The sequence below is a fragment of the Vulpes lagopus genome, chromosome 5, assembly GCF_018345385.1.
Source record: "Vulpes lagopus strain Blue_001 chromosome 5, ASM1834538v1, whole genome shotgun sequence".
Taxonomy (NCBI): domain Eukaryota; kingdom Metazoa; phylum Chordata; class Mammalia; order Carnivora; family Canidae; genus Vulpes; species Vulpes lagopus.
The window spans coordinates 102,319,979-102,751,394 of NC_054828.1; the positions used below are offsets into that span (position 1 = coordinate 102,319,979).

The 431,416-nt window shown below is 38.2% G+C and overlaps 4 protein-coding genes, 2 long non-coding RNA genes, 1 other non-coding gene and 2 pseudogenes across 18 annotated transcripts; 4 read left to right on the forward strand and 5 right to left on the reverse strand.

Annotated features, from left to right (window-relative positions):
• Positions 1 to 66,570: 66,570 nt before the first annotated feature.
• On the reverse strand, positions 66,571 to 67,023 carry LOC121491308 (annotated as a pseudogene).
• A 25,607-nt stretch (positions 67,024 to 92,630) lies between these two features.
• LOC121491310 lies at positions 92,631 to 113,637 on the forward strand. Its single transcript, XR_005987932.1, has 3 exons — positions 92,631 to 92,788; positions 101,896 to 102,071; positions 113,342 to 113,637. It is a non-coding gene; the product is annotated as an uncharacterized LOC121491310 (long non-coding RNA).
• A 29,120-nt stretch (positions 113,638 to 142,757) lies between these two features.
• On the forward strand, positions 142,758 to 143,935 carry LOC121491866 (annotated as a pseudogene).
• A 15,284-nt stretch (positions 143,936 to 159,219) lies between these two features.
• On the reverse strand, positions 159,220 to 159,983 carry LOC121491309 (transcription factor BTF3-like). Its single transcript, XM_041756092.1, has one exon. The coding sequence runs from the start codon at positions 159,950 to 159,952 to the stop codon at positions 159,461 to 159,463; it is 492 nt and encodes a 163-aa protein (XP_041612026.1). The 5' UTR covers positions 159,953 to 159,983; the 3' UTR covers positions 159,220 to 159,460.
• Positions 159,984 to 164,336: 4,353 nt separating this feature from the next.
• LOC121492282 lies at positions 164,337 to 164,411 on the reverse strand. Its single transcript, XR_005988178.1, has one exon. It is a non-coding gene; the product is annotated as a small nucleolar RNA SNORD59 (small nucleolar RNA).
• Positions 164,412 to 173,377: 8,966 nt separating this feature from the next.
• Positions 173,378 to 180,230, reverse strand: LOC121491306 (CCAAT/enhancer-binding protein beta-like). 3 transcript variants are annotated; one of them, XR_005987930.1, is made up of 2 exons: positions 177,108 to 180,230; positions 173,378 to 175,779 (listed from the first exon to the last, which is right to left on the reverse strand). XR_005987930.1 is itself a non-coding variant. In XM_041756090.1 (2 exons), exons 1-2 carry the CDS (start codon positions 176,751 to 176,753, stop codon positions 175,664 to 175,666), a joined length of 717 nt encoding a protein of 238 aa, XP_041612024.1. In that variant the 3' UTR covers positions 173,378 to 175,663. The 3 variants fall into 3 exon arrangements, 1 of the variants encoding a protein (XP_041612024.1); XM_041756090.1 differs by lacking the exon at positions 177,108 to 180,230 and adding an exon at positions 176,153 to 176,753; XR_005987931.1 differs by lacking the exon at positions 173,378 to 175,779 and adding an exon at positions 176,854 to 176,991.
• On the forward strand, positions 176,722 to 361,882 carry MAP4K3 (mitogen-activated protein kinase kinase kinase kinase 3). Of its 5 annotated transcripts, none has more exons than XR_005987929.1 (34): positions 176,722 to 176,847; positions 242,607 to 242,664; positions 269,763 to 269,853; positions 281,575 to 281,639; positions 287,283 to 287,338; positions 287,935 to 287,982; positions 292,309 to 292,351; positions 293,845 to 293,917; positions 296,321 to 296,452; positions 296,661 to 296,723; positions 296,807 to 296,888; positions 296,986 to 297,096; positions 301,017 to 301,095; positions 306,037 to 306,095; positions 307,351 to 307,413; positions 316,905 to 316,963; positions 322,486 to 322,524; positions 322,755 to 322,808; positions 324,965 to 325,007; positions 326,381 to 326,540; positions 327,379 to 327,488; positions 330,378 to 330,419; positions 332,861 to 332,945; positions 334,282 to 334,361; positions 340,267 to 340,327; positions 340,408 to 340,525; positions 345,159 to 345,217; positions 346,213 to 346,316; positions 350,165 to 350,336; positions 353,271 to 353,339; positions 353,423 to 353,515; positions 356,444 to 356,539; positions 359,413 to 359,468; positions 360,130 to 360,210. XR_005987929.1 is itself a non-coding variant. In XM_041756085.1 (34 exons), exons 1-34 carry the CDS (start codon positions 176,752 to 176,754, stop codon positions 360,215 to 360,217), a joined length of 2,682 nt encoding a protein of 893 aa, XP_041612019.1. In that variant the 5' UTR covers positions 176,722 to 176,751; the 3' UTR covers positions 360,218 to 361,882. The 5 variants fall into 5 exon arrangements, 4 of the variants coding, with proteins under 4 accessions (XP_041612019.1, XP_041612021.1, XP_041612022.1 ...); XM_041756085.1 differs by having other exon boundaries at positions 356,469 to 356,539; positions 360,130 to 361,882; XM_041756087.1 differs by lacking the exon at positions 322,755 to 322,808 and having other exon boundaries at positions 356,469 to 356,539; positions 360,130 to 361,882.
• Positions 361,883 to 363,950: 2,068 nt separating this feature from the next.
• On the forward strand, positions 363,951 to 417,891 carry CDKL4 (cyclin dependent kinase like 4). 5 transcript variants are annotated; one of them, XM_041756865.1, is made up of 11 exons: positions 363,951 to 364,228; positions 364,319 to 364,445; positions 378,552 to 378,775; positions 382,106 to 382,227; positions 394,450 to 394,522; positions 401,100 to 401,190; positions 402,450 to 402,647; positions 404,087 to 404,169; positions 406,075 to 406,131; positions 410,021 to 410,155; positions 412,391 to 417,891. In XM_041756865.1, exons 3-11 carry the CDS (start codon positions 378,608 to 378,610, stop codon positions 412,490 to 412,492), a joined length of 1,029 nt encoding a protein of 342 aa, XP_041612799.1. In that variant the 5' UTR covers positions 363,951 to 364,228; positions 364,319 to 364,445; positions 378,552 to 378,607; the 3' UTR covers positions 412,493 to 417,891. The 5 variants fall into 5 exon arrangements, with proteins under 5 accessions (XP_041612799.1, XP_041612798.1, XP_041612801.1 ...); XM_041756864.1 differs by having other exon boundaries at positions 363,951 to 364,152; XM_041756867.1 differs by having other exon boundaries at positions 363,951 to 364,140.
• Positions 398,642 to 402,563, reverse strand: LOC121491702. Of its 2 annotated transcripts, none has more exons than XR_005988023.1 (3): positions 402,426 to 402,563; positions 401,335 to 401,456; positions 398,642 to 399,896 (listed from the first exon to the last, which is right to left on the reverse strand). It is a non-coding gene; the product is annotated as an uncharacterized LOC121491702 (long non-coding RNA). The 2 variants fall into 2 exon arrangements; XR_005988024.1 differs by having other exon boundaries at positions 401,321 to 401,456.
• Positions 417,892 to 431,416: the final 13,525 nt, after the last annotated feature.

Consider the following 431,416-nt stretch of genomic DNA (forward strand, 5'->3'; position numbering starts at 1 on the left):
CCTCTCTCTCTCTCTCTCTCTTTCTCTCTGTCTCTATGAATAAATAAATAAAATCTTTTTAAAAATTTTTTAAAGTATATTAGTTATTAAAAGTTGGGCTACATGTGCCTAATTAGCACCATTTTGAGAGGAGATCTGAGTAGGGGGTTGGAAGAAGGGTGTTTGTGTAGCCATAAATGGGGTCATGAAAGAAAGAAATTAGGATTAACTTGAACTCTTCCAGCAGAGAGAGCCCAGAAACCTGATGCTTCTCTGGCTGAACCAGAAAATGGGCATAGGTGTTGTTAAAAAGGGTGTTTGTATATAAACATTGTTTTGCCAGCCTATGTGGAAGTAAATCCTCAATACATAGACCAATGTATTGGCCTCTCATTCATTTGGGGAATATAAATAATAGTGAAAGGGAATATAAGGGAAGGGAGAAGAAATGTGTGGGAAATATCAGAAAGGGAGACAGAACATAAAGAGTCCTAACTCTGGGAAATGAACTAGGGGTGGTGGAAGGGGAAGAGGGCGGGGGGTGTGGGTGAATGGGTGACCCTTCATGCTCTGTGACTTACCCTGACTCACTATTGTTCAAGAGAATGTACCACCTAGGTGGGTAAGTGTCGAAGAGAATAGAGTAATAATGAATGGCATTAATCATTCATTGTAAAAATGAAACCAATGTTCAACAATAAATGTGGGCTAATTTTTGATGCTTAAGGGTACCACAAGTTACAGCAAACAAATTCATTGATCCTGATCATATTGTTACATAAGTCATTCCTAAAAAAATAAAGATGTGTGTTTATTTGTGCATTTTTCAGGGATCTTTTCTCTCTAATGAGATAAGGGGAGGGGCAAGGGTTCAAGGGCAAAGGGGCAATAATGTGATAAATCTTTTGCAACTTTAAGATGCATTTTTTGTTGAAATTCCATGGTACTTATATTAAGGTTTATATTTTATCTTTTGGTACCTGGATAAAAGGTAGACAGTGAGAGGTGTGTATATATATCAACTTGCACACACTCTCATACATTTATAAATATATGCTACCTCTCATCTCATTAACAGGTGAGTTAATGTATGTGTGTATGTATAAGGGGGTGGAGTGGAGAGGCCAGAAAAATCCCACCACTAAGAAACCACCGCCACCTGGAAATTGTATTGATTGCAGGAAAACTGAAAAAAAAACAAGCTATCTCACATGACAAAGTAATCTAGTGGTCTTGGAAGAAAAAAAAACATATAAACAAGACTTTCCAAGTAAATTAATAAGTAAATAAATAAGCTTTTCCCATATTTACTAATGCCAAATCAGTGATCTGCAATGAAAGAGTAATATGTTAACACACATTATACAGAGTGATATGTTATAGATCTAATATTATCAGCACTCTTGTTTGCCAATTCTTTGCTTGTTTTAGAGGTTAACCTAATTTATATCAGTCTATATTAAGCACATATTTATTCTGATGCTTTGACCTCTGGGGCTTTGTTGACCTTGAAGAGACTGCCCCTCCCGGGGCTAACCAGTTCCTAGAGAGTAAAAACCTCACCAGCCTTTCATAGGCAGACCAACCAATGCCAAGCCATACCTAAACCATCTTCTTTACTGGGCTTTCACATGGTGAGCCATGATTCCCCTGCCCTCATCACCCCAGAGCCAGGTACCAGACAACTAGGGACAGCCCCTCTACCCCAGACTCACTGGAATTATTCCAACTAGACAATCCTAAACTCCTTTATCCAGCCTCACCTGTTTCTTCCAGTGGAAACCATAATAAAAGCTGTGTTTTCCCCTCATTCCCTCTACCTCCTGACTGGCCCTGGTACTACCCTGTGCCCCCACCCCCATGGAATGGCATAGCCCCTCCTCTTGGGAACTGCCAATAACAATCTTTTCAATGGCAGTCATCTCATGATCTATTGGCCTCACCATACCAGTCTTTTTTCACAGGGCTGTGGTCTTGGAAGAAAAAAAACATATAAACAAGCCTTTCCAAGTTAATTAATTAATTAATTAATTAGACAGCCCTGGGATCCGGCCCGCCTTGGGCTTCCTGCTCAGCTGGGAGCCTGCTTCTCCTTCTTCCTGCCCCCTACTCATGTTCTCTCACTATCTCTCTCTTTCTCAAATAAATAAATAAATAAATAAATAAAATCTTTTTAAAAAATCTCTTCACAAATATATAGATCTTTACTTATACCTCAGTATGCTAAGAGAAAGGATGTCTGCCATTTTTTATAACAGAAGTATCTTTGAACATATCCATGGAGTTGTTCCAGAGTTAATTTGGGGTGGGTGATAGAAGTGTTTACTTGGTTTCATTTAAGTCATGGTATACTTTTTTTTTTAAGATTTTATTTATTTATTCACAAGAGACACACAGAGAGAGAGGCAGAGACACAGGCAGAGGGAGAAGCAGGCTCCATGCAGGGAACCCGACGTGGGACTGGATTCTGGGACTCCAGGATCATGCCGTGGGCCAAAGGCAGGCGCTAAACCGCTGAGCCACCCAGGGATCCCCATGGTATACTTTTATACATTGAACACTTCCCCAACTTGGTTTTCTGGTTGAGGAACGTGAGACCTAGAAAAATAGTGATTTATCTAGAATTAATGGCTGACCGGGGATAGAATCCCTATCTGACTCCTACTGCAATTCTGCTCAAACTAGTTGTGTGACTTAGAGCACATCAACTAACTTTCCTAAACCTCAACTACTTTTTCTGAAAATATGGATCATAGTATCCCTTCCCAGCTTCGTTGAATTATTCAAGAGTGGAAAGTGCTGTGTAAACTGTAAACTAGGAAATGAATAATGTATATTATTAATAGTATCATTAAGCTGATAGAATAAAGGGGGCAGATCAATAAAGAGCTTAGACTTATAGTTCTATCTTCTCTCAGAAAACAGAACTCTCATTCTAGAAACACACTGGGATGAAATGCTTCAACCAGTAGCCTGGAGCGACTGTAGAACCTCTGTTTGTAATTATGGATTTATTCTTTTTGGCTACTATGTAATCCCAGGATTACTTTGGGAATCTTGACTGAAAACCTTTTAAATTATTTAATCTCTTTTTACAAATATGTATTTCGGTACAGAAGTAATACATATTAATTGCAAACTTTCCAGCAATACAGAAATGCGGAAAGCTAAGGTGATCATCCCTACCTCACCTTCCCCAGCTCCCAACCCCAAAGGCAGCACTGTTATAAGCATATAGTTTTTAAAACACAGAAATAGGGTCAAATCATACATATGATACATATGTATATATGCCCTTCGGTATGTTTCCTTCAACAATCTATGGTGGACATGCAGAAGGGCTAAAATAAAAAGTATAAGAAACAGCAGGTGTGAGTGAGGATGCATACTGTTGGTGGGAATGCAAACTGGTAAACCACTGTGGAAAATAGTATGGAGGTTCCTCAAAAAATTAAAAATAGAACTACCATATGATCCAGTAATCGCACTACTGGGTATTTACCTGAGGGATATAAGAACACTAAGTAAAAGGATATATACACCCCTGTTTATTGTAGCCTTATTTACAATAGCAAATTATGGAAACAATCCAAATGTCCATTGACAGACGAATGGATAAAGAAGAGGAGGTACATAATGGAATATTATTCGGCCATAAAAAAGAAGGAAATCTTGCCATTTGCAAGTACCTATCTTGCTGAGCACTGAGTAATATACGAAAATGTTGAATCACTATATTGTACACTCAAAACAAATATGACATTGTATGTTAACTATGCTGGAATTAAAATAAAACACATTTTTAAAACATATACATGGACATCTGTCTCCATGTATATTTGCTTTTCACAGCTGCATAGTACTCCACTGCATGGCTACAGCATCATTTGCAGCCTCCTCTCATTTAGGTTGTTTCCAATTTGTCCTTCCTACACATGATTCCATAATTAGCTTCACGGTTTATCTATTTGTGGACATTTGTTTGAGTATCTCTGTAAAATTGACCCTGTAAGTCAAAGGATAAACCCTTTGGGAGGAATCAGAGAACCCAGACTTTTGTGTTTTCGCTTTAAGTAACTGTCTTGACTTTCATCTTTCCTTCTTCACCAGCTACGCCTCCAGGCAGACAATTGTGCACAAGCCCAAGGCTGATGCAGTCTAGATGGTACAGAGTTGGTAGCAGCACTAGAATAGAGCCCGTTGCATAAGAGGGGTTATCTGGTGTGCTCTGCAGAGTGACTCAGCCCTCATATCATGTGCCTGTCCCTGTCAAACTCCACGTTCCTGCCGACTCGAGGCATCTGTGTGTATAATAAAGCTTTTGACAACAGCAGCCTAGGGTTGCTTTAAATACACCAGGGAGGTCACATCACAGTTAGTGAAAATTCATAAATAACTTCCTAATGAATAAAATCAAGAGGACACCAAAACTCCTATTCCGCAATAAGGTCAGACTCATTCACCATTTGGAGGTGGACTATCGATCCCCCCATCAGCCAGGTGGGGCTCTGGCACACCCAGGGCACAGTTCTACTCAGGGAACTGTTCACCACACAACTTCTCTCAGCTCCCACAGTGCCAGCCTATGCATCTGAACTTCAACTTCTGAGAAAATGCTGGAACAAATCCCAATTTTTGGAGTTATCTTCAGTCTCAAGGCAATATTTTCAGGAGTCCAGTTGTATTTATTGAACATTCATGGACAAATTCCTAATGCATCCAATTTTCTAGATCAACTATAATTCACCTGTTACATTTAGACTTTGGGCTATGCTACAGTTTTGCTAAATTGAAACGCTTCTTATGCTCAAAGGTTTCCCTGGTGTTCAAAAGCAAAATTGGTTTCCTATAAAAACTTGGCATCACTATCATTAATTAACAGAAAGCAGAATGCCTCGGTGTGTTTACCTTCACAAAGTGTATCCATGCAATGCATTTCTCTCCCAGAGGCATAGTTTATTCCTATAGACCCAAAATTAAGAGTGTATTAAAAAATAAATGCATGTCTTTCACCAGCAGGGAAGTTTTGAGAAGTAGACTAATATATTTCATGAACAGACATCAGACACAGGGGTGTGAAAATTCAACAGAGCCTCTCACTATGAGAAAGTAAATTATGTTAAATCATGCACTTTATTTGAGACTACTTTTCTGTGGCTTGATCCAATTTGCCCAACAATGTATGGGCTGGTCAGCCAGCTTCATTGCCTAGCTTTTTGTCTGATCCAACTTGTTAGTAACATGAGGTAGAGGCGTGCGTGTGTGTGCATATGCACCCACGTGCATGTGATTTCATTACTAGTTATAACAATAAGTACTCCCAGAACTTTGAAACCTTAAAGTTAGAATTCTTTGAAAGACTGGTGCTGGAAAGTAAGACTACAATAAAGGTTCTCTGTGTGGTTTCTTTTCAGTTGGCATAATTTGAGTCATTATACATCTAAATCCATGAACCATACTGGAGTATTAGTTAGGTTTCTAGGTGCAAGAGATGATTTAATGGCATAATCTGGAGCCTTCATGACTTTTATAACTAGGTTAGGATGTGTAAGTGATAATGATAAACACTAGATGTTTGACAAACATTTACTGACTTTAATTAGAGATGATCGCTTCCCTTTACTATTGATATGTTATGATCGATTGAGAACATAAAATATTTGAATTCAAAAATCCTACTCAGTATCCTTCAGGCTTGTCACTCAGAAGAAGCAAGAAGTACGGTGGGACTTGCAGTTGAAGGAAATGGCCTTGTTGGCAGTTCTCCTTTCTTTTCCCCTTCTGTTGAAATCAGGGCCTGAGCCAAACAGAGCAATGCCATGTGTCTTGGGAGCGCTGAGTAACATCAATTCTATTAAACTGAAAATGGGACAGAGCCCAAACTTAGGCAGGCAGTGAGGCTTGCTGGGGCCTTGGCAGCAAAGGACAGGCAGGAATGGGCATTGTGAAGCAGAGTCAAAGCCAGACCAGCTGCAAACTCGAGGTTTCTGAGTCCAGTGTGACAGTGCTCCCTCCACGGCAGGTACAGGGGCCCCAGGGCCTACAAGATCCCCCTCTTCCCATCACACACCCTGCTAGAGCCCTGCCTGCCCTGGGTGCTTCCCAGCCATGCATTTCAGCTCTAGTTACTACCTGGGCACCCTGTACATCTGTATTTTTGTACAGTAACCCACCCCTCACCTCTAGGCTGACAGCATTTCTTCTTCCTCCTCCTTTGAAGATACTTAAACTGCTTTTCTGGAATCATGAGCATCATGCACCCTTAAGCTTGTCTTCAGGACTTACTCCCATAACTTCCCCCACAGGCAACAGTATTCAGTCCATCATCCCAAGCTTATACTTTGCCTTTGGCTCTGGGCTTAGAAAGGATCAGACTCAGGCTTGAGGCACAGTTGTCAAAAGAGATTGTGAAGTCAGTCCTGGTTCAGAGTTTGTGGATACACAGAGCTTCAGCCCAAAGGGAAGAACCCAAAGCAAGAGATTCTTAGGGTAACCCCAGTTTTGATGGGAGGTGGGAGGAGGCTGGTGGGTTTGGGATGATAAACAAGAGCTTGGGGCTTGGCGTTTGTGGCCATGTCATTGGACACCAAGGCTGGTAATGGGAACTAGTTCCAGGACACTTCCTGCCAGAATTGGCTGTGGAACTGAGGTAGACATGAGGGTAGAATGGAGACCCTAGTAAAGCCAGCTTTCAGGAGTTAAGGAGGAAGAAGCTAGAAAAGAAAAAAAAGATGGTCACAAGAAGAAAATGATATAGATACTTCTTGGAGGAGACACAGACTTGAAAAATGACTATTTGTAGTATAGAAAGACAGGCAGAATCTAATATTCGATAAAGGAGGAAAGACTATCCATTGGAAGAAAGACAGTCTCTTCAATAAATGGTGCTGGGAAAATTGGACATCCACATGCAGAAGAATGAAACTGGACCACTCTCTTTCACCATACACAAAGATAAACTCAAAATGGATGAGAGATCTAAATGTGAGACAAGATTCCATCAAAATCCTAGAGGAGAACACAGGCAACACCCTTTTTGAACTTGGCCACAGTAACTTCTTGCAAGATACATCCACGAAGGCAAAAGAAACAAAAGCAAAAATGAACTATTGGGACTTCATCAAGATAAGAAGCTTTTGCACAGCAAAGGATACAGTCAACAAAACTAAAAGACAACCTACAGAATGGGAGAAGATATTTGCAAATGACATATCAGATAAAGGGCTAGTTTCCAAAATCTATAAAGAACTTATTAAACTCAACACCAAAGAAACAAACAATCCAATCATGAAATGGGCAAAAGACATGAAGAGAAATCTCACAGAGGAAGACATGGACATGGCCAGCATGCACATGAGAAAATGCTCTGCATCACTTGCCATCAGGGAAATACAAATCAAAACCACAATGAGATACCACCTCACACCAGTGAGAATGGGGAAAATTAACAAGGCAGGAAACCACAAATGTTGGAGAGGATGTGGAGAAAAGGGAACCCTCTTACACTGTTGGTGGGAATGTGAACTGGTGCAGCCACTCTGGAAAACTGTGTGGAGGTTCCTCAAAGAGTTAAAAATAGACCTGCCCTACGACCCAGCAATTGCACTGTTGGGGATTTACCCCAAAGATTCAGATGCAATGAAACGTCGGGACACCTGCACCCCGATGTTTCTATCAGCAATGGCCACAATAGCCAAACTGTGGAAGGAGCCTCGTTGTCCATCGAAAGATGAATGGATAAAGAAGATGTGGTTTATGTATACAATGGAATATTACTCAGCAATTAGAAACGACAAATACCCACCATTTGCTTCAACGTGGATGGAACTGGAGGGTATTATGCTGAGTGAAATAAGTCAATCGGAGAAGGACAAACAGTGTATGTTCTCATTCATTTGGGGAATATGAATAATAGTGAAAGGGAATATAAAGGAAGGGAAAAGAAATGTTGGGAAATATCAGGAAGGGAGACAGAACATAAAGACTCCTAACTCGGGGAAACGAACTAGGGGTGGTGGAAGGGGAGGAGGGCGGGTGTTGGAGGGGAATGGGTGACGGGCACTGAGGTGGACACTTGACGGGATGAGCACTGGGTGTTTTTCTGTATGTTGGTAAATTAAACACCAATAAAAGTTAATTAAAAAAAAAAAAAGAAAGAAAGACAGGCAGAGAAAGATCTTCTATTTCCACTAAAACGAATTGTGTTTGAGAGAACTTTTAAGAAGAAAAAAAGGTGGCGTAGTTATAAATTTTAGCTTTTCCAAACTAAACAGAAAATGGTTATGAGAGTAGCTCTAAATTTACTCACAAACCAGATGCATCTACTTTCTTTCAGCGTGCCTGCACCTTGCCAAAGGAAAAAGAATCCATTTCCATTTCAGAACTCACAAGCCCCAAGTCATATGACAACTTTCTCAATAGTGGAAGGTCCATCAAAGGCAACATCCAGGCTTGAAGAGGTCCCCTGGTTAGAAGGTAACATCTGAAGCCACACATCCACATCTCAAGGCATCCTCCCAGGAGTGTGTGTCAGTGAGTTAATTCTCATTGCTGTGGAATCCGACATGCCACTCGACATCAATGCAAGAACCGGGGCAGCAAATACTTAGATATATGCTTCCAACCTGGATAATTGCCCTGAAGTAAAATGTACCCAAGGATCAGATATTCTGACATTTAATAAAAGTTTGAATTATATTTGCAGTCTGCTGTGATTTAATTTTCTTGAGTTCAATATTTAATAAAACAATAGAAAATTATTACAAGTATCTTGTGCTATTCAAAAACTACTGGATATGAACCGGGTTCTGGGGTCAGGCTGAAAGAGATTAAGTCCCAATTTAGCCACGTACTAGTGGTCTGACTAGCAAATTACTCAACCTATCTGTCCCTTGGTTTTTCTCACCAGCAGAGCAGGAATCAGCATCAAATCCACTTCGCCTGGCTGTTGTGAGGATTAATGAATTATTACACACACAGAGCTTAGAGCGCTGCCAGGCACATAGTGAGCATTCAGCGTAAGTTAACCGAGTTTATTATTTTTTAAAGTGAAACCAGACTACTTACTCTTCTTATTTGTTTGCTTGCTCATTTGTTTCAAATAACTATCCAAACATCTGCACGTTTTCCCAGTTTCAAATATCCTTCCAAATAATTTTTTTTTTTTTTAGAAAAAGGAGAATTGTACTGATTACAGACTTCACCACAGGGAATCTGAGGTTGTGTGGACACATTGGAACCAAACAAGATCACAGAGAAACCTGACTTTAGGGCAACCTTAAAAACTGGCACCAGCCTCTGAATTCCAAATATGAGAGGATTTTTGCAAAGCACAAGGAAAGAAGGACATGATGAACAGGTAACACAGCTTGAATTTCTGGCAGGTTGTTGCAATGAATGAGATTTAAAACAAACCATATACTTGACACTACGCTAATAATGCATACTTTCTTCATGTAGGCTGGCACTGTATCAGGGCAAAATACTTGTGAAAATGATGCTAGCTAGTGACAAGTATTTTGCTTCATTTTTCTGTAATATCTTGTTGAGGGCTTTTGTTTTTCTTTCTGGATCTCTGATTATTTAGGTAGAATAGGATACAAAGGGTAACAAAGACACAAAATGGTAATAACTTCCGTTTGTGGAGAGTCTAAATGTGCCAGGCTCTAAGCTAAGCACAATACACTTAATCTTACAAAAAGTCTGAGCTGTAGCTATTACTATTGTACCAGTTTTACAGATGGTGAAATGAAGAACAGAAAAGTTAAGTAAGTTTTTCAGGATCACACAGCTAACAAGCAGCTGACATAGCCCTGAAACCCATCTTTATCTGATTCCAAAGACCCTGCTTTTAAGCACTGCACTGCATTAAACTCTTTTAAAACCACAAAATATCAGAGACTAAAAGGATCTTGCATATTTTACAGGTAAGGAAACTGAGACCAGAGGTGTGAAGTGCCTGGCCAAATAACACTTGGTTCCTCAAAGGCAGAGCCTGGGACATAAACTTAAGATTCCTATCTGACAATTCAAAATGCTTTCTCCTGTACCTAATCACTGCCTTTTTAACAAAAGCAGGCCTACTCTAACTGAAGTAAACCTCTGTCGATCCCTTTACTGAATGCTAAAAAGAATTTCCCTTCCAGAATGACTTTCTCTTATTTCATAAGCTCAATCAATTCTTTTATAATCCAAAAAATGCACCACGAAATAAATCCCCCAGGTTAGTAGTCGAAGCACTCACATTTTTTTGTTGTTGTTTCTCTTGCCTTCAAAATCGCCACTCAGGGCATGCAGCCTGTCACAGACTCCATTCCAGGGACCAAGACTGACAAATGAAAGAAAAAGAGAAGAAAAGACAAAGTCCAAATCTATTTTCTCAATCAGATCTAGCATTCACCAGAAGATTGCAAAGTAATAGATGTGGGTGACAACAGTTACCTGATGAGGTCTAGCATCTTAACTAAGATACCCATTGTGTCCAATCTTGGTGTTAAAGATGCCGTACTACACCGACCATGTGATGATTAGGTATTGTTCACCAAACCAGGCATTAGGACTGACGTTAAAAATAAAAAAAAAGAATCACCATATATGTAGAAGGCAAATCTGATCACAGCAATAATAATGCTCTTTTTAGTTTACAAGGAGATGCTGCTACTCCAGCATATGTACAAGCTGTTTTATTCTCCGAGTACCATCGCCATGACAGGTCCCAATCTCACATCCCTGTTAGAATCAAGGGCTGTCTTCCCCAGAGAGGAAGGAGAGGATCCAGTTTAGGGATATAGGACAAGAGGCAATGTACATGGGATCTATTCCGTCTCTTTGGAATCATCAGCTGAGCCTGTGACAGAAGCACCCCCATTAAAATTGCCCTTTTCACATAGTTAAGGTGGCAAAATGTTGATAACTGTTGAATCTAGGGGATAGGCAAAGGGGTCTATTGTTCTATCTGTGTGAATTTGAAAACTTCTCAGCATCTTCTTTTCTTCTTAAAGCAGTCTTTTCCTTGGGAAGGCTTCCAGAGCCTTGTCTCAATGAAGATGCCCGTCTAGGAAACAGGGATTAACAGAGGGTGCTGGACTTGAACTTAAAAGCCCATATGACCTCTCGTGATCCAGCCACCTCTCTGACCACACACCCTTGAGGGTCCAGCCTTCCCTGACTCCCAGTCTATTTTATATTCTCCTCTCCATCTGCTCCCCTGATAGTCCTTGTCACATTGTATTTCCTTTGTTTTCTTCTCCATTATCCCAGGAATATGAGAGCGCCTTGAGAGAAGCAGTCACAGGCTGTCTGACATTGAATCACTAACACCTCTACAATGTCTGCCTGTAACCAGCACTCAGTAAATACTTGCTCAGTGAAGGAAGAAAGCAACTGACATTGGTAAAGTATCTATTTATTAGCACTACCCATCTCCTGTTGAGAGGATAAAGTGAGCTCACTTAGCGCAGTGGTTTGCATGTAGTAAGCACTCATTTAATGGTAGCTGCTCTAATAATTATCCTCATTACTACTATCATTTTTATTACCCACCTATTATACACTGTCTAGTCATCACCTGAAAGGTAATGCTCAGCGAGTTCCCAATCACATCATCACTAAGTAACAGAATCCAAACCTAAGACCATTTGTCTCCAAAACTCATGCTCTTAGCTCTGCATTATTCTGATTTATTTCTCATGTCACTGACAACTCTAACATAAATCAGTCTGTAGATGGGCCTAAAAAGAGCCAAAGGATCTCAGTTGTGGGTTGTTATCCTCACCGATGGGAATGTCAGATTCTAGAGGCAGGACACCTGGCACCTTCCATGGCTGAAAGGAAGAGTCATCAAACTGTTCCAGGCTGCTTAAACTCAATTTAATCCCTCAGTGAACAGAAAGAAACAAACAGCAGTCCCTCTAAGTTCATGTGGTTGAAATAAATGCATATTTCACTGAAGTCAGCAGTTTTCTCCCCAAATATGCATTAGTGTTAGTTTACTGTGCATACACTCTTTTCTTTAGACTCAGTTTAATCATGGCTATATTAAATCACGTGGGTGCTGCTAGTCCAACAGCCCAGGTTTGGATGAAATGTAAAGAGAATGCTGGACTGAAACAATTTCCTTTTCCTTCATCTGCATTTGAATTTCCCTTTTTCTAAGGAGCTGTGAACGGCAGCTGTCATGTTGAGACTGAGAGTGAGGGTAGACCGGCAGGGCAAGGCATGCACTAAAAGATGATCAGTCTATTAGCTCTACCTATTTCCCTAACTTGGTGATCTCAGACAAGCCACTGTATGTCTATGCTTCTGTTTGTCCAACCATAAATAGGAGAAACACCATTCAGATGCAGTGAGATTGGGAGTTCATATTTGCAAAGAACCCTGAAAACCTACATAAGAATTAAGAAAAAGGAATTTATTAAACATGCAAATCACATATTACGTTATACCCCACATTAAGAGGGTAATGAGAAAACACAGATTATCTGAGCTTCACTCTTGTGTGCCTTCCCAGCCCTCAGCTGAAGAGTTAGTGCCAGGGAGCCAGAGCCAGCCATTCTCAGTCAGAATGCAGCCTCAGGATCCTTTTGGCTCTGAGAAATCCACTATGTCCTCCTTGCCGTGCGTTTTCCCTGTGAACTCAGCCAGGGATCTAGGCGTGGACTTCCAGGACCAGCCTTCAGACACTCCTTTTCTAAATCTTTTTCCCAGATCATCAGATAAAAATGTAAATGTATCGGAGTGCCTGGGTGGCTCAGTCAGTTGAGTGTCTGCCTTCAGCTTGGGTCATGATCCCAGCAGCTGGGATAGAGTCCCTCATCAGGCTCCCTGCTCAGTGGGGAGCCTGCTTCTCCCTCTCCCTCTGCCACTCCCCCCCACCCCCCAGCTCATGCTCTCTCTCTCTTGCTCTGCTGTCTCTATCTCTCTGTCTCTGTCTCTCTCAAAAAAAAAGTAAAATCTTTTTTAAAATGTAAATATCAAATAACCTAGACTAAGCTCACACCTGTAGCTCCTCAGGACCCTCTAGTAAAGTTCAAAATGACCTCCCGGGCAAAGGAAGGGAAACCTTTAAAACAACAAAATGAATCACTGCGGTGGCAATTCAAAGTTAAAGGCAGAAGTGCATCAGATCCTAAGAAGTTTGCAGACATCTCAACTTTCAGTGGTTTCACCTCCTTCTGAGCATTTGGGACTTCCCTTAAAGAGGTGCAGCATGAGGGATCTCAAAGAAATCCTGAGAAATCAGGTATTTCCTTTTACAACAGCAAGCCTTCCTAGAAGATAATAAAGAGCTCCCTTCCTACAAGCTCCATACACAAAATAATAAATAGGAATATAGTGGGGGAAACAGAAAATAGTCGAATCAAAGAAGACTAAATGTTCAGAAAGCAAAAGAGAACTTTCACTTGGTTTAATAACTCATTGACTCCATAGGTAAGTCTAGAAATTGTAATTGTAACGGAACACTGAGACAACTTCCCAAAGGAATCCATGAGTCCTTCCATGATGAACAAAGGGGAGCAATAGATCATGATGCCCAGGAGAGATATGCACCCAGATTTAAGAGTCAGGGAACCATTGCTAAATCCCTGTTGAGGAAAAATTTGTCTTACACTTGTATTCTGGGCGAGAACTAAACATGACTAGTTGTGCAATGAGTTGACTAGGGGAATGAACACTGAATTAATTCTATTGAACATGCTGAGTTCTCCTCAAATAACCCATTCATGTTTTTAAGCTTCAATTCAAAAATCCTTACCAGATATTGTTTATAGCCACAGAAATCTAAATCTGTCAGATCCTAAATACCACCTGACATCCATGCTGGTGGACAGATCAGCTGAATTGGAAATACCTGCACACTCACCAGCCTGAGGAGAAAAGGTGTAAATGGCACATAGAAATGACCAGAGCCAATCTTCATATTCCCTTGTTGGTCTCTAAAACTGGTACTGGGGCTCCTCATCTAGTCTGCCCCTCCCCACTTCACTTGCATTCCCTATGCACAAAAAATACTCCTAATCCCTCAGTTTGCAGTAATCTAGTTAAAGTAATTTATATTAAATTATGAGCCTTAATCTTTGCAGGAACATGTGCATTTTTAAAATAGAAGAGCCATTAACTAACTCCAATTGATTCTCAATGTTAGAATTTTAGTTAAGTGTAGGTGATTTTAAAGTATATATATTAGAACATCTTGGTCTTGGGATGCAAGTGTTGAAAGCAAATCAAGCTACTTCAAGACAAAAGGGACTCTGTATTTCATCTTCTCTCCCCTATAGACCATTTTAACTGCTTCTTTATTCACACAGAAGAATAAAGTCATCTGATGTTCTTAAGACTCCATGTTACAGTTCTAGAGACATACCACATGTCCCTTAAAACCACTTCTAGTTTGTGGAGAGAAAATCTGACTGGCACAGCCTGGCTCCCTTCATAGCCAGGGATGTGGGGGTGACATAGCTCAAACATGAACTCTAGGGTCCCACTTATGGTCGGGAGTTGTATTAGTTGGATCTTATAATCTGGATGGGCATCCTAAAAACTCTCTTACAAGAGATTTTCCTTCAGACCCTTTAAATTAGTGTTTTCCAAACTTTCCTGTTGGTGGAATCATCCAAATCTTCACCTGAAAAGTCCGAATCAATGGGTCTCAGATAGAACCTGCAATTGTCTATTTGTAGTAAATGCATCAGGTCTTTATCATAAGAGATGCTTGGGAACCCTTGCTGACTCAAACCACAGAGGATCCTTCCTATACAGAAGGACATCTCTGATCTGTGTATCCAGCTCTACCATCCCACAAGTCATTCTCAAAATGTCTTGGCCTTTGATTCTCAATAAGCCTACTCTCTCCACAGTCAGATATCTTGGGAATCCTCTATCCCAAGTCATCTCAAAGTCTTTGGAGGTAATTGTTAAGAAGACTCAAAATTAGGGGCACCTGAGTGGCTCAATTAGTTGAACCCAACTCTTGATCTCAGCTCAGGTCTTGATCTATTGATTTCCGGATTTCCTATGTTGGGCTCCATGATGGGCATGCCGTCTGCTTAAAAGAAGATGAAGGAGAAGAAGGAGATAGAGAAGGAGGAGGAGGAAGAGGAGGAGGAAAAGAAGGAGGAAGAGGAGGAGGAGAAGAAGGAGGAAGAGGAGGAGGAGAAGAAGTAGAATGAAGAGCAGGAGGAGGAGGAGGAAGAGGAAGAGGCATTCTTTCAATGCCAGATGTAAAGCAAGGACTTAGGAAAAAGACATAGGTTTCCATACAGATTTCTTTCTCCATCCTTAGAGATTAGAGTGATAAGAAAAACTTTCTTCCTTTAATAACTTTAACTGCCTTGGGAGTAGATGAACTTGGCATCTCTCACTTCTCCCTTCACTCCAATGCCACCATTACAAACCACCTAGGGATTCTGGTCTCAGTCATTTTATCACAGAGATTGGAAGATCAATTCACCTCTCCTGGAACATCCCCATAAAGGATTGATGGGACAGGGCATCCCCAGTGGCTCAGAAGTTTAGCGCTGCCTTCAGCCCAGGGCCTGATCCTGGAGTCCGGGATCGAGTCACATGTCAGGCTCCTTGCATGAAGCCTGCTTCTCCCTCTGCCTGTGTCTCTGCCTCCCTCTCTATATATCTACCTCCCATTAATAAATAATTTTTTTAAAAAAGGATTGATGGGACAGTGATGTATAGCAAACTACAGGTTTAGCTTTATGTATTATTTTAAGACTCAAATAATATTATCCTAAGCGAGAAAATGTGATGCTGGGTTATTTTCAAGTGGGGGTAATCAAATAAAGAAGACCACTAATTACAGCTAGAGTAAGATCAAGCAATAATTAATGACAAGTACTAAAATCTTTTTCATAAAGTACAGCTGAATTTTTTATAAGAAGGGTGTTGCAAAATAAGAACTACAAAAGGCCAATGAATATATGAAAAATTGTTACACCTCAGTAAGTACACAAATTAAAAGAACAATGAGCTTAGTTTTTGCCTATCAAATTGGCAAAGATAAAAAAGAATAATTCTCAGTTCTGGTGAGGGTGCGAGAAGGTATACTGCGTTGCTGGTAGGAGTATGAACTAGTGCAATTTCCCCAGAAAGTAATTTGAGCATGTGTTTTTAAGCCTTTAAAAAATGTATGCTTGTTAACCTAGCCATTGTGCTTTTTAAAGAAATTATCATAAAAAAATAATTAAGAATGGGCACAAAGATTCTTGACAGGGCAGCCCAGGTGGCTCAGCAGTTTAGTGCTGCCTTCAGCCCAGGGTGTGATCCTGGACACCTGAGGATCGAGTCCCACCTCGGGCTCCCTGCATGAAGCCTGCTTCTCCCTCTGCCTGTGTCTCTGCCTCTCTCTCTCTCTGTGTCTTAAATAAATAAATAAATAAATAAATAAATAAATAAATAAAATCTTTAAAAAAAGATTCTTGACAGGAGTGTTCATAACAACATTCATGTTCATGGCAAATACAAGGAGCAAAGAATACCCAGCAACAGCAAGTAGTTGAGCAAACTAAGGCAGATGCATACACTGGATGCTATACTATCAGTAAAGCTGATGAGGTACAACAATACTTATAGACAGGGAAATATGTTGGCAAAATATTAAGTGAAAAAAGTAATTACAGGAGGCATGATCTCATTTCAGATCAAACAATTATCAGACATATTTGATTTGGAATTAACCCCCCACTGACAATCCCTATCAATCCCTTTTAAATGGTGGCCGTGTTTTTTTTTTTTTTTCATTTTGTTTTGTTTTTTTTTTTTTAAATAAGTAATTATTATGGGAATACTAGCATGTTTATATTGGTGGTGTTTTAAAATTCAGTATAATCTTTTTTTTTCTTAAAGATTTTATTTATTTACTTATGAGAGATACAGAGAGAGGCAGAGATATAGGCAGAGGGAGAAGCAGTTTCCCTGTGGGGAGCCTGATGTGGGACTCGATCCCAGGACCCCAGGATCATGACCTGAGCCAAAGGCACATGTTCAACCACTGAGCCATCCAGGTGCCCCAAATGGTGGCCTTGTTTTAATAACAACTTGACTTTGGCTTATTTATGTGAAAACCCAATTAATATCCTAGAATCTCTTACTAGCAATTTAGAAGAGACACAAAGACCACGTTCACAAATGATTGCTGACATATGAACTGAAGGGCTGGTTGTCAAATCAGGGCTTATTGGCCATCTTCATTCGCCTGCCAATGGAGTAGGAAGCAGAGAGCCTTGTCTGCAGAAAGAAGAGGAATAGAACAGGGAAACTGAATGTGTGCTTCATGACTTTGATGGGTAGAAGGACGGGTTTCATTGTCTCCCTCCTCTCCCTACTTCCAAGTAAGTCCCCTTTAGTTAAGCTATCTTGAGTCATGTAAGAATAAACCTCCAAATTTAACATACTATTTCTGAAAGATGGGATTTCAGATCAATTTTTTTATCTCACTTTTGCTTTTCGATATATATTTTTTATTGTAATATGAAAGCCTGCATTCCAGCCAGGATTATGCCATTAATTGAGTGAGTACTGAATTCCATTCCACTGTCTAGATTCTATGGGGATATCAAGCAGAAAAATTCCAGGCTTTTTAGAAAGGATAAAGAAAACTTATGGGGGTCAGACCAACAGAATTCCATATATGCCTTGTAGATAGATGGCTCAAAACCTAAGAAAGACAAAATAATGACCTATACTTATAAAGCCAACAAGTAGTAGCCTAGATGTGAATCCTGGTTCTAAGACATAGTATGTGCAAGTTGGGCAAATTGCTCAATAGTTTTGTATCTCAGTTTCCTATCTGTAAAATGGGATTAATTTCTATACTACCATCCATCCAGCTGTTGAAGTAGGTTAAAACTAGAAGAGTCATGTAAAGTTCTTAGCATAGCCCCTAGAACCTAAAATAAGCATTTATTGTAGCTCCTTTTAAGGAAAGATTTCTCCCCTTCTTTTTTTTTTTAATTTATTTTTTTAAATTTTCTTTTTAATTTTTATTTATTTATGATAGTCACACAGAGAGAGAGAGAGGCAGAGACATAGGCAGAGGGAGAAGCAGGCTCCATGCACGGGGAGCCTGATGTGGGATTCGATCCCGGGTCTCCAGGATCGCGCCCTGGGCCAAAGGCAAGCGCCAAACCACTGTGCCACCCAGGGATCCCAGATTTCTCCCCTTCTAAGAGTTAGCATCACCCCCTACACCAGTGCTTTCCAAACTTCAGTATGCCTGTGAATTCCCTGGAAATGTTGCTAACATGCTAATTCCATTCAGTAGGTCTAGGATGGGACCTGAGAATTTGGATTTCTAACTAGTCCCACTAAACCAAAGCAGCTGGTCCAGCCGGGCTGGTGGTGTTAACAATTCTGCCTCAAAGAAAACTTAATACATAAAAGCGTTTCATACCTGTTATCAATATGCAAAAGAATCATCAATTAACTGGGAAGCTTTAAGAGTGGAGCCTTTTGGTTACGTAGCTGTTCTAGTTAAATTGAGGTTAATCACTACCACGCTTTCAGTTTCAGCTCTCAGAGCAACTGTTTCTAAAATATATTATTAGTTCACTTTTTGGCTTTGGTAAGTACAGGACATAATTTAATCTTCCTTTGATGATTTGTGAGGCACTTCAGCCTTTTGCAGCGCCTTGGGTCATTATTTAGAACATTCATTTTCATTGCCCAGTTCCATAGACACAGGAGTTATAGGATAAGAAATTGGACTGAATTTGTTCAGACTCAGAGCATAGGCTGAACTCCAGTGAAGGGTTTTACGTGTTTCTACTAAGTCTTTGGAATGAGTGCCTTTCTTGCGGTAAACTGAAATGAAGGACGCTTTTCTGGTTATGTGAAGGGCCTAGTTGTGCTCTGCACGGCTGAGTTACACACAATGCTACATAACAATACCTGGCCAGGGATGTAGCCAGGGCCCCCCAACATAGGCCCCCCTGGCTGACCTTCTTTGGAGAGCGCTAAAGGAAACTTCCATCATAGACCTTGAGGACTCTAAGAAGTCATTTTTCCTCACCCCTTACTCAAGCGCTCCTTCCTCCTCAGTCTTGTCATAAGAATTAGGGCAGCTTCCAAGCCATTCCCCAAACACATAAACTCAAGGCTGTGACTACGGAGCATTTAGGAAACCTGTGTTTTTCCTTAGATTGTGGTGGTTTTAGATTTCTGCTCCGTGGGGCGGTCATTTCTCAAGCTGTTTCAAACACAACATCGATTAGAAACCACACAAGCCATGTCTAGTCCTGTCCGGCTATTTTTCTCAATTCAGTTCTATTTCTTCCTTTTGCTCTCTTTCCCTCTTCCTCCTCCCTCCCAGCTGTCCTCACTGAGGCATGACACGTGTGGTCACACTCACCCAGAAGGCCACGTCTTCTCTCCAGTGCTCATTCTGACATCCCCTCTGTTTCTGACCCCCTGACCTCTGAGCTTTCTCTGTTAACCCTGGTTCCATTCTTGCAGGAAAACTCAGACTCCTTCTGATGTATTTAAGTCGGGCACCATTTCTCCTGGATGTTTCTCTGATTCTGAATCTTTCTCAGTGCCTGCTAGTCTCAGCACACATGCGTGCCTACCAAAGACTGCCAACAAACGCTCCTTCTGGAGCCTGAGAAGTATGGAGTCCCACCCTACCTTCCACCTTGGTCATCCGCAGACACCGATGTGAGGGATTGCTTGAACAGCCCTGCAGCACCGCCCATACCAATCCAAAATACATGCAAATCTAACCCCAGAAGCTTTGAAGGATGATGTAGATCAGTTGTATCCAGTAGAAATATAATGTGAACCCCAGAAGCAACATTAAATTTTCTAGTAGCTACATGTTTAAAAAATAGAGAGAGAGAAACAGGTAAAATTAATTTCAAGAATGTACTTCAATACGATAAATGAAAAATAGTATCACTTCAACAAGCATTTGATGTAAAAAGTTATCCATGACACAGGTATTTTACAGTCTTTTTTTCATACAAAATTTTCAAAATCCCAGGCATCATTTCAATTTGGACCAGCCACGCTTCAGTGGCTCAGTATCTGCCTGTGGCTCCTGGCTCCTACTCTGGAAAGAACAGAATATAGATATTTAGTGATTTTCATAAAGGAGCGGGGTGAGAGGTTTTGGCACAGCATAAAGACTACATCCTTAAAATCTTTTTTAGACAATTCTCTCCACCCAAGGCAACTGCTAAGGATCTGTCTCCCCACTTGCCCCCCATCCCCTGGCTTTGTTCCACTCTCCCTCTGCCCTTCTGCTTCCTAACTTGCCATTCCTGCCCCAGGGCCCTGACCCTGAAAACTCTCCTGTGACTGCTTTTTCTTTTTTTTTGCAAGAATGAGTCCTCCCGGAGAGGGGAATACAACCATTTATTTTGTTTGCTGCTTCTTCAGGGTCCGCAGTTAAGCGGGCACCGGCTTGCTAGTGCTCCCGGTTTCTCGTGAGGGGCCACGCCTGGGTGAGCACCCGGGTTCCCCAGCCAGGAGCAGATGAACCACTCTTCAGCTGCGTGGGGACTTCACCACGGCAACCGAAGCTGCCTGCGGTGAGAATGCTCCAGCTCCCCAGCCCACTTTGCAGAGCCCTTCCCAGGACGGCTGCCAGCACTGCAGCTCTGACGGAGGGTGAGCGGCAAGAGAGAAAGGATTCTGCAAACAGGCAAACACCGGCCCCTCCTCCCTACAACGCCAGAGAGTCTCGGGAATGACAGGGTAGGGGAACGTGGCTGCAAAGCGGCCTTTCCCGGACCCCAGTTTCATTATAATCAGCTGCAGAGGCTACAGAATTAATTGTGATCTGTTTGTACCGCTTTTCTGTCGACACCAATTGTATCTACTCTCTGCTTCTCTAGGACTCAGATGTGCCATCCCCCCAAAGACGTGCAGGTTGAGTTACAGCTTCCAGTGGTGGGGATGGATTTGTTCATGTTCAGATCTATTCCCCCTAAGAATCTTTATGAAACTCACAGTGTTAAATCATTAACTCAGGATGAGGAGGGCAACCTCTTCTCATAAGATTAGATGCTCTGTCTATGGAAAATAGACACATGTAATAACATCTAGGTAAGCAGTCTTGACCTTCCCTAAGACACTGTTGAATCCAACTGAATGAACTCTCTCAGCATTATTGTATCCACACAAAGGATATGGTTGGACCATGCAAGATCTACCCCCAAGATGACCCAAGTGATCACGGAAATCAGAATTTACTCAGACTCCTCAAGGCCTTTCAGATCAGGAAAGGCCCAAAGCTAATCTATTGAACCCAACAGTTTTCTAAACCATGCAGTACTGGCAGTAAAAGGTCATCCAGGGAGAGAATGGATTTAAACTGTGTGCAGTTCAGCATCTTTCACCTCCTCCTATCAATCTCTCAGAGAAAACTTGGGCTTCAGAGAAACCAGACTACTCTTGATACACCCTCTGTATTTAAATATTAAAAATATCTAAGAAATATTGACTGTTCTTTTCATTTTTCCCCAGCTGAATCAAGTCATTCTAACATTGAATGGCTTTTTAATATCTTTGACACAGTCCTCCTCCTCAGTCTGCCAATTATGTAGTGCATTATTTGGCTGGTGAATTTTCTCATTTCTTTTCTCAACTCAGCATCCAGAACTGCTTCTCCCTAGTTGGCAGAAGTTGAGGATGTCCACTTTTGCTGATTTTTGGGCCTGTTCCTTGCCAAAAGTCCACAATATTTAAGATTTTTTAAATTTTCTCAGCTTTTGGGGGAGGGTATTATCTGTGGCCAGAAATTCAATATTTCCTAAATTTACTCTATCGTTAAAAAGTACCTGACACAGGTCTCGACTTCCTTGCAACCCTCAAGAAATATTTGTGAAGCGAGACAAGTTATGCAAGAATTCTATACATAATCCAATAAACTGAAAGGTGTTTTGTTACTGTTCTTAAGTTATAGGAGCATGTCCTTCTGTGCATGGTACTGAACTAGTTCATTTATGACATTTCTCTCTGCTGATCTGGATGAATGATAATTCCAGAAAAGTTTAAGGTAGTCGCAGTAGAGTGGAAAAGATGTCAATGAACTGGATTCTGCTACCAGCTAATTGTGTTCTTGGAAAGTCACTTAATATCCACGAACCACATTTATCTTTGTCTGTTAAAAGGTGATTAGATTAGATCAGTGGTGGGACACCTGGGTGGCTCAGCGGTTGAGTGTCTGCCTTCAGTTCAGGGCGTGATCCCAGAATCTGGGATCGAGTCCCACATCAGGCTCCCTGAGAGGGGCCCACTTCTCTTTCTGCCTCTCTCTCTGTGTCTCTCATGAATAAATAAGTAAAATCTTTAAAAAAAAATCAGTGGTTGCCAACACTCAGGTCTCACTTTGGGGGCCTCTAAATCCCTGGGCTCTCCTCCATGTGTCCACCTAGTACACTCTAGATGAAATAAACTGCATGCTTCACTCATGTAGGGACAGTTATTTGCTTCAAATATTTGTAATTGCTGTTCTGATTAATAAAGTTTAAAATCATGTAAATGATTATTGAATTCATAGGAGAATATTGTCATTATGCACCTTCTGATCCATGGGTGTTATAATGTAAGTCCTACTGCATGAGAATCCAAGATATGTTGAGGTCGAAAAGGGGTTCTAGCACTTGAAAAGGCTGAAGAACCTCTGTGGTATAATGGTCTCTAAGATAGATCTCTTGCAGCCGTGCAATTTTTTTTAATAAATTAATTTTTTATTGGTGTTCAATTTACCAACATACAGAATAACACCCAGTGCTCATCCCGTCAAGTGCCTCCCTCAGTGCCCGTCACCCATTCACCCCCACCCCCCGCCCTCCTCCCCCTTCCACCACCCCTAGTTCGTTTCCCAGAGTTAGGAGTCTTCCATGTTCTGTCTCCCTTTCTGATATTTCCCACACATTTCTTCTCCCTTCCTTTATATTCCCTTTCACTATTATTTATATTCCCCAAATGAATGAGAACATACACTGTTTGTCCTTCTCTGATTGACTTTCTTCACTCAGCATAATACCCTCCAGTTCCATCCACGTTGAAGCAAATGGTGGGTATTTGTCATTTCTAATGGCTGAGTAATATTCCATTGTATACATAAACCACATCCTCTTTATCCATTCATCTTTCGATGGACACCGAGGCTCCTTCCACAGTTTGGCCGCCATGGACATTGCTGCTAGAAACATTGGGGTGCAGGTGTCCCGGTGTTTCATTGCATCTGAATCTTTGGGGTAAATCCCCAACAGTGCAATGGCTGGCTCGTAGGGCAGGTCTATTTTTAACTCTTTGAGGAACCTCCACAGTTTTCCAGAGTGGCTGTACCAGTTCACATTCCCACCAACAGTGTAAGAGGGTTCCCTTTTCTCCGCATCCTCTCCAACATTTGTTGTTTCCTGCCTTGTTAATTTTCCCCATTCTCACTGGTGTGAGGTGGTATCTCATTGTGGTTTTGATTTGTATTTCCCTGACAGCCATGCAATTCTGTGGCTAAACTTTTCTATTTTGACAAGGGGTTCTTCCATGTTCTAGATCAAAGACCAGTAAAGGAAATAACTGAGCAAGGAGCAGACTTGGAGTAACCGTCAATTCACAGGCTAGACCTCCCCTGGTCACACTGTACTCCAACTAACTGCAAAAGTTCTTGCAGAGGAGAGGACTATTCTAGATGGGGGCCACTACTATTTTAAAAGATTTCTTGAGACTTTTTTTTTTCTCTTCTCTGTTCCATTTAACTGTCAACTCACTTCTGACTCTATGTTTCTGGAGGAGTCAATCTATATAAATTATGGCATCCAGACATAAAGCAAGTAATCTACTCTCAATTGTAGTCAAAGTGTTTTAACTTGAAACCAAGAAGTCTTTTCAAAATAGTCTCATGTAAATTGTAAGCAAATTATACCCAAACCACAAGCCACTTCTTTTGGGAACCCACTAATCATTTTTTTTCACTTTAATATATAAGCCTTAGGATAATCCTGATGGGGAAAATTATTCCAAGGATTATATAATCATTTATGTAAGAAGCCAAGTTTAACGATTAAAAAAATAAAAGAATATCCTACCCTTTAAAATTTTAGTTTCCAATATAGTTAACATACAGTGCTACATTAGTTTCAGGTGTACAATGTAGTGATTCAACAATTCTATACATTACTCAGTGCTCATCATGATAAGTGTACTCTTAATTCCCTTCACTCATTTCACCCATCCACCCACTGACCTCCCCTTTGATAACCATCAGTTTATCCTCTACAGTTAAGAGTCTATTTTTGGGGGACACCTGGGTGGCTCAGTGGTTGAGCGTCTGCCTTTGGCTCAGGGTGTGATCCTGGATTCCCAGGATTGAATCCCATATTGGGCTCCTTGCATGGAGCCTGCTTCTCCCTCTGCCTGTGTCTCTGCCTCTCTTTCTCTCTCTCTCTCTCTCTCTCTCTCTCTGTGTATGTTTCTCATGCATAAATAAATAAAATCTTTAAAAAAAAAAGGTCTGGGTTTTTTTTGTCTCTTGTTTGTCTCTTTTTCTTTGTTTTGTTTTTTAAATTCCACATTTGAGTGAAATCATATGAGGTTTGTCTTCCTCTGACTGATTTACTTGACTGAGCATTATACTTTCTAGATCCCTCCATGTCATTGCAAATAGAAAGATCACATTCTTTTATGGCTGAGTAATATTCCATTATATAATGGAATATCACATATATATCACAGTCCATATATATATATATGGAGATATATGAAGATATATGAAGTCCATATATATATGACTATCTATCAATGGACACTTGGGCTGCTTCCATAATATGACTATTGTAAATAAGGCTGCAATAAACGTAGGGGTGCATATATATTTTTGAATGAGTGTTTTCATATTCATTAGGTAAATACTGAAATTACTGGATCATACTGGAACCTCCATACTGTTTTCCACAGTGGTTGCACCAGTTTGCATTCCCACCAACAGTGCATGAAGGTTCTTTTTTCTTCACATCTTCACTCATATTTGTTTCTTGTGGTTTTGATTTTAGCCATTCTGACAGGTGTGAGATGATAGCTTATTGTAGTTTTGATTTGCTTTTACCTGATGATGAGTGATGTTGAGCATCTGTTCATGTCTCTGTTCACCATCTGTATGTCTCATGTAGAGAAATATCTGTTCATGTCTTATGCCCATTTTTTAGTTAGGTTATTTGGGGTTTTTTTGTGTCAAGTTGTGCCAAGATCCTAACCCTTTATCAGATATGTCATCTGCATATATCTTCTCCCTTTCAGTAGGTTGCCTTTTGGTTTTGTTGAATGTTTCCTTCATGGTGCAGAAGCTTTTTATTTCAAGGTAGTTTCAGTAGTTTATTTTTGCTTTTGTTTCCCCTGCCTCAGGAGAGGCATCTAAAAAATGTTGCTACAGCTGATGTCAGAGAAATTACTTCCTGTGCTCTCTTCTAGGATTTTTATGGTTGCAGGTCTCACATTCAAGACCTTAATCCATTTTGAGTTTATTTTTGCATATGGTGTAAGAAAGTGGTCTAGTTTCAGTCTTGTGCATGCAGCTGTACAGTTTTCCCAACACCATCTGTTGAAAAGACTGTCTTTTCCCCATTGCATATTCTTGCTTCCTTTGTTAAAGATTAATTGACCATATAATCGTGAGTTTATTTTTGGGCTCTCCATTTGGTACTGTTGATTGATGTGTCTATTTTTGTGTCAGTACCATACTGTTTTGATTACTAAGACTTTGTAGTATATCTTGAAGTCTGGAATTGTGATAGCCAAAGCAATCTTGAAAAAGAACAAAACTGGAGGTTATTCGGAGTCTTTTGTGGTTCCATATAGATTTTAGGATTGTTCTCATTCTGTGAAAAATACAGTTGGTATTTTGATACAGACTGCATTAAATCTGAAGATTGCTTTGAGTAGTATGGATATTGTAACAACGGTGGTTCTTCCAATCCATAAACGTGACTATCTTTCCATTTGTTTGTGTCATCTTCAATTTCTTTCATCAGAGTTTTATAGTTTTCAGAGTATAGGTCTTTCACCTCCTTGGTTACGTTTATGCCTAGGAATTTATTCTTTTTGGTGTAATTATAAATGGGATCATTTTAATTTCTCTCTCTGCTACTTCATTATTAGTATATAAAAATGCAATGTATTTCTGCATATTGATTTTGTATTTTGTGATCTTACTGAATTCATTTAACAGTTCTGGTAGTTTTTTGGTAGAGTCTTTAGGGTTTTCTACATATGGTATCATGTCATCTGCAAATAATGAAAGTTTTACTGCTTCCTTACCAGTTAGGATGTCTTGGCATGGGGCAAAATGGCAGAAGAGTAGGGTCCCCAAGTCACCTGTCCCCACCAACTTACCTAGATAACTTTCAAATCATCCTGAAAACCTACGAATTCGGTCTGAGATTTAAAGAGAGAACAGCTGGAATGCTACAGTCAGTTAGGATGTCTTTTATTCTTTTTCTTGTCTGATTGCTGTGGCTAGGATTTCCAGTATTATGTTGAATAAAAGTGGTAAGAGTGGCTATCCTTGCCTTGTTCCTGATCTTAGGGGGAAAGCTCTCAGTTTTTCCCCATTGAGTATGATGTTAGTTATGGATTTTTCATTTATGGCTTTTATTATGTTGAGACATCTTCCCTCTAAACCTACTTCACTAAGGGTTTTTATTGTGGATGGATTTTGTACTTCGTCAAATGCTTTTTTTTTGCATCTATTGAAGTGATCATATGGTTTTAATCCTTTCTCTTGATATAATGTATCACATTGATTGATTTGTAAATATTGAACCACCCTTGCATCCCAGGAATAAATCCCATTTGATCATAGTGAATGATTCTTTTTGATGTATTGTTGGATTCAGTTTGCTAATATTTTGTTGAGAATTTTTGCATCTAAGTTCATCAGATGTGTTGGTCTGTAGTTCTCTTTTTTTGTCATGTCTTTATCTGGTTTTGTATCAGGGTAATGCTGGCCCTATAAAATTAACTTGGAAGCTTTCCTTCATCTTCTATTTTTTAGAATAGTTTGAAAAGAATAAACATTAACTCTTCTTTAAGTGTTTCATAGAATTTACCTGTGAAGTCATCTGGTCCTGGGCTTTTGTTTTTTGGGGAGTCTTTTTAATTACTGATTCAGTTTCATTGTTGGTGATTGGTCTGTTCAAATTTTCTATTTCTTACTGTATCAGTTTTGAGAGAATATAAATATCTTTTAAAGAGCTAAGGATGGGACAACTTACTTGTTATGCATTCCTTAAAGGATGGACAATTTTATTTATCTTTGCATCCCTGAATACCACCATTTGTTAATGGTTGTTATTATACATAAATATTTGTTAAATGGCGAATTTCCTGAATATAAAAAAAAGCATTAGAATTGGAAGAGGATCTTGATCGCCCCACAACTAAAAAGAATGGGCTTAGAAATCATCAGTCATAGTCTATGAAGTTAGTATAAATTATACATAATTTAATAATATTTATGTGAATGCATTTTTCTAAGAGCTTGGTGAAAAACAGGCAATAAACCAATAGAACATATCACTATAAAGTGATGGGTATCAATTTTTCCACTATCTTAACAAAATGACTTTTTGGGGACTGATGTATCAGATGATATGTGGAGTTAGCCAAGTACTATTACAATATGAAATGCAACAAATGGTAGAGGAGTGGCCTGCAGGGACCATTTCTCCAATCTAAAGATGCCAGAGACTAAAACTCTCAGAAAAAGAATGAAGAAAAATGATTAAAAAGACAAATGGATCAAGATGCTCAAGAAATACAGAGCTTAGGCAAAAACAAAATGGTGATTAAAATGCTTCAAAAGAGAGAAGACATTGGTGAGTTTGTGACATGTGACTAAGTAGTTAACATGACAACAAAGAGAAACTGCAACCTAAGAAAGAATTATTTACAGAAATAATAAAAATGGAAACCAACATTTTGTTTTAACAAACACAATTCTAGGCACTTTGCTTTCTCATCTAATTCCATCTTCTCAATCCTGCTAGGTAGGTATATGCAATATGATACTGTTTTAGAGGTTGGAGAAGTTTGCCCCAGGTGACCCAACTGGAAAATGGCAGGGCCCAAACTCTTTGACATCATCATGTTCAACATTACACAGCTCCCATTAGGAATCCTAATGTAAACCAAAGGAACAAGGGATTTATTTTTTTTTATTTTTTTTTTTTAATTTATGATAGTCACACAGAGAGAGAGAGAGGCAGAGACATAGGCAGAGGGAGAAGCAGGCTCCATGCACTGGGAGCGCGACGTGGGACTCGATCCCAGGTCTCCAGGATCACGCCCTGGGCCAAAGGCAGGCGCTAAACCACTGCGCCACCCAGGGATCCCGGAACAAGGGATTTAAACAGCACCTTTGACTGTGAAAATTTCAGTGCTGATTCCTGGTAAATTCATGAAAAAAGCCTAGTTGCACATAGAAGAAAGGTAAAATGGTCCACTCCATAAAATAAAGGGTCTGAACATCATTTTAAAAGGAAGAGAAGGAAGGCATTAATAGCAGAGGCCATGATATTGTAAGACACTGTTTACAAGATTTTTGCACAAATTCTGCTGCAATGACTGACAAGAACAGCCAAAGGCATGATATAGACAATCTGCCAGGGAGAGGCTGGAAAGAGCTAACAGTTTGGGTGAACTTAAGAGAAGTCACAAAGAGGGGGCACAAAAGAAATTTATTAGAATTTGGGCAGGGAAAAAGGTTTTGCTCAGACTACACACAAACTAGACAACAATAACACGTGGCAGTGTAATATCAAGGAGCATTGGAAATATTACTTGTGATATAGACTATAAGAAATATAGGAAATCAGATCTTGGTGCTAGATACCATCTGCGCATTTCACCATAATCTTTAAAAAGATAATCCTAGATACAAATTTGGAAAGTATTTTTAATTAGAACTCAATTGAATGGACAAAAACCAGTGAGGTTTCTTTGAGTAATAGAGGAAGTACTGGATTGGAAGTTTAGAGATTTAATATAATATTTTTAAACAAATACCTTGACATTTCTAAAATGTAATTTCCTCACTGGTAAACAGGCTATAATAATAACAGGAGGCTCAGAGGATCTTTGTGAACACAAAATGCAATGGTGTTTGTGAAAATTGCCAGTACTATTTGGTCTTCATCATTATGATTATTATTATTCCTGCCCCAGTCCTACTTAGCACTGTGACCTTAACAGTAGAATGGAAGTGGAGATGGTGGGTTAAACTAGATCATCCTTTTAAACTCTCACATTCTCTTCTTATATGAATCATCACTTTCTCTTCAAAATCACATAAATGTATTTTGTAATAGATAGGCAATTAAAATGTGTAAGAACACAGCATCCCCATACCCAGTGGGTAGAAAGAGAAATTAAACTGACAAGAAGAGACACAAAACTGCCCATCCAATCTCATATATTTGTTTTAATAATATACTTTATTTAACCAATATATCCGAAATATTCTCATTCCACAATGTAAAAAAAATGTATAAAATGATTAAGGATATGCAATGTGATATTAGTTTCAGGTGTACAACATAGTGACTCAAAAACCTCTATACTATACTTTATGCTATGCTCACCACAAGTGTAGCTACCATCTGTCACCATATAAAGCTATTGCAATACCACTGACTATATTCCCTATGCCTTTTATTGTCATGACTTATGCATTCCATAATTGGAAGCCTGTACCCTCCAATCCCCGTCACCCATTTTGCCCATTCCTCTACCTCCCTCCCCTCTAGCAACCATCAGTTTGTTCTCTGTATTTATTGGTCTATTTCTGCATTTTATTTATTTATTCATTTGCTTTCTGCACTTACAATTTCAAAAGTGCCTCCACCTAATGTTTGTCCAACTAATGTATAACTGACATTACATTTACTCCCAAGAGAGATAAGCCAGCATCACATCTTCATGTACCAGAACTCTGGGTGATGCACACATCTCTGACATCCAGATATGGCTCCTCTTGATCCAACAACCTGCAGTTTAAATGATCCATGTAATGATCCCATACACCTCCTTTACAGAGTAAAGGGAATATCATATCTTCAGTTAAAGGTCTATTCAGAAAGACTGACATGACATGTGCTACAGCATGTACCATATGCTGTAAAATAACTTACATTTTGACAGTGAAACTAATCTGACTGCTCAGGCTTTGCCCTGTAGACAGATCACCCAAATTCATCATTCTCCAAGGCATGCCTGAAATGAACACAAGACAAAAATTCTTCTGGACCCTGCCCCTTAGTGTCCCTTTTATGTTTGATGTTATTACAAGGACCTGGGGATTGCCTTAAAACCTAGCAATCCCAAGCTCTTTGAGGTTATCATTTCTCTGGCAATTGAATACTTTTTAAACCCTAGTCATCTACTTATTGGAGCCTACTTCTGTAAGTGAAAACCAGAAATCTTGTCTTATTGTGTCCTTGATTACAGAATAGACTCTTTTGCATATCTGTCCCTTAGCAGCAGGTCTCAGCTAAATGACTCCTCAGCTAAGTGATAGCTAATCAGTGCTGTGCCCAAGTTGAAGCCATTGGTTTGCTGTTTACTAGGGAATGAATTATTACTTCACCACCAGCAAATGCTCAGCAGGAGAGTTTGGGAGAAGGGCTTGAAGGATCACACTTCCAGATTTCTCAAATTCCTCCAGAGTCCCATCATATCCCCTACTGTTTCCCATCTCCCCACTTCTGCCAACACTAACTTCAGCTTGGGGCAGGGTTATTGGCTTTTGTAGTTCCATGTGGTGCCTGATTATCTGACCCACAGCAGTCTTAGATTACCACTCACATCCAAATAGGGGAAAGGCATCTCTTAACAAAGTTATGTACTATTTCCTTCCTTCTTTCAGAGGGACCAATTTATGCTTAAGCCTTTTCTTTTCTTGAAAGATATGCAAGAAGCAGGCAACATCCTAAAATTTTGATGACTCTTCTAAAGCTTCAGTCTCAGCAGACATGTGGTCTGAGTCAAAAGAAATAACAAGTGACCCTTTAACCATATGTTTCAGAAGAGCACAGCAAAGATTGTCAACTTTCCAGCCCTAGGTATGGAGGGTGTTCTCCATCCAATGCCACTTATGGTAGACCTGTACCTAGCAATAGCTTATTCTAGTACCAATTCTATGTCTTTTTATAGTTATAAAAGACAAAAAACCGGGATCCCTGGGTGGCGCAGCGGTTTGGCGCCTGCCTTTGGCCCAGGGCGCAATCCTGGAGACCCGGGATCGAATCCCACATCAGGCTCCCGGTGCATGGAGCCTGCTTCTCCCTCTACCTGTGTCTCTGCCTCTCTCTTTCTCTCTGTATGACTATCATAAAAAAAAAAAATTAAAAAAAAAAAAGACAAAAAACCAACTCAAACTATCTTAAGACAAACAAAGGAAATTTGTGTTTTGTGTGACTGGAAAACCCAAGAATTAGTCTTCAAACATAACTAGATCAAAGATTTCAAACAATTCACTTGGACCCTTCTTGGGTTCTCATTCTTTTCCCTCCAGCTTGTTCTCTTTCTGTCTCTTTCCCTCTATCTCTCAGACCTGCTTGTTTCATTTTATTTATGGTGATTTCATTCTGTCTTGCTATAGATGGACTATTCACATGACAGGAAATAGGGCCACTAACATCCCAACCCTACATCCATATGGCTCAAATCCATACATGTAACTTAATTCAAGGGCTTTGATTGGCCCTATTTGGGGCCCACCATTTGCATCAATCATTGTGGACAAGTTTTCACAACTAACCAGGTCTAGGTGTATACTCCCTCTAAAGTGATAATTGCACCAAAAATACATGGGTTAGGATAGTAAATGTTCCTCAATCAAAAAAAAAAAAAAAAAAAGCATGACACTGAGCATTAAAGCACAACAGATTTTCCATCATTATGAAATACTTGTCTTTGATGCTTGAGGGCATTCCCAATGTTCATAGGATCATAAAATACACTATCCATTTATTTTTGAAAAATGTACTTGAAGAATTCCAAATAACCAAATTTAAGATGTAATAAAGGAGATGTCCAGATACTAAAAAAATACTGGTGTAGCCCCTTTCCTCACTTTTGACCTTAGGATTGAGAATTAAGTTTTATTTGTGTTTTCACATTGATCTTATCCTAAAGTGAACCTTCCTCCTCCTTTTGTTTTTGGCAACCTTGCTTTTGCTTGGCTTCTTTCCCAATTTCTAGAAATCTAATTCTCAAGTCACATACTTCATCATACATTTCAGATGGCCTGTGTTATTGGATTTGACCGGTTAAATATTACAGTTGGTATATTGCTATTGGGATGGCTAAAACCCCAAAATACCAACACTACCAAATGTTAACAAGTATGTGAAGCAATAGGAATTCACCTACATTGCTGATGGGGATGCAAAATTATACAGCCACTTTAAGAGATAGCTTGGCAGTTACTCACAAAGTTAAACAGCTGTACCCTACAATCCAGCATTCATACTTCTAGGTATTCACCCAAATGAGTTGAATACTTATGTTTATGGCAGCTTTATTCAAAACTGCCAAAATTTGGAAGCATTCAAGATGTCCTTTGGTAAGTGAACAGATAAATTGTGGTGCATCCATACAATGGAATATTACACAGCAACAAAAAATGAGTTACATTTCTGTTTCTGTAATACAACCTCTGAACCGGCCACACAGCAGAGTAGTACAAGTCATTGACACCTTGACCAGTATAACCCAGTGAGCTGTTTTCTGCTATTACATTAAATTCAGGACACCACTAACAGCCCAAGGACTACCCAGATTCAGTCTGACCAGAACAAGCTTGGAGGACCCAATAGTTATAGCTACCTTCGGGAAAGTAAAATGATGTGGATTTTAGGATAATTTGTAAAAGAAAAGAAAATCCTGAAATTTAGAGATTTTGAGGGAAGGGTCACCTTTAGGTAGTTTGCCTAAGTTATGGGAAATCCTGGGAGAGGGCCAAAATTAGCCTAGTTCAAGGGAACTCCTGATCAAGAATCAGGCAAGTTATATAGATGAGCCCACAAGCACAACCAAAGATATTGAGCTTGTCTCAATATAGCTACAGCTTCTCAGAAATACTGTTAGTTAATATTTCATTTTCCTCCAGCCTGGTATCTTTCCTTTATCCTTTGTTATTGATTTATTCCTTGATTGTGCTGTACTTAAAGTATGTGGTCTGTAGATTACCAATTCTTGAAATTTATTGAGTCTTGTTTTATAGTCCAGTACATGGACAGTTTTTGTAAATGTTGCATGACATGCAAGAATCTATATATTTCATGAAATAAAACTTCTTAATGATCTATGAAGCCATGAAAAAATATAGAAGAACCATAAGTGCCTATTCCTCAGTGAAAGAAGCCTGTCTAAAAAGGCTGCATATTGTATGGTTCCAACAATATGACATTCTGGAAAAGACAAATCTATAGAGACAGTAAAAAGATCAATGGTAATCAGTAGTTTGGAGTAGGGAGAGGGAGGACCGAACAGATTGAGCACAGGGACTTTGGGGGCAGTGAAACTTCTTTGTGTGTTATTGTAATTGTTAATACTATTATGCACTTGTCAAAATTCATAGAATTACAACATGGAGTGAATCCTAATTGGGACTATGGACTTCAGGAACAACATTGGTTCATCAGTTATAACAAATACACCATATCAATTAAAATGTTAATAATAGGGGAAACTGAGGCAGGTATATGGGACTCTTTATTCACTTTTTTTATAAACCTAAAACTACTCTAAAAAATAAAGTTTAATAATTAAAAAAAAACATAGTTGGCTGAAGTATCTTTTGGTGCCAGAAATAAGGAAGTGCTCAAAAACAAAATGTAGGTATATCAAAAGGACACAGGAGCCAATCTAAAAGAGCTCCAAGTAGCCAAAGCTAGATCAACTTACATAGCAAAATAAATGATTATAGTATAGGGTTATAACCCAAAGAATAAAGTAAATATTCAAAAGTCCATATTGATGTATATAAATTAAATAAGTAAGTAAAAAGAGAAGGGACAATTCTTCCTTATAGAAGAATTCTGATTAGGGGCACCTGAGTGACTCAGTGATTGAGCCTTTGGCTCACATCATGATCCTGGGATTCTGGGATGGAGTCCTGCATCAGGCTCCCTGTAGGGAGCCTGCTTCTCCCTCTACCTCTGTCTCTGCCTCTTTCTCTGTGTCTCTCATGAATAAATAAATAAAATCTTTAACAAAAAATAAAAGAATAATTCCAAATAAAAAATATTTGAGGAATCAGGGGCATAGGAAATCACCATTAGAACACTACAATAGTAATTGCTACAGACCAGATCTTCTGATGAATGCCCAAATTAGTGGGAAAAGTGAAGAGAAACAGGATATTCATATAGTCTCAAAATATTGTCCACAGATTATTAATTACAATGGGGAAAATAGTCACTCTACAGTAGAGAAAACTGGCAAACACCACCTTCACCCAGTGATCAAAGTTAATATCACTAGAAATCAAATATATTGACTCATGTACCCACCAATATGGTGCACTGAGAAAGGTATATAATCCCTGTAGGCCCCTTCCCAAAATGCATGATCACAATCTAATCATGAGAAAACATGAAGAAATCCCCAACTGAGGGACAGGCTGTAAAATATCTGATCAGATTCTTTGAAACTATTAAAGTCATAGGAGACATGGAAAGGCTGGGAAACTCTCACATTAAAGATTAAATGCAATGAGTTCATGGCTGGCTCCTGGTCCAGGAAGAAGACACAGTGGGAAAATTATGAAATCTGCATAAAATCTGCAATTCAGTTAATGATATACCAATGTCAGTTTCTTAGTTTTGATCATTGTATCATGGTTATGTAAGATGTGAGCATCAGCAGAAGTGGGTGAAAAGTATATGAAAAGTCTCTGCACTATTTTCATAATTCTTCTGTAAGTCTAAACTGTTAACAATGAGTTAGGGGCACCAGGCTGGCTCTGTCAGTGGAGCCTGTGCCTCTTGACCATGGGGTTGTGAGTTTGAGCCCCACATTGAGTGTAGAGATTACTCAAACATAAAATCTTTGTAAAAGAATAAAATAAAATTTTACAAAACAAAAAGTTGAAAACAATAGTTGGTGTCATTCAGTGATGACATTTGTTACCAATGTTTAGACTGTTCGCTGTGCTGGGAAGACTAACTAAAAGTTTTGCGTTTCTTCAAAGACCAAGTCATATAAAACATCACTATCAGGTTCACAGATGAAAAATCTGAATAATTCCTACATCTTATTACTTTTAGGGATGTATTTATTTATTTTAAAGAGAGAGCATGCAGGGGATGGAGGGGATGGAGGGGATGGAGGAGGGAGAGAGAGTCTTAAGCAGACTCCCCGCTGAGCATGGAGAGGGATGGGGCTCAATCTCACAACCTGGAATTGATGACAGGACTAGAACCAAGATGCAGGTGCTTAACTGACTGCACCATCCAGGTGCCTCTGAAGAATTCCTCTATTATTTTATTTTATTTTTTTTTAGAATTTATTTATTTGAGAGAGACAGAGATAGTGACAGAAATAGCACAAGTGGGGAGGAGAGGGAGAAGCAGGCTCCCTGCTGACCAGGGAGCCCAATGTGGGGCTCAGTCCCAGGACCCTGGGATCATGACCCGAGCTGAAGCCAGACGCTTAACCGATTGAGCCACCCAGGTGCCCCGAATTTCTGTATTTTAAATGTTGATACCTAATGGCCCTAATACTTTGCATGCCCCGGGTTTGCCATGAGAACTAAATGGGTCATTATGCAGAAATCACCCACCAAGTGCCTGGCCCTTAGTAGGCACTACATCAAAGACAGCTGTTGTGATGGTCACTATTCTACAAACCACACAGAGACTATCATTTGGTTTTAGAACCTCAGGGGACATATCTCTCTTTATATTTTTCAGATTTGCTTAATGCTTTTATTATAAGAACAATGGGCTTCTAGCATACCATCTGTTTGTAATTTTTGTAAAAAAAAAAAAAAAATATATATATATATATATATATATATATATATATATATATATATCTCCCGTCATATAACCTTCCTCTCTTCCTCCCTCTTGATTGCCCTCAGGAAGAGGTTGTGAGCCCTTAACACAAAGAAGGGCTGCAAGAACCTGCCCTTTCTTTCCTCTTCAGCCTCAGCTCTCACTCCCAGCCTCCCAATTCGGCCATAATTCATGTCTTTTACTTACTGAAAACGCTCCCTCCTGTCTCTGCCCAACCTTTCAATTCTGTCTCTTTCTTGGACTCTTTCCTCCACCTTACTGCACAGGTTACCACCTTCTCAACCTTCAGATGTCACTTGTTTGTGTGCTCATTCATTGACTCCATTCACACCACAGAACTTTACTGAGCTTCTACTGTCTGCCAGGACTCTGGGGAAGGACAGGAAACAAACCAGGGCCCTCTATCCTCAAGGTCCTGGTGGAAATCAGATGACACGTTCACACTGGACAATTTGAGGGAACTTTAACACAAGGATGATTTAAGAAGGTGGAGGCAGGGTGTAGAGGAACCACAGGGGATGGTCACAGTGGACACCACTGGACCTGAAGAGGCAAAGGGAAGAAGTGGTTAGTGGAACCTGGAGAGAGAGCTTGTGGAGAGGCCACCTAACAGGCTTGTGATTCTCAATCAAAGTCAACAGTCATCCTGGTGTGACCGCCCACCCCACGCAAGAAGTCAGAGGAATAAATTCCCCAATTCACTCCCCCTCACTCTGACCTCATGCTGGTGCTCCACATTAGCAAGACCCAGTCTGCAGCCAGAAGCAAGCACTATTGATGGAGTCCTTATAGGCCACGCTGCTGGATCAGTGTGTAGGCTGGAGAAGGCAGAGTGTGGGTCTGAAGGAGCTAATGGAAGGCACTCAGCACAAACCTTGCTCTCATACCGCCTATGTTCTGGTGGAGGAAGACAACAGGGTGCCTGGGTGGCTCAGTTGGTTAAGCTCAGGTCATGATCCCAGGGTCCTGGGGTCAAGTCTCACATCAGGCTCCCTGTTCAGCAAGGAGTCTGCTTCTCCCTCTCCCTCTGCTCCTGTCCGCTGCTTATGCCTTCACTCTCTCTTGTAAATAAATAGTATCTTAAAAAAAAAAAAAAGATAAACAGCACAATAATAGCTAATATTCAGTGAAACCCTGACCAAGTGCCAGGCACATTCTAAGCTCTTCAGCAGTTATAACTGACTTTATCCTCACAATAACTAATGAACTCAAATTGACAGACAAGGAAATTGAGGCACAAAGAGGCACTAGAGGCACCAAATCTTCTTGATCAGTTGCATTTTCTCCTTTTCTGATGGAGGTCACCCTAGGAGCTAGGGCAATCAATCATCACAGTTTCCCTGGACTGTCAGTTTTCCCAGGATTTGGCATGCTCAGTGCTAAAACCAGGACAGTCCCAGGCAACTGAGATAGGAAGTAACACTACTTGTGGCTTTTTTTAAAGGTTTTATTTATTTACTTATGAGAGACACACAGAGAGAGAGAGAGGCAGAGACACAGGCAGAGGGAGAAGCAGGCTCCATGCAGGAGCCCGACACAGGACTCGATCCCGGGTCTCCAGGATCATGCCCTGGACTAAAGGCACCGCTAAACTGCTGAGCCACCCGGGCCACCCTATGGCTTTTTAAAAGTATATATGAAATCCAGTTTCACCTCCAGGATCCTACCCACTTCCTTTGGGTACATGACAAACATTCTTGACAGATGGACAGATCAATCCTTATAAAATTCAAGAATAGAAAAGAGAGGTGCCTGGATGGGCCAGTCAGTTAAGTATTGATTTCGGCTCAGGTTGTGATCTTGGGGCTGTGAGATTGAGCCTGGCATCAGGTTCAGCGCTCAGCGGGGAGTCTGCTTAACACTCACTCTCTCTCCCTGCCCTTCCCACCTGCCTTCTCTCTCATGCTCTCCCTCTCTCCCAAATAAATAAATAAATAAATCTTGAAAAAAAAAGAGTAGAAAAGAAATATAACTAATAGAACTTATTTGAAAAGAGATGAAGTCACATCTAAACTCTAAATAAGCCATGGCAATATTTTGGGAAACTACAAATTAATATTTGGGGAAGATGGAAAATGAGGGGAAAAATGAATATTATGGGTAAAAGACAGAGGTCGGTTTTTTATTTAAATAGTAAGATAAAGCACCAAGACTAATAGTCCTAGGGATAAACTGAAATACAGTTGCCAACACAGGTGTAAAAAAAAAAATGTCAGAAGAGCTGGATCAGAAAGGACACATTATAGAAAAAGAACAGAAAGAAATAGGGGAGGGGAAAATAATATTAGCATATTCTGTTAAACAAAATTAATACCCAATTATAAGTATTTAAGTATTCATACTATGTAAATGCCTTTTGCAAATGAGATTATAGATTTGCTTGCAAACAGTAAGCATGCTGAATAAATGTTAAGGTGCTATTATTTAAACAACAACAGCTCGTGGATGATATTGGCAGCCATCCCTGCAGAAGCCTCGAGCTTCCAGTATCTATAAAGAACTATACGCTGCTCTCAGCATCCCCCCAGCTAGACAGGGCTTAGCAACGAGAAATAAACATTTCTCTCTGAGTTCTCCCATGAACTGAAGTTGATTGGCTGGTTGGACAATAACATGAGGAGTGTCAGGATGGATGTTAAGGGGAAAGAATCCTTGGTCTTATGATTGCTGGACAAAATTTCTCGTGGGACCAGGGAAAACTTATACAGGGCCTTAGCCCAAGTAAATGGCCCTCCAGCGGTGGCACTTGTAACTGTGAACACATCTGTGCGACTGCTGTCCACGCCAGTGCCCTCCTCCTGCGCCATCCCCAGAGCTGATGGAGCACAGGGACCGCAGGGGAAACTGAAGTCACTGTGTGTTTAGATCACTTCTGCAGGACACAGCAAAATCCGAAATGGATTGTGACCTGCTGATAATCTTTCACAGCGAACTAAGTGATCATTGATTAAAAATAGCTTTGAACATGTATCGCACATCTATTTCCGGCCTCGTTTTATTTGGAATGCAGATAGTGCTGGAAGCCAGAGCTACATGAGCAGCAGCTGGAAATCTACTCAGACATTCTAGCCAATTCACGTCAAGCCCAGTTGGCAAAATTAATGCCATTCTGCAGTCTCAGTGAAGGAGAGGTTGTTAATTATGCCCCACTGCCCAGTGGTTTCTATTATGGACACATCTGGACTGCAAGGCTCATTTGAAATCCCCAATTTCACTGCTTCCCAGAGTCTAAACCGAGTTTAAAAATTGATTTGTGAGGATGAGAGTGTAGTGCATACAAACTGCCTTACCCACAGACTCCAGGTAGGCTCTTAGGAAAGTCTGTCCTGCTTTCAAAGGCTCTGTTATGCCTTTGGTGCTCTTACTTTCATTGGTGTTTCCTACCAGTTCCTAAAATGCAGTATTTGGACAGGTTTCTCGGTAAATAATAAATAAAACGCACACTCCCATCTCTGTACCTCGGGGCTAAGGAGTCTAGCATCCATGTACCTCAACCACTGCAGGCTGAGATTTTCATCTGATAGGAAGGCAGGCTGGGGCCTTGTCTGTTTGGAACGGAAAGCCCTCTAAGGACTGTCTCTGCCTGCATCAAGAGACACAGCCGTGTGTTCTGAAGAAGTCTGCCCTCCAAATAATCGCTGGCTCCTGTTTTTGCAGCAGGAATGGGAGAGTGCAACAGGCACTTTTGGAGGGACCATCTTTGAGAAGAGAATTAAAACAGATCATCGGTCAAACCCAGGGTGCTATTCAAATCCCACCAGGCTTTAAGTTTAGCAAACTGGCCACTTTCTAGTGCACTTTGATCTCAGATAACACAGGTCCCTATGCTCCGTTCCAACTTCCCACAAGACCAACCAGTGTTCACAGAGCAGAGAGCAGCTTGGGGCAAGGCAGCAGCCCCCAGGTAGAGACTCACCTACAGGATAAATGGGCAGCCCCAGTGGCTCAGCGGTTTAGCGCCGCCTTTGGCCCAGGGACGGATCCTGGAGACCTGGGATCGTGTCCCGGTCGGGCTCCCTGCATGGAGTCTACTTCTCCCTCTGCCTGTGTGTGTCTCTGCCTCTCTCTCTGTGTGTGTCTCTCATGAATAAATAAATAAAATCTTAAAAAAAAAAAAAAAAGGAGGGGTTATCAGAAGCTCTGGGAAGCTACGTTCTCTCAAACTGTCTAATGACTACAGTTCATCTTGAATTTGTTTCTTTACATCAAACCTTGTAAGGCTCCATCCTTACTGAATGGTAAATGCTCTGAGGAGGGGGCAGTCATGCTTTCTCCATCACTTACACCTAATGGTGGCTGAGTTTCCAGATTTCTCCTGACAACAGGGATTCTGATGGAGGAAGAAAAGTTTGACTGGAGAGAGTGAGTAGGACAGTCCCCTAAAGGCAAGCATGATTAGGGACATTGAAAATAGGCTTCTCTGGAGACTCTACTCCTATGTTTGCCTGGAACTAACCTTGCTCAGGCTGTCCTAATTCACATAAACGACTTGGTCGATGGATCAGCCTGATAGAAATCAGTCTTTGATAAGATTGAGGAAAATCTGTCAGTAGAGGGACTTGAAAATTATAGACAGCAATATATAAGCTTAATTTTGAAAGAGTTTCTGAGCTGCTGGGCTGCCTAACAACGTGCCAGTGAATACAGGGCACAGAGCTGTTTCATCTCCAGGAAGCATTTTTTTTTTAAGATTTTATTTATTTGAGAGAGAGAGCATGAGCAGAGGGGAAGGGCAGAGAGACAGAAGGACAGAGGGACAGGAAGACTCCCCACTGAGCAGGGAGCCCAATGTGGGGCTTGATTCCAGGACCCTGGGATCCTGACCGGAGCTGAAGGCAGATGCTTAATCTACTGAGGCCCCCAGGTGCCCCTCTGGAAGGCATTTAAACAGTATCTGCATTCTTTTCTGAGGATGGAGCCACAGAGGACATGTTTGCCTTAGAAGGTGCTGGAACTAGATCAAGCTGGAGGTTTGTTTCAATCTAAGGTTCTGATGGTTTGCTTAATTATCCCATGGAGAGACATGATTCTAACCAAAGGAGCTAAAGTCGGTGTGACATCACAATAGCCAAAACAGAAACACAGGTGCCCAAGACTCATAGGTTTAGGAGTTCAGGCCACAATGCATCTCTTCCATCTGCTTAGGGATGAAAAAGGGGACTGCAAACTTACCTGACCTAGACACAGAGATCCTTCAGGGAGGCAAGGTCACCACAAAGGACCTCTGGGTCTGGAACCAGCCTCAGCCTGAGCTGCCCAAAGCCTACAGGATAAAAAGTAGTAACTTTAGGGTGGGCCTTTGCATTTTCTACCATGAAAACAATGCTAAGACTATGAATGCTTCCTCAGCATTCATATTCTATGAATGACAGATTGCAGTCAAATTTGAAAGCTACATGGTATCCAGATTTGCTCAACACTAGGTTAAGGGTGGAGCCTGGATTAAGAAACCTAACCAAAGAGCAAATGCTTTGGAAGCAAACAGATTTGCATTCAAATTCCAGTTCTACTACAAGATTTTTGGTAATTTCCTTATATTTTCTGAACCTCGGTTTTCTTTATAGATAAAATGGGGCTAATGATGCTTCCTGTAAGGAATTATATGAGAGTTAAATTAGAGTCTGGGGAAAAAAAGAAAAAGCTGGGCTCAGAGTGGGCATCCTGTAAATGTTAATTATCCTGCTTCCTACACCCTTTGCATAGCAGTTCTCCCCACTGGCTGCAGAATTGAATTACCTGGGGAATTTCTTAAACCATTCCTATGCCTGAGCCTCCCCTACTTCAGAGATTCTGAGGTAACTCATTGGGGATGAGATGTGGTCATCAGAATTTTCAAATATTTAAAAAATCTCCCCAGGAGACTCTAATAAGTTCCCAATATTGAACCACTGCCCAAGTATATCAGAATAAGTGTCATCCTTGGATTCAAAATTTTCTATTGTGGTTTAGGGTAAATATTTTACTTCCCCGAGGCTTAATTTATTTTTTTTAGGAAGGGAGTAATATTCTGACTTTACAGGATTGCTTTAAATAGGACAAAGATGGAATTGAAAGACGCGGTCCCACTGAGAGCTGAAGATGGCAGTGAACGTGCACTCAGCATCCGTCACCAGTGATAACAAGTCGACGTGGCGTGCTGGCCTGTATCAATGAGTCTCTGCAGCTAAATCTGACAAAGAACAGTTGTGCTCAGGGGTTGCCTATTGTCAGTTTGTGGACCTGCTGATCCCTGGCTCCATTGCCTTGAAGAAAGTGAAATTCCAGGCTAAACTAGAGCATGAATACATCCAGAACTTTAAAATACTACAAGCAGGTTTTAAGAGAATGGGTGTTGACAAAATAATTCCTGTGGACAAATTAGTAAAAGGAAAGTTTCAGAACAATTTTGAATTTGTTCAGTGGTTCAAGTTTTTTGATGCAAACTATGATGGAAAGGACTATGACCCTGTAGCTGCCAGACAAGGTCAAAAAACTGCAGTGGCTCCCTCCCTTGTTGCTCTAGATCTGAACAAACCAAAGAAACCTCTCAGCTCTAGCAGTGCAGCCCCATAGAGGCCCATTGCAACACACAGAATTACTGCAACCCCAAAGGCTGGCCGGGTGTGGTGCCAAAGAATCCTGGTATGTACAAAGGGGATGACAAAACAGCTGAATTGATGCAGCAGATCAATGTATTGAAACTTACTGTCAAAGACTTGGAGGAAGAGATTTCTACTTTGGAATGCTAAGAAACATTGAATTGATTTGCCAGGAGAACGAAGGGGGAAACAATCCTGTATTGCAGAGGATCGTGGACATTCTCTAATGCCACAGACAAAGGCTTTGTGATACCTGATGAAGGGGGCCCACAGGAGGAACAAGAAGAGTATTAACAGCCTGGTCCAGCAGAGCAACATCCGAATTCTTCACTCCAAATCATGTGCTTAACTGTAAAATGTCTCCTTTTATTATTCTTAGAGGACTCACTGGTTTCTTTTAAACCAGTTTCTGAGTAAACAGTACCGCTTCTTAAAGTGCACCTTGCAGAAGCTTCACCCCTTTTCCACTTAAACAAATGGAGGCTTCCACTGATATTCACCCCTTTTCCAAGGAGTTTGAGTTAGGAGTTTTTACCCTGTAGCAGAGCAGTATTAACATCTAGTTGGGTCACCCGGGGAACAGAGAGGCTGACTGTGGGGCTCACTGTGTGGACACTGGTAACACTCACTGCTGGAGAAGGTGCTTTTATGTCATACACTGAGGTGGAGTCCTCAATAGAGAAATGTAAAGACTAATTTGAATTTTAAGCTAATGTGAAATCTTGGCAGAGAACATTTTAATAAATAAATGCCTTAAGAGTAAAAAAAAAATTGCTTTAGATATATAGCGAGATATATTTAATAAAGCTCCAAAAAGAAGTAACTGACAATTAGTAGATGCTCAATAAATATTTATTTTTCTCCCTCTCTTTTCTTGTGATTAATCAGAAAACACATGTGTTAAAATATTAATAAATAAACAGGGTTGATAAACATGACACAATACCAATCAGTTTTAAAATTACTCCTAACTGGGGATCCCTGGGTGGTGCAGCGGTTTAGCGCCTGCCTTTGGCCCAGGGCGCGATCCTGGAGACCCAGGATCGAATCCCACATTGGGCTCCTTGCATGGAGCCTGCTTCTCCCTCTGCCTGTGTCTCTGCCTCTCTCTCTCTGTGTGACTATCATGAATAAATAAATAAAATCTTAAAAAATAAATAAATAAAATAAAATAAAATTACTCCTAACTCCCTTGGGCAGGAGCATCTTACCTATCTTCTGCTATACAAGATTAAATCCTAGGAGAGACCTGGCAAATATGGTGTCCATTTACCCATTCCTCCCTTCCATGCTCATGGCCGACATCACTAATCAATTATAGCCCTCTTTCCTATTGAGGCCCAGAAAGGCATCAAAGTTCTTTACCATACAGCCCTCTCAGGCCCATACTAACAATCAGAGCTGGTATTTATATTGAAACAAATTTGCCCTCCATATCTTAGGTCATGGACTTCCTCAAGCCAGGAAATGAAGCATACCTCAGAGTTGATTAAGGGGGTTCCCTGGTTATTGGGGAGTGTGTGGCAAGAGATGAAGGCAGACCCTGAGAGTGCCCAGCTTCATGCAATCTGATCTATATGAAGCTAAAAATCTATGCTTTCTGGTGAGTGCAGGGAATGCAGTGGGGGCAATGAATAAACACTGAGCTAGAAATGAAAGAGCCAGTACCTGCATGGTGCTTGGTGCACTCAGGTGTGCTTACCTCCTGCAATTTCCAGAAAGTGCTTTCAGATTGTTTCCCAAAAGCCAGATTATTTCTCTGACTTAAAAATGTGATACTAACTACTGCAGTGTTTCTCCCCTAAGGTGATAACCAAAGACTGATGAGAAAGCACCCATGAAGCTCCAGTCAGGGGGTGAAAGCCTGACATTGGTGCCTGTGAGTTTGTCACAGCTGAGACCTCGCAGATGCCAAGGACTGGTGGGAATAGCTGGAATCCTCCTCTGCTGTGCTCACCCAAGGACAGCCAACACTTCAACAAATGGAGGCCTCCACTGATATTCCTTATAACTGATTAACCCCTTTGTTGGCCATAAGCACGTTCTCTTGTTACAGAACACCATCAGCCCCCGCTGGGCAATACCATGATGATTATGAGCTGATTCCACAGCAGGCAGAGGTTATAATTCTGATAGCCTGATATAAAGCCTTTTATTTGGGACCTTAAATAACACTGTAACTTGCTACACTCAATCTTTCCCTTACTGTTTAAAAGACCAAAAATTCAGGACTAGGAGCTAGGAAATAGAGAACTACTGCACATGCAACAAGGATGGGTTTGTTTGTTTTCATTTTTTACCTCCAAAATGTGTACCAAGTTCCTTTCACTTCCACTCCCAGCATGGAAAAGTCAGCAGAGTGACTGAAGTCACAGGGGGGGTGACAGCATTTAGGAAGCCACACAGAGGCATGGACAGGTAGCCCCAAGACCAAAGATTCAGGGCAGGGAGGGGTGAGGCCCCAGGCAAGAAGGGTGTGGGATGTGGGGTTGCTGAGCAGAAGAGACAGCTGGTGTGGTTGGGAGATTGAGCAAATAGGTAAGTACACTGAGTATCATACGAGCCAATATTCTCATTGCCAGAGAAGATATTTATAAACATCGAAATAGGAAGTTTAGAAAGAACCGTGAGGTGTTGGATTGGAATTGAGGTATCAGTATGAACCTATGTTTTTATTATTGTGCCTGTGTGTGTGTAAACATATACAGATGCACAGATATAGAAATAGAAACAGATGTATACATATATATATCCATATACACACATTTATATATTACAGTATATGTTTACTATCTGTGTCCACTGAGTAAGCCTAAAAGCAATGACACCCCAGTACCAATTAACACACTGAGTGCCAAAATCTTGGTATCTAAATATCCTTTATTAAAAGAAACTAGATATCCTTGAGAAAATGGCTGATTCCAGGGCTACAACAGAAAAAATTCAAGTTGAACCTGAAACATCATCTTATGCCAGAAAATAAGGAAATGCTCAACGAACAACGGGGATATGCCAAAAGAACACAGGAGCCAGCATGACAGGGTCAAATATCGGGCAAGTAAACACTTGAACAAGAATAGTAGTGATGGATTACAACCCACTAATAAAATTGGAATCCATGCATGCATATTCATATACGTGATGAATGAATGGCTGAGGGAAAAGCTTTCTACTAGAATGCCAACTAATAAAAATGGAAGAAATGTTGGAAATAGCCACTCACTATGTAGCAACCTTCATAAAGTTGGTCAACTCAGTCAATGGTGGATGCTAAGGCAGGTAGTTAGAAATTTAATAAAGAATAAAATATTGACTAATCTTGGAATATGTCCCCATAAAACACTAATCAATTACAAAGCCAGAATGTTGACTTTAAGGTGGAGAGACTCAACAACAACATGATCGAGTCTAGGTTAGTGGTGGGAAGAGGTGACAACGTGTCTCCTGGTGAGAGGCTTTGGGAAGAACAAGCATCATTTCTGCAAAATTAATGCTCAGGATGCATAAACTCAGCATATATATCCTATTGACCAAGGAATTACATTTCTAGGTATTTTCCCAAGAGAAATGAGTGTCCACAAAAATACTTGTATAAGAATATTGAGAGCAGCTTTCATCACAAGAGCAAAAAATCAGAAAGATCCCAGGTATCAATTAGTAGGAAAATGAACTGTGCTACACTTATACAATATAATACTACTGAATAGCATGAAGGAACAAACTATAAACACAAGCAAGAACATAGATGAATCTCAAAAACACTCTGCTGAGAGAAAGAAGTGTTACGTAAAAGACATACTGTTTCTTTCCATTCATAGAAGTTTTAGAATAGCCAAGCGTGGTGGGGGAAAAAAATCAGAGCAATAGTTGCCTGGAAGGAATTAATACAGAGGTGGGGAAGTGCCCCAGGGAAGAGACAAGAGGGAACTCTCAGGTATGGTAAACTTCTCTCTGGATAGAGGTTTGAGTCAAGCAAATGTAGGCATTAGTTACAAATCATCAAACGGTACATGTTAGATTTGTGCATTTTTGTGTGTATCAGTTTTACCTTAAAAGGAAAGAAAAAGAACTATAAACAAATATTAAACTATACCTATTGATATGCGCACAGAAGTATTTAGGGGCAAGTATACAGACTCAGGTCAGTGACTTACTTTGGAAATGCATCCCCATAGTCAGGTGGATCAGCAGATGCATAGAGAGAAACAGGAACTGTAAAGCAAAAGTTGTACAATGTTAACTATCCAATCTAGGTGGCAGATGTAGGAGTGTCCCCTGTAAATTTCTTTTGTCTTTTCTGTTTGTTTGAAAATTCCCATTGTAAAGTGCTGAAAATATTAAAACAAACAAAAAACTTGCTGTGGACTAAAAGAAAAGGAATTGGAGTCACTGGTGAAACAGCATAATGCAAAGAATTAGGTGAGCTGAAAAGCCAGAGAAGGTCTCCCTGGTACGTGCACTAAAAGAAACAAGATATAGGGACATCTGTGGGTCACTTCTTCCCGTCATCCCTAATGTTACGATCACCCGTGATGCCTACCTGTTTGACCACTGACCAATAGAATACTCTAAAACATCCAATCCACCCAATCGCTTTAATTTTGTCTTCTTCTGAGAGTATTAACCAGTTAACCAAATTGCACGAAAACAGCTTGTTTGATGTAACTGAATATCCTTTTATTTCTGTGCTCCATCAGTAGTTATCTCCCAGGGAGTGTGCAACAGAATGGAATGCATTACTTTTTCTTGTTAGTACATTATGCTGGCAACGCATAATATATTACACTTAATATTCTGCTACATGTTTTGTGCCTATTATATTCCTGGACAGCTTTCTGTGTTCGATACATATAAATCACATCTTCTGTAAAATGGAAACATGATAGTTGTGAAGGCTAATTTAGTGAATACTTATAAATAACCTAGAACAATGTCTGGCACATTGTAATTGTTTAGTTAATATTAACTATTGTTATCCATTGTACAGGTGTTCCATAATTTGTGTGATCTACTGATGCAGGGGTAAGTGGCTGCCTTTTTCCCCTATCATAAATAATATAGAATTGAACAATCTTATGCATGTATCTTGATACATATAAATATTACTAGGATAAATTCCTAGAACTACAAGATCACAGAAAGTGTACCCTGTGTTAGTCATATATCTATTGCTCACAGCCAATCAGTGCATACTTTGATTTGTAACCCTGGAGTGAGAATCTATAAACTGCCTTTCCCAGACAGCCTTGCCAGCTGACTTCCTTTTGGTTTCTTCCAGGAAGATATTGCCTAATCAACCTCCAAAATGGTTGTATCAATTTGAATTCCCACCAACAGTGTATGAAAGGGCCTCTTTCTCTCCTTGTGGAATGTATCATTGTTTTTTTAAATACAACCATAGGGCCCCAATCAATGCCCTTCTGAGTAAGAATCTAGAGGGGTAGGGGCCTGGGCACCCATGTTTTCAAAGAGCAGCACAAGAGATCTGCAGAGCCAGATAAGAACACGTTCTAGATCTTTGATTCCCAGAGTGAGCTCCCTAGATCACATCTGGAAGCTTGTTAGAAATGCAGAATTACAGAAGCTGCATTTTAACAAGCTCCCCATGGAATTCACATGCACATTAAAGTTTGAGAAGCACTGCTCTCTATAAAGGATGCTGTCAGATGAGGAACAACAGATCCAGGTTTTGTGGTTCTTAAAGCTTGTATCATTTGGGAAAACTTTTTTTTTTTACACCAAAAGAGAATATAAAATCACAAACAAATATTGAGTGCAAATTGAATATTTATTTACAAGGAAGCAATGAATCATAATAAAATACTAATTTCCCAGTGCTGAAAATATCACAAACATCACAGGATTTGGGGGGCGGGGGGGGGAATGACAAAACATGTTTACCAGTGAACTGATGACACACATCTATAATATTTTTTTTAATTTTTAGCTGTCTCATTATATGCTAAACAATGTTTCCTATCATCTTTCTGTCTGTAGGGAGACAAAAAAATATTTTAAAAAAACATTTCTTGTGGACCAAATTATTGATCGCTTAGAAAAGTTTTTCTCAACTTCCAACTTGTTACAATGTCATGTCAAATTTTTAGAGTTTTGTGAAATCTGGGATAAGCTCTATCCAGTTTTTTTTCAATTGTGAGCTAGAAGAGTCATGGCATTTCAGGTTTCTTGTGCAGTCACTAATTTTAAATACCCTTTGTATCAATGACACTTGTTAACCTTTCTGTAGTCCGTGTCCTTGTGGTGACCATTACCTTCATCTTCCTTCTGCTTTTCTATTCCTTGTCTGGAATGTCCTGATTCACATAAATTTCCTTCTTCTGTTATCATTTTATCTATATTTTCTTTGCTCTCATGCTCCTATTTGTCTTTATGATTTTTTATTCTTATTTATCTACTTACTGTAGAATCTTGACACCCAATGTGAGACTCAAACTCACAGCCCCAAGATCAAGAGTCACATGCTCTTTCAACTGAGCCAGCCAGGTGCCCCTTGTCTTTATGATTTAAGCATCAAAATTTTTAGCTTCTGTGGTGATAAAAGAAAAAACATTTTGAAGTTTCTGTTGGTGTTCTCCGTTATGGTTTAGATTTTCAGTTTCCAATAGTATACATTCTTTCCTTCATATTTGAATTTTAGTATAATCAACCATTCTGAAAATTGACACAAAATTAATCTGAAATTAGGGCAAGCCGGGTGGCTTAGTGTCAGCCCAGGGCCTGATCCTGGAGACCCAGGATCGAGTCCCATGTCGGGCTCCCTGCTTGGAGCCCGCTTCTGCCTCTGCCTGTGTCTCTGCCTCTCTCTCTCTCTCTCTCTCTCTCTCTCTCTCTCTCTGTGATTCATGACTAAATAAATAAAATCTTTTTTAAAAAATAACAAAATTAATCTGAAATTAAGACATCCACAAGAGTATGTCAAATACATTTTTAAATTGCCTCTATAATATATTGAACTACATAATAGGATAACCAAATTACGTCTCTACAATATATTGAACTATGTAACAAGATAACCAAATTACTCTTCTACTATATCAATTGCCTTACTGATAAATATAGGAGTTCTGTCACTAGAACCTTTGTCTCTTTGGGGTTTTTTAGTGCATTGTATCAATATTACATGCTATTTCATCTGAAGCCAGCAGACTTCACCTAGACAAGATAAGTCAGATATGCTAAGACTACTTTTGAGATGCATAAAACCTGCAACATCACAGACTTACTATTTGTAGTACTATTAAAGGTTTTTGCTCCTACATACACAGGCATTCTGGTAAATTCTATTTTGAGCACTTAAAAAAAAAGAGAGAAAACAGTGTGTTTATAATGGTATATGCTGCATTACCAAGTATATTCTTGGTGGAAGAACATTTCTGGGGCAGGGGGGAGCACCAAATTCTCTATTTACCTTAGATATTTGATGATTGGAAGAATTTTCAGCAGACTAGCTTCTAGCCCTGCACATTGTTTCCTTCCCATTCCCCACATGCTTCCAGTGTCAAGTATTATAGAATCACTTCATTCCATGACACTGTGTGTGGCTTTGCATCTTCATGCCACAGTGGTGACTGAATCAGCACAGTAGGTGGTAGAAATATTTCTGGAAGCTATACCTACATGAGAATGGCAAACAACAGTGTAACCATATCCAGAAGTAACTACAGACTATATAAAGACGTATCATTAAACTCAAAAATCAACATATCCCAACATTCCCTTTATCTGGATCCCAAAAAATGCCTGCTGTCACTTCAAGGCCCCCCAACACTAGGGAATTGTAATGATGGGGTGGGGTGTAGAAAAAGACAGCTGTTGTAACCAATTTCAGTCAAAATATCTTACTTTTGAAACTTTATAAAAATATGTGGCCTTGTAAAAACTTTGATGGGGTCCCTCCTGGGGCTTTTGGAAGGAACTATGCAAGCAAAGATCCCTGAAGCTTAAGTTTCATTAAGTTCATGGTCAACCTGTCCCTGTAGAGGACCACATAGGATCAAAATGACAGAGCAGAGAAATGTCTTCAAAGGTCACTAGTACAGCCCCTGTGTTACAAAGATTGGGAAACTAAGGTCCTCAGAGGCTGTGTCACTTCCCCAGGACCACACTCATTGCCACATTTGCCACATACTGGCAAAGGATTTCAAGAGGTCTTTCTGATAACCATCTCATATAAACATATAAACATCTATTACTAGAAACGTCAGGGCTGGGTAACCAGCCTAAAGCCCTCCTCATCCTCTTTCATCTGGTTAGTGACAGAGTTGGGACTAGAATCTTGACTCCAAGTCCAGTGCTCTTTACAGTGCTTCTAGCTTTGTGAATTTTCCCCCTGCAGATCTTCAGACTTTGATTCCCTTGAAGATCTTCAGACTTTGAAAGCTAAATTTATGCAGTGTGTATTGAAGAAAATAAAGTGTTAGAAGTGTCACTCCAAATTTCATTTAGGCAAAGTACCAAATAAATACCCCCTTACTCTCGGATCAGTCTCACAGCCTCTCACGAGGTACTTGCCAACAGAGATGTTTTGCAGATCCATTGGATCTCACATGACAAAAAAAAAAAAAAAAAAAATCTCTTCTGTAAATCATACTCACAATGTATATGTTGATGAGATGTGGTTTGATACCAAAATAGGCATTCTCTACCCCAAAGGAAGAAGGATTACTGAATGCTGATACTAATGCTAATGTTAGTCTATTAAAAGTGTATCATGCTGTGGCTCTATTCTGATTTGTGCCTTGAGATAAAGATTTAATATCCCTCATTTAAATTACTGTATCTATTGGATTTTTATGGGCTGCAGTATGTTCCTATACTAACTTTTCAATGCAGTCATTTCCACCCTGAAGATTTATTTGGTCTGACAATTCACACACATCGCACAATTAAAACAACTGAAACATCAGCTCTGTGAGCCATAGTCTATTGTCCTTATGCATGAAATGATTATTTATTGAATGCCCCACCCCTTCTGTGACAGGCACTGTCACATACAGGAAATAGGAGAGGCTTGTGACATTGAAGGGAGATACAAAGATGGATGATACAAGATGTTTGCCCTCTTGGAGCTCCTAGACATGTGGGAGATATAGACACCCAGCAGCCCAGTGGTTGTAATGCCACGTGGTCGAGTCTGAGACCACAGAGGAAGGGAATGGATATTTGGCTGGGGAGGAGAAACTCGAGACAGCTTTGGAGAGCAGACATTTGAGTTAATTCTCAAAAGACAACATTCACCAGAGAGAAAAGAGGCAGGGCATTAGAAGTAGAAGGTCCAAAAGGTGCAAAGGTTTGGAGATGTAAGGAGAATGTTCAGGAGACAGCTGGTAGTTTATCTGGGCTACAACCCAGAGCGCCTGGGAGCGGGGAGATGGTAGCTAGAGAAAAGTTGGAATTCAAATACTGTTATAGCAGCCTGGGAAGGGTTTGTGTACCATGCTAAGGAGCTTGGACTTGCTTCTGTAGAAAAGAGTAAGATTCGGGCAGCATAGTAACATAATCAGATTTGTGTTTAAGAAAACCAAGTACAGGAGGCATGCAGTTACAATGCTGTGTGGCAAAGGTCCAGGCAAGAAATAAGAGCCCAACCTATGAAAATCCCAGTGCTATAACAACAGCCTCCGCTGGTGAAGGATCTCAAGAGGTACCTTTTGATAACCATCTCAGGTAAACATCTGTAGCTAGAAACGTCAGGACTGGGTAACCAGCCTAAAGCCCTCCCCACCTTCTTTCATGCAGCAAGCTGTCATTTACAATATAGATCTCTCAGATCATTTCTATAAGTAAATAAGACATGCCAGGATGACCTATATCTGATCCTTTCCTTCTACCCCAGCCTAATGATGTCACATGTCATCCACTTCGCTTTTTCTTTTTCACCATCAATGAGGCTGGATCTCAATAGGCCAATAAGTCTGATTCATAGATACAACAATGAGGTAAGGGGCTTGGGACCTAAGTCCCAAAGCTCCTCCCTCTTAGGTCAAATAGGAGAACATAGAAATGCACTGACCCAGTTGGAAGGGAAGCATCAGCTTATTATTAAGCCACCAAGCACCCAATAATACCCCAAATGCACAGTTCACTGGTAAAAGCTAGATTGGAGAAAAAAGGGGGAAAAGGTTAAACTTTAGGAAAAAGGGTGCCTCTGCTCCCATCCCAAATCCAAACCTTGGGGCCCGAGCCCTCAGAACTGACAGCAAGTCCACTCTCTCAGCCATCAGAAGGATGGAGGTCTGCAGCAGGCAGCAGGAAAAGGGAGAGTTTCCTGCTGCTTCCCCTGCTCAAGAGAGAGGGAGGGGAAGAGAGCCCTTAGCTCTTATATCCAGGCAGCAAAAGCCTAAGTGGAAGCCAAAGGTCTTGCTATCACAAGTCATGGCTATCATCACTCAGTGGCCAAGGAGCTCCCTGTAAGAGGATGGAGAAAGGCAGAAACAACCCCTTACACAGTGAGAGGGACAGACATATTTGGTGAAAGGCAGTTTGCCAAATAAAATACACAGTGTCCAGTCAAATTTGGGTTTCAAATAACCAACAGATAACCTTGCAGTACAAGAATGTCCCAAATGTTGCGTGGGACACGCCCTAAGAAATTTATTGTTTATGTGAAACTGGACATTCTATACTTTTATCTGGTCAATCCCAACCCTAGTGGAAGACCTCTCCCTTCATGGCAGAGACACCCCACTCCCCCACCTGAATTGGAAGCCCAGAGCTCTAGACAATTACGCAGTCCGGCGGCTTGCTCTGGTTCACGAGGAGAGCGAGGAGGCCCGGAGAACTGCAGTAACTGGCACAAAGTCATGCTGCTCATGAATGGCAGGCCAGGGAACAACGTACATCTGCTGATCCTACTGCCATGCTCTTTCTCTTCGGGCACCTGAGGTCCCCTTTGTCCCTTGGCTCACCAGCTCCTGAATTAGATGAAAATTCCCTCGGGCAGAGAGAATTATTTTTTAATGCCTTCTCCCCAGGCCTCACACAATGCTCTCTGAGCCCTGGCAGCGCCATCGATATTGCGGAGTGGCAGGCCATGCGGCTGAGGCCCCTGGATGGCTGCCACCTCTCTCACGCGCCCTGCGTCCTGCCCCGGGAAGGCGTCTCCAGGGGTGCTGGGAAGTTGGCACGGCCTCCCGCCATGTGTGAAAATGGTCCCAGCCCTCCAGAGAGGCCGTGAAGTAGGACTTTCTGAGTAACCGACCACCTCTGGGGAAAAAGCGTCTCTCCCCAGGTAAGGGGAGGTAAGGGGTTCTGGGAAAACACAGCTGAGACCTGCTAGCTTTCACGAGGCAGTCTTATTTTAATCAGGAACTTCATTTTCCTCCACAGCCGACCTTTGACCAGAGCTGCTGGCAAAGAACCAGCTGGACTTTTAGGATTTCCTTCTCTCCTCTCCCTTGCCTCCCTCTTGTGGACAAGCAGGCACGCAGTTAGTACAATGCTGTGCGGAGGCCACGAGTCTGGAAACAGCTGCATCACCTGATTGATGCCTCTGCCACACGTGGCACTTGCGGGGCCACACATTGACAACTCTACCAAGCGAGTGATCTTCCCTGCCCGCCACTCCTCACAAATCACACCACATCGTCTTCTCCTTGTTCCCAGAACCCTGATCACCTTCCCCTACCCCACCCCACCCCACCCCACCCCACCCCACCCTCTCCCGGCCTCCACCTCCATGCTCCTGACCTTCCACTATGACCCCAACCATGACTTACTTAGGCTTCTTGGAGTCCCAGTGCCCTGGGCAAGCAAGTCGCCTGTTCTTGCTTTTTTTTTTTTTAAGATTTTATTTTTAAGTAATATCTACACCCAGCATGAGGCTTGAACTCACAACTCCAAGATCAAGAGTCACATGTTCTACTGACGGACCAGCCAGGTGCTCCAAACACAGGCTCATGTAGGATCCAGAGATGCTTCATGAGGATAATAATGGCATTTATTCAGTGCTTAATAAGTAGAAGCTGCTTTTTGCTAAGCACTTGGCACACATTGTCTCTTCTACATTCATGATCTTCACAGCAAACCACTGAGGCACATATTATGCTTGTGCCCACTTTACAGATGAGGACACTGAGGTTTGGAAATATTAAATAACACACAGAAAATTTTACTCTAAGTGGTAGAACTGGGATTCAGACTCAGAAAACCTGATACTAGGCTCTTGAAAGCCCTACCCAATAGGACTCTCTGCAGTAATGGAAATGTTCTGCATTGTCCAGTATGGGAAGCACTAGTTACAAGTAGCTACTGAGTATCTGAAATGGGACTACTGCAACTAAATTTTAAATGTTACTGAATTTTATTTAATTTTAACTTTAAGAGTCCCAGAATACTAGTGGCTCTTCTCCCGAACAGTGCACCTTAAAATATAAATCCCTCCATTATTCTACTCACTTTCCCCTCCCTCCGCCCTTGCTTACATGCCTACCCTGAGTGGGTTAGGGAGATATTTTGTTCATATCATTCCCTTGGCCCTCACTTCACAGAGTAGACTCTGACTAGAAAATTGGTAATTGATTTACGTCCCCATTGACACAACAAGGCAAGGAAAAGCAAATGAAAGATGTAAAAGACAGGGGCTCTGATCCTCCCTCTACTAGTGACAAGTCACAACATTTCTCTGGGCCTCAGTTTCTGTTTCTTTACAAGGACAGAGGTGTACTCCATGATCGCAGAGATCACCTCCAGCTTTAACATTCTGCAGGTGGAAAGTGCTTCACAGAACCCCTCTCAGGCTCTCAGGGTGCCACATTTAAAACAAGGGCCCCAGGTGAGGAGTCTGGCGCCAACAGTGATTACCTGGAGGAACAGTCAGCAAGCATGCTTGATTGTGCACATCTAACACCCCATAATATATGGGGTTCTTTTTTTAGAACCCTAATCAGAGATTTCATTTGCATAATTAACATCTTTAGGAATAATTGCAAATGACACATCTGTTCACTATCACCTCCTTGGCAAACTATGTGTTATAAACACAGTTTCTTTAGCTCTGTAAACAGTTGGTGCCTGTCCTTTGCTTTTCATGTTAGTCACTTTCCACCTTGCTGAGAACCCCGAATGACCCATCCCTCCATGGTTCCACCCCTTCTGCCAGTAGGTACTCAAACCAGATCAGGACCTGCTTGCAATAATTACCCTTTCTCACTGGCTGCAGAGCATAAGTTCTTGATCCTGGCTCCCAAGACCAAAGCTTCAGAGAAGTCACAAATTTGATGAAATTCTGGGTGTATATGGTTGTGCGTGTACATTCTGGGGAGAGGGTCCATGGCTTCCAGTAGAGTTTCAATGGATTACAGAAAAGAGTCATATGTTGTGAATGCCCATAGTAAGACTGGAACCTCTCTATTCCCAGAAAGCCTTGGTTAGTACCAAACATGGTTCTTTTTTGGAAGAAAGGCCAGCTTTATGTGGGGCCTCACATGGGATATGACTTAATGGTATCAGGAAGACTCTAGGCCAACTCTTCTTGAACTTTAATGAGCATATGAGTTAGTTGATGATCTTGTTAAAATGCAGATTCTGATTCAGTGGTTTTTAGGGTGGGCTCAAGATTCTCCTGGTGGCCCAGTAAGCACACTAGGAGTAACAAGGCACTAGACCAAAACCATGTCGGCATCCTCTCGCCTCTCCTGTGTCTTCATGCCATGTAACTACTTATGACAATACTTAATTTCCTTAGATATATATATAGCCCTGGGTACACTTTATTCCTGACTCGGACTTTCTCCTCAACTAATTTATCTGTTCAGTCTTGCTCTAGTGAACTAAGCTGAACAACTTAGAATCCTCGAGGGCCCTCTTTATCCTTCTCCTTTCAAGACTAAGCCAGGTACAGCCCCAGTCAGCTCATTAATTTTATTTCCCCTCAGCCCCACAATGGCCCAATTTAGCCCTTCAGAATGAGGTTGTTTCTCACAAAAGACATACCTTGCTCAAATAGAACTTAGATTTTAAAAAAGTCATTCCATCTATATATCCTAAATGTGAATTTCCTTTTACTCATCCCAATAAATATTTTGTTTCCCCAGTACTTGCTAAAGAAGCATGGGACCCTGATGCTTAGTTTGAACCAAGAGGGTATTCATCTAAAGGGAGAAGACTGTGTCATCTATATGAAGCAGGTTGCCTCAGGAAAAAATAAGGACCCCTTCACTAATCTTACTCAAGTAGAACAATAACAGAGATGCCATAGCAAGGATTGAGTGATGTAGTAAATTGAAGAATATGGCCACAATACTGTGTAACAACTCTCTTCAAGGGTGGAGGCTGCTTCTCTGCCTTGACTCTGGGTTGGCCCTGTGTCTTATTTTCACCAATCAAATGTGGCAGAGGAATTCCAAAGCCTGGCCCTCAAGAAGCCTTTGCAGTTTCCTCCCTTTTGAAATGCTGCCTTAAGAACACTATGTAAAGAACCCAGTCTAGCCAACTAGGAGGGGAGGCTGGATGGAGAAAAATAAGCCACTGTAGCCCACAGCCAGCACCATCTGCCAGAACATGAATGAAGCCACCTTGGTCCCCCAGTCCAATACAACCACATAAGTGAGTCTGGGTGAAAACAGCAGAGGAGCCACATAGCCAACCCAGAATTGTGGGAAATAAGTCACTACATTTCAAGATGGTTTGTTATACAATATGAGATAATTAAAATAGGTGGGTGCCTGAATAGATAAAGACTCTTGAAATGTGATTACATATTTTAAGTAATGTTGGGGGGGTGAGTAGGGAGTTGATTTAATTTCAATTAAGCTTTTTCTTCTGTGTATCGACAGCTCTGTTCTCCATTCAAAAGTCTGGTTTCTGCACATGCTTCTGTTGCTGACCTGCCATGTGAGAAAAGCAATGAATTCCCCCACCCAAGGCCTCTTCAGATCTTTAATGACACTAATATAACAGGGCATCTTGCTTGTACTAGAACAAAGATTTTGATATGCTCGAAGATACTGAAGCTAGGTCCCATCTCTCCACTGTCATGAAGCACTATGCCTGCAGGCTTTGGGATTTAGAATGCTGCCATGGGATGCCTCAGAGAAGAGAAAGGAAAGCAAGGTGACAATGGCAAGGATGGGGCAGTGTTCTCTGTACTCTAACTTCAAACCCATTGCAAAGGACTCATTTTGATTCTAAAAAAAAAAAAAAAAAAAAATCAGTGCCAAAAGCTGAGGGAGGAACTTGAAGAAATCTAGGCACACACATGCTGCTTCAGAGCCCAGGACACAGAGCTGGAGACAGTGCTCTCCTCTCTTCCTCACCCTGCCCCAACTCTGGCATGCAGACAGAGCAGCTTTGTCTTCCTCAGAAGGGGAACCTATGGCTGTGCTTACTAGGGTCCCATTCTCATTGGAGCCCAACCATTCAACACAACAGTAAGGGCCCCTGACAAAGGAGTCAATGCACAGAATGAGTGGCCAAGATATGCCATCTCTTTGGGGCCTCCTCAGGATAACTAGGGAAGCCTCTGCGGAGGAGATGAGGTCCAGTGTGAGCAGATGAGGCTCCATCTGTACCATCAATGAGAATATGTCTGAACATAGATTCACAGTCTGGTTACACAATGAAATTAAGACCTTTTTCAGGTTTTTTTTTTTCCTGATTGTTAGAGTCCCATGACCTGCACCAGATGTTCTGATCTCATCCAGGTGCTTCGTACATCCTTCCTTTTTGAAGAGCTGGTTTTCTACAGGTGTTTTAGGTTATGTGCAAAATGAAGCTTATTTCCCAAGCTGGGTAGATGTTTCAACTACGTTTGAAGATCAAGATACGGAGTGAAAGTTTGGAGCTCAGAGTGGTAACTTAGGACTTCTTATCTAGCTACTTGCCTACTCTCTATGCATGATAGAATATATAGAAATATCATATATAGATCTAGAGAGAATATCTATATATGCTAATCCAGACACTATTTTACCTCAAGTAGGATACAGATTGTATTATATTTTTATTTCAAAAAGGGAAATATAACCATATATATCATGGATCACATTACAGAGAATAAACCCAGTTGGCCCGATTCAGCTAGTTTTTTGTTACATCTTGTTATATTGACTTCCTACGGCTTATTCCTTTTTAGTCTACCATTAGGAGAATGCCATACAAACTGTGCCAGGTCAACAATTTGTCAATAGCTAATGATATTGAAGAAAAGCTTACCTTGTTACCTTGCAATTCCACTCTTAGGTTATGTACACTGAAGAGATATGAAATAAATTTGGGAAGCAATACAATACTGCAGTTAAAATAATTGAACTAGATCTATTGATATCAGCATGGATAAATTGCAATATAACATCAAATATAAAAAAGTTTTTAAAAGATGCTTATAGGAAAACCACAAGAGTACTGTTAAAGGCTCATCCCCAAAGAGGACTATATATTGTTTCTGTATATATTCTACATAGCAAAAGTAATTTTAATAAACAAGAAAGATAAATTCAACAGCTCTCTCTGGAAAGAAAGAGAAAAGAATAACACAGTAGAGTGGAAATACGGAGATTTGGCTACACTGCTACACTTTATTTCTAAGGAAGGAAGAAGGAAAGGAGAGAGGTAGGGAACCAATACTAATATGGGAAAATGGCAAATCTTAGTAACTAGCACATGATTATTGGTTATATTCTTCACAGTTCCCTTGTGTATTTAAACTCTTTCCCCTTTTTTTTTTAATTTAAAGATAATGGACAGCTTACCAGCAAAGGGACTTCAATCCCCTCTGCTATGGTACCTGTTCTGAAGGAACTTCCTGGGTTTGTTCATGATCAAGATACAAGAAAACACATCCTCGGATTAAACGCCACTACTCATGTCTTCTCATCCTCGTACAAAATAATTTTCCTTGCTATTATATACATGCATTGCCTCTGATTTCTGCCCAATGACACTAGCCCCAGGAGGCAGGATAAGAGGTAAAGAGGGTGGAAACACGAAACCAAACCCTTGTAAGACATGAAGAAACACTTACTCTGTTAGAGCCCACTTTGGAATGCTCTGTGTTTCTGTCACCTCGGGCATTCTGATTCATTCTGAGCATCTCCTCCAGATACAAGTCATTTAGCCAGCCGACAGGAGGAACAATTACTGCTGGCTTAAAAGATTGGTTGATTTCTCTGGCGTCTATTTGCCTGCAGTTCTGGCTCCCTGACAAATCAAGTCAGATCAATTTGTACCCTAAAGAGTAAATGGGAGGATGTGATTATTTTCTGGTTCAATAGAAAAGCATTTCATTTCAAAGGGCTGCTGCATAGCATTTCTTTTGAGATTCACTAGGAACAGGTCAAGTCCCTAGAGAGTAAATGATGGATTCTCAGGAGGACAGCTTGGCTTTGCTTCTTACTGAAGCTTTGGGAAAGGAGGCAGGATATGGAGATGAACAGAAAGTGTTCTCCTCTGAGAAAGAAGGTCCTACATATCTGACTGCCTAGACAGTTTGGGCAACTATAGCAAAATACTATACACTAGGTGGCTTAACAACAGAAATTTATTTCTCATAGTTCTCAAGGCTAGAAGTCTGAGATCAGAGTGCCAGGATGGCCAGGTCCTGATAGGGTGTTCTTCTAGGTTTCAGATGTCTAACTTCTTATTGTATCATCACATGGCAGAAAAGAAAGCTAACTAGCTCTCTGGGCTCTTCTTAAAAGGCCACTAATCCGGGATCCCTGGGTGGCTCAGTGGATTAACACCTGCCTTTGGCCCAAAGCATAATCCTGGAGTCCCAGGATTGAGTCCCACATCAGCCTCCCTGCATGGAGCCTGCTTCTCCCTCTGCCTGTGTCTCTGCCTCTCTCTCTCTCTCTCTCTCTCATGAATAAACAAATAAAATCTTAAAAAAAAAAAAAAAAAGGCCACTAATCCCATTGCTGAAGGCTCCATCCTCATGACCTAATCACCTCCCAAACACTCTACCTTCAGATACCACACACTGGGATTAGCGTTTCAACACAAACATTTTGGAAAGACACAAACATTCAGTCCATCACACTCATATTTAAGAAATACATTCTTTGCCTCCTCAAAACAAGTGATTCTTTAAGAGTTAAAAAACAGGGATGCCTGGGTGGCTCAGCGATTGGGCATATGTCTTCGGCTCAGGGCGTGATCCCATGGTCCCAGGATCAAATCCAAAATCAGGTTCCTTGAGAGGAGCCTGCTTCTCCCTCTGCCTGTGTCTCTCTCTGCCTCTCTCTGTCTCTCATGAATGAATAAATAAAATATTTAAAGAAAAAAAAAAGTTTAAAAACATGCTAAAGATTTAAGATGATAGAAACCTAATTCTACTGGCAGCCAAATCAAGATCTAGAAAATTACCCCTGAAACAGAACCAAAGAAGTAGAAATAAACTCCTAGAGAACAAAAGGAAACAGAGGTGGGAAAACATTTGAACCAGTTTGGTCCTTGACACTTTGATGCCCTTTACTTGCCTGGTAAGAGATTTGTTCACTGAGACACAGTGTTAGAGTGAGAACCCAAGTGACAGAAGCCTTGGTTGGTTCTGAGATCCTGTGATGGAGGGCTTCCCTTTTCAGGTGTTATCTGACACTTGAACTCAATCTTCAGGGTCAGATTCAACCCCCACTCCTGCATATTTTTCATTCCCTCACCCCACAGACATCATAGCTGACATGTAGGAGTTGGAATAATGTCATGGAAACATGTGGGCTTTGGGGGTAGGCTGCTTGGGTTCAGTTCTCAGCTCTGTGGTTTATGAGTCGTGAAACTTTGACAAACGACGTCAGCTTCGATTCCCTCTGTAACACAAGAGCGGTAATAGCACCTTCCTCACAGGCTTGTTATAAAGGACACAGTGGGTATGAAGCTCTTAACACTGTCCCTGCCATAGATCAAGCACTCTACAGCTGTTCACTATGATTATTACTGTTATTATCTACCGCCTTGGGTATGTGATGCTGTTTGGTTTCCTATGAAAGACACGGAGATTTTTAAATCCAAATTTTAGTGAGAATATGTCTATTGCATGAGCATCAGGTATGTTGATTGTAGGGAGCCTCTGTCCTTATGGATGAACTATAGGCTTCCTCTGACTCATTGCTGTCTGCCATGGAATTGTCATCTTTTTTACCTTGGTCTCCATCGCAATTAGATATTTACTCTTGCTCCGCGTCTCTACAACACTCTACACGGGGTCAGTTTATTCATGAGCACCATAGTCTAGCAATGTACAAGAAGTCAGAAGGCAAGAGTTCTGGCTCTTTCCATGGCAATAACCAGTTGTGTGTGGGTTGAGATTTATCTATCATTTCTGCCTTTAGGTCTCCACATCTATAAAGTGAGGATCATTTTTCATGTTCTCTTCGCTTCACCAGGTTATGGAAAACTGAAAACATGAATATGAAAGTATGTTGATTTCTAAAGGGTGCAGAGAAAATGGAAGAGATCATTATTGTCTCTTCATCTTTATTTTTCCACCTGCGAATCCTTGAATGCATGAACCCAACAGAGTCTAACAGTAATATCTAGAATGCAGGAAATATATCTACCAATTACTGCTTAAACAGGCTGCATATTATAAGCAGCATATTTTAACAGCCAGGGACTTCATACATATTGTTGAAAATAATGGGTCCCAAATAAAATTTAAAACTTTTTGGGATCCCTGGGTGGCTCAGCAGTTTAGTGCCTGCCTTTGGTCCAGGGTGTGATCCTGGAGTCCCGGGATCAAGTCCCACGTCGGGCTCCCTTTGTGGAACTTGCTTCTCCCTCTGCCTATGTCTCTGCCCCCCACCCCCACCCCCGTGTGTCTCATGAATGAATAAATAAAATATTTTTTTTAAAAACTTTTTAATATAAACTCTAACGTCTATCTGTAAACTGGTCATTGCTGCCACATACTATATACACTTAGCAAATGTAAAGCCTTCCATCCTGGGGGCACCTGGGTGACTTAGTGGTTGAGCATCTGCCTTTGGCTCAGGTCATGATCCCAGGGTCCTGGGACTGAGTCCTGCATCAGGCTCCCTGCTGGGGGCCTGCTTCTCCTTCTATGTCTGTGTCTCTCCCTGTGTGTCTCTCATGAGTAATTAAAATCTGAAAGAAGAAAGAAAGAAAGAAAGAAAGAAAGAAAGAAAGAAAGAAAGAAAGAAAGAAAGACCTTCCATCCTAAAACTAGAAACTGACCAAGCATAGTTTCTGGTAGGTTTTAGTATTGTATCTGATTTTAAAATGTTTCTTTTCATAAAGGAATGCTAAGGGACAAATTTTCAGTTTGTTTCTTCTTTTTCTTTTTGTTTCTTCTTATTTTAAAAATGCAACTGTATTATCCAACTTTGTGCTTCCTGACTCTATATTGAAAGTCTCTAGAACTGCAGCCAAGCTTATTAAAACTTTGCAACAGGAAATGGCTATGAACATTTACTTTGGGCTTCCGTTAGAACTGGGTTTACACCTCCTGCTACTGTTATCTGCTGCGTGGTCCCAACAGAAATGATGCTCACAAAGTAAATTGTAAACAGTTTATTTGCAACAAGCATTTCCTGCTGCTAAAGACTTTTGAGCACCCTGCTTCATATCCTTGAGCAATTTAGAAATGATTAATCACCACTCCTGCTTAAAGAATGCAAATCTGGGCAACTAGGGAAAATGCATTTATTGATATTAATGGGATTTATTTCAGATTTTTTAAAAGTGTGCAGTCCCCATATAGTGAGAACAAAACTTTCAGAACCTTTGTTCCCAGGAAATCACTATGCCCTTATTCCTTATTCCTTTGCTCATACTTTTCCCTCAGCCTGGATGCCCCCGTTCTTCTACTATTTCCATGTCTGTCAATGTCCTTTCATATGCCACTCGGTCTGTGGTGTCTCCTTCCCACTCCAGCCCCAGTGCAACTGCCATTCCTCTAAAGAACCATGCACCTGTATCTCTGCAGTGCTTCTTCTGCTTTGCTCTTTAACTCATTGTCTCACACAGGATATTACGATTTTTGAAGGACCATGACCCAGATCATTCAAACTTTTCTTTCTTTTTTTTTTTTTTTAAGATTTTATTTATTCATCAGAGACACAGAGAGACAGGCAGAGGGAGAAGCAGGCTCCATGCAGGAAGCCCAATGCAGGACTCGATCCCAGGGCCCCCTGGATCACACCCTGAACCAAAGGCAGACACTCAACCTCTGAGCCACCCAGGCGTCCCACTTTCTCTCTTTCAAAACACATGCATATGCAACACGTACACGATGCTTGGCACATGGTAAACACACAGTAAAAACCGATAAAATTGTAAGAGTTATTATGTACTCATTCAATAAGCATCTATTAAGTACTTCCTATGTGCAATGTTATGCCAGACTCTGCAATTGGAAGGGGATAACACGGATAAATAAGACACAGTCTGATGGAGGAGACAGCAATGCCAATAAAGATTACATGTGACAAATGCTCAAATCAAAATGTACAAAATAATACAGGTGCACAAGGAAGGGAGAGACTTAATCAGGGGGAATGCAGACAGGCTTCATAAAAGAGGCAAGCCTCAGTCTTTAACTAAAAGCATGAAAGGAAGTCACCTGTAGCAGAGGTGTGGTAGGTCTGGAAGGCATTCAAGGAAAAGGGAATCATTTATGAAAAACCTCAGTGTGGAAAGAATGATGGGGGCAACTAGGATTGGAGCCTGGACATGGGGTGCTTAGTGCAGGGGGATGGACAGGACAGAGATGGAGCCAGATAGTGGAATGTTCTCTGTGCCTGCCTATGGAGTTCACCTTGACCCACCAGGCAAGATACCTGTCCCAGGTTTTACAGCAGGAGAGAAAGTGGGCCAGAGCTGGGTTTAGGATGATCATGCTGGTAGCTGGCAGCTCAATTGGCCATAGCTTTTGGCCCTTGTTTTCCTTTCCTGCCCTCAGTCCTGGTGCTTCACTACTCGCTAGGGAATTTAGAACAGATGATGGTGAGTTGGGAGGAACTGTTAATTCCCTTTAATGGCATTTTTTCAGTCCATAGCGGTCACATTCTCAGAATATAAATTTACTTCTGCATACTTTCACATAGACAACCACAGTAAAATAAATGTTGTTAATTAGTGTTGGTCTTAAAGACTAACAGCATTTAATCCCCACCCCACCCCCACCAATGAAATAGCATTGCCTTCATAAGGAGTCAGAGAGGAAGGGAATGGGGCAAGTGAAATGTTTGAATAAAGCAATCACAGTAGTTTAATTAAGTGAAACTCTGCCAGCTGCTGTGAATGTGACCCCACAGACTTACTTTGTTTGTATTTCAAATCATCCTTTCTAAAGAAAGGGAAGAAGCATGCCTACTAAGAATGTTCCTACACTCCTCCCCACCCATACACACACTTTTAGGCAAGTCTGATCTAAACAGAATCATTTTCCAGACCAATAGTAAGAAACAGTGGGAGCAGCTGACAGTGACCCTCTGAGCCTTGCTAACAGCACTTTAAGGGCTTCACCAAGAGCCTATAAGGAGTAGAACCATCCTAAAGCCTCCAAAAATAGGAAAGGAGGAGTGGGGCATGGGGATGCTCTAATTCTCCACTGGTTCTACCACCCTTTGTTTAGTGTTAAAGGACAGGGAGGGGCCTTGCTATGAGCTAAGAACACTAATTTCTCAAATACCATGTTCTATTTTGGGGGACCATAACCTTTTGAGCCCAAATTGGGAAGACCTCATTCCAAATAGCCACTGTTTCCTCTTTCCAGTCCCTTGAGGGGAAACAATTAGCCTGTTCATTTCAACTGTTGACGCATCCCTACCCAGTGAGAGCAACAGTTCAAGTTTGGGCTTGGGAAACTGGACCTCCCAGGTTCTGATCTTTGATCCACAACTTTCTGTGTGATTTGGGGCATGCTCTTACCCTCTCTTGGCCTTGAGCCCCTTATCTGTAAATGAAAATAAAGAAAGCATCTACCTTGGAATGCCTGGGTGGCTCAGTTAGTTGAGCCTCCAACTCTCGGTTTTGGTTCAGGTCATGATCTCAGGGTCATGAGATCAAGCCCCTCATGAAACCCCTCATTGGATTCTGCATCCAGCTTGGAATCTATTCATGATTCTCTCTCCCTCAACCTTTGCCCCTGCTCACTTATTCTCACTCCCTCCCTCCCTCCCTCTCTCTCTCTCTAAAATAGATTAAATCTTTAAAAAGTTGTGAGGATAAAGTAAAATAATGGATGTATGTGACACAGAATAAGGACTTTGTAAACGTTAGCATCATCAGCAAGTGTCAACGAAACCTTATTACCTATTGCCTCATATCTTGGACTACGAATTAGTGTGAATTGGTTCATCACACTCCTTTAGAAATAGAATTGTAGAATCTGGGTTGTAAAAAAAAAAAAAAGTCAAAGAACACCAAATCCAATGTTTCTACTCTTCAAAGGAGGAAACGGAAGTTCAGTGATCTGCCCTTAAGCTCTGCCCCTTTTGCAGTGGGCCCAGGGCCCAGGGTCCTCAGTTCTAATTAAATGCTTTCCTCTATAAGAATCTGGAAACTCTCATCTTTGCTGAGTACATGAGAAGCTGATGGCAAGTTATATACCAAGCTCCTAGACAGCGCTCTGTTCAGGGTTAGGGTGACCAGCTGTCCGAGTTTTCCCAAAACTGAGGGTTTCCTGCATTCTAGGACTTTAAGTTCTAAACCTGGACAGACTTGAGTAAACTGGACAGTTTTTAAGCTTACTTAAGGCAGACCCTCAGTAAGTTTGGGGGGATTTTTTGTTATTGTTGTTGTTGGGGGCAGAGGATTGCACTTCCAAAGACCTTTACTGAGGATGCCTGGGTGGCTCTGCAATTTACTGCCTGCTTTCAGCCTAAGACATGATCCTGGAGTCCTAGGATTGAGTCTCACATCAGGCTCCCTGCATGGAGCCTGCTTCTCCCTCTGCCTACGTCTCTGCCTCTCTCTCTCTCTCAATCTCTCTCTCTCATGAATAAATAAAATCTTAAAAAAAAAAAAAGTCCTTTATTGGATGTCAAGGCCAGGAACTGCCCTCGGAGTGGGATCCCAGTCCCAGTCTGGAGTGTCTAGGTCTATGCTGCCCCTGCCCCTGTTCCTGACTGGGACAGGTGGTCTCCTCTGACAGGCTCCTTGGCTCACTCTTTCAGGTGGTCCCAGCCCTGCTTGGAGTACTCACAGGCCTTAGAGGGGGCCGCCGACAGAGCCGACATCACTGTAATGATGCCTGAATTCCAGGTGTTGCAAATGTGAAAGTTAAATTTTGGAGGAGCTGGGAGCTAGGGTATCTTCAGACCAGTCTACTCACACATATACTGGCTGAACAGGTACATGCCTGGAGGGACTATCTCCTCAGCCTTCTGAAGAATAGCCTGGCTCTTGTTGCTTGGCCCCAGCAACTCCTGGTCATAAACCAGGTAAGCAGCACCCCCAGCCATACTGCCCTTAATGAGGAACCTCATCAGCGACCACACTCAGGGCACCATGGTCACTGCGCTCTGCACATGAGGGCACTTGACTCGCCACCCTCAGTAAGTGCTTCTTGAATGAATGAAAGAATGTTTCCTGAGAACCAATCGAGTTCTCTGTAAATCTGCCTGGCCTAGGAGAGGAAGACACATAAGGAAAGGAGAAAGGAAGGGTCTGGCCCCTTTTGTCAAGAATGGGAAGTCTGATTTGCCAGAGAACTATATCTTCTTGGTTGAAAGAACAGTGTCTCAAAATGAATCCTTATTGAGAAAAGAAAAACCGAAAAGCAAAGATAAACCAAAATGGACTTTATTTAAAGGAAAAAAGACAAAGGTTAGCTAATAAAAGCCACAACCAGGGTGCAGCCTGGCCCTAGTTCATTTTCTCTTATGGCTCCATCCTATCAGAGGACTGGGAATAAGGCTGGAGCTCCCTCTCAGATCTGCAGAGGAACATTGCCCTGCTCCCAGGCAAAGAAACATGCCCTATGTCTACACCTCCAAGGGCTGTATGGAATGGAAGAAGTTAATGGAAAAGAACGCTTCCAACATGGAGAAGCAACACCCTGTGTGAGAGAGAAATGGAAAGACAGAAGAAAAAAATACAGCGGCTAGCCAGCTACTTTCAGAATAATTAAAGGATTCTTATACTGTGAGTCACAGGCAGCCCAGGAAGACAGTCAGGAAGTACAAAGCAGTATTTCAGGGTGCAAGAATTTGCTGTGCATAAACAGCCGTCACTGTCCCTTCAAAACAAAATGGTATTTCCCTAAAATCTAGCTCTGTCTTAAACTAGTAAAATAAGTATCTTTCTCCCGTAACTTCTGTAAAATTGCATATCGGCAATATGGTCTTTGCTCAGTGGGTTAAACCTGGAAACATCTGGAAGATAATTATTCCCTTTTTAGTAATAATAGTTTAGTGAACAAACTCCATCTGATGGTGAAAGGTAATAAACATGCCCACTGTTCGTTTTTAATTCCTTTTTGGAAAGTTCCCATTTCTGCCAGACATTCTTTCAAGTGATCTTGGGTAACTCACACCCCCTCTCTGGACCTGACCCTTCTCATGGATTTGGTGAATAAAAAGCTAATTTCTGTTCTTCCATTCTCTGCTAGGACAACATAATAATGCAGATATCTTACCTATACTCCCAACACAGCATTAGAGTTCTGACCAGTCATTGACTGTACTTACATCTGGTTGTCAGAAACAGACCCAGAGCAAGATGAATGGAACAGGTGCCTTAAGCCTCTAGAAGCTGAGTTCAGGAGGCCAGAGACAGATTTGCCCAAATTAACCAGACCAACACTACAAGCACCAGATATGTATCAAGGGGCAGAGAGCTTGCCATCCACCTGGTCCTCAGCCAATAGCTTTACTGTTTCTGTTGCTAATTCATGCATAAGTTATTCTTGCAGCTGGACCAAGATCACTGAACCTGAAAGCATAAGGTCCATATGCCCCATGATGAAACTTGGCAGCAAGTCTGGGATTTCCTCCCTCATCAACAGGACTGTGATACAGAAACCTTCAGCATAATATCAACTAGCTGTAAATAAACCTGTTGTTCATTCCTACCCCATCAATAGCATATTTTTTTTTTGTATCTGCCACTAGTACTTCTACTGCCTAACTAAATATGCTAAGCAGGCAGAGAGTAGTAGACAAAATTTAATAGTAGATGGAGTCTTCCTGAGAGATGTCTTTCATTTCTCTTTGAGGATCCCATAATTTTGGCTATGCCAGTTACCTCCTGTTGCTCCATGGTCAACAGAATACCACAAGTTGGGCATCGCAACTGGAATTACCACTTCCATGCTATTATTCACTAGACCTTTCTGAAACCATGTTCTTTCTTTGGAGTTTTGTCTCTCCTATTTTTTCAGGGCCTTTATTGCCAACAAGCTAATGAATCTTAGTTAATTTAGGTGCTAGAAAGGGATTCTGGTACTTCAGCACTTTATGTCCTTTACTTTAAAAAAAAAAAATCCACTTGAGAAAGAGAAAGAGAACACTCATGTGGGGGAAGGGCAGAGGGAGAGGGAAAGGGAGAGAAGCACACTCCCCACAGAGCTGGAGCTTGACCCAGGGCCACTCCCACGACCCTGAGATCATAACCTGAGCCAAAACCAAGAGTTGGACACCCAAGCACCCTTGTCCTTCACTTTTATAGAATAAAGCGGTTATATAATAGTGGAACCAAGGTCTCATCCAAAATGCTCTTCTAAAGGTAGCAGAACTGAGATTCCAAGTGGTCTGACTCTAGGTCCAATTATCCCACCATTGTGAATGGATGGGGCCACATTTAGAGATATTTTTCTTAAAGATATGCTAGCATTTTTTATCTGATGTTCTCTGTCTCTAATAATATGTTATTTTGAGAATGCAATTAAGCAAGAAAAGTCTCATAAGTCTTTGCAACATTCTCTGGTGGAATTCTTGGCTCGCCATAGGAGATCTATGATGCGAAATAGTGAATAACTTCTATTGCCTTTATCCTGAGGGCCAGTCACTGTGCTATGACAACTCAGAACAATAATCATCTTTCATACTAGCTTGTATATACTTCTCTAGATCATATCCCAGGATTCAAAGGGCTTAAGGACTTCTAAGGACACTTTCAGCCAATTAAGCAGAACATTTCCCAGACTGTCAAATGAAGTTGTGAGATATCAGGACAATTGGAATAAATAACTGTAGACAAATAATTCCTGGCTCCCTGAGCCATGATGGCAGAACAAGATCATACTGCTCTCTGCCCAGCTCCTCAAGGCATTCTCTTAGTCCACAGAGTCCCAACAGCCAGATGCCAGGCTGATAATGTGGAGAATGCTGCCCTTTGTTTTAGTTGGAAAGAAGTTTGGCAACTCTGCAAGTGCAGTGGCATGAAAAAGAAAGCAGAGTCTGCCTTGAGAAGGTTTGGGGAAATCTATCAGTAAGAAAGACACTAGCTTATGTCTTGGAACAAGTTGTTTTGGATTTCTTTCCCCCTCTGTACACAAAGTACTAATGAATTACTTCTTAGGAAGAATACAAAACTGGGGTGAGTGACAGGGAAACCATTCTGTAATGGTTCTGTTCCTTTTGTCTTTTTGCATTCTGTTCCTTTTGTCTTTTTGCATTCCTACTCAAGACTTTCTTCATTTTTCATTCATTAGAGATAGGAAAATTATTTCATATGAACCTAAAAGAACTGTTTAAAAGATCCAAATATTTTGTAGAAAATCTCCTTCAATGATTAAGAAAAATATGTAAGAATGCTATGTTAACTGTCCAGAAGTCAGGACAAGGAAAGAATCCAGTTGGTAGCAGGATTTGTTACCAACTAAAAATCTGTGAGCCAAGAGGCCAAGATATTAGCACAAAATGGGAGGTGGGGTCGAGAATGTCATTGGGTTGCTGTGGTCATGAGCAAGCAAAAGATACAAGAACTGAAAGGTCAAATGTAACAAAGGAATGAGCAGCTCCCAAGGGTCAGGGAAGGTAAGGATCAGGGCAGGTAAGGTCAAGAGGTCATGTCCAGGGGCCCCTGGGTGGCTCAGTGGTTGAGTGTCTGCCTTTGACTCAAGTCGTGATCCTGGGGTCTTGAGATTGAGTTCCACATCAGGCTCCCCTGAGGGAGCCTGCTTCTCCCTCTGCCTATTTCTCTGCCTCTCTCTGGGTCTTTCGTGAATAAGTAAATAAAATCTTAAAAAAAAAAAAAAAAGAAAAGAGGTCAGGTCCATCCAGGGAGCAGCACTAGGAAATAGAGACCCCACCCCAAGTCAAAGGCTCCATTTCACTTTACTTACAAATCCTGCCTTGGTAGAACCCAACCTGGGAGTTTAGCCAGTGAGCCAATAGATATTTCTGACAAAGAAAGAAGAACAGGAAACAAACAAATCATTGAACTCCAGAAGCAGACCAGACATTTAACATACTCAATTTTCACAACTCTTTGATAGATAATATATGTCATGTTTTCCAGTTCTCTCACATCTCTTATGCATTTTGCCATGTTTGGAGAATTCCCTGCCTTATGAGCTCTGCCTCCCTAAAGTCAAGTCAGAAAAATTTGCTTCCCCAAAGACCTTGGCAGCTAGAACACAGGCATGAAGCCTAGAATCCATCACTAAGATGTGCCCAGGCAACAGTTTAATCAGAACTGATGAACCAGAGGCAGGAGGTGATGCCTGGAACCCATCTGCTGACAAGGGTGGTGGCAGAGGCACCCAGTTTTCTTGAGTACCAGTTGTTGTAAAATGGATTCTGGGATCCCTGGGTGGCTCAGCAGTTTAGTGCCTGCCTTCGGCCCAGGGCCTGATCCTGGAGTCCCAAGATTGAGTCCCGCATCGGGTTCCCTGCATGGAGCCTGCTTCTCCCTCTGCCTGTGTCTCTGCCTCTCTGTCTGTGTCTCTCATGAATAAATAAAATCTTTAAAAAAAATAAATAAATAAATAAATAAAATAAAATGGATTCCTGGCCTGGAAATATCAGTGCTGGCGGAGTTGCAGCAGAGCGTAAGTTCCTGGCAGCCAAGCTGTGCTCTTAGGGAAATAAGGGTCAGCAGCTTCCTTATTGGGTCACTCCTACAGCAGTTTCAGGCCTTGATCCCAGAAGCTTAGCTTCAAGCCTGCCTCCCCTCTCACCTGCTCTGAGAGCCACCCAATATCCTTTCTGCTTAATGAGCTAGAGTCAGCTGCTGCTGCTTGTAATTAAGAGCCCTGAGTGTCTAGAATGAAGGATTGCTATTCTCCCTTCTTACTGAAAGGAGACCAAAGTGAAAGGAAGATAAGAAACTAAGATGAAAGAAGCTAAGTAACTTGCCCAAGGACATACAGCTCATGAGTAGCAGAGGCAGAATTTGAACCCAAGACTGTCTGACTACAAAGCTAGTGTTGCTTCCAATTTATTAACTGGAAGAGATCAAGGGAAAATTATCTATGTGGGGTGCAGTAGGGAATGATCCCGGTAACATCCTGTGAACTCTAGATACCTTAGTCGTCGGGACACCTTTTTGTCTTTGCGCTCAGTTGCATTTCTGACTTAACTGTGTGCCAATAAACATATGGACGATACTAAAGATAAACTAGCACCGCTGATTTCCATTGCTACCTTCAAATATTGCCATTCACAGTTTGTAAGGGGTGGGACCACTCTCTATGGATTGCTGAGGAGGTGGCCAACTGTTTGGGTTTTGTTTACCATTGCTTTTGATGAGTCAGAGAATTATGCATTATTCATAAACTGTAGGTTTGAAGAAAGTTCCCTCATGCAATTTCTGCTCATTGACTCTTCCAATCCAGGATTGAAATAAATAGCAGCAGATAATGAAGTACACAGCCCAACTTGTGCTTTTACACTGTGTGAACTAATACCCAGAGAACCAGAAAGAGGGGCTCGGAAGGGTGAGTTTTTAATTCAGAGTCCTACCATGTATACTAAAAAACGAAAAGAGGGCATAGTGATAGATACACAACAAACTAACAATCTCTTAGGCACCTGAAAATTCCAATATCCCTCAAGGTGAAGAATGAAAAGGAAAAAGGTCTCAGGCAAACTGCTAGGAGTTTGAGCAGTTCCAAGCAAAATGTGAAGTAGCAGAAATCTGTTTTAGAGCTGCAAAATCCCGTTCTTTTCTTTATCTCTCTGCTTCACAAACACCTGAAGTTCGCTCTCTCCAAATTTCATTCAACAACCCACTCATTCTCCTTCAAACCAAGATCCAAATAATAGCAACTTAAAGAACTACTCCTTTCAGTCATTTGCACTTAAATTCAATCAAAATCTTAAATTTTATAGTGGATATCAATCATTTGTACTTAAAAAATCATTTTTTGTATCTCACACCAAAAAACATTATTTAATATATTACATTTAAAAAGTAGGTAACATATATTGTGGCGGTTCGTTTTATGTGTCAATTTGACTGGGTCACAAGGTTAAACATTATTTCCAGGAGAGCGAAGGTGCTTCTGAGTGAGATTAGCATTTGAGTCCCTAGACTGAGTAAAGCAGATCGCCCTTCTCTTTGTGAGTGGGCCACTAGAAGATCTGAGTAAAGTAAAAGGCTAAGAAAGAATTCTTTCTCTCTGCTTGCTTTTCTTTGAGCTGGGACATCAGTCTTCTGCCTTCAAACTCAGGCTGGAAATACATCATTGATTCTCCTGGGTCTCTAGCTTGCCAACCACAAATCTTGGGAACTCTCAGCCTCCATAGTCACATGAATCAATTCTTTACAGTAAATTTCTCTGGAGAACCCAAACTAATACATGTATGCATTCATTATAAAGTAGGAAATGATGAATACTCATGGACCTATCACCCAACCCAAGAAGATTACTATCACTCTCCCCTTTCTATTATCCAGCCTCCTTACCAGATGTCCAGAAATATTGAGCCCTTTTTTTTTTAACATTTTAGTAGTTCCCCATTCTATAGATCCTGCCTTCTCAACAATAAATTAAAAATAAATAAAAGGTTGTACTTCCCAGTCTTCCTTGTGCTACGGTGCCTGGGGTGATTGAGGTTCTACCAATTAGATGCACCTGTGTTGGACTGATTCTGAACTAAAGTTTATACAGGAAAGAGGCAGGGCATATTTCTACTCATATTTTTAGCATGAACTGGAACCAGCACGATGGTGGCTTCCTGATTATAGCAGATGCTACAGCTCCCTTGGAAGGTTATTTTGGAATGTGGAAGTGCACACAAGGGTTATTCCTGGAAGATTACCTAGAGTCTGTTTCTTTAACCTTTGTAATGATTCTTTAAGCTCTTTATCCCTTAACAAATTCCTTTCTGCTCAAAGTAAACAGAGTAAATTCATTGACGGCATCTAAGGAACTCTGACCAATACAAAAATTGAACTGAAAGTGATTGCGAACAACAAACTTCAAGGACATGAAGCTTAGATTGGCTATCTGACCTAGTCAGGTTGAAGTATTTGGGTATTATTATAACATTTTTTTAAATTTTTATTTATTTATGATAGTCACACAGAGAGAGAGAGAGAGAGAGAGAGGCAGAGGGAGAAGCAGGCTCCATGCACCGGGAGCCTGACGTGGGATTCCATCCCAGGTCTCCAGGATCACGCCCTGGGCCAAAGGCAGGCGCTAAACCACTGTGCCACCCAGGGATCCCCTATTTGGGTATTATTAAATGACAGGACCCTAGTAACCCATGATATATGAAGTAGTAGAACAGCAACTTAAATGATTACCTTTTGTCATTTGGAATAAGTATTTACTGAAGCCAAAGTTTGGGGTTCCCTTTTGATTGTTTCCCCACAGACACCATTATGTAGTGCCAAGGAATAAAAGAAGTATGGGTTGGGATGGCTGCCTCAATTACCATGGATGATCTTCTAAAAGGAAAGACAGGCTTTAAAGAATAAAAATTCTCAGACCAAGATATTGTTAGAGAAACGGAGTTTCTTGGACTCCTCTAAAATAATTTTTTATCTCATAGCTACAGGACTGGCATGGCCAAAAAGCAAAGGCAGAGTAAGATTTGGCCAGCTATTGAATTTCAATGTAGGTGAACTATATCCCTACTACATACCTGATATGAAAGTCAGGGTATTATATGGGAATGAGGGCATTTGGGAAGATCTAGATGATTCTGAGTACCCTCAAACCCCATTACATCTCCCTTACCGAAAGCGGCAGTCTCTCTCCCCCACCTCCCATAGCTGAAGACACTGGTCCAGCCCTTTTGAAGACCTTATGTTAACCTCATTTGAGGCAATTATCTTATACAGGAATTCTGGCTCTCCTCATGCCCTACACCTGTGACCTTTCATTCCCACCCGACTTAAAATTAGTTCCAGATCAAGCATGTTTCTATGGGCCAATTTAAAGTCAAACATGGAAGGGAAAGATTCATATGCCAAAAGAATTGAAAGATTTTGCTAAAACTAGTACTGACAAAAATCTGGAGACTATATTGGGTATTCCACCAGAAACATAATTTTATGGGCCAAATTATTGGCCCAGATATACTAAACTAGAGATTCTAGATTCATTTTTCTTAGCTCGAGACAGTTGTTAACCTGTTTAGTTGACTGAAACCTGGATCCTACTATATGGCCTATTGCTGAAGGAAGCTGAAATGTAAACTCTAGAGATTCAGAGAGATAAGAATGTTAGAGTGGATTTATCACACACATCTAACATACACCAAACTAAGTCTGGAGAACACTCCCTTTTTTAAGGCATTGAGGAAAACATTAATGAAGAGAGAACCAGAATCTCGAAGGGTGCTTTGTTGAATTTCTTCTGTACTCCAGAGATGAAGGTAGGAGATATTGCTATTGAAAAAGTTCCCTGATTTCAGTAGGGTTAGTGGATGCCCAGAAAAACAGACACTACATAGTAGGATTTAACTGCCAGAAATAGAGTTGATGTGGAGATTATAATAACAGAATGAGGGGCACCTGGCTGGCTTAGTTACTGGAGCATGGGACTCTTGATCTTGGGGTCCTGAGTTTGAGCCTCACATTTGGTGTAGAGCTTATTTGATTTTTTTTAAGATTTTATTTATTCATGAGACACACAGAGAGAAGGCAGAGACATAGGCAGAGGGAGAAGCAGGCTCCTTGCTGGGAGCCCAATGTGGGACTCAATCCTGGAACTCCAGGAATCCCACCCTGAGCCGAAGGCAGATGCTCAACTGCTGAGCCACTCAGGCATCCCTAGAGCTTACTTTAAAAAAAAAAAAAAAAAGAATGATTTGACTTGCAGAGATATTTTGGTAGTGGCTAATTGATCACAGTATTTCTAAAACTGAACTGGATGGGCAACCTATGAAAGATGTACTTGACCTGTATAACTGAAAAAACCTAGACTTAAGTAATCATATCCAGCTTAAATCATCACTAGAGAGGCATGGCCTGTCTTCTAATATCAATACTCTCAATTCAGTAAATAAAAGGGAGAAACTTTGAGGAAGGACATAATAAAAACCTATATGAAAATCTTCCTCTAGGAGATCCCTGGGTGGCTCAGCGGTTTAGCGCCTGCCTTTGGCCCAGGGAGTGACCCTCGAGTCCCGGGATCCAGTCCCAGGATCGAGTCCCACATCAGGATCCCTGCATGGAGCCTGCTTCTCCCTCTGCCTGTGTCTCTGCTTCTCTCCCTCTCTCTCTCTCTCTCTCTCTCTCTCTCTCTCTGTGTGTGTGTGTGTGTGTGTGTGTGTCTCATGAATAAATAAATAAAAACCTTAAAAAAAAAAAAAAAAGAAAGAAAAATCTTCCTCTACCCCTTCACCAAAAGTGCTACACACATTTACCAGGGTAATTGTATTCTAGAGAAAGGGAAATTCCTACACTTTTCACAAATTATTGGACATGGCCTTGAATTTGTGCTAAACCCCAATGATCCAGAAGATCACCGTTTCTGTACATACATACACACAAACTCAGAGCAGAGCCTTATCTTGAGGGATCCAGTTATAATGGAATTTGAGTCCAAGTCTACTTCATGATGGGCACAAAGTTTCTGTTGATCCAACCCCTGGTTGTTTGCCCCCATTCCTGAATTACAGTATGAATGGAGAAGTTTAGTAAATAGCAGAATCCTCAAAGTGGCTTCCTGATCTAAATTAAGCACTATTGGGACTGCCCCCACCTAAAAAACAAAACAAAAAAACCCAAAAGCATGCTGTGTTTTTTAAGAGAATTCTGGGAATTAGTGTCATCATCAAAGAAAATTGAAGGGTGGTGATTTCTATTATGTCCCCATTTAATTCACCTGCTTCACATGTGCAGTGAACAGATGGATCTTAGAGCATGATAGTGAATTATCAAAATCTTAATTAGTAACTTCTGTTCCTGCTCCTCTTCCTAGAGTTATCTGTCCTGGAGCAAATTGACACCATTCTGACCATCTAATATGCACTTACTATGTCTACAAATGTTTTTTTTCTCGTCCTAATAAGCCTAAAATACCAGAAGCAATTTGCTTTCATCAGACAGGGACAGCACCCCATGTCCTGCCTCTGAGCTATATCAATTCTCTGCGTCTTTTACAGGTCAGAAAAATGAACTTCTATCTTGTGTATTATTAGTATTTCAGGTCTCCTGCATTAATGGCTAAACAAAATTCCCAACAGAAATCTGGACCATGTCAAAATACATACCATAGTCAGTGGATGTGGAAAGGACTGGGGGATATTTGAGCCTTTCCTACTAAATAAATGCCCAAGAATCAGAATTTAGAATTAGATTTTCTCAGACTATTAAAAAGACCTTAATTATAATCACCTGCTGGTGGTCCACATGCAGTCAAGTTAGTAGATGAATCAAACATTCTTAAGGTTTTTTTTTTTTTAAGATTTTATTTGTTTATTCATGAGAGAGAAAAAGAGAGGCAGAGACATAGGCAAAGGGTGAAGCAGGTTCCATGCAGGGAGTCCAATGTGGGACTCGATCCTGGGACTCCAGGATCACCCCCTGAGCTGAAGGCAAACGCTTTAAGTGCTGAGCCAACCAGGCATTCCTCTAAGTTTTTTGTTTTTGTTTTTTAATCCACCAAAGTGGTGGTTGGGCTGAATTGACCAGTTGTTCCATGGGACTGACAAGTCAATTCTAATTACATCCCTGAATAGATTAAGTCTGTGAGATTCAACTGCCTTTGATAAACAAAATCATGCAATAGCAATTTTTTTAAAATTTGTTTTTGTTGTTGTTTTTATGTAGGTATAGCCACAGACCAATTCCTTTTCTTTTAGTTCTGGAACCAATACAGAATTTGCTAGTTTGACTGAAAACCTAAGCTCTCTAGACCTTAGTAGTGAAAGAATAGTAATACTACATTCCCCATAAATTTCATCAGTAGAGGAATTATGAAGATGAATGAGGCCATATTGGGCCAATTTCCTATTTTATGTAAATCTAAGACAAAGTCAGAGTCATATAGGATTAGAACCATAGGCACTATTTTTTAGATTCCCAGAAGAAAGTCACTTTATCAACATAAACTTGGCACAATTTTGAAACACAACAGCATTCATCTTATCAGCCCATTGACTAGCTGTAGTAAGTTGTGGTATTTTCCTTATTATTTTATGCCCAGAGCCACAGAAAGATTAATGTTACAAGTTTAGCAACAGTGTGAGATTTACAGCTTACTCTGGCAGTGAATATTAAAGTTCTTTCCTAGGTCTAGCTTCCTGAGACCACAGGAGAAGGTCACACATGTGCTGCAGAGACAGTCCATGCACTTTCCATAATATTTAGTCTACAGATTAATGTCCATGTTCAAAAGCAAGAAAGACAAGGAAAAACTGCCATCTGTCATTAGGAGCCAGGGTGTAGAGTGATGAATCAATTTAGAGAATATACTGTTTATGCATAAGAGAGAAGATCTGTACCCAGCTCTGGGTGAAACAAGCATTGATTTTACAGATGAGAAAACAGCAGTGAAATATCACTTCCAAAGGGACCTGCTGGTCTCTGGATTTTCAAAATATCACCTCCATCAAAGAGTCTTGTTGAGAATGTCAGGTACAGACTGGAGGCTACAAGAGCAATTAGGGCCCTTGGGAAGTTCTATTTCTGTGGCATCAGGGAAGAAGGGAGTAAATCCTAGGTGATATTATAACCTGAGTATCATGGAACTCTTTTTCAGCATAATGAACACCTGGCCTGTAGGTTATCCGTGGAAAGAATATGCCATCTCAAAATAAGCCACTTGACATATTGATTATTTTGAGCTAAAGGCAATCAAGAAGAAGTAAATACAAGAAAAGTCTCAGTCCTTCCCCTATTTGTCTAAAAGTAGGACATAAATTTATAAAGACACCCCCCTTCCCTCTCATCCAGAAAAGATAGAATTCAATTATTGGAGCCAACTCTAGGCCCTTCTCAGCCTGGAGAAGGATCCATATAACAAACTTTATTAACCAGCCCTTGTCTTCTATTAGTTCCCCTATATATTTACCTTCTCACAATGTGCCCCCCCTAGAAACACAAAATCCCTTTCCTTTGTCTTATCACTTCTCTAAAAACAAGGGTGCCTGGGTGGCTCAGTCTGTTAAACATCTGACTCTTTTTGGCTCGGTCATGATCTCAGGGTCATGAGATTGAGCCCCACACATCAGGCTGAGGGTGGACCCTGCTTAAGATTCTCTCTCTCAAAAAAAAAAAAAAAAAAAAAAGATAAAAAGATTCTCTCTCTCTTTCTCTCTCTCTCCTTCTGTCCCTCCCCCACCCCCCAGTTCATGCACATGCACACTCACTCTCTCTAAAAAAAGAAAAGTTTCCTTAAAAAAAAAAAAATACTATAAAAGCCCAAGTTCTAACCACCTCTTTGAGTTATTCATCTCTGAGTGCTCCCACATATATGCAAATGCATGGTAGTGAACTTCTGTTTGTGTTCTCTTGTTAATCCTTCTTTTGTCAGTCTAATTTGCAGAGCCCCAGCCAGAAAATCTAAGTGCTTAGGGAGAAAGAGAATTTTGTTCCTCCCCTACACATGGATTAGGTCACCAAGAAGTCAGCTGTCATGCATATCTGAATGGTCACTGTGAATCAGAAACTTGACTATGACAGAAAATACACGTGGGAAAACAGAAAGTCCTCAATGAATTCACAATCTAGTAGAGAAGAAAAACATGAAATTTAGCCATTAACATATGAGAGTTTTCAGTGTTCACCTATCCGCCCTCCTACATGGAAAATGCCATCTTTCTCTGCCCACTGCCTCCTCCCTGACCCTTGAAGAATTAGGCAGCTTTCCCAGACAGTTCCAGGACTTGGGGATGCTGTTTTGGAAAATGAAAAGATAAAGTCCTAAGGAAGGGATCTGCTTACAAAAGGGACTAGGCAGATATACCAATAAGTAGAGGACTGGAGAGCAGGATAGAGAAAAGAGAGAGAGATGGAGGAGGAGGAGGAGGAGGAGGAGGAGGAGGAGTACTTTGAAACTGGGATGATGGAGCACCTGGGTGGCTCAGTGGTTGAGTGTCCGCCTTTGGCTCAGAGCATGATCCCAGGGTCCTGGAGTCAAATCCCACATCAGGCCCCCTGCAGGAAGGCTGTTTCTCCCTCTGCCTATGTCTCTGCCTCTCTGTGTTTCTCATGAATAAATAAATAAAATATTTAAAAAGAAAGAAATTGGGATGAATTGGAGAGAAAAGATAAAGGGATTTAAGAAATGCTGTTAGGTGTTCTGGTCTTGATTCCTTTTTATATTGTTTGGTGATGATAAGGTAAGATTAGGCTTCCTTTTTATTACTTTGGACTACTTGGACTCTCTCTTCATATTCTGTATCCTTATATTGGACCACATGAGACCTCAGGAACAGAACTCAGCTTCCCCCTGGATTTAAACTCTCTATATCTGAGCCAGAAGGGTACTTTTTACAAAGTTGCCAATGAACAATAGAGGTTGAACAGGTTTAAGCCATGATGGCTACTTGTAGAAAACTGGAAAGCCAAATAAACATTGAGAACACAAGACCATGGTCAATGGTACAAAATATAAGCAAATGCATAGTGAGGGAGGCTAGCCAGGGAACCAGCCTGGGCAGTAGAGCACTTTCTCAAACTATAACCACAGTCATATGTGGATGAAATGCATATTCCAGGGGCACCTGGATGGCTCAGTTTGTTAAGCATCTGATTCTTGATTTCTGGTTCAGGTCATGATCTCGGGGTCATGAGGTCAAGCCCTAGGTTGGGCCCAGCACGCAGTGGGGAGTCTGCTTCAGGATTCTCTCTCTCCCTCTCCCCCCTCAAATAAATATTGCTTAAAAATGCAGACTCTGCACTTCACACATTTAGGGTGGCTACAATAAAAGAACAAAAGAAAAAGAAAAGGAAGGAAGGAAGGAAGGAAGGAAGGAAGGAAGAGAAAGAAAGCAAGCATTGGCAAAGATAGAAGTTGGAACCCTTGTGCACTGTTGGTGGGAATGTAAAATGCTGTAGTCACTATGGAAAACAGTATGGCGAGTCATTCCTGGATATTTTGAAAAGAAATGAAAGCAGGGTCTCAATGAAGTATTTGTATGCCTACGTTCTTATCAGCACTGTTCACAAAAGCCAAGAGGTGGAAGCAACCCAGATGCCCACCAATAAATGAGTGGATAAACAGGCTGTGGTCTATACATACAATGGAATATTGTTCAGACTTAAAAAGGAAGGAAATTCTGACACACGCTATAACACGAATAAACCTTGAGGACATTGTGCTAAGTAAAATAAGCCAGTTACAAAAACACAAATACTATATAATTCCACTTACACAGAATTTCATGGTACCTGGAATTTATGGAGAGGAAAAGTAGATTAGTGATTACCAGGGTTTGAGGGAGTAGAGTGGGTAGGGAAATGGGAAGTTGTGGTTTAATGGGTATAGAGTTCAGTTTTGCAAAATGAAAGGAGTTCTGGAAATTGGTTGCACAAAAGTGTGAGTGTACTTAACATCATTACTGAACTGTGAACTTAAAAATGGTTATGACTGGGGATACCTGAGTGTCTCAGTTGGTTCAGCATCTAACTTTTGGTTTCAGCTTAGGTCATGATCTCAGGGTCTTGGGAAGAACAGGTGAAGGGCTCCACAGTCCCCCCTCCCCCCACTTACTCTCTCAAAACTTTTTCAAAAAGGTTAAGGTGATAAATTTTATGTTATATATATTTTACCACAATCATATTATTTTTAATACAAATTCTGATTCTGTAAATCTGGAGTGGGGCTAGAGATTATGCATTTATGGGGGATCTTTTTAAAATCCCAAAGCCTAGGCTGTATACCCCAGACCCATTCAAACACAATCTGTGATGGTGGAACCCAGGAATAGGTGTTTTGAAGCTCCCAGGCAACTTCAACATGCAGACATGTTTAAGAACCTCTATTCTGAACAGGTATTCCCAAGTAAAATCCATTGCAGTTTATTATAACAAAGAAGTGATTGGACAGCCCAGAACAGAGGTTCTCAATCCAGGCTTCACTTTAGAATCATGTGAGGAACATTTAAAAATACTTGCGCGGGATCCCTGGGTGGCGGAGCGGTTTGGCGCCTGCCTTTGGCCCAGGGCGCGATCCTGGAGACCGTGGATCGAATCCCACATCGGGCTCCCGGTGCATGGAGCCCGCTTCTCCCTCTGCCTGTGTCTCTGCCTCTCTCTCTCTCTCTCTGTGACTATCATAAATGAATTGAAAAAAAAAAAAAATACTTGCGCTTTGGCTCCAACATTTCCGACCTCCCACGAGATTCTAATTTAATTGGTCAGGAGAAAGTCTCAAGCATGGGTAGTTTTTGAACCTTCTCAGGTGATTCTAATTGAAAACTCTTAGCTGAGGGGCACCTGGGTGGCTCAGGTCATTAAGCATCTGATCCCAGGGTCCTGGGATCGAGCCCTGCATCGGGCTTCTTGCTCAGCGGGGTGCCTGCTTCTCCCTCTCCCTCTGCCTGTCGTGCTCTATCTCTCTCTGTCAAATAAATAAATAAAATCTTAAAAAAAAAAAAAAGAAAATTCTTAGCTGAGATGCTACCCATTAACCCTGGCCTCCTGTTCACTCTGCCTCTCCGCTCTCTGATGTAGCCTGCATGCTCCAATGCCACCTCTTGCCTGTCTGCTGTGTGAGTCCTGGCATCCCACACTCGGATGGTTTGATTATCCATGTATTAAAGGGTGGCTGATGATGAAGGGAACTGATCAAGTGTATCAGGCAGGCACCGAATGCTGTCAGAACACCAAGTCAATCCTTTGGTGACAATTAGCTTCATGCCCAAGAAATTCTGATCTGTGGCCACAGGCCACACATTTTACTTTGAGCCTCACAGATGCATGTCATTCATAACAAAAGAAGCTTTTGTAAGAACAAATTTTCTCTCTCTGCCTGACTGCCCTCGAGCTGAAACATTGATCTTCTGCCTTCAGATTCGGACTTGGAATGGAACTTACACCATCAGCTCTCCTGCTTCTCAAGGCTTTCAGACTTGGATCGGAACTATATTTGAGCTCTCCTGGTCTGGACTTCTCTCTCAGCTTCCATAATCATGTAAACTAATTTATATGTGTGTGTATATATATATATACACCACGTATATATACACACACATATGTATGTGTGTACACATACTATATATAAATATATTTAAATATATACTATGCGTGTGTATTAAATATATACTATGTGTGGGCATGTATGCACACCCACACATGCACACAATCTATTGGTTCTGTCTCTCTGGAGAGCTCTAATATAATGCGCCCTAGTAGTAGTTCATTCATCATTTAAAAATACACATTTATTGAGAACCTGTTATATGCTGGGCACAGCTCAAGGTGCTTGAATAAAATCAGCATGTACTCTCCCAGCTGTGGATGATACACTTTCTCAGATTAGTATCAAAATCCAAAGACTTGACTTCATACACAATATAAGATACAGATTCTGTGCAGATGGGTATTGGTGCTTATTAGCAGAGCTTTGGCAATCAGGCACATATTAAGTCCCTGCCTGCCATCTCTAATGTTAGAACCAGAGCTCTAGGCAGCCTCAGGGGCACAGTGTCAGGCAGGGCTAAGGAGAAAACATACTTTAGAAACATTGATTGCTTCTTGTTACACCTTGCTAATGTAATCTGCGTTGCAGATTATAATTAGCATAATATTATGGGTAATGCCAGTAAAAATGGTCTGAGCTGCAGCGCTATTTGTGGTTTTGGTTTTGTTCTTCAGGAAATTGCCCTAGGAAGGGCATAGCAAGACCTTGTATTTTCTTGCCAGAATTATAAGGAAGAACAACTTCTTTGCCCTTTCCTTTTTCAAATTATAAATCATGAGTAATAGGCTACATCACCACATCATTTATGACTGCTCCTGGCCAAAGAACATTTAGCAAAATTCTGTTAAGTCACAGGGTTTGTGGGTTTTTTTTTTTCGGTTTCCTTTGACCTTTCAGATCAAAGCTGTGACTAACAGTAATGTTTGGTTGAATTACATTTATGGTGTACTATTTGTAAAGACCCTAAGCCGTGGACTTTCTAGAAATAGGTGCTCATACACACTACACATAAGTACAACTCTTCTGAGTACTAGTTTTCTGCTGATTACATGTTGGCCTCTCTTGTCTGCCATATTGTACTATAAATCTCTTGCGGGCAGAGGCCTTGCCTGTTCAATAGGATATATTTCATGCCTGCTGAGCTGGTGGACTTTGTGGCTTTTTGATTATTGTTCACTCACTTCCTTCAATACTGAGAATGACAGACTACAGGAGACATGCTTGCCACTGATTCTCCAGACAATTTTGGATGCACAGGGTCAATGGCATTTTCTGAGTCTGGGGAGGAATTCCTCTTGGGGGTGGTGGTGGTAAACGAGATGCTTGCATCACACATCTGCATCCTTCAGCTTGATCTTAATATTGGGCACTGAATACGGCTTATTCTCTAATACTCACCTGCTGGATGACATCCCACACTTGGATGTCTGCTTGAACATTTTGAGTTGAGTCTCTAATTCAGTACTCTGGAAACCCCTTACCACCAGATCTATGTCCTGAAAAAATTGTTTCTTGTCTAGGGTATTCATTCTCATAAGTACTCAAGAATAAAATGGACCCTTGGCCAAAAGACTTAATTAAACTTGTAATTTTTCCAATGGTAGAACCAAAAGGTGAAGCTGTGGTTTTGATTTTTCCCCAGAAGAGAAGCAAGAATATGGAGATCATTGTGCTCCTGACCTACTCTGACCCTTTGGAAAACCATTTTTCTCTATGAGGTAGATTGGCATTGACCACAAATAACCCTTATTAATCCAATTTTCACTTTTTTTCTGATTTTAGACATTTCCATCATTGGAAAAAGGTGATGAATTTGTTTTAAGTGCTTAACTCAAAGATGGTTTACATTTTAAACTTGCAAGTACTTGAGATTAGGATACATGAATTGCATGCAAGGGAACTTTATTTCGTGCAACTGATATTTTTGTGTTTTCCCCAATTAGAATATCTTCATTCTTTTTCTCTGAATATAAAAATAATATTTTCTCATTATAAAAAATTCAGGCTGTCTAGGAATGAACACATGAAGAAGTGAAAATTCTCTACAATTTCACCATCCAATAACTTCTGTGAATCTTCTTAAATTGAGATATAGTTCACACACCATAATATCTAACCTTTTAAAATGAACAATTAAGAGGTTTTTAGTATAATCACAAGGTTGTGCAGTCATCACCATTATCTAGTTCCAGAACTTTCTCATCATGCCAAAGAAACCCCATTACCTATCAGCAGTCATTTCCTATCCTCTGTCCCCCCAGCCCCTGCAACCACTAACCTACTTTCTGTCAATGGATTGCTCTACTCTAGACATTTCATTGTAATGGAATCTTACAATATGTGGTCTTTTGTGACTCCAGTCTTTCACTCATCATCATGTTTTCAAGGTTCATCCACATTGTAGCATGTACCAGTACTTCATTCTTCTTTATGCCAAAAAACATTCCACTGTGTGGATATACTACATTTTTCAACCCATTTGTCATTTTTTGATGAATATTTGGATTGTTTCCCTTTTGGGGTAATAATCCTGCTGTGGACATTCATGTACAAGATTTTGTGTGAACATATGTTTTCAGATCTTCTGGCCTAAGATTATTTTAATGAATAACATCTCAGACTTTATGCATATATCTATTTACAGATAAATACATGGTGATATAGCGTATTATTGTTCTTATGTATTCCTCTTTACTGTAGGAGAAATGATTTCTATAGGCAATCAGCCAGTTGCCAAATTATTTGCATGCTTTCTGTGGTAAGCAGCTACCTATCCCCACCGCATGATAATACTCAATATGTTGCTTTGCTTACCGCGGCCAATGGCCTATGAGTAGACATAACATACACCACAACCAAGCAGAAGTTTGAGGACCATTGCGTGTTTCTGTGAACTTACTCTTTCTCTCTGCCAGGAGTAGGAGATTCAAAATGATCAGAGCCAGTCTTGTTTTGGGTCCCAGAATAAGAAGAAATAGGAGCCAAAACGCAGCTTCCTGTAGTCATTAACATATATATGAAAGAGGAATAAATTATTATTGTAAGCCCCTGAGATTTGGGGGCCATTGTTTCTGTAGCAAAGCTGCCTAATGCATAAATAAATAAATTATTTATATCTGCTTTTCCCACCTAAGGAAATAGTGCGGACATTTTTTACAGATGTAAACGTGTGATGGTATGTTACCAAAATTGAGGTCCAAACAGATTAACTGACTTGTTCCAGGTGACAAAATGAGGAAGAGAGACAAAGTCAATTTTATATCCCTGTTCTGATTTGCAACCCAGCTTTCTAATTAAAGTGAAGAGGAAGGTAATCTTGGACATTTTGGGGAGATTACAGGAGGCTTATAAAGATCCTCATGCAACTGCATTTTTGCTGGGCTGAAAATTCCAAACTCACTCGTGCTGTGTTGATGAGTTAATACTAATTAGAAAATTGTAAAAAGCTGAAATATGTGTGTTGTGCTTCTTGAAAAAAGTTTTTTTGAAGTAGGAGAGTATATTATAAGAATGAATCCTCATTCTTTATCATTGCAGCCTTCATGTCTGGGATGGATTGCTACTGACAAATAAGTAGTTCTCTGCTTTCAATTCATTTTACGTGCCTCACCAGACTGCCACTCCATCTTGCATGATTTAACACAATTGCCTGCCTTTGCCCCAGAGGCTGGACGCTTAGTCTGCAAGGGGCCGTGTATGGAAGGAAATCTTGGCCAGCATCTGCCCACACTCCGTCTGGTTTAAAGCAGTACTTCCATCTCTTTTTCTATCTTAAACTCATAAATAAATAACAGTTTTGTATAACTTATATTCAGAAAGAAAGGATTTTGGTAAATTGCCACTAATGTTTAATAATAGCTGACCCCTTACAAATCACCATGGTTGGAACACTCAATTTTCAATGTTGATTTCACTTAGAAGTGATAAAATAGTCACTAGTGGGCTTGAGAAACCTAAACCCAGCAGGCCAACACAGGAAGAGTTTTCCCTCCTTATAGTATACTAAGTAGGCAAACTCCATCAATAATAACCAATTTCTGGGGTGCCTGGGTGGCTCAGTCGGTTAAGCATCTGCTTCGGCTCAGGTCGTGATCCCAGGGTCCCAGGATCAAGCCCCACATCAGGCTCTCTGCTCAGTGGGAAGCCTGTTTCTCCCTCTGCAGCTCTCCCTGCTTGTGCTCTCACTCTCTCTCAAATAAAATCTTTAAAGAAAAATAAAATATAGGTAAGAATGGCAGAAGAAAAAATAGGTAAGAAATTCCTTCTATCAATTTCTTGTTTCTCAGACCTATATATTTGCACATGAACACATAGTATATAGCATACTATCAGAATACTACAGGTGTTAGCCTTTTTTTTTTTACCAAATCAATTTTCTATTTATTATAACATAGGCTTTAGAGATCATCTTAGTCTAATCCCCTCAATTTACAAGCAAGAAAAATAATATTCTCAGAACTTAAAGCATATTTCCTAAGTCATTAAGCAGGTGGAAAGGTTAGTGTAGAGCCCCGATTTCCAGTACCCTTCTCTCTCCGTGCCACTTCCTTAGCACGTGTATAACCAAGAGGAAATGTCTAAGACTGATTCAAGATGGGAATAACATGTCACCACTGAATCTTCTAGAAAGTTGAACCACTCATGCAAAATGCCCTGTCAGTGAGCAGAAACCCTGCCAAGGACTAGGAACAAAGTTATAACTAAAGTCTTAGTTGGGGACAGACACAGGCCTTGGTCTGGTGGCAGAACCATGACCAAGAATGTTTCTCCAGTCTTCACACTGCCCACTGCACCTCCAGTGGGACAAGGCAGGACTAGTCAGAGACGGTGTCCTCAAGACCAATAATAGAACAAGCAACACTGAGAGGGGGCAGTTGTTAAGATACTGCAGATGTATTCACCACTGAGCCCAGCAAGATCTGGGCTTAGTCTATGAGAGGAAGGAGCAATTATGGTCCCTCTGGTCCTTATGAGGTTAACAGCATTCTCTTTCAGCCAAGAGCCTTCAGTACCTGGAGCTACAGGGAGACCAACATTCTCTGGCCAGATTCACCAGGGTATCCACATTTTGCCCTGACCCAAGTGACCTCTGAAACTGGGAGAAAGGTCAGAGAAAGCAAGATTCTGACAAAAGGGGGTGGAAGGGAAACTAATCTCACCAAGTGACCCCGAAATACAAGTGACTCTGATCCAAGATCAAGCTTCCAAGGGGGAATTAGAAATGCCCTTCATGGGTGGCTTACACAGGACTTAGTCTGTTTGTTTTTAAACCACCAAGTTATTCTTAGGCACAGTGTTTCATCAGGTCCCCAAGATAAGCCAGTGTTTGGAAGGTTAAAAAGCTGAGACACCCAGGCTCAGTAATAGGACTTAGGAAAAAATTAGGTCATCCATGGTTCTAAGGCATCAGAGGGCCAACAGTCTAAGTAGTTTTGCTTTTTGAGCTTTAGACAATTGCTGGGAGAAATGTGGTGGGAAAAGAAACTCAAATTGTAAAACAACGTGGAAAGCAGACATGGTGTGAGTAATCATAATAGAAAGATCTTTTTTTCTATAAGTAGGAAGACTTGTGCATCAGTAGAATTTTTGGTAGAGACCTCTACACAGATTATTCTTGGCATTTTAAATTTCTTTCCCTTTTCTCCTTTCTCTCAACTCCCTCAAATAGCCTCTGCTCACTGAGAAAACAAATTCAAAATGCCAAATAAATCTTCACTCTGACTATAAACTTCCAATGTGCAGGCATTCTGTCACTGCTTGTTATTAAGTAATTTGTTTCCAAAATGTAATTTTTTCCCCCTTTTCTCTTTCTTTCAAATTTCCCCCACCTTCCATGCTCTCAATCAACTGTTTTTGAAAACTTTCCTATTAGGCAGGTCAAGGAGAGCTTTATCTGCATATTCCACTGGAATGCAGAGAGTGAGGCTAAGTGGCAAGATCAAGGACACAGAGCCAGCCAAGAGCAGAGCAAGAGCCTGGAGGCCCTACCACCCAGGGTTCTGCATGCCTCATTATTACACAGCCTCTCCAAAACCCTTGCTGAGACTGGAGTTCCTCCAGCTTTTATTGTCACCATTAAAAATATTAATGGTCCAAGAATCCAGAAGCCCAACTAGAATCTTCTTGAAATACCTTACCATAGTTGAGGCATACTCAGTGTGAAGCATCATTAAACTGCACTGCCCATGGACCAAGCAAGACAAAAGAGCAACAGAGCCCCACTTGTGAAACTACAGGTGTACCCACGGGCACCCTCATTATAGTCACTCCTCTATTAACAAGGGGCCACCATTCCCATAGTACTTTGGTGTTAGCATCGTCATTACCAGAGGCAGAAATTATGTCTGAGATGTTTAGATATATGTAAGATTTAAGTGCTAGCTTTTCTTTCCAGGAGGGCATTAGTGAATCACTCTTCTACTTCACCACCCCCTTGCCTTCTATGCTTTGCAACTGTTCCTTTCAGATTTGTGATGGGAGCCCACAGGGACCACCAAGGGCTGGATTCAGAAGGATCTTTCTGCTCCCAGGAAGCCAAGCTATGTGGGCTCCAAGGTGACCCTGCCCTGGGGAAGCTCAGAACCTAGGAGCACCTCCCCTAGACCATTGTCAGCAATTGGTCTTCCAGAGCTACCGCCTGACCTTCTCTAGTCAGGTAAAATGGGGCATGTTCCCCAGCCCACCCAGGCTTACTAGTAAGATATCTATCAATATAGCAACACTAAACCCAATTTAGAGCACAAATCTGGTGCTCTACATCAACATTTGGACTGTTCACGATGAGAAACTGGGGGCTCTAATTTTAAATTCTAATTTTAAGTATTCATACTGAGATATTTGATACCACAGTAGAAAGTCCTCCAAGGTCAATCCTGGATGACATTAATCTAAATCTACCTGATAATAGCATGCAAAGGAAGGACACCTGCTTTCTAATCTCATTTCCATCTGTAACTAGCCTGTGACCAAGTCACAAGGTCTCTCTCAGCTGTGTGAGTTCCTTATCTGGGGAAGGGCAATGCTTCCTATTTGACCTGCAAAGACTTCACAATGACATTAAGTAATACAAGCAAAGACACGTGGTAAAATGGAAAGCTCTGTGTTCAAGAGGGAGACAATTATTATTTCTTTGTTCACTTGTGCTAGCATCGTGCCAGAGGAAAATTTGAGGACTCTGGTTGGCCAGCGCCAATGTCAACCGATTTCAATCATCTCGGGTATATTCTAATGGCTGTTCGTTATAAGCATTATCTAAAACTTGGTTGTATTTCTTCTCTTTTTTAATAACAATAATATATTTGTATACCTCTTCTAGTGTGTGTGTGTGTGTGTGGTGTGTGTGCATTGCTTATCTAAATCTTTCACTGATACAGGAAATAGTTTTCAATGAATTTTTTTTAAAATATATTTCCTGCTAAGGATGTTTTTTTTTCTTCAGGCCTTCTCTCCAGCATCTACCTAAAATCAGCAGAGTAACCCAGACTTTTATTTAACCCTGTCTTGTGATGTTATGGATGGAAATGAACAGAAGAACAGCCTAGGTGGCTCAGTGGTTTATTGCCACTTTCAGTCCAGGGAGTAATCCTGGAGACCCGGGATCAAGTCCCACGTTGGGCTCCCTGCAGGGAGCTGCTTCTCCCTCTGCCTGTGTCTCTGCCTCTCTCTCTCTGTGTCTCTCATGAATAAATAAATAAAATCTTAAAAAAAAAAAAAAAGGAAATGAACAGGAATAGCTGAGATGGCAACTGTTTGGTTGGGAAGCAGCCTGGGCTTTGGGCAGAAGCCTCCATCTCTCAGCCAAAAAAGTGGCCATGCCCTCTATTGTAAACAAAATAAAACAACAGCTACAAACGCAAAAACTTACAGATTCTCAGCAAGTAATTTGCAGTGGAAAAGAGAGAGAGAGAGAGAGAAATGAATAAAAAAATTTAAAAAGAGACTTGAGGTCATATTTTTTAAAGATATACTTATTTATTTATTTGAGAGAGTAGGGGAGGCAGAGGGAGAGAGAATCTCAAGCAGATGCCCCACAGAGTGGGGAGCCTGTTGTCAGGCTTGATATCACGAACCTGAGATTATGACCTGAGCCAAAATCAAGAGTTGGATGCTTAACCAACTGAGCCACCGAGGCCCCCTAAAAAGAGACTTGAAGTCATACTGATATATAATGCCTATGAGACAGACACTTTACCTCTGTGGTATTCTTTACAAAAACCCATAACTTCAGTCTGATAGTGAGAAAACATCAAATAAATCCCAACTGAGGGACTTCCTACAAAATGCTTGATCGATATCAAGGTCATAAAAAACAAGATGGAGGAACTGTCACAAATTGGAAGAGTCTGAGGAATCATGATGACTAAACACATAGTAACATCCCAGATTGGATCCTGCAACAGGAAAGGGGCATTAGGAGGAAACTTAGGGAATAAATCTGAATAAAGCCTGTAGATTAGTTAATGGTAATGGACCAGTGTTATTCTCTTGGTTTTGACAAATACACTGTAATCATGTGAGATGTGAACATTAGTGGAAACTGGGTGAAGAGTACATGAGAACTCTCTGTACTATGTTTGCAACTTTTCTGTAAACCTGCAACTATTCCAAAATGAACAATTTATTTTAAAAAGGAGAGAAAGAGAAACTTAATAAACATATCAAACAAGACTTATTTGAATCTTGACCAAACTATTTAAAAAATTCATTTACAAGACAACTTGAAATTTAAGCACTGGATATTTGACTGTAGGAAGAAATTGTTAATTATTTTTAGGTATGCTAATGGTACTGTGGTTATATATATATTTTTTAAAGGAGTCTTTATTTTTTGGAGAGACAAACTAAAATATTTATAGATGAAATGATATAATGCCTTGAATTTGTTTCAAAAATAATACAGTGAGGGGAAGTTGGTGGGGGTATCAGTTAAACAAAGCATGAATAAATATTGAAACTGGGTGATGGATCTATGGTAGTTCATTACCCTATTTTACCTTCTTTGGATATGTTTACAATTTCTTAGAATTAAAAATATTAGTTTGGAAAATCCATAATACCCCACATTTTGACCACATAGCATTATCTCTGCTGCTGAACTGGCCACCTCAACCACTTTCCAGTTATTTCCATTCAGCCTCCTATTCTTTTTTTTTTTTTTTTTTTTTAATTATTTATTTATGATAGTCATACAGAGAGAGAGAGAGGCAGAGACACAGGCAGAGGGAGAAGCAGGCTCCATGCACCGGGAGCCCGACGTGGGATTCGATCCCGGGTCTCCAGGATCGCGCCCTGGGCCAAAGGCAGGCGCCAAACCGCTGCGCCACCCAGGGATCCCTCAGCCTCCTATTCTGATCAAACCCACAGTTTCAGGGTCAAAGTCCCCTCTGGATCTACCCACTCACATGGGCCCCTGGAATTTGCTCAAGGATGCTGGAACATCATTATCCATCTGGAAAACCAATCCCAGGAACCTGAAAAGATTTTCCCATACTCTGGGGGCCCCAGAGGCCACAAAGCCCAGGAGTGAGGCAACAGGGTGTTTATCATGAGCCTGATGGCAGCCCCATCCTTCAGCCAACTCTAGGAGCAGAGAGGTCTCTCTTCTCTCTTCGTGATGATTTTGACATTTTAGTTCCTTTCAACCTCGAAGCAAATTGAATCTCAACGCAGATGAGCAGGAAGAGAAGTGACGACAAGTCAACGCTTAATTTTAATGCAGAGCTTTTTTCTTCCCCAGTGCAGAAGTCTTATTAAAGAAACAGCAGGATGCTGACAGGAAACTGTTTGTAAGTAGAAATAACACTTATTATAACAAGTCAGAACAGCAGGCAGATAGGTTTGTTTGTTTGTTAATTATATCTGGTTTTATTTTCTAATGAGTGCCTTAAGAAAGGGGGGAATCATTCTGACAGCTGTTTGAAACCAACTTTTAAATCCTCTTAGAAAGATGATATGGAATAGGAGCAATCGGATTCTAGGAAGCAAGAGGAGGTCTCCTCCACCCCCTCTTACGGATCAGATCTGTGAAGCTCAATGACTTCTAATCCCGTGAACATTTATCTAAATTCCTGCTTTAACTGATGTATGTATCAACAGATACAGAAAGGTTTTTGCTTGCCTATAAAGAAGGTACTGATCAAGATATACACAGAATGCAGATGTAATTTGTCCACTTATAAAGAGTAATCTATTGGCCTTCTCCATGCACGACATTCCCAGAGAGAACAAAGTACATATGCCTTTAGAGGAAAGGGTTAACTTTATCCAGATTAAGAAAATGCCTACACACCACGAATCAGAAAAGATTGATAATTTTTTTAAATGAGAACTCAAATGAGAAAAGGAGAAATAACTATTTGGGGAACAGGGTTGGGAGTGAATTAACTGGCAATAGTGTTTTTAAGTTGTCCTCGGGGTAAATTAAGCCATCTGCTTTTTTGCCAGAAATGAGTAATTACTAAAAGGAGGCAGCAGAGTTCACATCTTGGCATTTTTATCCAGAGTTAAGGTTTCACGTTATACAGCCCCAACTCTATTTTTTTTAAGATATTTTATAATGTAACTATAAATACCTGCAAAACCAACCAAGGCTACCTCAGAGATCAGACGTATGCAGACAGAGAGGTCTAAATCATTTAAACTATAGCCAAAAATACATGTGAAAGATAAAATACAATAATTGAGGGGGAAAGAAGATTTGACTAGATAATCCAAATCATCGTCTCAGTTCCCAGAGGGATTGCCTCCTTCCTTTTCCCCTGGCACTTCCCCTCCCCCAGACCACCTTCAAAACTCTGCTTTGAAAGGTACCTCCTATAGGAAGCTTCCCTGGTTAACTGACCTGATCCTTTCATTCTACTCATTACTACCAGAAGCAGTCTGTACTTTGCATTTGGCCCTTATCAGCTTGTTTTATATTATTATTAAAGTGTTCCCATGCCTGCCAGTGTGCCTTTATTTTATCTACCTGCTTCTAGATAAGGCCCTTTTTTTAAAAAAAGATTTTATTTATTTGAGAGAGAGCAGAGAGAGAGAGAGAGCACAAGCAGTGTAGGAGGGCATGGGTGTGGGGGGACAGGGCAGAAAGAGAAGAAACAAGCTCCCTCCTTAGCAGGGGGCCTTGACTCAGGGCTCAATCACAGGACCCTGAGATAGTGATCTGAGCCGAAATCAAGAGTCCTACACACTCTACCGCCTGAGCCACCCAGGAGTCCCTAAACCTGTTTCTTTATCTGTTGTGTAGGGATAATGTGAAATTCCCCCTCCTCCCTCTCCTTTAAAAAAAATAATAACTAGCTATTCTTGTTTTCATTGAATCAAGGGTTTCTTCAGACTTGCCTGAATTTTACTAATAAAGTAAAAAACCAGTGGGCTAGATGCAAGCCTAGGTCAGTGTAGCTGTGGGGCTCAGGGCAGCAGGGCCTCCTCAAAAGGACTGGCTTGGCCACATTCTGCGGTTAATGCAATGTCTAGGGCTTGGGGGAATTTGGCACACTAAAGAGGTCTGAATTCCTTTAGCCCCTGACTGTGGAGTCCCTCTGGAGAGAAAGAAGGAAATAGAACTCTTTATCAAATTCTCAAGTCCTCAGAATTCTGGCACAGCCATGTTCAATTCACGATGGGGATGAAGTAAAGTAGGGCAGAAGGTTGGGAATTGGTTTCCTAAGGATGGAAGGAATGGTATTTTCTATTTGAAAAATTCTCACAATGGAATTTTTCCCCCTCTTTCTTAGCATACAGCATACTTAATTGCCTCTGGTAAGGCTGCTTTAGCAAAGACCTTTAGGCTTGCCCTTAGAATTTCATCTAGGCTGGGATTTGGGAAGGGAGAACTCAGGATGAAGAAATATGGCCTCTCTGGCACGGAGCCAAGGAGAGCAATCCAGTCTGCAGAAAGTCCCCACTTAGCTTTCACTCCACCAGCATTTCAGAAATTTTCTCCCCAGAGTTTTCAAGAAAACCATTGGAAGAGGTCATGCTGACCATGAGGAATAGCATATGCAAATAAGCTCAAGTGCGGAGGTAGGAAAGACAGCAGGCTAAGGGTCGGACAATCAAAGAAAAATGGCAAAAGCAGACCATTCACAGCACAGGTGATGTTCCCTCAGCTGCCACATCATGGTGATGCTGGGCAGTGGGAGAAGCCCAAGGAAGCCAAACAGAGAGCAGTCACCAAGCTTCCAGTGACAGAGTTTGAGCCACTTTGCCAGCCCTCATCAGCTATGACCTTGGCAGCGTTTTGCTGTGCCTTTCTAGACCTCAGTTCCCCTATCTAGAAAGCAGTAAGGGCTGGCTTTATAGGTGTGCACTTGGTTTAATGCTCTGCTGTCACCATCTTGAAATTCTTGAACTTTATCGCATTTTCATTTTGCCTTGGCCCCACAAATGATGTCACTGGTTCTGAAAGTAAAGGAAGGGTATTAGTGGTTCTAGTTAAATAATTGATTCATTTACCTTATTTTGCTTAAAGTTGTCTATAAAATTCCTATGAAATCAGTAATGAGAGGATAAAAACTAGAAAAAGCACACACTTTAAAGTAAATATGCTATATTGGCAAATGATGTGGCCTTCATCAATTGGCTGCTCCAATTAACTGATAAGGTTAGCATAACTCCTCCATGTAGACTAATTGTCATAGCAATAAGATACTGAGTTGCATACTGAACACTAATATTTATACTGAAAGTATTTGAATCCTCTGGCTCTTTCATTGCCAAGGGATGCTCATTCTAAACCATAATTCTCATTGAGAAATGCGACGTAGAAAATCTGTGGTTGTTTTAGTTTCTGGCTCTCTTAACTATGTCAAGATCATAATAATATTCACAATAAAAATTTTGTTAAAATCCCACTATGATTGGGGGTCTTTGCTAGACTCCAGTATTTCAGATTTAGGATTAGAATCAAAGTCAGGATTGAAGTTATGAGTTAGGATTAAGGTTAAGGGTTGGGATTAAGGTTAAGGCATAGCACCTGACCTGGAATCTAGACAGACTATTCATGTCTATAAGTAATACATACACACATACCCACACCCACACACCCACACAAGAGCAAAAGAAGGAAGTTTTGGTGAAGGGCCAATGAGCTTCAGAGTTACAGAATGTTGTAGGGGTGTAGGGGTGGGGATCACAGGAAGCAGGAAGTCAGTCTAAACCATTATGATCCCCTTGATGGCAATGGGGTGGACCCCATGATATCACCTGCTGTAGGGTTCTGTAAGTGTAGGAGTCACCACTGAATCATTGAATGTGTGGTGAACAGCCGTTTCCAGAGGCATGGCTGGTTTTATAGAAATACACAGGTGACTAAGTTAAGGTTCTGGCCTCCACATAGCTCCAGCCCAAGCAAGTGATAGATACAGAGATATGACAGAAGCCTCAGCAGTGAGCCACCAACCCCACCCCCTACCAGCTGAGTGACAAGAGGACTCAGAGAAGATGAATCAATAAAATCCTCTTCACATTATTGATTTGAGTTGAAAAATGAGAAAAATATCAGTCAGGAAAAATCAAAAGAAAGCAGTCTTCCATCTGCAGGGGTGGCCCCAGAGAATGTGGCTGAGGGTAGAGGCTCTCGTTTTATGCATTAGCTGTCTGACAGTCCCAAGATTTCCCAAATCCTATTTGCTCAGGGTGACAGTCACAAAAAATCATGTTAGGTTCCTGTTCTAAAAGTAAATAAATATAGTGTAATTTTGCCTTGCTTTAAGCAACCCTGGGTTTTTAAATCCAAACAGAAAAATCACGGAAGAATTCTTGACTTTATCAAATGTCTCACAACAAGATGGCCTTAAAAAGTAAACTCCCATAGTAGTACAATTTAGGTAGAACTTGACTTGCAAAAAAAACAATTTATATGCAACATTGAAGCAGCACATCTGCTACATAAAATCAGGTAGCCTTGTAGTTGATCCAAAGTCATAAATAAAATAAGAAGCAGTCACTCTTCACCAACATTATTCAATTGAGAAATCTGGAAGAGCAATCTAAACAATCTTCCTGTCAGTGGCTATATTATTAGACCACAGCTTTCTAGTTTCCTGTATGTTGACAGGAAGCTGATCTTCTGAAGTAGAAACAATAAGACAATGACCCACAGGATCATTTCTTCAACCCCATTAAATATTACTCAGGGCCAGTTTGTCTACACAGAGCTACTTCATCTGCAGTGAAAAGTCTGAAGTAACAGATTGGCTTCCAGTGATTTCCAGGCAAGTTCTAGAATGGAGTATTTAAATGATGATTTGTGAGCACTTCGAAATTAAGAAGTGATCACTCAGAGTCAGCCTAGTTTCACTTAAAAAAAAAAAATATATATATATATATGACATCTTTTTCTTGTAGAGTTACTTACTACACCAGTGAAGTTGAGAAATGCCATAGATGAAATGTACCCAAATTTTAGCAATGTATTCAATTAAGTCATGAAATTGTCATAGATGTAGTGGGGAAAAAAATGTGGGTTCAATGAAAATGAAATTATATGGATTTTAATTTTCTTGAGCAACCATACTAAATGGTTGATAAATAGATTCATGTCAACCTGAATAGATTCATGAGAACCCTAAGGGTGTATTGCAGGGCTCTTTCCCACTCAGCATTTTATAAATGTCCAGATAAAGATTTAGAAAGCCTTGTCATCAAAATCATATGCAAAATATATAATATATAATATATAATAAATAATATACAAAACTGGAAGGCTAACATATTAGCAGAATCTGGATTCAAAAAGTTTTTATTAAGGCATAAGAAAAAAATCAAACCAACAAAATATAGCTTATAAGGGGTAAATGTAAAATTCTACATCTAGGATTCTATATAAGACGAAAAACAAAATCTGGCTTAACGGAAGAATGTATGATTGAGAACCAGGTGTTTTGACTGGCCACAGGTTTTACATGGACCTTTAATGAATTTCCGTGGATGTTAAAAATAACAACAAAAACCTAATTGATTCTTGGCAGATAACATTTGTTTTCTCCTTGATTATGAATGATTCTTATTTTCTTTATACCATTTGAATTTTCCAAATTTTCTACAATGAGCATAAGTTATTTTTATGAATAGAAAAAAAACTACTCTTAGTATTTGAAAATATTTAAATGGCTGTCTATGGAAGTTGGAACAGACTATTCTGTATAGTTTTAGAGGGTGAAACTAGGAAATCTGTCTTGAAATTACAGAAGACAACCTTAGGCCAAGTATCCAGCTCACAGTGGAGTAAGTGCCTATCCCTGAAAATGTCCTTGTAAATGTTGGCTAACTACACAAGTGGCATAGCATAGCACAGTGGTTAAAAGCTCTGGCTCTGCCAAACTGAATGGGTTTTAATCTTAACTTTGCCATTTGCCACTCATATGACTTTAGCTCGGCGTTCCACTGTCTCTTCATCTATATAAAATGCATTATGGTAACTGTACTTAAATTGTACTTTCCCATATGGTTGTTAAGGGCTACATGCAGTTATCCATGTAAATGTACTTAAGGCGGTAACTGACCTATGCTCAATAAACATTAGCTATTTTTATCTGTCATGAGTCATATGGAAAGGATTTCTGCTTTAAGAAATTACACTACATGATTAGTTAGAGTTCCTCAATTTCATGATCTGATTGTTCCAGATGGAAGACACCTTTCCTCAGGTGGTACACTCATTATCTAAGCCTGAAGTGGACAGAATCCAAATAATAACAAAATTATTTCAGGAGAGCTAAATATGCTACAAAGGAGGAAATGTTCAAAGGCTATACAGGATCTCATAGGTTTCATTACCAACAATAGGAAGTAGGCCCAGCAGCACTGGATATATAAACCAAATCCATGAATTGAAGTCCCAATAATTAAACAAAGGATAGGGCTTGGATGAAACATCCAAAAGAAGAGGGAGCCAAAGAAATTAAAGAAAATACGGGCACCTAGGTGGCTCACTCAGTTAAGTGTCTGCCTTCAACTCAGGTCATGATCCCAGAGTCCTGGGATGGTGCCCCACATAAGAATTCTTGCTCAGTGGGAAGCCTGCTTGTCCCTCTCTCTCTGCTGCTTCCCCTGCTTGTGCTCTCTATTTCAGATAAATGAATAAAATCTTTAAAAAAGAAAGTAATTGGGGCAGCCCGGGTGGCTTAGCGGTTTAGCACTGCCTTCAGCCCAGGGCGTGATCCTGGAGACCTGGAAACGAGTCCCATGTCGGGGTCCCTGCATGGAGCCTGCTTCTCCCTCTGCCTGTGTCTCTGCCTCGCTCTTTCTCTCTGTGTCTCTCATGAATGAATAAATAAAATATTTAAAAAAATAAGAAGGAAAAGGAAATTAGAGAAAACAATGCCTGCATTCATTCATTCATTCATTCATTCAACAAATGCATTTGCCAAGCACCTACTATGTATTATTAGGTACTCTGTGGCCTCTATGCACAGAAAACCAGGCTCAGTCCTTATCTCAATGGAATCTATAGTCAGTGAGAAATATATTTTAACCAAATAGTCACATCAATAAATAAAAAATTACATATATGATCAGTGTAGAAAGGAGGAATACCCATGGCCAAATGGTAGTAATTTGCCCTGGTCATAGAGGTCAGGGAAGATAGCCCTGAGGAAGCCATGACTGAGCTGAGATTTGAAGAATGGATGGAATTTACAAGGTGAAGGAGAGAAGAGCAATCTGGGCAAAGAATAATCGATGAGAGGCAGCATATCAAGTAAAAGGAACTGAGAGAAGGCTAGAGTGGCTGGAGTACAAAAAGCATGGCAGAGCATGGTTTGAGATAAAGTTGCATGGGTACAGGGCCTGTGTCATGTTAAAGAATACTGAATCCCCAGGGATGCTTGGGTGGCTCAGCAGTTGACCATCTGCCTCTGGCTCAGGGCATGATCCCGGAGTTCCAGGATTGAGTCCCACATTGGGCTCCCTGCATGGAGCCTGCTTCTCCCTCTGCCTGTGTCCCTGCCTCTCTCTCTGTGTGTGTCACATGAATAAATAAATAAAATCTTAAAATAAAAAAGAATACTGAATCCCCAAATAATGGAAAAGTATTCAAATAAATATTTTTAGGTGGAGAGGTGACAAGACTTGAAGATCAGATAAAGAAATCACTCTGGTACGTTGTAGGAGGTGGAGATTAAATAGGCTACAGACAGACAAATAAGGAGGTGTTTACAGTAATCCACATAAGAGATGATGGTAGCTTAGACTAGAATAATGGGAATGGAAGTAGGAAAAGAGTATGTATGGATGCAAGAGAAGTTTAGGAGACAAAATTAAATATGAAGTGTAAGGCAGCTCTGGAAGGGTCATGGTGAGTCCAAGTTCTGGCCTGCTTCACCCTTCAGTGAAACAGGGGGCACTGACAAAATTGGAAGGAAAGATCAAGTGTTTGGTTTTGGAGGAGTTACATTTTGGATGCCTGAGAGATTTCCAAATGGAGATGTTAAGTAGGAAGTTGGACATGCGAGTCCAGAGCTCAGAGGAGAGGTGTAGGCTGGGGAAACATTTTTGGCATGAATAAAACATAAAATAAGAAAAGAAACATGTCTAGGATTGACTCTTGGGTATTTTAATATTTATTGACCTGGGAAGAATAGATAAGGCTGCAAAAGAGATAGTAAATGAGCTGTCAGAGAAGATCAAGGAAATGAGAAGAATCTTGTGTCAGTGAAGCCAAGAAAAGACTGTTTCAAGGACAAGGGAGAAGGGAGGTGGTCAACAGTGTAGACCATTTCTGAGAGGTCAAGGAAGATGAATGACCTTAGCACAAGCTGTTTGGTTGTGTTGATGAGGCAGGAGCCAACCTGATCGTGACCTGAGGATTAAATGAGAAGTGAGCAAACACAGCCAATAAGTATAGATATACTTTATTTAAATTTCTGGAAAGGGGAAAAGAAAATGTGATAGTCTAAGGAGAAGGTAGGAATGGAATAGGGTTGTCTCCATCCAACCTTCCCTACTCCCAAAGAGAACCTTAAGTATGCTTTCCAGCTGACCAGAAGAATCCAGTTGACACGAAGAGATTGAAAATGAAAACATAATGAGAAAGCAGGCAGCACAGTGGAGAGATTCAGGACTGAGAAGGATTATTGGCCAGAGGAGTTGCCTTTGGGCCAGAGAGATGAGGCAAGTAGAAGGGTCTGGTTGCAAGGTGGTCACAAATGGCAGGAACTCTGTCAATGGTATGACAATGTTGGTGGAGAGTGAAGCGCTTAGGGTTAAACTCCATGTTGTTCCCTGGTTTAGGATTCTAAGCAAAATATTTATGAGAAGCTGGTGAGATACTACCAATGAAATCCTATCTCATCTTTCTCAGAGATTGGGTCCTCACCCAAAACTGAAATAGAAGCAGCTCCTAGGGGTGAGAGTATTCAGGTATCTCTTCTTCTTCTTTTTTTTAAACTATTTTTTATTTATTTATTCATGAGGGACACAGAGACAGAGAGAGAGGCAGAGACACAGGCAGAGGGAGAAACAGGCTCCATGCAGGGAGCCTGACGTGGGACTCGATCCAGGGACTCCAGGATCATGCCCTGGGCTGAAGGCGGCACTAAACCGGTAAGCCACAGGGGCTGCCCTCAGGTATCTCTTCTGAGTTGAAATCCAGACCAATCATTTTCTGAGGAAATTATATCAGGCATGTCTCCTCATTCAAATCACAAAATTATTGCCCAGATCCACAATGTCTTGCAAATAAGGAAGCTATGGCTCACCTCAACCAGAATGGAAGAATTTGCAAGTTTGCCTGGATTCAACTTTCCAGTGCAGAATACCTACATGGCATGAAGCCATCATCTGACACACAGTATCCCACTCCCGAGGTCTCACGAAGTCACGGCAGGGAAGGAAATCCACTTAGTCTTGAGCATATGCTGGGTGCCAGGCTCTGTGTCCTTTGCCTTTGCAGGCCACTATATCATTTAATCCCCGTAATACTCTATGACGTCTGGATCTGAGCTCCTACCCGAGATGAGAGAAATCTGCTTTGCTCCTTTGCTGAGAGCTCCAGGCTGATTCTCTGACCTTGGTGGTGGCTTTCATGTATGACCCCAGACTCACCGGACCTGCCAGGCCCTGGATGAGGTAGGTGTTTGGCTTTATGGCATCACATTTCCCTGAGGATTGCCATACCTCTCCCAGCCAACCCAACCACTGGGAAAGGTTTGTATTTTTATCTTCTCAACTTTCCTTTTTTCCAAGTTGTGTTCCAGACAAATATTTGTGGTCATTGCCCAATAAAACAGAAATACACAAATGTCATGTCCTGAGGGGGGAAAAAAAAAAGAAGGGAGGATTTTCTGCCTACTTACCGGGGACCTAATATATTATTATTTTTTAAGCTAACAACCTTCACCCTAATGCCCACTGCCAAAACCCTTTTTATCTCTCAGTTGACAGAACCAGAGCATCAGACCACTGAGCAGGGCTCCTAGGAGGAAGTGAGGTTTCCAAGAAATAGGAGTTAAATCTCTTCCCCTCTCCATTTCTCAGCTATATGTTTTCAGTGTGTCTTTGCCACTAGAGACCCTTAGGATTAAGTTTCTTTGTCACTTGTCCCCCTGCCATAATGCAATACCTCCTATAAGAATATCTCATTATTCAGCTTTTATGTTCTGGCTTTCTATCAATTTTTCTTGATGTCTTTTTTCCCAGCTTCATAATCTGGTGATATCAAAAACATAAGTAGAAAGCTGAAAATTGATTACCAGACCCATAAAAGCAGTCCCTAAACAATTTGCTCCTAAGAAACAGCAGCTCCAACCAAAGGACCTACTCCTTCACAGAGCAAGTAAACACAATGTGTCCAAAATCGCAGAGTGCCCTGAGGATGGCTGAAGTGGGTAGGAGATTCAGAAGGCTCCTCTCCTGCCAGCTGAGAGGAATTCCTACTCCCTTGCCTCTCCAACCTTTGTCCTGCTGCCCCCCCCTCCCCACACTCTTCCTTGGAAAAGCCAGGGAGGCTTTCTTCCCACACGGTAGCACAGGCTGGTCCCCAACTGAGTTCAGTGATGAATCAGTCAACAAAAATGTATTGAATATCAGCTACACGAGAGACTAAACATCCTTTCATTACCTATATTCTACGTAGCTCATTAAGAATGAGGAACATAACACTTTGAAAACACATACTGTAGAAATGCTGAATAATAATAGTAACTAATAACTCACCAGCCTAGGAGGAAAGCAGATTTCACTAAAGTGGATAAAATTACCTAAGGAGTACAATGCATCTACTGAATAAAGTGAGTCAGCATCCACACCCTTGTGCTATGTGTAAAAATGATATTCTTTATTCAGCTTTTAAGTCACACCTGACATTCAAAGCCTGTTTCTCAAACACAAGGCCCTTGAAAGCCTTTCCCTTTAATATACTGTGGCATTGTCCTATTCGCTGGATTGAGTTCAAGCTATGGTTCTTTTCCCAAAGGAGATGAGGTAGGAAGAAAAATGTTGATGTAAATGTATTGTGTGTTTCATTCATTCATTCATTCATTCATTCATTCATTCACTGAGCATGTGCGGCATGCCTGCTATGTCTAAGGCATAGTGCCAGGTATTGAGACACCAGGGTGAATAAGATACAGCCATGCTCATGAGATGCTCACTGTTTTGCAGGCACCTACACAAATTATAGCAATGAAGTGTTACAGGCACCATGATGGAAATCTCTACAGTCATTACGATAGGGGCCCCCAAAGCCATTACTATGGTTCTAACCAGGGCAGGTCATAGAAGACTTTGCAGAAGAGATGAAGAGGGATGTCTTGGCCAGAAATGCACGACATTTCAGCTTCTCATCCAAGCTCTCTATATTCCATCATTACATTCTGCTCTATACATCCTGTCATTAAGTGACTAATCTTTCTAGTTACAAAAGAATTTGTTATTTCTGGCAGTAATGATAGACATGCTTAGAAGCTGTGGTATTCACTCAGTCAATATGTGTGAGATGTTTTTAATTAAGGTTTGTGGTCTTTATATTCTTCGACAGAACAATCCACAATTACTGTCAGACTTCTAGTTCTCAGCTGGCTCATCTACAAACACAAGAAAGCAATGATCTCAACCCATTCTGGAAATATTTTCTTGCCCAATAGCTACTAAAGTCGCACATCTTAGCATTGTGACTTCACCATTTAAAATATACATGGTGAGGGGATCCCTGGGTGGCGCAGCAGTTTGGCGCCTGCCTTTGGCCCAGGGCCCGATCCTAGAGACCCGGGATCGAATCCCACGTCGGGCTCCTGGTGCATGGAGCCTGCTTCTCCCTCTGCCTATGTCTCTGCCTCTCTCTCTCTCTCTCTCTCTCTGTGACTATCATAAATAAAATTAAAATTAAAAAAATATATATATACATGGTGAAATTTGAATAAGCTCTTGTTAATAGTTTGAATGGTTTAGTTAATAGTTTTGTACCAATGTCAGTATCTTCATTTTGAAGACTGTACTATGTTTATATAGATGTTAAAATTAGGGAACTTAGATGAGGGAATATACGGGAAATCTCTTTATTAGTTTTGTAACTTTACAACAAATTTAAAATTAGTTTGAAATAAAAAATAAGTATGTGTGCAAATATGTATGCATGTATGTATATATTTACATTTTTATGAGGTCAGCACTACTCTGTGTTCTACAAACATTTTATTTTCAATCAGATAAACTAAATATGGAAACTGATATTTTCAGGTATTTAGAAACTTTTGTAGCAATTTAACAGTTCCACAATATTTAAACATATGATCATTTTCCTAGAATTTTTTTTTAGATTTTATTTATTTATTTATGAAAGACACAGAGACACAGGCAGAGAGAGGAGCAGTCTCCTCGCAGGGAGCCCAATGTGGGACTCGATCCTGGAACTCCAGGATCATGCCCTGAGCCAAAGGCAGACATGAACAACTGAGCCACCCAGGCATTCCTAGAAATTTATTTTATTGCATTTTTTAAAGTATCAATCTACATTAGTTAGCATTCTCCAGAGAAATAGAACCAAGAGGGGCATGAGTGTGTGTGTGTGTGTGTGTGTGTGTGTGTGTATGTGTGTGTATTTCTAGAGAGAGAGATCTATTTCAGGGAAGAGTTGTAGACCAAAGGCAGTCTGTTGGCAGGAATTTCTTCCTGCTCAGGGAAGTTTTATCTTTGTTCTAGTAAGACCTTCAATTGATTGAAGGAGGCCCACCCATGTTATGAAGATAATCTGCTTTACTCAAAGTCCACTTATTTTATCATTAATGTCATCCCAAAAAAACACCTTCATAGGAATATCCAGACCAAATATCTGGGCACCATGGTCAAGGCAAGTTAACACAAAAAAACTAACCATCACACAATCCACTGGAAATTAAAAAAAAAAAAAAGTCCTTCACTGAAGATAGCTTGAGAAGCATGATATAAAATAACTTTAATAGTCTACCAAATAGTGATGCCTGGGTGGCTCAGCAGTTGAGTGTCTTCAGCTCAGATTGTGATCCTGGGATCCAGGATCAAGTCCCTCATCGGACTCTCTGAGAGGAGCCTGCTTCTCCCTCTGCCTATATCTCTGCCCTCTCTCCATGTCTCTCATGAATAAATAAAATCTTTAAAAAAAAATAGTCTACCAAATAGTTGCATAAATAAAAATATTCAGAATGCTTCATCTCACATGGGAACAGGGGGGAAATACTGGGAGTAGTGTCCTGGGTGAGATGCAGAGGAGAATAGAACTGCTTTTTTCTTTTCTTTTCTTTTAAGATTTTATTTATTTATTCATGACAGAGAGAGAGAGAGAGAGGCAGAGACACAGGCAGAGGAAGAGGGAGAGAAGCAGGCTCCATGCAGGGAGCCTGACATGGGACTCGATTCCAGGTCTCCAGAATCACACCTCAGGCCGAAGGCAGAGCCAAACTGCTGGGCCACCGGGGCTGCCCTGCTTTTTTATTTTCACCAATGAACCTGAACCATTAAAATGTACCTTGCCCCTTGATACAGTTTGCATTGTTCTCATCCAGAGGCTCCCCAACTTTCCCCATTCATAGCATCTTAGCGTGCCAGTCATTTTTTTTTTTTACGGAGCTCCTAGCTCAAAAGAAATACAACAGAAACATTATACATCCAGTAGTTAGCTCCCAACAACTCAGAAGTTTAAAAAATAATAAGACACATAAATTCAATATATATATATATATATATATATATATATATATATATATATATATAGTTCTATTCTTAACATCAGTTACTTACAAAAGGAAGTATAGGGATGCCTGGGTGGCTCAGCAGTTAAAGAGTCTGCCTTCGGCCCAGGTGGTGATCCTGGAGACCGGGGATCCAATCCCAAGTCGGGCTCCCTGCGTGGAGCCTGCTTCTCACTCTGTCTTTGTCTCTGCCTCTCTCTCTGTGTCTCTCATGAATAAATAAATAAAATCTTAAAAAAATAAATAAATAAAGGAAGTATATGCTGACTGGACCCTGAAAGTCTTCTTGAACCTTGGAATCTCTCCAGGCAGCACCATCTGCACCTCTTGTTCCACACTGACTTTCACTCAGTACTTATATTTTCCAACCATTGCTGAAAACCCAACTTCTCGGAGACAAGAGGTCTTTGAGAGGAATGGAACACAATTTACTGTTGGAACGGTGAGCTAGTTTGACCTCGACGTCAAGTCCTGGGAGCATCTGTGATATCCCGGGCACCTGGCACATAGTTTGGGACCTATGGCTCTATTCTTTCTCCATTTTTGAATCTCTTCTCTCATTGGCAAAACCTAAGTATCTACTGTAAGTACCCAGCAACTACCTCTGTTAAATCTGAGCACCCATAACATTTCCCACTGCGTTCTGGCTCTGACCTTTCGTTGCTGCCTCAAAGGAGTTGTATTTTGACGTTGTGTCTATGATGAAGGTTGTAGATGACTGTTGGGCCCATAATGGCCAGGCACCCTGAATACGTGCCTCAGGAAGCACAGCAAAATCTTTTTCAAGGCTGAAAGCAGCGCAAAAATAGGTATATATTTGATACCTTTCTCACTAATTCTTAAGCATTGTCAATTGCATCTTAACCTAATCCTGATTTTCCCCTCCAGTGATATTTCTTTCACTCACCCCAAATTCCTCTAATTGTAGTGAGAAGTCCCTTGGATCATCTAAGTGGCTCTGACAATAGTGTTTTGGAGCTTAAGCATAGCTTGAAATCATATGCCTGTCTCTTTTTAAATCTGAGTCAATACCATCTCTTCGTCATTAGAGTCATTGTCATCATTGTAATATAAACTATTTATCCTGTTGGCTGGTGTCAAGAGTTAGAATGATGACCTCCCTCTGTCCCCCATGCCTGTGTTTTCCTGGCTCACTGCTCATAGGCAGAGGCGAGGGGAGAAAGGAACCCATACCTCTCTTCTCTTCCCTTGTTGGGAAGATCGTCTCTCCCCTCTTCTTTCTCTTTATGAAGATCTTCTAGGTTCTTTTATCTACTGTTTACTACCAGTTACATACCATTGGTACAACCTGTCTCTGGTATTAAGCGTCTTGTAATGGAGACCACATTCCCTTGGGACAAACCCAAGCTTATCACAACATACTTTTTGAAGTCTTTCACCACAAACAGCACGCAATTTGGGGTAGTGGCACCAAGGAGTTTCACAAGCCAGGACAGGTACGTGATGCCAGAACACAGGAGAGCAGCGTCCTCCCCTGCGGGCTCCCATTTCCCCAGCCTGATGTTGAACGTCCCCCTTCTTTCTCGCTAGAGCTTTCTTATAAACCAGGTGTCAACAAATATATTGGATTCTTTATACTTTAATCCGTGTCACATTTTGAAAGGGTTGAAAGAGTTGGGCACATTATTCATTCAGCTATAGCTACTTTCCGATGACCTCCAGGGGATTAGCAGGATACCTGTTTGGAGCAACGGATCCCAGAAGCCACCTCACCGTGTTTAGAATCCAACTGGCACACAGCCTTCAGTGGGAAGGCTGATGAATGGTGTTCAGTAAAAATTAAAAGCCTTGGAAAAGTACAGGCCCCCGGGCCAGAACAAAGCCGCTGAATGATGGTTCCTTCTGGGAGCAGAGGTGGGAACATTTTCTTGCTCTGCTCATGGGGATAGAAGTGAAGTCAAAACTTCTTTGTAATGGTGACTCATTATCGTCAGAGGGCCTTCCTGCTTTCACTGAGCTAATTTCACCAGTGGTAAATGAAGGGTCTCACAGTGAGAGCTGGGAGAGGAAGAAACAAAGTCACTGATTCCCTAACCATAACCCGCCTTGCAAAACAGGAGGGAGTTTTCTGAAGCAATGAGGGAGACCAGCCCACCCCAGATCCCCCTCAGACATGTTTTCTTTCTTCCTGACTCATCAGATTTCTTTGGGAAAGCCTGGTGAGAAGGGATTGGGAAACAGGCAAGGGAGCCAGCCTTTTCTGGCAGCATGGGGCATTTTGATTTCAGATGCTGCAAATCTTCAGGAACAGACTCAGCATGCTAGTGTTCTAGGCTCGAGGCCAGCAGCCTGAAGCACATCAGATGGTCGGCGCCACCAGCAAGAGACCCAAGGACTTTCCTAAGGCTGCACCTCTCCGCAAGTTTGAAGATGTCAGAACAGGTTTGCCTTCTTGAAACGTGCAAATGTCACCAGCCGGGAGTGGCAGATGCCAAGAGGCGTCCGAAAACAAATCTCCATCTGGTAATGGGTTAGGCTTCCTGGTACACAGATTAGAATAGTCTGAAACAAAGTGACGGAAGCACCGGTTTGGCTTTTCACATATTGTTATGGGCTCTGGGTCACTTCCTGCCTTTGGAATTCATTTCCTTTCCAGGTTCAACAGAACCTGCTGAATGACAAGAAAGAGGTTGGAATTTGTCTTCGCCTCGGGCCCAGGGAAGGGGCAGCCCCACGTCTGCAAGCTTGTGTCTCTGCTGGGGCTGCATCTTCCCCAGGCTCCTGCCTACTCGTGTGCTGAGCCTGGGAGCAGTGAAGCTTCGGGAATAGAATAAATTAGGGAAGGGAGCCATCTCCAGTTGAGTCAGATGAATCCTCTTGTTCCTCGAAAACCAAAAGGATTGGGAAGGGTGGAATGAAGCTCTGTGGAGGGAACCTCTTTACCATCAGTACTCCATTCAGGGATGCAGGCCCCCTTGAAGGAAAGGAGGCTGAAACTGCCTCCACATGGCCCCACCCCCACCTCCTGGGGGCAGCCAGTGGGCCAGACAGATGCTGTGGACAGTGACATTTGCTGCACAAGCGATGACTTGTTGGTTTTATTTTACTAAAACTTGTTTTCCATCCTGTGCCAAAAAAAGATTTAAGATAACAACAACGGCCTTCCTGGCAGCATTTTTATGTTCATTTGGGGCATTTTGAAGCTGAGATGAATTCTTATTACAAAATCTCTCTGCAGCCCCCAGTATCCCCTAAAGACCCACTGCCATTCTGCAGTGCAGGGACACTCCCCACCCCCACCCCCACCCCTGAGGCAAAGATGAACCCTCTTACTCGGAGGGCTTCAAACTCAGAGCAGAGTCTACTGCCACTGCTGTTCCTCTAAGTCTGGAAAGGTCTGTCCCTCTAGAGAGTGATCCATGGTCACAAGTTCCTTCTGCAAAGCCAGCTCATGCCATCCTTATTGTCAGGAGGAAGCTCATGAAGTCTGTTCTCATGTCCAGAGCCCACTCTCAAGACTGAGAAATTGGAGTTCACAGCCTATGAGCCATGGTCATTTTTACCACAGCCCTCGATCTAGACACAGCTATGCTGGCAGTAAGTGCTCCATCAGTGCCAAAGAAGTGGCAGCTGGCAATCCCTTTATCCTGGTGCTCCCAATCCCCAGAAAGAAAACCCAAAACTCCCTCCCCGCCCCCACTGCCTTGACAGGAGGCCAGGTTATTACTGTGGCTCAGGAAAAAATCAAGCTGACCTTTCTGAAGCACACCATCTCATCGGGTATCTACAGAAATGGTCTTCCATGACCTTCACAGAAATGATTCCAACATTTAGGAAGTTCCAGGGAAGTAAGTAAGCCGCTAGGAACAAAGTTGGCTCTATAAATAAGCTCAGTCAGAAACACCCGTAGGGTATGATCTTTGAACTGTCAAGACTTCCACCCACAAAAGGGCCCCAGCTTTCCCCTACAAAAGAGCACTCGGGCAGACTCAGGCATTCTATTTCCCTATAAAGGTGTGACCTGGGACTGGGAACTTTGTAAGTCATTGCCTTTCAACTTTAGAGGATCTGAGTGACCCTGTCTGGCAGGGGTCCAGGAAACTGTGTTTTTATTAAGCCCACCTTCTGATGCTGGGGTACGGCTGGCCTGTGGCCCACACATTGGAACACTATGTTGAAAAGAATTGTGGGTCATTGTCACATTAGCATGGATTAACTGGTAATATAGGAAAACATTGCATGGGCATTTCAAGCCAAGCTTTGGCACTCTGTGTGGCATAGGCAAGACAACTTAACACTCCAGGACCGAAGGCCTCTGGACCAGTTGGTGACCTCTAGAAATTTAGTTGGGGACTGTATGGCCCACAAGTCTGCAAAGTATAAGGGCTGGTCCAAAGGGTCACAGGGGCCAGAACTACTCCAGCATGTCCTAAATACTCAGTGAAGTTCTGCAGTGTAAAAAGCCCCAGAGGCCAAGGAAGACTCTCTTGCCCCGGGACTGTGGTCCTGGTATCTGAGGCCTTGGAGTACCAGGACCACAGCAATAGATACTTCCTTCTTTGTTCTCAGCCATTTCCAAATAGGGGAAAATGAAAGAAAGAAGATTACATTTATTTCATGCTTTATATGTGTAGAAGTGCTGATGACACTGACTCCACATTTAGCCCTCTATCTTGTTCACGCCCAACACAATGACCTCCCTCCGGACTCCATTTTCCAGGCCCCGCGGAAGCTAATATATGCCCTGATCAGAATTCAGGAAGGCTTGTTCTTATCTTTCCTGAAGTCATGCACAGAAGTCCCCACTTTAAGTAACTCATAGAGACGATCAGTGAATGGAAGGTCCCACTTTAGATAATTACCTTGTGACCTCACCACCATGCCCCTCACTCCATAAAAGCTGGTAATTAAGGTCCAGATTGAGTGGAGAGCAGCTGGCTGCGTCGTGCCCAGGGTGGTCTATCCTCCTACCTGCTTCATCTCCCTTGTCCATAAACTACCCTGACTAAAACAGTGTGAATGGTATGGAGTGGCTTGCTTTGGTTTTTGGTCTTAAAGTGCCTTGTCAGACTGGAGAATAGATTACTGACCCTCCTTCACCTTCCAAGAATATTCATTACCCTTTCGATTCTCAAATAACCCTAGTATTATTAGTTCATTTCAGAGATGAGAGAATTACAGATTAGAGAGATTGACTAGCTTTCCTAAATCCCCAAGATCAAGTGGCTATTGAGTGCTTGGGATGAAATTTGAACTCATGTCTGTCCAGGCGCAAATTCCACATCCTTTCCACAAAGCCACCTTCTAGCTAAAAGTCATGCTATGGCCGTTCTGAAGGAATGGATGTTTTGAGACCCTCAAAATACCCTCCCCTCTCCCTGACCTTTATCCACCCTTGTTATCTACTCTGTTTAGGAATCTCACTTTATCTTTGATCTCCATTCCATTCCTGACCTCCAAACAATCCCTCTACCTTGCTCATTTGTTATCCCTATAATGGCTTTACCCTCAGGGTAAAATATCACACCAACAAGAGGATTTTCAGATCCACAATTAGTCCCATTACTGATTTTGAAGACCAGTGGGTCCTAGGGAACGCATGATACTCCAGGGCTTTCCATGGACTGAGGCTTCTCCGATACTTAAGGGGCATTTGTGTACTTACTGGCGTGAGACCCTCCCCACCACCCCATCTCCTCTCAACTCAGGGCAGAGATTCACAAAACTTGGATTAGCCGGCGCCCTTCTATGAAAGCAACGGTGCCCCCTAACACTTCCGCTTCCTATACTAGAGAACTTTGCGGGATGCTGGGCACCCCCTAGTGGGAGGAATGGAAAGAGAAGCCAGGCTGTCTTGATGCTCTTCTCAGTCATCCTTCCACCCCCAGCTTCCTGCCACTCAGCCACCTTGGCCTTCCAACCCTTCTCACTGTTCTCGGAATGATTCATTCTTCCCACGATGATTGGACCTTTGGCCCCATAAAGCCCTCCCTGTCTTTACAGACATAATGAACTAAAATTAATCAGAAGGCAGCTCAAGCAGAACAGCAGGGAAAACTTCCTATTGGGAGGGCTTTTGAAACCCTGAAGTCCCTTATAAGGCAAACTGATTAAGACCCAACTGCTCAGGGCAAGACAATAGAGAATATCTGGGAAAGATATTTTTGGAAATGAGGAGGATGGGGAAAGGCTACTTTCCTGGTTTCAAGATGTATGCTGATGCCCACATCTGACACTCTCAGATTTCAGACGTATATTAATTCCCTGTGCTATCTTACCTCTTTCAAAGTCAAGAGAACACCCAGCATTTACCTATTTTGGAATAAACAGATGAAGCCCTGTCCAGCAGAGAGTTAACGTATCTATGGACGGGGCACCACATACCACTGTGGGGCATTCCAAACATTTGTCACTGTCACTTAACTCTTTAAAGACCAGGGCCAGGGTGCCCCACGACAGGGGATGAGCCCTATTACATTCTAATCAAGCCATTTTCTGAATACCTACAATATACAAGCTCAGGCAGGCTGATCATAAGATCAGCCTTATGCATTTGTAAGATCTGCCCACATCTACTTTAGTCCTTTTTCCAAGTAAGGGCTTTAATAAAAGGCAGAGAGAGTTAACATGTTTGAGCCTATGCACTAAGAATTCTGAGCATATTCACAGTCCATATTTTAGTGAGATACTTGATCATTTCCTCACTGGGCAGGAGTTCACCAATCTCATCCTGTGTCCTTTTTTTTTTTTTTTTTAAAGATTTTATTTATTTATTCATGAGGGAGAGAGAGAGGCAGAGACACAGGCAGAGGGAGAAGCAGCCTCCATGCAGGGAGCCCAATATGGGACTCGATCTGGGCACTCCAGGATCATGCCCTGAGCCAAAGGCAGATGCTCAACCGCTGAGCCCCCCAGGCATCCCTCATCCTGCGTCCTAATGCCTGTCCTCGGGCCATTACAATTACATTGCACCCCACCTCCGGATGACTTTGGTTGCTATGGTATGACTTGTTACTAGATTGGAGCCATTGACTCATTAGTGCCCATTCAAGTTGACCTTCTCTGGTGAGTTTCCCGAATACTTGTTCATCATGTTAGCAGTTCCAGTGCAGGATTTTCACTGCTATGGCTCCTGCCTCCTATTGAGCCTCATCCCTTAGACAGTCAAATCTTCCAACTGCCTGCTTTCAATGTCAATCCCTTTCATCTTTTCAGAGTCATTTGATGATGTTCATCTCTCTGACAACTGAGAACTTTGGAAGACTCTCTCCCTCAGGCACTTCCATTTTTGTGTCCAGACTGGCAGCCTTTCAAACTCACCAGAGGCCTCACGGAATGCAACTCTGTGGAGGGCTGGAGGACAAATTGAACACAAGTTCATTGAACATCTGGGAGAAAGAAGAGAGGTCAAGGATGCTCCGGCTTAGTTAGCTTCACAGGCCAACAGCAGAAGCTGCTGGGATTCCTTCCTGCATAACTTGGGTTTGATTAAAGGCATTCTTTAGTCTGGAGACTTTTGGCCTCATTCTGAATGGGACACTGAAAGGGCAGAGTAGGGTTCTCAGCTGGCAGGAAGGATACACCAAGCGCCCTCCCCAACCTGGGAGACACAAAAGCAGTGGTGAGTTAGCTGAGCCACCTGGGGTGCTTCTGTCCATGGAAGCTATCCCATATCATGCAAGCAGGGCACTGACTTTGTAAGAAAGGGTAGCAATGTGCTTATGTGTTCGGAAGAGAAAACATAAGGAGAGAATGAGGATTAGAAGGAATGAACATAAATGATGGCTGCTTTGAGGGGCTGGAAAGGAAGTAATCCTGAGAAGAGGCCCCAGCTCTGACAGAGATAAGGGGACTTCCACTACTTTTGTCTCTATTTTAGAAGAAATAAAAGCCAAATCATAAATCTAAAAATGAAGGTGCATTCACGCGGGGAGAGGACAAACAAGGTATTGCATTCCAAACAGACATTAGGACTGCAAATATGCACTTTTAATCTGCTAATAGAAGTGTGCCTTTCCTGAAAGTCACCATTGATTAAACACCAAAGAGAAGGTTACAAAAAATTCTATTTCATGCAGATTAAGAAGCATTAACTCAGGCTGTCTCTAGTGAGCTGCATTTCTAGCACTGGATGCTTTCCAAGAAAAAGTGAAAGGTGAGAACCACAGCAATTTTGGGAAATTCAGGTGTGTGTTTTGTCAGTAAAGGGGAGGAGAGGAGGCTTCTGCTGGCCCAGAGCCACAAAACAGATCAATGGCTGTGCAGCTTGAGGGATGCCCAGAGGGGATAGAGCCCCTGGATCAGGCCTTCGGAAAACATCAAGCCTCCAAAGCAGTGCTTATTAGGCAGAAGGACCGATGAAAGCTACTTGCCAGTGCCCACAGCAAGATAGATGTGCATTATCTACTAATATGCCTGAGGGAAGGGAGTTATGTGCCAGCTGGAGATCTCCCAGGAGAGACAGGTATGCAGCTCTTGGATGATGTCCAAAGAAACCAGGTGAGGGCTTGAACTCTGGCCAGGGAAGCAGGGTGTGTAACACCTGAGGAAGCTGGGTAGGAGTCATTTGGATACACTCAGGGGAAATTGGGGTGTGGTGCATCCATGAAGGGTAAGTCTGAGAATTCCAGAGTTCAGTTAATGTTTATGAAAGTAGCTTCAGTAAACATAGAATACGAGTCACTCTGGCTGTCCTAAAACCTTTTCCACAGCTGAGTTTCTGATTCTTTTAAACTCTACATAAGGAAGTTCTCAATAAAGTCAAAGCTAAGAGATAGCCAAAGATTGGGGAAGATGACCAAATCTCCAGCATGGAGCCAAGGATACAATGCAAGCAAGCCCTTTTGACTTGAAGTAGATAGCTATGCTTCTGAATCACAGTAACTGAAGTTAAAGGCAGCACTCTAGGCCATCAACTTAGTTTTTTCTCCCCTCACTGCTGAGAAGGCTATAGACCACTCTACAGTGTCCTGTCCGTGCTTTATTTCCTTCTTGCCCTTCCTCCCAATTATTTCCAGTGGCATACTGGGGTCAGTTGCACCGTCTCCTGACTCTGTGTTCAATTAACGGCATGCAGCTTACAACCAGCCATGATGGCAATGTTTGTACCATAGAAATTGGCAAACTCTACAAATTAGAGCTTTATATTTATTTCTGGAGATCCAGTTGCTAAACATTTACTAATGCACCATGCCTGTAGCTGAGAGTTTATACATGGGACAGGGGGCAGTGAACTGTGTGTCAGAAGTTTGGACAAGGGAGAGGCAGGAATAGCGAAGCCCGGAGAGTCTAGGCAGAGGTGGAAGATTGCCAAGATTGGTTTCCCATCCCTCACAGATGCACACACACTGCCCCTAACACAAGCCTTCAATTCAATATTTAACAGTTGTTCAGTAAGAACCTGCTCTGTGTTTACAACACACAGACAGTGCTTTTTGTTGATTTTGGGGGTGGTTTTATTTTCCCACTTGAACATTTTTTGAGGTTTATGGTACAAAATATATTAATGTAGGTGTAGATATTTTTCCTAATATGAATTTAAAGTGTTTCTCACAGATTCATCCCCACTTTTCCTCTTCCAACTGCCCCACCACCACACACACACAATAGCATGTTCTCCCCTGCTCCTATATGTGCTTCCCATTGACATTTGGATTCAACATTTTAACTCTTGTAAAAATATCTCTGAGCTAGATAATTATTACTTCCTCTAAAGGAGAATTCTTTAACTTTGATGTACATGCAGATCACCTGGGGAGTCTTGTTAACTGCAGATTTGCATTCAGTTGGTCTAGCTGAGGCTGAGAGTTCCAGGTGATCCTGAAGCTGCTGGTCAACAGATCAGAGCAACAACAAGGCTCTAGACCGAAATGTTACTTCATTCTGACTCCCACAACTCTCTCCCCTCTACCTCTTCTACTTACAATCACGTATATCTCTTGAAGGGACAGCCCCTCACAGGAAATTGGACCAGTAGTGGAAGCATAACCAAACAACCAAACCTATATGCCAGGTACGGTTAAATTCTCTTTTAAGAATTTATACTAGAGGGGCACCTGAATGGCTGTTGCCTAAGTGGCTGACTCTTGATCTCAGCTGAGGCATTTTCTTAGGGTCCTGGGATCAAACCTTATGTGGGGCTCCATGCTCAGCTGGAAGTCGGGTCGGCTTCAGGATTCTCTCCCTCTGCCCCTCCTGCCGCTTACTCGCTCGCTCTCTCTCTCTCTCTCTCCCTCCCAAGTAAATAAATAAATCTTTAAAAAAAATTTGGTACTAGAATGCTGTCCCAGCCTGGGATCCCACCAGAGCAGAGCCAAAGATAGGCATTTACATACAGTAATTTATTTGGGAATCCCAGAGAACAAGAAAGCAGGATATAGGAAGTATGAGAGGGAAGAAAACCCAGCACAAGGATGTGTTATTGAATTAACCATGGCAAAGGGCAACAGGTGCTCAGTCCTGTGGGACCTGCTAATGGGCTTTCTGATATGCATCTCAGTACTATCTCCATTTACCCAGGCTTTCCTTTAAAAATTATTGATTAAATGCTGGATAATCCTTTATTTTCCAGTTTTCAAGTGATGACTTGGTTCCCTTGCATCCTCTAAAAGTCACCAATAAATTTTATTTTAGTCATGAATTTAAATATATCTAATATATTTCAACCCATTGCAGCTATTATTTTAAGTGGTGCTCAAATTATCCTATCTTTGGTCAATGGGATATTGACTTACTTATGTTGACTCTTGAGTCTTTTTGGTACAATCCCAGTAATCTGATAGCTTCCTTCTTTTCTGGTATAAGCTATTCTAGAGCCTCTCTATTCAACAGAACTTTCTGTGATGATGAAACTGTTCAGTATCTGCACTATATGATGCTGTAACTACTAGCCACATGTAGCTGTAAAAACCTTAATGTAGCTAATACAACTGAGGAATTGAATTTTAAATTTTATTTAATTTTGATTAATTTCATTTTAAATATCCACATGTGGCTAATTGCCACTTTACAACACAAGTCTAGAGTTTAACTATTTGAGTAACAATTGAAGAAAGGTACAGAGAAGTACAAGGACTTATCTGTGATTGAATTCAATCTTTTTTTTTTTTAAGATTTTATTTATTTGATAGGAAGCGCACTGGAGAGAGCACAAACGGAGGGCAGGGAGCAGCAGCAGGAGAGGAAGAAGCATGCACCCCACTGAGCAGGGAGTCCAATGCAGGCTGGATCCCAGGACCCTGAGATCATGACTCGAGCCAAAGGTAGACACCCAACAAACAGCCACCCAGTTGCCCCATCAATCTTTACGATCAGAATACTGCAGGGACTCAGTGTATCTTAATAACCTGGGGAAACTTTTTAAAATACTGATTTCTGAGCTCCACCCACAGATATTCTGATTCATCATGTATGAGGTGGAGCTCAGGAATCTGTTGTTTTATTATTTTTCTTTTAATATACCATGTGATCCTGATGAGCCACTATGTTCAGGAACTACTACTATATTAAATTGCCAGGGTGTGATACTTATGTTACAGCTATGGTTTATTGAAAAAATCATTCCAGTGAATCAGCTGTACACCTTTAACACTTTCTGGTCAGTTTTAGAACTTCTCAGAGGACTATACCACTCTGCTAGTTATGTAATCAAGAGCTAAAAGGCTTGCCTCTCTCTGGTTTCAATACAGGTCTTCTGGCCTTAAACTGGGCTACCATAACCTAAATCCTATATACTTGGTGACTTATAAATGATGGAAATCTATTCGTCACAGTTCTAGAGGCTGGGAAGTCCAAGATCAAGGCACAAGCATATTCAGTGTCTAGGGAGAGTCTGCCTCTTATATGGCTAAGGGTTTTTTGTTTGTTTGTTTGTTTGTTTGTTTGTTTTCACTTTTATCTTGATTTTTTCAATTGAGGTGAAATCCACATAACATGAAATTAATCGGGCAGCCCCGGTGGCTCAGCGATTTAGCGCCTCCTTTGGCCCAGGGTGTGATCCTGGAGACCTGGGATCGGGTCCTATGTCAGGCTCCCTGCATGGAGCTTCTCCCTCTGCCTGTGTCTCTGCCTCTCTCTCTTTGTCTCTCATGAATAAATAAATAAAATCTTTTAAAAAATTAAATTAAAAACCATAAAATTAACCATTTTAAAGCAAACATTTCAGTGGCATTTTGAGGTCTCTTTTATAAGGGCACTGAAGAACCCTAATCTTTTATAAGGGGTGCAAGCAAACTTACCCAACTTTGCCCCAGAGGGAGGCATGATCTTTAGCGTAATAGTACAGCAAGCTAACCTTCCCTCTGCTCCAGAGGGAAACACTGTCTCTATCTGCCAAGGCTATTCAATATGAAAACATAGTTCCCAACAAAAGGCTGCCAATGTCTTTTCTTAAAAACATGCAGAAACATAAGGGACCCATGGAGAATAGTCTCTCCCCAGTGTACACCCCAGGACACTATTCTTGGTCTATCCTCAGCTTAGTGAACCCTTAGAATCTGAATCAAGACTACAGTACCAATATAGAAACTCTTCCCTCTTAGCTATGATGACTTTGGACTTGGCTGTCCCCTAGCAGGAGGTAATACTGCATAGCTGTTAAAAGAGTAGTCTCTAGCGGCCCCTGGGTGGCTCAGTTGATTAAGTGTGAGACTCTTGATTTCAGCTCAGGTCATGATCTCAGGATTGTGAGATCAAGCCCCACATGGGTCTCAGTGCTGAGTATGGAGCCTGCTTAATATTCTCTCTCTCCTCCCTCTGTTCCTGCCCCCTTCTTACCAGCCCCCCAACCAGGCTTATGTACCTGTGCATACATCCTCTCTCTCTAAAAAAAAAAAAAAGAGCAATCTCTAAAGTCAGACTGTCTGGGTTCACATCTCAGCTATGCCACTTACTAGCTGTATGTTGGGAATTTAATTAACCCCTCCATGCCTCAGTTTCCGCATCTATAAAATGGGAATACAATAATATCTACTTCCAGGTTATTATAAAGATTGCATGGAAAGTGGTTGACACAAGTTACAAAGCAAGTCCTCTGTAAACTCTAGCCATTGCTGTTAACACTCTTTAATTGTTAATGTATTCTCATGACTTTTCCCATCATGGTTGATCAACTTGTTCATGTGGAACCCCAACACTGCCTGTCTTCTTTGGGTTGTGTTAAAATTCCTAATCCTGGCCCACTGCAACCTGAGAGCTGGTTTGACAGCTTATTGGGTTTGCTATATTCCACCAGTGGGCAAACTATAGCCTGTAAGCCAAATCCAGCCCACCACCTGTTTTTTGGTTTTTGTTTTGGTTTTTTTAATAAAGAAGTTTTTTTTGGAACACCACCACATACGTTCATTTGCATATTATCTCTGGCTTCTTTGGCACTACAACCCCAGAGTTGAATAGTAAAGCCAAAAATATTTACTGTTTGGGCCTTTAAAGAAAAAGTTTGCCAATCCCTGCTCTATTCTATTCAGACTGTATCCCAAATGCAAGTAACAATCTTATGATGGGTTATTGATTACCAAGGGGATCAGGTAAGGGTGGAAAGGAATCACTGCTGCCTCTTTTCATTAGAAAAATAAACTCCAGAGTACTGTTAGTAGAGAAGGCATCAATGTAGCCTTTTGAGAACAGTACTTTATGTTCTTCTCTGAACTGGACTATTTACATAGCCCATCGCTTGGCTAATGTCATTCAAGAAGCAAAACATTAATAAACTTTCTTCGTGTAAGACTATTAGCTTGAAAACAGAAGACTATTTCTAAAGGAAACTTCCCTTCATTAAAAGCCTTTTATCAAAGAGTACTCTAAAAATAGTCTTTCAAATAAGAGTAAATATAGATAGAATTTATCACTTTCATTTTCTCTATAAATATCTTTGACATGTTAATAACCACCTAATGAAGACAGACATTAGATGAATATTTATGATGGCCATGGTTGATGAATATGATTCATGAACTATACATTTCATACTGGAGTTCAGAACGGAGTCATGAGATATGTTCGGTCATAATTGAATACACATTGAATGACCACTTATATTAGGCCCTCTACAATGAGAATGTCCATACCCACGTGAAAGTTTCAACTTCTTTCGTGAAATAATATTCCAGGGCAGAGAGACAGAAAGTTATTTGAGAAACCCAGCTCTGACCAAAGAACACAGATGCTTTTATTATGATCAGAGGTTAGGCTTCAACAACCTTCTGAAAACAGCCAGACCCAAAACTGCAAAAAGAGTGAGTGAGGAGGGAGTGTTTGGTAATGAGAGCTGTGGTTTTTTGTTGTTGTGAAGGCAATATGGTATTTTTGAAATTTTAAAGAAAAACTCCCTTTTTCCTTGTACCTAATACAGCTTTTTTCATTTTTGTGTGTTCTTATGTAGACTCCATCCAAAAGCACACACGTGTTCATAAACAGCTAACAGTCAATGAGAGTTTGTCATAACAGAAACAATTTTTTCAATACGTACAAAGGTTCACCCACAGGTTGTGCATCATGGAGTTGTAGGTTAGAGCTGCAAGTATCTCTCAAGTCTGACTGCATATTCGCCTCACTGAGGTTTCTTAAAATACTAACCTTCTGGGCCCACCTGCCAAACATCCTGATTTAATTAGCCTGAAGTGGGATGCAGGGGTTGAGTATTATTTGAAAGTTCCCCAGATTCTGCAAATTCTAAAATGCAGCAAGGTTGGGAGCCATTCATCTAGCTGAATGCCTTAATTTTACAGGTCAAATACTGAGGCCAAGAGATGCCCTTGCTCCAGCCGAAAGCCTCCTGGGGTCCCTGATATCACAAGAAAATACATAGCCCGTCTGAAGACCTTCTGTGGAAAACAAAGTACTAGGAGATTTCCTTGGTTGGGCTGATGTAGGTATATTCCAGGATTCTGAGAATAAGAATACAGCCCTTCCAAAGCTGAAATTTATTTGAAATATTCAAGGTCTCCCTCTCTGTAAATAGGGAATGTGTTATCATGCCTTAATTGGAACTGCACTTTTTGGCCTAGTTAGAACTTATTGTCCCATTGTCTGGGATTGTGTCCCTTCAGCTGTCCAGGTCCCAGTGTCATGGTCAACAGGATTTGTAGAATTCCCCGGAGAGTAGGCTCCAAAGTGGGAGACTTGACCCACTCCTTCTTGTCTCTTTTCCACGCACTTGCAGTTCAAAATGCTGCTTTGCTGTCTCTCCCTTTGGGGATTTCCTCTGGAGCCAGATATTAATCATTATGCAAATATTACATACTTTGAAAGTTGGAGAAAGGAAGGGAATTTTTTAAAGCACTTCTGTTATTATAGTTTAGGAGAGATCACAAACAGCTGTTGCGTTTGACCTGCACTCAGATTCTACTATGTTGTTTGTATGATATCAAATTTTATATATATATATATACACACACACACACTCTCTCTCTCTCTCTCTCTCTCTCTATTTAAATCTTGAGATGTATATGTACTTGTGCCAAAACCTCTGGGTTCCCATAAATATCCAAATACATTGACCAGTCACCCAGCCTGTTTGCACTCCCTCCCAGTCTTAAAGGCCATTCTGGGAAAAGACAGATTAAAACATTTCTCCCTCGGAATGTGAGTTTGACTGAGATGTTATTTAGATTTTTTAAATAGCCTAAATGCCTGGGGTGATCTGAAAGGAAGTGCTGAAGAGAGTAATGTTGTCTAATAAATAGGGCAAGTCATGCTCACTCAGGCAGAGCCCAAAGGGGGGGAAAAAAGTCCACACTCTTATCCTGAAGGCCAAAACTTCTTTGGCTTCTCTTGTCATAGATTCTTACCCTGTGTCTTTATGGGTTTCTAAACAATCAACTGCTCTTTAATAAATTTTATATTAAACTTTTCTTGTTCAAATGATGGTGGAGTTTCTCCCTCCTGTTCTGATCCATACTGATATCAGGCCCTTCCTGGACACTGAGCTCCCCAAGAGCAAAGGACGGTTGGTGTTGCAGGGCTGGGATGAGGCAAGCAAGGCACATGGATTCATGGAGTTGCAGGATTGTCCAAGTGTAGGGTGAGTACCTGAGGGTGGGTACCTCCTTGTGTGTGGTGTCCTAGGTCATTTGCTTGCCTCACCCTCATCCAGAACTTGCTGTGCTGTTTTCTTTTTTAGAGTTCTGTCTAGCACATTCCAGAGAATTCATATATTGAAGCCTTAAATCCCAATGTGATGGTATTTGGAGGTGGGGCCTTTGGAAGATAATTAAATCTGGATGACAACAGAAGGGCGGTGCTCTTATGATAGACAGTGAAAAGACAGAGTAAGACCTCTCTCTCCCCTGTATTCACCCAGGAAAGGTCACATGACACACACAGAGGCCAGGAAGTAACCTCACCAGGAACTGAATCTGCTGGTGCTTTGATCTTGGACTTGCCAGCCTTCAGAACTGACAAATAAATGTCTGTTGTTTAAGCCATGAATGATGATCTCAGTTTTGCAATGGAAGCCAGAGCTAAGACAGTGCCCAATTAGCATTTACTGAAAGGCTGAATCACCTTCTCCGCCTCAGCACCATCTCTCTAATGCAGCTTAAGCAGTGAAGTCTATAAGCAGTGTAGTGTGGGATTCAAAAGCCAGACTTGAAAATCTTATAGACCCAGGTTCAATCTTTACCCTTCGATAACCCTGGTCTGGTCACTCCCTATGCTTCTGTTTCTTTAGCTGCAAAATAAGCAAAATAATAATACCTACTCCATAGCGGTGTGGAAAGAATAGAGTAAGACTGTGCACACAAAGGACTTAGCTCAGGGCCCACAAATTTTAGCTGTACTGTTAATAGTAGGTTCAAGTCAATCCCCATTATATTAACCCCAAATTCTCCCTAGTCTGAGTCACAAAATGATGAAATAAAGCCAAAATCCAGCATGTCAGTAATTAGTCATTCAGAGGGGGTCTAAAGTCTCAAAATTGAACATTGCCTCTATCCCAAGATCCAAACAAAAGCCAAAGTAAACAAGGCTTAGGAAAGAATGTAAAAAAAAACAGAGCAATGGCATCCATCTCCTTTCCTAACAAAGATTAGGTTAGAATAAATATTCAATCTATTCTTTTTTGTTTCCATTTCAAAAAGCTGAAATTTTATTCAAACTCAACTCATTGAGAATGTTCAGTGTTCTTTCCAGGTTCCGGGAATGAGGCTAGTTAGTAAAGATTTAAAAATAAGATATCCTCTCTATTCTCAGGAGGCTGAAGGTCTTGAGGTATAGAGATAAGCATGTAAACAAGGCAAAGGTTGTTTTGAGTGATGGTTGCGCTAACTGAGGTGGAGTTCACAGGCTCTGCAGGAGGGAGTGGTGGGGACCTGGCAAGGTCAGAGCATCTTTCCCTGCAGGAAAAAAAGGTACTCTCCATAATGCATATTGCTATTGCACTGAGGAAGTGGAAAGGGAAGCATGGAAGCTACTTCCTGTCATAGAAATATTCTCACCATGGCCCAATCGCAAAGGTTTACCATCTGGCTTGCATTATTCCTTAGTATTTAACAATTGGCTCTCACAGGCTGGTGGGAACCAACCTCATAACATCCCTGTGGAGGTGCTCCAGTCCACGAGTAAAATTGCTCTCAAACTGTATTGAGCGTAATTTAATTTCACCTTGATAATCCTGGAGTGTACTTCATGGTATTGTAGTTCCTGAGAGTCAACATGGCAAACGTTAATTACTCTTGCACTGTGGATGTGCAGAGTTTCTAATCAACAGCGTTGTGGAAGATAGCTTACAACCTGAAAGGCTGAGAAGGAAAAGACGAACAGAATGTCTTGTAGGTTGTCAGTGGTATAGTTTTACTCCTTAAGGAGCTCTGGAAGGAATCCAGAGCTATCACCTACCTTCCTTAGGTAAATTTATAATGGTATAAATAGTAATCACAGTGACAGAAATCATAATCATTTCCTTCCAGTGGAATAAGGCTTTACAATTTTCAAAGTGAATTGGACTTTCACCTTGAGGAAAATAGAACAGAGGCTTTATCTCCAGAAACAAATGGAGTGTATAAAATTCGGTCATTCTCTTCCGCCTGTGCTACTGACTTCTGAATAACATTCCAGTTGTATGTATCTGGGGCTTGGGAAATTTTCCTAGTTCTTGGGAAGGAAGTTAACTAAAACATATGACATCTCTGGCAAGAGTCACAATTTCACACAAAAACTTTCTTGCAATAACTTCACATATTGCTTCCCCTGGTGGAATCGCTGTCTCTAGGGAAAGCTTGGGTCGAAAATGACAACTCTGTTTAATGAAAGTGAGAGCTGAATGCTAAATCCAGGAGGTTTTATTTCTCACAAAGAAGTCTTCATCTTAAAGTCACTTGTTATAGATGACGTTGTGACAGAGGTAAGTTCTTTCAGATTTTGTTTGTTTTTAGAGCATGAAGCATTTTTAAACTTCTTGCGTGAAAAAAAAACCCACAAATATGGTTACTACTCCTGCAAGTCAACAGTGTCTCCTGTAGATAAAATATTACAGAGTATTTGCTGTTTACATGAAATTGGAGGTGGAGGTGGCCACTGAAAAGAGTCTTGGCAGAGAGTGGTGGTTGTAAGAGTTCTTCCTGAATTAGACTGGTTATGGGAATCAATGCTTTCAAATTGCAAAATGTGCTAGATATGCCATCAGAAAATAAAAGCAAGATAGGTATTTGCTATCCTTGCTAGTAGAGGAAAGTAAAACCACTTCAACATTAAGGGGTGAGGTTACCACTTACGGATGTGGCACATGTCCTTTATGGCTCCCTGTGCACAAGGTTTCCAGGCTCTGCACCACAGACCGTCTAATGTCCAACTTCAAGGTCTGCATATAAAAGGCTTTCAGGCCACATCTGTTGATCATCATAGTGATGAGATAATATGAAAAGGTTTCACAAATACCTCCTGCAGGCAACATGTTCATTCCCTATAGGAAGAAGAGAGTCAGAGCTAGGAGGGTGAAGGTCTAAGTTTATGAAGCTTCAGTCCCTTCAGTGGCACTAAGAGTGACAGAGGAGGCTGTTCAAGTCCTCTGACTGTCCCAGAGACTTTGTACTGTCAAAATGAATAATTTGCTGTAAGCTTGAAATAGCAAAACCGATAACCATTCCTGATGTCACTACTGTATTGACTAATTATTTTACTATCTACGATTAATTGATTATCTTCACTTTGTGGAGAATTTTTTTGGAAGATTTTATTTATTTATTCATGAGACATACAGAGAGGCAGATACATAGGCAGAGGGAGAAGCAGGATTCCTGCGGGGAGCCCAATGTAGGACTCGATCCCAGGACCCCGGGATCACCACCTGAGCCAAAGGCAGACGCTCAATCACCCAAGTGCCCCCCTTGTGGAGAATTTTAAGAAAACCTTTGCAGTGTACATTTTCATGAAACCAAAATTTACTTTCTTCCCTCTACTGTAAGGCTATGAGAACACAAATGTCTGCCTGTAATAATTTTAGCTAGCACTTTCCCACAAATAAGTGTATTCAAGAACCCCTAAAAAGATTCTAATCATCAGATGTCAAATATGTGAGATAGTAGGAGGAAGAGACAGTATGGAGAAATAGCAATCCACAGATAATCCGTAATCTCTTAAATTAGAGCATTTAATGTCAACAGCTACTCCAAGAATTCTGTAGCATGTTCTTGCTCTTGGATAAAATCAGTAACAAAAAAATGAGATGGTCAAGCGATAGCAACAAAAAGATTAAGAAAAACAATGATTTTGTAATTTCCCCAAGCCAAAGGAGCAATCCCTGTGAGAGGAACGTGGCATGGGTTTGGGATTAAGATATAAACTGACGTTGGAAGCCTAGTTGTTCATTTGTAAGCTGTGTAATAACCTTGGGCAGTTCACCTAATTCCTCTGGGCCTTAATTTCTTCATTTCTTAAATGGGATAATTATACCTAATTCATAAGATTTTTTAAAAGATTTACACTAGAAGCTCAATTCTAATTATTATCCAACAGGCAGAAAAGTCTGCTGTATGATTCTCTTTGAGGTTCTGAGTGAGTGGATATAGATTTCTCTGGCTGGTTTGTGCCAGGGGATATGACTATGCCAGGAGACAGGAAGGGTTGGAGGTGTGTGAAGGCTCCCACCTCCTGTTCTCCATTTGCACACTTTCGTCACCACTGGTGGAGTCACCTGGCTGTGGTTAAGTCTTCACTGAGGTGGTTTGCATGGTTCACATTCCCATCTGGATGGAGGAAGCCCTGGAATGCTTGCCCCACCACTCCACAAGTCATCCAGAGGGCACTTATCACATACATGGAAGCAAGAGGCCTTGAGGCTGATGCCATACGTTCTTTTGCATGCTCTGTGCATCTTGTACTGACAGGCCAAATGGCACAGTGATAAAGGAGCACAGGCTTTGATGTCACACTGACCTATTTTCAAAATCTGCCTCTACCACAGGCCACTTCCAAGCCTCAACTTCCTAAACTGTAAATGATGATCAGAATAGCCTCTAGCTCATAAGGTCATTATGAGAATTTTTTCGTTAAGATTTTATTTATTTATTCATGAGAGACACAGAAACATAGGCAGAAGCAGGCTCCCTGCAGGGAACCCAATGAGGGACTAGATCCCAGGACCCCGGGATTACGACCTGAGCAAAAGGCAAGTGCTCAACCACTGAGCCACCCATGTGCCCAGGTCATGCTGAGAATTAATGGCCAACATATATTGAGTATCCTGAGTGCTATCTCCATACCATGAACTGTTGAAAAGGTTTGTGTAATTGAATTCATTTCTACCTTCAACTCTGTGAAGTATTTTACAGACATAGAAACTGAAACACTCTTTCCATTGCCCGCCCAAGGACCCAAGGCCATATTACTCTGGCTCTGTGTCCATGTGGTTAACTACTACGCAACCTGGCCTAAGAAGAGTAAATGAAATCCTGTATATAGAGCTGTTAGCACAGTGTCTGGCTCTTAGAAATTGGTCTCTACATGGTAGCTAGTCTAGTATCTGTGCCTCCGAGACTTCCTGAACTCCTGCTTGGGTTGTCACCTGAACCTCTGTTGGATCTGTTCACAGCATTTGTACTCTGACTTATCAGTCGATCAGGTCCCAGTGCAGATTTTGGGGGCCATCCTGGCTGAATTCTCTCAAGACACTGGAAATTTCAGGAAACAGCTGAGCAGATTGGTCAACAGGACCAGCAGTAATTGTTATTCATCCTCTGGGTAATTTGGCACCTAGTCTCGCCAAACTATTAAGAAATCTGTTTTTCTGGCAAGTAACTTCAGAACTGGTGAATCTTGGCAAAAACGTGTCCATCATTTAGGTTAATAAATGTTACTGTGTGATAATCATCTATGTGAGTTATAAATTTGGTTATATAATTTGAAAGGAAATTATTTTCTGTTAATGGTATGTGGTTAGCAGGAGAGGAGTGAGGGTAGAGGTAAAGTTAGTAGGTTAGTTAACAGTATGTTTCTGCAAATATTTCAAGTGGGGAAAGAGAAAACCAGCTGGCAAATACAGGAACTATTAAAGAAAATACAATTGTATCCTAACTGGACATATTTTTATCACCTTTGAATCAATGTCTTATAGCTTTTCTGAAAAATCAACTGTCAAAGTGACCATAAAGTAATTTCACTTTGAATCAACTGTTTTGCAGAGGAAAGAACAAATGTTCTTGGGCACTGCTACCAGATGGGCTAAGATTTTAATATCAGCCTTCAGACTTACCAACTGGGCAAATTTGGGCAAGTCACGTAACCAATCTGAGCAGAGATTTCCTCCTACCTAAAATTCATCCAACAGTGCAGCCAGAGTGGCCCAGTGGTTTAGCGCCACTATCAGCCCAGGCCCTGATCCTGGAGACCCAGGATCGAGGCCTGCGTCAGGCTCCCTGTTGGAGCCTGCTTCTCCCTCTGCCTGTGTCTCTGCCGCACTCTCTCTCTCTCTCTCTCTGTGTCTCTCATTAATAAATAAATTAAACCTTTAAAAAAAATAAAATAAAGTTCATCCAGCAAATTTGCTGTAAGGTCTAAAATATATAAAATTTTTGTCACATAGGAGATGCTCAATAAATGGTACTTAATGTAGCTATTATCATTTCTGGTTTTTCATTTCTGTGACCCAAATGAGGGAGCCGATTCAAGGCATATATCTAGATATTTATTAGAAGGATTTTTAAATCCAATTTATATGCATCAAATTGTTTACTTGAGTGGAAGAAATTTTATAATGAAGAATTGACTTTCTAGTGACTACACAATGTTAACTGAGTAAATTATCTGATCAATTCTGGGGAAAAAAAGTAAGGTGGGGGAGCCTAGAGGTTGTTCTTCCTCTATTGGTTCAGTTTATTGCTGTAAGCTTCTAATTTTTTTTTCTTTTTTTTTTTTTAGCAATGGAGACATGACCATTCCATTTCCAGTTTTGCCATGGAACTGGACCTAATTTTAATGTATTATTTCTTCAATTATTTTTTTAAACTAAACTCTACCCCCAACATGGGGCTTGAACTCACTACCCCAATATCAAGAATCACATGCATCATGCTCTACTGACTGAGTCAGCCAGGTGCCCCAAAACTATATTTTGAAATAGGGACAGTTGGATTTAGAAAATTCCTTTTGTACAAATATAACTCATACAGCTAGTTATTCAAATATCCAGTGACTGTATAATAAAAATTAGGGACTTTCATTTAATTAAAGGCTCCAATTTACTATTCCCTGGAAGCAGTTGCACACGTTTGGAAACTGTTCTCTTTCATGTATTTAAAATATCATCTAATAGTAAGACAGTAATTTATTAAGAAGTAACTTGCTGGTCTGAAAGTGCTGATGTGATTTCAAAATGTACTTAAGATGAATCCAGGGCAGCCAGGTGGCTCAGCGATTTAGCGCCGCCTTCAGCCCAGGGCCAGATCCTGGAGACCAGGATCGAGTCCCGCGTCAGGCTCCCAGCAAGGAGCCTGCTTCTCCTTCTGCCTGTGCCTGCGCCTCTCTCCCTCTCTCTCTCTGTGGATCTATCATGATTAAATAAATAAAATCTTAAAAAAAAAAAAAAGATGAATCCAGCTCAATGAGGTTTAGATGCATAGATGGGGGAAATGAGCTTATCATAGGATTTTCATAGCCACCTCAAAATGGCAAATGAAGATAAATTGCAGAAATCAGGACTACATGTTGTAATCAAAGAGGAACCTTCCCACAGGCTGAAACGTTCTTGGAAAACAAGTGAATGGAAGATTAAACAATGAAGTCTGAGTAAGATTACTTGTTCCCCTGTGATTAAAGCCTGACAGGCTCCATGAGTCAAAATGTAAACACATACTAGTTATGGTGGACCTCACTGGTTTATACTTTGGCAAACTACAGCTGCCTCAAATTTACCATTGAAAGGGTGTTTTGAAAAAAAAAAAAAGAAAGAAAGAAAGGGTGTTTTGGGGAAAATGAAACTAGCTACTGCCTTCTTTCGTGCATGTGATATATTATTCATAATAAGTGATTCCTCTAATAGGAGTACGCCTTCTTTTAATATTCTAATGACTTTCTACATTTTGACAAATATATTTATAATACGTAATCCCTTTATGTTTCTTATACCTGACTCACAAAAAATTCAGGAATTTCCCATTATGTGCTTAATTTTAGGATCAGAAATTTTAGATGCCTTCTTTTTTCTGAGCTGGCAGTTTTACTAATCAATGCACTACTCCAAAACAGGAGATGGACAAACATATAAATACCAGGAAACACATGGTATAAATGAGAGGAATCTAAGTATGAAATCAGTCAATAAAAAAAAAAAAAGAAATCAGTCAATAATAGTAAACCTAATATTTATTTAGTTACTGTTTTGCCAAACATTGTGCTAAGCACTTTAGAAGAACTATTTCTTTTAATCAGCAATCCTAATGAGGCAAAATCCCAGTATCCCAGATCATAAGAATAAAGGGGTTTTGAAAATCTTAGTTGTTGATAAAGAATTAAATCCCTAAATGAGAATAGAAAGTATTTTACAGGTGATTTATTGGTAATTTGTAGGATTAAAGTTTTTCTAAAATTAACTGTATACTTAAAGCTACTAATCATATACTGCAAGTGTCCACAGTCAAATTTTAAGTGATTTCTCTGCTTTATTAGTCATTTTTATTAAATTTTACATGAAACTTCCAATTGAAATTCCAGTTAAAGCCAAATAGAAAACCTTTTCAATATTGCAAGTTTTCACTGAAGTATCCTATCAACAGAAACAAATATAAGATCTTCCATTATTTAGACCTTCATTCATTACTTGGACTGTAGTAACTACCTTCTGTGCACCACACCTTGGGGACACAAGTAAGACATGAACTCTGCCCTCAAACAATACCCAGCCTATTAAGAGAAACATATAAACAAACCATTGCAAATATAACATACAATATATCAAATAATAGAAGTAGATAGAATGGAGGCCCAAAGGAGGAAGGAGTAAATTTTCACAGAAGAAAAAGGAAAGTTCTAAGAAACTTAATGGAAGCAATGACACAAAAGGTCACTACCTTTTGAGCTACTACAGCTACCTACTGAGCTACTACAGTGTCTCAGGGGTGCCTGGCTGGCTCCGTCGGTGGAGCATACAACTCTTGAAACTTAATGGAAGCAATGACACTACCTACTGGTACACTACTACCAGTAGGTAGCAATGACAGCTACCTACTGAGCTACTACAGTGTCTCAGGGGTGCCTGGCTGGCTCCGTCGGTGGAGCATACAACTCTTGAAACTTAATGGAAGCAATGACACAAAAGGTCACTACCTTTTGAGCTACTACAGCTACCTACTGAGCTACTACAGTGTCTCAGGGGTGCCTGGCTGGCTCCGTCGGTGGAGCATACAACTCTTGATCTTGTGAGTTCAAGCCCCACATTGGGTGTAGAAATTACTTAAAAAAAAAAAAGTCAGTGTCTTACATGTAGATGAAAATCTGTGGCTTTTGGTGGTTGTTCCATTTATTTATATGTTAAATCTACTTTTTTGTCAAAAGATGAATTTTTTTAAAAAAAGCATAGGATTCTCAGTCACTTACCATTCCATAGTATTTTATTTTTGTTCCTGACATTATTTCTCCCAGCACTTAACTTTATTTTTTTCTTTTAAATAACTAATCAGATTATTTTCCTATTAAATGAAAACTCATCTCAATACTAATGACACAACTTGGTGACACCACATGTAGGTATAGAACTCTCACAAGGAAACAGTTCCCATATTGTTTATAAGAGAAAAATATGGAACAATTGAAAGATGCATCAAGAGAATGGAATAGGTAACTTGTGTTCCTTTTATACAATGGAATATCATATCACAGTTTAAATGAACTGAAGATGTATATTAATACATGTTGAGCGAAAACTTGAGAAGTGTAGAATATATCATCTTATAAAGATGGAAGACAGGCAAAAACCATTATTGTTTATGGATATGTGTATACTGTAAGTATAAAAAAACACAAAATTGAAACTCAAAATTCAGGGGCACCTGGCTGGCTCAGTCAGTAGAGCATGTGACTCATGATTTCAGAGTCATGAATTTAAGACCCACGTTGGACAGGAAGTCTACTCAAAAAAAAGAATAAAAGGACACCTGGGTGGCTCAGTCCATTTAGCATCTGGCTCTTGACTTCAGCTTAGGTTATGATCTGAGAGGGTCCTGGGATTGAGCCCCTTGTGGTGCTCCACACTCAGCATGGAGTGTGATTGAGATTTTCTCTCTCCTTCCCCTTCTGCACACTGTCCCCGCACCCTGCTCACACACACTGGCTCTCTCTCTCTCTAAAATAAAAATTAAATCTTTAAAAAAAAAAAAACTAAAAATTGAGGATAGGTGTCAACTCTGTCAAAAGCAGCAGAAGAATGGGGCAGGTTGGTTACAGGGACTTTACATCTGTAAGATTTTAATTTGGATAGGAGAAAGAGAGAGAAGAATAAGGGAGGGTGGGACAGAGTGAATGAGAAAGAGTTCTGAAGCAAATATGGCAGCATTTTATTATATGACTGACTGAGCTGGGTAGTAGATACATGATTTTTATGTTATTCTCTGTACTTTTCTGTATGTTTGAAATATTCTTGGGGCACTGGGGTGGCACAGTTGGTTAAGCATCCACTCTTGATTTCAGCTCAGGTCATGATCTCAGGGTTGTGATCTCAGGGTCATGGGGTCGAGCCTCACATCAGGCTCCACACTCAGCCTGGAGTCTACTTAAGACTCTCCTTCCCTCTGCACCCTGCCCCTTGTATGCACACAGGTGCTCTTTCACTCTCTCTCTCTAAAATAAATAAATAAATCTTTCTTTTAAAGGAAATATTCTAAAAAAATAAATAAATAAAATAAAGGAAATATTCTATATTAAAATGAAAGATTGCTAAATCTTTGTAGTAGTAGTCCACAATGCTACTAACCAAATCTAATAAGTAGCCAAATTTTTTAAAGTAAAAAAATTAGCAAACTGCACCTATACTTTTTAAATTCTAGTAAAGGAACTTATTTGCTTCCATGGGAGATAATATTTATGTACAACTTCTCACTTCCCTTCTAGAGCATTCTTAAAAGAGACAACGTGAATGTCTTGCCATTATAAATAAAGGAAGTGCCAGTGCTCATTAGCTGCTCTGCTATGAACCAATCTGTGATAGAATGAAAGACTCCTGAGAGACCAACAAAAGACTAACAATCTGTCCAACACTTATTTATGCTTCTTTTTTTCTAACGTCCCCTCAGGATTTTTTTCCCCCTCAGGATTTTTTAAGAAAGAGGTTCAGAGTTTAGCAGGCCTCCAAATGAAAAAGCATAATATTAATTTATTTGCTAATAACCAAATGATTAGTTCCAAAGGCAATATGAAAACCTCAGCTTGGTGAATCAACCAAGATCAAATTCATAGTGGGTCTCTGACATCAAAAGAAGCTAAAGATTTGAAGAGTGGCGATATTTAGGGGAAAGGATGCAGGGTGGGGAGAATGGAGCCCTAGCTCTAGGGCTAACTCTGCCACCAACTACAACTAGTAGGGTGATTCTAGAGGGTTCACTTAACCACTCTCTGAGTCTTCATGCCCTTGTCTGTAAAGTGAAATATTAGATTTGATCATTCTAAGATCCTTTCTTTTTTTTTTTCTAAAGATTTTATTTATTTATTCATGAGAGACACACAGAGAGAGGCAGAGATACAGGCAGATGGAGAAGCAGGCTTCATGCAGGGAGCCTAACATGGGACTCGATCCCGGGTCTCCAGGATCACACCCCTGGGCTGAAGGTGGCGCTAAACCGCTGGGCCACCGGGGCTGCCCTCTAAGGTCCTTTCTAGGTCTAAAAGTCTATAATTTGGTATCCTAAATCATATCAAGATATAAGCCCTTGGATTAAACCATAGGTAATAAAATATTCTCATTAGAGATTTCTGCAAGACTGACAAAGTTAGAAATATATGTCTCTAGACCTCAGCTTAAACAAATCGTTTTCCCCTACTCCCCAAAAGAGTAGGTAGAGGTGGGAAATATATGTGATGTAGAAATTAACATGAGTTCTTTATAATCTGTGAGAAATCATGGAAAACTACAATAAAGCCAGAAAGTAGAAGGTGCAAATGCAGCTACTCCATAAACCTTTCTAAGGCTGTTATGTGCAGGGCACAGTTAAGCACTAACGGACGCAGTCCCAGCCCTCAAAAAGCTCAAGGTTTTTGTAGAGAAGACAGAAAAAGAGTTAGATGCTGAGTGTTGTAACAGAGGCATATACAATGTGTTACAACCTTAGATTAAGCACTTAATCCTGACTAGGGAAACCAAGGAAGACTTCCTAAAGGAAATGAGGTTTAAACTCATTATCCTTTATAGGATAAATAGGAAGTAGTTGAGGAAGAAACAAGTGGAACCTCATATGAGGAAGGAGAGACGTGATACAAGAACATGATTATTTCAGTAAAGAGCAAGTAGTGTAGTATGGCCATAATTCATAGTAGAGAGATATGGCAGGAAATGAGAGTGGCAGTTTAGGCAAAGGTCAGATGGCAAAAGGCATTGAATGTCAACAAAAGTTCAGATTTTTAAGAGTAATTAATTAGGGATGCCTGGGTGGCTCAGCGGTTGAGTGTCTGCCTTTGGCTCAAGCCTTGATCCCTGGGTCCTGGGATCCAGTCCCACATCAGACTCCCTGCAGGGGATCCTGCTTCTCCCTCTGCCTATGTCTTTGCCTCTCTCTGTGTGTCTCATGAATAAATAAATAAAATCTTAAAAAAGAAAGAGTAGTTAATTAGTGGTAATGAGGAGCCACTTTAAGCCAAGGATAGGGATAAGATACAATGTGAATTTCAGTAAAATCTTTCTGAAACCGCTGTGGATGACAGATTGTAGGTGTGAGAGATGAGTCAGGGGGACCAGTTGTGAGACACCAATACAGTAATCCAGGTTACAACTGAGGAGGGCCTGGGGGATGACAAATGCTCTGATTCTCAAAAGGATAGAAAAGGACAGATTCTCCTCAGTTGTAACCTGTAGTTCACCAATACATTGATGAACTACATTTTCCTCTCAAAAAAATTCTCCAAAAATCACCTAAAAGGTCATTGAGGAGCCTTAGAAAATGTGTTGGCCACTAAGAACCATTAGCAGTTCACACTTAGGCATCCAGACCAACCTCCTCTCTTTTATGCAGTAGGTCTGTGAGATTGAGAGTTCAGAGAAGAGATGGTCAGTGTGCCTTGACTTCTCCACACTAACCCCACCCTATGCTTTCTTTCTGCCCTTGCCCTTTATCACAGTAACCTAGATAAAGGTTTCTCTGTAAGGATTGTTAGAACTTCAGTGAGACCCTTGCAACCCAGAGGTGGGCCTTTAAATCAAAAAAAAAAAAAAAAGCCAAACAATAGGAACTGGGACTTGCCTAAAAATATTTCCCAATTTCAGAGGCTATGGCAGCCAATGACCCATGAACCTTGACACTCCGATATGTCAAGAATTCAACATGATACTCCAGATGAGAACTGACCAGGCTGTCAAAGCCAATTAATTTTGTTTCATATCAGTTATTCTCAGCATTAATCCTTATGTCTATTTGTACCCATTCCCAATAGATGACTATGGGTCCCCAAAATCCTGCCAGCCTCTCTTCCATTCCCACCCTTGGGTTCTTTGCACAGCTGGTTCTTGCCTAGAATGCTCTCTCCCCATATCTAACTTCTCTGATTTTCAGCCTCAGCCGAAGGCCTTCTCTGGCCACCCTACCTAAAGCGAGGGTGTCCCTTGGTTTCACCATCTCTGACTCTTGCTTTCCTTCAGGACATTCATTACAGCCTGCAATGATTTATTTGTCTGGTTTCTTGTCTGGTTTGGTTTGGTTTGGTTTTGTCTTAGCATTCTCTCCATAAGAATTAGAATCCCCTGAGGGAAGGGACCAGAGTTGTCTTATCCATCACTGTATCAGCAGCATATAGTATGGTGACTAGAGTGTAGTAGGTTGTCGATTAATATTGAATGAATGAATGAATGAATGAATGAATGAATGTCTTTCTTGATCCAAACTTGGCTCATTTATAAGACTCCAGTTTGCCCAGCCTCTCTCCTTTCTGCCCTGACCAGCCACCAACCTCCTCACCACACAGTATCCTATTTCACCCCTCACCCCTGCCCAGTTCAGTCTTTCCAGCCAGATCTCTCCCCTCAGGCTACACAATGAACAGTGTGTTTGTCTTGGAGCTATTTCTCTTGCTGCCTCAGTGATCAGCTAGAGCTACTAACCTCAGCTGACCTTGCTGCCTCTACTTGACAAAAACAAAACAAAACAAAAAACAGCCAAAACCACAGCTGCCTAGGGATCCTTGAGTACTGGCTCTAATGATCAAATTTACATCAGGCACAAAGTTGGCAGTGTGGCTAATATAATGGTGAATTCCTATATCAGGATGATCTATAACAGTCACATCTTTGATCAATCACATCATAGGAACACTACTTTCAAGCTGGGTTCCACACTTTAAGTGAGAAGTATTGAAAAAGTATGTCTGGAAGAAGCAATGAGTTTGTAAACTGTTGAAATAGGAATGGAACTTCACACATGGACTCTGAAGCCAGACTGAATTTGAATCTAGGCTCTACTGCTTACTATGTGATATTTACAAATTAACTTTGTGCCTTGGTTTCCCCAGCTGTGAAGTAGGGCTAATAATAGTGCCCATCTCATAGGGCATCATGAGGATTGAATGAGTTGACACATGCGAAGCACTTAAAATACTGTCAGGCACATATTAAGTGCTGTTTTAGTGTTAGATGTTATCTGTAGACTGGGGAAGAAACTGACAGAATATTTGATGTATTATTACTCAAGACCCTTGCTACTTAGAGTATGGTCTGAGGATCAAAAACATTGGCTTCACTCAGGAGCTTGTTGGAAATGCAGAATCTCAGGCCCGAGCCTTGACTTACTGAATCAGAGAGGCCACGACAGGAACCAAGTTGGGAGGGGGGAGAGAAACAATCAGTAAAATGCCAATCCCATACAAGAACAAAAACTGATATTTTCATTCTTCTTTTCTGCTTTTCTCCTTTCCCCATCTCTTTTTTCTTTCTCCATCTCTCACTTTTTCTCTCTCCTTTTTTTCTTTTCCTCTAATAATGTACATAAAAAGAAGACACACCAGCCAGAGAGAAGCAGCAACAGTTTAGAGTGTGTGTCCCCTACCAAGTGCAGCACCATCTGGACTGCTGCCCCAGATCATCAAGCTAAAAAGCCCCAGCCTGAAGCAGCCAGTGGGACTGTCTTTTTTCACCCACCAGAGAGCAAAGTCCAAGAGTCAAAAGTAGGCCAAGAGAGGGCTGAGGTTGGGCGGGGGGGGGGGGGGGGGGGGGGGGGCGCGGTGAGGAGTGGGCCAGGGCTCCTGCCAGGCAGGTGCAATACTGACTCCTCTTTCCTCTCTAGCTCCTGAAAGGAAGAACTTACCAAAAGGTACAATCCCAACTTGGACAGCTAACTGTGCCCAACATGGCAATTCAGTGGAAGGCCAGCCTCCAGGCTGCATGGAGGCCTTTGCATTGAAGCAGCCAGAGAAAGAGTATGTTTGAGCCCACCATGAGACACCCCCACGGGAATCCAGCCAACATGGCCCATAATATCCACCAATAAAAACCAAGCTTCTGCCTCATGGAGAAGAGTGACATGTGAGAGAAACACAAAGAGGTTGCTAAAGAACTGCAGAGACATGTCAAGAAAATATGGGAGAAATGGACTCATGGTTGACTCCACTTTGAGAGCAAAATATAACTTATTTTGAGGGGCCATAGTAAGAGAATCTTTGGCTGTAATGGTAATGCTATGGAAAAGGAAAGACAGTTTTCATCTTACTGATGAGTTGAAGGAAATATGTTGTAATATACAGTTTTTTAAATCATTTTCTGTGCATTTGGTTTCCTAACTAGAGGGTAAGACTGTATGTCAGGGGCTGTATCTTCTTTTTTTAGTTCCCCCAGACAGAACCTAATACACTGCATTGTATGCAAAAAGTGTTCAATAAATGCACTGAATTTCAGGAGATGCTGATCTCACAAGATTTAAATCGATTTGACAATAATTGGATGATTAATAGCATTAATATGAAGTAAACCTATGGCATTAAAAGACCAGAAGCTGTCATAATTCTCTTCTTCCTGTGTTAACCAGGTATTTACACAATGGGAATGTGAATTGTGAGGAAATGGGAATTGTGGGGCAATGGGAATTGTGAGGAAAAAGTGTAAACAGATAAGAATTAAAATCCTCGGGAAGCCTGGGTGGCTCAGCAGTTTAGCGCTGCTTTCAGCCCAGGGCATGATCCTGGAGACCTGGTATCGAGTCCCATGTCGGGCTCCCTGCATGGAGCCTGCTTCTCCCTCTGCCTGTGTCTCTCATAAATAAATTTTAAAAATATTTTTAAAAAATAATTAAAATCTTTGTTGTCCCTTTAATTAATTTATGTGAGTCCTGCCCTTAAATCCCTTAACATTTATTAGGGCTTCAATTTCCTCATCTGAAATGAAGGTAGAAGACAGTAGTTATTATAGCAAATAAGAATTATGGGGATGAGCATCAAAGACATGACCGGGCAGAGACTCATTTCTGTCACATTTCCTGGCAGAGAGATCCCTGGTCTCTTGTTGGCAGTGTCACAGACTTCCCAGGTTGTCCCGTGTACTTGAAAAATGAAGAAAATGAAGGTGGTCAGGGAAGCCTAATATTAGGAAAAGATTCTAAATCTATCAAGGTTCACAGTCAAGTTACCCTTTATTACAACTCCTACCCACATTTTAATATAGATGGAATTACACGGAACTTTGGGGGGTTGGGTAGCAAATGCTAGCTTTAGGATATAAGGGGGTTGGGATGAGGGAACAAGATTTGAAATCAACTGGTGCAGGGACCCATTTGTGTAGGGTATCCAAGCAGCAAAGATCACTCTCTGCCAGATGAGGGTATGAGATGTATATGGGAAAAAGAAGGGATCCATGTTGCCCTGATTTCCATCTTTTCTCCAAACAAGGTCGCCATATGTCTCAATCCATTTGAGCTGCTATAGCAGAATACCATAGACTAGATGATTATAAACAACAGAAATTTATTTCTCACAGCACTGGAGGTTGGGAAGCCCAACATCAAGACAGTAGCAAATTTGGTGTCTGGCAAGAGCCCAGTTCCTGGTTCACAAATGGCAGGTTTCTGGGTGTGTCCTCACATGGAGGAAGGGGCAAGAGAGCTCTATGTGGTTCCTTTTGTAAGAGCACAAATTCCAGTCAGGATGGCTCCACCTTCATGACCTAATCACTTCCTAAAGGCCATCAACTGGGAATTAAGTTTCAACATATGAATTTGGGGGACAAAAACATTTAGTCTATTGTACCGTTCTTGAAAGAGTAAAAAGAGGTTCATTTTCTTCCAAGCCTCGTCATTACTAAACCAAGGGTCAAGAACAATAAGTAAATCCATTACGTATTGTTTTAAGACTGCACTGTGGCTTTTTCTTTTTTCTTTTCTTCTCTCTTTTTTTTTTTTCATTGTGGCTTAATCTTGGATTCAAAGAAAATGAGACAGGCTGATGTTTCAATGCCAGAACGGTAGCAAAAATAAAAAAATAAAAAATTTGGTGCCAAATATGGAAGTTTATTATATCCATAGTGGGGTAGAAAGCAAAGAATTAACAGGAACAAAAGTAACACATATGCCCCCAAATCTTCGGTTATCTCATGATGACTCACTTGCTGAAAGCAGTGGCTTAGGGGGGCTACCATATTTTGAAACTATGATAAGTAACAGTGTGAAGAGGAAGAGAAAGGAAATAGAATCTTATCAAGAAGGAAATGAGAAGCAAAAGCAGAAGAATCTCTGGGATACTTGTGAAGTAAATCTATTTAGAAACCTCAGAGCTCCTAACCCTTCCGAGAGGAGAACCAATCATGTAAGCCCTTCATGGTTTATCATTTACAATTCTAATACTTGGCCAGGTTCAGTCAGAACTACAGAATTGTATTTTTTTTAATATGCATAATATTATTGGAACATCAGCTTGTTCTTGAAAAAAAGCAACAAATTTCAATTGAGCAACATTAAGATTATGTGAAATAAAATACATCATTTAGAAGTAGATTGATTTCTAATGCAAATGTTTCCAGCTCCAAATGGAGATGATTACCTACCCAGGAATATTATACAGACAATGAAAGGTGAGCCCAAGAATGTAACTTTCTTTACTGGCAGGTGGTTCTTGAGGTGGCTTAGGGAAATAAAATCAAACAACTTTTCTACCTACAGTGAGAGTAATTTACATATATTGGATTCTCTTTACCATGTAATTGTTAGTTTCCTAATTTACTACTTGATTGTTAGCTCTTCATTCAAAAACAATAGCTTCCCTAACAAAATTCTCTTCATTCTTTCATGCTATAATTGTAGAAATTTCTTCACTCTTGAATTCCACTAATTTCCATTAATTATCATTAAATTAGTAGCTTAAACTTTGTTAAGACCTTCTTCAACTGAAATATTTGTTAATCTAATTCTTCCATTCTCCTTAGGGGACTGTTAACTCAAAAATACTTGTTCTTGGGCACCCCAGGTGGCTAAGCGGGTTAGAGCCGCCTTCAGTCCAGGGTGTGTGATCCTGGAGACCTGGGATGGGGTCTCAGGTTGGGCTCCCTGCATGGAGCCTGCTTCTCCCTCTGCCTGTGTCTCTGCCCCTCTCTCTCTCTCTCTGTGTCTCTCATGAATAAATAAATAAAATCTTAAAAAAAGAATATTTGTTCTTTTGTGTTTGTATTTGTTTACTCTTTTCCCCTCTCAAGTTAACCATTGGAGACTTTGTTTTGCAACTTTGAAATCAGTACCGGTATCACATAAATCTAATATTGAGAAAATGTTATTTCAGCACCTTATAATAAAAGTGATCTATTTGCAGAAAGAGACAATGAACTAATGGTTTGAAAAGGTTTCTTTGGGGGTGCCTGGGAGGCTCAGTTGGTTGGGTGTCCACCTTCGGCTCAGGTCATGATCCCAGAGTCCTGGGATTGAGCTCCATCAGGCTCCAGGCTTAGCGGGAACCTGCTTCTCCCTCTCCCTCTTCCTGCAACTCCCCCTGCTTGTTCTCTCTCTCTCTCTCTCTGTAAAATAAATAAATAAAATCTTAATAAATAAATAAATAAATAAATAAATAAAATCTTAATAAATAAATAAATAAATCTTAAAAAAATAAAAGTTTATGTGTACATATAAGCTACAAAATAATTACTAAAAAGTAAAATTCAGCTACATTATTTCACTGAAGATCGATTCTGTTGGAGTCTTAGTATTACTGAAATCAAAGCACTTACTATTTAGTGACATAAAATTCTCTGATGAATAAGCTTCTGTTCAATGTTTACATTTTTTAAACAAGAAAGGTGTTTCAGATTTCTTATATATCCATTTAGATTCATCATGTGATACTGGAAACCGTATGTATTACATTACGTTATAATGAGTCATTGTCACTAGGCCAACAGGAAGTAACAAAAAAGCCAAGAAACAATGTGATTTTTTCAGAATTAACTGAATGCTAGACATTTTTAAACATAGCAGCCTTTTCTTTCTACAGAATAGACAAGAATGCCAACATATATAAGTGTATGTACACTGTATATGCATAGTATACAGCATGTAATTATATAAACACAGGCATTCATATGTAGATGTACACATATGAAAAAATACATATGACTAAATTCCAATACAAATATATTGCTCTCCTTTCCTCAGTAAAAAAAAAAAATCTGTATCTTAAAGTTGAATTTTAAAAGCCATTATAAAGAATCATCTTTATACATTATATCTAATCTACATCTAGTATGTGGTTCTTTGTCTATTTCTGCATCTAGTATCATTTTTCCTGCTAAAGTTAAATTTTCTTTCAATTTTAACACATCACAAAGATGATCCCATATATTTCCTGCATAAAATTTCTTTTCCTGAGAGAAGCTTCTCAAAACAAAAGGCAAACTAAGAAACAATAAGCAAATTGATTTAAAAATCAACAACCCTTAAAATGAGCTCTTAAAAATTAGACTCTTTTTAATCTTTGTAAATTACTGCGTTGTAACTGATCCTTTTGCATAGTGCTTATTCAATGTAGAAGTGTGTGACAGTGTAATCATCTTCAGTCCTACAAGTTATTTGCAGTAAAATTAGAAACTCATTTCTGTTATACTTTTTTTCCAAATGAAAAATATTCCATTATCCTTATCTCTACATCTCTAATTCTGGTGGCCTCTATAGACCTCTAACTCTTGGCATGTGCTACCTCAGACAAACATATCCCATATAAAATTATATAAAGAAAAGGACCTCGTGAACCTCTCTCTGTCTTAGATTTTTTTTTTTTTAAGATTCTATTAATTTATTCATGAGAGACACAGAGAGGCAGAGACATAGGCAGAGGGAAGGGAGAATCAGGCTCTCGACTCGATCCCAGGACCCCAGAATTATGCCCCGAGCCAGAGGCAGACACTCAACCACCCAGGTTCCCCTGTCTTAAATTATTTCAAAAATAAACTCAGGGATCAGCAGTATGCATTTATGGTCACTAGCATTTTTTTTTTAATTATCAAAGAAATCATTAAACCTTAGAGTTGATTATATTTAAACTACAGATTCATGGAGTTTCAGGCAACAGTCCTTCATTTTATCTCAGGGACTTGCTCAACATCACATAGTTCCACAAACAAAAGGCTTAATCTGGGTCCCTTTCCCAGGTGGGTAATCCCCAGTGTGTGTACTGTAAAATACAAATAGCGTATTGCAATCTTTATTGAAGAGAAAATGAGAATCAGCACTCTAAAATACCATTCAGCTCCATAGGATCCCAGGCTATTCTAGCCCTGTTCTAAACAAATAGAAATTTGTAGATTTTATAAGCAAAGCCAAATTTTCAAATAAGGGAATCAGGCAAATGCAGCAGCATAGGAAGTATGCTTGCTAAAAAAAGAATGTGCCTCTTCTTATCTCAGAAATACTTCATATACATTTCTTAACTTGAGAAGTCAAGCTAAATTTGATTAAGCACATTTCTACATATCACACGAGCCTACCACTAGTATAGAAGAGAGTGGAGACCAAAAGAAATGCCACAGATTTCATGGTGTGATTCAGTTTCTTTCCAAATGACACTTCCTTTGAAAAGGCATATATTTGGAATTTGCCTTTTAGAAAATGCTTCTTTTCAATTTTCAAATATAATTCTGGTGTAATTAACCTAATCTGCATTTCAAAGCTTCTTGAGTTGAGCTTTCCACCAAGCACGAGATCTCTGTTTATGGACCAGAATAAATAACAGTATATTGAACACAATCTGGAATGGTCAACATGCTGGTAGCCATAAGATGACAGCCTCCATACATCATCGAAGGCATAATCTTTCCAAGGTGGCTTATCAGGCACATGTTCATCCTTGTTCTGTCCATGTTCAAGTGCCCAATGGACATTTTGTTGTTTTACAAAATCTGCAAAGTAAACAGAAAAGATGCTGAGAAAAAGCAGTAGACAAGAAAAAAAAAGAACCTTTCTGGAAGGTGAACATCAGGATGAGATCTACTTAAAACGCTTACATCCAAGGCAGCTATATGATGTGGAAATAGCTAATTGCTTGCTTAAGACATTTCAGAATCTGGACTTTACTAATCCAAAGCAAAGCATTTCTTTTGATTTGACACTGGACATGGTGCTGGGGAAGAAGAAAAATGGGGAGCCATTGGCCAATGTTCTTAGTTCTTCATACTCATATGTCTCAGAAATAATAAAGTTGCTGTATTTACAGGGAATGCATCAGAGATTAAAATAGCAGAAGAAAATGGAGCTGCTGTTTGAGGAAGAGCTAATCTGATTCAGAAGATTTTGGATGATGAAATTCAATCAGACTTTTATGTAGCTGTTCCAGAAATAATGCCCAAGCTTAGTCCATTAAAGAAGAAAATGGAAAAAAAAAAAAAAGATTTCCAAGACTTGGAATTCCATTGCCTGTGACATCCCCAAAGTTCTTGAATTATTTAAAACTGGACATGAAATTAAGGTAGATGAAGAAAGGAAGAGCATTTTCAAGACCAAAAAAAAGCAATACTAGAAATGTCCAGTTACCAGATAGCTGCCAATCTGCAAGCAACTGATCTGTTATCAATGTAGGCACAGATGCCTGAATTTGGGACCCTTTGTGGTAGGTGCTTTCACTGGAATTTTGTTACTAAGGATTGAGCCATTGCTGCCTAAAGGAGTAGAGACCAAAGAAAGCAGCAGTGAAGCTGTCTACAAGTGTCACACTAGGAAATTTTCAGTGGATTAAGAAGCAACAGCTCGGCACCTGGGTGTTTCAGTGATTGAGCATCTGCCTTTGGCTCAGGGTGTGATCCCAGCATCCTGGGATAGAGTCCTACACCAGGCTCCCCACAGGGAGCCTGCTTCTCCCTTTGTCTATGTCTCTGCCTCTCTCTGTGTGTCTCTCATGAATAAATAAATAAAAATCTTTTTTTAAAAAAAGTAACAGAAAATTATAAAACTGTATAATTTAGTGTCTTGTTATTTCTTGATCATCATACTTAAAAATGAATTTTAATGCTGGAAAATCTTATAACACTTTAAAAAGTAAGAAAATAAAATGTTCTCTGTGTCTGAAAGAAAACAAATATGTCTTGAATTGTTAGATAAGTTTTTATTCTTCAAATATTTACATGAATTATTCTGGTTTTGTATAGATGGAGCTTTAAAATATTCAAATTCCTTGAAATATTTTATTATTTATGATTCATATTTATGAAACCCTGTAGGATGTACCTTTCTGTGGAAGTGAAGATTCAGTTCAATTATCGTTTCTTCAGTACAGAGGGTATACAGAGCAGAGTCTAGGTGGTGGAGGAAATGCAAAGATAAGGAAGCCAGTCTTGAGAGATTTTACCCATAAGGGGAAATACAAAGAGATAAAATACTTGTAAACCACAAGTTATAGAGGTTCTAAAAAGAAAGAGATAACTGCGGACAGAGGCTAGAGGAAAAGCTTCAGAGAGAAGCTGGCGTTCCAGATAGGTTCTAAACTCCTGTTAAGGAGTATCACAAGTAGTGGGATAGAGAAATGAGGGCTAAGGCGTCAACTTGACTCTTGCTCTCTTTTTCATTTACGAAACTCCTTTTAGATATGATAGCCATGCAGTCATCTTCCCAGTGCAGTGTCAGTTCCTTTGATCCAAATCTGCCTCCCCACTGGACACATTCTGACTATCCCAGGAGCCCCATTCCTGTTTTTTTTTTTTAAAAGATTGTATTTATTTATTCATGAGAGACACACAGAGAGAGGCAGAGACACAGGCAGAGGGAGAAGCAGGCTCCCTGTGGGGAGCCTGATGCAGGACTCAATCCCAGGATCCTAGGATCACAACCTAAGCTGAAGGCAGATGCTCAACCACTGGGCCACCCAGGTGCTCCCCAAAAGCCCCATTTCTGAGGGTTGCCCTGAATACCTTCCCCCTGTTCTCTGAACAGAGACCCCCCTGTTCAGCAATCCTGCCTTCACAAGCAGCCCAAATGAAGCAGTGTAGAGAAGTATTCACAATCTCCTCAGAACCCCCATCAGATACCCATTTTCCCTCTCTCAAGTTCTGCTTGATGAAAGATGCCATCCCAACTAGAAACCTGGCCACAAATGTGGCCCTGTGACCACATCCCCACTTCCAATGTTTCCATGACACCCCAAGTGATGGTCCTTAACTTGGCATAAAAAGCTTTTCTGTCCAGCTTCAGATCTCCCCTGTTCCTCACTCACAGTTACTCTTTGTAGACCCTGTCACACACACAGACAGACAGACACACACACACACACACACACACAGGCATCATGTTGTTTTGCTCACGCTTCCCCCTCAGTGTAGAATACAATCCTCTCCTCCCTGGGTTGCCTAAGTAGTTCCTACTCATCCTTCAAGTCTCAGCTTGAATGAATTTTCTTTTGATAGCTTCTTGCTCTTTCTGATAAAACCTTTTAGCCTTTCTAGACTGAACCCATCACTCAGATCAGCACAGCACATCAATCTTGATGTTTCGTCCATTCAACAGAGGATTCTTCCTCCTTTGGGGAGGGAGAGGGAATAATGCTATGAATATTTATGTTAAGTCTTCTTTTTTTTTTGTGGGGTGTCTAAAATAATAAATTCTAACACAAACTCATCAAAATATTGCTACATTTAACTTTTCTGTTTCATTGGGAAATCACCGAAACTGCCTAAAAGAGGAATGATAAGGGATCGAAGCAGACACATAGGGCAATGGCAAAAAGAGAAAATTCAAGGAAAAAAAGATCAATAGAATGTGTAATTAACTGGCTCTGGAGAAAATAGGAGGAATCAAGGATGGGTATGAGTTTGAGCCTTAGAAACTAAGAGAAAGATAATATCTATGATGGAACTTGGAAGGTTCAAAAGGGGAAGGAATTTTCTTTTAATTTTAGATTGTTGAAGTATAATTAACATATGATGTTACATTAGGTTCAAGTATACAACAGTCCACAATTCTATACATCACTTAGTACTCACCACGTTTAGTGTAGTCACCATCTGTCATCATACGGTATTGTGACAATGTTAATGACTATACTCCCCATGCTGTACCTTTCAGCTCTGTGACTTATTTATTCCATAACTGGAAGTTTGTGTCTCTTAATCCAAAAAGGAAAGGAAATTTGATGGGACAGCAGGACATCAAGCAGATGTACCACAGCAAATTTATAGTTATAGGGGCACCCGGGTGGCTCAGTGGTTGAGCATCTGCCTTTGACTAAGGGCATGATCCCTGGAATCGAGTCCTACATCAGACTTCCTGCAGGGAGCCTGCTTCTGCCACTGCCTATGTCTCTGCCTCTTTCTCTGTGTCTCTCATGAATAAATAAATAAAATCTTTATTAAAAATTTATAGCTATAGGACACAGCAGGAATAATATCCTAGGGAGATGACAGGGAATCATTTTAGAGATTACCAAAGTTATGAGAATGATTAAAAAAGAAAGGGTAGGGGCAGCCCGGGTGGCTCAGCGGTTTAGCGCCGCCTACAGCCCAGAGCCTGATCCTGGAGACGGGGTATGGAGCCCACGTCAGGCTCCCTGCATGGAGCCTGCTTCTCCCTCTGCCTCTGTCTCTGCCTCTTTCTCTCTCTGTGAGTCTCTCATGAATAAATAAATAAAATCTAAAAAAAAAAAAAAAAAAAAAAAAGAGGGTAAAACCAGAGTGCAAAGGCCGTGGCCTTTTGAAACACCTACAGTTACAAAATGAGAGAAGGAACTGAAGGTAATTAAAAAAAAAAAAAAAAAAGGAAGAGTCAGAAGAGAAAGTGAAATAAGACAGTGGAGCATTGTATCAGACAAAGGAAGAGAGGGATAAATGAAGAGCAGTCAACACTGTTGGATACTGCCTCAGGGTGAAGGAAAATGAGGACCAAAGAAAAAGCTGTTCAATTTGGTGAGTGGTGACTTCAGACAGTGGGTTTCCAAAGAAAGGCAAGAGAGGAAGCTAAGTCACAGACAGCTGAGAAAAAACAGGAGTGGACTTCTAGCCCCGTTGGTGCTTGGAGGACCACTCCAATCCAAAATGATAGTGATAACAGATGGAATATAAAATGGGAGAACGGTTAGGCATGTTCACACTTAAAAACACCTCTGCAGCCCAGAAATAGAACAGAAACAATATGCTGAGTGGCTGAATTCTGCCAAGAGCAAACAGAAGCATTCAGGAGCTGGACATCTCCATGAGAAGCAGAAGACCCATCTGAAATCAAGGGCTGGGATCAAGAGTCAGGAGCTGCCTAGGGCTACAGGCTTGTAGAAACCTACGTACCTAGGGAGGGTGGAAGAATCCGACACGGTCTCATGGCCAGAGTCCAATCCCAGAGAAGAAATTGGATGTGTAATACAATGCGATAAGATCAAGGTCTGGCCTGAGAGTCCCAGAAAGGAGATGGAAATAACCACAGAACTACTAAACAGAGAAGGTTAAGTTCAGAGGAAGGAAGAAGGGAAGCAAGGAGGGAAGGTGGGACGGAGGAAATTAGTGCTAAGAAAGAATACCCAAAATAGAAGCAACAATATTGAGGAGAGTTCACTCCAGACTAAAAATGGAAGGAAAGGTTATAAGACAAAGAAAAGAAATTGGAAATTTATATATTGAAAGATTGAAAATATTGAAAGAGGTTTAAATACAGTGGCATGGAAAGCCCTTGATTTTGTCTCTCCAGCATCTGTTTCCTTTTTCCCTAATGACAGCACTCCAATTTTCCTTGGAGAACCAGACTCACTCCCTGTCTATGTGCCTATTCTAACACCCTAACTAAGATGATTGGCTCAGAGATGAGCATGTGAGCAAATCAGTGAGTTAGAACCAATCCTTATATTGTTTCTGGTAGCAACACTACAAAAGAAGTACGCTTGCTCTGAGTATTGCTGAGAGACTAGGATGTAAGCCTGGAGCTTCTCTGGCAGACTTCTTGTCACCACACAGGGAGATCCTGCCTAGAAAGGGAGCCAAGATAGAGAGAAGTACCCTTGAGAGGTGTAGAAAGCAAGACCAAGATCTAATGACATCTTGGATCCCGTCATATTGGCTTCTTATCTGCTAAGTGAGCCCATGAGTTTCCTTTTTTGAGTAAGTTGGTTTGAATTATGTTTCTGTTATTCTTACCTGAAAGATTCTAGGCAAAACAAGAACAAAGAGACATAGCTATTTCTATTTGCAGATAACATGAGCAAGAAAATCCAAGGAAATCCTAGAATAACATACTTAGAAAATCCAAGAAAATCAACTGAACAACTTTCAAGAACTAATGATGCAAGGTCAAATGCAAAAAAAAAAAAAAAAAGTCAACAAACTGATCATTTTAAGAATATAAAGTGTGATAAGAAAAAAACAGATTCCATTTACAACAGCAGCAAAATTAGAAAGTAGTCACCAGTAACACCGTATCTTGCAGATATGTACAAGAACTGGAAGAAAAAGATATGACACTTAGACAAAGGACCTAAATAGGAGGACTTAATGTTGTCAAGATAACAATTGTCCCCCAAATTACTCATAAATTCAATGTATTTCCAAAAGAACAAGGATTGATCAATAGCTCAATGGAACAGAATAGAGAGCCTGGAGACAGGTTCAGGTATATGAGAATTTAGTACATTATAAAGATAGTATTTCAAAACAATGAGGGAAAAAATGGACTCTTCAATAAATGATGTTGAGGGATGCCTGGGTGGCTCAGCGGTTGAGTGTCTGCCTTCAGCTGGGGTCATGACCCTGGATCCTGGGATAGAGTCCAGCATCAGGCTCCCTGTGGGGAGCCTGCTTCTCCCTCTGCCTATGTCTCTGCCTCTCTCTCTCTGTCTCTCATAAATAAGTAAATAAAATTTATTCTTTTAAAAATGTATTTCTTTTAAAAAATAAATGATGTTGAAACAATTGGATATTAGAAAAAAATTAAGTTACTTTTTTACATCACGTGTTTTATTAAAATAAATTCTAAATAAATTCAGGTAGGAAAACAAAAATATTATCAAACTTAAAAGAAAATATATAGAAGACCATGTTTATGACCTTGGGAGTAGGGAAGATCTCCTAAAACAATATGCAAAACTCAAAAGCCATAAAGAAAAGGATTGAAAAACTAAATAAATTTTACTTTACTACTTTACTTTAAATTCGTTCAACAAAAGAAACTGGAAATGAAATTAAAATTCTAGGTATAGACTGCATGAGCACATTGTAACATATATAGCAAAGGACTTGCTTGTTCATGTCCTCAAAAAAAGATAAGAAGAATAGAAAAATGGACAAAATATATGATAGGCAATTCACAAAAGAGGAAACATAAATGACAAACATTTGAAAAGATGCTCAGTCTCATCAATTTGTGGGGAGGGAGAATGCAAATAAACACAAGAGGATACCATTTTTCACACATTTGACTGGCAATAAGCAAGAAAAATCGATATCCAGTGTTGGCAAGCATTCCGGGAAAGACGTGCTGTCTTACACCATTGCTGGAAATATAAACTGGTCAAGTTGGGACCCCTGGGTGGCTCAGTGGTTTAGCGCCTGCCTTCAGCCCAGGGCGTGATCCTGGAGTCCGGGTATCGAGTCCAGCATCAGGTTCCCTGCATGGAGCCTGTTTCTCCCTCTGCCTCTGTCTCTGCCTCTCTCTCTCTCTCTCTGTGTCTCTCACGAATAATAAAATAAAATTAAAAAAATAAATAAAAAATAAATAAACTGGTTGAGCATTTCTTTGGAGAACAAATTGAGCAGTGGTCCTTCCAACTTTAGATGCATCTATCTTTTGACTCAGCAATCTCACACTTTGATATCTACCCCACAGAAATACTTGTATGTGGGCAAAAAGAAAGCAAGCACAAGATTGTTCACTAACATATTAAAAACTTAGAGCAACCTAAATGATCTTCAAAAGAGAGACGGTTGAATAAACAATGATGCATCTGAGTTACATAAGAGTATGCGGTGGTTAAAAAGAATTAGAACACACGGACACAGAAAAATCTCCAAGAGACATGGCTAAATTAAAAAAAAAAAAAATTGAGGAACAATCCACACTATCTGATATGCAAAATTCCCTCTCTCTCTCTCTCTCTCTCTCTCTAAAATTGTGTGTTTGAGTATACATACAGACTCATATGTCAACAAATATATAATATACGGGTAAATAATGCAGATATATAAATATCTGAACAGATATAGTCCAGATTGAGCTCAGTGTTTGCCCAATGCAGGAACTGAAATGGAGATGGAGGAAGGGTAGAAAGAAAAATATTTTATTTATCTGTAGTGTGTGATTCTTTCTTTCTTTCTTTCTTTCTTTCTTTCTTTCTTTCTTTCTTTCTTTCTTTCTTTCTTTCTTTCTTTCTTTTTTTCAAGATTCCTTATAGCTTTACAAATGTAGGTCTTCATTCTGTTTAGGAAAAGACCTTCCCCTTTCTAAAGTCCTGCTCCCAGTCCAGGCGTCTGGGCCCCTGCGCTGCATTCCAGACTAGCTGCATTCCTGGTGTAGCAGTGAGTCAGCCCATGTGCCCTGGGGCCAGGCCCGGGTGCAGCAATTCTGTGCTTCACTCCTGTGTCAACATTCAGAGGGACATGGACCATGGGCAAATCCGTTTCAGTTCCTTTCTCATATCCAGCTCACTTTTGGAACAGATTATCACAGAATGAAATGAGAATGAGGGTCGAGCAAATTGCCACTCCATAGGCTTGCCTCCTCCCACCTTCTCAGTGCCCGTGGGAACCAGCCAAACCTGTCTGGCAGTGGGGAGGTGGAGATTTCAGGGGAAAACACGTGTGGACTTTGGGCTATGCTCACAGCAAAAGAGCAAGTTGGGGATACCATTGCTGGAAATTTCTAGTGTAGTCGTGTTCTTCACCCATCTAGCAGACTAGACAGTTTTTCTTGCACTCTTTTTGGATAATTGTAGGGCACGCAAAATGGTCCTTCACCCCCTGATGCAGCTCTGTAGAGATGAATTGGGCAAGGGGAAGCAGAATGCTGTGAACAACCTCCTTCAGAGGATGCCGGGGAATAAATTCCTTACTTACCGGTTGGTGGCATCCTGAAAGGAGAGGAAGTCGGCACGTATAAAACAGCTGTGTAAATGATAAAGCTTACAGGGTACAACTAACCTCATCATGCTACTTCCTAAACCCTGGATTCCCTCCTCCTTTCTCCTCTTCTACCCCCAAAATAATCTAAAACAATCATCAAACTGGGGGAAAGGCAAACCATTCTGGGAAGGAAAAAATAGCAGCTGCTCTAGATATCTTTTTCAGAGTTTGGCTAAGATGAAGTTATTTCTCATTTTCTTTTCTTCTTGGCTGCCTTGACAGCCCTTCAGGATTTCAGCTGGCTCCAAGCACAGCTCAATAAAGATTATTCTGGAGAGGTTTCATATTCCTAAGATTCCTTACATTTCTTTCTTTAATTTAGGAAATGAGGTTGAAAAGGCTGAAAAACAGCCCAGATTGCACCATTTCCTATGCAAGTTTCTTGCAAAGCAAGCTGTGCCTCTCTTTCCAACAAGAACAGAGAGAGGCAGTTCTCAATGGAAGGTGGGCGGTGGGTTCTTTGGAGCAGCGCTAGGACTATTTGTCTTTTGAAAAGGCCCCAGCAGGCCCACAGGCTGTCTGAAAACTTTTTGTAAAGAGGGGAAGGGGGTAAAAAAAAAAGGAAACTTTTGTGTCCTCTGCCACTGAAAATGTCAGTAACTGCACTGTGGAATTCATTCATTCACCAAACGTGCACTTTGCATCTGTGTGGCACCAGGCTCTGTTCTACATGCTGAGAGTAGAGCAAGGAAGACAACCAAGTGTCTGATCCCTGCGGGGAATCGCTGTGCTAATGGGTGCTCCACCTGAGAGGGCTGGAGGAAGCCCTTCCCCTGGCTGTTTCCTCTTGGCTGGAGCGTGCTGTTCCTTCCCTCCTTTAGGCTCTCCAGTGCCTTCCTCCCCTGCATCCTTGGTTTATTATACCCTTCACCTTTCCCCTTTATAATCACATGTCCCTTTGTAAACATCAAAGGAAAATCAGCAGGACTGGGGAGCTGATGAAAATTAGGCCTATGACTCAGAAGAGGAAGTTTTTCTATTTTTCATTTTTAAAGCTCTCGTCTCAGAAGAACCTAGGAGCCTTTTCTTTATGTGTACAGTTTGTCTCCCGTTTCCAGAGATTCCTCAATTCTGTTCCTATTGTCAAAGTCTACTTTCAACCATCCACTGCTTTTGGCCTACATCTTCCCTGGGCCCTCCAGGTAGCCTGGAAATCAGTTCTTGTTTCCTTATGCAGCTTTGGTGTTTTTCATCCTTCATTTGGTCTATTTCAAAAAAAAAACAAAAAAACAAAAACCTCTCCATATTCCTCAGAGTTCCTGACCCACATCCCATCCCAACTTCCAGGCTTGTGCAAATGACAGCCTCAGCAAATGACAGTGCTCATACTTTAGCGAGAAAATACAAACAATCAGAAAAGGACTCCCTTGGTTTTTCAATCACTTCACTTACATAGATTGATTATTTGTGCCCCCTCACCCCAAAATTTATATGCTGAAACCTACTCCTCAGTGTGATGGTATTTGGAGGCGGGGTCTTTGGGAGGTGATTAGGTTGCAAGGGTAGAGCCATCGTGGCTGGGATCAGTGCCCTTATAACAGATGCCCCTTAGAGCTCTCCCCACCCCTACACCTAAGGACACAACGAGAAAACAGCCAAAAAGCATTGAATGTACCATGCCTCAATCTTGGATTTCCCAGCTTCCAGAATTGTAAGAAATAAATTTCTGTTGTTTATAATCCACCCAGTGTATGGTATTCTGTTATAGCAATCTGCCCCTGCACACGTTTTCCTCCATCTTGCACAAAGAAAGGCCATCCTTTCAATTAAGGTGAGACCCTGCACCACATTTCTGCAGCTACCCCATTAGTCCTCTCAGGGAGAGTACTCCAACAGTTACCTCCCCCCGCCCCCCTCCATTTCTTCCCCTCTCCTGGATCCTTTCCTTTGATCCAACACAAAACCCTGGCCTTTCCTCATATGAACTTCCTGCTAAAAGCTGGTCCAGAAACATCCAAGGACGGACAACAAATAAAAGGGAACCAGGATGAGGACTACATGAAAATACCTACTGTTGGATCTTTTGGAATCACTCTTTATGTCTCTCACCTTCTACTCGTATTCTACTTTCTGAGGTGTCTTATCAACTATCTAATCTTTCTACTGAATTTTTAATTTTGCCAATCAGACTTTTCATTCCCAAAATTTCCTCATATTTCTGAACATTCGTATTATAGCATCCTTGCTCTTGTTTTACTTGGTAATAGCTTCTCAAATCTCTGAAAATGCTAATTAGAAGTTGTTGGGGTTTTTAAAATAAATTTATTTCTATTCCCTAAATTATTTCTCTGTGAGATCTTCATCATTAGGCATATGCTGCTGATTACATGCAGTTTTATTGCTATTCCAGGTCACGTTCCTCAACTCCAGGTTTGTATCTTTAATTGCCTAATGAATGACTCTACTTGGACATCCTAAAACACCTCAAATTGAATTCCTATTTTCTTCCAAGCTTTTTTTTTTTTTTCTTTTATCTCAGTCAATGGCACTACCATATCATCAGTTACCCAAGTAAGAAACCTAAGAGTAATTCTTAACTGGTCCTATTTTTCCTCACCTATATCTACTACATTAATTCCCAAAGATTCTATTTCTTTAATGTCACTCAATATTGTCCTAATGTTTCCAGCTTGTTGAAGAAACATAGGTGGTATAACGGCTGGAATCTCTCCATGCATTTAACTGCTCCATCTCAGGGAAGGTGGAGTGACCCACGATTTGTACATTTGGAAAGGGTAAATTGGGCATGTTCTGAGCCACTCTTTATTCTCTCGGCTGCTAGCTGCAGGGAAACATTACTTTTTTAAGTTAATTTTATTTATTTATTTATTTATTTATTTATTTATTTATTTATTTATAATCTCTACACCCAATGTGGGAGCTCAAACTCATGACTCCAAGATTAAAAGTTGCAAACTTTTACTACTGAACCAGACAGGCACCCCTACAGGAGCACACATTCTAATAGTCATCCAGGTGCACCATGCCCCAGAGGATGTCACAGGTTTGGCTGCCTAGGAAGCAGATACTGAGATATATATTACGCATAGGAGGTTTATTAGGCAGTACTCTCAGGATCAATACTTGTGGAGGGAGGAGAAGGGAAGGGGAAAAAAAAAGAACAGGAAGGGCATGGAAAGGTTAGGATGAAAAGAATAGGAGCGTGAAGTTGAGGAGAAGGAAGGGGAGGGACAGGGAGTGAGGAGGGGAGGGGAGGGGAGGGGAGGGGAGGGGAGGGGAGGGGTGAAGCAAGACTGAACAAAGGGAGAAGTTGAGTTGAGGTTCAGTACCAATAAAGGCTTCAGATGACCCTGAGGGGGATGGCTCCAAAGCTTAGATGACCTTTCAAAGTTGTCTCAGATAGGGGCTAGGGGACCATGACTTTATATTCCCACTCTGATCTGTCATTGGATGCCAGCCACCCCAGGAAGGGAACATGACTTTGGGCTAGTGGTTCTCTATAGCCAAGGCCATCCCAAAAGAAGGCTGCTAGCTGATGGTTTTTGCAGCACTCCCTGTAGCCAGGGGAATACATCCTTTATTTCTGAAGAGGCATCCAGGTGGCATACCACATTTACCTCAGAGGGGCCTGCCCTGATCCAGGGGTTTACTTTGCATCTCATTTCACACTCAGCTAAAGCCTCCATCATTGTGTTTTCAGCCAAAAATGGCATGTTTTGGAGTCTATCTGCCAATCATTTATAACTTTTTTTTTTCAATCGTTTATAACTTAATTTTCTCAGAAACCTAGACTGGGACAAGGGATGCTATTTAAACCTCAGATATTTCTCAATATCCTTCCCACTGCTCCCCAAGATCAGGCCATCTTTATCTCTTTCCCGGACTATAGCTGTTTCCTCTCTGGCCATCTGTCCTATTAGCCATTATTACCCCTCTCTGTTTTTTTGTCCACAGTTTAGCCAAAGGGATATCCCAAAAACACACATCTGATTATCTCACTCTCATGTTTAAAACTCTTTCCTGGGGTGCCTGGCTGGCTCTGTCAGGAGAGCATGCAACACTTGATCTATGGGCCTTGTGTTTGAGCCCCATGTTGGGCATAGAGATTACCTAAAAAACAAAAGAGCTCTTTCCTGCTTTCCCCTTACCCTCAGGTATAAGGTCTAACCTTAATAGAGCTGAGAAGACCAATAAGATTTGCTTTGAACTCCGTAGTCTGGTCTGATTCTCTTATGACTCCCTCATCCTCCACCTCTGTACTCGATGCTCCAACAAGAAAAAAATTCTTTCAGTCTTCATCAGCTTGCCAATGGTTTCCTGACTTTGTGCTCTTTAAATATTTCCTCAGATTAGAATGTATCGAACTGTTTCCTTCTCCAGTCTCTTTCATGTGAATGTGAACATCTTGGGAGCTATGTTGTTACAGAAGGCATTCAACAAATATTAAATGAATGCATGAATGTATCTGGAGAGGATTTATGGCCTGTTACATGCTTATTTATTAGCAATGGCCACTACACGTGGGAAAATGCTTAACTTAAAAAGACACTCTGAAACATAAAATTTTTCATAAAAATTGGCAGAGTTGCTAACAATAATACTTAAGGCTAACAGAGGTATGGCAAAATGGGCACTGATACCACGCAAGTATCAGAAAAGCATTTTGGCAATATGTAACAAGTCTTAAGATACTTAAACCATGTGCTCTAATAATTGCACATCTAGAGATCTATCCCATCTAATCAGAGATAGAAGTAAAATTTATACACATTCATTGTAAAATGTTTTTCTCTTGTACTCGTATACTGTCCATATGTTCCATAATGGGCATGTTTTAATTTAAAAATCAGCAAAATTTCAGTAAAGTGCTGGTAGGGTTAGAGTTGGCATTACCACTTGTGGGAGCCAGCCTCCAGAATAGGGCAATGGTTGTTGCTTCCTGGTATTCACACCCTTGTGTAGTTCCCTCTCACACTGTTACAGAGTTGATATGTGTGACAAATCGAGTATGATGGAAGTGATGACACACAACTTTCAAGATTAGGTTATAAAAGACTCTACAGCCATGTTGGTCTCTGGGTCTTCCTCTCAGATCATATGCTTTTGGGGAAAACAAGTTGCTATGTCATGAGGGCACTCTGTGAAGAGACCCAAATGGCAAGTCATTGAGGCCCTTTGACAAAACCACACAAGTAAATTCGAAAGCAAATCCTCTGGCTCAAGTCAAGCCCTCAGATCACTATAGCCCCATGACATCTTGACTGAAACCTTTTAAGAGACCCCGGGTCTCCTAGTTAAGTTCCTCCTAGATTTTTGATCTAAAGAAACTATGAGATAACAAATGTTTGTTGTCTTAAACTGCTACATTTTTAAAAAATATTTTATTTATTCATGACAGACACAGAGAGAGTGAGAGGCAGAGACACAGGCAGAGGGAGAAGCAGGCTCCATGCAGGCAGCCCAATGTGGGACTTGATTCCAGATCTCCAGGATCACACCCTGGGCCGAAGGTGGTGCTAAACCGCTGGGCCTTGGGGGCTGCCCTAAACTGCTACATTTTGTATAAGATGATCAGCAGTCCAGGTTTTACCAGGACTGAAGGATTTCCTTGGAATACAGGATTGCCAGTGCTAAAATCAGAGAAGTCTGGGCAAACTGGGATAGTTGGTTACCCTACCATTTTTTAAATACACCCTTATTAAGATATAATTCACATACCTTAACATTTGCCCATTGAAAGCTCAGTGGTTTTAGTGTATTCAGAGTTGTGCAACCCTCACAATCCAATTTTAGAACACGATAAAAAAAAAATTCTGAAAAAAAAAAAAAGAAAAAAGGAATCCTATGCTCTTTAGCTATCATCCCCAGTACTCCCAGCCCTAGGCAACCACTAATCTACTTTCTTCTAGGCACTCTAGTCTTGAGAGTAATTTGTTATGTAGCAGTGAATAATAAACACAAGGCTATGGATAGTGGGATAAAGAATGCTGGCTTTTTCATTACTCTTTTACTATATACTTTTCTAAATTGTGCAAATTTTCTACAATAAGCATATTTTCATTTACTATAAGACAAAGGTAGTAATATTCTGATTTATTGGAAAAATGATTAAGATTTCATGGACCAGTTGCTTTCTCCACCCAGCATCTTTTGGCTCCCTGTTCATCTGGTTGGTAACAACACTACCGTTCCCCTTTAGGAAAGTGGCTTTCGGGAGCCTGAGTGGCTCAGTGGTTGGGCACTGCCTTCAGCTCAGGTCGTGATCCTGGCATTCGGGATCAAGTCCCGCATCAGGATCCCTGCGAGGAGCCTGCTTCTCCCTCTGCCTATGTCTCTGCCTCTCTCTCTCAGTCTATGTCTCTCATGAATAAATAAATAAATCTTAAAAAAAAAAAAAAAAAGGAAAGTGGCTTTCCCCAACTCCAGGCTGTTCTGATGTGGTTGCCAATCAAAGGACAAGGTGGATACTTGACTTGGGCTAGGACAATCTGATTTTCTCTCCCAATAATTTGAATATTGAGTAGAGGCAAGGAGGGACAGAAAGCATTTAAAACAAGTCATCAGGAGGCAGAATATGGGAGAACTGGTTAGAGATATTTGTTTCTAAGATCTCTGAAACTTCCTAGCTCTTCTTCTTTCCTCCTGGGCATTTAGTTATTCCTTTGATTCTGTAAGTTACTCCTCTATGGCTCCATACATCTATTTTTAAATAGAAGTTAGTTTTTATTGGGGATACTTGGGTGGCTCAGTGGGTTAAGCATCTGCCTTTGGCTCAGGTCATGATCCCAGAGTCCTGGGATCAAGTCCCTGCATGCTCTCAGTGGGGAGTCTGCTCTCTCTCTCCCTCCACTCTTCCTTATACTTGTGCTCTCTCTCTCTCTTTCTTTCTCTCTCTCTTTCTCCCTCTCTAGCTTACTTTCTCTTTCAAATTAAAGAAAAAAAGTTAGTTTCTATTGCTTGCAACAAAAGAACCCTAACTGACTGAATAATAATAAAGAATATTCATGGAGAGGAGTGCCCTTCTATTTGCTAGATGGGATGCTTTCCCATTCATGAATTGTTAATAAAGCCAATTAGATCTTCAAAAAGAGAGAGAGAGAGAGAGAAAGAATATTCATAGGGGAAGGAGGGAAGTTTACCCCTTCAAAAAGTATAACCATAAATCTATGACTCCAACAAAAGTTTTTAATTTTTTCATCTTTCCTATTGGTTCTCTTTAGCATCATGATATACGTATCATCTTACATTTGAATTTTTCTATCTAACATTGTACCTGCAAAAATTGTTTAGTGTTTCTATAAGGCCTTCCATACATCATTTTTCATGTATGTTATTTTCTTGTACCGGCATGTCATACTTTATTAAATCTTGATCCAGTATTTGGATATTTGAGTTGATTTTAGTGTTTTGCTAGCAGATATAATGTTTAAAATGAACATTTTCACAGCAAGATTTGTGTGTTGAGTTCTTTCTTTCCTTAGGGTAAATTTACAAAATTGAAAAATGGATCTGCTATGAATGTTATCCCTGTTCCTTTCATGCATTTGATATTTCGCTTTGAAAAGTGAGGGGTGCTTTTGTGCTATAGGTATTTTTCTGTTTTGTATGTTTGGATTTCCATTTATAAGATGTTCTTAGATTGGGCAAATTCAAACAAATAGAATTTACTTGGTTATAAATCATGCTCTCTGTTGTAACTGTTATACAAGTATTCATGTGAGTATAACATTTTAAATAAACCTTTTATTGAATATATCATAAATAAATAAAATGGTACAAATCATAAGGGCAAGATCTCAATGAATTTTCACAAAGTAAACACACCCATGTGACTAGTATGAAGATCAAGGAGGACAAGTACTCCAGAAGCCCCCTTATGCTCCCACTCAATTACAACCACCTGTCAGATAACCACACTCCTGACTTCTATCACAGTAACCTAATATCGTTTGTTTGTTTTTTTTTCTAGGCAAAGAACTTTATTAACCTTGTTTCAAACTTTATTCCCAGGCTTCTTCAGCTTAATTAGCTGCAAAGAATGAATTGTGTATAAGCAAAAACTGAAAAGAGCTGCAGTGTCCAAGGGGCTTGGGCTTAAAAATATTAGAGATCTAGATTTTATCAGATCCACGAACAAAATTTTAAAAAGGAGTCATAATATAAAATAGCAGTTCCCAGTAACTTCTTCAAGTTTTATCTTCTTCAGAAGTTGACTCAATTCAGTTTGCTTCATTCTTGGAAGCTTCATCAAAATTCTCCACAAGACCTGGAACTTCTTCATCATCATCATCCTCTCCGGTAGCAAGTGGTGCTTTTCCATCCACGGATTGTTTGGGCAGAGCTTCAGCCAGTCTTCTTAAACTAGTCAGACTGTCTGCACCAAGCTGGTTTAAGATACTGGGTAGCATTTCTGTCAGCTGCTTTGTCTCAGCATGGCCTGTAATGATGAAAGTGTTCGCTGCCAGCGATGCCTGAACTTTAGGGTTGTTAAAATGGATCACTGTTCCTTGGTTTGTGAACATATTCACTTCTTCAATACCAGAGATATTGTTTACCCCTAACTTCTTTAAGGAGAACTGAAGTTTTTTATCATCTGCTGTAGCTGTTCTATGAACCACCTTCTTCTTTCGGGGAGCAGTTCCTTTCCCACCAATGCTCACCTGTGCTTGCAGTTTGGTGAGTTTCTTCTGGTTCATGATAGTTTCTTTCATCTTGTTGGAGCACAAATGGGACCGCGCGGGGGACTAGGGTTGGCGCTCGGGGGTCTCGGGCGAACCAGCTGAGGTTAGGCGCACACACGCGGGGACGCAAGATCTCTTCTGTTTTTGAACCTTAAACAAATGCACCCTTTTCTGTACTGTTTCTTTCAGTCAGCATGTCTATAAACTTCATGCATGTATAGCAACAGTTCATCCATTCTCATTCTGTGTAGCATTGGATTGCACAGATATACATAATTTATGTATCTATTCTACTATGGGAGGACTTCTGGGTTGTTTCCAAATTTTGGCCACTGCAAATAGGACTGAAATTGCTGGCTTAGAGGTTATGCACAGATTCAGCTTTCTTAGAAACTGCTGGGTTTCAACTCGGTATACCAATTTATATTCTCACCACCAACATAGAAGAGAGTTCCAGTTGTATCATATCTTCTGATTTTAACTTGAACTTGTGCTGTGTTTCTTGGCCACTTAGATATTCTCTTTTTTAAAGTACCCATTCAAGTCTCTGACCCATTTTTGGGTCATTTTTGGAATTCTAACTAATAAATATATAAGGAATGATTAGATTGGAAAATCATTTTGTAATCAGAGTAATTATTAATTCAGGAAAGAATCATCAAAAGATGTTAAAAATTAGTGGGTGAAATTTAATGAAAAACAAGATATTAACATACTCTCAAAATATCTCCACGTAAAATACTTTTAGTTACAAAGAGGAAAATGTAATTTTACAATATAAGAACCTGATAGACATTACCTTAATTGGTTGATTAAAGTCAACATTACCAACAATGGGACAAACCATGGGCATCCTGTTGTAAGACATTGTCAGAGGTATAATACCATTTCTTTGGTATTCCTGCTAAAAACCCATTATCTGAATCTATTCATAAGGAAACATTAATTGAACCCAGTAGAGGTACATTCTACACAATAACAAGCTTGTACTCTTCAAAATGTCAGGTCATAAAATAAAAAGTAAAGATAATGAACTATTTTGAATTTTAAAAGATTAAAATGACATGACAACTAATGTACTGTGTAATCCTGGATTGGATCCTGAAACAGCAAAAATGGTTCTTTTTAATGGCAAAAAAAAAAATAGTATTAGGAAAATTGGTGAGATTTAGTAAGGTCTATAGATTATATTATATTATATTACATTATATTATATACCCGGTTTTGGTAATTTTACTGTGTTATGTAAAAGGATTGTCCTTTAAAAATACACACTAGAGGAACCTGGGTGGCTCAGTGGTTGCGTGTCTGTCTTCGGTTCAGGTTGTGATCCCCAGGTCCTGTGATCAAGTCCTGCATTGGGCTCTCCACAGGAAGCCTGCTTCTCCCTCTGCCTATGTCTCTGCCTTACTCTGTGTCCCTCATGAATAAATAAATAAAATCTTAAAAAAGAAAAGAAAAATACACACTGAAGTATTTTAGTGATAAAGAGATATCATGTCTTACTCTTTAATAGCTCAGAAAAGTAATATAGACAGAATGACATTTTTCTAGGTCTCACGTTCCTGAACCAGAAAAAACCAGGTTGGGGAAGTGTTCAATGTATAAAAGTATACCATGGGGATCCCTGGGTGGCTCAGTGGTTTAGTGCCTGCCTTTGGCCCAGGACATGATCCTGGAGTCCCTGCATGGAGCCTGCTTCTCCCTCTGCCTATATCTCTGTATATCTCTCTCTGTGTGTCTCTCATGAGTAAATAAATAAAATCTAAAAAAATAAAAATAAAACAAGTATAGAAATCTTTGTTTTTAGTGGAATATTATGCATTTATATTTATAGTAATTAATGATATATTTGGATTCATAGTTAACATCTTACTATTTTGTTTTCTATTTATCCTACTTGTTACTTGGTCCTTTTATCTTTTCCTATCTTCCTTTGATTTCATTGACTATTTTTTTAAATTATGCTCTCTTCTATTTACGTATTATATATATTTTTTAAGATTTTTATTTATTTATTCATGAGAGGCACAGATGGAGAGAGAGAAAGAGAGAGAGAGAGAGAGGCAGAGACCTAGGCAGAGAGAGAAACAGGCTTCTGTGGGGAGCCCGATTTGGGACTCAATCCCGAGACCCCAGGATCACGCCCTAGGCCGAAGGCAGATGCTCAACTGCTGAGCTACCCAGGCATCCCTCATTATATTACTTATACATAATTTTACTATTCTCTTAATAGTAATTCTAGAATTTATAATGTGTATCTTTGACTTGTTTCAGCTTAGCAAAAATTAATACTTTTACTACTTCTGAGACAAGATATTCTTGCTGACATCTTCATCAGAGTTGTATACCATTCTGATCTGTTATCTGGGAGTAGACAGATCCTTACTGTTTATGGAAACTGACACTTGTCTGGTTTCTCTCTTTCTGGGTTCAACAGATCCAAATTCTCCCGAAGTCAAGCCATTCCCCTTTATTGGAACCCTCCCCCTGACAGATAGTTGTGTTTTCTGCCTCCCTGAGGCTTTAGAAAATCACCATCTTAACCTCCCTCTATGCTGGAGAAGGGAAAAATACTTCTCGTTTTTCTATGATAAGTTTATTGGACAACAAAATGAGATACAATTTCATAATCAACTAACATCTCATACCTACTAATATATTAGGTTTTAAATCTAAACATAATCATAGTATTTCCATGAGAAATTAATTCCAAGTTATAAACACTTATACTTTGGGGAACTTTAAAAACCCAGTCAACTCATTATATATAATATCTGTATAATAGCACTTTTCTTCACTTTATTTAGGGAAAGGGAAAACTGCAGAGACCAATGATAAGGCCCCTCATTATTATAGGAATACTCTGGTCACTTTGCTTCAGGGTTTTCTTCAACATTAGCATTTACAAATGAGTGAAAATGAGGGAATATATGCTCTCCTATGAAATTGCAAGATATTTTTGTGCCTTTAATTGTCTTCACTAGGATACAAATGACATAGAAATAGAGGAGGGTAATAAGAGATATAATTTCCTGAGGTACACTGTGAAGTTAAAAATGCAGTTATATATACAGATGTAGTTAAGTTTTAATTTAGAGAACTTTATTTTGAGTGTTATAGTACTTAGGCCAAATAATCACAAGATAGTGTCCTGGTTTAATGAAATATTACAAAGGTTCATTATGAAATTCTTCAGACACAACGTGGTAGTAGTTTTGGCCTAGCAGCTATGGCTTTTAATAAAATAACTGCACTGATTCTTAAATTTATCTCATTCTTCAATACCCAACTTTTGGTTCTGAGGAGAGACAATGTGGTCCAGACCTCTTACCATTCCCTATGCTCTTAAGCTTTTTTTTTTTTTTTTTTTTGCTCTTTAGCTTTAATCCTGGACTAATATAGACTTTTACTCTGAGATTTCAAATGTGGTTGCCTCAAGTACCAAACACTTTTTTTCTTTTTAAGATTTTATTTATTTATTTATTTATTTATACATGAGAGACAGAGAGAGAGGCAGAGGCACAGGCAGAGGGAGAAGGGAGCCTGACATGGGACTTGACCCAGGCCCCCAGGATCCCATCCTGGGCCAAAGGCGGCGCTAAACCGCTGAGCCACCAGGGCTGTCCACCAAACACTTTTTACAAGAGGTACTAAGGGTAAATAAAATTCAAAGTAATTAGTTTTTCTTCAAAACTCTTTCCTGATTCTACAGATGGAACACTTTTTGTGTTTTAGTTTCCCTGGGTCACCATTCCTACATGTAGTCCAATAAATATTGGAATGAAGGCAGAATGACAACAAGGTATATTGTACATGGCTATGTAGCATATCATAAGAGGAAACATTTTTCCAAAATAATTTGTAAGTTTGGCTTGGAATCATCTGAAAACTGGAAATGATCTATAAAACAAGTCCACAGTCATAAAATAAATTTTTAAAATCTGCTTTTACTCATAAGAGATTTTCTACACTTAATCATTCAAGAGCTGATTATCCAGAATGTGTAATATACAAACCCATTATTTCTTCTTTTTCTCCTTCTGCTGCCTGAGTGTTGGTCATTTCACAGTTCATTACTATTCTCTCTCTGGGAAAATAAAAGCAAATGTAGCTCCAACTAGTATTTTCAACTTTCTATATAAATGTTTTGTAGGAAGGATAATAATTATTGGTTTATATGTCACTTTTCTTTAATAGTATTTGGTTGGGTTCCACTGGACACTGGGGAAGAATTTTAAAAGTTCAAGACATTGTCCCTGCTCTTAAGGCTCTTACAATATAATTGGAGAAACAAAGTTTGTGTTCAATAAACCAAATATTAATGCAAGGCAAAATATATTTAAACAACAACATGAAAGAATTCTGGTCATACAAACATAGTGTACAAAGGAACTTTATTTTTTTTTCTACTCCTTCTCAATACCTAATATGTGGCTTCAGCATACTCAGAAAAACAAAAGTCATTTTGATAAAATCATCATAGAATACAAGAGTACCTTCTAGACCTACAGAACTTTATGGAGCATAGCATGGACTAACAAGATTGCCACAGAAATTCTCAATAAGGTAGTGAGACTTGAATTAAATATCAAAAAATGGATGGAGTTTCAACATGAGAAAAGGGGGGAAAAAAGAAATTTCTGCACAAAGAAAAAAATCCCAGAATTCCAGGATTGAAGGCCCCTATATACTTTTAAATGAAATATTTCGAGCCTACAGCATATAGGAAATATAATATGAACTCTCCTTTCCCACCAAATTTTATCAAATATTTGCTTTTTGCCATATGTGTTTCAGATCCACTTTTAAGAGGGGACACAGATTTGGCTAAAGGCATCTACATACTCTATCATTCTCCTTCTTCAGCAGAGGTAACAACTATCCTGAATTTGGAGTTATTATTACAATGAATATTTTAAAATGTTTATTACTAATTACTAAATGTTTATTTCTATTTGAATTATTTAACAGAGCTTTTAAATTTTTTTTTTAATTTTTATTTATTTATGATAGTCACAGAGAGAGAGAGAGAGAGAGAGAGGCAGAGACATAGGCAGAGGGAGAAGCAGGCTCCATGCACCTGGAGCCTGACGTGGGATTCGATCCAGGGTCTCCAGGATCACGCCCTGGGCCAAAGGCAGGCGCCAAACCGCTGCGCCACCCAGGGATCCCTTAACAGAGCTTTTATTGCTACTTTTTTGTCTGTTTTGATCAAGAAGACAAACCTTCAGTCCAGGTTTAAACCAAATTAGAAAATAATTAATTTAGAAATTAACTTAGAAATGTGGACTATTGTTTCATGGGTCTGAAGCTAACATAAATGGTAGCATGCTTTACGTATCTCCTGCCACTTTCTTGTTTTCACTAGATATTTTTTTTTTAGATTGATGTATATTATAGCTCTAGTTCTAGTTCATTTATTTTAACTACAATATAGTATTCCACTGTGTGATCATACAATTTACTGAACCACTCTCAGGTTGATGAACATTTAGGCTGTTTCCAATTATTTTCCTATTATACATGATGCTTCAATGAATATTCATTTACATGTCTCCTTATGCATTTAAGAGAGAGTTTCTTGGATATATATAGAGAGAAGTGGAATTGTTAAATGAAAGAAAAGGGCCTCTTTAGTTTTAATAGATATTGCTAAATTGTCTTCCGATGTAATTGTACCAATTTATTCTCCACTCAGTAGTGTATAAGAGTTCCCGGATCTTCCTTATCTTGCAATTCTGATGACTACATCACTGACTTGGAACTGCCAGAGTACCCTGGAGTTAATTCTTCCTGTAATCTTGCTGTGTCAGTGATGCTCCCAGATGGATCTCGTTATGAACTAGCCTGGCCTAGGCTTAGAAGAGAGATCCATCCTCTCAGAGAGAACTGGGAAAGAGTAAAGCAAGAATGGTATAATGGCTGAGGATTGCATGCACATTTTAACCATTTTTGCGTTTCCTCATATATAGCACAACCTGAATCTCAGTAAGCAAGGCTCAGTAGATGTTCAATTAACTGGATCTAATCATTAATCCTGATCTGTTTCTGTCTTTCACTTCTCTAACCTTCAATTTCCTCATCTATAAATTATGGATGATAATAATTTAAGGAATCATTCCAAAGATAAAATAAGTTATAAATGTAAAAACATGTATACCTTTTAAAAAGCAATGTAAATTAAGTTGTAAAAGATTTGAAAGCTGTTTCTGTGTCATGACTTCTTAGTATGACCAGATAACATTGTAGCAGTTCAGAACCATTGCCAAATTTCTCATTGGCGTTCTTCTTGCAACCCTAACAAGTCCTGGTGTCCCACCTACGTCAGACACTGCTTAGGATCACAGTAATTTTAAAAAGGTATTCCAACCTTTGTTTATCTTTATTGCTCTCAAAGAACATCAGAGGAAGCCATTTATGGTTACAGAGGCACACTTGCATTCCATTCTATTCCCTCTAGTCTTATATATAACCTCTAAACTCTTTCTCTAGAACCCAGTTTGTTGGTATTTTTGGCCATCTCCCTTCTCCCTTTCTTTCAACACTTTAAAGGTTTACTTAGCTCCTTCTGGCTTACTTATCCTTCTCTTCTCACTTCTCCACTCATGTCTCTACTCCCCTTACCTTAAATTCTGCATACAAATATATCAAGCTAGGACAGGCTAGAAAACACTGCCTGGGAGAAGAACAGGTATTCATATCTTAATAATCATCCCAGAGCAGAAGTTTTTGTTATGGAAGTCAGTAACACTATTTTCACTTTGAATGTTTTTTAAAAAAAAGGTTCATAAACACTTTTTGCTCCTTTTAAGTTGTTCTCTCTTTTTCTTAAGAAGGATTGTGCAGAGGGAGAGAGAGAGAGAGAGAATCTCAAGCAGGCCCATCGTGGGGCTCAATCTCGTGACCCTGAGATCATGACTTGAGCAAAAATCAGGAGTCCAATGCTTAACCCACTGAGCTACCCAGACTCCCCTAAGTGGTCCTTAAAAAAAATGAAGGAAAGAAAAAAAGGTTGCTCACCATTGCTCTACACTCTCAAACTTTTCACTTGGAGTACCCCATGATTCTACCATCTTTATTTCTATGACTCACATTTACACATCATGATCTAATTGCCTTTTGCACTTCCTAAATCTGTCACTGCCCTTTTGATGTCCCCTCCTTGATGCTCTTTCATCTCCTCAAAATTAACATGCTTCAAAGTAAACTCTTATTCATTCCAAATTTAGTTTCCCTTCAGGACTTCCATATTTCCATTGTTGGCATTTTAAGAGGCATGTTTATTGCCCAGGTGTAGTATTATTAGAAGAGGAAGAGAATGGGGACAGAGACACTAAGAGACTTGCACCACGTAGCAGAAAACAGACCACATTCAGATTTGCAGACATGATGTTGGATTGATTTGGAATGACTGGCAAGTGCTCTCCTTAGGTGAGAGGTAAACCCTAAATACTGGTATCAGCAACTTAAGAGTGTTACACTTTTTGGCATTAAAAGTTCATATAGGGGAGTGGAGGGAAGGGTAACTAGGTGATAGGCATTAAGGAGGGCATGTGATGTAATGAGCACTGGGTGTTATATAAGACTAATGAATCACTGAACTCTATCTCTGAAACTAATAATGCACTGTATGTTAATTAATTGAATTTATATTAAAGCAAATAAATAAAAGTTCATTTAACATTTTTAGATATTGGCTCCCAGATATTGGGGCCACATTGAGCTTGAAAAAGGCTATTTACAAACTTCATTTGGCAGCTTAGCCATTTGTAAATAAAATACAAAGCAGCAGGGAAATGGTTCATGAGTTTCCTTCCTTTTGTTATTCTATCAACACATGTTTAAACTATCCTGATGGTGTCAGATGTTTAGCTGGGAAAGTTAATACTAACACATGAGTATTGATTTAAACATATATATTTTTTAAAGTATTTTTTGATTGACCCAAATGATCAGATTCCAGGCAAAGTTTTGACTCTAATACTGAGAAGAGGTATACCTTGATCCAAATGGGCTTTGCTATGAGCTCAGACCCTGCCAATGAATCCAGCTCCTGGGCCATTGATCTGGGTCAGTCTGAGACTTGGGCTATCTATACATCACCTTGAATATGACCAGGGAGTAAAGAAATAATGGAAATCCCCTGGCAAGCTATTTGAATTATTTAACAGAGCTTTTAAATTTTTTTTTTAATTTTTATTTATTTATGATAGTCACACAGAGAGAGAGAGAGAGAGAGAGGCAGAGACATAGGCAGAGGGAGAAGCAGGCTCCATGCACCTGGAGCCTGACGTGGGATTCGATCCAGGGTCTCCAGGATCACGCCCTGGGCCAAAGGCAGGCGCCAAACCGCTGCGCCACCCAGGGATCCCTTAACAGAGCTTTTATTGCTACTTTTTTGTCTGTTTTGATCAAGAAGACAAACCTTCAGTCCAGGTTTAAACCAAATTAGAAAATAATTAATTAATTAAAAAAATAAATTAGAGGATTTTTTTTTTCACAAAGAGATGAATTTTCTAATTTATAAGCAGATTGCTTTACTACAGGTTTTGTTGGGAGTAGGGGTTGGAGTCCTCCGAAGGGAGGAAAAATAACTAGAACAAAGTTTCATTAAAAAAAAGACCGGTAGGATAACACTCTGGGCAGTAATCTACTCCAGAAACAGTGTATGTAACCACATTTGTTCTAGACTAACTTGATCTGGTCCAACAGTGGCCTCACTCTGTATTTGGGAACAAAGGTACAGGGCAATACACTTTAACCGGGGAGATCAAAGGGGAACTGTAGGCTAAATATTATGTAAAAGGAAACCAGGGAAACACTATGCTCAAATCGATCATGGGATAAAAGATGAATACAATCAGGAGTTTCATCAATTAGATTATCTCAGCATCTCTCAATCTCTCACCCAGCCTGTATTCCACCTATACTTCCTTGCAATCCTTCCATACTTTGTCATCTATTTTTCACACAGCCTCAAGGATTAGCTGAGTCTAAAAAGGTATCAATTACCCCCTTTTAAGGGGGTGCTGGCCAAAGAGCACCCCCTTAAAATCCTGGCTTCTCAACAAGATTGGAAGTTCTTATCTATCTAAGCAAGGTTTTAGGCTTCTGTCTGACTTTTCTTTGCAAGATCTCACCTGGAAGCAATATTGGGTAGAAGTACAACAAAACCCCCTGTGTTTTTGTTGTTGTTGTTATATATGGGTTGGTGATGAGAAGATGATATCTGGTCTGATAAACTGTTGACAAGGCAGGAACTTTACAGTAGGATGCATGAGACCGGGTTTCCTGTCCCTGACATTTTATGGCAATGAGGGTTCAAGAATGCCTCTGATGATCTGATCCAGAGGGAAGCAATTATGAGTTTGGGGGATTTTCTTTTTTTTTTATATTTTAAAGATTGTATTTCTTTATCTGAGATAGCAAGAGAGTGGCGGGGGTGGGTGGAGGGGACAGACAGAGGGAGAGGGAGAAGCCGACTCTCCGCTGAGCAGGGAGACTGATGTGGGGCTCTATTCCAGGATCCAGAGATCATGATCTGAGCCGAAGGCAGACACTTAACCGACTGAGCCACCCAGGCACCTCCAGGGTTTTGGAGATTTTAAAAATTAGGACCCAGGGCCAGGTTTGGATTTGAGGATTGTATAATCTCAATGGCATCCCCTGGTGTCAAGCAGTACAGTGACCCTGAGTTGTGCCTATAAAAAACCCTGAAAGTTTAAGCTATAATAGAGTGTTCAAATAACAGATAGTTACAATTTTGCCATAGTCAACATTGACCAAACTGCATTTGGAATACTGAACTCACTTCCTGGTGCCAAATTTTAAAAAGATATTAATGAATTAAATGTGTTCATAATAAGGGAATCTAGATGAGATGTATGAAGATTATGATGTATGGGAGAATATAACTAAGAGGAGACACAATAGTAGAAAAAGGACTATGAACTTCAATAATTAGATTGGCACTCACCTCCATAATGACAGATCTGATGAAACTTTTCTGTCTCTCTCTTCCTTAATCTCTCTCTGGAATTTAACTCAGCTTGATCACTCTTAAAATTCCCTCCTTTGCTGCATTGATATCAATTGTACTAGTTCGTCAGATGGTAAACTGAATTTGAAATGCAAGATGCACATGTGAAGGATAAAGAGGAAAGGGAGCAAGAGTAGGAAGGCTTTCAGACTGCAATGCATGGCTTAAAACTTGTGAAAGGAGAGAAAGAAGGAAGGCCTGGGGAGGAAGAGCCTCAGTCTGCAGGGAAGCTCTGAGACTAGATCAGTGATGCCAATAGGGTGCCCCATAGCAAAGGTTGTCCAGTAGAGGAAATTGCATTGGGGAGGAATGACTGGCTGTGCTCAGTCACCGGTTGGGAGCATCTGGGGAGATTGAGACCTCTGCATGAAGGCTGTGATGGATGCCAAAGGCATGGTGGCTAGAGGCTGTCAGTAATTCACACTCCTTACAGCATATGCTTCCTTGAAGGGAATCCTAAGTGGTGCACTCCTATGGCTACCACACCATTCCATCTCCATATATCATATTGGATCTCACCTTCCTAGCCTCCTTTGCTAGATTCTCTGCCTTTGCTCACAGTTTAAGTGTTGGGGTTTTCTAGGAACCCATTTTCTGTCTATTTCATTTATTTTCCCTATGAAAATTCATCTCAACCCACAATTCAAATACATGACTGAAGGGGGATGCTGAGTTCATATGTTAACTCAGACCATCTTTTTTCTCCTAGCTGGACTGCTACAATGGCCTCTGAACTATTCTCCTAACTCATCTCCAGTCCTGCCACCTGACTGCAACTCATTCTCCATCTGTAGCTGGTGGAGTATGTCTAAAGAGCAAAAGAGATCACCCTGCTACTGTGCTGAAAACCCAACAGCACTCTTAAGAAGAAATGCCTGGACGGCTGGGTGGCTCAGCGGTTGAGCATCTGCCTTTGGCTCAGGGTGTGATTCTAGTTTTGGGATCAAGTCCCACATCAGGCTCCCTGTGAGGAGTCTGCTTCTCTCTCTGCCTCTCTCTGTGTCTCTCATGAATAAATAAAATTTTTAAAAAAGGAAATGCAAATTATTTAACATAATTTACATGCTCCTTAATGGACCAGTCCTTGCTTACCACACTAGCCTCTCCTGCTACTCTCCTTAAACAGAACTACTTGTTTCTTTGGACATAACCACTGTACGCTTGGTATGGAGTATAGGTTTTTGCTTGCCTAATTCTCTACTTGTCTTTTAAGTCTCAGCCTAGAGGTTCCTTCCTCTGTGAAGTCTTCCATAACCTGTGAAGACTAGATTTGGTACCCTTCTATGCGATCCTAGGAACTATGTGATAAAAAGCGGGTGGACTCTTGGTTGTGAATCTACAGAGGGTAGTGAAACCCCACTCGGGTGCTAAGCATTGGAAATAAGAGGAACAATATTTTATATATCAGAACTTGTCTCAGGGTATATCCTATATGAGATAGAAAGGAATACTATGATAAATAGTTTGGTGTGGGTGACAGTTCTCTCAAGGACATGATAGACAAACATTCTCAATCCAGTCACTCCCATCCCCCACCCCAGGCCAACCCTAGACATTTGGAAATATGTGCGACTATTTTTGTGGTTGATGTCAGTGTGGCTGGGAGCAGTACTGAAATAGAGGACAGCCCCACACAAGGAAGAATTGTCCTACCCAAAGTGCTAATAAAACCTCCATTGAGAAATAACTGTGCTGGGACATATGCAAATTTGGGAGAACTGAATTGCTCAGAATATCAGGGTGGAAGCTGAAAGCTTACACCTGAGGACTTCCATCTCCACCTATTCCCCATGCAGAGCTCCACCTTACCTGTAAGTAAATGTTGAATATATTATTTTAAAAAAATATTTAAAGAAAAATTTAAATATATATTGGCTTGAAAAAGAGCCAAATTGTTAGCCTGATGTAGGGCTTGATTGTTAGCCTAAGTAGCACCTAACCTCTCCTTCTGGCTCTGCTTCCCTGCACCCTAGGACTCATCTCATTGTAAAGGGATTATCTGAGAATTTGTCTGTAACCCAACCATGCCTTGTTACACGGTTAGAACCTAATATACTGTTTGGAACATAATAGATACTTAATAACTCCTAAACTATGACTCTCAACATTTAAAAATTAGCCCTGACATCCTAAGTTTCAACTCTATATTTTGTCACCAATTTTACGTTTCTAGTTGAGCATCTCCACCTTAACAGATATGAAGCAGAATCATTTACTTTGACTCAAGACTAAAATCCTCCCCCAAATAACCCTGATACCTCCTACTATGGTAAATACTATCACCCTCTTGGGACCTTCCTGTTGTCTAAGCCTACACGTCACCCATTGTTTGCCTGCTTCCTCACCCCTTCAAACCTTCAATTCCACCTTCTAATGATCTTTGTGTTCTTTCTCTTCTCTCTGGTTTCAGCATCCTTGGCCTTAAATCAGGTTCTCTTATATATATTATTGCATTTGTTTCCTAAATAATATCTCCATGCCCATCCCCATGACTGTCATCCTTTAAAACCTAAAATAGGTGGGTGGGAGATTAGGTTAAATAGGCGATGGGGCTAAGGAGTACGCTTGTCGTGATGAGCATCGAGGGATGTATGAAATGGTTGAATCACTATATTGTACGCCTGAAATTAATCTAACCCTGTAAAAAAAAATAGTTACACTTATACCAATAAATAAATAAATAAATAAATAAATAAATAAATAAATAAATAAATAAATAAATAAATAAATAAATCATTCTAAAAAATATTCAAAATAATAGTAATTAGTACTTTCTGGGCTTGCTGTGGCCCAGGCACTACTGACTTTAAAATGTATTTTATTTATTTATGTTTAAAGATTTATTTATTTATTTATTTATTTATTTATTTATTTAAGGGACAGAGGGAGAGAAAGCATGAGTGGGTAGAGGCACAGAGAGAATCTCAAGCTGACTCCCTGCTGAGGGTGGAGTCTAACTCAGGGCTTGACTCCATGACCAAGGAGATCATGACCTGAGCTGAAACCAAGAGTCAGATGCTTAACTGACTGAGCCACCCAGGTGCTCCTTAACATACATTTTAGTTTTGACTCCAGAGCAGCCCCATTTTGAAATAACTGTTGAAGGTCATTCAGTAGGGGACAGAGATAAGATATGAATCAGGTAGCCTGCCTGGCTCAGAGCTGTGCTAGACTAGGCTATATAACATCCTGGAACTCTCTGTTGTTGCTTCACATATATCTGAGTCTGATTCTCCTCCTCTCGTGGATGACCTGGTTGTAGGGTCTTTTTCTGAGCTAAGGCTTGCTCCGTGTTCCTTTCTCAGAGCTCTTGGCATACTGAAATGTGAATGGTGATTATGAAGTCAGTAAACCAAAGAAGCAGATCCAACGGGTGGTTAGACAGAAGTCCTGAGACTAAAACTGAAAGTTGGTACAGAGACTAAAGAATCCCTAAGCTACAGACTGATGAAGGATGGGCTAAGAGAAGGGTGGTCTGGATATACTGTCCATCTTGGCCTTTACCTGCTCCCTACAGTGTGATGCTTACCACAGGTGGGTGCTTTAAGGGGGTAGGGCTAAGCAGCCAGCCTGGAGCTGGCTCCCCTTTACTTCTCTGGCTAACTCCAACACATTCTTTAAGATTTAGCTTTAACATCCTTCCTATATATCACAGTTTTGTGAGACTGCAAACTCCCTGAGAGCAAGGCACTGTGGTTTTCTTCTCTATTTTCTGTACCACTAGAATCTAATAATCTTTGACTTTTTTTCTTTTGAGGTTAATCGTTGACTCTAAATGCATGACAAGGAGGCAGGTATTGATGTAGCATAAGAGAAATTTTAAAAAGTATACTGTAAAGCAGAGTATGGGTTAGTGGCTAAGAGGAGTCAGGCCTTTGTGTCTTATCCTCTGCTCAAATTTCAACTTCCTTTACTTTGAGCCAGTTTAATCTGCCTATACCTCAAAAAATGATAATACCTATGTCATCAAGTTGTTGTGAGAATTAAATGAGATAATACACGGAAGTACTTGGCTCAGTTGCTGGCACTGTGTAGGCACTTAGTAATGTTAGATGTGACTATTGTTTTTGTTGTTATTATGATCATTCTCTAGCACTATCTTATAACAAGGTGAGTTGTTTTGGGGAGCAGTGAATTTCCTTTTATTGAAGGTATTCAATTAGCAGTAAACTCAGGAAAGATGGTATAGATGCAGTTCTTGAATTGAAAAGAGTAGATGACTTCTAAGGATGTTTCTAATCATAGAAGAGGGAAGCTATTTCTCGGATTCAAAGAAAGTGTGATCATTAGTCTTCTAGCAACGTTGAGGAGCATTGGAATAGGAAAAACAAAGACATCAGATTTGGCATCTGCATGTATATTATACAAAGAACAAAATATTTTATGCTTTGTGAGCAGTTAATTGCAAAAGCCTTTTTATTTATGCTGCAACCCTATGGCAAATCAGGCCCTTACATGAAAATCAATCCTTTTTCAAAAGGACTAGCTTGGCCCTGCCAAAATGGAACAAACAAAACCTTAAAGACCGGTTCAGCCCTACTGAAATGTCTTTTCTCTTTGAAACAAGTCTATTAGTGATGCAAATGCAGTTATCTGCACAGATGATAATCCCAGCAAACAAAATAGTGAAACCATTACCAGGTTCTTGTGCTGAGAATTTGGCTTTCCTGTATTGAAAAGGCAGAGAAAAAGAGCAGAACTGATTCCTATTTGGGATAGTTTATTAGGTCTGCTTATCTGAATCCTGGACTAATTATTCTCATGTTTGGCTTAAAGAGACCAAACAATTCTTCAAATGTGGACAAACTGAAGAAAGGCTTGCAGTCTGGGTTCCCAGCAAGTGCCATAAACAGGCAAAAGCAGGAATGGAGTAACATTTATATTCAGGAGTTTAATTCTCAAAATACCAGAGCCTTAAGGTAAGATCTATCATGGGTAGAAAAAAAAAAAAAACATGATAAGGACTCATATGTCAGTAATTTAAGTTATATGCACGTATTAATTGATGCTTTAATTAAAAATGAAGGGATCCCTGGGTGGCGCAGCGGTTTGGCGCCTGCCTTTGGCCCAGGGCGCGATCCTGGAGACCCGGGATCGAATCCCACGTTGGGCTCCCGGTGCATGGAGCCTGCTTCTCCCTCTGCCTGTGTCTCTGCCTCTCTCTCTCTGTGTGTGTGTGACTATCATAAATAAAAATTAAAAAAAAAAAAATGTTTGAAAAAAAAATGAAGACAATTGGAAGGTTACTTGAGTAGGCGAACAGATGGTCATTTCCCAACATCTTGTAGTCAATAGATACTCAGATAAACAACTTCTTTGAGAACTTAATAAATATGCAATCTTACTGTAGGCAAAGTTGATTATACTTATTTTATCCTTAAGAGGTTTGGGCATTAGGGAACACTAGTGGTCAGAAGGTGTGGTGCCTACGGATATTAGGAAGACATTTCTGAAACAAAACTCCAAGTGGTACTGTCCAAGTGGCCATCGATTAAAGCTTGATTAAAGCTTTTGGAAATGCCTAGTGGACAATTTATTGAGAACTGAAAATTAACCCACGTTCACATGCTTGCCTGCACGGATATTAACAGCTGGAGCTGGTGTCCACATAGATTGGCTGTTAATGCTCACAATCTGGGTCTCACGCAGGGTGGGGTTGTGGGTAGGTCAACCAAAGAGCTTCCGCATCATCCTTATGTTTACACTTCAGGTGCAGGACGGATCTTGTTCACGCTCCACCCTCCACAACCTCTCCCTCGCAAGGTTGCTCCACAGCTTGGGCTGACCCGCCCGGGTCTTTGATAATCCAGCGTCTCTGGAGAAGAAGGTCAATCACTGCTTTAGTTCTAGGCTCTGCCTGCTTCCCACGCCCTGCACTGGGGCTGGCGGGCGGCCTCTCAGCGTGTTTTTCCCCCAGAGCTTCCCACGCCCTCTCCACTCCACACGCCTCCTGGCTGCTCTCCAGGCCTGCCCTCTTCTGCACCAAGCAGGCCAGTTCCAAGGGCCCAGTGTCGGGTATCCAAGCTAGCACGGCTCACTCCTCTCAGGGGCTTTCCTCATGGCCACTCCTCTGCAATCCCAGAAAATCTCTGACGCTCGGCCGTGTCCTACGTATAGATGCTTCAAAAAAAATAAATAAATCGGGGACACTGGCTGTCTTGCAAATTAAAACTATACCAGCAGCTTACGGTTGGGACGTTGAGAGGGCAACATCCAACTTTGCCGTTCGGGGTGAATCAGCAGCGAATGGGAGCTACTTTCCACCACCCCACGGCCCCCCTGCGGGGCGCGACGCGGTGCGGGGTCCGCCGGCTGCCGGCCCGCCCGCCCGCCCACGCCCGGCAGGCGCGCGGAGCCGGAGCGCGCACGGGGCCGCACGCGCGCGGGGCCGGGAGCGCTCCCTCCGGGATCGCGGCTGCGCAGTCGGGCCGGAGCCGGGAAAAGGGGGAGGAGGGTGGAGGAGCCGGAGTAAGGGGAGGGGGAGGAGCGGCGAAGGCGGAAGCCATGTTGGAGTTGCACCCCGAGCGAGGGGCTGCGAGCGTTCTCCTCTCCTTGTGGGTGTGACCCGGGTTCGGCGCGGCGGCGGGCTGCGGGGGCGGGGACGGTTAGCCGGGGCGGCGGCGGCGGCGGCGGCGTGAGAGGAGCGGCGGCGGCCGCAGCGTGGAGCCGGCCGATTGTGACCACCGGGGGAGCAGGGGGCCGGCCGCGGCTCCCACTCTCCGTGTGGCCCCCTGAGCGCCCCCCCTCCCCGGCCCGGGAGGGAGGCGGGGGGCACCCGGGGCCCGCCATGAACCCCGGCTTCGATCTGTCCCGCCGGAATCCGCAGGAGGACTTCGAGCTGATTCAGCGCATCGGCAGCGGCACCTACGGCGACGTCTACAAGGTGAAGGCGAGGGGCCGCGCGCCGCGGAGGCCGCGGGGTCGGGACCCGCCGCGGGGAGGGCGGGGGGCGCCGCTGCCGCAGCCGCCGCCGTCTGGGCGCCCGCGTCGGCGCTGCCCCACTGAGGGAGACGCGGGCGCCCGGGAGCTGTGGGGGAGGAGGAGGAGGAGCAGGAGCTGGAGCTGGAGCGGGCGCCCGGGGCTCCGCTGCCTTGGAACGAACAAAGGGCCAAGCGGGTAACCCCGAGACCTCGGGGCGCTTACCTGAGCGCTTCCCTGGACGCGAGCGGGCCGCTCTCCTCAGCACAGCGCGGAGTGGGGCTTGTCGTTTGTTGCGTTGACCGGGTCAGTGCGACGGCCCCGCTGGCGGGGGGGTTTGGCGTATGTCAAACCTGTGTGCGTCCGACGGAGCTGGGACGGCCCGCCGTGTAGGTCTGCCGCTCCTGCCCCCACTGCCACAGCCGCCCCCCTCAGCCTTTTGCCTCTTAGCATCCGCATGCCATCTTTTAATTTTCCAAGTAAAAAAAAAAAAAAAATTTTTTTTCCCAAGTAATGACTTTCGTTAAAGAGATCTCGTTAGTATAATTTTTCTTTCTTTTTTTTTACCCCTGTTTTGGAGGAAAAAGCAACTTTGTTTTCTCCAGATGGAATTGGACTATGATGCCTCATTAAACTTGTTTTTGTCAGTGACACAGAAGATTCAGCTTTTTTTTTTTTTTTTTTAAAGCGAATTGAATACTCAGGAAAGGTAGTGGCTTGACTAGGTTAGAATTCACAAATTCAAAGTCCATTAGTCGTACAGCATTACTGTTGTAGAGGGACCCCTTTTAAATGTGGGAGATAAATCACTCTTTCCCCGGCCAGCTCAACTCTTGGCCTCGCAGAGACTGCCAGGAAGCGGGTAGTGCCAAATGTGGCAGCAGTCTTGATTTAGTTGTGGATCTTCTTACTGGTGACTGAAGTGGAACTCCTCTTGTTTCACATGACATCTGAGGATGCACAGAGAAACTTAATTTTACTTTGGAAAGTTTAGTCCTAGCTAAACTTTTTGTTTAGCAGTAGGTTTTTGGCTTTTACTTCAGTATAACACGTATGGCCACTCACAATGCGGCTAGGATTCTGCATTTGTTTTGTTTCGTGGTTGATTCGCCTTCTGTCATCATTTGTCTCGTCAGTTTTTCTCATAAGATAGTATAGGCGGTTTGTGTACACCTATTGTGTATAAGGTACTGGACATGTAAGCACTTGGGTTGTAGCAGGAAAAGAGACCTATTCCTAAGTCTTACTTGGAGTTTATATTTTTGAGGGAGCAAGAAGAACATTAAACGACCATTTGGATAATTATTTTATTGCAGTTTTATTTTGTGCTGCCCGGAGAAAAGAAGATTAGGATTAGGGTTATGAAAGCAGAAACAGGAGGACCTGATCTCCTTTGGGGAATCAGAGGCAGTGGGGAGAGAAGATTATGCCAGATAGAGCATAATCTGAGAAGGCTGTGAGGACCCAAGGAACCAGGGTAAGGATTTGAAAGACCTCAGTGGCCTGAGCAGTCAGGAGAATAGGTCATACAGGCCTCTTAGGTCCTTTAAGGGGGTCAGATTTTTCTCTAGGGCAATGGGGAGCCATTGCAGGGTTTTATGTAGAGGAGTAAAATTAGATTTAAAAGATCTACTTTGCTGGAGTGAAGATTGGAGAGGAAAAGAACAGATAGGCAGCCAGTTAGGCAGCCATTGTAATAGTCCAGGTAAGAATAACCATGGCTGTTTTGGAATTGGTAGTGATTATGAAAGTTGAAGCCAATGGATCCAAGTAGATTAGAGCTGGTTAAGGGAGTCTAATTACATTCAGTTGGGGACACCTGAGTGGTTCAGTGGTTGAGCGTCTGCCTTCGGCTCAGGGCATGATCCTGGACTGGAGTCCCAGGATCAAGTCCCACATCAGGCTCCCTCTGCCTGTGTCTCTGTCTCTGTCTCTCTCTGTCTCTCTCTCTGTGTCTCTCATGAATAAATAAAATCTTTCAAAAAAGTTACATTCAGTTGAAAAGTTAACTAAACTTTAATGTGTAAGTCCTAGGTGGCAGTGTGTACAGTAAGTTCTTTTCAAGTTCTTTACAAAAATAATTGGCCATGTATTTACTATATTTAGAAAAAACAGCTGGTATTTAAGCCACATGATTAAAAAGTAAAAAAAAATTAAAGCCTGTAATTTCCTGAGGACATCTAAGTCCAATACAGGTATAAGTTGATTACTCTTGTCATCTGTTTAAGGTAATGATAATGAGAACTAACATTTATGGAGTGCTTATTATTTGCTAGGCACTGCTCTAAGATTTTCCATGTATTAATTTATTTACTCCTTGCAGCAACCCTATGAAATAGGTGCTCTAATTAATTCCATTTTGCATTTGAGGACATTGAGGCACAGGGAAATTGCAGTAATTTGCCAGAGTTGGCAAGTGGCAAAGCCACAATTTGAACCTTAGCCTTTTGAGACTGCATTTAAAAAAAAAAAAAAAGTCAGAGAGCACAAGCAGGGGAGGGAGAGAGGGAGAAGGACAAGCAGACTCCCCACTGATCGGAGAGCCCCACGGACTGGATCCCAGGACCCTGAGATCATAACCAGAGCAGAAGTAAAATGCTTAACTGACTGAACCACCCAGGCCACCCAAGACTTAACAGTAGCAGTACTGCCTCTATAAAGATGGGATATGAGCAGATAACATATTACTGAGTTTCCAGTGGGGAAATTAAGGCACACCTGTAGTTGAGCACATTGAGTTGTAGCCACTCTGTTAGAGTGGATCTTTAGTAGTTGGAATACCTAACTCCTGCTGTGCAGCCAGGGCTCATTGTTTTTGTAGAGTCTGCCAAGTGGACATCAGATAATAGATGCTTGATCCCTGCCTGCCAGACTCTTCCCATACCAAGGGCCCAAAGCAGAGAAACTCCGTGTGGTTTTTGGCATCATACCCCCTCCTTGCTAAATAACCTAAAGCTTAAGCTGTTTGTATTCTTGTCTGTAATCATGTCCATGTATAAAGATAACAGATTTTTTGTATTTGTTTTGCTGTTTTAGATTTTTCTTATTTATACAAATTGTGTTGATTAGAGAGGAGTGCATTAGAGGGTTTGTTTTCAAAAGCCAGTATGTATAATTTGCTCCTTAATTTGTGTTTAGGTGCTAAAAATGGAATGATCACATTAATAAGAGATCTAATTATTTATAGTCATTCTTAGAAGGTGGGTGTTTCAAGGGATTTTTATTTTAAAAACTATCCTACCCAATGAAATAATACGCTTACTTAAGGTGGCATGGTTTAGTTAAAAAGCACTGAAGTAGAATGTGGAAGATCTAAGATTTATTAGCTATGTGGCCTTGTAAAATTAGCGCCTCAGCTGTTTTGTTGTGAAGGTGTTATCGCTCATATGCCTTTCTGTTTTTGGTGTTAGATAAATAACTTGAGTTTTACTCAACAAATAAGTTTTCATTTTTTCTAGACTGAAAAATATACATAAATATAGTATACACTTTCTCTGCACTATGTTAAAGTACATGGGAAATACAGTTTAAAAAAAAGGTCATACTTTTAAATGTCCTGTAACTATGCCCTTCATCTGTGAGATGAAGTATTTGTAGCAGGGGTTATCTAGGGAACTAAGACTTGACTAGAGAGCTCAATGGTTGGGCCTCAGGAGGCCCGGGAAGCCCTCTGAAATTAATAGGTTTAATATTGTGTGCGTGTGTTTTTCTGTAGAGATGGCTTATAGCATTCATTACATTTACAAAAAAGAAAAGAATGAAAAACCTCTAGGTTTGTCATTTCAAAGAGTTCTCATGGAGAAATTAGGTAGTCTTATGCCAGATCACATTATCAACATTTATCTACATTAATCGTATTTTCACAGGCAGTTTTTCAGTTGGATTGGTCTTATTCCTACCCCATGTCCTGATGTTTTTCTAGATTTATTGCTAGAGACCAGCAGAAGATACTAAAGCTGGAGATGGGGTAAGGCAAGGAAGTTTGAAGGACCAGTCTTAATGTTTCTGCAGAAGTATCTGGTCTAGTCTTAAGACTTAACCTTGATCCCTGTGAACGATTCCCAGCTGCCTCCAGCTTATGCTTCCTCATGAGCTCTCCCCATTGTCTCCACCTGACCTCTTCACAGACTACATCTGCCTCCAAATGGGCCTTTCCTTGTATCCCACTTTTGTCAAAAGCTCCAACTGTTGATAGTTTGCTAAGGCTTGGGGCATTGGAATCATCTCTTATCCTGGACAGGAGTGTAGGCATTTCAAAATGTGGTTGGGAAGCTCCGGGAAAAAGATTACTCTGAGTATACTAAAGGTTCAGAAGTCATATGGTAAAGAAACTGGTTAAGTGTTGCTTAACCAGCAAACTCCAAACTTACTTGACTGCGGGATTCTTTTTCTTTGTAATACATATTGCTTGTTCTTAGAATTTGTGCCTTGTAGAGAACATGCTTTGGAAATGTCGATACTGATTTTATCAGTGTGTGTTTGGAAGCCATTACTGGTGAAGCAGAGGCTGCAATGTTGCTAAGCTCCAAAGTAACATTCACATGGTACTGTATGTAAACAGAGTCTCTGTGAAAGCTGACTGAAGAAAAATGGAAGATTGGGCAGTGAAATGAGGAAATTAATTTGTTCAAGCATTTAGTGAATTGTGTTTGCTTATTTGTAGTTCTGTATCTTTTCAAGGTGTTCTGATTAGTATCATCAAAGATTAATTCTTTCATTATAGTCAGTGTTTATAAGACTGGAAAACTCAGTTCTGAAACCTGTTGAGAAACTTGAACACCTTAAGCATTTAGAAAAGAATAGCTGAAGTAAAATACAGTATGATCGGGAGTATGCTTATTTTTTTACTTTCATGGAGGACAAAGTCTAGAGCAACCTGAGGAAATGGTCCTAAACTTCAGAAAGATTGTGCATTTAAGGTAAATTAAGGTAGAATTTTCCAGCATCAGTATTTATTTGAGATGGAAAGTGACAGTGGAATGGATTGTGAGTTTCTCTTGAGAGCTTTATTTATTTATTTTTAAGATTTTATTTGTTTATTCATGACAGAGAGAGGGAGGGAGAGGGAGAGAGAGAAAGGCAGAGGCACAGGCAGAGGGAGAAGCAGGCTCCATGCAGGGAGCCCAATGTGGGACTCCATCCCAGGTCTCCAGGATCACTCCCTGGACTGCAGGCGGTGCTACACCGCTTGGCCACTGGGGCTGCCCTCTCTTGAGAGCTTTAAAAATACAAAAGAGGTTATCTGACTTTAATATGGATCTGATTCCCTGAAGGAAGTGTTTGATTTGATGTGCATATGTATTTACTTGTGAAAGAACATCTAATACATTATTTTGCATTGAGAGTGAATAGTTGCTAGTTCTCTTGAGAGTACAAGGAACAACTGTCATACATAGAATAGCTATAATATGAAAGGAAATGTGTTAGGGACTGTGAGTGGAGTAGCAAAAATGACAAGACATGGCACTTGGTATTTATAGGGACATAAAACGTGTACCTATTTTAGCTATCATAGTTTGAGATCAAAACCTTGATTTCTTTTCTAGCATATTAACATCTTACTGGCTGAGATTGTCTAGACACTGCATAATCTGAACAGCCGACCTCTCTGTAGCTTATTAGTAAAGTGGTTTAAGAGCTGAGTGAGCTGGGTTCTGGAGTCAGACTGCCTGGCTTCAGCAAGTATTAGCCATTTACTTTCATTCTTTTCTCTGTGCCTCAGTTTATTCAGTTGTAAAGTAGCAATGCTTAGAATAGCGTTTAGGACTGTGCCTGGTACACAAGACTGTAATCATTAATTGCTTCTATGGTCTAGTATTACTTACTATTATGTATTTTTCCTGCTACTGCTCTAACATACCCTGCTTCTCATGTACCTGCTTTAGGGTTTTTGTACTTCGTGTTCTGTGCCTGAATTCTGCCCTCCCCCAATAGCTGTATGGTTTGCTTCTTCTGTTCCCTTGGGTCTCAACTCAAATGTCACCTTTCAGTGTGTTTTTCCTTACCACCCTATAGGAAACAGCACCCCACTCATTTTCTCTCATTAGCAGGAATGGATCTAGATTTTGTGGAGCCTGGAGTTTATACAGCTTTGAGGGCTCTCATTAAGTAAACAAATAAATTAGAATAAAAAATTTGGTATGAAAGTATTTATTTAGAATGAGAAAAGGTGTCCCAACAAAATGCTGTAACCTTAGAGTCAGGTCCTTTTCTTCTGAGATCTCTATGTATTTACTCAGAAATGCTCCCATAAAATGCTCCCTATTAGCATCCTGGCTGCTACTGGTCACCTCCTATGGCTTTCTGCATTTCCCAGTAATTCTCAGCACTCAGAGAGGCTCATGCAAGTGAGGGAGGCTGAACTTTTTTAAGTTGTTAGCTTTATAGAAAATTTACCTCTGCTCTTTACCTAATTTTCATTTTTATTATGACATCTGTCACCTTATATTTAGTTGTGTATTACCTTTCTCTTCCCACCATAGTTTAAATCCGGGAAGCTGATGGTTTTATTCTGTTCATGCTGTGTTCTAGAGCCTAGAAGAGTAACTGGCCCATATTAGACTCTGAGTGCATATTTGTGGAATGAGTGAATTAACTGACATGAAGAGGACAAACCATATGCTACGTGAATTTAGAGAAAGGAAATCGTTTCTGATTGCGATAAATCATAGGTTTTACAGAGAGGACATTGGGCTTGACCTAGAGTTCTGGCATAGTGGGTACAGAATGAATTAAGCATTTTGAATTATTATTAGGCCTAAAGTAAATCAGTAGGCCTAATGTATCTTTTGCATATTAAGTGATGGTCATACCTATTTTGTGCATATGAAGACACTGTCATTTTAAACAAAAGACCTTTAGTGACTAGTGAATGTATGTAGCTGTTACATATGGTTTTATTTTGTTTTGTTTTTAATAGTATTAGGATTTTAGGAAAGGATTTTTTTTTTATTGGAGTTCAATTTGCCAACATATAGAATAACACCCAGTGCTCATCCCATCAAGTGCCCCCCTCAGTGCCCGTCACCCAGTCACCCTCACCCCCTGCCCAACTCCCTTTTACCACCCTTGTTCGTTTCCCAGAGTTAGGAGTCTCTCATGTTGTGTCTCCCTTTCTGATATTTCCCACTCATTTTTTCTCCTTTCCCCTTTATTCCCTTTCACTATTTTTTATATTCCCCAAATGAATGAGACCACATAATGTTTGTCCTCCTCCGATTGATTTATTTCACTCAGCATAATACCTTCCAGTTCCATCCACGTCGAAGCAAATGGTGGGTATTTGTCGTTTCTTTCTTTCTTTTTTTCTTTTTTTTTAAGATTTTATTTATTCATTCATGAGATACACAGAGAGAGGCAGAGACATAGGGAGAGGCAGAAGCAGGCCCTGGCAGGGAGCCCGATGTGGGACTCGATCCCCAGACCCCGGGGTCAGGATCTGAGCCGAAGGCGGATGCGCAACTGCTGAGCCACCGAGGTGTCCTGTATTTGTCGTTTCTATTGGCTGAGTAATATTCCATTGTATATACATATACCACGTCTTCTTTATCCATTCATCTTTCGATGGACACCGAGGCTCCTTCCACTGTTTGGCTATTGTGGACATTGCTGCTATAAACATTGGGGTGCGAGTGTCCCGGCGTTTCACTGCATCTGTATCTTTGGGGTAAATCCCCAGCAGTGCAATTGCTGGGTCATAGGGCAGATCTATTTTTGACTCTTTGAGGAACCTCCACACAGTTTTCCAGAGTGGCTGCACAGTTCACATTCCCACCAACAGTGCAAGAGGGTTCCCCTTTCTCTACATCCTTTCCAACATTTGTGGTTTCCTGCCTTGTTAATTTTCCCCATTCTCACTGGTGTGAGGTGGTATCTCATTGTGGTTTTGATTCGTATTTCCCTATGGCAAGTGATGCGGAGCATTTTCTCATGTGCTTGTTTGCCATGTCTGTGTCTTAAGAATGGATTTTGTTCATCAAAACCAAAAGACCTTAGATTCAAGAGATGAAAACATGTTTATTTTCTGCTTTAGCTTCATTTTTCAGTCTTTTTTGTTCTGGAAGATGCCACTTTTCAGAGTTCCAGGCTGCCTTGACCTGAGATTATAGGTTTGGATTTCAGTGTACTGCTTACCTTAGTCCTTAAACTCTTTAGAAGAATTTTAGATTTGACTATGAATTTTAGTTATGTTCAAATAAGACATTTGTTTGATTAAAGTCTTGTTAGGAGTTTGAGATGGTCATCCACCTTCTCCTGCTCAGAGAATCTTCCTCTATAGGGCAGCCCTGGTGGCCCAGCAGTTTGGCACCGCCTTCAGCCTGGGGTGTGATCCTGGAGACCCGGGATCGAGTCCCGCATCAGGCTCCCTGCATGGAGCCTGCGTCTCTCTCTGTGTCTGTCTTGAATAAATAAAAATAGAATCTTAAAAAAAATCTTCCTACATTGCCTGTAGAGTACAAACTTTTAAACCTAATATTCAAGGCACTGTCCTTTTTGACCTCTGGCCCCCGAAAAATGAATTAAGATTAGATAGTTGAGAGCCAGCAGGGGGAGAGAGGAAGTGGGCAGAGGAGGGAATAAGGGCCTTGGTATTCACAGGTATGTGTAACTACCGGGATGGGTAAAGGCTTGGAGACTAGAAGAGGGGATTCACTAACACAGAAGGCTTGTGTTGGGGAGCATGGAGAAATATTTGTTAGGTAAGGTAGGGCCAATTTATAAACTTGGAAACTAGATAAAGTCACTTAGATATGAAATGGTAGGACTTTGGGAACTTGAAAGGTTTCTCTACAAGGAGTGACGTTGAAGTGCTATGCTCAGGATTATCCTGGCAATCATGATGAGAATGGATCAGAAAGGAAAGATGGAGTTATCTGCTAAATAGAATCTGTGATTCTCAAATTTTTGGTGTCAGAGCTCCTTTATGCCATTGAGAACTTCAGGTTTGTGATTATGTCAATATCTATTGCTGTTGACTATATTAGCAATTATACCTGAGAAGTTTAGTATTTGGTTAAGTAAGAGTCTCAGTTCTACTTCTTCATTATTCTGTTGGGATATTTTGTTGACATAATATGAAGAAAATCTGGTATCTCGTATGTATTTGGAAAACAGTATATTTTTTAAAGATTTTATTTATTATTAAGAGACAGAGAGACAGAGGCAGAGACACAGGCAGAGGGAGGAGCAGGCTCCCTGCATGGAGCCTGACATGGGACTCGATCCCAGGTCTCCAGGATCAGGCCCTGGGCTGAAGGCACATGCTAAACCGCTGAGCCACCTGGGCTGCCCTGGAAAACAATATTTTAATAGCCTTCTCAGATAATCGTGGATATTTTCCTCTGATACTTTTCACAATTTGACAGTTTATAACTTTTTAAAAGTTAGTTGGTGGGACGCCGGGGTGGGTAGCAGTTGAGCATCTGCCTTCAGCCCAGGGCATGATCCTGGAGTCCTGGGATCGAGTCTCCCACATCGGGCTCCCTGCATGGAGCCTACTTCTCCCTCTGCCTGTGTCTCTGCCTCTATCTCTGTGTGTGTCTTTCATGAATAAATAAATAAAAATTTAAATAAATAAATAAATAAAAGTTAGTTGTTATGTGGAATCCAAGACCATATCATGAAGTTTTCCTCCCGGCTATGTTAAAATGATTATTAGTCTCTCTTGGACTTAAATGGGTCTTTTTTTACCCATGCATGATTCTTTTAACATACATTGGTCATTTGGAAAGTAGAGATTCACTGAGTTATTCAGATCTCCCATAATTTCCATATTTCATTATACAGTATCAAAAATAATTACTCCTTTCATCAGAAAAGTTTAAAAGTATTGATGGTACATAGAAGTTTTCCAAGATTCAAATTTCTGTTTTTAAGGAACTAAATTAAATGTATCACAACTAAATACTGTTGGGTTTTTTCATTGAAGTGACAGATTTGTTAATTCATTTTCAATAAAATGTCAGATATCTAAGCATGAATAATCAATTTGTCAGTTCTTTCCAATAAAAATGATGTCCTATGGAAAAAGTGGCTAGTGCAATTTGCAACTCAAAATCACAAATGCTGTTCTTTGAACCAACCATTGCATTGTACTTTGGTATGCAATGGAAGGGTTTTATGTATTTAATAAAATAAAATATCAAAATGACTTGTATTAAGGGTAAGGAGTTAATACAGTTAATAATGTTTATGTTTCAGTAAGGACATTCTTCAGTGAAACTGGCTTATTTTTTTTCCTTTGAGTGCATGGCAGTGAAGAATACAGTGATTGGTAGTACATTGTGGGACACTGCTTTGATTGGTGCCAAGGCACCAGCAGTTTTAGAACCATTGCTTTTGCTCTCTTGTGCAAATGTCAACACAGTTAAAGAGGGCAAATAACATTTTTATATAGTTATGAAAATTATTTTGACTTTTCAAACCCTCAAGAATCCCAGAGGCTCTAAGGGATTCACAGAATTGTGCTAGAAGATTATGTGGAGTAAACTAAGGGTGAGGTTAAGTGATGATGGAGCAGACAAGATGAAAAGTAGTAAAAAGAATGGAAAGGAAGGAACTGATGAAAAGCATCTTGGAGAAACATTTGATGGGGCTTTGTGAAGAAATAGGAGGATGGAGAAAGATGATTTGAAGAGAATTTCAAAATTTTAAACCTGAGGAGCACATAAAATATTTGTTCAAATAAATTAGTAGTGGGAGAATGATATCAGTTACAAAGAGGGAGGAACTGTGATGGAAACTGGGATATTTCTAAAGAGATATCTGTGAGATTTTTGTTTCATTTTTTTTGCTATAGTTTCTCTGAAGAAACTAATAGAGTGATGCTTCCTTTCTCTGTGGAGTATGTTCTTTAGCAGGTCTTTAGAACTAATGGAAATTGATAAGATCAGTACTTTTCTCTCAGCTCTTACTGAGGGATTACTAGGAAGACCTGCAGAGATGTCTTCCTGTCAAACAGTGCTACAGATTTGGAAGGTAATTGATGTAGGAATTAGTGAGTAGAACAGTAGAATATGGGCTAGATGTTTTTATTGTGGCATACATTTTTTTAAAGACTTACTTTTAGAGAGGGAGAGAACACAGACAGCAGGGAGGGGCAGAGGGAGAGAACAGAGTGTCTCAAGCAGACTCCACTCTGAGTGTGGAGCCCAGCGTGCAGCTCGATCTCATGACCTTGAGATCATGACCTGAGCTAAAACCAAGAGTTGGATGTTTACCTGACTGCACCACCAAGGTGCCCCTATTGTGGCATACATTTAAATATGTTCTTGTTTTGTTAATATGGCATATATATGTTCATAATGCATTTTAAAAAATAATGATCTAACTCCCAAGAGATAAATATTCTGAGTATTTTGATGTATTTTCTTGTGTTTTATAGACAAATATTTTACAAAGCTTGTATGCTATTATATATTTCTAAGATAAAATTGTAGTTTATTTACAGTGAAATGAATAAATCTTAAGTATTTCTTTTTTTTTTTTTTTAAGTATTTCAATTAGAGGAGTTTTGACATAGATACAGCTGTGTAACCCACAGCCTTATTAAGGTAGAACATTTCCTTAACCTCAGAAAGTTCCCTTGTGCCCTTTCCCAGTCGGTTTCACACCCCCTCCCTCATAGCAATCTTTGTTCTGATTTCTGTCCCTGAAAAAACTCTTTTAGAACTTCATGTAAATGAGGGATGCCTGGGTGGCATCACCGGTTGAGCGTCTGCCTTCAGCTCAGGGCGTGATCCTGACTGGGGTCCAGGGATCGAGTCCCACATCAGGCTTCCTGCATGAAGCCTGCTTCTCCCTCTACGTCTCTGCCTCTCTCTCTCTCTGTCTCTCATGAATGAATAAATAAAATCTTTATTTTATTATTTTTTTTAAGATTTTATTTATTCATTCATGAGAGGCACAGAGAGAGAGAGGCAGAGGCAGAGGGAGAAGCAGGTTCCTTACAGGGAGCCCGATGTGGGACTCGATCCCAGGACTGGGGGATCACGCCCTGAGCCAAAGGCAGATGCTCAACTGCTGAACCACCCAGGCGTCCCAGTAAATATCTTAAAAAAAAAAAAAAAAAAAAAAAAAACCCAAAACAAAGAACTTCATATAAAACGAATTTTTACAAATTGTTACAAATGAATTCACTTAGCACCTTTGATGATACATGTATGGGGATATTCTGAACTCTGTTTTGTTCTTTTGAACATGTATGGGGATATTCTGAACTCTGTTTTGTTCTTTTGAGCTCTCTGGCTTCTACCAATTCATCACTGTCTTGCTTACTACAGCTTTATGGATTGTCTTGGATTCAGATAGTGAGTTCTCCAACTTTGTTCTATTTTTTCAAAATTGTTTCATCTATTTTAAGTCTTTGTTTTTTTCTGTATGAATTTTAGCATCACTTTTCTTTTTTTTTATTTTTTTATTTTTAATTTTTTATTTATTTATGATAGTCACAGAGAGAGAGAGAGAGGCAGAGACACAGGCGGAGGGAGAAGCAGGCTCCATGCACCGGGAGCCTGATGTGGGATTCGATCCCGGGTCTCCAGGATCGCGCCCTGGGCCAAAGGCAGACGCCAAACCGCTGCGCCACCCAGGGATCCCACTTTTCTTTTTTTTTTTAGCATCACTTTTCAAATCATAAGAAAGCTTGCTGGGATTTTGTTTTAACTTTTTATTTTGAAATAATTATAAACTCATAGGAAGTTGTAAAAAGAGTTCAAAGAGATCTTGTGTTTAGCAAATATCCAACTTCTTCCAGTAGTGACTGCTTTATATATGATGCATTATCAAAATCAGGAGCTTGATTTAACACAGTGCAATTAACTAGACCTTAGATTTCACCACTTTTTGCATGCCCATTTTTTTTCATGACTTTGTGCATAATTTTAAGACATTTTATCATGTAGATAGCCTCCTGGGATTTTATTGGGATTATGTAGCTCAATTCTTGGAAATTTGAGATCTTAACAGCATTGAGTCTTCTGATACATGAATATGTTATTGCTCTCCATTTATTTAGATCTTTATCTTATTGCTTTGCTTTTATTTTTTTTAACTTCTAAATTTTATCCCTAGCCTTTTCTCTTAATATTGTAGTAAAGATAATTACTCTGTAATACTTCAAGATGGTGCGGTAATCAGAATGTGAGCCACATTTTCAGTTTTTATTAAAATCTTCACTGTATTAGTGATGTCTGACTTCCTTTCACTTGACCTTGTACATTTTAGCTCTGAGCATGTGGACTCCTTTTAAAATTGGCAAAAGTGAAAAGAAAAGAAAATGGGAAATGACTTTAAAATCTGTTCACTTTAGCGTTCTTATCTAAAGATCAAAGCAAAGTCTTTAAAAATCTGAGATATTTTTATATGAGATATGTATTTATGTGTGCATATTTTGCAGATTTCATATTTTTTAACTTACTGAAGAAAAATAACTTAGTTTGCTTCCTTCTTAAGTGAATAATGAACAACATTGTGCCAGATTGTTTAGGAGATCCTAAAAAATTTCTCTCTGATTTTGAGGAGCTTATGCTAAATCAAAGATTTAAGGAATTTCCTAAGGCAGTATTTTAATAATTAAAAAAGCAATGATATATTATAAATTCTATAGAAATTCAGTTTAAGGGTAAGATGAGATGGGGTTAGTCTGGTAAAGACTTTCTGGAAGAGTGTGTCTTGACCTAGGACTTAAAGAAATACGGGGTTTGCGTTTGTAGAGAACTGTGGGAGAAGCCATTCCAAAAGAGTAAAAACAGGTAAAAATACTGCTGTAGGGGGGTGCCTGGGTGGCTCAGCTGGTTGGGCATCTGACTCTTGAGTTCAGCTTAGGTCATGGTCTCAGGATTGTGGGATTGAACCCTGCATCAGGCTCTACATTTAGCATGGAGTCTGCTTGAGATTCTCTTTCCCCCTGTGTATGTGCATGTGCTCAATCTGTCTCAATCTCTTTCTCTCTCCCCCGTAAGTTAATTAAAAAAATAAAATCTAAAAAAAAAAAAAAAAAAAAAGTCCCATGGGACCAAAGTGGGCAGAGGTTACAGATAGCCATTCTAACTAAAATAAGGGTCCGTAATAGGAAATGTGATAGATAATGTTTCAGGGACCCAAGATACAAATGAATGTCAACTGAAGAATTTGAACTCATTTGATTTATAGTATAAAGTTTTCCAAATTCGTTAAGGCCAGGCTTGTCTTTCTAACCTTAGGTTGCTGTTTGGATGTTATTCAATGCATTTTCCTTTTATTTCCCCCTCATTCCCCTCTATTGAGTTAAAAGTGATACATTTTATTTTTATACTTTTGGTGAAATTTCAACATGCATAAGATTAATATTTCTGTTTTCTGGTAAGTACATGAACTTTGGAGTACTTTAATTCAGTTACTTTCTTCCTTTTTGTGTTGTTTTTACTTTGGTTCTACATTGTTTTATATCTCCTTGATTAGTGGTGTTTTTTTTTTTTTTAAGATTTTATTTATTTATTTGAGAGAGAGAGAGAGCGCACGAGCAGAGGGGAGAGGGAGAAGCAGACTCCTGGGTAAGCAGGGACCACAATGCAGGGCTCAATCCCAGGACTGTGAGATCATGACCTAAACCCAAGGCAGACGCTTAACCAACTGAGCTGTCTAGGGGCCCCTCTCCAATAAGTGTTTTTTAACATTATTTTATTACAGAAAGTTCTTCTTTACAATTTACCTATATGTGTTTTCAAATTTAATTGCTCACCATTATGTCTTGGCATTGTACTATAGCATTCTGGGTTCAGTATTTTTCCTGAGCATTATTTGGAAAGGTTCTTTTTCTTTCTTTCTTTCTCATCTTTATTTCTGTTTCTTTCTCTTTCAAGTGAGGGACTGTATAAGGTGAACTCAGTCTTTCTTTTAACCTCAGAAATGTCATTATTACGACTTTACTTTCAAATCATAATTTGGGTGATATAGAACTCTTTTTTTTTGATATAGAGCTCTTAAGTTGACAATCTCAGAACTTTGAGGATACTCTGTTATCTTCTGGTTAGCTGTTGCTAAAAAGTCTATTGTCATAAAATGTTAAAAAGTCTGTTACCAATTTAACTGTTTGTTGTAGCTAACCTATTTTTTCTCTCTGACTTCTAAGATTTTTGGGGAAGGGGGTGGTGTCTGGGTGGCTCAGTTGGTTAAGCATCTGACTCTTGATTTCTGCTCAGGTTATGGTCTCAGGGTTGTGGGATCTTGCCGTGTGTCTGTGCTCAGTGAGGAGTCTGCTGGAAATTGTCTCTCTCCCTGTGCATCTATACCCCTTACTCTGCTAATAAGTAAATAAATCTTTTAAAAAAAGGATTTTTTTTTTGTTTGTTTGACTCTTGTGTCCTGCAGTTTTCATGTTGATGGTTTTTAGATGTGATATGAATAAAAATTCTTGTTTTTTTTTTTTTCTTTAAAGAGTAGCATTTCATTAGTCCTGGGAAATTCTGAGCTGGTATATCTTTGACTATTATTTCTTCCCTATCTCTTTGTTGTTTCCCTTTGAGAGCTCCTGTTGTATGCTTTATCCTTTTATTTCACCATGTCCCGTAAAGTCATGATTTTTCCAACTCTTTATTCTGTATCTTGTATTATGGTTCATATATTCAATATTTTCAATTAGTCTGTGTATAATCTGTTGCTTTTAAAAAATCCTTTTTTGGGGGGAAATAATTTGAACTCATAGGACAATTGCAAAAATAATACAAAGAACTCTTTTACACCCTTACTACATTCACCATGTTTAACACTGCCACATCTTATCACATTTTCTCTCTATATACGTACATATTATATTTTTATCTGAAACATTTGGGAGTAGATTGCAGATATCATGCTCCTTTAGCAATAAACATTCATTATTCTTTTTTGTCTAAATGTATTCATTTAAATAAAAATACAGTTATCAAAATCAGAAAATTTTAATATTAATACAATACTGTTACTGGATTTATGGGCCTTATTCAGATTTCTACTAGTGGGCCTAATGAGATCCACAATAGTAATTTTCTCCTAGTCCAGACATCAATCCAGGATCATACATCACTTTTACTTAGCAAAATTTTGTGGTCTCTTTTAATCTAGAATAGTTTTTCAACTTTTTCTTTTTAGACACTGACACTTTTTAGGAGTATACATCATCTTTTTGTTGTTGAAAAATGGTATATCTAGTGTTCCTTTTCTAATTCAGGTTATGAATTTTTGGCAGAAGTGTATATAAGCGATAGGTCCTCTTAATAGTATCAGGAGGCATGTGATGCTCACTTGTTCCATTATTAATACTAGTTTTGATCACTTGGTTAACATGGATCTGCCAGGTTTCTTCATATAAAGTTATTATTTTTTCCTTTTGTAATTAATAAATAATTTGTGGGAAGATATCTTAAGAATGTATGGTATCTCCTTCCTCATCTGATTTGTACTTTTTATTAGTTTTAACATCCATTGAGGAGTCATACTTGAGTTATTACTATTATGGTGCAAAATAGTGGTTTTCTAATTCCATTAACTACTTCTGCATTTATTAGTTGATAATTGCATTGTGATGAAGAGCTTTCACCTTATTTTTAGACTTAAGGATTTTTATTTTTATTTTTTAAAATATTTTATTCATGTGAGAGAGCGAGAGAGAGAGGCAGAGACACAGGCAGAGGAAGAAGCAGGCTCCATGCAGGGACATGGGACTTGATCCTGGGTCTTCAGGATCAGGCCCTGGGCTGAAGGCCACGCTAAACAGTTGAGCCACCGAGGCTGCCCAAGGATTTTTATTTTTTAATTGGGTTTTATTTTAATTTAATTTAGTTTTTTTTTTAGATTTTATTCATGAGAGAGGCAGAGAGAGAGAGGCAGAGACATAGGCAGAGACACAGGCAGAGGGAGAAGCAGGGTCCCTGCAGGGAGCCCGATGAGGGACTTGATCCCAGGACCCCAGGACCACAACCTGAGCCAAAGGCAGATGCTCGACCACTGAGCTACACAGGCATCTCTTGATTCCTTTTTCTAATTTTGATTATTTTAACATACTTAACATTTTCTTTCAAATTAACTACTGTCTTTTCAGATTTTAAGGGTTTTTAAATCTTGCTGTTTGTTGTTGTGTTTGCTGACTCACTTATGGTAGATTTTTATTTTAATTCTGAATTCATCAAGTTTTTCCTGTAAGAATTTTTTGTGGCTCGAATTGTGGGGGTGTCTTTCCAAAATAGTTTTACTTTTGCTTCTTCCAGGAACCTCATGAGTCTCTTTGGTCTAGAACTGATCTTTGTTAATTTCTCTGTTCAGAATTCCCTACGCTTCATGAATAATGCACATTTGACTTTTTTTTTTTTTAAGATTTTATTTATTTGATGGAGAGAGAGAGTGGGAGAGAGCATGAGCAGGGGGAAGGGAGAGACAGGTCCCCTGCTGAGCCAGGAGCCTGACATGGGGGTGGATGCCAGAATCCTGGAAAATCATGACCTGAGTTGAAGCCAGACGCTTAATCAACTGAGCCACCCAGGTGTCCCAGTAATGCACATTTGAACCCCAAGCCCAAATGAGCAGCTGGGCCCTTGGTTTTGCATTCTTTTTTTTTTTTTAAAGATTTTATTTATTCATTCATGAAAGACCTAGAGAGGCAGAGACATAGGCAGAAGGAGAAGCAGGCTCCATGCAGGAAGCCCGATGTGGGACTCCATCTCCATCCGGGTACTCTGGTACTCTGGGATCACGCCCTAAGCCAAAGGTGGACACTCAGCTGCAGGTGTTCCTGGTTTTGCCTTCTTAGGGGACTTTTTTTTTTTTTTTTTCCTTCGTATTCAGAGCCCAAGGAGAGACCAGCTTTGTTTTTATCATCCTCCTGTGTTTGTGGGTTGCTTTTTGTGTTTTTGTTTTTACCTTACCGAGAGTCCTTTCCAGGGGCCTAGTTTTATCCAGGGGTCTCTGTACTAATATATTGTTTTGAGTAGTTGAGTAGTAGATAGGTAAGGATAGTTACCTATCCTGAAGTAATTTTAAAACCTCAAACATCTAGTTTGCAAAGGCCAATTTCTCCCTTCCCCATCTCTTCTATTTTTATCCTTATGCTACTGTTGGTGGAAACCCCAATCCTGGTTTTCCATTTCCCTTCATCTGTTGTACCCAGGGTTTACTTCTGTTTTTGTGGACTCAGCTGTTTTCAGGTTTACAGAAAAATTGAACAAGTACAGAGTTCCGAGGGTGCTTGGGTGGCTCAGTCGGTTAAGCATCCAACTCTTGATTTCAGTCAGATGATCTCAGGGTTGTGGGATCGGGCCCTGCATTGGGCTCCACGTTTGAAATTGTCTCTGTCTGCCCTTCCCTGCCTCTAAAAAAAAATGTACAAAGTTCCTATATACCCCTGCTAATATTCTGCATTAGTGCAATATGTTTGTTAAAATTAACAAAACAGTATTGATTTCACATTAAGGCTCACTCTTGGTATTGTACATTCTATGGGCTTGGACAGATCTATTAGACATGTAGCCATCACGGTATCCTACAGAGTATTTTCACTGCTTTGAAAATTATCTGAGTCTGCCTCTGCCTTACCCCCCTCTCCCACCGCTGGCAACCACTGATCTTTTTACTGTCTATAGTTTTACCTTTTTCAGAATGGCATATAATTAGAATCATAGGTATGTAGACTTTTTTTTTTTTAAGATTTTATTTATTTGAGAGGGAGAAAGAGAGCACAAGTGGGGGGGGGTGGTCAGAGGGAGAGGGAGAAGCAGATTTCCTGCTGAGCAGAGAACCCTATGTGAGGCTCAGGCCCAGGGCCCCTAAGATCATGACCTGAGCTGAAAACAGACACTTAACCAACAGAGCCCCCCAAGCACCCCAGTATGTAGACTATTCACACTGCCTTCTTTCACTTTGCAGTATGTATTTAAGGTTCCTTCAACCTTCAAGTCTTTTTGGAGCTTATATAGCTCTTTTTTTTTTTTTTTTTAAATCACTGAATGATATCCCAGTGTATGATTGTTTCATAGTTTACAAATTCAGTCATGTATCGATTGACATCTTGGTTGCTTCCAAGTTTTGGCTGTTATGAGTAAAGCTTCTGTAAACATCTGTGTGCATGTGTTTGGACATAAGTTTTCAGCTCATTTGGTTAATATCAAGGGATGCAATTGCTGGATTGTGTGGTAAGGCCGTTTAGCTTTGTGAGAAACTGCCCAACTGTCTTCCAGAGTGTCTACACCATTTTGCATTGCCAACAGCAGCAATTCCCATTCCGATTGCTCCACATCCTTGCTAGCATTTGATGTTGTGTTTTGGATTTTGACCATTCTAATAGGTGTGTAGTGGTATCATTGTAGTTTTAATTTGCACTTCCCTAGTGACCTGTAATGTTGAGCATCTTTTCCTATGCTTATTTTCCATCTATATATCTTGTTTAATAAGTGTCCCTTCAGATCTTTTGTCCTTTCAAAAATTGGCTTGGAAAAAAAAAATTGGTTTGGTTGTCTTATTGTTGAGTTTTAAGAGTTCTTTATATATTTTTATACAGGTCCTTTATCAGCTATATGTTTTACAAATATTTTCTCCCAGTCTGTGGTTTTGCATTCTTTACAGTGTCTTTAGCAGAGCAGAAGTTTTTTAATTTAACGAAGTCCAGCTTATCAAGTTTGTTGTTAATCATGCCTTTGGTGTTATTTATTTATTTTTTAATATTTTATTTATTCATGAGAGACAGACAGAGAGAGAGAGAGAGAGAGGCAGAGGCAGAGACACAGGCAGAAGGAAGCAGCAGGCTCCATGCAGGGAGCCTGATGTGGGACCCAATCCCCCGACCCCAGGATCATGCCCTGGGCCAGAGGCAGGCTCTAAACCGCTGAGCCACTCAGGGATCTCCTGCCTTTGGTGTTAGATCTAAAAACTGACTTCCAAATCCAAACCAAAGTCACCTAGATTGTCAGTTATCTTCTAAAACTTTTATAGTTTTGCATTTTACATGTAGGTCTGATACATGTTGATCCAAGTTAGTTTTGGGAGAAGTGTAGGATCTGTATCTAGATCCTTTCTTCCTGCCTGCTTGCCTGGCTACCTTCCTTCTTTCCTTCTCTCTTTCTCTCTCTCTTCCCTCCCTCCTTGCTCTTTCTCTCTCTTCCCTCCCTTCCTGCATTCCTCCCTTCCTACCTCCGTTTTTCTTTCTTTTCTCTTTCTTTTCTTTGTTATCTCTCATGGCTGTCTGGTTGATTCAGTTTCATTTGTTGAAAGGACCACCCTTTTTCCATTTAATTGCCCTTGCTCTTTTGTCAAAGATCACTTGACTGTGTTTGTATGAATCTGTTTCTGGTTCTTGTATTAGTGTGTTAGAGCTTTCTAACAAAGTATCACAGAGTGGATTGCTGAACCAGTAGAAATTTATTTTCTCAAAGTTCTGGAGGCTAGCAGTCTGAGATCAAGGTGTTGTTAGGGTTAGTTTTTTATGAGTATTCTCTCCTTGGCTTATAAATGGCTGTTTCTTCTTAGTGTCTTTACATGGTCTTCCATCTAAAGTGTTCATATACAGAGGAACCTGGGTGGTTCAGTGGTTGAGCGTCTTCCATTGGCTCAGGTCATGATCCTGGGGTTCTGGGATCAAGTTCCGCATTGGGCTCCCTGCAGCGAGCCTGCTTCTCCCTCTGCTTATGTCTGCCGCTTTCTCTGTGTGTCTCTCATGAATAAATACATTAAAAAAAAATAAATTGTTCATATACAAATACAGGTACTTTGAGATTAATAAAAAGTGGTAATTTGGAGTCCTGTACAGCAGAGTACTAGGGGAGGTAAGTACTGGGAGACCAGTGAGTCTAGTTAGGAAGATATGTTTGCTGCCTGTAGAGTCATTTTCTTGAGTGGTTGAAATGGTTGGCAAAGAATGCTAATTGCAGGTGATTCAGAAGGTAAGGGGATGGTGACATACATTTTCTGTAGTCTGTTGTTGAGTTTCATCCTGTTAACATCCTTCTAGTACCATATCATTCTTTATTTTATTTTATTTTTGAAGATTTTATTTATTTACTCATGAGAGACAGAGAGGGGCAGAGACATAGGCAGAAGGAGAAGCAGGCTCCCTGCAAGGAGCCCGATGTGGGACTCGATCCCGGATCCCAGAATCATGCCCTGGGCCAAAGGCAGATGCTCAGCTGCTGAGCCACCCAGGCGTCCCTCATTCTTATTTTAGGATGTGCATCAGAGTGTTTATGGAGAATCTGTGCCGAGTTTGGGCTATGGCTGATGATGAGGATGTAATCCCTCTTCTCAACGAGGTGGCAGACTAGATACGGGGATGGTACTAAGTAATTTAATCACAACATTAAATAATATGTATCATCTTGTGATTATTTACTGAATTATGTGATTCTCGATAAAAATTGAAAAGTGAGAAAATGCTGCAGTCCATGGCCAAAAGGCTTTTTGGAAAAGAGAGAAAGTTAGGCCATGAGGTGTGGTTTAGATTTAGACTGATAAAGTGGAATGGCATTATATTTGAGATGAATATTGCAGAATGAAGACCTGTTGGGGGAGGAATAAGCAAGAAGGGATCATGCAGGAAACTCGTCAACAAGCCTCAAATTATTTGTATGAGAATACTAGGAAGTACTGAATGTCAATAAGAATAATTATAATAGCAGATTGCATTTATGAAGTATTTACTATGTACCAGGTGTGATTTTTTTTTTTTTTTTAATGTAAGCACTATATAGGTATTCTCACTTTAATCTTCCTCACAGCAGCAGGAGGTACGCATTGCTGTTACTTCCATTTCATAGATGTGGAAACTGAGGCACTAAAAGAAAGGTCAAGAATAGGACCAAAGTCATACATCTAGTAAGTGGTAAAACTAGGATTTGAATTCAGTCAGTCTTAACTCCAGAACCTATGCTTTGTTGTCAGTGTTTGCAACGGAGAGGTAATTAAGACCAAAATATGTCTTGAGAAACTCTCCAGGGTACAAATTAAGTATGACAGAAATAAGGGAACCACTGAAGATGTTTGAACTGAAGTGTAGATAATGAGCTATTTGATGGCAGGGACCACTTAGTCCTATGGAGGCTAGGCGGGAGTGATGTAGGGTGGACAATTCATAGTCTGATATTTCAGATTATCTGGAATGTCTTGTACCCATTCAAAACTGAATGGTAATGATGTGATTTCTATTGATAGCAGGGGACGTTTTGGACATAGATGGCTTAGAAGAAGTTGAATGAAGAGATGTGGAGTTAGGTATTTGGATGAATTGATTGAGGGTATTGTATTTAAGTAGAAAAGTGTGGTCCCATCCCCTTCCCGTCTACCACTGAAATGAGAGACTAGCAGATTTGAAGGGACCAGTAGGGAGATACAGTTAAAGAAAGAGCACACTTGAAAACAGGAATTATGCGGTGATGGGAGCCTGGATAAGGGACATCTTTTGTCCTTAGTTTGCAAAGGAAGAAAAGCTCTTATCTAACTTTGTTTTCACTTTTAATATCCAAGGAATTCAAGATTCATGATTTCGAGCTTTCTTTTAAGACCTATTTAAGTAAAAGAATGAAATATGATCTAAAAGACCTGTGATGGGATCCCTGGGTGGCGCAGCGGTTTGGCGCCTGCCTTTGGCCCAGGGCGCGATCCTGGAGACCCAGGATCGAATCCCACGTCAGGCTCCCGGTGCATGGAGCCTGCTTCTCCCTCTGCCTGTGTCTCTGCCTCTCTCTATCTCTCTGTGACTATCATAAATAAATAAAAATTAAAAAAAATATTTAAAAAAAAATAAAAGACCTGTGATGTAAGTACATGCTTGTGGAAGTTATGGTCTTTAAGGAAAAGGTTTGGTATTACAAGTAACTGAATATTTTTTTAGTTGAAACAGGTAGGCATAATGGAGTAAATAGAGATAAAAATTAACCACTGTTATCAGAGTTTTCTTTCAACATGTGTACATCCTTAAAATCCGTGTTTGGATTCCTGTTATCCTTACTTACCGTGTCTCGGAAATAGATGACTTAGGATCTTTCACTGTTCCTATGCACTCCTCTCCCTCCATGTCATTCTTGGAAGGTGACTAAGTTGACAGAAATAAAGCATTGAAGGTACTGAATGATAAACTAGATGGACGGTGTCATTATTAAAACCTGTTCATCTTTCCTTTCTCCATTCCTTGTTCACGCCATACTCTACCACCTTTTTCTCCTTTCAGTAAAAACTCAAACCCCAAACTTCTGAAGAACATGAAACAGAGACTCTAAAGCCCTTTGCAGAAACCCATCACACACACAGTTACGTTAAGAGTTTTGAATGTCCTCCAGTTTGAACAGTAATGTCAGTCATTATTTTTATTTCAGTCATTGTGTTGATACTTTTCTTTTGGGGTTTTCTGTTTCTGGTTAGTGCTGTGATGTTGATTCTGTAACACTACTGGTGCAAGAGGTTTTGATTTGAAATGTTGAGGGTTTTTTTTTCCTTCAGTAAACTGTGGTTATATGAGGTTTGACAAACTTTTTTTCTTCAAAAACCAAAATTGAAGGTTTCTGTTAATTACTGGGCAGAGTTGCTATTTTTACAGTAAGTTTAAATTGTGTCAAGATTTCTTTAGCTGTTTCTATCATGTTATCATGCAGTATATGAATTACAATTTAAAGAATACTTTTTTTTAAAAGATTTTATTTATTCACGACACACACACACACACACACACAAACACACAGACTCAGGCAGAGGGAGAAGCAGGCTCCATGTGGGGCTCTATTCTGGGTCTCCAAGATCAGGCCCGGGCTCGAGGTGGCGCTAAACTGCTGAGCCACCCCGGCTGCCATAAGAATACTTTTATAACAACTTTTATAGGAAGTGATCATATAAAAGGTGTTGAAATTTAATTAAACTATGTGTTACAAGAGTGTAGACAAACTATTTTAAAAATATAATTTAACTTATTTTGGTGTTTCTTAGAAAAGTCTGGGAACTAAGCTTATGGGATGTTATTTTTTTAGTGAACATTGTTTACAGAAATTATGAGATAAGATACGATCAGCCGTTTGGGGAGAGAAGTACCTTTTTATTTATCAGTCAAGATTTAAAGTTACCTTTTTAAACTCATAACATTAAAAATATTTAAATTATTTGTTTAAAAATATTGTTTAAGATTTTTAAAATTTTTTAAAAATCACAAAGATATTAGAGAGTTTCTGTGTACTTCTCACTCAGTTTTCCCTCTTTTGTTAACATCTTACATGACCATGGTACATGTGTCATAACTAAGGAACCAACATTGGTATATCACTATTAAGCAAACTCCACAGCTTATTTGGATTTCACTAGTTTTTCCCTAATGTCCCGTTTCTGTCCCAGGACCCTGCAGGATAGCACATGACATTTAGTCATCATCTTTTTAAGCAGAATTTTCTAGTCTCTGACAGTTTCACCCTTTTTCTTTGTTTTTGATGATCTTAGCAGTTTTGAGGAGCGCTGATTTTGTAGTGTGTTTCTTTTCCATGTTGCTCTCTGAAAGCAAATCACCAAACTCACCCCTACACTTAAGCATCTTTTTGAGGGACACAGTAACTAAAGTCCTTGGAATTCCTCTGTATGGAGATTTGTGTTTTTGCCCTTTAGTTATTTTATATCCAGTAGATTTATAAATATTTATTTTATACTTTGGGTTATAATCCAGTAGTCAAGTTGTTCACATTGTTTCACCTTAGCCATTGAGAGCTCTTTTAGGCTGTCCCTTGTGTCCCTTTGATAGTCTTCATCATTTTGTTTTTAATACTTCCTGACTTTCTGGCAGTATAGGTGTTCTAGGCTCATCATGTATATTCACTGCCCCAGCCTTATAACCAGCCATTTCTCTAAGGATCGCTGGTTCATTTTAATGGAAATAGAATAAGAAACCAAGATATAGGTTCTCAGTGTATTTATTATTACTGGTGTGTTATTACTTCTAGGCCTTCTCAGTAGATAGAGGTAGGAAATTAATAAAACTGTGTTGCTAACCTAATTAAATATAAATATATATGTAATCCTTGTATACATACACATATGTATTTATTTCTGTATCTAACTTATCTATTTTTCAGTTGAACATGAGTTCATACTGCTGTCTCCAAATCTAATCCACTACCACATGGTTCATTCTAGCCTTCCCACATTGCTTATCTACTGTAGCCTCCTTCTCCAGTAGTGAGAAGGACCTCCCACCATTTGCCAGTCATTTACATATTTGTCCAGTCTCAGTATATCTGTATAGCTTTTAGGGCATTGTCACAACTCTGTAAGTTTTCAAAACCAAACTGTTCTCATACTTTTTAAGCTGCTAGTTCACTCTTTGAATAATAATAATATTAATTATTATTATTAAATACCACATGCGAAGTGTTGGTGAGACTAAAATTGGTAATAAATTAATCCATGGTATAATGTAGGAACTGTAATTGTTCCTATTTTACAAATGAAACTAGAGGGCACAAAGAGCTGTAGTCCGAGAGTCCCCAGTTTGTAAATGGCACAGTAGCAGTTAAACCCAGGCAGTCTGGTTGTAGAGTTCATGCATTTGGCTACACTGCCAAAAGTAGGTGTGTGAACATGGATATACACCGGTCAGGTTGGTTTCTAATTTTTAAAGAAGTATTTTTTGCCAAAGAATGAGGGTTGGAAGTGATTCAGTTGATAGGCGAAAAATCCTCAAAGTCCTCTCCTCAACACAAGAAGGGACAGTGGCTAGAAAAGAGTAAATTTCCTTGAAAAGGCAACCATGGATCTTATACTTAGGAGATCAGGAAGTTTGTTTTCTTCTGGTTTTCAAGGACATTGTGCTTGCGAGGAAAGTAGTTGATGCTTTTGAAAATGTTCTGGAATTAAAAGCTCTCTCTTCCCCAAACTACCCCACCATAATTGCCAGATTATTTTTTCCTTCTGGTAGAAGCATGTGGTTTTCACCCTCTTCACATATGTCTCTTGCATAGAGGGGAGAGGAGTGGGTCAGGATTGCAATTAGCAAAGGCGTTTAGCTGGCTGCTGATCAAGAACCAAATCAGTTGAAGGGATTTCTTTATTAATATGCCAGATACATCTAATCTATTCTGTTTCACCAGAGCCTGTTTAGCATTTGGTTTCATTGGTCAGCTTATATAGAAAAGCTGAGTTATTCTGGAGCATTAAACACTTCTGACCCCTTCTCAGCATCTGACTCTAATTTTAACAGTTTTATTGAGATATAATTCACATACCATACAATTCACCCATTTAAAATATACAGTTCAATAAGTTATACAACCACTGATTTAAATAGGAGTCTTAAAATCAGAGATAAGATAGTGATAAATGGAATTTACTCTTCCAAATGTTGATTTATAATTTTTTTTTTTTAATTTATGATAGTCACAGAGAGAGAGAGAGAGAGAGAGAGAGAGAGAGAGAGAGAGACAGGCAGAGACACAGGCAGAGGGAGAAGCAGGCTCCATGCACCGGGAGCCCGACGTGGGATTCGATCCCGGGTCCCCAGGATCGCACCCTGGGCCAAAGGCAGGTGCCAAACCGCTGCGCCACCCAGGGATCCCTATAATTGTTTTTATATTAACTATTATTGGAAGCCAAAGGTGACTGTTTTGTCTAACACTATTAACCTGTAAAGATTGGAGAGACATTAAAACCATTAGAAACCATCAGAATATGGTTTAGTTCTCATTGAAATAATGCACACAGTTGCCTTTGTTTCATTGTAATTCCGTTTTCTCTTCTTTATTGTCTCCTCTTTTTCTCCCACTCAGTTTTAAGAGCATTTAGTCTCATAAACCTATTTCAACTAAGTCATAATTGAGTTGGAACTAGGTTGTATTTATTACTTATCTACCAATAAGTGCAAAGGGAAAAGCTCTTTTTTGTGTTGATAAGTCCCATTTCTTTAGTGTGGAGTATGTTAAATTTCTCCTGTTGCTTAAGCAGAGTCAAAGCTGTTAGTATAGAAAATATAACTTTAATCATTAATTTTGATACATCTTCAGTTGGACCACATGATTCTTAAATGATGGCCATACATTTGGAACTGTTTAAAAACCATAACTCTAAAAAAACACCTTGCTTCCTGGAAGAGTTTGGACTTTACAAGTACAGGTTGTCATTTGACAGAAAAAATCTAGTTGTGAACCATACCCAAATTAGAAGCCGTTACACTTGGCTTATGGGATTGTGCCTAGCCTTTGAACTCCTTAGTTTTTCCAGAAATTGTTGGCGACAATAGTCATGATTCTCTAGGAATTTGGGTCTTAATTTTGGATAAATGAGTTACCATTATTTAATGAATTACCACTTACATAAGATTTGGTATCAGGTATGTTTTGTGTTGCTATTCTCACCAATACCAGTATAATACAGTCTCACCACTGATGTACCCAGTTCAGTCCATCCTCTGCACTGATTTGGTCCCCATAGTCAATGCATGAGGATAATAATGGAGACACAGTAAGTTTGGTTTTGCTCCTGGCTCCCTTGTTATTTAGGTAAATGACTGTGGTTTAGTTACTTAACCACTTGGGGCTATAGTTTTCTTCTTCTTGTCCAAGGAATTTAGCCTGGTTCTTTTATTGCCACAGTGTGCTCTTCGATAAATTTCTTGATAGCTTAGGTAAAGTTGTATGTCAGGATGCAATTTCTACTTTTCCTAAGGGGAAAAAATGCATATAATCATTTTTTCGGTCTTTTGCTGTTGACTCAGAGAGGTAGACGAAATTAGTTTTATACATAATAGACAATGAGGAGGTCGAAAAAAATCTTTATAATTATTGCAGTGGCAATAATTTGGTATTTGCCAAGTTGGTAAAATGGCCAAATCAGAATTTATCATCCTGACCTAGATTGCTGCATTTGAATTTAAGCTCTACTGGTTTTTAGCTTTGTGACCTTGAGCACCCCTTTTAACTTCTATACCTCAGTTTCATTTGTAATGGGGGAATGATTAGTAGTGCTTAGCTCAAAAGGTTATTGTGAGGTTTAAATAATAAAACATTTAAATCTTAGTATAGTACTCTGCACATACTAAGTACTTCGTAAGTGTTGCCTGTTACCATATAATAGTACTTGTTCCTGTTTTTTTCCTTCAGGTTAGCTCTGCGCCCAATGTGGGACTTGAACTCACAACTCTGAGAGCAAGAGTTGCATGCTTTACAGACTGAACCAGCCAGTGCTCCTATTTGTTCCTGTTCTTTATTGTTACCTAAGTTTGAGCCTGTATTCATTCATTTATTTTATGTTTTTTTTAATCAGCCCATCTCAATCATATTTTCTTTACCACATAATTCACATTTTTGTTTTCCTTCCTGCATAGGGGAAATCTGATCTAATCTATTTTATTAATCTGATATTCTCTTGTTTTTTGTGTCCCCCAATTGGAATGTAAGCTTTGTAGGATCATGGACCTTCTCCCATACTATTCACAGTTATATCTCTAGCTTCTGCCATAGTGCCTGGAACAATGTAGTCACTCAGTAAATATTTTGGAGGAAATCATTAATGACTGTATTTAGTTGTTCAGTGTATATATCCAAGGGAAGGTGGCATTGACTTTGGAGCTTTGTTTATGGTAGACATTTTGGTCTTCTCAAAAGGTATTTTGTGGTCTTTTTTCCAGGTCTGTGACCTTCTGGCTGTCGGTAGATTTTTGCCTCTGGAAGTATGTTCTCTGACTTGATTCTTATTTTGTTTGGTACAGTAGTGCAGTTTCCCAGAGTTTGTTTTCTGGAACATTAGATGCTCAAAATGATACTTAATTAAAAGATTAAAGGATTCTGTGATGAGTTTGGGAAATGATACTCCCTTTCTCCACTTGCAGATTCGCATTATATAGTGAAGACTGTGAAGTCCTGTAGTAGATGTACTTTTTAACTTTGATCAATTATTTTCCTAAATTAGTTGATCATGAACCTAAACAGATTTATTTATTAATTTATTCTTTTACCTAATGACTACAATATCCCAGTTTGACAGAATACACTTTGGGAAATGCCAGGCTAGCCTATTGCTAAAAGCCTGGTTTACTCTCACTCAGTTCTTTTCCATGTAAAATTATAATTTCAGGAAAATTAAGATTAAAATGAAATAGTATGAAAATACTTTGAAAACTCTAGAGTGCCATAAGGCATTACTTGTCAAGCATTTAAATCTATTCCTTTTAGCTACCATGTAAATGTGATAGCAGATATCCTTAGAATCTGAAAGCATTCAATTTCCCTTTCTGCAGACCTCTTATTTTTTCAGTGCTAATAATCCCAGTTCTTCTTACCCTTAGAATTATTTTTTCAGCTCTGGAAGACTTTTGTGCCCATGTGTAGAACAGAGATACATGGTATACCCTAAACTGGTTGAATGATGAAGCCCTTGCTAGATCAGAGTTCCCTAGTTCCATCCACTTTCTCACCAGTCTCACCTGGTCTTCCAGGGAAATGGACTTTCAGAATTCTAACATTGTAGTTTTACCATCTAACAAAGACAAAGTGTTAATAATAGCTTTGTTTTTGGACACCTAATACCACACCTGGCATGTAATTTGCTTTTAGGAAATATTTTAATAATCAAAAAAGACACTGAAATCTGGCACCATTCTCTTTTACATAGTGAAATGGAGTCACTATTAAGAGAGGGAATGTAATTTTGTATATTCAGTCTGGATTGTGCACTGCAACTATGTGGTATCGTTTTTAAGTAGGAAAAATGCAGGCAAAGCTCTACATTTATGCCAGCAGTAAGGGAGTCAAATTTACTGGCTAACTCTCTGTACTCAGCTTTTAAATTAGATCTCAAATAATAGCTTTAACTAAAAATAGAGGTCACAAAGACTTGTTTCCTGGATGTGGATATCCATTTTCTAGTACTTAGGAAATTCTCTCAGTTTAAGGCATAATTATTACTGTTTAATTATTGTCCTGTATTTAAGAGGACATTGGGTTTTGTCCATTTGTCTCAACTTTAAGTAAAACAGTATAATGACATCAAAATTTTCAGTTCTTTTAAACACATTTAATTATTTCTAAAAGGTTTGCTTAATGACTGTCTACATTATATGGTGTAGATATATTTCATTTGAATGAAAAAGTAATATAGAAGAACAGTACTAGAACACTAACATCAATAACTGTGATATATATGTACTTCCTTTAATGTCACATAGCCTTTATGATTTTTTAAAGATTTATTTAACTATGATATATATGTACTTCCTTTAATGTCATTATATCACATAGCCTTTATGATTTTTTTTTAAAGATTTATTTATTTACTTTAGAGAGGGAGCAAGTGGGGAGGTAGAGAGGGAGGGAAAGAGAAATAGACTCCCCACTGAGCACAGAGCCTGGCAAGGGGGATTTGATCTCAGGACCTTGGATCAGGACCTGATCCTGAGTGAAAATCAAGAGTTGTATGCCCAAACGACTCAGTCACCAGGCACCCCAGCCTTTATGTATTTCAAATGGCTATTTCCTATATTTTTATTTAATTGGTACAGTAAGAAAGTTTTATTTTTGAGAAGTTTTTTAAAAGAAAAATGTTTTTACATTTCTTATTTTTGTTTGTAGCTCTGTAGTTGTTATTTTTTTTTTTGTTATTTTTTTTCTATTGGAGTTCAATTTGCCAACATATAGCATAACACTCAGTGCTCATCCTGCCAAGTGCCCCCCTCGGTGCCCATCACCCACTCACCCCAACCCCCCGCCTACCTCCCTTTCCACTACCCCTTGTTCGTCTCCCAGAGTTAGGTGTCTCTCATGTTTTTTCACCCTCAGTGATATTTTCACTCATTTTCTCTCCTTTCCCCTTTTACATTTCTTATTTTTAAAAAGTACTAGTTATGATCTTCAAAGGCTTTTTTTTTTTTTTTGCTTTTATTTTTCTTTTTTAAAGATTTTATTCATTTGGTGGAGGGGAACATGAGCAGGGAGGAGGGGTAGAGGGAAGGGGAAAAAACAGACTTCCTGCTGAGCACCCTGGGATCCTGCTATTTAAAGAATACCTTCCACAAGGTCTTTGGTTTGGTTGGGGGTGCCTGGGTGGCTCAGTCCCTTAAGCATCTGACTCTCTCTTTTTTTTTTTTTTTTAAGATAGATAGATTGATTAATTAATTAATTAGAGAGAGGCAGAGACCCAAGAGGAGGGAGAAGCAGGCTCCATGCCAGGAGCCCGATGTGGGACTCGATCCCGGGACTCCAGGATCGTGCCCTGGGCCAAGGCAGGTGCCAAACCGCTGAGCCACCCAGGGATCCCCCAAGCATCTGACTCTTGATCTAAGCTCAGGTTTTTGTTTTTGTTTTGTTTTAAAGATTTTATTTATTTATTTGAGAGAGAGCATGAGTTGGGGGAGAAGCAGAGGGAAAGGGAAAAGCAGACTCTCAGTGCAGGGCTTGATCCAGGAAACCTGTGATCATGACCTGAACCAAAGGCAGTCACTTAACCAGCTGAGCCACCCAGGCACCCCCAGCTCAGGTCTTGATCTTAGGGTTGTGATTTCAAGACCTGCTTTGGGCTCCTAGCTGGATGTGGAGCCTACTTAAGAAAAAAAAGAATAAGATTATATATATATATATATATATATATATATATATACACACACACACACACACACATCATTTTCATTCTAAGTAAATTAATATTTGTCTCTTGAAGACAAATTGTTTTTTTTCTTCATATACTTGTGTGTGTGTTCTAAAATCATAAAATAATATTGTTGGCTGTTTAATGACTAAAGTGGTTTAGTAAAATTTGTTATTTTAATGTATGGGCACAGAACCAAAATTTATGTAGATCCAAAGCTTTAAAAAAATTCTAAGACTTTTTTCAATAATATCAGTTGCCTTGTTGTGATTATATTATTCAAATTATTAAAACTGGGTGCAGGTTGTTGCATGAATAGAGGGAACTCAGAATTCTTGATTCTGGCTGTTTGTGGTGTATCATGCCAATCCATCTGTGATTCTTCTGCCTCTTTTACTTAAATAATGTAGTTGGTCTGTTCCTGAACTAGAAATCAGCCTTGTTGAAAGACAGATTAGTAGGCCCTCTTCCACTATTTTAAATTACTGTCCTCCCACCCAGACCTAGGTGTAATTGAAACCAGAGACTGGCCAAAGTTATCTTTCTGATATAATCAGAAAAACCTAAAGAATGTTAGACATAAACCATTGTAGCATTTTGTGTCTCCGGTGCACAGAGAGATTTTCAAAGTACCTTTAGCAGTAGAAATGTCTTTCTGCTATTTTCAGTCCTTTGTTGGACCTGGCACTTGGAAACTATTTGCTTATGCACTATCGACCCTCTGAAAGCTATTCCTTCTCTTAACCAGACTGTCTTTATCTTCGTGCCTGTGGATTAGAGGTTTGTCTATACATTTATTATAGTGTTTGGTAAATAGGCATTTATATAGACTTAACCATCAATTGTGTATAGAATCTGGATAATTATTCTTAGTCTGTCTTTGTCCATAGTGTTGAATTGCTTTGTCCTCTTTAGTTTTTACCTTTGAGTTTCTCTCAGTATCTACTCTTTCTTTCTTTCTTCTTTTTTTTAAGATTTTATTAATTCATTCTGAGAGACACAGAGAGGCAGAGACCTAGGCAGAGGGAGAAGCTCCCTGCAGGGAGCCTGAAGCCAGGACTTGATCCAGGACGCCAGGATCATGACCTGAGCTGAAGAAAGATGTTCAGCCACTGAGCCACCCAGGTGTCCCTACTTTCTCTTATTTCTGTTCTTCACACTGAAATTTTCTGGATAAATTCATGAACTGGCTAAGTGTTTATACTGAAGCAGTAAATCCAATTTCAAGTGGATCTTTATTGAGGCTTAACAGTATTACTCATTTTTGACTTCCTTTCGTATTTCCATCCTGTATCTATTTTCTTATTTTATTTTATTTTATTTTATTTTATTTTATTTTATTTTATTTTATTATTATTTATGATAGGCACACAGTGAGAGAGAGAGAGAAAGGCAGAGACATAGGCAGAGGGAGAAGCGCCCTGGGCCATAGGCAGGCGCTAAACCGCTGCGCCACCCAGGGATCCCTTTTTAATTTATTTTACTTTATTTTATTTTATTTATTTATGATAGACACACAGTGAGAGAGAGAGAGAGAGAGGCAGAGACACGCCAGTATCTATTTTCAAGCCAAATTTCATTTACTCAAGGCTCTTCATTTGGTTTTTAAATTTTTATTTTTATTTTTAATATTTTATTTAAATTCATTTTGCCAATATATATAACACCCAGTGCTCATCCCATCAAGTGCCCTCCTTAGTGCCTATCACCTAGTTACTGGTTTTAAAAAAATTAAACATATATTCAATTAATTGTGTATGTATGGAGCACTTACTATGCATAAGCACTGTTCTACTATGTCTTGGGTATAAAAATATGAATAAGACATTCTGGGAGCTCATGGTCTTAACAGGGAAGACAGACATACAAATAGCATAACTGTGATTTTATTTTAGAAGTATATTTGAAGTATATTTTAAGTTCTGTGATGTGGTATGAATATAGATTCTGCCTGAGAATGCCAAGAAAAGTTACAACGTGTGGGGAGAAAGTGACCTTGAAGGTTTCCTTTCCTTTCCTTTTTTTTTTTTTTTAAGATTTTATTTATTTATTCATGAGACACACACACACACACACACACACACACACACACACACACACACACACACACACACACACACACACAGGCAGAGACACAGGCAGAGGGAGAAGCAGGCTCCATGCAGGGAGCCTGACTTGGGGCTTGATCCTGGGACTCCAGGATCACACCTGGTCAAAGGCAGGCACCAGACTGCTGAGCCACCCAGAGATCCCCCAAGTTCTCCTGTTCTTTTTAAAAAAGGCTTTATGCAAGTGTAATTGACATACAGTAAACTGCACATGTTTAAATTGTATGATTTAAATTTTACATCTGTATATACTTGTGAAGCCATCACCTCACAGTCAATAATACATGCATAATCCTCAGAAGTTTCTTTATGCCCCCAAATAATCTTTTTAGTCACTAGTTTCCAGGGAACCACTCATTTGCTCTTTGGCAGTTTAGCTTAGTTTGCATTTTCTAGAATTTTATATGCATGGAATCATACTGTATGTACTCTTTGTTTGGCTTCTTTTACTTAATTATGGTGAGATTTGTCCTTGTTGCATATCAGTTTATTACTTTTTATTGTTGAGTATTGTTCCATTGTAGGGTTATAACACGGTTTGTTTATTCACTCATGACTCTCATTCGTGCTACTTTTGTTGTATTTAAGAAATAATTTACCAATATCAAAGTTACTGAGGTTATCTCTTAGGATTTCATCCTGAAATATACTTTTAAATAGTTTTTCCCGCTTTGTGATGTATAGTTTACAAACCTTGAAAATTACCCAGGACTGTATTATTATAGTCTGATTTATACAGTTGTATTTCTTAAAAAACAAGAAAGAACAAAAATATAAAAAGATTAAATACCCCCCAAAATCAGAAAAAGGGCAGAGTAAACTCATAGGCACTGGAAGAAATGTAAATAAAAAGGAGGGGCAGGGATTAAATAGGAAGAAAAAATTTTTTAAAAAGCTGATTGATAAAACCTAATGCTATATATTTGAAAAGATATGTAAGAACGATAAGTTTTTAACAAGGTCACGTAAGACATAAAAAAGGCGCAAATAGTTTTTATTAATTATTATTAAGAACAAAGTGGGCATACCTACCAATATAGCAAATATTTAAAAACTCATAGGGGAATATTGTGAGCAATTTATGCTAATAAAAAGTGAAAGCTTAGATGCAGGAATTGTAAAGTCAAGGCAGGGTCTAGGATAGAGACCATTTTTAGTGTTGTAGAGAAGAGATGATAGTAACTCAAACTCCAGGGCATGAGGAATGGAAACAGAAATAAAAGGACATTTATAATTCTGTAAGTGGAGAGGTGGGGAATGGCAGGGAATAGTTAAAGTGTTAGGTTACAGGATTTAGGCTTGTATGGTGTTGAGTGGTGGCATTATATCTGAGGAATAGCAGGGTTTGAGGGCAGGGGGTATTGAACTTGAGGTATATTGTAGGGCAAGTGGGATTGTCTAATTGGTTATATAAGTCTTGAGCTTAGAAGTCTGAATAAAGGGTCTGCTTATTTTGCCACAGGATTCGGTTCTATTTTTTTTTTTTTAAGATTTTATTTATTTATTTGAGAGAGCATATGTGAGAGAGCACAAGCAGAAGCAACAGAGGGAGAGGGAGAAGCAGACTCTTTGCCAAGCAGGGAGCCCAATGTGTGGGGCTCGATCCCAGGCCCTGGGGATCATGACCTGAACCAAAGGCAGATGCTTAACCGACTGAGCCACCTAGGAGTCCCTGGGATTGGGTTCTTGTTTTTAAATTCACCTGTTTGTTTTTCTTTTTATGAGCATGTCTGTAAATGTTCTCAGAAACCTAAAATACCTTTTTAAAAATCAGATTAAACCCACCCCCATATAAATATTATTTACCCAGCTAGATCTTAGATACGAGAACAAAGAGCCTACTTAGAGAGCAGCCTCTTGTAATAAACACTAAAACGTATGCTTGTAACAGGAGCCCTTAACTTTTTGGCACAGTTTGTATGTAAGTACTCAGATTTCTCTGAGTGATGTGGCTACAGCTTAGATTCTGATTCTCCAGGAGTCACTGCCAGGCTTATCTGACCCTGCTCCTAGTCAGCTAGGGCAGCCTTTACTAGAAAATGGCCCTTTTGTCTTAGCTTTCATTTAACTAATGAAGTTCCTAAAACAGTTTTTAAATGAGCCACTTTCACTTATGTCAGTGAGGTGGTAAATGTAAACTTTTATTTCCTCCTTCTGGTCCTAAGCAAAACTTTCAGCCACCAAAGATGGAAGCAAGATGGTTCCCATTTCCTTTTTTGTTGTATTAGAAGAAGAATGTGGCAGATACTGGAAGTGGCCTTTCCTTTTCTGTTTTCATTCCTTGACTGTATCTAAGGCTGCTTTTTACCAGTTTTAGCATAAGCCTGACCTATCCTGAGCTGGCTGTTATTTAAAACCTTTACATTGTCAGAAGTATTTGCTACCTTTCACAAGTGTTTACTCACTCTTGCTGACTTCTGTTAACATATAAAGTACAGCTATAAACTTGATCAAGGTGAACAGTATGCTTTTTTGCTATACAGTACCACATGAGTTTTCAAAGTGCATTCTCTAGTTTTAATAGGTTGGTTTAAAATTTGATATGAACATACAAATGTGATTTTATTTGTGATATTGGTGTTTCACACAATGATTAGTATTTTTATAATTTTAGTTATACTACTCAGGAAGACTTACACTATGGTCCAGTGATTTTTTTTTTTTTGACCAATATCAACCAAGTCACCTTCTTTACATCTATTTCAAATTTAACTTTTTATTTTTTTTAAGATTTTTATTTATTTATTCATGAGAGACAGAGAGAGAGAGGCAGAGACATAGGCAGAGGGAGAAACAGGCTCCATGCAAGGAGCCTGATGTGGGACTCGATCCCAGAACCCCAGCATCACCCCCTGAGCTGAAGGCAAACATGCTCAACTGCTGAGCTACCCATGTTTTTAACTAGACTTTTTTGACTAGGAAATATATTTATTTACATGGCTCAAAAATAAAAATGGATTTTTAAAAAGTATACTCTGAGGAGTCTTGGTCCTCCTGCCTATCCTCACCTAGCCCATTGCATGTCATTATTTTTACTAATTTCTGTTTATTCTTCCAGACTTTATTTGTGCCAGTAGCTAGTTCAAATAATATATTTTATTTCCTCCTCCTTTTAGTCAAAAGATAACATACTATTGTTCTTCACCTTGTTTTCTTTTACAGTTTTATATTTTGAAGCTGTCTCCATATCAATAAAGATCTTCCTTTTTTTTTTTAATTTTATTTATTCATGAGAGACAGAGAGAGAGAGAGGCAGAGACACAGGCAGAGGGAGAAGCAGGCTCCATGCAGGCAGCCCGACTCAGGACTCGATCCTGGGTCTCCAGGATCAGGCCCTGGACCCAACGTGGCGCTAAACCGCTGGGCCACCAGGGCTGCCCTTCCCTTTTTTTTTTTTTTTTTTAAACTGGGTAGTATTCAGTTGTGTGTATGTACCATAGTTTATTCAACCATAGTTATTCAACACTGTTGCCAGTTACTTGAAAGTGTCTAATCTTTTACTATTATAATTGCATAGTCCATAATCTTTGTTATTTTTTATATTTGTGGTATCCTGTTTCTTAGGTTCCTAGAAATGTTGGCTAGGTGAAAGAGTATAAATGCATCTGTAAGTTTGAAAGATATTTTTATATTCCCTTTATATAAAGGTTGTACATTTTCCCACCAGCAATGTATGAGGGTCTGTGGAGCGTACATTTCCCTGCAGCTTGACTAGAGAGTGGTTGCACTTTCCTCAGATTTTGCGCATTGGATAAGAAATGGTATCTCCGTGTACTTTTTGGTTTGTGTTTCTATTCTCATGAGTTAAGCATCTTACCTGTGTATTTAAGGACCATTTGTGTTTTTTTCTCATATACTTTGTCCACTTTTTTATTAGATTGTCTTCTCTTTCTAGAAATTCTTTGTATAGGTCTATTTCTTTTTAAAGATTTATTTATTCATGAGAAACACACACACACACACACACACAGAGAGGCAGAGACACAGGCAGAGGGAGAAGCAGGCTCCATGCAGGGAGCCTGATGCGGGCCTGGATCCTGGGACTCCAGGATCACACACCCGGGGCAGAAGGCAGGCACTAAACTGCTGAGCCACCCAGGGATCCCTGTATAGGTCTATTTCTGAACTTTCTATTTTGTCTCATTGGTTTCTCTATTTGCCACTTATACTCCGTTTTAACTTTTGAGGCTTTATAAGAAACTTTAATATCTGTTAGAGCTGTTTTCTCATTGTTCTTTTTTCAGGGTTTTCATGGTGGTTATTGCTTGTTTTATTTTTCTTTTTTCTTTTCTTTTTTTTTTTTTTTTTTGCTTGTTTATTTTTCAATGAGATCTTTAGAATCAGCCTGTCTAGTCTCTGGAGGAAAAACAAGTTGGCATTTTTATAGGATTTGTGTAAAATGTAAATTACCTTAAGAGTTGACACATTTGTGATGTTTACCCCATCTTTCCCAAGAATATGATTATAGCTTTTTCTTCATTGAATTCTTTCATTTTTTTTAAAAGAATGATTCTTTTTATTTTTTTAAAAAGATTTTATTTGAAAGAGAGCACAAATGGGGGAGGGGCAGAGGGAGGGAGGGAGAAGCAGGCTTCCTGCTGAGGAGGGAGCCCCCATAGTGGGGCTTGATCCCAGAACCCTGGGATCATGACCTGAGCTAAAGGCAGACACTTAACAGACTGAGCCACCTAAGTGCCTCTCCTTTCATTTTTAAAGGTGTTTAAAGTTTTCTTCATAAGCTTGCACATTTCTAATTAAGTGAAAATGCACAAATATTTTATTGTTTTGGTGCTTTTGGAAATGAGGCCTTTTAGTCCTTTAAATCTTCTGTTGCTGTTCACATATAGACATACTGGCTATTGATTTCTGTACATTCATTTTATAGCCTATCTTACTGAATTCTCTTAGGTTTGTGCTCAGAATTTTAAATATTGTTTTAAAGCACTTTTGAAAGAGGTGGTAGGTGTTATATAGCTTCCTTTTTTTGGGCGGGGTGCTAAAGTCTTGGTAGAGAGACATTATTATACTATACATTTTTCTTGGTATAGATGTGTAGTAGTATAATGAACCCTACCTAGCAAGTTGAAAAAGAATTATTTCTTTGTTTGAAATTTGAAGGTTTTTATTTGGTGAATGTATTAAGGGTGATATGAAATCCAAATATTTCCTGGTATGTGATGTAGTTTAGTTAAGTTGAATAACTGAGTTGGCACATGTGGTTTTGAATAATTTAGTAATATTTTTATAATATACCTCATAGAAGCTTCATTAGGTGTAATCAAGTTCTTGCTTTTTTCTTTATACAAATATTAAGTATGGGGAATCTATAAGACTTCACCAGTTTGTTTCTTGGCAGGTTTATACTATGTCTGACCAAGACTTTGCATTAGTGTAGTAGGCCCTATTTGAAGAGTTTTCGGGTCTCTCATATTTTAGGAATAAAGGTCTACTTCCTTCAAAAAGTAAGACTGGATTCTTCTTTTTTTTGATAAAGATTTTACCTATTTATTCATCAGAGAGACACTGAGAGAGAGGCAGAGACATAGGCAGAGGGAGAAACAGACTTCCTGCAGGGAACCATGTGGGATTCCATCCCAGGATCCTGGAATCACAACCTGAGCCAAAGGTATACACTCAACCACTGAGCCATCCAGGTGCCCCCAGCTGATAGAATCTAATTGCTATCACAGTGGAATGATTCCTTTTATTTTCGCTTCAGATTATTAAGAGTTAGGAAATAAAGATCTTTTGCATTTGTATGTGTTTGTACTTCAAAGGCACAAAATCTTGGTCAAAAAGCATGTATCTTTATGTATAATATTAGATCACAATTGGGTCATCAGAGAATCCTTCCCTGACTTCCTTTTACCTAAAGATCTTCTCCTAGTTTTTTGTACAGAACAGAATGAAGTTTCCAACTCTGTTTTTCTCCTACATTAGATTGTCTTCTTCCTCCAAGAGCTCATTATAAGGAACATCTTGCACAGTGCCTGACACTCAGTATTTGTTAAATGAAGCAATTGGTGACTTTGTAAGCATTCTCTAATGTTTTCTTCAAAAATGAAATCTAGACACAAGTGAAATTCACAATTAAATCTTTAAAGTGGCGATTGAAAGTGTATATGGTGTCTGCATAATGAATATTCATTTTCAAAGAATTATTTTTGAATAATATTCCTGATTATGGGTAACTTGGTGATTAAGAGCATAGCTTTCTGGAATCAAGACAGTCTAGGTTTCAATTTGTTTATTTCTTGGAGTGCCAGTTAACTATTCTATAAAAAGATGTAATAATAATAATAATGCCTATCTTATAGGATCATTGTGGAGTGAATGAGCTTTATGCAAAAAGCTTCTGGCCCAATGCCTGGCACATCATAAGTGCTTGGTAAGAGGCAGTTCTTTTGTGTTTATTGCTGATATGGTACCATCATCCACATTATCATTTTCTGAGTAAGTACATTGATTCATATGTTGAATCAGGGACAAAACATTTCCTGATAGGAAAACTGTAAAATTACATAAAACTAATGTTCTACTGTGTTAGAGTGCTAAAAATACACTATTGATTATGAGTTAATATTTTATTAGAGATAACCTAGCTTGTTCTAGGTAATTAGCAAATATAATTTTTAAAGGTTATAGGATATTTGTTTTGTTTTTTTAAAGATTTTATTTATTTATTCATGAGGGATACAGAGAGAGAGTCAGAGACACAGGCAGAGGGAGAAGCAGGCTCCACGCAGGGAGCCCGACTTGGGACTCGATCCCGGGACTCCAGGATCACGCCCTGGGCCAAAGGCAGGTGCCAAACCACTGAGCCACCCAGGGATCCTGATTATAGTATATTTGTAATCATCAGTGTTGATTATACTTTTTGAGCTCTTATGATATTAACATACATAAAAGAGATTGCTGGTTTTCATCTGCTTCACACTAGGGATTACTGCTAGAGTGAAAGTAGGCAAGAGTGACTGAAGGAGCCTGGTACTGATGTTGCAAAACTTTTGAAGAGATCATGATCTGAAATGAGGGCTCTGACAAAGTAAATAATCCTCTGTCAGTCTCATGAATTGTTTGCCTTATAATACGTAATCTTTAAATATGGTTACTTTGAAATGCCAAGATTCTTACCTGGGAAATGCATACGGTTTGGCAAAGTCTATGGGATGTTCTCTTGTTTTCATGGGAAACCATAAAACTGAAATCTTTGTGCTTTTATTTGACTTTGTGCATGATGTGACACTGCTTAAAGACTTCAGAGATTGAGAATTTGCCAACATTTTGAATTCTTTTTAGCCTGAGTCATAGATGAATCCTCCTCAGTTTGTTGTGTGTAGTTTTTTTATGTTGTATATGGGTTATTGTAGTGCTTTTAAAAGTTATTAACACAACTTTTTAACATTTTGCTTTTCTTTTTTTATTTCTAGTAATGCATACCTTTTCAAAAAAATTAAAACTGGCTGGGAAGCCTGGATAGCTCAGTCAGTTGAGTGTCTCTTGATCTCATTTTCTGTCTTGATCTTGGCTCAAGATCTTGACAGTCTTGATTTTGGCATCATGAGTTAAGGCTCTGCATTGGGCTCCACGCTCCCAATGGGTGTGGAGTCTACTTACAAAAAAAAAAAAAAAAATCAAGACACTAAAGTAGTGAGAGTCCTTTCCTTCCATCTCCCCCTTCCTGTTACTATATCTAACCACTAGTTCCTTGTATGTATACATTTCTAGAGCTTTTTTTGTATATATGTAAATTCTATGTGCAGAATTTTGTGTGTATGTGCTGTATATATCTGTATATATCTCATTTTGTTATTTTTAACTTTATATCATTATGCACCTTGCTCTTCTAATTCAGTACCCTGTTATGGAAATCTCATGTCTGTACATTAAGGTTCTGCTTCCAATGGCATTTCATAGTATAAATTTATCATAATTTTATTTGATCATTTTCTTAGTAATGAGTATTTATTTTCATTTTTAGTTTTTATTTTTTTAAAGATTTTATTTATTTATTTATTCATGAGAGTCACAGAGAGAGAGAGGCAGAGGGAGAAGCAGGCTCCATGCAGAGAGCCCAAAGTGGGACTTGATCCCTGGCCTCCAGGATCACGTCCTGGGCCAAAGGCAGATGCTCAACTGCTGAGCCACCCAGGTGTCCCAGTAATGGGTATTTAGGCTGTTTTTAATTTTATAAATATTGGTGCAGCAAATATTACACATATTTGTACATTTTTTTAGAATATTTGTGGAATAGATTGTTAGAAATGAAATTAGGTGAAAGGATATATGTTTTAAAATGGTATAGTAAAAATCATTCCTTTAAAAATTATTCTTCCAATACCCTCCTCATGAATATGTGGGGATGTCCATTTTACTCCTGTTTTTCCTTTCATTCATGTCGTTTATTCAAGTCATTAATTTATTTGAATTTTGCCAAATTGATACACAAAATGTATTTTAACTTACATTCTTTGATTTTTGCTGAGCTTGATAATTTTTAGTAATATTTATTATTTATATTTCTTCTACATATTGCTATTTCATGTCATCCTTTGCCCATTTTCTACTTATTTTGCTATGTAGGATGTGTAATTTGTATGTGGTCAGATATGTTGCTACTTTTTCTGTGATTTCTGGGTTCATGTTAGTTTTCAGAGGCCCTCACTCCATGATTATCAAAATGCAGTGTCTTTTTTCTAGTATTTCAGTAATTGTGCTTTTTATATTAAAGTCTGAAAACACCTGAATTTAACTTTTGTGCATAGCATAAGATAGGATTCTGATTCCCCCCCCCCCCCCAACTGAATAGATAGTTCTACAAGGGTCTTTTCACCACCAATCTGAATTTCTGTCTTTATCATATTCCTAATTTGGACTCTTTTATTCCATTGATATTTGTCTATTCATGTGCCCAAATGCACTTTTCTAATAATTGTGACTTTATCATATGTTTTGGTACTTTATATAGCAGTTTATCCTTTTCATTAATCTTTGAAAAATTTTCCTTAGTCAATCACACATTTTCACTTCCAAATGTATTTTAGAATGCGCTTAGCATATTTTCTAAAGAAAATTAGCAATTTGTGCAATGGGACTGTGTGCCCTTTGCTCTTGTAGGTTGTGAGCATATGACTTTTTAGGCTCAGATACTCTGCGCTTCTGCAGCAAGGCTTTGACCGTATTGTCCTCTGACTTCTTTCCTATGGTTATCATCACTGACTGTCACTGCCTCTTACCTCCTTTCTCTTTGCTACTCTGTTCTCTTTTAGCTGATTACCAACAGGAGAAGCCACTTTATTGCCTTCCTTGCCACCACTCTTCAATTCAGCATTTGTGTGTAGCAGCTAGCCTTTTGTCACTCATACTAGCCAGTTGGAATGGAAGCGATTGGAGTACATCAGTTTATGACTTTAGGTTTCTTCATTTTCAGCCCTTTCATTGTTCCTGCCTGCTTAGTGTGAATTTTATTTTAATTTAATTTATTCATGAGAGACGAGAGAGAGAGAGAGAGAGAGAGAGAGAGAGAGAGAGAATGAGAGAGAGAGGCAGAGGGAGAAGCAGGCTCCATGAGGGAGCCGGATGTGGGACTTGATCCCAGATCTCCAGTATCACACCCTGGGCTGAAGGCGGTGTTAAACCTCTGAGCCACCTGGGCTGCCCTTAGTGTGAATTTTATAAATGCCAAATAAATCATGCTTTTGGAACTATTTCATTTTCTTAGGTTTACAAGAAGTCTATTCTTATAACTGAGTTATTACTGAATAATTACTATGATAGCATGTTTGTGTTATGCACAATTTGAGATGACATACTTACTTGCTTTACTACCAGTGCTCCAACCTTTCAGTGAAGTCCTTAAATGTTGTAGTAGGATATATCATGTCAACATAGACCAAGCTTGGAATTATCTGGTATGATTACCTAAGAGTAGAGACTGCTGTAGTTAACAGCTTCATGTAAATTTGTATTTCTAAAACAGATAATTTTAAAAGATGATTTTTTACTTTATATAATGATTATTTGGTTTGTATAAACATCATCTTACTATATACACTTAACTGTGAAGCTTCTGCTTGATATTAAATGCTTTTTAACAGAAGTTGGAATTACTGGGGTGTCTGGGTAGCTCAGTCAGATAAATGTCTGCCTTCAGCGTGATCCCAGAGTCCTGAGATCGAGCCCTGTATTGGGCTTCCTGCTCTGCAGATAGCCTGCTTCTCCCCCTGCCTCTGCTGCTTCCCGTGCTTGTATTCTCTCTTCCTATCAAATAAATAAAATATTTAAAAAAAAAAGAATTGGAATTGGAATTACTATTTTTTCTGAATATACCTAGTGTAGTTCATTTTAAGTAGATTTCTCAATATTTTCCTGGTTTATCCAAATTCTGAGAATCACTTCATTGAGTTAAGATGCTGGAAAAGTACAGAAATCTCACAGTATGTCTTTAATCTTAGAAACAGTGAAATTTTTAAATAAGATTTTTTTCCAGATTATGAAAATATTTATCTGATTATATTTAGGAAACAGAACATTGTAACAAACAATAAAAATTACCTGCCCTGCTGCAAATTTAAAATGAAATTTAATGCATTTCTCTGTGGGTTTGATTAATAATAGAATAATAGTTGATAATGGACACCTAGTATTTGACTATTTTGTTCTAAGCACTTTACAAGTACTAACTAAACCTCACAACTACCTCATTATTTCATTTACCTTATTTGATATCTCCATTTTACAGATGAGGAAACTGGCACATGGAGGTTGAAGAACTTGCTTATCATCATATATGCTTATATGATGTATAATACATTATAAATGTATTATGTGTGTATTTATAATAAATGATGGAGATAGACTCAAACCCCTAGAACGTATACGTAGCCACTATCTTTATTGCCTTTATATGTATTCATGTTTGCCTGCATACATGTATCATCTTGTCTGCCTACCTATTTGTTTAATGGAATTTCTAGAGGGATTGTTCTACTTTGTCCCTGGGATTATGGGACAAACAAACATAAAAGGGGAGTAGCCTGTGGAATGTTCATTTTTCTAATTAAAAAAATCGATTTTTAAAAAAACTAGAGTTGTGAGTTCACAGATACTTGTTTTACATTTTAAGTTTCCTATTCTGGGAGAATAATTAGATAGTGATTACTTAAGCAGTTTAATGGATTCACATTCTTTTTTTTTTTCTAATTTTTATTTATTTATGATAGTCACACAGAGAGAGAGAGAGAGAGAGAGAGGCAGAGACAGAGACACAGAGACACAGGCAGAGGGAGAAGCAGGCTCCATGCACCGGGAGCCTGATGTGGGATTCGATCCCCGGTCTCCAGGATCGCGCCGTGGGCCAAAGGCAGGCGCCAAACCGCTGCGCCACCCAGGGATCCCTGGATTCACATTCTATCTGACTCATAGGAAAAGGTCCCTTTCCAGGCGAGACTGATTTTGAGAGGAGGCTACAACTGTGACCAAGGGCAGTAGGAACTCATTCTCCAATATCTTTACTTCAGCTCACCTATGTGAGATTATCATGGAAACCACAGACTATCCCATCAATATGTGGTACCTGGGAGATCAGTTCCAATTACTGTCAGTGGTCTGTGTATCTAGCCATTCCTGTCTATACCTGTTTGTTGGTCTTGTCTTCCCCTGTCATATTCTGTGAACTGGTCTTTTTTTTTTTCCCATAGTGTGCTCTTACATTTCTTTTTCCTGTCCATCTGGCCAAGCTATTTCATAACTTACTTGAAGATATGCTGTCTTGATACTTTGGCAGCCTGATAGAGCTCAGGTCTAACTTCACTGGAGAGGAATGGCCCAGCTCCATTGTGACCCTTCACTTGAAGACTGTTCTAGACAACTCTGGATTGAAAATGCAGCAGAAAGCATAGCTGCTTATTCCTGAAAATAATTGCTTAAGCAAGTATAATGTGGCTCTTGTTAATTTTGGCTCTGGGCACCACAAGCTGCAAAATGTGAAGTGAGGTATAATTTTAACCGTTTTTCTCCGTTCCCATTAAATTCAGTTTCAGTGATCATCACTTCAGGCCTGCTTTAATACAGTATGGCCTTAGAGGTTGTCTCACCTTCCACTGGCTCCTTCTTCAGTTTATCCTTTGAGATTTTGTAATGTAATTGACGTAAAAAGCCCTGCAGTAACAGAAGCAAATGAGATTCATTTGAAGGGTTATAGGAACAGAGGAGAAATGTGAAAAATGTATTCATACTGAGGAGTCTCCTATAATAATAGGTGAATTTTTTAATAGGCAAAAGGAATAATGGTAGAAAAATTTTATATAGTATGATACGAAATATAGTATGATATAAAATTTTACATAGTATGTCTCTAGTATCACTAGGGGTGTTTTATGAAGATAACATTCATTGGTTTATGAAGCTAAGTTTTATAAATATATTTAAGTTTGGGACTCTATCATAAAACAAGAGGATATGTATGTCTCAATAATAGCACTGATTTTGGTATTGTATAAGTTCTTTATATATTTTGGATACTCTTTATTGGATATGTCATTTGCAAATACTTTTTCCCTTTCAGTAAGTTGTCTTTTAGTTTATTGTTTACTTCACTGTGCAGAAGCTTTTTATTTTGATACGATCCCAATAGGGTTATTCATTCATTCATTCATTCATTCATGAGAGAGACACACACACAGAGAGGCAGAGACATAGGCAGAGGGAGAAGCAGGCTCCATGCAGGGCATATAGGACTCAATCCCGGACTCCAGGATCATGCCCTGAGCCAAAAGCAGACACTTAATGGCTGAGCCACCCAGGCGTCCCTAAAATCCCAGCAGTTTGGTTTTGTTTCCCTTGCCTTAGGAGACATATCTACAAAACTGTTGCTATAGCCAATGCCAAAGAAATTACTGCCTGTGCTCCCTTCTAGGATTTTTATGGTTTCAGGTCTTACATTTAGATCTTTAATCTGTTTTGAGTTTATTTTTGTGTGTGTTGTAAGAACACATCCAATTTCATTCTTTTTCATATAGCTGTCCAGTTTATCCAGCACCATTTGTTGAAGAGACTATCTTTCTCCCATTGCATATGCTTGTCTCCTTTATTAACTGAGCATATAATTGTGGGTTTAGTTCTGGGCTATTTTGTGTCCTTGATCTATGTGTCTATATTTGTGCTGGTGTCATACTATTTTGATTACTTCATAGCATATTTTGAAATCTAGGATTGTGATACCTCCAGTCTTGTTCTTCTTTTTCAAGGTTGCTCTGGCTATTCAGGGTCTTTTGTGGTTCCGCACATATTTTAGGATTGTTTTCATTCTTGAAAAATGCTAATGGTATTTTGATAGGAATTGCATTAAATCTGTAGATTGCTTTGGGTAGTATGGTCATTTTAAACAATATTTGTTCTTCCAGTCCATGAACATGGACTTTCTTACCATTTGTTTGTGGTTATCTTCAATTTCTTTCGTCAGTGTTTTACAGTTTTCAGAGTACAGGTCATTTACCTCCTTGGTTAAGTTTATTCCTAGGTATTTTGATATTTTTGGTGCAATTGTAAATGGGACTGTTTTCTTAATTTCTCTTTCTTCTTCTTCATTATTGGTGTATAGAAATGCAGTGTATTTCTGTACATTGATTTTGTATCTTGTGGCCTTCATTTGTCAGTTCTAGTAGTTTTTTTGGTGGAGTCTTTAGGTTTTTCTATGTATAGTCATGTCATCTGCAAATAGTGGAACTTTTAATTCTTACCATTTTGCATGGTTTTTCTTTTTCTTGTCTAATTACTGTGGCTATAACTTCCAGTATTATGTTGAATAAAAGTGGAGAGAGTGGACATCCTTGTTTCTGGTCTTAGGGGACAAGCTCTCAGATTTTGACTATTGAGTATGAAATAAGCTGTGGGTTTTTCATATATAGCCCATATTATGTTGAGGTATGTTCCCTTCAAACCTACTTCATTGAGTGTTTTTATCATGGCTGGCTTTTGTATTTTATCAAATGCTTTTTCTTCATCTATTGAAATGATCATGTTTTTTATCTTATGTTGATGTATATATCATATTGATTGGTTTGTGAATATTGGACCACCTTTGAATCCCAGGAATAAATCTCATTTGATCATGGTGAATGATTTTTTTAATGTATTGTTGGATTCCGTTTGCTGATATTTTGTTGAGGATTTTTATATCCGTGTTCACCAGAAGTGTTAACCAGTGGTTCTCTTATTTTGTTGTGTCTTTATCTGGTTGGTATCAGGGTAATACTGGTATTGTACAAGGATTTGGATGCTTTCCTTCCTCTCCTATTTTTTGGAATAGTGTGAGAAGGATAGGTATTAGTTCCTCCATAAATGTTTGGTAGAATTCACCTGTGAAATCATCTGGTTCTAGACTTTTTGTTTCTTGGGAAATTTTTGATTACCATTCAGTTTCATTGCTGGTAATCAGTCTGTTCAAATTTTCTATTTATTTATGATTCAGTTTTCAGAAGGTTATGTGTTTCTAGAAATTTATCCATTTCTTGTAGGTTGTCCAATTTGTTGGCATATAATTTTTCATAATCTCTTTAAGCCTTTGTATCTCTATGGTGTTGTTATTTTTTTTCTCTTTTCTGATTTTGAGTTCTCTTTTTTCTTTTCTATGACTCTGGATAAAGGTTTATCGATTTTGTTGCTCTTTTCAAGGAACCAGTTCCTGATTTCACTGATGTGTCCTATTGTTTTTTTGATGTTGTAGTTTCTATTTCATTTATTTCTGCTCTCATCTTTATTATTTCCTTTTTTTTCCCCCTTGGCTTTAGATTTTGTTCTTTTTCTAATTTTTTAAGGTATAAGTTTAGATTGTATATTTGAGATTTTTCTGGCTTCTTGAGGTGGGCCTATATTGCTATAACTTCCTTCTTTGGATAGCTTTTTGCTGTATCCCAAAGATTTTGGATCATTGTATTTTCATTTTATTTGCCTCCATGTATTTTTTAATTTCCTCTATGATTTCTTGGTTGATTCATTCATTGTTTAGTAGCATGTTATTTAACCTGTATTTATTTGTATTCTTTCCAGATTTTTTTTTTTTTTTTGTGGTTGATTACTAGTTTCATAGTGCTGTGGTCAGAAAAGATGCATGGTGTGACTTCAGTTCTTTTTAAATTTGTTGAGACTTGATTTGTGACCTAATATGTGATCCATTCCGGAGGATGTTCCATGTGCACTTCAGAATGTGTATCCTGTTGTTTTAGGATAGAATGTTCTGAGTATATCTGTTAGCTCCATCTGGTCCAGTATATCATTCAAAGTCACTATTTCCTTGTTGATTTTCTGTTTGGATGATCTATCCATTGATGTAGGTGGGGTGTTAAAGTTCCCTACTATTATTGTATTACTGTTCATTACTTCCTTTATGTTTGTACTAGCTACTTTATTATGTATTTGGATACTCCCATGTTGGGCTCATAAATATTTACAGTTGTTGTATCTTCCTGTTGGATTGTTCTTTTTATGATTATATAGTGTTCTTTGTCTTTTGTTATAATTTTACTCTGTTTTAAAGTCCATTTTGTCTGATGTTAAGTATTGCTACCCTGACTTTCTTGTCACTTCCATTTGCATGATAAATGCTTTTCCATCCCTTCACTCTTAATGTGTATGTGTCTTTATCTGAAATGACTCTCTTGTAGGCACCATAGGTCTTGCTTTTTAATACATTTATACATTTTTATACATTCCATCACCCTTTGTCCTTTGGCACATTTAATCTACATATGTTCAAAGTAATTGTTGACATGTATGTCCTTATGCCATTTTGTTACATTTTTTGTGGTTGTTTTTGTAGTTCTTCTCAATTCTTTTCTTGAAGAAATGGTTCTTAATCTCTGGGTTATGGACACTTTTGAGATGCCTGATGGGAAGCTATAGAATTTTTTCCCAGAAAGATACATAAACATGTTACCAGTTTGTGTTCAGTGTCAGGGGTTCTTAGGTGCCTTGAAGCCCATCCTTGGGTTCCCAGTTAAGAACCTGTAATTTAGTAAAAGATATTTAGCTTTACATACCTCTGTAATCTTTACGATCATCCCTTTTGACAGTTTATAGATAATTGACAATACTGAGTTAACAGAAAATAATAGATTTTGTACCTCACACTTAATAAACATACAGTATTTCTTTGAATTGAAAAAAAAAAACACACACAGTTTGCACTTAACATTTTTATCCCAGTATCTGGAAAACTCAGTCTTCATTCTGCAGGGGTACTGGTTTGTGAGGTGTTACTCTGCATTTGCATAAAATAAGCTACATTTAGCATTTTAATCATTGATATCCTGGAGCCTTTTTGTCCTAGTGAGATTATGAGCATCTCTTTCCAATTTTGTGTTCAGAGATTATAAATTGGTAGCCATGGTGGGAGTGTTTACAATCTTGAAATACCACCAATCAAGGCTTGCTCTTCCTATTTCCCCCAAGCTGATTTTTAAACATTTACCAGCGTGCAGCTGATTTTAATTACTCATTCAGCAAACATTTTTTTGAGTGCCTGTTGTGTTCGAGTCACTGTCCTAGGTGTCAAAGATACAGCAGGGAATAAAGAACATTTACACAAGTGAACATCATTTTCTAAATCTTAAATTTTGTAATGAAAATGGGGAAGACTTGGGAGATCCTTTTAATCAAATCATATGGGAAATATGGAGTCAAAGCAAATGGATTTCCTTACTGTAGAATTTTCAGACTCTTAATGTACTGTTGTGCATTGTTAATCTCTAGGAAGACAACATAGTATTATTTTCAGTACAAGGAACTCTTTTTTCCAGAATATATTTAGTATCTTTCAGAAATACTATTTTGCTGCCCAGTTGTTAGGAATTGGTAAAGGAAGGGTATTTACTCAGAGTGTAGGTCAGAATATGGGTGGGACTTCTGAAGATAGACCTTCCCACCATCTGTTTTATAGGTGGTTTATTTGTAGGTTGTGGATTGAATTGTTTTATTTATGGTGTCCTGATCCATTCTATTATAACTTCATTTCCAGTAATTAAAAGAAAAAGCCTTTTATGTAATGAGAAAGCATTGTTATTATTTAAACCCTTTTTCTTTTTGCTCTGCAGTTCCTAATTTGGGGACTCCTAATGGTATGTGCATATGAACTTCTGCCACCACCTACTCCCTATTGCTAGATTTCTCCTCAGCATTAAGGCAGCTCTTGTAATGGGAGTCTCTGAAACCCCCGTCATCTGCCTCATTAGGCTGTAATGTTTCTCAAAGTGTGATTGATGGACTGTTGCATCACAGTTGCTTGGGTAGTTCTTAAAACCGTAAGTTCCTGAGTCTCACCTCAGACCTGTTGATTCAGAGTTTGTTATTTGTGGAGCCCAAGAATTTGTGACTTAAAGCACATTTATAGGTGATTTTAATTGTTTAATTTCCATATTGAATTATTTAAATTCCATTTTTAGTAGGAATATGTATTATTTCATAACGTTGTAGGGCTATTGGCATTTTGGCCAGGACTGTCACTGTGTGGCATTTCATAGGCACACCAGGACACTTAAAATCCTTGACTCCTCCTACCTACCAGATACCATTATCATCCCCAGTTATTAGCACAAGTAGAATGCCTCCACACAGTCACAGATACTTCCTTTCTACCACCAGTGGGCTAGTATTTTAGAAGTTACTCTTAATTTAATTCATATATCTAATCTGTGATTTCACATTATTCCCTAACTCTGCACACTTCCTAAACAATGCAAGTTCCTTAGAGCCTGGAGCCCAGTGCAGAGCCCAAGGGGTGCTTAAAGTCCCAACCCTGGTATCATGACCTGGGCGGAGACCAAGAGTCTCGAATGCTTAGCCACTGACTGAGCCACCCAGGTGCCACCCCTTGGAGCGCTTTAATGTCCATCACACTTTTCCATTTACATGCCATTTTTTTCAGTATTTGAGTTCTTGCTTTTAAAAAAATTTCATAAATTAGATTTTATTATTACTGCTCTCTACAGTCATCAGTGTTTGTTTTGATCAACTCAAGGTTGCCAAATTATTTTTGCTCCTTTTTGCATTTAGACTTTCCTTCTGAGTCTTTTTCTTTTTAATCTTGAACTATATCTTTAGAAGGATATATATATATATTTTTAAAGATTTTATTTATTTATGCATGAGACACACACACACACACACACACACACAGGGAGAGAGAGAGAGAGAGGCAGAGACACGGGCAGAGGGAGAAGCAGGCTCCATGCAGGGAGCCCGATGTGGGACTCAACCCTGGGTCTCCAGGGGTCGCTGAAGGCAGCGCTAAACCGCTGAGCCACTGGGCTGCCCCTTGTCCTATTTTTTGTATGATGTTTTTACTTAGGAATGCAATTCTGAAGTGACTTAATTACTTTTAGTGCAGTATTATTTTGACCTTTATTATTTTTCTGAGAAGTATAATTGTTCCTTTGTAAGTAATCTAACTCCTCTGTCTGGTTTTATTTTTAAAAATATTTATTCATTCATGAGACACAGAGAGAGGCAGAGACATAGGCAGAGGGAGTAGCAGGCTCCTTGCAGGGAGCCAGATGCAGTCAGGACTCCAGGAGCACGCCCTGAGGCGAAGGCAGACGCTCAACCGTGAGCCACCCAGGTGCCCCTCTCTCTGGTTTTAAAGGCCTCTCTTTGCCTTTGGCGTTTTGCAGTTTCATATGATGTATCTGGATGGTACTTATTTTTTTATTTATTTAAATGATTTATGTATTTATTTTAATTTCTTTTTCATTTATTTATTTTTCTTCTTGAGACTTTTTTATTTATTCTTCTTGAGACTTGGTGTCTCCTGAATACAAGGTCTTCTATTAATTCTGGAAAAATTTCAGCTAGTGTCCCTTGAGATATTGTTGTTTCTCCAAATTTTTTTTTCCTATTCTTTCCTAATGAAGTTGTAATTTGATGTATGTTAATCTCTTTTATGAGATAAGATGATTTTAAGATGTCTCATCTCTTTCATATCTTCTTTTTTTCTTTACTGATTCAGATCTGTCATTTGGTTTACTAATTCTTTCTCTGTATCTACTCCAACTAGGTTTTTAATTTCAAGGAATGAATATATATATATATATATATATATATATATATATCCCCCGAAATTCTATTAGGTTTTTTTTTTTCCTGTCTCCCAAGTCACTTTTGTTTGTCTCTTGTTTCTGGCCTATACACTTCATACTTACTTTTATTTCTGTAAACGTTTAAAGCATACCTAATTGTAATCTTATATATTATGATCTGTTAATTCCAAAATTTGAACATCTTGCAGATTTAATTTTTTTTAATAGCTTTTGCTGCTGCGGTGGTTTGTTTCTTTTTGTTTTAATCCCATATTTGGCTAATAGTAATATTTAGGAATCTCCTTGGATCACAGAGGGTTGAAAGGTCTGTTTGGCTTCACACAGAGAATTTGCTTCTCTCCCTGACAGATGCCTTTCAGAACCCCCAACCCAGAAACAGCTTAAATTCATTTATTGGCTTGAATCTCCTGGTCCTTGAAAGAAGTATATATTTATACTTAACTGAGAATAGGCTTGCAATAATTTTCAGTGGATCCCATTCCAGTGAAGGCCTGATTCATATAGTTTTTTTTATTTGCTGCCCTTGTTAGTGGACACACATTCTCTCCTATCCAGGTCTACACATTCACTGAGGAGTGTGGCCTTTCAAGGACATTGCCAGTTCTATGCAGTGGTCTCAATTCCACCTTTCATTCCATCTAATAAAAGCCAAAATTCAAATCTCTAGATTGTAACTTTAAGCTAAGATCATGGCTTTAGCTCTTGCTACTACTCTCATTTCATTAAATAAATACACTCAACAGGTATATTTGATTAATTACTGTTTTGTCTTTGTTTTTGCTGCCTGTGGATTTCTTGTGAGTCCAGCAATGCATTTAAAAGAATATTTGCTGTATCTTACCTGCCATGTCTAGGTATTTGTAATAGAGGGATTCTCATATCTCATCTAACATATTTCCAAAAGTAAAAGCTCGGGTAATTTGTATATACACTAGAGTTGGAGCACCACTGAGTTAGAGATACTGCTTGCTGCTGTTTCTATAGTGGGAAGTTGGAATTTAGTTATTTGAACCTTTGCGTTTTCCCAAATTCGATGCCACTGTTATCAGTTAAATTGACATTTGTAGTCTGCCATTTAAAAGTGTTAATAATAGAGAACAAGCCCATTTTGAATCCTAGATTAAACTTTAAAGTCTAATTTATTGATATGTTTGTCCTTTATCATTTACAGATTATTTTCCATTATATTCAATCATTAACAATCATTAAAAAATTCAAAATTAATTCAATCATTAAAAAAAAGTTAGTATGATAGTCTCCATCTGTTTTGAATTGAAAAAATTCAATTCAAAATTAATTCAATCATTAAAAAGAAGTTAGTATGATAGTCTCCATCTGTTTTTCTTCCTTTTTGAAATGAGCATCATATGGGGCACCTGGGTGGCTCAGTCAGTTACGTGACTTCCGCTTAGGTCTCAGCATCCTAGGATGGAGTCCTGCATCAGGCTCTGCACTCAGTGGAGAGTCTGTTTCTCCCTCTCTCTACTTCTACCCTTCCCTCCACTCCTGCTCTCTTTCTCTCAAATAAATACAATCTTTTAAAGAAAAATGAAGGCGTCATATAGCCCTAGAAATATAGACCTTTAATCATTTGGTTTCAGGAAACAAAGAGCCATTTGAGGTAATTCAAGAAAAAAGAGGCTGTTGTAAAGATACATGTGAAATGGAGATGGAATGAAAAGAACTCAAGGCAAGTTTGTGGAGATCTGTTCCTTTCTCATGATCTCTTATAATTTGTTCTGTGCATTCATTCTGTTCTCTGCTCTTTATTAACTGTCTCCTTACTGCATCTTTTCTACTACTTCAAATCTTCACTTTGCCAAAGGTCTTACTTGCTAAGACACTAGCACAATTTTATGGCATAGTTTTCACATTGAGTTACGTTGTATGGTGGTACTGTTTCTTAGTATTTCCAAGTTCAGAATTTTTAAAGCTGTGATGTCTAATACAGTGGTCACTAGCTACACAAGACTCAAAATAATGTGTTGGATCTGTATGTGTAAAACCGTAAAACATTGATGAAAGATACTAGAGAAAACCTAGAGGTTAGTGTTCATGGATAGGAAGACTCTACATAGTAAAGATGTCAGTTCTCCCCAAATTGATGTATTGACTTAATGCAATTCCAAACAGAATTCCAGCAGTATTAAAAAAAAATAAATATAGACAAGTTGATTTTAAAATTTATAGGGAAAGGTTAAAGACCTAGAATGGAATACCTAAAGCACTTCGAAAAAGAAAAAGTTGGAGGAATTATAGTAATTTATTTTTAAGACTTCCTGTAAAGCTATAGTAATCAAGACTGTGTAGCATTATTAGTAAGAGATAGATATAAGATCAGTGGATCCATATAGCATCCACAAACCCACACAGGTATAGCCAGCTGATTTTGACAGAGGTGAAAGGCAATTCAATGCAGGAAGGATAGTCTTTTCAACAAATAGTATTAGAACAGTTGGACATATTCATGGAAAAACAAAAAACGAAATTCTCAACCTAAGTGCCCCACCTTAAAAATTAAATCAAAATATATCATGAATCTAAATGTAAAACTTGTTTTTTAAGAAGAAAGAAACATCTTTGATTTGGGATTAAGTAGAAAGGTTTTGGACTTGACACCAAAGCATAATCCATAAAAGAAAAGTTGATAAATTGGACTTTAAGTATAAACTTTTGCTCTATGTATTAGTTTGCTAGGACTGCCGTAACAAAATACCAGACTGGGCGTCTTAAACAATTGAAATTCTATTTTCTCACAGTTCTGGAAACTAGAAGTTCAAGATCAAGGTGTTGCTAGAGTTGGTTTCTCCTGAAGTTCTCTCCATGGATTGCAGGTGGCTGCCTCCTATTGTGTTCTCACATGGCCTTTTCTCTGTGTGTGCACATCTGTGGATTCCTTTCTTTTCTTATAATAATACTAGCCCTACTGGATTAGAGGCCCCCTGTCCCCCCCTCCCCCACCATATGACTCCATTTAACCTTAATTACTTCTTTAGCCTGTCTCCAAATACAGTTACATTCTAAGGTACTGTGTGTGTGTGTGGGGGGGGGGGGTATATGAATTTTGTGAATGAGTGCACACAATTCAGTCCATAACACTCTGGGAATGACACTATTAATTAAATGGAAAGACAAGCTATAGAGTGTGAAAAAATGTATCTGCAAATTACATACCTGATAAAGAACTTGTATCTGGAATATGTAAAGAACTCTCAAAATTCAACAATAAGAAAGTAAACATCCCAATTAAAACGTAGAAAAAAGACTAGAACACACTTTGCCAAAGGATAGCAAATGAGTATCTGAATAGATGTTCAGCATCATTAGCCATTAAGGAATTGCAAACTAAAACCACCACAAGATACTCTTACACACTTGTTAGAATGACAAAATTGAAAGTATAGTACCAATTACTGGCAAGGATGTAGAACACCTGGGACTGTCATACATTGCTGCTGGAAATGAACAGTGGGACAGCTACTATACAGAGTTTGGTAGTTTTGTTGTTTTTACAAAGTAAAACATATACCCATCATAAAACTGAGTTTCACTTCTGGGTATTTTTGTAACCTGTGCTTGTGTGTTCATAGCAGCTTGATTCATATTTGGCAAAAACTAAAAGCAGCTAGTATATGCTTCTACTGGTAGTGGATAAACAGTGATATTCATACAATAGAATACTACTCAACAATGAGAAGGAACAAAACTAAAGGTAAATGCAGCCACTTGGTGAAAGAAGACAGTCTCTAAAAGTTACATAATGAATGATTTAATTTATATGAAATTCTTGAAAAGACAAAATTATAGAGGCGAATATCCAGTTGGTGGTTGCCAGGAGTTAGGTGAGGCAAGCATGTGACTCCCAAGGGAGTTTTTGCAGTAATGGAACTTTTCTGCTTCTGACTGGTGATGGTGGTTACACAAATTTATACCTGTGTTAAAACTACTAGAACTATATTTTTTAAAGTTGATTTTGTTTCAGTTATAAGCTAAATAAATCCCAAGGATGTAATTAATGTACAGCATGGTGACTACAGTTATAACAATACTATATTGTGTATTTGAAAGATGCAGAGAAAAAAAGAAAGATGCAGAGAGAATGGATTTTATTTTTTGGGGGGGGGTGGGGAATGGATCTTAAAAGTTCTCATCACAAGGAAAAAATTTTTAAGTATGTGTAGTCATAGATGTTAACTAAACTTATTGTGGTAATTGTTTTGTAGTACATACATCTATCAAGTTATTTTGTACACCTAAAACATAAATTTTAAATTCCCCAATTTAAATATTTTATTGCATTCATAAATAAAATTCAATTCTTCAGTTCTAGCTTTCAGTTGATTGACAACTAGATGTGGCATGGGGCCACTCTATTGTACAATCCAGATACAAAACATTTCCATCAATGCAGAAAGTTCTGTTGGACAGTGCTGTTTTAGAGTGGGGGGGTCCACCAATTTTTCCTCCAAAGAGCCAAATAGTATGTACTTCAGATACTTCATATGGTCTCCATCTCAACTATTCAGCTCTACCATTGTATTGTGAAACCAGCCATAGACAATACTTTTTTTTTTTCTAATTTTAAAGATTTTATTTATTCATTAGAGACAGAGAGAAAGGGGTGGGGGGGCAGAGACACAGGCAGAGGGAGAAGCAGGGCCCATGCAGGGACCCTGACGTGGGACTCGACCCTGATCTCCAGGATCACACCCCGGGCTGAAGGCGGCGCTAAACTGCTGAGCCACCCGGGCTGCCTGCCATAGACAATACTTAAACAAATAAATATGGCTGTGTTCCAGTAAAATTTTACTTATAAAAACAGATCAATTTCTAACAAATGGATGGTTACTGGAGTAGAGATGTGGGAGGCGGGTGGGTGAAATAGATGAATTAGCACTGAATGGTGTATAGAATTGTTGAATCACTATATTGTACACTTGAAACTAATGTAACTATATGTATGTTAACTATACTGAAATTTTTGTTTTTAATGGTCATGTTTTTTTTACCTCTATTTTAGAGAATCTGGCCTATATCTTTTCTTCATGTCAGCTCAGGGTTTACTGGTAGAGTGACTTTATACTTTATCATCCAAGTTAAATAAAAGCTTAATTTTGAGAATGAAAGTGGGTATTATTGAGAATTCTGCTAGGACAGTAGGCATAAACTAGGAGTGTCCCTAAGCAAACCAGGGACGGAGGTTACTCTGTCAGTCTTCCTGTACATTTAGTTGCCCTTGTGGTAGACTCACACCCAGTTCAAGTAGCTGGAAAAGCAGTCAAAACTATTACTTCAGCAGGGGCTGTGGGTTAGCCATTTACCTCTGAAAGGGATTATTTATATGGGAGGTACTCTGAGGCTTGGCTCCCCATATACACTCAAAATAGCCTGTGTTTTTTGTCCCTGTGCCTTTGCTCATGCTTTTCTTTCTCTGCCCTCTTTCCCATCACTCTTCTGTGTGTTTGTTGCAATCCAGCCCAGTTTGCAAACCTCTGCTTAAATGGTAATCTCTTTCATAAAGCCATCCCTATAACACTCTTTTTAGACTTAGAAGTTGGTATTTATATTTTATAAAATTCAGATGGCACAGTGTCTCACACCAAGTCCCCAAACCTGGCAGAACTTCAGAAGTAAATCAGTAGCTTTAAATACAGATTAATGGTTCCTGTCTTAAATCTGTTGATTAAAAATTAGTGGTGGTATTTTTTTGTTACTGGTTTGTTTTTAAATTCCTAATATTCTTTTTTTTTCCCCTAATATGATTCTTATGTAACTAGCCATCTGGTTTAATATTTGGAATCTGTTAGACTTACATTATTTGATATAAACATTGACTTTTAGAATTAGAAGGAACATTAGAAAAAGTCTTTTTTCACTTGTTTTTAAACTGGGGGGAAGGAGTTTGGAAGAAGACAGAAAGGAAATTACTTGCTCAGATCCCATTGCTAGTTACTGGCAGGACCAGGACTAAACTTCGTATATCTTCACTCCCATTTCTGAACCTTTCTTCATATTAATATTGGACAGACTCTTCTAAGGAATAAGCTTTGAGTACCTGGGAGTGCTTGGTACATAGTCAATAGATTATTTTATTGGTAATGACTGTCTAGCTACTTTATATCATACGGTAGTACACTTTTTGCCTCTTAATGATTGTTTCTTGATTATGTTGTTTACTCACACTCAAGGATTCTTTTCTAATAGTTGGGGATAACATAGTAATCAGCATGAAATCATCTCAGAAAAATCCTTTCTCAAATTAGTTCTAATATGAATGGCTTTTAAAAGGCTGACTGAACCGAACTGACTTCTGGGACAGCTTTGAATCATAATAGTTTGTAAGAACCCCTCCAAACAGACCAATTCCAGATCTGCAGGACTTTCCTGACAGGCCTACTCCCATTTGGGAATATGTGTGTGTGTGTGTGTGTGTGTGTGTGTATGCGGATGCCTAAGCCAGAGTAGCAATAGGGAAAAGGGCTCCTGGGAAGTGATAATAACCTAAGCTGTGCTTTAAAGAATTATGTGGCAGTTAGGCCCAGGAAGGAGTTGGGGCAAGTGAACACTTAGAAGAAAATGTAGGGAAAAAAAAAATCTTTGTGACCTTGGGTTAGGCATTGGTTTCTAAGCTATGATACCAAAAGCAAAGCAACAAAAAGATAGACAAATCGTATTTGATTAAAATTTAAAACTTTTGTGCTTCAAAGAATGCCATCAAGAAAATGAAGACAATCCACAGGATGGGATTAAATATTTGCAAATCATAACTGATAAGAGATTTATATCAGGATCTATAAATAATTCTTCTAAGTCAACAGTTAGAAGACAACACAAAAATGGGCAGAGGTGAATGACATTTTTCCAAAGAAAATATTTAAATGACCAATAAGCATATGAAAAAACATTCAACATCATTAGTCATTAGTGAAGTGCAAGTCAGACAATGATGAGATACTACTTCACACCCACTAGGACAGCTAAAATAAAAACCATAACAACAGACATTGGCAAAGATGCAGAGAAATTGGAATCTTCATATATTGCTGGTCATCATATAAAATGGTGCAACCACTCTGGAGAAAAATTTAACAGTTCTTCAAAGAGCCAAACAGAGTTACCATGTGACTCATCACTTCTACTCTTAGGTCTGTCTGTACCCAAGAGAAATGAAAGCAAAAATGTGACACTGAGGGTGCCTGGGTGGCTCAGTCAGTTAAGCATCTCCCTTTGGCTCAGGTCGTGATCCCAGGATGCTGGATCAAGCCCTGTGTGGCTCTCTGCTTGGAGGGGAGCCTGCTTTTCCCTCTTCCCACCCCCTATTCATGCTCTCTTTCTCTCTCTTAAATCTTTTTTAAAAAGTGCGTTCTAATGTTCATTAGAGGCATTATTTCATAATAGCTGAAAAGTGGAAACAACCTAAATATCCTTAAGCTGATAAATAAACAAAATGTGATATTTCCATACAGTTGAGGATTATTCAATAACAAAAGGAGTGAAGTACAGACTGGTATATATGCTACAGCATGGATGAATCTGAAAATGTTCTGCTCGGTGAAGGAAGCCCATCACAAAGGCCCACATTTTATATGATCTGCTGATGTGAAATATCCAGAATAGTCAAATCGATAGAGGTAGAAAGTAGACTAGTAGTTCTCAGAGACTGGGAGGGGGAGGAACAGGGAGTGACTGCTAACTGACGAGTCTGGGGTTTCTTTTTGGGGTGATGAAATGTTCCAAAGTTAGACAGTAGTTATGGCTATGTAACTGAATATACTAAAACCACTGAATTGTGTGTGTTGAACGGGAAAATTTTATGGGATGTGAATTATATCTCAATAAAAGCTGTTACAAAAAGTGCTATATTTAGTAAAAATTTAAATTCTCAGACAAGAAATACGAATTTTGTCTTTAAAGCAGTTATGTATTCCTGAAGAGTTTTCAAGAACGACATGATCTGAATATCATTTTCAGAGCAAATGACAAATGATGGTCATAGCATTGAGGTCACAGAAGCCTTCTAGGTCTAGATGTTTAGAGTATTTATCCTCAGTTTTCTGTCCTGAGCAAGTCTGAGAATTTTATATTATTGATACTGAATTTTAAGAATATTTTATTCATTTTTAAAATATTTTATTTATTCACGACAGACACAGAGAGAGAGAGAGAGAGAGAGAGAGAGAGAGAGGCAGAGGCACAGGGAGAGGGAGAAGCAGGCTCCATGCAGGAGCTCAACGTGGTACTCGATCCCAGGACTCCAGGATCACGCCCTGGGCAGAAGGCAGGTGCTCAACTGCTGAGCCACCCAGGCGTCCCCCAAATAAATAAATCTTAAAAATTTTTTTAAACTTTATACATGGTGGTATTTTACATTATTTATCTTGTTCTCGTTTTCTTCCTAATAAATTAGTCTAGGTGATTGCTAAAAGAATAGTAGTTCCAGAGTATAGGAGATATACTATTAATTTTTATATTAATCTCAGTGAGTGATCTTGGCCATTGTAAATTTAGAGATGACAAAATATGGTTTAACCAGAATACCAAGATTCTTGATGAATTATAATGCTTTAAAGACTTTTCTTTAGGGGCTCCTGGGTGGCTCATTTAGTTAAGCATCTGACTCTGATTTCAGCTCAGGTCGTGACCTCTCAGGGTAATGGAACCTCATGAAAATTCTCTCTCTTCTTCCTCTGCCTCTTCCCCCTCCCTGATCTCTCTCTGAATAAAAAGCAAAATCTTAAAAAGTGTATAAGACTTTTCATTAATAAACATCTGGATTTTGATGCCGAAAAGCTCAGAACTTGCTTGGGGTTTTTGTTATTCAGCTTGCATGGGGTTTTTGTTATTTTTCTTCCCTTTGTGTGAGTTACCTTAATTCTGTCAAATAAGTTACATATTGGAAGATTTTCAGGAGGTAAAAAAGAGCAGTAATCCTTTCGCTGTTTTGGTTTTTTCATTCTAAAGAATCATAATTTTAAAAACTCTTGTTACCCTTAAGAAAATTCTGGACTGATTTACATTTTGAAAAATTATATTTGAGTCCAAGCGTATTGTAAATAACTGACTTTAGTCTGATAAGTGCTACTGATAAGTTGTTCACTGTCATAGTTTTTCTGATGAATATGTGCTGGTGTTAACTTAGTAAATCTATTTTTAGAAGAGTAATACATTGTGTACAGTAGCCATTTTGGACACTGTATAACTTGTGTTGTCAGTAGTGCCCTCTTGTGGTCAGTTACGGACTAAATTTCAGCTGTAAAAAAATCATCCTGGCTTTCTATGAGCTCATATAATCTCTGCTTTTATATAATGGAATCACCCATACTCTGAATTTATTTTCAGTAAACAGAAGACAAAACCATGGCACAATTTTTTAAATGGAGGATTGAGTATTGGGTAGAGTAGCATCTTGTCTTATGTTATTTGGATAAGTACTATAAAAGGGGATTAGAGAACAGATTATCTAGGAGCCTCACAGGAAAAGTTCATGAAGTGTGAGGAGAAGCAAGTAGTTGTGATAGTGTTTGAGGAGATTTATGAGTCTTATGTGATATACTTGAATATTTTACAGGCACACTCTGCCCCCTTCCTTTAGAGATTCTCTAGAACAATATTCTGGTTTTATTTCTATTTCATCATACGTGTGTATATGTGTGTGTATGTATGTGTGCATGTACACACACAATCTCATCCTAGGAAAGGGAATGCACACCTACCTGGCATTGTATTTGAAATGTCTATCTCATTTAACAGAAATTAGGTTTAGTTTGAAATAACTTCAAATCTGTTTTGTACTGTCAATAATAGTTGGCCTGTGATAAATGTTCATTGGTTATGGGGATTTTTTCAGGAGGAATGAATTTTCTCTGCCAATTGAATTTAAATTTTTTTCTTAATTATTATGGGGAAATCTTTAAAAATATGTATATATATTTAGGTAATCTCTGCATCCGATGTGAGGCTGGAACTTGATCCCAAGATTTAAGAGTCGCATGCCCTTCTGACTGAGCCAGGCAGGTACTTTGATATGGTGGAGAACTTTTAATACCCTTGTTTCTTCTTTGAGTTAAAAGGTTAAATTTTATATCGCAGCAATGGCTGTGTCCCCATATCTGCCTTCCTAGATTCTTGTCTGACACTTTTAATGCTCCAGTATTCTTAGAAGGATTCCACTGTTAATACTGTTGTCATTTCTTGTGGGTGATTCCGTGATCTTCATCATTATATTCATAAGAGTTTTGTGGGGTGCCTGGCTGCCTCAGTCAGTGGAATGTGCAACTCTTGATCTTGGGTTTGTGAGTTCAAGCTCCACTTTGGCTGTAGAGATTACTTAAAAATAAAATCTTTAAAAAAAATGAGTGTTGCAACTAAGTAATTTTGCTCAGGAATGTATCTTTTTGTGATCAAGGAGTTGTGTATATTGATCTTCATTGGTTTTTATGAAAATTAAGTTTCAGTTAGTTTAAGTATTATGTAACAGTTATAAGCAGTTTGAAATATTTTGAAAGTTATCCAATTGTAAAACATTTTAAGTTGACAAAGAATTGCTATTTTCATAGAAATTGAAAAGACCATTTCTGCTTATTTATACATAATTACAGTTGTAAATATCAGCAACCTAATATTATGGATTGATTTTTTTAAGACTTTATTTATCTTTTGTTTTAAAGATTTTATTTTTACTTTGAGAGAGAGTGCACCGAGGGAGAGTGAGCAGAGAGCCCGATGGTGCTTGATCCCAGGACCCTGAGCTCAAGGCAGATGCTTAACTGACTGAGCCACTCAAGCACCCCAGATATTATTTATCTATTAGAGAATTTATGCACCTATGCTCACAGAGGAGGTGGGGAAAGGAGAGGGAAGAAGACTCCCCGCTGAGCACAAAGCCTGATGAACCTAAGTCAGACACTTAACTGACTGAGCCACCCAGGTGCTCTTGGACTGGTTTTTAAAATAATGTTTATTTTTAATATGTGGCTTATAAAAATATATTTGATTTGTACTGAAGGGATCCCTGGGTGGCGCAACGGTTTGGCGCCTGCCTTTGGCCCAGGGCGCGATCCTGGAGACCCAGGATCGAATCCCACATCAGGCTCCCGGTGTATGGAGCCTGCTTCTTCCTCAGCCTGTGTCTCTGCCTCTCTCTCTCTCTCTCTCTCTCTCTGTGACTATCATAAATAAATAAATAAAATAAAAAAAATTGATTTGTACTGAAACTGCACTTAATTGATTGTAACATTAGTTGTGTTTAAACATGCAGGAGGGGGCTGTTTTTGTAGTTCTATTATCATTATGTACTTATTTTTTTTTTAATTTTTATTTATTTATGATAGTCATACAGAGAGAGAGAGAGAGAGAGGCAGAGACACAGGCAGAGGGAGAAGCAGGCTCCATGCACCAGGAGCCTGACGTGGGACTCGATCCCGGGTCTCCAGGATCGCGCCCTGGGCCAAAGGCAGGCACCAAACCGCTGCGCCACCCAGGGATCCCTCATTATGTACTTATATAACTGTATTAGCTTTTCATATTCTAAGTTTTTTTGTTAAGATTTAAGATTTTACTTATTTATTGAGAGTGAGAGAACACAAGGAGAGGGAGAGAGAGAGAAGCAGACTCCCCACTGAGCAGGGAGCCTGAGGATAGATGATGGATCCCAGGTTGCTGGGATCAGGACCTGAGTGGAAGACAGACGCTTAACTGACTGTGCCACTCAGGCGCCCCATATTCTAAGACTTTTGAGTTTAAAAGTTTGGGCAGCCCCGGTGGCTTAGCGGTTTGGTGCCACCTTCAGCCCAGGGCGTGGTCCTGGAGACCTGGGATCAAGTCCCGCATCAGGCTCCCTGCATGGAGCCTGCTTCTCCCTCTGCCTGTGTCTCTGCACCCCCCCCCCCATCTCAAATGAATAAAATATTAAAAAAATAAGTTTAAAAGTTTAAGGCTAGTTAATTAATTCAAAATTTTAACAGTTTTGAGAGGATGACAGTACAGTGTAATGCTTAAAAGCTCAGACTCTGAAGTCAGACTTCTTGGATTGGAATCTTACTACTGTCGCTTACTCACAGTATGGCCTCAGCAAATTCTTTAACTTCTCTGTGCTTCAGTTTCCTCATCTGCAACATGGATATATATTAGTACTTCCCTTATAAGATTGTTGTGGGGGCAGCCTGGGTGGCTCACCGGTTTAGCCTTCAGTCCAGGATGTGATCCTGGAGACCTGGGATTGAGTCCCGCGTCAGGCTCCCTGCATGGAGCCTGCTTCTCCCTCTGCCCATGTCTATGCCTTCCTCTCTGTGTCGTTCATGAATAAATAAAATCTTAAAAAAAAAAAAGATTGTTGTGGGGATAAATGAATTACTCAAACACTTAGAACAATGCTAACATATACAAGAAGTCTTTGTGTCTGTCCATTTATTATCACCATGATTAAATTTACATTTGAATTAATGTTGATATTCATTGTGAAGAAACTATTTTGTAAATGTAAATACCTTTAGCAGTTCTTGCTTTAAAAATATTTCTTTTTTTTTTTATTATTTATTTATGATAGTCATACAGAGAGGGAGATAGAAAGGCAGAGACAAGGCAGAAACATAGGCAGAGGGAGAAGCAGGCCCCATGCACCGGGAGCCCGACGTGGGATTCGATCCCGGGTCTCCAGGATCGCGCCCTGGGCCAAAGACAGGCGCCAAACCGCTGCGCCACCCAGGGATCCCTAAAAATATTTCTAGGGGATCCCTGGGTGGCTCATCCGTTTGGCGCCTGCCTTTGGTCCAGGGCGCGGTCCTGGAGTCCCGGAATCGAGTCCCACGTCAGATTCCCGGCATGGAGCCTGCTTCTCTCTCTGCCTTTCTCTCTCTATCATGAATAAATTAATTAATTAATTAATTAATTAATTAAAGTATTTCTATATAACTGAAAATAAACAGTAAACTAAAATATTTCATAAAATTTTTTATGAAAGCTTTTTTTCACAGTTATCTTTTCTTCTCTTTTAGGCACGGAATGTTAACACTGGTGAATTGGCAGCAATTAAAGTAATAAAATTGGAACCAGGTAAATTGAAATTTGATGTTTCTTATTGCTGTAAGCCATTGGATGACTGTAAGGCTGATTTAAGTGATGTTTGGTCAGCATTCTCTGATTGTTCCTAACATCTTCTGGGAAAGAGAACTGTGGTCTACTCTTTCCTCCTCTTTGAGACCTGTAGACAGCTGGTTCAATTCTTTCTTGAAAAATCACTCATAATTGGGGAAGGGAGGTGAACTTCTGGAGCGACCTTGTTTCTTTTGAACTTAGTTGAGCTAATCTGCCACCAGTCTGGAGTGATGTTTTTCCAGGTTAACCCTGTACTGCAGTGAGAGGTCAGTGTGATGCAGGGGAAAGCACTGAACTGAGACTGGGGTGCTGGGAGCCCAGTACTTTGTGCTCTTGCTCTGTGAACTTGGCCAGGTAACTTTTCTGAGCCTAAGTTTTCTCAGTCGCTCTAGCCCTCACATTTTATGGGTCCTTAATACTGCTATAGTAGTTACCTTCCAACGTGAGCGGCTTATTGTGGAGCCCCTAGAATGACTATTTTTTTTTCCTGCTTCAACTGTATTTTCTCTCTGAAATCCCCCACCTCTTGCAGAAACTGTATTTTCTCTCTGAAATCCCCCACCTCTTGCAGAACTCCTGTCTTTCTGATCAACTACAGTCTTGTTTATTCTCTCTTAAAAGTCCTTTCTCTCTTTTTCTCTTTGCCACTATAAGCAAGCAATTGTGCTAGTGTCTAGGCTGAGTTCCATAGTGATGGTAGTGCCTTTCTGATGGCTCCCTCCACTCCAAACTGATAATACAGGAATTTGGTAAAACAGGTTTTATCCTTGGTGTGAGTATAAACCCATTTGGTAGTTTTGTTTTGTTTTGAAAGTGTGCAGTTTTTTTCTGAAAAGTCTAGACAGTAAAATAATTTAGGCTTTGTGGACCACATGTGGTCTCTGTATACATATCTCCACCACCCCCCCTTCTCCCTCTAAAAGGAAACACCATTCTTAACAAACCAGGCCACCTACAGCTGTAGTTTGCACGCTTCTGATTTAGATCATCAATAAACTTTTTAGAAGTGCCATTAAGATGAAACTTCAGGATGTGTTGACAGACTGTGATCAGAACACACTCAAATATAATGAATAAAAAAATACTTTCTTAGTTACACATACTTACGGATTTTGTATACTTTAATTAACACTTTAACACAGAAGACAAGTTTTTCTTTGAATCTCCTATGTTTTAGGGGATATTTGAAGTTGGTGAAGTCTGAGGTAAAAAAAAAAGAAGATTTGGCATTTGAAGCATAATCTTCATTTGTAATCCTTAAGATATGGCTATGTTATTTGATGAAATCATCTCTGATTCGAAGTAGTTATACATATGTCATTCCTTCAGTCAGCTTAGTGTCTTCTCCTTCAGGTCTTCCTGTTCCTCGTCTGAGTAAGGGGACTCCTCTGCAGAAATAGCTTCCTTATAGCACTTACCACAGCTGTATTATCATCCTAGAATAGCCTTTCTTTGTTTCTAGGCTTTAATCTAGTTTGTGTCCATAGCACTAAACTTATTGTCTGGTTCATAGTACTCATTCAGTAACTCTTAATATTTTCTTTAAAAAATGAGGAACTTGAAAAATCTTATTGTTCATCAAGTCATTTGTTTTCTGACTGATGGGATGTTTGTATTGTTATGATGTTAATCTTGAACACTGTCATGCATATATTATTTTAAAAGTAGAAAATACAATTAAAAAAGAAAAATCGTATTCTACTGTTCAGAGATAGCAATAGCATCATATATGTGCTATTAGATACCCTTAAATTTAGTTAATATTACATTCCCTGCTTAGATCTTCATAGAAACTACCTGAATCTTAGCATTTAATTTTGTTGCCTTAATTTGACATATCACTCATTGGTCAGCTTGAAGTATATGGCCTGGTAGTAAAGAGCACAGATCTAAACCCAGGCTACTTTGATTGTAGTCCTGGCTTGACCACATTGCGTAAGCTTTCTGGTTCTCTCTTTCCTGATCTCTAAAATGGAAGTAATAATAGTAGCTTCCTCTTAAGGTTGTTGTAGGGATTAAATGAGCTGATATATCTAAAGCACTTAAAATAGTGCCTGGAACAAAGTACGAACTGTAGTAAGTAGCTATTATTACTACTAACAGTATTATAATTTCAAAATATGACCAATTTTGTTTGATCTTTATACACTACCTTCCTTTCCTCACTTGTAATTTTGAATCAGATCCCAAATGTCATATCATTTTAGCCCTTAATCTTCCAGCATATATGGCTAAAGGATAAGAACCCAAAGTATAACCAAAACAGGAACTCTTACAGGAACATAAAATGGTCCATCTACTTTGGAAAAATGTTTGGCATTATGGCAGTGTCTTACAAAGTTAAACATTAATTTGCCATAGTGACCCAGCAGTTCCACTCTTGTGCATCTGTGTGCATAGCTTTCACACACAAGTTCATAGTAGCATTATTCATAATAGTCTGAAGATGGAAACGACTGCCTATCAACTGGTAAATGAAAAGACAAAATATGTGCACACAATGGAATATTATTCAGCAATAAAAAGAAACAAATTGTTGATGGATGCAATGACATAAATGAACCTAAAAACCTGCTGTGTGAGAGGAGCCAGACTCGAGAGACTACATATTGTATGATTCTGTTTGTGTGAGATGTTCAGAAGAGGCAAATCTGAAGAGTCAGAAAGTGGACTAATGGACTGGTATGTGTGTGGGGTGGTGTGATTAACAGTTAATAGACATGAGGGATCTTACTGGGATTATATTCTAAAACTGGTTTATAGTGATGGTTGCACAAGTTGGTAAATTACTAAAAAAAAAAAAAAACCCTGTTGAATTGTATACTTGATATGGATGAATTACATGATTTTAAAATATGCATTAACAAAGTGATAAAAATATATGACCACAATGCCATTGCTATGTCTTAACAGTATTAATAATAGCTTCCTCACCATAAAATAAGTTCCACATACTGCAGTTAGTTGATGTGTATCAAATTTCTTTTATATTCATAGGTTCCTTCTTTATCTCTTCTTTTTAAAAATCTCTTCTTTTTCCTTGAAGTTTTTTTGTTGAAGAAACTTGTTTATTTGTTGTGTAGAATTATTCTCTCAGTTTGGGTTTTGCTGATTGCCTCCTTATGGTGTCATTTAATATGTTCTGTGAATTGGTAGTTAGCCTCATAGGATGGATAAGATTCAGATTTGATTTGGAATGTGGTGGAGGGAGATAGCTTCTTGATGGTATGTTCACATTTTTTAACTTAGAATTCTCATGGCCAGTCTCAAACTTTTTGAAAACCAAAAATCAAATCTGAAATACTTCAGTGTAACATAATGAAGATTTTGCATCCAAAGTTTGTTATTTTCTTTCTTTCTATCATTTTTTTCTCTTTCTCTTTCTCTTTCTTTCTCTTTCTCTTTCTTTCTTTCGTTTTTTTTCTTTTTCTTTCTTTCCTTCCTTCCTTCTCTTTCTTTTCTCTTCTTTTTTCTTTTTCTTTCTTTCTTTCCTTTCTTTCCTTCCTTTCCTTCCTTTCCTTTCTTTCTTTTCTTCCTTCCTTTCTTCCCTTTCTCTTTCTTCCCTTTCTTTTCTCTACCTGATTTGAACCTGAAGCTAAATGAAAACTAATTCAGACATGTGGACAAAATTCTTTATTTGAATGTGAATTTAGTTTGTGTACATCACTGGGACTTCCAGTCTTACTCATGTGGCTTTAATTTGTTTTATTTTTTTTTAAATGAGTTTGTTTTTTAAAAAAAAGTTTATTTTATCTTAAGTAATCTCTGCACCCAATGTGGGGCTCAAATTCATGACCTCAAGATTGAGTCGCATGCTCCACTGACTGAACCAGCCAGGCACCTCCATGTAGCTTTAATTTATATTTGGTTTTCTCAGTCATCCTTTGATAACCAACAGACTATAACTTTTGAAAGTTTTTATTTGAATTCCAGTTAGTTAACATATAATAATAGTTTATAACATATTTAAACTTAAATTGCAAAGACTATGTTTGATTATTATAGTAAAAGTAAGAAAAATACAATTAAACAAAAAGAGGAAACTAAACATCATGGTTCTACCACCTGTTATATGAACACGGTCCACTTTTGGTGGTTTTCTCCTTTTTCATGTATGTCTGTATACAGACATTACATATGGCACACACGATTATATAGACAGCCAAGGGCTGGTTGGAGTTCAAAGATTGCCAAGGATATACAACTGAGATCAGCTTAATATGCTTGCCTACCACTGAACCACGGAACAAGCATTGCGAAGGATAGATAAGGATGCATGTGAGTGGACACAGATCCCCAGGGTGTCTCCAGGTCCTCAGAGAGGTGGTCCAAACTGGTGGTCAGTGCAGTGAGTAATTTGTCAGCCATAAAACCTGGTTTTTATGTAAAAGAAAAACACTTATGAGTTCAATTACTAGAGTTCTTATACTCTGTGGAACAAGGTAACTTTTTAGCCTTTTGTAGGCTGCCCATCCTAGTTTCTGGAGAAAATGGAGAGAAGCTTTTTTTATTTGTGAGATAAAATCAAGACAATCTTAGGATAAATCAATTAGTTCTTCTTTTAAATTTTAATTTCAGCATATTATAATATACAGTGTTATATTAATTTCAGATGTACCATATAGTGATTCAGCAATTCTGTACATCACCCAGTGCTTATCGTAATAAGTATACTTTTAATCCCCTTAACCTCTTTCACCCATCCCCCATCCACCTCCACTCTGATAACCATCAGTTTGTTTTTTATAGGTAAGAGTCTTTTTCTTTTGGTTTGTCTTTATTTTTCTTTGTTTCACATTGATCCTTTTTATATGTTTGATCTAGATCTTCATTATATATTTATATAGAGTCTTAAAATTAAATCTGTGTTGTCTATGTAAGTAGCATTGATAAGCTCTGAAATGCTGGCGGGGAAAACACAACTATCCTATTGGGTTTATTTTCTATTTTCTATGTCAGAGGAGGTACAGGGGAGAAATTGGCAGCATAATTCAAGTGGGCTAGAAATCTAGGAAATGATAATGTGCAGAACTTGGTTTAATAGGAATTCACTTTATTAGTGTTTTTCCAGATGATGGAATTTTTTTTTCCTGAAATTCACATATCCACATAACAAAAACAATAATAGTGATAAAAGTCACAGCAGCCACTTTTTGAACATTTGCTTAGGGCTGCATGCCAAATTCTGTACTTATTCTTCATATGCATTGTTTCAGTCCTCACAGTAACACCTTGCAGTAGGTATGATATTATCATCCTCACCTCACAGATGTAGAATAGAGGCAGAGAAAGATGAAATAATTTACCTTAGGACTATGTAACATTGGAGCAAATTCAAATCCAGGTTTATGTTTTTTTCTAGAGCCTATGTTATTATGTGTATTGCCTTACAGATACTTCATGGAATGTTTAGAATAATTTCTGGTTCTCCAGCAATGCTCTTTGAAAGTTCGCCTCTCTATTATAGAACCCATGGTCATTTATTTTAAATTTTTAACTAAACTTTAAGTTTTTATATTTTTAAATTGTAGACTTTAGAGAAAAGAGAATACTACAAAGAATTTTAGTATTTCACCCAGATTTTTCAGTACTGAATTATTTTTACTTTATTCTTTCCTATATTAAAAGATACCATCTTCCCCTGAATACTTTATAGTTTGTATTTCCTTTAACAATGAAATGTTTTTGTCTTATATAAAAGTACAATTCTCAAAATCAGAAAAATAATGCTGTTACAATGCTATTATTTAACCCACACACCTTACTCAGATTTTGTCAGTTGTCCCAGTAATATCCCTTGAAGTCAAAAGAAAATCCAAGATCATGTGTTGCATTCAGTTGCCAGGTCTCTTGAGTTTCTTTAATCTAAAAGAGTTCTTAAGCCTTTGTTTTGGATTCTAGGTGTAGTTATTGCTGCTGAAGGGTCCTTGTTACTAGGTTACTTTAAGAGATAGACATCCCATGCAGATGCACACATAAATACACATTTACCCAGACTTCTCCTACACCTCTACCCATCTGACTGTCTAAAACCAATGCTAGTCTAAGGCCACAGGGTTCATTCTCTCCTTTTCGTATTTGTAACTCTTTTTTTCCAATAGGGAGGTGCTTAGTTTCCATTAGCTACAATATATTGGATATTTCTTTGCTTTTTCCTTGAACAGAAAAGTAATTTCAGAATAGTTAATCCAGGCCTCTGTGAGAAATCAGCTAACTAGAGATCATTGTTTGTTTAGAGTTCTTTTTATCTTTAGAACATACACTGATCTAGTGTTTGGTTCTCCACCTCCCTTACCTTTCAAAAGTGTTTATGTTACTCATTTCAAGTCTCCATGGTTTATTAGTTTCCTAGGACAACTGTAACAAAATACCACAAACTAGGTGGCTTAATGCAATAGAAATTTATTCTTTCACAGTTCTGGGAGGCTGGAAGTTGGAAATCAGTGTGTCAGAGTTGGTTCTTTCTGAGAGCTTGAGGAAAAATATGTTCCATGCTTCTCCTCTAGTTTCTGGTGATGGCCTGCAATCTTTGGCGTTTCTTGGCCTGTAGAGGGCACCAGCCTTTGCCTTCATCGTCAGTGTGCTTCCTGTGTCCAAATTTCCCACTCATATAAGGACACCAGTAATAGAGATCACCTGACAGGATTCACCTTGACTTGATAACTGCAAAGACCCAATTTTTAAGTTGGGTCACATTCACAAATACTGGAGGTTGAGACTTCATCATATCTTTTGGGGGGACACAATTCAACCCATAACATATGGCCAGCTCATTTGTTTTGGTTGTATTCATTTTGGGGATGCCTCCCCCATCTTTTGTTTTATTTTCTTTTAGAGTGTTTTTAAAGTATGTGAAACTTTAACATGATTCTGAAAGGCAGAGGTATACAAAAAGGTATACTTAAGGAAGTATTATACTTTTATCCTTTTTAGCCTGTTCTTTGGTGTCAGATTTTCTTTTCTTTTCTTTTCTTTTCTTTTCTTTTCTTTTCTTTTCTTTTCTTTTCTTTTCTTTTCTTTTCTTTTCTTTTCTTTTCTTTTCTTTTCTTTTCTTTTCTTTTCTTTTCTTTTCTTTTCTTTTCTTTTCTTTTCTTTTCTTTTCTTTTTTCTTCTCTTCTCTTCTCTTCTCTTCTCTTCTCTTCTCTTCTTCTCTCTTCTCTTCTCTTCTCTTCTCTTCTCTTCTCTTCTCTTCTCTTTTCTTTTCTTTTCTTTTCTTTTCTTTTTTAAAGATTTTTAAAATTTATTCATGAGAGACAGAGAGAGGTAGAGACAGGCAGAGGGAGAAACAGGCTCCTCACAGGGAGCCCAATGCAGGACTCAGTCCCGGACCGTGGGATCACACCCTGAGCCAAAGGCAGACACTCAACTGCTGAGCCCCCCAGGCATCCCTCAGGTTTTCCTTTCCATGTTTTCTTGTGCTGTTTTTTGGTTTTGTGGTGGTGGTGGTGTTTTTTTACCCTTTCAGATGAGGAAATACATGAGTATTTTCTTATTTTCTTTCATAAAAGGTAGCATACTATAAATACCTCTGTGAATTTTGCTTTTTTTCACTTAGCATATCTGGAAAATCATTCCACACTAGTTGCTAGAGATCTTTCTCATTCTGCATAGTACGCCATCATATATATGTACCATAATTAGTTTAGTCACTGTCCCTATGTGTCAGCATTTAGGTTGGTTCCAGTATGTTTCATTTACAAATAACACTGTTTGTAAAATTTATGTCCTCTATATTGATAAAATGCTATAAGGAGGCACCTCAGAAACATGCTAAAATGAAAGACGCGAGAAACAATAGGTCTCATGTTGTATGATTCCATTTATATGAAAATACACAGACTAAGTAAAACCATAGAAAGAGGATTTGTGGCTGCTGGGGAAGAGTGAAGGAATAGGAAGTAACTACTTAAGGGTATACGGTCTCTTTCAGGGCTGATAAAAATGTTTTAGAATTAGATAGACGTGATGGGGGCACAGCATTGTGAATATGCTAAGTGCCACTGAATTCTACACTTTATTATATGGATTTTACCTCAAAAATCTGTATTATCCATATAATTAGCCACCTATTTTATTTTCCTTATGGGTGTTGATACTTTGACATTTCAGCCCATGCAATGGACAATGCATCTTCAAATGCTTCCTACAAAGAAGAAACCCTAAGGTTTATCCTTTTAATAACTGTGTATAAAGTATATTTTATCTACTCACATTCTTTTGGTTGCCTCATCAGAATTTAGAGTAATTTTCTTTACCTTTTCTCTCATTTTGCAGAGCTTTTGGGTTATGTATTTTTTTTCTAACACTGGAGAGAGTTGCAGTCTAATGATGTTAGACATAAAGTATCTGTGTGGGGAAATGGGGATGTGGCCAGGGATGGGAGTGGGTCTTAAAGGGTGGAAGCCAGAAAGAAATTAAGGCCAGATTGTATACCATGACGCCTTCTATGCTATGCCAAAACGTCTGGAGCTGTGAGTTGTAGAATGTTATTAGGGAAAAGACTAATATTTATCCTCTGTTTTGAAGATAACTGGCAGTATTATGACAAATGTACTGAAATGTTAATACTGGAAATGGGGAGACCAGTTAAGAGTTATATGGAGAAGGGTATTAGGGTTCAGGTTAACTGCTATACAAAGAAACTCCAAAATAAAGTGACCTAAGGAAGATAGACATTTATTTCCGTCTCATATAACAATTATGAGGTGAGCTCAGGTTGGTACTCAATGCTATTCCATGAACTCATTCAGGGATGCCTGTGCTTTCATTTTATGATATCACCCAGTAGTGCACACATTCACCTGCTGTTGTGAAGCTAGGTCATTGTGTGTCCATCTTTAGCTGGTCGAAACAGGCATTTTAAAGCAAGCAACTTCACTTTTTTTTTTTTTAAGATTTTATTTATTCCTGAGAGAGACGGGGGGTGGGGGTGGGCAGAGACACAAGCAGAGGGAGAAGCAGGCTCCATGCAGGGAGCCTTATGTGGGACTTGATCCCAGGACTCCAGGATCATGCCCTGGGCCAAAGGCAGGGATCCCCCTAAGCAACTTTTCTTTTAACAAATGAAATTGGAAGTCACCCACCAATTCTGCTCATTTTCTGTTGCTGACAACTTGCTTATATGGTCACACAAATTAATAAGAGGCTGGGATGTGTGGTCTCTAGCCTGGCAGCTGTATGTCCAAGAAGGAAAGAATGGCTATTGGAAGCAAAAATAGCAGGCTTACCCCCAGGAGGCACTCAAATGTGTTACTATGAGGATTTGCACCAAGGTGGTTTGGTTATAGCAGAGCTGTAATTGAGAGGTATTTAGGTGGTAGAATGAAATAAATAACATATTTCCAATTATTTGAGACATGTTGATTATGAAGTGTTTAGAGATTGTTAGTGTAGATATGTACAGTTATCAATTTGATCTAGAGGTCTGGTGCTCAGAGAGAGAGAGAGAGCTGACCTAGCTCCAAGACCTAGGTAGAAACATGGATTTGAAAGTCATTGTTTAGGTAGTAGTTGTAGTTGGAGAGTTTCAAAAAGAAAGAAGGGGTTGCTAGTATTAAATGCTGCTTCAGAAATGATAAGGAGTCTTGGATTTAGGTCTTAGAATGACATGGACCTTTGCAAGAGTAATTTCAGCAGAGTCCTGGGGTGAAAAATAGATTATAGTGGGTTGAAGAATGGATGGAAGTCATGAAAAGGAAACCAAGCTGAGACTACTCTTTGAAGAGCTTGGCTGTGAAAAGCAATAGGGGGACTGCTCTAACAGGGGAGAAGAAGGTTAAGGGAAAGTTTTTACATTGAAGTAAGTTTGAGCATGTGTGTAGGCTGAAAGGAAAGGAGTGGTGCTAGAGATAAGGTATGAAAGAATATAAATGATGAAACAAGGTTGAGAGAGAGCTTGGAAGAGATAGAATCAGGAGGTTCCTCTTTTGCAAAAGAAGAGAATACCTCTTATGGGATCACATCTTTGTAAAAGGCCAGGAGTAGACACAAATATAAATTAGCTTTAAGGTTGAGGAGAGGGTAGAAAAAGATCTCTACAATGGGGGCTCCATTTTCTTAGATGGAGGAAACTTGGTCCTTACCTGCCTCTGTTCACTCTCAGCTAGGTAGGATACCTGAAGAATAATGGAAATTACTTTTTTATTGTTTTAGGTGCTACTGTAGGAAATAGAAGAAACTGATTAGTTGCCAGGGACAGGGCTGTTGTACAGTGTTATATGCCTAACTGAAGTTAGAAATAAATCATTTTTTATAGTTTCAATTAACATAGCTATGTTACTATTCAAGAACTATCATTAGAATATTATTTGAAAACATTGTATCATCAGTTTTCAGCTATTAAAAGTTTCTTCTCTAGAAATTAGACTTAAGGATAAATTAGTATTAAGAGAACTAGACAAGGTACTACTCCCAGGTAGATAAACTTGTCTCTTTTAAAAACTGCTCATTAGTGAAATTCCTGTTCCTGTAATGTTAATTATGCATCCATGTTACCTGTTCTCCAAATTCTCAGAGGATAACAAGTATATATTTGTAAATTATCTTCAGCCTTACTCATAAAGTGGGTAAAAAAAAAAAAAAAAAACAACATAGTAATACCAAGACAGATGTTTAATGAGAGGTAGAAGTGCTTTTATAGAAAAGAGAAAAGCAGTACTAAGGTATGTTAGTCCATAATCTCATCCTTTTGCGTAAGTCTTATTGATTCCAAATGTGTCATGCATACTAGTGACTTTTGGTATTTAACATGAAATGGTGCTAACACAAATTTAATATTTATTGCACTCTCATAGAATGCCAGTATAGAAGAAAGTCCAGTTTCCTTTTAAGACTATTGCTTCTAACAAAACATACATTTCCTTGATGTGTTATAAATGGAAATTGTAGTCCCAGTCTTCACAATAAAATATTAGCCCCCTCTTGTTATCTCTTATCTTTTTGATGATAGCCATTCTAACAGGTATGAGGTCATATCTGGTGGTTTTGATTTGCATTTCCCTGATGATTAATGATATTGAACATCTTTTCACATACCCTTTGGCTACTTGTATGTCTTCTTTGGAAAAATATCCATTCAGTTTTTTTGCTCATTTTTTAGATCATACTTTCTTTTCTGTTAACTTGTGTGAGTTCTTTATATTTTTTTGGTTATTAAGTCCTTTTTGGGTATATGATTTGCAGATATTTTCTTCGATTCCATACATAGCCTTTTTATTTTGTTGATTGTTTTCTTTGTTGTTGTGCAGAAGCGTTTTAGCTGTCTATCCTAAAAAAGACGAGATAAATGTTGGTGAGGATGTGGAGAAAGGGAACCCTCATGTACTGTTGGTGGGAATATAAATTGGTGCCACTACTGTGGAAAACAGTTTAGAGGTTCCTCAAAAAATTAAGAATAGAAATTATAACTATCTAGCAGTCCGGCTTCTGGGTATATATCCCAAGGATGTGAAAATAGGATATTGAAGGATGGCTGCACTCTTATTTTTACTGTAGCATTAATTTTACCGTAGTGAAAATTTGGAAACCACCTACATGTCTGTTGATGATGAATGGACAAAGGAAGATGTAGTGTATACATTCACAGTGGAGGGTTATTCTGCTACCAGAAAGAAGGAGATGCTGTCAATTGCAGCAACATGGATGGACCTTGCAGGCCTTATGCTAAGTGAAATAAGTTAGACACAGATACTGCACGGTATCACTTACATGTAGAATCTTAAAAAATGAAAACAAAAAAAGGTGAAACTCCTAGAAACAAAGCATAGAAAAGTGGTTTGCCTGGGGATGGGAGGTGGGGATATAGTGAAAGGTTGGTAAAAGGGTATAATAAAAAGGAAACAAAATTAGCTCACAATGCAAATTCTGTATATTGTTATGAAAAAGAGTAGAAAACAATACTTGCACTTAACAACAAAGCCCCAGAATATTTGAAACAAAACTAACAAAAGGAGAGAGAAATAGACAATAAAAATTGGTAACTGTAATACTCCACTTTTAATAATTAGTAGTACAGCTAGGCAGAAGATTCACAAGGAAATAGAAATGCTATAAAGCAAGTAGACCTGATACATATATAGAATACTCCACCCAGTAGTACAGAACACATGCTCTTCTCAAGCAAACATAAAGTATTCTCCAGAATAAACCATATTATGGTCATAAAACAGGTCTCAATAAGTTTAAAAGAATTAAAATCATACAAAGTACATTCTTCAAGAGTACTATTAAGTTAGAAATTAGTGACATGGGGAAATTTGGGAAAGTCACAAATATATGGAAATTAAACAACACTCTTAATGACTCAAAAGAAATCATAAGGGAAATTAGGAAGTACTTCAAGAGGAATAAAAAATGAAAATACAGTGTATGAAAACTTATGCAGCCAAAGCAGTGCTTAGAGGGGAACTTATAGCTGTTGATGCCTATATTAAAAAAGAAAGTTTCAAATTAATAAGCTAATTTCCACTTTAAGAAATGAAAACAAAAAAGAGAAGAAATTAAAAAGTAACAGATTAAACCAAAGACAAACATAAGGAAAGAAATGATAAAGATTAGATTGGAGATAAAATAGATTATAGAACAATAGAGAAAATCAGGGTAGCTGAAAATTAGTTCTTTGAAAAGATCAACAAAATTGACAGATCTTTAGTTCAGCCAAGGAAAAAGAAGATTAAAATTACTAAAATCAAGAAGGAAAGGAGGGATATTACTGCTGAACTTATAGAAATAAAAAGGATTATGAACATACTATGAACACCTGAATGCCAACAAGTTAGATACATGGGTGAAATGGATAAATTCCTAAAAAGACACATCATTAAAACTGATTCAAGAAGGAGTGGAAAATTTGAATAGGCCCATAACAAGTTGAAATTAGTAACCAGAAAAGGGATGTTCCTGGAAAAAACTCAAGAACAGATGTCTTTACTGGTGAATTCTACTAAATGTTTAAATATCGGTACTTCACAATTCCCTTCCACCCCCAAAAAAGGAAAGGAACTCAGGAACTACTCATTCCAGGAGGTCAGTATTGCCTTGCTATCAAACCAAACAAAGACTTAACAAGAAAACTACAGACCTCCACAAAAGCATAGCAGAACACATCTAGCAACGTATAAAAAAAGACTGTACACATAACCAAGTGGCATTTATCCCATGAATGCAAAATTGGTTTAACATCTGAAAATCAGTTACTGTAGTACACCATATTAATAGAATAAGAACAAAAATCATCTCAACAATGCAGAAAAGAAGATTGACAAAATCCAAAACCCTTTCATGATTAAAAAAAAAAAAAAAACTAAACAGACTAGAAATACAAAGGAACTTCCTCAACCTGATAAAGTGCATGTATAAAACACCCACAGTTAGCAATCATGCTTAATGATGAAAAGCAAAGATGCCTTTCTCTCCTATCAGGGACAAGATAGGCACACTTTCACCATATCTGTTCATCATTGTAGATCTTCCTAGGACAGTTAGGAAAAAGAAATAAGAGGCATTGAGATTAGAAAGGAAAATGTAAAATTATCTGTAGGTAATATGATCTTGTATCTAGAAAATCTTAAGGAATCCACTAAAATATAATTAAAACTAATAACAGATTCAGTAAGGTTGCATGATACAAGATCAGTATACAAAGAATCAATTTTATTTCTATATACAAGCAGTGACATTCTGAACATGACATTGTAATTTTAATTAGAATAGCGTCAAATTAAGATTAAGTACTAAACTAAGATTAACATAATAAAGGGGGTCCGAAGCACCCTCGAAGAGTCAAGGCACCGAAAGTCAGTAAGGCCCCATTTTGCATTTGACCGAAGTCCACAGGGCCACACATCCCATGCAGCACAGTGACCAGTAACTCAGTGCTTAGGGTGGTCATCCGTTTCTGCTGGCATTTATTTATGTTTCTCAACTTAAAGGAATCCTTTATTCCTTAGAACATTTTCCCCAAATATGTAACATTGAAATTTCTAAAAGCATGAATCACTGACTTTTTAAAAGAACACACTTGAAAATGAAATATTTTTACAAAAATACTGTAACCAAATGGTGGGGGCCCTGCCTGGGCTATCACATAGAAAATCATGGTTTTAAAATGTCAAAAAAATCCGTTCAAACATTAAATATATATGTGTATATATATGTAACTAATGGACAATTTAGATATAAATTTAATAAATTTAATAAAAGAAACATAAGACTTGTACATTGAAAACTACAAAACACTATTGAAAGAAGATCTGAATGGGAAGACCTTCCATAGTTATAGATAGAAGACTTAATATTATTAAGATGGCAGAACTTGTAAAATTGACACACAGATTCAACACAGTTTCTCTCAAAATCCCAACTCGTTTTTTGGCAGAAATTGACAAGCTGACCCTAAAAATTATGGAAATGCAAGGGACTCAGAATTATTAAAATAGTCTTGAAAAAAAGAACAAAGTTGAAGGGCTTATTATACTGCTCCAATTTTGGAAGTTATTACAAAGCTGCAGTAATCAAGACAGTGTGGTCTTGATTGGCATAAGGATAGACCTATATATAGATCAGTGGAATAGCATTGAGCATCCAGAGTGTTATGGTCGTGATTTTTGAGAAATTACTTTTCTTCCCCACTTTTTTTTTTTAAATTTCTCATGTGTTTTATTAAAGATTCCAAGATACCTTTTCTTTTACTTGTGTCTGTTGGCCATTTGTATGCCTTCTTTGGAGAAATGTCTCTTCATGTCTTCTGCCCATTTCTTGATTGGATTATTTGTTTTTTGGCTGTTGAGTTTGGTCAAAGTTCTTTATATATTTTGGATACCAACCCTTTATTAGATGAGACATTTGCAAATATCTTCTACCATCCTGTCAGTTGTCTTTTTCTTTAAAACCTGTGTATCTCCTGAATTCAACATCTTTTGTGGAGAAATTAATGCATAATAAACAAACCAAAAGATAAACAAGCAAATGAACTCCTCTTTCTAAATAACATCAAGTGAAGTTTAATTAGCAAGTTGTTCTTCACACATATAAAATGGAGATGGGAATCTCAGGTAACTAATGGACAAAAGAAAAATTTGCTTGTTTATCAGGCTAGTATAAAAGACACAAAGCCTGTTTTCAAACAATATTTCTCCCAAGAATGGTGTGGTTGGAAAGTGTCATAAACCCGTCTTTGACTATGGCTTGCTTATATCCTGAGAAACTTGGCACTTGAAAATCATAGACCAGCAGAAACTTAGCTGTGTGTAATTGTATCAGCAAGAGTAAAATATCCTACTCTTGTCTGGAGAATCTGAAGTCATTTTGATATAGAGGAGCAATCTTGATTTACAGGTGAGATGCACAGTCTCAGATAAGGGGTTTCTGGATACATCATCAGAATATATCTTAACTTGGTAGTTGCAAAGGAAAGAGAACATTGGGTTCACTTTGTAGTCCAGTCCTGAATTAGACCCCTTTACATACAGCTCTGCTTTGCTCTAAGCCTATCACAACGCTACTTCATTTAAATTTCACCTGAACTCCACTCCTCCTCAAATCTTACAATAACTGTTATCTTTTCCTTTGTTTTGTGAGATGGCTGAAGATTCCCCTGGTGTGCAGTCTCCCTCCATTGCCATGCATCAGTAAATCTGTTTATCTGACCACAGGTTTATTCCTGTGGTCTTTAACCCAGTTGGGCTAGCACACTGCCGACTCTCAGAGACTTATTTTAAAAGAAAACTTAAAGTAAATCAGGATGAGAGCTCATGGCAGAGCTTGCTAGTAGAACACTTCACCTTCCAGTTCTTAGAAGGTGTTACAAGTACCTGCATCATGAGTCTTGAGTCTTTTTTTTTTTTCTTTGTGTGTTTTAAGATCAGTTTTAGAGCCACAAGGAACTCTTTAGGTCATCTTTCTCAGTGGTTGTCAGATGTTTCACAACTTTGAAAACTTTTGTCATAGAAAATATGTGGCGACAGGGAAGTTCTATTTGAACTATCTCTTAAGCCTGACTCTCAAATTTCCTGTTGTGAAAAAGGAGGTACTGCATTTATAATTCACCCACACTCACACATCTTATTTGTGAATCTGGTTCCTCTGATTCTTGGCTCATTGTTTACTTTTTCCACACTAGAAAATAGGATTTAATTACAGTTACTTCTAATTACTCATTCGTGCTATTGCTTGCAGCACCAGTTTTTAAAGTAGAATGTAAATGCAGATAACACTGATTAATTAGGTAGCAGCTCAGAGAAACTCTCATTTCTTCTAAATAGGGAAACTCATTTCTTTTTCAACACAATGAAATGTATAGAGATTGATGAGCAGGGAAGTTCGTAGTATGAAGAATAGGGTATTCTGTTTGGTTTCTACAAGAGCCGCATTTATGAGATTGTAGAGCAAAATTTTGCAAGTGTGAAAGTCACTGGGAAGACCTCATTCCCTGAGTTTTTAATGGATCTCCACAGTTAGGTCTTAGAAATTTTTTTTCCCATCACCTTTTGACATTAATTCTTTCATCCCTGAGAGGTAGAAGAGGTGCTTTTCCCCCTTTATTTTCATCATAGAGTCGAAGACACCAGGGAAATTACTTATCTGGCTCCTTTTCCAATCTCCCTGGAGTGCTTTATAGTAGATCCCTTACTACCAGTTGTTTACTCAGTGCTGCACTGTTTATTGCCATCATGAAGAGAGTCATTGTTACATCATTTGTGATAATTACTTTTCAAAGATTATTCATGGATTGCTTAGTTACTCTTTAATATATTAGAGACATGTTGTGGGCTTGAGGCTGACTATACGGGACAGACTAGGTATTCACACTTTGAAGGGTAATACTCAAAAATTTAAAAAACAAATAACAAAGGACTATTTCATATATCTACCATTTCTTCCTCATTTCCAGTCCTGTGTATCTGTTCAGTGGATTTAACTACATAAGTATTTATTTAGCACTCCATTCAGTTAGAATAGGAGATACAAAGTTGGGGTTCTTGCCTTCAAGGAGCTTGTTACCCATTGTGAAAATTAACTAGAGTGTTTATGTAGCAACCAGATTATAGGGATTCACTCATTGAGCCAAGTGTGTGTATATATGAATTCTGCCGGCAGGAAGGAATGGGGGTAGCTGTGATTAGAGAAACTTCATCAGGGCAGCCCCCGTGGCACAGTGGTTTAGAGCCGCCTGCAGCCTGGGGTGTGATCCTGGAGACCAGGGATCGAGTCCCACGTCAGGCTCCCTGCATGGAGCCTGCTTCTCCCTCTGCCTGTATCTCTGCTCTCTCTCTCTCTCTCTCTCTGAATAAATAAATGAAATCTTTAAAAAGAAAAAAGAAAAACTTAATCACTTCCCAGGTCAATGAATAGCTGGCTTTGTTTACTCTGTAAATGCTCTAGATAGGGAGTATCTAGGCAAGATGCTATGTGAGGGAACATGAATAGAACAGAGTTGCTCATCTATCCTGATTCTTTGGGTGAGTTCCATAGAGATTGTAAGGTTCATTTCGCTTGGTATAATTAGGAAAGGGAACAGTTCAGTTGAGCCTCCAAGACTGGCTGGGATTTTGCTAGCTATAGGAGAATGGAGCATATTTCATATGAGGGTCATGTGAAAGCAAAGGTGATGTTGGCCTACTAGGCCTATTTGGGAAATAAGACCAGAGTGATATGCTCTGTTTGGTTATGGTTGGGAAATAAGATGTGAAAAGCAGATTGATAATAGTTAATGGAGAACTGTAAATAGTAGCCCAAAGATTTAGACTTCTCCCTGTGGACTGTGGGATTTTTTTTTTTTTTTTTTTTTTTTTTTTTTTTACAGATTGGTACACGGGTCACTGTAGATTCAGAAGAGAGACCCTGCGGGTAAGAAGACCTATTACACTTAACAGCAGCCACAGTTGAGTGGCATGGAAGGCAGAGCTGCCTACATGAGATTTTAGGCTGGAATAAGACAATAGGACTGAAACATGACTGGCAGGTTACTATGGAGAGGTGCCCTATACATCCACATTGAGGTCATGGGGAGAATAGTTTTGCTATAATGTTTTGATTTTAGAGACTGATATTTTCTTAAGTTTTATTCAACTGTGGTTTATCCCTATATAGCCTCGGGATCGGGAGCCACTAGAAAATTATATTTTTAAATCAAGCTTTACGAGGGAAAACCAGAAAGTTAGAGAGTTTGAACAAATTCAAAGTTTGAGAACTATCTCTAACAATAGGATTGTGGCTCTTGTTGGTAAGCATGATAAAGAAGGAGAAATCATTGCCCGTTATATTCTTCACTATATTCACTACCATGATTTATGTTTCCTTTTTCTGTTCTTACTTCAGAATGTTTTTCGAGCTTACTACAGGCCCACTTTATATAAACTCTAGGTATGCTGCTATAACTTTTAATAAAGTAGGAAGGATATAAACCAGAGGACTTGTACTGAGAATTCACTTCTGAGTTATGGGTATCTACTTTATTTTGAATCTTCCATGAGAGCTATACTGATAAACCAGGCTCTCCAAAAAAGAGCTGGATCCAGGTAAGAGAAAAGGACCTAGCAGGTTAGTCAGGAATTTCAGGTTAAGCCACTACCTGGAGACCATCTGTTTATATTGGGAAATGTTTTCTCAAATATTTCTTTAAAATGAAAAGGGAGTAGAATTTTATTGTTTGGGTGTGGGAAAAAAAATCTTACTCTTTTTATGTATGTAGCACAGACACAAACACATGCATAGTATCTGTGTCATTAAAATTTCCTTGGGAGAGGCCATTAGGAAAACAAGATTGTTGCTTGTTCTTTTCATGTTATATTCAAGAATAATTGCCAACAACATTATGAAGTTTTCCCCCAGTGTTTTCTTTTAGGAGTTTTAGGTTTTGAGTTAAGTCCTTAATCCATTTTGAGTTTATTTTTGTGTGTGGTGTAAGATAAAGATCCACTTTCATTTTTCAGCATGTTGATATCCAGTTTTTCCAGCACCATTTATTGGAGAGACTGTTCTATCCCCATTCTGTAGTCTTGTTGCCCTTATTCAAAATCAATTGGCCATATATGTGTGGGTTTATTTCTGTGCTCTCTATTCTGTTTCATTGATCTGTATGTTCGTGTTTATGTGAATACCATTTTAAGTACTGTAACTTTGTAGTATGTTTTGAAATCAAGAAATGTGAGGACTGCAGCTTGGTTCTTTTTTCTCAAGATTGTTCTGAATATTCAGGATCCTTTGTGATGGTTTCATATGACTTTTAGGATTGTTTTTTCTTTCTCTGCAAAAAATGCCACTGAGATTTCTGCATTGAATCTATAGATCACTTTAGATAGTAAGGACACTATCCTTACTTTATAGGGATAACAATATAAAGTCAGTATAACAATATAAAGTCTTCCAGTCTATGAATATGGGATATCTTTCCATTTATTCATTTCTTTCAGCAATATTTGGTACTTGTTAGTGTACAAGTCTTTCACTCCCTTGGTTAAGCTTATTTCTAAGTATTTTATTCTTTTTGGTGAGATTATAATTGAGATTTTCCTTAACTTTTTTTTCAGATTATTCATTGCTTGAGTATGTAACACTACTAATTTTTGTGTGTTTTTATATTCTGCAACTTTGATGAATTCATTTTTTTAGTGCTTACAATTGTCTTATGAAATCTTCAGGGTTTTTTTTTTTTTTTTTCTAACCTATAAGATCATGTCAGCTGTAAACAGATAATTTGACTTATCCCTTTCCAGTTCAGATGCTTTATTTCTTTTCCTTATCTCTGGCAGAGGACATTTAACATGATCCAGGGTAGGTAAAGAATAAAAAAATATGAGAATTCTTTTGGATATATGAATTCTTATTTTTTTTGCCAGGGGGTATATGAATTCTTAAGTAAGAACTACTTATTTTAAAGTAATACCAATTACAAAATGGTTCTCCCATTTTTATTTTTTCTGATGAATATAATTTTAATTTTTTTATGTTCAATTGGTATTTTGATTGGTAATACCTTAATTCAGGAATTAATCCATGAGTCAGTTGCAGTCTTTACCATAGTAAATTCTTCTATTCAAAAGTGAAGTATTAGGGGGCGCCTGGGTGGCTCAGTCAGTTAAGCGTCCCCCAGGATCCTGGGGTCCTGGGATCGAGCCTCACATTGGGATCCCTGCTCAGCGAGGTGTCTGCTTCTCCCTGTCTCCCTGCTCTTACTCTTTCTCAGTCAAGTAAATAAATAAAACCTTAAAAAAAAATTTTTTTTTTTAAGGTGAAGTGTTAGAGTGCCTAGGTAGCTTGTTTGGTTAGGCATCCTACTCTTGATTTCAGCTCAGATCATGATCTCAGAGTTATGAGATTGAGCCCTCTGTTGGACTCTGCACTGAGTATGGAGTCTGCTTGAGATTCTCTCTCCCCCTCTCCCCACCTCCTTCACATTCACATACTATCTCTTTAAAAAAAAAAAAATTGAAATGTCTTTCCAGTTTTTGGATCTTTTATCCCCCAAAATGCTTTATTTATGGCCTACACATTTTAAAGCTTATCCTTGGATATGTATTTTTTTTTAAACATTTTATTTATTTATTCATGAGAGAGAGAGAAGAGAGTCAGAGACACAGGCAGAGGGAGAAGCAGGCTCCATGCAAGGAACCCGATGTGGGACTTGATCCAAGGTCCCCAGGATCACGCCCTGGGCCAAAGGCGGGCGCCAAACCGCTGAGCCACCCAGGGATCCCCCTAGATATGTAATTTAATTTGATATATTCTAAGTTAACAAATTAGAATTTTTCTTTCTTTCTTTCTTTTTAAATAACTGGTTGTTTTCCCAATTGATTTCTGTTTGCTTGCTTTCCAGGAATGTAATCATATATACTGCAAATAATGAGAATTTTGTATCTTTACTATTTATCCACCTTATTTTTTTCTCTTGTGGATTTTAGCTGCTTAGTACTTGTAGAATTATTCGTTGACTCATTCATATTCAGTGTCCCATCATGTGTTAGGGGACATAATGAATAAGTAGACATATAGTATGTTAGATATGGTTAAATACTATAGAGAAACCAGAGCAGTAAGGGTGTTTGTGGAGTTGTGATTATGGGTTGCTGTTTTATATAGGAATATCAGAGAAGATCTCACCTTGAAGGCAACAGTTGAGTAGAGACCTGAAAGAAGTGAGGAAGCAACCATCTGGGTGGAAAAGAGCTCTTCAGGTAGTATGAGTAGAAACTGTAAAGGCTGAGAGTCAGAAGCTTGTTATGGTATTCAATGAAAAGCAAGGAGGACTTCTGTGGCTGAAGTAGAGTGAAAGGGGAGAATAGTAGGAAAAATAATGTAAAATTGTAAATAACAAATCCTACTAGGTGGTCGTAATAGCAGATAATGGTAATGAGCATGTGTGAAGCCTTGTTCTAAGTATTTTAAGTGTTTTTCATCTAATCCTTACAATAACCTCAAGGGGGGAGGCATTATTATCTCCATTTTATGAGGAGCCTGAATTCAGAAAAAGAGAATATGAATGAATTTGCCTAAGATCATACAACTAGAAAGTTGTAAAATCAGGTTTCATAGATCAGTATTTTGATTCCAAAGTACATATCTTTATCATGACAGTGTGCTAGATATGGTGAGTCCAGTACAAATTTTATGCCCCCTGTATGTTTATTAAAGTCAAGGAAAGTCTTGTTCATTTCTAGAACTCTACCTATAGTCTCTAGCACATTCTTTTTTACATAATACTTGGTGCTCAGTATATGGTGGTGGTTGAATATGTTCTCAGGAGAGACTATCCAGAGAATAACTTTATCCAAATTAAAGCATCAGATATTTTCACAAATAATATATATATACACAAATGTACACTCACACACGTAGCTCTTCATAGTTATAAGTTGGAAGGTAAATCATCTCTATTACAAGTTGAGAAAACTTTTAAAATCTTAAAAAGTGACATTAAAAGCATTATTAATTCTAATTTGCTCTGTTACTGTGTTAAATTACTGTTGATAATGAAAATTATTTCATCATGACATTTGTCAGCTTATTAGGGTTGTGAAGATGTTAAACATTTAGAAGAGAGACATAAAGATAACTAAAGGAAAATAAAGCAAAGTAACAAAATAGGGAAATAGGAAACAAAATAAGAAAACAAAGGGAAATTGTAGATGACTTGTAAATTTATGTTTACTTCACTGGGACAGAACTAAGGAAATAGTATATACAGTTGACAAATAAACTAAGACTTGGTTCCCTGAAAACGTGAACGTAATGGACTGTTGGTTCACCTCCCAATACAGATAATCCTTCAGTTGTCCTGGTTTGGTTTTCAAATAACCTCTACTTCTATTTAGTGTAAAGAGACATGTCAGCTGCCTTCATATAAAGACTTAGAATTAAATGCATAAGCTGTTACACAGAGCAAAATGACAGTTCTGCCTCCTAACCATTAGTTCTGTTTTGACAGCTTCACTGTATTTATCCAAACAACAGTACATGTATAATTCTTTTATTGAATTTTTGTTATAATTTTATTAAAAAAGCAGGTGAGTAGTTTATTAATTCAAAATGCTTATGTTAATGTAAGAAGAGTAGGTTTTATAAATGTGGCTAGTTTACACCAGTGAAAATAATTAGGTATACCAAAATGGCAGTCAGTTGAATATGCATTCAATTTAAGATTATGTATTATTTTGTCAAAAAAGAAAGAATTTTATGAACTGTTGGAAATTCAGTGATTGTCAGTTCGTATCTAAAAGGCAAGGAGGTATTAGAGGTTCTGTGTTTCATTGTAGCTTTCACCCCCATGACATTCAAATCTCCTCTTTTATTCTCATACATATGGCTAAATATAGCTGTTTACAGGCAAGCATTATCTACCAAATAGAGAGAAATGCCTATAATCTGGTTCTGTACTCTATCAAATAGAGGGACTAATCTTGTTAATCCACGAAAACTTTTTTGAAGCACCTACTATGGTTTGGTTTGGACAACCTTTTTTTTTTTTTTTTTTTTTTACAAATGGATGGTATTATTATATCAGCATAGGATAATGTTTACTATAATAACTAGAACTTATGAGTGACTTAATATAATAAAGTTTTATTTTAAGTTTATATAATAGTTCAGTGCAGATGCTTAATGTGTTGGATGACTTTGTTCCTTTTAGTGACTCAGGGACCCAGACTTCTTGTATTTCCTAGGGCCTCACAGTGTTATGTAGTTTGCTTATAGGTAAATAAATAGTGGGATAAGTACATTTTACTTTTGCTCACTTTGCATTGGCAGGAACTAGTCTCTTAGGCACATTAGTGTTCACCTTGAGGGGAGAGTTGTCTTTGACTGCCACCAGTAACTTGTACACAATGGAAGGGAGAACACTGATTATTTGTGAATGGCTAGCCAGTTCTGTCACAATAATAGTAATGGTGATAGTAATAGTGTATTAGTTTCCTGTGGCTACTATAACGGATTACCACCAACTTGGTGCCTGGAAAAGCACAATTTATTCTCTTAGAGTTCTGGAACTCTGAAATCCAAAGTGAGTGTCACTGGTCAAGATCCAGGTGTCAATAGGGCTGCATTCCCTCTGGAGACTTTAAGGGGGATTGCGTTTCCTTGTCTTTTCCAACTTTTAGAGCTGTACTCCCTGTATTCCTTTAATTCTTGGCCTCTTCCTCTATCTTCAAAGCGTAATATTTTGCTTCTTGTCTTATACTCCAGTCTCCCTCTGATTCCCTCTTGCAAGTACACTAGTAATTATATTTAAATAATTCAGGATAATTTCCCTATCTCAAGTTCCATAATTTCATCACATTTGCAAAATCCTTTCTGCCACATAAGGTAATATCACAAGTTTTAGGGATTAGGACTTTTCTACTTTTGGGGCTATTATTTAGCCTGCTGCAAATAATTAACATTTATTGAACACTAAATATATGTCATGTTTATTCTAAGAACTTCTCAAGTCTTTGTATTTTTTTGTTTACTTGGATTTATTTGTGATCTGCTCTGCTTGTAGGCTTGCCTGTTTTTCTCAATTAGGGTTTCTTTCTGTCTTCCTGTCTGCCTACCTACCTACTTGCCTGCTTGCCTTTCTTTCTGCCATTTTTTGGCAGATGTATTCTTCACTTTAATGTCTAAAAATTTATTTATTTATTTATTTATTTATTTATTTATTTATTTATTTAAAATTTTTTTATTTATTTATGATAGTCACAGAGAGAGAGAGAGAGAGGCAGAGACACAGGCGGAGGAAGAAGCAGACTCCATGCACCGGGAGCCCGATGTGGGATTCGATCCCGGGTCTCCAGGATTGCGCCCTGGGCCAAAGGCAGGCGCCAAACCGCTGCGCCACCCAGGGATCCCTAATGTCTAAAAATTTAAACAAAAATCCTAGACTTTCAGAATTGGAAAGAATTTTTAGAGATTATGTATCTAGCCTAACCATACTGTTCTACAGTATCCAATTAAGTGTGCTAGTTGCTAGTTATTTTGGGTGGGGGTACCTGTTTATTCTTTGGAGTATATTTCTCTGGAGCTTTGAAGAAAGTACTTTAAAACTATTAGGCTCTTTTGGATTATTGCCATATACAAACTCTTTTCTTTTTTCTTGCCCAAATTTGGCTTTTTCAGTTACCTTCAAAAATTGAACTGTGGGGCTCCTAGGTGGCTTAGGGGTTGAGCATCTGCCTTCTGTTTAGGTCATGGTCCTGGGGTCCTGGGATCAGTCCCTCATCAGGCTCTCTATAGGGAACCTGCTTCTCTCTCTGCCTATTTCTCTGCCTCTGTGTGTCTCTCATGAATAAATAAGTAAATAAAGTCTTTAAAAAAAGATTAAGCTGTGGATTTTTTTTTCTATGAAAATTTTTTCCCACAAAAATTTGAATTTAACTTGGGCATCATAGTCACATAGAAAATGACTTCATAGGAAAATAGGAAGCACTTTGGTTTAACACCTTTTCCTGGGAAAGATGTAGTTGAAGACTTAAAGCCATTCACAGACTTTTGTTAAACACAGAAGTAGCAAATAAACAATCAGTTGTATAAGCATGGTTAATAACTGGTTGAAATTAAACCAAAAAACAGACATTTTTGATTTAGAGTCAACATGTAGAGGAATTATCTTGTATCATAGATTTATTTAGGCAACAGTTTTATTGCTTACATATTAGTTGCTAGGGATACAAAAATGATTAAGACGTAGTCCTCTCTTAGAGGATATAATATTCTAGTGAGAATGTAGCCATTCAGACATTGATGCAGTGTCATATGTGCAAAGATCATGTGACGCTTACAGTTGTAACAGAAACCATAACTCAAGGTAGTTTAAACAGTTCAGGGAATTTATTGATCATGTGCAGGTGTATCTGAAGCTTACAGAGGCAGATGAGGCTTGCTATAGAGGCTCAGGTGAGCCTTCCTCCTTCCCATTTTCCTGTTTCTCCCCCCATGGTTTTTGCTGATCAACTTTGTTCTAAAGCTGGCTCCCTTTAAATTGTGCAGTGAATACCCCCCAGAAAGAGAGTTGCTATCCTTAACCATCAAGCTAAAGTCCTAGAGTTTATTCTGACTGGATTAACTTTGATCTCATGTTTCCTTCACTATTTCCAGTCAAGTACAATTGAGAGGAAGGTGAAGAACTTTCAAAATATTTAGTATATCCCTGAAAATTGATATTAGTTTATTTGGCTTTTTTTCATTCCTAATTAGTTTTTTGTTGGTATTGTTGTTATTTCTAACTGGATTTTTCTTAATATAATGAAAATCAGGAATTCTTAATGGTGTGAAGTAAACTCAGAAGAGGATTATAGTTCATTCAGTGGTTTTCTTCTGAAATTTTGGAAGCATGAAAATTTCCTGTTTTTCTTCCTTTGGAAATCATTGATTTTTGTACTCACTTCATTGCTGAAATTAAGAACCTGACATACTGTCTTTTCTCTGTTACTTCTTCCCTTGTAACTGGGGCAGTGAGATGAGTTTTGACACTGGCTTCAAATGGTTCATGGGTAGGCTACTTTAAGTCTCAGTTTATAGTAGGAAAATGCCAAGGCAAGAAAATCTCAGGGCTTCCATAATGACCTAATAGGATTTGTGCTGTAACTTAGGAAACCTTTTTCCTTACTTTGCCACTAATATATATTTAATCAGGCTGTTCATAGTATATAATGTTTTAAAAACTGAATTAGTGGTGCAGAGCTACTTTCATTTAAATGATAAGTACTTCCATTTGTTCTTTCTGCATAGTCTCTGGTTCACCACATTTGCATTCACTGTAGTTCTGTTTCTCTCTATCACAAGTGTTCTTTCAAGAGCCAGAGCATGTGATACTGCTATAGGATTGCCAGATCTTATTTTGAAGAATTTGGGCAAGAAGGGAGTAGAAGGAGAGAGATTATTTACTAATAGTCCCACCAGGCTAAATACAATCCAGTTCTGCATCCCAGTACAGTAGGAACAAGGCCCTTGCATCCAGGAGAAGCCTGTGTATGTGGGCCATCAGGTAATCCAGTACTGCTGGAGTGTAGGCCTCACAGCTCAAGAACTTGTGGAGGTATATTTGATACTCCTGGTGTATACGGGTTCCTACCCTAACATTTAATTTAGCACAAGCTAAAATTGTACTAAAATTGTGCTAAAATTTTATTAAATGTTATTTGGTGATGAAAGAAAAAAGCCATGTATGTTTTCCAATGGATTATATGATGATTATATCCAAGACATAATACTAATAATAACAAATGCTTATATAGCACTTACTCTGTACCGGGCACTGTTCTAAGCATTTTGCATATATTAGCCCATTTAACTTTTCCAACAGCCCTATGAGGTAAGTTGTTATTTTTATCCCCGTTTTACAGAGGATGAAATTGGCACAGAAAAGTCAAGTAACTTGCTCAAGTTCACATAGCTTAGTAAGAGACACAGAGTTAGTATTTGATTCTAGATAGTCTAGAACTATAGAGTTCAGACTTTTAATCGCTGTGCTTTCTGTCAGGACTGAAACTATAGTAAATATAACATCAACATTATTTTGTTTTCCAACAAATTGACATTTTGAACCTTATCTACTATATATTCAACATGCCTGTTTTTTATTCTAGGAGAAGACTTTGCAGTTGTACAGCAAGAAATTATTATGATGAAAGACTGTAAACACCCAAATATTGTTGCTTATTTTGGAAGCTATCTCAGGTACATTGTTTTGTTTCCTATCACCTGATACATTTAACAAAATAAAATTAGCTCTAATCGTATGTTTTATAATTTTATTTATGTTTTGAGGATAGAGGATATTTTCGTGTGAATGAAACTTATTTCTGACCTGTTTATGTTCATTCTGTGACCAATATCATTGTCTGTGATTTTTCTCTTGTACTCTGGGGAATTCGGGATGTGGTTTAGTGAGGAGGCTGGCAGGTAAAAATTGACTCTTAATGGTTAGTCTTCCTGTGATAGCCTAGAGATCTAAACATACCATTCATTGCCCCTTATTTCTGGACTTGGGTGGATTTAGAAATTCAGGAGCACTCTAACTGCTAGGGTTTTAGTAGAGACTTTATCCTTCTTTGGTGCTTCTAGCCTCAGGGTACTGCATTATCCCTTCCCTTCATTTTGTCCAAAGGACTGGGAACTGTAATTATTTCACTGACTTTTTATTTTCCCAGGTGATAAAGTAAACTTAGACTGTGAGTTGTGGCCCCATGTTTTTGGTTTGGCGGGACCATGCTGTGTACCCCAGGTTATAGTCCATCAGGGATGACTCCGAGGTCAAATCCTGTTTTTCTGTTCACTTCTGTGTGTAGTTTTGAGCTGAATGCTGTGACCTAGTTATTTTTAATATTCCTCCTTAAAAATTGGATTGAAGAATGTTTTCTTATGTCTTAAAAAAACTCAACATTTTATTATGTTATACTGTAAGCTATATAAGGAAGTAGCGTACTGTAGCTTCCATCGTCCTATGATCTAGGTACAAAAAACCCCACTTCTCTTCTGATGGAGGCACAGCATATGGAAAAGACAGAGCAGTTCTGCCTTTTTTCTTGCCAGCTTGCAAAGAGCCAACCAGACCAGCTCTTCTTGATTCTAACCACTCTTTTAAAAAAAATAAATAAATAAATTTTATTTATTCATGAGAGACATACAGAGAGAGGCAGAGACACAGGCAGAGGGAGAAGCAGGCTCCATGCAGGGAGCTGGACGTGGAACTCGATCCCCGGGTCTCCAGGATCATGCCCTGAGCCGTTGAAGGCAGCGCTAAACCTAAACCGTTGAGCCACCAGGGCTGCCCAATTCTAACCACTCTTGAACAGTTTTGATTGCCCCACCTTCATTCAGATTGAAGAGTGAGTTTAATGGAGACTTCACTTAACATAGGGATGGGTACTACCCTCAGGTCAATGACCGTTAATATATTTTGAATGGGTTCTATAACAGCCAATTTAAAACCACTTTAATGGTGAGTGGTTCAAACAGAAACACAGTTTCTGCATCAATTTTTATTTTATGGACAGATTCAGCACAGGCAATTACTATATCAAGTCAAAGAAACAGCTCCCCCCCCCCCTTTTTAAAAAGGTTTTATTTGAGAGAGAGAGAGAGTGAGTGGCAGAGATGGGGAGAATCTGAATCAAACTCTGTGCTGCACAGATCCCAATGCACGGCTTGATTCCTTGACCATGAGATCATGACCAGAGCTGATACCAAGAGTCAGGCACTCAACCGACTGAGTCACCCAGGTGTCCCAGAAACTGATTTTAAAATCAGTTAAGTTAAAAAAAAAAATCAGTTAAGTTTGTAATAAAAAGAATTGATTACTGCCAATACATTAAAACCATTAAAACCATCACTTCAAAACAATTTATTTTATTGTTACTGGTCCTAACAAAATGACCTACTTGTATTCGGCTGAGAAGCATCACAAAATGTTTTTCTCCTCCCAAGGGTAAACAAGTTGTTGATCTAAGGGTATTTCTCAAACATGGTCTGAATCTTCTGGAACTGTGGGACTATTCAAAGCCTAATTTATTATTCCAGGATAGCCCCATCCATATATATGGCAACCTTGGTCTTTCTGCCATGGAGACGATAGCGCATAGGTTAGTGAAGAGCTTGAGTTCTGGAGTCAGATTGTTTGGGTTGGTTGAGTCTTGACTCCATCATTTATTAACTGAATGACTTACAGCAAATTACCTAACTACTCTGAACCTCCATTTCCGCATCTATAAAATGGGGATAATAATAGATACATGGTGTGATAGCTACAGGATAATGGGTAAATATATGTAAAGTGTTAAGAACAGTGGTTAAGATATAATGCTTCCTAATTACTAACCTCTATTACTACTACTTTTGCTATTACTGCTTCTTAACTATTTTTAAGTGTTATGTTAATATCTCATTTGATCTTTTCAACAACACTGTTATCAATATTACTTTGGTAGATACTATTTCCATTCTTTAAGGTGCTTGAGAGAGTTTAATATCAAGTATTTAGTTTACAGTCCAATTGCAAGTTACTGACAGAATAGAGTTGTAGTTCTCTGTAATATTGTGCTTGTGGAAGAAAGATTGACTCAATCTTTCTTTCTTGCCGAAAGAGCTGACCAAATAAAACTCCACCCCCACCCCCTAAAAAACCCCTAACACTAAACTAAACTGGACATTTGTCCGGGTTACTTAGATAAGAGTCTTCCTGTACAGATTAGGCAGCAAAAGATTTGTTCTTATTACCCACCAAAATGTGAATTCCCCTTGAGTTAACCTTCACTTCTAGACATACTACGAGAAAGCAAATTAGGTTATGCTTAACAAAAATTGTGTTTTCTCTTAGATTTCAGGAGATGTGTATTCTGACTATATTCTGAATATCTTTTTTAATGTAAACTTTTTGGGGAGCATAATGTACATACTGAGGGTACACAAATTTATGTTTTGTGTATAGCTAGGTGAATTTTTTTAAAGGGTACTTTTAATCCAAATGTAAGACTACACAGCAAAATTGCCCAGAAACCAAAGTAAAACAGCAACATTGGAGTCATTTTTTTCAATAGAGCTGTTAGTTTGGACTTGTATAATCCAACATAGGAAATGCAGGTTTAAATAGATGTTTTATTCTGTAACTGGCGTAACTGATGAAAGTGATAGGAAAGCAAACAGTAGTATAACAGAACAGCAATTAATTCTTTCCTTCTCTAGCTCTTTTTTTCTATAGTGATTCTTCCCTTTTTTCCTAATTAAAGTCCAGACTCAGTCAAATTTGGAGTGCAGAATACTAATGATTAGGCTTCCAGGTATTAGAGCTGGAAGGAACTAAGGGATATTGTCACTAGGCCCACTCTTTTTACTGATGAGAAAATGGGATGCTGCATCAGATGACTTCTTTAGGTCATCCAAAGATGGATGGATCTAAACCAGGCACTGGTTTTAACCCAGGATTTAAACCAGGCTCTCTAGATAGCTGATTGGCTGTCTACCATATTACTCAGCCTGGGACGGCCAGATTTCATCTCAAAGGGAACATGGTTTCTTGGATTCCTTCTCTTTACCAAATGATTTTACCGAAGACAAGGAACTTGTTTTTTTTTAACTTGATATAATCCCCCTAAAATATATACTGTTCTTAGCAACTTCCTTCTTATTGCCTTTATAGCCTATTATAACAAATTTAGACAAAAAAATTTTTGAGGAAATTGAGCTAAATTAATACATTTCCCCTTCAGGAAATCAAACTTACCCTGTAAATTTACTGAATAGATGATCAGCATATAATTAAGTTCAGAAGCCTCTTTTATAATAGAGTAGCTATGCTCATTTCTTGAAGAAATCCTGAAACTGAGCTCCTCAAAAACAGGATACCTAGTGTTATTCTTAATAGGGCATTCCCTACTCTTCTCTTCAGTATCATTTAAAGTCTGTGTCTGTTAAGAGCCTAAGTACCTATACTGTACAAAGACTGGATAGACAAAACTCTCTGAAGTTTATAAAAGAAAATAGTGCTGGTTTAGGGTATATATTTTTTTGTAGATCTTTTTGTGTATATGAAACAGATTTAAATTGTCCTAGACCTATTCTTCCAGTAGACTTTAACTGTTGCTTCTTTTAAGTGAGTAATGACTCTTTAGGTTCCTTCTAAGCATTCCTAGCCCAACATATCCTATCAGAACAAATTAAGAAAATTGAGACTGTTCTCTCCAGTTTGAACTCTTAAAGCTGCAGTTGAAAAACAACAGATACCCCTCGAAAGATAAGCAAATAGATCAGAACTTTGCATGAGCGTAATTTATCTCATAACATTTGTAAATCACCACCATTTTTTAAAAAGTTTTATTTATTTATTTGAGAGAGCACATGCACGAGCAGGGGGAAAGGGAAGGGAGCCTGATGGGGAGGACTCGATCCCAGAACCCTGGGATCATGACCTAAGCCAAAAGCAGACTCTTAACTGACTGAGCCACTCAGGCACCCCAGATCACCACCATTATTAAAAAATGGATGTATATAGAGTGCTATATTGGTTTCTGGAGATGTAAAGACTGATAAAACACAGCTCTTGCCTTTAAGGAGTTCTTAATCTAATAAAAGAAATACACACGAGCAAATAATTGCAACAAAATATGCTAGGTGCAATAATAATTTCCACATAAGACCCAAAGTGGTGAAGATGATAGAAAAATCTAATTTTGTCAAAGTGAGGGAATCCGAGAAAGCTCTATGCATGATATGATTCCTAAATATTGAGTGTTAAAGTATTAGTGGATGTTTATTATAGCATGTGTATGTGTGTAGAAAATCGTAATTTCTGGCAAAAGAAATGCATGCATGAAAAAAATCATGAAGTGCTCAGGAGACAACTAATAGTTTCATATTAGAGCCTAAAGGGAAAGGGTGTAGTAACAATACATAAGGCTATAGAGATGTGGCCAAAAAGAACTTTCTATCCCTTAATTAGGACCTGTAGGTATTGAGCGTCTTTGCTAAAGGTTGTAACACAGTGATAAATTCTTTGGAGAACGGACCTGATGTGTAGGAGATTGAGACAGGGAGTAAGTTCATTTATTATAGTACCTTTATTATAGTAATCCAGGAAAGAGGTGGCTGTCTCTTGAGTTATATAGAAACTGGGAGAATTTTTTTTCCGGAGCCTAGAGATGGAGCTGGAGAGGGAAACCACAGGAACTTAATAGCTGGAAATGCTTTTTTGAATGCTCACACTATGGAAATAAAGATTATAGTTAAGTTCACTTTAATTTATACTTAGCTACCCTCTTTTTTTAAAAAGACAACTTTTAATTCGGGGATGTGTTAGATTTACATCAAAGTTGTAAAGAGAATACGAAGAGTTCCTCTCAGTGTTCTCTAATGCTGACATCTCACAGAACCATGGTGTATTTGTCAAAACTAGGAAATCAACACTAGTACCATACCATTAGCCAAACTAAGGTACTTCATACTGATTTCAGCGGTTTTCTACCAGTGTTCCTGTTTTGTTTTTAGTTTTTTGGTTATTCTCCCACAAACAACATTTGTTTCCTTCAAGGGCAATAGGAGGAGTAGTAATAGCAGTTACTTCAAAGGCCATATAGGATAGTTAGCAATTTCCTTAACCTCTCCTAGGTGCCAGTAGCACCTCCCCAGTTTTAACAACCCAAAATGTCTTCGACATTGCCAAATTCCTTGAGGGACAAAATCACCCTCAGTTGAGAACCACTGCTTTAAGCAGAAAAATTGGTGGAACTCTATAATGAGAATACCTCTTTATATCAGTGTTGCTACGGTGTTTCCTACAGAACATTAGTTCTGGGGATGCTGATACGTGATTTAAAACAAGTGGGTCTATGGAATAAATAATTTGGGGAAGTAGTGGAAGTTTTATTTCTTCTTCCTCTTTGTTCCTTTTTTATCCCTTTCTTCCTCCTCCTCTTTTCCTACTTCCCCAACTTTCACTATCCCCATTCTTCCTTTCTTTCTTATCTTTTGTCTCCTCTCCCCACCGATCTTCCTTTCCCTTCTGGCAACAACCCCTGCTTCATTGCAGGGTTTCTTAGAGCCTTTAACTTACCAGTGTCATTGTTAATTTCCAAGAGAAGACTACAGTATGTGGCATTTCACATGAACTGGTCTCACTGTACATTGTTTTTTAAATATTTATTTTTAAGATTTTATTTATTTGAAAGAGTGTATGTGCAGTGGGGAGGAGTAGAGGGAGAGGGAGAAGCAGGCTCTTCCCTGAGCAGGGAGCCTGATTATGGGGCTGGATCCCAAGACCCCAAGATCATGATCCTAGCCAAAGGCAGGAGCTTACCCGACTTAGCCACCCAGGTGCCCTATACATTGATTGTTTTTAAATGGGAACTATACTTCATGTAGGTTTGCTGTCTAGTCACCCATTCTTTGGAAATTAGTAGATTGAACTGGGGGCTAATTGTTAGGTATAAATATAGATAAATATGTATCTCTGAATAAAGAACTACCCCTTGTTAATGGTTAAGGAGATAGATGAATTACCTATAACATTTTGGAAGGCAGTAGTTTTTGCATGTCTGTTGAAAAATGCACCGGGGGCACCTGAGTGGTTCAGTCAGTTGAGTGTCTGACTCTTGATTTCAGCTCTGGTCATAATCTCTGGGTCATGAGATGGAGCCCTGCTTTGGGCTCCATGCTCAGTGGGGAGTCTGCTTGAGATTCTCTCTCTCCCTGTCCCATTGTGCCCCCCCCCCACATACATTCGTTCTCTCTAAATAAATAAATAAAATCTTAAAATAAAAATGCACCAAAATATTTTAAATTCAGTTCAAATAAATACCCTATATTAAAACAACTAGCAGTTATCAAATTTTTTATTTTTCACATTGACAGTTATGGTTATAAGTTGAATTATTTTTGCTGAATATGGTGGAGTAGCTATTGGCAAATGCTTTTCAGCAAGATAACCCACAGTTAAGTATAGATATGAGGGGACTGCACTGTGGGGGCATGGATGGCCATCCCATCTCAGGGAGAATGATTTGGTATGCCAGTTTCTAGCAGATATTCTAGAGCTGTGGATTCTTGGTCATCTTGCTCACATTTTATTTTCCTTTTTAAGTTATATTATATTTGGGCAAAATATATAAGTCTGTATTGTCTAATCAGTTTTAAGTTTGTGATGTGTTACAAAGTATGGGAAGATTAAAAAGTATGTTTTAGAAATTAAAAGATGGTCAGTTAAGTGAAATAGAATTAGTATTAGAATGTTAGTTCCTATATGTTCCTAGTAAACATTGAACTAGAAGATTAAAATAGTGAACTTCCCCTGTTTTATTTATTTTTCTCTTCCTTAAAAGATAGGCAGCTTTACAAAATAAGAGAAAAGGGGATCCCTGGGTGGCGCAGCGGTTTGGCGCCTGCCTTTGGCCCAGGGCGCGATTCTGGAGACCCGGGATCGAATCCCACATCGGGCTCCCGGTGCATGGAGCCTGCTTCTCCCTCTGCCTGTGTCTCTGCCTCTCTCTCTCTCTCTCTCTCTCTCTCAAAAAAAAAAAAAAAAAAAAAAGAATTCTGAGGAAATTTAATACCTATAGTGATACCTTGAATATTTACCTTAGTGGTTAACTGTAGCTGTCTAGGGACAAAGATTTTTGGGATGTATTGGCCTGCATAAAATGGGCTGATTGACTTGAGTCCTTTCCTGTTAGGCAGATGGCTTGGTGAATGACCAAAAGCAGATGCAAATTTGTCATCACAAGAGGGACATTCATGCAACAGATGGAAGTCCTTTTTCTAATAGACTCTAAATATTCAACCTTTTTTTGATAATACCAGACTTAACTAAATAGACTGTTATATAAATTAAAAGTATTTTAGGCACCTTAAAAGGTAAAGAGTATATATGTAGTATATATTTTTTCAAATCCTGATTTTTTTTTTCCTTTAAGTTTAGAAAGTCATTTTACATAGAATGACTAGAAAATTATGCTTTTAAGCAGGATGGGAAAAGGGAATAGAACAGTGTCAAGTAGAGGATCAAGAGATAGTGAAATATATATTATAGAGAACTTACTTCCTGTGTCTGTTTTCTCTACTGAGGAGAATTATTTTCAAGTTGCAAAGTGTAGGAAAAGCATTACTACGTAGGGATTGAAGCACGAGATAGGTGAGATAATTATAAAACAGCTAGACACTTTATTTTTTTTTTCAGCTAGACACTTTAAATGAATATAAGCTTTTAGACTTATATAAATTGTATCTTGTTATACTGAAAGGTTAACAGGATTGGTATCCACTATCAGTGTCTTTTGACAAATAGGGGAGACACCAAAATATTAGGGATTGGCAATGACCAATTTGTAAAGGAAAGAAAAAGGTGATTTCTACAGAGTAGACTGTTAAACTTGATCCCAGTCATCAGCTCCGACTAGGATAAATTATTAATCAGATAATTAGCATTTATAAGAAAGAAGCGATTAACAGGACTTTAGTAAGAAGTCGTTAGTCAATTCCATCTCTCTCTCTTTTTCTTTCTTAAAAAAGAAAACACCAATTTTATTTATTTATACCTTTCTTCAGTTCCAGGAACAACTTAGGTGATTTACATAAATATACTACAAGATGAATTATAACAAAAGGAGTAGAAAACAGCTTACAGAATATAAATTGGGTTTATATTCTGGGTCTTTTACTAAACAATTTACATGTTATTTCATTTTATCCTGAGCAGACTGCAAACAACCACTCACCTACTACCTATTCCTTAACCACTTGGGGGACGGTATTTTACATGGTCCATTTGGGAGCAGATGTGAAAATACTATGGAGTAGTGGTTCCCAAACATTTTGGTATTAGAACCCCTTTTATTTTACATTCTTAAAAATTACTGAGTACCACAAAGAGCTTTTGTTTAAATTATGTAGGTTATTATCTATTGATAATCACTATATTAAAAATTAAAACTTCAGAGAATTTTGAAGCAAGAATACATAAGCACATATTGCAGTAGCTGTTGGAGGAATGACATCAACAGCACTTTGTCTAGTTTCTGGAAAATTCCTCTGGATTCTCATGAGAGTATAAAGGGAAAATAGCTTTTTAGTGTTATTATGAAAATTGTTTGACCTTGCTGATCCCCTTGAATGGCTCTCAGGGACCTCCAGACCACACTTTTGAGAATCACCATTCTTAGAGAAAGGATTCAGCTAACCTAGAGAGACCAGGCTGTGCTGTCTTCCATTTATCTGCACATATAAAATTGGAGCCAAAGCAGCATTCATTCCAAAGTTTATTGGTTGGTGGACTGGCCAAGGTCTTACACTCTATTTCAAGCAAAGGCAGAGAGGTACCAAATGGTCATTGTAAGCAGTCTACATAGAGTAGATTTATGTCATCAGTAAAAAAAAATATTTCTGACATTTCTTAGCTCTTTAGTACACTCACTCATACAGATCAGAATAGCTTAAAAGCAAAGCCCTTATAGTAGCTGCTTCTGGAAGGTAGACCCCTGCTTAGGGTCTTTCCAGTCAACCACTTCTGGAGCGTGTGAGCAGTAGTACAGAGGGGTGTTTCCAATTAGAAATGAGTGTCATAATGTCCATGCTCAAGTATTTTAAGTAAAAACAGTTGGAGAGCTGGTAAGATGTATGTCAGAAACAAAAGTATGTGAATCAAGACTACTTTTTTTTTTTTTTTTTAAAGAATGAGATTTAACAAATAAGGACAAAGCCCTATGCATAGTTTTAATGAACCAGGTAAATGTGTTGCTGGAGAAAATCATCTGATGACTATTTATACAAAAAAGATCCAGAGGTTTTAGTTCACTTCAGCCTTGCAAATCAGTTTTTAAGAGCAGTTGCTAAGAACCTGAAGATAAGCCTTTAGCCAAGTTAATAGAAATATAAGTGTTCAAATAAAGGAGGTAATTGTTAGATTCTCTGAGCTAGACAGACTTCTCCCTGTGTAGCAATCACTAGTCATAAATGCCTTCATACTTTTGGATAAGGCTACACATCTGCCAGCACTAGGCATCCATTCTGAGAGTTATTAAAACCAGGCCACTGGGGAGCTAGCTCATACTATATACCATACTGTCATGCCTCAGTTTCTTTCATTGGTAGGTGGATTTTAGATACTAAAGTGACTTCAGATTTCTGTGAATTTTAGATACTATTGTGACTTTAGATTTCTTCTGGTCCTCATGATATGCAGCTTTGCCTTTAGAACCATGGTAATTTTTTCACTCTGTACTCTTAAGTTTGCCAACCTTTATGCTTGGATACTTGTGTTCCCTTGTTACATGCTGCATTGTCCATTGCACTCACCCAGGTCAGTTCACCTCTTAGGTCTGGTTAATCTCACCAATACCACCATATGTGATCTACTCCTGATTAACAGCTCCACTTTTTATGAACTGTTGATGCAACACTTGGAATAATGCTTGATTCTGGATGCCACATTTTAAAAGAATTAAGTAGAGATCATCTAGATGAAGGTAACTAAACTGAGGAGCTTACAAACCAAGTGTTGCTTTACAGTGTGATCCAACCTATTCTCGCTTCCTTTCCTGCCATTGTCTCTTCAGCTACTCTGTGTTCCACTCACATTATATCACCCACAGTCTCTCAACTGTGGCATCTTCTGTCAAATTGTCATTCTCTGCTCAGAGTCCCCTGTCTCTGTGATGAATTCCTACTTCAAGACCCAATTCAAATGGTGTCTCCTCCCTAGTTATTTCCCTTGACTTTCCTAGGTATTCTTACCTCTGGGTTATCATAGAACTTTATACATGCCTAGATTATGTACTTAATGAAATTATAATCTAATCCAGGGTCTTTTCTGTAAAAGACCATATGGTAAATATTTTAGGCTTTGTCGGTTTCTCTCTGTCATAGTTACTCAACTTTGTTGCTTTAGTACAAACGTAAACATAAATGAATGTGACTGTGTTTCAAGAAAACTTTATATGGAGACTAAAATTTAAATTTCTTGTAATTGTCATGTGCTGTTCTTCTTTTGACTTTTGCCCTTCCATGATTTCAAAATATAAAAACCATTCTTAGTTCATGAGCTGTACAAATCAGGCAGCAGGCTGTATTTGGCTCATTAGCCGTGGTTTGCTGACTCTTGATGTATCTAACCCATATGTTTATTCTTTCAGTCACTCTTGCATTCATTTATTTATGAAATATCTGCTGGCTTTTCTTCTAGGTACTGTGAATGCAGTGGTGAGAAAGACATATAAGGCAGAATATTCTGCATTCTATTGAACTTGCTGAGTTCAGAGACTTTCTAGTCCATCTCTGTCCCATAAGAATACTACATTTCTTGGTACACTTTGAGATGAAGTAGTGAATGATTGAGCCAAGGAGTAAGCTATTAAATTTTGCTAATCATTTCTCCTGTGAGTGTGATGATGGTATCAAGTGAGTGTGAGAGAGAAATGCTATCTAAAGACTGATAAATTTTAACAGATTATTTTGGAAAGACCTTGGTTGAATCTAGGTGTGAGGGTAAAGTATACATTCGTCTGTTTTGTTGATGATGACACTGTTAAAGTGATATGCTTTGAGATATATTACCATTCTGTAGTGAATTTTCTACATAGTTTTTGGTATGAATGTTTTAATTAACATTTAACTTTTATAATACCGTCTTCGGGTACATGGTAAGAAGCTTTTAACTAAAAGGAAATTTTCTCTCATTTGAATGTACCTGATGACATCTTTATATCCTACAAATGATGTATTTTAAGGATTAAAATCTTGAGTTGCCTTATGATAACATATTAAGTAATTCTTTTACTGATAGTGATTAACTAGCTTTTTTCTTAGCACTTTGCATTTACGTGGTTTTTTTCAAGATTATAGGATACAATCTTAAAATACTTGTTACCTCACATAATTTTAATCATGACAATGTGATACATGCTTATTTTCTCTTTGTAGGCGAGATAAACTTTGGATTTGCATGGAGTTTTGTGGAGGTGGTTCTTTACAGGATATTTATCATGGTAAGGCAAAAGTTATGTTTTATACAAATTAAGTAGAATTTCTTAAAATATAGTTATTTACTGTATTAAAGCATGAATGTTGCTTTGAGGAAGGTATGTTTTATCGTTATTAGATATCTAAAAGAATTTAAGATCTATACAAATGAAGAGCATTTGCTTTATAAGTTGCAAAATTATGTGCAGTTGAATTATTTGCTGATTTTAAAGAAGATATGTATAATTAGTTCAAAATTTCAAACTCAGATTTGTAAAAAAAAAAATATATATACATAAAGGCCTTGGTTGTGAACATTAAGCCAAAAGAATATCCAGTTAATACATGAGTACTATTAATACAAAGATAATTGATTTTACTCTCATATATTCAAGAATCATCAATTAAATTGTTTACTTTTTCAAATACTAGATTCTGGGAAATTAAATCTTTTTTAAATTGAGATTTTAGTGGAATATTTAAGAAAGATTTGTAAAGTACAATGACAGTGTTTGTCTTTTCTTTCTCTCCCTGTCTCATTCTGGTTCTTTTAATGGGTAATTGTCACAAACTGCAGAGTAGGTTTATTCTTTTACTGAAGCTGTGCTTTTTGATATAAAATAAAATAATGTCTTAAGTCATATGTCAATTTTATGAGAAATTATTTTGGAAAAAATTTTCATTTTTCTTGATATGGGATTTGGGCTCAGATTTTCCCATTAGGGCCCCTTATGTAATTTGGGGGGCTGATTGTAATAAAGCAGATGTTAAAAGACTCTTTGATTAGGAATTTTACTGTCTCCCATTTCACTTCAATTTACTGTATCTTCTTGGTGTAGATTTTCCTTACCATAATATTGACATAATAGTATTTTAAGGTACTACTAACTATAGTTGGAATGGCAGAATGGAAATGATAGATTTTCTGGAATTGTTTTCAAAGGCTTATTGAAGAAAATGGGTTTTTAATTGGTCTTTGTAAGATATATAAACTTTGAGTAGAAGAGGTAGGACATTCTAGGAGATGAAACAACAATACAGTGACATGAAGGTATGACATGTGAGATCACTCATACTGGTATGCAATCTATTCCCTATTGGGGAATAGGGTCAGATATGGGGAGCCTCGGAAAGCCAGATGGAAGAACATGAGAACATTTCTACTTTATGAGAAGGTATTTCTTTTCTGAGAATATTTTTTATTATATATGGTTGTTCTTTATATTTGAGAATTTTTTTATTAATGACATTTTGATTTCAGAGATTCAGTGAAAATTGAGAAATATTTGGCCTTATTTTGCATTGCAGAACATACACAGTATTTCTGGAAGCTTATGATTTCTGCATTCTAAATTCAAGAAGCTATTTCCCTTTTTTGGTCTTAATTTGGACTAATTTATCTACTGTTTTTTTTTTTCTCACTTATTTAATTTCCTTCATCCTGAAGCTGTTTCTGCTGGGTCTCTCAGTGTTTGACTCTCACTCTTCAATCGTAGTTTCAGTGGGGGGTAGAAGCAGATATGTTCTGGCAGCATTTTGAAGATACTAGACAACTGTCTTCTAGCTTCTGTAGTTGTTGGTATCTTTTGTCACTCCAACTGCATATTATTCTTCCTTTCTAATTGATTTTAAGACTTTTCTTCTTCTTAATTTTTTATGTTTTTAGTATCTAAACATGGATACTTTACACTTTTCTTGCTTAGGACTTAAAATCCTTACCTGAGAGGATTTAATTTATTCATCAAGCCTGAATCATTGTCAATTACTCTCTCTCTCTTTTTTTTTTAATTACTATCTCTTAAAATCTTTTCTACCCCAGTCTCTTTGATTTTTCCTTTTAGAATATCAATTAGGTTAGGTATACATTAGACCTTCTCCATGTCTCTTAAGTTCAGCTGCATATTTTGCACTTTGTAATCCTTCAGTAGAGCACTGAGGATACTCACAACCATCTTAGAGTTGGCTCACTGATGTTACAGCTGTGCTTAGTACATCCATTAGGATTTAATTTTGGTGACTATATTTTTCATCTCTAGAAAGTATTGGTTCGATTTCAAGTCTCCCTTCATTTTGTATTTGTGGCTCATTCTCTTGTAATTTTTCATTCCTTCATTTACATCTTTAGTTTTTCAAGCGTCCCTTTCTTTAGCGTTTCTTGGATTGTTAAGTAACATCAGATGTATATATGCTGGGTCTTAGGTGTCTGGTTCTGCTTTCTTCATTAAGAAGCAAGAAGACCAGTTTAGTTACAGAAATAGTTCTGTCCTGTTTCTTGTCATTCCATTTCAACCAAATGTTGGAAGTAACAAAGTAATATGAATTTGTTAATTTATACTGGTTAGCAACTGTATACACAACCCCAGTATCTGTCTGTATTCACTCTTGACTGCATCCTGATTTCCACCCGGTGACCTCCTTATGGCAATGTGTAATACTCCTGTTTGGCTACTCTGCAGAGCTCTCTACTTGCACAGCTGCATAAGACAAATACCTCCATTTCTTTCTGTGTTTCTCTTTCTCCTCTCTCTTTTATCGCGTTGTCATTCTGTGGGAGTAGTATAACTTGGGTTACTTCATCTAGTGAAAGAGGAGGTTTTTTTTCTCATTAAAGCTAATGCTTAATGGGAGTTTGCTTTTGTATAGGTGTATGCAAAGCATATTTTGATCTGTCATGCAAAATTTGCAGAGTCTGCTTTTTTTTCCTATTATTTCTGCTTTCTAAGGTATCATTAAGCCGATTTTTATATTTTGCTTTACTGCTCTTAATTCCATCACTCCATAGGATTTTTTAAAATTTAAATCTTCTTATAAGAGGGAATTGTATTAATTGTCTATTGCTGTATAACAAATGATCCCAAAATTTGGCAGCTTAAAACAGCAAATATTATGTCCCAGTTTCTGAAGGTCAGGGATTCAAGAATGGCTTAGTTGGGCATATCTAGCTCAAGTTCTTTCATGAAGTTGTAGTCTAGCTATTGGCTGGGAATGCAGTCATCTGCAGGCTTGATGAGGGCTGGAGAATTCACTTTCATGTTGATTCACTTAATATGGCTATTGGCAGAAAGCTTCAGGTCCTTGGTTGGCTGTTGGCAGGTCTTAGTTTTTTACTATGTGGATCTAGCTATAGGACAACTTGAGTGTCTTCACGATGTTGCAGCTGGCTTCCGCCAGAGTACGTGATCCCAAAGAGCAAGGAGGAAGCCACAAAGCCTTCAATGATGTAGTTGTAGAAGTTGTATTCTATCACTTCCACCGTATTTTGTTCTTTAGAAGCAAGTCCTTTCTGGCCAGACCATTCTCGGGAAGGGAATTAAATTCCAACACTTGAGGTGGAAACTACCAAAAAATTCATGGACATGTTTTAAACTACCACAGGAGAGTGTGTGTGTGTGTGTGTGTGTGTGTGTGTGTGTGTGTGTGCGTGCGCGCGCGCGCATGTGTTGGTGGGGGGGGAGGATCCATTTGAATTTATGTTTTTTCATGAGTTTCTTCTCTCCTTTTATTTATGTTTCTTTTTTTGAAGAACATTAGACCTTTTATTGTTCCAACATAATGCATTTTTTTCTTTTCTGTTGAACATTTTTCTTCTTTTAATATTGTTCTCTAACAGTTTTCTACATTCGATGTCATTTACGATGAATTGCTTTTCAGTTATTTAAAAATTTTAAATTCTTTTTTTTTTTTTTTAAGATTTTATTTATTCATGAGAGACCCACAGAGAGAGGGAGAAGCAGGCTCCATGCAGGGAGACCGATGTGGGACTCGATCTCGAGACTCTGGGATCACACCCTGAGCTGAAGGCAGATGCTCAACCACTGAGCCACCCAGGCGTCCCCAAAATTTTAAATTCTGAGATCATCTTCAATGAGAATTCCATATGCCTTTTGAGTGTGTGTCCTTCCACAGAGGGGTTTTTTTTTCCCCCCTATGATCCCAAGACCTCAGTTTATCTGATACATTTGAACCCTAAACCTGAGGGAAGAAGCCGCCTATGGTGATAGAATCTAGAAGACATTTTTCCCCTGTCCACATCCCAGGCCATGACACAAAATCCTTAGTTTTCTCCTTGTCCTTGTCTACCATTTAATATGAGGATGTGGCCCTTTGAAGGTTCTGGTTTTATGGGCATATTTTTTCTAACTTTTTGTCTACAGACCAATGAATGGCATTTTCCTTTATGCCCATGAAGTGGATAAAAATAAAGCCCCAGCTTACCAAGATGACTTTCCTCTTAGAGATAGCTAGAATATTTCACATTTTTATCCTTCTGATTTTCATTTTCCCTTTTGTTTTTGGCTCCTGGGGAAGTCTCTTATTGCTTAACTTAGGCATTTAAAAGATTATTTAAAATATTCTTTTCTGTCATTTCTAGGTGTTACTTTCAGGATTTTCAGATTGTTTGCCATATTGTGGAAACAGAAATCTAAAGGAGGCCCATCTTAGTGAGAGTGGGTTTACAAACCACAAGAACTAATTCTTATATGACTTATCTTCAGGCATTCATTCCAAGACTTGTTCTCAACAAAATCTAAGTGAATAGATTTCTGTTTTCCACAATTGTAAAATATCACAAATATTTGAAAGTAAACATTTTTACAAAGCACTTACTAACTAGCAAAAGATTCTATCATTGGAATTTAATTCGATTTTTAGAATAGCCTATCCCACTTAATGTATTTCTTTATTCTGAAGTGATTTGGTAATGAAAGAGAAAATGCTTAAATGTCTTCAGTAGTGGATAGATGCACACAGAGAAACATTATTTAAATATTATGATTGAGTTACATGTTTTGATGGTAAGTGAAAAAGGCAGGTTTCGGAATTTTATGTGTAATATGATCCCATTCATATTTTTCTGTGAGATGTATATATACATTATTTAAAATCTATTTCTACATAAAATCATCTGATAGATTATAGGTCAAACTATTGATAGTGCCTGTTCTTGAGTAATTCGACTAAGGAAGAGACCTTTACTTTCCAAACTTGTCTATTGATTGGATTTTTATAATGAGCATACTAATTTTATAGCTATAAAGATAATTATTTTAAGGAAAAAAAATATTGACTTAAAACTAGCTGTAATATGGGGCCTCTAGGTGGCTCATTTGGTTAAGTGTCTGACTCCTGATTTTGGCTCAGTTTGTGATCTCAGGGTCATGAGATTGAGCCCTGATTTAAGAATCTCTCATTCCTTCTCCCTCTGCATACCTCCTTAAAGAATAACAAAAAACTAGCCTTAATATATGTATTACATACCAATTTTAGAAAAACTTTAGTAAAAACTAGCTAAGCTTCTTCAGTCTTACTCATTCCACAAACATTTATGTAGCAGCTTTCCCATGCCAGGCACTGTTCTAAATACTGGGGATACGTATTACATACCAATTTTAGAAAAACTTTAGTAAAAACTAGCTAAGCTTCTTCAGTCTTACTCATTCCACAAACATTTATGTAGCAGCTTTCCCATGCCAGGCACTGTTCTAAATACTGGGGATACAACAATGAGAAAATCAGATTTAAAAAATTCTGCCTTCATGGAGCTTACATTTTAGTACAGTTGTTTAGGTATATCAAGGCTATTGCTTAGTGGAGCTTATAAAACTTCGTCATTCACTGAAAAACATACCTTGACTAATTTCATTAATATTAATTTTCTTTTCTTACAGTAACGGGACCTCTGTCAGAACTGCAAATTGCTTATGTTAGCAGAGAAACACTACAGGTAAATCCAGTGCTAATTAGAAAGTGCCATTCTTTATTAGATTCAGTGTTTAATTGTTCTGTATTATCTGTTAAATAAAGATTGAGCATTCTAGTTTGGTAAACTCTTGGATTTTAACATATTTTTGATTGTGTAGTAAACTCAAATTATATTTGCAAATACTGTAAAGCCTCGCTGTGATAATATGACCTCCTAAAATGTAACTGCTATGGATTTATTATTTTATATTCCCCTTAATACCAAAGAAAGGAATTAAGTGTTGGAATTGAATAGGAATTATGTATAGGAATTGAAACTCATTCTAATGCTAATTGCGTTTATACTTTTTAAAAGTTATTTCAAACTATCTGCAAGGTTTAGTGAAAAGTATTTGTCTTAAGAAAATTAGTAGTTCCAGCTAAGCTTTGCCTTTAATTTTCTTGATTCTTTTGTCTTTTAGGCTATTTCAGTAAAATAAATTAATGATTACCACTAGACTTTCTGTAATGAGTAAATAAAAAATAGAAACTACTATTCAGTTAATCACTTTACATTTTGAAGTATGCTCTGTAGTAAAGTCTTATTAATATTTGTTTTTTTGTTTTTTGAAATTCCAGGGATTATACTATCTTCATAGTAAAGGAAAAATGCACAGAGATATAAAGGTATACATCATATGTTTAAGCTAATGACCTCTCTTCATTTTTAAATACTCGATCAAACTGTTAAGCAATATTGTCTTAATCTATTTGATGAAATTTCTTACCTAAAATATGTTACTATAATAAAATTGAGTGATACTTTTAAGAGTTTTATTACTTTTCTAAAGCAGCTTTATTGAAATACAGTTCACATACCATAAAATTCACCCTTTTAAAGTATACTCTGTGGGTTAGTATTGCAGTAACCCGTATTAGCTTATCTGTAGTTACTTACTTGTAAAAAGCAGATTAGATCTTTAGCTTCCATCAAGTTAGGGTTTTTAAAACATTTTATGCTTTAATATGAAAAATAAACTTTGGCAATCTTAAGGAGCTATCATTAATAATGTTTCAAAATAGATAAATTCAACTGTAATATTTTCTGATGGTCTTTGATTTAACTGACAGAGGAGAGCAGGTACACTGGATGTGCTGGGGTTAGTTAGCTCTGTGGTAAAAAACTAGGTGCTGTGATGGGACTCCTGCAGTTATTTCTGAAGATACTGCCATTTTCCCAACTTAGTTATTTTCTTCTTTCATTTATTTTTCTTTTACCTATCTTTTCTCCTGCTTCTCTCCCCGTTTTGTTTTCTGAAATTTTCTTTAGCATAAAGGTTTTTACCTTTTTTGTGGGTGGGCGAGAGTATCCTATTGCTCTTTTGAGTCTCTGATGAAAGCCATGAACTCTCTTTTCAGAAAATGTCTTTATGCACATGCCTTCATATTTTGTATGAAATTTCGGTGGATTGTCAGGTCACCTGCTGAGATACCTTGAAGTTTTTTTTTTTTTAAGATTCTGTTTATTTTTTCATGAGAGACACAGAGAGGCAGAGACACAGGCAGAGGGAGAAACAGGCTCCATATGGAGAGCCTGATGTGGGACTCTATCCCAGGACCCCAGGATCATGCCCTGAGCAAAGGCAGACGCTCAACCACTGAGTCACCCAGGTATCCCCCTTTAAGTATTTTTTTTTTACAAGCTGCTTAAAAGACATAAGCAAAGAGCTTTGGGAGCTCAAAGGAAGAAAAGATCATAACATGAGTAAGTCAAGAAAGGTACTATGTCACCTGCAAGTAGATAATCTGGAAAGACTGATCAATATTTATCAAAAATGGAGGTTGGAGTGCCTTCCAAGCAGAGGGCACAATGTCAGCAAAGATAGGTCAGAAAGTGTGGGGTCAATTTAGGGAATAGAAAAGTTGTACTGTATTACTGAAGAGAAGAGAACTTATGAGAGTAACAGGAGATGGGTTTGGCCAGGTGGTGTTTTGTGCTCCCATTACACGAGGAGTTGTGTGCAAAACTTCAGAATCTGAGCCCAACTGGGAAAGTTCTGCCCATAGCCACTATTTCTACCCTGATCTAAGCCATCAGTTTATTCTATCTCATCTGCACTTCTGTAGCAGCCTTCTAACTGCTCTGTACTTGAGTGTTTCTACAGTCACTTCTCCACCTGGCAACCAGAATGATCTTTTTAAATCAGAGTTCATCACTCTTCTGTTTATAAACCACTTCTTGGCTTCTTACCAAACCACCTTGGCTTCTTACCATACTCAGTGTAAAATCCAGATTTTTACCATGGCCTATAAGGTTATACATGATCTGACCCCTGCTTTTTTCTCTGACCTCATCTCACACTCCTCTCCATTTTACTCGTTTTGTTCCAGCCACACTAAACTTGATGTTTTTGGAATATGTTGAACTCATTCTGGCACCAAGGCTTTGTATTTGGTGTGCCCTCTTTCCCGAATGTTTTTCTCCCAGATTTGGCATGGCTCATGCACCCTCACTTCATCTGGATCTCTGCTCAGATATCACTGCCTTAGAGAGCCCTTCCCTTCCTGCTTTACTTGTCTTAGAGTACTTATCTCTTCCTGGCTTTGAATCATCTGTTGATCCATTCATTTGTGTGTGTATGTGTGTATTCATTTTTAGATTTTCTTTCTCTCCTATTCAGTGTAAACTTCATGAGAGCTGGAGCTTACTCTTATTTACTACTATAACCCTACAGCTTAAGATATCACTTGGTTGCTCAGGAAGAGAGGAACAGAAGGATGGAAGGAGGGGAGCATCAAAGGCCAGATGCACATGATGTGATGTAATTTAGGAAAATTAACCTGGAGCTAGGAAAAGACCAAGCTGAGGACTGTGGCAGACATCTAGATAGCAGGGGCCCACATCAAGTTAAAATCCCTGCTGTATCAGTTGGTTAAGCATCTGACTCTTGATTTTGGCCCAGGTCATGATCTCAGGGTTGAGATGGAGCCTTCTTAAGATTCTCTCTCTCCATTTGTGCCCCCTCTAAAAAAAAGTATCTGTACTGTAGTCTCTTGTCCCTCCATTTTTTCCTTTCTCCCATTATTCCATACTGCCGCAGTAATATCAGGGAGTACAGTCTTATGTTATAGCTTCCTCTTTTACAGCTTCCTCTTTTTTGGGTGGGAAGGAGTTTCCTAGTATTTTTCCTGTAAGGCTACAATTACATGATTGGTGGCACCTTTGACTAAAGAGCCAGTTTACTTTTGCTTGCTCATTCAGTTACAGAAAAGGCAAAAAAAAAAAAAAAAAAAAAAAGAAAGAAAGAAAGAAAAGAGAAAGAAAAGTCTATACACCTTGGGAGACAGTATTTCTACCTCCTCCAACTTTCAGCTTATTGAAGATGAAGTGGTTACTTTGGCTCAGGTCAGGATGTAGAAGTGCCTAAAATGCTACTAGGGCATTGTAATGGGAAAAAACTGAGTTTTTTCCTCTCTATGTAGGGAAAAAACCCAGTTCTTCCCTACTGTGTGCTTCTTTCGCGAGTCATCTTTACTTATGCAGAACATTTTGGATACTTGTGGTCACCAAATGTGTGAAGGTTTTCTCCCACAGCAAGCAGCTCTCTGTGACACCAACTGAATGTCCTACCATGTAACTCAATTCTGACCCCATTTACCTCAATTCTGACCCAATTTACCAGGAAATAGCATCAGATCCCACAGATAAGGGCTCACTCCTACAAGACTGTCCCTTCCCTCCACCACACACACACACACACACACACACACACACACACACACGCACGCATGCCCAATACAGGTTGCAAGCCCATGTTATCAGCTGTGCTTCTGAGCAACTGGCTATATGGATCAGAGGTTCCAAAGACCCTCTCCTTGGGTTCAATCCATCTGTTAAAGAGGCTCACAGAACCTCTTTAACAGGTATTTACAATTACCAGTTTATTAAATGATTTGGTAAAAGATACAGATGAACATCCAGATGGGAGAGATATATAGGGCAAGGTGTGTGGGAAGGTGGCGTGGAGCTTCCATGCCCTCTTCAGACACGTCCCTCTCCCAGGACCTCTACATGTTCACCAACCTAGAGGCTCTCCAAACCCCATCCTCATGTTGGCATAATCAGTCATTAACCCCATTTTCAGCTCTTCTCCTTTCTCAAGAGAATGTGGGGCAGGGCTGAGAATTCCAAGCTTATGATCATGACTTGGTCTTTCCAGTGACCATTCCTCATCCAGGAGCCCACTCAGGGTTGGTTCGTTAGAACAGAAGACTCTCCTATCACCCCAAAATTACAAATGTTTCAAGAACACTGTGTCAGGAACCAGGGTCTGAGACCATATATTAGAACAAGAGATGCTCCCAGTGCTCTTGTCACCTAGGAAATTATCGGGGTTTCAGAGAGCTGTGCCAGGAACCGAGGGTAGAAACCAATCTGTATTTTCTGTTATCTCACAGTCGTGCATACAGATAACATTTTTAATTGGGTGGGCCAGTGGCTAATTGTTTCTGTTCTGAATGGGCCTAAACAGTGGGCAGACACATTAAGATAGTAAATAGCCAGATAGAATCTTCCACACCAGCACTGTTTCAACTAATGATCAATTCCTAGAAAGGGAAGTTTGGGGGTCTTTTGAACAGGAAATAAGTTTAAAATACAGTAAAAGGAATTGAAAATGCCAATATAAGGTCACATTTTAGTGCAGTCACAGTGTTGGATCAGTAAGAAAATAACATTTAGATGAAAACTAATATATCATTTTTATAATAACATTCATATTGTGTTAGTAGCAGCCTTTTGCAAGGTGGAACATTTTATAATAGATTTCCTAAAACGTGGACAAATTTTCCTGTGAATATAATGATGTAACACTTTAATTGAGGATACTTTGAATTTTGAGTACTTCTAGTTCTAAGGCTGCTACTTGTGATTATTTTAAATATATATATCTTATCTATTATATGTGCTATCTGAAAAAATGATTCTTATTTTAAAATGTTCTCACTTTGAAGGGAGCTAACATTCTGTTAACGGATAATGGTCATGTAAAATTGGGTAAGTAAATTAAAATTTTGTCATTTGTGCAAATTTATTACAGACCATAGTAAGTTTGTATATATTTTCCTCTGTTAGGACTGGGCTTTTTCCCTCAGCATTTCTATATTTTTAGGTGGAAATCTCATTGTGGGGCATAGGTAACCTGTCTGTATCTGGTTCCTCTTAAGTGGGGATAATCTGCCCTTTACATATGACAGATTTGTTGTAAAGATAAAATTCCTTTACTGTAACCTGAGGAATGTGACTTTTAGTAAGAATAATTTGTACAGAACTACCTTGTAACCAAAAGACAAGGTAAACAAAAGCTAAAAAATCAATTAGACCAGAATCCTACATCCTTTACATCAGCTTTTAAAATAAAATACAGTATTAATTGTATAAGACTGTAGTATCAATGCTGGATGTGGCTTTTTTCAAACTGTACCTTTTATTTTGTAACTTTTGGTTATGACTGAAATAGAATTCAAAACTCTTAAAGAATAACTGAATTTGAAAGTTAAAGACTGGAAACATGTATAGTAGTTTTTGTAAATAAAATCATGGCTGTTAGGTGTTAAATGAAGAATTTAATAATAAAATTGTTTTGAATTACATACTATAAGATAAATCAGAATTCAAAACACATTTATAAAAGCACAAATAAAACTATTTTGAACCGTAGCCTACAGTAGGACTAATCAGATTGAAAAGTATGTATCTGAACATTAACACATAATAACACTTTTCTGAACCACCTCTAAAGATGAAAAAAAGCATTTATCTAACTATTGATGGCTTAGCAGACAGTTTCTATCAGCAGTTTAATATTTTGTGCTAGTATTATGTGCCTTCTGGACAGACCTCCAATATGTATCTTGGTCAATAAGGATTTAGAAATGACCATTAAAAAACTAGAAAATATTTAGAACTCAACATATTTAAAGAATAGCAACAAATCCTACATAAAAACAAATTACCTGGTAGTAATTAGTGTTGGTATTAGAAATGTATTGCTGAGGTGAGAATATTCTGTTTGGATGTCTTTTCAGGCTAGGGTAGATTTGCCAGTAGTTTATTAGTTTGTTTGATGTCAGTTATTAAGAATATAGCAGAAAGTGAATAGAATATGTTATTACTTACAGCCCCTTCCAGTGATGTTCCTTGAATTTCAGGTTCTGGGAATTTGAAATTATAATATTATTAAGTCTGGCAGCTTAAAATTTTCTCAGCTGTTTCTTTCTCATCAAAATCATTTGATCTTGACTTTTGTTGTCATTTGATTCATGCAAGGATATATGGGATTCTGTGACTGTGATGTACACTGACTACTTTGTGATATTTTCATGCTAACCCAGAAAAGTGATAAATTTTAATGTGTGATATTTAAGAAGATCTCATTTCTGTTAAATTAGTTTAATGAAAAGAATTATTAAAAGTTTCTTCTCATGTGATTGTAAATAATTTTACTTTCCCTCTGCTTTCTTTTCTAAATGTTTCTTATTTTTTAATAGCTGATTTTGGAGTATCTGCACAGATTACAGCTACAATTGCCAAAAGGAAGTCTTTCATTGGTACACCATATTGGTAATTGTATTTTAATTGACAATTTAACTTTTTGGTTTTTTTTTATCATTATTGAAGTCAGCACTTACTGAAAAAAATAGACTGGTCAAAAATTTTAGGACTAAAACAGATTAAGAAGATAATCAGTAGCTTAAGCAATTTAGGCATGTACACTTGTGAGTGGATTCCACAGCCAAAGAACATTTTATCATGTTTATTTTCATTAAGTGGAAAAGACTTTAAAAAGATGAATAATGGCTTTTGGGAACCTCTATATAAAGGAACTCTCATTGATTCTCTGGGGTCCAGCATGGTTTTACGCATACTGAGTAAATGTTGATGATAAGTGATCTCCAGCTCCAGCTTCAGAGATTAGAAACTAATGTTACCCCTCTTGTGAGAAAGTAGGAACTATATTGGGAGCATCTGAAACTGTGAATTAGGCAAAGTAAATTTTGGGAACATTCTCACTCTTAATCTCTCTAATATGTCTTTCCCACATGAACTTTAGGGATATAGTACAGAATGGATCTCTCATCCAAAGTGACTAAGGTTGGCAGTTACTCAGTTAATAAAAAAACATCTATTGAATAGCAAATCTCAAAATTAATATATATGTACCTTAAACATATGTACACATGTGAGTGTACTTTTATTTTCTTTGCCATAGGACCAACGCCTTTTCTTTAAGTGGCCCACTAATTAGAGTTCTATCTTAATATGACCTATACCCACAGTGCAACAGCTATATTTCCCGGGTTGTGTTTCTCTAAAGTGCAGTGAGAACTTGGACTAAGCATGTGACCTTTTTTTTTTTTTTTTTTTTAAAGTCAGACGTATGAGGTGTAAATTCAGCCTTATTAGATATGCAGTTTTCCCACCACTGAGAAACTTGCATGCTGTGGTGGTGAGAAATACTACCATAATCGATATAAAAGATAAGTTTCCAGCACCCAAGGAAGTGTTCTTTTGTCCCCTTTTAGTAAATTCTATCCTCTCATCGCTAGCCTCTGGCAATACCCTATCTGATTTGTGTTTCTGTAGTTTTACCTTTTCCCTGAAAGTCATACAAATGAAATTATACAGCCTGCAGCCTTTCTAGTCTTTTACAGGTGTCATGTTCTTAACTAATTTGCCAGTTTTTTGGTTTTGTCTTTAGAAACTTGTCTTTAACAAGGTTTTGAAAGCATTCACTTTAATTTTAATAACTTGCTCTTTTTAATTTCATAACTAATGAGTTCTTTGTAACAATTAAATATTATTTGTATTATATAATTATGTAGTATAATGAATAAGCCAATTCAGAGATGAACTCAATTGACTGTGGTAAGCGTACAGTCTGACAGGAGTAGAAGTGCACTAGCTGGAATCTTTCACTCATACTTTTATAGAGGAATGGAGGACATCACCTTTCACGGCAAACCAGGCATATTAGCTTTATGCACTTTCATTCTCCGAAAGTGCATTTCTACCAGCAAGCTGGAATCTAGTAATAACTGACATACTGTAAAATTACTTTTCTTACAGTAATTTGAATATTTTTAGAAGTACTTTAAGTTTAGAAAGATTTTAAGAACAAGCATTTTGAAAGTTAGAGGATTGTGTTGTGTATGTGTGTGTTTAACTTCACTGACTTACTTGAGTTTCCTGAAACCATACTAGGAAGACAAATGTATATTTGTAAAGCCACTTATTTCAGTAATTCTTTTGATATGTAAGAGTTGGTTATTTTTAAAACTGTTGTTTAGGACTTAAAATTCTTATATTTGAAAATTAATCATTTAAATCAAAGACAAATTTATAGAGATATAATTAGAATAAGACTATGTAGGAAAGTTAAAAGAAAGAAAACAAAGTTTGAGTCACTTTCCTCTAAATAAATACAGTTTTAAAAAGCAAGCACTCATTTTTGTAACTTCTACCATTATAATAAAACTGAAAAACTACCAATCAATTTTATAGTAAATATAAGTTAAGTACTAAATGAGGATTACTGATACCTCAGTAAATAGTTTTGGTCACATGAAAACAGGCGAGATGCAGTTGATTGGTGTAAGCAGGTGGAGCTAAAAATTACAGATCATTTATTACAAGATGTTATTTCTCTGTAAAATTCTGCAAAATTGTACAGAAGATACAGATGTAGACAAATTTGATTATGTTGCTATATATTGTAAAGTTTTATAAATCTTTATAGTAAGTATAACAAAGTAACCAAGGAATCACCAGTAGGGTCTTGGGGGAGGGTCTTTACAAGGTCAAGATCTTGGGAGAGAACTTTGAAATACTATATACTTATTTTTCAGATATCAGGACCTAAATAGGCCTCAGCTTAGATAGTCGTAGTTCCAAGTGCTTCTGGTGGGAATATGAAAGAAAATACAATAAACAGAAGTTTCCCCCCCCCCTCAATATTTCCTTCAGGATGGCTCCAGAAGTTGCAGCTGTTGAGAGGAAAGGGGGGTACAATCAGCTCTGTGATCTCTGGGCAGTGGGAATCACTGCCATAGAACTCGCTGAGCTTCAGCCGCCTATGTTTGACTTACACCCAATGAGGTCAGTGTGTTGTAATTGAAGAATTCTATGCTTAAATGAAGGATAATCCCATCTCTGCCCAATAATTTATTACATCATGGACAAATAATATTTTTAGTCTTGTTCTATCTTATTAACAGTAATAGAATTATTAATAGTAATAGAATTATATTATGTGTTTAAAATATGAAATCTTAAAAATGCTATTAATGTTTTGTTGATTTTTCAGAGCATTATTTCTAATGACAAAAAGTAATTTTCAGCCTCCTAAACTAAAGGATAAAATGAAGTGGTAAGTATTTTTGTGTTATTTACTTTATAATCAAGTGTAAAAAAGAATTAAAATTTAAAAGTCTGATTTTCAAAATTTCTTAGGTCAAATAGTTTTCATCATTTTGTGAAAATGGCACTTACCAAAAATCCAAAAAAAAGACCTACTGCTGAGAAGTTACTACAGGTATTATTTTTGCCCTGTAATATGTCTTTTTTTCAAAACATAAAATGTCATCCAATTAGGTTTCTAATGAGTGTTCTGTACTATGTTATTTTTATAGCATCCTTTTGTCACACAACCTTTGACACGGTCTTTGGCAATTGAACTGTTGGATAAAGTGAATAATCCAGATCATTCCACTTACCATGATTTTGATGATGATGATCCCGAGGTAGGAACTGTTTTTACCAGTTAGCACATTTAACATAAATGTATGTAGGTTATGTGTATCTCAGAAGCAGTTTTTTAAAGTCCTGGGTCTAGTTTAAATAAAAATCTTATAAGGGAATAATTAACTCTTTGACTTGGTCTCTCTTAGGAAAGTCATGTGCTGCATTTTTCTTACTTCTTAAGGGTGACTTTGCTGAAAATGGCAAAGGCACAATCATCTAATCCACTTGGTGAAATTATTGTAGTTATTTCAAATAAAGTTGCCCAATAAATCACTATAAAAGAGAGAATGCAAATGGGAAGCACCTAAATCAGATGCTAGAATATACTCAAAATTTCTGTTCGATTTTCCTCTTAAAAAGAATCCTTGTACAGCACCTCATGAATTATTAGTGGTTAGTAGAAAGTGTAAGATTGATTTTTGTTGGTGACTGAAACCCTAATTATCTACTATGGAAAGGTTTAAAAATGAGCGAGTGTAGTTGAGAAAAATAAAATAATATGATGACGGAAGCATTGATATCAAATGAAGCTTCTCTTCTGTTCATATAGCTAATAATTGTGGCACCTAAGATAAATTTAGTAAATGTGACATGGCAGGATTTTGTTATTGGGTCTGTAACTGACATGAATAGCCTTGACCCTGACTGGCTTTACTTAAAATGATGTAAATTTCACTGATGATACTCAGGGACCGATATAGCTCTCAGTGGTCAGAAAGGTGGTCGCTTATCATCTTAAGTCAGAACCTTTCTATTAATTCACCATTGTTCTAGCTTGCTATCATTACACAGCCATAATTAAATCAACTGTCTGTCCTTTTGTTCAAGGTCTGTAAAAGTGTTTGAAAACAAAACTTAAGAAACGTGAAGTATTATTGACCTTATCATAGGGAAAAATTATTTTTTTTGCTTAATTTTGTGTTTTTTATAAACTTCGGTTTATACTCTTCTGCTATAATTCAAAACATATAGGCCTGAATAGTCCTGAATTTACATGGTGGTACAGGACTGTAAAAATGACCCTGTAAGCTGAGACACCCTGCAAAGTGATCGTAATCATCACCATTGTTCTGTGAGTTTAAAAAATTTCTCTCGAAATATTAAAAATTCTCTTATTGTCAGTTTTAAATGTATGAGGAAGTGAAAAAAAGATTAAAACTAATGTTTACCTAGCGTGCTGTTATTTAAAATAGTAGAGCCAATGCGAATGAATGTGTTTCATTTGTTTACCAAAAAACTTACATAGATTAATTATCAAGTAGTCTACTTACTGAGTAGATTGCCCAGTGCTTGCACTTCACTTGTCATAGCTTCAGGACACAGAGTGAGTATCTTTTCTCTGCCTTGGTGAATGTCCTATTCCTTTCTGAGTTTGTATCAACTTCCAACATTTTATCCTTTGTACTTTCAATGCATGAAATATCTCAGTATTCAAATTTCTGTGATATGAAATTTGCTGGTGCCACTTCTGGGGCATCTTCCATCTTTTTTTTTTTTTTTTTTTTTTAATCACAACTACTTTCTTCATTGATAGCAGTAAGTTCACCTTCACCAAGCTCTCTGGCAGTACGTCTCCAGTCTCCTGAGCAGCAGCAGGGTCCACCCTCTCACAGTCAGCTGTTTCCTTTTGTAAATCAATGTATGTCAGATTCAGATTTTTTTTTGTCAGCATTATCCATGGGTTATCACTTTTTATTTCTTTGAAGCACTTTTATCTTTGTTGGCTAATTCTCCTTCAGTTACCAGTTTTTGTTAAAATGTCACACGAGTGCTGTCTGTGCATGAACTGAGTAACAGATGCTCAGTGACCAGTCACAGACTTGGAAAGAAGTGATGTGATTAGTCATTCGGCATGGCATGCACCTGTTAGTCACCTGGTGATCTGTGAGTAGAGTGGAGAGTTAGCAGTGAAATTTGCACATCATGCAATTATAATTAATGTACTAAGTGAATAAGGTATTAATACACTGAATATTAACATACTGCTGACTGAAACTTGAACCATGTGATGGGGGGACTGGTATAATTTTACTAAATTGTGGTAACTGAAATTCCTGCATATTAAGACTGCAAGAAAGAACTGTGTTTTCTCGGTGTGCTGAATGCTACGCCATTGCCTCTTAGTTCATCCTGTTGACTTTTTGTACTGAATTATGAAGTCCTTTTGAAAATGTATTTAAAGAGGAGAAATAATAAGCCAAATACAGAAGCAGTCTGTGGAATAAAAATTCTCCTGAAGTTTTCTCACGTAGCAGAGAAAGAAATTCATCTTTCGTATGAGGACTGTGTTGGTATTAGAATTATAGGTTAGGGGGAGTACTTTTCCTATCATATAATACTTTTTCCAGAGAAATTCATAATCTTATTTGCAAATGCTTTGTGAAGGAAATTGCTGAGTGCTGTGTCGTCACTCATAATTTGAATGTATCTAACTAGCATTTCAGCCTTTGCTGTGATACTGTGCATGTTGTGTGGAGGCTGAATACTCTTGAAAATACTTAGCACATCTACTAGTTTACTATAGTCTCTGATATTTATTATGCATCATACACTGTTAGAAGGGCATTTTCCTTTTTTTTTTTTTTTTTTTTGTTGAGTTCCCATATAGTTTGTTTTAGAAGTAGTACACATTGGAGTAATGGTGATTCTCATTTTTACTTGATATAATTTTCTTCTCCTACATGTTAATCCATTTATTGTGTGTAGCATTCTAAGATTTAATAATTTCATAGTTACACCATTTAAGCTGGGTAAGTAAAACTGTTCTTACAGGCAGTCATAGGTTTTATTCATGTTCACTGATGATTGCAATCTGTGTGACTAACCTGACATGATACCCCCCCCCCTTTTTTTTTTTTTTTGCTTATTTGTTTTTGCTAGAATATATTGTGATCAGAAGTACAGGGTTGGTTTTTTTTTTTTTTTTCCAGCTCTGCATCTAATAAGCTGAGTGCCCTAATTTTGAGTTTCAGTGTTTTTATCTATAAAATGAAGACTAGTACTAGGTTCATAAGTTTATTTTAAGGACAAAATGAGCTCAGGTGTGTGAAAGCACATTGTAAACTACAAATCACTGTGTACATGTTAAGTGTAAATACTCCATTTTTGAAATGATTTTTGCTATATTTTACTACTGTCAGTATTTCAGTATTTGGGGTATTTTAAATTCATATGGCTTTATTTCCTGAGATGTGCCTGTACTGAGTATAGTTAACTTGGGTCATGTTCTTGATCTGCCTTTCAAATCTGGTAATTTGAGCTCAAGTCTTTATAAATTACATTTCCTATGAAGATACATCTAAGAATGTATCTCCTTCAAAGGTAATAACTTCAAGGGAAGCATTTCACACACAGAAAAAAACCTATTTGGTACATGAAATAGATGCTGGCATCACCTCTTAAGGTGAGACCTTGAAGTATATGAGATGGAGCTGCAGAAGCATTACAGATAGATAGGACCCCCTGTACTCCAAAAGGTTGGAGGAATGTCCGTGATGTAGCAGTAGAACTCATCACTACCCCACCACCTGCCTTGCCCTGCCCCAGAATGTTTCTGAGTGTGACAGTACACATAGAGAGATTTTAATACAGTGAAAGGAAAGAAAATAGAGCACTACTCCTACAAGAAAAAACATTAAAGGGGGAAAAAAATGTGTTAACTAAAAAGACCACAAATCATAAATATCTTATATTCAACTCAGAGAACATTTATTGGGAAACTGCTGAAGATAAAATATATCCATAATCTTTGAAGCTCCCAGTTTGTAGTAGCCTCTTTTTGAAAAATATATTCACAGAATCATTATATTTTGCCCTATTTTTGCATAAAATGGAGTCTCTTTCACATTTGGATAATTTTGTGGACTACACTGTGACTTGATTATCAAATGCCACATGTCATTGATTTTTTCTTTCCTAGCCTCTTGTTGCTGTACCACATAGAATTCACTCAACAAGTAGAAATGTAAGAGAAGAAAAAACACGATCGGAGATAAACTGTAAGTATATACTATGCACACTTCATAATTTAACAATGAGAAATAAGATTTCAAGTTGTAATTTAATTATAATTATTTCTGTTCATTTTCTTCCAAATAGTCATTCTTAGTAAATCTTTTTAAAGGTAGAATTTAATTAAGGCAGTAAGAATTTCATTTACCTTATTCCTGGGGAATTTTCTGTAGTGAGAGAGGGGATGTATTTATGTTGTTATTGTTTGGAAGAGGAATAAAATTCCTCAACCAGGCAGAACAGAAGTAAATGCAGCAGTGCTTCTTAAACTGGTAGGTGTATATAACTCATCTAGAGAGCTTGTTAAAGTGCAGTTTCTGATTCAGTGGATCTAAGGCAGAACCTGAGGTTATTCTCACAGGCCCCCACATTATGCAGATGTTTATGGTTCCATGGCCACACCTTGAGTAGCAAGGAGAGGTGTAGAGATCTGCAAAATGGCTTAGCCTCTGAGTGCTAAAATGGATTCCCGGCCCTACTTTTCCACAAATCTTGATTCACTGGGTCTTTGGTCAGCCCAGGACTCTGTCTTTTAAAAAAGCCCTTCAGGTAATTCTTATGGACAGCCAAGTTAGGGCCTGCTGAGACAGACCATCCATTCACATGGAATCTGGTACTGTCAGCTCATCAGTGATTCTGCCAGTAGGAACCTGCAGCAGTAGTGCCTAAACTTTTTTCATCTTGGAAGCATTAATTCTCTGACTTTAGAATGCTAATTTAGTGCAGTGAGGCTTCTGATAACAGTTTTCTGTGGGTAAAAGATTTATCCTAAAGGATCTGGTATCCAAAATGACTTTAGTGAAATTAGGTAATGTGGTAACTTAAGATAACTACTGTAAATAAACTGTTCCCAATTTTTGTCTAGATCCCAATTATTATTATTAATGATAATAATAGTCATTTCATACTTTAAGATGAAGCTGTGTCTTTGAAAAGCTAAGTAGTGGCAGACACTATCACCATTTATTTTTATTTTATTTTTTTAAAGATTTTATTTATTTACTCATGAGAAATGGAGAGACAGGCAGAGACACAGGTGGAGGGAGAAGCAGGCTCTATGCAGGGAGCCTGACATGGGACTCGATCCTGGGTCTCCAGGATCAGGCCCTGGGCTGAAGGCAGCGCTAAAGCGCCGAGCCACCCAGGCTGCCCACTATCCCCATTTAATAGGGCAAAAAACCCACATAAGAAATGCAGAAATGCATAGATTTGCCTGTGGGATAAACTCATACACCAAAGAGCAAGCTTTGGATCTCTTTCAACTTCCAGCCTAGTGGTCTTTCATAAACACTGCTCTTTTTCAGAAACCACTTCTCCACACTTGTGTGGATTTTACACTGCAGGTTCTTTGCAAACTTTTCTTGGAAGCTTTGGCTGGACCATACACTACATATTAAGTTCTTAGAAAAACTTTATGCTGGTGCTACTTGGAAATGCTCTTAAAAGGAGGAAACTCTTGAAAGAAAGCATCATGCATTATACAAAGGCCCAGGACTGAAATTTGGTACTTTGTTTGCCAACAGTTCATTGTGTGACCTTTTAAGTTCCATCTGAAGCCAGATGATTTAAATTTGTTAATTTCCTTCCAAGCATATTTTTTTGAAAATGACTTTAATATATAAACATTTCCTTTTTTTCATATACAAAAAGCAATTATAAGATGCCTGTCATTTCTTTAATAATACAAATGGCGATCAGAGATAGCTCTGTCATTGATTTAGAAAACTGTGTTCAGTCCCATTGAAAATCTAATTTAAAGAACTTTAATCTTGTTACCTAATTCTTTAAAAAAATTATATTATCAGGCTCTTTATTGCAAAGTGCAGTTCTTTCTCAGTCATTCTTTACAAATTTATATTAGTGATTTTCAGCTTCTAACTGCATATACCGTATATGCTATTTGAAACAGATGCCTGTACCCCAGTTTTTCTGAGATTCTGATAAGCCCTCCCTTTGGTGAGAGCAGGTGAAGTATGATGGACCGTTTTCCTTTTGGTAGCAACCACTACTTTTAATAATTTGCGAGTTTGATATTTGAGGCTTTTAAATCTTACACAATATTCTAATATCTGCTTTCTTAGAATATTTTATGATTTTACGTGAGATGTGATAGAATAGCTAATGCTATTAACTATAAAGACAGGCTTTGGAAAAATTATTTTAATAATTGTATATATTTCTCTTGATAGTGTTCCCAGTTACATGGTGTCTCTCCATGCAACCAAGATTTTGTTTATTTAAATTAATGGTGTTTAGGCAACAACTTGAGTGAAAATGGACTCATTTGCAAGGGAATCCTCTCTGCCTTCACTTAAATATGATAAGCAAAAACTTGCTTTAAGAAGTAATTCTGGGGCTTTTCCTGTCTGCCGTAGTAGGTAGTTTGGACCTGTAATTGCTAGTGTAGGCTCAGCAAGTGGTAATGTTGCATTGGTGCTGTCTCGGAGAAGCTAAGAAAGGCGTTTCCGTCTGGATATTAAAATAGAAATTTGTGGTGTGTGGCTTGACATGTGTTCAAGATGATGAAAAAGGAAACAGAGATCAAGACCAATAGACAATTACAGAAAGTTGAGAGCTTCTGGTGTTATGAAGGACAATTTTAGCACACAGCCTTGTGTGCTAAATAACTATTGAACTAAATAACTAGCCTTGTGTGCTAAATAATTATTGAGCTAAATAATTAACAATAACTATTTGAACAGTAGCTGGATGATTCTGTGGAAGAAGCTTGTCATAACTTTAGGGAATTTGAAGAGAACAGGTATGAATACTGAATCTCCAGAGGGACTGCTGTGCAGTCCTCCCTTTCTGGGAATGCATTCCCACAGAGGACAGGGATATTGGATACCTGCTACAGTTAAAGTCTTGTCCTTGACGTGAAAGTTAGTCTAAGACAACATCCCTGCACACGTGCATTCAGTGAACATGTAGGGGAAACTGGCCTGTTCACATGCGACAAAAACACAAAGCAGATAGATGCACAAACTATCCTTATGTAACTTTATTACATGATTTGTAATACATCATTTGATGATAAATGTAGATGAGAGCTGTTTACTAGGCCTCTATGAAGGTGAGATAAATATATACTTTATATATATATGTATATATAAATATAAATTTTTAATACCTTACTAAAAGTTACCTTATGGTCCTAGGTGTGTGATCATGTATGGACAAGTATGAGGAACCTCTTATTGAAGAACCTGCTCACCTTTAAGGGCCAGAATTTGATACCTGGTCCAGAACAGCTATAAACTATATACATACTTAACTGGAGGTTTTATACAGCTCTATTTCCCAGTCTTTTGTACTTATGCCTTCTATTGCTAAATATTTAAATCCCATGGTCTCCTTTAATTTGTATTAGCATTCATAATAAATCTTATATACAAAGCTAAAATCAAAGCGATTATCAAAGTGATTATACTTTGAAATTTCACTAATTTCCCTATCTTTTTTTTTTTTTTTTTAAGATTTTATTTATTTAGTCATGAGACAGAGAGAGAGGCAGAGACACAGGCAGAGGCAGAAGCAGGCTCCATGCAGGGACTCAATCCTGGGACTCCAGGATCACGCTGGCCCAAGGCAGGCACCAAACCACTGAGCCACCCAAGGATCCCTAATTTCCCTATCTTGACTGAGAATTGCTATTTCACTAGTTGAACTGTAACATATTTGTGATTGTTTGTCTTCTTTTTAATTTTTTATTGCATTGTTTTATTTATTAATGTTTTTTATTGCATTTATTGTTTTACCTCTGCTTTTATCTCAGTGATCGTAAATGCTTTACCCACGTTATAAAAGTAGATCATGATAATGAGATATAGAAACTAAAGATAAAGGTAGTGAAACATTCAGTATAATAGCAAGGAAAAGGTGAGAGTAGTACAATTAATTTATGTACGCCCTAGCTAGTTTATACTTGAGCTACAATGGTATATTATTTATTGTTACATAACAAATTATCCCAAAATTTAGCAGCTTAAAACAATAAGCATTTTTATCTCACATATTCTGAGGGTCAGGAATCCAGTACAACTTAGCTAGGTGGATCTGGCTTAGGTCTCTTAAGAAGATACATCAGCTGGGGCAGCAGTCATTTGAAACCTTGGCTGGGCTGGAGGATTTGCTTCTGAGGTTACATAACTCTTCACTGAGGCTTCAGTTATGTACCATGTAGACTCTCTTCAGGGCTGCTCAAAGTGTGACTTCTCCAGAAAAAGTAATCCACTAGAGAAAGCCCAAGACAAAAGCCTTATTTTGGAAGTGATATACCATCACTCTGCCATATTCACTTGGTCACATAGACCAACCCTAGTGATGTTGGAAGGTGTTACACAAATTTATAAACACCAGGAGAGCAGGAATCATCATTAGAGGCCATCTTGAAGGCTGGCTTCCAAAAGTACTTTGCCTCAGTTGCTGTCTACCCACCTAAATCCTAAATTAAGATTGCCTCTAATTAATGCTGGGTCACAGTGAAGTAACAAGTTAGATCCTGACTGTAATTTTGTTAGTGATTTATTTTATTTTATTTTATTTTATTTTATTTTATTTTATTTTATTTTATTTTATTTATTTTATATTTTATTTTATTTTATTTTATTTTATTTTAATTTAATTTTATTTATTTTATTTATTTTATTTATTTATTTATTTATTTATTTATTTATTTATTTATTTATTTATTTTACTATGGAAGAGGCTTGGGATTAACAGATTAAGCTTTGATATCCTACCTGGACTGTATTGGGCTTTTTTCAGCCAACAGATTCTTCATTTAAATCTTTGGGTTATAATCACTTTATGGTAGATGATAAAATTAAATGTTTTCCCATGGGGTAGCTTAAAATTATTACATCATTAAGAATTAAGAATATAGAAACAGAGAAACAGATTGTGGCTTTACTTCTTTTCTTTTTTAGTTGGCCAAGTAAAATTTGATCCACCCTTAAGGAAGGAAACAGAACCACATCATGAACTTGTAAGTAGTAGTCTTGAAATGTTAACACTGAAAATCAGTATTTTAATTAGTCTTTGAGATATTGATACTGACTAAAAAAATCTAGTTACTGATATTTTTAAAAGCATTTGGGGAAATAAAAAGGTAAGTAATTCTAAAATTTAGAAAAAATAAATCTGTGTTGCTGAGATTGGATATTCTCAAAATTAGGAGAAACTTACTAGTTTTACCATTCTCCAATTAAATGTTTTTAATGCTGGCCTTCCCCCCACCCCGATTTTTGTTTCTCAACTTTTGAGGGGCTTTTTGTGTATGCATTTATTGGGACAAATGCCACCATTTTAAATTAGAATGTTGGACTAGTAAAAGGGCATCTCACTGAATTTATGGGCAGCCTTTTAAGAGTGTAAGCCAGTTTTCTAAACATCAGGGTAGAGTCAAATCTGTTTGGACTAAAACTCAGGAGAGACTAGGCATACATAGTAGATCAAGTATGTCATTCACAATATTCTTTTCATGATTCTTTTTTGTTAAGATTTTAAATATGCCTGTCCAGATATATGATATTTTTAGATGCAGTCTTAGAAGCAACATGTTTTTCAAATATTTAAGATGATAATATTCTGTGGAAGAACAAAGAATTAGACTTAAAAAAACAAAATTAATCCTAATAAAATTAGTTTCTTACAGCTCCAGATTATATGTTTCATTTTTTCTTTCCTATTCAATAATGAGAAGAAAGTAACTGTTAATAAGTACTAAGGATTGAAATGGGAACTTTCCTCTTAAATTTAGTGCCTATTTTAACCCACTTGACTAAAGATACAAAGTGAATCTTTAGCTTTTAAATTATGGAGTTATTCTAGTTCAGTATACCAGCATGGAAGGTTAAACAAAACTTCTTAAAATTATTATTTAAAATACTTAAGCCCAACATTTATGTAGAGGATGGAGGAGATTAAAAACAAAAAGTAGTCTAGTCATGATATTTATAAATGCTAATAGTATTTTGTTAAGGCAGTTTGAGTTTGTGTTTTGTTTTTCTTTTTAAGTTGGCATTGCATGTATTTAAATTCAGTACTAATTTAATAACTGCATCACAGAGCAGAGTTGTTGCATTATTACTATTTTAGAAGTTAATATAATTTGACTTGGCACTTGCCTTAATAAAATTATGTTAGCAGGACTTACCTCACTTGTGACAGTTTCCCTTTGTGAATTTGTGGCTTTTAGTCTAAGTGTAAATAACTTGGGTTTTTTGGTCTCTGCTAAACAGCCCGACAGTGATGGTTTTTTGGACAGTTCAGAAGAAATATACTACACTGCAAGATCTAATCTGGTATTTCTCGTCTTCTGATTTTCTTTGTCAGCATTGTTTAGTCTTAATTATTTTTGGGGTTTTTTTGATCAAATATTTTGTCCAATTTTAATGAACCAGTTTAAGCATTGTTTTATAAGTTTCTGCTATTTAGCAAGCTATATTGATTATAGCCGTTTTTTCCCAAAACAAGTTAAATAGATGTATCAACTCAAATATATTACAATGAAAAATTAAAAACTTTTCCTTTTTTATGAGAAGTATTTAATTTTTTCACCCAAATTTTTAAAATTACATTTTCCTATAAAAATGTTCAGTTTTAATAATGTGACTTATTTTCATAAACTAGAAATCATCCATATGTATACATCTCCATTCATATATATAACTGTTTTATATATTATGTAAATAATTTATGCATATATAATTTTAAAAAATAACAATGAAATCAGTCTCAGGTGAAATTTTAACTTTGTAACATTAGGTAATATCCAGTTTTCTCAGGCCAAAATTTGGATTTTAAAGCCTCCCTGAAGTTATAAATATTAAGGCTGTGTTACCATTAGGTAAAGAAAAAGGGAAATTAACCCTGGTAAATATTAAATAAATAGTACTTTTAGAAATTGGTATTAAGTAGTCTTTTCTATGTTTATAGCTAGCCAGGATTCCAAGTTGCCTCCATATTTACTCCTGGATTGTACTTTTCTGCCTTTCCTTTGGACTTTTCATTCTCTTTTCTTTCTCTCTGCCTTAACCTACTTCTTTAGCCTCTGGTTGGTTTAAGGGATTATATAAATTCTTAAATCTATGCCCTGTAATATTTGTAGAACATTAAAGAGACTATTTACATACAATTTCTTTTTTGAGAAAGTTGCTGTCTTGATGGGCAGAAAATACTTGGACATATAAACTTTCAGCCATGCAGCAAAATATATTGGATTGCCAACAAGTGGTGACCATTGACGATGGCGAGAGGCTAACTATATGTAATAGTGCTGTGGAAATCAGAGAAGAGCTTTTTTGGGTTAATGTGATTATCTGGCTTCTGGAAGAGACTAAGACTGATTTCATTTTAGTGTAGGAACCATGATAGATTCTTCAGGAAGAGAGTGGGCAACTGCCTCCAACATTTCATGGGAATGATCATTAGCACATGCCACAGTTTTGAGAGATGGCAGATAAAGAGCTGAAGTCATAGAAATGGTCATACTACTCCTGGAATTATGGAATTAGCTCAGAAGAGGAAGAGTAAAGTCATAAAAGAAGAAGTGATAGATGAAACCATGAGATTGTGTGTGTTCCCTAATTAGGGCCAAAGGAGGAAGAAGTGCCGAAAACTGGTTAACACAATGGGTGATCCCTGTGTTTTGTAGTCAAAGGTAGAACTGACATGGGAGAGAGGGAAGAAGCAGTTGAAAAGCTGGAAAAAGTCAGTACATGGACTGTCACAAAAGAAAGAAGGATGCATCAAGTACTAGGGAGGACCAGAAAGTGTAAGGATTGAGAATTAACTGTCCACAAGAGCAAGAAAAATAAAATGTCTGAGGAAAACAGTCAGTGATTTTCGGATTAAAGATTTTTTCAGAATTACACATATATAGGCTAGAATGACAATGAAATTTGTTGTAGAAATACCACAGAATCAAAAGTTTAAAGTGACTTATTTATTAATATTGTCTAGAAAAATAACAAACCCAGATGCGTAGTCTTTAGAATTACAGTTCATTTTTTCTGTGCTCTGTGTTTCTGGAACTGTCCTCGTAACCTGAATAAGTTATCTTTGCTCTGTTCCCTAGAACTGCCCCCACCCCCAAATCATCAGGAGTTTCTTAGGACAGAGGGTTTTAGGGATAGTTAGATAGTTCTGGCAGAAGAGGGATGAACGACATATTTGTCAGATCCTACAATTTATAAAGTCAACCTTTAAAAGTTTACCTCTGATGATAATAAAAACTAACATTTATCTACAAGTTTTTAAGCACAAGCCATTCTAAACACTTCAAATTATTAACTTAAAATCCTTAGTTTACAAATGAGGGGATTTAAGGTACAACGAAATTGAAATTGGTCTTACCACCCAGCTAAATAATGGCAGAGGTGGGGTTTAATTGAGTCAGCCTGGTTCAGGAATTTAAACCTAAACCACTAGTCCATGTTGCCTCTACCCTACGTCATCAAATCTTTTTCCACGAATACTGAGCTCACACTCGTGATCTCTTTTATTAATCAACATATACATGTTCCATAGATATTTTCTTATTGTGATAAAATATACGTAACATAAATTTACCATCATAACCATTTTTAAGTGTATAGTCCAGTGGCATTAAGTTCACTCATATTGTTGTGCAACCATCACCACTATCCATCTCCAGAACATTTTCATCTTCCCACAGTGCAGCTCCTTACCCATCAAACAGTAATTCCTATTCTTCCTTCTTTCCAGTGCCTGGCAACCACTATTCTATTTTCTGTCTCTTTGATGTACCTTAATGTAAGTGGACTCATACAATATTTGTCCTTCTGTGACTGGCTGCCTTCATTTAGTATAATGTCACAACATCTTTTAAGATTCATCCATGTTGGGCAGCCCGGGTGGCTCAGCGGTTTAGTGCCACCTTCAGCCCAGGGCCTGATCCTGGAGACCCGGGATCGAGTCCCATGTCAGGCTCCCTGCATGGAGCCTGCTTCTCCCTCTGCCTGTCTCTCCCTGTCTCTCTCTCTCTCTCTCTCTCTCTCTCTCTCTCATGAATAAATAAATAAAATCTTTAAAAGATTCATCCATGTTGTAGCATGTGTCAAAATTTCCTTAAGGCTGAATGAGGTGTCTGTGTGTCTGTACCCACATTTTGTTTGTTCATTTATCTGTCATTGGACAGTTGGATTACTTCCACCTTTTAATTGTTGTGAATAATGCTGCTATGAACATGGATGTGCAATATCTGTAGAGCTTCTACTTCTAGGTCTTCAAGACATATAACAAGAAGGAGACTTGCTGCATCATGTCGTAATTCAACATTTAATTTTTTTTTAAGATTTATTTCTTTATTCATGAGAGAGAGAGAGAGGTAGAGACACAAGAAGAGGGAGAAGCAGGCTCCCCACAGGGAGCCCAATGCAGGACCCGATCCTGGATCCCAGGATCATGCCCTGAGCCAAAAGCAGACACCAATAGCTGAGCCACCCAGGCATTCCGCTACATTTAATTTTTAAGGGAAATGCCATGCCACTTTCCATAGCAGCTATGTCCTTTTACGGTTCTACCAGCAATGCATAAAGGCTCCAATTTCCCCACATCCTCATCAACACTTGTTATTTTCTTTTTATGTGTGCATGTGTGTAAGAGTGATAATAGCCATCCTAATGGGTATGAAGTATCCATATCTATTTCAGTTGCCTAATTTCATCAGTCCTAAAACTTTGCCACTGTGAGCAAGATTTCCAACTGTTACAAATACTTGTTGCCACTAGAAACCTGATGAAGGGATCCCTGGGTGGCGCAGAGGTTTGGCGCCTGCCTTTGGCCCAGGGCATGATCCTGGAGACCCGGGATCGAATCCCACATCAGGCTCCCGGTGCATGGAGCCTGCTTCTCCCTCTGCCTGTGTCTCTGCCTCTCTCTCTCTCTATCTCTCTCTCTCTCTGTATGGCTATCATAAATAAATAAAAATTAAAAAAAAAAAAAAAAAAGAAACCTGATGAACCCAAAATGTCTGGCATGTCATTTAGTAGGCACTTGGTACCAAGATGACAACTGTAAATCTTTTGGGACCCGGAAGAAACATTTACCCCTTTTTTGTTTGTTTTTAAAGATTTTATTTATTTTAGAGTCCCCACACATGTATGCAGAGGAGGGGGCAGGAAGGGAGAGAGGAGAGACTCTTAAGCTGACTCCATGCTGTGCAGCCCATGGGCGGACTCGATCTCATGACCTTGAGATCATGACCTGAGCTGAAACCAACAGACACTTAACCAACTGAGCTACCCAGGCACCTCAAAACATTTACCCCTTTAAAGACCTTGTTGCTTAAAATTCCCATATCATCAGTGATTTCTTATTGTTTTAAGGGCCAAGTGCATTCATTTTATAATTTTGTAAATGAATTGAGACTATTATATCTCAAATTTCATTATTACAGTAAAGTGATTTTTTAAAATTAGATAATCATAAAATATGAAACCTGGAGAACAGAGCTTGATTTCTAGAATTGTTAGTAAAAAAGATCTGCAAGTTTTGCGAAGATGCCAAAGTTAAAAACCTCACCATGATGTAATAATTAAATAGTAAGAGTTTTGCTTCTAGAAGAAAACATAGGTAGTAATCTCTTGTTGCCTTAGCAACATTTTTCTAGATAGGTCTCCTGAGGCAAGGGAAACAAAAGCAAAAGTAAATTACTGAGTCTACACTGAAATATAAAGCTTTTGCACAGAGAAGGAAGTCATCAACAAAACAAAAAGGTAACCTATCAAATAGAAGATATTTGCAAATAACATATCCAGTAAGGGGTTAATATCTAAAATATCTAAAAAACGTATATAACTAAACACCAAAAAAAACCCAGTCTGGTTAAAAAATGAGCACATTTTTCAGAGACAGCAGATGGCCAAACAGACACATGGAAAGACACTCAGCGTCACTAGTTATTAGGTAAATGCAAATCAAAACCACAATGAGATATCACCTCAGACCTATCATAATGACTAGAATCAAAACTCAAGAAATAACAAGTGTTGTCACGGAATTGGGGGAAGAGGAACCCTTGTGCACTGTTAAGTGGAGTTGTAAATTAATGCAGCCACTGTGGAAAACAGTATGGAGGTTCCTGAAAAAAATTAAAAATAGAGATACTATAGAATCCAGTAGTTACACTACTACATTTTCTTTATTTACCCAAAGAAAATGAAAACACTAATTCTAAAAGATATATGGACCCCTCTATGTATTGCAGCATTATTTATAATAGCCAAGACATTGAAACTTAAGTATTCATAGGTAGATGAATGGATGAAGATGTGATATATATATACACACGCACACACACACACACACACACACACAATGGAATATTATTATTTGGCAATAAAAAAAGGATGAGATCTTTCCATTTGCAAAACCTTGGATGGACCTAGAAGATATGCTACATGAAATAAAGTTAGAGAAAGCCAAATTCCATGTGATTTCACTTATATGTGGAATCTCAGAAACAAAGCAAATGAACAGACAAGCTAAAAAGAGGAAAAAACAGACCCATAAATACAGACAACAAACTGGTGGTTGCCGGAAGAGAGGGGGGTGGGAGATGGGCAAAATGGGTTAAGGAGAGTAGGAGGTATAGGCTTCTAGTTACAGAATGAAATGGCATAGGGAAGTAATAATGTCATATGGTGACAGATGGTAATTCTAGTTGTGGGGAGAGAGTATAAAGAGATTTTAAATCACTATGTTGTGTACCTGGAAATAATGTAATATGTGTCAACTATACTTCAGTTGGAAAAAAAGTGTAAACATATCCTTAGTCATTTTTATATTATGTGGGAGAATGATAATACTTTGTATAAGTTGGTTCATAAAATATATTATTTAGAAAATAGAGTTTTGCCCATAACTTTAAAAATGGATTTATCTGATGTAAAAGATGCTGTCTTCAGTTAAAAGATTATATAATCTATTTAACTGTGGCCAATTTTTTTCTAACTTACCTAATTTTACTGGATATTTTATCCGATATACCAGTGAAAAATATATTTAAAGTTAATTATATGCAAAATACTATGTTAATTGCTGTGGAGGAACATAAATAACAATCTTTGCTCTAAAGAAACTTTTACAGTACACCTGAAAAAGAAAGAATAAAATATTTAAATTATAATTAAAAACATGTCAAAAAGATACACCTATTTGATCATTATTAGTAAACATAACAAAAGTGCTTTAAGATTTCCCCTTAATTAGGTCAAAATTGAATAAAGTCCAAAAATAAAGTTAAATGTATTCTGGAAAATAAATAGTAAATGCCAATTTTATTTCAAGTTTATTAAACTTTCACATACTAAATTTATGTGGTATAGTTAATCTTCTTACCTAATACATATAAAGACAGTTTCTAAGGAAAATTCATTTCATAACTGCCCGGTGATCGGACATTCTCTGGAATGGCAGACCTACCCTGCTGTTCTTCATTTCCAAGTTTGCCAGTGTAAGACTCATGAATAATATTAGTGTTCATCCACTCACTCTGCATGTCCTGACCTCACTGGCTTCTCTTTTTTTTAAGAAATTAAATATTTTTGTATTTGTCCACGATTTAGTCCTTTTTTACTTCTGTAAATTACCTACCATTATTAAAAGATATCTTAAAATGACCTTATTTGCATCATAATTTTCTCATTTTTTGATGAGGAAAAAAATTCTCTTGTGCTGTTCTCTTTTTTGTAGGTTAAAATAGATTGCTAAAATAATTTTTCTTTTATGTTTCTGTAGCCAGTTGTATCAGTTCTATTAACTTCCTGCTGTTTATAACCTACCAAGGGGCATATTAAAAAACTCCATAATAAAATTTTCTTGATCATATGTTTTCCTTTTCTGGTGTTCTGTGTTCTGTCCTTTATCTTTTTCAGTGCTTTCAGTGCTTCCGCATTCATTAAAACTGAAGTTAGGATTTTCTAACCCAAAAAGATACTTTGATCGGGCTAGAGTAACCACTTTTAATTTTGTGTGATCCTTCAGGTTGAATCTGTATGAGGAGGCTACATGTCTCCAGCCATGTTGCTACTTACTTGACTTTACTGTGTAAACATTGTCATTCATTAATAAGCTTTTGCCTCATTTGTGCTACTAATTTTTTTTAATTTCTCTCCTGGCATGTTCAAATGTATTCTTTAGCTTACAAAGGATTGTTGTGTTTTACCATCATCTAGGGTTATCTTGAGTGCTTTTCCAAGCCTAATTTTGGTAGCATTTTTCTATTATAGAATTGCTTCCAAGTACTTTTTGACAAGCATTTTAGATCAGTCTTCCTTAGGCTCTTCTAAAGATACATAAACAGCTACTAACTTTGCCCAAGTTTTACTTTGCTTCCTTTCCTATTTCTTTCTTTCTTTTTTACTTCTTTCGATTATTTTTCTTAAATGATTTACTGCCTGAATTCCTGAAATATAATAGGTTCTTCGTAAATAATAGTTGAATTAAATGACAGTACTTATTAGAAGGACTTAGTATAATTCTTTTATTTGATGACCTTCTTCGTACATTGTTTTTGTTCCATGGTTACTAAAAACATAACTTGATTTATGGAGAAGGAATTAATAAAGAATGAGCCCCTTTTAATTTTAGCTTTCCCCTTAGGGCTTGACACATGGTGCATTTAATCATCAGACTTCTATCTTCAGCTTTTCCCTGGCCTGAATGTTATTCTGCATATGAACCTATGTTCAGTTTTCTATTAAAATACTACACTTGTTACTTTAGGCTCTTCTCTTACTTCCTAAGTACTCTGCTAATCTCATTTGATTTTTTTAAAAAATCATTGTCATCAACCTGGTGGTGGTTCTGTATCATAAGTGACTGTTCCTACAACAGCCACATCTGTGTTTATATAACCATGGCCACTCTGTACAAATGTACAATTTTAGAAGCCATCATTTAATTTAGGGCTTAAGAGATTCTGTTGGCTGAAGAGATGCTAGAGGTGGTGCAGTTACCTATAGCTGAAGAAAACAAACTTGAATTTGAAAGTGTATTCGTTGAAATTAGTACTTCTCTTTACTGAATACCAAAGGTTAAGTGTTCCTGTACAAAGTCATGGCCACTTAAACTGTGCAGCATAATAATTGTGTGGCAGTCTTGTGATAATAGTGCTATCATCCTATTAAGATATATCATTATGAATTAGAACAGGTATCCTTTTTCATTAGAATTTCATCTGATGCCAGTGGCCAGTGTGACATTTGACTAATCTTATTTGGTTATGATGTATTTTCTTTTCTGTCACTGATATGACCATTCATTATACATGAAAGAACAGAAATATTGAAGAAGACGAAATTTGAATCTTGTCTAAACCAGGATTTTTATTTTGTTTTTCATTAGTTATCTTTTTGACAGGTATTGGAGTACTTTAATGTTACAGTGCTTTTCACTTAGGTGCAATGTATTGCTTAGAATCCTCATATTCCTAGGCTTAGTATTTTTGCGGTCTAGCATTTGTGTATCTTAATGAGGCTGAAGTGTTGGTTGTCTCTTTATAGGAAAATAAGCTGTTGGCATTTGAACCAGCAGTTATTTTAAGGGCCTAGTAGTGTGTACTAAGTACTCAGTATTCTAGACTGTGGGCTGTAGGGAAGAAAGATGGATTTAACAGTATCCCTTTGTTTGAGGAGCTTACAGCCTGGCTCCTATTTTTTTTATGAACTTGTCTAATAAATTAATTAAAAAGACAGTCTGAGTGCTAGAGGAGAACTATGTATATGAAATGCTGTGGAGACATGGAAGAGGTTGCACTTTTCTTCCTGCATAGTCTTAGAAGGCTACCTGAAGGAGATATCTTTTGCACTAAATCCTGGTTGTGCATTTGGCAATAACTTGTATAATTAGGAAACACTTTACACTATATTCTAATGAAAATAAAATTTATTTAAAATGTTAAATATTCCCTCTTTATTGTTAAAACCATGCTTGAAATACAGTGACATAAGAAGGGGAGGAAGGGAAGCTTTACTTTGTATTTTCCATGGTTGTTAGAAAACATTATTGTTCCTCAAGAAGACAGTTGAAGATATATATTGTTAGTCCCTTTGAATTTCAATTCTTAACTCTCTACAATCTGTAGCATTCAGTGGAAATGTCTAGTTAAGAAACTACCTTAATAAAAAAAAAAATACCTTAATGCTTACTTGAAGGTTTGCTACTTAATTCTTTAAAAAATTATTAAAAAATCCTTTAAGTGTAATTTACAACCTTAAATTAGATATGCGTATTCATCTATAGAATTTACTTTAAAAAACCATCCTATTCTATATCTTTAAAAAATTATTACCTGCTTGAAACTATGGTAGAAATATGTGATTGTTGTGTGTGTGTGTGTATACACACACACACACACATATACTTCTTGTACATCTTATATACAAGGTCAAGATTTTTATTGTTCTCTTCTGTAATCATTTTTCCTTCATTATAGCTTGATATCAAATACCTTGAGCATTTTTCTTTCTAAAACTGACTTTTGCAAATTTTAACTACAAAAGCAATAACCATAAATGAAACTTGCATATATTATTCAAGCAAGTTCCCATGAAAATAAAGAACTTAAATAAATACGTGAACCACAACTACAAACTTCTGACACACTTTATTGTTGGAAGTCCTACTATGCCTTTTTTTTTTTTTTTTTTTAAGAACATATAGCAATACAGATTTATTTGCAGTCTGGGGTTTCTCTTTTAAAATATATATATTTGTGTATCATTTGTGATACTACTATTTTGCTAAATATGTAATTTTATACTGTTAGGATCTACAACTAGAATATGGACAAGGACACCAAGGTAGTTACTTTTTGGGTGCAAACAAGTAAGTAAAGTTCTTTTTAAATTAAGTTTAAGTTCAAGAATAATTAAGTTACTTTATATTTTAATATATTTATTATGTATTTATACTTACTATATTTTATTATATATAATAAATATATTTAATATATGTTTTAATATTTGCAGAAGTAAATTATATTAGTCTGGTAGATATGTTTTATAATATGCTTTTAACTTTTCTTCACTGCTACTTTGCTAATCATTTAGTCAGTAATTGTCATAATGGGGACAATTACCTTAAGGTTTTTATATCAAGCTACTTTGTAGATCTTACTTGTTAGAGGAAATGAAGTATGTTCCAACTGAAGACAATATATGTTTCAGGATTTTTTTTAATTTTATTTTTAAAGTTGACCTGTTTATTCCTTATAAAACTTGCTTTGGTACATGTTCCAGGTGTGTTGGCTCTGAAAATAGCTGGTATTCATACTCTGTAGAAATCTTTATCCTGACTTTATAGCCATTGAGATCTTTTCAAAAAGCAGATAATAGTTAAAATGTGTCTAGTGTCTTAAGAATTATCAGTTCATGTAAGAAGTAAATCCAACAATTACTAAGGCCTCTTCTATGCCAGTGACTGTGTGGGTGATGCAGCACTGTGGTGAAAAGGCAGCTTACAAGGTATAATAGTGTTAAGTTCCTCATACTCCTGAGTCACCAAGGTCAGGGGATAGGACTCTGCCCTTCCCAGTAGGTTCTCATTTCCTGAGTTCATGGATAGATTATCATTATAAAATCTAATTTGTAAGGAAATACTATTTAAATTGCCAAAATCTCCCAGCAATATAGATGTTGTTGTGATAATCAGAACAACTCAAAATTTCAACGTAGGATTTCACTTAAAGACTTGAGAAATATACGTCCATCCATCCATACTTTAAGTTAAGCAGTTGAGAAATGGTGACTAAAGATGAGTAGCTCAAATTTAAAAATAATGCAATATCATGTCTCTCTCCTTTTTTGTTGACGAAGTGTTTAAATACACTATCTTTTCTCAACACAAAAGATTTTGAATGACAACCTAGAGAAAGGCATCAGTTTTGATTTAAACTGAACTTGAGTTAAATACGATGAAGTTTTTAAAATTACCTGATTTAGGTTTCCTAAAATAGAAAATAAGCATAAAATTTCCTTAGTAGAAAAATGAAATTTTATCTAAATAGGAACTATGTGCTATTTATAATCTGTCCTGATTCATTGATGGACAGTAAAGAAAATTTGTCTTATAGTGGTTAGTAAATAAAAATTCTGAAGTGTTTTTATGTTATTTTTTCTAAATTTAAGGTCACTGGTTTTAAGGACCTTGTTGGCAAATTTTGGTATATTTTAAGAGACAGTGGATAATTTGGAGAAATATTTCATTTATACTTCTTTGGTTCATCTTAAATAAATTTTTAAATTATATACTTGCAGAAATGCAAAAAAAAAAAATATGGCCCATCACTAAATGTTTTTCCAGATTCCTTAGTTCCCATTGTCTAATTGAATTGTTAGACATTTTCATAGTATATAGTTACTTTGGCTAGGTAAAATGTTAATAATTTGCCCAACCTTCGTTTTTTGATTAATTGGATCCCTGCTTAAGGAACTGTATTCTATATAACGAATCACTGGCAAGGTAGGTTGGCCAAAAGTTTGACCTTTGGCTGTGTTTCGTGTACAGGTATATACATACATGTGACATGAGCATGGATGTAGCACTTCTCTTACTGTACTGATATGTCTGCTTTATTCTTGTGACTAGGCAGTGTTTTAAAACTCACAGGATTTCCTGCTTTCTCCATAGGTGATCAGGCAGACAGATTTCCATTTATGGGTTTCTACCTATTCCAGACCAAACAGGAACTAAGATAGTTTGCAGGTTTTTTGTTTTTCTTAGTAGATTGATAGTATTTTGACTTACTGGGTTTTGTTTTCTCTTTAAACACTTATTGGGATCAACTTTTCTGATCATTTAAAACCAACAAAATACCATTTTTAAAATAAAACTTATTTTTGACTTTGTTTTTAATGTAAAGCAAAAATTCTAAAGATAGATTCTATTCTACAGTCTTAGATAATGAAGAGTAAACTGAATTACACAGTTCCTGGCACAATTGAATATATAGTCGTAATAAATGCCAGGCCTGGAGTCAAAACAGTCTCTTCCTGTAAGCTATGTAACTTTGAGGAATTTACTTCCATTTTCTCTAGTAAAATGGGGATTATAATAGTCCCTGCCTTGTAGGGTGCTAAGGGTAAAATGTAGTAATCATTGCAAAGCATTTAGGACAATTAGGGTTTAGTAAATGCTTGTTAATTGCCCTTATCTGTAGTATTTATTCAGTAAGTAATTGTTGATTGTGAATGTGATATGAATATGAGTGAATAGAACTGTTCTTTGGTTTTAAAGAAATAGGAAGGTTTTTGTTGTTTTGTCTTTAAATATCATCAGGACAATACTTAAAGATTATTTTGAGCCAGTTAGGCAATTTCAGATTTTAGTAACCAGCAGTGTGAATTTCTTACCTAATTTGAATATGCTAAATATTTTGGCTGTGGTTTTTCCTTCCCTGTATCAGTTTCTTCACTTTATTGATTAAATCTATATTGCAATATTGTTCCATTTTTAACCTTGCATCCAGATTTTGTAGTTATTTTAGATTGACTTAGTAATTCAGTATCTGTGGGCATCATTTTTGTTTTATTTTGTTCATTACTTTCTAAAATTTTCATAACAGAACAATCCACATCAACTAGTGAATAGTGATACTGTTCATTGTAGAACACCCAATCTTGTTGGTTAAATCAGTGTCGTATTTTTCTCTAGGACACTCAAAACACAGTATTTACTATAAATGAACCTCTTAGCAAATTTAGTGATATTTCATTTTCTCTTTTAAAAAGCCTGAGAAGCAAATCATATATCCTACTTTTCTTTAAAATTTCATGAATTCTATAAACAAAATATCTATAACATATAGGAGATTTACAAGTAAATAAATTAAAATTTTACATGAGTCCCTAGCCATAGGCTAGCTGCTTTTCTGTGTTCTTATTCAGCCTTTCTCTCTTATTTTTGGAGAACCTAACAATCCCTGGAAGATTCTTTTTTTTTTTCCTTTTAAAGTGGACTGCTGTGTAAATCCAATTAAATATGGCAATTGAAAAGAAACTACATTTTTAATTTCCGTCTTAATTATTTTCAAATTTGATTATTTCTCTACTGGAAAAAGAGATCCCTCCCAAAAAAACTATTGTTATATGTAATGAAAAAGTGTTTTTCATAGCTTTTAAAATGATATAAAAACCCACAGTACACTTCAGAGGGTACTGTGTTTAACTTAGTAAAATAGTTTAAAGAAGCACCTCTTCAATTTTTGGTCTCAAGATCCCTTTACAGTCTTAAAAATTGTTGAGGACTCCGGTGAGCTTTTGTTTATATAGGTTATAACTGTCAATATTTATTGTATTGGAAATTTACACTGAGACCTTTTTAAAATATTGACTTATTTAAAATAGTAATATACTCATTACATGTTATCATAAATAACATTTTTATGTTTGTATTTTAAAAAGTTCCTCGTCATTAAGGACCAATTTAAGTGGCACCTCTTTATGATACCTTCCTTGTTACACTGCTTGATTCCTCTCATGAGACTTAGAAGCAGCAAATAATTGTGATTATTTATATATGTAAGTGTAATTCAACAGACATTTTGATGGGGCCCACTAATAACATTTTTAATGAAAAACAGCTATTTTTCTGAAACAAAATAATAGTAAGAAAAGTGGCAAATCTCTTTAATATCTGGTTTAAATAGAAGGCAGCTGGATTCTCATGTCTGCTACTAATCTGTTGTGTTATACATTTTGTAATCTCTGGAAAACTCCAGAGTTTCATTCTCAATAAGAGTGCAAAAGGTAAATGCTTTCCACATCATATGTATTATGAAAATAGTTTTGTTCTTGCAGACCCCGTACAGGAGACTTAGGGACCTCAGAAATCCCTAGACAACATTTTGAGAATTGCTAGTTTAAGGAATATTGCTTAGTCAATCATAATAAAGAAAATACTAATTGAGTACTTAAATATATTCTAAATTACTATTTTGAGCATTTTAACCATATTCAGTGTATCTTTAGATAAACACTTTGATGTAGGTACTGTTATAATTCCTGTTTTATAGACATGGAAACTGAAGAATTGGGAAATCAGAGTAACTTCTTGAAGTCCACACAGCTTACAGAGGCAGAGGCAGGACTCAGATTCATAACCTGGCATCATCATTTTTGCTTTCCTGATTCAAGTCAAAAGCTCCTGCCTTCCTAGAGCTAGCGCTTGAGGGGCTTTGTGAATAGGATGATAAATTTGATTGACATACCTCAATTTTATTTATCTGCAAAGTAGGATTTGCAGTTAATTTATGATTTTCCCATGTCATTTACACTTGAGCTAGAGCTTTGTCATTTTTTAATACTTACATTGTTAGTAAGCTGGCCTAATTAAAATACCAAATACCAAAATCTATTCTGTTAATTGTTTATACCAGCTAACCGTACCTTTCAGTTTCTTTGGTCTTATGTTTTGATAATTTTAAGGACAGTTTTTTCCAATATATATCAGAGGGAGAAAATGGTTAGAAGGTACTGCCTTACAACTTTGGAGGAAAGTAAATTTTCTGTGGACTCACTTTTACCTCAGTCTTTCGGTAGCCATATTTCTCCCTATCCCATTGGCTTTAAGAAAGCTACAGAGTTTTTATGAAGAGTGTAATGTAGGAGATAAGCTTGCAGTGAAAAGAAGCAAGGGAACCTCAGGAATGCCATGAGTGCTCTCTTACATTCCTGAATACCAGAGTGTCATAAATTGCTCCTAATGATAAAATCCTCACACCTGGTCTGATACAGGCTTAGTCTCCCAAAAGTGTAAATGTGTTTGCCAGTACACCACTGGAGAACAGATACTTCAGGTAAGTGAGTGTCTTCTGTGAAAGCAAAGTGCTACTACATTCATGTATTCACATCACATGCATGCATGCTTTTGCAGAGATCCAACATGTTGAGTTTCATTTTGTAGGATTGCCTGAGAGCATGTTTTTTTTAAAGTGTGTCACCTTCCTTATTTTAAAAAAAAGAAAATATAATTTCAGGTGTCAGGTAAAATGTTCCAGGTAAATTTGAATCCTGGAAACCCCTGACTATGACCCTGCAATTATGGTTGTGTCAGTCCTATTGTGACATTTCATGGTGGGTTGTCCTCTGTTTGAATTGGTATTTTTCAGTAGACATTAGGATTTATTTTGTTCATTTCAAATACATGTGTAAAGACATTAGCAACAGAAAATAGAGATATATTATTAAGTATAACTTGATGTTCTATGGTATAGAAATCATTGTGGTGGATGTTAGTAAGTAGTAAAAAGTAATTTAAAAATTTGTGGGTAAGGTTAAAGTGATGAAAATATGTACTTGGTATTCCTTTGCTTATTTATTCACATTTTTTGTTTTTGTTTTTGTTTTAAGGAGTCTTCTGAAGTCTGTTGAGGAAGAATTACATCAGCGGTAATTTTGATTTTTAATTAAGCTTAAAATACTTCTCGTCATAGAAGAGTAAAGTCTGCCCCTTTCTCCATCTTATAGCCTGAAGTTGTACTGTTGTTTAATTCTAAATCCTGTAAAGCTGCAGAAATAAAATTCTGTCTTGCAGTAGCCCTTCTTGCATTTTCTAAAATTTATTAAGCCATTTTGGTTAAAGTCCATTTAGTGACAGTGGAATTATCCTTTGTCCTTAGAGGGCATGTGGCACATTTAGAAGATGATGAAGGGGATGATGATGAATCTAAACAGTAAGTTCTATTTCTGTTTTTGATAAAAGAGAAGGTATTATTTGGCTTGGTTTCATAAATCTGACAGCTTAATATTGCCAGTAATTTTAATATCTTTAGTAACTTAGTATTATGGATTATACCACAGTTTCTTTCTCTATTCTAGTTGTATTAGTGAGCTTAAGCTGCATTAACAAAATACCATAGGCTGGTGGTTTAAACAATTTATCTCACAATTCTGGAGGCTCAGAAGTCAGGCTCGAGCTGCTGGCCAGTTTAGTTCCTGATGAGAGATCTCTTTCAGGCCTGCAGATGGCTACCTTTTCACCAGGTTCACATGGGCTTTCCTCAGTCCATATATGCAGAGAGAAATCTCTCCTCCTTTTCTTAGAAGGCCTCCAATCCTGTCCAGTGAGGGACCCACTCTTATGACCTTAGTTAATCTTTCACTAAACACTAGATTATGAGCACAATTCAGCTAAGTTGTCTGCCTTTCTATAACAGGGATCACCTTTCCTCCTGTTTACAGTAGTATGTTTATCATTCCCATCTAAGATCTCAGCAGAATATCCTATAATATCCTCATTCTACCAACATTCTGTGAATGATTATTTTTGTACTCTAAGATGATGGAAACTTTTTCTCCAGCTTTCTTCTTTCTGACCTCTCACCAAAATTACTCTTAGCGTCCATATTTCTAGCATGTACTTTAGAACTCTTCTAGCCTCTACCTGTTACTCAGTTCCAAAGCTGCTTCCACATATTTGTGGTATTCTTGTTCACATATATGTGGTATTCCACATATATGTGGTATTCCACATATATGGGTACCACATATATATTCTTCTTCACATATATGTGGTATTTCACATATTTGGGTATTCTTGTTACCAAGCAAGTCTGTTTTAGCTTGGGCTGCCATAAGAAAATACCACAGACTGAGTGACTTGAATAACAAAGTTGTCACAGCTCTGGAGTCTGGGTATTTTAGATAAAGGAACTGCCCATTCAGTTCCTTTATCTAAGGAATAGGAGGGCCCTACTCCTGAGTTGTAGACAGCTGCCTTCTTATTATATCCTCAGATAGCCTTTTCTCAATGTGTATAGAGAGAGAGAGAAGGAACGATCTCTCTTCCTCTTCTTCCAAGGTCTTGTTGAATCAAGACCCCCACCCTTATGATCTCATTTAACCTTACCCTAGAAGCCTTATGTCCAAATACAATCACATTGGGCATTAGGGCTTCAACATAGGAATTTTAGTGGACAAAATTCAGTTCAAGGCACTGGCTAATGACAACTTTGAAAGAAACTAATTAACAAACAGTAAATACGTCTTATAGTTTAATGTCGTAAATTGGTAACTTGAAGATGCTATAATTCTACGACTACAAAGAAGCTTGTACTTGGTTGATTAAATTTCATCTGATATGTTTTAAATAAACACATACATTGGATATAAGTGTGTTTTTAAAGAGGGCATATTTTCACTTAGTGAAGTGAAACTAATACATAGTTTTTTTAGATTTCTTTTTCCTTTAAAGAAAGGTGCAGTTTCATGGTACAGTGACACCTAACAGCTGGAGGGATGGAGGCATAGGTTTTCTTCTGTACCTCACTACTCTGTGACCTTGAGTCAGGTCACTTTACCTCTCAGCCTCCCTTTCCTCATCTGAGAGTTATGCTCCCTCATCTTCCAATTTTTTTGTACATCTAAAACCCCAGTAATGAATTTTAATGAATTTTAGCTTCAATCAAATAAATTCTACCTAAAATTTTACAGCAAATATATGTAGCTTTTGATCAGCTTCATCAGAAATATTTCATATCTAACAGTAGTAAAAATGAGGCTTGTAATGTATTTTTATACTATATCATTTTGCTATTTTTCCCTAACCTAATTGCCACTTATGTTTTTTATAATAATTACCTTCTGATTGATATAAACTGGAATTGTAGTTATCTTCCTGTTTTAATTTGAAACCAAGAAAGCATATCTCCTTAATTACTTCTGAGTAAGTCATTCAGTATAACTTGAACATTTCACAGAATACTTTGGAAAACACTCATAATCTCAGAAAAGGGAACTTGTTTATGCAAATTTTCCTCCATATCTTTGAAAAATTAATTATATTTTAGTAACAATTCAATTCTGATTCTAAACTCTCATGTTTTTATAGTTCAACCATGAAAGCGAAAGTTCCACCTCCTTTGCCACCAAAGGTGAGCAGGATTTTCAGTTTGAATTACGTGTGTGTGTGTGTGTGTGTGTGTGTGTGTGAGTGATCTGCCACTTTCGTACTGTATTGTTTCTCTGTAGCTTACTTTCACTTGGAGCCACAAAAAAAAAAATCATGAAGAAGTTACTAACCATGATATATGATTGTGATTATTTGTCTTTTTTTTAGTTATCTCATCACTTAGTGTTTATTCTAAATAGTAAGTTCTAGAAATTTGTACTTGAAAATGATTAATAATGAGTCAGTATTATTTCATCTGATTGGAAATCTCACATTTTTTGTAAGATTTTTTCTTTCAAAATCTATGTATGGTCTACTAGTAACAGATTTCCTGAGAATGAGTAATGGATAGCAATTTATCATCATAGATGTGTAACTCTCAGAAGGTACTTTTACATTAAAAATACAAGATAGGACAGTAATTTCAGAAATTTTTATCAACAAAATCCTTTTGTCAAAAGCATCATAAAATACTAAAATTATTCTGATGGTATTTTTAAAAACAAAATGGGTTAATATAGTAATACTAATATGAATTTATTTTATAAGTTTATATGCAGAGCAAATTTTAGTTATAAAATTGAACTAGTTATAAAATGAGCTGTAGTAAGGTTTGAAATTAGGGATTATAAATGACAATTGGAGTCTGACCAGTCTTGGCATCCAGTGGTACTACTATATTTTGTTTTGAAAAAAATTATGATTCACATAGGTAGATAATATTGCACTTGCTTGTTTAGTTTTACATTAGAATTTCAAAAAGATAAGTGCTGCAGCAAGCAATCTTCCTAATAAGGGACACATTTATAAGAATTTATAAATTCTCTAAGCTGTCAGCTGACCGGAGTTTTTTTCAATGCCTGCACAGAAAGTTTCTCAGCCATTCCATATTGCTGTGTTAGTATTCTCCAGTATGATAAAATTTTAATTGGTATCTTCTCCTGCCCTAGCTTAAAAGATTAAGCATTAGCATAAAAGACATTGAGTCATCTAAAACAGACAGTTTAGCATTGTAAAGAACTGAAATCTGATTAGCCTGAATATTTAAAATAAAAAGAGACTCATTTAAATTGGAGATCAGAAAAAAATATTTTTACTTAGCAAGTCTACGTAGGAAAGCTTGTGAAGGAATTAAGGGGCCTTTTTTTCTGAGAAAACCCATTATTGTACGTTTTAAGGATATATGTAAGATAATCAGATAGTTGAATAATCTTGAAGCTTAGCTAGTAAACACAGTTTAAAAGCCTGATATATAATAGTATTTAATATGTAAGAGAAAATGTTTAATGTTTTACCTTTTGAATGAAACTAGTAATTTCATGTTTAATCATTGTTTCCTTTTCTGTATTTTTTCAGCCTAAGTCCATATTCATACCACAGGAAACTCATTCTACTGAGGATGATAATCAAGGAACTATCAAGAGATGTCCCACATCAGAGAGCCCTGCAAAGCCATCCCAAGTTCCACCTAGACCACCGCCTCCCAGATTACCTCCACAAAAGCCAATTGCTTTAGGTAAGGTAATGGGGGAAGGAAGGGTGAGAGAAGCATGTTACTAGGGTTTAGTACTGTGTAAAGAAAATGGAGGATATCCTTCTTTTAAGGGAATATTTGAAATTCCTTTGAGGGAGGAGAGAAGGAAGGCAGTTGATGTTTTCTGCTTTTTGCCACACGGTTTGAAGTGTTTATATGACAGGAGTACCTGTGACCCATTCTGGGATTCAAATGTCCTTGTTTCTCATTTCGTATCTAGCCCTCTTCCCTCTTGGAGAATTGTGAATGCTCAATTCATCATTTATCTTAGGTGGCAACAGAAGAAACTGAATTCTGAACAGACAGGGACAGGTTGTAGGCTACTTGTGTTTTAGAAAAAGAGAAGGGTACTACTCTAGCTTCCTTATTTTATTTATCATTTTTAGAAAAATGATTGTCACTATTACTGGATATTTGCCTCCAAATTAATACTAGAAGATGCTGTTTTAATATATATTCTTGGATGTTATGCATAAAAAGCAATTAAAAAAAAAGAACAACTAAAGTTTCCTGGATAACATACTGCAGATTACCCTTTCCTAAAAGTAGTTATATATTCAGTATTTCTTTGTCTTTTACACAATATATGTGCTTAGATAAAATCCGATTTAAATTTGTATGAGAAAAATAGAGGTCTAAGTAGCAGAACATGCGTATAAGACTTTTTTCTTGAGTGCTAAATATTTCTGATGGGATGATTCCAAATGAAGGCAGAAACTGTCTGAGAGATCTTATTTTTCTTTCCTACTTGATGATTTTCTGAATGAAAGTTTTCATGAAAATTAATCCTTTTAAAATATATTTAAACATCTTACTGAAGGAAATGGAGTGAGCTCCTTCCAGTTAAATGGAGAACGAGATGGTTCACTATATCAACAGAATGAACACAGAGGCACAAACCCTTCAAGGAAAGAAAAGAAAGATGTACCAGTAGGTATTTATATTTATAAGCTCTACTTGTGTTTTTCATTGTGTTAAGTTAGTTTCGTTATAATTAATGAAACTGACAATTATAGATTTTATAATATAGTATTTAATATATTAATTATAATGATAATAGATTGCTTAATCTTTAAAAAAGTAACTGCTGTGACATACTTGAATGGTGTCCAGTTTGTTATAATAGTGTATTATAAAATGTAACCTTCTGTATACAGGTAACTATTATTCTCATTATGATGAGATTGATTCTTTAAAAGTTCATTTTTCAGTCTCAAAAAGTTATGGAAAGGACATGGACAGATAAGGAAAGCTAGAACTTTTATTCAGGACAAATTTCTGACTGTAGATTACATAATTCATGGTATTACTACTCAAAAAAAAAAACTTAATGAGAAAAAATTATTTTCCAGGAGATATAAAATAACACTTCAGGTAAGATGAAATTAACCTTAGCAGCTTATTCCTGTTACAAATTTGGATAAAACACTGTGACACAATTATAAAGCATAAATAATTTTTATTGAGAGATTAAAATATTTTAACATTTACCTTTCAGTGTAATACTTAAAAAAAAAGTCCGTAAAGTCCTCAATTCAGATGCTAATGAGATTTTAATTTTTTGTGTATAATAATATACACATATATTTATAGTATATGTATAGTACATTTCAAATGTTTCTGCGCATATAGCTATGTTTTTATGTAGTAAGCACATTGCTAGAGGCTTTTGTACTATATCTGATAGTCAACTTTTTTTTTAAGATTTCATGACATAATATGACAAACTTTATTTTTATATTCAGTTAAAGCATTTAACTGGCTTTATCCATCGTAATTGTGAAATTTAGGTAGTATGTTAACAAAAGCATAAAATGCCCTTCAGGAATAAGTTTTTATGAAGTCTCTCCAACTGAGCAGGGCCTCTTTGTTTTCATCAGTTTAAATTTTAGCAGTCCTGTTAATGTAGTAGTACAGAAATACAACCTACTGTTCTGTAGTACAGCATAAAAGCCTTTGGGAGATGTATACATTTTTTATGTATGCATTTTTAATTCACTCTGTTACCTTATTTCATTAGAAGGAATTACTATGCTGTAGTAGTGAACCTAAGAGTAATTCTGAAATATGTCCATGACTGTATCATAAGATAAATAGTATACATGACATATTGAATGATTACAGTTTCACCAGCTTGAAATTATTTACAGCCAGTTCTGTCAATATCTAATGTAAATCTGGCAGTTAAAAGGTTTAGAGCTTCCTAATTAAAAATGTTTTGCTAAAGTAGATAATCTAACATAATTTAAGGATATCAATATAAAACTAAGTACATAAATTATTTGCAAAATGGAAAAAAAATTATCAGAAATTGGTAGCCGTAATAGGCTGTACATCCTCATATACATATCTACAAAGTAAAATTTCAAATAGTCTTAATTTCAAAACTGTGTAGTAGTTACAGAAGTAGTACTACACAGAATATTTCATCTGTATCATTTATTTATATGATATCAATTAACAATAGTTTTTAATTTTTGTCATTCCATTTAGATAATTTTGACTTAGATTGAGAAAAAATTAGGATGTCATCGTTAAAATATTAAGATTAACCTCCAGAGAAGTCTAGACTTTCATAAAATTTGTTTAAAGTATATAATCTCAAAGATTTCCTTCTGTGGGGGACAAATCTTATACTCCAAGTCATGTAGCCCCTTAGAAGAATATTTCACATTCTTGAGCATGTTGTAGATAAACAGTTATGCAATTTTTACTCTTCCTTATAATTATCAGTATACTTTGACCAGTGATTGATAAATTTGAATCCATCAAAATGTAAAACTTCAGTTGACATTGTAAACAAGGTTAAGATAATCAACAGACCTAGATAAGACATTTGTAATGTGTTTAATATGGTATTCAAATCTAGATTATATAAAGAACTCAGATAAGAAAAAAGATAACTCAGTAAAAGAGGGAAAAAGACAATTCACAGAAGAGAATATATAGATAATGAATAAACTGGTTTTTAAATATTCTCAATTTTCCTAACAATCAGAGGCCTGCAAATTAAGGAGAAAACATTTTTTACTGATCAGTTTGATAACATTGTCTGTGAAACCATAAAGAACCAGCGCTCTCCAACGTTGCTGGTGGGTATGTTATGAAATGAGCATTCAGAAGGACAGTGGTCGGTATCTGCCAAAGGGTAAAAGGTGCAGCCCTTTTGTTCCAGTGGTTTCTCTTTCCACAGCATACCCTAAAAAAGTCATTCATACATTGCATAGTAGGATGTATGCCAGGGTGATTATTTCTGCATTTTTGTTACAGTAAAAAATGAAAAATAACTTAAAAATCCATTAATAATTAGGGAATAGCTAAATAAAGTATGTTCATACTGTGCTCCAGTTAAAACAGATGAACCAGATGTGTATATTGATATGAAGATCTGTCCAAGGCCCAACATTAAGGCAAAGAGGTTGATAAAATAGTACATAACTATTTGTTCTAAAACACACACAAAAACAGTGTTTTCTGTGGGTTATATATATATATATATATACACACACACACACACACACGCACACACACACATGCACAAAAATGGGAATATACACAAATATATGAATACCTATAGTTGTCTAGAAAAAAGGTTTGGAAGGGTACACACTGAACCAGTTTTTTGGGGGAGCATGTATCAGGACTGTAGAAGAGTTAAAGAGAGCTTAAAAAAATAAAGAGAACTTCAGCCTATTATATTTTGTTTTACAAAGAAAAAGTATTCATGTATTTTATTTGATATATATGTTTGAAATACAGTATTGTTACACCAAACAGCAACAAAAAAAAAGTGTATTCATGCATGTATTCTTTTTCTAGAAGCCTATTAGTAACGGTCTACCCCCAACACCTAAAGTACATGTAAGTATAAATATCAGATAGATTGTTTTCAAGCTAAATACAATGGCAGATAATTGACTGTGTATCTTTGGTTAGATTTTTTACCTGTTTGATTCTCCATTATTATTGAAAAAGTCTGTAAGACTGCTAATTTAGGGGATCCCTGGGTGGCTCAGCGGTTTAGCGCTAGCCTTTGGCCCAGGGCGTGGTCCTGGAGTCCCGGGATCAAGTCCCGCATCGGGCTCCCTGCATGGGCCCTGCTTCTCCCTCAGCCTGTGTCTCTGCCCGCCCCCCCCCCCCCCCCGCTGTCTCTCATGAATAAGTAAAATCTTTTTAAAAAAATAAACATTGTTATATCTGAAAAGTAGCTTTTCAGAATAAAATTATGATAAATTATACATTTTAAGCTCCTTTATTCCAAAAATTGTTAATAATCTTTGTAGATAGGTTTTAAAAAATGTGGAAAAGGCACATGGATACAGTAGGAAGTACAAAATGTAGATATGACCCATTTTTTTCCTAGCATTTTCTTTCTTTGCTTTCTTTTCTTTGCTTTCTTCCTTTTCTTTTTCTTTCTTTTCTTTCTTTTCTTTCTTTCTGTGACAGAGAGAGAGAGAGAGAGAGAGACTACAAGCAGGGGAGCAGCAGGCAGAGGGAGAAGCAGGCTCCCTGCTGAGCAGGGATCCTGATGCTGGGCTGGATCCCAGGACCATGACCTAAGACCAGGCAGATGCTTAACTGACCTAGCCACCCAGGCGCCCCTTCTAGCGTTTTCAGTTATCAAAAACAGAAGTTTAGAACTAGAAGGAATATTAAACGACCATCTGGCCCGAACTCTTTATTTGGACCATGAATGAAACAGACCCCAGAATCTTTGCACAACTCCACCCAGTTCCAACCAGAGCTAGAACTAGAACCTAGATATACTCCTGTGTTCCAGTTTGTCCTGGTTTTGCTTTTTGTTTTTTGGATTAGAGCATGCTATCCTAGGATTAAAATTATATTAGCTCAGTGTAATTGTGCATTGGTATAGATAGAACTGCTTTTTTGCTACTGCAAAAACCTAAAACATAGTGTGACACTAATTTAGAAGGTGTCAGCTGCGTTTCTAATCTGTAACTTTTTGACTCTTCTTTTTAGCCTTTTTTAGTTTCTTCATAAAGATATAAATATTAAAAAGATATAATTATTTATACCTTATCTTATAAAGTAAGAGTTTTGAGAGCAAAGGTCTCCCAAGTTTATCAGAGACCCTTAACGGGACAAGATTTCTTGCTTGGCCATAGCACAAAACTCTCGGGTCAGGTGTGCAGCTGACAGGGAAGAGCTCATAACTGAAAAGCCAGCTAGGATCAACTATGCAGACTAGCTTAGGTTGGGTTGGTTTGATTGTTTGGCACCTCATTTCATCAGTTGGATTTTTAGGAGTTTGGCAGGCACCTCCACATACAAATTTTGGCAGCTGTCTTAAAGAGTAATTATCAAGATTAGGTTTCCTCTTTTTTTTTTTTTTTTTTTAGATTTTATTTATTTATTCATGAGACACACAGAGAGATTGGCAGAGATACAGGCAGAGAGAGAAGCAGGCTCCATGCAGGTAGCCCAAGTGGGACTCGATCCCAGGACTCCAGGATCGTGTCCTGGGCCAAAGGCAGGCACTAAATTGCTGAGCCAGCAAGGGATGCCTAGAATTAGTTTAAATGATACAATTTCTGCCCTGCACCATAAAAACATTTTTTATTGGTCTTCTACCACCTGATGGTACTGCCAGGTGGTGCTTGTTTTTTGGTACTAAAATCTTAAAAAAATATTGGTTGGTAGGCTTCTATGAGTAAAAAGGAAATCTTAAGGTTTATTGTTTTATTTTTTACATTAACATTTTTATAATCCATTATAATCGACTATAGTAATGTATTCTGTTTCTGGATATCATCTCCATATTTTTGAGGAAAATATTCTAGCTATAAAATGATGCACAGTGCTCTTCTCACCAAATATTTTTGTATTCTTTTCCCCCCAAGTTGTTGGTAGTAAAAGTGATTAAATGAATAAACCTTCTTATATTTATTTATTCTGACCTAAACAACAGTTTCAAAATTAACATTTTACTCTTTGAAGATAAAAAAAAATGTTCAAATGAATGGTATTATGTTTCCTGATAAGGTGTTTATTATATGAAAGACTTGTAAATGAGCTTGATAAATATTAACGTAAATAAAGCTTTTTATTAAATCTATCCAGGGTGAATTAAGCGCATGGCTTATGTTTTTTTTTTATTTTTAATGAGTACAGACCCATGTTTTGAAGTCTGTAATATGAATTTGAAATCAGCTATACCTGTTTCATGTTGTAATATTAAATTCAATGATTAATAACAATATAAGTCATGAAATGAAATTTTCATCTTGATTTACTTCTTATCAGGGAATATTGTATTGCTTGGTTTTTCTTCGTTTTTCCAGATGGGTGCATGTTTTTCGAAGGTTTTTAATGGATGTCCTTTGAAAATTCACTGTGCAACATCATGGATAAACCCAGATACAAGAGGTAGTACCATATGTTTTTATCTGTTATCTATTTGTTTTTTAAACTGAGGTCATGAAAGCATTCAGTTTTCTTCATGTTCTGAATACCTTTCTGAAAAAATTTTGGTTGTGATTTTTAAAAATTATTTAAAGTAAATATGTTTCTTTATGTTGTTAGCAGTGTTTGAGTTGACCCGTGACACTGAAATTTCACTGTGGTGCCCATATCAATAGAGTGAAACCATGTACTCTATGTCACCCTAATTACTTCTAGAAAAGTTTTTTTCTGCTGCTGCACATTCAGTATCTTTGCGTTTTAGGTACAGCTGTTCTTAAAGGAGTTTAACTACCCGGGATCCAGGGTATAGTGACCACTTTAGAGGACCTCTCCATCTTAAAGGAGATCATAATAAGAATCGTCATTACTCCCTGACTAAAGACTATCTGCATTCTTTCACTATATATCTGTATCTTAGTATCTGTGTATATAAGATCTATGTGAGTACATGCCCACATGTCGTCTTACTGAATCTTTTAAAAATCCAAGGTGTAGGAACTGGTATTTCACAGATAAGGAGAATGAATTCAGAGAGGTTCATTGTTTCATCACCAGTCAGGAGTAGAGCTGCACTTTGAACCCAGTTCAGTTGTTTTGTCAGACAACAAAGCTTATGCCTTTAATCTGCCAGCACTAATCCTAAATTATGGGCAGTATAGGAACACTCTTGGCATTCAGTTCTCAGCATACCTCAGTGTAGTTTGGAGAAGTTGTTGCCTGTTTTTTATTATCAAAGCAGATCAGACAGGACCATGACTAGTGTACCATCTTCTAAAAGATACTGAGTAGGAGCTGTCCAAGTTTTAGTTAACTTTTTGAATAGGCCAGATCCTGCTTGGTTGGTTGGTTGGTTGGTTGGTTTTCAGATCCTGGTTTTTTAATGCTACTGCTATAATGGTCACCCATCTGCAAAAATATCTTTAAGCTGTACCAGTTCTTCTTTATTTATGTTCTGTATATCAATTGTACATGATCCTTTATTAAAGAAATTTTAGAAAAGGAGCTACAGATTCTCTGCCAGTTCTCAGCACCCCCTGATGAGTGAAGAACCCTAGCAGTCCAGTCTTCAAAACCCGTTTTACATAAAAGTTTGCCTTACTGCTTTGAGGCTGGTATTTACATATAGCTCAGTTCACTAAGTTACAGTGTTTATCCACTTACTTGTATTAAAATATATTTATTGCCTATCAATCACAGTAATTCTTTCTTCATGTTATTACATATTTACTCAATCTGTATATAAGTCCTTTTTGAAAGTATTTTACATATCAAAACCAGTGAATTACTTTTGTCATTTCAGATCAGTATTTGATATTTGGTGCTGAAGAAGGGATTTATACTTTGAATCTTAATGAACTTCATGAAACATCAATGGAACAGGTATGTCATTTTAAACTTTCCCTTTTAAAAAATTATATATAGGTACTAGACAAAAAAAAAACCACTTTTAAGATTTTCTGCCTCTTTTATCCATAAAAGCTCCATGGAGCATGTTGTATTTGTCAGGTACTGAGGACACATTCACAGGACTAGTCCTCACCCTGCAGGACCTCACAACGTAACAGAGAAAGAGACATAGCAGTCATTATAATACTCAGGTTAGGTGTCACACTAGGAATGAGCTCAAGGTAGAAGCCACAGAGGTGGGAGTCATTAGTACCTCCTGTGGGCAGGTGAGAAGAAACCATCCATGGCAATGAGTGGAAGCTTCACAGACAGACAGAGGGTAAGTATAAAGCCGTGGAGTTGTGAAACTGCATGACAAGATCAGGGAACCATGAACAGACAGTCTGACTGGAATATAGAATGAGTGCAGAATAGTAATAGTAAATGGAGGCAGGTGGGGAAGGCAGCTGCCACCCGCAAGCTTTGTGTATACCATGCTGTTGACAAGATCCGTGTCTTTAGAACTGTTTGCAGTGTGATGAGAGATGACACAAGAGATTTTGGTCAAAAGGTGAAGAAGCATTGAGGCAGGACAGAAGTGGAGAGGACAGAAAGGAAAAAGTGGAGTTCAGAATTATGTGAGGACATTTGTTACTGTGCAGTGGCTGGGCATTTAGTACCCAGAGGCTAGCAATGCTAAACAACCTGCAAAAATGATAGTGATGGTGTTAACAGCTAGTATCCATATAAAACTTACTATGTGCCAGATACTGTTTTTAATTTTTTTTTTTTTTAAGATTTATTTATTTATCCCAGGGAGAGGGAGAGAGAGAGAGAGAGAGTAGGTGGAGGGAAAGAATCTCAAGTAGACTCCCCAATTAGCAGGGCTCAGTCCTATGACCCATGGGATCATGGCCTGAGCTGAACCCGAGAGTCAGATGCTCAACTGTGACTGAGCCACCCAGGTGCCCCTGCCAGATACTATTTTTAAATGCTTTGTATAATAAACTTACTTAATTTTCACAATTCTCAAAGATGTATACAATCATGAATCACATTTCCGATGAGAAATCTGAGGCACAGAAAGGATTAGTAACTTTTCAGAGATCCCACAACTATTAAGTGCTGACTGGGTGGGATATGAGTCCAGGCCAGCTAGCTCCAGAGTCCCATGTCCTTAACTACTTCACCACACTGCCTCTCCCACTTGTATTGCTTCTGTAGAGAAACACTAAACCTAGAGAAAGATTAAAGATCTGAAATTGGCCACATTGAATGACCACTTCACCATGGAAGCCAGGAAGTCTAGGTTGAGTCCAGGTCTCCAGCATGAATAACAGCAGTACCACCAGTCAGAGACAGTATACAGAAGGGCAAGTAGATTTGATGGGAATGATACTGCATGCATTTTAGTCACATTGAGTTTTGGGTGCCTGTTGGGTATATAACTGTCCATTATCAAGATAAATTGAAGAAAAAAAAAGATAAATTGATTACAAATACATTGGAGAGGAAAAAAAATCTAAGTAATGGTAATCTCTTAACCAAACATTTCCATCTTTTCTCACTGCAACATTTTTAACTCAGATTTTCTTTTTTTTCTTTTTTTTTATTTTATTATTTTTTATTTTACGATAGTCACAGAGAGAGAGAGAGAGAGGCAGAGACATAGGCAGAGGGAGAAGCAGGCTCCATGCACCGGGAGCCCGATGTAGGATTCGATCCTGGGTCTCCAGGATCGCGCCCTGGGCCAAAGGCAGGCGCCAAACCGCTGCGCCACCCAGGGATCCCTAACTTAGATTTTCTAACAAGATCCTAAACTGTATGATATACTCTAAATCTTGCAATCTGGAAGTGGTATATAGTGAGGTGGCTGAAAAATAAGGAACTAGAGAAGTTATTTATTTTCTGATTATTTATAATAATCAGTAACTAATTCTAATCACTCTAAATCTTGCAATCTGGAAGTGGTATATAGTGAGGTGGCTGAAAAATAAGGAACTAGAGAAGTTATTTATTTTCTGATTATTTATAATAATCAGTAACTAATTCAAGGTAGTAATACTTTTCTTGGATGTAAGAAGATATCTAAAAGATATCTAAAAATCACCTTACAAATAATATTAATTTTAAGGAACAAGACCAACTTCATGCATAGTTGAGGTAAGTATTTATCCACCTAATTCAAGGGACAGTCAAGTGAAGGTGCCCACCAACCTCTCCCAGTACTAGTCTGCAAGAAGTCCCCTCCTGAGATGCTTCAGTATTGGAAACTACACTGATTGAGTAATAATATTCTGAGCTAATGCAATGAAACGTCGGGACACCTGCACCCCGATGTTTCTATCAGCAATGGCCACAATAGCCAAACTGTGGAAGGAGCCTCGGTGTCCATCGAAAGATGAATGGATAAAGAAGATGTGGTTTATGTATACAATGGAATATTACTCAGCAATTAGAAACGACAAATACCCACCATTTGCTTCAACGTGGATGGAACTGGAGGGTATTATGCTGAGTGAAATAAGTCAATCGGAGAAGGACAAGCAGTGTATGTTCTCGTTCATTTGGGGAATATAAATAATAGTGAAAGGGAATATAAAGGAAGGGAGAAGAAATGTTGGGAAATATCAGGAAGGGAGACAGAACATAAAGACTCCTAACTCGGGGAAACGAACTAGGGGTGGTGGAAGGGGGGAGGAGGGCGGGTGTTGGAGGGGAATGGGTGACGGGCACTGAGGTGGACACTTGACGGGATGAGCACTGGGTGTTTTTCTGTATGTTGGTAAATTGAACACGAATAAAAATTAATTAAAAAAAAAATAATATTCTGAGCTACACATGCCTTACAAAGTGAAACCTTTTCCCTCCCAGAGGAAGCCCTTGGGAGTAGGGAATGAGAATATATGAGATCTTGAGTTTTTTTTTTGTCTTGCTGTGAAATTATTAGGTGGATTTTTCTCTGTCCTCTAGGGGAAAGAGACCGGGTAGCATGAGTCTGCTAGATAGGGGAAGACACCGGAAGGAGAGAAAATGACACCAAACAGGGTCCTGATTTTAAATTTTTTATCTGCTTTTATTATTTATAGTGAAATATTTGTTGATTGCTCAGCATGTGCCAGTCTTCCACGCCCTTTTCTTGTTTAATCACCACAGCAACTCTATTAGATATAGGCGCTCCATTTTACAAATAAGAACACTGACTCACAGAGATCACATTATCCCAAGTCACAGTCACTGAGAAAGCAGATATCTGAGTCTATGCGAACTATAGAACCTACTTAACTATTATATAGTTTTATTTATTTACTTTTGCATTTAAAAATTTTATTTAAATTCATTTAATTAACATACAATGTGTTATTGGTTTCAGAGGTAGTGGTCAGTGATTCATCAGTCTAATATAGTACCTATGCTCATTATACCACGTGACCTCCTTAATGCCCATCACCTAGTTATCCCTGTCCTCCAGTGACCCTCAGTTTGTCTCCTATGATTAAGACTCTCTTATGGTTTGTCTCCCTCTATGATTTCATCTTGTTTTATTTTTCTCCTCCCTTCTCCTATGATACTCTGTTTTGTGTCTTAAATTCCACATATGAGTGAGATGATATGATAATTGTCTTCCTCGATTGATTTATTTCACTTAGCATAATACCCTCTAGTTCCATTCACGTTGTTGCAAATGGCAAGATTTCGTTTTGATTTTTTTTTTTGATGGCTGAGTAATTTTCCATTGCATATATATACTCCACATCTTCTTTTTCCATCTGCCAATGGACATCTCGACTCTTTCCATAGTTTGGCTATTGTGGACATTGCTGCTATGTGCAGGTGCCCCTTTGGATCACTACATTTGTATCCTTGGGGTAAATACCCAGTAGCGCAATTGCTGGGTTGTAGGGTGGCTTTGTTTTCAGCTTTTTGAGGAACCTCCATACTGTTTTCCACAGTGGCTGCATTCCCACCAACAATGTACAAGAGTTCCCCTTTATTTCACCCAGAACCTACTTTGCTAAAAGAAGTAGACATTAGAAATCTAGAAAAGCTTTAGGGTATTGTTAAATGTGGTTAAAAACTAAAATCCAATGTGAAATCCACTTAATATAACTTTGTATAAATACTTTTTCATTGTCCCTATGTTGATAATTTATTATGCAAGGAGTTTGTGTCTTGCCCTGCTACTTTATGTATGCTTGTATTCAACAAGCTAGCTCACTTATATTTACAAATATATCATCTCACAATAAGCCATAGATTTAATACTAGAGAACTGCTTTTTAAGTTTTTTATGATAAATCCAGTTCAAGACAGTATTAAATAAAAATTTTTTGCTACTTTGATAACATTGCTATGTGACTTATAAGTCATTGCCCCTTTTCTGCCAAATTTTCTCAATATAGCCAATGAATTTCCAATTCTATTGTGAATTTTTTATGAAGAGTATAAAGTAGGAAATGTTTATGTCCTTTCAGTCTAAGACACAGCTGTAGGCACATTTTCCAAAATTAAAAACTATGGCAAAAGTACAACATAGAGAACATAGTCAATAATATTGTAATAAAGTGTATGGCAACAGATGGTGGCTACACTTATCATGGTGGTCATTGGATAATGTATAGAATTGTCAAATCGCTATGCTGTGCACCTGAAATTAATATAACATTGTATGTCAACTATATTTCAATAATAATTTTTTTTAAAAACTATATTGCCATGTTTTATTTGGAGAAATTAGATACTTTGAGTATATTTTGCAAATATATGAAACAGGTTTTATATAAAATAGATTTTTTGTTTCCCTTTTATTATTACCTTTTCTCCTTTAATTATTTAGGGCCATCATTGAGACTTTGTGCTTTAATAAAGGAAAGTCCATAGATGCCTTGGTATATTTCATCTGTCCCTTCATTCTCTCTGTTCCCTGCCCACATCCCAATCTACTTTGGAGGAACTGAAGCAGGAGCTGCCAGATGCCAGCACAAACCCAACACTCAGGCTTGTTAAATCAGAACGCTTAACTATATTCATCAGTGGCTCTCAGACCAGTATGCGTCGGAATCACCTGGAGGGCTGATTAAAACCTAAATTGCTGGACCTACCTTCAGAATTTCTGCTTGAGTAAATCTGGGGATGAGATCCAAGAATTTGTATTTCTAACAAATGCCCTCGTGATGCTAATATTGCTGATGCAGATGGAGGGACCACTTTGAGAACCACTGATCTTCATGATAAAATATCTTAATGAGAGCAGTTATGTTTTACCTTCAAAGTATATGGACTGTGTTCATGAAATTCCCTCTTCTTTTCCCTAAATACTAATCACTTTCAAACTTACAGAAGTGCCTTTCAATTCTTATGGGCTGTATTTCAGAAATGAATCCCATATTTATATTCTTAATTATTTGTGCATTTTCATTATGCTCTCAGGCTTTTTTTCCTCCATACCTAGTGTTTCTTTACCCTGTGTTCCACTGCACTATGATTTCTGTCTCTTCTGCTCTAGAAGCCATGGATTTCCATATACCCAGATATAAACATATTTGGAGAGGTACACAGGAAAGTTAATTATTTAACCCTAGAACCAAAATAAAGAGATAGACATGGCTTGAAATTGTCTCTTCTCCCCTTATAGTTTGGGACTCAAACTAATCACATGATGTTGAGACTTAGATAATAAAATTACATTGCTAGTTTATTTCTTTTTCTCCCATATAAGTGTAAGTAAATGTATATCATCTTGTTTTAAATGTCTTCTAAAATGAATTTCTATTAAAAATAAGTTTCTTTTTTAAGAACTGACCTGTTGATAAGATAGCTTACATGGTTAATATGTACATATTTACTCTTTCATCTGTTATCTTTTGTAAACTTTGCCTTTTCTTTTTTTTTTTATTAGTTATTCCCCCGAAGGTGTACATGGTTATATGTAATGAACAATTGCTTACTATCAATATCTGGTAAGTCTTTTACTTTTTACATATCTTATTATTCCTATTTATGTTATTAGCTTTTATATCATGTTTATTTTTCTTAACAGGTAAAGCTTCTCAGCTCTATTCCCATAATTTACCAGGGCTTTTTGATTATGCCAGACAAATGCAAAAGTTACCTGTTGCTATTCCAGCACACAAACTCCCTGACCGAATACTGCCGAGGTAATTGTACATTTAATTATGTTTCCTCCTAAAAAAAATAAATAAAAAATAATTATGTTTCATCCTTAAAGATAATACATTAATTAATTCTAAATAATAGTTATACTACAGAAATTGAAAAAAGCACTCAGTTTGGGTTAGTAGAAATCACATGTGAAGAAAAAATGTGAGAGGTAATGTATTTTCACAGAACTGAGAGGCCCCTCTGGAACTTTGAAACTGAGGAGTATTTAGTATGTTTTACAAGGTTAAAACTAGTTGTTTTCTATAATTTGCTAGTAAATTTTCATCACACATCGTGTTTTCGACATACTTGTTTTGAGTAAAGTGAATTTTTCTCAAAGTAGAGTTTTTAACCTTAGAAAATCAAAATGATTTATTAAATCAAGCTTTTTGCTTTAGAAGATAGTTACTTAGGAATTGAGGGATTTTGCTTTTCTACTTTCAGGGATTTTTCATTATTTCTCTCTTCCTTTGGTTATTATTGTGTTGCACCTCATTTGTTGACCAAAAGGTCTTCTGAGTCTGATATAAATTATATTTTATGGAAACATTATACTATAGCCATTCTTCCTTTACTGTATCGTTATAGAACAACTAATGTACAACCTTAGCTTTCAAGTACCTTGAAAAGCTGTTGTTCTCAATTGCTGAGTTTACAGTAGAGCTAAAATTTGCCCCATTGTGCAAAATACTTCTTAAAAATTAACCTTTGGGGGGGATCCCTGGGTGGCTCAACAGTTTGGCACCTGCCTTCGGCCCAGGGCATGATCCTGGGATCCCAGGATCGAGTCCCACATCGGGCTCCCTGAATGGAGCCACCTTCTCCCTCTGGCTATGTCTCTGCCTCTCTCTCTCTCTCTCTCTCTGTCTCTCTCTTCCTGTCTCTCATAAAAAAATAAAATCTTAAAAAAAAAATTAACCTTTTTGGGGACGTCTGGGTGGCTCAGTGGTTAAGCGTCTGCCTTCAGCTCAGGGCTTGATCCCGGGGTCCGGGGATTGAGTCCCCCATTGGCTCCCCTGCAGGGAGCCTGCTTCTCCCTCTGCCTATGTCTCTTCCTCTCTCTGTGTCTTTCATGAATAAATAAATAAAATCTTTTTTATAAATAAACCTTTTTGATGAAAATCATTTAAAAATTGTACTGCATGCTTTTCTGTCTTCTTAAAATAGATTACATTGAGTTTAACTGGACGCGTTTTCATGATGATTCAGAGTTGCAACTATGAACTTGATTTATTATATTTACAGTTGGAATTGGAGTTGCCCCTATAACTAGCCCCAAGAATGGAGTCAGGGAGTTTCTTTTTTCACATAGAGTTTATAATGCTCCTTTTTTCCTTCCAGCTGCCACTTGATGCTGTTGTGGTCACACTCCATTTATCCATCTAACTTGATAATCCTCAATTCCTCTGGGCACAGAAACTGACCACCAAACTTTAAAAATAAATGTAAAGTACAAGAGCCCTCTAAGGGAATGTAAAGCATGTAACTTTAACGTATTCACTTATTAATATCATTTTGTCAGAATAGAGACATTCGTAGCTTTATTTGAGCTTTTTTGTAGCTGTGTTTGGTTCTTCAAATTTTACTAAATATACCAGATGTGCAGAAAGTTTCCTAGTATATACATGAGACAACATTGAATACCGTATTACCTCTTCATTTAAGGAATTTCCATAGAGGAAGAGGTTACCTCTAAGAGTACTTTACCTCTACACTGTTACTTTGTTACAGTCAGTCTTTGGTGTTAGTAGCACTCACCAATGTGTCCTTCCAGCTTTCTTCAGTTTTGTTATCAAGAAGTTAGTTATTATAAAATCGACTATTCTCTCATTTACTGGCAGGAAATCTGAAAGCCTTGTTTGCATGACAAAATTTTATATGTGTATTAGTACTAGTTCTTCTACTGTAAAATGAGAACAAATTAAACTTCCTTTGAGCATCTTGTAATGTGCTGTAGTTCTCATAAATCTAGGTACTCATTGTATCATACTGTAAAGTTTCTTTAAGAAAGCATAAGTTTTGGAGTACAGGTAGAGTGAATTTAAATCCTGCTTACTTTAGGTTTGGGACCTTGAATAAATTACACAGCCTCTCAGGGTATTCATCTAGAAAATAGAACCAGTATACCAGTCTTGCAAAGTTATTTTTAAAATGGTAAAATATGTATGTATCATATCCACCATGGTTTCTGGCATCTTAATAAGTAGATCTTTTTTTTTTTTTTAAATACAGCTATGAGCATTCTTTTTTTTTTTTTTTTAATTTTTATTTATTTATGATAGTCGCAGAGAGAGAGAGAGAGAGAGAGAGAGAGAGGCAGAGACACAGGCAGAGGGAGAAGCGGGCTCCATGCACCGGGAGCCCGATGTGGGATTCGATCCCGGGTCTCCAGGATCGCGCCCTGGGCCAAAGGCAGGCGCCAAACCGCTGCGCCACCCAGGGATCCCAATAAGTAGATCTTTTATCATCATTGTTAGGCATGATAAATTGAACTGTGTCTGTAATATATGCTAAAATATCTTACATTAAATAAGTTGAGAATGTTGGTTCACTTAGGATTCTAGTTAATTAGGTACCAGTAAATAAATTGTATTGCCTTATTGTAAAATCATTACTGAAAGTAAGGTAAGTCTGTATAGATCACTGTAGAAAATTATAAACTTTTATAACATTTTAGTGTGCTGCTCACAACTCAGTTTTGAATAGTTTCATTATTGTTAACTCTAAGCTATAATTAGTAGTATTGATTATGTGGTATTCTCTGTATAATCCTTCAGTACTTTGCAGTCAGTTAATCCTCCTGGGTTTTGACAGCTTCAGTAACTTAACCCCTAAGTAACCTTGGGAGCCAGGGGGCAAGTTTACAAGTGTGGACCAGGAACATTAAACTTGTTGCAGTGGAAATCTTTCAAGACCTTGATTCAGATTTTTTTAAACTCTGAAAAGCACTTTTGTTTGAGCAATTTACTTAATTTACAGGTGTGGGGAGTTTTTTTTTAAGCTGTATGAAATTTCACTGTACATGAAAGGGGTATTTTCATAAATATTAATATAATGTGTGAACTGGAATGTAAAACTCTTCTTGATAAGAACATAGTTGAAGGGAACAGTAGGTCTTTAACCCCAAATTTGGAATCAAGGTATTCTAGATCATTATTGTTGTCATTCAGTGCCTCAGTATCTGATGAATTTCTGTGTCATTGTTTGGGTACCATAATACTAATAAAATGCTAATTCACACAGAAAAAGTACTTACAAGTGGTAACAAATTTTAACAGCTTCTCTTGCAAACTCAGAGCACTCTTTAGTTAAAATGATCCACAATCATAAAAGAGAAGTATTTTTTTTCAAAGTTGAATCACTGTGAGCACTACAGTTAGACTAAGGCACTAGATTAGAATTCATTCTTGCCTAGAACTGCTAACTGTATGACCTTGAGGAAATTATTAAATCTAACCCTCAGATTTCTATGCTATGACCTATCTCATGGCATTATCAGAGGGACTAATACAGAACCTGTGAAGTTCATGGCAAACAGTAAGTTCTCAGTAAATGTTAGCAGTAGTTATTAAAGATTTTTATAAATATAAAGAGCATGTACAACATATTAAAAGCTAACATTAACAATACCTCAGCATTATATGCTTGATCTACTCAGCTGCCAGTTGTACAGCAACAAGAACATCAAGATTATTCTAAGCTTGTTTGAAATGGTATTGAGCATCACATGCATGCTTTACAATTTTGTTACCAGCAAAGCACAACTCTTATTTTTTTTTAAAAGAAAAAAAGACATGCAGAGCAATATCTAATCTGTGACACATTTACACATGTAAAAGAAGTTTAAATATGTGTGCAAAAATGGAGAAATATAATTTGATGTTTGCATAACTTTGCACTAACAGTGTTATATTATCTTTCGTGACAAAAGGCTTTTGAGTTTATGTATATTTTTTAATTGCAGTTAAAATAATTTTAAATGGATTTTTACAAATTAAGTTTGAATCAGATGTTTGCAGAACCCCTAAACGACCTTTGCCAGAAAAATCTATATCCCACTCTTCCTAAGGAGAGAAATAAAAAATGTCTTTAAAAAATTCTTATTAAAAAAATTCTTATAAATTGTTTTAGTGGTGAAACAGCATTTTACATAGCTTAAATTTACTGTATGTGCTAAAAAATATCTTTCCTCAGTTTATGGCTTTTTACTTAGTGGTATCTTTTGGTAAACCAGAGTTATTAATATATTCAACAAATTCATTCAATAAATTGAATGCCACCTGTAGTTTGTGGTGGTAGGGGGGTCCATCCATGAAAAAGTATCAAAAGTTTATTAATATTCCCTGTATAATTTGTTCTTTTTGCATTCTTTAAAGAAATTTCAAGGTCATATTTTTCTAAATCTGAATATTTTATAGTCCTGTTCTTCATACTTTAATAAATCCTTAATCTATTTGGAATTGAAGGAGGGATGAGAAACAGAGCAAATGTGTTATTTTTAGTAGATGACCTAGTATGTCAGTACCAATTTTTAACAATTCATCCTTTCTCCACTGATCTGTAATGACACCATTATCATATACTAACTTCACCTACATGTATTATATATTCATTTTCATTTACATTTAGGAAATTTGCTGTATCAGCAAAAATCCCTGAAACCAAGTGGTGTCAGAAATGTTGTGTTGGTAAGTAAACTGTTCCATGACATGTAGTTCTCCTGCTTTGCAGAACAGATAAGAAAACACTGTGAGGCTCATTTTTAAATCTAGTATAAAATAGTACTTCTCCAGGGCATTCTGGCAGTAGTAGTTTATTTTTCCCCCTAAGTAAAACAAATGTCTTGGCCATTCAGTCTCCATGTAAACTAAACCTAATATAGTACCTTGCACATAACGGTCGTTTTGCAAATAATTTATTGACTGAGTAAATGGAGAAAGTAGGATGACTTTTTATTATAGCACTTTATCAGACCCTGTTCTCCAGGGGGGGCTTGTTCCTTATCATTCACATGCTGCTCAGTAATAGCTTAAGAGACTGCATTTATTCATTCAGCATATATCTTCATGCCTTTAATATGTGAAATCATATTCCTATGACGTGAAGGTTATAATCTCCTTCTTCACACACCATGATCCTAAATTCCTCCCCCATTCCCATCACAACCAGCTGTTTTATTTGCCCATAGCAAAAGCAAAAAATAATTTTCTTTCCTTCCCTTAAGAAACTCTGAGGCTTTGTTTTATTTGTAAACCTATATTTTGAGATTTGATTAATGTCTTCATGTTGCTAGAACCAAAGTATCACTGCCTCTGAACATTACTACCAAAAGCACCCTTAGCCACCTGTCCCTAAATGTGCTATATTTAGCCTATCTATTTGGCAACTTCTCCCCAAATCTATGTATGATCTTCCTTCAGGATCTTGCTGCCTCACCTAATCGTCCTGGTACCATGAGACCTAAAATCTTTTTTCCTAACCCCAGACCCTAGAACTTATTTGTAATAAGACAAAACTCCTGCAAGTGATGGAGTTTCCTACCCTCATGGAAGGTGTTTTCACCCTGCAGTCTGATTAAGAAATGAACTGGCAGCCAGCTTTTGTTTGTTTTCAGAGCATGCAACTACTGTTGTCAGGACTTTGCATTATAAGAGAACTTACATATACTTTTTTGCCTTGACAGTGCGAAATCCTTACACAGGCCATAAGTACCTATGTGGGGCACTTCAGACTAGCATTGTTTTATTAGAATGGGTTGAACCAATGCAGAAATTTATGTTAATTAAGGTAAGCATGAAAAGCAACCTAAGTCATTCTTAGTATAAAAGCTTAATTAAGTCAATTTTCCTGTTCTTCAAAAAAAAAAAAAAAAAAAAAAACCCCACCCAAACACCACATTTTTTCTTTTTTTCCCATTACTTCTCAAGTTAATTTCATGATTTTGGATTATGTGGCAGGAAAGGAAATTTCCTAATTGTAAGGAAATCAGTTAGCCAGATAAAAGTTTTAAAAGAGACTAGAGAAATACTTAAGGGAAATGGCAGTAGGAGCAAGAAATAGCATCACACACACACACAGTCTGATGTCCAGAACAGGAGGTGTTAAGAAGCAGTGGAATGTTGTTTAAATACATTCTCTGGCTGACCTGCTTTATCACAGCGGAGAAACAACCTACAGGTTGGCATTTGGCCTAAGAGGACAAGGGATAACCATAGTGAGAGGGAATTTACTTGGATTAACTGTTAATTTGGTCAGGCCTTCCCATGGATGGTTTTTTTGTGCCTAAGTTTCTCTAGAATCTTTAATTAATGAATATTCTTTAAAATATTTAATACTATTCAACTGTAACTTAAAATTGGAGGAAAAACTAACAAAAGGGCTCATTCACATCAAGAAAATACCAAATGAATTTTTAAAGCTGTTTTCTTTGCTGTTTTATATAAATTAAGTAGTCTTCCTGAGCATTTGACATCTCCCTAGAAATTGGGGTCAGAATATAATTGGAGAAGATTCTTCCTAAATTTTATAATCCAGCCTTAGGGTACTTAAAGTATTGGCTTCCTGTTATTTAAATTTCTGTAAGTGACTAAAGAATCTTTTTAATTTCCTATCACTATTTGTTAACCTCAACATTAAGTAGGGCTAAAGAAATAAAAAAATAGTTTCAAGAATTTTGAACCCATTGAGGTGCTCTTGCCACAAATCACTGAAGTAAAAATTGTTTAAACCAAAAACTGAAGGGGAGAAATAAATAGCCATATGAACTATCTAAAGCAAGGCTTCTGAATACAGCCCATTTATGGCAAAAACGGTTTTGTTCTCAGGTCCTCTTTATTTTTGCCTATTTAACAAAAGCATGCCTCCTCTAGATGGAGGTATAAAGTGTGCACAGTTTGATTTTTCTGCAGCCCTTCCCTTCCCTGTTGTCTTCCTATCTTTTCCTTTTACTCTATTTTAATTAGGTCCTCGCAATTCCTTTCATTCCTAACCTATAGCAGAATAAAAAATAGTTTCATTCTATCAGTTTTCATAGATTGAGTCTGATTTAAAACTTAGGATGAATGAATTGTTTGCATTACCTGATATGTTATACCACTTATCCTAACATATAATGAAAGACCTTTTCTCTATTAAAGGAATTTTAGATATGAAGAACATGCAGGAAAGAATATACACTTTGAAGACATGAGAAGCTTAAAAATTACCCATCCACATCTTCTCTTTTCCAGGTGGATGGTTGCAGGGAGCCTGGCACTGACTAATTAATGAGGCCTGTTGCCAGTGTTCTAAGATACTGCACTTAGAATACCATCTCCCTTAAGACTGCACACTTCCCATTTTCCTTATATTTCCTGAGCTCTCTGTAGGCCCTTACCCTGAATCTTAACCCAACTCTCTTTCCCATCTCTACTTCAAAATACTGGGGATATTTTGTTTCTAAGTTTGACATTATTGTGATTAGTGTTTATGATGTTTCTATTCAAGAGTCTTATGTGTTTAAAAACATTTTTATCCTTTCTGTAGTCTCCCTTCCTCTTAATGACATTTCTGACAGAGATTTTGCTTCATTAGACTACATTTTCATAAGTAAAAGTTAGAAATTAAAGACCTTTCCAGCAAACATATTACGTGCTTATTACAAACCAGGCACAGTGCTTTTTAACTAGAGAAGAAAATGAATAAGATGTAGTCACTGGTTCAAAGACCATCACCAATAGCAACTGGATTTAAAGCTCTTAGATGGGAATCCTCTTCTGTTAATGACTTAGCACACATTATTAGCTAAATAGAATTATTCAGAATCTCTTGGTTTTCTTATTTGCTGACAAAATTAAACAGAAGCATTGTTTTCTGCTTTACTGTTCTTATCACATTTCAAAGAGAATTTTTTTTCAAAGAGAATTATTTTAAATGTTTTACCTTATTAAAAAATATGGCCAATTTTATGGAAAGCCTATTCCTCAGGTAATGGGAAAGCTTCTAGAGAGGGGATTCGGAGAGCATTGATGAAAAGTCTCTGTACACTTGTAGGTGCTCTGGCAGTCACAGGGAAGGAAGGGATATGGATGAGGACAACAGATGCACAGGCTTTACCTTCTAGCCACAGAACCACATCATATTTTCTAACTCTCTAAGAATGGTAGTTACGGTAGCCCCATTTTACCAGTTTCTTTTCTCCAGACTTTATTTTCTTTAGAATCTATGAGTTGCCAAATTAAAATATAAATTCAGTAGCTTTGTTAAGTACTATTACTGCTTACCCTTTGCAGAATAAAATGAAAATACAGCCCATTTATAAGAGCAACAAAAATACAAAGATACTGAGTGGACTTATTAAAGTATGTATAAGATTGATATTTTTTGAAAAAGCAACTTTTATTGTGAAGAGTATCACTAGCTACTCAGAACTCCCCATGGCACCTCCCACCAAGTCAGCGCCTGTACTTTCCATTTTTACCGGATAAACATGCACCTCTAAAACATTAGAATTAATTTTACCTGATTTTTCAACAGTATGTACATGGAATCATAAAGTATATACTCATTCATGTCTGACTTTTGTGTAGCAACATATTTCATTGTTGGATATAGCTCATTTTCATTGTTCTATAATTTCCCATTGTGTGAATATGCCATTATTTTATCTGTCTACTGTAGATGAGCATTTGGGATACTTCCAGTTTTTTGTTATTTGAACAGTAGCTGTGAACATTTTTGCATATGCCTCCTATGCACATGCATACTCATATTCTCTAGAACGTATAACCAGAGTATTATTGCCAGGCTCAAAGGGATGCATATCTTCAGCAGGAACAGATGATGTGGGTATCTAGTGTGGCCATACTATATAGGTCATGCACCTATCACCTTGTGAGCGCTCGTCTGCTCCTCTCTGGGTAACACTCTTTGTGTCAATCATTTCATTTTAGTCATTCAGGTGGATATGTATAGTCTCTGGTAGTTTAATTTCCTGATTATGTTAATGTTCTCCATCGATTTTTCTAAATTTAGTAAATATGAATTTATTTAGACTTTCTATAGCATTCTGTAGCAACATAAAAATAACTTTGAAGTTAAATAAAATTGGTTGCATCATAACTGTGAGTTCATGAATAGTCACTTGAGATATGAGGATAAATATCTCTTATTTGTGATTTTTTTTTTCCTGTCCAGTTACAAGAAGAGGGTTTCTTGCTAACTAGCATTTCAGTGCTCTTACCCATGTTTGCTCAGTTGGATAAGAAGGCAGGGAGTATAACTGAAGCAGCATCCAATTGGGAGGCAGGAGATACTGCCAGAAAGGGCTGGAGGACCCTGGACCAGTCACCAGATTCCTAGGTCTCGGTTTCCACCTCTGAAAAGAGAGGGCTAGACAGGTGATTTATAAGTTCCCTTCTAGCCGTGATGTCCTAAAATTATGTGATTTTTTAACTTTAAAAAATGTGTACAGTACTAAACCTTAAATACTTTATAATTTGTATTTCTCTGCATATCCAAAGTTTCTGTGGCAAGAAGCAATCTTTTAGTAGAGAGTTATTTTATTTTCATAAAACTAAAAATTCTTAACAGTGTTCTCATGAAACTATTTGGCTTTTGTTTTCCTTTGTTTAATATATTTTTGTTTCTCTCTTTAGCACATAGATTTTCCTATACCATGTCCACTTAGAATGTTTGAAATGCTGGTAGTTCCTGAACAGGAGTACCCTTTAGTCTGTGTTGGTGTCAGTAGAGGGAGAGACTTCAACCAAGTGGTTCGATTTGAAACAGTCAATCCAAATTCTACCTCTTCATGGTTTACAGAATCAGGTTTGTGATTTTTGTTGATTATTAAGGCCAATACATTATTTGATTTTATAAATAATAAACTTACTGTAGCTCTCAGGCAAAAATAGTGCATAAAAAACTAATCTGGAATAACATTAAAATCTAATCTGGAATAACTTAATAACTTCTGGAAAAGGAATATGGCTTGCTTTAAAATAGCTAATTTGTTTGACACATAATGCATTCCTGAACCCAAGTATACATCTGAATCACCTGGAGGCTTGCTGGCCCCCACTGCGAGAGTTCTTCGTTCAGTACATCTGACGTGGGACCTGCGGATTTTACTTCTGTATGTTCCCATGTGGTGCTGATGATGTGAATACAGGAACCACACTTTGAAAACTACACAAATACACCTATCTCAGGCCTAGAAAAGTTGATTTAAATAAAAGGAAAAACTGCACTGAGTGTAGTTTATTTTCCATTTTATTCCTATAATTGAAACACAGCTACTATACAGTAACTTTAATAAATTTGTAATGATTTGTAATTAGGATATAAATTATAATGAAATAGCTCCTACTGAAATATTAGATGGTACTTGAAAATAATTTTTTATATAACTTGTTTCCTTACATTTTGATCTGTGTTGTTTAGTTGCATAGCAGATCTTTCCTTCATAGCTAGAAATATTATTTACAATTAATGAGCTTTTTACAGAAATTTGATTATAGTTTGAAACCTTTAATTTTGTTATAATCAGTATGCATTAGTAAAACTTGTGTTATGTGGTAAGTAAATCTGAACTTTTACACTTTAAAAAAAGTAACCTGGACAGTTTTTTTTTTTTTTCTTATTTTTAAAGCACTGTATTTATTATGGAGCTCCTTTTGTTGTTTCTCCCTTTAAAAATGACATTGTATGGTGTTTTGCTGTAAAATGCAGTGGCCATTTTAGAAGGCACTTTTTATTTATTTAGAGAGCAAGGCATGTGAAGGGCAGAGAGGTAGAGGGACAGGGAGATTGAGGGGGATAATCTTAACAGAACTCCATGCCCAGTGTGGAGCCTGACATAGGGCTCAATCTCATGACCCTGAGATCATGACCTGAGCCAAAATTAAGAGTCATGCTTAACTGACTGAACTACTCAGGTGCCCCCAGAAGGCAATTTTTAAAAGTCTTGTAGAGCCTCTTTGTCAGAGTTTTTGGGTTCTTACGGAAATGTTAAGCCAGTTTACTAGTAAATACTGATGAGTCAGGAGTTTGTTGGAAGCCTGAGTGTTCACAAAAGGAAAGAAATTAAGAGTTGAAGTTTTCTGTGGTAGAAAAAAAATCACAAACACATTAAGAACCCTAGAGACAATTACAGGACTTACTGAAGCCCAGGAAACTTGAAACCGTTTTCCCTTAAGGACATATTGTTGAAGGAAAACGTGGTTGGCCCTTGGCAACATAATGTGGCTTCTCTGGCTCCCCTAAATAATCTATACTGCCTTTTCCCTTAGACACTGCTTCTTCCTTTCAGATAGTGGGCTCACTCCTGCTTTCCTGATCTCTTCCCCTCTGTTTTACAGACAGGCACTGTTGGGTGACTGGTACTTTATTTGTTAGTGATTTTCAGTTAATGCCTTATTTCTCCCAAGCATTTTAATTTTAAATCCTTCTCTACAAACTATTGAATGAAGGGCCTAATCTCTGCACAAAAGAATTTAATACTATGGGTACCTTCCTTTTAAGGAATTTTTAATTTCATTCCCTTCCTGTAAAGATATCTCTTTATTAGAGGTTAGATATGATAAGTATAACTCATCTCTGGTTTTGAGATGGTGAGATAAAAATTGAGTAAGAGAAAGTATAGTTAGACTTTTACATCAAACGAGATTCTAAACCAGTGGTTTCCTAAACTCTGCTGCAGTTTAGAATCTACTTGGGAAGCTTTTAAAACTCCTGACACCTCAAGTCACACACACCCTCAATTAAATAAGAACATCTAGAGGTAAAGCTAGGCATCAGTATTTTTTAAAGATCTCTAGATGATTCCAGTGCGTGGTAACTAATTAATACAAGCAGTTGATAAAACCTTATTTTCCTGGCTTTCTCTCTAGTAATGCTGGACTGGCTTCCTGAACTGAAATAGATTGTGTAGATCTAGATTGAATAGATTGTTAATTTTCACCCATGTGTATAAGGGCTACAAAGATCAGATTTGCAGGAGGCCTAGTCTAGGTTCTTTCAGCCCTGGATAGTTACAGAAGTACCAGGTCTAAAATACATTTGCAGGTCTGAAATACTGCAGTCCTTGGATACCTAAATACTATGGGAAATAGAAACAGTGGACTGTAGGTCATCAGACTCTCAGGAAATATAAGGCCAGAAACAAAGGCCTATAGCTCAGCAATTTCAGTTTTGACATTCATATAAAGTTTAGGGTAACCTACTTTTCACTTTATGGCAAATCATTATTTAAATATTCTGAGTTTGTAAGAACTTTGATAAATCATTATAATAAAAGTAATGCCTCTTTGCATTTTGGTATTTATACTTCTCAAAATACTGCAGTATTTCTTTTAATTTCATTTGTACTTGAAATATTTGACTCTGATTCACTCGGTAAATATTACATGTGGTGCCAGGCACTACCATATAGTAAAGTACAAAAGCATAGTCCGTGGCCTTCTGAGCTTAAAAGGAGGAATCACTCATAACCATAATATAGAAGATTAGACTCCTGATTCCACATACAAATGAAGAAGATTGACAGTAGTAATGACAATAGCGCTCCACCGAGCACTCACTTCGTTTAGCACTTGGATCACAGTTTAGACCCCCAAGAAGCCTGGTTCAGCCACTTTATATGTATAGCTAAAAATGTAAATCCATTTCAAATTCAGTGATGTTCAGAATTCTTGTTTTTATATTTCTGTGCTTTCAATATTACTTTTTTGTGTAAGTTTATTGAGTTTGTTTGTATTACAGATAGCCCACAGACAAATGTTACTCACGTAACCCAACTGGAGAGAGATACCATTCTTGTATGCTTGGACTGTAAGTTTTTCTTTATGAACACCTTATTTTAACACTTTTTTTTAAATCTTGGTTTCTGAGTGAATTTTCCCTACCTTCTTTAGGTTGTATCAAAATAGTAAATCTCCAAGGAAGATTAAAATCTAGCAGAAAACTATCATCTGAACTCACCTTTGATTTCCAGATTGAATCAATAGGTAAGTAAAAGTTTTGTATTTCTTGTATGATTTCAGTAAGAGCTACTTAAGATAACTTACATGATAGTTATTTGAAACTATAGAACAATATTACTAAGGACACATTTTTTTTAAATACAGGATATAAAGAACATAAGTCAGTAGCAGTCTTTTATAATTCTCTGAAATAGTTAATAACTGATATAATCTATAAATAATGCTACCCTCCTTAGAGATTTGACATTTCAAAAGAAATAATTAAATATTATTTTTCATAACACAGTTGTGAATTCCCATTCCTCCAAATTCCTGTAGTTTCCCTATAAATACTTGAAAATTTCAGACTTAGGGTACTCTGTTATATTTTTGCTGTTGTATTTGCTTATCAGAGCATTTTAAGCATCTCCATAATGAGATCATGGAATCTCCTTATCATTCTCACATTTTGCTTGACTAGAGTGTTTTCTGAAAAAAGATTTCTTACAGAATCAGTATTCTAAAATGATTACATTCCAGAAAAGTAGGTAAAAATGATCATATATGAGATGGTGCTGGAAAAATGAAGGAGAGCTAATTCAGTATTTAACTAGACAATTTTTTTGGTCTTGTTATCAGTGAAAGATATTTCCACATATATATGTTGATTGAGGGTAGGGCCGAGAGCAAATAGTTCAGTTGTCTTATTCCTGGCTCTACTCTATTTTTACTCTGTCCTCCAATTAGAATGCCTCTCTGCCAGCAAGCAAATGCTGATGATAATAATGAGGGAAATCTCTTCAAGATGTTAAAGCGGAATCCATGCTTAAAAACACAAGGTCAGGGCCAAAGAGTAAGATAAAGAACAGAAACTCAAAGCAGTATGCAGGCCTGAAGCCAACAGATGTGCTAGGGCTCCTGGTAATAAAGAAGATGAAAAGTATCCCACAGGAGATAGGAACCAGAGCTGGGCTCCTTGCTTGAGATGCCTGGTAACCAAGACTCTCCGCACCTAAGGCCTGATGGCTTTATAGGAGATTTTTATCCACCCTTAAAAAAAGAGATGATCTCTATCTATACAAACTATTTCAGATTATTGATAGAGAAGGAATGCTGAACAAATGAGTGTTTGACACTTGATACTAAGGTCAAGCAAGATTAACATAGAAAACAAAATTATCCAGTCTCACAAAAATAGATTTCGAAAAAAATCTAAAGTACTAACAAATAGAATTCTGTATCATCAAATAATAGACTTTATGTCAGGAAAGTAGGGATAGTTAAGCATCAGAAAATTTGTTTATGTAATATAATATAGCACACTAAATTTTAAAAGCAAAAAATCACATAATTTTTTGGTAAATAGACAAAAAGCATTGAGTAAAATCCAGGTCATTCGTGATTTAAGAAAAAAAGAACCCAGCTTCTTAGCAAATTAGGAATAGAAGGAAATGTTCTTCATCTAGCAAAGTATATTTTAAAATATTCATGTTTTAATGGTTAAACTCTCCCATTAAAGTCAAGAACAAGGTGAGAATACCTACTATCATCACATTTCAACATCTTACTAGACAAGAAAGGAAACTATGAGGATTAGAAAGAAACACAAGATCCTTTTTTGCTGATGGTATTATCTATATAGAATGTACAGCTCTCTAAACAGGAACCACTAGGAGAATTCAGAGTTGCTGAATGTGACTAACAGAAATGAATCACTTTTCAGTGTGCCAGTAATTGTGAAATTTTTGAAAGGAAAAAAGATCTCATTGACAATGGCAATAAAATAGGTGGAATTAAATGTAATCAGAATATGTTTAAGGTCATTATCTAGGAAATTCCAAATTGTTTAAAATTATTGTTTAAAAACATAAAAGTCGATTTGAACAAATGAAGAACTATACCATGTCCATGGATAGAATGACGGAATATGAGAAAGGTGTCAGTTCTTTATAAATGAAACCACAAATTTGGTGCATTTATAATAAAAATCCTGATAAGATGTTTTATGCCACTTGATAAGCTGATCTTAAAATTCATATGAAAGAACCAAAGGCTAAGAACAGTAAAATACATTTCAAAGAATACTTGCCCTAATCAGTGTTGAAACTTTTAGAAAGCTATAGTGATTAAGACAGTGTGGGCTCAAGCAAGACAGGGATAAATAAATAGAACAGTGGCTCTAGAAGAGAAGGCTCAGAAATGGGCCTATATATAGATGGAAATTTATAAGCATAATATGTCAGTGGAAAATGGTGGATGTTCAGCAAATGATGCTGGTACAATTGGCTGTCTACGAGAAACAAAATTGGACGTTTCCTTGCTGAATACACACAAAAGTATGTATTTAAATATGCATTTTTTTTAAGATTTTATATTTATTCATGAGAGACAGAGAGAGGCAGAGATACGGGCAGAGGGAGAAGCAGGCTCCATGCAGGGACCCTGACCTGGGACTCAATCCCAGGTCTCCAGGACCACACCCTGGGCTGAAGGTGGTGCTAAACCACTGAGCCACCCGGGCTGCCCAAGCACCAGATTTAGAATAATGTGTCAGGGAGGGAAGAAGGACTGGAATGGGATTACAGGAGGTTGTATGTGGATGCCAGCTATATTTGTTTTTATTTAAAACAAAAGGCAAATATGGCAAAATGTTAGGATTTGCTAGTTAAATAGTAAATGCATATGTTTCTGTGCTATTCTCATATTTTTCTAGGTGTTTGAAACACCTTATTTTCAAATATTGTCATTTTATCAAAACAAAAATTTCTAGAAACAAAACAATATTTTTGAAGAATTTTCTTTTTTCCTACCAAAAAGTTGAATAAGTTCTATCTGGCATATGTGTATTTTTCATTTCAAAAGTAAAGATGCCATGTAAATATGGAATAGCTGACCGTTATTAAATGAAGTATTGCTATACAAGATAGAGGGACAAAATGATGCTTATTGGTTGAACTTTTGTACTATTAACAGTAACTGAGCTGTTCTTGCCTGCTAGTTTGCCTACAAGACAGTGTGCTAGCGTTCTGGAAACATGGAATGCAAGGTAGAAGTTTTAGATCTAATGAGGTAAGCTTTTAAAAATTGTGTCCATTAAATAGTCATGAAGCTATCAAATTCTACTTCAAATAATTTTCTTTAACTTTGAAAAATTCCTAATTAATAGAGGAATACTTGGTATGCTCACTTTATTAATATTTACTGTATCCAGCCTGGTAATTAAATTAATAGCACATACTCTGCAGCACCTCTCTCCATTCACTCAGACAACTCCAGTGCATATTTCTTTTTTTTTTTTTTTTTTTTTTTTATTTATGATAGTCACAGAGAGAGAGAGAGAGAGAGGCAGAGACACAGGCAGAGGGAGAAGCAGGCTCCATGCACCGGGAGCCCGATGTGGGATTCGATCCCGGGTCTCCAGGATCGCGCCCTGGGCCAAAGGCAGGCGCCGAACCGCTGCGCCACCCAGGGATCCCTCCAGTGCATATTTCATGTGCAACCAGATACTCCTACATTCAGAACAAGAATTTCCTGATACTGCTAAAAGTGATTTTCTTTCAACTCTCCCAGACCACACTTGGAACAAGAGTGTAGATGCTGGCTCTGTCTTGAGGCAACTTTCTACTTTGTATTTCAGAAATAATGACCAGAGCAGGCTTATAAGTAAAGGATTGCACATTCCTTTTCAACTGCCTTACCTGTTGTCTCTCTTACCCGTATTCACTTGACATTTATAAGATTCTTTGGCTCCTCCCCTCCTTTTCTATAGATGCTTTGGTAGAGATATGCAAATTGTATGTCTGGTTTTTGTTTGTTTAGATTCTATTTATTATTTATTATTTTAGAGAGAGAACATGAGCATTGGGGGAGGGGCAGAGGGAGAGAAAATGCCAGGCAGAGTGCAGAACCCAACATGGGGCTTAATCTCACAACCCTAAAACCATGACCTGAGCTGAAATCAAGAGTCAGGTGTTTAACTGACTGAGCCACCCAGGTACCCCACTTCTTTCTTCCTGCCTTAATTTAGCTCCAGGAACAATTTAACTCCCAGTTCCTGTGACATACTCAGTTCTGCTCAGCATTTCCACCAGAATGCACTGGGGTTACAGATGTGAGCAAGATGTGGTTTTGCCCCTAAGAATATTGGCAAATTAAGTCACCAGAAACTCTCAGTCCCCAAACCCCTCTCAATAGTTTAACTTTCACTTGAGCAGTAGAGGGAAAAGAGAACCTTGGGAAGCAAGAAAGTAGCTCATTTGTGTTCTAAACTATCATTCTAAGCTCAAAGTATGTCTTCTAACCAAGTGGACATTATAGCAGAGTTACCATGTGCATGAGTTCCGGAGTTGAAAATACCGGATTCAAGTCTCCATCCTGCTATTTCATAACTGTGGCCATTGCATGTCACTTAATTTTTCTTTGCCTATACTTTTTCATTTGTGAATTGAAGATAACAAAATAGTACTTACTTCTTTGGGTTATTAAGATTAAATGAAAGGAAGCATGTAATATGCTTAGCATAATGCCTGGCTTATAATAAGTATTCCAGAAAAGTCATAGGGGCATCTGACTGGCTCCATCTGTAGAGCATGCGGCTTTTAGCCAAGGCACAGGGTTATAAATTCGAGCCCCAGTTGGGTTGTAGAGACTGCTTAAAAATAAAATTTTTAAATGAAAGAAAAGAAACTTCATAGCTAATATGTTTCTAGTAGCTATTCCCACAAAAGGGCTTCTCAGGAAGTTTGAAAAATCACCTGGGGGAATTGAGCGGGAGATAAGAATAGTCAGCAACTAATAAACACTAGGCAGAGAAAGAAAGACACCATGGGCAGGATACAAGAGAGCAGTTTCAGAAAAAGAAAAGGTTGTCCAAAAAAATCACCTGAGGGGCTGTTTCAAACTGTGCCAACAGCCTGTACTGAATACTGCTCCTCCAAAAATGTTAGGTCCTTCTAGTAGGCAAACCCCCAAACACATTGAAGATCAAGTCATGGTGAGCCAATATTACTGAAGTTAACAGGTTGTAGCCTTCAGATGTGCTGGGTTCCAAAAGAGAGTGAGAATCCTTAGTGTTTCCAGAATAACCAATTTTCGAGGTACTAATAGAATGCATTTAGTTTGGAAATCAAATGGTTTTTTCAGCCTATGACATTGTGGGGAGAAGTTACTGCCATTATAATTTAGAATGTTTTGCATTTAGTAAGCAAAAATGGTGGGTTTTTCTTTCTCCCATAGACTTATCTTTAACTTCCCAACTGGTAATTTGCCACACTGAGGACTTCTTAAAGGATACATGCCTTCAGAAAATACTATTTCAGGAGACTGGGGGAGATACGGGAAAGAAAAATCATCTATTGAGCACTGCCTTAGCTAGGCATTATACCTACTACTGCTTCTAAGAACACTGCACAGTACTGCAGGGTAGAGATTTTTCTCTTTTTATTTTACAGAAGACAAAACTATTTTCAGGAAATTATATAACCTTGTCCAGTGTCGTAACTGGACACTCCCATAAGTGGGAGAGCAGGGCTTCAAATTCCAATCTCGAATTTGTCCCATCATACCACAGCACAGCCTTTGAAATAAAAGAACCAGATCTGAGTGGCTTGCTGCTTCAGTGGCCTTGCTGTTAGTATTAACATAACTGACAGAGGTTTCTGATAGATAAATGGTCTAGGTGCTTGCTTTTAAATTTTTCCAGGGTCTATAATTAATAAGTAAATGGTTTTCCTAGTCTCCTATTTTATGATTAATTGAAAATTAAGCACATTTTTCATAGACTAACAAACTCTGATGTATTTATGTACTGATTTAACAATCATGCAGGGTTCTATTTTCATCTTAGGAATTATATTTCTTTTCAGTAGAGCTATAAATTAAATGCCCATATAAAATTTTGTGCCTTTAATTCCAGAAATTAAGTTTATATTTTAATTGAACAGGTAACACAAGAAATTTCAGATAACACAAGAATTTTCAGACTGCTTGGATCTGACAGGTATGGAGAATGGGTTGTGTTAAATACATAGTACTAAATGCATTTTATAAATCCAGCATGAAACTGATTTCTTTTTCAAGGGAATTGAAATTTCTACAGTGATATATTCAACATTGTATTTTTCACACTGAAGAATTCACAAGTCAGAAAGTTATAAAATGTGCCTGATCTTCCAAGTAACAGGAATATATCAATCTGTCAGTACTAATTTTGCATTAAATGTGCTATCTAAAGTATGATTTACAGGGTGAGAAAGAGGAAATACCATAATGCTAACAAATAAAACTTCTTGGTTTTAGTGCCACATAGAATTTTTGGGTTCTATTCTGATATACTTTCTGATTCTTGAACGACAGATGATTTTATACTTGGTAAAAATTAAGTTCCCCAAATTATTCCAAATACAGGTTTTCTCCACCTCTGACCCTTAGAACAACACCAGCTTAGAGGTGGGAGATGATGGGTAGCAATATTACTTCCTGGGGTTGGAACTGGTTCTGTAATCATAGGGATTTGCAAATCATTTTCTGTCCACAAATCAAATAAACAGCATTTATAGAGGCATAAAATGAAGAAGCAATGGAAAATGTTTCTGCTAACGTTAGTTTTCAAGAATAACTTTTTGTCTGATTATTATTTATTATTATTATTATTACTTTAGGGTCGTGGTTTTGGAAAGTAGGCCAACTGATAACCCCACAGCAAATAGCAACTTATACATCCTGGCGGGCCATGAAAACAGTTACTGAGGAAGTCTGTGCTTTGGACAGTTAATTCTAGAAAGAACAAACACTACTGCCGCAACATTGATGAATGCTTGAAGCTGTACAAAAGCTGCAGTGACCTGGCTTCAGTTACATGTAATTTATTGTGGCATGAGACAAGATGGGGAGCCTTTTTGTTTTAAGTGGTATGGATATATTTAGCATATTGAACCACACAAGTGCTTAATTCATTGTTATGTAATCTTTGTACATATGGGCAGTATTTTTCTGTGAAACTTCATATTGCTGAAGACATACACTAAGAATTTATGTAGATAATGTACTTTTATGAGATGTACAAGTAAGCGTCTTATCTGTACAAATGTAAATGTTGATGAAAAATGCAACTGGGGTTAATATTTTAAGAATTCTTAGTATATTCTTGGGTGTGGCTATATTACAAAATGGGATGCTGGCAAACAGTACATTTAACACTATTGTATTTTTATTATATGTAATTTAGTAATACAAATATAAATCTTGTAACTTTCAAAATTGTAATGGAGGCTATAATCATTTTATAATCTTGTTTTTAATTTTAATGCAAGTACACTGGTGTTTATATTTGCACAGAATATCGATATGTGATGTATTAAGTCACAAAAGTAAGCTGTGACATTGTCAATACACATTTGGCTCCACAATATCTTTTTTTAAATGTATTTGGATTGTTTTCTATGTGAAACAAACCAATTAACCACCTGTTGTAGTAACTGGTCTTTTTATATTTAAGCAGAATCCTGTAAGATCGTTTGTGCTTAAAAACATACCTTTGAAAAAATTTTGAATCACAGAATAGCGGTACCGTGATATAACACTGCAGTTGTTGTCAGAATTACAGTATGCACAGTATGCACAAAGGATAAATTAGCTTTATTAAAGAGTCCACACTAAACATTTCATATAATCATATTGAAGAACTATAACATTCCATAGAATGGAGTGGTTCAAATTTCTAGTGAAATTTTTGCTTTGGTTGGCCTTATTTTATGATCATTTTCATATTTCTTTTGACTTAGAGTATTCACACATGGCCAAAATAATTTAGTTACTACCTCATATAAACAATATAATGGTTACTACACATCACAGGAACTTAGTTTTGGTTTAAAGTCCTTTTTGATTGCTTTTTTCCAATGGAATATGTATATACCAAGTTTTAGCAAAATGCACACTTTGGCTCTTTTTTGGTATATGTTCTTTATATTTTAATGTGGATATATACACTAGGAACAAACTAAATTGTGATTTGTGGTCTTCATTTATTTTAATTGATAATGCTTTTAAATATGTTCCTGATTGTACATAGTGTAAAATAAACACGTTTTTTAACATGCGGTTGTATAGTAGCTTGTCATCTGGCTTATATGGAGTAAGACTAAAATATATTAAGGAGAAAAACAGTTTTTAATCATTCTGCGTTGACTCTTTAAATACCCCCTTAAATACTTCATGTCCCTTAGATCATATTTTTATTTGAAGTGTCATCTCAGTTTCATAACGGGGCATCTTTTATAGAATTTTCAACTTTCCGATCAGAAAAATTAATTGAACATTCATAGTCTTATGGAGCAGGTGTCAGCAAACATACCTCAGCCCAATCCTGCTTACCACCTGTTTTTGTAAATAAAGTTTTATTGGAACACCGCACCACATACTCATTTATGTGTTGTTTATGGCTGTGTTTGTGCTACAGTGACAGAGGTGAATGGTTGCAAGAAAGCTGTATGGCTTACAGAGCCTTAAACATTTACCGTCTGACCCTTTTATAGAAAAAGTGTGCCAACTCCTGGGTTACAGAAAGGAAGGGGAGCGTGTTTGGAATGCAGTTTTGGAAGTTAAAGAAGGGGACAATTAGATTGGAAGAACTGGATGGTGGATCATGAGGCACCATTTCTACTCTTGGTAGTGTCACCACCCTTTGTGTGATGTTAGGTAATTTACTTGACTCTAGAACAGTTTTCTTATCTAAAACATGACTTCTAAATCATATAGGTGTTAATAATCATAGCGGTTGTATATATGTGTCACTTTTCCCAAATAAATACATTGTCACTGATCTTAGCATTAATGACTGAATAATGACTCAAAAACACATCTTTGCCAGAATAACATTGACTTTTTGAAAAAGAAAGACTCATGGAATAGACTTTCAAGAAATTAAGATTTTGTTCTTGGCATTTATTGACCAAGTTGTTGATCCTTTTTCTGGACCACTGTTTTTTCTAGTTTCCAAGTCCTGTAAGTTATATATATAGGGTCGCATCTCAGAAAATTTAACAATCATATTTAACTGTCATATTAAATCATATTTAAACACCTAGAATTATTTCCAGAAAATATACAGCTGGTTTGTGTGTTATTCATGGGCTTTTAAACAACATAGACCCATGGAATCACACTTTGGGGGCCAAGCCCAAGTAACCTGTCATTTGTATAAAGTCGTACAGATTATTCTGATGTGTAGTCCCTATGTGGGAAACATTGGCTGACCTGAATTTAAATCATTTTTCTGACGGTGGTCCAAGGATCACATGCCTCAGAATAATCTTTGATGACTCTTAAAAGTGTAAATTTTGTGGCTTCACCTAATATTTTTTGATTAAAGATCTGTATTCATTCAGAAGGAAAAGAGACACACTGAAATGTTGGAGCAATGTATCTCAGCTTCATTGAAGTTCAAGCTACCTATTTTATTAGCTAGTTTTTTAGACACTAGTGTTGAGAAGAATGAGATCAGTTGTTTCTGGGCCTGTTGCAGTCATTCAGCTGGCAAGTGTGCCACTGATTACAGGAGAGATCAGGAAACAGGACAGACAGCAGTTTTCACCATTACTAGAAGAAATATGAAAATGCGTGCTATACAAAATCGTGGGTAAGCACTAAAAGTATTATTTGAGGGAATATTGTAAGAGTCCAGTGCATGTATCTCTGTCAGGTGTGATTCTACATGCTTTACATATATTGTCCCACTGAAGCCCCAGAACAGCCCAAGTGGGTAGCTATTGTTAATGCCATTTTACAAATGAAGAGACTAAGGCACAGAAAGCTTAAATAACTTGCTAAGATAATATAGCTGAAAAGTGGTGGAGCCAGGATTTGAACCCAGGCCACTTTGGTTCAAAGTGTATATACGCTTAACTACTGAAGTATGTATTACACAAAATACAAGCAGTATATCCACTGCCCTCTAAAACACATTAAGCATTTTTCTCCAGGAGTTAGATTTCAAATTCTGATTTCCACCATCTCTTGCAACAAGAGAAATTCTCTTCCTGTCTTCCATTTTTTGCTTTACCAAAAAGCATTTTCTTTATTCAAAGTATTTTTGTATTACAATAAGAGGATTTGCATAAAATAACTTTACAGTTAAAGGTTATTAAGTCTAGTCAAAACTCATTGCAAAGACTTTTTACTTTGTGAATACTCACTAACTTATATATCACTTACAGTGTATCCAGGCACCTCACTGGCACTGGAAAAAAAGAAAAAGCAGCATTTCCAGTATTCAAGGAGCCCACTTGGATGAAAAAATAAAATAAATTTAAAGAAAGGTACAAAGAAAGGGCTGCACCTAATTATGCTTTGGGAAAAAGCCTTTAGTGGAAAGTTATATATAAACCAGGTTGTTAATTGATGAAGGGTTTATCAAGTGCAGGACAAAAGGTCAGCGAGCTGTAGGCTAGACCAAAGTTCAAGGACCTCGAATGCACGTTCCTCAAAGAGTGGTAAATGCAGCTGAGCTCAGTTTGGGGTGCCTGGAGCATAGCAACGGGGCAGGAAGCTAAAAAGCAAGGTTGGGCCTGATTGTGGAGAGCTTCCTAATGAGGAAGGGAGCTAGGAGCTCCGCAGTCGACAGTTTGGGAACCCCAGCGATCAGACACACGGCCGTGAAACCAGGCCGCTGGGTTTGTGTTGAGGTGATCTACTTGAATCCTTACTGAGAAAATTTTCCGTAGCAGGAGGGGGGCAGAAGTGGTACAGAAATGAATAGATGTGAGTTCATGTAGACTTGAGTTTATTGGGAACGTGCTTGGTCTTGAAGGAGGAAGGAGATAAAGGTGGTTTCTGGTATTTTCTAAGCAGATGAAAGCAGATGGAAAATGGAAGATGAGGAAAGGGGTACAGTCAGTCACCCGAAGGAAGAAGCGGAAGGAAGTATGGTCACCCTAAATCCGGCACAATGAGGACCGCTTTATTGATGCTAGACAAAGTATGTACGTGCTCCTTAACATATAGTAATTTTTTTTTTAAGTTCGTACTTGGGAACAAGAAGAGTCAGCTTTGGCAAAAACGATCTTGCCCGGCGTGAGTACGTGTACTTCAGGAGAGCGGTCCTCACACCCTGGCCTGCCGGTTTCCCCCACCGCGCGGCCAGTGCGTCTCGTGGGAACCCGCTCCAGACGCTTCGCGCTACGCGGCGCTGGGCGCTGAGGTGGGCAGCAGCGTGCCGCGCTGGTGCCGGGGCTGGCGGTCAGGAGCAGCTCCAGACCTCCGCTGAAGAGCCGTTTGCACAAGAGCAAGACTGGAAAGTACTCAGGACGGAGGATTTGACAGACTGAAGGTCCCCGCCCAGGCAGGGAGACCGCCCGTTTGCAACATCCACTTGCGCTTCATTCTCGGTGCGCCGCGGGCCTTGGAGAGGGGCGCCTCCCACACTCCCGGCGTTGACCCGCCAGTCGTTTTAAAGTTTCCTGAGCGCCTTCTCCAGGCGCCGTCGGGCTTGCGGAGCAGAAGCTCTGCTGCGTCTGCACCGCGGCCGTGGCTCCGCCCAGGGGTTGCTCGCGCCCCCACCCACGGCCCCAGCCCTTCCCTTCCCCGCCGCCGGGGGAGGCAGGCGGCCGGGCGCCCCCGGCGGCGGGCGGGGGCACCGCAGGCTCCGGAAGCCGCCCGGCCCGCGCGCGCTGAGCGTCCGGTTGCCCGGGAGACGCCGCGGCCGAGCGCTCCGCCGCGGCTGTGCGGGGGGCGGCCTGCGCGCGGCGACGCCCAGGGTTGGGGCGGCCGGGGCTGCGCGGGGCTGCGCGAGGCTGCGGGGGCGCGCCCCGGGTCCGCGCCGTAAGTCGGTTGCCGGCGGGCCCGGGGCTCGGGGAGAGCGAAGTGGGGTCTGCGTGCACGCTCCCGGGGAGGGAGCGTTCCTGAGGGCCCCCACCCCGCCGCAGCTCCCGGGGGCCTGGGGGAGGGCGGAGGGGCCGCGGGCGCGCGCCTGCGCTTCGGGAGGCCGGGCCCGTGCGGCCGCCGGGCTGCGCTGCCTTTGGGGGTCGAGACCCCTTTAGAGGCCTGGAGGTCAAGCGGACTCGGCCACGCTTCCAGGTACGCGTACATAGGAAATGTGGTGGTGGTGGTGGTTTAAACAAAACCAGTTTCCTGGCTTATATAAATTACATGGTCTTCTGGTTTCCTGGGATGCTTTTAATTAATATGATTGTACTGTCGTCAGGACGAGTTTGTTGGGCAGCCCGGGTGCCTTCGGCCCAGGACGTGATCCTGGAGACCCGGGATGAGTCCTGCATCGGGCTCCCAGCATGGAGCCTGCTTCTCCCTCTGCCTGTGTCTCTGCCTCTCTCTCTCTGAATAAATAAAATCTTAAAAAAAAAAAAAAAAAGTTTGTCAACAGGTGTGTGTGTACTTTTGAAGTTCTGTGATGCAGTATGATGTTCCTAAGACAGATGCAGAATCCTTTCGCAGCCCATTTTTCCTGATCAGTTCTATTAAACATGCATAGTGCAGGTTTGGTTGCATTGGAAACAGTAATAAATAACATAGCACGTTGTGGCTTTAAGCCTGCAGGATTTAACTGGCTGGCCTGGTCTTGAAAATGCCTCCCTTTAAAAAAAAAAAAAAAAGAAAGAAAGAAAAAAAAGAAAATGCCTCTCTTTGCTTCCCTTGTTCCTACCACCGCTGTTTACACCAGTTTCTTATAAATTTAAGATCAGGAAATTAATAAGTATGTTTTCACCCCATTACTCTCTCTTTCTTAATTTTCTTCCCCCAGTGTATTCCATAGGCTTGCTTGAGCCCTTAGGACCTGCTTTGTGATACGGTCATGGAAAATAATCTGCCTCCCAGGGTTTTCTGTTTCTATGTGCATCATTTTCTTCAGACTAAGGAAATAAAATAGGAAACTTTCAAAGAATTTAATGATCCACTCAAGTATCTTACCCACTCAGATATCTTTCTGTATTTACCAATGGGTCCAACTCTATATCTGTTCTTGCCTTTGTGCACGGAATTTCATTAATTTAACAGTCAGATATTTGGTAAATTTTGAAGTCAGGAAGCCCCATAGCCAAGAGATACATAAATTCAATTGAACATCACTAATGACTGTGAAAAATATTTTCAACCAGTTTCATCTGTTTCACTTTTGAGAGTACCTCAATTTTTTTATATACCTTTTGAGAGTAATTAATTTTTTGTATCTTTTAATGTTTCTGTACCTTTTGAGAGTAAGTTACAGACATCACGTACCTTTATGCTTAAGTAGTTCAGTGTAAACTGCCTAAGAATGAGGACATGTTTTTACATAACCACAGTACAGATTACCAAAATCAGGAAATTTAATACCTAACCCACAGTCAATATTTAGGTTTCACCAATTATCCCAGTATTGCTCTTTATAGTTATTCTAAGATTCATTTCAGGATCAACACTGCATTTTATTTTCATGTCTTTTCAGTCTCCTTCCTTCTGGAACAGTGCCTTGACCATTGTCTTTTATGACCTTAGCACTTTTAAAAAATCACAGGCCAGATATTTGTAGGATGTCAAAATTATTTCTACTTTTTTCTCATGATTCAATTCAGGCTTTGCATTTCAGGCAACAGTACCACTAAGGAAATCCTGGGTCTTTCTCGGTGGCACATTTGCCTTTTCTAGAAATTCCATGTAAATGGAATCATACAATATGTGGGGGGTGGGAGGAGAGTTGTCTGGCTTCTTTCACATAGCATATGTTTTCAGTTGTTTTTTTTTTTTTATGCTTATCACATAATAGAATAAATCAATACTTTCCTTTTAATGCTGAATGAGTATTTCATTGCATGGATTTTCATTCATCAGTTAATGGACATTTAGATTGTTTTCAATTGAAGCTTTTATGAATAATGGTACTATAAACACCTGCATACATGTCTTTGTACAGGCATATATTTTTATTTTTCCTGAGTATATACCAAAGAGTAGAATTGTTATTTATGTTTTATGTTTAACTTTTAGGATATCACCAAACTATTTACCAGTGGGGCTGTGCCATTTAACGTTCCCACCATTAATGTGTGAGAGTTTCAGTTTCTATACATCCTTATCAATCCTTGATATTGTCAGTCTTTTGGATTTTACCCATTCTGGTGTGTGTGTAGAAGTATCATTGTGGTTTTATTTTTTTTTTCATTGTGGTTTTAATTTACATTTCCTAATGGCTAATAGCATTATTTCATGTGCTTATTAAACATTTGTATATCTTCTTTGGTGAAATGTCTCTTGAAACCTTTTGTCCATTTTTAGGGTGACTGGCTGGCTCAGCAGAGCATGTGACTCTTGATCTTGGGGTTCTGAGTTTGAGCCCCATGTTGGGGATATAATTTACTTGAAAAAAATATTTTGTCCATTTTTAACTTAGGTTATCTGGCTGCCTGTTGAATTGTAAGAGTACTGTATATATATATATATTGTGTATACAAATCCTTTCTCTCACATTTTCTTCAGTCTGCAGCTTGTTTTTTCATTTTCTTTTTTTGAAGAGCAAAAGATTGTAATTTTGATAAATTCGTTTTATCAATTTTCTTTTACGTATCAAGCTTTTAGTGTCATCTCTTGGGATATTTTTGCCTAACTTAAGGTCAAAAAGATTTTTCTCCTTTTTTTTTTTTTAAACTAGAAGTCAGTAGTAGTTGTGGCTCTTACATTTTGGTCTATGATCCATTTTGAGTTAATTTTTGTATATTGTGTAAGGTATCTAAGGTTTTTTTGGCTTTTGTTGTTGTTGTTGTTACTTGTGGATACTAATTGTCCTAGCATCATTTGTTGGAAATAGTCTGTCTTCATTGAATTGCCAGGGCATCTTTGTCAAAATCAATTGGCAATAAATAAAAAGGGTTATTTCTTGAATGTTTCACTAATATATATGTCTATCTTTATTCCAGTGCCATATCCTTTGATTGACTATAACTATATGGTAAAATTTGAAGTCAAGTATTGTAAGTCTTCCCAGTTTGTTTTTATTCCAGGTTGCTTTGGCTCTTCCTGGTACTGTGCATTTACATATCAGTCTTAGGTTCATCTTGTCAATTTCTAGCCCCAAAAAAAGTCTATTGGGATTTTTATAGGGATTGAATTTAATCTGTCAGTGAATTTATGGAGCACTGACATTTTGAGTTTTCCAACCCATGACCATGACATTTCTCTCCTTTTATTTATCTCTCCTTTAATTTTCAATGTACAGATCTTGCACTTCACTTGTTAAATTCATTTCTAAATGTTTTATTTTTAATGTTATGATGAGTGGAATTGTTTTCATTTCCAAATTGTTGTTATTGCATAGACACACAATTTATTATGTTATATTGATCATGTATCCTACTACATTGCAAATATGTTCATTAGTTCAAGTTGCTTTTTTATAGATTCATTAGGGTTTTTTTTACATACAGTATCGTGGCATTTCCAAGTAATGACAGCTTTACTTTCCATTTCCAATCTATATAACTTTAATTTATTTATCTTGTTTTATTGCAATGGCAAGAACTTCCAATACAATGTTAAATAGAATTGGTAAAAGCAAAATCATTTTCCCAGTCTTTGGGAGAAAGCATTGTCTTTAAACACGTTAACTACATTTTTCACACGTTAACTACATTTTTCACATATGCCCTTGAGGAAGGTCCCTTCTATTCATGATTTGTTGAGATTTTTATCATGAGTGAGTGTTGGCTTTTGTCAATGCTTTTTTTTTATGCCTATTGAAATGGTCATGTGGTTGGGTCTTTTATTCTGTTATTATTATGGTGTTACACATTGATATTAACCAAACTGGGCAACCCCGGTGGCGCAGCGGTTTAGCACCACCTGCAGCCTGGGGTGTGATGCTGGAGACCCACGATCAAGTCCCACGTCAGGCTCCCTACACGGAGCCTGCTTCTCTCTCTGCCTGTCTCTGCCTTTCTCTCTCTCTCTCTCTCTCTCTGAATAAATAAATAAATAAATCTTTAAAAAAAAAAAAGATATTAACCAAACTTGCATTCTTGAAATAAATTCCACATATTCATGGTATATAATCTTTTTTATATGTGTCTGGATTTGGTTTGCCAATTATTTCATTGAGGATTCTTGTGTCTATATTTATAAAAATAATAATCTGTAGTTTTTCTGGTAATTTCTTAGTCTAACTGTGTATCAAGGGAATATTGGCCTTATGGATTTAGTTAGGAAATGTTTCCTCCTCTTCTATTTTTAGGACTAGTTCGTAAATATTGGTATTAATTCTTTTTTGAATGTTTGGTAGAATTCACTATGAAGCCATCTGACCCTTTTCTTTGTGGGTTATTTTTCATTATTATCCAGTTTCTTCATTTGTTATGGGCATAGTCAGATTTTCTATCTTTCTTGAGTCAGTTTTGATATTTCGTCTTTTTAAGCCAACCACATTGTCTGATTTGGCTGCATAAAACTATTCATAATATTCTGTTAACCATTTTTAATTTCTCTAGGTGATTGTGATTTGAATGATTTTTTTCTCTATTTTCTTAGTCTAAAAATTCATCAATTTCATTGATCTTTTTGAAGAACCAACTTTTTGTTTTATTGATTTTTTGCTGTTTTTCTGATGCATCAGTCATTAAGCTTATTGTTCCTTTGTATGTGAATGGATCCTTCTCACTGTTTTCAAGATATTCTCCTTATCTTTGGCTTTTAACAGTTTGGCTTTTAACAGTTTGGCTATAATGTATCTAGAGCTGGATCTCCTAATGTTTATCCTACTTGAGATTCATTTAGCTCTTGAATCTGTAAATTAATATTTTCCATTAAACTTGGAACTTTTTTGCCATTATTTCTTTCAATATTTTCTTCTGCCCCTTTTTCTCACTTGTCTTTCTGGGAATGTCATTACATTTATGTTGGTACTATTGATTTTGTACCACAGGCCTCTGAGGCTCTGTTCAGTCTTTTTTCTCTCTTGGATATTGGTCTTTTTCCATTAATATATCTTCAGATTCATTGAGTCTTTCTTCTGCCATCTCAAATCTGCTCTTGAGCCCATGTAGGGAATTTTTTATTTCAATTGTACCTCTCGACTCAAAAATTTGTTTAGTTCTTTTTTTTTTTTAAACTTGTCATTTTTTTGTTGCTGTTGAGCTTTCCTATTTATTAAATCATTGTCATATAATTCTTTAATTCTTTAAATTATATTGCTTTAATTATTTGAACAAATTTATAATTGTTGCTTTAAAGTCTTTGTCAGCTAAATAAAATAGCTAGATCCATTCAGAATCCATTTTTATTAACTTTTTTTCCTGAGTATCACACTTTCCTTTTTCTTAGCATGTCACATTTTTTTTTAATTGAAAACTAGACACTTTAGATATTATATCTATGCTGGATTCCAGTTTTCCCCCCTGAGGAAAATTTTGTGGGTTGCTTTTGTTTCTGTTTTTGTAACCTGCTTGTATTCCAGAATCTATCTCCTTCTGAGGGTGTGACTATTGTTGTCTGTGTTCAGTTTTTAATTTTTTTGGCCTGGCTCTCTAGGACTAACCATTGTCTGCATAGTTTAGTGGTCACCAATAGTTTGGGCAGCAGTGGTATTTAAACAACTCTAGCCATAGTCTTTCACCCTTTCCCAATGGATCAGTGTGTGGGTTGAAGAGCATATTCATAATTCAGTCAGTCCTCAAATCTGCCTCAGCTTTAACTTCCTTTATCTTTCCTGTGCATTCCTCATAGTTTCCCAGTTAGCCAGAGATATGTAAAGCCAACCTAACTCTTCCATGGTTCTTACATTTCCAGGATCCTCCCATAAATTTTTGGCTAGTCTGCAGCTCACCCCTACAGGAACCATACCCTTAGGCTTGCAAAGCTGTGGGGGTTTTCCCCATTTGTTTCTTACTGAATTTTTAAGGATTTTACTGATAGTATTTTCACAGGTTTGCGGCCTGTCACAGGTTTGAGCCATATCAAGCACATTTTCTCTTAGAGTAAGGCTTCTGGTTTATGGCCTGTTCACAGTGGTAGAACTGCTACACCTGCTGAGCTGGAGGATGGGGATAGAGAAAGAATGGCAAGCAGACCCGGGTAGGAAGCCACAGATGCCCATTGTCCTTAAGTGGAGTTCTAATGTATCATGAATAAATACTTCTCAATTTGTTTTTTGCCTTTGGTTGATTTCCAGAGCCCCCAAATTGTTTTGTGTTGGTTTTGGTTTTGTTTTTTTGACAATTTTGACTAGTCTTGTGTTTTAGAAAGAGGATTCACCAACACACACAGTAGTCAAAGCCATAGTTGGCCCCTGGTGCTTTTTGTGGGATTAAACACACACACAGACACACACACACACACACACATACACACACACACCACAAATTATTTCTTATACAAAATTACTCTAAGTTCTCTACCTCTAAGTAAATTTTTGTAAACTGTATTTCTCTGAAATTATCCATTTCATCTACATTTTCAGATTCATTTTTATAGATGTCTGGAAAGTAGCCTCATGATTTTTAAAAACATTGTTCTCTTTGGTGGTTATTCTTGTCATTTCTTATTTTTATTTCTTATATTCATTCTTTTTTCTTGGTTAAGCTAGTTACAGGTTTGTTTTAATTTTTTTAAGGAACTAATATTTGGGTTTATTAATTAGATCTATTATTTTTGTGTTCTCTATTAATTTCTGCATCAGTTATATTGTTTCTTGTGCTTTCTTTGGCTTATTTTGTAGTTCTTTTTTTAAATTGTTAAGCTTGTTATTTTTACTCATTTTTCTTCTATATTGTTTTGATCTCTGGATTTTTTTTCTCCTAATTTCCGTATGTCAGGTTATCTCAACCATGGCATTATAAACATTTTGGATAGGTAATTCTTTATTGGGGGGTTCTATCCTGTGTATTGAGGAATACTTAGCAGCACCCTTGGCCTCTACATACCCATAACAACCAAAAACATCTCCAGACATTGAAAAATACCCCTGGGGGCTAAAATCACCCCCAGTTGAGAATCCCCACTTTAAATATATCTCATTGCTTTAGATATGTAGTATTTTCATTATTATTTTTTTACATTCCATTATTTAAGTTTGCATTTCTGCCCTTTACCCAAGAGGTATTTAATTGAAGGCTTTTTTAGTTTCTAGGTGGAAAGTCTTTTTTTTTTATTTTATGTATATATTTTTTAATTCTAATTTCTAGTTTGATAGTTTGTAATCAGAATGATTTTATGATTTCTAATTATGAAACTTTCTAATGTTTTCTTTGTGACCTAATATATGATCATTTTTTATAAATATTCCATGTGTGCTTGAGAAGAAGGTACATTTTAGATTATCAGAGTATAAAATTCAATGCTGCCTTTCTAAAGGCTGCCTTTATGGTGACATTTTTAAGTCTTCTACATAGTTACATATCTTCTGTGCATTTACCTTGCCTTTTCCTGACAGTAGTTTATTTAAGTTTCATTATTAATGTATTTCAGTGCATGTCTTCTTGCATGTCCTAAAGTTTCTGCTTTATAACAGTAATTGTTATATTATTTGGAGGCTCTTATATCTTCATTGTGAATTGTGGCTTTAGCATTAAAACTACCCCCCTTTTGTTGTATTTAATTCTTTTTGTAGTTTTAGTTCTACTCAATCAGATACCAGGATCATAAATCTTCTTTCTTAATGTTTCCATTTGCCCTGAATACCTTTGCTTGTCTTTTTATTTTAACTTTTCTGAATCACTTTAGATGTGTCTCTTGCACAGAGCATATAGTTGGAGCTTGCTTTGAGAGTAAAATTGAAAATCTTTTTCATTTAATAAGTGAGTTAAGCTCACTCATAATTATTGGTATCACTGATATTAGTCTTTATTCTGTCATATTGTTTTATATTATAATTTTTATGTGTACAATATTAATCTGTGTTTCTTTATGTATTGTGTTGGTTTTTATGTTTCAGATTTCTTTGGGTATTTTTTTAATGCTCTTAGTCCCTGCTTTCTTATTTAACCTTTTATTTTATGGTTTGTTTTTAGTGGTATATTTTACTCCCCCATCTGTTCAGTTATGAATGAATTTATTCTGCTTGCTTCTTTCCCTTTCCATTTCTTACATATATTTTTATTTTTATAAGATTTTATGTATTTATTCATGAGAGACAGAGAGAGAGAGAGAGAGAGGCAGAAATATAGGCAGAGGGAGAAGCAGGCTCCATGCAGGGAGCCCCATGTGGGACCCCCATGTGGGACTCAATCCTGGGACTCCAGGATCACGCCCTGAGCTGAAGGCAGGCGTTTAACCACTGAGCCAGCCAAGCATCCCTCTTACACATATTTTTAATTGCAGTACTTTCTAACCTGTCAGTACTTTTAACATTTATTTTTTTTAAATATTGTGTTTATTCATGAGAGACACAGAGAGAGAGAGAGAGACAGGCAGAGACACAGGCAGAGGGAGAAGCAGGCTTCATGCAGGGAGTCCAATGTGGGATTCGATCCCAGGACTCTGGGATCATGCCCTGAGCCAAAGGCAGAGGCTCAACCACTGAGCCACGCAGGCGTCCTGCACTTCTAACATTTATATCTTACTCTTCCACCATTGTCCCCACTTTTGCTTTAGTCTTCAGTTAAATATATTAGATGCTTACTGTAAATCTCTTCCTGAAGTTTTCCCAGTCAGCTCTTGGTTGGGTAAAAGTTGTCCTCTTGTAGATTCTTTGAGAAGGTTTACGAATGCAGTATACCTGGAGTTCTTGCATATTTTGAACAGTTTCTATAACTTTGCTACTTGAAGGACAGTTTGGTTGAGTAGAAAATCCTGGCTTTCACTTTCTTGAGTGTCTTCAAAAGGCTGCTATATTTTTATGTTGCATTGTGTGTTCTCTTGACAATTTGGATGTCACTCTCATTCTCCTACACTTTAGTCTTTATACCTACAGGCTATGTAAGTATTTGATTTGATAGTTTTATTCCAATACATCTTTGAGTTGATTGTTGTGATTCAGTTTTGCCAACTACCTCATGGGCCTTTTCAATATGTATACTCCAATCTTATTTTGTTGCCAGAAAAATTTCATAGTTTATAGTTTCTTTTTTTTTTAATTTTTATTTATTTATGATAGTCACAGAGAGAGAGAGAGAGGCAGAGACACAGGCAGAGGGAGAAGCAGGCCCCATGCACCGGGAGCCCGACGTGGGATTCGATCCCGGGTCTCCAAGATCGCGCCCCAGGCCAAAGGCAGGCGCTAAACCGCTGCACCACCCAGGGATCCCCAGTTTATAGTTTTAACTATTGGTTCTGTTACACTGGGTTTTTTTTCTTCAGAGATTCTAGTTACATATGTTGGGTCTTTTTTGCCTGTCTTCTATTTCAACCACTTTCACTCTAAAATCTGTTACTTTTTTCCCTCATTTTTATTCTCTTGATTGCTGTTCTCCTAATTGCTTTTTTAAAATGCCCCTTCCAATTTTCATTAGAATCTATTATCCCATTGGCATCTTGTGTTTTTTAGCCATTATCTGTGAGATGGTTTTGTCTTTTTCTTGTTTGTTTCCTGAGTTCAAATAACTTTTTTCTTTCTTTCTTTCTTTCTTTCTTTCTTTCTTTCTTTCTTTCTTTCTTTCTTTCTTTCTTTCTTCTTCCTTCCTTCCTTCCTTCCTTCCTTTCTTTCTTTCTTTCTTTCTTTCTTTCTTTCTTTCTTTCTTTCTTTCTTTCTTTCTTTCTTTTCTTTCTTTCTTTCTTTCTTTCTTTCTTTCTTCCTTCCTTCCTTCCTTCCTTCCTTCCTTTCTTTCTTTCTTTCTTTCTTTTTCTTTCTTTCTTTCTTTCTTTCTTTCTTTCTTTCTTTCTTTCTCTTTCTTTCTTTCTTTCTTTCTTTCTTTCTTTCTTTCTTTTCTTATTTGAATTTCTGATTCAAAGTGGCTTTTCATGGGGGTACCTGGGTGGCTCAGTTAAACATCTGCCTCCAGTTCAGGTCATGATCCCAGGGTCCTGGGATCAAGCCCCACATCCATTGGGCTCCCTGCTCAGCAAGGAGCCTGCTTCTCCCTGTCCCCTCTCCCCTCTCCCCCATGTTTTCTCTCCCTCTCTGAAATAAATAAAATCTTTTAAAAAGAAAAGTATCCTTTCATATCTCCAGATGAATGTTACAAGATACTTAAATCAGTTTGGAGTGTTGTGATAGTTCTCTTCTGCTTCATTGTTAGGTTTTTTTTTTGGCATGATTTTCTTCAGCTAAAATGTTTGATTCTCATTTCTATTTTCTTCCAGTAATAGGTTTGTATGGAAACTGCTCTTCTCTATTTTATTTCCTTGGCAGTATTTGTCTTGTAATAATTGACAGCTATCCTAGCTCAAGATAGTTCTTTCTGTCACTGTACCAAAGTGCAGTTTTTTTTCATGAGTAGCACATTTTAAAAATTAGTGGTGAAGAGATTTGCATGTCCTTCAGTTTTGGGTTCTCCTTTGTCTTGCAGGGGCACAAATCTATCCCTCTTGCTTCTTTTTCCCTTCTCTATCCAGCCTCTGATGGAGCTTGGGGAGGCCTCTCCCTTCCCTCCTGCCCTTCTCTTCCCCAAGAGCAGTGTCACACTGACTGATGCCTCCGCAGCATCCATGCCTTTAAGTCCCTTCCCTGCGGCAGACATTTGATCTACCAGGACACACTTAGGATTTCTGCATGTGTGCTGTTTTTTCTCCTCAAGGGATGGAGGGGGGATGATTTTAAGTCTATCATAGACCCTTCATTTCCTCTTCTGTATTCTTGACAGTTTTTCCAGATCCCACCCCAATCCTATATTTGCTCTCTGCAAAGTGGGACCTTCAGAGATATCTCTTCCAGAATTTGGAGTTTACTTTTCTACTTTAATTTGTAAATTCCTCTGTCTTCCTGCAATGTTGGAAGCATTGCATTTAATACGGTTTTATTGTTTATTGAGGAGATTAGATTTAGACAGCCACCATTATCCTCGGCACTATCAAAGTTCTCCACCATATACATCTTCCCAAGCCATTTAGGTATAATATGGAGAGGGTTGGGAACTTTGGGTAAGTGTAGAGAATAAGAAAGAAGGCATTTTATTTAAAACAAACTGATTTTGAGATGATTCTATTTGTGTAGAGATAGTCATCAAACATATAATTGGTCTGTACGTCAGTTAAGATATTAAGAATTACTGCTTCTTCACACTCCAGTAGAGTCCTAGTAAGCTGGAATTAGAGTCATAAATGCCTTTGAGGAATTTCTGCCTTGGTCTGACTCCTCTCTGCATACTCAGACTCATCTGCCATGAACATATAAAGGCTTTAGAAAACAGCTACTATTGAGAAGTTACCAGATAAAATAATATTTTTACTATTTTCTGGTGCTTTATTTTATCGAATTCAGAAGTTTGGTTGATGTGACTGAGAGATACAAGTATTAATCTGAGAACTCAATCATTATTAAGCCATTTGCGAAAAAAGAAAATCATAGATCAGTAGATCAAATCATCTACCTAGAGAGAAAATAATACAAAGACTTAAATATCATAATTAAGCTTTTTGGCATATTCATAGTTTATGCCAGTAACATGGGACTTATCAAGCAGGTTGAATTCATAAATCCACAGAGATTTACACCAATAACTTTCTAAAGCAAATTCCCAGTTCTATTTTCTTTCCTATCACCTGTAACTAGTCTGAAGAACAAATGTATGCATGCTTATATCTAAATACATTTAAGATAATAATATTTATGTAACAAAATGGTATAACCTACAGAGTTTTCAAAACATAATCTGTGATGAATTTTCCATGCATTAAGTGTATATTGCTTCCATTTTCTCCCTTTAATAAGAGAAAATAGAATCTAAAAAATATATATAGCATTGTAAAACATTTAGTAATAGTCATTTACCCAAGTAAAACACTTTTCCCAATTGTGTATCTCTATGGTGGCAAGTGAGCGTGGATAATTTCTTTCTCCACTGAGACACTCTGTGGATGATGAAAAAGATGTTAGTGAAGTAAAAAAAAAAAAAAAGTACTCATTTGAACCATGAGAAATTTGTAAAAGTGGTCAGCATTTCACTTGATAGTTTATTAATACTAAGACCTGGACTGTGCATTCTTTTCAATTAACTGAGAGGGAGTATAGCATAGTGATTCAAATTGTGATCTCTGGAACCTGACTTCCTGGGTTCTAATTTCATCCTAGCTTCACTTTCCCTTGGTTTTCTCATCCACATAATTGGTTAAAAATAGCACTTACTTCATAGAATGGTTGTAAAATTATATGTAATATAGGACAATATTACTTAAGTGCTATTATTATCACTATTAGATTATATTAAGATTCTGCTCGATAAAGTGGTTTATATTAAAAATATAAAGCTATATATTTTTAATCCTAGACTTATTTATTTAATAATGTTGGCCTTCTTCAACATGTAATCCAGTCATCACAAAATTCACAAGTGAAGTGAGTGATAGAAGACAGAAAAATATTTCCATGGAAATCCCTATGAAAGAAAGCATCATTGAAAAATTAGAGAAACCTGTCTCCTTTTTCATGCTCTTTATTTTCTTTGGGAGCTAAGAATTTAAGGATCTGTTCCTTCGTTAAAAGCTAAGAGCAATAAATGATGCACTGAAAAGATTTTCTGTTTTTAATGGCTGCTTTGGTCAGCAACCGCATCTACTCTTTCTTCTCTCCACCAGGTGGAAGTATAGCACTTTGTACCCTGTCTCTTCCTCAATTCTCTCTAGTCCCCTAGTTATAGAGGTGAGGAAGGAAAAGATAAACACTGTATTCAAGAGTGTGAAATGTTCCACCAGCTGGATTTTACAGCATCATATTTTAATAATTTACTTGAGGATAATGAAAGTAGACTGGATACGGTTCCTTTCCACAAATTCTTTAATTCAACTGAGCTAAAAGCAGACCCATTATAAGAAATATATAAAATCTTTCGAGTAGCTGGAAGAACCGCATTATGACTAAACTGAATTACCAAAATAATGTTCCAGTATTTTTAAGTGTATTTAAAATTAAATGACAGAAAGAAATTTTGGCATCTAAGTAAATCGGTTTTACGTAAGAGACTGTGAGCACGTTGTCCTTGATAACTTGATTAAGCTGAGTCATCTTATTTTCCAGGTGTAACATTGTGCTGCAAGTCAATCAATACAGTAATATAAGTCATTTCAACTATAATGGAAAAGTACGAAAAATTAGCTAAGATTGGAGAAGGGTCTTATGGGGTTGTATTCAAATGCAGAAACAAAACCTCAGGACAAGTGGTAGCTATTAAAAAATTTGTGGAATCTGAAGATGATCCTGTTGTTAAGAAAATAGCACTAAGGGAAATACGTATGTTGAAGGTACGTTAACTTTCTCTGTATATAACATCATGGTATTGGATGAAATGTGTATGCCAAAATTACAATTCAAATGGATTTTAAAGTGATATTTTTTTCTCATTGAACTTAAATTTTTTGGTATCAGCAACTATGGAAAATAAATTGATTATTACTTTGGACTTTGGCAGTTCTGATATTGAAGTCCTTACATTGTGGTTGGTAAATATTCAATGTCCTAAGTCCCTTCACCCCAGTGTTTACCCTCCCCCTGCCCCACCTTGGCCTTTCTCCACCTGCCCACCTCCCTTCTCCCCACAAACCAGCAGCTAAAAGAACACCTCCTGGCACAGGAGCCCACCAGGACTGTACCAGTGCCCCTGTAGGCATCAATATGGCATCTGTGCTTCACTCCACCGGGTCTTAGGCATATTGAGTATCTCCCCCAGCTATATAGATATTTTTCGCAAAGATTTTGTTAGGCTTTTTTTTTTTTTAAAGTAAGCTCTATGCCCAATGTGGAGCTTGAAATCCAGACCCAGAGATCAAATCACATGCTTTAAGACTGAGCCAGCCAGGCACCTCTAAAGTTGTTTTTACTCTGATAGGATTTGACCTGTAAGATAAGTCTTCAACGTAAATATTTTCCAGTCCTAGAAATCTTATGGTTTTAGAAGCACAGAAGACCTTAGGGATGCCTCTCATCCATCATCCTTATTTTATCAGAGAGGAAACTGAGGTACAGGACAGCACTTCTCAAACATTAATGTGCTTTGGAATTCCCGAGGGGACTTTGCTAAAATGAAGATTTTGAGTCAAAGGTCCATGACCAGCCTGAGATTCAGCATTTCAAGCAAACTCCCCGATGGCACAGTAGGTGCTGATTTATAGACCACACTTTGAGTAATAAAAGTGTGATTTCCTTACTTTTGACCTGTGCCATCTTTCTTTTAGGAAAATCCCAGAAATCAGTTTTTAGAGGAGGATAACAATTACCACATTATCCGTCCTTCCAAGTATTATTTGCAGCAGGTTTTCTCTAATAATAGTTTAAAATATAATTTAATATACACAGAATTTTCCCATCATAAAATCCGGTTTACTGATAACTCACAGCGGCAGAGGGCGCTGGTTAGCCAGGCGGCTTTGTCGCAGAGCTAATAAGCTGCAGGGTGTGTCTGAACCAGCTGTGGGTGTTTTTCTCATAAAAGTAATGCTTTTTATCCAGCACCTGCCGCCGCCTCATGTCTGCAAGTAAGGTTAAGCTCAGGTAGCACCTCCTGGGTCACAATGCCCCAATTTAAGAATGGACTTTAAGGTCATAAGTAGTCGGAGGGGCCCTAGGTGGCTCAGTGGTTGAGCTCCTCAGCTCAGGGTGTGATCCTGGGGTCCTGGGATCAAGTCCTGCATCAGGCTCCCCGCAGGAAGCCTGCCTCTCCGCCTATGTCTCTGCCTCGATCTGTGTGTCTCTCATGAATAAATAAAATCTTTTTTTTTTTTTTAAGTAGTAAGATTCCACCTCAGCTTGTCTGGCGATGGTTCTTCTAATGTACCTCTTGCCAGCTATATGATGTGTTATACCCATGCATGCCCTGAACAGATTCCTTCCAAAATAAATTTATCTTACCTTCCTCACATCCTCCTAGTATTTAAATATGATTTGATTTTTGTCCTCCGTATTACCTGTTTTATTTATACAAGTCACTGTTTTTCTGGGCTAAGTTAATTTTATTTGCAAAAGGGATATAAATTGCTGAGCTGCCCAAAGACAGATTTGACCAGGTTAGCATCTATAAATCCCTTACTTTCCTGGTAAAAACACTGTCTACTTCCCCTGGTAAAAACACTGCTTTTAGCGTAGCACAAAGTGGCTGGCTTACCTGTGTGACCTGTCCATCCATTCTTTGCCTTTCTGCTCTTTAGGCAATGGCAAATCGATTTTGTGCTCTGGACATATTTTTAATATGTGATGGAGTCATTTTTCCCAAACTATTGAGCACATAGTTGCAGAGTGATTTTTCCCCCTTCAAACCATGCTTACAGAAACTAAAGTAGAGGATACTGTTTCTATTGGGCCTGTAAAATATTTATGCAGCTCCCACTATATGCAAAATATGGTGCTCCCTCTATATAGATATCTAAGTGGCATAGGGTTTGAAAAGTGATGTATCTAATATACTGGGAAAACAATAGAGAAAATGAGTTATATGTAGATGGGAGCGACCAGATGTCCTGTTTATAGCTATTGTCCCAGAGTCCAGTCTGATTAGCACCTTCTTTCAAAAGCATCCTGGTTTGGGACACCTGGGTGGCTCATTGCTTGAGCATCTGCCTTCCACTCAGGGCATGATCCTGGAGTCCCAGGATCGAGTCCCATGTCGGGCTCCTTGCATGGAGCCTGCTTCTCCCTCTGCCAGTGTCTCTGCCTTTTTCTCTCTGTGTCTCTCATGAGTAAATAAATGAAATCTTTAAAAAAAAAAAAAAAAGCTTCCTGGTTTGTGTGCTAAATTATGTGGCCACCCTAGATATAGGCAGAGTGACTGTATCTGCCTGTTTGCCTGGGACAGTCTCGTCTTATACTCTTTACCCTGATTGGATGATAAATTATACAGTTGCTCTATGATGGGTTATCTTACCCATCTTAGAATTTCTTCTCTGGTTTAAAACATTAAACAAAAAAAAAATAAAACATTAAACAGAGGCTGCCTTGTGAAATGCTTTAGCTTAAGATAGAATTTAACACATAAAACATCTAAGCATAAGAGAAAGCAATAGAATCAAAGAACAGAGCTGAATAGATGATAAATTAAAAACACACTGTGGGAACTCCTACAATAGGTAGTTTAACCAGATTTGGAAGTTGGGATCTAAAATCCAGACACCACTTAAATCCAGCTGACATTTGTTTTAAATCTCCGGCACTCTGGAAGCTAAATGGGGATTGATAATCTTTATAGCCTTTAACTCAATACTTCTACCTCCTCAATTTTTTATTCAGGTTCCTTTATGACTTGGATATTTAGAATTTTCACAAAATCCATAAAGTATTTGTGGCATCGGTACCTTTATTTCATGTGTGTACTTCATTTACTATCTCCAGAGATTCAAGCAGCTTAATTACCACCTGTTACAGGTACATTAGAAGAAGAAAAATGTCTTCTTTTTTTCCCCAACGTTAAGTGTGTATGATTCTTACTAAGAGTAGTTTTCTCTTGTGAGTAACCATAATAAAATTATCCACAAGAAATGCAAAGAGAATGATAAGCAAGGCCTTGCATTAAGTTGTAAGGGATCTGGGGAGAAACTACCAAGAGAAACAAATCATTGAACTTTGTATTTCAATTCCTTTTGCAGCAATTAAAACACCCAAACCTTGTGAACCTCATTGAGGTTTTCAGGAGAAAAAGGAAAATGCATTTAGTGTTTGAATACTGTGATCACACACTTTTAAATGAGCTGGAAAGAAATCCCAAAGGGTAAGTAATCTGGAAACTGAGACTCTGTATGACCACTCAGTTTCATTATATGTTGGGCTAACTGTGGCAGATTTCACATCTGAAACACACTCCTCTTTCTACCAAGATGCATCTGCTGGCTACCTCTTTCCCATCTTAGGATGTGCTCTGAGGGACACAAATACTAACCTAGAGTAAAAATATTTAGGAAGACAAATTGGATGCAAATATAAATCACAATGCATCCCGATGCTATTATGTATGAGGTTATACCTTGGAGATATTGCAGATTTGGCTCCAGACCACTGCAATAAAGCAAAGATTGTAATAAAGTGAGTCAAATGAATTTGTTGGTTTCCTAGTGTGTTTAAAAAGTTATGTTTACACTATATTGTAGTCTATTAAGTGTGTGATAACATTATGTCTAAAAAACAATGTACATACTTTAATTTTAAAATATCCTATTGCTTTTAAAAATGCTAACCATCATCAGAACTTACAGCAAGTCATAATAACTAATTGCAGATCACCATAAAATATATAACAATGAAAAAGTTTGAATATTATAAGAATTACCAAACACAGACAGAAAGTGAACAATGGCTATTGGAAAAATAGCGCCAATGAACTTGCTTCACAGGGGGTTTCCATAAACTGTCAATTGGTAAAAAACACAATGTCTGTGGAGTGCAATAAAGCAAAGCACAGTAAAACCGAGGGCAATAAAAGGAGGAATGTCTGTATGAATTCAAGGAATGAACCATGGTTCAATATTAGGATTCAGTATTAGAATTCATATAATTCACTAGTAGGTCAACGGACCAAAAAAATACATGGGGTTGATAAAATTTGAAAAGGCAGTTGATAAATTCAACATCCTTTCCTGGTTATTGGGTGGTGGGGGGAACCTTAGCAAACTAGGATTAAAATACTTCCTTAGTGTACATGTGTGCGCACACACACACACCCCTCTTTAAATCAACAGCTAGGGATCCCTGGGTGGCGCAGCGGTTTGGCGCCTGCCTTTGGCCCGGGCGCGATCCTGGAGACCCGGGATCGAATCCCACATCGGGCTCCCGGTGCATGGAGCCTGCTTCTCCCTCTGCCTATGTCTCTGCTTCTCTCTCTCTCACTGTGTGCCTATCATAAATAAATAAAATTAAAAAAAAATTTAAAAAAAAAAAAAATTTAAAAAAAAAAAAATAAATAAATAAATCAACAGCTAATTTTATACTAAAGGAACCACCATTAAAGTGAGAAACAAGGAAGTCAGTTGTCACCAGTATAATGTAACATTCCAAGAGCTCTAGCCAATGTATTGTAATAAGAAAAACAAGTAGAATGTATAACTTTTTTTTTAATTTTTATTTATTTATGATAGTCACAGAAAGAGAGAGAGGCAGAGACACAGGTGGAGGGAGAAGCAGGCTCCATGCACCGGGAGCCTGATATGGGATTCGATCCCGGGTCTCCAGGATCGCGCCCTGGGCCAAAGGCAGGCGCCAAACCGCTGCGCCACCCAGGGATCCCTAGAATGTATAACTTTGGAGACAAGATTCATCATTTTTGTCTGGATGATAGTATTCTACAAAATCTAAGAGAATTGCCTAAGAGTCATTACAACCAGTGGAATTCAGTATAATGACTACAGCTCTCCAAATTCCACACACAAAAATTAACAGCTTTTGTACCAATCAGCACTTTAGAAAATCTATTGGAGAAGCATCTCATTCAAATATCAACAACAAAAAAGTTTAGAAGATAAAAAGAATTGTTCAGACTCTACATAAAGACAACTACAAAACTTAGGTACATAAATGATTTTATTTAAATTAACATATATTTCTGGGGCTCCCTGGGTGGCTCAGCAGTTTGGTGCCTGCCTTTGGTCCAGGGCATGATCCTGGAGTCCTGGGATCGAGTCCCATATCGGGCTCCATGTATGGAGCCTGTGTCTCCCTCTGCCTATGTTTCTGTCCCCGCCCCTCTGTGTCTCTCATGAATAAATAAATAAAATCTTTAAAAAAATAAAAAAAATAAATTAACATATATTTCTGGATGGAAATATTCATTATTACAAAGATACTGCTTCCTTTATTTATTGCACAAAAATCTAATCAAAGTGCCAACAGGATTTTTTTAACTTGAAAATCAAGTTATCTAAATCAATATCTTTTTTTAAAAAAGAAAGGGGACCTTAACTGCCAAATACTAAATCAGTTAGAGATTTCCTTTGACAAAAAGTACCATAAACAAAACTAAAAATTTATTTGCCAGGTGAAGAATTAATATAATTTCATTTGCAGATTTTACAAATTAGATGTTTTAAAAGATTAACACCCAGTTAGAAAATATATTCATCAAAAAAATCTTGAGTCAAATCCTACTATTGTTCCAGCTGGATACAGAGGATATAGCAGTAAAAAGAACATACAAAAAAAGTGTCTAACTTTTATGGAACTTACATCCAATTCCTACATGAAAAAGTAAATCATAAAGCAGAGGGGAAAATGACAAACACACCTTGGAGAACATGTTTATTCTCCCAATTAATTAGAAAAAATTCAAAAATTTAAAATAAGGTACCATTTCTTGCCTATCAAATCAGCAAAGAATTTTGAAAAACCAATATACCTAGCATTGTTAAAGTCAAGGAATCGGTCACTCTGATTCACAGCTGCTGAGAGTATATAATTGAAGGGAAATTTAGCAGTATGTATGAAAATCCTTTAAATGGTTTTCATCCTTTGATAAAGACATTCCATTTAAAGAAATTTATAATAAAATAATCAGATAGTTGCAAAGTTACACATAAGAATGTTCAAAACATCAATATTTATAACAACAAAAAATTGGGACTGACTTAATTTTCTAATAGTAAAGATTTGGTTAACTGCACTTTGCTACATCCATACAATGGAACATGATGCATCTAGTCCATTAAAATGGAAGCTGTAAAATAGTCATGTTCTGGGGAAATATTCATGAAATGATACTGTGGAAAAAAAAATGAGATTAGAAAATAGAATGTCCAGTGTAATTGAAATTTATTTTGAATTGTTGCAATATCCCAGTGAATGCACATATTTTACTTTTAAAATAAAAATTATTTTAAAAAAGTTTACATGATGAATTAATTCATAATTCATCTTTATTATGAGCTAAATAGGTTTTGTATTGGCTCAGAGGAGAGATTGTTTAACCATCCTACAAGTTAATTTATAAACTAACATATATTTTCATAAAGTTAGAAATGTAAACTTCATGTATTGTTCAATGCCCTAAAAATAGGGGCAGCCCGGGTGGCTCAGCAGTTTTGTGCCGCCTTCAGCCCAGGGCCTGATCCTGGAGACCCAGATCGAGTCCCACGTCGGGCTCCCTGCATGGGGAGCCTGCTTCTCCCTCTACCTCTCTCTCTCTCTCTCTCTCTCTCTCTCTCCCTCATGAATAAATAAATAAAATCTTTAAAAAAAAAGACAAAAACTGTCTTTTAAAAAAAAGGCCCTAAAAATAAACATACCATACATATAATACACATACCTGTTTAACTGAACTAAACATCTTTCTCTTCCCTCTATGCACATAAGCCTTCCTATCTGTGGGACTTAGCTGATGCTCTTCCTTTAACTTGGAATAGTCTAACTTATTCCACTTTCCCTTTCTCTATCATCATCTTTGCAATAGGAAATCCTAGGGGCACCTGGCTGGCTTAGTTGGTAGAGCATGTGATTCTTGATATGGGGGTTGAAAGTTTAAGCCCTATGTTGGGTGTAGAGATTACTTAATAATAAAATCTTTAAAAAATAAATAAAATGGGAAATCCTAGATATTCTCAACATCTCAAAAATTCCTCCACCTGGGTGGAATTCCTCCCTCCTTGGCATAGCCACAGAGTTTTATTTCTATCTCTGTTATGGTCCTTGGTACCTACCTGCCTTATGTGTTTTTATGTGCATTCTCTCTTACTGGATTGTAAGTATTTTGAGAGCAGAATTCAAATCTAATTAATCTTAACAGCTTCCTCAGTGTGCACCATTCTTGTATTCATTCACTTCAGAAATAACTTATTGAGGACTTCTGGTGCAGAGGATACAAAGATATAGTGGCTCAGTCCTGCCCTCAAGAAGCTTAAAATTGAATCGAGAGACATATACTCAGAATAGCAGTTATAAATGGCAATGTTGATTGGGTTAATGTTGGTGCAACTGCAACATCTGCCAGTCCTGGGGAATCAGGGAAGTTTCTGCAGAGAAGGAAGTGTTTAGCCTTAGACTTTACAAAGGGAAGAGTTGGCCAGATGGACAGTCATGGGAGGAATGCACAGCAAGAAGGAGCAAAACATAGTCAAGTAATCTTTCATACAGTGTATTTAGCAACCACAGGATCTCTCTCGTGCGCTCTTTTTTTTTTTTAAGTTTTATTTATTTAATCTCTATACCCAATGTGGGGCTCAAACTCATGACCCTGAGAGATCAGGAGTCTCACACTCTTCCAACTGAGCTACCCTCACAAGGATCTCTGAACTACCTACTTTCCACTCTTTTAAGTTTTATAAGTGTATTTAGCAGGGCTAGTGCATACATGTGCTTTTGGTCCACCCTGAGACTTGGATCTACATAGGAGAACAGTGCAGAACCTGCCACTCTTTTTATGAAATGCAGGGTACTTCTGCATAACAATGATTAATTTAAAACATCCATCTATCTTCACTCCCTTCTTAAAACCCACTTAAGTAATAACAAAGAGAGTGTAAAACCAGTGAATAGAAACAGGTAAACAACCAGACTGCACACATACCAACCCTGTTTGAGCCATTGCTTAATGGAGTAAATTCACAGTTTGGATAAATAACTGGTGTGCAGCTATGAGGCAATCAATATAGTGGACAGGTAGGCTGAGCTGTGGGATGGTGAGCTGATGACCAAGAGAGATCCAAGCACTAAATCGTATCATTAAGAAGAGCTGATTTAACACTAAGATGGTGAAAATGTACTGCTTCCTCTGCCAGATAAAACCTTTGGTGTCTTCTGTTTGGATAGAAAAAAAAATCACTTGTTAGATCAATAGCTGCATGCTGAGTACTGGGTACTGAGACTGGGCTGGATTTGCTCAAGTAAAGAAACTACATGTATGTACAGCAGCTGAAACTGGCATCACCTGATTAAACTTAAAATAATCTAGTCCCATTCTCTAAGACCCTGCTGTGTTCTATAGTAAGTACAATGGGCAAGTTAATTGGTTATGTGAGGGAAATTGCGTCCCTGCCAGAGGAAGGATTTTCCTTCCCCTTGCACTATGTATAATGGAATAATCCTGCCTTCAAGAAGATTAAGATCTAATGAGGAATCAGAAATGCAAAGGAACAATTATAAGTGATTATAGTATTATAAAGCTAGTGGGTTTATAAAACTACAGCTGTCCATTCCACTTCTGGCTGACAGTAGCACATTATGTATATATGTAAGTCAGGCTTCTTCAGTTTCTTTTTCTTTTTTTTTAACTTTAGCTTTATTGAGGTATAATTGACATATAAAAGGTTTGAATTTCTCTCTCACTTAACTGTTCATAGAAAAATTCCCATAAGACAGGGTGTGGTTTGGTAGAAAATTGACTGTGAATCATGAGTACCGAGAAATACATCAGTGAGGGTTGCACAAGCATCATGTCCCAGATAATGAAGTGTAGGGAGAGCCTTTCTTTGAAATGGCTTCCTGATTTCAGTGGGGATGATGAGATCCCTGGATGACAGCGGCCAAATAGTAGTTGTTCATTTTCAGAATTGTTGTAACAGGCAACAGAGCCAAGGGTGATTGATCAAAATGGCCTAATTGACCATAGAGTCTCTCAAACCAAAATAAAAGGGCAGACTGCTAAGGTTCTGTTTGTTCTATAAAACTGGTGAGAGGCTTGACTTGAGTCACCACAATAACCAGTTCACAGAACCAGTACCTGGTGACTCAAGGGAAGATGGCTGTCCTTGAGGAATGGCCCTGCAATAACATCACACATCTGTAATTAATTCTCCTCTTAGCCTGCCCCAAAGTAGTCTGTAGCCATTTACCAGGACAGTTGCACACTGGGAAAAGAGAAATACCCTATATTTCAGGAATTACTGGACAAGGCTCTGAGGTAAAACCAGTGACCAGTGACCTTGAAAGACACTGCGGTCAGTTTAGAGGATGGAAAGCAGGAAGCGTTAAGTCTGGTGGTAAATGAAATCTTGACTCAAATCCATCTCACAGTTGTCCTAGTAGGTCCACAGATCCATCCTTGGGATTTTTTTCCCATTTCCTACCTGGATAGTTGAAATGAATACACTAGAAGAAGGGAGAGGGGGAGGTGGTGGGAAGCCAGCTGGCTTTGATCCAAGGAATGAAAACTATGGTGGTAGGAAGAGCCTGGTACAATTGGCTGGTATGCTTCTGCTTCTTTACCAAAATAGAAAACTGAAAGCCATACCATGCGTTTGGAGAAGAGCATAGATTGGCACTACCATTAAACACCTTGAGGAGGCACAGTTGAGAGGTAGATGAGCATGTTGCGAATGAAAAATCCTCTCCAACACTCTATCTCCTCAGATCTTTGGATCTCCTCCTCCTCATTTTACTAATGATTTCTAGCATTCAACTTCAATTGCCATAGGCAACCATTTAGCCAGGTTTTAATCAACCAGTTTAGTAATCAGCTAGATTCATTCCTAGCTGTTCCAGGTAGTCTGTTGAAACTAGAATCTCTAGTAAGTGTGTCCATATTATAATAATCAGTCCAATATAAAATTATGATTCTTCCTCTCTGGTCCTACATCAATGAAATCCATTCTCATAGGCATTCCCCATTGGAAATTAGCAACATCTTATAGTTCTTTTGGCTGCATAAACCTCTTCCTCTGTTTGACTTTGTAATAGGCCCCATGGGACATCCTGAAATCTGACTTTAGATAAGGTCTCAAGGTTTGGAGACCTTGAGAAGTGTTGGGGAGACGAGCCTTGAGAAGAATGGTTATCCCCGTGCAACACAGCTTCCTCAAGTGAGAACATTAGAGGGTTTCTGTCAAGGCAAAACCAGCCTCATCATACAAGTTTGGGGACCAGTTTGCATGAGACGGGATGTTTGGTGGGAAGTTGGGGTGCTCTTAGCTATATAAATACACCTGAGTGTCACATTTCAATTCTTGAAATAGAGATAGCTCTTTCTCAGTTAATTGAGAAATTAATTAACCTCATGTAAGTTAAATCTATCTTATCACTTAACACCCTGCAGGATTATTCTCCTTGGTTTGATTTTTCAGTCATTTCATGTTATCCCTAAAGGTCCATGAAGTGAGTTCTACACACACAATTAATAAAGGGATTTTTTAGGGCAAGCATTGAAACTCCTGGCTTCCTAAGTGGGTCTTGAACAAAGATATTAAATCCCTAACCCTATCCTTCTTAAAAATTTCTCATGAAGTTAGAAAAAGCCAACCTGCTCCACTTTCCTTTTATTATTTATGTTTCCCATGTTGTTCTGTCACATTCAGTCCGCCAAAGGCTTGCCTTGAATGGGCATTTTATTCCAAATGACCACAGATGATGATTTAACAATTGTTTTGTCTCTCTACCACTTAGTCCAGTTGCCAGTGGTACTCAGGTTCTCCCGCCTTTAGACCCAATTAAATCAGATAGCCAGTCCCCAATTCCCAAGGCCTTGGTGTCCTGCCCACAAACGCTTCTGGTATCATCTTCTGAACCAGTCAGGATTCAACAACAGAATTCACTCCAGCTAGTTTAAATGAAAAGGATTTATTATAGGGTGCTGGTTTATAAAATTTCCAGAGTGCCTGTAAAACAAGGTTAGTGAAGTACCTATTAGATACCAGGTACCATTCTAGGTACCCGCAGGGCTACAACAGTGAATAAGACAAAGTCCTTGAATTGAAAGAAAACACAGGGAGGGGTTAGAGAATGCATAGGGAGGGGAGGAGAACGAACAATAAACACAAGGATCTGGAGGTGTGAACAAGCCTGGCATGTTCAGGGAACCACAGAAACCAATGGGGCCAAAGTGGAGTATCTGTGGGCCTATGGGAGGAGATCAATGGGGAGGAGGTTACTGAAGTGGCAGTGTTACTCGGGTAGTGACAATGAAATCAGGTTTTCCTATGTGAAGTTGTATAACAAATTAAAGCAAAGATGATGAGTCCTGATGTCAGCATTCGGATTCGTCTCAGTGACCCAAGAGAGCAGTCCCTGAGCAATCCAGTCTGAATTTCCCAATCATGACACCCTTCTTCAATCTTGAGTAAGGATGTCTGGTTTTTGCTCTCAGGCCTTCACTATTCCTTGCAGTATTTGTTTCTGCACTTACCCAGGGTATAATACCTGAACACTGAGTGTCAGTTGACTTCTGAAGGTTTGATTTCACTTCAAAACACTTTGAAACATGCTGCCTTTGGCTGAATAATGTTGCAATCCTCTATCTTTCTGGAATGAGCACTGTGTGAATCTGTCTTTGATAACTATCTTCTCCTTGTAAGACAAATGGTATTTGTTTGTAGCTGGTATTTTGAATATATGTTGTGTTGCCTATGATGGAACCTGCTTTCTCGAAATCTGAGCTGTTCTGTGTAGAGCAGAACCATGACACTTCCCATGAGATGCCACAAAACAAACATTCTTCATCCATAGCAAGAACCCAGGACTTTCCTTTGGCATTCGTTCATGCTGGATTCCATGTTATTAACACTAGAAACCTTGGTTCTACCAGTCTTTGAACCCTTGCCCCTATCTCCAAATTCCAGGACTTGATCCCCCAGACCTGCAGTCCTTACATCCTGCCCAGCATTACGTTTCTACATGAATTGGGCTGCGTGTTTCTCTTAACAGTCCCTCACAAGGACTGAAATCCATTTCCCTTCCCTCTACCACCACCACTCTAATCAAAATCACCAGATCTCACCTGCATCATTAAATTTGCCACCTATTCAACCTTCCTGTATCCACTCTGACCCCAGAAATCCATTCTCCATGTTATGCCACTTGCCACCTTGAGTCCTTTCAATGGCTTTCCCTTAGACTTAGAATAAAATTCAAACTACTTACCCAGATCTGTAAGGCCCTCTGTGCTTTGGCTCCTGCCAATCTCACCAACTTCTTCACTCATGCTTTGACCACACTGGCTTCCTAACTGTTTCTCATACACTCCCTGTTCTTTCTTACTGCTATTCTCTTGGGGTTCTTCTTGTCTTTGTACAGGGTCTCAGTCCTATCTACTGGTCTCACCTGATCCCAGACCCTCATTTCCTAAACCTATGGAGAGATAAAAACCCAGACTCTTAGGGGATAGTCATCATCATCGTCTTCTCCTTCCTCTCCTTCCTCTTCCTCCTCCTCTTCCTCTTCAGATTTTATTTATTAGAGAGAGCACAAGCAGGGAGAACAGCAGGGAAAGGGAGAAGCAGATTCCCCCCTGGGGTTTGATCCCAGGAGTCTGGGATCATGACCTGAGCCGAAGGCAGATATGTAACCGACTGAGCCACCCGGATGCCCAGGAATAGTCTTCTCAATAAACTCATGGGGCATTGTTCCATTTTTACACATGGGAAAAACTGCAGGCACAAGTAACTTGCCCAGAGTTATAAAACTTGGAAAGAGCTCAGCCGGGATTTGAACCTTGCCTCATAGTGTTCAAAATGGCTGTACTATTCTTTTGTCTCTGAATTTTGACATAACCTGATCTTTCTCCCCTCTTTGCCTAGAACCAAGCTGGAGACGACATTGCTTGATTGTTTTTATAAGAGACAGGAAATAGAAATGGCCCTATATACTTGCAGTGGAAAGGGATTTAATACTGAGAACTAGGGGCTTTCAAAATTAGTAATATTTAATAATCAGAAGAACTGGAGTCAAAGAGCTTCCCCCAGACCATGGATATCAAGAATGTGCCCCCATAATTGTGACCTGAAATCAGAAAACTGCCCTGCGAAAAATACCCCCATGTACTTGTTGCTGTTTCTCAGCATGTACTGTAGCTCCTCCTGGTGAGGTCTTCTAGCTAATGCCATGCCTATGTCATACATAGGCCATCCCACTCCTCTGTAAGACCAGCTACACCTACAGGATGAGTTTAGTTTTTAAAAACTGATCTAAACATATGATTTAAATTTCCAAATGTGATAAAACATTAAGGCCAAGTGATGGGGGTATTTGGAATATTAGATATTCCAAACACATCTAATATTAGATAATTTAAAATTTTTTAACTAAAAAGTTCTTCAGGGACACCTGGGTGGCTCAGCAGTTGAGCATCTGCCTTTGGCTCAGGGCGTGATCCTGGTCCAGGAATTGAGTCCCACATTGGGCTCCCTGTGAAGAGCCTGCTTCTTCCTCGGTCTATGTCTCTGCTTCTCTCTTGTGTCTCTCAGGAATAAATAAATAAAATCTTTAAAAAAAAATCTTCAAAAGACATCTTGTGTTTCAGATTTTCAAACCTGTAAACAGCAGCCTCATTCCCATGAACAGGGTTGAAAAACAAACAACATGTGGATATTGCAGCACATATGCAGAATCCGATATATATATATCAAGTCTTCATGAATCAGTTTTTAAATAAGTAAACAAATAGCCAAAAAAGACACAAAGGCCATGAGCAGGAAGTACACAAAAGAAAAAACGTAATGTCCAATAAACATGTGAAAACAAAAGTCACCAATAGTGAAATGCGAAAGAAAACCAAAATGAGCTATCTTTTTATTTTAACCACAGTTTGGCAAACATGACATTGGCAAAACCGGATGTTGGCAAGACAATGAGGAAACAGGGACTTTAATGCACAGATGTTTGGTGGGCGTGTAAATGGGCATAACCTTTTTTAGACAAGGTAGCTTGGCAGTCTGTAACTGAAGGCACATCATGGGACAGTGATGAATGGAAAGATACCAACAGAAAGTTAAAAGGAATGTAATTGCTATATTTTATAGAGATGGTTAGACAAAGTAGACTACTCCCAGGCAGAATGTAAGTTGCCCAGATCCCCAGTTCTGCAGGGGAAAATACCTTCCAGTACTTCCAGGATTCTGCAGGGACAAGAAGCACCCAGCCTCCCCTTCTCAGGGGATGTGTGTGCTCCCTGGCTGGCCCCGGCTGCGTACCTTCCTGCTTACCAGGTATGAGAAACTGTTACACAACTACAGCACCTACTCGAATGTGTTTACCACCAAACTGCTGGAAGCCAGTCTTCAAGTATGCCTTCCTTCCTGCAAAACCAGGTTTCAGATTACCTGAAGGTCATACCTGCAGGATCAAAATGTAAAATGTGCCCTCCATTGGTTCTGGAAATCCCATTTCTGGAACTCACCCTAAAAAGATAATTGCACAACTGTAATAAGATGAATGATTATGGATATTCATTGAAATGTTTCTAGGAATAAAACTGAGTCAACCTAATTGCTCACCAGTGGGAACTAAGTAAGTAAATTATGACACATCCATATAATGAGACCACGAAATAGATGTAGATGCATTAGTGTTTATACCCCTATGCATAAAAGGTTTCTGAAAGAGGTGGGGGAGGTTGCAGAGATTGAAATGTTGGACTACCCAGGTATGGAAGACTTTTCTTCGTGGATATACTTTTATACTCTTTAAATTTTGAGCCATATGAATGCATTTATTTAAAATTAAAGGAGCACCTTTGGGGCTCAGTTGGTTAAGTGTCTGACTCTTGATTTCGGCTCAGGTCATGATCTCAGGGTCGTGAGATCAAGCCCCACGTTGGGCTCTGTGCTGGGCATGGAGCATGCTTAAGATTTTTTCTCTCCCTTTATTCCTTCCCCCCACACTCACTCACTCTTATTCTCTCTCTCTCTCTCTCTCAGAAAATTAAAGTTAAAAATGCAGAGAGACAGAGGGAGAGATACAGGTACCTGAAGAGACAACCACTGTACATTATAGCAATTAGTTTGGGGTAGCAAGTTTTGAGTCAATACTTTCTATTCCTTTATGTTTCGATACAGTTTGATTTTTGTGATAAGCATATATCATTTCTACAGATCTAAAATTTTCAAATTGCAAGAGAAAATTATCTATAATGAAAACATAGTAAAGCAATTTTCATTAACACATTCAAATAAAATATCTCCAGCACACCCTTTGCACCGTGTTTGTTGGCCATGGCAAGCCCTACCCACTCCATTTCTGTTCCCAGCACCCACGCCTGACTCTATCTTAGGAGTTTTCATTTCCATTTTCATTTTCTTTCCCCTAGAGTTGCTGATGGAGTGATCAAAAGTGTATTATGGCAAACACTTCAAGCTCTTAATTTCTGTCATAAACATAACGTAAGTAACATTTTCCAATATATTTGTTAATTTCTTCTTTTCTTCTAAAAAGCTCAGGGATCGCTTTAAAGATCTAAGGATGGAGGGAAAGGAAGACAGTCACAGAATATAGGGAATGCAATCTGGCTTTTTTTTTCTCCCCAATTTCCATGAGAACCAAATTAGTAAATCCTTATGAATTAAAAGCTTGTGTAAACTTAATGTTCCTTTTGCCATCCTATTGGAGATTCCTGTGATCATTTTTAAAGTGGGTTAAATAAGTTTGCAGGATAGCAGCGGTGTAACTCCGCATGGCACTTGATTTGATTTTGTTTTTAATGTTTTCTGAGTCCTTTGTTCTCTAACAGGCCCCCTTCCTCTATCTTTTTTTTTTTAATTTTTATTGTTAGTTTTCTAGATCCATAGTTCTCAAACCTGACCATACATCAACTGCCTTGGAGGTCTCATTAAGATAGAGTTTGCTGCCCCCGCCCCTTCAGAGTTTCTGATTCCAGAGGTCCGAGGTAGGGCCCCAAGAATTTGCATTTCTAACCTTTGCCCAGTTAATACTGAAGCTGCAGGTCCAAGAAATACACTTGGAATACTACTGTGTTCCAGAGATCCTTGCGGCTGATTGCTTCCTGTGTCATTTAACTTGTTCTTTCCCTGTATTTCTAGTAAATTGGTATTGTGTCTAGACTCTTGATAATTTCAGGTTCAGTTTTTCAAACAAGAATATTTCATATATAATGCTGTACATGTACATGTCTTGTGTTAACATCACAAGGCATATGTCAGCTTGTTCCACTTTTGATAATCTTAAAATAGATTAGTGGACTCAAGAGCTATTAGTTTGATCCTCTCCATTATTAATTTCCTGGTCAGCCTTTTTACTTGATGGCTTTAGCATCCATTGTTGTTTATTGCCTATATCTAGTATTTCATTAGGGTTAAAAGATGGCGATTTTCAAAATCTGTTATTTCTTCTGCATTTATTAATTCGAATTTTATGGAGAAGAACCAACCCTCAAGGACTCTGGCTACAGTAAAATACAATAAGATAAAGATGTGATTATTCCTTTATTTGCTAACACAAACAGTGATAAGTTGGTATCTTAGCAACCTCCAAGAGTGAACAATGAAGATTTTAGGGGAATATAGGCATCATTACAAACTTACGGATCTTATATCATTGATGTGTTTCAATCCTTTGCAATTGTCATTCTCTCTAACATTCAAATTGTCCCATCTTGGACCAGTGGGAACTTCTTTAAGTTGTCTTTGAGAGACTTTTAATATAATGATAGTTTTTAAACAATAACTCTAGACCTTTTGAGTTGGTACCTAGACAGAGGCAGTGCCTGAGCAAGGATACAGACTACCATATGGTCAATGTTGATGTCAGTAGCATGTCTAACATAGTCTAGGATTGCTGGAAAAGAATGCAAAATCATGGAAATAAATTTCAATACTTAGGGGAAGCTTCTTTTAGTTTTAAGAAAGTCAATGAAGAGTTTGTTAGGATCAATCAAAAGCTTATATTTTAAATAAAGTATTTTGTTAGGATACCTGGGCAACTCATTCAGTTCAGCACCTGACTTTTTTTTTAAGATTTTATTTATTTATTCATGAGAGACAGAGAGAGAGAGAGAGAGAGAGAGGCAGAGACACAGGCAGAGGGAGAAGCAGGCTCCATGTAGGGAGCCCAATGTGGGACTCAGTCCCAGGACTCCAGGATCACGCCCTGGGCCGAAGGCAGGGGTTAAACCACTGAGCTACCCAGGGATCCCCTCAGCGCCTGACTCTTGATATCAGCTCAGGTCTTGATCTCAGGGTTGTGAGGTCAAGCCCCACATTGGGCTCCATGCTGGGCATGGAGCCTACTTAAAAAAAATAAAAATAAAAAATATAGATAAATACTGTTCACAAAATACATAAGTCTGGTTTTCATGATGCAAATGCTTTCAAATACTTACTAAAGATGATGCTGAATTAAAACCACATCTCTGTTGCTTTCCATCATGCTATCAGAAGTATTAAAGTTTACCTAAGGTTCTTTTAGGAGTGTTATGGGTAGTTAAAATTATTTTTGAAAATTCTGTTTACCATAGTGTTTGTCCTTTATCTCTATTATCAGACACTTTCCTGTGTACTAGTTTATAAACTTGAATGCAATATCGAGGCTGATTTACCTTTGTATCTCTTCAACATCTAGCATGGTCTTCTTTTTTTTTTTTAATTTTTATTTATTTATGATAGTCACACACAGAGAGAGAGAGAGAGAGAGAGAGAGAGAGAGAGAGAGGCAGAGACACAGGCAGAGGGAGAAGCAGGCTCCATGCACCGGGAGCCCAACGTGGGATTCGATCCCAGGTCTCCAGGATCGTGCCCTGGGCCAAAGGCAGGCGCCAAACCACTGCGCCATCCAGGGATCCCGCATGGTCTTATATAAAAGGTGCTCACTCAATAAATATTTGTTGAATAACTAGATGGGGATCCCTGGGTGGCGCAACGGTTTGGCGCCTGCCTTTGGCCCAGGGCACGATCCTGGAGACCCAGGATCGAATCCCACATCGGGCTCCCGGTGCATGGAGCCTGCTTCTCCCTCTGCCTGTGTCTCTGCCTCTCTCTCTCTCTCTCTCTCTGTGACTATCATAAATAAATTTAAAAAAATTTAAAAAAAAAAAAAAAAAGAATAACTAGATGAATGAATGAATCAATCAATCAGCTTACCTACCTAATTGTGACTTATAATTTCCAGCAGAACCAAACATTATTATCGCTCAGTGCAACTACCATCATTTCTCTGCTCAGAACATGTTCTGTATCTTAAGTTTTAAAACCTCCAATTGATAATCCATGACCTCTATTACAAATGGATAATTTCGTCGGGCTCTCTGCATGGAGCCTGTACCTCCCTCTGCCTGTGTCTCTGCCTCTCTCTCTCTCTTTCTCATGAATAAATAAATAAATCTTTAAAAAAAAAGATTTCAGACACACTTCCCTCCTTCAACATGGGAATTACTTCTGAACTCTGGTTATCTCATTTTCTTATGCTATGGTAAGCCTTTGTGTATCTTCTTATTTTATCTATTACTAAAATGCATGCAAAGGAAAAAATTTAGGTCATATATAAACTGTTACAATACTACATCTAAAACCTTTACCCCCCCCCCCCCTTATTTTTAAAGGAACCCTCATGATACTCTCAAAGAACAGATAGGGCAATCAAACCCAATGGTGTTGCTGAAAATTCACAACTTTCAACCTATGGGGACCATGACTGCTTATTATCTCCAGAGTGGTGATCCGAACTAAGACAAGGAAGGTTAAAGTAGTAAGGAATTAAGACCTTGTTACTCAAAGTGTAGTTAACAGAGACCACCTGGGAGCTCATTAGAAATGAAGAATCTCAGGCCCACCCTAGATCTACTGAACCAGAATTTGCATTTTAATAAGATCTCTAGGAGATTCATGTGCACATTAAATTTTGAGAAGCACTGGACTTAAGAAAATACCTACTCATTTTGTTCTTTCTCACCCAATAATATTGCTAGAATGAGTTAACTAAAGTGACCCATTTAGTATCATTATGAACTCATGGATTTTTATATATTTGATATATTAGACAAAAAGAACTTTATCTCAAAATGCCAAAACTACAGTGACTTCAAAGATGTGTGTGTATTGGGCTGCAACATCCATCATCATCTTCTTCATATTAATGTTCTGGCTGTCAAGAAAGAGGTCCTTTTCCTCACTGCTGTATTAGTATCCATCTGTAAAGCTCAAAGAGGATGACCTCAGATAACAAGACTATTATTTAGGAACACCTGGCTGGCTCAGTTGGTAGAGCCAGCAACTCTTGATCTTGGGATCATGAGTTTGAGCGCCATTTTGAGTGTAAAGATTCCTTTAAAAGTAAAACATTTAAAAAGAAAGAAAGAAAACTATTATTTGATCAGGTTGTATGAGAAGCAATTTGTGAAAGTTCTGGAGTTTCTTAAAGTTGAGAGTCGTGGATATCTTTTCTTGTTGGCTTGTGAGCCAGTTAAAATGAGATTATACATTAACCACAATAACCCAACATGAGCAATGTTTTCTAAAAACTGTGTATGCAACCCAGGTTATTAAAAAGAACTGCTTCTGTCACAGTGACTTGCAGGTTTCTTGTTCTTTGGTGGAAAGTAAGCTGATTGCAAGAAGCACTGCCGAGTTAGCACTGAGTGTGGCTTTGCAGCCGAGAAAGTGAATATTCTGTGACTCACTCAGCGGCTTCCATTCTCCATGCTTGACTTCTTACTATTCCAGAGATTCTTACTCTTTTTCTTTCTTCAGTATCCTATTCCTCATTATTTTGTAGCTTCTCTTACCTGCACCTACACCCATATTTTTTTTTCTGTTTCTTTGGGACACATCAATACTTCATTTGCCTTTGTATTTTTTGGTTGGAAAATAAATTACTAAAAATTTTGCATGGATTTGCATTAGATCCAAAAATCATATTTAAATAGGCCAAAAAACAAGTGTCAGTGTAAGTCCATCTGCTTGATAATGCCACACATAGTCCAAAAATTATAGGATTTGATGCAAACTCTTTTGAGGGACACAATCTATTCCTAGTAAATCACCAACTATTGTGAATAGAACTCAGTGTTAATCCAAGTTTCATAACTGTGTTGCTTAAAAGATAGGATCTCAAAACTATGTTGGTTTATATTACAGCAATGTATCTTTAAAAAATTAATATCTAAGGCCTTAGAACATTAAAGAGGGCTAGAGTTTTCTTCTTTTGGTCATACAAATCGTGAGACAGTTGACAGTAATTGAGACTAACTAGGAACAAACTTCTACTACCACTGCCATTTTTGTGACCTCAAATGATTTTGGATTCAGCCTTTTCTCTTCCCAGATAGCTCCAATAGAAGCAAAGAAAAATTATTTCAGAATTGTCAATGTAGCAGGAATTTATAAAGGGACCAGTGGCACAGGAGAGGAGTGAGGCAAAAGGAGCAAATTACTGTGACACTTCCTCCAGAGACCCTGTCAGAGGGGTCTTGCATTCACAAGATTGTGGCAGGAATGAAATGATTCATGTGCAAGTACTTTGAAAAGGACAGAGCTCAATATGAGGGCTGATCTGTAGAAGAACAACATCAATTTTATGTTTGCTTGTTTGGGAGAAAGGACTGGAAAGATAAAGTTCTGAGGAATAGGGCCTAAGCTGTGTTCTCAGAGAGTTTCTGAGAACATGGAGCAGCCATTTCTAGAAGAAGGAAGAGGGAGGTTCACTCAGCCTTCATCCTCACCCCAGCCTGGTCCTCGCATGTCCAACGAGGAGCCCATGCTCCACTCAGGGTCATTTCAGTGATGCAGCAAACTGTCAGGTCTCTACCTAGAGAGAAATAGCAGGAGCCTCTGTGATGTGAGAATGCTTCATGGTGTCCTGCTCTCCTAGGAGGGAGCCCGGCAGACAGCACTGTGTGGTCATCTCTCAGGAGAGCTGCTAATCCCTCCAGGTTAGCTCCCTGCTGAGGGAGTGGAAGTGGTCCTCATCCCCTGAACCCAGAGAAGTAGGTGACCATAGCTCCCAACTTACCCAGGACCCTTGTGGTTTGTTCCTGTTGTCCTGGCATTGATTACTAACAGAGATCCTTTTACCCTTCCCAATTTGGTCAATAAATAATATGGTCGCTCTAATTATAAGCCAATTTTTTATATAAGTCAATTTATAAGAAATGTTTTCTTTTTTTTTTTTTTAAGATTTTATTTATTTATTCATGAGAGACACGGGGAGAGAGAGAGAGACAGAGACAGAGACATAGGGACATAGGCAGAGGGAGAAGCAGGCTCCATGCAGGGAGCCTGATGTGGGACTCAATCCCAGGACTCTAGGATCATGCCCTGAGCCAAAGGCAGACACTCAACCACTGAGCCACCCAGGGATCCCCCTAAGAAATGTTTTCTATCATTCACATGTGTTTTCCAGTTTCCCAAATCTGCAATACTTACTTAACTGAATTGTGATTTTTGGGCAGCAGTTCTTACCAGAGGTAGATGGAGTCTAATCTCATCTAGGGTTTTACCTCTTACAGTTTAAGTAGAGCCCAGTAAAATGTGGAAGAAATAATTGTGTGGGGCAGCCCTGGTGGTGCAGCAGTTTAGCACCGCCTGCAGCCTGGGGTGTGATCCTGGAGACCTGGGATCAAGTCCCGCGTCAGGCTTCCTGCATGGAGCCTGCTTCTTCCTCTGCCTGTGTCTCTGCACCTCCCCCCCTCTGGATAAATAAATAAATATTTAAAAAGTGAAAAGAAAAAATAAATAATTGTGTGGCATTGCCTTCTCAAAGAAAAAAAGTTTTCTTATCCAACAATTATAGTTTTATTTCTTCACCTCCATAGCAGCATTTTGATTTTTTTTCCTTTTGGTGTGATAGGGTTTACAAGTGAAAACCTGCCAATTAAAGTTCTTTTAGAAAAATGAAGGAAAAGCATATTTGTTTTGATCTCATAAGCTGTGTTTATCATTTAAACTAATAATGTTTATTATGCTTTGTCATTTTGATGATGCTAAGAAATAATCAAATATTATCTTACAGTGTATTCACAGAGATGTAAAACCTGAAAATATTCTAATAACTAAGCAAGGGATAATCAAGATCTGTGACTTTGGGTTTGCACGAATTCTGAGTAAGTATCAACTTTTCACTTGCTCATCCAATTCAGATGATTATGAAATGAGATAAACTCTTACTTTAGAAATGGAACAGATGCTAAATGTGACACTGTGATTATTCAAAGAAGAAAGGCTCACGTTTACCTTTTAGCCAGTACCTTGGTTTGCACTACAGCTCTGCTCCGCTCCACTCAAATTTATTGCATGTCGCATTCATGTGTTTTGCCTCATAGAGGAAAAGAATTACAAGATGCATTTCTGTTCTTCATGCACTTATAATCTGAAGTACAAGAAACAAAAGACTAAAACTAGATGGCTCACAGTGAAGTACCAAAGCAAGAATGCAGATGGTTCCCTGGAGGGAGACATTACTGTGCCCCAGAGAGGTCATGAAAACCCCACATGGGGTTGGTGCAACTAGAATAGTAAACCAAAAGTTGAGGAGAGGCTTCAGAGACAGTGCTAAGGAAAAGGAAGTGGGGGCGCCCAGGGGACTCAGGTCATGATCTCAGAGTCCTGAGATTGAGTCCCAGGGCAGGCTCCCTGCCCATCAGGGTGCCTGTTTCTCCCTCTTCCTGCCCCTGGCTCATGCTCTCACTTGTTCTCTCTCTCTCTCTCTCTCACACACAAATAAATAGATAAAATCTAAAAAAGAAGGAGAGAGAGAGAAAAGAAAGAAAGAAAGAAAGAAAGAAAGAAAGAAAGAAAGAAAGAAAGAAGAAAAGAAAGAAAAAGAAAAAGAAAGAAAAAAGAGGGAGGGAGGGAGGGAGGGAGGAAGGAAGGAAGGGAAAGAAGAGAAAGAAAAGAAAAGAGGAAGTCATCCCAAACAGTGGGGAATCAAAGGGCAAGGGGAACAAAGCATTATTTCTCCCTGAATCTAGAATTGTCGGGCAAGCAAAAACACGCATTAGCAACAACTCACCACGAGGTGGTTGCGCCCAGAATCAGTATCCCGATAGGACCAGACGCAAGTAGCTTCATGATACACTTGGAAGCTGGTTTCAACTTGAGGTTACACTACAGAAACCCTCACTCCTGCCCCCACCCCAAATGTAGGGTGATATAGATGCTAAGCTGAAAGACCCTTGGGAGTTGACTTTCCTACCTGAGCACACAGTGGAAGTATTTACACAGTTAGTGCTTCACTGCCTCAACTGTTAGGAGTATTGTGGCCTCAGAGTCACTGAAGCCTGCCTGAATGCCCGACCAGCTCCCAGAGTCATTCACATGGTAAAGGAATGTGACCCACCTGATCTGACTGACGCATTTGCAGTTCCAGGAGACGCCTACACGGACTATGTCGCTACCCGATGGTACCGAGCTCCTGAACTTCTTGTGGGAGACACACAGTATGGTTCTTCAGTAGACATATGGGCTATTGGCTGCGTTTTTGCAGAGCTTCAGACAGGCCAGCCACTCTGGCCTGGAAAATCAGATGTGGACCAGCTTTATCTGATCATCAGAACACTGGGTATGAGTTGCATTTTATGGCTTACAGAGTTGCTAAATTGTTACAGTGATAGAAGAGGACGTCACTGTAATGAAGAGAGCTTTCTTGCTTCTCCAAAGTGCTGCTCAGTTGCTTGATCTGGGCTGTAGCCAAAGTCCAACCATTTTCTCAATGCGGAGCCATAACTCCTCTCAGTGAGGAGCTCTCAGGTACCTTTCCAAGTCAAGTCAATTAGCCATGGAATAAGCTATATACTTACTTTCTGTATCAGGCTAAGATAGGAGTCATCTGCATAGAGCTGACTCTAAGAGATATTTGATCAAATGTTATTTCTGCCCACTGTAAAAGAGATTTCCCCCTAACTCTAGAGCAAGGGTCAGACTTTTCTATAAAGCGCTCGATGATAAATATTTTAGGTTTTGTATGCTCTGCAGTCTCTGTTGCAACTCAACTCTGTTCCTTTGTATAGCACTTTAGAATTTACATATTACTAAAAAAAAATAAAAAATTAAAAAAAAAAAATAAAAAAAAAAAAAAAAAGAATTTACATATTACTTTCACACACGTGTCTCCAGTCTTAAGAAAAACCCATTAAGGACATAACATTTTTAATTGTGTCTGTGTTACAAATGAGGAAACTGAGGCTCAGGGAGCTTCCATGAAGTCATATAACAGTTACATGCAAAGCAGGAATGGGACTCAAGGGGCCTTTTTCATAAGTTTTCACCATGTGTCAGCATCCGTGGCAGTTGGCAGAGGATGTAACCAGAAGGTTAGCTATAGCTTTACACCAAACAGCATGGACTCAAGGAAAGCAATACATCCACACACAAAATAGGTATTTATTAATTCCTTCCCGTAGGCTATCCTGGCAGCATGGCTGCTAGGCAATGGAACCACACTGCTGTTTGGTCTGATGAAGGTCCCTGTTTGGTTCCAACACATTCTTCTGGAGAACTCACAGCATGAAAAATATAGGATAGAGTATCACCACAAGCCATGCCTTAAGTATATATTGTTTGGTTTATTTCCTAAAAGGACTGTGCAAATTTACATTAAGCAGACATTAGACAGACCTGAGTGTGAGTCCTGCATCTGTCTCTTAATGACCATGTGACTTTAAACAGGTTATTAAGCTTCTGAGCCTCATTTTCCAAATTAAAAATAACAACTACTGTGAGACAGTTATGAGATCATGTGTGTAAAGCCCTCAATATGGTTTTCATACCTACTCTTTTGGTGAGAGCTGCATGGCAGACCGAGCCACAGGTGACTAAAAGAGTTGCATGGGAGAACTGACCTTCCCTGAGGAGGCATGTTTTTGCAGCGACTCATTCCTTCCAAATCTGGAAGGAATAATCTGGTTTAGTATTCTTATATATCTGGACCTCAGAAGTTAACCATTTAAACACTTTATTTTTATTAAATTTATCATGAGTTGCATGGTTTGTATTTTACAGGAAAACTAATCCCAAGACATCAATCTATCTTCAAAAGTAACCAGTTTTTCCATGGCATCAGTATTCCTGAGCCAGAAGACATGGTAAACTGCTCAATTTTGGATGTTTTATTATTTGTGTTGCAGCTTTCTTTAAAGGGGTATTTTTTAAAAATATCTGAACTTTTGGCTCCTGTTTTCCTTCTGGCACACTGACATACAGATCAAAGAAGTTGTATTAAAATGATATAAATTAACCCAGAGAATGCTTTAAAAGTCTCTTTTCCCTATCTAGTCAAAGATTAACTTAATATTAAATTTGGAATGAAAGTATATTTAGTACCTTACATAAATACCTTGATCCTTTTAGTCAAAACACCCAGTACCTTTCCCTAAAATAATTGTCTACTGTTAAATGGTACTTACTGTAGTCTTCTTTATTTTGATAACATGCATTCTCTATTTTTTCAGCTTGTAAAACAAAGCTCAAGTCCATAAAAACCATTTCTTCACAACAGATATTTTCATGTGGAAAGTCATTCTACAAAATGATCCTCATTGTATCCAAACCAAAACTCTAAACCACATTGATCATGGCTACACTCTTGCTGTGTTCTTTGCAGTTTCTTTGGGCATGTGTCAGTGACTACTTGACACTCTTACTCTCTCTAGACATTGATTTCCTGTCTGTGTTAGCTAAGCATGGGCTATGACTTTTAAAGCTCCATGTGGTCTAAATTCTGCCTATAGAATGAAAGGATGTTGGTTAGAAGAGATGTTTGCCCACATTTAGGCTGTGTTGGCACAAGAGTGGTGCAGGGATGGGGAAAGTCTGTAAAGCCATATTATGGTTCATAGCCATGTGAACAATCTGAGGTTCAAATGATCCCAACCATCTCCAGACACCCTGTTTATTTTAAATTTGATATTTCATATGATACTTTGATATATATACTAGATTTCTTTTTTTATATTTGTTAAAGCTTTTTTTTAAAAAAGATTGATTTATCCATTTGAAAGCTGGAAGGCACAAATGAGTGAGTGGGGGTGGGGGAGGGAATAGAGAGAGAGGGAGAGAGAAACTTTAGCTTACTTGCAGGCTGAGTGACTTATATGCTGAGTGTGGATCCCCACCCAGGGCTGGAGCTGAGAACCCTAAGAGCATGACCTGAGCCAAAACCAAGAGTCAGCCACTTAACCTACTGTACCACTCAGGTGCCCCTATATTTGTTAAAGGCTTTAACAAATACAACAAAAGGTTAAAATTGAATTAACAAGGCTAGAAGTTGAATTACAAAAGAACATTTACATAACAGTTTAGTTTAAAGAATGGAATACAAATTCACAATACTTGCTGCCTAGTTAAAGGAGACTGTTACCTGTGCACCTCAGTGGCTCAGTTGGTTGAGTGTCTGACTTTTGATCTCGGCTCAGGTCTTGATCTCAGGGTTGTGAATTCAGGCCCTGCGTTGGGCTCCACACTAGGTGTGGAGCCTACCTAAAAAAATAAAAAACAAAACAAAACTAAAAACCATAAAGAAGACTATTACTATTATCTTTGAAGCTTCCCCTTCCCTATGTGCTCCTCCCTTAATCCCATTCTCTTCCTTCCCTACTATTCTGAATTTTGTGTTTATCATTCTGTTGCTTTCTGTAGTGCTCATACACATGTAGCTCAACACATTTTCATTAATGCTCAAAGCATTCCCTATAAGTAGACCTGGCAGAGCTATTAAAGTACTGTTGTAGGATTTCAGGGAAATTTGGAGCTCACATTTACCAAGCATCAATTGCAAGACAATGTGAAATTAAGAAAATAATTCCAGCTTTTGTCTTTTAACCTTTGTACTATAGTGTAAAATTATATAAAAATGGACTTTAAGAAAGTCCTTAAAAGGAATTATCTAGTCTTCTAGGGGAGGTCTTTCTCCAGAGCGTACTTCTAATATATTCAAAATAAACATAACTTTGTTGTTATGTAACATTGAAATTCTTTATTTTGTTTTCTAGGAAACTCTTGAAGAAAAGTTCTCAGATACTCACCCCATGTCTTTGAATTTCATGAAGGTACTTAAGAATCAATTATAACCATTATTGATTACAAATTGTAATAATTGAAGCTGGTAACTCTGGGAGGGATTGACAATATAATGTGTTTGTTTTTTTTTTTGACAATATAATGTTTTAGATACATTGGGTTAAATGAAATTTAAAATCATTTTTTAAAAAATTAATAGACCAGGCAAACTCAGAGACATGAAGACACCAGAGAGTTCTTTTACTAGGCCCAAAAGAAATAGTCAAACAAAGGACAAATTCTAATATAAAGCAGGGGCACCTGGGTGGTTCAGTGGTTGAGTGTCTGCCTTCAGCTTAAGTCATGATCCCAGGATCCTTGGGTCCAGTCAGGCTCCCTGCAGGGAACCTGTTTCTCCCTCTGCCTATATCTCTGTGTCTCTCATGAATAAATAAATAAAATATTTTTAAAAATTCTAATATAAAGCAGAAGAAATTCACCTATGATTAGGCTGCCATTCATGCTTGACCAACTGACCCATGCAAGAAGATGGGACTCTTATATCCACCATGGATACTGAAAGCTCTTAGTGGGATATGGATGGAGATATCAGTAAAGGTATCTATCTTTAGCAACCAATTAAGTTCTATCTATAGCAGTGGTTTCCATACTATTCATCAGAATGACTACTCATCAGAACGAGCTTTTTAAAAATATACTTTCCAGTATCTAACCTCAGAGTTATAGAAGCATAATCTCTCTGTATAGGACCTTGGAATTTGCATCTTTTAACATCCCCCTAGGTGATTATGATACACAGCCTAGCTCAGAAATCATCTGATCTAGAAGGCAGAGCCACCTGGATGACCTAGAGTCAATTGGATAGACTAGCCATTGTTCTAGTGATGGTCACTGCCAAGGTGCTATCCAGGGTGCTGGATTCCTTTGGTTTGAGAGAGCCTGGCATCTCTGTGCCCTCAGACTGCCCTTACCAATGCTTCACTGGCTCTCAGCTGCCTTCTCTCTCTCTCCCTGCTCTGACTTGCCTTAACCCAGCACTCTGCAGGCCCTGTCCTAGAAGTCCAACTTCCTAACCTTGTTCTGGACAGATTGTTATGACCCACCTGCTATTTAGCAAGACCTCCTGTGGGGAGGTATCTGTCCAGCACTACAAACCCAACCCATTCTCAGGTGTAGGTCCAGCCTTCTGCTGGTTACTCCTCTAACCAGAGGGAAAAAACTTCCTAGAAGGCAACTCCAAGGCAGAAAAACTCCAAGGGGGACACGTGGGTGGCTCAGTGATTGAGCATTTGCCTTTGGCTCAGGGTGTGATCCCGGGGTCCTAGGATTGAGTCCCACATTAGGCTCCCCACGGGGAGCCTGCTTCTCCCTCTGCCTAAGTCTCTGCCTCTTTCTGTGTGTCTCTCATGCATAAGTAAATAAAACCTTTTAAAAAAATACTCCAAGATATAGGACAAACTCCCTGTCTTCAGCTCCAAAGGTGAAGTGCCCTGTTTGCCTGCCCACTTCTGGATGAAGCTAGTTTTTTCACTCAGCTATTTGATTTATATCTGTAACATCTGACCTGAGACCTAACGATTCTCTAAGTGCATCAAAGATTGTGCTGTTCCATGGGCCACACCCTGTCTGCTAGACTCCTGCCCCAGGCTAAATGAAGGAAGGCTTTCTTTCACTAATTGCAATTGAGATATCTTTAACAACAAATAAATACTAGCTACTGTAACAGGTAGTTGTCCCATGAGAATAGACCACCATCTATGCAGTCAATTGCTCAAATGGGTGAAGTGCCAGCCAGTGACAGTGCCAAAGTTAGTGGTGGCATGCAGTAGCCAATCTATGGCAGAGCTTTATGATCTCATCTTAACCCTTTACATTTGTAAAGACCCTAATTCCAAATAAGGTCGCATGATGAGATACTGGGAGTTAGGACTTCACCATAGTTGGGGGTGGTGGGACACAAGTCAATCTGTAACAGTGCCCTTGAGACAAATCAGAAGTGTTAAGTAGACTACTGCATATGTGGGTCTGGAGCTCAAAGGAGAGGTCTGGACCAGAAATATACATGTGGAAGTCTCTGATAAACCTTAATAATTGAAGCCATTAAGCGTCAGTGAGATTAGCTAGAAACAGAGAGACAGAAAGAGCCTAGGAATGTGCCTGGAAGAGTTCTATCCACCCACAGTGGAGAAGGAGGTAAGTTAACAAAGGTTGGTTTGAGGAGTGGTCACGAGGTAAAAAGGAAAGGGAGGCATCAGGAAGCCAAAGGGAGTTTCAGAAAGGAGGATGTGGTCAATAGTGTCTTAATACTGTGGAGATGAGAACATGATCTCCCTATTGGATTTATAAATCTGGAAGTCATAGGTATGAATGGCAGGAATCACTTACGTGCAATGATGGAGGCAAAAGCCAGAGCAACGTGATGAAGAAATAGACTACTACAGTTTATATTCAGAATCTTTGAATATCAGTCTTTCTGTGCTGGTTATAGTCCTGACAGTGTTAGAATTTGAGGAGACAGACCCCCGGTAGCAGTTAGACTTAATTATGGCACAAATCATTAACTTGTGGTGAGGGTGGGAGATCTGTTTGGAGCAGGTAGTGGCTGTGGAAGGACAGGTGAATCTAATTATGCTGACTGAGCAGAGTTGTTTCTTAAAATCGGGTCCAATCAGACACGGCTCTGAAGGGCAGGTAAGACTGTAGGGGTGACAGCATTTGCAAGGATCTCAGAGACCTGAGGTCAGCTGGGGTTAAGGAGGAACACATACCACAGGGCAGCCCAGACTGGGGCAGCCTGAGTCAATGTAATTATCTGGACACTCATATGCCTCAAAACTAAGTCTGTTATGTTGATAAGTTTTACTTCTCTATTTATGGTCATGAGGCAAGAAATTTCAGGTCTCCGGTGCCTGGGTGTTCAAAGGCTGCTCTAATTCCTTAAGAATCATAATCTGTGTTTCTTCATGGGAAAAGCCCCATTCTCTGGCCAAAGAGTACCAGGGCTTCTTGAAGAAAATCTTTGTGACAGGACTCCACTGACCCCACTGCTGCCAGAGTCTTCCCCTCTCCTGAAGGCAAAGCTAGAGGCTTCCAGTAGCCTCTAATATAAGGGTCATGATGCTATCTTTTCCTTTTTGCCTCTAGCTTTTTTTATATAAATATATATACCAATTATCCAGGTTTTAGACTTGTTTCATTATGAAGACTCATACTTCACCCATCTCTCTAAACTAGTAGTTATCAAACTTGAGCAGTATCAGAATCACCCAGAGGGCTTATCAAATGCAGATTGCTGGGCCCCACCCCCAGTGCTTTGGCCTGAGCAAGAACTGCATTTATTTATTTATTTATTTATTTATTTATTTATTTATTTATTTATTTTTAAAGATTTTATTTATTTATTATGAGTGATACCCAAAGAGAGCGAGAGAGGCAGAGACACAGGCAGAGGGAGAAGCAGGCTCCATGCAGGGATCCCGATGCAGGACTCGATCCCTGTCTCCAAGATCACGCCCTGAGCCAGAAGCCAGATGCTTAACGGCTGAGCCACCCAGGCGTCCCAAGAACTGCATTTATAAGAAGTTCCCACGTAATGCTGGTGCAGCCGGGATCACACACAGGATCACACTTGAAGTGTCCCACAAACTATTTACTTTGACAAGTAATGAAGAGATGTCATTGGTAGAAACACCTGATCTACTTGTAGCTCCCTTCCAGAGACACTGAATGGTCAATTCTACCCTCAAGACTTTGAAATGGCAAAAGGAAAAGCAATTCCATATATTAACAAGTTTCAAGTACTTGATCATTTGCAAACCTGAAGATTTTCTAAACTCTTATTTGCTCTAACAAGTTATTCAGTTTTGGGGCACAGTAACAAAAAAGGCTCCTCTTTTAATACTTTATTTTCTTCCAAAGGAGTGTCTGAAGATGAATCCTGATGACAGATTAACCTGTGCCCAACTCCTGGAGAGTCCCTACTTTGATTCTTTTCACGAGGACCATATTAAAAGAAAAGCACATACTGAAGGAAGAAACAGAAGACGTCAGCAGGTACCTCAGTTCAAAAGTTAAAGTGCTATAAAAATTATTCTTTTATTTTCTTTTTTCTACCTTTCAAAGTGAGAGTAGGTGGACACCAAGACCTTTCTTTGTACTGGTTTAGTTATATTTGTTTATTTTAATAAATTTTTGGTGATTGATGTAATAAAACCATAAAACTATCGGAAATATTCAAATTTGTTGCAAAATCTTATTCCAAACATACTTGAGTCAGAGTATTGCTCAACTTTTTGCTATGCTGATTGGATAGTTCACCTGCCAGATCATGTACCTGAAATACAACAACTTCATACAAAAAAATCCCTAATGACAGCAAGACTGAGTTTGAACATTACAGAGGAATCCTGGGACCCTCCTGTTGCCTCCAGACGCACCATTAAAAGAAACTTGACCTGCCATCTTTTTACCGATGGCAGGCACCCAAGCCTGTCTTCCCTAGGCTCTTCCTCAAAACCAACGACAAGCTCTGGAAGATACTAAGAGATGAAACTCAAACACCTTTTTATCCTAAAAAATGCCAATATCATAGAATAATATGATGAATATGACAAATACCGATTCTGCATTTTTTAAGGTGCTTTACTTGGTTTCAGAAAAACTTTCAAGTTGAAACATAAACCCCATGGAAGTGGGTGTGTTTTGGTTTGAAGTTTATTTTCTATCTTGTATCCCCAGCACCTAAAACAGTGTCTGCCCCATAGAAGGTACTTGGTAAATACTATCCAAATAAATAAATAAATGAACATTGCTTATTAATAAGTGAAGATATAATTTTCAATTTATCAGACTGACAATCATCCCATTCTATGTTTGCTTAAGCTTCAACCTTTGATCTACTTATTGGTCACTTATCTTCTCATTAGCATGTCTACCATATTGGAATAAAGCAGGGGTTTTTTTCTTTTCAAATTTTTGATCATTAAAATCAAAGTTTGTTGAGAAAGATCTAACCAATCAACAAGATGACATATTAAGATGATTTTCAAAATTTTGCTGCATAGACCATTTTGTCTTTTACTGTTTGAGTTATGTGTTTGCAAGTCAAGCCCAATACACTTTACTAAACTGAAAGATTAGCATTTGCTCAAGTAAGTCTGAGGCAGCAGTTTGAAATACAGGGTGAGTTGTGCATAAAAACACTATCCCCTTAAAAACATCTCACCAGATTCCCTACCTTTGGCCTGGGAGGATGAACCTTGGTTCATCCAAGGATCCCCTTGGTTTCTGATTCAAGTTTCCCACACTCACCTTAAGGTCATCCAAGGATCCCCTTGGTTCCTGATTCAAGTTTCCCACACTCACCCCTTCTAGTCTCCTGTCAGAGGCTGTGTTCCCCATTCCTTAATACCCTCTAGCCCAGCTGATACAGATCAGGGACTTTATTTCTCCAGAAGGAAAAGAGGCACAGAGAGCAGCATGTACCTAGATAATCTCATTTACAGAACTCATGTCATGTTCTCCATCCTTAGTCACCTGCATCCCAGCCCACTTTACAAGAAAGCCTTACTAGAGCACCCATCATTGAGACCAGGCCTAACACCTTCCGCCACCAGCCGAAGTCTCTGGAGAGAAAGGCCAAGAGAAAGACAGGGATGTCGTTGAGGTTCTGGTTTTCTTTCTGAACATGTGCCTCTTCCCTAAACATTTTACCGTATCAGAAAATAAACTAAAAATTCAAAAAGATTTTTTTCATTCAATGTGGTTTTGCTTTGTGAGTTCAAATTTCTACCTAGATCCCAACTCCTAGATCTCTGAGTAAGTGACCAGCAATTTCCTTAAGACTAAATATTGTTTAAACAACTGATAGGAAAGAGGTTTTAAATCTTTACTGTTTTGCCAATATCCTAAAATTAATATGCTGAAATTAAAAATTTAAGACAGGTAGAACGTAGACTCTTGGAATTATTGCCTAACAGCTGGTGGGCATGTAGCTTTTAAACACTGAGATACTCAGAAATGAATGTACTGAAATAAATCAGCTACACTCTTGAGGATCCTAGAATAAGTAATAATAAGTATAGTAATAGAATAAGTAATAGAACCTAATTTTCAAGTATCAGAGTATCACAATTTTTGGAAGGGTAACCCTATTTGATTTTTAAATTGATGTCTTTTGACATCTTTGTATCATGTGTATCCTTTTTGTTTTATCATCTTTAAATCAAACTGTACAAATAGGAATTATTTTCCATTTACTTTCTTATTTTTGTCTTGTTCCGCTATTAGAATCAACTGTTGCCTCTCATACCAGGAAGCCACATCTCCCCCACACCTGATGGAAGAAAACAAGTCCTCCAGTTAAAATTTGATCATCTTCCAAACATTTAGGAAAATGTTCTTTCAAGTGGAAAGTAATTTAATATGTACACATTTTTGTACAAGAGAGATAGGAATTCTCAGTGTTTCAGATGCAAATGAGCCATATGAAAATTAAGATGCCTTCTAGAATTGTTTTGCTCTGATCATTACTGATTCCTCTGCCCGTGCTTTTTATATGCCAACTTTATCTTTTAGAACATTTTCTTTAAATGTTATAGAGTCTGAAACTGCACATATGGAGGAGACATTTTCAATTTCATCAGAGCAGCCCCTCCCGAGGCAATTTATATTGAGAATTTTGTGGGCTTGTATGTTGATTTTTAAAAAAAGATTTACATATGTCATTTCAGCTTACCTGACTACATAATGTCTTAGAACATTATCAAATATCTTGCCTAGCTGTTGTTTATCTAAGGAACGACATTATGTTTCTGCATTTTAATTCACTCTTATTGTAACTCTGTTGAGTAATGCTGGATTTTATATTGGTGGATGAAGGGAACTTTGAAATGTCATGTAGGTTTATCCCTCGATTTCAGGGCAGACTCTACTTTCTCTGTCTCATGAGACATTGATGATTCTAATTTTAATGCTAGCCAGAGAAAATTCCATACATTCAACACAGCAAATAAGGTGGCTACACTACAAGGAATTACCATCTTCATGACATAATCCCCTGCGATAACTGACTGCTGATTCTAATGCTGTCCTTTAGAACATCATAGTTTCTTATTCTTTTTCCTGGCTCAATCGTTTCAGTACCTGGATGTATCCTGTTGGGTGTGTGTTCTAAATAGTTCACTGCCAATACTCTTCCAAACATTTGAATCCACAGCTTCTGTGAGCTTTTGCAGCCCTAAACTGGTATATCACGATCACATCAGGTTTGTAAATGCTTCTAACAGCAGAAAGATTATCTTTCAGTTAACTGCTCTGTGTCTTCTACCAAAAAAAGGAAGCAAGCAAACATCACAGTAGATAGGCCCAGTTTACATTGGGATATTTCCCAAGTAAACTTGACAGATATACCCACATACATGCACACATATGTACAAATATATAAATATATGTTTATTAGTTTTGAAACATCATGGTAGTTGCCTTTTATCCTAGACATCTAAGAATGAAGTTATTTAAAGGGCTTTTAGTTTGCTAACAAGAAACTCATGTAAAATAATAGCATGGGGTTTTCTATCACTGTCTGGCATAAAGGCACAAAACAGTGATGTCTCAATAAATATTAAGATTGTTTCACTAACTCTTTTCTGCTCCTGGGTCTGGCATGCTTACCTTAACATTGTCAGGTTTTGCAAATACCCATAAGTCCAAAGATGCCGTGTGTCTAGCTCCTATATACCAAGCATAAATTGTTTTAGGAAAACACACTAATGTCTTATGTTCACCTCTAAAAGTTTATTGCACTTATAAACATGGCTATGTAGACTTCTAGAGAATCTTCTTCAGTTATATGGGAGCATCACTTAGGAATTGTGGCATCTAAATAATATTTTCTTGCTCACTGGAAGAACATTCTAAGTGGGCTTATTTAGTCATTTAAGAGCTTAGTGTGAATATAAGCTCCTATGGTCTGCTTATTGTCATTTTATCATCAAGACTGTGCCTCTTCAGATTTGTATGTTTCTTGCATTTTTAATTAAATAATACTACAGGAACAAGGAAAATGAGAAATAAAAGATAAAAGGCAACTTTGCTGAGAGTTCTTTTTAACTTTCATAGTGTTTCTATCATGTAAGCCTTCTTACTGCCAAGCTATTCATACTGCACCAGCTTTCCTAAATATCTAGATTGTATCACACACACACACACACACACACACACACACACACACTCAGAAATTCAAAATACAGCACACAACCCTAGTTCCCATTTTGCTTATAATCATGCTTCAAACGATGATGGACTTTTTGGCAAGGGTTGATAGGTGACTGCCTTTTCTTATTTTTGCTTACATGTAAGAATTAATGCAAACTGGCATTTTACTTTCTCAATTTTTTTTCCAAAGACAAATCCATCATTTAGAGATCACTGGGGAGGAGAGAGGAGAAAGCATCTAATGCTTAGGAAAATGCTCTTTGCCATCCTTTTACTATGAAGAAAAACAACCTCCTTTTTTTTAAAAAAAAAAAAAAGATTTTATTTATTCATGAGAGACACAGACAGAGAGAGAGGCAGAGACACAGGCAGAGGCAGAAGCAGGCTCCGTGCAGGGGGCCTGATGCAGGACTCGATCCCCGGGTCTTCAGGATCATGCCCTGAGCCGAAGGCAGGCGCCAAACCACTGAACCACCCAGGTGTCTCCCAAAAAACAATCTTCTGAGTAACATTTGCACACAGGCACTTTCCCCTGGTGACCCGGGCCCTGTAGCACTGCCACCTCTGAATCACACAGGCATGCAGACCTCAACCTGCAATTCTTTTCTGTTTTAAGTGCCCATTTCTCACTTAGGTACTACACATACTCCCTTGCATTTCTCAGCCACATGGAAGACAGTTGCATTTCAGCATCTAGTGCCCAAATTAAGTAATGACTTTTGTAAAACCTACCAAGCTCATCACAAAAGCCCACAGGATTCTGTAACCATGCATTTCCTTTACATCCTCGTAAAGTTTCTGGCTTACCTGCACCTGTCTCACCCGTGCCAGCTTTCAGGCTTTTTAATTTACTTGTAGAGCTCTTCCTGGTGCTGTCCAAATACTGTGCCATCGTGGTGAGTGACACTGCCTGAATGCTCTCCCTCTCTCCGCCCCAGCATGATCTCTTTGCACCCTGGTTTCCTCAGACTTTCCACATTGGACCTGAGAAACTCCAAACAGCCAAGCAGTTCATTTTGTGTGTGTTTTGTTTTGTTTGCAGAGCACTTTACAGAACACTAAAAATGCAGTCTTTAGTTCTTTGTGCTCCTGCTTCTTCAGGGAAGAAGGAAATATACCATAGAAAAAGACGATTCATTAGACCTTTATCAGCCCTGGAAGGCTACTGGCTTGGACTCTGCCTCTGGGCTGCATTTCAGTCCTGGTGATATTTGAATGCACTTGTTCCAACTTGCCCCCAGACACAAAGCCCTTTTAGGGGGTCACTTTTTGAAGATTATTTTAACTATACTGAATCATTAAAAAGTTGTTGTCAAGGGGCTCTTTGCGTGCTTTGGATTAGGGACATAATTGAGTAAGGGGTATAAATGAAGCTCTCGAGCAGGAAAGAAAAAGGCAAGAAGAGAATAGACTGTCCCCCTTCTAACTTAGCCATATCATTGCTTTCATTGCTCCTGCAGATCTCCCAAACTATAAGACCTAAGAAAATTAATGTTATTCTGAAAAAAATTATCAACTTTGAAGAATTGTTATGCTTCTTTAGCTTATTTGCCCCAGAATTACAGTTTTTCAAAAAGATGGCACTTTCTCAGTCATTTGTCATTACCAATGATTTCCAATCCTGATTTTGGAACAACCTGAATGGCACAGAATTCTCAAAAGAAAAATAAAACAACACACACACACCCCAAAATGTTTTATTAATTAAAACTATTGGAAGAAGAGTGAGCCTAAAATTACATAAACCTTAAAATCTTGAAAAAATTAGGGAGTCAGTGTAAGGCATTAGCTGAATCACAGATTCAGATTTATAATGCATATGTATGCATTACATACAAATCTGTATAGATTTATGATGCATACAATTAAGGCATGAAGATAAAATGCCACTTATATGATAAAGTAATGTTCTGGGTGTGGATGTGTGTGGAGGTGTGGCATTTGTTTTCTATTAAAATCATGAACTCAACAACGTCATTCCTGTTTTAGTAAAAGACAAAGTCTTTACAAGTGATAGGTTAAAGAATAATAGAATTATCACTTGGTCTGGATGTTAGGACACTAGGTTCTCTACTGGCTTGCAATTCTCCATGTAGCCTGGTCACAACGAGTAACTTTGCTGTGCCTTCATTATCTCATTTGTAAAATAAGGGAAGAGATAAGCTAGGGGATTTCTAGGGCTCCCGTTCAGCTATGGACCTATGTGCGATGGAGAATTCCACATGGTGTTTCTGTCCTGGACCTTTCTCCCACTAGAAGAGACTTTCTAGAGATTGTTTCTCATTAACAACATTAAGATAAATTTTGGATTTTATGATCTAGCCAGGAGCTAGGAGATCTTTCTCTCCTTCTCTGTCTCTGATCCCTCTCTTGCTTGCTTGCTTTCACACTCATATCAACACACACACACAACCACTCCCTCCTAGTTCTTTCTATCAAGTCAATAGTAGTTTGCAGACAACTATCTGATGGAGGTTCAATTTTATAAACTAAAGTGGATTTTTTAAAGCTAATTATCACCAAATTTTAATTAATGTAAATAAAACAGGTGTGCTTTTAAAATGCAGAGTAATATATAATCATTCTTTGATTTTTAATCTAACTCTAATTAGCTTGGAAATGACACATATGCTATGAAATACTAATTTAAGGTATCCATTAAGGCAAAGAACACTGAGGACATTTCTAACTTCAGCAAAACTTTTAATGCGTTCAGTAAATGGTAACTTAAGGGAATTCTACAAATATTGAATTATACCTGTTTTATATTTGAGCAGCAGAGACTCAGGTTCAGTCTACTTTATATTTAACCTATAATCTACTCAAGCTAAGAATTGGTTATCCTACTTAAAAGGAATATAAACACCTTGTATTTATAAAGTTAAAATTTTTCTTTTCCGTTGTGTACACTAGTCACTGACCATATCTCTCAATACAGTCACATTGAAAATGTTGTGTCTGCTTATGGTTTTAGAATATATTAGTATAGAATATATTAGTATAGAAGTAGGTCTATTTCATATCACATGAAATTGTACCTGTAATATTAATTAGCACATGATCATTAGCATAATGACAACTTATAGTACAGAAACAATTTACTACAAAGCAGTTTTAGTTATTGTGTTAAATATACATAATATCTTAAAAACTTAGCTTAAAAAAAAAAAAAAAAAACTTAGCTTAAGATATTTAGAAAACCTAAATATGGGCTTAAATACTTTGGTGACCTTATTTGTATATATAACTTAATCTAAATATGTTCTTCAGCTTATTTTAATAAAAGTTAGAAATATTTCTGTCTCCTTATTTTTGTTCAACTCACCTATTAATCCATTGCCTAATACTTTGTATTTAAATGAGAGAAACTGTCATATTCATATATAAATTTCAGAACCTTTTATTTCATTTCCTTGCAGTTGGACTATCTGAACAGTTGATGTAGCAACTATTCCTTTTTGTGCCTTGCATTGGCAATTTTCACAAATGGGGAAACTAACAAAATCTTTTCCAGTCCAACCCAATAGATGCTTATCCCTGAGAACACTCACTTTGAGGCTATGAGATTCTTTTTCTTTCAATTCATCAAAATATTTCCCTGACCCTTCCTAATACGTAAGCTACAAAATATGAAATTCTCTTGCAACTTCAATTCCAAATCATCACAATGGTTTCTGTTGTAGGTTTAAAAAGGTGAAGAGGCTCAAGACAGAACTTAGAGCAATGATCAAAAGAGAGAAAAACAATTAGTAAAGTAATGAATGAGGTCATTCTTTAAAGATGCTTCCATTCTTTTATTTTGTTTTGAACTAATCTTTCTGCTTTCATTATTTTTTTAAGATTTTATTTATTCTATATACTCTAGAGAATCTGACAATCATTCTTCTCTGCTACCCATTGACCTCTCTCTTTGGATCCTATTTATTTTAGTCCAGGCTACTATGCTTCCAAAGAAGACAATCTTGGGATGCCTGGGTGGCTCAGCAGTTGAGCGTCTGCTTTTGGCTCAGGGCATGATCCCAGGGTCCTGGGATCGAGTCCCACATCAGGCTCCCTGCAGTGAGCCTGCTTCTCCCTCTCTTTCTCTCTCTCTCTCTCTCTCTGTGTGTGTGTCTCTCATGATTAAATAAAATCTTTAAAAGAAAAAAAAGAGGACAATCTTCTCATAAACCATGTGTAACTGCCCTATGCAGGAAATCTAAAACACCATAATGAAGAAATGATCCAAATGTTGGATTTTACAAATACATGAGTACATTCTTGGTAGAAATTGACTTGATTTCTTTACAGTGGCCTAAGAGAAACTTTCCTTCTTTTTGCAAGAAAAATATTCCCATCTTTGTTACATAACTGTATAGGTGCCAGACTATTAGTTTTCAACCTTTTGCCCAAAACAAGAGTCAGTCAGTCTGGGTACTGGTGAGTGTTTTTAACCAGTGCTCCTTACTCATCCTCCCACTTAGCAGACACAAGTTAGTGATCATCTTTGTGCTTTTAAGGAAAAGGCTTATCTAAATTTCACAAAAAAGAGTTTCTCCTCATTCAGAAAGGTCTCTAGCACCTTTGAGTATTCAGGATGACTGCTTCCATCATCTTTCCACATTTTCCCTCTCTCTGAACCAGAAAGACATCCTACCAGAGGTCATATTTTGGCTTTGCCACTTTCAGGTCATGACCTTTGATCATCAATGTCTTCAACTCTACAGTGAGAATAATAACATTTACCTGAAATGAGAATCTTAATACCTGCGGTCATGAAAAGTATTACATGAAACGATGATGTTAATGTGCTTTGTAATAGAGCTATATGATGACTGATTATTACTTTTATTACTTTCTGGGGTTTTGGGAATATATTAACTTCTACATTAATATCTGGCCCTTTGAAAGAAATCAAGAGAATTTTTGCTATTTCATTTATTTATTGTTCTTTAAATGGAAATAGAGTTGACATACAATACTATAACAGTCTCAAGCATACAACATAGTGATTCGACATTTATATATGGGTTGAAGTGTTCCTCACAGTACGTGTATTACCAGCTGTCACCATATAAAGTCATTACAATATTGTTGACTACATTCCCTGTGCTGTACTTTTCATCCCCAAGACTTATTTATTTCCTAGCTGGAAATTTGTACTTCCTAATCCCCTTCACCTAATTTGCCCATCCCCCACCACGCTCCCCAACAATCTAGACTTTTTTTTTTTAAAGACAGTGGTTGCCATGTTTCCTCCCAAAAAGTGTGAAACCTCATCCTCCTCAACTGCTCAGATCTTCCATGTAGTGGCTTGTGCATTTCCAACAGGAAAAGGCCCTTATTTTCCAGCAGACAGAAATGCCAACTTTTTCTTTTTACATCAGTTGAATTTATTGACATTATTAAAAATGTTTGCTTATTGTCTAGCAAACACTATCAAGTTATCAAGTACTAGGCAGACACAGAAAAAAATAAGCCTTCAAGGAAATATATAGCCACCAAGAAGAAACAGCCTGATGGGCTTAACTACAAATTAAGACCTCACCAGAAAACGTAGAGAAGACACCAACATCAGAATCATAATCTGACCATAATTCCCAAGAAATTTCCTGAGGGGTTGAATCATCAGAGATAGAAGAATTGGCTGGGGAGGTACAACTAAATTTTGATTATGAGACATTTTAGGGGGCAGCCTGGTGGCTCTGGTTTACCGCCATCTTCAGCCCAAGGCCTGATTCTGGAGACCCCGGATTGAGTCCCACGTCGGGCTCCCTGCATGGAACCTGCTTCTCCCTCTGTGTCTCTGCCTTTCTCTGTGTCTCTCATGAATAAATAAATAAAATCTTTTTTAAAAGCATTTTAGGAATGGGAATACACAAAGCAAATTTGTTGTGTGTGTCCAGGATGGTTAGCTATTGGAAATTCAACTACAGAAGAAAAAAGAAAGCAAGAGACCAATGCTAGAGACCGAAGTCTTCATTTAATGTGTGTGTGTCCTGGCAAGGAAATCATATGAACAATTTGTATTTGTGAGGCAGTGCTGTGAGTGAGAAAAAAGTCCCAATCTTTGAGGAATGCCTGCAGTGAGAGGAAAAACAAAAAAGGAGAGGAACTGTCAGAATTGCATCTAGGGGAAGAATTGGCATTTGTCACTTGTCCTGCCATAGTCCTCATCTCAAGATCACCTTTCCACTGTTTCTCCCTTCCTCTTGCATAATTATCCTCCTTTCTAGCCACACATTTACTTTTCTTGGATTTAAATCCCTATCCTATGTTATTAGTTTCTTCCTTCACCAAATACCCATCACTGCACTTTCTACTCTGACAGAAAAGAGCAGAAATTCCTCCAGTATCCAATTGCCTCCCCCGTAGGTTTGGCTAATCTCCCCCTTCTACTACCTGCAATTTTCAGGTCAGAGAAAAATCATACTGTATTTAGTCTAACTAATATAAGAATCCTCTGTAAAACACCAGCACTACCTTATATAAATTTGAAAATAATCTTAGATTGAATTCGAACAAGTCTCTAAAATATATAGCATGCAACTCTTGATCTAAGGGTCATGACTTCAAGTCTCACATTGGGTGTAGAGCTTACTTAAACACACACACACACACATTTGTTTTAGAGACTGACATCTCTTTAGATGTCATACTCTTTATTCTTCCTTTAATGTGATCGCTTTTAGCAGAAAAATCCCTCACCAAAATTGATTCCATCAAATGTTTCCTCTAAATCACAGGTTCTTAGCCATGAGTTGGCTTCAAGAGATCTGTTGGGAGTCCCCTTTTCCATTTCCAAATCCAGATTATATAATGTAATTCAGGGCTACTGTTGCCCCAAACTCCAGAAAGTTCTGCAGGGTTAGCATCTAGACAGCTCTTAGGACTTCCAACCAAGGACAAAGGACCTCTTCCCTCTTGCCCTGGCACTCACCAGTTTGCCTTCCCCTGCATCTTGAGCCTTTACACTTGAAATAGAGCAAGACCATGACTAATTCTGCCCAGAAGCTGCCTGGCCTAGAAGAGATAAAAATCTCTTCCTCATTCTACTTTAAATATTTAACATTTAGAAATCCATCTGGGTTCCAGAGTAATTCCACTGAGAAGATTAGGGAGATAAAGTACCAGTTGGGATTTTTGTGTGAATTTATTTAAAGGAATAGCTTTCCCAAGAGCTGTTTGTCATCAGTATGCTGAGAAAATGGACATGTGGGCTTCCCTGGGTGACACTATTGAGTGGCTACAGGGCAACATCAGAGCACCGGTCTCTCTTTAGGGATTGGGAGTGGAGGCCACCACAGGGGGTAAGAAATGGAGGTAGAAATATGCTGACAGCAAACTGTGGGCTTCAAGTATTTACTAGTGCCACACTCAGGCATCATTCCTAACAAAGAGCATGCACCAGAGCTAAGTGGGCAAAGGGCAATAGGTTCTAACTCTATGTTTTTAAGGATCCTTCTGACCAAGATATTTTGTGAAATGATACAAACAGCTGTCATTATTCTCTTGTCCCGTATATGTGTCCTCTTTCCCTCCTTATCTCAGGTCTGTCACAGATTGAATGGAGAAGTGAGGACAGAGAAAGAGCCCAGGTAGGGATCATGCTCTGTCTGCTTCACAAAGAAGGAACTAGTCCTGTATCCTTCCACCATCCCAAGCTACTCTAAGATCTCCCTTCTCCAACCTGTCTGCTACAGAGAGCTAGCTCCATGGTGGCAAGTGCAAAATCCTGAGGATGCAGTTGCTTTGCAGGAGCCCTGCTGTCAATTTTTCAGCAAACCAAAAATATTTAAGAGGTATTAGAGAGTTTATGTTATATTCAACACTGGGCTTGGGATTTGCTGTTGTTTTGTTTTGCCTTTGTAAGCACTTTAAACTACTTGTTGCCACAGATTATGGCATACTGTAAATAGATAAGCTGGATGCCACTCTGAAGAGGGAAAGTACCATTTTTGCCCAATAAGTGCACGTCCTTTGATCAGTAACATCAACAAGGAAGAACACATAAGGCTGGCAGATAGCTATTAAGTACAGGTGAAATTGAAACTTCAATTTTCAAATTGCACAGTTCCTAAGGATTAAAGTAAATCTTTGGCCAAGATCTGCAAGAAGACTCCATCTAGGTAACATTGCTAGCAGATTTTCCAGGGATCTCAGTATATAAAATCCTTGAACATTTTTTACAATATTTTTATTTTATATCAACTTGTTAACCATCAGAACCTATGTGGCACAAATTTACATGGTGTTTTCTGTTTTTTTGTTGTTTTAATTTTCAGAATTTCAGGGCTTAAGGTTATTTTTTTTTAGTACACTCTACCCTGCAACATGGGGCTGGAACTCAGGACCCCAAGATTAAGAGCTTTATGCTCCACTGACTGAGCCAGCCAGGCACCCCTTAATTTCATAATTTCTTTTTTTTTTTTAATTTTTTTATTTTCAGAATTTCTAAACCCACAAGGGAGCAACAATGCCCAATGCAGTTGGATATTTTAGGAAGTTTGATAGGATCAAAGCTAGAGAGAAGCATTAAGTAGTAATAGAAATCTCAAGCCTTATGTCATAGAAAGGAAAGAAATATTTTAAATCAATATTCCAAATATAAAGCAGCTATCATGCTTGAAATACAAATCATTGATGCATTATGGAGGCAAATTATGTTTTTTTCTCTCTTTAAAGATCTTATTTATTGATTTTTATTTATTTATTTTTTTGAGAAAGAGAGTGCAAACATGAGCAGGAGGTTGGGGGAGGGCAAAGAGAGAGGGATAAACAGATTCCTGAGCAGGGACCCCGACTCAGGGCTCAATCCCAGAACCCCAAGATCATGACCTGAGCTGAAGGCAGACGCTTAACTGACTGAGCCATCCAGGCATCCAAGGCTCTTTCGATTAATCCTTAGTTTCACTGATTTAGGCATGTATCATATATTGCATTATATATTACCATATCTTGTCTTTCTTTTTTTTAATTCAATTTGCCAATATATGGTATAATACCCAGTGCTCATCCCACCAAGTGCCCTCCTCAGTACCTGTCACCCAGTCACCCCATTCCCTTACCCACCTCCCCTTCTGCAACCCTTTGTTTCCCAGAGTTAGGAATCTCTCATGGTTTGTCTCCCTCTCTAATTTTCCCCACTCCTTTCCCTTAAGGTCTCTTTCACTGTTTCTTATATTCCACATATGAGTGAAAGCATATGATGATTGTCCTTCTCTGTACCACCTCTTTTCTGACGACCTTTACGTTCTTGGTAGATTAACTGATCCAGGGGATCCTGGGTGGCTCAGCGGTTTAGCGCCTGCCTTTGGCCCAGGGCACGATCCTGGAGTCCTGGGATCGAATCCCACATCAGGCTCCCGGCATGGAGCCTGCTTCTCCCTCTGCCTGTGTCTCTGCCCCTCTCTCTCTCTCTCTATCATGAATAAATAAATAAATAAATCTTTAAAAAAAAAAAAGATTAACTGATCCAAGGGAACTAAATTACATGAAGCCCTCCTCAGATGTCAGGCACTGGACGACTGGATGCTTTATACATACTCTCCCCAATATGGGAGTAAATAGGTATTGTTAGCCACATTTTACAAGTAAGAAATCTTAGGTTCACAGAGGTAGCCAGGACTGGGCAGAGCTGGCTTTTAAATTTTCAGAAAACTTCTTTTTTTTTTTTTTAAGGTGTATTTTTATTTATTTATGAGAGAGAGAGAGAGAGAGAGGCAGAGACACAGGCAGAGGGAGAAACAGGCTCCATGCCAGGAGCCCGACGCGGGACTCGATCCCCGGACTCCAGGATCGCACCCTGGGCCAAAGGCAGGCGCGAAACCGCTGAGCCACCCAGGGATCCCCTTTTCAGAAAACTTCTGCCAAACTTTTCACTTATTTTTGCATTTAAAGGTGGTAAGCATTAGTTGTCTGAAGCCAGGTCCCTTGCTTTAGGGCATTTTCAATTTTCGCTGAATTCTTACACCCTGATATTTGTAATTTCTCTAAGGCCAATCCTAACTAAAGTAACTATATAATAACATGTGTCCTTAGCTAACTGGCTAGCCCCAAACTATAACAAGGTGTTGTTTCTTTTGGGTAGATCTCATCACATTTGTAAATAAAGGCATCTGCATATTCCTCCTCTGTATATGCAAAGGCCTGGCTCTAACCGAAGTGATGTACTGAAATTATCATGAAATATGAACAGTCATGAATGCTACACAAAAAAAAATTCAATCAGAGTCCTTTGTGAGAGCTCACCAAACATCTGATTTTATAGATAAGAAAGCCAAGGCCAAGGCCAAAAGAAATGTTAACTGGGTTGTCAGAACTGTATTTATTTATTTAACTATGTGGTCTCCCTGTTGCCTGATTTGATAATGGATTTGAAGTAGCGTCTATGTATAATAATTATAAAATAAAATGGGGGGATAATTTCCAAAAGCAAGAATGATGAAAATGTTCTAAAATAAGACAGTGGTGACAGTTATACAATCTATGACTATACTAAAACCATCCAATTGTATATTTTAAGGGGATAAATTTTATGATATGTGAATTATGCCTCGATAAAACTTACTTTTGATAAAGACTAGTTCTATATGCATTTTTCTATATTTATATTTATTTTATTTTTTTAGATTTATTGGCTTATTTTAGAGAGAGACAGAGAGAAAGCACATATATGTGTGAGAGCAGGGGGAGGAGCGGAGGGAGAAAGAGAGAGTCCTCAGGGAGATTCCCTACTAAGCACCGAGCCCAACACAGGGCTCCATCCCAGGACTCCAATATCATAACCTGAGCTGAAATCAAGAGCCAGATGCTTAACCGACTGAACCACCCAGGCGCCCTTATATTTATGTTTTAAAATAGGATAGAGGATAAAACCATGCATTAATGACTTTTTTAATTTTTAATTTTTATTTTTTACAATCTCTTTTCTGAATCCCATGTCAGAGTACTGTTAGTGAATTGGCCTGCATCACATTAGCTTAATGCAAGAACATTGATCTATTGCCTCCATTTCTTTGTTGTAGACTATTAGCCAGTTTTCAAAGTTTCTAATGGAGTTTTCAAATAAAACCCTGGAATATATTTCAAAAGAGAGTATGTTTTTCCCGTGAGAAATTCTCTGAGTAAACTGAAGGCCATAAACTAAGCAGTCTTGCTGATTTTTATTAAGAAATAGAAAGTTAAATCTGTTACTCTTTATATATAGGCATACATTTATGTACAAGCATATGTTTCAAGCAGAATCCTTTAAGATCAGTACACACAAATTGATCTAGGACTTTTTCTTCAAATTTGTCATAGGATATAAGGAGCTCAGAAAAGGGCTTGAAAACAAAGATATTCATCCTAGGATGATCATTATTTACATAATGAAAAGGTGGAAACAAATCCAAATATCCAAAAGGAAATTTTAGGGAATAGTAGAATATTGTACAGCACTTTAAAAATGTAGTTTTTATTTATTTTAAAATAGTATCACTTTTCTGATCAAAGAAATAATAACAATATCCACATTATTTTAAAATTTTAAGCCTCCAATTGTTTCCCCAAAATTCCTCCTCTTACGGGATAATCAAAACTATGTGCTTGGTGACTATCTTATATATGATCACCCTATAATATGGCTTTGCAGCTTGCTTTGTGCACTTTGTAATGAATCTTTATACATCAGTTCCTGCAGTTTGCCCCGGTCTTTGTTTCATTTTCTTTTTTTAAACATTGTTTTTAAAAATATTCAAAACTTAGGGAGATATTTATGATACAGTGTTAAGTTTTAGGAAAAAAAAACAAACAAAACAGAATACAAAACATTGTACGTGGTATGATCCTAACCTGGGTAGGAGGGAGGAGTGACAAAGATTACACATTTACATAAAAGAATTAACACATTATTAGTAATAGCCCTAAGTGGTAAAATCGTTACTTTCTTCTATATAAAATTTTATATTTTTCAAATTCTCTGTGTTGAGCATGTTAAAAATAGCATTGGCTTTTTCAATTTCCAAAAATAATTTAGGTTCCTCATAGGCAATCTGGAAAATGCAGATAAACCCAAATAAGAAAATAGGAAGTCACTCATGATCCAACAACACAGAGATAATAACTGTCACCACTTGTATTTTTTAAACAACTTTGTGTGTGTGTTTCACAAAAATAAAATAATATGGTCATAATTTTTGCCCTTTGTCACTGAAATATATTGTCAATATTTTAATAATTTCATTAAATAGTTTTCTACAAAATGATCTTTTGGTTTCCCAAGACCATAATTCATATATAGGATTCAGTTATTACTAGTTTTTGCTCTCATAATTGATGTACTGAACATTTATAAAGATAAATCTTTATGTATATATTCTGTACAATATCTTCATCTGATAAATAGCTAGAAATGGAAGTGCTGAGTTAGACAGTCTGCAAAATCTTCTGCTACTTATTGCCAAAGCAATCTTCAGAAAAGATTTGGCAAGTTTTCTCCCCAGCAGTGATATGAGAAAGTGGTCATTTTCCATGCTTGTGGCAGTGGTAGGCGTTATCAATCTGGAAAATTTTATTAGATTTTTTCTCTTAATTGGAAAATTAAAAAATGTTTTTTATAGAAAACTTAAAATGTACAAATAAGCAAAGGGAAGAAAATAAAGTCACTAAGAATATCATCAACCACTGATTCTATGTGTGAGTATGTATATGTATTCATATGCACATTACATATATACTTCTTAATTTAATAAAATTAAATCATGTAATAAATAACTAATATTTATTAAGCATTAACTATTCATTATATCCTATGCTATGTGTTTAAATTATCTCATTAAATTCTTTTTTTTTTTTAAGATTTTATTTATTTATTCCTGAAAGAGAGAGAGAATGGCAGAGACACAGGCAGAGGGAGAAGCAGGCTCCATACAGGGAGCTCGAAGTGGGACTCGATCCCAGGACTCCAGGATCACACCCTGAGCTGAAAGCAGGTGCCCAACCGCTGAGCCACCCAGACGTCCCATCTTTTTTTTTAAGATTTTATTTATTTGACAGAGAGATAGAGCCAGTGACCACAAGCAGGGGAGGGGCAAAAGGAGAGGGATAAGGAGGTTCCCCACTGAGCAAGGAGCCCAATGAGAGGCTCATCCCAGGACCCTGGGATCATGACCTGAGCCAAAGGCCCCCCAGCACCCCATCTCATTAAATTCTATAAGATAGTACTTTTTTTAAAAAGATTGTATTTATTTATTCATGAGGGACACAGAGAGAGAGAGGCAGAGACACAGGCAGAGGGAGAAGCAGGCTCCATGCAGGGAGCCTGACGTGGGACTCGATCCCAGATCTCCAGGATCACGCCCTGGGCTAAAGGCAGTGCTAAACTACTAAGCCACCCGGGCTGTCCAAGATAGTATTTTTAAAAGATTTTTTGTTTAAATATTCTCTACATCCAACATAGGACTTGAACTTAAAACCCCAAGATCAAGAGTAACGTGCTCTACAGACTGAGCCAGCCACGTACCCTTAAACAGTATTTTTAATATATAGTATGTCTATTTTTGAAAAAGAAAAACTGAGGGATGCCTGGGTGGCTCAGTCAGTTGAGGGTCTGCCTTCAGCTCAGGTCATGATCCTGGAGTCCCAGGATCTGCCCTGTGTCTGGCTCCCTACTCAGTGGGGAATCTACTCCCTCTGCCTCTCCCCCTGCTCGCTCGCGCGCTCCCTTTCTCTCTCTCTCTCCCTCTTTCTCTCCCACTCTCTCTCTCTCTCAAGTAAATAAATAAAATATTAAAAAAAAAACTTTTAAAAAAAGAAAAAACTGAGAGATTAAGAAATTTGCCCATGGTCATATAGCTAACATGTGGCAGAGCTGAGATTAAACTGTCTTTTTAGAGTCCCTGTTCTTATATCCATTAGGAACCCCTAGAAGGGGTATTCCCTGTCATAGGGGACAGTCAACTTTGCTAAAACCATAAGTACTGACTCAACCTCTACTTAAACAATACTATTTACCACTTTTAACTAAATTGATGCTTGTATATACATACATAAATAAACACCTAAATAAATCAATGAGGGAAGGACAAAGCTTCTTTCAGGTGAATTCCAAATAATCTTTGTAAATATTATTCCCTCCAAGAAGTGGAGCCCAGTTTTCCTCTCCTTGAGTGCGGGTTAGACTTAGTAACTCTTCCAAAGAATAGAATATGGAAAGGGACAAAATAGTGACTTGAGAGTTGAGAAACCCCACCTACCTGTGTGATCCAAGTTAGCATCACCAGTGACCAGCCGCGGTGATGTCCTATACCCCCAATCTGGTATGAAGAGAAGGGTACTTCACCTCTGGATATTCTTCCCACAACCCATAATCTCAGTGTAATAATGAGAAAAAACATGAGATGAACCATATTTGAGTCTACAAAATACCTAACCAATACTCTACAGAACTGTCAAGGTTGTGAAAGAGAAAGACCAGAAAACTCAGAGAGCAGAGGAGATGTGACTCAGTGCAACATGGGATCCCAGACTGGATACTAAAACAGCAAAAGGACATTGATAGAGAAGCTAGTGAAACCCAAATAAATTCTGGAATTCGACTAATGGTAATGAACTGATACTGGTTTCCTGGCTTTCACAAATGTGCCACGGTAATGTAAGATGTTAACATTAGGGGAATCTGGGTCAGGGTATACAGGAACTATAAGTAATATCTGCAACCTTTCTGTAAGTCTAGAATTATTCCCAAATAAGAAGCTCTGTTGTTGTCCTTTTTTAAGGGATACTTGTTTCAATATACACTTTGGGAGGCAGAGATTAGGTTCCAGTTGTGACAAGCTTTTCACATCATCAGGACCTGGACCAGTCTTCTCCCTTCTTGTCATTGCTTTCCAGTAAGGGTCCAGCGTCCAGCTGAGTGAGTGAGGAAAACTCAGATGGGGCAGGGCAGGCAGATCTCCAGGGCGTGATCCCAGGACTCCAACCCGTTTTTCTCTTAGTGTTGATTTTATAGTTTCTGTAAGACCAAAAGGCCTCTAGTCACTCATTTATTAGCCCATTCCTCTATTCCTAACCCAATTAGTAGCACAAGCAAAGGAGGTGGTAGTGTACTCCACCCCTGGAGTGACTAAGCAGCAGGGAAGTCTGGGGTTGGAAGCTTCTACTGTGGTACTGCCTGGCATCATAAATGGCCCTGGAAAATAAAAGTGTGTTAAGATAACCAAGTCTTTCCAAGTTGGGCCCCACAGAATGGCTCCCAGAAGAAGGGTTGCCTGCCATCAGTGGGGGTAGTGACCAGAGACTATACCATCAACATTCACATGGACATCATGGAATGGGCTTCAAGAAGCAAGCCCTTCAGGCACTCAACGAAATCTAGAAATTTGCCTTGAAGGAGATGGGAATGCCAGGTATGTGCATTGACACCAGGCTCAGCAAAGTATCTGGGTCAAAGGAATAAGAATGTGCTATACAGTATCCATGTTGTCTAGGAAACATGATGAGGATAAAAATTCACCAAACAAGCTTTATATGTTGGTTACCTATGTCCCTGTCACCACTTTCAAAAACTTCTGGACAATGTGGATGAGAACTAACCACTGATTGTCAAAGTCATAAAACCACATACATACATACATACACACAAAAGGTGGGGGGAAGGCAGGATAGAGAGAGAGAGAGGGAGAGAGGGATCACTAAGTCCCCAGAGAATAATATAACCCTATTTCTTATCTTTAGCTGGACTATCTCTGCAATATTTCTTTAGATTATGAACTGGGGCTGTTTCCCTGGTTACAAAGGCCAGCTCACTAGGACAAAGGGCACAGTGGTTGAATCAGTCCAGGAATTTGTAATGGCAAATGCTAGGCTTTCATGCAAATAGGTGTCCTAAGCATTGGGAAGAGACTATCTGTTGACTTGCAGACTGCTATAGCGCTCAACCACATTGTAATCTGCTGCTTCATTTTTTTTTTACCTTGATAAATCATAAACATCTATGCATGTTATTAAATGTTCTTCTATAAATCCTTTACAGATCTGATCTTCTCAAAATGGCTTAGGTAAATTAAGGGACACATATCAAAGGAATACCCTAGAGTTGTTTAAAAGAATGAGGTCACGATCCACGTGCTTACACTGAGTAATCTCTAAGAAGAATTAAGTGTAAAAAGCCAAGAGCAGAGTAGTGTATATAATTAATATATATAATCTAGTTATGCATAGGTACATATATAAAGGAAGAATGTCTCTGGAAAGATTGAAAGGGAAACTGGAATAATTGCCTTCAAGGAGGAAACTCAGTAGCTGGAGCATAAGAGTAAAAAAAGGTTTATTTTTATATCTTCTAAACATTTCATAAAATGCACAGTATTTAGTTCAAAGGGATAATTTTTTAAAAATTACAACATCATAGTAAATGCCTGCCCAGTATGTACATTAGGCTGTTCCCAATTATCACTATTATATATAATGCTTTGTGCCACATCTTAGTAGCTAAATCCTTGTCTATATTGATGCTAATTTTCCTCAAATAAATTTCTGCAAATGAAATTGCTGATTCAAAGATGGGAATATTTTTAGGATTTTTATAGGTTTTGCTAAGTTCTCCAGAAACAAATTAATTTACATATTTCTTTATACCATCACTATTTCCCCATACCCTCACTATCAAGAAAGGGTTTTCTTTTTCCTTTTCACTTTGTTAGGATAAAATATAATGCCAGGGCACCTGAATGGCTCAGTCGGTTGGGCATCCAACTCTTGGTTTTGGCTCAGGTCATGATCTCAGAGTCATGAGATCAAGCCCCAACTTGGGCTCTGCACTGGGCATGGAGGCTGCTTGAGATTCTCTCTCTCTCTCTCCCTCTCCCTCTGCCCCTCTCTGCACACCCCCTACCCCCCTAAAATAAATTTTAAAATCTTTTTAAAAAGAAAAAAACTATAACACCATATATGTATTTTTTATTTCATGAGAAGCACATAGATGGTATGCTTTTCAAGTTCTTGTGTACATGAATGTATCATATAAGTTATAGATTTTAAAGTCAGAATACTTTTATCTCACAACTTTGAAGACAGGGCTCCATTACCTTCTAAAGGTAATGATCTTAAGATCGTTGATTGGCATTGCTGATCTTAAGC

Excerpts from the sequence above, each read along its gene's own strand:
- LOC121491309 (XM_041756092.1), bottom strand. The coding sequence starts at position 159,952 with ATGAAAGAAACTATCATGAACCAGAAGAAACTCACCAAACTGCAAGCA.
- MAP4K3 (XM_041756085.1), top strand. The coding sequence starts at position 176,752 with ATGAACCCCGGCTTCGATCTGTCCCGCCGGAATCCGCAGGAGGACTTC. Across the intron at positions 292,352-293,844 it reads TAATGGTCATGTAAAATTGG|CTGATTTTGGAGTATCTGCA; the intron begins GTAAGTAAATTA and ends ATTTTTTAATAG. Across the intron at positions 296,724-296,806 it reads CTAAAGGATAAAATGAAGTG|GTCAAATAGTTTTCATCATT; the intron begins GTAAGTATTTTT and ends AAAATTTCTTAG.
- LOC121491306 (XM_041756090.1), bottom strand. The coding sequence starts at position 176,753 with ATGGCGGGCCCCGGGTGCCCCCCGCCTCCCTCCCGGGCCGGGGAGGGG. Across the intron at positions 175,780-176,152 it reads GCCCTCTCAACGTCCCAACC|AGACGCTGGATTATCAAAGA; the intron begins GTAAGCTGCTGG and ends CTTCTTCTCCAG.
- CDKL4 (XM_041756865.1), top strand. The coding sequence starts at position 378,608 with ATGGAAAAGTACGAAAAATTAGCTAAGATTGGAGAAGGGTCTTATGGG. Across the intron at positions 401,191-402,449 it reads TGGGTTTGCACGAATTCTGA|TTCCAGGAGACGCCTACACG; the intron begins GTAAGTATCAAC and ends ACGCATTTGCAG. Across the intron at positions 410,156-412,390 it reads GAAACAGAAGACGTCAGCAG|AATCAACTGTTGCCTCTCAT; the intron begins GTACCTCAGTTC and ends TTCCGCTATTAG.